At 41.8% G+C, this 529,737-nt stretch overlaps 3 protein-coding genes, 1 long non-coding RNA gene and 1 other non-coding gene across 10 annotated transcripts; 2 read left to right on the top strand and 3 right to left on the bottom strand.

Moving 5' to 3' along the window:
* Positions 1-135,592: 135,592 nt before the first annotated feature.
* LOC103100883 (uncharacterized) lies at positions 135,593-144,297 on the top strand. Its single transcript, XR_458313.3, has 4 exons — positions 135,593-136,464; positions 136,952-137,104; positions 137,527-137,698; positions 142,835-144,297. It is a non-coding gene; the product is annotated as an uncharacterized LOC103100883 (long non-coding RNA).
* A 7,581-nt stretch (positions 144,298-151,878) lies between these two features.
* ORM1 (orosomucoid 1) lies at positions 151,879-155,691 on the bottom strand. The gene is made up of 6 exons (XM_001362198.5): positions 155,484-155,691; positions 154,573-154,715; positions 153,948-154,018; positions 153,717-153,824; positions 153,159-153,262; positions 151,879-152,085 (listed from the first exon to the last, which is right to left on the bottom strand). Exons 1-6 carry the CDS (start codon positions 155,595-155,597, stop codon positions 151,999-152,001), a joined length of 627 nt encoding a protein of 208 aa, XP_001362235.2. The 5' UTR covers positions 155,598-155,691; the 3' UTR covers positions 151,879-151,998.
* Positions 155,692-178,530: 22,839 nt separating this feature from the next.
* COL27A1 (collagen type XXVII alpha 1 chain) lies at positions 178,531-447,481 on the bottom strand. Of its 4 annotated transcripts, none has more exons than XM_056812389.1 (61): positions 447,395-447,481; positions 430,155-430,225; positions 421,606-423,545; positions 404,259-404,312; positions 397,278-397,331; positions 379,348-379,401; positions 377,553-377,606; positions 364,141-364,185; positions 363,167-363,220; positions 355,426-355,470; positions 350,811-350,864; positions 349,140-349,184; positions 324,977-325,030; positions 321,960-322,004; positions 311,928-311,981; positions 311,170-311,214; positions 305,597-305,650; positions 303,484-303,537; positions 303,278-303,331; positions 301,526-301,579; positions 301,165-301,218; positions 298,196-298,240; positions 296,730-296,783; positions 294,059-294,103; positions 282,071-282,124; positions 279,604-279,657; positions 278,719-278,772; positions 266,320-266,373; positions 254,417-254,470; positions 253,573-253,617; positions 253,295-253,339; positions 252,990-253,043; positions 252,000-252,053; positions 248,630-248,683; positions 244,210-244,263; positions 242,600-242,653; positions 238,325-238,432; positions 228,589-228,642; positions 228,377-228,484; positions 226,327-226,380; positions 225,193-225,246; positions 215,109-215,165; positions 214,734-214,787; positions 214,452-214,505; positions 214,037-214,090; positions 209,899-209,952; positions 209,702-209,809; positions 209,120-209,227; positions 203,396-203,503; positions 200,905-200,958; positions 199,652-199,714; positions 197,263-197,316; positions 197,002-197,037; positions 196,896-196,913; positions 194,926-194,961; positions 194,634-194,660; positions 192,789-192,854; positions 185,569-185,737; positions 184,114-184,223; positions 181,532-181,750; positions 178,531-180,944 (listed from the first exon to the last, which is right to left on the bottom strand). In XM_056812389.1, the coding sequence occupies exons 1-61, from the start codon at positions 447,445-447,447 to the stop codon at positions 180,798-180,800; spliced, it is 5,739 nt and encodes a 1,912-aa protein (XP_056668367.1). In that variant the 5' UTR covers positions 447,448-447,481; the 3' UTR covers positions 178,531-180,797. The 4 variants fall into 4 exon arrangements, with proteins under 4 accessions (XP_056668367.1, XP_056668369.1, XP_056668366.1 ...); XM_056812391.1 differs by lacking the exon at positions 447,395-447,481 and adding an exon at positions 445,501-445,634 and having other exon boundaries at positions 192,789-192,851; XM_056812388.1 differs by lacking the exon at positions 447,395-447,481 and adding an exon at positions 445,501-445,634.
* Positions 351,007-351,093, bottom strand: MIR455 (microRNA mir-455). The gene has a single exon (NR_034984.1). It is a non-coding gene; the product is annotated as a microRNA mir-455 (primary transcript).
* On the top strand, positions 445,706-447,395 carry LOC130456454 (uncharacterized). 3 transcript variants are annotated; one of them, XM_056812394.1, is made up of 3 exons: positions 445,706-446,738; positions 446,855-446,931; positions 447,152-447,395. In XM_056812394.1, the coding sequence occupies exons 1-2, from the start codon at positions 445,706-445,708 to the stop codon at positions 446,890-446,892; spliced, it is 1,071 nt and encodes a 356-aa protein (XP_056668372.1). In that variant the 3' UTR covers positions 446,893-446,931; positions 447,152-447,395. The 3 variants fall into 3 exon arrangements, 2 of the variants coding, with proteins under 2 accessions (XP_056668372.1, XP_056668371.1); XR_008915327.1 differs by having other exon boundaries at positions 445,706-446,931; XM_056812393.1 differs by having other exon boundaries at positions 446,855-447,395.
* Positions 447,482-529,737: the final 82,256 nt, after the last annotated feature.

Consider the following 529,737-nt stretch of genomic DNA (forward strand, 5'->3'; position numbering starts at 1 on the left):
ACTTTATTCCATACAAAGGCTATTCAGTTTCATATAATGGAAACTACCTGTTTTGACCCTTTGTAATGGCCTTGATCATTGTTATTTAATAATTTACCTCATTGCCATAACAATGAAACCTGATCTGGTTCTCTTCTGATATTTTTTTTTATAACTGTATGATCTTTAATATTAGTTTATTATGATATGTGATGCTAATATAAATCTAATTTCTGCAAGGTTGTTTCTTATTTTCCTCAGAAATTCTTGTCAATTAAGAGTTATTTCCTAAGTAATATTTCTTACATTTTCATTTGTTTTATATTTTCCTTTATCTAGGTCTTTTGTAAGCCTAAAAGTTCATTGATAGTAGAACTCAAGTCTTAATTATTTTTGTATCTCTTCTGCTCAATGGAGACTGAAATAATGGTTTAGAGAAATTCATTAGAAAGGAGTTTCTGGGGTCCATGGGCATAGACACTGGGTAGCTGCCCTTTCCCTAGTTCAGGCTCAGCCTCTGTGTTAAATTCAGAGAGGCCCTCAAGTCTTGGAGGACTAGGTTTCTAAAGAACTAGGTACCAGACACAAACCACTTCCCCAACTGTGGTTAAAAGCACCACAGACACTATGTTCTTCAAACAAGTAGCACTCTATTCAGCCTGTCTGTCTTAGCACCTTAAGCAGAAGTGTGGGAGCACTGGGCTAGACAAGGTGAGCTGCAAGTTATCTCCAACATGTCCCCCTCTCTGATTTCTGGGCTAACCTTCTGCTCCCTCCTCTTTTCTTTCCTCCTAGGGATTTCAGGTAAGTGTAGAGCCTATAGGATGTTGCTGGATCAATTTCCCAAGGAGATCAGGGAGAAAAGGGAAAGAACCTATATGTCCCCAAATATTTCTAGCAGCTTTCTTGGTGGTGGCAAAGAACTGGAAATCAAGGGGATGTCCATCAATTGGGAAATGACTAAACAAATGGTGGCATGTGCTTGTGATGATGAAATTCTACTGTGCTATATAAAACAATGAGAAGGTTAATTTTTTTAAAACTTAAAAAGAACTACATGACATAATGAAGAGTGAAATGAGTAGAACCAAGAGAACATTATATGGAGCTATAGATTTAATATTTGAGGAATAATTTGTGAATATTCACCTCCAGAGAATGAAATGAGAAGTAGAAACACAATAGATATAATTTATATATTTTGCTGGATGGTGCTTTATATGGTGTGGGGAAGGGAGGGAAGGGATGAATAAAAAGATGATTAAAAGAAAGAAAGAAAGAAAGAAAGAAAGAAAGAAAGAAAGAAAGAAAGAAAGAAAGAATATGAGAGCCCGAAGAGACACTAAAAACCACACATTTCAATTCCCTCATTTTAGAGAGAAGAAAACTGAAGTCCAGAGTGGGAACATGACTTATCCAAGATCACAAAGCAAGAAAGTAGCAATGTCTTTGAGATTTTTTTTCCTTATCTGTGAAAATAATTATATTATATTATATTTCTTCATTCTCTTTGGCAGAAAAAAAGAGTATTAAAATGAGAAGTGACCAGTTATGCCTTCTTTCTATTGTCTATTATCATCATCCCATCTGCCCTGAGCATCTATCATATTCCTTTTTGAGCCTCTTTTCCATAATGTATATAATATTTAAAACATCATATTTTGTCACATTCACTTTCCATGCCAACTCATTCTAATTTGTAGTCTTTCTGTTATTATTTTTACAGGACTGTGTATCCATCCTCTGAAGTAGTTAGGTGGTGCACTGGATAGAGTACCAGTTCAAATTTGGCCTCAGATACTTTTTAGCTATGTGACTGTGGGCAAGTCACCTTACCCTGGTTGCTTCAGTTTTCTCATGAACTAGAGAAAGAAATGGCAAACCACTCTAGTATATTTACTAAGAAAATTCCAAATATGTGTGACCCCAAACAAATCACTTAAGCCCCACTGCCTAGGCTTTATGGCTCTTCTGCCTTGGCCCCAAACTTTGCACTGATTCTAAGACTTTGGGAGGTAAGGGAAAGAAAGGAAGGAAGGAAGGAAGGAAAGAAAGAAAAAAGGAAGGAAGGAAGGAAGGAAGGAAGGAAGGAAGGAAGGAAGGAAGGAAGGAAGGAAGGAAGGAAGGAAGGAAGGAAGGAAGGAGGGAGGGAAAAAGAAAGAAAGAGAGAGAAAGAAAGAGAGAAAATAAAATAAAATAAACTTCTAAATGGAATCATGATGAATTGGAAAAGACCAGATGCAAAGAACTGAAGAGCAACAACATATTCATCTTGTCATTAACTCTCACTTCCCTTTCTAAAGTGCCTTTCTTCATAAGCCATTTGGTAAACTACATCTACTTACACTCTCATCTCTTTATACAGCTCTCCTATTTCCTCCCATTGAAACTGTATCCTTTTGTGCCCTTAGAATTTTGCTCTTGAGCGCTTTCCATCTATCTTAGTTTATTTTGTACAGTCTTGGGGTATGATATTGAGTTCTTGGATGTTACTTGGCTTTCTTCTCTAGAATGAGTTCTAGGATGGAATGTCACTTCCCCTCAAGGAATTTACTGTTTCTCTTTTAGCAAACCAGTTCCTCTTATTGGTCAAAATCATGCCCACCACAGCAGTTTCCTTTACCCCTTGATGTAGAACAAGTCAAGAATTTAGAATGTGCTCTTTTTTAGGCAGAGTCTCCCCCAAAACTGGGAAGACTGAGATGCCTCATACTACTAAGTTGTGTCTTATTTTAAAATACATGACTTATTTCCCAATCTCATCTATTTCCTTCCTCTGTCTAGGTGATCTGTAATATACTCCAAGAGCACTCTACTGCTGCGTCTGCCTCTGGTGGTTTGCACCTCAGTTCTCTCTACCATAACAGTTTTCTTCTCTATTTCCTAGATTTTTAAATTCAAATTCATCTTCTTTTTCTACATGGGTACTCTCAATCTCCTTTTATCTACTCTATTTCTTTTGATGAGGGCAGCTAGTAGTAGACAGAGGGTTGGGCCTGGAGTCAAGAAGATTCCTCTTCCTGAGTTCAAATTCAGCCTCAGACACTTACTGGCTGTGTGACCCTGAGCAAAATCACATAAGCCTAGTTGCTTCAGTTTCCTCACCTGTAAAATAAGCTAGAGAAAGAAATGGCAAACTACTCCAGTATCTTTGCCAAGAAAACTCTAAGTAGAGCCATAAAGAGTTGTTCATGACTGAACAATAATTCCTTTGGATAAGATATTCTCTGTCAGAACCATTCAGCATTCTAGTTCTGAATCCCATTCCACCAACTTCCATAAGATCAAATTCTCCTCCATATATTAGGATTTTCTAATTGACCTACTTTTGCATGACTATATAGATAGATGCAGCCATGAGTTATATTGATACTTCTTTCCTTGGATCAGGGAAGAGTTTTTAAGTTAGCAAGAATGAAAGGATGAATAGTTTCAAAGGCTTGATAAGACATGCTGCCTACCTCTAGACAAAGGTGTAGACTCAGGATGTAGAATGACACATTCTTTTTTGGATATGCCAAGTACAGGAATTATTTGCTATGAGTTTTCTTTTTTTTTTTAATGGGGGAGATGGGAGAGTGAAAAAAATATTTAATTGAATTTTTTAATTGAAAAGAAGTTAAGTTTAATTTTTTAAAAAGAATGAATGGATGAGGAGAGAGAAAAGGAAGAGACTTTGATCTAAGAGGGGCTTCTGTCTCTTTGCAGCCAAACAGCTTCTTATCTCTGTGACCCAGACATCTTCAAGGGTCCGGCCTGGGAACCCTGTGGCTTTCAATTACACTGCTCTTGGCTTCAGCTCCAGACTTGTCAATGTGTCTTGATTTAAGGATGGGGAAGCGATTCCTGCCAATATCACTCAAGTTCTTACTTATGAAAAGGATGAGGATGGTGCTTCTTACTATGTGACCATCCTGACATAAATGACTCTCATACAGGGTAAAAGTCTGGGTCTAGGTCCCCTGTGAGGGGTCACACAGCACTCTTCCAGAGCTCCTTCATGGAATAGCAAACCTCTCCCACATCTACCAAGGTGATAATATAGGAAGCGAGGGAAGGAAGAGCCTGGGCCATTCCCTTTGTACACCCTCTCTTTCTTTCTTCCAAGCAGGTGCCATTGATTATATCTGACCCAGAAGGCCTCTTGAGGATGGATCATTCACTTAATAATGAGCTATAAAGACCTTTCAGCAATTCTCAGTCATTCCATTCAATGTATTTTTATTCTTTGCCCTGCCCTGGCATAGGCAGGATATAAATGACTGAAAGGTGGAAGGAGAACTGACAGTCAAAGAACAGAATCAGAACGCAAAAATATAGAGAGACTGGATTGTTGTATAAATCCGATGATATGAAATCTATTAGGGATAAATGTAAAGTGCTATAATTGGGTTTAAAATGAGGTCTAGTACAGAATAGGTGAAAGAAGGCTGGGCAATAGTTCATGTGGAAACAGCCAGAGGGTTATGAGTGGACCACAAGCTTGACCTGAGTTGACATTGTGTTATGGCAGTCTAATAATTTAATGCAATCTTGGGCCACATTCATGAGGGAGCTGAAAGTTCCTCGTACACTGGTCTGGTCAGACTTTATCTGCCTCCAAGCCCAGGCTTCATATTCTAAGAACAACATTAACAAATAATAACATTTCCAGATGAAGATGCTCAGGGTAGGGAAACAAGTAGAGTCCATGTCCCACAAGGGACAATGGAAGGAACTCGAAATGCTTAGATAAGATAAGAGAAGGCTTAGTGGGACCTGACAGCTTTCTTTAAGAATGACACTTTCATGTGGAAGAGGGATTAGGTTTTTGTTTCCTTGGATCTGTAAAACAGGACTAAGGGAAGTGGGTGGAAGTTACACAGAGATACCCTTTAACAACATGTAATGAATAGTTTCTTAATAGTTAGATCTACTTAAAGAGAAAGAACCCCTGTTAGGAGATATAAGACCCACTATCACTAAAGCTTGTCCATTTGAGGCTGGATCATCTTTTACCTAGGACAGAGAAAACAATTATTGTTCAGACAGGAGATGGACAGGACCTGAGGTCCTATCTAGCTCTGAGATTTATGAAATATAATCTCTTGGGGGCAGCAAGGTGGTTCATTGAATAGAGAGCCAGGCCTGGTGATGGAAGATCATGGCTTCAAGTCTAGCCTCAGACATTTACTAAGCAATTTAACCCCAATTTCCTAGTCCTTACTGTTCTTCTGCCTTAGAACCAATATACAGAACTGATTCTAAGACAAAATATAAAGGTTAAAAAAATGTAATATTTTTCTTTAGGATATTTTAGAGACTTGTTGGGAAGGCTAGAGAAAATAAATTTATAATTCCAGATTGGATATAGACTAAATGAAAAATACAAATACGCAATGCTGTTTAAGTTCAGAGGAGGAGGGGTACTGGTGACTGGGGTATGCAGAGAAGTCTTCCTGGAAGAGGTAGGATTTGAGCTGATCCTTGAAATATTTGGTATAATATGGATAGATAAAGACAATCAGGGTAGATATCCCAACTGGTAACATAGCAAGACCAAAATCTTAGAAGTGGAGAGTGCAGAAGGCGGGCTTTGAAGACAATGAAGAGCTAACCAGGAGAGGATGTAGATTTGGTAAGGGAGAAAAGACTGGGAAAATAGGCAGGTGGGTGGTATAGTGGATAGAGTACTAATCCTGGAATGAGGAAGACCTGAGTTCAAATCCAGATTCAAGACATGTATTACATGTTCAAGTGATTCCATTCCAACCCATCTCCTCCAATAAATTACAGGCTCTGTCATCCCTACTCTTTCCCTTATTTGAATCTCTTCCTCTCCACTGGCTCATTTCCTATTGCCTAGAAATACGTCCATGCTTTCCTTGTCCTGAAAAAAACCTTTCATTTGATACTTCCATCCCTGCTCTCATCTGAACTCTCTTCTGCTCTTTGTAGTTAAATTCCTTAAAATTTCCATTTACAATAGATGTCTCCTCTTTCTCTCCACTGTCTTCTTAACTCCTTCCAATCTGGTTTCCAACATTATCATTCCACTGAAACTACTCTCTCCAAAGTTATTAATGATCATTTAGTTGCCAAATCTAATGGCCTAGATTAGACTCTCTCTCTTGTCTCTCTCTGTCTGTCTCTGTCTCTCCCCTTACTTTCTGTCTTAGTAGTTATACTAAGCATTGGCAGAAGAGCAGTAAGGGTTGGGCAATTGGGGTTGTGACTTGCCCAGGTTCATACAGCTAGTTAGTATCCGAGGTCAGATTTGAACTCAATACCTCCTGTCTCTAGGCCTGGCTCTCTATAGCCAACAGACTTCCTCTAATGACTTTTTCTCAGTCATTTTCTTCAACCTTTCTGCAGGCTTTAACACTACTGATAACTCTCTGTTTTAAAACTCTCTGTCTCTAGGTTTTTAGGCTACCAACTCTATTTGTTTTCCTACCTATCTGACTGCTCCTTCTCTGTCTCCTTTGCTGGATCCTCCTTCAGATCATGCCTTCTAACTGAGAGTGTCCACCAGGTTTCTGTTCTGGACCCTCTTCTTTTCCCCCTCCGTACTACTCCACTTGGTGATCTCATCAGCTCCCATGAATTTAATTACCATCTTTATGCTGATGATTTTAAAATCTACCTTTCCTGGCTCAGTCTCTCTTGCCGGCTTCTAATCTTATATCTCCAACTGCCTTTTGGATATCTTAAACTGGATGTCCAGTAGACATTTTAAACTCAATATGCCCTAACTTTCCACCCTCCTATCCTCCCAATTTCTGTAGAGGGCAACAGTTCCTCAGGATCCAACCCAAGAGCCATCCTGGATTCCTCACTATCTGTCACCCTCCTGAACCAAACTGTTGCTAAGATCTTTTGATTTCATCTTTGCAACATATCTCCAATACATTCTCTTCTTTCCCCTGACACTGTCACCACTCTCTCACAGCCTTCATCCCCTCACATTGACTATTGCAGTCGCCCTCTAGGGGCAGGGAGTGGGAGGAGAGGTCTGTCTGCCTTAAGCCTCTCCCCACTCCAATCCATCCTCCATTCAGTCACTAAAGGGATTTTTTTAAAGCTCAGGTCCAATCATGTGAGTCCTTCCCCAGCCCACACACTCAATAAATTCTAATGGCTTCCTATTGCCTCCAGGACCAAATACAAAAGACTCCATGGCATTCAAAGTTCTCCATAATCTAGACCTCTCCAACCTTTTCCAGTCCTCTCATATCTAATATCGTGCTCCCTTATCACATGAAGGTTCCTGTGACACTGACCTCCTGACTGTTCCATGAACAAGATATGACTCTGGGCATTTTCTCTGGTTGTCTCCCATGGCTGGAATGCTTTCCCTCCTCTGCTTTGATTGCTGATTCCCTGATTAATTCCCTGGCTTCAAGTCCTGCTTTCTGTAGGAAATCTTCTCTGAACACTTCTTTCTTTTAATTATTTGTTCTGTATATAGCTTGTTTCACACATATTTGTTTGCCTGTTGTTTCCCCCATTAAATAGTAAGCCCTTGTAGACGGGGGTTATCTTTTGCCTATTTTTGTATCTCCAGAACTTAGCACAATGCCTGGCACATAGCAGTTGCTTAACAAATGTTTCTTGATTGTTTGATTACCTGTGTGACCTTAGGTAATTAATTCACTTATCCATTTTCTGCCTCAATATCCTCATCTGTAAAGTGGGGAAAATAATGGCACTTATCTCTCCTAGGGTTGTTTTGAAGATCAAATGAGATAATATTTGTGCAGTGTTTTCCAAAACGTAAAGCTCTTTATATGCCAGCTCTTATTATTATGTAGGTTGGGATCAGACTATAGAAAATCTTAAATGAGATGCTTAAGGGTTTGAACTTGATCCTGTGGGCCATGAAAAGTTTCTGAAGGAAGGAGAAACTTGAGAGTAGCAATTAGAAGGATGATACGGCAGCATGTTGTAGGATGGATTGGTAGTACAGTATAGCAGAAAGAATGCTGGATTAGGGATCAGAGACCTTGGGTTTGAATCCTAGTTCTGCTTCTTATTTACTATGAGATCTTAATGTCTCAGTTGTCCTCATTTGTAAAATGGGAGAGCCGGGCAGGTTAGATGATCTCGAAGGTCTCTTGCAGAGGCAAGTCAGGAAGACTCATCTTCCTGTGTTCTCACCTGACCTCCACCACTTCCTAGCTGTGTGATGCTGGTGTCTGCCTCAGTTTCTTCATCTGTCAGATGAGCTGGAGAAGGAAACAGCAAACCACTCCAGCATCTTTGTCATGAAAACCCCAAATGGGGTCACAAAGAGTCAGACATGACTGAACAACAACAAAGGTCTCTTGCAGCTCTGAATTATATCATCCTTTCTCATAACTCTCCCAGCATGCTAAACAGTTCATGCCCCCAGGGGCAGTGGCCTCTTGCTTTGTTTGGCTGTCTGCCTGACCAGCTGATTGATCATTTACAGTAACAACCCTTGTATATCCTTAGAGAGATTTACAATGGGCAAAGCAATTTCATATCTTAACCTGAGACTCACAGCATCTCAGCAAGGTGGGAAGGCTAGGGATCATGATTCTTTTAATTCAGACAAAGAACCTGAGGGCCCAAAGAGGGAAAATGATTTGTCTTAAGTCTCTGAGAGAGTCAATGGCAGAGCCAGGGATAGACTCTTGCTCTCTTGACTTTTGGGATAAGGTTCACCTGGGAGGAGCAAATGACCTAGGAAGTCCCTGCTAACTTAGAAATGCTGTGATTCTCTAATCTAGTGGTGACAAACTAAAATAGAAACAGTGAACATTAATAAGGGTTCCTGCTGCTCTATATTGACTCAGAAAATCACATATTAACATTAGCCATGTTTTATGGTATTTTTGTTTATTTTGTTAAATATTGCCCAAGTACATTTTTTAAAGTCCTTACCTTCTGCATTAGAATCAATACTATATATTGGTTCCAACACAGAAGAGCAGTAAGGGGTAGGCAATGGGGGTTAAATGACTTACCCAGAGTCACACAGCCAGGAAATATCTAAGGTCACATTTGAATCTAGGATCTCCCATCTTTAGGCCTGATGTTCTATCCACTGGACTACCTAATTGCCTTCTTGCCCAATTACATTTTAATCTGGTTCAAGCTGCACATGGGAGTGTTGGGGGTCACAAACAACCCAGTTTTTGACACCTCTGCTCTGATCCAGCTGACTGCTTCTCTCTGTATTTTGCTGAGGGCTGGATATGGCTGAAGACTCTAAGGCTAGGGTAATGCAGATCAGTGAGAAAATTAGGTGTGAGGCAATTTGGGTAAGTTGAACAAGCATTGGGTTTAGAGTTAGATGACCCAGGTTCAAATCTCAGCTCTGTTCCTACTGAACCTTGGACAAGTCACTGTTCTAGATCTGTCTGGGTCTTGGTTTCTTCTTCTACAAATGAGGAAGATGGATGGTTTTTAGGATATTTTTCATTATAAATCTTTTCATTCTATGAAAATCCATGAGTGAAAAGAGCAGGAAAGACTCCTTCACCTAAGAGGACTTCTGTCTCTTTGCATCCAGATATCCCCAACTCCTTGTGAAATATCCTTCCTCAAGCCTGGGGAACACAGGACTTTTAACTGCTTTGCAGTTCGCTTCAGCTTTAGAGGAATCAGTACATCTTGGTTTAAGAATCAGGAAGAAAATCTCAAAAACCCAAGATTCATGAGTTCCCCAATGATAAGAAGAGTACTTCCTACTATCCAAAGGTCTGACATGGGTGAAGCTAACCTCCAGGGATATTCCTTCCCAGGTCACCTACAAAGGGATGTATAGCACCTTCCTGAAGTCAACCTTGCTCAGATCCTTCAAGTTGAAAGCACAGTTGTTGAACATTATCTTATCCAGTTGAGTGGCAAAGGCAGAGACAGCCTTCCAGCAGAATTCTGGGTCTATCGTCCAGGTGATCTTTATGATATTATAAAGGGTGAAAGGCTTTATTTGGATATGAAAGTGATGAAAAAATAAAATATAATCAATTAAAATTGTGAGTGGATTAAATAACCTAATATAGCAAAGAGTGGCAGAAGCAAAAATCAAACCAAACCAAAGAAATTGCTGTAGACAAGAAGCACAATTAAGAATAAAAAATATGGGGCAGCTAGGTGGCTCAATGGATAGAGAGCCAGGCCAGGGAAAGTCCTGAGTTCTGTGAAAGGGATATTTATTCCCTTTGTCTATTTGAACTTAATCAATCAAGAGTATCCCTACTTAACACTTAGTAAGTCACTAACAAAGTTCACACCCTAACAGACTACCAGCACTGCACCCACCCTGGACAGTGCTAGGCAAATTGAGAGGCTGTAATTGATTCCTGAGATGTGAAGAGGAGAAAACTGAATATTAGTGGGAGCCTGAGAAAGATTCAGGGGTCTTCATTCTAGCTCTTCATTCTGGGTGGTTCAGCCTTGGGACCATGAGCTCTGGTAGGATTCTTGGTGGTCTTGGCCTGGTATGCACTGAAGGTTCTCTGCATTTTCAGTGTCTTTTGGCTCTTCATAGTTTGGTTTTCTGATCTGGATTTTGGATTCTGGTGAAGATCTTGCTTCCTGCATTGGAGACTCAGACTGAAGAGGGACTCTTACTCTGGTGATACTCTTGCCTCCTTGGCGTGTGAAATTGCCCTTTGTGGCTTAGCCTCTTTGGCACTGGTTTTTGGTTGTTGGACTACCTGACTAGAGAGAGTCTGTGGACTGCTGAGATTCACATTCACATTTGCAGTCTGGAGGCACTAGGATTAGGACTTAGGGTATTTTTAGCTAGGTGATATTTTCTACCTCCTTCCTATGTTTCCCACTTTAACATCTCTACCTTGCTGTAAATAAAGCTACTAAACAGCATTTTGACTTAAGAAGTTAATTTTATAGAAGGGGACCACAACTCTTTTTAACTCATAAATTTAGTCAAACCATTTTTAACCCTTTTAGTTCATATATGATGTCAGATGCTTCCTGGCTGTATGAAACTGGCAAGTCACTTGACAACTCCCCCCCCCCCCGCCAGCACTTACTGCTCTTCTGCCTTAGAACAAATACTTATTATTAATTCTTTATTCATTTTAATTTTTTCCAGATTACATGTTGATAAACTTTTGAATATTTATTTTTTGACATTTGGTAATCCATGCTCTCTTCCTCTTTTTCACCCCTCCCCCTTTACTCGAGTATATGCAATATGATAGATGTTGTACATATATTATCATATAATACACATTTCCATGTTCATCATGTTGTGAAACTAGACACATATTGTTTACACTAGGGAAAAATTCGTAGAGGAAATAAAGTGAGAAATGGTATGTTTCAATTTGCATTTGGACTCCATCTATGGCAGTCGACATCCGTTTTGACCATGGGTCACTTAGAGTTGTACTGAATCCTTGCTTTGTGGATAATAGTGAAGTCATTCACAGTTGATCATTGTACATTATTGATGTTACTGTATACAATGTTCTGGTTCTCCTCACTTCACTTTGAATCACATCATATCAATTTTTCCAAGTTTTTTGTAATTATTTTGTTTATAATTTCTTATGGCACAATAATATTCCATTATAATCATATGCCACAAGTTATTTGGCCGATTTGCAATTGATGGGCATCCCTTCAGTTTCTAGCTCTTTGCCACCACAATAAGAACTGCTATAAATACTTTTGTGCAAGTAGGTTCTTTTTCTCTCTCTTTAATGTCTTTGGGATACAGATGTAGAAAGGTATTGCTGGGGCAAAGGGTATACACAATTTCATGGTCCTTTGGGCATGGTTCCAGATTGCTTTCCAGAATGCTTGTATCAATTCACAGCTCCACCAACAGGGCATGAGCACCTCAATTTTTCTGCATCTCCTCCAGCATTTATCATTTTCCCTTTTTGTCATGTTAGCCAGTCTGGTGGGTGTGAGGTGGTGATTTGGGGTATTTTTTTCATATGGCTAAAGATAGTTTTAATTTCTTCATATGAGAATTGTCTGTTCATATCCTTTGACACATTTACCAGGTGAGAAATGTTTTGTATTCTTAGAAATTTGACTCAGTTCTCTATATATTTGAGAAGTGAAACCTTTGTCAGAGAGACTTGCTATAAAGATTCTCCCCACCCACCCACTTTGTTGTTTGCCTTTAAATTCTGGTTGCATTTGGTTTTGTTTGCATCTTATAATGTTCTCTATGTCTTGTTGTGACCTAAATTCTTTCCTTATCCATAGGTCTGACAGCTAAACTTTTGTGCTCCCCTAATTTGTTTATGGTATCTCCCTTTATTTCTAAATCGTGTATCCTTTTTGACTTAACCATGGTATATGGTGGGAGGTATTGGTTCATGCCTAATTTCTGCCGTAATGTTTTCTAGTTTTTCCCAGCAGCTTTTGTGAAATAGTGAGTTCTTCCTCCAGAAGCTTAGATCTTTGGGTTTGTCAAACACTAGGTTACTATTGTCATTTATCACTATGCATTGAGTGCTTAATCTTTTTTTTTTTGTTTTGGTGATTTGAAAATTTTTACTTAAGAATATTTTTCTGTGGTTACAAGATTCATGTTCTTTCCCTCCTCTCCTCCCACCCCCTCTCATAGCCAATGAGCAATTCCACTGGGTTTTACATGTGTCGTTGATCAAGACCTATTTCCATATTATTAATATTTGTGAGTGCTTAATCTATTCCATTGGTCCTCCACTCTATTTCTTAGTCACTCTCAGATTGTTTTAATGATTGCTGCTTTATAACATAGTATGAGATCCAATAAAGCTAAGCCACCTTCCTTCATATTTTCTTTTCATTAATTTCCTTGATATTCTAGGTCTTTTGTTCTTCCAACTGAGTTTTGTCAGTATCGATTGAAGACATAAGGTAAGGGTTTTTAAAAAATAAATTAAAAGGAAAGATATCAGGGCAGTGGGAGGGAGAACAGTTTACGACTCATTGATATTCCATAAGAATGGGGTAATTTCACCATCCTCTTCCCTGGCCTAACATCTGGAGTTGTCCAGTTCTAGGTACCATATTTTAGGAAAGGCAATCAATCAGTTCACAAACATTTTTAAAATGCTTACTATGTACCTTGCATTGTGCTAAGCATTGGGATTATAGAGATCAGGGATAAGTTAAAATGTTGAGGGGATGGGCAGACATGTTAAGAAAATAATTTACATTTTTACATTAATCTGAATTTCCTTTCCTATACATATACAGGGGGCATATATGCATGCCATACATATATGTGAGAGGTACAGGGTGCTCAGAGAGAGCTAGCACCTCTGGTGTGAGGGCTTATTGAATTCTTTTTCAGGTCTCCTCATTCACCTGTAGTATCCAACTCTCACTTGACTCTCACCTGTGGTTCCAAGAAGCTGTAGCATGCCTGGTGGCCATACTCTGGTAAAATCATCTTAGCAGACAGGTTAATCTTTGTTGAGGGTAACTGACAGGCCTCTATCCCATCAGTGAGTTAGGGGGATTTCTACCCCAAGCATGGGAAGATTTGCCCCTGGAGAAATGGGTGGATGAAAATATTTTTTTTCCAGTGGTCATGAAGGCAACTGAAACGATCACTGTAGAGCCCTTAGAGCCATGTTGGTGAACCTATCGCACATGTGCCAGAGTATGACAGAGGGGGTTGCTCCCTTCCCCATCTCCATGCATGCCTGAAGACATTTCTCACATGACTCGCCCTTCTGTGCAGCAGCTCAATGGGAGCACTTCCTTCCTCTTCTGTTTGGGGTAAGAGGGAGGCTCACATGCCATGGGAAGGTTGAATTTTGGGCATTCAGTCTCTAAAATGTCTGCCATCACTGTCTTAGAGCTTGGTTAGACATCAAAGAAGTCAAGGTCTGCATCCCAGACCATCACCAAGCATCCTGACTTTTGTCTTGCCACTGAACTTCAGTGATTCTGAAAAAGAGATTGAGGCTGTTTAATTTATGCAATTCTGCCTCTCTCAAATCCAACTGAAGTACAAGTGAAGATATCACCTTCATGATGTCATTGGTTCTCTTTGAAAGTGAAGGACAAACAATGGCATATGGCAGCTTGGATTGCAATGGATAGAGCACCAGATCTGAAGTCAAGAAGAGTCATCTTCCTGAGTTCAAATCCAGCCTCAGACACTATCTATGCAACCCTGGTCAAGGGAAATGGCAAACCATTCCAATATCTTTGTCAAGAAAACCCTAAATGGGGTTATAAAGAGTCAGATATGACCAAAACAACTGAACAAAGAAATATATATACATACATATGTACATATACACACATATATATATGTTTATATATACATACACACATTAACCTAGTTTTTTTTTTCCCAACAGCCTTGTGAGGTAGGTAGTATACATATTTTATTTCCATTTTAAAGAAGAAACAGAGGTCCCAAGCAATGAAGTAACTAAGCCTCATTTACATAGCTCCTAGTGTCAGCACCAGGCCCATCCTCTTTCAATGCTTTCCACTGGACCCGTTTTGATTCTGCATATATTTTCTCTAGAGAAGATTTAGGGGACCATGAATTCTTGTATGTATTTGAAGGGCAGCCAGGATTGGGCTTGTTCTGCTTTGCCCAGAGGACAGAATGTAAAACAATAGGTGTAAATTGCAGATACATGTTTCCTACTCAATATGAGAGAAAACTTCCTAATAATCTGAGCTGTCTAACAACGTAATGAATTTCTTTGATGTAATGAGTTTCCTGTCATAGATGTTCTTTAAGCAGAGATTGGATGCCTGAATGTCGGGGATATTATAAAGAGAATTTATGATTGGGGTAGAGATTTGGGTAGCACCAGGTAACCTTTAAGATCCCATCCAACTCACGGGACCATTGATTCTCATCAATTCCATGATTCTATAAACTAGATAAGAAGAGACAGAAGGGTTCTATTTACCACTTGAAATAGTGCCTCCTTCCAGCCTAGGCCATCCTGCTCTCTCTTGCCAGCTTCATTAGGCCTCTTTCTTTGTTCACTTGAAGTTCCTCCCAACCTGTAGATGACCATGGATCCCTCAGAGATCCATTAGAACCAGGTCATCAATCTCACCTACCATGATAGAAATCCCAACATCCTGAGTCTCACCTGGCTGGAGAGCAGTTGTTTAGTCATTTCAGTTGTTTTTATCCCATTTGCAGTTTTCTTGGCAAAGATACTAGAGTGATTTGCCATTTTCTTCTCCAGTTCCTTTGACAGATGGATAAATTGAGACAAACAGGGTTAAGTGACTTGCCCAAGGTCACAAAAGTATTAAGTGTCTGAAGCCAGTTTTGAACTCAGGAAGATGAGTCTTCTTGACTCCAGGGCACCCATTAACTAAAGACAATATATTCCCAGGCTATAGAAAATCCAAATGGGGCCCAATGGGACAATAGTTAAGAATAGGAATGAGAGTGTATTTGTCTGCTATGTGAAACACAATAGCTAGCCTCCAGTAAGCACTGATATCACTGAACATCTTACACTCCAGCCAGGCCTGAATCATCTCTTTGGGTGCATCTACTTTGGAACTCTCTTGTCATAATATTGTAGTGGATTTAGATTCATAGAACCAGGATTCGAATACCAGGGATGCTATGTATTATCTATGTGTTTGGATGGATTTGTTCCTCTCTCTGGGCCTCAATTTTCTTCTCTGTAAAGTGAGGGTAGGGTGGGGTAGACTAAAGGGCTTCTGACAGTAGCTTTCAGTCCTAAATTCTTAAGTTCCTTTCCATTACTGATTAGATTCAGGACAGATGCATCCTTTTCAGGGGAGGAGGCTTGAGATCTGGCTCTATTCCAACCCCCTTTTTGAAGTCTTCCAAAGTCCCAATCCAAAGTGATCTCTCCCTGTTCTAATCTCTTTGAAGTAGACTTACATCAACTAATCAGCAAGCTGGCACTGTTAAAATGCCAGGGAAATGAAGACAAAAGTGAAATAGTCCCTACCCTCAAGGAGCTTACATTCCTAACTGAGGATATAGTATGTTCATGTAAAAATATGTAAATAACATGTGCAAAAGGGATACAAGAAAGGAGGGCACTAGTTGCTAGGGAATTAGGAAATGGAAAGGTGGAGCTTGAGGAAACCAGAAATTCTAGAAGATGAATTTGAGAAGGGAATGCATTCCAGGCATGGGAGACCGTCAGTGCAAAGGTATGGGAGATGTGGCAGGATAGCTGGATCCTTGGGGTAGAAGACTGGAAAAGAAGGAAAGGGGTTAGATTATAAAGAGATTTTAATATCAAATACAGGCATTTACATTTAATTTTAGGAAATAGGGAGCCACCTGAGTTTATTGAGCATAATAGTGACCTGATCAGACATATGCTTTAGGAGTATCATTTTGATACCTTTATAGAGAATGGATTGGAGAAGCATGAGATGGGGAAAATAAATAAAAGGCTATGGTAATGGTCCAGGTGAAAGGTAATGAAAATTTCAACAAAGACAGTGGCTTTCTCATCCCCTTCACAGTGCTGAGCATGAAGTAGTTGCTCAGTCAATTAATTCATTAATTCTCACTTATCAGGAATCTACTATATGTAGGATCCTCTTTTGCAGATATGGGGAAGACTGAATGCTTACCTAAGTACACAGGTAGCATAGTACATGGAAAGAACACAAGGTTTTGAGTCAGAGGAACCAGCTTTACTATGGACTTGCCTTGGGCAAATCACGGAACCCATATGTACCTCGATTTCCTCATCTGTAAAATGAGGACATGGGACTAAATGAGACCATTTGCCATTTATAATATATGATTCTAAGAAACATTATCTAACATAAAGCAGAATTCAGAAAGATAAAAAAATGTGGGAAATACAAAGTTCATCATGATAGAGTGAAACTGCCCCATGAGGCAGGTAATACAAATATTATCATTCTCCGTACTACTTTCCTCATGGATTGTTATGAGGGAAATAGTTTATAAAATTATTATAGCATAGAAATGTGTTATTTTTAAATAATTAAATTTGTTGATGTATGTCTTACACATTTTTACAACTTAGAAAAATATTTTATATGTAACATGTTTCCCTTTTATTGCAATCAATTGTTTTCTACAATTTGGCATTGGGTTCACAAGATTTTGACACATTCTTTGATTCTCTATTAAACGATATTCATAACATTGGATATTAAGGGTACCCTCAATGAACTATTCTTTTTTCCAAGTTTTTTCAAAACCTTAATTATAGCTCATTCTCTCCTTCCCTTCCCTTCCTTTGTCTTCCCTTCCCTTGTCTTTGATTCTCTTTCTACCATTCCTTCTCTTCCCTTTCCTTCTTCTTTCTTCCCCTTCCTTCCCTCCCTTCTTTTTGCTATTTGGGGGTCCAATCAAAAATCTAATCAATTGAGGAGCTTTGATCTACCCCGCTTCTGTCCTAGATCAGATTGCCCCTCCTTTGGCAATATGGAGGCCCCTGCTCTGAATACCTACTATGTTAACGCCAAATAAGTTATTATTTTAAGGGACTATGATTGTTCAGGGGAATTTTGAAAATGCTTCCTCTGAAGTGATCAAGGAAGGCTTCCTGAAGAAGATAACATCTGAACTGAACCATCTGAACCTGAAGGACAGCTAAGATTTTACTGAGTGGGAGCACAGCATTTGTGTACCTTAATTTAGGTTTGAAAGTGACAACCCTTCAGTGTTAAGCCTCTGTATCCTGGGAAAAGGCAGTCAGAGGTGCAGAGAAAATTCAGTGCCTGTGCAGCTCATTACTTTTCCTCCAGGCATATTTAAAAAGAGAATACATTCCTTTGATGCTGGTGATGGACCATGAATGATGTGATGGCACAATCTGGACCCTGGGTGTATTTGTTCTGGAGAGGAAAGTGGCTTTTGAATGAGTAAAGTCGAAAGCAGTGATAGAGAATGGAAAATGAGCCAGTCAGAGCACATGCAGAGTTGGGGTAGGACACTGGGGAATCAGAGTAGAAGGAAGAGTACCTGAATGAAGCTCCCTGGAGCTGAATCCATTTTGGGCACCCACTTTGGGAGAGGCCAGGTAAATCCAATGATTTCTGACTGTGTACCTGGATAGATAGAGAGGCTGTGGACTCCAGGATTCAGTATAATATCAGCCTTTTGGGAGATATGATGGATAAACTCTGGCAGATGTAAATATCTAATAGGCTTAGCCCTGAGCCCTCAGTAGTCTCTGCACAGGAAAAGAAAATGCTCTGGGAGAAGGTAATGGACCCAGAGTCTGGATGTAAATGTAACTAATGGTAAATGACCAAGAGCTTGTGAATGTATGCTTGGATATGTGTCATCTGGAGGCACCAAGCCTATTATAACTTAGAGGTCTTGACTCATCACAAAATAAATCCTCATGGACTCTGGAAAATAGGACTTTATGGTATTAAGAACATTTCCATTTCACTTCTGATGCAGCAATGACTGCGGGAATAGGGAAGGGTTCAGAAGGTGTTGCCAAAAATAATTATAATAAATCACAACTATATAGCTCTTTAAAGTTGTCTAAGGGAGAACTTTCTTTGAAGCCACCTCCTCCATGTTCTCTTTTCATGACAGTCCTCTGGGGTAGGTATTTTAAGAATCACTATCCCCATTTTAAAGATGAGGAAAGTAAGGCTCAAAGGTTGTGACTTGCCCACGGTCAGACTGCTATGAAAAGGAAGAATTTGAACTCATATCTTGAATAGTCTAGAAAATTCCTTTCCACCACTTCCTTGTGATAAGGAGATATCACTATGCCCATAGTTCTAGCATACCAGTCCTTGGGTTTGGGGAAGGAGCTGACCCCAGACCTCTCTGCCCCTGCAGGCTCTAAGGGAGAACTCTCTTTTTGTAACACTACCTTCAGAGCCCTTGGTGACTTGCTCTTCTCTGAAAAACAAACCTGGGCAAAGGATAACTTATACCTTATACTCTTCTGAATTCTATCAGCCTGATTTGGCTTAAAGACAAACATGTGATCTCTACCATGGAGACCACCTTTGTCCCTAACATATCCTTTGCCAGTCCCACCTCCTACATCATGACCATCATTGTGATGGTGTTCCTGGTGGCCAGTGATACCCACTCCTGTATGATCTGTAAGTTGAAACACAGCAAGACAAAATAGCCCCTTAAGGGCACAATTGACCTCTGTGGAAGAGGTATGAAGAGAGAAAGGTTTTGAAGAACAAGCCAAGATGCAAGAGACTAAGCTGGGGACCTGTCTTGTGAATCAAGAGGAAGATTCTAAAACCAAATGTTCCCAGGAGGAGTGGCAGTTGAGCTGACATGGGGGAGGGGACTGGGGGTGTGACTCTCTCTCTGGCAGTTGAAGCTGGCAGTTGAGGTTGACTGAAGACCCTGATTGTGCTGGCTTGCTTTTGGGGTTTGGGGATCAAGGGGAGACCCCTGTGCTCTCTGAGATTTTGACTAACCAAGAGTTGGGGTTTTTCTGGCCACAGAGAGAGGAGAAGAAGGAGAAACTTGGCTTTTGAGTTGGTTGTTTCTTTCTGAGAGTTTAAGCTGGCCAGGAGAAACTGAGAGACCTTGATGGTGTTGTAAAAGAAGAAAGAAGATCTTAGCTGTTGTCCTCCATTTATCTTAACTGTTCCTCTTCTCACCTTTGTTACTGGACTATTTCCATAACCCTCTCAAATTCCCCTTAAAGATTAGGGAAACCCTCATCCCACTTTCCTCGGTTTCCCATCCTGTTATCCCAATAAACCCCTACATGAAAAAGGAAAAAAAAAACAAGCCAGCATAAGCAGCAGGTCTTCAGCCAGCCTCAACTGCCAGAGAGTCATACCCCTAGTCCCCTCCCCCATGTCAGCTCAACTGCCACTCCTCCTGGGAACATTACATTTTTGAATCTTCATCTTGATTGACAAGACAGGTCCCCAGCTTAGTCTCTTGAATCTTGGCTGGTCCTTCAAAACCTTTCTCTCTTCATGACTCTTCCACACCTCTCTGATCCTCCTAGGTGAGAAAGTTCAGGGAAGATAGCTCTAGGTGTCTTCTATGACTCCCTCTCTAGACCACTAAGCCTATTGTTCTCTTCCTTCCCATCTCCTCACTGTGGTACATGCCCAGGCCTTTTCTGGGCCAACTTTCCACTTTTTATTACTCATCAAAATCTCCCAATCCTCTGTACCCATGATGACAAACCTATGGCATGTGTGCCAAAAAGGGCACACAGAGCCCTCTCTGTGGGCACACCTGCAGTCACCCACCTGAGTTTGATACTATAACACCAGAAGGACTAGCAGCCCAGCTGTTCCCTTCCCCCTCTCCATGCATCTGAGGACATTCCTCACTTTACCCGCCCTGCTGCTCAACAGCTCAATGGGAGCACTTCTTCCCTCCCCTGTCTGGGGTAAGAGGAGGGGTGGGAGGGGGTAGGACATGGCACTCAATCTCCAAAAGGTTCACCATCACTTCTCGGTACCATGCCAAGGTTAGGTTAGTCATCTGATAAGATAATCAATGCAGATGTGCTAACAGGAGTTAATCATTTATACTCAATTACCTGCTGAAAGAAAATTTTGGCCTTTTCTGTCTAATTCATTAGTAAATAGAAGGGTAGGATTTCAGGCTCCCATCAGGGGAGATAGCTTGAGCCAGGGGGATCTTGGCATTCTCCAATTATATTGTGTTGGTGGCTAACTACATGACCTATGCCCATGGCTAGACTGGGCTCTAGGTTCTTTCATCTGACCCAGAATAATGCTCCATCCCATAGATTCTTGAACATTTACATAGAACCGTAAGACACTGCATGTCAGGGTAGAATGGAAATTTAGAGACCATCTAGTCCAAACTATTAATTTTATAGAGGAAGAAACTGAGGCCCAGGGAGGGAAAGGAGCTTGTTTGAGAGAACATAGTTAATAAGTGGGAAACCTGGAATAGCAGCCTTGTGTTCTTCCTACTCATCAATTCAACAAACATTTACAAAAGGCTTATATGCAAAGAGGAGAGGTAGAGTGCCAGCCTTGGAGAGAGAAAGTCTCAGGTTCAAGACCTGTTTTTGACACGTATTATCTGTGTGACCCTAAACAAATTGCTTAACCCCAGGCAACTCTCTAAGAATAAATATAACAAATAAGTTGCTGATTTGTATCAGTGAAGGAAATTTCCAACTAAGGAGTTCTCCACACTCATGATGTGTCAGATTCTGAGTGGACCAAAAAAAAAAATGTGCAAGCTACAAAACTCACCACTGTAGATAAAATGAAATATTATTTATTTCTTCATCTCAGGAACTTCACTGTCTCATAGAGGAGTGAAACATTCAGTTACTAATTCTACTATAAGTTAGAAGAAATATAAGAAGAAAGAGCATTAAAATGAGAAAGCTGGGGAGGTATGAATTAGCATTTATTTGAGGAATCAGGGAAAGCTTCCTGAAGGGGCTAATATTTGAGCTTGCTCTCCCTGGAAGAAGAGACAGATTGCTATTTTGTGTAACAGGGGACTGGCCACTGAGCCCAATTCTTATGACCAATTGTAGAGTGACATTGATACAATTTCCAACATTGAAGAAGTTGGGGACCCAACTTCTGGGAGAGTCATGATGGCATATAATGGGTGGGCTTTGGAGATTTAGGGCATCCAAGGACATTATCTAACATGTTCTAGTCTGCTAACCATGTGGGAAATTACATCCTTAGCACTTTCAGCATGCTCATAAGGCCTGGACTCAATGGCCAATTTCTCATTTTATTTGCAATTAAAAAAAAATAAACTCAATAAATGTCAACAGAAACAATCAAACAAACACATAAGAGAAAGGACAAAAATATCCACCTCCCTACTACCTCCCAGCCTTTAGTAAAGAATGAACAAAAAACAAGCAAACAAATAAGATATTTCCGTTCTGTGTCTAGGGAAGGAAGGCTTGGACTTCAGTTGACAAAGATGTGGAGGACACTATTTCCCCAGACTCCAAGGAGTTCAGTTTTCTCTGCTGCAAAAAGAGGCTGTTGGACTCTACAGTCTCTAAAGCCACATCCAACTCAAATATTGTATACTTATCAGGGAGAATTGGAAGAAATATTAAAGAAGACCATGTCTTACTCTATCATTCTACAGAAAGGAGTCTGAGGTTCAAAGGAACTGACTTGCCTAGGGTTACCCAGACCACAAGTCCTGTAGTAGGGTTTCGATTCTTGACTCTAAACACTTTGTACTTTGCCATATTGCTTTGTTCATTTTAGAATGTGAGTCATAATTTTGGATCTCCCTGAGCATCCAGAAATTCTTTTCTTGAACTTGACCCCACTCAAAGTAAAAGAAGGAGAAAATGAATCCACAGCCTTACCCAAAGTGGCCCAGAGAAAATTCATCTCCAATTCTATTACCTACAAAAAATGAGAAGAGATGCTGGGTAAGCCAGAGCTTTTCATGGTGTTGAGTTAGTTCCCACAAGGGTCTTCATCACTTAGACTGCAATAACTCAATGGATATAACCTGCTGTGTGAAGAGATTTAACCCAGGGACTCCTATGCAGGTATCCTGGCTGGAGAACTATATCCAGATGTGAATAGCACATGGGCATATACTGAGAAGGAAAACAAGAATGCTACTCACACAGCAGAGAGCTCACTAGCTATCAACATGTCTGTGTAAAATGCAGAGACCGTGTTCACCTGCTAAGCAGCGCATCATCTCAGCCTCCCATTAAGGCCAATGTGAAAGCTGATAGCACATATGAGTCCTTAGAGAACTGAGGTGAGTTGTTTTCAGATTCTACTTTCTGTTCAGATTTAACTCCAGGCTGCCTTCCCACTCCTCAACTGTCTTCAACTCCCAGGGTTAGGAGAATTATTGACTTCAGCCTCTGGAGGAGAGGAAGAGGATAAGTATTTAAGCACCTACTATGTGCCAGGCACTATACTAAGTGTTTTACAAATAGTGTCTCATTAGATTCTCAGAACAACTCCGGGAGGTAGGTGCTATTATTATTCCTATTTAGCAGTTGAGGAGGGAGACAATTTGGGCTGTATAACTTCAGAAAACTTATGTGGAAAACTGTTATTACACGTAACTAGTAAAATAAAATATCTTTACAAAGAAAACAGTTGAGGAAACTGAGACAGGCATAGGTTAAGGGTGACTCAGCTATTAAGTGTCTGAGAACAGATTTAAACTCAGATCTTCCTGACTCCAGGTCCAGTGCTTTTCTACCAAGCCATCTAGCTTCTGGGAAAGATGTCACTCTAAGGCTTTCCACAAAAAACTCATTTACCCATTATATAACTAGTTTAAAGTCCACCTGTCAACATAGTATAGACTTGAAAGGCCTTTACAAATAATTTAACCCCTTAATTTTGTGAATGAGGAACAAGATCAAGGAAAGCAAAGGTTCTTTTCCAAAAGTAACAGATAGGAAATAACAGAATTGTGCTCTTAGCTTGGTTTCTGGGTGAAAACAGAACCCAGTAGGATCCCCCAAGTAGGGAAGCGATAGGGAGAAGGCTGTGGTTTCCTAGTTTCTAGACCTGGAAGTACCTTAGGGGAACTCCCACCAGGGCAAGGTTCAACTTTAGAGATTGCAGCTAGGAACACAGTGATTCATCTGGGTAGCATGACCTTAGAGGGAAAAAGGAGAGACCAAATAGTGATCTGCTATTAGTTGCTTACAATCCTCTCCCAGCTCCTATCTGATATTTCTTTAAGGCCCAGAGGTCTCTGATCCCTCTGTATCTGCTATTCTAAGTGCTGTTATTGCCCAGTCTTTCTAGACTTTAGTTCATCTCTTATTCCTATTTCTTCTCACAGCTCCAGGAACTATCTTCTCCTTCAAGGGATCCTCAGGCTCATTCTTTTTCACTTCCTGGGAAAGGGAGCTGCAGGGATACTTTAGTTTGCTATATCCTGGAACCAAGGATACCTTTTCCTGTTTGTGGATATTCAGTAGTCTTAAGCTCTTTCTACTAGCTACCTTCTTCAGGTATCCCTGAGCCCTGGAGCTGGGGGTGTGAGTTGGGAGATGCCAGACAGGCACTGGATTTTCAGGACAAGAAGAAAGGGATCCCTGAATACTGATTCATGGAGCTTTCACAATTTTCCCTCCCCAGTCAAAGAACCCTCAGGACCACTTGATGGAGATGCTTGTGGGACTAAAATGAGAGGAGGCCACTGGGGCTCCCAGAAGCTTCTGTCTGGGGACATTTCTCATCAAAACCAATAAAACAATGCCCCTACCCCAGCCCAGTTTCCATTTGGAATCTCCCTCCAGACAATGATTTTCCTGGACTGAGGGATAATGATGAGGGCAAAGGGACAAAGAGCATCAGACCTGTCCCTATTTGTTATAGTTAAGGAACTTTCCCACAAAGATTCCTATCCCCTATTCAGATGTCCAGATGTTCATTCAAACAGCATACATTAAGAGCTTAGGATAGATAGAGTTCTTCACAAGGCACTGAGGGAGACATGCTTTAGATAAGACAAAAATTCTGGCCTTCATAGAGCTTACGAACCAATAGAGAAATAAGACTCTAACTCAGATAACTATAATAAAAGGATTAAAAGAAAGTAAGTACAGCAGAAGGACAAGGGACTGGGGTGGAGAATCAGGGAAGGCTTCACAGTGGAGGCAGCTTTGGAGTTACAACTCAAATATGAAAGGAATGGGAGCGGTAAGAGCCAAAGATAAATCTCTAGATTGTAAACATGGTAAACTGGGTCAATGATGGTGCCACAGTCTATATATGAAGGTAAAAGGAGGGGCAGGGACAGGGGGAAAGAGAAGGAGCTTTGTTTTGGACATGTTGAGTTTGCATTGTAAAGGATGAATGGTGATTCAACAAATAAAAATGTCAGGGAAGGGCATTCTGAAAGTGGGGAACAATGTAAGAAAGACACTGAGATGTAGCAGAGAATACTTCAATTTGGCTGGAGTGTAGACCATGTGGAAGGGAAGAAAATGAGACCAAACTGGAAAGGTAAGGTGCTGCAAGGTTTTGGAAAGCTCTGAATGCCAGACAAAGAGTTTGACCTTTACCCAGGAGGCGACTGGAAAATGTTCAAGTTTTCTGAGAAGAGGAGGAACATGACCAGCTCTGTCCATATGAAAGATGTTTTCTGGCATTGATATGAAGGATTGATTGAAGAGGTTAAAAACATGGAGATAGGGAAGACCTATTAAAAAAGGCTGTTGTTATAATTGAGGCAGCTGGCAGTGAAGGTCTCTACTGGGGTGGGTGGTAATTGGCATAAAGATAAAAGGACAGATGCAGATGTTAAAACGGCATTATAGGCCTGCAATTCAATTTTCCAGCAATATCTGTTCTCTCTTAAGCACTCTACATTTCAGCTAAACTCATCTACTTACTGTTTTCCCTCCATAGCAATCTTCTACCTCTGGGCCTTTAAATAATCTAAAATATCTGGAATGTTCCATCTTCTCACCTCTATCTCTTGGAAGCCCTGGCCCCACAAGAGGCTCAGCTCAAGTGCCATCTCCTACACAAGGTGTTTTTTTTCTCTTATCCTTTCCTCTTGTCTAATTATTGCTTCTTTCAAAATTGACTTTGTATTTATTTTCGACATACTTATTTGTTTTGTGTGTTGTTTCCTCCCAGCTGACTATAAGTAAATGCTTTAAAAGAAGAGAATTTCTTGCTTTCTGACTTTGTATCCCCAGGACCCAGCATGACACCTCACATAGAGTATAAGTTTGTTTCATTGAATTTAATGTATTAAGCACCCAGGCAGGAGGCACTATGGAAGGAAAAAAACAGTCCTTGCCCTGAAAAACCTTACATTTTACTGGATATGGTAACTGATTGGAGAAGCGAAGTGAAAAAGAAAGAAACCTGCCATTTCCTAAGCATTTGTGATTGGGTCAGTGTTACTTCCAAAGCGGGGATTCTCTCCATCAAGGCAAAGCATAGATTGCCAATCACTCTATCCATTATGGGGCCCTAATTAATCTATTTTGAGAAAGAAAGAAAAATTAAAGATTATTTCAAGCTTAAAAGCTTGGTAGACCATCTGAATGATTACTATCAACTTATTTCAGGGGCTGGATTATTCTGGCTGCCATGGATAATTATGGTTTGTGAACTGGTAGTATAATAGGGGCCAATGGGAGAGAAGGCCTCATCTTTGTCCTATAGAATAAGGGCTGCTTGTTATATTGCTCAAAGATTGTCTTTCAAAGTTGCTTATCTTTACATTGTTGTATAAATTATTCTTGTTCTGAACTCTGCATCAGTTCACACATATTTTCTTAAGTTTCTCTGAAACCATCCCTTTTCGTATTTCTTACGGCACACTAGAATTACATTAAATTCATATGTCATAATTTGCTTCACTAATCTCCAATTGATGGGTACCACTTTAAGTTCTAGTTCTTTGCCACCACAAAAAGAGCTGTTATATTTTTGTGCATAGAAGCCCTTTTCATCTTTCTTTGATCCTCTTTGATCCACTTGGGGTATAGGCCATTAGTCATAGGTCAAAGAGTATGCACAATTTAGTGACTTTTAGGGTATAGTTCCAAATTATTTTCCAGTATTTCTGAACTAATTCACAGTTCTACCTATAATATATTAATGTACCTGTTATCCTGCAGGTCCTCCCATCCTTATCATCTTTACATTTTTTTCTCTCCAACTTTACCAATCTGATGGATGTGATTTGAAATCTCAGAATTGCTTAAGTTTACATTTCTCTAATTGTGCGTTGGAGCATTTTTTCATATAGTTATTAATAGCTTAGATTTCTTCCTTTGAAAATTGCCTGTTCATATCCCTTGACTATTTATCAATTGGAGAATGGCTCTTATTCTAACAATTTTTGAATCAATTCTTTCCATAACTTAAAAACCAGACCTTCACCAGAGAAACTTACTGCAAAGATTTTCTCCCCTAGTTTCCCATTTCCCTTCTAATTTTAACTGTATTGATCTTGTTTGGGCAAAAACTTGTGCATTATATTCAATGAACATTCCATTTTGTCTTCAATGATCCTCTCTATTCCTTGTTTGGTCATAAACTCTTCAGCTCTTCACAGATCAGAAAGGTAATGTCTTCCTTATTCCTCTAATTTGCTTATGATGTAACCTTTTAGACCCAATTCATATATCCATTTGGAATTCATCTTTATATAATCGGTGAAGTGATGGTCTAAAACTAATTTCTTTCAGACTGCTGCTCTACCAGCAGTATATTAATGTGACTAGAGGCAGCCTGATTTAGTGGATGGAGAGCAGTCCTGAAAACCAGGAGGCTCTGTCTGAAAACCAGTTCCACCTCTGGGACATCCCAGTTGTGTGATCCAGGTCAAGTTATTTAATCTCCCACTGCTGTAGGCAACTCTCAAGACTATAAATTGGAAAAGAAGATGCTAGCCTATAATGGTATAGGGAGCTTCCCTCCCTAGGAATTCCCTAGATCAAGGAAATCATGTCTATTCCTTCTCTCAAAATTTCCATAGTTGGAAGAAGTTTTTATTTATTTGTTTTTAAGGTATTTTGGAGAAATTGCTGAACATCATCATCTTTGGGGTTCCTTTCCCCCAGGCCCATACAGGGGTCTAGACTGACTAGGAGATTTAGCCACTCAGTGTCTCTCCTTGACCCATGGGTACTCTTCTATGGGCCTTGTTTGGGGTCTCTTCCTTTACCCTTTACCCTCTGTTTCCAGAAGTTAGAGCACTGTCTGTTCCAAAATCTTTATTCCTATTCACTGTGTCTACCACCTCATCATGTTCTCTGGGTCTGTGTCCAGACCTGTCCTCTACCTTTATATGGAAACCTTAGAGGATTATGGGCTGGAAAAAGTTCTGTTTGTTCAGGCCTACTATTTATACAAGCAGTTGTCTATACTTCATTCTCCATATCTTTTTCTTCTTCATGATCCCTCTACCTTACTACTCTTCCCTTCCCTAGAACCTCTATATTTCTTTTCTATATAATCTTCTATGCCTGGCAGCTTCCAGACTAGATGATTGATACATCTATGGCTAGGACTTCAAAGATAGTGAATCATTAAGACCCCTCAGAATAGGGCCTCAGACCTCTCTGCAAAACATGGAGTCTACTCTGGTCTTATGAAAGACTATTCCCAGTACTTGGCATTCAGGCATACCAGTCTCTTGTTTGGTCTTCTGGATTTCTTAAAAGCTTAAAAGGCCCCATAAGTTTCCTTGACTAGTCTGAAAAGATTTTTTGGTGAGAGCCTTTTTAGTCCCAGTAGAAGACCCTAACACTGAATAACAAGTTATTCTGCAAAGTTGAGAAGAGAGAGAGAGAGAGAGAGAGAGAGAGAGAGAGAGAGAGAGAGAGAGAGAGAGAGAGAGAGAGAGAATTAAACATGACTATTAAGCTTTTGGTCAGTCAATGGTTATAACCATCTACTAATTCTTATTATATGCAGACAGTGTGCTAAGTGCTAGAGATATGAAGAAAAGCAAAACATATCCCTGTGCTAAAGGAGTTCACATTTGCAAGCATGCAAACAACTATGCACAAATAAGATATGCAAGGTCAATTGGAGATAAGGTCAGAGGGAAGGCAGTAGCATTGAGAAGAACTAGGAAAGATTTCTTTCAGAGAGTGGAGTGTTAGCTGTGACTCAAAGGAAGTCAGGTAAGTCAGGAGGGAGAGGTGAGAAGGGAGAACATTCCAGGCATTGGGGAGAGTCAGACAAAGTGCTCAGAATCTGGAGATGGAGTGCTTTGTTCAAGGAACAACAAAAGAGGCCAGTGCCCCTAGATCACAGGTTATAGGGAAGAGAATAAAGTTTAAGAAGACTGGAAAAATGAGAAGAGGCTAGGTTATGAAGGAGTTTAAAAGCCAGACAGAGAATTTTATATTTGATCTCAGAGATAATAATCACTGGAATTTGTTGAATTCCATTGCATATGGGGGAGAGTGATGTGGTAAGATTGAGCTTTGGTGGAGTATGGACTGGAATGGGAAAAGATTTGAGTGAGGGAGACCACTATAAGGCTATTATAATAACCTAGACATGAGTTGAAGAGGGCCCTCACCATAGTAGTGATAGTGACAGAAAAGAGAAGAGAGCATGTATGAAAGATGTTGTAAAGGTTGAATTGACAACACTTAGCAACAGGTTGGATATGGGGGGAGTCCTGATGATTGGGAGAAGGGTGGTGCCCTTTGTGGGCAGCTAAGTGGCATAGTGGATAGAGTGTCAGCATTACAGTCAAGAAGTCTCATTTTCTTGAGGTCAGATATGACCTCAGATTCTTGCTAGATGTGTGACCCTGAGTAAGTCCCTTAACCTTGTTTGCCTTGGTTTACTCTTCTGTAAAGTGAGCTGGGGAAGGAAATAGTAAACCATTCATTCCAGTATCTTTGCCAAGAAAACTCCAAATGGGGTCATGAGAAGTTGTACACAACTGAAAATAACTGGTAGCAACAACAATGGTGACAGTAACAGGGAAATTAGGAAGAGGGGAGAGATGGCAGGGGGTGGGTGGGGATAACAAGTTCAGTTTTGGATATATTGCATTTAAGAGATCTACAGAATTCTAGTTCAAGATGTAAAATCAGCAATTGGAGACATGAGAAGACTTGGAGAGAGGTTAGGGTTGGATAAATAGATCTGAGAATCATCTGTATAGAAATAAAATTTGATCCATGAGAGTTGTTGAACTCACAAGTTAAATAGTGTAAAGGGAGAGGAAAAGAGGGTCCAGGATAGAGTCCTGAAAGACACCAATGGTTAGTCAGTGTGACCTAGATGACAATCTGGACAAAAAAAAAGCAACAATCAGAGAGGAAGAAGGAAAACCAGGAGAGAGTAATATCATGAAAATCAAGAGAGAAGAAAATATCAAGGGGAAGATGATGATTAATAAGTGTCAAAGGCTACTGAGAGGCCAAGAAGGAGTGGGATTGAGGAAAGATTTTTAGATTTAGTAACTTTGGATTGAGCAGTTTCAGCAGAATTATGAGGTTGGAAGCCAGACTACAGAGAGTTAAGAAGGAAATAAGAAAAAAGAAAGTAAAGATACTGATTGTGGATTCTTTCCATTTTCTCTTTGCCCTCTTATTCTAGGATAAGTTTAAGCAATTTTCTGTCATGATTTCTTGAAGTATGATATGCAACTCTATTTTTAGTCAGGGTTTTCAAATAGCCCAGTGATTCACAAATTGTCTCTCCTTGATCTGTTTTCTGGGTCGTTTGTTTTTAAATTAGATGCCTTATATTTTCTTCCATTTTCTCAGTGATCAGTCAGTCAGTCAATAAGCATTTATTAAGTACCAACTATATGCTAGGTACTGTGCTAAAGGTTAGGATAATAACATAAAATAATATTTAAATAAAATATTTTAAATTGATAAATAAAATAGAAAACAAAATAAAAGAAATAAATAAAAGAAAGCAAAGGGAAAGACAGTTTTTGACCTCAAGTAGCTTGCATTCCAATGGGGAAAGATAACATGCAAAGGAAGCTGAAAAGGGGGAAGGGAGAATCCAGAATGTAGCTTAGTGACAAATGAAAAGATGGCTAGCCTAGGAGCCCTTAAATGGAAGTTCTAGTTGGAGATGCTGTTCAATCAGAAGGAAGGGCTCTAGGTGTAAAGGGTCCATTTGACCTTGACTTAATATTTTTGTTGTCTTCCTGAATATATTATTTCTGTTTGGTTCATTCTGATTTTCAGGAAGTCTTATTATTGAGTAAGATTTTGTATCTTTTGTGCTAAACTGTTAATCTCTTCAATTTTCCTCTCTATTGTTCTCATTTCATTAATAATATAATTTTAAAACACTTTTAAAAACACTTGCTTCATATTTTCTAGGAATTCCAATTGATTCTATGGCCAAACTATGTTTTCCCTTGAGGTTCTCTTTGTAGGTGTTTGGGAGTTATTTTCCTCTTCTGGCTTTGTGTCCTGAATATCCCTGGTATCATAACAACTCTTTATCGTTGTTTGTTTGTTTCTTTTTCTTCTAGTGCTGCTTCCCAGATTGGAATTCTATTTAGAACCAGATTCTGTGCACTTCTGGGAAGTCATGTCATGGCCTTATTTAGTTCTAGGCTGTCTTGTCTGGGTTCCCACTGGCATGTCCTTTGGGTATTGATTATAGTATTTTTCAAGAATCACAGGGGCAGCTTGAGCCAAGGACCTGAAAATGTTTAGTGGTCTGTAGGCAGTCAGACCAAGGTTGTGGTCTGATTGCTTCCCTCTGGGCTTTCCAGGCTTTAGGCCCTGGTTTGGGCCCAAATTGACCATAGTTATAGACTTGCCCCTGTCTAGAAGACAATATCTAGCCCTAATCTCTATCAGTCACCTAGAATGTTCAGTAGGTTCAAAGTGACTATACTGCTGACCTAGCTTTGTTCTGGGCCAGGGCAATGCTCAAGATCTGTTCTATGAAGAGATGGTGCTGAGAGCCCAAACCTCTTCTTGGACCTATTGAGTCTATTATCTGCTCTAGGCAACCCTACATTGCTGCCCTAGCTTAAAGTTCCGAGTACTGAGCCCAGGATCCTGGTCCAACCCTGTTCCATAGGTCTTGCACTGGTCACTCACCTGTAGTATAAATCTCTCATCTAGAGCAGAAAGATAACTCATTATCGCTTCTCCTTAACTCCCCACATACGACTTGGTCTAATGTTCTTAGATTGCGTTAGAGTCATTTTAGGGGGAACTGGTTTGGGCTGCTCCCTCCTACTGCCATCTTGACTGGTCTTCTAACCACCCTCTTTTACACTTAAGGAGACTGAGGGCCAGGGATTTTAAGTAAGTTGCCCCAAATCACATAAATAGTAATTACCAGAGCCAGAATTTGAAAAGAGGTTGCAATTCTAGTACCAACATTCTTTCAGCTGCCTTAGACAAAATACAGTATTCATTTATAATAATAATAGCTAGCTAGCATTTATATAGCACATTAAAGTTTGCCAAGGACTCTATGTATGTTCTCTCATTTGATGTTAATCTGATATTATCTCATCTATGTTAAAAGCCATAATATATAGGCCTTTATTTAATATGATAAAACAGTAGCAATATAAAACAAAAAGATAGCATTATTGGTAATGGAGACACACAAAGTCTTTCCAACAAGATTAAAGATAAAATAAGGATTTCCTTTATCACTATTGGATGAGTTCTCAAAATGCTAGTTATGGCAATAAGGCAAGAACAAGAAATTGAAAGAATAAGCACAGGCAAATCAGAGGCAAAATTATCTTTATTTTCATTCTCTAAGATGAGTGAATTTCTTAGATTACTTAGAGAAGCTCAGAGATTCAGTAACAAAATTAATAAAAATAATAACCGGCAAAGTTTCAGCATATAAAGCAAGCCTACAAAAATCATCCCCCTTTCTATATATTACTGACAAAGTATAGCAGGAAGTAACAGAAAGATGATTTCCATTTAAAATAACTACTAAATGCATAAAATATCTGAGAGTTAACCTATCAAGATATACTCAAGATTTGCATGTCTGCAACTATAGAATATTCTTTGCAAAAATAAAGATAAGTAATCAGAAAGAGAATCACTGTTCATGGTTTGGGGTCACATGAATATAATGAAAATTGCAATGCCTAAATTAGCTTTAATGTTTAGTGTCATGCCAATCAAACTCCCAAGGAACTGAGTTACAGAGCTAGACAAAATAAGAAAATTCATATGGAAGAACGAAAAGTCATAAGGACCCTGGAGCCAAACCCTACTATTGCCACTTATGTCTGTGACTTTGGACAAATTGCTTACCTCTCTGGCCCTCAGTTTTCCTGTCTATAAAATGATGGGTTGGACTAGACAGCCTCTAAGGACCATTCCGCTTCTAAAATTATGACACTGTAATTTATTATAGCTGTCTGTGTTTGTGTCTTATCTCCCAACTAGCTTATAAAATTCCACGAGAGCAGGGACCGAGTCATACAAACTTTTAATCTATTTCAGCTCTAACATAGTGAAACATATACAATACGTGCTTAACAAAGGTATATTGAATAAATTAATAATAGTTTCCATTTCTGGAGCACTTGGCAATTGCTCTGTGAGATAGATAGCAGAGGTATTATTATGCCTATTTTAACAGATGAGGGAAGCGAGGCTCACACTTTTGATAGATGAGGAAACTGAGGCTTAAGGTCACATAGCTAGTAAACAGAGCCGAGAGGCTCGAATCAATTCTTCTGACTTCAAGTCCAATGCTTTTTTGTAATTGACCAGCTAATTATGATGAGACATTTAATTCACATTTTCGTTTGGAGTCATTGTGATTATTTCATGCTAGGTACTTTGCCAGCAATTAAGATATACGGAAGTCAGATGACAAGTGGAGTCTTATTTATGGCCTCCTAGTTTTAACAGCCAGGCTCCCCACAGAAGGGGGAAGAGGATGTTTAACAGAAAAAGATTTGCATAATTTTCCACTCAATTATACTTGGCATTCCCCACTTCAATGTTCCCCTATCCTTCTCTCCCCATATTGCACAGCAGGTGGGGGAAGGGAGGCAAGGAGGGGTGTTGTTTTCCACCTTGGGGTTCCCATATAAGAGAAAGTGATTAGAACAAAGTCATCAGCAGGGAGAAAGTAAAAGTGGAACAAGGCAGACCAAGGGGCATAGACAGGATGACAGGAAGTCAGTGGAATCCTCCCTGAAAGTCCTTAGCTATTGGTTCCTGCAAAGGACTCTCTGCAACTCTATCTTTGGAGGCTGGAACAGATCTGACCTCCCCCAGGATCAGAGAATGAGCCAGAGTTTTGCTAGGGATAACTAGATCATGACCTTAGTTGTGTCTGCTTCATTATCGAGAAATAGGATTTGGATGAGAGGTTTCTAGTCCAGCTAGAGATTGGGCAGCAAGGTGGCACAGTGAATAGAGTGCTGGCCCTGGAGTCAAGATGACCTGAGTTCAGATGCAGCCTTGGACACTTACTAAGTCACAATCCTATTGACCTCAGTTTCCTCATCTGTCAAATGAGCTGGAGAAGGAAATGGCAAACCACTCCAGTGTCTTTGCCAAGAAAACACCAAATGGGTTCATAAAGAGTCAAATAAATGAAAAATGACTGAATGACAAGAGAAATTGAAGAGTATCCTATTCTCGTGCTCCCAGTTCCACCCAGAAGAAGCAGTCTAGTGGGGAGAGATGATGGTCCCTTAGTATGTGTGTGATTTTTCAAAAAGCATTTTTTATGGTCCATCAGTGTTGGTGTTCTCCAGCTCTGGTCACTGCTCAGGGTGTACCCATCTTCAGGGCTTCTGTCTCCATCCACTTCGAAAGAAGGGAACTCTAAGTCATAGACTCCCCAGACGTTGGCCACTGTTCCTCCCATGGGGCTTGGAGGGTATCTGCACTTTCTCACAGGATCCAATCACCCCCCTAGTTACCCAAGTTTGTAACCTTGGAGTCTCATAGACTCTTAGGAGCTTCCCCACCCCCATCTCCATTCTGTTGCCATGTCCTGTTGATTCTTCCTTCAGAATATTTCTTGCAATCCTTTTCCTCTCCACTCATGTGGTCACAATCCTAGTTCAGGTCCTTACCACCTCTCACCTGGACTACTTTAATAACCATCTAATTGGTCTTTCTGCCATCGGTTTCTTCCCTCTCTAATCCATTCCCCACATAGCTGTCAAAATCATCTTCTGGAGGCACAGAACAGACATACCACTCAAACCCCTTCAATGGTCCCCTATTGATTCTGGTGTAAAATGCAAACTCCTTAGCTCAGCTTTTAAGGCCTTCTACCATCTGGTTCCAATCTGTCTTTGCAACCATATTTCACATTACTTCCCTTCATGTACTTTATGTTCTGTCCAAACTGTCCTACTATTTCTTCCCCAAATTCAACATTACCTCTTACTCTTTGTGTCCTCACACAGGCTTGTCCCCCATGCCTATAATTTACTCTTACTTCATGTCTGCCTCAGGATCCTTAGCTTCTAATGTGCTCCCTCCTCCAAGAAGCCTCCTTGGTTTTCTAGCTGTCAATTCCCTCTGTCCTTTTTGAATATCCCTAAAGCACTTTTACCCCCTACCCACCTCAGGGTGGCTCTCTCCTCAACTACCCCCAGTTCATTAGTACTGTTGGCTAGTCATATACAACTCAACCCTGTAGCTCAAAAATCTACACCAAGACTTCTTTTTCTCCCAGATTAGATGATACATTAAATTCCAAGTAAAGACATTAATTAGCACAGAATAGCAAGGGAAAATCCCCTACACTAGAAGGGGCACAACCTCCCACAGATTCCCATGCTGCCAGTGGGAAACAGAACTCCCCAGACAACTCATATTGCTAGGGTTGTGTTCCAGTTGGAACACCTCTCATGGCGCCAACTCTCAGTCTCCCAGCAACCCACTCGGCCTCCTTCCTACTCTGCTCCGCCTCCAAAGCTGCCACTCACAGATTCTTTGGAGAGGTGCTGCTGCCATCTGCTGCTGGGCTTCCCTACTGAGTTGCTTGCCTCCTGGAGTTCTCTGAGGCTTTCTTCTTCCTTGAAGGGAGTGGTTTAGAGCTCTTTGGTGAGACCGCCCAGAGTAATGAGTGCATTTCCAACACTTTTGTTGTTGTTTTTGTGGAATATTTATTATAATTTCTTATTATACTGCCATCCTGAGCCATCTCAGAAAGGAATCCCTTTGGCAAAAATCTTCCTTTTGGTTGACTTCAAGTCCTGCTGAGTTCAAATCTGGTCTCAGACACTTTACTAACTGTGTGACCCCGGGCATGTCACTTAACTCCTGTTGGTCTCAGTTTCCTTATCTGTTAAGTGAGTTAGAAACAGAAATGGTAAACCACTCCAGTGACTCTGCCAAGAAAACTCCAAATGGAGTCATGAAGAATCTGACTGAAATGACTGAAGTACCACATGCCCTTAGCTGGCTCTCCCCCAAGCCTATTTGTTATTTAAATTAGAGTGAGTAAATTCCTTTCAATTTCTTGCCTAGGGAAGAACTATGGGCTTCTCTTAGCCACAATGGGCTGCCAAGGTAGGGCTGGTAATGTTTGCCAAGCATTCCTGCTGGCTGTTATTCCTGTCCCCTTTTGCATCTCCTATTTGTGTGCATGTCATATTCTCCTGCCTACTCAAACCCCACTGGAGAGATAAGTAGATAGTAAAGGACTATCTCATTGGGGGGGGATATTTATAAACTTTTTGTCTCCTGGGCACCTAATACACTGTTTTGCCATTAAAAAGGGACTTAAAAACATTCATTGTTATTCCTCCCAGGTTTTGTTCACTGGGACCCTGGGATGAGGCAAAGGGCCTCAGGATAAGATGACCAAGGAGCAAAGGGAATGAAAGGGAATCAATCAACTGAGAAATCAATTTAAACAATCTATAGACATTTATTTAGAGACACAAAGAAAAAGCAAAAATGTCTCTGCCCATTTGGAAATATGTCTAAAGGGCTATAAAACTACATAACCCTTTGATCCAGCAGCACCACTACTAGATCTATATCTTAAAGATTTTTTTTTTAATGAAAAGGGCCTATTTGTACAAAAATATTTGTAGTAGCTCTTTTGTGGTGGCAAAGAATTGAAAATTGAAGGGATGTACATCAATTAAGAATGGCTGTACAATTTGTGGCATATGATTGGAATAAAATACTATTGCTGTCTGTGCTATAAGAAGTGACAAGCAGGAAGATTTCAGAAAAACCTGGAAAGACTTAAAGAAGATGCAGAGTGAAGTGAGCAGAACCAGGAGGCTATTCTACACAGTAATAGCAATATTGTAGCCGTGATCAGCAGTGAAAGATTTAGCTATTCACAGCAATATAATGATCCAAGACAATCCCAAAGGACTCATGATGAAAAATGCCATCCATCTCCAGAGAAAGAACTGATGGAGTCTGAATACAGACTGAAGCATACTATATTTCATTTTCTTTCATCATTTTTTTGCTTCTTTTTGTTTGAGTTTTCTTCCTTCCACAAAATGACTAATATAGAAAAATGTTTTATATGATCCCACATGTGAATTCTATATCAGATTATTTATTCTCTAAGGGAGAGGGAAAGAAAAGAGGGAAGGAGAGAGAGAATTTAAAACTCAAAATTTTTAAACATTCAAATTTTAAAAATAGTTTGTGCATGTAATTGGGGGTGGGGGGAAGAGGGGATATGATAATTATGCTCCAAGGAAAGAGATAATATGAACACATAGAAAGATAGTACATATAAGACAACTACATGGCAGGGTTACAAGGTAACTTTAGAGGAGAAGGCACTGATAATTGAGAAGACTAGGAAAGGACTCCTACAGAAAGTAGTGGTTGAGTTGAATCTTGGAGGAATCCAGGGATTCTAAGAGGCAAGGATCAGAAAGGTGGTCATTCCAGGTCTAGGGAATCCAGGTCTAGGCCAGTGCAATGATATGGAGATGGGAGATGGGACTGTTTTGGGTTTTTTTTTTAATAGATATTTCATCACTTATGTGTAATAACAATTTCCCCCATAGGTTTTCTCAAGTTATGTGATCCAAATTGTCTCCTCTCTTCCCTCCCCTTTCTCAGAACTGGTAAGCAATTTGATCTGAGTTATGTGTGTATTATTATGCAAAATATATTAACATATTGTTCATTTTTGGAAGGGAATACTCATATAAAACCAAAACCCAAATAAACTAATGTGAAGAATCATATGCTTTGATCTGTATTCTGCCTCTAACAGTTCTTGCTCTGGAGGTGGATGGCATTCTTTGTCATAAGGGATTGTTGTTTATAAGCAACAGCAAGTCTGACAGTATGGTTGGACCAGAGAGTGCAGAGCAGCAATTTGTACAAGGGCTGAAATGATAAGAATAGGCCAGTTTGTGAAAAGATTTTAATGTCAACCAGAGTTTATATTTGTTCCTAGAGGTAACAGGGACCCACCACAAGACTGTTGCTGGGGTCAAATTTGCTCTTTAGGAAAATCCCTTTGGCATCTGTGTGGAGGATGAATTGCAATGGGGAAGCCGTAAGACATGGGGACTAATTAGTAGGTGACTTCGATTAGTAGAGATAAGTAGGAAAGCATGCTAAATTTTACCTACAGAAATCAGAATAGGAGGCAGCTCATAAAAAGATGATCAGTTACAAGATGCTCAGAATAGCTAAGAAATGGGAACAGAGACCATTGCATTTAGTCACCCTGAATTTCCTCAAAGGATCTTCTCAGATAATAGAGCAACACTTTTGTTATTTCCTGCTCTTAAGATTAAAGAATAGCAGAGTAGGTTTGAGACCTGGTGCACCTCAAAAGATTGGAAGAGAGAGCAGTCAGAAGTCTAGAAACCAGGATCCATGCCAGATTTTATGGACAGCTGAGTCTGGTGAGGAACAGAGTCCCCAGAGACCCACTTGCCTCAGCCAGCATGATGTGGATGAAGGGCAGCCAAGACGAGAAGTACCATATTTACAAGTGAACTTGGTACAGTGAATACTTTGTAGCAGCAGAGTTATGTTTGAGCCCACTCTCTCCAGGGACTGAAGTGGAATAGGCTAGAGTGTGCCCCCAGGAGAGGGGGGAGGATGGTTTACATTTCTGTTTTTATAGTATCTTCTCAGTAAACATATCTGTTAAAGCTAATGGATGCTAATTGATTCAATGATACTACAGCCTTCATCACTGGATGGTATAGATGATATAAGGGACATAGTAACTATAAATGATGATTGATAGTTTGGAGAAAACACTGGACTGGGGGTTGGAAATGAAAGCCTTAAAGAAGATACCCCACCCCGCCCCCAACCACTCAGGAATACCCTTAGAACCTTCTGCAGCCTTGCTCAGAAATCCAATTAATCTCTGAGAGGGTGTGGTATTAGGAGAAATATATTCAGAGCTTATAAAGACTACAATAATGACAATTACAGAGAGTTAATTAGAGTAACATTCAACCTGACAGGATTTCTTGAAGGTGAGCTTTGGTTTGAGGCTTTTGTTGTATTTATTATACTTATTAAGGTTAAGGACCTGCCCGAAGTGCCATGAGGACGGGAGAGAGTTAGTTGTTGACCTATTCACATCTCATTCAGCATGAGCAGTTAAATCTCGGGGGCAGGAAGTTAGATAATAGGCTCAGGCTGCTGCAGATTATAATCTTTTCTTCCTCTTCTTCCTCCTCCTCCATCACCTCCACTGTCCCCACTGCTGATACTACTACTTTTGCTACTGCTACTACTTGGGCTTCTTCTAGTCCTGTATATTTTGGAGGAAGGGGAAGGAAAAGAGGAGGAGTCCTTTATGTTTTGCATTTTCTGAAGAGCAAAATAAAAACTATTTTGTAACTCATATGCATTGTTACCTTGAATACCTGCACAGGAATTGGGTACCATTTTATCCACATCTGTAGAAATCTAGATATTCTGGGTGGGAGCAAAATAAGCAAAAGAAGTGATTTTGAGGGAAGCAAACCTCCAAATTTGTCCATGTAAACCCAGAGCTTGAAGTTTTGAGCCAAGTATAATAATACAAAGTATAATAATAGTAGTTGTGATGATAGTAATGATGATGATGGTAATAAATAGTAAATCACATTTTATGAATTTACACTTGGTCTTCTGAAAAGGAAAGAAATACTGACTATAATCAGCAGGATTTGTCCAAGTTTCCATTCTTTCCAGGGGTCTCTGATCCTATGGAAGCTTGTTTCGCAATGTAACTAAGCTTGAGAAATGTCAACTGCCAACTGAACCCTGACCGACAGTTCCACCCAAACCTGGACCATCTTTAGTGACTTTTCCAGATAAAGCAATATCTTTAATTTATCTTGACCAGGAGCAGCCTCAGGAATTTTCCAGATAAAACAACTGTTATCATAAAACAACACACCTGGCCTTTTTCCATGAGAGCCCCTAGAAGTTGATTGTTACACCCCTTCCCTTGAGCTATGATGGTTTTGAGCAAAAAAAGGCTAGCTGAGTCCTGTAGATGGTGGACTCTTTTCTTAGGAGAGAAGTTCCACATGTATGCTGTTCTGCTGAGAAAAATAAAATATCTTTGCTTCTCCTTCTGGTTCTCAGTGTCTCCCTCTCTCAGTCAGTTTGATTCTGGTCCATCAGGCCCAACCCAGGAAGGTATTGGGTTGAAAGGCCCACATTTGCTCTGTGAGTTTAGCCCATCTTTGGCCCTCTATTTTCCCAGGTGGGTCGCATTGGGATAGAGCTCTTTGTCTAGAATCAGGAAAATCTGTATTCAAGTCCAGTCAGACACTGTGTGACTGTGGGAAAAATAATTTAATCTATTTACCTCAATTTCCTCAAATATAAGATGGGGATCATAATAGCACTTAACTCCTTGGGGTTGTTATGAAGATCAAATGAGATAGTATTTGTAATTCTTGGCATATAGTGGACACTTATTTCCTTCCACCTATAAAATGAGAAACTTAGGTTAAAATATCTCTAAAATCTTTTCTAGTTCTGACATTACATATTTCACTTTTTAGGCTCCCTTCTGACAGCTTATGTTCTGTGCAGGACAGTATTGAAATATTTGCCCCTCCTTTCCCAAGGTGTTATGGAATGTGATCCCAGGTAATTTGAATTACCCTTCACCCCTCCTTAAAGTTACACTGTTCTAAAAACCATGTTATATACCAGGAGTCAATATGGAATTGGAAAGGGAAGCCCATTTGTGAGGTCTGAGGGGACATCATTTCTTTAGATCATTGTGGACTTCCTGAGTGTCAAGCCAGGGACTGTTGGAATCTTTGGACAAAAGGAGGCTTAAGAAATAGATCTGTGCTTCTAGCTGTAACAGAGCTCTTGGAGAATGAGATTTGGTTCCCAGAGAATGGCATCTATCTACTAGAGTCAGAGGAGAACTGTAGAGGAGGAAACTATAACTGGAAGGGAAGCTAAAAGAAGTGAGTGGAGCTACATGGCATAAGGGCTATGTGATGAGAGAGCTGTAAAGGAGAGCCCCAATGTTCCCCTAGTCTCTTTTCCTCCATACCCCAGGCAGCACATTATGTGATTCTAGAATGTGGATTGCTCTCCAGCAGTTACTGTTATTTAATTTGTGGCTCAAGGATTTCCTCCCTTTCCCCACTCTAACAGAATGGGCTCCCCAGCAAAGCCAACAGTTCCTTATTGTTTGGTTTGTTTTTTTGGCCTCTCTATGCCCCTATCTTGGTGTTTACTGTAGCAAAATCTTCAAATGAAGTTCATATCAACATTTTTCTAATTGTAGGCAACAGGTACTCTTGGATTCTGTACAAGCACTCAGGGCAATATAAGCCACTTTGGTATGAGAGATCCTGAATTCTATTCCACAGACAATTCATGAACAAATACAGAAAATACATCCTTAATCAAAAGCCCATCAACTCCCAACAAAGGGGATTGAGTTTGGGGTTGCCAATAGGGCAACCAACTTTGTCATTGTGGAGATCTTTTTTCTCCGCAATGTCCTATACGGTTTCCCTCTCCCCACAAGATGAGAGCAATCTCTTTGTAGTTTAGATTTCTCCCCCACCCCAAGATAAATATACTTTGGGAGATGCTGAATAAGCAATCCTCTTCCTATTGGCCTTGTACTGTTTGGATTATTCTCTGTAGCAGCAGGAGTGGAAAGGTACTGAGCTTTTGTTCCCCCAAGATGTGACTTCAGTCCTTCAACTACAGAGGCTACATGGATGAACCTCTCCTTTCTCCAATCAATATGGGATACTGTTTTGAAATTATATGAACAACATCCTTTTTTTTTTCTCTAGAAAGTCCAATGCCTAAATTCTTGAAGTTGAGAACACTTGTTCTGAATTTAGGTCACGTGTGAGGCAATGGCTAAGTTCTAATTTCTAATGCCTTGGAAATGACCTTTTTCTGGCTAGAAGGCTAGATTTGAGGACCACCATGCCCAGGAGTTTGAAATCTTTCCTCTGTAAAGGAAGACAGCATTCAGGAACATGATCTTTGATATCCTTGGCAGAATAAGTGAGCATCCATATGTCTATTTTCTGCCATGTTCTTTTATTTATTTAATTATTAGCTTTTACAAAAGAATATTTACTACAAAGAGCATAATCACAAACATGCAAATATATTCCCCCAAACATAGACATGATCCTCCTCTCCCCTGGCACATTATGGAGAAGTAAACGGGATGGAGTTCATAGTGGTTTGGTTCTTATAGGGTATATAGTCCCACTTCTAAACCTAAAATACTCCCAGGGCTTTAGTCCCAGGAAACCCTGGATCCTGAAACCCAATCGGCAGTTCTTTGTGTTTTTTCAACAAAGCACCAATAAGCTTGTCCACATTGTGCATACGGTAGAAAAAGTATATGTTCAAAATGATCTGAGAAAAAAAAAATCCCTTTCTAGTTATTTTCTCTGGGCTCTGATATTAGTCTAATTTATTTTCATTCAATTATCTTTAGAAATAGAGACAGTATGGCATAGCAGATAATGAGCTAAATTCAGTCAGGAAGGCCTTGGTTCAAGTCCTACTAAGTGACCATAGGCAAATCAATTAACCTTTCTGCACCCCTGACAACCCTCTAAGACTGTAACTTTAAGTAAAAGAAGTTTTGAGTGAGAAGAAAGTTGTTGTTCAGTCATTTCAATCATGTCTGACTTTTGTGATCCCATTTGGGGTTTTCTTGGCAGAGATACTGGAGTGGTTTGCCATTTCCTTCTCCAGCTTATTTGACAGATGAGGAACTGAGGCAAACAGGGTTAAGTGACCAGGATCACACAGCTAGTGTCTGAAGCCAGATTGGAAGTAGGGAGTAACCCAGCTATGTCATGAGGAGGCAAATGAGGGTACTTAAAATGACTAGTGAGAGGTCACTCAAGGGAGAAGGAGACATAAAGAAAAAAGCTAGTCTTGGCCTCTGATTCCATTGAACAAGTATTTAGAGAGAAGAGATAGGGAATGAGATTACTATTAATCACTATATTAGTGATACATCACTGGTAGTGATAAATAGTGACATCACTCTCACACATCACTAATAGTGACAATCACTATGCCATTGTTAATGATTTATAGTGATCACTACTCTACTCTTAAGTTTTTCCTTTTCCTATCAGAATATAAGGATAGCTGGGTGCCACAAGGTATAGAATCAGGATTAAAGTCAGCAAGACTCATTTTCCTGAGTTCAAATCTGGCCTCAGATACTTCCTAACTGTGTAATCCTGGGCAATTCACTTCACCCTATTTGCCTCAGTTTCTTGATATGTAAAATGAGCTGAGGAAGGAAATTACAAACCACTACAATAACTTTGCCAGGAAAACCCTAAAAAGAGGATCAAAAGAATCAGAAGTGACTGGACAACAACAATCATGAACTCCTTAAGGAGCAGGGAATCTCTCTCTCTCTCTCTCTCTTTCTCTCTCTCTCTCTCTCTCTCTCTCTCTCTCTCTCTCTCTCTCTCTCTGTCTCTGTCTCTCTCTCTCTGTCTCTGTCTCTGTCTCTGTCTCTCTGTCTCTGTCTCTGTCTCTGTCTTTCTGTCTCTGTCTCTCTCTGTCTCTGTCTCTGTCTCTCTCTCTCTCTCTCTCTCTCTCTTTTCAGTTTGTGCCATTAACATTTAGCAAACTATCTGACACATAACAAGGGCTTAATAAATAATTTTCCATTCATTCATTCAACTGATTTTTTCCCCACTTCTTTGGGGCTCAAAGGCTTTCCCTCTTTTTAGGCAACTAGGTGGTTCAGAAGATAAAAGTGTTGGAGTCAGTTAAGACCTGAGTTAAAACACTGTCTTATACTCTTACTGGCTGTGTGAGCCTAGCAAGTCACTTAACCACTCAACTTCAGTTTCCCCATCCATAAAATGGGAATAATAATAGTATCTTCCTCCATGGGTTGTTGTTGAGATCAAATGAAATAACATATGTAAAGTACTTTGTAAGTAGTAGGTTGAATAAGATCATTTGAAGGTTTTTGCAGCTTCAAATTTGGCTATCCTGTGTATGAGCTGTAATCATTCTTTGGACATGATACTCCATCTCTATACTCTGTGTCTTTGCTCCTACCTCACCTCTGCCTTCAGTACCTCCTGGCTTCCTTCATGACCCAACTTTTGAAGATGCTTCTCCTCCTCAAGTCTACCCCCTTAAAGCCAGACAAATCACATTGATTGAAACAACTAGGTGGCACAATGGATAAAACAGCCAAGAGACAATTTGGAACCATGCCCAAAGAGCTTTAAAAGACTGTCTGCCCTTTGATCCAGCCATAGCACTGCTGGGTTTGTACCCCAAAGAGATCATAAGGAAAAAGACCTGTACAAGAATATTCATAGCTGCGCTCTTTGTGGTGGCCAAAAATTGGAAAATGAGGGGATGCCCTTCAACTGGGGAATGGCTGAGCAAATTATGGTATATGTTGGTGATGGAATACTATTGTGCTCAAAGGAATAATAAAGTGGAGGAATTCCATGGAGACTGGAACAACCTCCAGGAAGTGATGCAGAGTGAGAGGAGCAGAACCGGGAGAACATTGTTCATAGAGACCAATACATTGTGGTACAAGTGAATGTAATGGACTTCTCCATTAGTGGCACTGCAATGATCCAGGACAATTCTGAGGGACTCATGAGAAAGAACACTATCCACATCCAGAGAAAGAACTGTGGGAGAAATACAGAAGAAAAACAACTGCTTGATCACATGGGATGGGGATATGATTGGGGATGTTGACTAGCAAATATCAATAGTATAGAAATAGGTCTTGATCAATGACACATGTAAAGCCCAGTGGAATTGTGTGTCAGCTATGGCAGGGGGTTGGGGGAAGGGAACATGAATCTTGTAACCATGGAAAAATATTCTAAACTAACTAATTAAATAACCCCCCCCCCAAAAAAAAAAACAGCCAAGAAAGGCAAAAGAAAGATCCTGACAGTATCCTAGAAAAAAATGAGAAGGATCACTTTTTTGTTTTGTTGTTGTTTTTTTTTCTCTTTTTTTAGAAGGATCGTTTTTTAACTTTTAGGTGGGTGAGGTTGGTGAAGGAAGCAGAATCAGGGAAAATTTCATAGAGAAACTGAATTACTTGACCTGAACCTTGAAGGAAGAGGATTTCACCAGATAGAGATGAAGAAACAACATATTTGGGGCATTGTGGGGTGGCCTGTACAAATTCAGTGAGGCAAGAGATGGCAGAATGTGACTGGGAAATAAGGAAGAGTCCAATCACTTGGAACACAGAATATACAAGTGTGAAATAGGGTTGGGAATGTATATTAGAGCCAGATTGTGAAGTGCCTTAAATGTCAGGCTACGGAGTTAGTGTTTCTCCCATAGGAAATGGGGAGCTGTTGCAAAGTCTTGTAGAAGGAGAGTGATATGATCTGGTCACAGCAAGAGGGACTACTTCTACCACCTACACAAAAAATCTCTGGAACATAGTGTCAGGGAAATTTTAACCTCATTTTGTGTATAGAGTTGAACCAAAATCCTATCCATTTCATCTTTCTGAGCTAACAGCAGAGGTTTAACTCCAGATCTCCTACTCCCAGAGGGAGACATGATCAGTTCCATTATCGGTAGGGAAAACATCAGATATTCTCTCTATGGAAAGACAGACAAACAAGACAGGCAGAAAAAGTGCCAAAAGCCCATCACCATGTCACCATTACCTCATCCTCCCATTTGATTTCACTCTGCTTTATTTGCTGCTGACTAGGCTCCTCATCATCTCTGGTGAATGGGGATTCCTGAGATGGCAGACTTCTCCCAGCCCAGTCTGGTCCTAGATAAGACTAGACCAGGATGTTATGGTCAAGACTCCATTGACCCCTAGCACATCTAGGTAGTCTTTCTGAGATGAGATCTTGGCAGTTTGAAATGTTCTCATCAGGGGCCAGCCACCTCCACAAAAAATGAGAAATTATTGGGTTACCGAGGTCACACATATCTAATATTCTATAGTTTACAAAATGCTCTCCTCCCAGTGAAGTAGACAGTGAAAATATGATTATCTCCATTTTCAGATGAAGAAATTGAGGCTTAGAAAGATTATGTTTATGATTATGGAGCTGTTAAGTGCCCTAGTTGGCACTCAAATTCCAGTCTTCTGGAATCTAAATCCAGCATTCTTTCAGATCTGATAAGAAGTACTCTTTATTAGACTATCTGTGGTTTTCCTTCTATGATCTGCCAACATCCAAATATTCTGTGTCCATCAGTATCCAAAAAGATAATGTGGTGTAATGGAAATATCCTTAAACTGAAAGTTAGATTCCTGTATTATAGTTCCAGTTTTTGCTACTTGCTAAGGTATATTAACTCAGGTTTCTCTTTAATTTTCCCTCTCTGGAACTATTTCCTTATCTGTAAAATAAAATAATTAGAATATAACAAAATAATAGGTGGTATTTCTAATACACTTTGTCATTTACATTGCGTTTGAAACATATTAATAGTCCTGTGAAGTAGATATTTCAAGTTTTATCACTCCCACTTTTTATCTAAGGAAATTGAGCTTCAGGGAAGTTGTGACTTGAGCAAGGTTACAATAAGTACAAGGTGAAAGAACTAGGATTTGAATTGAATTTCTTTGACTTTAATGGTTTTCAAATCCTTTACAACTTCATTCACTCAATATTTATTAGTAAGATTTTGAGCTTAGAACTGGGGATACAATATAATATGGACACATGGTCTATCACTCTGTCTCTCATTCACCACACCTGTTGGTATTCCCCAAAGGGAACTGTAGTCTGATACTTTTACTCTTAGCTTTCTAGTCTTGTGGAAGACTATTTTCCTACTACTATAGCGCTGAGTCCCCACTAGTATGCTTCTCATCAACAAATAAGCTAGCTGACTCAACTTGTAATTTATCAAAATAATAATTAAAAACAATAATAATAATTACTTAACATTCTACCCATAAACCTGGGGCATACTTTTCCAGCAACATACATAGTGTCCAACAGATAAAAGTGAGCATAAACTTAAAAACATGATATTGAGGTATATATGTATAGAATATATATGACCTGGGCAATGCACAACTCTTGGGAATTGTCCTCACACTACACAATGATGGGTATGATGTTCATATTGGACTGGTGACTCCATTACTAAGGGAGATGCTCTGCTAGAATACTGTGTTTTACTGCTATTCTGCTGCTGTATCAAGCTGTTCCCCCTATTGCTACAGGCATAATCCAAGCTGGCTGCTTTGTTTGTCTGCTGGACTGGGAAATAATATATTGCGACCTTCTTTGCCCTAGGTAAGTGCCTTGTCTCTGTGGGATGCTTTCTTACTGTTTTTCATATACAAGTCTCACATTTATATTTGTTTTTGCCCTTTCAATCAGCAAAAATCTGAAAAATCTTTATACAGAAATGAAAAGTAATATGGTCTATATCCTCAGGGAGTTAGCCATAAAGTAAGGGAGATAGGGCATGGAGACAAATTAGTATTAATAAAAAATAGATTATGTTTAGGGCAAAAGTGAGATCCAGACACTGCTTTAGGAAACTTAGAGAAAGGCTCCCAAGTTTCCTAGGTAGATTTCTCTACCTTGCTAAGTTCCAATTTCCTCATCTGGAAAGAGGAAGTTGGGCCAGACACTTTCTAAACTCACTTCAAGCTCAAAATCCTATGAGAGAAATATGGACTAAGCAAGAAGTAGATGTCCATCATCCTGTTCTCCTGTCTCTACAGCTCTTTCCTATATCTCCCTGCTTCTAACTTTGTTACTAGTCATTTCCAATGGATTCAAGTGGCCCCATCACCTATGACCATTCTGGGGGTAGTGTGGAGTGGACTCCAGAGTCCTTTAGCTCTGGACCTTTAGGTCTCAGCTAGGAAGCATAGTGGGTAGAGCATTGGATCTGGAGACAGGAGGAATTGAGTTTAAATCCTGTCAGACACTTACTAGCTGTATTGCTCTGGGCAAATCACTCAACTTCTCTTTGCCTCAGTTTCCTTTTCTGTAAAATTGGAATAATATAGCATGAGATGCCTAGAGTTGTTGAGAGGATAAAATGAAATAATATTTGTAAAGTACTTTGCAAATTTCAAAGCATTATAAAAATGCTATTACTATTGTTATTGTTGTTATCATTATCATTGTTATTAGTGTTTGGTATTGATTATTCATGATGAGGAGGAGTATGGTGGAGATGGTGATGATGAGGAGGAGGAGGAAGAAGAAGAGGATGTGATGAAACACTCCTGGTAGATAGAGGTGACATAGAAAAGGAATATTTTTGAGCCTCTGCAAGATTCAACCCTCTTAATTAGCAAGTCAGTAGAGTTCTACATTGTTTATTGTTTATTTTAGCTTGTCACCAGGGTCACCCAAGAAGATGCTTTTGTTAAAATTATTTTTAAAAAATGTTGTGTGGCCTGGCAAAGATGAGGAGATCTCTCCCAGTCAGGTGCTAGTGATAATAGCCAAACACTTTCAGAGTACTGAAAGTCTTGCTGATTTCTTTAGCGCCATCATTTGATTTACTCCTCATAACAACTCTGAGAGGTACTTATTATATCTCTATATTATAGATGAGAAAACTGTGATGTTACATGATTCATCCATAGTCACATTTAGTAACTATGAGAGGCAGAATTCAAATCCAAGTCTCACTTGACTCTGAATCCAGTACTCTATGCACCAAGCAGTGAATGTGTTTGCTCAGTGCCCTCTTAGTTCTAGAAGATCAGATCTTCCTCAGCCTGGATCTAGGTTCCTGGGGTACAAAGTTTGAAGACCCCCAGCTCTAACATAGAACCAGAGCCCTGGGTTCCAGACCTGCATGAACCAAGACAGGGGATATTAGTAAAATCTTATGCTTATTTTCAGGAATCTTTGGTCTGGCAATCAGTCAACAAGCATTTATTATGTATCCAACACTATGCTAAGCTCTAGGAATACAGTGAAAAGTAAAACTGTGATCTCTGTCCTTGATGAGTTCACATTCTAATGGAGGAGATAGCATGCAAGAAATTATACATATTATATTATGTATGTATGTATGTATCTATTTTTCTATCTATCTATCTATCTATCTATCTATCTATCTATCTATCTATCTATCTATCTATCTATCTATCTATCTGTCTGTCTGTCTGTCTGTCTCCATTCATCTATCCATTTGTCTGCCTTTCTCCAGAAAACATTAGTAGGGGTGAGGGGAAGAGAAATGGGCTGGGAAAGGCCCTTAGAAGAAGATGGGATTTGAGCTGAATCTTGTTGAAACACAGGGAAGCCAGGAAGTAGAGATGAAGAGTGTGAGCATTCAAGGTATAGGGGACAGCCAGGGAAAAGGTAGGGAGATGGAGTGTCATGGGTGGGGAGTAGCACGAAGCCACCACATCATAGAGTACAAGGTGAGAATGAAGTGTTAAGACAACCAAAAAAATAGGATCTAGGTGAAGATATTTGCTAGCTAAATAGAACATGTTATATTTGATATAGGAGATAATAGGGAGCCACTGAAGATTATTGACTAGGGTTAGATCTATGCTTTAGGAAAATAATTTTGGCATACTCCCTAAACTTAACAGTCTTTTCTAAAAATTCCCTAACCACATGTAAAAAAAAAAAATTTAACACTCATTTTAAAAAAATTTGGGGTTCCAAATTTTCCTTCTCCTTGCTTCTCTCCACTCTTTGAGAAGGCAAGCAATTTGATACTAATTATATACATGAAGCAAATTATATATGTTAAGCAAAACATTTCCATACTAGCCCATGTTGCAAAAGAAAACAATACTAATAGTGCTTGTTGTTGTTTTTTTTAAACCCTTACCTTCCATCTTGGAGTCAATACTGTGTATTGATTCTAAGGCAGAAGGGCAGTAAGGGCTAGGCAAGGGGGGTTAAGTGACTTGCCCAGGTCACACAGCTGGGAAGTGTCTGAGGTCATATTTGAACCCGGGACCTCCTGTCTTTAGGTCTGACTCTCAATCCACTGAGCCACCCAGCTGCCCCCTCTAATAGTGTTTTAAAAAATATATGTTTTACTCTGAATTCCAAGTTAATCAGTTGTTTATATGGAGGAGGATAGCATCTTTCATCATGAGTCCTTTGGAATTGTCTTCGATCACTGTCTTAATCAGAGCAGCTGAGTCTTTCATGGTCGATTATCTTTATATTGCTTTTATTGTGTACAATGTTCTCCTGGTTCTGCTTACTTCACTTTGCACGAGTTCATATAAGTCTGCCCAGTTATTTCTGAAATCATCCTGGTATAATTTCTTATAGCCCAACAGTATTCTTTCACAATCATACGCCACAACTTGTTCAGCCATTCTCCAATGAATGGGCATCCCCTCTTTTTCTAATTCTTTCTCACCACAAAAAGAGCTGTTTTAAATATTTTGTCCATATACTTCCTTTTCCCTTTTTTAAAATCTCGTTGGGATACAAACCTAATAGTGATATTCCTGAGTCAAAGATATGCACAGTTTTATAGCCTTGTGGACATTGTTCTGAATTGTTCTCCAGAATTGTTGGACTAGTTCACAATTCCAACAGTGATTTAGTCCCCAGTTCTTCCATGTCCCCTCCAGCATCTGTCATTTTTCTTTTGTGTTATGTTAGCCAACCTGGTAAGTGTGAGGTGATATCTCAGAGTTGTTTTCATTTGCATTTCTCTAATCAGAAATAGTTTAGAGCATTTTTTCATTTGACTATTGATAGCTGTATATTCTTCTGAAAACTGCACGTTTATATCTCTTAGTCATTTATCACCTGGAGAATGGATCTTATTTTTATAAATTTGTCTCAGTTCTCCATAATTTGAGAAATTAGTCCTTTCTTAGAGAAATGCTATAAATTTCCCCTTTCAGTTTTCTGTTTTTCTTCTAATTTTAGCTGAATTAGTTTTATTTGCATAAAAGATTTTAAATTTCATGTAATAAACTTTATCTATTTTACTTCCCATAATCCTTTCTAATATTTGTGGTCATATACTCTTCCCTTTTCCATAGATCTGACAGGTACATTTTCCCCACACTCCCCAAATTACTTGTGAGAGTGCTCTTTATATTTAAATCATTGTGATCTTATCTTGGTATATGGTATGAGATGTTGGTCTAAAGCTGGTTTTTGCTAGACTTTGTTACAGTTTCCCAGCAATTTTTGTCAAATGGTGATTTCTTATCCCCAAAGCTTGAATCTTTGGGTTTATCAAACACTAGATTTTAATAGTTATTTACTCCTGTGTATTATATAGCTAAACTATCCACTACACTACTTCTTAGCCAGTACCAGATTGTTCTGATGAATATCACTTTGTAAACAATGATCCCTCACTTATCACGGGAGTTACGTTCCAGAGACTCCTGAGATAGGTAAATATCTGTGAAGCAAAGGCATTATGCTTATTTTATTATTTATATATATTTTAAGGCTTCCCACTCTCCTATAAACCTTTTCCACACTCTTATTAATCATTCCCACACTCTTATAAATATTTCTCATGCTCTTAAACACTTTCTGAATGTATGGCACAGCGCAGGAGAGCAAACAGACTGATGCTACAGTTACTAAGCCAATCAGTGCTCAGGATATAGAGCACAGCATTGTGTTTGGTCACCATAGTGTGCCATGTACAATCTCATGTTGGCAAACTTGCACAAGTGGTAGTAGTGTATTGCATTTCCATTGTAAAATCCTGCGATATAATGAAAATTCCATGATACAGAATTAGATATATATTTTTTAAAACCCACAACACAGTGAAGCTGCAATAAGTGAACCATGGTATAGCAAGGGACAACTGTAGCTTGAAATCTGAAACTGCTCGCCATCTTCCTTAATTGTTGTTGTTGTTGTTTTTTTGCATTGATTCCCTTGATATTCTTGACCTTTTGTTCTTCCAGATGAATTTTGTTACTATTTTTTCAAGTTCTAGAAAATAAATCTTTTGTAGTTTGATTGTTATGGAACTGAAGAGGTGAATTAACTTAGGTAATATTGTCATTTTTATTATATTGGTTCAACCTACTCATTGGTAATTAATATTTCTATAGTTGTTTAGATCTCTCTTTTATATTTTTTGAAACCCTTATGTCCTGTCTTAGTAACAACTCTAAGACAAAGGCAAGGGCTAGGCAAACAGTGTTAAGTGACTTGCCCAGGCGTCACATAGCTAGAAAGTGTCAGATCTGTCTTTATTTGTGTGAAAAGTGTTTTATAATTATGTTCATATAATTTTTGGGTTTGTCTTAGCAGGTAGCTCCCAAATATTTAATATCATCTGCAATTATTTTAAATGAAATTTCTCTTTCTCTTGATGGTGGGTTTTGTTGGTAATATCTTGAAGTGCTAGATTTATTATTTATTTCATATCCTACATCTTTTCTGAAGTTATTAATTGTTTCAGCTAGTTTTAAAGTTAATTTTCTAGGGTTTTCTAATATTATCATAGAGTTTTCATATCATCTACAAAGAATAATGGTTTTGTTTCCTTACTGCCTATTCTAATTCCTTTAATTTATTTTCCCTGTCTTATTGCTATAACTAGCAATTCTAGTACAATATTGAATAATAGTGGTAATAATGGATATCCTTGTGTCACTCCTAATCTTATTGGGAAGGATTCATGTTTATTTCTATTACATATAATGCTGGCTCTTAGTTTTAGATACTATTTACCATTTTAAGAAAGACTCCATTGATTCCTATGCATTTTAGTGTTGATGTTGTTAAATTTGTTGTTGTTTTTTTTAAATAGGAAAGGAGGTTGTATTTTGTCAAAGGCTTTTTCTGCATCTATTACTATAATAATATAATTTTTGTTGTTTTTGTTATTAATATGATCAATTAAGCTGATAGCTTTCTTAATATTGAACCAGCCCTGCATTCCTGGTATAAATCCCACCTGATGATTGTGCATGATCTTTGTAATATATGGCTGTAATCTCCTTGCTAGGATTTTATTTAAATTTTTTGCCTCAACATTCATTAAAGAAATTCATCTATAGGTTTATTTCTCTGTATTTGCTTTTCCTGATTTAGGTATCAAAACCATATTTGTTTCATAAGAGCAATTTGGTAGGATTTTTTCAAATAGTTTATATAGTATTAGGATTAATTGTTCTTTAGATGTTTGATAGAATTCATTTTTAAATTTATATGCTCCTTTTCCTTAGGAAGCTCAATGATGATTTATTTAATTTCTTTTTCAAAGATAGGGTCATTTAGTAATTTAATTTCCTCATCGTTAATCTGGACAATTTGTATTTTTGTAAATATTCATCCATTTTTCTTAAGTTGTCAGTTTTACTGGCATATAATTGGATAAAATATCTCCTACTAATTACTTTAATTTCATCTTCATTGGCGGTGCATTTGCCCTTTTCATTTGTGATACTAGCAATTTGATTTTCTTCTTTCTTTTTAAAAATCAAATTAACCAATGATTTACCTATTATATTTTATTTTGTGTGTATAGTGTATAAAACCAGCTCCTAGTTTTTCTTGTTAGTTCAATAGTTTTCTTTCTTGTAATTTTATTAACCTCTCCTTTGATTTTTAGGATTTCCATTCTGGAATTTAATTGGGGATATTTAATTTGTTCTTTTCTAGTTTTTTTTTAGTTGCATGCCTAATTCATTTATCTTCTCTTTTCCCCTTTTATTAATGTTAATGTTTAGAGATTTAAAAAAAATCTCCTAAGTAATTCTCTGACTGCATCCCACAAATTTTGAAATTTTTTGTCTCATTGTCCATGTTTGAAGACTGGTAAGGTGGGAGCTGCAGTAGGATAAAGGGTCATAGGGTTAAGAATATAAAGAGAAGAGGTAGACCTGAGTACTCATGGTTATGGACTAGGGAGAATATGGAGGGAAGAAATGTGACCTGGAGATTTCAAAGAAGTTAAGGAATAGCTCTAGAAGAAATAAAAGTACAAGTGATTATTATCAGAAAGAAATTTCATAATTTAGTGTCATGGAGTTATGGGGGATGGTGAGATTTAAAGTATGACAGTCTATGGGAGTGGTTAAATAGAATCAAACTGTAGGTGAGACAAATTTAAGAGCTGGATGAGCTGGATGTCAGGATGTTTTAGAAGATTTTATGGTACATGCTGAAGTCCCTGAGTATGAGAACAGGGTTAGGATTGGTGGAAAGACTGTCAACCAATAGTACAGTCAGTAGCTGCTAAATGTCATTACAGTTCATTGATCTTCTCATTACCAATTTCAAGTGAGTCTTTAGACAATGTTAGCCAGTGCAGAACCCAAATGAAAGAGCATGGTGAGATGTCCAGATGTTCATGTTTTCAAATGACATTATGCTTCTTCTAGCATCAAGCCCCAAAATACTTCAGAGCCTCATCAGTGAAATCCATGACCACTCCAAAGACTTAGGACTAAAGGAAGAGGCAAGTGAAGATGAAAATTAAGAATATCTATTGCCCAGGCAACCACATGAATTTGGATAGACAGAACATTGAGCAGTCCTTTATTTATTTATTTATTTATTTAAATCAGAACAGCAGACAGATGTTGATCTGGGCCGAGATCTAAACAGGAGGAAAAGCAGACTGGCTTGCTTTGGGGAAATAGCACAGAGCTTCCAATGATCCCAGGCTGATCCTTGATGTAAAAATCCATTTTTATAAACACCAATATTCTCCTGGTGATGCTACTATATATCTGCGAAGCAATAATATCTAAAGAATCAAAAGAACAATGAAAGGATACACATGGGTATAAGTAAGTTGTAGCATATTTCCAATGATGTTTTGAAGGCAAGAAATGACATTCAGGAAATACACGATTGGAAAAGGAGCTGTGTTTGCCTCAGAGTAAGAGAAAAGGGTACTAAGTTGACAGCCTGAAGACTGCACGGATATGTACCAAATGTAAAAGAATCTAGAGGAGAGACTTCAGCATATTGGGTAATTTTCTCTGAACTATTTTTGGACAACTTGAATTGCACTAAAGAAATAGATGTTAAAGCACTGTTAGCTAGGGGGTGCTATGGATAGGGCTCTAGACTTAGAATCAGGGTAGACCTGAGTTTCAACTTTATCTCAGACACTTGGGAACCAAAAGACCATGAACAGGCCATAGCCTCTCAGTTCTCATACTTGTAAAATAATAGCACCTAACTCATAAGGTTGTTTCAAGGATCCAATGAGCTAATGTGTTGGTGGTTGTCCTTTATACTGGAAAAAGACTAAGGTCCTCACTATGCTGGGGTCAATGTACAATGTGTCTAACTGGGGCTGCTCAGACTCACATCAGGCTTTGAAGGTTCTACCACAGGTCAGACACAAAGGGCCAATACGAACATATTGGAGTGGAAATGTCTCTAAATTTATGCATCTCGTGTTTCTTTTTAAGGCACTACAATTCTACTTTGAAAATAGATATTAATGGACTACCAGAAGACCACGACAAAAGAAAAAGCCTGGACATAATACTAGGGGAAATTATCCAGGAAAACTGTCCCGAGATCCTAGAACAAGAGGGAAAAGTGGAGATTGAAAGAATCCACAGATCACCCCCTGTATTTAATCCCCAACTGACAACACCAAGAAATGTTATAGCCAAATTCAAAAACAGTCAGATGAAAGAAAAGATATTACAAGCTGCCAAGAAGAAGCCATTCAGATACCATGGAAACATGGTGAGGTTAACACAGGATCTGGCTGCATCCACACTGAAGGACCGAAAGGCATCGAATATGATATTCTGGAAAGCAAGGGAACTAGGTCTACAACCAAGAATAAAATACCCATCAAAACTGACTATATTCTTACAGGGGAAAGTATGGTCATTCAACACGACAGAAGAGTTCCAAGCATTCATAAATAAAAGACCAGACCTGAACAGAAAATTTGATGTCCAACCACAAAACTCAAGAGAATCATCAAAAGGTAATTAAAAAAGAGGGGGAAAAAACAAACAAAACAACAACAAAAATTTTATAAGAGACTCAATAAGTTAAAATGATATGTATCCCTATAAGAAAAGAGGTCATTGGTAACTCTTAAAAACTTTTGCTATCACCTGAGCAGCTAGAAGAATTATACTCAGAGGGAACAGTGACAAACTGTATAGGATGAAAGGACAAGACATAAATAGGTATATAGATATATGCATACATAAATACATATACATGTGTATGTATATATATGTATATATATATATATATATATATACACATGACTAGAGCTAAAGAAGAAAAGAGGTCATGACTAAAAGAAATGGGAAAAGAAACAAATGGGGGTAAATTTATATCTCAGAAAGAATCTCATGGCAGGAGGGGGAAGAACATCGATACACTGGAAGGGTAAAGAGGTTGGAGACAGGAAATACTCAACTCCTACGTACTTTGAAACTGATCCAAAGAGGGAAGAACAACCCAATCCATTGGGGAAGAGAATAGATCTGCGCCCTATAGGGGAGTAGAAGGGTAAAAAACGGACGGGTGGGGAGGGAAGCAGTACAAGGGAGGGAGAGGGTGGGGGGGAAATTTTAAAAAGACTACAGGGGAAAATAAGGGAGGGAATAAGAAGGGAGGGGAGTAGAAAGGGAAGTAAAATAAGGGAGGGAATGGGGAGGAGGGGGATGACTATAAACAAACATTGGTATAGAAGGAAATAGTGAAAGAAGAAAAGGCAGGACCAGGAGTAGAAATCAAAATGCTGGGAAATATACAGCTAGTAATCACAACTCTGAATGTGAATGGGATGAACTCACCCATAAAACGCAAGCGAATAGAAGAGTGGATTAGAATCTAAAACACTACCATATGCTGTCTGCAAGAAACACACATGAGGAAGGTAGATACGCATAGGGTGAAAGTAAGAGGATGGAGCCAAACCTATTGGGCATCAAATGATAAAAAGAAGGCAGGAGTAACAATCATGATATTGGACAAAGCCAAAGTAAAAATAAATCTAGTTAAAAGAGATAGGGAAGGTAATTACATCCTGATAAAAGGCAGTATAGACAACGAGGAAATATCTGTACTCAATATGTATGCACCAAATGGCAGCGCATCCAAATTTTTAAAGGAGAAACTAGGGGAGCTCAAGGATGAAATAGATAGAAAAATTATACTAGTGGGAGATCTGAACCTTCCCCTATCCGAACTAGATAAATCAAATCAAAAAATAAATAAGAAATAGGTGAGAGAAGTAGATGAAATCTTAGAAAAATTAGAGTTAATAGACATATGGAGAAAAATAAATAGGGACAAAAAGGAATACACCTTCTTTTCAGCAGTACATGGTACATTCACAAAAATTGACCATGTACTAGGGCACAAAATCATTGCAAACAAGTGCAAAAGGGCAGAAATAATAAATGCAACCATCTCAGACCACAGTGCAATAAAAATAATAATTAGTAAGGGTACATGGGTAGATAAATCAAAAATTAATTGGAAATTACACAACATCATTCTCCAAAACCAGCTAGTTAAAGAACAAATCGTAGAAACAATAAATTCATTGAAGAAAATGACAATGGTGAGATATCCTTTCAAAACCTATGGGATGCAGCCAAAGCAGTACTCAGAGGGAAATTTATATCCTTGAGTTCATATATAAACAAATTAAGAAGGGAAGAGGTCAATGAATTGGGCATGCAAATTAAAAAACTAGAAAGTGAACAAATTAAAAATCCTCAGATGAAGACTAAATTAGAGATCCTAAAAATCAAAGGAGAAATTAATAAAATTGAAAGCCAAAGAACTATTGATTTAATAAATAAGACTAGAAGCTGGTACTTTGAAAAAACAAATAAAATTGACAAAGTACTAGTCAGTCTAATTAAAAAAAGGAAAGAAAAAAACAAATTGACAGTATCCAAGATGAAAAGGGAGACCTCACCTCTAATGAAGAGGAAATCAAGGCAATCATTAAAAACTACTATGCCCAATTATATGGCAAAAAAATATGGCAATCTAAGTGATATGGATGAATACTTACAAAAATATAAATTGCCTAGACTAAAAGAAGAAGAAATAAATTACCTAAACAACCCCATATCAGAAAAAGAAATTGAACAAGCCATCAAAGAACTCCCTAAGAAAAAATCCCCAGGTCCAGATGGATTCACAAATGAATTCTATCAAACATTCAAAGAACAGCTAACCCCAATACTATACAAACTATTTGATAGAATAAGCCAAGAAGGGGTTCTACCAAATTCTTTTTACAACACAAACATGGTACTGATCCCAAAGCCAGGCAGGTTAAAAACAGAGAAAGAAAACTATAGGCCAATCTCCCTAATGAATATAGATGCAAACATCTTAAATAGGATACTAGCAAAAAGACTCCAGCAAGTCATCACAAGGATTATCCACTACGATCAGGTAGGATTCATTCCAGGAATGCAAGGATGGTTCAATATTAGGAAAACCATCCACATAATTGACCATATAAACAAGCAAACCGGCAAAAATCACATGATTATTTCAATAGATGCAGAAAAGGCCTTTGACAAAATACAACACCCATACCTATTGAAAACACTAGAAAGTATAGGAATAGAAGGGCCTTTCCTAAAAATAATAAACAGTATATACCTAAAACCATCAGTAAACATCATCTGCAATGGGGAAAAACTCAAAGCCTTCCCAATAAGATCAGGAGTCAAACAAGGATGCCCATTATCACCTTTATTATTTAATATTGTACTAGAAACACTAGCAGTAGCAATTAGAGAAGAAAAAGAAATTGAAGGTATTAAAATTGGCAATGAGGAAACCAAGCTGTCACTCTTTGCAGATGATATGATGATTTACTTAAAGAATCCCAGGGTATCAACCAAAAAGCTAATCGAAATAATCAACAACTTTAGCAAAGTTGTAGGATACAAAATAAACCCACATAAGTCATCAGCATTTCTATATATCTCCAACCCAGTTCAGCAGTAAGAATTAGAAAGAGAAATTCCATTTAAAGTCATCCGAGACAATATAAAATACTTAGGAATCTATCTGCCGAGACAAACACAGGAACTATATGAACACAACTACAAAACACTCTCCACACAATTAAAACTAGATCTAAACAATTGGAAAAACATTGATTGCTCATGGGTGGGATGAGCTAACATCATAAAAATGACCATCCTACCCAAACTTATCTATCTATTTAGTGCCATACCCATTGAACTACCAAAAAACTATTTTACTGAATTAGAGAAAACCATAACAAAGTTCATTTGGAAGAATAAAGGATCAAGGATATCCAGGGAAATAATGAAAAAAAAATACAAAGGAAGGTGGCCTTGCAGTCCCAGATCTCAAACTATATTACAAAGCAGTGGTCATCAAAACAATTTGGTACTGGCTAAGAGACAGAAAGGAGGATCAGTGGAATAGACTTGGGGTAAATGACCTCAGTAAGACAGTCTTTGACAAACCCAAAGACCCCAGCTTTTGGCACAAAAATCCAGTATTTGATAAAAACTGCTGGGAAAATTGGAAGACAGTGTGGGAGAGATTAGGTTTGGATCAACACCTCACACCCTACACCAAGATAAACTCAGAATGGACGAATGACTTGAATATAAAGAAGGAAACTATAAGTAAATTAGGTGAACACAGAATAGTATACATGTCAGAACTTTGGGAAGGGAAAGATTTTAAAACCAAGCAAGACTTAGAACGAGTCACAAAATGCAAAATAAATAATTTTGACTACATCAAATTAAAAAGTTTTTGTACAAACAAAACCAATGTAACTAAAACTAGAAGGAAAGCAACAAATTGGGAAACAATCTTCATAACAAAAACCTCTGACAAAGGCCTAATTACTCAAATCTATAAAGAGCTAAACCAGTTGTACAAAAAATCAAGCCATTCTCCAATTGAAAAATGGGCAAGGGACATGAATAGGCAATTTTCAGTTAAAGAAATCAAGACTATTAATAAGCACATGAAAAAGTGTTCTAGATCTCTTATAATCAGAGAGATGCAAATCAAAACAACTTTGAGGTATCACCTCACACCTAGCAGATTGTTCAACATGACAGCAAAGGAAAGTAATGAATGCTGGAGGGGATGTGGCAAAATAGGGACATTAATGCATTGCTGGTGGAGTTGTGAATTGATCCAACCATTCTGGAGGGCAATTTGGAACTATGCCCAAAGGGCGATAAAAGACTGTCTGCCCTTTGATCCAGCCATAGCACTGCTGGGTTTGTACCCCAAAGAGATAATAAGGAAAAAGACTTGTACAAGAATATTCATAGCTGCGCTCTTTGTGGTGGCCAAAAATTGGAAAATGAGGGGATGCCCTTCAATTGGGGAATGGCTGAACAAATTGTGGTATATGTTGATGATGGAATACTATTGTGCTAAAAGGAATAATAAAGTGGAGGAATTCCATGGAGACTGGAACAACCTCCAGGAAGTGATGCAGAGTGAGAGGAGCAGAACCAGGAGAACATTGTACACAGAGACTGATACACTGTGGTACAAGAGAACATAATGGACTTCTCCAGTAATGGCTTTACAATGTCCCTGAACAACCTGCAGCGATCTACGAGAAAAAAAAAAAAACTAAACTATCCTCAAGCAGAGGACAAACTGAGGGAGTAAAAACACCACAGAGGAAAAGCAACTGCTTGACTACAGAGGTTGAGGGAACATGATCGAGGAGCTAAATGAGTGCCCTAATGTAAATACCAACAACAAGGAAATGAGTTCAAAGCAAGGACACATGTGATACCCAGACTAATCGCGTTTGGGGTAGGGAAGGGGTGGGGGTGGGGGTTGGGGGGAAGGAAAAGAAAACGATCTGTTTCCAATGAACAATGTATGAAAATGACCAAATAAAATAATGTTAAAAAAAAAGAAAATAGATATTAAAATGGTACAGATGATGTCTTTTGACTCGGGCATAAATTGGGTTTAAAGGAGGTAGCGTTGTGCAACGTCATCAGCCTTACTCTCCCTTCCAGACTCAGTGTCCAGTGGCAAGACAAAGTCAAGATGACCTGCAATGGCTCAGGATGTAGTAGATGACTTTGGTGTCTTCCATGGCTAACCAAGCTTTAAGAGCTCCACCAGTGCTTGCTACCTCTGCCCTCACAGCCACTGAAATTATTCATACTTTTCACCTTATTCACCACAAATTATTCACATCAACCTATTTGGTAGACATTCCCCTTAACTTATCTATGGTTTTGCTTACCCTCAACCTGGTAGCCTATCTGCCAAAACAGCTTTACCAGGGTGTGACAGTTGTGCACGCTACTGCTTCTTGGAGTCACAGATGAGAGCCGGGGGGCAGGTAGACACCAAAGGAAGATGAAGACCCCCAAAAAGGAGGTCAAAGTCCTCACACCAGAGGCAATGGTCTTCCCTGAATGCCCCATACACCTTGGTAACATTTGTAAATTCCTCTGCAAGCTATCAAGCCCGAGATACATTCTGGATACTGTTATTGCTATCATTATTATTTATACTATTGGAGGAAGTGGTAATCCTATCAGTGAAATCATGGATACATTGAAATATCTAGGGAAATTAGGACATGGGCATATGGTTGGATTACAAAGATGCGAGTCCAACCTGGGTGTTAAAAGTGTTCAGTGACAGTCAGTGGCTGTGGGAGCTGTCTGTTATCAGCATGAGGAGATGGAGTAAGTGCCAGGACAGAACAGGAAGGGCTGGGTTCCACACTTCTGGGGACAGTACTTTAGCATCTCACTTGGTTTACCTTCACCTGTATTGCCATAATGGCAGGTAGGCATACACTGCAGTTTTTATCTTGGCCAATGAGTGTAGGTTGGTTGTTTTAGTACCCAAGGCACAACATATACTCCCATGGAGTCAAGAGTGGTGAGGATAATAAAATTGGGGTCTGTCTAGAACAACTTGTGAGGGTTGGCATAGCTAAGCTGTCTATTGGCTCTCATTTCTAAAGATGGAGTGCCTGGGAGGGCACAAGGCTACCCAAGAGCATTAATTCAGTCTCAGGAAAACATTTGCCTGTCTCTAATCCTTTGGCATCTATTCCATTTGGCACAATTATTCAAATGAAGAGCAGCTCAGTAGTTACATTTGGGAATTCTTTCAATCTCATGGGATTAAGTCCATTCTGACCAAGGGGCTTGTCATGAGGGAAGTTTATTGTTTTCTAATTCTCTAACTTCTTATGTACCTTGGGTTTCAGTTCCCTCTTGATAATTTTGGCTCAGCCTCTTTTAATTGAAGAGCCATTATTTTTTTAAAACCCTTACCTTTCATCTTAGAATCAATACTGTGTATTGGTTCTAAGGCAGAAGAATGGTAAGGGTTAGGCAATGGGGGTCAAGTGACTTGCCCAGGGTCACACAGCCAGGAAGTGTCTGAGATCACATTTGAACCTAGGACCTCTTTTCTCTGGGCCTGGCTCTCAATCCACTGAGTCAACTAACTGCTCCCTAAGATTTATTATTCTTAAGGGAGAAAAGAAAAAAAATAGTAGGAATGGGTGATTCCTCATTATTATTTTCTATTATTACACTCTCACTTCCAAGACTGGATATTTTGCTTATCTCCTTCCTATCAACTTAGACCCATAATGTCTTTGTTTTCTCTATCCCTTATCAAAGCCTTCCCTTAAGAAAGAATCTGATGGACAACTAGGTGGATAGAACACAGTGGATAGAGTGGCAGGTCTAGAACCAGGTTCAAATCTAGCCTTAGATACTTCCTAGCTGTGTGACCCTGGGCAAGTCACTTAACCCACCTTGCCTAATCCTTACTGCTCTTCTACCTTGGAACCAATTTGAAGTAGAAATTCTAAGACAAAAGATATGTTTTGTTTTGTTTTTTAAGAAAAAAATCTGAGCAATATGCTAGGGCATGCGGAGTCAGGAGACTTGGGTTCAAATATTAGCTTTGCTATTAATTCATCATATAATCTCAGTCTAGTCACTTCCCCTCTTTGGGTCTCATTCTTTTGATACATAAGATGATGTGTCTAAAGGAGACAGTAGAGATGCTGTCTCTTCCATCTCTGGCATTCTTTGTCCCAAGAGCTTTTCCATAGCTAACATCTCTTGTTTTTAATTGTAGCTAAAGGAGATGACTCATAGATTCAAAGGATAAATTGGAGTCAGAAAGACTGAAGACAGAGAGATCAATTATGGAGCTATTATAGTAGCTCAGGTCAGACTTGTCAAACACCAGAATGACAAACTCTTGAGTATTTCTCCCAACCAGATTAAAATGTAATTGTTATTGTTCAATGTTTGCAACCCTGTCTGATTCTTTTGGGACTCCCTTTTGGGGATTTTCTTGGCAAAGATACTGGACTGGTTTGCCATTTCCTTCTCCAGCTCATTTTGCAGATGAGGAAACTGAGGCCAACAGGGGTAAGTGTCCACAGCTAGTAAATGTTCAAGATTAGATTTGAACTTAGTTCTTCCTGATTCTAAGTCCAGCACTCTATCCATTGTATCACCTAGTTGCCATAAAATGGAATTGGGAAACATGAAACAAAAACACAACATAACACAAATAATGGTAATAGATGGTTTTCTAAGTCAATATGTAGCCCACAAGGATCTTTATGTAAAGCTCAGTGGCTTCCATTTTCTTTTAGAGTTTGATATTACTGATCTAGGGGAAAGATGGTGAGATGTCAGTCTGGAAAAGTGGCAAGACAGAGAAGGCATAAGGGAGAATACAACTGAGATACTTCCCACACTTTGCTGGATTCCCAAGTTCTCACATGCACCCCTACCCTAACGTATAATAAGCCAACACCATTCTTCATTTCTTTGTCTACCCTGATTATCATACTGATAGCCTTCTTCACCTTCCCCTCCCACCACACACACACACACACACACACACACGTACGCACACATTGACACATACACACACACACAAATCTACTCATCGTGCAGACCCTAGATCAAGCTTACTCCTGAATTAGGATACTCATTGCAATAATTGGAATGAAGGATCCTTGAGGACAATAAATTTGAAAATGAGAAAACCTGATTTTTCTTCTACCCTCTTTAATTCCTTCATTTGGCAGCAAATGCCTTTCCAAGTGAATGATGATGTTGTTACCCTGTGTCCCCACCAGAGAAAGGGATAAAGAAACACATGTAGAAAGACTGTGTCCAAAGAAGATTTATTAAAGGAAATTCCTTAGAGTTGTTTGGAGATGGCTGAGATGCTAAATTTCCAAACCCATTGACAATTAAGGAGGTAGTGGATGATCTTTTGATTTCAGGGTGTGTAGCTGCTCAAAAAATGGTTTTCTGATTTTTTCCTCTTTGTGTAGAAGATACTCCCTTTCTGATGTGTGTATAGAAACATTCCCTCCTTTTCTGCAATTCCAGGATGGTGACTGGTGGATCAGAATAGTTTATCTGTTCCCTTTGCTTCCAGATCTATGCATCACAATCTTGTTAAAATTACAATGAATAAATATTTTCATTGTTTTTCAGCCATTTCAGGCATGTCTTACTCTTCTTGATCCCACTTGGGGTTTTCTTAGCAAAGATACTGGAGGGGTTTGGCATTTCCTTCTCCAGCTCGTTTTCCAGATCAGGAAACGAAGGTCAGCAGGGTTAAGTGACTTGCTGGGGGTCACACAGCTAGGAAGTGTCTGAGGATAAGTTTGAACTCATGAAGATCAGTCTTCCTGACTCCAGGCCAAGCAGTCTATTTACTATGCCACCTAGCTGCACCATATATAAATAAACATATTCAATATACATACACACATAAATATATATATTCCATAGCAAGAAATATTAATTTCTATTTCTTGGAAGGAGGGAGGGAGGATTGTATTTGTACTTATAGAAGTCTAAGAAGCAAAAGCATATCTTCATACACATAATCAGATTGGTATAGAGCTATAGAGATCAAACATTATGAAAAAAAACATTGCAGAAGTCAAAGCTGTATTGGCCCTGGCACACCAACTCCAGGAAGTCTTCCCTGACTTCTCCAATGAGCCCTAAGCTCCCTTTCCCCTGATCTCTGTCTGGACCACTCATAAAGTCTTTTAATCACAGATTGTATCTTTCTGTGCTTGTTCCAGTGGCTACATGATGAGCTTCTGTGTTTTACAGAGCTCACCTTTGCTCATAGTAGGTTCCTAGAAAATAGTGCAAAAGTAAAAATCATGAATATTGATACATTGAACATATAGGAAATGGGGGATTGGGTTCCTAAGACTACTAAAAACATAATCTTTTGCTAGAGATTGCTGAAAGCATACTTTTCTGCATATAATTCTTCGTAACAAAACATTAATTCTGAGAATATGCACCTTTCCTCACATAGTCACTATGAAATAGCCTTTAAAATGTAGGGGAGACAGTGGAATTTCTTGTTGGCTCTGGGAGGGGGAAGGGAAGAGGGGAGGGAAAGAAAATTAATCAGAGAAATGTGGGAAAATGTTTTCAAAAATTGTTTTATGTAAAAAAATGTAGGGGAGAGGAGAAGTAACTCTAGATAGGAGGGGAAGGAGCAGGGGCTGGGATGTCAGAAGAATGTGGAGAGGATGCAGCTAGGTGGCTCAGTGGATTGAGAACCAGACTTAGAGATAGAGGTCCTGGGTTCAAATCCGACCTCAGACACTTCCTAGCTATGTGACTGTAGGCTAGTCACTTAACCCCCGTTACCTAGCCCTTACCACTCTTCTGCCTTAAGATGGAAAGTAAGGGTTAAAAAAAAACAACAAAAGAATGTGGGGAACCTTCTCTTTCCCATCTCCCTTTTGGATGTGTGGTTGAACTGTTCCCCTGATGAAAAGCACATGTCTTGGGGTGAGTCCCCAGCTCAGTTGGAGCTCTGAACTTCCACCAAAAGGCTTAGCTAGACCACATGGCTCTTTGTAGGCTGGAAGCTCGCTGGCTGTATGAGCACCAGCTAGAGGGTGATAACCGCCATTTTATTTACCCCAAAACTTTGCCACTTTTCCATTTTTTCAATTCCCTCTTCACGCACTTGAGAGGTTACTTTAGCACTTTCTGGAGCAGGAGCCTATTCACAAACCTTTTTATGAATACTTTCCTCCTTTTGGAGGATGTAACAAATTGTCAATTTGTTAACACCAAACTCGATGGCTGCAGACGTTCCAGCGTGAAGCTTATCTAACACCTTTATTTTCTCACTAAGCCACGTCACTGACTTTGCACGCTTGGGCTTAGAGCCCAAAGGACTTGTACTATGATTTGGGGGCAACATTGCAACACAAAAATTGAGTTTTAAAGGCAGACAATGACAATATGCAGCAAATGGATGGGGAGCTATTTACTCCACAATGGAAGGGTGAAGGAGACCATTGAAGCAACTACTAGGATAGCTACCAACTGCTCACAAATGTGCACTTCTCACCTTTCATTTTTTTCCTACTTTGCATACCTACTGGAAAGCGAAAATGAGATTACTGATCAAATCACTGGGAATGCTCGAAGCCATGACAGTCAAACTAGGAATGTTGAGGATTGACTGTAATAAATATTTGTGGGAATGAACTGAAGTGAATTGATTTAAATTTCTCATTATCTGAGTATGAGACCAATGAATATTTGTTAAATTGGAAGCATGCTGTTATGATTTGAAATCAGGAAGGCTTTAGTTCAACTCTCACCTCAGACACTTATTAGCTCTGTTATCCCAAGCAAGGCAGATAGCCCCTCTCAGCTGCAAAATGGGAGGAATGTTAGCACCTACCTAACAGGTTGTCTCAAAGATCAAATGAGATAACATATGTAAAGTGCTTTGCAAACTTTAAGGCACGATATGAATGCTAATTATTAAGAGGCATTATGACCTATAATACGGACAGCTAGGTGATGCAGTGGATAGAGTTCTTGGCTTGGAGTTAGAAAAGTTCATCTTCACAAGTTCAAACCTGGCCTTAGACAGTTACTAACTTGTATGTGATATGTGTCTTTTTTCATGGCGCAGGGAATATGGAAATATGCCTTATACAAAAGTGCTGATAGAACCTATAACAGACCATTATCTGCCTTGGGGGTGGGATAGGGGAGATGGGGAGAGGGAAGGAAAGGAAGGAGGGAGGGAGAGAATCTATTTCTCAAAATGTCAGAAAACAATTGTTAAAAAAATGTTGCTACATGTAATTGAAAAAACATTAAAGAAAGTTAAAAGTAAAAAGGTATACTAGTTGGGCAAATCACTTAACCCTTTGTCTCAGTTTCCTCATCTGTAAATTGAGCTGGAGAAGGAAACTGCAAACCATTCCAGTGTCTTTGCCAAGAAAACTCCAAATGGATCATGAAGAATCAGACATGACTGAAATAACCGAATAACAACATGGTCTATAGTAGATAGGGATGTTAAGCCTGGAATCAGGAAGGCCCAAGTCTTCAGATGCACTTCAGCTCTGTGACCATGGGCAAGGCTCTTAACTTCTCTGTGTCTCAGTTTCCTTGTTTGACAAATGAGAGGGTTGGTTCCTTCCTTAGGAAGATATGGTTCAATGATCTTATGGATTTTTCTTTCTATCTGACTCATAGCCAAGGCTGTGTAGATGAGCAGAATGGACACTTCAAATGTTCCACATCCCCCAGAGGGAAGTTGTTTGCACACACTCTGCCAGGGTTAGTTCCTTGTCTCACAAAAAAACCTCGGAAGATGAGTGTGACTAGTGAGAACCAGACTTCTCCTTGGGGAAACCACCCCTGATTGGAATAGACAGACAGCTCAGTCACAAGTTTAGAACTGTGGGAATCATGCACCCACCCCAGACTACCTACTCTCAGAGGCTCAATCTGTGGTTTCTATGCTTGCTATCCCCAAGGCTTCAGCCTAGGGAGGGAACTGGGTAAGGTGTTTGTGTGGAGAGTGGTTGGTGGCATTGAGTTGGGTGACAGATGTGAACCAATGTCGATCTGGCTCAGCTGGGAGTAGAGAAGGAGACTCTTTAACCACACTGTTTCCCTCTCCCTTCCAGCTGTGAGATTATTTTGTTTTAAATGTTGAAATTGGAATAGAAGGCCAAGCAACATCCATGAAATGAAGCCATAGTTCTTGACTGGGCCCAGAAGGAGACCCAGGAAAGGGAGGGGTTAGAGTGGCATCGATAGTAGGTCAGTCACAGTCATTATCTAAGAAGAAATGTTTAACATCATCTAACCAAATCCTCAGGATTTGTGAATGAGGAAAATTGAGACCCAAAGAATGGAGATGTCTTGCCCAGGGTCATTCAGGCAGCAAAACAGAACTATGATTTGAATCCTGGCTCTCTGATTCCAAGTTCAGTGTTATTTCCACGATTCACATTCTATCTCTAAACCTAGTTCAGTGATGGTGAACCTTTTAGAGACTATGTACCATACCCCAACCCCCAGAGACCCTGTGCTGTGCCCTGCCCCCCCCAAGAGATCCTGTGCTGTGCCATTCCCCCCCAAACTGAGTGCTGAGTATACCCCACCTCCACTTACACCACACAGAGAAGGGAGAAAGCACCCCCATTAGGCTGCTGGACAGAGGGGTGGGTGAGTTGAAGAATGTCCTCAGTCTGGTGAAGAGGAGGAAGAGAACAGCTCTACTCAAGTCCCTCTACCTTTGTAGTATGATCTGTGGTAGGGTTGGTGGAGAGAGCAGCATGCATGTGCCATAGGTTCATCATCACTGTACCTACTCTAGCTCTAACGAGTAGACAAGGTGGTAGGAGCTAAGATGGAAAACAATAAAAGAGATGCCCACAGGGATCAGGGTAGCTTTCCTTAGAGGAGGTTAAGTTTAGGCTGGGCTCTGAAAAATGAGGTTGCCTTTTGGAATGGCAGGGGCAAGGGGAGATGGCATTTGGACCTCCCTCATCCTTCCAGGGGAGTGAGAGAGAAAGGAAATAAGGCTAATGGACAACCCTCCTTGATCCTCCTAGTGGTCATTCCCTCTCTAAGACCAAGAAGCTGATGTGGATTACTATTCCAGTCGGTAAGGAGGAGTGGCCCATTGGGTGGTTTTAACCACTATTAGAGAAATGACTTCTGTAGCTGGTAGTATCCAGTTCTCTGGTCCTTTACCATCATCACCCATCAATGAATGAATGAATTAAACATTTATTAAGTACTTAAGTTCTATGTACAAAGCACTGGGGATACAATTTTTAAGAGTAATATAATTCTTATTTTCAAGGAATTTACTCTCTGATGGGAGAGACAACCCATATGGAAGCTCCAAATCAGATGGAAATGACTCCTGGTCCTTAAGGGGAGGTGACAAAGCAGATGCTAATGGATCCTCTTTATTTTTTTTTAAATATATTTTATTTGATCATTTCCAAGCATTATTCGTTAAAGACATAGATCATTTTCTTTTCCTCCCCCCCCCACCCCCCATAGCCGACGCGTAAGTCCACTGGGCATTAGATGTTTTCTTGATTTGAACCCATTGCTTTGTTGATAGTATTTGCATTAGAGTGTTCATTTAGAGTCTATCCTCTGTCATGTCCCCTCAACCTCTGTATTCAGGCAGTTGCTTTTTCTCGGTGTTTCCACTCCCATAGTTTATCCTTTGCTTATGAATGGTGTTTTTTTCTCCTGGGTCCCTGCAAGTTGTTCAGGGACATTACACCACCACCAATGGAGAAGTCCATTACGTTCGATGATACCACAGTGTGTTTGTCTCTGTGTACAATGTTCTCCTGGTTCTGCTCCTCTCGCTCTGCATCACTTCCTGGAGGTTGTTCCAGTCTCCATGGAACTTCTCCACTTTATTATTCCTTTTAGCACAATAGTACTCCATCACCAACATATACCACAGTTTGTTCAGCCATTCCCCAATTGATGGGCATCCCCTCATTTTCCAGTTTTGGGCCACCACAAAGAGCGCAGCTATGAATATTTTTGTACAAGTCTTTGTGTCCATTATCTCTTTGGGGTACAGACCCAGCAGTGCTATGGCTGGGTCAAAGGGTAGATATTCTTTTAGCACCCTTTGGGCATAGTTCCAGATTGCCCTCCAGAATGGTTGGATCAGTTCACAGCTCCACCAGCAATGAATTAATGTCTAATGGATCCTCTTTAATATCATTTCCACTAATAAATTTCTGTCAAATTCCATTGTTGAATCATTTGATGGTGCCAAGAACTATTTTTTTCTTTCCCTAGCCCCTGCAGGAGCACTTGTTATGCTGTGTCTTCATGGAGCTTGTGAGCACTGAACTAGAAGCATTATTATTCCAAATGCTCTTGGCCTCAGGGTCCCAGGTTATTTCTCTAAAGGTCCCTCCCTCCCTCCCTCCCTTCCTTTCTTCCTCCTTCCCTCCATTCCTCCCTCCCTTCCTTCCTCCCTTTCACCCTCTGTCCCTTCCTTCCTTCCTTCCTTCCTTCCTTCCTTCCTTCCTTCCTTCCTTCCTTCCTTCCTTCCTTCCTTCCTTCCTTCCTTCCTTCCTTCCTTCCTTCCTTCCTTCTTTCCTCTCTCCTTCCCTTCCTTCCTCTCTTCCTTTTCCTCCTTCACTTCACTGACCTTCTCTTCCTCCTCCTCCTCCTTCTCCTTTCCCAGTTACTACTAGCTCTTCTCTAGTCATAGTCTTTAAGTTGTGAATAGGGATGAGGGACCTGATCCCTCTGTGTAAAAGTTTCTAATGATGTGTCTTCTCTGCTTTGTCAGAGTTCTGGGGCTGCTGTGCTTTATCCTCTGGTGTTATTTGTAAACAGTCCCCATTTGGATGTTAAAATCTTGTGGAGAAGTGGAAAGAGCATAGTTTATGGAGTCAAATATCTGGCTTTGAAATTAGCTATGCCACTGTTACCTTGGGCAAGTCATTTTGAAGCTTGTTTTTTCATCTGCAAAGGGAAGACAATGTAATGCATTTTACCTCATGATATGATCCCAAGATGTCAGGAGCCAGAGACCCCAGGATAGCAGCTCAAGGCTGCTGTTGGGGAGATATCTGTGGAGAGCAAAGGGAATTAGGCAGGATTGATGAGTAGCTCACCTCAACCTAATCTTTTTCATTTTTCCTCTTAACTTAATATTTTAACTAATTATTCTTGTTAGTCAGATGCTAAGTCTTTTTTTTATACTACCAAAGGACTGCAATGCTGACAGTGCCCCCTAAAATCTGCACCCCAAGATAAAGCTTCAGTTATCCCACCCTACCATATGGCAGACCTTCACATATTTGACGAGAACTACCATTTTCCATCCTACTGTGTGTTCTCCTTCCCTTCCCCAGTTCCTTCAAATAATCCTTCCATGATATGTTCTCAAAGGTCCTCATCATTTTGGTTACTCTCCATTGGATGCTTTCTATCTTACCAATATTCCTCCTAACATGTGGTGTCCAGAGGTATTCTTCTCAAGGCTCTTGGGTTCAGGGTCCTAAGTTATCTATTGGGATTATAGTAATGCTGGTGGTTGAAGTGGTGTGGTGATGATAGTTTCTAGTTTCTTGAGATCTCTTTATTTCATTTATTGATTTATTTTTGTAAAAACCCTTACCTTCTGTTTTAGAATTGATACTAAGTATTGGTTCCAAGCCAGAAGAGCAGTAAGAGTTAGAGTTAAGTGACTTACCCAGTGTCACACAGATAGGAAGTATCTTGAGGCCAAATTTGAACCCAGGATCTCTTATCTCTAGGCTTGGCTCTCAATCCACTGAGCCACTTAACTGTCCCAATAATCCCTATTTTCTTTTTTTTTAAAACCATTATTTACCTTCTGTCTTAAATCAATACTTACTATACGTCCCAAGGCGGAAGAGTGGTAAAAGCTAGGCAGTAGGGGTTAAGTGATGACCAAAGTCAAATAGCCAGGAAGTGTCTGAGGTCAAATTTGAACCCAAGACCTCCAATCTCTAGCTGGGCTCTCTATCCACTGAGTCATCTAGCTACCTCCCACAGTCCCTATTTTCAAGAAGTTCACAGCCTAAAGAAGGAGATAAAATGTAGATGACAACTATGTACAACCAAGTTATGTACAAGACTTAACTGAAATTAATCATAGAGGAGAGGCACTAGCATTAAGAGAGATCAAGAAGGACTTCTTGTAGCAGGTGAGGTTTCAGCAGATACTTGAAAAATTCCAGGGAAGCCAGGAGATAGAGATAGAGTGAGAGGGTGACTTCCAGCAGGGGCAGGTAGCAGCACTAACCAACTCTAAATTTAGTATTCATTATTGGCCAGGAAAGACTTATGTGGATGATGTCCTATCCCGTGGGTCATGTGGGGCCAAAGTTATGGTGCTATACATGGAAGGAATGAAGCGAATCTATGATGCAAGGAGCTACACCTTGTCAAATGAAGCTTCAGCTGAGAGTTTGTGACCACCACCAAATATTGTCCCATCAGGGGGTGTGAGTGTTGCTGCATGGAATCCATTTTCTTTTTTACTTTTTTTTTGTCCTTGGATGACTGACAGAACAACTACATGATGAAGTCCTAATAAAAACAATTCAAGCCAAGAAGTGAGTGTGATCTTTGGAGAATACAACTTTGTTTATAAGAAGGCACCCCAGTGTTGAAAGAATAGCAAAAACTGAAGTTCTGAAATGCTGTGCCATATGAGCCCATAACTGATCCCACACAGGAAGCAATTGGTGCTACCCAAGGTCTTTTGCTCTGTTGCCACAAAAGCTATATGTATGCTAACTTTGGACACTGGGGTAAAGAAAAAACCCATTTTAGCTCTTAGATCTTATCACACCCCCTGGAACTGCCACAAAACAGATTCTGCTGGCCCAAGATGGCAGCCAAGATCTAGAGAAGTGTGAGACGTGGGCTTGATGTGTTCAAAAGAAAGTGTTACCAACTCATATTGTACACTTGGAGCTTGTGTATTTAGACTTTTTCGTCTTTGGAGAGAGATAGGGGAAATATAAGCAATCTCCCCATGTTGACAGACCATTTTACCTGGAATATAAAAGCATATCATGTCAGGAATTGCAATGTTTCTATAGTTGTTAAATGATTATAGGAGAAATAGTTTTCTGCATATGAATTTCCTGCCAGGATCTAATCTGACCATGGCTGAACCTCTAAGAGCAAACAACGTAAGGAGTTATTTTTCTTGGATGGGAGAAGAGAGTTAAGAATTCTAGACTTGGAGCAGCAAGATGGGTCAGTGGTTAGAGAGCTAGGCATAGAGATGGGAGGTCCTGGGTTCAAACCTGTTCCTAGACACTTCCTAGTTATGTGATTCTGCCAAGTCATTTAACCCGGATTGCCTAGCTCTTACCATTCTTCTGGTTTGGAACCAAGACATAGGATTGATTCTAAGACAGAAGGTAAGGGTTTTAAAAATTCAATTCAATTAAAAAAAACAAACAAAAAAGAAGTCTAGAGCTGTACCTTACCTCCCTCAGGGAGACTGACAGTCTGAGCTTTTCAGTCATGCACTCCTGCGCAACCTGGGGATGCTAATGCCTGAGAAAAGATGCAGTGTGGAATAGATATGTCATTTTTAGGGCATCGATATAATGCTAACAAGGTTTTATCCCATGCCTCCCAATGTTTGGGCAAGACCCACAGTTCCCTTTTAATGAATGATTTGGAGTCGCCGCATGTGGAAAAGATACAAAAATCCACAAATGTAATGCCTCTCAGATGAAAAATAAATTAAAAGACCCTCTGACTAGCTATGTCTTCACTTCATAAAAGCTACAAGAGAAACAAATCACAGCATCACATTCAAGTTCATAGTCCAGGTTTTGGGCAAGGGGATGGAGTTCTGCTAATAAATATTGAATGAATGAATCATATTACTTCATCTCTATAAAGAGCTTTAAGGTTTGAAAAGGAGTTTAGATATATTATTTCATTTGATCCTTATAATAACCTTGAGAGATAGGAGCTATCGTTATCCCCATTTTATAGATGAGGAAACTGAGGCAAACAGAGTTTAAGTAACTTGCTCTGGGTCACACAACTAGTAAATATCTGAAGTAGGATTTGAATTCAGGTCTACCTAACTCAAAGCCATCTCTCTATGTACTGTGCTCCCTGGCTGCCTGGGTGAATCGGTAAATGAATTAATAACTGAATGAAAACAAATTTATTATGTATTTACTATATACATCAAACACCGTGCTTAGAACCGAGGATGCAATTAGAAAAGGAAGACAAGTCTCTGCTGTCAAGGCGCGTACATTCTGATGGGGAAGACAACATGTATAGAAGGTTTGAGCTGCAAATCAGATGGAAAGGTCCCATGGCACTTGGGGCACAGTAGCAAATCATTTCTGTTAATTAAATTATACCAATTTTTGATGCTGAACCATTTGACAGCGCCAAGGACTGATGATGAGAATTTTTTTTTCCTGGCTGTGTAGTCTCTAGGCCAGATTTCCTCAGAGGTTGCTTCTCTGGATGATGGCTACAGGAACAAAACCAGTGGTCTGGGAAGAACTCGCTACTCTCAGAGCTCTTAAACTTCTCTGTCGCTTGGTGGCAATTGGTTAGCAGTTGGCGTTTGTGGTAGGGGAAGGTCCACCTCTTCTCCACCATGATTATTATAGTCAGTGATGGTTCTGGGGCCCAGGTTGGAAGTAGGGCTGGCTAGATGAAGGCTACTGCTCTTCCCCAGGCTCTCTGGGGCAGATTCTGAGGGTATCTCCACTGAGATCATAGGGGCAGTGGTGGTGGAGAGGGCGGTAGTGGTGGTTTCATTTGCCAAACACAGGCTACCTCCTTATTGCTCCCTCAGGACGCCCTCTTGCATCTGGGTAAAAGGAAACCAGAAGAGAGCGAACGATTGGAAAACAATAGCATGCCAAGTTGTGGAAAGAGTGAACAATTTGTTATGCCCCCCCAAATGTCTGGAGACCCACAAAACCAATGCATTAAAGTCACCTTCTGCCCACTAGGGAGATAGTAAAACTGCCTTCTGAATAAGAGGGAAGGAATGATGGGCAGTTAGCTAGCTCAACGGACTGAGGAGAACCCCCTAAACATAAGCAGGGAAGGAGCAAGAGGATGATTCAGATGAGTCCTGAGGATGATCCCAGGAAGTCTTGGTATGCACTGAAGAATCAGAGAATTCTGCCAAGTCCTTTCCTGCCACAGGCAGGCCTCTATTTAAATGGGAAAGAAAAGATGAACTCAAGAGAATGTCCCTTTCTTGCTTCATAATCCAGCTACAGAGGTCCCTGGGGAACACAAGGGGCCCATGGACTTGGAAATAAAATAGAAATTCCTTTGTTTGGCTGTAGCCTGACTTTCCTGGCTTGTTGCACACGACGCCTTTACATGCAATCTGGGGTGGGGTCCAACCAAATTCTACTTGATTCTCACACACAGAATCGACTTCCTGTCTCCACGTCTTTGCACATGCCTGAAATATATTCCCTCTCTTCACCTCTGCTTCCTAAAATCTCTGGCTTCCTTCCAGACTCAGTTCCAGCAGCACCTCCTATCTGAAGCCTTTCCCCACTAGGGTCTCCCTCTGAAATCACTTTGCCTTTACTTTGTAAATATTTGGTATTGACTTATATGCGTATTTGTTGTTTTCCCTTAGAGAATATAAACTCCCTGAGGGACAGGAGTGCTTCAAAAGAGCATGGATTTAGAACCAGAAAGCAGGTTAGAGGATGTCATGTCCAACACTTAAATTTTTTTAAATCCTTGTCTTCTGTCTTCGTATTAATTCCTTCCCCCCCCCCTCTTATCTTAAGTCTTCTAATCAATATTGTATATTGGTTCCAAAGTGGAAGAGCAGTAAGGGCAAAGGAATGGGGTGGAGGTGTGGGGGTGGGGGTGTTAAGTCATTTGCCCAGGGTCATACAGTGAGGAAGTGTCTGAGTTCACATTTATATAAATGGAGATTTTGAACCTTTGACTTCATTCCCCAGAGGTCCTTAGTATTTCCCAAAATTCCCAATAATCTCTCCTGTATCTCCACATTGGTGAGATCACATCATTGGTATTTAAGTGGATATATGCTCCTCCCATGCTCTCTTTTTGACCTGTAACCAGGCTGAATTTAGGCAGTTCTTTTGCTTTAGTTATTATTAATAAAACTTTATAAAATATAATATTTAGTCACTGTATATTAATTTTAATCTTTACACATTTGAACCCAGGATTTCCAATTTCTAGAACTGGCTCTCTGTCTACTGAGCCACCTAGATTCCTGCTTAATATTAATTCTAAGATACGCCTATTAGTCCAATATGACAATAAAAGAAAATAATCAATGTTGGAGGGAATGTGGCAAAATTGGGACACTAATCCATTGCTGGTGGAGTTGTCTGATCCAACCATTCTGGAGGGTAATTTGGAATTATGCCCAAAGGGCTATAAAATAATGCCTACTCTTTGATCCAGGAATACTACCACTAGGTCTATATTCCAAAGAGATAAAAAAAATGGGGATGTACCTGTTTGTACAAAAATATTTGTAGCTTTGCTTTTTGTAGTGGCAAAGACTTGGAAACTAAAAGGATGACCCTCAGTTGAGGAATGGCTGAACAATTTGTGATATATGATGGAGATGGAATACTATTATGCTATTAGGAATGATGATGATTTCAGAAAGAGCTGGAAAGACCTCTGTGAACTGATGCAGAGTGAAATGAGCAGAACTGGGAGAACAGTGTACGTAGTAACAGCAATATTGTGGGACGATCAAATGTATTAGACTTTTGCTACTAATAGCAATACCATGATCCAGGATAATTCTGAGGGACTTATAAAAAAGAAAGCTACCTAACTAGAGAAACGAGCTGTTGGAGTAGAAATGCAAAAGAAAACATATGATTTATCACTTGATTATTTGAGTTTATGATTGGGCTTTGGGATTTATAAGATTATTCAATTATATGCTTTGAGTGATAATACATATATAACCCAGATTGAATTGCTTATCAACTCTGGGAGGGGAGAGGGAAGAAGGGAGGGAGACTGCATGAATTATATGAATTTTTTTGGGGGGAAGTATTAATTCTAAGACAGAAGAGGGGCAAGGGCTAGGCAATCAGGGTTAAGTGACTTGCTCAGGGTCACACAGCCAGGAAGTATCTGAGGTCAGATTTGAACCCACATCCTCTCAACACCAAATCTATCCAGTGCTACCTAGCTGGCCCCCCATGACCCTTTAATTTTATATATAGGAAAACTGAGGATAACTGAATGACTTGCCCAGGGTCACATAGCACCCGAGGGCTTGTGTGTTCCCGACTCCTAAGTCAAGCACCCTGTTCACTAAGCCATACTACTTCTTAATAGTTAAGATTTACATATCACTATAATTTTTGCAAAGTGCTTCATATCTATTATGTCATTTGATCCTTGTGAGGTAGGTATAATTATTTACAATAATTATTTGCATTTTACATATGAAGAAACTGAATTGGAGAGAGGTCAAGCAATGTGCCAGGGTCATAGGGCTAGGAAGTATATGAGGTGGGATTTGAACTCAGGTCTTCTTGACTCCAATATAGTGTTCTAAACATATATTCAACCTAGTGACTTTCATTTTTGTCATTGTGTATCTACTGCTTGGAATAGTGCCTGATGCATAGGAGGTGTTTAATAAATGCTTATTGATTAATTTGTCAGTTGATTGAGACAATAATAGATAGGTTCTGAGTCAACAATCATTTATTAAGTGCTTACTATATGCCAGGAATTGTGCTAAACTCTGGGGAAGCAAACACCAAACAAAAGAAAAAAAAAACCAGTCCCTGCCCTCAAGGAGCTCACATTCTCTGGTGAGAGAGAGGATGCCCAAACAACATAGGATGGATACATTGGAGATAATCTCAGAGGGAAGGCAGTAGGGTTAAGCAGAACTGGGAAAAGCTCTTCCTAAAAGGTAGCTGAGACTCGAGGAAAGGAAGGGGGCCCAGATGAGGAAGGAGAGAATTGTAGGCATGGAGTGAAAACGCACGAAATTCAGGACATGGAGTGTCTCACGCTAGCGACAGAAATAGGAGAGAGAGTGTCATTAGATTGGAGAGTACGAGAGTCAAGTGTTAAGATTACAAAGGTAAGAAAGGGACAAGGTATGAAGGGCTTTAACGGCCATACAGATGATTTTATTTTTGATCTTGCCAGGAACAGGAAGCCCCTGAAGTTTATTGAGAGAGGAGGGACATGGTCAGACCTACTTCAGGAAGATTGCTGACAGCTGAGTGAGGAATTTATTGGAGTGGAGAGAGAGACCAATCAGGAGACTACAACAGGAGTTTGGGGGGCAGGAGATGAGTGCCTGCACCAGGGTGGATGCAGGGTCAGAGGAGATGAAGGTCTTTGTTTGACAGATGTTATTAAAGTAGAAATGGCAAGACTTGAAAACTGGGTTGGGAAGTGAGAGAGAAGAATCAAGAATAAGACCTAGAGGGTGAGCCTTGGTGGCCGACAATGTCACTGTTCACTTGTTTCAGTTGTGTTCAACTCTTTGTGACCCCGTTTGAGGTTTTCTTGGCAAAGATACTAGAGTGGTTTGCCACTTCCTTCTCCAGCTCATTCTACAGATGAGAAAACTGAGGTAAACGATCAAAAGCTGAACTCATTTCTCTTCCACAAAATGACTAATATGGAAAAATGTCTTACATGATTGCACATGTAAAATCTGTATCAGAGATTACTTACTGTGTCAGGGAGTGAGAGAGGAAAGAGTGGAAGAGGGAAGAAGAGAATGAATTTGGAGCTCAAAAAAAAAGGTAAGTGACTTGCCCAGGATCATGCTGCTCCTAAGTGTCTGAGGCCATATTCGAACCCATCAAGCTCAAGACCTGGTGTTCTATCTACTGTGCTGCCTCACCCTCCATGGTAATAAGAAAGTTAGAAAGAGGGGATGTTTGTGGTAAAAAATAACGAATTGAATTTTTAATGTTTTATCTTTATTTTAATAAATTTTCACATAAGTTTTCCAAAGTTACATGATTGATATTGTCTCTCTCCCTTCTTCCCTCCTGGAGTTGAATCTGGGTATATGCATGTATTATAATATACATAATTAATGTAACATAACATAATATACATGTATTTGAGTTCAACTTTTAAAAAAATATATTTTATTTTTTCCCAATTCCATATAAAAACAATTTTTAACATTTTTTTAACTTCAAATTCACTTCCTCCTTCCCTCTTTCCCCTCCCCCTCCCTGAAGCAGTAAACAATCTGATATAGATTTTACATGTGCAATCATGTAAAGCATTTTTCCATATTAGTCATTTTGTGGAAGAGAATGAGTTCAGCTCGATATGTTTTGTTTAAGAAGTCTATTAGGATATCCAATTCAAGACATCCAATAAATGATTGTAGATGGGATACTAGCCATCAGAAGAGGGATTGAGGCTTGATAAATAGATCTGAAAATCATTTGCATATGAGAGCTGTTGATATCATCAAGTGAGAGAAGAAAAAGAAGGAAAAAAAGAAGAGGCCCTAGAGCAGAACCTTGGGGGGGGACCCCTACTGTAAGCCAGCACGACCTGATTGAAGATCCAACAAAGACAAGAAACAATGGTCAGACAGGTAAGAGAGCTCAGAGAAAGCACTATCATGAAAATTGAGAAGAGAGCATCCCAGGAAAGAGGAGGTAATCTTGGGCCACAAGCTCAGGATAGCTGAAAGCTCAGCTATCATGCTAAAGAGTCCAGGACTATTCACTCAGTCCTCAAAATCTCTTACAATGTTTCAAAGAAAATGGGAGAAGTGGTTAATCATAAAAGGAGGACATTCATTTCTGGACTTCATCAGAACGTGTGCTTTGCATACAATTGACAGTTTATGTGTTAAATATAAATATAGGTTAAATATAAACTATATACTTGCTAAAAAAAAATGGGCTCCTGCGGCTGCATCGTGTATGGGGCAGAAGTCACCCATCTTTTCAGTCTCTGCCCCCTCAATTTGCATAGAACAGGAGCATGATGGAAAGAGGTAGAAAGGCATTTCATCACATTTAGATTCAGCTCCTTTCCTGTTAACCAGAGCAGAACTCTTGAAATCTTTGCCCCTAACAAAGTGTGTGTGGGGGGGAGGGTTATGATAAGATTGAAGACATAAAATGTATTTTTTAAGCCACAAATCAGATGAGAATTGAATAAAGGGAGTTGGAGGACACAGAGGAAGGGGGGAATTGAAAGAGCAGGTATGTTCTTTGCTAGGGCATCTACTACCTTCTGGGGCAATCTAGCTGAGGGAAAGTGATTCATAATGATTAACAGAGAGCTATTGACCTTTTGGGAGAGGCTTACTAACCATAACCTCCTTTCCTGTGACCAGTGTATGGTTAACCCTCCAAAGAGGTGAATTTTGAAGACCAGCAGGAGTAGAGAAGTGACACTCTTCTACCTATTTCTCTAGCTGAAAACCTGAGTAAGTGCTTTCTTTGTGTCCAATACTTGGATTCAAAGGACAAAAAGAAAATAGGTCCCACTCCCAAGGAGTATACATGATAATGGTGAAGAAAATGTATAAATAACGAATACATGATAAATAGAGAATAAATGGAAAGTAAACTTAGAGTAAAGGAAGTAGCAGTAGAAAAAAACAAGGCAGGATCTATAGAATCTGAATTTTGAAGAAAGGCAGGGAAACTTGGAGGTAGAGTTGAGAGGGGTAGAGCCTCCTAGGCATGAGGGACAGTAACTGCAAAGATATGGAGATGGGAGATGGAATGTCATATTCAAGGAATTTGGCCAGTGTAGCTGGATTGTAGAGTATGTGGAAGAAAGGAAGGTATAAGAAGGATAGAAAGATAAGTAGGGAAGAGGTCAGATTATGAAAAGCGTCAAATGCCAAAAACAGGGCTTTATATTTGGTCCTGGAAGTCATTAAGAGCCATTGGAACTCTTCAAGCAGGGGGAAGATACGATTGGCTAAGGCAATGACATCACCAAAGATGCATCAGCTCATGGGGGAATGAGTTGCTCCCTTCTCTATATATCTGTGTCCTAGACACAGATGATCTCTAAGAATGTGTGCCAGGTAAGAGGAAAGAGGTGGAATCTCTCCTTTTTCTGTAAGCTATCTGAATCCATAGAATATTCTAATGTCCCTGGTGAGCTGACAGAGAGCTTATCTAGAAGTGAGTCCCTCTCCACCCCTGCACACTCCTAGAATTGCTAGAAAGAAGCCTGAAGACTCTCCTGAAACTGGAAGGATTGTTGAAAGTTCTGTGTGTCACAGATGGGAGGTCAGCTTCTTGACACGGAAAGCAAACTTGATAAAAGCCAGTGCAAGGACTTCACTATCCCAAATTATGAAGCTTTTTAAGGGAGTAGCCATGCCCCTCTAGAGACGCGCTCCTCGAGTCCTAGACAGGATATGCCATTGAAATGTTACAGCAGTGGCAGGTGAATGATGTGCAGAAGCGGAGGAGACTAATGGAAGGTCCTGAGGGACCCATATTCGATCTCATACTCAGTCTGAAATCACAAGCCTCCAATGTCACTGTGTTGGAATGTTTGGAAAAGCTAGAGGGGCAATTTGGCAATGTAATGACTTGATAGAAAGCCCACATCCTATGTGTGCCTTAACAGTCGCCAGAGTGAGGGGGTGAAAGTCCCTGAATTAGTGATGGGAGATGACAGGTATTACATAAGTTTGTAGTCAAACAGGGCAGAGAAGTCCGAAGTAGATTCTTTCTGCCTGTCCCAAGCCATCTCTCAGCCACTAGACAACACATTTAAATGACGAGCAGAAAAAGGAAGGTGGTGTATTAGATGCAAAGAACTTCTAGAAATAGTGAAACTGTGGTGAGGAAATGGGTTTTGACCCACTCCCGCTAGGCTCCTCTCTTCTGTACAGGTCCCAAGGACTGGGCTGGTTGGTGAAGAAAGACAAGGCACCATTATCCCCCTCCTCTCCAGCAGCAAGCCACAGCTGGGTCTCTTTTGGCTTTTCTGTGTAGCCATATATTCTTTTCCTTGCCACTCTAGATAGAAAAGTGGTAAATAAAAGCAGTTCATATAATTGAGAGTGCCATATTCTTGAAATTATAAATATGTATTCTATTTTGCCTTTCTGTTTTAAAAACCTTTTTTTCTGATGCAAGTAGACTAGCAGTAATGAATACAAAGTCCAAGAGAGACTGGATCACACTAAGGATTCTGTTGTACGATGGCCGACGAAGATGATAACAACAATGATGATACTGACATTTATAAAAGACCTTAAGATTCACACGGTGCATTACCTTAAATTATATGATTGGATCCAATGACAGAAAGGCTTTTATGTAATGTAACTTTCTGTGTTCAATCAAACCTCTGTACCTTTGATATCTAGTCCCTATGAGGGAATAAACATCAACCAGAAGCATTTCACCTAGAGCTTGACTCACTTCTCTCGCAAAAACATCACCTTAAAATGGTTAAAAATGAGGAATAAGATTTCTACTTTTTGGACCAGGATTAAGCCCAAGGATGATAAATGTGTCCTACAACAGCACCAGCACTGCTGGTACCGCATGCAGTTAATGATGTCCTCTCTGAGGTCATCTGTGAGGAATATCACAGCACGTTTCATACTTTTCTTCAAGGGGAAAATAATTCATTGTATATTATTCAGAGTAAATGAGCCTTGTCCTAGGTATTATTCTTACCCTCTTTTTATTGGTTTGCTGTGGGTCCCAAGTCTGACCCAGAGTTTACCCTTAACTATTACCTGTGAAGTCCAAATATAATCTTCAGAGTTTCCTTTGGAAGCTTCCTCAATTGTAGGAACTGATTTTGCATAAATCTTCTTCACAGAATCTCTGTTTCTGTTTCCTGGAATTGTTCTTTAAATTAAAAAAAAAAGTAATACTAGCTCCTAATTCACTAAAGATTCCTAGGGCTTTCCTCTCAGCAACCCTATGCCCCTTGGGATACAAAGATTATGATCCCTGTTTTATAGATGAGGAAACTAAGCCTTAGGGAGGGGAAGAAATTTGCCCAGGGTCACACAGCTAAGAACTTTTTTTATTATTAACATTGATTTTCAAATTTTTTGAGTTCCAAATTCTCTCACTCCTTCCAGCCCCTTCCCATTCTGTTGAGAAAACAAGCAATATGATATCAATTATACATGTGAAATTATTCAGAACACATTTCCACATTAACCATGTTACAAATAATTTTTTTAAAAAACAAGAAAAATAAAGCAAAAGTTATATTATGTCTTTCTTTGGATGTGGACAACATTTTTCATCATGGGTCCTTTGGAATTGTCTTAGATCATTGTCTTGATCAGAGTAGCTAAATCTTTCACAGTTGATTATCATTGCAATATAGCTGTTACTGCAAACAATGTTATGTTAGCCAATCTTATATGTATGAGGTGATACCTCAAAGATATATTTCTCTAATTAGCAGTTATTTAGAGCATTTTTTCCTATGACTATATATGACTTTGATTTCTTCTTTTGAAAACTATCTCTTCATTTATGTAGATCATTTATCAATTGGGAAATGACTCTAGTTGTTTTTTTTTTAAACAAGTTTGGTTTGGTTCCCCATATATTTGAAAATAAAGTCCTTATTAAAGAAACTTATCATAATCCCCTCTCCCCAACTTTTTTGATTCCTTCTCGTTTTGGCTGCATTGATTTTGTTTGCAAAAATTATTTTTAATTTCATGTAGTCAGAATTAGCCACTTTGTTTCCCATGACCCTCTCAATCTCTTGATTGGTCCTAAACTGTTTGATTATCCATAGATTTGACAGGTAAAATTTCCCATACTCACCTAATTTGCTTATGATCTTACCCTTTATGTATAAATCATGTACCCATTTTGACCTTATCTTGGTATATGGTATGAGATGTTAGTCTATGTCAGTGATGGCTGCCCAAACTGCAACCCTCTTGTAGCATGTTGAGCCCCACACCTTACCCCAGACAGGGTAGGGAGGAAGCACTCCTATTGGGCTGTTGGGCAGAGAGTCATGTGAGAAATGTCCTCAGGCATATGTTGAGAGGAGGAAGGGAGCAGCTTCTTCTGGCATGCATTCCATAGGTTCACCAACACAAGTCTATGGCCTAGTTTCTGATAAACTTCTTTCCATTTTTCACAGTAAGTTTTGTCAAATGGTGAATTCTTGTCCCAAAAGTTTGTATCTTTAGAGCTATCAAATACTAGATGACTATAGTCACTTCTCACTGAGTATTATATAACTAATCTATTTCACTAATTCACTACTCTTTTTATTTAGTATCATATCATTTTGACAAATTCCACATGCTTTTTCTGCATTTATTGAAATAATCATATGGTTTTTGTTACTTTTCTTATTGATATAGTCATTTATGCTGATAGTTTCCCTAATATTGAGTGAATCCTGCATTCCTGGTCATAATGTATGATCTTTATGATGTATTGCTATAATCTCTTTACTAGTATTTTATTTTAAAACATTTTTAAACCTTTACCTTCCATCTTGGAATCAATACTGTGTATTGGTTACAAGGCAGAAGAGTGGTTAGGGCTAGGCAATGGGGGTTAAGTGACTTGCCCAGGGTCACATAGCTAGGAAGTGTCTGAGGCCAGATTTGAACCCAGGACCTCTCATCTCTGGATCTGACTCTCAATCCACTGAGGCACCTAGCTGCCCCTATTTAAAATTTTTGTATAAAATTTCATTAGGAAAATTGTTCTATAGTTTTCCTTCTCTATTTTTGCTCTCCCTGGCTTGGGTATCAAAACAATATTTGTATCACAGAAAGAATTAGGCAGGACTCCTTTGTTACTCACCTTTTTAAATAGTATATATAATTTTGGAATCGATTGTCCTCTATATATTTGGTAGAATTCATTTGTAGATCCATCTGCTTCTTTGGACTTTTTCTTAGGGAGCTTATTGATGAGTTGTTAATTTTCTTTTTTTAAGATAGGGATTTGGGGGGCAGCTGGGTGGCTCAGTGGATTGAGAGCCAGGCCTAGAGATAGGAGGTCCTAGGTTCAAATCTGGCCTCAGACACTTCCCAGCTGTGTGACTCTGGGCAAGTCACTTAATCCCCATTGCCTAGCCCTTACCACTCTTCTGCCTTGGAACCAATACACAGTCTTGATTCCAAGACAAAAGGTAAGGTTTAAAAAAAAAAAAGAGGTAGGAGTTTTGTTTTTGTTTTTTGTTTTGGCAGAGATATTGGACTGGTTTGCCATTTCCCTCTCCAGCTCATTTTATAGATGAGGAAACTGAGGCAAACAAGGTTAAATGACTTGCCCAGGTTCAAAAATATAAATTATCCATAAGAACAGAAGCAATAATAGAATATTTAAATAACTATATCTTATAGGATAGCTGGATGACACAGTGGATAGAATGCCGGGCTTACAGTCAAAAAGACTTACCTTCATGAATTCCAATCTGGCCTCAAACATTTACTAGGAAAAAGAGGAGGAGAAGTAATAAGATGAGAAGAAAGAAAAGAAAGGGAAAAGGAAGGGATGGGTGTAAGTAATCAAAATATCTGAATTCAATTCCTGGCTTGACTGCTTATCAGCCATGTGTCTGGATGAACTACTTAGCCTTTCTGAGGTTCCATTTTCTCTCCTATAAAATGAGGAGACTAAAATCTGTTCTGCCTATTATCAATGGTATACGAGGGTGTCCTAAAAGTCTTAGTGCAGTTTTAGGTCTTAATACCTTAAAACCACTCTAAGACTTTGGGGATATATAAACTGTCAAACCCTAGAACATGAGTTGCTATAGCTTTTAGATTGACATAAGGACATCTTGGGAACCCAAAGGATTTCTAAAATTGAGAAAGGATTTTAGAACCCAAAGAAGAAGAGGGGAGAGTTTTAGTATTAGGATAAGATTGATGGACTACAGACACCTCTAGGAGAACAAGAAAGTTTCTGGGGGAAATGCATTTTAAAAAGTGGCAGACAAGGCTGTATACTTATTCTCTTTGTTTTTAGGAAGGTTTGTCTTAAACATTATATAGATTAACAGCGTGAATGATATCTTTGCAAAGTCATTTTACCATAAGACACCTATGAGAAAATTAAATCAGTCTGGAGATGAAACAAAAGGGAGATGGGAATACCTATCTATGACTAAAGGAGGTATTTAATTCTATTTGTTGTTGTTCAATTGTTCATTCATGTCTAACTCTTCACCACCTCATGGATATTATCCTGCCAATTCTGTCCTTGGGGTTTTCTGGACAAAGATATTGGAGTGCTTTGCCATTGTCTTCTCCAGTGGATTAAGGCAAACAGAGTTTAAGTGACTTGTCCAGTGTCACACAGCTAGTAGGTGTCTGAGGCTAGATTTGAACTCAGATCTTCCTGACTTTAGACCCAGAAATCTATCTAGAAGCCATCTAGCTGAGTGTTAAAAATCTGTACAGCTCCTTATTAACAATGATGAAAGTTGATTTGGGCTTGGGGCATGGACCATCTCTGACCTTCAGTGGGCCAAATGTCAAGAGCCAAGTAAATAATGTCCACCAAATAGAAGAGTTTAAGTTTTTTTGTGCCTAAAGTCTATGACTACAGGGCCACAATATTTGTGGTAGTGAGGCTAGGAAGAAGGTCTCAACCTGTGATTTCACTGGTATGGGTAACATGCAGGTAATCTAATTCCCTTTACCAACACCAGGTTGATACTTTTCTGCAATGCCCACATGGAAACTATCTTGTTAATTCAGCTCTTGCCAGGGATGGCCTGATTCCTAAGGCCATGTGGTCAGACTTAACCCTACCCCATTGTGGACCGTGCTAGACATTTAGATAGAAATAGCCAGAGTGCCTAATGAATTCATAAAAACAAACTCTAAGCACCAACCCTTGTATGCTCCCTTAACTAACTTTTCCATGATGTATGAGGAGGCACAGGGAAAAAAAGAATGAAACATAGATTTCTGTACACGGCAAATGTGACCATTTGTTTCTCTGGAATAAATATATTTATTATAATTTTTAATTTATTATAACATAAAGCATAAAACATAGTGCAAGCCCTCAGGTTTCAGAGCCATTCATGTCAGGCTGCAGTCCTGACAAAGTTGACTAGCATCTGGTTGGACCTCACCTTCCTGAAGACAAGAAGAGAGGGATACAAGTTGTCCAGGTCATAGACTGGTGCATATTCCTGAGTCATAGGCTTTGATAGTACATCATAACTACATCAGCTCCCTGTGAGGATTAACTGTGTCTATCTTCCTTAAGTCCTAAACAGCCTGGTTCGATCTCAATAAAAGGGGTTTACTCCCTGAAGAGATAATCCCACCTTGGTTGCAATCTATGTGTTCCTTGCTATTGTTGAGGACAGAAAACTTAGTCTCTTACATCCCTCCAAATCTGGTCTTTGAATCCAACTTTGAGGAACATGTTGCTAGCCACATGTACAAGAAAAGCAGCCCACCCAGATGGCTTCAATCTCAGTGGGTTTCAGTCACTTCAAGTCAACAAACATTTGCACTAAATGATGTATGGGATTTTGTGCTTAGGTATCAGAGATATAGAAAGAAAAACAGTTACTGCCCTCAAGAAGCTTACAGTCTTTCACTATGGCCCCTGATGCTCAGGATTCCCCAGAATGAGGAGGCCCAAGGACACCCACTGCCAGGACAGAGTCCTGGTCTGTGTTCTTATGCCCTTTTCTTTGACACTCTGAAGGTCCAAAGAGCTGGAGCCAGAAAGGTGAAATTCTGTTAGGACTTTGCCTTTTCTTCTGTTTCTACCTGAAGTATTCATTTCTTCTCAATTACTTGCCATGAACTACACCAACCCCACTTATGTGATGAGGTTCTAATTGCAATACTGTGAGTGTTACCTGGCTAGAGAATGGAACTGAGTCCAAGAAAAACATCTGCACCCACAGAGAACAAATATGGCACCCACCATCTTGACATCTCACTCCTGGCCCACATTCTGTGAAAAAGGAAACCCAGGAGGCTACTTGTCATGTGTGGCTTGTTTCCCAGCCTGCAATCAATGCCAGTAAGACAGTAAGACATCCAGCCTCTTATGGGAATATGGATCAAAAAGGATCGGGTGAATTCAGCTTGTTTCATAAGGAGATTCTAGGTCTCTGCTGCCCAATTTGGAAATAATCACAGTAGGATCAGGCCCCCAAACACTTCCCCTGTTGTGTCCATTCAAACTCACCATGGCTGACCTGACCAAGGATAGTGATGGTATCTATCACTAACATCATCAGTATCCTTCACTTTTTATTTTACAAAGCTCTTTCAGACCTATTATTCCATTTGGGCTTGTTAAGAATAAAAACAAATATACAATAATTCCAAGTATTATATTTTATAAGATTTATTGATAATAACTACAATAAAAAGCAAGAATAAAAAAGGAGCTAACTCAACCACTGTTGCAAGAGAAGAGAGAGAGAGCTAGGGCAGAGTTACAGAACTATATACACACAACAAATGCAAACAGGGGGATAAAGAGGAAAGGGATGCTGGGTGATGAAAAAGAAGTCTGGGAGATGGAGTCCAAGGGTTCAAGATTTCTGATTATAAAGGCTTCACAATAGTCTTATGACAAAGACAGAATAGTCATAAGGATTGAAGTGAGGGTGGAGCACAGGCATTTAGTAAGTGCTCATTATGCGCCAGGCACTGGGCTAACTCTTTTATAAATATTATCTTATTTGATCCTCAGGTCAACACTGGGAGGAAGGTACTATTATTATCACCTTCAGAGGAGGAAACTGTGGTAGGTAGTGGTTAAGTGACTTTACCAGTCATACTACTAGAAACTGTTTGAGGCTAGATTGGAACTCAGATCTGCTCGACTCTGAGTCCAGTACTCCATCCTCTGTGCCATGTAGCTTCCTGTTCATAAGCTTCATTTTATACCAGTGTGGGGTAGTGGAATGAGCAATGAACTAATAGTCTAGAGACCTGGGCACCAAGAACCTCACCTGCTGGGTGCAGAAGTTGTATGCCCATTGAAAGGTATCACTTGGTTGGAGGACTCTCATACACTGGAGACATTCCAGTCATATAGAGAGGAGAACAGAGATGGCATCTGCACCCTGGGGAGCTCATTAGCTATCAACATGTCTTTGCAGAAGTTATTACTCATCCTCATATTCCAGGTGGAACATGAAGCCAGCCTCCCCTTAGAATCAACTCAATCTTGGGCACGACAGCTGATTTTACCTCTTGGGCTCTAGACAATATGGCTCCACTCCCATGTAGTTCTTTCCTGACTACTGCAAGGCTAGAATTCTAGCTATTATACTGTACTTCTTCTCTCACCTTCCCCTAAGAATTGGGAGGAAGGAGAGGAGAGAGAATCCAGTCCCTGACTGAGGCATGCACAAGTTCACAGGAAGCCAGATCCTGAAGGGACCACTAGTAAATCCCATGGCTTCCAATGGCTATACACAAATGCTAAAAATTTAGGCACTAGCCAAGAAGGTCTAGAGGCAGCACATTTGACTTCAGAGATCAGCATCAATGCTTAGTGATTTGATAGGAATCATGAGGACTTTGGATGGAACCCTTGATCAGAATATGGCTCTACATGGGTATACCTTATTCAAAATATGAGGTTCTACCACAATGTTGTTACCTAGCTGAGAAAGGGAAGACATCTGACCTCATAGAGAACAAAGATGGTACCTGCACTCTTGGTCCACATGTCTATGCATGAGGAAGCCTGGGAGATCACTTGTCATGTGTAGGATTAGAGCAGCCCCTTATTTTCTAGGGTATAAGATGTAAAATATAGGATAGGTTTTTAAAAAGTTGTAGTGTAACATATTTATAGCTAAGTGATTCAATGAATGGAATGCTGGATTTGGAGTCAAGAAGACATGACTTCAAATCCTGCCCGAGGCACTTATTAGCTATGTGATCTTGGGCAAGTCACTTAACTTCTGTTTACCTCAATTTCTTCACCTGTAAAATGGAGAAAATAATAATACCTGCCTCCTGGAATGGTTGTGAGGATCAAATGAGTTAACATATGTAAAGTGTTTTACAAACCATAAGGCATTATATAAATGCTAGCAATAATTAATTATTAAGAAGAAATATTCATGGGAGGAAATCCAGTAACCAGAAAGGAGAAAGGTAATGGGAAGACATTTAGGTAAAGATCAATGGGAGAAGATTTTGTCATCTCAGTATACTATAGATAACCTAAACAGGATAAGAAAATAGATGAGATGATTAGGTAACAGATCCCCTGGCACAGAGGCCATAGTAGTGACATATAGTAGTAATGGGTAACTTCAATCTTCCAAACATCTGCTAGAGCTATCTTTCTGCCAGAAGCAGGACAGCTAATAACTTCTTGATTTGCCTTAATGATAATTTCATCCTTCAAATGATGGAGAAACCAACAAGGGTACATTCTGTACTAGATCTAATTCTCATTAACTGAGAGAAAGCAGTAGCTGGTGTGGAAATGATAAGAACCTTCAGGGGAAAATAGCCACTCTTTCCTAGAGTTTGTAATAGAGAAGTAAAGGAAAGCCAGACGTAATCGACACAAACCTAAAATTTTGAAAGAACAGATTTCAAAAGGCTCACAGGATGGCTAGGTAGGATTCTATGCACTAATAGAAAGAATGCTCAAGATTGCAATTCTGAAGACACAAAGGGAAACAATTACAATAAAAAGGAAAAATGGGAGCATCCAAAAAGACCGATATGGATGAATAGAAAACTCACCAACCAATTTAACTTTTGAAAATTTAGGTTTTTATGCAGAAGAGAGAGGAAAAGGCATGTGATGGATAATGATACGTATATGATGACATATCAAACATTGTAGGATCCTGGAAAAATCGTATCAGGAAGACCGAAAAGCTCTGAGTGAGCCAGGGCTGGCAAGAACATTAAGAACAATGAAAGGGAATTTTATTAGATATTTGTGTGCCTCCTATGAGAACTTTAGTCATCCTTGGCCACAGGTGTTACCTATGTGTGGCCTCTTCATGAATATTCCCTAGAGGTCACTCCCTCCACAGATGGTGTATGCATGTATTTGTTGGAGAACAAATCTGGTTTATGGAGAGAAAAGTGCTCTATCGTTCCAATTAACCTTCTATAAGAAGCCTTTCCTGGACTACCATAACATTAATGTTTTCCAACTGAGATTACTTCCAATTGTCCCTTTATATATTTTGTTTGCACGTTGTCTCCTCTTTTAGACTGTAAGCTCTTTGAGGACAGGGACTATTTTTGTGTTTATTGGTATCACTAGTGCTTAGTTCAGTGCCTGACATATAGTAGGGGCTGCTTAATATATTTGTCAGCTCTTTGACTTATGTTCTGGGGAGAAGACCACTTGACATAAATGCTTATGAGGCTAACAGAATGGGCATTGCTCCTATCCTTCCTCAGTTTCCCCTTTTTCCTCTATCATTCTCTTTATCTTCTTCAGTAGTTAAGCATAAAATTTTATTCAGAAATTTTCTACCTGTTTTCTTTTTACTTATATTTTATGATTCTTAAAACACGTTCACATGTATTTCATTTATTCCTTAAGGAAGATAGGGCAACTGCTAATATGCCCATTTTATATATGAGAAAAATGTACAAAGGGGTCAAACAGTAAGTTGATAGCAAAGTCAAGATTAGAACTAAGGCCACCCACTTCCCCACACAAAGATCTTTTTACTTCCTCAGTCTACTTTTTATTGATTTAAAACCCTTACCTTCTGAGCAGTAAGGGTTGGACAATGGGGGCTAAAAGACTTATCTGGGGTTAGGTTGTGTTAGGTAGTGTTCTGATGTCATATTTGAACCCAGAACCTCCCATCTCTAGGCTTGGCTCTTTATTCACTGAGCCACCTAACTGTCCCCACCCCCATCCCCCAGTCTACTTTTATCTACATTATCTCAGGTTGCTTTTTTAGAACCAATAGTATATCATATAGGAATATGTTATTCCTATTACATATAGGAATATGTTATTCAAAGTACCTGTGAAATGCAATTTCTTCTCCTCCTCCTTTTCCTCCTCCTCCTCTTTCTACTCCTTTTTCTTCTCCTCCTCTTCTTTCTCCTCCTCCTCATACTCTTCCTCTTCCTCCTTCTCCTCCTTCTCTTCCTCCTTTTCTTCCTCCTCCTCCTCTTCCTTTTCCTCTTCCTCCTTCTCTTCCTTCTCCTTCTTCTTCCTTGTATTCCTCATATTTATCAGTTTTATTTGCATAATTATATTCATGTACCCCAATTTAATCATTCCATTCTTTTCGTTTTTTAGTTGTATGCAATTACATATGATCTGGCCAAGAAGATCTATTGTTTTCTTTAACATTTTCTGGTTACATTACTAATAATGGAAACAATAGGTAAATGGCATGATTGTTGTCATTGTTCAATTATTTCAGTCTTGACTGAATCTTTATAACCACATTTGGGTTTTTCTTGGCAAAGGTACTGGAATGGTTTACCATTTCTTTCTCCAGCTCATTTTACAGATGAGAAAACTGAGTTAAAAGGGTTAAGTAACTTGCCCAAGGTCACACAACTAGTAAGTGTGTGAGACAAGATTTACATTCAGATCTTCCTGATTCCAGTCTAATGTTCATCACCTAGCTGCCCAAATAGTATGATTACATTTTTTTTCTGGGTATATTGCTCCCTAAAAAGATTCTGCAATTTTTCAGTTCCACCAGTAATGAATGAGTGCAACCTGTTCTTTCACTACCGCAATAACACTATTTCATTGCTTTTAATTATTTTTGCCAATTTGATTGTCGTGAGGTAGCATCTCAAAAATATTTTAATTTGTATAGCTTTATTACTGAAGTTGAATAAGTTTTAAGCTCTTATTAACAATTTGGCCTCTTGAAAATTATCTGATAATAACCTTCAACTATTTATTCATTGTGGACTGGGAATTACAATGGACTTTTTGGCAGTTCCTTATAAATTGTAGCTGTTAAGTTTTAATTTCTTGTTATTTTCTACACTTAAAAAAATGGTTGTTTTTCTTTTAATTATATTGTTTTTGTTATACAAAATTATCTACTTCCTTATAATACATATATCTCTCCCTGAATAGTTCCTTCCATTTGTTGAATTGAAAACAATTCATCTCCTCTCTGCCACTGAGATAAACACTGTATTCCATTTTCTTCCACCTTTTTTTACAGTTTGTCTTTTTAATGTTTAAGTTTCTCATCCAGATGGTAATTCACTGGGGTACATAGAATAAGGAGTGGGTATAAATCCCTTTACCACCAGATTGCCAAACAGTTCTCCTAGGTACATTTGTTAAATAATAAATTATTTTCTCTTTTTTTATCTTCAATAACAAAGGTGTTTGTTTTTTTTTTTAAATCTAAGGTCCATAGACACCCAAAGGTTTGTGAATATATTTCAGGAGGTCTATGAATTTGGATAGGAAAAAACTGCATCTTTATTTCATTTATTACTACCTGAAATTTTGTATTTCCTTCCATTTGGAATGAAAACAAAACCAAAAACATTATTCTTAGGAGAGGTCCATAGGCTTTGCCAGTGGAGTCCATGACACCAAAAAGGTTAAGACCTCCTGTTATATAGATTTATCACACATTAACCTTTTATCCACATTTAATTGGCTGTCTGTTGTATGTGTTGATCTAGTTGTCTATTTCTTCTTCCTTCCAATCATTGTCCTTAAAAACCAGAAGTGTACTCCTGTCTCACTGTTGAATATGCAAAAGTAATTTTTCATTTTTTATACTTTTACCTTCTGCCTTAATAGCTTCTTTAAAAAAGAAGCAAACTTTACCTTCTGTCTTTGAATCAATACTATGGATTGGTTCTAAGGCAGAAGAGCAATAAGAGCTAAGCAATGGGGGTTAAGTGATGCCAGGATCACTCAGCTAGGAATTATCTGTCACATTTGAACCCAAAACTTTCTCTCTATGGCTGGCTCTCAAACCACTGAGCCACCTAGCTTGTCCCCCACCCCCTTTGAATTTTAATTCCACTTCTTTTTTCTCCCACCCTCATGCCATACCACTTTGACAACTCTCTTCCCAAATAAATTCTCTCCTTTGTAAATATACTCTTTACCCCAGAACTTTCTGACATCTATGTGAACAAGTATAACCATTAATGGGTCTCATACTCATTTTGCCTGCTTATTGCCTTTGTCCAAACAAGGACTATCCATCTTAGCTAGGACTGCAAACTATTTATAAGTGGCCTCTTTCATCCTTTATACTAAGGAGTAAACAAGCTACTCAGGCATATATTACAACTATATCCATCATTCCAAGGGAAGAACACCTCTTTAGATCAGGGTACCAATCAGATGTCTCAAATAATAATGCCCATCCCAACCAAGAGTGGTGTTGGTGATTTACGCAGAAACACATGGCAGGGAGAGACGAGCTTGCACTCACCAGTTCTTAGAGGAGAGCTTGAGAATCCTATTCCTAAATTCTGAAGCTTCTTGTGTAAAGGAAGAGGGATTAATTCCCTAAGAAATGTGGTTCCAGAAGCTAGCTTTTTTTTTTTTTTTTTAGTAAAAACAGGTCATTCTTAAGACTAAAAGCCTTAGGGGGCAGCTGGGTAGCTCTGTGGATTGAGAGTCAAGCCTAGAGATGAGAGGTCCTAGATTCAAATTTGGCCTCAGACACTTCCCAGCTGTGTGACCCTGGGCAAGTCACTTAACCCCCATTGCCTAGCCCTTACCACTCTTCTGCCTTGGAGCCAATACACAGGGTTTAAAAAAAAAAGACTAAAAGCCTTAAATTAAAAATCAGAGACCATTTCTTTTTCTTTCTTTTTTTGGACTGTGTTTTCTTTACAGAAATATGTTTTGAATGACTTCATATGTATAATCAATATCAAGTTGCTTGCCTTCTCAGGGAGTGTGAAAGGAAGGTGATCTTGAGAGAATCTGGAACTCAAATTTTTAAAAAATTAATGTTAGAAATGATTATTAGATGTAATTTGAAAGATATATTCAAATGTTCACTTGAAAAATAAATAAAAATCAGGTACTCACTAGCTACCCAGAAGGAGATTTCTAGAGTTCTACCAACAGAAAGGTCTTCCAGCTGAATGATTAAAGCCTTTGCCATGGCTGGACACGAGAGGTGGGCTTTGCCAAGCCTCCATGATATTGCTGTGAGTTGTTTAGCTGTGTAGGTCTACAATGAATAGGGAGTTCAGTGCGAGATGTCTTTAACATTCTGAGGGAGTCTAATGAGCATAATGAACTTTCTGAGTGTTTTATGTTCTCTATATTTGTTCATGCATGCCTGTGAGTCCTTTGAATGTTATGCAGTATCTGTATAGGGTGGAAGAATTTTTTCTTTTTTTCAAAGCTCTCCCATCCTGAATTTTTAAAGAGAAGAATTCACATCTGAGCTGGCACAGTTTCTTTGGGGCTTTGGTCATGCCTATGGATTCACTCACCATTCTGGCTGGGTTTATCCATGTATTTCTCCTCTATGGTAGAAGCATCACTTGTTTTCTGCAGACTGAAATGGTTTGCCTTTAAGGGGGATGGGGAGCAGCAGGGAAGGTATTCTCCAGATTATCATTAGTTTGGCTTCCTGGCTGTCTGAGGTCCAAAAAGGTCCAAACAAAGGGGAATCACTGCTAGTGGAATTCCCAGTGCCTCATGGGAGCACCTTTCTAACGTACTTAGCTATGGACCACTGGGGCAACAGGGCGGAGGGGGGGGTTTATTGGATTTGTCACCTTGCCAACTTTAGCCTATCCTATTAGGTTTTTACGTTTAGTGCTTCCCAAGTCTAATTGCACATTAATCCCAAACCTGATTCTCTGGAACACTTTGACTTAGTCCTGGCCTAGAATGTTTGGCTTTCTTTGGCAGGGATTGCTTCCAATGACATCAGGGCTGGTGTCATAGTTGGAAGTGGGGGGGGGGTCAAAGACAGGGATCCTTAGGCGACTCGATGGCCACACACAGATAGCCCGTATCCTGTGGTTGTGGCAATTTTCAGTGCATATGGGCTATCCTCTCAATGGAGTAAAGAGCATGTTCCCATTGACCTTGGGTGATTGACTTGATAGGTATCTAAGAAGTTTGATAGGGAGGATAGAAATAGAAGATTGAGAATCCTCTGGTTCTTGTTGGTGGTTTCAGAAAATCTGAATTTTCTGATTAAAGAAAATGAAAAATGGGGCAAGTGGGTAGTATAGTGGATAGAGCACCAAGTCTGGAGTTGGGAGGACATGGGTTCAAACATAGTCTTGATAATCCCTTGCTGTGTGACCTTGGGCATGTCACTTAACCCCCACTGCCTAGTTCTTTTTGCTTTTCTGTCTTAGAATTGATATTAAAAGGGGTACTAGGTAGCTCAGTGGATAGAGAGCCATTCCTGGTGACTGGAGGTCCTGAGTTCAAATATGGCCTCAGTCACTTTCTAGTTGTGTGGCCCTGGACAAGTCACTTAATTCCCATTGCCTAGCCCTTATACTTCTGCCTTAGAACCAATTCATAGTATTGATTCTAAGATAGAAGCTAAGGTAGGTATATGTGTGTGTGTGTGTGTGTGTGTGTGTGTGTGTGTGTGTGTTTTAAGGAATTGCTACTAAGGTGGAAGGTAAAGATATGAAAAATAAACCATTGTCTTCGCATATTCAACAATTTGAGTCAGATAGGAGTACACTTCTGATTTTTAAGGACAATGACTTGGAGGAAGAACCATTTATGGATTTATTAATAGCAGAAGTGAAGAGGACAATGCTAATGATAATGAGAACTGATATGCTGTATGGTGAGGGCATGATCTCTGATCTAAAGATTTCATTGGACAATGTGTTAGCTCCTGCTGAAATTAAGGTTATAAGAGAATAGCAGGAGTGAGGAAGAGGATCAGGAAAAAGCACCAGTGAGAAGAGAGCTTGGCCTGCTCATCCCACAACTCTCCCTGCCCTCACCAGACTACCTCCCAGGGAGTGACTTTCTCCATAAAGGGACTAAGAGGGTAGGCAGGCTTTCACCATAACGAAATGATGGAGGTGCAGGAAAAGTTTAAATCTAAGCTAATGGATCATTACTATAATGACTGTGTGGTCTAATAAGAGTGTAGTTTAATGGGGAAAATGCAGAGCTTATCAATCAGAATTCTATGACTTAGAGAGCTTACTGAGGATTTGCTTTTGCCAAGTCAGCTAAACCAGTTGGAGGACTCAGACAGGGATTTCCAGGGGTATGCTGAACCCAGCTTGAACCAATTCACAAGAGCCAATTGTTAAATTTTCAGAGTGAGCATTTATACCATAGGATTTGGCAAATGATAGAAATCAATCAATCAAATATTGTTTAATTGGCTGACTGGACCTAAAAAAGTGATGGAGAAAATGTTAATAATGCAGATTAAACTTAAAAGTATATCATGTATACATTTTCCCTCCCCTTCTCCCCCCCCATCCCCCCCAGAACTGGTTGTTAAATATTTACCAGCTCACCTCTGGGGATTTCCCATTGTCTATTTGTAAGCAGTTAAAATGGAGAGTTCAACAAATATGTTCCCAAAAGTTAGTTCCCTCTGAAGCGGTTCCTTGATGGGGGTCAACAAGAGAGATGATGAAATTTTTTAAAGCGATGGACTTGGTAATTGGTTTCATATCTTCTCTTCACAATTTCATAGTCCCAGTGACCATTCTACTTTGAATGCAGGGTACCTGCCCAAAAGACAGATAGATTGTGCCTTTTTGGGCAGAGCTCCACCAGAATTTTTTCAAGTTTTAGCTATGAATTTTCTTCCCACACAACTGTACAGGTCTGAGCAGATCAATCGAAATATTTTTACAAATGTTTTGTCTAAAATCATGATCACCACTTCCACTTTTCTTTTTCATTCACCTATAACAAACTCCATCCCTTAATTTTCATTCTGTGTGAATCTCTAAATTTCAGATATTTTTTTCTTATAAACAATACTTTGTTGGAATCCACAAGCCTATATATGTTCTTATACCTTCCCCTGTTTTATAGTCGATCTCATTCCATTTATATTTATTTCTTGCCATGACTCCTAATTGTTCATTTCTATCATATACTTTGTTGATTTTCCTTCTCTTTCTCATGGTCCCTTTCTTTGTCATGAAAAAGAAAGAGAATTAAAGGGAATGGGATTAAACTAGTATATATAACACTATACAATTAGTGATAAGATTTTACTTCTCTGCCCTTCCTCTCTTCACCCAACCCAGACTTTTTTTGCCTTAGAAGTTTCCCCATTGTACCACATCCCCCTTTCAGGGTTCAAATTCACAACCTTCAGCTTATGAGACTGACATGCTAAAGAGTCACTTTGGTTATGCTTAACTCCACCTAACTGGGATTGCCATTTACCTTGGGGTCCATTATTCATTCTGAAACTGCTAGCCTGGGATTCCCTTCAGGGTGGATTCTCATGGGAACAGAGAACAAGTACAAGCTTTGGGATCTCCAAATTACAATCTAGTCCTAAAACTTGGGGTTCATCAGATCTAATAGGCTACAAGTTTGGGGTTTCTAGATTCCATGTTGACATTTCTATACCAGACTCTGTGTGTGTGTGTTTCTTTTTTTCCAATTTCAATAAGATTGAGGTTCTTGAGTGGCCTTATCTCCTCACCCAACTGTGTCCCTTTCTACCACTTCTTCCCAATTATCAGAAACAGTAAGCTCTTCCTTCTCCCTCATTTGTTCCCTTGTATATTTTTTTTGCACATCCCTTTTCTTTCTTCTTTGTTTTTAAATCTAGAAAACAGATTAGAACCACACTAAGAAGATGCATTTTGGTCTTTCTTTATTTTCTCTGTGACCTTTGAGTATTGTGGAATAAGGGATAGTTGTCTCTTCTTCCCATATTGTATTGTATGCACTTCAACATTTGGGCTTTTCAAATTGCTTGGATGTATTTATCTTTCTAAAGTTTTTCTCATCTGCTATATTTAAAGTTCAAAGCTTTAATACAGCTCTTGCCTTTTCATCAGGAATATTCAAAAGTCCTCTATTTAATTTGAAGGTTTATGTTCCTTTTGTAAGTTATATTCAGTTTTCCAGGAAAAGTTATTCTTGGTTGTAAGCCTCATGACTGTGGTTCCCTGGAATTTAAATTCTCTTTCTGGCTATCTACAATATTTTTCTATGACCTGAAAACTCTTTATTTTGGCTATGATGTTTTTGAATATTTTCAATTTGGGTTTCAATTTAGAGGAAGTGACTGGTGGATTCATGGTATTTTCTCCTGCCTTCAGATTCTAATAGTTCTGAGCAATTTTCTTTAATGATTTCTTGAAAAATGGTAACCAGGTTCTAGGTAATTTTTTTCAGTGTCTAGTGCTTTTTAAATTATCTTTTCTCTATTTTTCAGATCAGTTGTTACTGTAGTAGATATCTTAAATAGTCTTTAAATTTTTTGGTCTTTCAGCATTGTCCTAATATTTCTTATTGACTTATTGGGTTATTTTTGTTCCAGTCTATCTTTCAAGATATCTACTACTTGGGTCATGTTTTTCACCTTTACTTCTAAGCTCTTTATTCTCTTTTCATTCACACACACACACACACACACAGAGTCCTGGCCAATAGGATACCCATCCTCAAAGCATGCAAAGCATGTTCTGCCCCCTTTCCAAATCATGGTTGGGGTGGGGTGGGGGGCTTGGTGAGCTTGTTTCTAGAAGTGCATGATGATATATTTCACTTCAGTGTGTATGACTATTTCTAATCTACTAACCATGTAGTAAATCAATAGACTTTTGATTGGCTTCTGAACCAAAAACAGGAGTGCATACAAAAGACTACCGTAGAAACAACTAGGTTCTCTTGTCCAACTGGCATCCAGTAAAGTAGACAAGCTGCTGTGAATTCCCTGTTGGACACCGTGGCTACACCTCACCCCCTCCTTGTGCCCTTGGTTGCTGAATTGGAATTCTGGAGGTTTGCCTGGGTCTTCCCCCCTTCTTCAGCAATCTTGACCTTGGACAGAGATCTGGATGCAGTGCTAGGACCAAGCCCCAGCCTCTGCCACCATTTCTGACTTCTGCAGATGTTCCTTAGTGGCCCAACATGGATACCATCTTCATTTCTGTCTCAAACATCTTGTTTCATCTCCTGCTGGAAGTTAGTTTGTCCCCTGGTGTGACTGGCAGACCCTACCTGGCTAACAGGGACCAGACTGGCTCCAGACCTCTGGGAATGCCCAAGAGCAGGCAGCATGGGCCCTTCCATTTCATCTTCATCTTCATGAGCAATCAGTCACCTAGAGGGAGCTGCCTTTGTCTCCTGCTATGATCCTGGCAGGGTATCAAAGACCTCATTGGTTTCAGGCTTCTCGGAGGGCTCTGAGACACACACCCTTCCTGGGAGCCCCTGTCCCATCTCTGTTTCCTTGGACAGTTCCAGTGGGAGTCCTTTTAGTATCCTGTCATAGCTCCAGCTTCTTCCAGGGTCTTTCAGGAGGTCCTCTCAGTCAAGCTGAATGGAGCCACTGCCACAACCATGATCAGTGTCATCATCATGAGAATATCTATAGAACTTTAAAGCTTGCACAGCACTTTACAAATATTACTTGGCTTTATCATCACAGCTAACCCCAGAGGTGGATCCTTAGGTCTTCCTGACTCCAGCCCCAGCATTCTCTCTTCTGTTCCTTTTAGCTAATGAGGACTCAGTAGCCTTGGGGGTCCCACTGAACACGGCCCTTGGCTCGGCCATCGGCTCGGCCCTCGTTCTCCAGGGCTGGTTCTGTGGTTCTCCAGCTTGTGCTGAGTCAAGTGTATGTCCACCTAGTCTTCCTTTGTAGCAGAAAATAACTTTTCCCCTTCTGCTCTCTCCTGGTGGCTTAGCTGGCTTCAGATCGATGTGACATGTGGCCCCCTGACCCCCAGCTTCTCCTCGGGGAATGGTTCTGCCCTCTGTTCCATTTCTCTGTCGATTTTCTACAATTCTTTCTCTTGAGCCTGAGACACCGGGGGAGGGCTCTCCTTTTCTGGCTCATACGTGAGACATTTCTGGAGCTAGAAGTTGGGTTTTCCCCAATTAGAGCATTCATTACAGCTGTGGTATCATTCTTGAACTGATATTCTCTATTATGATATAGCTGATCATAACCCAGATGCTTCTGTTCTAATTCGAGGCCAATTAGGTGCACCATCAGCTCTCAGTGGTATATCATACCTTCCCACACTTGCTCCAATCAAATTTTATTGCTCCTTTCTCTATCATTCTCTGTAATAGACTGTTCACATGCATCAAAAAAGCAGAAGCCCTTCCTTACCTTGTTCTAAATGATAGACTAGGAAGGGGTAACTAAGGGGTTCAGTGGATTGAGAGCCAGGAGACAGGAGGTCTTGGGTTCAAATATGGCCTCAGATACTTCCTAGCTGTGTGACCCTGGGCAAGTCACTTAACTCCCATCGCTTACCCTTTGCCATTCTTCTGCCTTAGAACTAATACACAGTATTGATTCTAAAACAGAAACTAGGGGTTTTAAAAATTAAAAAAAAAATAAATGATAGAGTAGGAGACCTCAGCCTCTGTTTGCTACGGTCTACCCCCACGGCCACTACCACCAAACCTCTCCTCTCGTGTTTGCCAGCATTTTTACCTTGAGATTTCAGGCTTTGTAGCCTTTGGACTCTGTACAGTTACACAAGCTATTTTTTAAACCTTTCAAGCCATTTACTCTTGCTTTTTTTTCTAGCTCAGGTTTGTGCCAGAGCTGCAATAATTCATTTATATGACTGATCCAAACTTCCCATCATTCTCCCCCAGGGGAATATGGCCTTTTCCTGAGAAGATTCCTAACTTGGGCCTGCGGATCCCCTGTGGGGCAGGAGAGTCAGACCCAGAACAATGCTCTAGGAAATGTGAACGGCTGCCATCACCTTTAGCTATTCCTGGCCCCATAAATGACTTTTTTTTTTAATTTGGACAGGGTTAGTCCTGACAATCACTCTTCAGATCTTTGATTAATTATTATTGTTTTTTTAACCTTTGCCTTCAGATCAACACTGTGTTCCAAGATAGGATAGCTGTAAGGGTTAGGCAATGGGGCTAGACAAAGTGACTAGCCCAGGGTCCCATAGCTAGGAGGTGCTTGAACCCAGGACCTGTGGCTCTAGGCCTAGCTCTCACTCCACTGAGCCCCCTGGCTGTTTTGACTTTCAGCAGTATCCTGGGTAAAGGGCTCAGCGATCTATCTCCTCCTCACCCTGTCCCCCTCTTTGAAAAATCTCACTAGGAATTCCAGAGGAGTCGACTTGTTTAGGTAATTTATAGAATACAGAAAAGGTTTTGTCTGTCTCCTTGCGTCACTGAGAAAGCACTTCACATCTTCCCAAAGCATCCATAGCATCTCACAGAATGCTCTCAATAGCCTCACTGCTTTAGTCAAGAGGCATTACTAGGCTGGAGTTTCCCAGGTGGTTCTGGGTGCACCACTGCCTCGCTCTGGGATAGGGTTCCAAGAGAAGACGTGGTAGAGAGGCAAGGTAAATGGGGGCGTTCAACCATTTGGCGTTTGGTCTCTCCCCTCTAATACTAGCTGATGGCTTAGATTGGTTTCCTGGTGTTAAAACTGTTTCTCTGCTTTAGAAATTTGTATAAAGGGATCACAGGCAGCCCAGGGGATAGATAAATAGACTGTCAGGTCTGAAGTCAGGAAGAGCTGAGTTCAAATCCAGCCCCAGACTCTAGCTGTGTAACCATGGGTAAGTCACTTCACCCTCTTGCTTCATTTTGCTCATCTGTAAAATGAGTTTGAGAAGGAAAGGGCAAATCATTCCAGAATCTTTGCCAAGAAAACCTCAAATGGGGTCATGAAAAGTCAGGCATGACTGAACAACAATAAATAAAGGATCTGTAATTCTTTCTGCCTCTCTCTCTGCCACCCCAACCCAAGTCTGGAATAATATTTTGGCAGAACAACTCAGTGGTAAATCTACCCTTCTTTTCTGGGAATGTTCTCTCCTTTTACTGCCTCTACCCAAATGAATTTTTAATAAGTTTCCCCAGACTAGCAAAGGTCTGTGGCTAATATTGTTTCATTTCTCACCTGGCTTTATTCCTTTGGACTAGACTGGGCTCCATCATGGCCCCAAGAACCTTTCCATTAGAAAATTCATTATTATGGAAAATTTCATTAGCCCTGTTCCTCACACCTCCAGTCCTCTGATTGGAAGGCTGGAGGACAGAGCAAAGAACTCTCAAAGCCTTAATTTAAAGGGGGCTCCCAGGCCAGTCATCTCTTCATTTCCCAGTCTGCTACATTCTTCTTCTTGTTGTACGGTCATTTCAGTTGTCTGACTCTTTATGATCCCATTTGGAGTTTTCTTTTTAATAACAACTAGCATTTTTATAAGATATTCCAAAAATGTACAATTTTGAACATTTTCTTAGCACTTTCATGTTTGAAAAACATTTTATTTTATTTTTATTGTCATGCAAAACACATTTCCATAATGGTCATTGTTGTAAGCGCAAACTCATATATAACCAAAACCGCCAAATCAAACCAGAAATACACTGATGTGAAAGACCTCTGGAGGTGGAGAGAATCCCTGTCAAAAGTCTTTCAGGATCGTCCCACATTGCATTGCTGAGAGTAGTCAAGTTTTCACAGTTGATCATCATACAATGTTGCTGTTACTGTGCACAGTATCCTCCTGGCTCTGCTTACTTTGCTATGCATCAGTTCATGTAGATCTTTCCAGTTTTTTTCTGAAATCATCCTGCTTATCATTTCTTTTACCACATTAATATTCTGTCCCCAACACATACCACAATTTGTTCAGCCATTCCATTTGGGGTTTTCCTGACAAAGATACTGGAATGCTTTCCTTCTCCAACTCATTTTACAGATGAGAAAACTGAGATAAACAGAGTGAAGTGATTTGTCCAGGGTCACACAGCTAGTAAATAACTGAGGTTGGATTTTAACTCAAGAAGACTCTAGGCTAGAAACTCTATCAACTGTCACATAACTGACGCCCCCCTCCCCCCTTGCTTAAACTCCACTCTTGTTAGTTTCCTTTTGTGTACCACAATCCCCCATTAGATTGAAACTCCTTCTTTTTTCATATTTGCATTACCAGCACTTAGCACAGTGCCTGGCACATAGTTGGTGCTTACTAAATGTTTACTGTCTGACTACTGATTTATAAAGACAAAGTAAATGTTTAAACAAAGAAAGGAAAATAGATTTTTCCCCATGCCCAGAGGGAAAGAAAGGCCTGAGAGATGGGAAGAGACAGTCAGCAACACAGCTTCTAACGTTTCTCATTTATTCCCAGAATCCTGACCCCCTCTCTGTGACCTGCGTCTATATATTTCTGCTCTCCGTTGAACACACCTTCTCACAGCTGCTCCCGCTCTAACTCCATATGTCCCCTATTTATCTCCTCAGGAGCTGAGTTCTTTCAGTCCTATCCCTTCTTGGACCCACTCAAACCAACCTCATTGGGCAGCGCTAGCCTCAGCCACCCCCAGCTTCCATTTCAGCTGCAGTTTTTGAGTAGGAAGGCAGGGAAGAGGGTTCTCCTGTGTACTTTGAGAAAGAGCAACGCGGGGTGACAGTCTTCCAGCTGTGGTTCCCTGGGGCCAGGATTCCCGGCCTGCCACCTCCCAGGCAAGTGGGAGGGAAAGTAGGGCCAGTCCTGCAAACAAGTGCCCTTCAGGCCTTAGCATCTCCTTTACAGAGATCTCCACCTAACTTAGGGTGACTGACCAGGACATTTCTCAAATGCAGATTAGGCACACACACAGACACAGACACAGACACACACGGAGACACACACACAGACACACACACAGATACACACACACAGATACACACACAGACATACACACAGACACACACAGATACACACACAGACACACACAGATACACACACAGACACACAGACATACACACAGACACACAGACATACACACAGACACACACAGACACACACAGACACACACAGAGACACACACAGACACACAGACACACACAGACACACACAGACACATAGACATACACACAGACACACACACAGACACACACAGAGACACAGACACACACAGACACACACACAGACACACACACAGACATACACACAGATACACACAGACACACACAGACACACAGACACACATAGACACACACACAGACACATAGACATACACACAGACACACACAGACACACACACAGACACAGACACACACAGACACACACACAGACATACACACACACACAGATACACACACAGACACACAGACATACACACAGACACACATACAGATACACACACAGACACACAGACACACACAGACACACAGACACACACAGACACACACAGAGACACACACAGACACACAGACACACACAGACACACACACACAGACACATAGACATACACACAGACACACACAGAGACACAGGCACACACACAGACATGAACCCAGACACACACACAGACACACACACACACACACACACACAGACACACACACACAGACACACACACACACAGACACACACCCCTACCTCTAAGTGTCTCGGCTTAGGAGTGGCTAGGGAAAAGGGACCCAGGTCATTTAGGCCCCAGCAGGGAGGCAGGTTCATTATCTCGGTGGCCTGCTTAGCAGTTTTCCTAGCCCTTTCACATGCAAATGAGTTACTCTAAGCTTCACTTCCTTTACAAGGTATAAATGAGCCTATTCAAAGTTTGATATCCTTTACAAAGCACAAAATGATCCATGAAAGTCTGAAAAGGACTCTGAAGGTGCAAAGGTAGTCCGAATAGGGCTCACCCGGCAGAAGGACGGAATGTCCGCCCTGCTCATGTCCGCTTCACCCCCCTCATAATGGCCACAGAAATGAAAAAGGAGCATGGCCTATGCGCTTAACTGGGCAAAAGTTATCTTAAAGCAACTGGTCAGATATGCAAGAAACACAGGGGAAATTGTCGGATTCCATGCTGAAAACAAAAGGAAAAAACATCCGCATTCTTCTTTAGTGGAAGTATCAGGGCATGCAAGCTGTAGCTCTGCAAGGGCCCAGTTTCAATTGTTGCAGCAAATGGCTGTCTGGGGTTCAGGGTATTTTGGGGGTAAGTAGCCACTGGCACCATATAGGTCATGAATCCCCACTTGATAAAACAACTAAATAAAATAGCAACTAAACATTCCTCCCAGAATCCCAGGGTACCCGCTCACCCAAATAAGCATGCCATCAGGGATATACATAAGGAAGATAGGTTGAAGACACTTCTTGTTCAGTCCTTTTTTTAGTCGTGCCTGACTCTTCATGGCCCCATTTGGGATTTTCTTGGCAAAGATCCTGGAGTGGTTTGCTATTTCCTTTTCCAGCTCATTTTACAGATGAGAAAACTGAGGCAAACAAAGCTAAGGACTTGCCTAGGGTCACACAGCTAGGCCTGAGGCTGAATTTGAATTCAGGTCTTCCTGACTCAAGGTCCAGCACCCTATTCACTATACCTCCTACTTGTTGTTGTTCTTCAGTTGTGTCTGACTCTTCATGACCCCACATCCTCCCCTATTTCTGGAAATCTCTCCAAGTTCATTTTCATTGTTTCCATGACACTCTCTCTCCGTCTCATCCTTTTCTCCCTTCTCCCTTCACCTCCAATCTTTCATACCATCAGGGTCTTTTCCAATGAATTCTGTCTTCTCATCACATGACCAAAGTATTTAAACTTCAGATGCAGTATTTGACCTTCCAGTGAAGAGTCCTAATTAATTTCTTAAAATATTGATGCATTTGATCTCCTTGCTGTCCAAGGGACTCTCAAAAGTCTTCTCCAGCAGCATAATTCAAAAGCACTGACTCTGGGGGGCTCAGCTCTCTTTATAGTCCAGCTCTGGTGCGGCTGCTGGAAAAACTATAGCTTTGCCCATCCAGACTTTTGTTGGCAAGGTGACGTCTCTGCTTTTAGCATGCTCGGGCATACCAAAGCACCTATAGGAGGTGTGGAGCTTAATAAATGTTTAATGACCTACTGACTGCCAGATGCTGCTGCTCTCCGAGATGCATAACGGCTCCTCAGCTCCCAACTTCTGGCTCTGCTGACTTGGCTGTCTTTTCCTCCAGAGAAAGGCAGAAACTGTCACTATTAAAAACCAGAGACTTTTTAATGTATTTAAAAATAATTTCTATTGATGTTTTCTATTTCTTTCATTACTATAGTATCCCACTTCCATCCTCTTCCACCCCAACCAGAATAACTATTTCATAGAACAAATCCCCCCCAGGGCAGAGAGCACTGACCCCGAAGTCAGGAAGACCCATCTTCCTGAGTTCAAATCTGGTCTCAGATACTTACTAGCTATGTGACCCTGGGCAAGTCAACCTAACCTGGTTTGTCTCAGTTCCTCCTCTGAACAATGAGCTGGAGAAGGAAATGGCAAATCACTCCAGTAATCTTTGCCAAGAAAACCCCAAAGGGATTCGGTCACAGAAAGTCAGACCCGACTGAACAACAGAAGCAAAACCTGAAGGCTGCATTTCCTGGGCCATCCCGGTACCTCCTACAATCTCCCTCAATGATCTCTAATTCAATGAGAGGACCTTCCATCTGGGTCCTAAAGGCTCAGAACTCTGATTGTAGGCCAGACTGCACCTTACCCTAAACCTGAGGCCTCCAAGAAGAAAGGGAACAAAATCTGTTTATTTCTGGGAAAGGAGAGGTAGCTACCTAGAAATCTAGGAATGACTGACAAAATGGCATAAAATCAACAGCAGCAGAGAAGAGAAGGGAGAAGGAACTAAGGAGAGAGAAGGGCTGAACATTCTGTGATGCTGGAGGAGGCCTGGCTAGGGCAGAGTCTCGTCAGGCTCTGCTCAGGGTTCTGAGCTCCAGGGTCCAAGCCGGGACTGCTTTGGGCTTCAGGGAGTGTCCAGGGAAGTGGAGGCGGGGTGGGGATCTCCTTGCTGACCCAGCTAGTAGGCCCAACCCCAGCCCCTTGGACTCCTGACATTTTTATATTTATTTTATTTAGGTCTATTCTATTCTAATGGTGATTCTCCTTCTGGTTTCTCTAAATAAACTCAGGGACGAGTTTATGATGTTTCAAATGAAATACTTTTCTTGGGAAAGACAGGGAAGGATAAGGAAATGGAAGGAAAGAGAATTTGGGGCTTTCCCTATCACTAGGATGAGTCTTAGATTGGAGGATGGTAGAATCAGACTCTTATCTTTGCAGCCAGGGCCCCCTGAGAGGATTCATGGCCCAGACTTAGTTCCATGGTCAAGAGTGTTTTTACTGGATGAACATTTTAGCGGACGTCTCACAGACATTTCAACCACAATACATCAAAAACGGGACTTATTTGCATTCCCCTCAGTACCCACTTCTCTTTCAAACTCCCCTATTTTTATTAAGGACATCACCATTCTTCCAGTCCCCTAGGTTCAAAGCCAAGGCATCAGCATTTACTCTGGAATCTCCCTCCCTGATCAGCCCACCCTAAATCTAATCAGTTGCCAAGTCTTGTGGGATCTACTTCCACAGCATCTCTAGGTTCATATAAGCCACTACCCCAACTCAGGCCCTCATCCCCTCTCATTTGCTCTATTGTAATGACACCCTATCATAACTGGTCCCCCTATCTCTAGTCTCTGCTCACTCCAAATTATCTTCCACACTTGTTCCCAAATAACATTTCTTTTTTTTTAAACATTATTTTATTTGGTCATTTTCATGCATTATTCATTGGAAACAGATAATTTTCTTTTCCTCTCCCCTCCCCCCCCCCCGCCACCCCTTCCCTAGCCGACGCACAATTCGTCTGGGTATCACATGTGTCCTTGCTCTGAACCCATTTCCTTGTTGTTGGCATTTGCATTAGGGCGCTCATTTAGCATCTGTCCTCGATCATGTCCCCTTAACCTCTGTAGTCAACCAAATAATATTTCTGAAGCACAAATCTTACCATGCCACTCTCTTGCCCCCAAAGCTCTGTGGCTCTTGGTCTTTTTAAACCCTTACCTTCTGTCTTGGACTCAATACTGCGTATTAGTTCCAAGACAGAGGAAGAATAAGTGCTAGGCAATGGAGGTTCAGTGACTTGACCAGGGTCACACAGTTGGGAAGTATCTGAGGTCACATTTGAACCCAAGACTTCCCATCTCTAGGCCTGACTCTCAATCCACTGAGCCACCCAGCTGCCCCTAAATAAATGCTTATTGATAGTTCATTTGAAGCACATGAAGTTTAGGACTGGACACTTCTACTGAGAGGAGATGGGGGGGGGGGTAAGAAAAGGAATATGTGGCACCCCTGACAGGGGCAGGGGAGGAGAGGAAGGAAGTCTGTAAGGGACTGATAGCTGTCAATATTCCAGCTATGACAATTTGGAACTATGCCCAAAGGGTGATAAAAGACTGTCTGCCCTTTGATCCAGCCATAGCACTGCTGGGTTTGAACCCCAAAGAGATAATAAGGAAAAAGACTTGTACAAGAATATTCATAGCTACAATGAGGGGATGCCCTTCAATTGGGAAATGGCTGAACAAATTGTGGTATATGATGGTGATGGAATACTATTGTGCTAAAAGGAATAATAAAGTGGAGGAATTCCATGGAGACTGGAATGACCTCCAGGAAGTGATGCAGAGTGAGAGGAGCAGAGCCAGGAGAACATTGTACACAGAGATTGATACACTGTGGCACCATCGAACGTAATGGACTTCTCCATTAGTGGCAATGCAGTGGCAATGCAGTGTCTTGAACAACCCGGAGGGAACTATAAGAAAGAACATTAACCACATTCAGAGGGAAAACTGTAGGAGGAGAAACACAGAAGAAAAACAACTGCTTGATTACATGCGTTGGGGGGATATGACTGGGAAAGTAGACTCTAAATGATCACCCCAGTACATAAATATCAATAATATGGAAATGGGTCTTGATCAATGACACATGTTAAACCCAGTGGAATTGCACATCAGATATGGGAGAGGGGTGGGGGGGAGGGGAGGGAAAGAACATGAGTCTTGTAACCATGGAAAAATATTCTAAATTATCTAATTAAATAAAATTTTAAAAAAAATTTCAACCATGAGGGAAAGCAAGTATACTCAGGTTGAAACAGCTGCCAGGAGGAGAATCAGACAGAAAATAGACTGGAGAGTGGGGTACGGGTGATAGAACTCTCAGCATTTTCTACCTAGGATTAAGGTCCCTTGGTCTCCTCTAGTCTCAGGTCCATAGCAATGCCAACCAGACCCTCAGATTCTCAGGCAAAGTGAGTCAGCTCCTTCTTAGCCATCTCCCCCACTTGGGATGGGGGCCTACCTTCCATGATCCTTCTCTTCTTCCCAGTCGCCACCATTCTGTCTCTACAGGCCCTTCCTTTTCTCTGTCTTCTTCAGTCTTTCCTAGTTACCATCTGCATACACTACCATGCACACCTTACAGGGCATATATGTTTCATTTCCCATAGTTATTCAAATGGAAGAGAGAGAAAAAAGGAAAGGGTAACCCAACACTTGTTACATTTATTCTAGCTGCCTGTGTTTGTGTCTTAACCCCTAAACTCTAGGAAATGCAAGGACCTTCTCTTATCCCAGTAGGTGCTTAATAATTATGTGTCTAATGAATGGAGAATAAATCCCATTTTAAATGCACTCTGCCTCTTTCCAGAAGCTTTCTTGGCACGTCTCTCCTGGGAGGTCAATAGGTATAATAACCCCATTTTACAAAGGAGGAAATTGAGTCCTAGAGAGGAGAAGGGAGCTGCCCTCTATCACCCAGCTAGGGAGTTGGAGAGCTGAGGCTTCAGCCCAGATCTCTTGACTCCAAGCCCAGTGCTTGTGGTACTAGACCAACTGCTTCTCATGTGACATTTCATTCACAGTATCAGTTGGAGTCAATGAGATTATTTCATTCCAGGTACTTTGTCAGCAATTAAGATACAAGGCAATCAGATGGAGAGTGGTGTCTTATTTATGGTCTCCTGGTTTTAATGGCCAGGCTGCTCTTGGAATGGAAAGAGACTATTTAACCAGAGAAAGATCTGCATAATTTCCTACTCGATTGTATATAATGGGAGGAGGGGGAAGAATGAAGGGAAGGGCCAATAAAGACCCAGTTCTTGGAAAACATTCTAAATAAAAGAAAAAAAGAAAAAAAAAGACCTGGTCCGGAGAGTATATGTAATTTGTTCTTCCTCTGTACCTGGCACTTCCCATTTCTCATCCTTTTTTGTTGTTGTGTATGTGTGTGGTTTTTGTGTTTTTAAACCCTTATATTCTGCCTTTCAATTGATACTAAGTATTACTTCCAAGGCAGAAAAGCAGTAAGGGCTAGGCAATGGGGGGGAGGGGGTTAAGTGACTTGCCCAGGGTCACACAGCTAAGAAGTATTTGAGACTAGATTTGAACCCAAGACCCAGGATAGAGGCCACCTGGCTACCCCCAACATGTTTTCTATCCTTGGGTTCCTTTACCCTAAAAACTCCCCAGGATAGAGTCAGCAGCAGGGAAAGCAGAGCAGCCCTGGGCCACCAGTGTGGGTGGGATGGGAAGGGGTAGTGATGGAGCTCTGTGCTTGGTGGACCCACTCTTATTGTTTTCATCTATCTTCCTCTGCAGAGGATGCCCCTGTGTGGGATGGGGCAGAAATGATCTCATCTCTGTGTCGGGGAATGGGCTAGAACTTCCTCATGACCCAGACAGGGTCTGCCTTCTTGCTGAGAAAGAGTAATTGGACAAGAGGTGCATTGGTTTGGTTTGGTTTGGTGTTAAACTAGAGTTAGAGGATCCAGAGCAGCGGCGTGCTCTCCTCATTTCCCAACGTCTCCGCACAGCTCGGGCTGATGGGGAGTTGTGTGTGCCTGCTTCCACCTCTTCCCCTCCCGGCCCTCTGCAAACATCTTCCTGTCTCCTGGGCTCTCCAGGCTTGGGCCACAAGCGCCTGCCATGGAACACAGAAGAGGCATCTGCTATATGGTTGATGCTCATGCCCTGCTCGGAGGGATTCAGGCAGCTGCTACTTAGTGATCTGAGAACAACAGAACAAGGAGGAGGGAGCGAAATGTATATGGCACCTACTATGTGCCAGGGGCAAAGCTCATGGATCGTTTTGAGTGTTATTTTATCTGATTCTCACAAAGACCCTGAGGAACAGGTCTAATATTATCCCCAATTTACAGGAAAGGAAATGGAGCTCCACAGAGGTTAAGTGACTTGCCCAGGGTCACACAGCCAGTAAGTGTCTGAGGTTGCATTTGAATATAGGTCTCCCTGACTCCAGACTTAGTGCTCTGTCCTCTGAGGTATGTTGTTTTCTCAGGGCAAAAAGCAAAGACATAACAGGCTTTCCTATAGATGACTACTTCCCTCTTCTGATGGTCCATGTGGACATTGTGGTATTGCCAAAAGGAGTCTGAAAAGGATCTTAAAAGATGGTGAAATCTTGGGCAAGAGTAATGACTGTTTAGGCAACAGGTTATATTGTTCTCGTTGTTGTCCCCTGAAAGTGGGTGATGTAGAAGAGGAAAGATTATTCTGAAATAAGGGTAGCTGCCAAGAAAGGGGTGTGTGTGTGAATACAGTTTAGACTTCTGGACTATGGTTTAAGATCTAGGGAAGATAGATTCCTAGGGGCAGCTAGGAGGCTCAGTGGATAGAGAGTCAGGCCTAGAGACTGGGAGGTTCTGGGTTCAAATTTGACCTTGAATACTTCCTAGCCTAGACCCTAGGCAAGTCACTTAGTCCCCATTGCCTAGCCCTAATTGCTTTTCTGCTTTGGAACTGATAGTATTGATTCTAAGATGGAAGGTAAGGTTTTTTGGGGAAAAAATGGATGACAGATTCCTAACCAGGAATGAATCATAACAACAGCAACAGTAATAGCTAGTATAGAGCACTACGTGCCAGACTTTACAGTGCTTTATAGGCTTTACTATGTGCTAGGGGCTTTCCAGGGCAGCTAGGTGGCACAGTGGCCTGGAATGAGGAAAACTTATCTCCCCAAGACTCTTAATTCCTTCTAAATCTGGCCTCAGAAACTTACCAGCTATGTGATTCTGTATGAGCCCAGTTGGCCTCAGTTTCCTCATCAGTAAAATGAGCTGGAGAAGGAAATGGCAAACCACCCCAGTATCTTTACTAAGAAAACCCCTAAATGGGGTCACAGAGTTGAACACAATTGAACAACAAAATACACACTAAATGCTTTACAATCATGATCTCATTTCATCCTCACAACTCTGGGAGGTAGGTACTAATATTATGTCATGTAATCGATGAGGAAACTGAGGCCAAGAAAGGTTAAATGACTTGCCCAGGGTCATGCAGCTAGTAGGCATCTGATGTCAAATTTGAACTCAGGCTTTCCTGACTCCAGGTTCCACATTCTATCCACTATACCAGCTAGTTTCTCTGATATACAACTATTAAAGACTAATAAGAAGGTATTTGCTGAGGGTCTTGGCAAAATCTAATCAAATGAGTTTTAAGCTAAAAAAGGTAGGCAAAGGAAATATGCATATGTGTATCTACTATATAAGAAACCACACAGGAGGAAGAATGACAGTTGAGACACATAGACATTCACAGGAGATAAAATCCAAGAAAAAAGGCAATATTACGACTAAAGACTTTGCATGTCTACATGTAAATGCTGGAAATTTAGCACTGAGCAAGAGGGTCTAGGGACCTTAACACTTGGATGCAAGTGTGGCCTCCTGGGGGGTCACTGCCACTTGGTGGGATAAGACCTACGCCTGGAATGTGGCTTTGGATGTGTATACATCATTCAGAAAGGAAAGTAAGGGTAGGTAAATGAATTGTGTGTGGGAGGGAGTAGAATTGTATATTAAGAAGGTATATTCATGGGAAGAAATCCAGGAAACAGATGTGGAAAGCTTTGGGTAAAGATCAAGGGAGGAAGAAACAAGCAATTTTGTCATCACAGAGTATTACAGACCACCAAGACTAGTGTAGAGAGAGAATCTGGGGAACAGATCATCAGGCTGGCACAGAGGCATGATATTGCTTTGTTTTCTATTTTAAAATCCTTACCTTCTGTCTTAGATTCAATCCCAAGTATCCATTCCAAGGCAGAAGAGTGCTAAGGCCTAGGCAATTGGGGTTAAGTGACTTCCCCAGAGTCATACACCCAGGAAATGTCTGAGATTAGATTATAAACCCTAATCCTAACCTCCAGTCTCCAGGTCTCTCTCTCTGTCTCTCTCTGTCTCTCTCTTTGTCTCTCTCTCTCTCTGTCTCTGTCTCTGTATCTCTCTCTCTGTCTCTCTGTCTCTGTCTCTGTATCTCTCTCTCTCTCTGTATCTCTCTCTCTCTCTCTCTCTCTCTATCTCTCTCTGTCTCTCTCTCTCTGTCTCTCTCTCTCTCTGTCTCTCTCTCTCTGTCTCTCTCTCTGTCTCTCTCTCTGTCTCTCTCTCTGTCTCTCTGTCTCTGTCTCTGTATCTCTCTCTCTCTCTGTCTCTCTCTCTGTCTCTCTCTCGCTGTCTCTCTCTGTGTCTCTCTCTGTCTCTGTCTCTGTCTCTCTGTCTCTCTCTCTCTCTGTCTCTCTCTCGCTGTCTCTCTCTGTGTCTCTCTCTCTGTCTCTCTCCCTCCTTCTCTCTCTCTCAATCTCTCTCACACTGTCTTGTCTCTCTTCACTTACTTTCTGTTTCTGTCTCTTTCTTTGTCTCTCTCTATCACACACACACACACACACACACACACACACTCCCAAAGCAGAGCTGCTAGTAACTTTTTAACTTGCCTTAATCATAATTTCAACTTTCCAAAGGTAAAGGAGCCAAAAGAAGGAAATTCTGCGCTGGATCCAATTCTTACTAGCAGGGAAGAACTGGTTACTGGGGTGGAAATGATGGGAGTTTATGGTCAAGGAGAAGAAATCTAGGCATAGTCTAACAATCTAACATACAGCCTAGATTTGGGGAAAGTAGGTTTCAAAGGAACTGAGAGTTTGAATTCCATGGATGAAGTAAGCTCAGAAGGGATGGGAAATTTGAAGTCAGGAAATTTGAACCTCTTGTCACTGGATCCCACACTGTCTAGTATACCAGCTGGTTGCCTCTGTGATATACATTATTAAGCATACACCTATTAAACATACATGTATTAAGCATACACTTATTAAAGACTGATAAGAACATATTTACTGAGTGCCTTACAAAACTAATCAAATGGACTTTCAATTAAATAAAGTAAGTAGCCCAGGAAAGTGAGTTCAAGAGGGATGGGAAACTCAAGAATGAAAAGGAAACAATTCCAAAGAAAAGAAAAGAAAAAAGAAATCATCTAAAGAAACCAGTATGAATGCATAAAGAACTCACTGACCAAGTTGGGTTTTCAGGAGATACATACTGAAAATGGAAGCATGGGAGTTAACAGAAGGTGAATGTGAATGTGGCGTGGTCTGTAAAAATAATGTCATAAGTGTTAAATCTGAGAATGAACTGAGATTGGCAAGGGAAGCTAACAATCACATGAGTTTATTTTGGAAATATGGCAGTGGGGGAAAGAAAGATGGGATGGGGCCATGATTGGGGGTGGATGGAATGATGATAACTGACAAGAGGGAAAAAGGAGCTACTCGTATCTTTTTTTGCTCATTTTCTCTGCCAAAGAGAATGACCTTTATTCTGGGAATGACTAAACAAACATGAAGAACAAGAAGTTGGGCCCAAGTTAAATAAGAAGATATGAAGAGTGCTGCACTTAGTTGCCCTTGATGAACTCAAGCCATCTGGCCCTGACAGGTGACATCTTCGGATACTGAAAAAATTGTCATATGTGATTGCTGAGCCATTGTCAGGTCTATTTGAAAGTTCATGGAAAACAGGAGTGAGATGGCAGGCCTGGAGAAGGGGAGATGTTCTCTTGATTTTCAAAAGAACAAGAGAACAGAGTCTGAAAACCATAGGCCAGAGCTCTTAATTTTGATTCCTGGCAACATTCTAGAAGAGATAGTTAAAGAGATGATTCTTGAGCATCTGGCAGAAGAAATGGTGATCACCAAGAGCTAATATGGCTCCATCAAGGGCAGGTCATGTCAAGCTAACTGTGTTTCCTACTTTAACAAAAAAAAATTATTCAACTGGCAGGTCAGAAGTACCAGAATTTGCCTAGATTTTAGCAAAGCATTTTACAAAGCATCTCATACTATTCTGGACTAGATGGCAACACAATTCAATGGATTTAAAACTGGATGGATGACCCAACTCAAACAATTGTACTTAATGGTTCAATATCAACTTGGCAAGAAGTCTCTAGTGGATTGCCCTAGGGATCTGTGTTAGACCCTGTGGTGTTTAACATTTTTAGCAAGGACTTGGGCAAAGGCATTGAGATGGAAAACTAATTAAATTTGTAGATGACGCTGAGATAGGAGGGAAAGGTAACACATGGATGATACAGCAAACATCCAGAAAGATCTTGACAGACATTGGGCTGAATCTAATAAGAGGAAACCCAGTAGGGATAAGGCTAAAGCATTATGCTGGGATTTAGAAAAAAATCAACTGTACAAGTGGATGGAGGAATCATGGTTAGAAAACTGCTTGAAAAAGACCTGAGCATTTTAGTGGCCTGCAAGCTTAATAGGAGCCTGCAGTGCGATGTGGCAGTAAAAAATAAACAAAGAAACAAACAAATTAATGTAATTTGGGGCTGCATCTAGTGAGACATAGTGTAGGGGAGAGAGGGTTTGACAACCCCATCACAATCAATCAGCCATCTAACAGACATGGTTGGGTTTTGAAAATGTGTAAGCAAGATTGTCAACACCCTGTGATCTATCTGTCAGGTATGAATGCCTTTTCAATTTGGTAAAAAAGGAAACAGACTGATTGGCTAACCAAACAAACTAATCATATCCCCTGGTGGTTTTAAATAGCCGAGGAATTTTAAGAGTGAGCCAGTCAATTTGTGGAGCAATCCAGCATTGAAGGACTAGGTTCAGAGGGAATCACTTTTATGGAGGAGGGAGAACAGAGAATATCTTGCATTCTCTCTTTTTTCCCCTCCTCACCACCTCCTATTGTCCATGTCATCATCCGAGAAAAAGAAAAAATAGGAAGCAAGGCAGCTGGCTAAAAGGAGAGAGAGACACACACACACATCAAGATCAAACATGGACAAATATAGATACAGGCATATAGAGAAGGACAGTGTGAGAATTTATTTGTCATATACTGCATTGATTTCTATATATTAGGGAGAATTGCGGTGTGTCTGGGATTTTGGTCAGAGACACCACATACTCTGCTACCTATTGCATTTTCTTTGTCCTTGGGAATCCCAAGGAATAATCCCCCCCCCTTTTTTTTTAACAAAATTTGGCTAACAAAGGAAAGGGTGAAGAGTTTTTCCAGAGTACATGTAAAACTTCCTGTCATTTTAGGGAAGGATTGAGGGTCTGATGGACCATCTCTTAATTAACTATCATTATCTCTTATTCTTATCAATTATCATTATCAATTATCTCTTAATCAGCTATTAAAGATGTGTTGGGATGGTCAAGGGAGGGGTTGAATAAGGAGCTCCTAAAAATCTATGTATTAGACTTGAATCATTCCTGATCTGCGAGAGAGCCAAGGAGACCTCTATCACTTTATCGGTTATGATGCTGGCCTAACCAATAAACCTGATATAATCATCAATTTTGTATCCTTACCTCAAAATCAGTCTCTTGAGATCATTTAAATCATAGCAATAGTTCCCCAGGGGAGAGCAGCGTCCCCCTTACACAGGAGAGAAGTGGATCCTGGGGACTCTTGGAAGGAACTGACCCTCGGAGCCCAGCAGAGACTGGCACTTAGAGGCAACTTCTAAGAACTCTACCAGGAGCGACGAGGACTTTCATAACTAGGAATTGTGCCACACATGAGTACCCCACACGTGCCGTTCTACTTCTGTACTTTTTGCCCACGGGACATGAGGGACTCTGCGGCTTTAAGAAGAGTATAAATGGAGGCACTGTTTTTGTAACTACTGTTTTGGTTAGACCTTCCATTAAATACCTTTTCTGAAAGCTTTTTGTTGTTATTCAGTTGTTTCAAATGTGTCTGACTCTGTGTGACCCTCTTTGGGGATTTCTTGGCAGTCACTGAAGTGGTTTTCTATTTCCTTCTCCAGCTTATCTGACAGATGAGGAAACTGAGGCAAACAGTTAAATGACCTCCCTAGGTCTGAGACAGGATTCCAAAAGCTACTTCTTGCCAAAGAAGTCTTGGCTACTTGAAGCATATACTTATTATAGCAAAAACCATGAAGTTCATAGCAGACCCCAAAAATTTATCAAGAAATCCCACAAGAAACTACAGCAAATATCTTCTCATACCCCAGAACTGCAGAGAAAGACAATTAGAAGTCCAAGGGCAATACGGAAGAGGATCTCTCTGGCAAAGCCAGAACTACCACAGGAACCTTTGGGACCAGAGTCAGGACATGTGTAGCCTGGAAATCTAAGCATCTGGAGGCAGCAAGGTTGAAATCTCCAAAGAGAAAGCTTCAGGGAGCGAACTTTGGAAACCCTGGAAGGTTCCAGCAAGTGGCAATCAGTGCAATGCCCACTAGGACCAGTGAGGTCCTGTAGTATTCAGACTGGGAAACCCTAAGCCTAGGGGGTTTGAGATTCCCTAACATTACATTTATTTCTTTTAATTAATTAATTAATTAAGAATATTTTCCCATGGTTACATGATTCATGTTGTCTCCCACCCCTCTTCCCTCCCCCCTCCCAGAGCTGACATGCAATGCCAATGGGTTTTACATGTGTCATTGATCAAGACCTATTTCCATATTATTGATATTTGCACTAGGGTGATCGCTTAGAGTCTACATCCCCAATCATATCCACATTGACCCATGTGATCAAGCAGTTTTTTTTGTCTGTGTTTCTACTCCCACAGTAGTGGGAGTAGACCTCTGACTACACACTCTGACTACACACCTCTGAATGTAGATGGTGTTCTTTCTCATAAGTCCCTCCGAATTATCCTGGATCTGGATTGCTGCTAGTAGAGAAGTCCATTACGTTCGATTGTACCACAGTGTATCTGTCTCTGTGTACATTGTTCTCCTGGTTCTGCTCCTTTCACTCTGCATCAATTCCTGGAGGTCTTTCCAGCCTAACATTCTGTTTAGGGACACCAGAGAGGGTGGATCTTGAAAGTTCAGTTCTCTGAACTTCAAAGACCCAGAGGTCTAACCCCACAAGATGGAGATCAGATGAAGAATTCAGGGAACTTGGAAGCTCAGTGATTTAGTAGATTTAGAACCAGACCTGGAGACAGGAGTTCCTGGGTTCAAATCTGACCTTAGACATTTCCTCATTGCATAATCCTGGGCAAGTCACTTAACTTCACCTGCCTAACCCTTACCACTCTTCTGACTAGGAACTGATACCTAATATTGATTCTAAGACAGAAGGTAAGGGTTTTTGTTTTTGTTTTTTAAAGAAAAAAATCCAGGGGACCCAGACAGAGAAAGACCAAGTAAGACTAGCCACTCCTCTCAAAAAATGCAGCAGGAAGAAGTGCCTGACTCTGGCATAAATGTCCAATTCAGTATCTAGAGTTGGGGAGAAGAGTATATTTGAAAACAAAAGCAAGAACGAAAAAACACTGGCCAATATCTAAGATAAAAATTATGAAATTTCAAAAAAATGAAAAGAAAGCTATGATGGAAAGAATTGGAAGGAAAAAAGAAGAGAAAGTGGTAAACCTTAGCCAGGAAACATACTCCCCCCTAAAACCGAATAGAGCAAACATAAATCAATGACTCCATCAGATGACAAGCATAAAAAGACTGAAAAGAGAGAAGAAAATATAAGATAGCTGGTATCAAAAACACTGACCTGGAAAACAAGTCTGGAAAACCATGATTAAAAATTTAAAAGCCTAGTAGAGTTCAAGAAATCAGTTAGAAAATAAATATTTATTAAGGGCCTACTATGTGCCAATGACTGCTAAATGCTAGGGATACAAAGGAAGGCAAGACAGTCCCCTTGCCCTTGAGGTGCTCACAATTTATAAAAGACAACATACAAACAACTAGGCACAGCCAAGCCATATACAAGATAAATAGGAAATAATCAACAGATGGAAAGGACTAGAATTAAGAGGGATTGAAAAAAGTTTTCCTACAAAAGGTAGGTCTTAGTTGAAGGAAGCCAGGGAAGCTGGGAGGCAAAGATGAGAAAGGAGATCATTACAGGTGTGGGGGATAACCAGGGCCCAGAGTTAAGAGATGGAGTATATCATTCAAGGAATAAATACTGATTCTAAGAGAGAAGGTAAGGTTTAAAAAAAAAAAGATTGTTGTTGTTTGGTCATTTCAGTTGTGTACATATGCCCTAAGTGGAATTTCTTGGCAAAGATACTAGACTGATTTACCATTTCCTTCGCCAGATCATTTGACAGATGGGGAAATTAAGGCAAATAGAGTTAAATGACTTGCCCAGGGTCACATAGCTAATAAGTGTCTGAGACCAGAGTTGAACTTGGATCTTCCTGACTCCAGGCCTAGCATCCTATTTACTTTGCCACGTAGCTGCCAGAAGATAGACACTACTGATTGTTAGAACTAAAATCTAGATCTCCCACATCAAAGAATAAAATACTACAAGTATCCGAAAAGAAACATTTCAACCACCAGAAAACTTGGGTCAGGATCAAACCAGATGTGGCAGCTTCTACTACAAGGCAAAGAAAATCTTGGAAAATAATATCCCAAAAGGTAAATGAAATAGACTTAAAACCAAGACTAACTTACCCTGAAGTGCTTTATAATCTTACACAATAAAAATAGAATTTTAATGGAATAGAGAACTTTTAAATATTTCTGATGAAAAGATGAGAATTGAGTAAGAACTCTGAAATCCAAACACAGGATTCCCAAGAAATCTGGAAAAGTAAATTTATTTGAGCAATTAGAAGTTGTTTGATGACATAGGTAGGGTTAATATTCTAATGGAAGAAAAGAAATAGGAATCTCTTTAGTAACTTAAATTTCAGATAGCTTGGTTCTGTTCTGAGAGTTTTAAGAAAGAGGAGGGTAAAAGAAGGAATACCTCGGTGTAGAAAGGAGGAAAGTGCAATTTACTATTCTTATAATTGGGGTCATAAGAACAATATATCAACATGGAGGGGGGTAGAGAGAGGAAGCATCAGATGAATAAAGAAATGGAAAAAGGAGGCTTTAACATACGTACAAATACAGAGAATTGGGTGGAGAAATACATCAAATTCAATAAAGAAATGATTGGGGATAAATGGGGGGAGAGTTAAGAGAGAGAAAAATACCAGGAAGGGAACAGTCAAAAACAAAACATACTTCCTGATGAGGAAAGGAGAATCAAAATGGGAAAGGAAAAAAAAACTAGAAACTAAGGAGGTACTTTAGATTACCTTTTGGAAAACTGGGGAATGCTGGAAAATTTTGTGATATATTAATGTAATGGAATATTATTATGCCATAAGAAATGATGGAATACATTTTCACAGAATTCTAGGTAGTGAGAACTGATGCAGAGTGAAGTGAACAGACCAGAACAATTTATACAATTTTTACATTATAAAGAAAAACTACTTTGAAAGACTTATGAAATCTAATCAAAATAATGTCTCCAGAGGACCTGTGATGAAGCATGCTACCCATTTCCTGACAGAGAAGTGATGGACCCAAGGTGCAGAAAGAGACATACATTTTTATTTTTGAATATGGCCACTGTTAATTTATTACACTTGAATATGCTTTTTTTAACAAGAATTCCCACCCACCCATCCACCCTTTCTCTTGGTTTTTAATGAGAGAAGGGGTTAGCAATAGTGGTACCCAAAACAGAGGCCATTGTAGCTTTTTAAAAATGCACCAAAATAGAAGTTCAGAAGGAAGCACAGATAAGAACATTTTTTTTATGTCTTCTTTTATAAACCTTTACCTTCTACCTTGGAATCGATACAATATCGATTCCAAGGCAGAAGAGTGGTAATGGCTAAACAATTTAAGTTAATCAATTTAATGACTTGACCAGATATGAGGTCAAATTTGAACCCTGGACCTCCTATCTCCAGGCCTGGTTTTCTATTCACTGAGCCACCTAACTGCCCTTATGAAGGACATTTTCAAAAATAATGTATGAAATTGATATCCTTTTCTTAAAAAGTAAGTTGTATATAATGAAGAGCCAAAATTCCACATAAAATATTTTTTGCTGTATTATTGTGTATATGGAGAGATTTTCTGTGTGTATATGTGTGCATGCATGTATGTATGTGTTTAAGTTCAGAACAAAATTTTTTTAGAACAAAATTTTAGAAAAGTAAAATAGAAGCTAATTAAGATTGGCTAACTAATTATTATTGGAGACCATACTAATAGGGGCTTTTGAATAATAATACTAAAAACCTCAGTCCCTCAGGCTTCTACTCCTAGAAATCAGAGGAGTAAGCAGCTACCATTCAGGGACCCCAATCTGTGAGTACCCATCTGGAGGAAGCCACCTAGAGAGGATGCTACCACAGCAATCAGGAATAAGAGCCTACAGTCCCCCTCTGCTTTGCCCAAGCCAGACAACATCTGGAGCACTGTGTTCAGTTCTTGGCATCACAGTTAAGGAAGGCAGTGGTAACAATGTGGATGATAAAAGCTTTGGGTTCACATCATAGGAGGATCAGTTGAAAGAAAGAGGGAAATTCCAAAGAAGAAAAGATTCACAGGGGATTTGACATCTATGTTCAAATAGGTTAAAGGCTTTCATGTGGAAGAGGCCAAATTTCCCACCAATTAGAGCAGTAATAGGGGAATAGACTGCCTTGAAAGATGTATTCAGCCTTCAATCAGAGACTGGTAATCACCTGTTGGTTATACTATAAGTAGGGATTCTTTTCAGGTGTAGGATGGACTATGGTCTATTCCGACTCACAATTCTGGGATTTTGGGATTTTGTGAATCCTGTGATTTGGGAGAATTCTGACGTGTTCCCCCAATGTCTGGAATTCTCCTCTTCCTCCTTACCTCTACCTCTTGACTTTCTGGGCTTGCTTCAAGTTTCAGTCAAATCCAAAGACTTCTGCAAGAAGTCTTTCTAATTCCCTTTAATTCTAGGGCCTTCCTTCTGAGATTCTCTCCAGTTTATCTTCTCTAGGTCTTGTTTGTACGTAGTTGTTTGAACGTTTTCTGCCCCTTTGGAATATGAGCTCCAAGAGGGGAAGGACCTGTTTTTACCTTTCTTTATATTTCCTGCTCTTCACTCACATTGCCCCAACCCTAGTTCAGGCCCTCATCACATCTTACCAAGATTATTTTAATAGTCACATAATAGGGTCTCTCTCCCACTGATTTCTTCCCTCTCCAATGCATTCCCCACATTGTTGCAAAATCATCTTCCTGAAGCACAGAATTGACATAGCACTCAAAAACCTCCAGTGTTTTCCTTATTGACTCTTGAGTAAAATACAGACTCTTTCGTCTGGCATGTAAGATCTTCCAACCATCAGCTTTCAGCCTATTTTTTTGGACTCTGTTCATATTATTCTCCCCATCCCTCTTCTTTGTTCCTGTTCACAAGCTGATAAATACTTTCTAGATGAAGTCACGAAACAGTATTGACTGGGCCTACTACAAATTTATGGTATCTCATCTCAATTTGGTCCCTGATACGGCACACCAAAGCCTTTCACTCTTCCCTGAATGACTTTTTATTGCATTCCCCACAGTGACTGTTCTAAACCTTTTCTTCTTTCTTAAGCTTTCTATACCTTCTCTAAGCTTTCCCACCCTCATCTCAGCAGACAACCTTGCTTCATACTTTACCAAGATAAAATTGAGGCCATCAGGAGCTTTCCCACTTCAGCATCTCAAACCCTTTCAATGTCTTTCTCTATTCTTTTCTTCCTTTGATCTGGATTTGGAGGAAGAGGGGGTCTTTCTCTTACTAATTCCAGTTCTTCTCCCTTAATTACATCTAGTCCTCTATATTCCATGAACATGCCCCTTCAGTCACCTCCTTCCTTTTTATAATTTTTATCCTCTCAGGAAGAAGGAAGGACACTATATTGTTTTATAGATATTATTTTATTTGATCCTTATAGCAACCCTAGGAGTTAGATACTATTATTATCCTTATTCAGGGAAAATGAGGCAGATGGGTTAAATGACTTGCCTATGGTCACACACTAATATGTATCTGAGGATGGATTTGAGCTTAGATCTTTCTGATTCTAGGCAGAGATCTATCCACTGTACAACCTAGCTGCCTACAGACTTGTCCAGATCTCTCCATCCTTAAACTCTCTCTAAACTCTTTCTCTCTCTGTCTCTCTGTCTCTGTCTCTGTCTCTCTCTCTCTCTCTCTCTCACCTGATTCTGCCATTGTCTCAAGGCATCCTATCATTTTCACGTTTTACTATTCAACAGACAGAAAAAGCCTTGTTTCCATTTCCTCACCTCCCATTCACTTCTTGATATCTTTCAATATTCTTTCAGATCTCATTCAGCTGACGCTGCTCTCATTCTCCATGCTTACTGATGCTCTTCTGACTATTAATTCATCAGTGTCTTTCCCTCCAGTCCTCAACTTTCTTGAACTCTTTGCATCTTTTAGCACAATTGACCATTTCCTCCTCTCCAATAATTTCTCTTCCCTGGGGCTTCATGGCATGCAGCTGTGCCAGTTTTTCCTCTAACTTGCTTGATGTATCCTTCTCAGTATCCTTTGCTGAACTATTATCCATGCATGCAAAGGGGGGCTAAAACAATGGTCCTCTCTCTCTCTCTCCCTACTCTTCCTCCTTCCCTCCCTCAACTTATCAGTTCCTGTGGATTCATTCATCATTTCTATGCAGACGACTTCCATCTTCATACATCTGGATCTCAACTATCTCCTGTCTCATCAATTGACTTCTAGACTTCTCCACCTGAATATACCACAGATATATCAAAGCCTACATGTCCCAAACAGAACTCAATATCTTCCTCTACAAAGGCAACACTTTCTTCAATTTCCTTCTCTAGTGATGGCACCACTGTCCCCCCACCCCACCCCCAGCCGTTGTCACCCAGCCGAGCAAACTTGGCATCATCTGTGACTCTTCACTTTCCCTTACTCAAATAAGTTTCTGTTCCAGTCAAGTCTGGTCCATTCTACTCCCAATCCATCTGTTCCAATCTGTTCCCTTCTTTCTGCTCCCCCCTACAACCACCCTTGTTCTACCACCTCTTACCTCAACTATTGCATTTGTCTCTTAATGGCTCTCTTTGCCTCCAGTCTCTCCCCTTTCCATTCTATCCTTCACAGAGCCACCAAATTAATATTCATAAAACTAAGTCTGACCGTGCTGATTCTCTGCACAAGAAGCTTCATTTGCTCCCTCTTGACTCTAGGATAAAATTGAAACTCATCTGCTTGGCATTTAAAACCCTTCACAGTCTGGCTCCAGCCTATCTTTCCAGACTGATCTCACATTATTCTCCCTCGTGCAACTGGCCTACTTGTTGTTCCCATACATGGCTTTCCATTTCCGCCTCCATGTCCCATATCCCTCAAAAGGGCTCTTCTTGGTTTCCTTGAATCCTTGATGACATAGCTTAGATGCTCTCTCCACCAAGAGGCTTTGTTGTTGGTATGCTCCATTATTAGTATCCCTAAGCTCCATACCCTAAAATTAAACTCTTTTTTTTTTCTCTGCATGTATTCTGCATAGCTTGGACAGTAGTATGGTATACTGTCACTTAGACTCAGGAAGGTTTGGGTTCAAGACCTACTTTTGCCACATACTGATTGTATGATCCTGGGTAGTACAGTGGAGAGAGTACTGTGTTTGGAATCAGGAAAACTCATCTCCATGAGTTCAAATCCAGCTTCAGATACTTCCCAGTTGTGTGAGCCTGGGCAAGTCACTTAATTCCATTTATCTACAAAAAAACCAGTTTGCAATTTTCCAAAGGCTTTCTCTAATCATGTGCCATTCAGGGCCCAATTCATCTTAAAGCATTGTGATAGAGAGGATTGGGCATTACACTTGGAGTCAAGAACACCTGGGTTCAAATCCCTGTGTGATTCATGAAAAGATATCTATCCTTAGTGCCTCCGTTTCCTCACCTACAAAGGGGCCTATAAGGTTCTTACAGCTTTAAATCTGTGATCCTGTGATCATTTACAATGTCTGCCTCATATATATATATATATATATATATATATATATATATATATATATATATCGGTTCTGTTGGCCTTCTATCCTACTCCATGTCTTAGACTGGACTATAGGTCTATATTCCTTATCCACTTGGTTTCTCTCTACATGAATAGTTGGGCCTTGTGAAGGTGGATCATATTTAGGAGGTTCTGCAAGGATGCAATTAATACATTATCCACAAATAGGAAAATCTGGTGGACTTCACTGTCAATTAGGAAAGCCTCTTCAATTTGGACTCTTTGCTGGATCTCTCCCAAGACAATGGCAAATACGTTAGTGAGCCAGAACCAGTAGGCTAGAAATTTCTTATAATTACTGTTCAACTCCATGATGGGGAACTGGGGACTGAAATCCATTTCAGGAGTCTCTGCCAGGGATACCCTATAGGAGAAAGGTGGAGTCTGGGGGCTTCCTACCCCAAGCCTAGCTTCTCATCAGATTAGCATGCAAATGAGTCTGAATAAGCATAGAAATTAAGAGAAAACTACAAGGTCATTGTCTCCCACCCTTCTGGCCCACAGTCAGCCGTTATCAGATATTTAACAGCAAAAACAAAATAAAAACACAGTCTTGGCCTTTATGTCTAGTGCAGAACCTCTGGTCTCACTGCAGGTTCCTGGCAGATCCCTGATGGGAGGGGGAAGCAGGGCCATAGACATTTTCCCCAAACCTTGTGGATGGCCTTGTTATTAATCTAACTCTCCTGTTTGAGGCAAGAATCTTTAGTGTTCAGAGACAGGACCAAAGTCCTGATTTTGTTCCTCTCTTCCTTGAAGGTACAAGGAGATAAATATTCCATACTGGCATAAGGGTAGAGAGAGCAGTGTTCCTATTCTGTGTTCTGCCTTATTTGAGAAGATCAACTGTTGAGGAGAAATCCTCCATGATCAACAGCAATAAATATGCCGCCGATGCCATCATAGAAGACAGTCTCCAAAAAAGGAAAATTAGGCTGGCAGCTGATCTGGGGAGCTCATTCCCAGACTTCCTTCCTCTCTCCATCCATCCCTCCTTCCCTTCTTCCCTTCCTTCCTTCTTTCCTTATACCTGAGATCATGGAGAGTCAAAAAATCCTTCCTTATCCCATTCTTAATGAGCTCACCTTCCCCCAAAAGACCTATCTGTTTCTGCCTTATAGTACTGCTCTGTGTTGGGCTCCAGCAAAGGGGACAAGCAGATTTGTTCTTCTCTCTCTCTTTATCACTACATTCTGTACCTGTCCTGAGCAACTCAGCCAGCGGTCATCCCAGTATCTTTATCTGAGAGCTGGAACATCCACAAGTTATAGATGAGAAAACAGCTGCCCAGTTTAATCAGTTGCCCAAGGTCAAACAAAATGGTAGAGTCAGGATTTGAAAGATAGTCCTCTAACTCCCAAACTAGCACTCTTTTCTGCTGCATCCTTCTTCCTTCTCCAGCCGCCTACAGTGTTAGTTGGCAATCTCTTTAAGAGTGATTCTCCTAATAATACCTTCAATGCTTTTTTTTTTTAGAGCCTTACAAAATACTAAATATTGGTTCCAAGGCAGAAGGGTGGTAAGGACTAGGCAATGGGGGTTAAATAATTTGCCCTGGATCATAGAGTTAGGAAGTGTCTGAGGCCACATTTGAACCCAGGACTTCCCGACTCCAGGCCTGGCTTTCTATCCTTTGAGCCACCACTTAAGTGCCTTTTGATGATTTCTGTCACTCCAAAAAATGCCATTCATCATCCTTCCATAGTGAGCAGGACACTAACAGTTGGCCCACCTGGGGAGACAGTTTTAAATAGCTAATTCTTCCTGAATATGTTTACAACTCAAAAACTCCACTTCAGGACCAGAATGTCTCTGTTCTTTTTTTAAAAAACTTATTTTTATCTCTTACATTATATTTTTATATTACCTTCATTTCCACACACATCTATGTTTACATAATAAATGTATATATTTATACTTCCCTTCTCCCCCTAAGCAGTGGCTCATTTTTGTCATAAAGATTATTATTATTGTTGTTGTTGAGAACAATAATAGCTAGCATTTATATGGTACTTTAAGGTTTTCAAAGCTGTTTGGAAATAGTTTCTCATCTGTATTTTCACAATATCCTTGGGAGGTATTACCCCCATTCTACATATGAGGAAACAAAGAGGTCCAGTGACTTACCCAGGGTCATATAACAAGTAAGTGTCTGAAGCTGTAATTGAACTCATGTCTTCCTAGTTCTGGGTCCAGTATTCTATCCATTGTCCCACCTGGTTAAAGAGTAAAATAGCAGGGCATCTGGGGGGGGGGGGGCTCAGTGAATTGGGAGCCAGGTGTAGAAACGGGAGGTCCTGGGTTCAAATATGACCGTAGACACTTCCCAGCTGGGTGACCCTGGGCAAGTCTCTTAACCCCCCTTGTCTAGCCCTGACTGCTCTTCTGCCTTGGAACCAATACACAGTATTGATTCTAAGATAGAAGGTAAGGGTTAAAAAAAAAAAAAGAGTAGACTGGCTAAACCCAATCAGTACTGTATATGTTCCTGACAATATCAGCAATAGTCTACACCTGCGATTCCCTGACCTCTGCAAAGAAGGGCGGGAGGAAGATTTCTTCAAGCGTTCTCTGGGCCCATCGCTCAGCCTTGCTCATTCTACTGACCCGGTGATCCATCTGCTTTTTTGTGTTTTAACTTCGCTGCTATGATGGACATTCCCATTCTTAAACCATTTCGGATTGATGTCTTTGGGAGAGAATTCCACTGACATTCAAGCAAAAACCATCTTCTGCCCTGGCCTGGCCCTTCCTCAGAGACTGGACTTGGAGGAGAGAGGAGCCAGGAGGCTGCAGACATCATAAAGAGAGCCGCCAAACGGCAGTGTCTGAGGTCCCCCCACAGTGATGCTGCTGGGGGAAGTGGCTGCATTTTCAGCTAATAAGAATGAGAGAAGCAGCCCCAGCTTAGATCTGATCTCACTTGTCATCCCTGCATTGGCATACACCATGAGTGCGTTTGGCCGTCCCTGGAGCCCTGACCCAGGCCTGCACCAACATGGGGAACGGCTCTGCTACACGATCACCATACCAGGCGAGGAGACCCAAGGCCGGGACACCTCTGTGCCATCACCACGCTTCTTAATCAGTGGGCGAACAAGGATCTGCTAAGTACCCAGGATGTGCCAGGAAGTGAAATTACAAGGACATAAAGCTGTCCCGAGCCTTCTCTTAGGCTTAGGGCAGTAGCGCGTCCTCCTATCAGCATAAACAAAATGGAATAAATCTAACATTGAGGACGCACTGCTTCGTGTATAGGGATGGAATACCTAATACTCCTGGGCTATGCCCAGATTTGTTTATGGTCCTGGACCTGGTTTGGTGCTAAGGAAGCCTGACCTCTAAATAGAAGAGGACTTAATCCCCCCCCCCTTTTTTTTTATTTCGGACTCCTTTGGCAGTCTGGTGAAGCCTATGAATCTCTTCTCAGAATAATAGTTTTAGGGGGCAACTGGGTGGCTCAGTGGATTGAGAGTCAGGCCCAGAGACAGAGGTCCTGGATTCAAATCTGACTTCAAACACTTCCTAGCTGTGTGACCCTGGATAAGCCTCTTAACCCCCATTGCCTAGCCCTTACCACTCTTCTGCTTTGGAACCAATACACAGTATTGATTCTAAGACATAAGGTAGGGGTTTTAAAAAAAAGAATAGTTTTAAATACATAAAATAAAATTCAGAGAATTACAAAGGAAACTAATGATAATGAAATATACTCATCAAAATGTTTTAAAAAACTTCATAGATCTTGGATTAAGAGCCCTTGATTTAAGGAGAAAAGGCTCCCAGGGACCATACACATTGATTTATCCCAGGGAAAATGTTAATTATATAGTTTGATTTCTGGTTTGTGCCCACATCTTCCCAAAATAAGAAAATAAGGTACCTAATTTTATAACCATGAATCAGGTGTAGGACCGGTAGTTAATTTCTATTCACAAAAATGAATGCTACATCTAAGAGAATATTAACATGAATTAACAGAACAATTAGAACAGAATTCAGTAACTTACAACTGATTACAATCTTCTGGGAAGTACGTCTCATCAATATGCTACACAGTCTGAAAGGCTAATTGTCAGCCATTTCACATTTCACATTTCACGGTAGCCCAGTCCAACCACTTCTGTTGGTGAAACGAACCTGGCTTAGCCCTTCCCCTGGAGATGGCTGAACTCTCCAAGGCAGAACTTCCCCTGATGTTATCCACTGATGCTCTGGTGAACACTGTGCAGCTGTCACCATGCCAGTGGATGTAGCTGCTACCACAGCCATAGCAGCATACCTCCAGACCTTTAGAAACTCACTAGGTTGCCTGGATACTTCCATCTCGAGATGCTAACCTAAGGCAGGAGAGAATAAACACAGAGACAGAAGCAGCTGCATGTACAGTGGCTACATAGAGGCTGGGGGTGGGGGGAAGTAGAGACAAGGCAGCCTCCCCTTCCCCCAGCCATCTGGGGGCAACTTAGAGGAGTCATCATGTTTCACAGCCAGAAAGAAAGAAAAACTCTTAAGAATATTAGTTTGCTTTTGTCTATCCGTATATTCATCAGCTATTTCCACTGAGTTTCAATTAGGGGGCTCTTCATCATTAAACAATGCAAGCCTCTGCACATGGCCAGAAGTAGGTCCCCTCCCCTAAGCTTCTTAGAGAGAGATGAGCCAGACTAAAGAATTTCTGTGCATATTTGGGGCTGGGGTGGTCAGAAAGGGGAAGAGACATGTTACATACAAAAGAGGGGCTAGGTAATTTCTTCTGGGGTGGTGGTGGTGGTGGTGGTGGTGGTGTAGGGAGTATCACTAGCAGCTGGGAGAGGGAAGATCAGGGAAATCCTTAAGATGGAGGTGATGTTTGAATTGACCGTTGGAGAAAATTAAGAATTTTAAGGGGCAGGAATAAGGAGGAAATACATTCCACTTCCCTCTTTAAACTTACTCATCTTTATAACTTCATTGCTTCTTAGGAAGCATGCCCCAAAAAACCCATGTCCCTCTCAGGTTCATGACTCTTGGGCTGTCTTTGAGTCTCCCCCTTCTTTCACTCTCATATCCAATCTTTTGCTTCATCCTGTCAATTCCATCTCCATAATACCTTTCTAATCCATCCTCCCTTCTCTATTCCCATGGCAACCACTCAAACGCAGACCCTCATGAGCATCTGCCAGAACTGTGCAGTACTGAAGGTCTTTCCATTCTCTTTCTCTTTTAATCCTCTAGTTATGCTACTGCCATGTCAACCTTCCCTAGGTGTAGACTTGATCATACTACTCCCCTCTTCAAATATCTGCATTGCATCTCCCTTTTCCTTTCTTTCCTTCTTTTCTTTTTCTAGACCCTACCTTCCATCTTATCAATACTATGTATTGATTCCAAGGCAGAAGATTGATAAGGGGCTAGGTAATTGGAGTTAAGTGACTTGTCCAGAATCACTCAGCTAGGAAGTATCTGAGGTCACATTTGAACCTAGGACCTTCCATCTTTAGACCTGTCCCTTGTGAAGATTAAATTTAACTCTCCCTGATTGTGAAAATGAAAATAATTAACTCTCCCCTGATTGTGAAAATTAAATTGTAACCCCTGCCTATTTTTAGATTTAATCACCAAAAGTGTAAACACCCTACTTAAAGTTGAGTGGGAAGATCTGCCATTTTTCGATTTAATCACCAAAGGTGTAAACACCCCATTCACACTTGAGTAGAGGAGGTCTGTGACCCACATGTGTAACAGTGGGTGATGAATCAGAATTGACTGACTGCCTCCTGGGAAATCCTAAAGCAGGACTTCAACTGTAATTGGTAGATATAGAATTAAGGGAAGGCACAGGAAGTGATGCAAGAGAAAGTGTCTTTAAAAAGGAGTGACAGCTTCCTGAGTGCAGTTCTATTGCGAGTTCTTCATTCTTTGGAGTGGAGGCTGTTGGAGAATCTGCTGACTGAACCTGAGACTCTGTTCCTGGTGAGGCTGTTCTAAAATCTTCTCCTTTCTACCAACATCTTGTGAGTGAAAAGCTGACTCTTAACTGCTGTATTTTCTGAAAAAAAAAATGAGCCTCTTAAGAGAGACTTCCTCAGGTCCTCGGAAAAGCCGAGGCTTAAGGACTAACTCTCCCTGCCCCGGTTTAGCCAGGGGTCAGGAGTAAATTACTTAGTGCTTAAGCTAGAAATCTCACCCTATCCTCTCTCTGATTTTCTTACTTCACTCTTTCTATATTTTGTAAATAAATTGTAAATAAATCTCTTTGGAATTAATATAAATTCCTGGTGCCCTTATTTTTTAAATATAATCCAATCCATTATTTTAATATAATAGCCCCTCTCCCACCTTACACTATCTACTGAGCCACCTAGCTGCCCCTTCCCCCACTGTTGCTTATTAAAAAAAATTCTTACCTTCCATCTTAGAATCAATATTGTGTATTGGTTCCAAGGCAGAAATGCCATAAGAACTAGGCAATTGGGGTTAAGTGACTTTTCCAGCTAAGATGTGGCTGAAGTCAAATCTGAACCCAGGACCTCCTGTTTCTAGGGCCATTGCTTCTTAAATAAAATTTGAATTACTTTGCTTGGTATTTAAGGCTCTCCATAATCTGTCATCACCTCAGATTTTCAAATGTATTTTGTATTATTCCCTTCTAGTCCTTACTCACACTGTTCTATATGTTGGGAATGTTTTCCTTTCTCAATTGGTCTGTTGCATTCAAATTCCTCCTATAAGAAATGGCTATAATGCCACCTCCTTCAGGAAGCCTTCCCTCTAACCCTATAGGCACCTTTCCCTTTACTGCTTGTTGTTTCTGAAGGAGTCACCAAGCTTCCCTAAGAATATAAGGCAAAGAGGAAGTGACAGTGACTGAATGCCTTTGTAGCCTCATCTTTGTCAGTTAGTCAACCAGAACTAGTCTTATAATGCCCATACCTATGCCATGGTCTCTCCTAGGCACCCCCATCCCACTTCATTCCACCTCCATGGAATCCATGGAAAGATATATATATATATATATGAATATATATATATATATATATATATTATAAAAAATCTCTGTTCATGTGATCCCCAATTATGCCCTGATCCTTTAACTTTTTTCAAGAAGACTCTATCTTGAAGATTCTGAGCAGAATTTGCTTAGTATTTCTTTCCCTGTAATAATAAATTCCATTTATTTAGCACCTTCTATGTGCTAGGCACTATGGCAATTGTAAATATTATCTCATTTAATCCTCACAGCAACCTGGGAGGTAGGTTCTGTTATCATTTCTATTTTATAGAAGAGAAAACTGAGGCAAATAAAGGTTAATGATTTATTCACAGTGTGTAATTAGGATTTTCTCCCCAGAACTCTAAATCCCAGCTTCCCATGTTCCCTCTCACCTTATGGGCTAACATGGGGAGGATATAAGTTTTTCGTACCTCTTCCCCTTGTTCTCTTTTCTCCTGATCATGGTTTGCGGAGGTGGGGTGAGGTGAGAAGTAGGAGAGTTTTACTCAGGTTTTACTTCTATTTCTTTTTTCTTCTACTTCAAGTGATTATTAATAAATATTATAAAATGTAATACTTAGAGTTATTGGATATTAATTTAAATCTTACATTTTTGGCAACCACGAAGAGATGTTACACTGTGACCAAGAGAAAAGCAGAGCCATTGTCGTATTGTTGTCTTAAAATTCTAGATTTATAAAAATTTTTCTTGTTTGAGAGTAATTTTAGGATAAGAAACTTGCTACCTCCCCAAATCAAGAAAGTGAATTGTTTGGAGAAGGCAGCCATAAAGAAGCCTGCAGAAATCACATACAGCAACAAAAAATCCATAATGAACTTTAGGATGTAGTGAAATTGAACTGTGGGGGGTTGAATGCATTTATTTTGAATGTACACTCTTATGTCAAAGGGGACTGCTCCCTAATTGGCTTTTTGTCAATGCACCCACCAATCATTTGTTTTGCTCTCTTTCTCTTATTTTTGTCTTAGCTCCAAATTATTGTAATTTCCCCTTAGAAAGTACAATATTTTATATACCTCTAAAGATCTTTAGAGATGTAAGTTGATTATGTGTACTGATTCACTGAGGAAACTAGGCATGTAAATCTGGGAGATTTCTACATGTTCATTTCCCCATGGAATTGCAAGGGGGATTGTGTAATTAGGATTTGCTCCACAGAATTCTAAATCCCAGCTTCCCATGTTCCCTCTCTCATTATGTACTAACATAGGGAGGATAGAAGTTTTGCGTAGCTCTGTCCCTTGCTCTTTTTTACCTCTGATTGTGGTTTGTGGAGATGGGGTGAGGTGAGAAGCAGGAGAGTTTTACTCAGGTTTTACTTCTATTTCTTTTTTCTTCTACTTCAAGTGACTATTAATAAATCTTATAAAATATAATACTTGGAGTTATTGGATATTAATTTAAATCTTACAACAGCTGGTAAATATCTAAGGCTCAATTTGAACCTATCCTGAGTTCAAATCTGGCCTCAGATACTTCCTAGTTGTGTGATCCTGGGCAAGTCATTTCATACTGTTTACCACAGTTTCCTCATTTGCCAAATGATCTGGAGAAGGAAATGGCAAACCATTCCAACATCCTTGCTGAGAAACCTCTAAATAGGGGTTACAAAGAGTCAGACAATTGAAACGACTGAACAACAACAACAAAACTTTCTGACTCTGGGTCTTGTACTCTATCCACATTTGTATTACCTATCTCATAAGATCATCATACATACCTCATTGCTGTGAAGAAAGTAATCTGTAAGCTTTAAGTCATTATAGAGATGTTAGTTACATGCCAAAGGGCTTTAAAAAACTGCCTGTCTGGGTTTGTACCCCAAAGAGATAATAAAGAAAAACATGTGCACAAAAATATTTATAGCCATACTCTTTGTGGTAGCAAAAAATTGGAAAATGACGGGGTGTCCATCAATTGGGGAATGACTGAACAAATTGTGGCATATGTTGGTAATGGAATATTATTATGCTAAAAGGAATAAAGAAATGGAGGAACTTCATGTGAACTGGGATGACCTCCAGGAATTGATGCAGAGTGAAAGGAACAGAACCAGGAGAACATTGTACACAGAGACTGATACACTGTGGCACAATTGAATGTAATGGACTTTTCTTCCAGCAGCAATGCAATGACCCAGGACAATTCTGAGGGATTTAGGAGTGGAATGGTTAGAATGGGTGGTGGCCAAAAATTGTAATTAACCCGTAAGTCACAAGAGTGTTAATAGCTAGATTTATTAGTAAGAAAAAAGAAAAATAAGAGAGAAATATAGAAAGGAGGTGAAAAATTTTCTAGCTTAATAATCCAGAGCCCAACAACTCAATGTCTGTCTCCAAATCTCAGCCTCAGAAAATACACCCCACCCCCAGCTTCCTGCTGAGTCACATCTTATAAATCTTTACTATACCCACTAGCTCTCTTACACCACTCCCCAGGAACCAATCACAATTCCTCAATTAGCCTGGCATGGAGGGGCAGTGCCTGTGGGATCAATTTCCTGGTTGCTGATTGACCCAAATTCAAAACAAACGGAAGGGAAATCTAAATCTCTGATCAAATAAAAATATAAATTCCCTTCTCACAGAAGAAAGAACACTATCCACATTCAGAGAAAGAACTGTGGGAACAGAAACACAGAAGAAAAGCAACTGCCTAATGACATGGTTTTATGGGGATATATGATTGGGGATGTTGACTCAAATGATCATTCTAGTGCAATTATCAATAATATGGAAATAGGTTTTGAACAATGATACATGTATAACCCAATGGAATTACTCATTGGCTATGGGAGGGGGGAGAAAAGAGGAGAGGAAAAGAACATGCATCATTTAACCATGGGAAAATATTCAAAATTAATTTAATTAATTAAAAATTAAAAAAAGAAATGAGTTATTCTTATCCTTAGAGATATGGTTCACAGTTCTGTTTTCTCCCTCTCTTGGATGAAATGAATTAGAGTTTTTATTACCTCATTGGCATTGATTAGGATTTGGGATTCTGAGTCCACCCAGCAGATGCCCATGCTGGCTACCTTCTGTATAGATGAGCTTCCCAGGGAATCTGGGCCATCCTTTCTTTCAGGGGAGCAGAGAACTCTTCCATCCTAGATGTGGCGTTTTTCCTTACTCAAGTGACATACACATAGATTGAGTTAAAACTTCCTCTCATGAGCTTGTTGTTAAGTTGTTTTAGTTGTGTGACACTTCATGACCCTCTTTGGGGTTTTCTTGGCAAAGACACTGGAGTGGCTTGCTATTTCCTTCTCCAGCTCATTTTACAGTTGAGAAAATTGAAGCTAAGAGAGTTAAGTGACTCATCCAAGGTCACAGAGCTAGTAAGTGCCTTAGACCAGATTAGAACTTAGTTCCTCTGGATCCCAGGTTGCCCAATCAACTAATTTATCATTAATTATTAGTAATAATAATGTTATTAACCATAATATCATAGGATCAGAAATCTAGAACTAGAAGGGACTTTAGACATCATCTAATAATCCACTTCCTTCTTTTTGCAGATGAAGAAACTGAGGTCTAGGGTGGCTGCAAGGCTCTCTTACGATCTTGTAAATACTGAGTAACAAAGGCACCACTTGAACTCTGTCCTCTGATTTTAGTCTCGGTGCTTTCTCCACCATTCCAAGAATGCAGTCAAGGAGGCCTTGCAGAGTGCTAGAGAATCAGAGAGGCTAATTCATCATGTCTAAGAAGAAGGATCGTTTAAAACAAGAGGAAATGTTAGTTTTGTAACTTCCTTGGGAGGTTTTCCTACAGTTACCTGGGAAGGCTTTCGGTCATGCTTCCCTCCTGCCCTCTAGTGGCAGGAAGAGACACTGTAGGGGAAATCCTGGTACCAGGCTGCAAAGATGTTACCATCTATGTCAGACGATGGGTACCAATTAGGTCCATTTGCCCCCAGAGCTTGGGCGCTTACCTTTGGTATTAAATTTCCCTCTTGGGGTTTTCTGGAATATACTTCACCCAAGAGTGTGTTTCTCTTCCCTGTCCCCCCAAAATATACCCTTTTGAGTTTAATCTGCTTTAACATTTTCTCTAATACTTTCTTAAGGCTGGAAATCAGCAAAACAAGCAATCAAGTCCTGATTTGTACCATTTGCTGATTTTCAAGATGTAATTGTTGTTCAGTCATGTTTGACTCTTTATGACTCCATTTGGGGTTTTCTTAGCAAAGAGCCTGGAGTGATTTGCCGTTTCTTTCTCCAGCTCATTTGATGAATGGAAACTGAGCTAAGTGACTTGCCCAGGATCACTCAGACAGAAAATGTCAGAAGCCAAATTTGAACTCATGAAGATGAGTCTTCTTTACTCCAGGTCTGGCACCCAGCCAACTGCGCCACCTACCTGCCATTTTTCAAGGTAAGCACTTCTACTAAAAATTGGCTAGGGCAGACAGTGCAACCCTAAGCCTTCACTTCCTGGATGGATGACCTGGGACTCTATATATAAACTAGGCACTGCTAAACAAGCAGGCAACCTCTTTTATCATGGGCACCACTCAACACTAGGAGAAATGTTGGGGTAATTTCCCAGCTTTCTCTGTCTTTGGGAGAACTCCCCACTCTCTCCCCTTAGATCTTCTCCCTAGAATCTAGGGTGTATATGTGGATAATTCAATCAGAACATGATGCACCCTCCCCATAGGAAAACTTCTTTAATCCCTGTTTTTTTCCCCTTAATTTCTCAGACTTCCACAAGAAGCTTAAATAAAATAACAAAACTGTTGTAAAATAAAAGTATCAGCTAGAGGCTGCAGCATATAATCTTTCATTCATTTGCAGAATTCTAATTTTTAACCTTCCAATCCAAGCACCCTTGTATCCTTTCCATCTCCCCATGATTGGACAAAAGATCAAGTTGGCCAGATTTGAGAGTTCCTCGGTAGCTCAACAAAGCCTCCTGATCATTTCCTGTTCCCTACCTGTCTAGATTCCTCACCTGCATCTGGATCAGGTAAGGTAGAAAAAAGAAGATGATTTTGTTCTAATGGCCACTATCTCCTGTCTCATTTATTTTATCTTTTAAATTTTTCAGGGGGAAGCTGGGTGGCTCAGCCAGGCCTAGAGACAGGAGGTCCTGGGTTCAAATAGCCTCAGATACTTCCTAGCTGGGTGACCTTGGACAAATCACTTAATCCACATTGTCTAGCCTTTAGTGCTCTTTTTTAAAATTGTTATTATCTATTAATTATAAGATGGAAGGTAAGGGCTTTTGTTTTTGTTCTAATTTCATTCATATCTTTTGTTTATATTACCTTCCTTATTGAACATATCCCTTCTCTTTCCTACTCAGGAAATTATCCCTTATAACAAATAAATCAAATAGAAAAAAGAAGCAAAAAATACAGTTCAGCAAAATGGAGTCTGTGTATTTCCTAGGCATATAAGGGAGGGAATTGCAGTTTCTCTGGGGTCAAGCTTGGTCATTACAATTACATGGCATTTGGTTTTATTTTTCTGGCATGTTGGATAGATTGCTTAACTGGGGTAGGACAGATCTAAGTTTGGATTTTATCTCAGACACTCATTGTATGACTCTGGGCAAAACACTTAAACCCCTTCTGCCTCATTTTTCTCATCTATAAATGGATAATGACACCTACCTCCCCAATTATGAGAATCAAATGATATGACATGGAAAGTACCTTTCAAGCCTTATCAAGCTATAGAATGCTCTCTTTTAGTATTATTTATAGTTATAGATGTGTATAGTGTTCCTGATTTTTATTTCTTTCTATATGATTTACATACATTTTCTTCTTTTTTATTTCATATTATTTTTAAGAGTAATGGTTTCTTAGGAGTAATATTTTATTATATTCATAGACCACCATTTTAAAAAAGCATTTCTTAATCAATATATTCAATAGTAATCAACAATACTTTCTAGCTCTTCCCTACTACAACAATTATTACTAAAATATTTGAGGGTATATGGAACCTTTATTCTATTTTTACCTTCCTGGGACATTTGGCTATCGGTGAGATTGCTGAGTCAAGTGTGGACATTTTTGTGTGAATGGATTTTCTTTCTTAGCAGTTTTGAATTGCTCTCCAGAATGGTTGGCTCAGTAAGCCCACAGTTCCACCAACAGTGTGTTCATTTATATGTCTGTCTTTCCATAACAGCTCTGACATTAACTGTTTTTATCTGCTTTGCCAATTTTCTAGGTGTAGATATTTACATTAGGAAAGCCTTATGGTCTGCTTCATGCCTATGCCCACCTCTGACCAAAACCCAAAAAAGAGAAATTTATTTCAGCACATCTGGAGTGCTAACACATATTACAATCAATCAATGAGTATTTACTGAGCTTCTTTTATACTCTAGAGCAGTGATGGCAAAGCTATGGCACAGGTGGCAAAGATGGCACACAGAGCACTTTCCATGGGCATGCAGATGCCCCCCCCCCCATGCAGTTCATTACTAGAAAGGCAGAGGGACTCAGGTGGAGCTGCTTCCCTCCCCCTCTCCTCTATGCCTGACATTTTTTTACATACCTCATCCTTATGCCCAGCAGCCAATGGGAGCTCATTGGGTGGGTGACTCACAGGTGGCAGAGCTGGAAGGGAGAAGAGTGCTCTGGCCATCCCCTTACTCTCTCTACACTCACTGAGGACATTCCTCATTTCATTCACTCCTCCACCCAGCAGCTCAATGGGAGCACTTTCTCCCTCCTCTATGTGGAGTAAGGGAGCAAGGCACTGGGTGGGGTGATGGGGCACAGCATGTGGTCTCTGGGAGTGGGGTGGGCATGGTACTCAGTGGTCTGGGATGTGGGTTGGGAGCAGGACCTGACACTCCATCTCTAAAAGGTTCACTATCACTGCTCTAGACTCTGCTGGGCACTGGGAATTAAAAAAAAATTAGAGCTAGAAAGAACATTTGAAGCCATTGAGTCCAATATCCTCATTTTACAGATGAGAAAATTGAGTTATCCAGATAGTAAGAGACTTACCCAAGGTCACACAGGCAGAAATGTCAGAAATAGAATTTGTGGGTTTTGTGGATATCTCTCCACACTATGTCCAAAGGGCTATAAAACAATGATACCCTTTGATTCTGAAATACTAGAATTGGTTTTATATACCAAAGAGATCATAAAAGGGGGAAAGGCCCTACTTGTACAAAAACATTTATAATAGCTCTTTTTGTAGAGACAAAGAATTGGAAATTGAGATGTCCATTGGTTGGTGAATGGCTGAATAAATTATGGGATATGATGGTGATGTGATAAGAAACAGTGAGCAACATGATTTCAGAAAAAGCTGGAAAGACCTTCATGGACTGATGCAGAGTGAAATAAGCAGAACCAGGAGAATATTGTACACAGTAACAGAAATATTATGCAATGATCAACTGTGAAAGACTCAGCTACTCTCAGCAATAGGATGATCTAGGACAATTTGAAAGAACTTGAGACAAAAAATGCTCTCTACATCCAAACAAAAACTGTTGAAGTCATATATAGATCAAAGCATGATTTTTCACACTAGTTTATTAATGTTTTTATGTTGGTGTTTTGATTTTATATGAGATTCTCTTGCAATAATGACTAATATGGAAATAAATTTTACATGATAATACACGTGTAACCAGATCAAATTGCTTGTCATCTCTGAGATGAGAAGAAGAGAAGAGAGGGAGTGTGACAATTTGAATCTTATAATTTCTAAAAATTTATGTTGAAAATTGTTATTACATATAATTGGGAAAATCAAGTATCTTTATATACATAGTGAGAATTTGAAGTGCCAATAATCTGGGGCATCAGGACTGAGGCTAGATGTGGACTACTTCTTGTAGAGCTCCAAGCACTGTCCATGTAAGATTGTCCATGTGGTCAAGGACATATCCAACAATGAGCCAGTCCAGATAAAGACTGGTAAAGAACCATACTGTACTCAAATCCCACAGTCACCTGCTGTCAGGAGGGCAAGTCCATGACCCATCTCTGGGCAGGAAGAAGAGAACAAAACTGATTCCTGAGGAAGAGGAGGAAATACTAAATAAGAAGTGGTTCAAGAAAATTCAGAAGAAATACAAGGAGCAGAAGAATACCAAGGTTGCTTTTCTTCTAGAGGAATTATTCCAGCAGGACATGCTGCTTACCTGTATCATCTTGAGTCCAAGACAATGTGGCCATGGCTAGGTCCTGGAGGACCTAGTTAAGGGAAGATCAGAGTCTGAAAAAGCAAATAAGTTCTAACATTGAGATCCACTGATGGAAACAATCCCAAGATTATTTTGGGAAGGAATTTCTCCCTGCCACTTTGTTTGACTCACTTTGCTTCTGAGAAGAATCAGGGATCAATTTGAGAGGCAAGAAATTTGAGGCAAAGAGACCAATTAGTAGGTTTTTGCAATAGTCCAGCCAAGAGGTGATGAGGATGGGGTCCCTGAACTCGGCCATGTAGTAGAAAGAAGGGGATGGATACTAGAGATATTATAGATGTAGAAACAACTGATTAATTGGGTGTGATGAGGGTGACTTTGGGGTGAAGATAATGCTGAGGAAATAAGCCTGGGAGATTGGAATGATGGTGGTTATCTTCACAGAAACAGGAAGTTTGGAAAAGGAGTAGTGGAAACTAGAGGGTCCCAGTACAGTGAATGAGCACCCATGGTAATGGCGGCCATGTGAAGAATCATTAAAATGGTAGAAAAGACAGGAGAGAGGAAGCTTATGCCTCAGACAACAACAGAGCCCCTGGAAATATTCTAGCAGCATGGGTTTGAATTGGATAGAAGCCTCCCTGGGATAGGCTAGTGCAGTACTTTTTATATGATATTGACTCTCATCCTGAGAGGATCATTTCAATAACTGGACTTCGAACAATAGGTATGACCCAATGGATTAGTACTTGGGCCAAATAAAGAGATTTGGGCATCTGAGTTCAGGCAGAGATCACTACATGTCTAATGAAACCATAATAGGTCTTTTATTCAACTTGTCTTTACATAATTAGACCCCTCGGAAAAACTCTGGCTTATATCTGGGTCAGGGGGATGGGGAAAGAGTGAGATAGTTTAGTTGTGAATCTATTGGGTTTTGTTGTATAAATAAACATGGATAAGAAACCCAAGGAAGTCAAAAGAGTGATTAAGATCCTGAGATCAGGGACCCAGAAAGATGATTGACAAACAATTTGGCTTTTTCTGCTTCTTGCTGCCAGAAAAAAGATCTGAACATCCTGGGGATTTTCATTTAACAAACATCCATTAAGAGGTTGCTATACTATATACTGTATGCTAGGGAATGTGCTATTAGACTGTGAATTCCTTGAGGATAGGGACTGTTTGGGGTCTCTTTTTGTATTCCCAGAATTTAGCACAGAGCCTGGAACATAGTAGGCATTTTTTTACAACCCTTAACTTCTGTTTATTGATTCTAAAGCAGAAGAGTGGCAAAGGCTAGACAATGTGGGTTAAGTGACTTGCCCAGGATCACACAGCTAAAAATTGACTGAGACCAAATTTGGCACACACAGTAGGCATTTAATAAATGTTGTTTGGATGGTTTTTAAGTGGAGTAAAAAGATAGGCAAAAATACAAGCTCTGGGATAATACTAGGTTCCCCCTGCCTAAATCAACTTAGGAATGTCTATCCACATTTAAATTCTGGAGCTAGTTCTATAGTTTCCTCAGTCCCTTCCCAGCTGGCACCCTGGCTCTGCTGGATTGCCTTCTGTCTCTGGGAGTCTGCCTCGACAGGTGTTCCCAGGTTCAGGGCAGTCATGAAAATAGCTAGCATTTATATTGTTTGTTAGACAATTTTAAGGTATATTAAGGTTTGCAAGAACTTTACACACACACACACACACACACACACACACACACACACACACACACACACATATGTCTCATTTGATCTCCCCAAGTAGATATGATTATCCCCATTTTACAGATGGCCAGTCAGCAGCAAGGAGTACAGAGCCTCATTGGAGTTCCCCAGAAAACATTTTGAGCTATAGAATTTGGCAGAGTCAGAGCCTTTTGGACCAGAAACAACATTAGAACCTACCATAGCCCACCGCTGGATGAAAGGAATGCCTTTTTATGGGGAAATCTCTTTTTTTTTTTTCCAGAAGGTCTAAGGACGACTTTGTGCCTCCAATGCTAACACCACCCAATCCTGGTCCTTCTCCTTCCCGTGACACTAGCTGCTTGGTCAGAGAAAAGAGAAGCAGTCCAAAGGCAGAGGGGCTCTAGTCCTCCTCCACCCCATGTGATGGAACCAGCTAAAACCCCACGGGAACTGACTGCTAATTTAAACTATAAGCACTTATACCTTGGAAATCGGCAAAGAGGTTGGATTTATTGTTTTGTTGTGTGTCTACAAAGTGATGGAGAAATTTTTGACACTGTAGATTAAATTTAAAAATGTGTTGGGCATGGCTTTTTTCTTTTCTGGAGAGCCAACAAGTAAACTTTTCCTAGCACACCCTGGCCCAGCAGAGTTCTGCAAGTCTGAGCTGCAGTGACATGCCAGGATGCCCAGTGGTTGGCTAAAAGGGGAGGAGAGGGACGGGGTCATAAAATAGCCCAGAATATCTCAGACTCCTCAGGTGGGAAAGGCAGCAGTTTCACTGCTCTCTCAGGACAGTAAGAAATAAATATCCATCCTCACCCTGCCCTTTCTGGTCCTGTCAAGTGAATCTCACGAGATGATATGCATGGACCCCAACTGACATGGATGAAAGTCAAAAGAAATTTCCTCTTTAACTTGGAGAGGCAGCCTGGATAGGGAACAGAGAACTGACCTCAGAGTCAGGAAATCCTTTGTTCAAGTCCTACCTCTACTACATAATGACCATATGACCCTGGGCAAGTCACTTAACTAACCTCATGTAAGCTGGGCAAGTCTAAAACTAAATGTTGAAGAAAGTGTAAATCTGCACTGCTAAGAGGGGATTCTTCACCTGGAGCCCCTACACCGATCAAATTAGATATTTTAGCTAAATAAATAAATAAAAATCTAGACTCTTGAATTGTAGGAGTAGGAATCTGAGAGAAACAAGCAGCTCCAAAGAAAGACTTAACATCAAAGCACTTCTCTGGCAGGCATAAATACAGAAGAGCTAAAATAGCACCTTGGGCTTGATCTATAAGAACTAATAGACACCGATCCTGCTGGAGAAAAGACTAATTAATATCCACGATTCTGTGGAGAGCCAACAGGTGGTAACAGCAGAGACAGAGCAGTTCATCTCAGCTAGGAGCAGGTGCAGGTGTGGAACAGAGAAAAGAACAGCAAAGGACCTCAGCAATGAACACAGGAGAACATGGCTTGCAATAACATGACCAGCCAGCTTCCAATTGGGTAGCATCAGGGACAACGTAGTAGAGAGATAAACAGCAACAGCAGACTTGGGCAAGTTTTCTGCTGCAGATGCTTTCCTAGGAGCATGATCACTGCATCTACTTTGCAGTAATGCAACCTCCCTATACAGGTTTCCTGTCTGTGCTCCCTCTCCTACCTCTGGTATGTTAAGCTGCTAAGGATTATATGCTCTTGTGTGTATGGTGGTGGGAGAGGGGGTGAATTTCCTGGTCGTTTCTTTTCTTTTTTAAAAAAGTAATTAATTTGGTTGTTACATTAAGATTCCCAGGTATCTCCCCCTCTCCCTACTTCCCTGTTCTAGAGAAGACATCATTTGACAAAAAAGCTATGTCTATATAAAATTGTCTTGTTTGTTTCTATTTATTTTCTTAAGACTTCTTTAAACCTTTACCTTCTGTCTTAGTGTTGATATTAATCAATAATAGCTCAGTCGACAGAAAACCAGGTCTGGAGGTAAGAGGTCCTGGGTTCAAATGTGACCTCAGACAGTTCTTGGCTGTGTGACCCTAGGCAAGTCACTTGACCCCCGTTGCCTAGCCCTTTCCATTCTTCTGCCTTGGAGTCAATCTTAGTATCTTAGTATCGATTCTAAGACAGAAGGTAAGAATTGTTGTTTTTGTTTAATCTGTATCTGTCCCTTTTATACTTTTATATACATATATTGTTAAAAGGGAATTGAGGAGAACCCCTGAGATGATGGTTGAAGGTTAGTTTGATTGTGCTGTTGAACTAATTCCCTTGAGGGTTTTCCCTCCCTGTCTGGGCAGAGAGCTCCCTCTGTCCCTATCCGATAAGATGATGACACAGGTAAACAGAGGACTTTACCAGAATTGAGCACATCACAGGAATGGAGAATGATGGTGATTAGGAAATTTTGCAAAACCTAATTTTCCTGGGTGTACCCTCTGATAAAACCCCTGCTGAAGAGAGATCACATTACTTGACCCTGATAGAGATCTCCCTCCTGAACCAAACCTCCACCCTCCAACCTTCTGATTATTCTTAAAAGATCTGACTGCTCTTGACCAAAGACACATGTAAAACCCAGTGGAATTTCATGCCGAATATGGGAGGGGTTGGAGGGAGGGGAGGGAAAAAACATGGTTTTTGTAATCCTGGAACAATGCTCTAAATTAATCAATTAAATAAAATTTCAAAAAAAGATCTGACTGCTATTGAATAAATAAACACCTTTTGTTTGGGATAGGATATTTAGGATGGGGTTAGGTCAAACAGGAGTCCCTAAGTTGAATTCCCAGACTGGAAGTGGGTCCTCCGGCTTTGGCCAACAGCCAAGACCAGTCTGAAAACCTTATCTATTTTTCTTATTCTCCTATGATGGCTATCCTGAACTAATATTAAAGTAATAATATAAGTCTTGTAAGATATAACTGAACACTGAGGAAGATGTTTCTGTCTTCAGACCTTACTCAGTCTGCCCTCCAGGGAGAATCCCTCTTGGGTAAAGCTGAAATGTCCAGTCAGTCCACCCAGCTCTTGGTACAGGATCCGTTCACAGACAATATGGATGTTGAGTTCAATTGGGAAATCCTTAGGGAGAGTGGGGGGATTCACATCCTGAGATCACGAAAAGAGCTGCTACCAGTCCAAGGCTCAGAACCAAACCTCCCATCCATTGGCGATTTCCCAGAAGCCTCTCTTCTCAACATTCCAACTGCCCCTTCCCTGTCCCTCTTGCTTCCTGCAGTGTTCCACTCTGTGTTAAAATCTCCCCTTACAATATATACTTTTATATACTTATATACTTTATGCTTTTATCAAGCATCAGGGCTATTTTGAGTATGTATCTTGGCTCCCTACTAGACTATAGTCTCCAGGAAGGCAAGGACTATGTATTCCATTCGAATGATCTTTTGATCATTAAATGTATGCCAGGCACTGTGCTTGGTACTGGGGATACAGAGAAAAAAAGCATCCAGCTCCCTCGCTCCTAGGATTGTGCCTTCTACTTAAAGGGAACAGACAGATGTGATGGATACATCAATAAAAGAATGATCTGGGCCAAGGAGAGATAGAAAATTCTCTAGGAAAATAGAAGGAAAGGGGACTTTCTGCTGCAGAAAGCCAGGGCAGGCTTCATGGAGAAGACAGCATCTCAAGTGGACCACAAGTAAGGAAAAGCATTCCAACCCGGGCCAATGAGGAGGGAGGGAATTAACATATGCTCTAAAATCTCTCTGCTTTCCAAAGTCTCTCCCCCAGCACACAACCAGAGCCTTCATGGATGACTAGGAAGCCAGCTCTCTTATGAGGAACTGGCAAGGGAAATATTTGCCCAGAGTTCCCTGGTGCCCCTGGGATGGAAAAGAGGAAGTGGAGTTGACCCTATGCTGCCACCCCCTGGCCACTGACCAGATTGCATCTCCTTGATGGGAAAGGAGCCCAGGGCTCCTGGGCTCAGAGTTTCAACAAATTGCTGGTGACTGAGTCAGTATACCCAGAGTCCTCCTCTCAGGCTCCTGAGCTCTCCATCAAGAGCAGCCACTGAATACTGCAGCTTGAGCCACAGCTAAATGGGCAGGGCTCTTAGTTCTGACGACATGTGGGATCCCGGTCCATGGAGGCAGGGATTGAGACCCCGATGGCAACAATTAATCAGCTGGAAGGATGAGGAAGGGTTTCCTGGCCTAGGTGGTACCTGAGCTAGGCTTTGAGGAAAAGACAACATTTTGACAGAAGAAAATGAAGAGAGAGAGTATCATGCATAAGAGGCATGACCAGCATAGATGCATGGATGATGCTCTAGAATCCCAAGATTTCTGTGATGGAAAGGTGCTTGGAAGTATGGTTATCCCTTCCACATTGTAGGGTTAAGGGCATGGTATCTAGGAAATCCACATAAAATTTTGGGGGGTCAAATATGCATTTGTACATTAGGGGTCAAATATGCATTTTGAGTTTCTAAACTTTTTCTGTGGCATCTGCTAGTCTTTGTATGTCATCTTCAGCTTCCATAAAACTCCTTCCCCCCAAATTCTCATTTACTTAATCTGACTGCTGACATATGGAAACCCAAGAGGGGGGAAGCCATGACATAGATGGGGTAACTGTAATTTAATACCACCAATACCAGTACAACAGTTCTTACCCTAATCCCCTCCCCGAAGGCCAAGTATGTAATGTTTTCCCCCCTTCACCAGGGTTCTCTGTCCTTGGCTCAGGCCCCACCAACTGACTGAATTGCCCAAGCTTAGAAAGCCTTAGTACTACAGTTCCATTTAGTCATTTGATAGGCAGATTCAGTTTCTTTTCTTTTCTTTTTTCTTTAAACCTTATCCTCTGTGGGGGAATGACAGGAAGTGATGTTGAGAAAACTTGAAAAAGGCCAGCTCAAGGATTCAGTCATTCACTCTGCATCTATGAGCTGGTCTGGAGTAGGACTCTTTGCTTCCTTGGCTTTGGAGGAGACTCTTTCCCTGGATCCTATGTTGTCTTGCTGAGTGAGTGGCTGATATTCTTGACTTGGCTTTGAAGGAGGCTGAGCTGGTGGACTTCTGGCTAAAGAGATCGGAGATCAGAGATTGGAGATCAGAGATCAAGACCGGAGCCAAGTTCTTGAGTTCCTGATTGATTGAGTTAAAGGTTGCTGATCTATTTCATTAAACTAGACAAAGAGAGATAATTCTATCTTCATAGCTAGACAAACAGGGTTAAATAAATTGCCCAGGAAACCAAAAGACCTAGAATATCAAGAGAATTAATAAAGAGAGAGAGAGAGAGAGAGAGAGAGAGAGAGAGAGAGAGAGAGAGAGAGAGAGAGAGAGAGAGAGAGAGAGAGGTGACTTAGCTGTACTGGATCTCAAACTATTTTATAAAGAAGCAACTATCAAAACAATCATCAGATTGGCTAAGAAATAGAGTGGAGGGCCAATGAAATGGACTAGGCATCCAACACACTCAGATAAATGACCACATTAACCTAGAGTTGTACAAACCCAAAGATTCAAGGCTTTGGCAGAATAACTCACTTTTTGACAAAAAGTGCTGGGGAAAAGCATTCATAGACAAACACTTTACACGTATACAAGGTAAAATCAAAATGAATACATGATTTAGAAATAAAGGATGATACCATAAACAAATTAGGAGAGCACAAAATAAGTTTATCTGTTAGGCCTATGAATAAGAGAAAAAATTAGGTCAAAACAAGACATAGAGAACATTGAGATGCAAAATAGATAACTGACTACATTAATACAACCAATGAAATTTAGATTTAAAGGCAAACAACAAAATGGGAAAAAATCTTTATAGCAAGCTTCTCTGACAAAGACTTCATTTCTAAAACATATAGAGAACTGAATCAAGTTTATAAGGATACCAAGCATTCTCCAATTGAATAAATGGTCAAAGCATATGAACAGGCAAATATCTGTAGAGGGGGCATCAAGGCAGCTCAATGGATTGAGAACCTGGCCTGGAAATAGGAGGTCCTGGGTTCAAATGTGGCCTCAGATACTTCCTAGCTATGTGATCCTAGGCAATTCACTTAACCCCCCATTGCCTAGCGCTTAAGGCTTTTCTGCCTTGAACCAAGAAATTGTATTGATTCTAAGATGAAAAGTGAGGATTAGAAAAAAACCTCTTTAATCAGATAAAATGCTCCAAATCACTATTAATTAGAGCAATGCAAATTTAAAAAATGTGGAGGTACCACCTTATACCATCCAGATTGGCTAATGTGACCATACAAAAAAGAAAATGATAAATGTTGGAGGGGATGTAGACACTAATACACTTTTGGTAGAGCAATAAACTGACACAACTATTCTGGAAGAGCAATATTGAACCATGCCCAATGGCTCATAAAACTCAGCCTATCCTTTGAGTCAACAATACCACTATTGGATCTGTATCCCAAAGAGATTAAAGATAGAGGAAAAGAACGTACCTGTATAAAAATATTTATAGCAACTCTTTCTGTGGTGGCAAAGAGTTGGAAATTAAAGGGATATCCATTACTTGGGGAATGGCTGAATGAATTGTGGGATATGCTTGTAATGGAATACTATTGCACCATAAGAAACAACAAAGATGATCACAAAAAAACCTGAAAAGATTTATAAGATGTTATGTAAAGTGAAATGAGCTTCCACAGTAACAACAATAATGTCTGATGACCAACTGTGAATGACTTAACAAGGCAAGGATCGAGGACAGCTCCAAGGGATTCAGGACAAAAAAGGACACCTACTGCCATAGAAGAACCGATGGGGTCTGAATGCAGATTGACACATACCATTCTTCCCTTTAATTTCGCCATGAGTTTTTCTCTAGTGTAAGCAATATGTGTCTTGGTTCGCAACATGATGAACATGGAAATATGTATTATATAACATGTACAAGCTATATCATATCATATTACCTGCTTTCTTGGGAAGGAGAAAGAGGGGGGAGGGAAGGAGAGGACACAGATTGCAAAATATCAAAAAATGAATATTAAAAATTATTACCACATATTAGCTGAAAAAAATTTAGTGATTTGCTTGGGAGTCACACAGCTAGAAAGTTTCTGAAGCCAGATTTGAAGCCAAATTTGGACCCAGGTCCTCTAGACTCCAGACCTGGTGCTCTAGCCACTGTACTCCCCCCCCCCCCAATTAACTTTCACAAAGGTCTATTTGCTTCAAAGGCATATCTTATACAAGCATACACACATTCCTCCTCCCTCAACACCTGGGAGGGAAAAGAAACAATCCCTTCTGTTGGAAGAGGGAGTATTGCCACCCCCTACACCTAGAACTGAAGAAAGCAAATGAAACAAACCAAAATCTGTTTCCTGGAGCTACAGCTCCTCCCAGAAAGGGAGGCTAGATCTTCCTCCTACTCAGCTAAGTGCATGGTACCTCCACTGTGGGGAAACAAGACCTTTACTCCTGAATGCCATGACAACAAGGAGAGAGAACGCTCATACTGTGTCTCTGTAAGGTGCATTTAGAGATGTGACCAGTTCCAGAAATGCAGCCCGTGGAAAGAGAAAGCAGGTCTTTGGCATTTCCCATTGGATGGCTCCATTTTACTCTGGGTATGGTTAAAGCCAAAAAACACACCCAGCAATAGTCATCCATACTGGTTTGAAACCCTCCAATGAGGAAAATACTAGACCCTCCAAGGCATCTCATTCCATTTTGAGATAGTTTTAAATACATTTCCCCTTTCATTAGACCTAAATTGGCCACTACCCACTGATCCCCCAAACCCTACTAATAATCTTCAGGAGCTGACAAAAATTTTACTCAGAGCTTGGGTCATAATCATAGAATTCAGAACTGAAAGAACCTTGAGAGATCACTGAGCACTCTTAAATCTAGTGTTGTTATAGAGAGAGAAACTGAGATCTAATCAATCCATCGTTTATTAAAATGCTTGCTCTGCAGCAGGCACTATTCTGGATGCAAAGCTGCTATACAGAGTCCCTATATAAAGAGTCTTTGCCCTCATAACTGACTGACCCTTAGTCACCAGTCTACAGCTGTTCTTATTCCTCCTCCATGACCCCTCCACCCAAGAGGCCTTTTCCTTTGGGATCAAGTCTCTGAGTCCCTCTGTCAAGGGCCTAGCAGAGGATCAAGCCTGGGAGCTAAGAACTGGGAATAAACTAAATCAGATGGTGGAGGGAGGTAACAAAGAGAGTCCCAGCTTAGGGACTCACTCACTCTGTAACTTTGGACAAAACAGAAGGGAAAAAAACGTTTATTAAGCACAGGGACTATGCTAAGCATTTTATAAATATTGTCTTAATTGATCATCACAACAACCCTGGGAGGTAAGTACTGACAGTATCCCCATTTTATAGTTGAGGAAACTGAGGCAAATAAAGATGAGGTGAATTAGTCCAAAGTCATACAACTAGTAAGCAGCTGAGACTGGATTTGAACTAAAATCTTCCTAACTCCAGGTTCAGAACTCAATCCCCTCTGCTACCCAGCTTCCTCTTCTTCCCTTTCCTTTCCCAAGGCACAGATTTTTCAGGTTAAAAATCACAGTAGAGTAACACACTGTAAGAGGACAGAATTTTTGCTGCCACCTCATGGCTAAAGTTGAAATTTGGGTTGGTGTTGCTACCCAGGCTACAGATCATAGAATCATAGAATTTCTGAGGTAGAGAGGACTTGGGGGATCATTTAGACCAATCAATGCAGGTTCTTGAAAAGAATTCCCACTAAAACATGCCCAGTGGTCATCCAGACTGGCTTGGGCTCTCTAGGAAAAGGGAATCCATTGTGTCCAAAGCACCTCATTCCATTTTTTCAGTCAATTTAAACATTAGGCAGTTTCCCCTTATGTCAGGACTAAATTTGCCCCTATAAAACTGCCTCTCACCAGGCATCATGTAGTGTGTGTTTAACTAATGCTCTTTTGCTTACTTGTTTGACCTCCCTCCAGTCCAATCTAGAACATGCTGCCAAATCTAGAGATCCAAAGTATGGCATTGGTTATATCACTGATCCTGCTCAAAGGGTGACCAAATTTCCTTCAAAGTTCTGGCCCAAAGCTGGGGTACAGTCATGGTTATAGCTTTCAGAACTAGAAATGGCCTTAGATTTCAAATAGTGATTTTTATGTCTAATCATGTTGTAGATGGGCAAACTAAGACCCAAAAAGTGAAAAGGGCTTGCCCAAGGTCAAATACTAGGTTGAGGTTAGTACCTCTGATTCTAAATCTAGTATTCTTGACATTATGCCACCCATTTCTCTCCTGACAGGACATTTGTCTCAGAGCCAGTTTTCCTTAAATAAGAATGCAAGTGTTGGTGGAGGACCAAGTGAATGTGAATAAATAAAAGTTTATTGCTTTGACTTGGAGTAAAGACAACATGGTTTTTTATTTAACTGGCCTCTAGATTGAATAACAAAGGAGCCACAGGTGAGCTACATCATTCAAACCTAGGAGAGTTCTTTTTCCTTGTCTACATCCTTGGTTTCCTTCTTCTTCTTCTGATTGTGCTCCTTCTCCAACTCCTTACACATATCCTGGATGTGGGATAGGTAAGAAAACAAGGTTAGGAATCATTCCCTGGAAACTGGCAACACCAGCCCTGCCAGAATCACTGACTTCATCCAATCTGGAGTCCCTGGGGAGTCTCATCAGTTTCTTGGTCAGTAGAGAAGGTCCAAATACCATGTTCTTTTCAGCATTCTATACCCTGCCTGAGTTTCCCAGTCTCCCATATCCTGAGGGTTTTGCAACTCAGCCCATGCCCCCAAATAATTCAGGATATCTACACCTGGTTGGTTTGCTGGATCTGTAGTGGATCTATAGAACACTCAGCTATATCAGCTCTTCTTTCTGCCTCACCTCCTTCAGGCATCAAGATTTGCCAATTCTACCTCAAGAGATCTGCCCCATTCTCTCCATTTCTACTCTCTCCTCTTAGGTGATTTTCCTAAAGTTTCATCCTCTCCTATTCAATGAACTCCGGGGGCTCCCTATTCCCTTTCAGATCAAATAGGAACTCCTCTTTGGGGGCATTTAAAGCTCTTTAAAATCTCATTCCATCCTACTTTTCTAATCCACTTTGACATTATTCCCCTCTACACACTCTATAGTAAGTTATACTCATCTATTTGCTGTTTCCCACATATAACATTTCATCTCTTGTCTCTGTCTTTGTCTCATACCTTGAATGCTCTTCCCCTCTAGCATCTTCAAGACTCAGATCAAGCATTTCCTTCATGAGGCCTTTCCTGGTCCCTGGAGATGCTAGTGTCCTCCTCTCTAAGACAATCCTGTATCTGCTTTATATATGTTTGGTATTTGGGTGTGAATGGTCTCCTGTTTTAGAATGTAAGCTTCTTGAGGGCCTATTGTATTTTTGTCCTCAAGTCCTCAGCACCTAGCTGGTGCTTGGCATGTAGTGTGTGCTTATGAATGCTCTTTTGTTTACTTGTTTGACTGCCTTCCAAGCCCATCCCAAAACAAGTTGTCGTCAGACCCAGAGGTCCAAAGTATGGCATTGGTTATATCACCAACTCTGCTCCAACCCCTTTGGAAATTCCCTCTTTCCTCCTTTCACTTGGCCTCTATGCTAGCTCCTGGGGTGTACCTTGCTCCAATCCACGTATATAATCTCCTCCTCTTGGAAGCCCAGACACTTGGCAATCTCTTGGAACTCTTTCAGCTGCTCCTCAGAAGCCTCTGGGGTTCGAGCTTTGGGAAAGAGAATAAGGACAGTAAAGAATAGGCAAGAACCTATGGTGGAGAGGATTATAGGAACCAAAGGGGAAATAGAAGGGTAGAGGACCTAAGGGGTGTAAGCCTCAGACAGGAATAGACCTGGTGGCTGGTGACTGAAGCAATGGAATTTGGAAAGGGTTACAGGGATCTGGTGTCTGAGCAGAGCTAGAGATAAGGAGGGTTGGAGTTTGGGGGCCCAATGGGAGGCACCCCCATGGGGAAAGAGAATGATGGTAGGTTGGTGTCTGGATAATCATGGAAGAAGCATATTTAGATCAAAAAGACACTCCTGAGGACAACTACTGAAGCCCTTCGCTATGATGAAGAAGGAAACTACTTAATACACATATATTAAGTAACAGAGCTTCTACTGGAACCTCAGGCTCTCCCCATCTGCTTTCCCCTGAGGTTTCTGAAGGAAACATACCAGAAAAAAACACTGATCGAAGATTTCTGTCCATTGGAAAGAAGTAAAGTATAAAGGTATTCGGGTCCTGGGTCCGTGCAACATAGCCAGTGTGGAGCTGATTTGACTCTAGTAGGAGAAATGGTATATAGAGGGTGATTCCCTCTAGTTCTGCCCTTGGGGATTAAGTAAAAACAACATTTTGCTCTCCCACCATCTCTTCCTAGCCCAAGGTCTCCAGAAATGTCTTACCATTCTTTAAAAGGGTTCCATTGGCTCTTTTGATGGTGAGGTTAGCCTCCTGATACATACATTTGTCTCCACTAAAACAAAAGATATGAAAATACAATGTTGCACAATGAAAAAGACTTCAGAGGCATATAATTCGAGATCTCCATAAAGTAGGAGAGTCATGAGCAGAGATACAAATAGCGAGTCAGTGAGGAAATCTCCGTCTAAAACCTGGGTCTCTTTCTTTTCAGTGCAGGTTAGGGGGGTTCAAGTGGGAGAAAGATGCAAGGAAGTTGAGGAGACAGAAGGGTAAATATATTTGCTGTGTGGAACAGGAGAAATAATTTCCAATACTGTGGAATTTCAATATTTTAAAAAGGCTTTCCCTATACTAAGCTCTTCATGGGTGAACAAACTGAGTCTCAGAAAACTGCAGTGGTCTGTTCAACCCCAAGTTCTGATAAGAGGCAGAGCAGGGACTAGAGACCAAGTCTTTGATGCCAAGGCTAGCAGCTCTTCCCAGGAGAAGGCCTGGAATTGAGAACCAGGAGAGACAAAGAGTAAGGGAGGAGAAGCAAAGTAGGGAAGACTCCTCAATGCACTTCCTTCCAATTTCCTGGTCTACTGCAACACTGAGGAATCTTACATGGTATTGTATTCATTTCCTTGGTATATGTCCTCCGTCTTGTTGGGAATCAAGTAGAAGAAGGATGAATTGATAATCTGGGTCTCTTCTTTGTAGGGAAGGTAGCCTATAGCTGAGCCAATGAAGTACCACTTGCCAGACAACTGGAGAGACAAGACAGCAGACACTGATTGTTAATCTAGAATCCAGGGTGGATTGGGGCAATGCCAGAAATTATAGGAAAGTACCTCTTCCTGCCCCCTAATCCATGAGATCACTGGGATTATATGCCATTTGGCTTCCTAAGTGTGAGCTATAATCACTGCCCACACCCCACCGGCCAACCAATTAGGATGGTTAGAATTGGAGACCAGGCTTGCCCCACTGGCAAGACATGTCTACTGGATTCCATCGAGTTGTGGCCCAGGACCTTAGGAAGCCATTGAGAAAACAAAGTAAGCAGGAGAGTAAAAAACTCAAGGTCCTCATGGGGGCAGGACACAAAACTCTAGCCCTATCAACGAAATCCAAAAAGGTCACAGCGCTGGTCTAAGGGTTTACAGGTTAGTTAGTTGCTTAGCCAGTCTTCTTCTTCCATAGGGCTAGATGATGTATTAATTAGAATCTTGAGCCCTTGGACTACATTTCCCACAATCCCTTTTCCCTTTCTGTTTATGTGAATCCCTTATGGATTTTAAGCTATGCTTAGGCCTCCCTGACTCTCTTTCTTTTCCACGTGGAAGGCTGGTGAGCTCTCTCGGTTTCTCTAGCCTTTTACTTTCCCTTTACTTCAAGTTAAATATTATTAAATATAATACTTGGAGTACTGAATATTAATTTTTAAATTTCTAATTAATTTTTAAATTTTTTAAATTGACAATGACCTTTCTGCATAGTTCAGCATTGGCAGGGAAGAGGAGAAGGATACTCACCTGGTCTATGATAGTGTCATTAAAGATTGTTGTAGTCAGGCTGGCACAGATTGGCTGCTGAGCCATGAGCAGAGGTGCAAAGCTCAGGATGATAAAGGCCCAGTGGAGTCCCATGACTGTAGCGGAGCTCGATGCGGGAGGCTGGAGCTGGATCTCAGAGGAGTGAGGAGCTGAGGCTCCTCTTGACTTTATGACTAGTGGGCGGGCATTGATCTCACCCCACCCCCTCTCTGGCCAGAGATGACTCCTTTATGAAGTAATCGAGCATATGGTTGGGAAATTGCTTGCTAAAAAAAAAAAATAGCGTCTTTTCCCAGATTGAGCCTTTGCATAAAAAACCCAAAATCCCAGATCTGACAACTACTCAAATAATGAATAGTAACAGTAAAAACAGTAATGGTGGACAGTGTGCTATCCACTCCAGGGTTCAGAAAACACTTTCATGGTGCCTTTCATTTAGTAAGTATTTAATACATTTAAAAAAATTGAGTAACTATCTGTTCCTTTCACTGATCCGCATAAAAGCCTTGGAGGTAATAAAGCTCCAATGTCCGTACTGTGTAAAGATTTTAGGAGCTCTTTCTTCACAATAGTCTATTTTTATATGCCCTATCAACCAAGAATAGTTTTTACATTTTTAAAATGAAGTTTCATTTTGCATTTTAAAATATAAAATTAAAGAATGTATAAGTCATTCTTGGCTCACACGGGTCTTACAAAAATGGGTCACTGCTGGAATTGGCCCTCAAGCTGTAGTTTGCTGACTCCTTTGCCAGTGCTTCTCTTTGAGCAAACTGAGGTGCAGAGAAGTCCTGACATGTAGAACTGATAAAGCTAGCAAGGCAGTAGCACATTGAGGATGCAAACCTGGGGCTCCCGAGTGTTCTTTGCCTCCCTCACTACCAGAACTGATGTTAACTCATGGTTTTTCCCTTTAAGATGTTGAAGAAATGAGAGTGGGGCTGCTGATTGTTCCTGGTACAGAAGAGCTTCGAAAAGAAAACTTGTTAAATTGAACAAATACTCAGGAATCAGCAGCATTTAATAAGTAAAGATGAACCATTGTCAATATTCTTATGATGCCTAATCAACACTTGAAATGTATTTCCGTAGTCTATACACCCTATATTCAGCAGTGACAATGTACCTACCCTCTATCCATCATCCCACTTAAGTTTCCCTCAGCCCTCAGAGGCAGCTACTAAAGGTCTTATTTTTTTAATAAAACTTTACTTTCCCTCTTAATATAGTTTATATGTATATGTATATATATATATACATATATATGTATATGTATATATATATACTCAGTTCTAAGATAGAAGAGTAGCAAGGACAAACAGGATTAAGTGATTTGCCCAGGGTGACATAGCTAGGAAACAGACACAAGGATAGATTTGGACCTAGGTCCAATTGACTCCAGGCCTAGAGCTTTAATCACTGGGTTACTTAGCTGCCTCTACTGAACATCTTTTTTACCCCCATTTTACAGGTTAGAAAACTGAAGGCAATGTTCCATGAATACTTTTGGAATAGAAGACAGATTTCAGTCCTGGTTACATTTTACATAAGCTTATAATAGCTTTTGTTCATTTTTTTTTGTAAATTAACATTTTTTTTAAACTAACAAATGTATTTTCTCTCCTTCCTTATTTTAGTTGAAGCAATCAAAGAAGGTTCCCTGGGGGAGGAGTCTTTAGAGCTGGTTCTTGAGAAAGAAGCAAATGTCAAAAGCTCTCTTTCTCTGACAACATTTCTCTTTTTACAAGCCACCTGTTTGTTTGTTGGTTTTTTTTTTTAATTTTAAAAACCCTTACCTTCTGTCTTGGAGTCAATACTGTGTGTTGGCTCCAAGGCAAAAGAGTGGTAAGGGGTAGGCAATGGGGGTCAAGTGACTTGCCCAGGGTCACACAGCTGGGAAGTATCTAAAGCCAGATTTGAACCTAGGACCTCCCATCTCTAGGCCTGGCTCTCAATCCACTGAGCTACTTACCTGGCCCTTCAAGCCACCTGTATTGAGCAACTCATCAGCACACCATCCTGCCCAACCCTTCTAAAATCATCTTATAAAATACCCTGGGGTAATGGGGGTGGGGTGATGGTGGGGGGACTCATAGGCAGCTTGAAGTTGCAGTTTGGGCACATGAACTTCAAAACCTTCACCAATGCTGACCTATACCAAGTTTCTACCAGATTACTTCCTCCTAGTCATATGTAATATTAAAGTGATCAGTAATAATGATAATTAATAATCATTATTTTTAGTTAGGATAAATAATAAAATTTTTATCATGCTTTAAGGTTCATAATTAACTTTCATTTTTAAATAAGATTTTATTAAAAATAATTTACATTTACATTTTACATGATAATACATGGATAACCCAAATAAAATTGCTACCATCTCCAAAAGGGGGGAGGGCAGAGAGAACGGAGACAATTTGGATCTTATAATATTGGAAAACATTGAAAATTGTTTTCACATGTAATTGGGAAAATAAAATATCAAAAATAAAGATAAGAAAAGAGTATTTTACATTTCACTCAAATAGGCTTACAACTCAAGGGATGAATTCAGTCATATTATCCTTGTAGGCACCTCTGGTTTGGAAGTAACCCCCCATATTCATAACATTCCCCTCTCTCCAACCCCATCCCATCCATTCATTACTGTGTATAAGTATGGCAAATATTGCTATTTATTGTAAACAACAACAAAACACCATTAATGAAATTTGAATAGAGTGTAGGTGGTTCAGTAGATTGAGAACCAGGTCTAAAGCCAAGGAATTGGATTCAAATGTGACCTCAGACACTTGCCAGATGGGTGACCCTGGGCAAGTCACTTAACCCCCATTGCTTGGCTTTTATTGCTTTTCTGCCTTGGAATTGATACTTAATATAAATTCTAATACAGAAGGTAACGGTTTTTTAAAAAAAATACCTGTCAAACAATACAAGAATTCATACAGGGAAAAACCACATTGCACAAGGCAGTGACTGCTGCTGGCTGATCTGCAGAATAAAGGGAGGATTATAGAACAAGGCTGAGGCTAATGGTCCTACTGGTTCCATCTGGCTCTTTTCTCTTGGCACCTGTGTTCACTTCCAAGTTGATCGGGAAACATCACAGGAGCTGAAGGGAGCCTTGCCTCCCCAGTCTCTATGCAGTGCCTTAGGGTTTTAGTTAGGTAGCTCTTCAAAAAATAGCCTTTAGGATAACATTCATTAATTTAACAGGAGTTCAAAGGAATGTTCTTAACCTTAAGTCAAATAGTTGACTTGGACTAGGGACTCTGAGTTAGCTTTAGGAAGAATGTAATTTACAGAATAGATTTATCATTAGTCTGGAACCCCCTGATGGCTAAAACTTGTTACCCTCAAGGTTATATTCTAAAAGGACAGGATGAAAAATATAGAGGAGTGACTATGTTTGTGGTCTCAGAAGTCACAGGAATTAGTTAGGGGAGCCACAGGCAATTGATTGGCAAACTATTTCCAGAAAACAATGGCGGTGAAGATTTGATTTCTAGTCCACAAAACACGAGGTGGAAAGAAGCAATAGAGATAGGTTTGATTAGAAGGAGGGAAGAGGCAGCCCCAGCAGTGGCAGGGCACTATATCAGGGAGACAGCCCCAGTAAAGGGCTGCCAACGTTTGGGGCTGGATAGGTACAATGGACCAATGTGAATTTGTTTTCATTAATTCATTGATAAAAACAACATGGTGTAAGGGGTAAAATTTAGGGGTTATTGACTGAATATATATTATACTAGTGGTCACCAGGGATTAATTCAATCCCAATAAATTATTCAAGTCAGTTTGGGATTTTTATGGTGAATTTAATTACAATAGATGGAAGAAATTAAGAAGAAAAGAGAGAGGAAAGGGAAATTGAACTGTTCTATCAAGCCAGATAGGAGTTCAGAGGCCTAGGTCAAGGGGTCTTCTCAATCTAGCTTGGCTACCAGTTGAGAGGCCTCCTCTGAGATGAGGGATCTCCTAGGAGGATAGTGTTTTAAGAGGTAAAGGAATCAGCCTAAACCACTCACCAAACTGCCAAGATGCCAACCACGCTGCCAAGAGCCACACAAGCGAGAGAGAGAGAGCCACGTCTCCACGAGAGAGAGACTGGAGAGAGGAAGTGACGCAAAATATATAGACTGTTCTTTGCATCGCTTCCTGCATCTCACATGTACCAATGGTAGCTTAAGCTTGACTTAGGACAGCCTGGGGGGTCTGTCAGTTGTTTCTTATTTGTCACTTGTTAGCACATGTCTGTCATAGGCCATCCTCCTCAACACTTAATCCTTAAGTAGGGGTGTATACATTCCTGGTTGCTAAGATTTTAAAGACTAATCATGGTGTAGAAAATCTAAAATTCACAATGGCCTCTGGGTGGCAGTTGCTCGTCCAGGGTCTTGCCTCTGAAGGTTTGGTTTGGTGGGTCAGCAGCAATATCAGGGCCCATGCAGCAGGAAGTGGGCCAATTTAGTAATTGTTACCCCCAAACAAGTGGTAACAAAGATGGCTTCAAGGAGGTTAAAGACCTGGAGATGATAGTGGAGAATCATTCAGCAATCACAAGACCATCTAAAATGCCAGTAGTATGATAATGGCACCTGGGGACATCAGTGTCTGGGCAGTAGTAACAATATGACTTGCCATGGCCACTTGTGTTCTTGGTATGGATGCCCCTTCTCTTATGCTCCCTAACCATCTCTGTCTGTCTGTCTCTCTGTCTCTCTCTCACACACACTCTTTCTCTCTTTCTCTCTTTCTGTCTCTGTTTCTCTGTCTCTCTCATACACACACAAAACTCAATATTTATGCCTAGATGAAATAAGGGTCAACACTGAGGCATTACCAAAGTGTGAAGGTAAACTTGAAGAACCTAAAATTATTGAAAAACTTTACTTAATGTAAACTCCAGAAATTATGAAATGAAGCAATGGCTAGGTAAATAAGGTTAAGTGATTTGCCCAGGGTCACTCAGGTAGGAAGTCAGATTTGAGGTCAGATTTGAACCCAGGACCTCCCAACTCCAGGCCTGGTGTTCTATTCACTGTGGTGTAATCTAGCTGTCCCTCTCTGCAATCCCTCTAAATTCTAGTGCCTTCCCTCTGTTGATTATTTCCATTTTGTTTATTTGTTTCAGTCATGTCTGGCTCTTCATGACCCCAATTGGGGTTTTCTTGGCAAAGTGGCTTACCATTTCCTTTTCCAGCTCATTTTACACATGAGAAAACTGAGGCAAAGAGGGGAAAGTGACTTGCCCAGGGTCACACAGCTAGAAAATGTTTTAGCTTAGAACTGAACCCAGTACTATCTGTCTCCAGGCCTGGTTCTATCCACTGAGCCACCTAACTGCCTCAAAACAGATTAATTTTAAAAAGCTGACATTTGCTTATAAACCTCATGAGCAAGTCCATTCTTCTGCAGTATTTGATCAATTGGGAAAAACATTTCAGGTCCTCTGTACAGCAGTATATATGGCAGCTGTTTCCATGGTGAAAACTGTAGGAAGAAAGATGGGAATTATTAGCGGGCGTTCTTAACCTTTTTATGTCAAGGACCCCTCTGGTTATCTGATGAAGCCTATGGACTGACCGCTTCTCAGAATAAGGTTTTTAAATCCATGAAATAAATACATAGGATTACAAAAGAAACCAAATACATTTGAATACAGAAAACAAGCTCATGGACTCCAGGCTAAAAACTCCTGTTAATTAAGAGAATACCCCTAAGGACAAGTGTCAAACACCACCGTGGCAGAAGTGACATGAAAGAAGTATTTAAGATCTAGGGAAAAGCAGTGGAAAATCACATCAAAAAGTGGCTGGCACAGGCAGTAGAAAACGTGACTGCTGTATTACTCAATTAAAGGCAAGAAATAGAGAGAACATCCAGAAAGCAAAACCACATCAGAAATGTTAGATTCCCTCGATCAGCAATGAAGTGTAAAAAGGCCAAAGGTTAAAGCATTATAAGGAGGTAAAGCAGGGGAGAACAAAATACCAGATTCAACAATACTCAGAAACTACTGCAGAGGCTTGAGAAGTAAGGGAATCAAGGGGGGGGGAGGAGACAGAGACAGAGAGAGACACAGAGAGAGAGAGAGACAGACAGACAGAGACAGACAGACAGAGACAGAGAGAGAGAGAGAGAGAGAGAGAGAGAGAGAGAGAGAGAGAGAGAGAGAGAGAGAGAGAGAGAGAGAGAGAGAGAGAGAGAGGGAGAGAGAGGGAGAGAGAGAGAGAGAGAGAGAGAGAGAGAGCCTCTGAAGGAGGAGGAGGTGCAACATTGCTGGCCTTCCTTGTGATTGTAAGCAATACAAAACAACCAAAATACAAGTTGGATCAAAGGAAACACAGAAAGCTTGTGCACCTTTTATTTAAAAAACAAAACAAAACAAAACAAAACCCAGTTAGGTCCAGGGAGACTGACTGATATTCTAACATCTCAAGAAAGCAACAGGGGCAGATAAGATCCTTAATTACTGACTCAAAGGCTTCATAGTGGCACATGAATTACCAGCAAGTCAGGCTGGTCACCTGTGCAGCGGAGGTGGATCTAGTTTAGAATCTCACACTTCTCAGCATGGAGCAGCTACTTTCCATTATAATCCACCTGTGAGAATTTTATAAGCTGACTTTAGAAGGGTTGGGCAGCATGGTGTACTGATGAGTTGCTCAAAACAGGTGGCTTGTAAAAAGAGAAATGTTGTCAGAGAAAGAGAGCTTTTGACATTTGCTTCTTCCTCAAGAACCAGCTCCCCCAGGGGCCTTCTTTGATTGCTTCAGCTAAAATGGCTCTCTTTCCCTCCTCATTTCTTAAGTGTAACTCTTAGGAAGGCACTTATTATACTCCAACTTAACTTTAACTTTGTCCAAGTTGAATCGTCTCTTAGGAGAAAATCACTGAGGGAAGGGACTTAAAACTAGGTGGCCCAGTACAGAGACTCCATGAGCCCACAACATTTTCATATGGGTCCAAACCAGATGAAAATGAAATGGGAAATAATTAACAAAATAAATAAAAATAGAATATAATGCTATTTTGTGGATTTTATAGTCAATTTGTACCTGCAGGGATCTGTTTCTATTTGAGTTTGACACCACTGGCCTAGTAGACCTGTGTTGGATCTGGGTTCAAATCCTACCTTAGTCACTACCTGACATTGTAATCATTGGCAATTCCCTTCTTTTCCAGCCTCAATTTTCTCATTTGTAAAACGAGATAAGAACAAAATGGGCATAAGAATAGCATCTACCTCACTGGATAGTTGTGAGATTCTAATAAAATAAGGTATAAAATGCTTTGCAAATCTCAAAGTCCAATAGATTTTGTTATTATTTGCAGCAAATTCTCTTACCTTCTGTCCTAGAAATACTACTGTGATGTGGTCAAAATGGATATATGATTCAGACATAAAGAATATTATATGTAAAGTAGAGGAAAAAAGAATAATTTACCTGTTGGGTCTATGGAAAAGGGAAAAATTTATGACCAAACAAGAGATAGAGAACATTACAAGATGTAAAATGAATGATTTTGATTATATTAATTTAAAAAGGTTTTGTACAAACCAAATCAATGCAACCAATATTCAAAGGGAAACAACAAACTGTGGAGAGTGAATCAAACTCTCTTTGTCTATCAATCAGCAACTTTTAAGTTAGTCAATCAAAAATTTAAGTACCCCTACTTAGTACCTTACCAGTCACTAAGTATGAGAGTTCACAAGTCACTTGCTAGACTGGGTGACAACTCCAGAGGGTGACAATCTCGCCTTTGGGCGGTGCGAGGCAAATTGAAAGACTGTAATTGGTCCCCGTAAAGTAGGGAAGGGACAGGAAGTGATGTGGAAAAAGGTTCATAAAAAGTCCTGAACTTCTTTTCCAAGGGACTTCTCCTTTGAACTTCTCTTTTGGAGTTCATCTTTGGACTCTGCATTGGTGAACCAGACTGAAGAAGAACACTTTTCCCCTGGATCCTGCGTCAGCTTGTGGGGTGAGTATCTGGCTTTCCTTTCCTGACTTTTGGAGAGATTGGTTCCGGAGATTCCTGCCTTGGCTTTGAAGGAGGTTGCCTTGGTGGAATCCTTGCTGAAGACCATGAAGACTTCTGGTTAAGGATTACTGGGAAATCCATATGGAAACAGTCTTGGGGAAGCCCTGCTGGGGCTGAATCTGGCTTCTTAGGAGAAGGGCTGGTAAGCTTATTAGAATCTGTCTCTTTATCTACATTTTTCCACTTTCATTCTTTCTACCTCTTTGTAAATAAAGCTGCTAAAAGTCATTTTGACTTAAGCTGTAATATTTTTAAATCAGTGACCACAATATTAGATTAGAAATTTAGAACTTTCATATTTCCATAAAAACCTAAATTTAAATTCTTATAAAAGTGGGAAAAATTTTATAACAAATTTCTCTGATAAAGTCTCATTTCTCAAATATATAGATAACTAAATAAAATCTATAAAAATATAAATCATTCCCCAATTGACAAATGGTCAAAGGATGTAAATAAGCAGTTTTCAGATGAAGAAATCAAAGCTATCAATAATCATATAAAATATTCTAAATTACTCTTGATAAGAGAATGCAAATTAAAACAACTCTGAGGTCTCACCCCATAGCTATCAGATTGGCCAATATGACAGTAAAAGGAAAGTGATAAATGTTGGAGGGGATGTGGCACAACTGAGACACTAACGTATTGTTGGTAGATGGTAGACAATTTGGAACTATACCTGAAGGGCTATAAAACAATAAAACCTTTTGATCTGGTAATGCCACTACTAGATCTGAATCTCAAAGATATTAATGAAAAAGGGTGGGTAGAGGGAAAGGACCTACTTGTACAAAAATATTTATAGTTGCTCTTTTTTTAAACATTATTTTTATTTGGTCAATTTCAAACATTATTCCTTGGATACAAAAATCATTTTCTTTTTCTCCCTCCCCTCCCGCCACCCCTCCCATAGCCAATGCGCGATTCCACTGGGTATCATAGGTGTCCTTGATCCGAACCCATTTCCATGTTGTTGGTATTTGCACTAGGATGTTCATTTAGAGTCTAACCTCGGCCCCTGTAGTCAAGCAGTTGCCTTTCCTTGGTGTTTTTACATGCACAGTTTTTCCTCTGCATGTGGATAGTATTTTTTCTCATAGATCCCTGCAGATTGTTCAGGGACATTGTACTGACACTAATGGAGAAGTTCATTATATTCGATTGTACCACAGTGTATCAGTCTCTGTGTACAATGTTCTCCTGGTTCTGCTCCTCTCACTCTGCATCAATTGCTGGAGGTTGTTCTAGTCTCCATGGAATTCCTCTACTTTATTATTCCTTTGAGCACAATAGTATTCCATCACCAACATATACCACAATTTTTTCAGCCATTCCCCAGTTGAAGGGCATCCCCTCATTTTCCAGTTTTTTGCCACTACAAGAGCATAGCTATGAATATTTTTGTACATGTCTTTTTCCTTATTATCTCTTTGGGGTACAAACCCAGCAGTGCTATGGCTGGATCAAAGGGCAGACAGTCTTTTAGCACCCTTTGGGCATAGTTCCAAATTGCCCTCCAAAATGGTTGGATCAATTCACAACTCCACCAGCAATGCATTAATATCCCAACTTTGCCACATCCCCTCCAGCATTCATTACTTTCCATTGCTGTCATGTTAGCCAATCTGCTAGGTGTGAGGTGATACCTCAGAGTTGTTTTGATTTGCATCTCTCTGATTATAAGAGATTTAGAACACTTTTTCATGTGCTTATTAATAGTTTTAATTTCTTTGGCTGAAAATTGCCTGTTCATGTCCCTTGCCCATTTATCAATTGGAGAATGGCTCGATTTTTTTATACAATTGATTTAGCTCTTTGTAAATTTGAGTAATTAAACCTTTGTCAGATGTTTTTGTTATGAAAATTGTTTCCCAATTTGTTGCTTCCCTTCTAATTTTGGTTACATTGGTTTTGCTTGTACAAAAAATTTTAATTTGAGGTAGTCAAAATTATTTATTTTACATTTTGTGACTCTTTCTAAGTCTTACTTGGTCTTAAAATCTTTCCCTTCCCACAGGTCTGACATGTATACTATTCTGTGTTCACCTAATTTACTTATAGTTTCCTTCTTTATATTCAAGTTATTCACATTCTTGGTGTAGTGTGTGAGGTGTTGATCCAAACCTAATCTCTCCTACACTGTCTTCCAATTTTCCCAGCAGTTTTTTATCATATAGCTGCTCTTTTTGCAGTGGCAAAGAATTAGAAATTCAAAGGGATGTCACCACCAATTGGAGAATGACTGAATAAATTGTGCTATCTGATGGTGATGGAATACAATTGTGCTGAAAGGAATGATAAACAGGAGGATTTCAGAAAAAGCTGGAAAGACCTGAATGAACTGATGCAGAGTGAAATAAGCAGAACCAGGAGAGCATTATACCAGTAACTGCAATATTGTGGAATGATCAAATATGATAGACTCAGCTACTCTCAGCAATACAATGATCCAGGACAATTCTGAGGGACTAATGAAAAAGAATGCTGTCCATCTCCAGAGAAAGAACTTTGGGGAATCAGAATGCAAAGAAAAACACTTGTTTATTTTGGTATATGCTTTTCAGTTTTTGTTTTATAGGATTACTCATTTACAAAAATGAACAATATAGAAATATGTTTTGCATAATACATAGCCACATATATATATATATGACCCAGATTGAATAGCATGCCAGCACCAGGAGGGAGAAAGGAAAGGAGCAAAGGAGATTAGTTCAATCATATAACTTAGGGAAACTTGTGCAGAAATTTGTTATTACATATAATTGGTTTAAAAAATTTTAATATAAAAAATTTTAAATAAAAAAGGAGTAGTACTGTGAAGGCTGGGCAATGTAGGTTAAGTGATTTCTCACAAAGCTAGGCAGTGTCTGAGGCCAAATTTGAACCCAGGACCTACTGACTCTAGGCCTGGTGCTTTATCCACTGTACTACCTAGTAGTCACATTATTTGCTTTTTAAAATAATTTTTTCTTTGTTGTTATTTAGAATTTGAAAGATACCATCCAAATGAGCACATCCATATGCAAGGCATAGAAAAAGAAGATAGTGTATGAAGAAATGAATCTCAATTATGTTTGTTGTTGCTCAGCCACTTCAATCACATTTGATTCTTTGTTACTCCATTTAGGGTTTTCTCAGCAGAGATGCTGGAGAGGTTTGCCATTTCCTTCTCCAACTCATTTTACAGATGGGAAAATTGTGGCATGCAGGGTTACAGGACTTGCCCAGGGTCACACAGCTAGTCAGTGTCTGAGGCTGGTTTTGAATTCCTAAACTCTTCCTGGCTCCAGGTCTAGTACTTTCTCCACTAAGCCACCTACCTGCTTAAAAAAATAGTATAGGGGCAACTAGGTGGTTCAGTGGATAGAAAGCCAAGCCTAGAAATGGGAGGAGTTGGGTTCAAATCTGACCTCAGATACATCTTAGCTGGGTGTTCCTGGGCAAGTCACTGAACCCCAGTTTCCTAACCCTTACTACTCTTCTGCCTTGGACTCAAATACTAATACAGAAAGAAGATAAGGTCTTTTTTTTTTCTAAGTATATAATAAACATGAATTTCAAAATTATCATGTTCTTGAACTCCCTTCTTTTCTCTCCTATGAATTTCAATGCTTCAACAACCCTCTTGTTTTTCTTTTTCTGGTGAGGGAGCATCAGTAAATGTCTGTCATATTTATATCGCCTCAAAGGCTGAGCACGAGATAGCGTACCAAGTTGGCACTTCATGGAATCTCGGATACAGAGTAGTGCCTCAGATAGAGCTGATCTTACCCTTGATTTTTATAGAGGAGAGCAGTGAGTACCCACTAGGTGGAGTCAAGAGTTGGGAAATTGAGTTCGAATTCACCCTGGCCAAGTCTGCCTACCTCAGTTTTCTCAACTACAAAATTGTGGATAATAAGATCAAATGAATCCTATTTGTAAAACTTTCAGCACAGTGCTGGCGCATTTTAGATCCCTAACAAAGGCTTCCTTCCTTTTTCCTAGATAGGCCAGCAGAGCTTGATTTGTCCAAGGTTCCATGGGTAGATTCAGTTTAGCCATTGGACAAGGAACAGATGATCCCAAAGAAACTTATGGTTCCAATGATGCCCTTTCCTCAGCCCAAATCCAGTGTTTTCTTGTACCACAGTTTTGTGTACTCCTTTAACCCGTTACCTTCACCAGCAAATGAACTTGAATAGAGTTTGGGAGATTAATTCCTGGGACAAAAGACAAACACTGGCCAAGGCAGGAACCAGGACCCTGTTGACCCCTGGGGGAGCCATTGTGCAACTTGAGTCTGGGGTTTTCCCAGCTTCTGTCTACTAGCTTAACATGAATGGGAAATGAACTTGGGGCACACAGAAGGGGTTGAAAGGCTCAGTGGTTGGCTGCTCAGAAGTTAGCGTCATGGTCCTGGGACAACCACTGGGTGTCTGTTGGGGAAGTCCAGGTTGGACTTAACATTAGTGCCTGGCACAAAGTAGGAGCTTAATCAATGTTTATTGATTGATTATCGATTAGAGCTCTATATGTAGATTTCTGTCTGAGGCAAAGGATTTCCAATTGATCTGGTCCTGGAATATTGAGAACACAAAGTTTCTGTTTGCTACATCTTAAAAAAAAAAAAGCCAGTAATAGAGTACACATTCCTGGAAGCATGGCCTACTGTCCTAAGTACATTTGGCACAAATGACTCATCTTCTCTGAATCCAACTGTTTGACCTGCAAAGCTGACAATAACTCAAGCATGATATCTTTGGAGGGATTTCAAAAAGGTAAAACCATAGAGTGCAGTAGAAAGGGCACTGGATTTGAAATCACAGGATCTGAGTTTGAGTCCTGACTCGCCATTTGCTTCCTACTCAGTAAACCTCTCTTGGCCTCAGTTTGCTCAGCTTTCCAAAAGAGAAGGTTGAACTGTAGCATCTCCAAGGTTCTACAATGCTCTGGACACAGAGTAGGACCCTAATGTTTAATAGATTATTATTATTCATTGAACTGAAGTAGAAAATCCCTTCTTTTCCAAACCTTGTTGTTCTCTGCCTTTGTCAAATAGGCCAAAATCCTCTTTTCTGCTCCAGGGAAATTAATTATGATGAGAGCAATGGAATCTTTCCTTGGGGATGAGGACTTCACAGGGTTTCAAGTCTTTCTTCTGATTATCCTGATCTTAAAATGGAGATAAGGGAGGTTGAGAGAGACAGAGAGACAGAGAGACAGAGAGAGGGAGAGGGAGAGAGAGGACAGAGACAGAGACAGAGACAGAGACAGAGAGACAGAGAGACAGAGAGAGAGAGAGGGAGAGGGAGAGACAGAGAGACAGAGAGACAGAGAGAGACAGACAGACAGAGAGAGGGAGAGAGGGAGAGAGAAAGGAAGAGGGAGAGAGGGAGAGAGAGAGAGAGAAAGAGATCTGAATGTGAACTCACTCAGAGTCATCAGTTTTATCTTGTTTCCTCATAATTTTCATCTTCTCATAAACTGAATATAGAAAAATTCAGCCAGACTAATCTAAATATTAATGAAGTATGGCATATGGCAACATTATTACTGCAATTAATAGTAGAGGAGAAGAGAAGGCATATGGAGTACATGGCGTGTCCAGGGAAGACGAGGACCTCTGCTGTCATGGCTTGCTGAGCCCTTTTCAGGACTGCTCATTCATCTTTGGTGTCTACCTTTCCCCAGCTCTTACTGAGGACTCTCAGAAGCTGTAGCAAGCACAGGAGCCACATAAAGCCATCTCTGCAGACCAGCTAAATCAGGTTGAAGTTGGCCTAGCTAAAGAATTCTGAAGAATGTGAAGACTTTCCCCAGCAGAATGGGTAGAGGAGAGCAATTTGTTCCAAAGGCCATGAAAGTGATTGAAGCAGGCACTAATGGAGTACTTAGAACTTGTTCAGATGTTGATGTCACTAAGATCATCCATGGCGTCCAAGGCCATCAACTTGCCACTGGACTTCAATAACTGGAAGAAAGAGTGAGGCTGATGACTGCACACTTTGCCTCCCTTAAATCCAACCTATGAACAAGTCAAGCTATCACCTATGACTTCATTGGCCCTCTTTGAAATGAAGGAAGAATAGCAACTACTACTACTACTACTACTACTAGATAACAGTTATATAATCTTACTACATGCCAAGCATTACAACTGTGATCGCATTTAATTCTCACAATGCTCCATTTTTTTAATGGTCATTTTACAAATGATGAAAATGAAGAAAACGGGTTTTCTTCCTGGGTTACACAGCTAGTAAATGTCTGAGGCTGGATTTGAACTCAGGTCTTCCTGACTCCAGGCCCAGCAATTTATACATTGTCCTACCTCACCATATCCCCTTATGGTGCCTTAGAATCAACAGAACTGCATTTATAAACATTCTCTTCTTTTGATCTTTGTTTAAAGGATCTGTGGAAGGGTTCTGTGGAATAAGGCAATTAGAGTAATACGAATGGATCTCAACCTGGCAGTGTTCTGCGTTTGAGGATTAAGTGTGGCAGGCTAGTCTCACAGCAGCCTCTGCTCCACGAATCAATGAATTGGGACTAAACTGGGAAAATGGCCACCTATTTTGGGGAGCAGGGGGAAAAAATTTTTTTTTCAGTTATATATTCAAACATTCATTTTTTTTATCCCTCTAAAAAACAATGACAACAATAACAACAAAAGAACCACAAAATCCTTGTAACAAATGAGCGTAGTCAATCAGAACAAATTCCCACATTGGCTGTGTCCAAAAATGTGTGTCTTTATTTTGAACATTAGTTGCTCACCAATCCTCTGGAATCATGAAAGATCAGAACCCATCAGAATTTCTTATTAGAATTTTCAGGTTTTTCAGAATTGTCCCTTTTGATGTCTGTATTAGAGTAGAAATTATTATCCTGCTTCTGCTTACTTCACTTTGAATTAGTTCAGTCAAGTCTTCCCGAGTTTCTCTGAAACAATCTATTCCTTATAGCACAATAGTATTCCATCACACGTATCATCTATTTAGCCATTCCCCAAATGGTGGGCACCCCCTTGGTTTTCCGTTCTTTGCCCCGACGAAGAGTTGCCATAAATATTTTTGCACTCATGTGGTACCCTTTTCGTTGCCCTACTTAGGTCCTAGGTCAAATAGCGGTATTACTGAAACAAAGGCCAGCACAGGTTAGAGACTCTTTAGACAGAGTTCCAAATTGTTTTCCTGAATGGCCAGACCAGACCACTGCTTTACTGGCATTTCCCTGTAGTCCCTCCAGCATTTGTCATTTTCCCTTTTTGCCAACTCTGCCCATCTGATGGCGATCATGTGGAACCCAGGACGTGCCTTAAGGTGCACCCCTCTGATAATTAGTGATTTTCCAAATGGCTATAGTCTCCTAGCAATCTTCCCAATTACGCTCACTCTCGCTGTGAGAAGCATCAGTGAGTCATTACATCGCTTTGCACCAAACTTTAGTTCCCTCATTAGTCTTTGTCTGTTGTTCTCGCTTATAACAAGTCATGTCCACATCAGAGCAGTGCTTCTCTTTGTTTCATTTATGCTATTTAGTTATTAATAATGGCCCCAAAGGACAAGAGTAGTGATGCTGGTAGCTCTGAGAAGCCTAAGGAAAGTTTGTACAAGAAATACTTATTAAATAATGGGGTTTACTCTTTGGGGCAATTTTTAGCTTATGCAAAGGGTCTTGGAACATATTGGTCACATAAAACAGGGTTCTATTATACCCTGGATTTCTTCCTTTTAAAATTACCTGTTTTTAAAAAATTAATTAGTTTATTTATTATATTAAAATGCTCACCTAACTCCTTCCCTTACCCCTTCCTCTCTCCCATTAGATGAGACAAAAAGAAATATGTATATATAAAATTATGTCTTATTTCTATTTATCAGTTCCTTCTCTGGAGGTAGACAATACAAGTCATTCAAAAATATTTCTGTTGCTGTAAAATACATTGACTATTTGTCAATTGGTGAATGACTCTTATATTTGTTTGTTTTTGAAAATCCCTACCTTCAGTCTTAGAATCAATACTAAGTATCAGTTTCAAAGCAAAAGAGTAGTAAGTGCTAGGCAAATTGGGGCTAAGTGACTTGCTCAGGATCATACAGCTAGGGAGTATCTAAGGTGGAATTTGAATCCAGGACTTTCCATCTCCAGGTCTGGCTCTCTATTCACTGAGCCACCTAGCTACCCTCTTATTATTTTTTTAAATTAAAATTTTTTGCAAAATATTTTCCCCAAATGATCAAGTCTGGAAAAAAAGTTTCTTAGTCTGCACTGAGTCCATTGCTGTCTCTGAGAAGATGGGTAGCATATTTTATTTATTATAAGCCCTCTGGAATCATGGTCATGGCATTGATCAGAATTTTTTTTTTAAACCCTGTGTATTGGCTCCAAGGCAGAAGAGTGGTAAGGGCTAGGCAATAGGGGTCAAGTGACTTGCCCAGGGTCACACAACTGGGAAGTGTCTGAGGCCAGATTTGAACCTAGGACCTCCCGTCTCTAGGCCTGGCTCTCAATCTACTGAGCAACCCAGCTGCCCCCCATTGACCAGAATTTTTAAGCCTTTCAAAGCTGCTTATCTTACAATATTGTTTTTAGAATATAAGTTGTTCTCTGGATTCTGCTCATTTCACTCCACATCAGTTCATACAGGTTTTCTCAGGTTTCTATGAAATCATCCACTTCAACATTTTAAGCTCTCTGTTTCTTTAGAATCATGGTTGATTGCTAAATTATAGGTGATGCTGACTATGGTTCCTTGGAATTTGAATTTTTTCTGTTTTTTATTCTTGTTTTCTTTTCTTTCTCTTTTGAACTGGGAGCTCTGAATTGTAGCTATAACATTCTTAGAGGTTTTTTTTAGGATTTCCTTTAAGAGTTTACCAGTAGATTTTATCCTTTTTTCCTTCTTTTTATCAAAGGAAAGAGAGATGAGGAGGAGGAATGTGGAGAGAAGGGCAGGAGGTTGTATGTGGACTCTTTCTATTTCTACTTCAACCTCTGATTCTAAGAAATCTGGGCAGTTTTCTTTTAAGACTTTCTGAAATAGGATGTCTTTTGTTTTAGTCATAGGTTTTAGGTAGTCCCATGATTCACAAATTATCTTTTATTTATATTTTTTCTAGGTCAGTTGTTTTTATCATGAAATAATTTACATTTTCTTCAATTTTTTCCAGTCATAACATTAAAAAAATTCTTGTTTTCTTGTCAGATCATTATCTTCTATTTGGTCCATTCTAATTTTCAGGAAGCTTGTTCAGGAAGTTTTGTCCCACTTGTATTTTTGTACCTTTTGTACCTTTTTACCTCTTGCATTCATTTCAATTTTTTCATTCGTAACTCTTTTTTTCTTTTCCAATCTTTCCCCCTAGTGCTTTCATTTCATTTGTTAAAACATTTTAAAACTCTTGCTTGCTTCATGTCTTTTAGGAATTCTAATTGAACATTTTCCAGATTTGTATTTTTCTTTCATTCTTTGATTACAGATATTTTGGAGTCTTCTTTTTCAAGTTTTGGGTCTTGAGTGATACTGTCATCATAATAGCTTGATAAAGCTATGAAATATATATATATACATATATATATATATATATATATATATGAATTTACTTCTTTTCCAACCTACTTCTTGACTTTGGACTTTATGATAGTTCTATGTACGTCTGTAGAATGTTTGAGCTAAGGGTCTATTGCTGCCTTCTCTAGGTACTGAATGTTATATTATTCCCAAATTTTGGGGACAGCTGAAGCTGGGGAACTATAAGTTTCTGTGCTTCCAGAGTGGTCTGATTCAGAGCAAAATCTGATTACTGCCATTTTGGTCTTAGTTCAAGTAAGTCTCAGCAACATATCTGTTATGGCTCTGCTGCTCTAGAAGAGTGGTAAGAGCTAGGCAATTGGAATAAAGTGACTTGCCAAGAATTACACAGGTAGGAAGTGTCAGAGGTCAAATTTCAACCCAGGGCATCCCATCTCCAGGCCTGGCTCTATCTTCTGAGCTACTAACTGCCCCTCCAGACAACTATTGTTGGACTCAGCACTATCAGCCAGTTAGAAAGCTCTGCAGTTTTAGAGTGAAAAAACTGTAGTCTGACTTGTCCTCTGAGATTCCTACCATGATTAGACTTGCTACAGATTCCTAAGATTGGGGTGGAGGCTGGATTTGAGACTCCATTTGGTTTCTGGGTTCAAAATCATAAGAAATTGCTTACTTCTGAACTTTATACATGCTTAGTACATAGCCTAGTCTCTGCAATTACTATCCCTTAGGCCAGTGATGGCGAACCTTTTAGAGACCGAGTATCCAAACCGCAACTCTCATAATGCATGTGAGCCATCCCCTTACCCCGACAGAGGTGGGAGAAAACACTCCCATTGGGCTACTGGGAAGAGGGACAGGTGATGTGAGAAATGCCCTCAGATGTGAGTGAAAAGGGGGAAGGGAGCAGCCCCCTCTGGCACCATGCTATAGGTTCACCAATAGGTCCTAGGCATTGATCCTCTTTTCAGTCTACCTTGAATTTATACCCCAGAACTTCAAAGTGAATAATAGAGCTGCCAGTTGGCACCAACCAGCATTCTATACAAAGTCAGACACCTCTGTGATGGCTCTGAGACTATTCTTTCTTTGGTGTACAGATTTGGTCCTCTTTGAGTTCCTATGCAGGCCATGGTTAAGCACTTCCTATTGTAAGTAGCCTCTTTCTCTCTTGGTTAGAGAAATGATTTACTAAAACTTTTTCTTATATTCTCTGATTTGATTGGATGCAAGGCATTTTCTAGATCCATGTGGAGGAGGTGTGGTTTAGATCTTGATTGTAATCTATCATCTTGGCTCTACTTTGAATGACTCTTACCTATTTGAATCTTCCCTTATTTATCTTAGAAATAAGACTTCTATGTGAGAAACGATGCAAAGTTGTTTTTTTTTTCTCCAGTGAACTGTTTCCTCTCTAATCATAGCAGTGTTTGATTTATTTGTGTAAAAATCATTAAAATTTTAGATATCAGTCTTCTCTTCTGAGATCTTCTATCTCTTGCTTGGTCATAAACTCTTCCCCAGATTCTCAATCTGAAAGGTAATCTCTCCCTTCCTCTACTTTATCATGGATCCCTTTATATCTAAGTCATGTATCATTTGAGGCTTATCTTGGTATAGGATGTTAATTTCTGTTCTAAACCTAATTTCTGCTAGACTGCTGTCCACGCCAGTCCAGTGATTGCTGCCCTTCTAGTCTTAGCTTAAGTGTTTGACTTGGGTCTGAGCAACACATCTGCTGTGGCTCTGCCCCTTTGGAGTTCCAGTAGACATTTTTTTAAACCTGTACCTTGTGTCTTATCATACACTAGGCTACTAGATCCATTTGCTTCTGTTTGCTGTACACCTAATCTAAACCACTGATTGACCTCTTTTAGTTTATTTTTTTTTGATAGTACCAAATTGTTTTGATGATTACTGCTTTGTTGTATAATTTGGTCCTTCTAGGTGCCCTTCCTGCTCATTTTCTTTTCATTATTTCCTTGGAGGTTCTTGACCTTTTGTTCATCCAGATGAATATTTCATTATTTTACTCTCATTCTATGAAGCAAATCTTTGGTGGTTTGCCTGATGAGTACTGACTGAATAAGCATTAATTTAGTAGTATTGAGGGGAACATCTTTTTGAAAACAAAAGAAAAGGAGTGAAAGGTTTTCCTCTCTCCAACCCCTCCCTCACTTCCATAGATGGACATTTCCCTTGAGTAAAATTAATTTTAATATTGTATCATTTAATTTTTACTATTAACCTCTAACATTGCTTTTCCCGACTAAGCTCAAAAGAACTTTCCCGGAAAGCCCCAGAAATGTCCTAGCATCTCTGCCCTAAAGCACCTTCTAAACTGGGATGAGCCCAGCCCAAACTAAGACTCTGAGTTTTGTCTATTCTGTAGACAGAACTGATCTGAATCAAACACTTCCCAGGGTGGTGGACTTAGGTCCTCGGTCTCCCCCCTCCCCACCGAGATGTAGGACCATGTAGTATGGCTGATGGAGGAGAAGCCGGACTAGAACTAGCTGGACCTTTGAGCCTCAGGGCCACCGAGCCTGGCTCCCCACGTGAAGCCCTCTCCTTCCCCTAGGAGTCTTCTGGGAGGGGCTGAGAACAATTAGCCCACCTCCTCATCAGGTGTCCACCAATTAAAACCGCCCTTTGATGCTGGGGAAGGACTGAAGGAGCTATCCGAGGAACCGCAGCTGTTTTTAAAAAGGAGCCGAGCCCATGCATATTTTGTCCGATTGCTTGAAACCAGTTGTTATGGATTGTGAGCCCATCTACTTAATCCATCGATTTTGAATCCCCAGAACCCCGGCTCCCAGAATTGTTGCGCGTCGCCACCTGGCGCCTGCTTCTGAGGGGTTTTTCATGATATTTTTACTCATGCCTCTTTCCGTGACTCCATTTCTCTTTATAGGAAGTCGTGGTTGAACATGAAAGCTGAGTCTGCAGATTTAACCCCTCTTGGGGTACCTAAGAAAGGCCTAAGGGAAGATGTAGCTAACTGCAATCCCCACAATAGCGAGAGGTTCCAGGCTGGCCACTTGTCATTTTACTAATAGCAAGCATTAATAATCAATTTTTTGGTAAGCTCTTTCAACTAACAAAGGAAAGAATGCCCGCGGATCTGGGCCGGGGGCTCCGCTGCGATTCCTCGGGTTGGGGAGTTTGTTGTGAATGGGAGCCTCAGGCTAAGCCCTCCTCTCCTTTGATGTGAGAGACTGGGGAGGATTAAAGCTGGAGGAGGACAGTAGCCAAAGGGAAAATTCTATCTAAAGCCATGCCCCAGGGGATGCAGAGGATGGAAGTCTTGGGGTGTCTGGAGGAGTCCTCGGCTTTTGGGAAGGGGGGTTGGGGAACAAGCACTATCCTGCCAATTCTGGCTTCCACAGTGCCACAAGCTGATTAGACTCCTACGATGGAGGTAGGACAAGAATTTTCAGATATTCTTTAGAGGCATGGAATAAGCTACAAAAGGAGCCAGAATCTGAACTCTGGTCTTCTGACTCCTTAGCCACTCTAGGTTCAGAAAGATCCTCCTCTCCTTTCTTTGATATCTTTTGTTTTAGCCCCCAACATACTTGTTCCTCCTCTTCTACCCAGGGCACAGCAATCTTAACAAAGAATAAAAGAAGAAAGGGGAAAAAACAATCCACCTGTAACCAGGACTTAGAGCTGATGCATGGCCCCCATCTCCACCAAGCCCAGAGTTCCTTTCTCTTTCATTGACCGGCACCAATGCAGGGTTGCTTGGGGGAAATTATGCAAGCCCCTACAAATGTGTGTTCGGTCATTTAAAGTCATGTTTGACTCCTTATGACCCCATTTGGGGTTTTCTTGGCAAAGATACTAGAGTGGTTTGCCATTGCCTTCTCCAGCTTATTTTATAGATGAGGAAACTGAGGCCAACAGTTATATGACTTGTCCAGGGTCACACAGCTAGTATCTGAGGCTGAATATGAACTCAGGAAAATGAATCTCCCTGACTCTAAGCCCAGTACACTATCCATTCTCTTACTTAGCTGCCAAAATATTAGATGCCAAACTATCTTTCAGTTACTGGATGCTTCCAAAGAAGATTTTTTTTTTCTAGCCCTTCAAATATCTCAAAGATAAAAACTATTCCTGAAATTCAACCTAATTCCTGCTCCTGAACTGTCTTTCAGTCAATTCATGTGATTTCAGTCTTCGTGTTTTTTGTCTCCCTCCTCATCCTTGTTCTTTCCTTTCATGAAAACAAGGCAAAGCCAAGCAGAGAAGGAACAAAGGAGGTCCGAGAGCCCTGACCTTGGAATATGACACGGTGCTAATCTTAGCTCTGCCACTAGTTGTATAACTCTGAGTAAACCAGTTGCTGGTTTGTCCCCTGAGCCTTGGCTTCCTCATCTGTGAAATGGGATATTTCCTGTATCACTTCTGGTTCAGAGTTCACATAAAGGTGTTCTGGAGGGAGTAAGGAGGAGCAAGGGAGCAAGGAGGGAGGAGAGGATCTTCATTTATTATGCCATTAATGTAGGGAACTCTGGGTGAGAAGATTCCCTTTTCCAGGGCAGATCATAAATATTATCTTAAGAGTTTCCTGGGAGGCACTTTGAAGTTAGGTGGCTTGCCCCGGGTTGCATAGCAGATGTGTCAGAACCAGAAGGAGGAGCTGGGTCTTCCAAATTCAAAGCTGGCTCTAGCCACTATCCCAGGATGCCATCCCATTGATGGTTCCCATTATTGTGAGTATTCCCAGTTCCAAATACCAGCTCAGGGGAACTGAGGCAGTAAAGGCAGCAAAATAATCAAAGTGACTGCATTGTGTACAGTCCTTCCCTCTTTTCCCTGGATCCTTATCTATCTCAGGGTCCTGACCCCTTTTATGGTGTTGCAATAGCAACAGAAGTTACACTAAACGATGGAGCAATTTCTCCCCCAAACTGTGTAAATTTGCATTTGTGTGCCTTTCCGATAGTCATGAGATAGCCTGGAGTCACCTGAAAAGTTCATTTCTTTATTCCAGAGGAGAAAAGCCCATCTCTGACCAGTGTGTCTGTCTGTACCTATTCTGGGTGACTGCGATTTGTTGATCCTTATAACTTTAATAAAAAAGCTGCTCTAATTTTCCTCCAAATTTGGTGATTATCTATGACCCTACAGCAGTCCTCCTCAGGCTTCCATATGCAAAAGGGAGTTTATGATGCTTGGAGTAATCTTAGAACTGTGCAAGGAAAATATATACGCCAAAGGAGAATGTGTCTGTGGGAAGAGGAGTAGGCTTAGTCATGTTTGGGCAGTTCTCCCAGAAGAGAACAGATGCTCTATAGGGCAAGAATTTCTCTCGTTTTTGCCTTCATATCTCCAGCTTGGCACAAGGCTGGCCCCCCCACCCCACCCCTAGGGCACCCCATGATTTCTAGACAAATGAAAAAGCCCAGATGAAGAAGCAGGTCAACCACAGCCATGCAGTTTCATTGCCTCAGCTTTAAATATTTATTGAAAGTCCAGGAGGGAGAAAACAAAATAGGGCCTTAACACAAAAACATCTGGAAAGTAAGACTGGGAAAATGGACAAGACCCAGAACAACAGACAGAAGACGGTGAACGGGAGGAGAAGAGGGAATCCAGAGGGTTGAGGAGGAGCCAGCCCCGGGTTACTTGGCTACAGTAACTGATGAAATGCACCTGTTACAGGAAAGGTGTGGCTGGTGATTTGGGGGTGCAGAGGTGGGGTGCTGAGGTGTACAGGGAGGCTTTGGGCCAGGCAAAGGGTTCTGGGAGGGGACAGAGGAAAAGGAGCAAAGGTAGGGCAGGGTGAGGTATTAAAAAATCAGATTTAAACCCCAATGAGAGACAATGCCCTCTCCCAAAGAATATACACAAATAAAGACTTTCACATATAATCTTCCTTTTCTACAAAAGAATCCCATATTCAAAATAACCTTGAAACACAAAAATGCCAACCACCCAAGCAGTGAAGCTTTTTCCAATATAGTACAGCTTGGCTTACAATAATAATATTACCCTTATAGAGACTTCCATGTGTTATCGTAATTATCCTCTTTTTGTTCATTCCAAATTTACACATAGAGACAAGCAACGGAAGATTTCTATAAAACTTAATGACAATTAAAAAAAAACAACACGACAACACAATAAAACACACGCAACTCTTGAAAGGACAAAACTCCCAGAAAGATGTTGGACTGCTGGGGTTCGAAAGTGTGGGTGCCAAGGGCAGGTGGAGGGAGGCACCCTGAGAGTAGTCTGTCAGGCGGTACAGAAAGACAGCCTTTAAGATTTAGACTCAGTCTCCGAAGCCCAGTCCCCAACCCTAACCGGCAGGGCTTTTGCCAACATCTGTTCAGTGTCCAGGGGTAGAGCTGGACTGAGCAGGCACCTTCTACCCCTCCAACAGGAGATGGTTTGGATCTTAGCTCCCTTCCAGCCCCTGATGGTCAACAACCAAGGTCCCCTCCCCAGTCCCTCCCATCCCTGCCACCCCAAGAGGAGAGCCTGTCCCTTAGAATACTTCCATGTACTTAAGTTAAAAGGTAGATCTCTACTTCTGGTAGGGTTTGGGGTTTTTTTTTGTTTTTTGTTTTGTTTTTGTTTTTTTGGATTGTTTTTAACTTTTTTTGGTTTGTTTTTGGCTTCTTTTCTTTTGCAGACTAGCTGAAGGAAAGGAGGGAGAATCATTCCCCAACCTCTGTCATTTTGTTTGGGGAGAGAAGCAGATGTGGGAGCTTTCCACATTGGCCGGTTTCTTCAGAGTCTGCTGCCAAAGGAATAGCACCTTCAGAACCTTAAATAGGATGTGTCTTAGTTTTCTTTTTAAAAAGAATCACATACAATACAACATGATTTTTGAGCACCAGCGAGTTCACAGTGGGAGGTAGCAAACGTGTTCACCCTGGCCCCTAAGATCTTTCCACTTGATCATTTGCAGTGCCCTTCCTTTCCTTCCCTACCCTCCACCCTTTCCCTTTTGCTCTCATCCTTCCCCCCACTCCCCTTTCCCATTGTGGGACATTAGGTGGCCACCCTTGGGGAAGGAGCAGTAACTTCCTATTTTCTTCTTTTAAATAAAAATATATATATTTATACTTTTTTTTCCTCCTGTTTCACCCATCTTTTCTAATATTGCACATCAAAAGCTTCCTGGCAGGTAGTAAAGGGAAAGCTTGCCCAACCCTAACCCTTCTCAAAAGCTACTGGAGGGCCTGAATTATTCAGTTCCTCTCTCTCTGCCTGGCAGAGAACTGGGGAGGAAGGGTCTGGGAGACAAGGAGACTTGGTAACAGAGAAATGGGGGAATGTGGGTTGGGTTGTGGCTGCCATCACTTTTGGATGGTTCTTTGGTTGCTGGATGGAGATGGGATGGCTTGGGGCGGGCCTCACACCTTCATCCTCATAGCTACTGGCTAGGGCTGATCCCAGGACAGCCTGTCCCAGGGCCATCCCTTCCCCTGATGCCCCACACATGCCTCCACCCTGCAGGTGACAAGCATGGCCTGTCCTGGGTCCATGGGCCTTCCCCAGGGGTGGAGTGTGTGTCGGTGGGCGCTCGGCCCACGTTGGAGATGGGGAGGGTGTGGGCACCTCCTCCTCTTCCTTCCCCTGGCCCAGCTGCCTCTGTAGAAGAGGGATGGACACTTCCTCCTCCATGTTCATCCTCCCCATGTCTTGGATCCGCAGAGGCCTGGAGTGACATGGAGTGGCATGGAGGTCATCGTTCAGAGGAAACATGCAGGTCCAACTTCCAGGCGGTATTGCTTCCCAGGGGTAGCTGGGGGGAGGTTGTAGACACTGACTATGGGCAATTGGCTGGGATCCTGCGTCCGGAAGGTGAACAGTGTCTGGTGCCAGCGGCCATCCTGAACCTGAGGACCGGGAAGAAGAGGGCTAGTCAGGTAACAATGACAGTGACCCATTTTCTTTTCCACATTTGTAGATCTGGAGGGAAGCGAGAATGCTTGAGGCAGGGGAGAGCAAAGAGGTCCAGAGCAGGGACCCCAAAAGAGAGAGCTGCCAACCCCTTCAGTCAGCTTTGCAAATAAAGCCAAGAACCCATTGGATCCCCAATACTTTCCAGCAGCCCCGCCCTCCCCTGAGGAGGGGGTGGCCCCAGGGTGGGTAAAATGAATGGAGTCTGTCCTTTTCCCATTCTCGGCTGCATTTCCTAGTATAGGAGACGTTTAGGCGGCAAGGTGGAACAGTGGATAGTGCGGCCTGAAGTCAAGAAGACTTGTCCTCGAGTTCAAATCTAGCCCAAGATACTTACTAGCTGTGTGGCCCGGGGGAATCATTTAGCCTTATTTCCCTCAGCTTCTCCTCTGTAAAAATGAGCTGGAGAAGGAAATGGCAGCCCCCTACAGTATCTTCTTTACCACGAAAACCCCCAATGGGCTCATGAGAGTTGGACACGCCTGGAACAACATCGCCAAGGCTCGGGCGGCCAGGCCCTTACCTTGCAGTCATCTGAGGACACCTCTGGCTCAAACTGGCCCCCGGCTTCGAAGATTTGCCCATTCCAGGCTCGGAAGCGCACGGCGTGGTGGGGAGACACCTGGCCTGTCCCCTGCTGCCATACGGACATGTTGAGGCAGTGGATAGTGATGTGCTGGATCACCTCAGAGCTCAGCAGGTGAAGGAAATTCATCTGGACCCGTCCGATGGCAAATTCCACCTGGCAGGAAGCAGGAAGCAATGAGCACTGGGCGTGAAGGAGGGAGGGACATTCGCGTGCTTTCTGATACGCCACGCTGCCGGCCAGCTGGACAAGCCTTTACTGTGTCCCAGAGGGCCCCAAGGCCCACTCCTTTCTCTCACCTACAACTGCACCTGCCGCCTGACTCACTGAGGGAGTGGTGGGGACTTGCAACTCCAGGGGACGTTTACAACTGTTCTCTGGCCCAGGACAGTGAGTGCTAAGAGACTGGGCCCGAGGGTGTTGGAGAGGGAGTTGGCAGCAGAACAAAAGATAATTATGATTTGGAATGAATTCTTTCCCTCACCCATTCCCCCACCCCCACAACAACTTAATAATAATAATAACAATGGCTAGCATTTATATAGGATTTTAAGGCTTGAAAAGATTTTTACATATGTTTTCTTGTCTGATCATCACAACAACACCAAGAGGTAGGTGCTATACTGATCCCATTTTACAGACAAGGAAACTGAGGTTGAAAGAGGTACAGGATGCCTAAGGTAACATATAGCTAGGTAAGTTCCTAAGGCAGGAATCAAACCCTGGTCTTCCTGGCTATGTTAAACATTTTATCCATAATACCATCTAGTGGCCTTCAAGAATAGTGAAGGGGGGGGGGGGGGGGAGGAGCAGCTGGGGAGCTCAGTGGATTGAGAACCAGGCCTAGAGACGGGGGTCCTTAGTTCAAATCTGGCCTCAGACACTTCCCAGCTGTGTGACCCTGGGCAAGTCACTTGACCCCCATTGCCTAGCCCTTACTGCTCTTCTCCCTAGGAGTCAATACAGAGTATTGACTCCAAGACAGAAGGTAAGGGTTTAAAAAAAAAAGAATAGTGACCCAACACCCAACCAGAGGGTGTTGAATCTGAATGGGAATCACCCTGCAGGGAAAGAAATAAGAAGAGGATATCCCAGAGGCATAGAATTTTAGGCATATCCAAGGATAGATGGCAGCTTAGAAATATATTTGTGGCCTGGAGTCCTGAAGAGCTGCTTGGAGAACAGAGAGATTAGGGGGCTTGCACCCCCCACCCCTACCACATCACCCAGCAATATGTTTCTGAGGCAGGGTTTGAACCCAAGTTTTCCTGACTCTAAGGCTGCGCCTCTATTTACTATGCTATGGCAGCTTTGAGAATTAAATAAAGTCAAGGCCAATAATCCCCCCAACCACCAAAAAAACTTTGTGAATCTCCTCCCCAAGACCCCAGACCAATGAATATGGTCAGTTTCCAGTGATGAGACTATAGGGATGGTCTATTCTGGGGAAAGATGAACCTAAGGGGTAGAAATAGGCTGTTAACAAGGACCCCTATTAGGGTGGGGGCTGTGGTTACTATGAGGTACCCTGGGGAACAGAAAGGGGGGTGTAAGGATGGGGGGAGGTTTCAGAGGCCAGAGTTGGGATGATAGGTGTTAATGAGGAGAAAGCCAGCCTGCCTACTTGCTGGTGGTTTTAGTAATTGAGATCCTTCTCCCTTTGGGGCTGGAGGTATGGAAGGCCCATGCCCAGGCTTAGTTATCTTGGTAAGTCTCCCAGAAAAAGAACTTTCTCCAATTTCTAACATCTTTCTGCAGGCAACTCAGAGAATTTGAGAGCTACAGATCTCCTCCCTGAAAGGCTACTCCAAGGTCCCAAGAGCCCCGGTGATTTGCCTGAGGCTCAATGGGGTCTTTCCTTTCCCTTGAGAGAAGTACCATCTTCTCATAGTGTGTCCTTTGTCTTGGGGAGAAAAGAGGAGGTCACTAAAGGCCAGGAGGACAAATGAATTGCTCAATTCGTGATAACTAGCTATTAATGACTAGAATGACTCATGGGCACAGAAGGGTGAACAGTAAACTGGATTTGGAGTCAGAAGGCTCCAAGTTCAAATCCCAGCTTGCAACATACTCCCTGAGCAATCTTAGACAAATTACTTATCTCTCTTGGCCTAGTTTCCTTCTCTGAAAAAATAAGGGGGCTAGACTAGATGCCCACTCTGGACTCTTTTAATTCTAAACTCTATGGTCCTATGACTCCTGAATTCTATGATTCACTACCATACAGAGGCAGAGAAGAAGGCTCTAGGAAGAAAAGAGCTGATTCCAATGGCTAGGTTTTTTGGGTTAGGGTATCTTTTTTTAAAATCCTTACCCTCTGTCTTAGAATCAATACTATGCATTGGTTCCAAGGCAGAAGATCTGTGAGGGCTAGGCAATGGGGGTCAAGTGACTTGCCCAGGATCATACAGCTAGAAAGTGTCTGAGGTCAGATTTGAACCCAGGACCTCCCAACTCTTGGGTCAGGCTATCCTATGAGGAGGGAGGAAAGGATGTCATCACCTCCACTCTGTTCATACCTTTGAAGCAGTGATAGGCCTGAGACATGTCTGTCCACCTTTGGTAAAATTACAGGTGACTTCGATGGTGTCGGAAGAACAGCCAAGGTTTGGGTCAATCCAGTAGGTACCTATGGGATGTGATGGCACCAGGGATAAGAGCACAATAAAGAGTTCAAGGGGGCTATGGGAGCCTCAGCTTCTAAGAGCCTCCCTTCCCTTATTCAAAGGAAGGAAAGCTCCTAGCTTGGTGTTCCTCGTATATGGGGATAAGGAAAGAAACTTCAAATGTCTGGGCTAAGTCAAAGAATGGGGCCAGCTGTTGCCAGAAGCATAAGGTTATCACTCTGTTCCTTTTAGAAACATCAGAAGGTCCAGTCTCTTTACCCTCTGCAAATGACAAAAATAGATCTTAAGCAGAGAGTGGCTCTGATCTCCCAGAAGTCAGATGAAGGCACAGTAGTTGAGTGGGGGATATCAAAGCATGTGTTTCCATTGTGAGATAATCTGGAGGTCCTTGATCCAAGCTTGGGATAAAAGGCCAGAGTGGAATAAACTTGAGGGAGGCAATGGTGCCTCTGAACATCAATGGTTGAGGGCATGGGGGAAGAGGAGAGAAAAGAGAGAAGGGGAAAGATAAGAAGGAGGAAAGGAAGAGGATAAAAGCAAGAAGCAAAAGAAGAAATAAGGGAAGGAGAGAAATGAGAGTAGGGGAAGGAGGTCAAAGAAAAGGATAAAGAGAAATAAGAAAGAGAAAAGTAAGGATTGGAGAGGGAGGAACATGGAAAGGCAGAGGTGGAGAGAGAAAGAGATAGAGAAAGAAAGAGAGATTAAGAGAGAAAAAGGGAGGGATGGATAGAGACAGAGAGGCAGAGAGATAGAAAGAGAGAGAGAGAGAAGGACAGGGGGAGGGAGAGAGAGAAGGGAAAAGGATGGAAGGAGAGAGACAAAAACAGAAACAGAGACAGAGAGCAGAGACAAAGAGACAGAAAGAGGGAAAGAGAAAGAAAATTGAAAAAGGGAGAGTTGGAAGGAGAGGGGGAGAGAAACAGAAAGGCAGAGAAAGAGGGAGGCGGGGAGAGAATGAAAAAGGGAGGGAGGAAAGGAGAGAGACAGAAAAAGAGACAGAGGAAAAGAGAGAGAGGCAAAGAACAAGGGAGAGAGACAGAGAGATGGAGGAAGGGAGGCAAAGGGAGTGGGAGAGAGGGAGAGAGACAGAAACAGAGACAGAGAGAGAAAAGAGAGAGAGAGAGAGAGAGAGGGAAATAGAGTGAGAGAGAAGGGGAAAAAAAGAATAAGGAAAAAATAAGGAGAGATATTCACAAGATGAGCCTTTTCCCCCAAATCTCGGTTTATTGGGTCCTTTATGGTAGCAGGCCCTTCAGTAGGACTCCCTGATGATCCCACTGGTGAGAGAGCTGGGGATGCAAGCAAAGGCTGCATATTGTACACAGGTCTCTGTCCCCACCTCCTTACCGTCGGTCATCTTCTGCTCACAGTTCATTAGGTCCCGACAGATTCGGGCTGGGGTCTCCTTGGTTCCTAGAGGCTTCTTGATGCTCTGGATGAGGCTGCTGAGGTAGTGTAAGGTCTTAAAGATCTCCCCACCCTGGTCCAGTACCAGAAGGTCTGAATGGGAATAGCCCTGCAGCAGAGAGAAGCAAGAAAAGGATGAGCCCCAGAGACACAGAATGTTACGAATCCTGAAGTGTGCATGGCAGCTTGGTATTCCATTTGTAATCTGAAGTTCTAAAGAGCTGCCCAGAGAACAAAGAGATTAAGCAGTTTCCTTCAGTCACACAGAAAGTATGTCTCGGAGGCAGGACTTGAACCCAGATTTTCCCGACTTCAAGGTTCTTGCTCTATTTATTATGCTATGCCAGCTTTGAGAATTAAATCAACTCAGTGCTAATAACAACAACAAAATTATGTAGATTTTCTCCCCAAGACTCCAAACCAGTAAGCTTCTATTTGAATGCCTCCAACAACAAGGAATGCTAGTGGTTCAGAGGTGATTCATTCCAATGTTGGACAGTTTGAATGGTAAGGGAATTCTTCTTTGGGTTAAACTGAAACCTGCCTTTCTATAATTTCCATCCATATGCCCACTGTTTCTAGGTCTGCCCTTTGAGGCCAAACATAACACTCTTCCATAGGATAGCCCTTCAAATATCTGAAAGCAGAGATTATACTTCCCCTGGAGACTTTTCTCCTTCAGGTTAAAGATTCCCAGATCATTCTAATGCCCTTCTAAGTCATGGGTGCCCATGCCTTCCCCGTGTTGGAAATAGCATAGCTTGTCAACCCATCCCTTCTAATATGTGGTGTCCAGAAGTCCACACTCCTGGGGCAATGATAATAATGGAACAATGTCAACAAATGATGGGGAGAAAAACTCATTTTGTTCCTATTTTCTGCACCAAGAATAATCTTTGAAACTAGAAAAGAAACAATGAGTATGGTCAATTCAGAGTCGAAACCCAAGTGAAGAGATGGTAACAGAGCATCCGCCTTCCCTTGAGGAGCTCACATCACCAAGCCCAGATTAATTACATCCCAAGATACTGAAAGAACTGGGAAATGTGATTATTGAGCTGTTGTTAGTGATCTCTGAAAAACCTATAGAAGAGGGGGTGCTTTATAGAGCTAGACAAAATAATAACAAAATTCATTTGGAGCAACAAAAGGTCTAGAAACTCAAGGGAAATAATGGAAGGAAGTAAATAATGAAGAGGGAACAGCAGTATCAGACTTCCAACTTATCTTATAAAATCATAATCATCAAAACTACTTGGTCCTGGTTAAAAAAATAGAAAAGTAGTTGAGCAGCACAGACTAGAAAGGAAGAATCAGAAACAAGTAAGCTCAATAACCGAGTGTTCAATAAACCCAAGTACGTATATTACTCAGTGAAGAACTATTTGACAAGAACTATGAGGAAAACTGGAAAGCAGAAATTGGGTTTCATCCAACGTCTTACATCATATTCCACAATAAACTCAAAATTGATACATGACCTGAATATGAAAGGTCAGAGCATAAAAAAAATATTAGCAGAGAATAGGTCCAGATGGGACTAGAAGAAGAATTCTTTTTTACAGGGGACAAAGGCAATCACAGAATAGAAAGCCAAAAGTTTGATCGTATGAAATGGAAAAGCTTTTGCACAAACTAAATCAATGCAGCTAGGATGAGAAGAAAAGCTGTCAATTTGGAAACAAATCTTTCTAAGAAGTTTTTCTGGAAAAGCTCTGTTGTCCAAGATATATTAGGAATTAACAAACATAAATTAGATCAAAAGCCATTTCTCAAAAGACAAATGATCAAAAGATACAAAAGTCTTTGGTAATACTTGCTTTGCCCAAGCCATGGGCTCCCAGGGTTTGATTTGGTTGTATGACATGAATGATTTAAAGTATGGAAGTTTTAGCAGTTAAAGCTAAAGCTAAAGTCTTTCACACTGGAAGAACTATATCTCCCTCAAAATACTGATTTATATACAAACTGTCCCAAAGCCTTAAAACTGCACCAAGAGCAATATTTTGAAGGAAATATATCTCTTTAGATGTGATAGACTTATTGTAAAGACAAACAACTTCAAAAGTCTCAAGAACTTTGGTCAATACTATAAACAACTATAATTTCAGAGGATCAATTGCAAAAGCCTGACAGAGAAATGATGGACCCAAGATGCAGAAGGAAATAAGACATTTTCTGGAAATGGTCAATATAGAAATTTGTTTTGCTTGACTGCATAGTTGATATAAAAGTTTTGTTTCTGTTTTTCCAACAGGGATCAGGGGAAAGATATAGGAGAGAAAAACATTTTTGTTCCTTGAGAGAAATTTAATTTCAAAAAATAGAGTTGGCAAACTGCTTATTCTTATGCAGGCTATTATTACAGAACTGGGTACATTTCCCCACTTAAGAATATGGAGAGTCCCATCCATCAATGGATAATTTGCTGAAGTTTTTTGTTCTTATATCCTTGATGAGTGTCTATATGTAATAGAAGGTGCTTGGAGTACAGGGACACCTGGTTTAAAACCAATAGTTCTTAAAAGCAATATTGCCAACTACTTACAACCACATGAAAGACTGTTCCAAATCACTAATAATAAGGGAAATAAAAATCAAAATAGCTCTGAAGTTTCATCTCATACCCAGCAAACTGACAAAGATGACAAGAAAGGTTGGCACACTGATACATTGTTGGTGGAGCTGAGAATTTATGAATTGGTCCAACCATTTTGGCAAGCAACTTAGAATCACACTTTAAGGAGGAAGCTGAGTAGCTCAGTGAATTGAGAGCCAGGCCTAGAGATGGAAGGTCCTAGGATCAAATCTGGCCTCAGACACTTCCTAGTGGTCCTGAGTAAGTCGCTTAACCCCCATTGCCTAGCCCTTAGAGCTCTTCTGCATGAGAACCAATACACAGTGTTAATTCTAAAATGGAAGGTAAGGGTTTTAAAAAAAATACCCTTAAAAAAAAGAGGGATGAATACATTCACACTCATTGGCCCAGGATCCTTTTGGTAGTTATATATCCCAAAGTAGTCAAAGAAAGAAAAAATAAAGGTTCCAGATTCTACAAACTCTTCATAGCAGTACTTTGTAGCAATAAGGGAATATGGTGGCACACGAATTTACTGTATTATTACTGTGTCATAAGAAATGACTAAATGAAGAATTCTAAGAATCATGGGAAGACTTTTATGAATGAATGTTCAGTGAAAAAGCAGAAGCAGGAAAACCATAACACAGTGGCCATAACAACATAAATAACAACAAAGAAAAGTGAAACTGAACACTATTTAAATGACCAAAGGTGACCCTGAGGAAGAGTTGAGAAAATGCTCCTCTCTTCCTTCTGTGCCATAGGAGGGAACTACTGGTATGGAACAGCCACATCTGTTGTCAGACATGGTGGATGTACTGGTTGGTTTTGCAGTGCTACTTTTTTTTTTCCTTTTTTAATTCTTTATTGCAGAGGAAGGCCTTGTGAAGGGGGCAATAAAGTGTTCAAACCACGAGCTAGTGAGATGGACTGATGTCTCGCAAAATTTAAGAACACATTATTATAGGAGTCACTTAGAATTTTAAAAGGGAAGAGTTAATCACATAGAATCAACCTAGTTAAAACAAGCACAGGCCATAAAGGCTAATTAATCTCATTTCCTTTTAGGGTTACTTTAGACAGGTGATTCAAGGAAATTTCACATAGATATCCATAGAGCATTTGACAAAGTCCCTTTTGGGATCCTGGTAAATTGGGTGAAACCATGTGGGCTAAAAGAGAGTACATTTAGGTAGATTTGGAACGGACTGAAAGACAAGATCCAAGGAGCTTCTAGATTGATGTTAATCAGAAAGGATGTTGCTAGTGGAGTGTCCCAGGAATCTGCCTTTGATGATGGACTATTTAACATTTTGATCAATGACTTGGATGACAGCATAAATGGAATTATCCTTATCAAATCTTCAGAAGACTCAAAGCTGGAAGGAACAGCTAACATGTTGGCTGACATTCAGGATCCTCCAAAATCTCAAAAGGCTTGAATGGTTGGATCTAATAAGATGAAATTTAATATGGATAAATGTAAAGTCCTACTTGGGGAAAAAAATAAAAATAAAATTGTTTGCACAAGTACAGGATCAGAGAAGTATGGTGAGACACCAGTTCCCTTGAAAAAGATCTGGGGGGTTCAATGGATTGCAAGCACTATATGAGTTAACAGTGACAAGAATGAATGGCAACTGGGTGGCTCAGTGGATTGAGAGTCAGGCCTAGAGATGGGAGGTCCTAGGTTCAAATCTGGCCTCATATACTTCCCAGCTGTGTGACCCTGGGCAAGTCCCTTGACCCCATGGCCTAGCCCTTACCACTCTTCTGCCTTGGAACCAATACACAGTCTTCATTCCAAGATGGGAGGTAAGGGTTTAAAAAGACAGTGGCAAGAATGTTGAAATACTTCATTGGGTTTATAATCACTATAATGTGTTTCGTCAATGATACAGATCACATTCTATTTACCTCCTCTCATCTTCTGTTCTTTTTTGTGTGTCATTCATGTGCCCATGTTCTCCCAGATACTATTTACAAAGGAGACCTCCAATGTATCAGGGGTCTTATTCTTGGTCTATGAATATTCCACAGACACTGGTACAATTTGGGCTCTTTGTTTGTTCTCCCTTTTCCTTGCCATGGGAGCTGTCCCATCGCCCCATGGTTTGTGGCAGAAGAAGCCTAGGGGCTACCAGAGTGTATGGGCCACCCTGATGGAGTCGGTGCCCAACGAGGGAAGCGATGATCTTCTTCCATGCTTAGGCTACGTGTGGAATACAGGATTTGAATCTGGATGCCACATTTTAAGAGTCATGTTGACAAACTGGAGACAATCCAGAGCATGGTGAGAGGGCTGGAGTTTATGCCGTAAAAGAATCAAAGTGAGAGAACGGGGAACATTTAGCTGGGAGAAGAGATGACTGCAAGGGGACCAGATCGCTGCCTTCAAACATCTGAAAGTAGGTCATACAGCAGAGGGCTTAGACTTACCCATTTGGCCCCAGAAAAACAAACAGGAAGGAAAAGCTAGATGCTGTTGAAAGCAAGATTTCAGCTCCCTACAAGGGAAACCTTTCTAATGATTTGAGCCATCTCTGAGTAAAATGCCTCCAGAAAGTAGTAAGCTCCTCGTCGCCAGGAATCTCCAAGAAGATGTTGCAGGAAGGATTCCTATTCAGTTTGGGGGTGGATTAGGTGAGGTCTAGGAGGCAGCGAGGGCACAAAGTGGACAGAGTGCTGGGCCCGGAGTCTGGAAGACCTGAGTTCTACTGTGGCCTCAGACACTAGCTGTGTGACCCTGGGCAAGTCCCTTAATTTCTGTTTTCCTTAATTCACTGGAGAAGGAAATGGCAAACCACTTTAGCATCTTTGCCAAGAAAACCCCATGGATGTAAGCCCCTGAGGCTCATGAGAATCAGGTCCAATGAACAGTAGGCTTTGTTTATACCTAGTTCTAATTGACTGAAGCTGCCAATCAAGAAATGTTCCTTTCTAGCAAAGGCAAACCACTTTGAGGGCAGCTGGGTGGTGCAGTGGATGGAGTCTGGAGTCCGGAAGACTCATCTTCCTGAGTACAAATGGGATCTCAGACACTTATTAGCTGTGTGGCTCAGGGAAAGTCACTTAGCCTTAGTCTGAACTCAGTTTTCTCAACTGCAAAATGGGGATAATAAATGCACTTAGCTCCTAGGGTTGTTGTGAGGATCAAATGGGAAAATCTGTAAAAAGTGTTAAATCCAGTCCTTGGCACATAGTAGGTACTTAATAAATGCTGGTTTCCTTCCTTCTAAAGTGGGCCATATCCTTCATAAGCAAAAATCATTATACTGTTTTCTGATGCTAAAACATTTTTAACTTTTCAAAGTGCTTTCAAATCCATTATTTCATTTGAATTTTAAAAATCTTATGAGGTAAATAGGGCAGGAGAACCTAATATCCCCATTATACAGATAAAGTAATAATCTCAGGGAAGTACCTTGCCTGAAGTTAGTCAAATCAGGTTCTTAAAAACTGTCTGTACTCTAAATGATCACCCTAGTGCAAATACTAATAATATGGAAATAGGTCTTGATCAATGTTACTTGTAAAACCCAGGGGAACAGCTTGTTGGCTCCAGGAGTGGGGAGGAAAAAGGGGAGGGAAAGAACATGAATCATGTGACCATGGAAAAATATTCAAAATTAATTACTTAAATAAATTTTTAAAAACCGTCTATAATACCAAGTCTGGAGTTGAGGAGGTCCTGGGTTCAAATCTGGCCTCAGATACTTCCCAGCTGTGTGATCCTGGGTAAGTCACTTAATCACCATTGCCTAACCCTTACTGCTCTTCTACCTTGGAACCAATTCACAGTATTGATTCCGAGATGGAAGGTAAGGGCTTAAAATTTTTTTTTAATGCAATATATATTTAACGACTGATTTGCATTTTCCACCAAATTGCTGCAAATAAAAATCTTTTGATATATAATTATATATTTAATATTTTAGAGCAAAAAATATCCATAGTATGGGAAGTCTTAGTCACCTCAAAGAGAACACAAGGATTCCATGAAAGAGTTTGGGAAACAGTGATGTAATCTTTTGAAAGAGAGGGAAAATGAGGCCCCAAGGGGAAAAATAATTTGCCTAAGGTCACACAGTGATGAAGTGGCAGATGTAGGACTAAAATCCAAGTCTCCTAACTTCCAATATTTTGCATTGGATAGAGTATCAGGCCTGGAGTTAGAAAGACTCATCTTCATGAGTTCAAATCTGGCCTCAGACACTTACTAGATGTGTGACCCTGAGCAAGTTTTAATCCTGTTGGCCTCAGTTTTCTCAAATGTAAAATGAGCTGGAGAAGGAAATGACAAACCACTCCCGTATTTTTGCCAACAAAACCCAAATTGGGTCATGAAGAGTTGGACACGACTGAAAACAACTGGACAACAACACGGTTTTACTTTCTCTCCCTAGTAGGCTCACCAAAACCTACGGAGGGAAGCAGGGTTGTTTCTCTTGGAGAAGGGATGGTTGAAAAGTCCTTAGGCAGAAGGGACAAATGGCCCCAAGAAGCCCCTGGGTTTGGGAATGCACGTATGAAGAACAGGCAGCTACTGGGGACTGTGTACCCAGCATGCCAACACTACCTCTGTCCTAAGTGCGCTGTTCGAGTCCATCCATGTCTGAAAAGCTGCGCCAAGGTCATCTTGCTGCTGTGGAAAAGGGAGAGATGTATTCAATTCCCAGGTTCATCTGAAACATATTGGCAAGGCTTTCCTTGCTACCTTCTTTCCTTTCCTTTCCTTTCCTTTCCTTTCCTTTCCTTTCCTTTCCTTTCCTTTCCTTTTTCCTTTCCTTTTTCCTTTCCTTTTTCCTTTCCTTTCCTTTCCTTTCCTTTCCTTTCCTTTCCTTTCCTTTCCTTTCCTTTCCTTTCCTTTCCTTTCCTTTCCTTTCCTTTCCTTTCCTTTCCTTTCCTTTCCCCTTAACTTCCATCTTAGAATCAATGCTGTGTACTGGTTCTAAGGCAGAAGAGTGGTCAGGGCTAGGCAACAGGGGTTAAGTGACTTGCCCAGGGTCACACAGCTAGAAAGAGTCTGAGACCAGCTGTGAACCCAAGACCTCCCATCTCTGGGCCTGGTTCTCAATCCACTGAGCTACCCAGCTGCCCCCATCATCCCCACTGTAAAAAAGAGAAAGGGAGGAAGGCTGAATCTAAGTGACTTGTTCAAAATCACATGGCTAATAAATATTTTATTTTTATTTTAAAAACATTTTTCCATGTTTACATGATTCATTTTATAAGTATTTGAGGCTAGATTTGAACTCCTTCTCCCTGACTGTGAATGCAGCACTTGCACCCACTTTGAATAAAAGTTTAAGGATATAAAATTATATTCCAAATGCTCACTGAATAGTATTCTTTAAATTACTTCAGTGGTACAGATGATGATGAGAGAGATCATAGGGACCCCATCCTGTTCCCACATGACTTTAATTTCATTGTGAATTGTTTTTTCCTTCTTACATTTTTCAAAGGTGTTCACGGAGAAATGATCCTGAGATACCATCATCATCACCACCACCACCATCATCATCCTCATTAGCTTGTTACTTATGATGATTAATGGCTGACTAGCTAGGTGGTGAGATCAATAAGAACATTTGGTTTGCAATCAGGAAGACTTGAGTTCAAATCCAGCCTCTGATGCTTACTCACTCAGTGATTCTGGGAAAATTGCTGACCTAATATCTGCTTCAGTTTCCCCAACTGCAAAATGGGGATAAGAACAGCACAGGGCTGTTGGGAGGATCAAATAAGGCAATATTAGAGTAGTACCTGGCCCTGAGGGGGTATTTAATAAAAGCTGATTTCCTTCCTCCCTCCTTCGGAGACTCCTGCAGCACACACTTGACTGGTAACAATACTAATCATTTCCTCTCATTCATAAAGCATGTTAAGATGTTCAAAGCACATTACATAGAATAAATCGTCTGACTATCACAGCAGCTCTCCACCCTCCGGTGGCATTATCATCCTCATTTTACAGAGGAAGAAACTGAGGTTTCCAGAGAGGGGCATTCAAAGCCACGTCCCCCTTCAATCCTGGTGCAGCTCTTTACCCAGAACCTCCACATTCTAAGTCTGGAGTGAGACAGTAGGAATCCTTCGGCTTCAAAGAGAAAAACAGTGTGATGAGGCGGGGAGTCTAAGGAGCCTCTCAGCTGAGCTGGTGAGGCCCCCTCGGTTTCTGAACCAGAGGAACCCTTTACCCTCCGGCCAGATGGGAGTCTGGAGTCAAAAGGGGCATTACAGGTAACTACGCTCATTTTACAGGTCCAGAAACTGATCGCCACAAAGGGGAATTGTTTTGCCCAGGAGTCGCCTTGGTGATAACGAGCAGAACTGGCAGTCAATTTGAGGTCTTCTAACCCTAAATTCTTTCCACTATACCAAAGTCAAAGTAACATTTGAAAAAAAAATCCCAACTTACAAAGGACATGGGGATCCCAGGAGGACCCTGAAAAAGAAAGAAAATGGAACGTCACACATGACTTCCTATGATAGCTGGCTCTCCCTTTTCCATAGTGGGGAAGGGGGGGGGCAGAAATAGGGATGATGGACAGCAGCCAGGGGGATGTGTGTAGATAGAATGATGAGGGAAGGCCAGGAGGAAGGGGAGCTTAATTAGACTTAAAGCCCCTATTTTTTCTGGACTGATCCCAGGGCACGGGGCGGGTAGCCATCCCACATAAGGGCCCACTGAGCAGCGCTGATGTACCTACCGGGGGGCCAGGACGTCCTCTGGGGCCAGGAGGACCCTAGGGAGAGACACATGTGGATGGAACTTTAGCTCCTTTTAACCCTCTTCTCCACTTTCCCAATGCCCTGTGGGGCTCTGGGGAAGAGCCCAGGGTTTCCCAACCCCCCCCCCCCAGGTTTAGGCCTAGGTGGGGATGGAATTCAGACAGGCTTAGACCTCAGGATCGGAGATTTAGAACTATCATTTATCTTAGAAGTCATCCGTTCTGACCCTCTCACAGGACCGATGAAGAAATGAGGCCCAGAGATGGAAGTAACTTTCCTGGTATCACAGCTAATAAGAGTATAAGGTGGGATTCCAACCCATGACTTAAAAAAATTATTTTTAAACCCTTCCCTTCCATCTTAGAATTAATACTGTGTATTGGTTCCAAGGCAGAAGAGTGGTAAGGGTAGACAATGGGGTTAAGTGACTTGCCCAGGGTCACCCAGTGTAAACCTCAAATTTCCTTAGACTTATAAATGTTGGAAATTTCACCATTGGGATATTTCATACTTGGAAAATTTCTTACTGATAGTCTATTGGAATTGGAACCCCATTGGCATGGGAGGTTCCTTCTCTTCCCTTCTTAAGATTACTTTAGGACAGAAACCCTTTGCTGAACAATGGAAAGGACTTTGACCTATGCTTAAGCATAGAACAAGAATTTCTTTGAGTCTTGATTGATTTTAGAATTGATACAATGGAGATACTTGGAATAAATCTCCACCCTATTCAGTCCTAATAGGATTGAGTAAGGGCTGCAGCCTAGATCAAAATTTAATTATTCCAATCTCTACCCTACTCAGGTTAACAGGATTTAGAAAGGGCTGTAGAAAAGGAGTAAAGATTTAATCATTTGAAAATATGACCTTCAACAGACATGTGCAAAAGCCAGAAACCTCTGGGCGGTCCTGGGTTAAGCTAGAGCCTCCATTGGCACAGGGAAATTGATGAACAGTGATTGGTAGATGGGAGAACTGAGGGGAGGAACTTGGATGGTTTCCTTAAAGATAGGGGGTCTGAAGACTCCAGGGAGGTGGAGAGTTGGTCGGTGTGGTTCCTGTGGGCTCTGAGAAGGCTTGCTCTGAAGGAAGCTGAAGGTGGGGGCCTCTGAGACTGTTTCTCCATTTTGGACACGTGAGTAATAGGGACTGATCTCTTTTCTTTGCCCCAGCTATCTAAGGGCTTAGGCCTTTTGGCCCAGCCTAAACAGAAGGGGTATTTAAGCCCTATTCCCTTCTCTCCCTTTTTCTCTCTCTCTATCTCTAATTCCTTTCTTACTCCTATTGTAATTAAACTCCAAAAAAGGCTGACGGCTGACTTGAGTTTTTCATTTAGGAATTACATAGCTGATTCCTTGGCGACCTTAAATTAATATATATCAGTCTTTTAAAGTGATTCCCTTGTTACACCAGCTAGGAAGTGTCTGAGGTCAGGTTTAAACCCAAGACCTCCCATCTCTGGGCCTGGCTCTCCATCCATTGAGCCATCCAGCTGGCCCCTCCAGCCCATGACTTCTTGACTCCAATTCCAGCACTCACCCCGCCATATTGCCCAAGGTCCTGTATACACCCATATACGTGTATATCTCCTCTAGGCCAGGCTCATCCTGGGATATTTCTGATTTAATTTGGGGTGGGGAGGGGATTCTGGATAAAGCGTTGGAGGTGGAATAGGTGGAGGGAATTGGAAAGAGGCTTCTATGAGACAGGCTTGCTCTGAGGTATTCCTTGTCTGACTGACTGGTCCTGTGGGGGACAAGACTGGGACTGGAGATGCCTAGAGGGGTAAAGGCCATGTGAATGGTGAATCAGGCCTGGGATGGCTGGGCCGATCGAATGTTACATTCCATTGTCTTTAATGCATCTCTGTATGTCCTCACTCCTCTGCTTGGGTTTTCATCTCCCTTCTCCCTCATCTCCCATTCCTGCTCCTTATTCTCCAACTCACCCTTGGGCCTTGCAATCCCTGGAAAGAGATCAAACAAAAAGAGTTGGTTAAAGGGGCAGAGCCCAGGCACCAGGCTCTGGGGCCTCCCCACCACCGGGCCACTTACCAAATCTCCTCGGCTTCCTTTGTTGCCTTTAGGACCCTGCGAACAAATCACACAGCAAAGTTGAGACCCAGAAATTTTCAGTGCCCCCAGGCCTAACCTGTGATGCCCTATTTCACCTACAGGGAAGCTGAGGCCTAAGGAGGAGAGGGGGGATTCCCTCTGGTCACAAAGGAGAGCTGAGACCCGCTAGGTCTACCTCCCCTCCCTGGGCCTTAACAGTCTGACCCCTGGCTTCTTAGGAAGCAAAATGAAAACACATACCGGAATTCCAGATGGGCCGAGGATCCCTAAGGGTCCAATGACGCCTTCTTTTCCCTGGAGGTGGAAAATAGCCAAAGAGCTGAGGAATCAAAGAGCCTAGAAGAGGACTTCAGCCCTCATCTCTGCTGTACATTTGGGAAGCAGCAGATAAGGAGGGGAGAGGAGAAGATGGAGAATGGGAAGGAGATGGGAGGACAAGAGACAAATGATGCTAATAGAAATGCCTCATGTTTCTATAATGCTACAGGATGACAAGGAACTTTCCTCACAAAAAGCCTGTGAAGTAGATGGTACAGATACTATTATAGTCTTCCAGAGCTGAAGACATTTATGTCTATAGAGGCTGACTTGCCCCAAGGTCTCATATCTAGTTGGTTGTAAGGTTAGGATTTGAATCAGGGGTGTGTTGGAGCCCAGATAGCTTAATATTAAATTTCTTTCCTCCCTCCCTCCCTCCCTCCCTCCCTCCCTTCCTTCCTTCCTTCCTTCCTTCCTTCCTTCCTTCTTTCCTTCCTTCCTTCCTTCCTTCCTTCCTTCCTTCCTTCCTTCCTTCCTTCCTTCCTTCCTTCCTTCCTTCCTTCCTTCCTTCCTTCCTTCCTTCCTTCCTTCCTTCCTTCTTCCCTCCATCTCTTCCTTCTTCCCTCCATCTCTTCCTTCTTCCCTCCATCTCTTCCTTCTTCCCTCCCTCCCTTCTCTCCTCCCTTCCTTCCTCCCTTCCTCTTTCTCTTCCTCCATCCCTTCATTCCTTCTCTCCTCCCTTCCTTTCTTTTTCCCTTTCTCCCTCCCTTCTTACCTCCCTTCCCTCATTCCTTCTTTCCCTTTTTCTTGCATTTTCTCTTTCTTTCTTTTCTCCCTTACCATCTATATTAGAATGGATAACAAATATTGGTTCCAAGGCAGAAGAATAAGAGCTAGGCAATCAGGGTTATCAAGTAATTTTCCCAGGGTTACATAGCTAGGAAGTATCTGAGGCCAAATTTGAACCCAGGACCTCTTGTTTCCAGGTCTTTCTCTCTCCCTGAGCCACATTTTGGAATTTGACAAACCCAATAAATCAGAGTTTAATTTATTGATTGACATCTATTTATTTTTATTTCTAGATTTAAAAAAGAAATAGAGAAAATCTTCATCATGTAGATTAAACTTAAAAGTGTGTCATAAGAGCCAGACCTGGAGACTTGCTATCTCAATACTTGCTAGCTTTGTGACCCTGGGCAAGGCGCTGAACTTTAGTTGCCTAGCACTTACTACTCTCCTGCCTTAGAACTGACACTTATATTGATACTAAGACAAAAGATACGGGTTTAAAAATTTTTTTTTCAAGCGTGTCATGCATATTTTACTTCTTCCCCTGAAGAACCAGTTGTTAAACATTTGTCAGCACACTCCTGAATCAACCTCAGGCTTCCTAACTTTAAAGACTGGTGTCTTTCCTACTGTACCAAAGATGAATCCTGTAAACAAGTATTTATTGAGGACAACCTCATTCTAGGCATTTGGGGGCTACAGTAGTAAGCAGTATCTAGAAAAACTTGGACCATGCCCTCTGAGGTTACACGTCTGTTAGGAAGCCAAGGATAAGACAAAGCAATGCATGAGACAGATAGAGAACGTAGCTAATAGAATGGCAAGTTTCAAGGGCAGATTGTAGAGTCCAAAGAAGAGTGGAGGCCTTGGTGGGCTCCAGGCCCTCCCAGAAGGCTTCAGGGAAGTCCTAGGCTGCTGGGGCTCTGGTAGGAGGTCAGAGAAAGGCAGGGTCTCCCTAGGAAAAACTTCATAGAGAAGTTAGGACTTCAACAAGCTTTTGAAGAATGGGTTAGATTACTGTGGGAAGGAGGAGGGGAAAGGAAGGCCTTCCACATGGAATGAAAGGCCTTGAGGCAAAATATAGACAGAAAAAAAGATAAAGGGGAAGAAGAGTGAAGAGGAGGGAGGACGAAGTCAACTGACCATGGCAGCAAGCTGAAGTGAGTATTAGGAAATGTTGGCATCAGGCTGTGCCTGGCCATAAAGTGAGAAATTAGCTTGGTAGGTATCAGATGATGCTTCGCTCAGAGGCAAAGGAGTCCCAGAGGCTAACGCATCAGTGTGTGGCTGCCTGGTGGGCCTGATGGTTTTTTTTAAATCCTTACCTTCTGCCTTAGAATCAATACTATATATTGGTTCCAAGGCAGAAGATTGGTAAGGGTTAGGCAAATGGAAGAGAAATGACTTGCCCAGGGTCACCCAGCTAGGAAGTGGCTGAGGTCAAATTTGAACCCAGGACCTCCAGTCTCTGGGCTTGACTCTCAATCCACTGAGCAACCCAGCTGCCCCCCCCCTCCCCTCCCCTCATGGTTCTTGAGGCAGGGGAGGGAAGATTTCTTTCAGGAAGATGGGAGAAACTTACCATCAAGCCTGGTGGCCCACGAGGACCTTGGATTCCTTTAAAACCGAGATCTCCCGGAGGTCCCTGTGAGGAGCAAAAGAGGAAACATTTAGTTCCTATGAGCCAGAGCCAAAGGAGGGTTCATCCACCCAGTTTTGGAAACAGAAGGGATAGGGAGCACACAGGATTTATTCAGAGACTCAATTACATTTGGATAAATCCTCCCTATTTCTCCATTCAACAGTTGGAAGAGATGGAGGGGCTGTGTTCCAGGAATGATAATAATTGCTGACATTTATATAGTGCTTTAAGATTTACAAAACACTTTCTATATATTGCCTCATTTGAGCCTCACAACTACCTCAGGAAGTAGCTGACATTAATTTTACAAATGAGGAGACAGAGGCTCCGAGAAGTTGAGCTTTGTCAAAGGCCTTAGAGTGAGCAAGTGTCTAAGGAGCAACTCAAATCCAGTCCTTCCCACCTCCAATCCACCATTCTCTCCATCCACTCCATTCTATTGGGTCCCAAAGCCAGAAGGGAGGAGAACATAAGTAAAACTCTAGCACCCCAGAACAGATCTTATGGTTTCACAAAACCTAAGAATTGAAGGAGGCCTCCAGGAGAATTTAGATCAGAGATTTTTTTAAACTCTTACCTTCTGCTTTAGAATCAACACTATGTATTGGTTCCAAGGCAGAAGAGCAGTAAAGGCTAGGCAATGGGGGTTTGTGACTTGCCCAGGGTCACCTAGCTAGGAAGTATCTGAGGCCAGATTTGAACTCAGGAGCTCCCATCTCTGGGCCTGGCTCTCAATCCACTGAAACAACCAGCTGCTCCCCTAAACCAGAGATTCTTAACCTGAACTCCATATTCTTAAAAAAAATAACTATTTCAATATAACTTGTTTCCTCTATAATCCTATGCATTTTTATTTTATGCATTTAAAGGATACGATACATAGGACTCAAAAGATTGTCAAATGGTTCTATGACACAAAAATGATTATGCATCCTTGACCTAACACAAAAATCTACAGATTATACAAAAATTCTACAGATGGAGAATCTAAGGTTCAGAGAAATTAAGTGACTTGTCCAAGTTAACAATGAATAAATTTGCTAATTTAGATGAGTGAGGGCCCAGGTCCTGGGGCCAGCAGAGAGAAGGGGGATCCTTCATAGGGTCTTGAGACTCCCACTAAGGATGGGAGGAAGACAACTGGAATAGCTGGGGGTGCTGAAAGGGCCTGGAGGCCTGTGTAAGTGATATACCTTGGGTCCAAAGAGGCCAGCAATTCCAGGGAAGCCCATTTCTCCAAAGTCACCCTGCCAAGAAAGTAAAATGAATGAAACTAAATGAAAAAATGTGTGTTTATGTGTGTAGGGGGGGAGAGAGAGAGAGAGACAGAGACAAAGAGAGAGAGAGAGACAGAGAGAGAGAGAGACAGAGACAGAGACCGAGACAGAGACAGAGACAGAGAGACAGAGAGAGACCGAGAGACAGAGATAGAGACACAGACAGAGACACAGAGACAGAGACAGACAGACAGAGAGAGAGGCAGAGGGAAAGAGAGAAAGAGACAGAGAGAGAGAGACAAAGGCAGAGAGAGAGAGAGTATGTGTGGAAGGGGAGAGAGAGAGAGAAAGGAGAGGAGAGAGAGAGAGAAGAGGAGAGAGAGCGAGACAGACAGAGACAGAGACAGAGAGAGACAGACAGACAGACCGAGAGAGACAGAGGGAGACAGAGGAAAAGAGAGAAAGAGACAGAGAGAGAGAGAGTGTGTGTGTGTGGAAGGGAGGGAGAGACAGAGAGAAAGAGAGAGAGACAGAGAGAGACAGAGAGAAAGAGAGAGAGACAGAGAGAGACAGAGAGAAAGAGAGAGGCAGAGAGTGAGAGTGTGTGTGGAAGGGAGGAAGAGAAAGACAGAGACAGAGAGAGATAGAGAAAGAGGCAGAGAGAGCAAGAGTGTGTGTGGAAGGGAGGGAGGGAGGGAGAGAGAGACAGAGACAGAGAGAAAGAGAGAGACAGAGAAAGAGAGAGACAGAGAAAGAGGCAGAGAGAGAGCAAGAGTATGTGTGGAAGGGAGGGAGGGAGGGAGAGACAGAGAGACAGAGAGAGAGAGACAGAGAGAAAGAGAGACAGAGAGAGACAGAGAGAAAGAGAGAGAGACAGAGAGAGAGGCAGAGAGAGAGTGAGAGTGTGTGTGGAAGGGAGGGAGGGAGAGAGACAGAGAGAAAGAGCGACACGGAGAGAGAGACAGAGAGACAGACAGAGAAAGAGAGAGACAAAGGGCAGAGAGAGAGTGTGTGTGGAAGGGGAGAGAGAGAGAGAGAGAAAGGAGAGGAGAGAGAGAAAGGAGAGGAGAGAGAGAGAAGAGGAGAGAGAGGGAGAGAGAGAGAGAGAGAGAGAAGAGGAGAGAGAGGGAGAGGGAGAGAGAGAAAGGAGAGGAGAGCGAGAGAGAGAGAGCGAGAGAGAGAGAGAGAATGCATGGAACCAGTACCCTGGTTCTGGGATCAGGTAGAATCAAGAACTATAAACGAATATATATATATATGTATGTGTATATATATATATAACTATAAAAAGAAATGTCACATATTAACTGAAATTAACAGTTACTAGACATTTCTCCATTTCTATGCTGGACAAACTGAGGCATCAATGAACCAGAGCCATGAGACTAGACTATACCAGAGCCAGAAAAAGGACTCAGGAGTTCCTGGCCTCCAGTCAGACCACTGACTCCCTTTCTTAGATGACAGCCTCCTCACTTTCCATAGTTTGTGGTTCCCTCATGGCGGGAAGGAGGAAAGAAGAGAAAGAGGGTTGTCAGTGATCTCCAACCCAGTACATAACCTGTGATCAGTGGCAGCCCTCAGGATGACTTTCCAGCAGCCACAAATTGGGATCTGGAGCTGTGCCCCTCTTCCTAGAAAAATGCTTTAATGGTTCCAAATACCAGATACTCGGGACTCTCCAATCAGCGTCTTATTACCAAAGCCAAATTAATAAGTACATTTCTAGCCTGAAACATAGGCTGCAGTGATCAGAGAAGTCACGGGATATGAAGCAGCTCAAGAAATACTCATTTTTCTGTCTGCTAGTTAACATCCCACAAGGCAGGGTTTTCAGACCAGCTGGACCTAAGCAACCTGGTTAACATCAATTCCTGTCCTCTTCGTTCTCACTCTTAAATTCTCTTTCCTAAAAACTAACATCTATAGAGCACTTTGTGGATTTTTCAAGACTTTTTTCAAATCCATTCTCTCATCTGATCCTTACATTATCCTTTTTTCTTTTCTTCTCTTCTCTTCTCTTCTCTTCTCTTCTCTTCTCTTCTCTTCTCTTCTCTTCTCTTCCCCTCCTCTTCTCTTCCCCTCTCTTCTCTTCTCTTCTCTTCTCTTCTCTTCTCTTCTCTTCTCTTCTCTTCTCTTCTCTTCTCTTCTCTTCTCTTCTCTTCTCTTCTCTTCTCTTCTCTTCTCTTCTCTTCTCTTCTCTTCTCTTCTCTTTTCCCATACCTTTCTTCTTAGAATCACTATTGTGTATTGGCTCCAAGGCAGAAGAGAGGGCAGGGCTAGGCAATGGGGGTTAAGTGACTTGCCCAGAGTCACACAGCTGGGAAGTGTCTGAGGTCAAATTTGAATCCAGGATCTCCTGTCTCTGGGTCTGGCTCTCCATCCACTGAGCTACCCAGTTGCCCCCAAGGGAATCTTATATTAAATAAGTGGGGGAACATCTGGGATTCATGCCATAGTCACTCACCGGCTGGCCTTTGGATCCGGGCTCCCCTTGGCTCCCGGGGAGCCCTGTTCCTCCCTCTGTCCCTCGCTTGCCGATAGGGCCCAGCTGTCCAGGCAACCCATTTTCACCCTTAAAGAAACACACGTATATTAATAATAGGCAGCCTTGTACAGGGAGACATGGGTATCCCAGAGGACCGAATACCTCGTGTTCCTGCCCAGTGAACGCTCTCTGGCGTTCTTTGGCACCAGAAGTGCCCCTACCTCGAGGGGAGGCATCCGTGATATTGGGTCTTTGTGAACACTCTAAAGAGCAGAGTATTTAAAATGGGAAGAGACTAGAAATGGAGGAAGTCTAGAAACGAGAATGGCAGAGCTAGCCGCATGAGAGGTCCGTAGGACCTCCTCGTTTCACCCACCGAGGGGCTAAGCCATTCACCCAGGCAGGGGTCCTCCCCTCCACAGATGACCCGACAAGATGGCAAGGAGCCAAATCTGAGGGCGGACGGGACGGCAGGAGTTAGAGATAAGGCTGAGGGACATGCAGGCTACAGGATGAAGTCAAAATCCCCCAGCCTGGCATTGAAGGCCTTCCACAGTCCGGCTCTAACGTGCATCCCTAGTGGTGTCTCCCCGTATTTATTTGTAGAGGTTGCTGACGTCCGTAAGGTTCCCTTAGTTAGTACCTCTCCCTGTTCCCTAGTCACCCAGCCCTCCCAGCCCCTTAGGTATCCCCGTCCCCCCATCCTTGCTCTCGCCATCTCCTGGCTGGCAATACTCTCGTTTCGTCCTTCTACTAATTCAAATGCTGCCTCTCCTCCAAATCCTTGAGCTTCTGAGAAGCGTCCCGGCAGCATTCGAGCCTACAGGGATGTCTCTCCTCTGATCTCGAGGCACTCATTATTTCTGACACTCATGTGAAACAATGTCAGATGTCTGGCGTCAGCATCTCTTTGTTGTCTTGTACTATTTGGGGGCTTTTGAGTATATTCTATCTTCCTAAATGGACTGTTAATTCCTAGAAGGCAGGGAAGGTGTTTTCTTATTCTCCCTTTATCCCTAGGATTGTGAAGCACAGAGCGGGGCTCAAGAAATGTTTATTTTCATTTTTTTAAGCCCTTACCTCCCATCTTGGAGTCAATACTGTGTCTTGGTTCCAAGGCAGAAGAGCTGTAAGGGCTGGGCAATGGGGGTCAAGTGACTTGCCCAGGGTCACACAGCTGGGAAGTGTCTGAGGCCAGATTTGAACCTAGGACCTCCCGTCTCTAGGCCTGGCTCTCCATCCACTGAACTACCCAGCTGCCCCCTAAATGTTTATTTTTAATGGGAGTTGGTATGGCACGGCAGAAAGAACATTGGAATAGATTCAGGACACTCAAGTTCTAATTCTATTTCAGCTAGGTGAAGGCTTCTGTTTTCACCTCTATACAATAAATGTAGAAGGGTAGATCTGAAAGTATACTATAAAACAATGATCAAAATTATAGGGGACTAGATTAAAAAAAAACAACTAAAAAGAGATCAATGAGATAGAATAGAAAATTCAGAAAAAGAACCAAACATACCAGACCTACACAGCAACTGGGCCTAGCAGATAGAGAGCTAGCCTTGGGAATCAGGAAGCCCTGAGTTCAAGTCCTATCTCTTGGCTGGGCACATACTGGTTGTGTGACCCCAAGCAAGGCATTTAGTTTCTCAGCATCTCAGGTAGGTGGTACTCTAGGACTAGACACTACACAGAAGATATAAATTTGAATGGGCAGAGGACCGTCCTCACTGGGGGCTCCATAGGCTGAGGCAGTCACAGGGCCAGCACAATCGATCACTTAATCAATGAGCAATAAACATTTATTAATTGATTATTATGTGCCAGGCACTCTCCTAAACCCGGGGAGAAGAAAGGTAAAAAATCTTGTCAGGAGTTAACTGGAGGGAGAGCAACAAGCAAACAAAGTGTCCATGGGAGATAATCCTGGAAGAAATAATCCTAGGAGCAGGGAGAAGGGGAGGGAGAAGAGATGAGGAAGAGAGGAAGGTCTTTTGTAGAAGGAAGGGAGAAATATGTGTGTGTCTGATTTCCACACACACACACAAACGTATTGTATGCATTACATGTATATATATCTATGTGTATAGATATATATACACGCATACTTGGTGACTCGAAGGCACAGTGGGCTGGGAATGAGGAAGACTCATCCTCATGAGTTCAAATCTAGCCTCAGATACTTACTAGCTCGGTATGACCCTGGGCAAGTCACTGTCAAATGAGCTGGAGAAGGAAATGGCCAACTACTCCAGAGTCTTTGCCAAGACAATCCCAAATGAGGTCATGAAGAATTGGATATGACTGGAAAATGACTGGACAAGTAATGCGTGTGTGTGTGTGTGTGTGTGTGTGTGTGTGTGTGTGTGTATGAAATAATAATTTGTAAAACACTTAACCCACTGGCTGGCATACTATGGACTTAATAAATGCTACTTTCCTTTCTTCTTTCCTACAGACATAATATTATATCTAAAGATTAAAGATATGGAAAGATTATAATATATTATTCCTTAGTAAAACTTATTGGGGAAATAAGATAGCAGTAGTGTAAACAATTAGTTTAGATTCACACTTCATATCACCTGCCACAATAAATCCAAACTGCATTGTGAATGTAAACTTTATCAATTTTAATATTTCAAAAGGGTCAGTGTTTTAATCAATGTGGATACTCCCTTCACCAATGCAGATTCAAACTTCTCTCTGACTTAGACTGTCTTGGATGAGTTGTGGTAGTTGAAAAAAATCCTCACCTGGTGACCAGCCTTCTGGAACAAACTCCTTAAACCCTGCCAACATGACACCTGGCCACCAACACACAATCAATCCCTCATCCAGTTAGGACTCAAAGACTTTCCAGCTCAGTAGGTTCTGCCAGAGCTTGTGCTCCGTTGGCATAGCCTTGAAGAACTTGGGGCCATTCTCACAGTCCATCAGAGAACTTTAGTGGATGTTTTTGTTTTGTCTTTTTTTTTTTAATTGGAAGGGGAAAAAACTATATCTCAACTCTGAACTGGAGAAAAGAAAGAAAGAGAGGAGCGAAGAAAAAAGGAGAGGAGAGAAATTCTTATTTATTGAACAAATGGAAGGTACTGTTGAAAACACAATAGATGGATTGGTGCAACAAATAGTGATGGATCCAAAATAAAACAAGGGAAATAGATTGGGGAAAAAACATTTACAGTAAATACTTCTGATAAAACTATGATCTTTAAGGATCTTTAATCTTTATTTAATTTAACTTAATCTTTAAGAAATAGATAAAAAATTTAGATGATTAATACTCTTTCTCTCATGGCTTTCCTATTTCTGTTCCTCCACAGATCATTCCTTAAGCCTAGACTTTACTCCTTCCTCATCTCCACCCAGTATAATCCTTATTTTCTAACAATGCTCAGGTCAGGTGCCATTTTTTCCATTAAGCCTTCCTGGATAGTGCTCCCTGCTTGTTAGTGTTCTCTCTTCCTTCTTTATTGTTCATACTTCCTATCACCTACCACAATAAATCCAAATTGGACTGCAAATTTAAATTTTGTCACCCTTAATATTTCAAAAAGTTTAATGATTTTTATCAATGTGGGCAATCCCTTCAAACTCCTCTCTGACTTAGACTCTTGGTTAAGTTGTGGTGGTTGAAAAAACTCTAAATTATTACTAATGTTATATTAATTATAATTCTATTTTTATGAATTATATATAATAATAATCCACTAAATTAATATTATATTAAATTAGCTAATATCACATTCATTTATTATTAATTATTTGATGTTAATTTAAATTATTAAAAACTTTAATATTATTACATTTTTATTTTAATTATTTATATTTTTAAAAATTAATTTTTGACTAAAATCTTATTTTTATGATATATGTATAGGTACATATATATTTATATCATCCCTCCAAAAGGATGTGAACTTTTTTCTTTTTCTTTTTAAGCCCTTACCTTCCATCTTGGAATCAATATCATATATTGGTTCTAAGGCAGAAAAGTGGTAAGGGCTGGGCAATGAGGGTTAAGTGACTTGCCCAGGGTCACACAGCTAGGAAGTACCTGTGGTCAAATTTGAACCCAGGACTTCCTGTCTCTCAATCCACTGAGCCTCCTAGTTTCCCCCTGGATGTGAACTTCTTAAGGGCAGAGACAGGTTTTATTTTTGTCCTCATCTCCACAAGGATAGCCTAGTGTAGGCTTTTAATAAATAGTTGTTGAATTATGGGGTTGAATTGTTCCAAGGATGTGAACAGACAGTTCCTCAAAGTTTCTACTAGACAGGAAAATGCACATTAAATAATTGGACTGGATGATCCCCCAAACACTTCTAAGTCCGTAGTGCTTCTATGAATCTCAGCACTTCCACTGTGAGACCTTGGGCATGTCCTTTTATTTCTCCAGGCCTTGGTTTCCTCCTTTGTAAAATGAGTAAATTAGGATAGGTTAGGTGATCTCTTCAGTGTTTTCCAATTCTAAGTCATTGATTCTAGTTTACAGGAAGCCAGTCCAAGGGATAACTCCAGCTTGCCTACATTCAGCCATCAGGGGGCAGCAATGCTCAACTCAACACAGTATTTTGAAGAGGCCAGCTAGAGTGGGACTTTTCTGACTAAAGTGAATCTTAGGTGATTTGTAGTTTGTGTGGTTTGTTTGTTTGTTTGTTTTAAACCTAATCTGTGGCTCCTTAGGAGGTCTGAGGGAAGAACTCTGAAAAAAAGTAACCTTTTCAGAGGAATTCCTGGAGAAAGAAACTCAGAGAGTGTCTGGATATAATAGAAAAAATCCTGGATTTGAGTTCAAATTCTGATTTCTAGCTATGTGACGTTGAACAAAGTCAAATAATTGGTCTCTCTGGGCCTCAGTTTCTCCATATTTAAAATAAGGAGGTTGGAAGGATGGCCTCTAAGGTACTTTCCAAATATACCGTGGTGACCCTAGGATGCTGGGTTACCGTGCTCTCCCCAACTACAGTCATGGCCTGTGTAAGGGATAAAAATTAGAGTTGTCTGAATATATTATACTAGTGGTTGCCAGGGATTAAAATTCAATCCCCCCAAAATACTCAAGTCAGTTTGGGATTTTTATGGTGGTTTAATTACAATAGTAGGAAGAAATTAAGAAGAAGAGAGGAAAAGGAATTGGACTGCTCTTTCAAGCCAGATAGGAGTTCAGAGGCCTAGGCCAAGGGGCCTTCTCAATCTAGCTTGGCTTCCAGCCACGAGGCTTCCTCCAAGATGAGGGACCTCTTAGGAGGATAACGTTTTAGAATGTAAAGGAAAACAGAAATCAGCCTAAACCACTCAAAAGCAAGCCACCATGAGCTCCCAATGCTGCAAGAGTCCAATGTCTCCGTGAGAGAAAGCAAGAGCACAGAGAGAGGAAGTGATGCAAAATATATATACAGTTCTTTACATCACTTCCTGTGTATCACATGTACCAATGGTAGCTTAAGCTGGACTTAGGACATCCCAGGGGGTCAGTCAGTTGTTTTTGATTTGTTACATGCTAACACATGTCGGTCATAGGCCATCCTCCTCACAGTTAATCCTTAAGTAGGGGTGTATACATTCCTGGTTGCTAAATTTCTAAGACTAAGCAAAATGGAGAAAATCTTAAAATTCACACCTGTGGTGCTACCCAAGAACTGCCCCAGCATAGTATTCCACCTCAGAAGGGAGGGAGGACGGAAACTGGCTCACCTTGAATCCTGGGGGTCCCTGAGCTCCAGGCAAACCAGCCACACCTGGATTTCCTCTCCTGCCTGTGGGGCCAAAGGGTCCAACTTCTCCGTCATCTCCTTGTTCCCCCTGAATGGAGGGAGACAAAGGGCTGGCTCAGTTTCTGAGGCCACCGACTGCTGGGGAAACATGGAAACCCAGGGGTCTGGAGACCCTGCGGAATGAGGGGTGGGTGGAAGGGGCGGCCACTTTGGGAGCCTTTAGTAGAACAGGTCCTTGAAAGAGTTTGTGGAATGGAGGCATTTCAAAAGACTTTCATCCTTGTTCTTTGCAGGCTTGGGGAATTGTCTTTTTCTCCACATTTATATCCCCTAACCGGGCCTGGCAGCACAGAGTAGACAATGCACAGGTGCATGTTTTTAATTCATTCTAAGGTCCTTCACAGCGCTGCCATTCTCCGGCCTCGGGCTCTGTCAGGCTCTGGCATTCTGTATTTTAAGGCTCTGAGGTCTCTTGTAGTGCTGTGCTTCTCTGATCTCTCCCCTTCTCCAGGCTTGCCCCCAGGAGAGAGCCTGCCCTCCGAGCCCCAGCTGTCCAGCTTACCTGCTCTCCTGCTCGGCCATCCTTCCCAGGAACTCCATCCTGGCCGGGGAGTCCTTCTTGGCCTTGCCTTCCCACCACACCTCGCGGCCCCGGCATTCCCACCAGGCCCTGGAGACCCAGAGAGACAGGGTGAGGTAGGGAAAGACCACAGGCCGGGGGAACATCCGGTTGGAGGGGATACCCTCAGGATCACTCACCTGCATGCCTCGGCTGCCGGCTTCCCCACGCTTTCCTTGTTTCCCCTTCTGACCCTGAAAAGCCAAGAGAATGAATTGAGGCCTGAGCCAGGGGGCTGCCTGGAGAAGGGGCCCTGAAGGAGGATTAGCCTTCTCTTCTGCTCTAGACAAAAGCAGGGCCCCCCTTTGGGTAAGAAAGTCTCTTATGGTTTGGAAGGAGCACTAGACTGGATTTGAATCCAGTAGGGCTCTGCTACTTTCTAGCCCTGTGACCTTGGGAAAGCTATATGTCCTTTCTAAGTCTCAGTTTCCCCATCTGTAAAATAGAGAAAAGGCCTGTACTGCCTTGGGAGACTAGGTAGACTAGGGAAGGAATACCAGAAGTGGCATGAGGTGGTGAGTGTTGGTTCTTCCACTGAATCACTTGGGTGATGAGTGACTTCCCTCTTAGGCCTCAGTAAGACGAGGCAGTTGGATTAGATGGCCTCCAAAGTCCCTTTTAGAGCTAAATCTATAATCCTGTCTCAATGCTTTTGTGAGCAACACATGCGATAATTCACATAAAAGAGAAGGGGAAGAGAACACGCAATTAGTAAGCATTTGCTATGTGCCCAGGCACTGAGCTGCACACTTTACAAATACTTTCTCGTTTGATCCTTTGTTGTTATAATAGTATCTTATTAATGTGTTGCATAAGATGAAAATACAAGTTATGCTAAAAGACATTAATACCACTATTACCATCTACACTAATGTCCTACTCTGATGTTTCATTGTGGTGACATTGGGGTCTTTTAATCAATTAATAATTAATTTAATCAATTACATTTATTTTTATTTTTTTAAACCCTTACCTTCCATCTTAGAATCAATACCGTGTATTGGTTCCAAGGCAGAAGAGCAGTAAGGACTAGGCAATGGGGGTTAAGTGACTTGCCCAGGATCACACAGTTAGGAAGTATCTGAGGTCAAATTGAAATCCAGGACCTCCCATCTCTAGGCCTGGCTCTCCATTCACTGAGTCACCCAGCTGCCCCCTACCAATTACATTTAACAACACTTTTCCACACAAGATTTCCTAATAGGACCAAACTTATGTCCTTCCCTTCCTCCCTTCCCTTCCCCCCCCCCCCCCCCCCAGTACTGACAGGTGATTCAATCTGGGTTATTCATGTATTTCCATATTTCCTATGGGTAACCTTATAAAACCAAAACACTAAAACAGAAATGCAAATAAAACTTTGGTTGCTTTTTTAAAAAAATAACCCTTTTTTTTTTTAATCCTAAAAAGATTCTGTCTTGGAATCTATACTAAGTGTCTGTTTTAAGGCAGAAGTCATAAGAGCTAGGCAGTTGGGGTGAGGGTCACATAGCCAGGAAGTATGTGAGGCCAGATTAGAATTCTGGTCCTCTCAACTCCAGATCTGACACTCTATCCACTTATCTTTTCCTTTGCCATTAATTTTTTGTAATCAGCCATGTAGATCTGGATCTGGAAGGAAACTTAGAAGGCACTGAGCCCAACTTCCTCAATTTTACAGACAGGGAAACTGAGACCCAGAGAATTAAGGGATTTGCTCAAGGTCCCACAGGTAGTTAAGAGGCAGAACTGAGATCAGATCTCATGGCCTATGACTGGAAATGATCTTGTTGCTGCACACAAATCGTGTGGCTTAAGGAAAATCAATCCATTCCCACTCCAAATCTCAGTGTTTGCCTCTGTAAAATGAGGATTAGTAATAGTCACCCTTCCTCTCTTATAAGGGTTGTTTACGGATTGCAGGATCGTAGGCAGGGGCTGGATAGGGCAGCTAAATCGCCTAATGGATAGAGTTTGGGACTTGGGATTTCAGAAGATCTGAATTTCAATTCTGCCTTCAAACAAGATAACTTATCTAAAGCACTTTGTAGACCTTAAAGCACAATATAATAATACTTATTATTATCAATAATAACCTGGCTTTTTGGACAGCACAGTGATCTGAAAAAGCAGAAGATTTGGTACAAATGATGGTCACTGACTCTTCATGAGCTCAGAGGATTCAGAAGAAGGAACTTGAGCAATCAACTAGACCAGTGATGGGGAACCTTTTAGAGACTGAGGGCCCAAACTGCAACCCTCATGGCACATCTGAGCCAGCCCCCTTTGCCCAGACCGGGGAGGGAGGAAAATCTCCCATTGGGCCACTGGGCAGAGGAGCAGGTGATGGGAGAAATGTCCTCAGGCACATGTGGAGAGGGGGAGGGGAGCAGCTCACTCCGGCATGCATACCATAGGTTCGCCAACATGGCTCTAGACCAACCTCTTCATTTTACTAATGAGGAAACTAAGGCCTAAAGAAGGGAAGAGAGTTGCCCAAGAGCACATAAGTAACAGGTCAAAGATCAGGGATTTAAACCCATTTCCTCCAAAGCCAGGACTCCTTCTACCACCTTTCTCATTCTGTCTCCCAGAATAAGAAGACCTCATAGTCTTACATTTTACAATTACTAAAGCACTTGCCTCAAAACAACACAATCTCAAAGAACCCTTGTGCCTTAGCAAATCCCACCTCCATACTCCCAAGCACCATGTGGCCCATTTGGGCAGTGGGATCCTTTTCTTGCAATTGGCCCATAGCTGGGGATCAAATCTTCCCATACTGAATCCATGGGGAGAAAGAACCCCAAAGTCAAAGACAAAAATTCCAATTATAGGATGCAGAGTGGGATGGGGAATCCTGGCAAATGTGGAGGACTTGAGAAGCCTCTGAGACCCTCTGGACCAGGAAATTCCTGGCAGTCCCTCCTCTCTGCCTAGGCCCCTGGCCCACAGAAGGTGCTTAATAAATGGTTGGTTTTGACAGCAGCTAGAAGAGTTTTGAGGGGACCAGAGAGAGGAGCTCTGTGACCAGGAGATGGCAGCAAAGACAGGCTTTTGATGTAAGCCCAGTGCCAAATGTATTAACTCAGCTTATTTCTCAAGAGCCGGGGACCCCAATTGTAGGTTAGAAGCAAGAAAGTGGCAAAATCCAAATATAGTTCAGCGATAGGAAGAATGACCTAGGGAATATTCAGGGCTTTGGGTAAGAAGTGTCCATCAGGACCTAACTTCTGCCTGAAGCTTCTTTTGATTCCTCTCAATTGCCAGTGCCCTCCTTCCCAAACTTCTGTATTTAGTTACTTCATGTGTTTGTGTCTATTATATATATGTATATACACATATACATATATATATATATATACACATACACACAACACAATACAGTCACTTTATGTGACATCTATTTTAGATGCATTTGCTATCATCTTCATTAGAATATAAACTCATTCTAAGTAGAAATTGTTCCAATCTATATATTAGTATCCCCAGCACCTGGCACAGTACCAGGCACACAGTAGGTGATTAACAAACACCTGATTAATTGATTGATTCTTCCCACTTTCACCGTCTCTGTCTTCTCTTCGTTCTTCCCCCATTTCCATTCTTATCTCTTTTTTGCTTTCCTTCTCTTTCTCTCCTTTCCTTTCTCTCTCCTGCTTTGCCTCCTTTTTCTTCTATCTTCCTTTCTCCTGCTTTCACTCAGGCCTGCCAGGGTGGACCACAACCAGCTCTGCTGCCCAGGATCTCCTAATGACTAAAGAGCTAGCGGAGGCTCAGCCATACCCTCTGGCTGAGTCGGGTGAATAGCCTGGTTGATGCTGGTCTTCTCTCTGCCCAGCCCCAGGAAATTCAGAGAAGGTGCTCCAAGGTGAGTAGGCAGCAAGAACACAGGCTCGGAGACCTAGCATATAGTCCCAACTCTGCTCCTAACTTTGTTGGGACTCTGAGCAAGTCCTGTTTCTTTGGGCTTAAGCCTAATCATTTGCCAAATGCCACCAGCTGGACTAACTGGTCTCTACCCACACTGGTTCCCCTCTATACTCTATGTTCTAAGATTCTATGTTCTGAGGTTCTCTAAGGCATAATGTTTTGTATTCTAAGGATTCTCCCACCTAGACCCTTTTATCTTTCTAAGGTCCCTTCTTGTTCTGACATTTCATATTCTAAGCTAATATTCTAGGTTCTAGAATTCTATAGACCAAGGGCCCTCTAAGAATTTTTTTTACTATAATTCATGTGGTTTTAGGGTCAGGGTGAGGAATGACATTGGTCTTGGAGAAAGAAAGGAAGATGTACCTCTTCACCCTTTGATCCCTTGGGTCCTGGTCGTCCTCGAGGTCCAGGATGCCCCTGGAAACCAAAAGAAAATAAAGTAAATTTGGTCTGGAATTCTTTCCTCAGGGAGATGCAGGACCAATTGGGGAAAAGAGTTCAGAGGCTGGGCAGATGGTCACTGAATTTCCTGATGTCTCTACCCAGGGAATAGGGTAGGGCAAGGGGTCATCTCTGAAGATCACTGGAAAACAATGGTATGGATGCTCTGGATGGCATCATCCTGTCCCCCCCTTGCCGGGTCCTAATGCTGAAAGCCGTGAGTCTAGAAGTCTAGAATACTGTCTCTAAATTTTTCAAGAGAAGTTATGGAATGGTTGCTTTAAGACATCTTAAGGATTTTAATGCATGACTCTCCTTTGAGAGAAGTTTCACTTACCGGCAAACCTTGCTGACCAGCTTTTCCTCTGCTTCCTTCAAGACCCTCCTGGCCCTGGAATACAGATGTACAATGTTAAATGGGTACCCTGGATGGCTTAGGTTGGCATCTGTGCCAACCCTGTTGGGCTATCCCCTTTAATGTACCCACTACCCACTCTGCTGCTATCTACCTGTTGGGGAAGATAGTCTTTGACCAGAGAAGAGGGGCCTTTCTAACTTTTCTTCCCTCTGCCCCAAATGATGGCATCTGAACAAGGACTGGCACCATTGAAATACTTACAGGATATCCAGGATCTCCAGGCTCCCCTCGATCTCCATGATCGCCCACTGGACCCTACAGTTCACAGGTAACAGAAACTGAGTGGTCACCTCAGGGTAGGGGAATTACTGACTTTAGCACAGGGTAGGCAGACAGGCCTGGATCCAAGGCTCTCCCAACTCCAACCATAACACCTTCCCCTGCTCTTCCATGGGTGTCATGGCTATAACCACACTTGCTATACCTTCCATGGGAAAAAGAGCAAAAATCTGGCCAGTGGGGCAGGAAATACAAAGTCTTCTTCAATCTAAGGCAGGTGACTGTCTCTCCTCCACCACACCTGCCCTGGGGAAGTTAATGCCACAGGAGATGGGGAAAGGGAAGGGAGAGACTTACCCGATCTCCAGGAGGCCCTGGAGGGCCCTCAGTCTTCCCATCATCACCTTGTTCTCCCTGTGGACAAAAAGCCAGGTGTGAAGAAGCCCCTCCTACAGGAATTCCATCAGGAAGCCTGAGGACTGGGCCATCTGGGGCCCCCGAGATGGGAATAGCTCTGTGCTGAGGGACTAGCGCCTGAAGGCGGTCCTCCATCTAAGGATCCCTGTGATATGGAATAGTTCTCTGCTGGACCTCTGGAGAGATGCAAGAAGGCCAAGCAGATAAAGGATGGGCGATGACAGGGAAAGGGAAGATAAGCCAGTCTGGAGGGTTTCAAAGTTGTTCTGAACATAGCAGATATGTAAACTAGAAGGACCAGAATTTAATGATATCCCAAAGGATAAAGCTGACCTAGTGATTTTGTACATATTAGAGAGAGAAGGATGAAAATTTCTATTTCAAAGTAAAATGAAAATATCTGCTTATAACTTTTGTATTTAAAATGCATTTGCATAGAGAAGAGATTATAATAAATTATAATAGTCATAAAAGTATATTTTAAAAAATTCATGTCTCATGTCATGCATATAAAATTTGCTTTATTTTGTTTTGGTTTCCAGGGACATCCTGGACCTCGAGGATGACCAGGACCTAAGGGATCAAAGGGTGAGCCCAATGCATATATCCATTCCTTCTAGTGATTGTTTGAGAACAGCTGATCTTGTCCAGTTCTTTCATTTTATTGAAAAGAAAAATGAGAGAGGAAATAGTTTTTCTTTCTTTGATTTTTAAACCTTTAAACCTTTACTTTCTGTCTTAGTAACAATGCTAAGACAGAAGGGCAAGAGCTAGGCAAACAAGTGACTTGCCCAGGGTCACACAGCTAGGAAGTATTTGAGGCCAGATTCAAACCGAGGTCCTCCTGTTTCCAGGCCTGGCCTGTGCCACCTAGCTGCCTGAAGGAAATAGTATTTCCAGGGTCATATGACTCATTGACAGTAGAACCAAGACTTGAACCCACTTCTCCTAATTTAATTCAAATAAACAAATTAAGTACCTACTAAGCACAAAAACACTGAGCTAGATTGTTGACTGACCCCCAGTTCAATGCTTTTTCTGTCTATAAAGAGCTGAATTCTCAGATCAGCATTTTTATTGACTCAAGTACCTTATTAGCTGTGTGACTGGAGAAGTCACTTAATCTCCCATGCCTCAGTTTGCGATCAGACTTGACCTCTCAGTTTCCTTTCAGCTCTAAATCTGTCCTTGTAAGCTATAAAGCTGGAAGTCTCTCTGGGAGCTGTCTTTCCATTAGAACAGGAGTTTTGACTAGGAGTCCATAAATTTGTTTTGTTTCTTGTTTTTTTTAAACCTTTACCTTTTATTTTAGAATTGATATTAAGTATTGGTTCCAAAGCAGATAGTGGTACAAGGTAGGCAATTAGGGTTAAGTGACTTGGCCAGGGTCACACAGCTAGGAAGTATCTGAGACCTCATTTGAAACCAGGACCTCCTAATTCCAGGCTTGGCACTCTATCATGCTACCAAAGTGCTTATGTGAACTTAATTTTTTAAAAATATGCATTCTGATGTCTCTATTCCAACATAAATTGTTTCTTATTTTATTTTAAGCCTTTGTTCTGAGATGGGATCCATAGGCTTCACCAGACTGCCAGAAGGGTCTACGACCCAAGAGTGGTTCAGAATCTCCACAGTAGAATGTAAACTCTCTGAGGGCAGAAAGCATTTGCTTTTTTTACTTTGTGTGCCCAGCACCTAGCGCAGTGCTTTGCCCATAGTTGCTTCTTAGGAAATGTATGTGAAGGTGAATGCCTATTTAATTTCTAGGAATCTGTTGCCTCGGGGCTCTTGTGGCAGCCTCTTCTCTTGCTCAAGTCCATCTGACTACTCTGCTTTTGATCTTGGCTCTGTTGATGGACTTGAGCCAGGAGAGTGGAGGTTCCATCTTTCTAGCTCCCCAAGGCCAGTCCTCATTTGGAATTTGCTGCATGGTTCCCTGGGATACCAGGCTACCCAAAGGAAGCAGCACTTCCCAGGAGACCAGGGTACCATTTTGGTGCTGAGGGCTCATCTCAGATCTTCTGTGGCCTGTAAAGAAGTCTCCGAGTTTCCTCCAGGGAACAAGTTCTACCAAACTGCCACCTTATGGCAGACTACCCAGCCCCCTTTGGCTTCTCTTCCAGCCAAGTTAGCCAAGAAGAGACAGCTGAAGAATAAACACAGGTCAAAAGGAAAAAAATGCAACAGGGATCAGGCTGACTTATTGCTTTTGGCCTGGAGCCTATGGATGGTGAGACACACCAGTTTATATATATTTTTAAAGGTTCCCATCTGGCTGGTAAGGGCAGCTGCCAAAGTGGGGGTGTCTGAGCCTATAATCCTCCCCTGAGGGTTCTTACCCTATGGGCTAACAGAAGTAGGGGGCAGTCAGCCCTCACTCCCTCTCTTTCCAATAGGAACATGGCATCCATCTCTTTTTGCTAGGCCTTACCCTCAAATTCCCATTTGACAACAATAAGCCCCCAAGGAGAAAAAACAAGCCCAGGGAGGGAGGAACTCTATAGAGAAATCAGGGCTGGACAGTAAGGAAGAAGACCAGAGCTTCAGCCATAGATGCACTGATTTTCCTTGCATCCTGTGGGCCTCAGCTACCCCATCAGCCATACCACCCGTTCTTCCTTGTATTATTAGACAGAGAAATGTATTTTTTTAACCCTACCTTCCATCTTAGAATCAATACTATGTATTGGTTCCAAGGCAGAAGAGGTAAGGGCTAGGCAATGAGGGTTAAGTGACTTGCCCAGGGTCTCATAGCTAGGTGAGGTCACATTTGAATCCAGGACCTCTAGTCTTTAGGCCTGGTTCTCAATCCACTGAGTCATGCAGCTGCCCCCAGAAATTCATGTCTAGCTATGAAAGCACTCTACCATAAAGGAGATATTTTCTCCCTGGTTACTGGATTTCTCTCCCCAAGTCCTCTTCTTACCCAAATTCCCAATGATACATAACAACAATGTCCTGTGTCCCAAGGCAGAAAAGCCATTGGTGGTGGGGTGGTGGAGTGAGATAAAGAGGGGAAGAGAATAAAAAGAAGAGGGCTCCTTCCTGCTAAAACTCAGCTGTTGAAAAGCAGCAATTTGTTTGAAGTGCTGTAGCAACCTGCCAAGGTCAGGTTGGCTATGGAAGGAAATTGCCTTGGGGGGAAGGAACAGAAAAGAGAGAAAGAGACTTTTTGGAAGGGAAGGTAGTAGTAGAAAATAGTAGACACTGATATGCTGTGTAGCAATGGGCACATGATAGATTTAAAGCTGGAAGGGACTTTAGAAGCCAATGAGTCATTTTATAGATGAGGAAACTGAGGCACAGAGCAAGAAAGTGACTTGTCCAGAGTCACATAGCTAGGAAGTATCTGAGGTCAGATTTGAACCCAGAATCTAGGAGGTTGTTTTAAGAAGTCTCTAATAAACAAAAATGAATAATATGGAAATAGGTATCAAGTGAAAACACTTGTATAACCCAGTGGAATTGTTTGTCAGCTCCAGGAATAGGGAGAGGAGAGGAGAGGGGAGGGAAAGAAAATGAATTATGTAAACATGGAAAAAATATTTAAAAATAAAAAATAGAGCAAAAATTAAATAAATATTAAAAATTTAAAAAGAAGTCTCAAATAAGTCTATGCTAACTCAAGCATTCTATGTTTTAAGGTCTGTTTCAGCTCTAAAATTCTATTCCACTCAACAACACTTCAATAAACATAAATTATGTGCCTACTCTATTCAAAAGAGGCAGCATGCTTTTAGTGGCTAAAATTGAGCCTTGAAGTCAGGAAGATCTGATTTCAAGTCCCGCCTCCTTCTGGCTAGTGGCTGTATGAGCTGGGCAAGTCACTGAAGTTCTCAATGCTGGGAGAATCTCTCTAAGGCTACCAACTGTAGAGTGGCTCTTCATCTTCACTTTCAGAGGGAATTTCATCACTGAGAGTTCCTTCTAGAGTGACACAAAATGGACCCACATCCTATGCAATGCCCTGGGGCTACACAAACAAAAATAGTCTCTGCCCTCAAGGAATTGACATTCCAGTGGGAAATGCCATCCATCAACTGACAGTGGATGCAAGGCTGTAGGAGGAGGGAAGGAGCACTGGAGACCAGGGAAATAAGGAAAGGCCCTATTAAGGAAGTGGCAATAGAGCTGAGCCTCAAAGCAGGCAAAGGAAGCAAAGGCATCCAAAGCAGGGGACAGGCTGGAATTTAAGCATTTTTGAAGGGGAGTTGTGTGAAATAAATCAGGAAAGGCAGGTGGGAGCCAGACTGTAAAGGACCTAACGTGCCAGGCTGAGAAGTTTAGACTTGATCTAGCAGTGATAGGGAGTCATTGAAGATTTTTGAGCAGGAAAACGATTTTGGCAGTCATGTGAAGGCTGAATTGGAGATGGGTGAGATCAAGAGTAGAGAAGTAAATTAGAAAGGTAATTCAAAAGTCCAGGTGAGAGATGGTGATGGTAGCTTGATAGATTTAAAACTCTAAGGGATCTTAGAACTAGCTTATTTTACAGAGAAGAATGAGTCCCAAAGAGGACCTTTTGACTTGCCCAAAGTCACACAAGTTGTTGTTAGTGGCAGAATAAGAGTTCAAGGCCTGCCAGATGGTCATACAAAGGGAGAGAAGTGGGATAGATGCCCACAAGAGATGCAGAGGAAGAAAGGACTCATTGGTTATACAGGTATACTTTTCACATTACCAGTTTGTCCATTTCAGTTTCAATATATCACAAGTTAGCATAAGAAATTAAAGGGGAATTTTGGGGGAGTTTTGCAGAAACCTCAGATGGCATGTGAAGGCCAACAGACAACACAGAAAAAGTTTAGAAATTCAGAAATGCATAAAATATATGTAGTACAGTTGTCCCTCACTATACCGCAGTTCACTTATTGCGGCTTCACTGTATTGTGGGTTTAAAAAAATATATACACACACACATATGTATGTATAGATATATCTATATATATCTATATATCTATATATAAAAAATTATATATTGTGGAGTTTCCACTATACGGTGGGATTTTGCAGACGAATACCATACTGTACACAATGGAAATGCAGTACACCACTACTGCTTGCACAAGTTTGTCGATGTGAGATTGTACATGGCACCTTTTAGCTGATAGGATGAAAGGCAACCAACCACAGAGCTGTGTTCTGTATCCTGGGCACTGATTGTCTCAGTGACTAGCATCAATGTGTTTGCTGTCTCTCACTATGCCCATACATTCAGCATCTCTCCTTGTCCACTTCACATTAATCACTGTGCATAGTATTGCTCTGTGGTGTTGTGTTTTTGTGAACTTTTTTTTTAAGTTTGAATTTATTTCAAGCCCTTCACCACCCAAACATTCTGCATCTTCTAAGGCTTCTGGCAGTGTACACCGTTACTTCACAGACTTTCACCTATAATGGGGGTCTCTGGAATGTAACTCCCATGTTGAGGTGATCCCCAGGTGAAGGATCACTTTATAGTATTTATTGTATTATAGCAACCTATTTTATCATTTAATATCGTAAATACATACAATTTTTTTTGTTGAAGTCAAAATAAGTAAATAGTTAAAGTTTGCAAAAAGAACGTGAGGATCAAAAAATTTGACATGGATTTGCCAGATTGTGGAAGTGCTGTGCCTCTGACCCCTGAAATGTGAAAGGGATGCCTGTAGTAAGGAAAAACCAAAGCTTGTCACTTAGAGAGACCAAAAGGACAGTCGTTAGTGTATGGGGATTCAGAAGAAGAAGAGTTTGAACATTTGCTGCCCAGAGTATTACATTTTCTACAGCCCTCCCAGCACTATTCTAAGGCCCCCTCACAACACTGACATTCTGGGTTCTAAGGCCTCTCATAGTTCTAACAATCTCTGACTCTATAGCTCACAAATCCTTCCTTTTCATAAGAGTTCAAATTCAGTAGAACAGGTGAAAGCTCAACTCTTACCTGTAATCAGCTGCCCTTCCCACGAGCTAGTGTTTTTTCTCATCAGCTTGGCTTGCAGTCAGTGACTACAAGTACTAAGAGCTAAGGTCTGCTGGTATTCACTGGTGATACTAAGGAGAAGGGCACAGATTTCTGCTTACCAGATATTACTGAATCCTCTCTGGCTAGTATTAAGACAATCAGCTGCTACCCTGGACATTGGTCAATGGCTGGACTATGGCATGGGAGGCTTCACAGCTTAGACTGACCACTGACCCAGGAATACTGTTTCTGTGGACACTGATCTAGAGAAGCTGATAGTTTTGGAGAGGTCCCCTAGAACAAGTTACAAGACATTAGTGTCCTCAGTCTCTGAGTACTTGTTTGTACTCAGGATCCACTGTGGCCTCAGGAATTGACCTAAGGGGTTGCCAAAGCATGATGTTTGAGGGAAGTCTATGGAACAGTCTCTTCTTTCTGGACCTCACTTTTCCTATCTGTAAAGTGGGGGAGGACAGTTAGACAAATGTCTAATGTCCTATGAGTCAGATCTCCAGAAAACAAGAGAAGTCTTTAAGAGGGGTATGGCTTCTGCATAACCCAGGACCTGGGAGATAGTCCTAACTGCTGATTGTTTTTCCATCTTGGCATGTTCTTGTGCCTACTCTTGAACCATCAAAGCTCCAGAAGTTAGAACTTTTGTACCTGCAGGTACAATGCTGAGGACATCAAAAAGCAGAGCCAAGATGGTGGAATAGCAGCAGAGAAACTCAAAACTACCATGAGAATCCTTTCCAACCACAAAATGAATACAGGAACGAAAGAACCAATAAGGGGTCAGAGTGAAACAACTTAAAAAAAAAAGAAAAACCTAAAAGGTAGGCAGAGAACAACTGGGGCCCTGGGGTCAGAGGGGGGCACAGACGACAGGCGGCTACAGCAAGCAGCGAAGAGCAAGCCCTGCTCCCCCACTCCACATTGGCTGTCCCAGGTGTCTTCTACTCAATTAGAACAGAGATTCTACAAGCCTTGATGCTGGGGGGCTCTTTTGCCAATTGGATGACCCCCAGTGCCCAGGGAGAGTATCTAGTCCAGTTCTCTCTTTTTAAAGAGGAAGAAACAACAAACAAAACCAATGCAACCAAAATTAGAAGGGAAGAAACAAACTGGGGAAAAAATCTTCATAACAAAAATCTCTGACAAAAGTCTAATTACTCAAATTTATAAAGAGTTAAATCAATTGTACAAAAAAAATCAAGTCATTCTCCAATTGATAAATGGGCAAGGGACATGAATAGGAAATTTTCAGATAGAAATCAAAACTATTAAGTACATGAAAAAGTGCTCTAAATCTCATAATCAGAGAGATGCAAATCAAAACAACTCTGAGGTATCACCTCACACCTAGCAGATTGGCTAACATGACAGCAAAGGAAAGTAATGAATGCTGGAGGGGATGTGGCAAAGTAGGGACATTAATCTACTGGAGGTGGAATTGTGAATTGATCCAACCATTCTAGAGGGCAATTTGGAACTATGCCCAAAGGGTGATAAAAGACTGTCAGCCCTTTGATCCAGCCATAGCATTGCTGGGTTTGTACCCCAAAGAGATATTAAGGAAAAATACTTGTACAAGAATATTCATAGCTGCACTCTTTGTGGTGGCAAAAAAATTGAAAAATGAGGGGATGCCCTTCGATTGGGGAAAGGCTGAACAAATTGTGGTATATGTTGGTGATGGAATACTATTGTGCTCAAAGGAATAATAAACTGGAGGAATTCCATGTGAACTGGAACAACCACCAGGAAGTGATGCAGAGTGAGAGGAGCAGAACCAGGAAAACATTGTACACAGAGACTGATACATTGTGGTACAGTAATGGATCGCCATTAGTGGCAATGCAGTGATCCTGAACAACTTGGAGGGATCTACGAGAAAGAACACTATCCACATTCAGAGAAAGAACTGTGGGAGCAGAAACACAGAAGAAAAACAACTGCTTGATTATATGGGTTGAGGGGATATGGTTTGGGAATGTAGACTCTAAATGAACATCCCAGTACAAACATCAACAACATGGAAATAGGTTCTGATCAAGGACACATATAATAATACCCAGTGGAATTGTGCATCGGCTATGGGAAGGGGTGGGTAGAGGGGAGGGAGGGAAAGAAATATGATTTTTGTAACCAAGGAATAATGTTCTAAATTGACTAAATAAAATTAAAAAAAAATAAAGAGGAAGAAGGAGAGTTTCAGGGAGAGGAGTGTCTTTTTTTTTTTTTTTTTTGAGGATCCCCTGGAGTCAGGAGGGCTTGAATTCAATCTAGCCTCAGAAATTTATCAGCTGTGTGACCCTGGGCAAGTCACGTAACCCTGTCTGCTTTAGAAGTTTTCTCATCTATAAAATGAGAGGGAGAAGGAAATGGCAAGCTACTCCAGTTATCTTTGCCAAGAAAACTCCCAAAGGAGTCACAAAGAATTGGACAAAACTGAAAAAGGACTGAAAGTGATTCAGTAGCAGAGCTAGGTCTGAAATCTAGACTTCTCCTGACTCCTGACCAAAAATGTCTCTTTTCTGGGCCACAGATGGTTAGGGGTATAGAACAGAGATTTAACATTTCCATGGTGTCAAAGGTTGTTGGGAATCACCAGAGGGGAGACGTTAACCTCTTCCCTCCTGACTCTAGTCAGTAACCACAGCCTTGGTAGGAGTGACCAAGAACATGATGGGTACAAGAGTTCAGCATAACAGATTCCACTTTAATGGCTTTTGTGGCTCTGGCCTTGCCAGGGCTTGGGGCCCAGTTCTGAACACAGTTCAGGGATGGTCGCAGCCAGCTGGGCTGAGGAAGGGGCCGGCACTTAGCAGGAAGCTGGAGTTGTGTGACTCACCCGGCCAGCTTGATTTGGTTAGAAAAGAGCTGAGTCAGCAGAATTCTTTAACTGGTCCAGGGAAGAGAGAAGAAAAGGCAGAGTGAAGGAAAGAAGAAGAGAGGAGGAGGGGGGGGGGGAAGGATACAGAGGTCAGATGGCTCCTCTGAGTCATTCTGGCTTCAGGACCCACGGCAGGGAGGGGGAAGGGGAGGAGAGGCCCAGCTATGGGGAATTCTTTCAATATGGGGCAGGGTAGTAGGACGGATAGAGTTTAAATCTGATCTCGGCCATGTACTTACTACCTGTGGATCCTGGGCCAATCACTGAACCCCGCTTATCTCAATTCTCTCATCTGTAAAATGAGCTGAGAAGATGACAAACCACTCCAGTGCCTCTGCCAAGTAAACCCCCAAATGGGGTCCTGAAAAGTTGGACACGACTGAACAACTGAACAACGATTTCCTAACTCCAAGGCCAACTCTACAGCTACCTGCGTGATGCTTTGAGGATTTCAGAGCAGTACATCTGTCATTTGAATGACTAAATGAGTGAGTAAAGAAAATCTGACTATACTGTGGGCCCAGCACCATGCTGAGCACTGGAGATACAAACAGAAAACGGATAGTCTTGTTCTCAATGAGCTCATTCTAAATGAGGGAAACAACCCATTCAGGAGGCTTCAGCTGCAGGGCAAGTGGAAAGGCCCAAGGGTGGTGGTGGTGGTAGGGCATGAGATCATAGGCAAAGCTGAAATGGTCATTGAATCTAGTTTCCTTATTCTACAGGCGAGAAAACTGAGGCAGACAGATGTTAAGTGACTTGCCCAGGGTCACTCAGCTAGTAAGCATCTGAGGCAAGATTTGAATTGAGGGCTTTCTGAGGCCCTTGGGCTATAGTGGAAGAGCAGTACTTTGGATAGTACAAGTCGTGTTATCCCCATTTTACATCTGAGGCACCTGAGGTTTAGTGACTTGCCCAAGGCCACACTGATTAACTGAAGAGGGACAGATCTAGGACTTGTACTCAGATCCTCTAAATCCCCATCTTTCCACTACTCCTTATAGCTTCTCAGAATATAGTCATCCAATGGAGGCTCTCTCTGGGTTACTATAATTTGCCACTAACCTAGCTGCTTCCATCTGGAAACTGTATGGACTGTACCTAGATCACTGATGTCACGTCCAAGAATCTGGTTTGTCTTCCCCCTAGCTCTCTCCAGAAGCTGGGGATTCACTCACCTTCTCGCCTTTTGGCCCTGGTGGTCCAAGAGGTCCCTGAAGTCCTTTGTGTCCCTGCAGGAAACAGAACAGAGTTTAAGTGTCTCACATCGAAGGCATTGGAGTTAAGGAAGCTGGTTAGGCAAAGGAGAGAGGAAGAGAAATCAGAAATGGGAAAACTGAATTGAAGATGGGAGTTCTGAGCTTAGCTGTCACCATTTCTTTGTGTGACCTTAGACAAGTCACTTCTATTCTCTGGGGCTCTGTTTCCCCAACTGTAAAATGAGACGATTACACTAGGGCCCTTCCAGCATGAAGGCACCATGCTTTTGAGACTAACTTTTCAGTGACTTCCATCACCAGTTTGGGCTATTAGGCACAGTGAACACCTTAGAGCCAGCCTTTGGTACTTGCTCTTGAGCCAAAGTGTCGGGTATTCTGGGAAGCTAGGAATTAGCTGATAACACAGGTGGGATACTGCTGAAATATTGCTGCTGATGGCACTGGGTGGGAAGGCAATGCCTTCTAGTTATTTAATCCAGGGTGAAACATATAGCACTGCCCCTACAGGACCTATCTCCCATCCTATGCGTGGTGCAGCTTTCTTGGCTAGGAAGCTTCTGAAACCTGTCTATAAGCCCCCAAGATGACATCACTAACACCTCAGCTCCCTCTGTCGCCTCACTCCTCTCCCACCTCCCCTCTGTGCCCCTTTCTGTGCCCTATTTTAGCTCTGCCCTTCCTTCTGATTTCTCTTCTCCCTGTACTCAGTTTTTCCCCTCTGCCCCTTTTCTCCTCTTCCTCTGTCCCCACTCTCCTTTCTCCCACTTCTGTGTCTTAGTGAGGCCCTCCCTGCCTCTTCGTCTCCCCTCCTATTTCCGTCTTATCTCCATCATGGGATGACCCTCTATTTTCGCTCAAGGTAAGTAGGTACTTGTAGGATATTTACAAACTGGCTGCCATTCCAGGAACCAGGCTGGCCACCATTATTGTTTGAACAGTGTATACAAAGGGGCCTTCCCTTTCCATTTATTCCTTTCCTCCTCCCCTTCTGACAAGTGCAAGGTTGCATACAATCCATTACTGAGGAGCTGGACAGAGTTTTCAAGAAAGGAGAAACGAGGGTCTTTTTCAAAAATTAAAATGTCATCTTACATCATAACCAGGCAGTCCAGGTTCTCCTTGAGCTCCCATCCTCCCCGGAGCACCCTATAGAAGGAGTAGGAGAGAAAAAAAAAATAGGATGCCCACTGTTATTGGGTGGTGCTTTGAAAGGAAGGCTCTGACTAGGGAACTAGGCTTTCCCAGGGGCCAGCCAATGCCGTGCTCTTCTGGCCTTGTTGGTTGTCATGAAACCAGCTGTGTCAGTCAGATAGTAGTTGAGTTGAAGAGCTCTCATACCCAGAGCCAACTATCCTCTGCTTATTTATTAGCATCTTAAACTTGGGGCTTTTCTGGGAAAGTCAAGAAAGCCAGACCCAGGTCCCTGAGCTGTGACATCCTTAGTTCCGACTTCTCAGAAAGGTTAGTAATATGGTACAGGGGATAGAACTCTGGCACTGGAAACAGGGAGACCTGCATTCAAATCCCACCTCTGACACCAGCTGCGACTGACCATGGGAAACTCATTTAACCTCTTTTGTGTCTTTGTTCTTTCATCTATAAAACTGGTGATAATAATTTCCTTCCCACCACTGATAGGATCAAAGTAGATGATGCAGGCAAAACACTCTGCAATCTTTAAATTACTTGGAAAACCCTAGTTATTATCAATATTACCAATAAAACTAAATATATGATATTGCCAATATAATCACTATTATTTATCATACTACCCCAGAGGGGACTCAGATGGTCTATGCCTCAGCAACACTTCCCCATGGGGTCAGTTTCTCTGAAAGTGGATAACTTCTTCAGGTCTCAGTTTTCTTATCTGTAAAATGAAGGGGGTGACTAGATGGGGTCTGAGATCCCTTCCAGCTCTAATTCCATGATTCTATGATCTGAATTTGCAACATAGGATTTAAATGTTTTGAACCCATTTCCAAATCTATTGGAAAGAACCAAATGAATCATTTTTACTCCACTTCCCAGCAGAAATTCTGACAGGAGATAAAACATAAGCTGTGTTATAGACAGCACTCAGATTTGTTGACAGATCCGAATTATTTTGTGGAAGGGAAAGAGTCTTACACCTTTTCTCTGGGCAGTGCGGTGTACTGTGAAGTCTTCTACCACTTACGAGCCTTTGGCATCACTTCTGAGTCCCCAGAACCCTACTGTTTTTCTCTCTTGGGGATCTGTTGTATCCACCATCCTCTACTCCCTACCACCCTCACCCCACACTTCTGATTTCCTCCTCATCCAAGGCCTCCGAGAAACAAGTCACAGTTCTGCATCTCTCAACTGTCTCTCAAAGAAACACAAAGCTCTTTTCTATGTAGTTTTTTCTCCTAATGTGTATTTCTGTTTGTTTGTTTTTTAAACTGGAAGTGACTACAGGGGCCTAGACAGGGTTTAAGGTAACAAAAGGAGAGAGTTACCAAGTTACAGGAAGCTGTAACGGTTGATATAGCAGGTATCCCTGCTCCTCACTGAAATACAGCCAGAACTAGACCTGATGACCTTCCTAAGCTACTCTCTTTCACTGATTCTTCTCTTGGTTCTTGTCCCAGGAGTTGGCGTACCCACAGCTCTATCCTTTGTCTGTTCTCTGCACTGGTTGGTTCCTGTATTTCCCCTGTTCTGTTGGACAAACAGAAGGAAGTTTCAACCCACCCTCCGTCTGGCTCGTAGATCCCTGGGTGGGATAATAAGCTGATGAAATATGGACTCACAGGCTCAAGTGAGCTTGAGTCTATCTCAGAGGAATCTCCAGACCATTGCAGCATCCTCCACGCTAAAAGGTCAGTTCCTCACAGATGGATGCACAGGGAAGGCCCAGCGTTTGAGACCAACCAGAGAGCTCTAAAAGAGATGTCACTTTGCAAATCTTTTCAGCTGTTCTGCTAACAGCTGGGTAAGACACTGACATTAGTGCCAGAGAAACCAGCTGCATTTATATCCTAAATCATCTCCTGACTGGCTCTAGAACAAATAGTTCTTACAAATTGACCTCTTCCCCTTCATTGGCTCCCCTGAGCTCGGGCTTCCCATATGCCCCATAAGAGCCACAGTTCCCCCAGGTTGGCATGGCCATTCTCACCGTTGGTCCCAGGGTGCCTCGGGATCCTTTCGGGCCTTGGTTTCCAGCTGGCCCGGGCTCTCCTGAAACACCCATCTCTCCAAGGTGCCCTTGGTAGCCCTTGGTGCCCTGTAAGAGTGAAAAGGAAATAAATTGTAATAAATTGTAAAATGTAATTAGAAGAATGAGGGGAAAACCAGTAACAGAATGAGGAAAGAGGACGCCAACCTTACCTTGGGTCCAGTTCGCCCCTTCTCGCCTTGTTTGCCTGGTTTTCCCTCTGGACCCTATGGTGAAAACCCAAACCAAGAAAGAAATGAGGCTCACCCAGTGGGAAACCCAACAGGTTATTCCTGCCCCTCACCTCTACCCCACCAGATGGTCTACTTTTAGTTAGGCCTAAAAAAAAAATCTCTCACTAAGGCTATGAGTCTCTAGGTACCCTGGCGAGTTGGGCTCAGTTTCCAGTATGTATCCAACTCATGCTCATGGGTAGCTAGAAAAGAACAGACAGAGGACGAGCCTACAGGGCCCTTTGAAGAGGAATGATGTGCAATCTGAAGTGGAAGTCTCAGAACACCAGCAGAATGGGAGAAGAGTAAGGCTCTCTTGTCTCTAGAAGCCATTCCTCTCTCAAAGGTAAACTGGAAACATTTCAAGGCTTAAAAAAAAAAAAACCAAACCTGTACAAATATCTCATTTGATTCTCACAACTCTAGAATGTAGGAGCCATTCTTTTCTTTTTTAAATTCTTACCTCCTGTCTTTGAATCAATACTGGATATTGGTTCTGGCTAGGCAATGGGGGTCACTCAGCTAGAAAATATCTAAGGTCACATTTGATCCCAAGACCTCCCATCTCTAGGCCTGGCTTTCAATCCACCAAATCACCTAGCTGCCCCTCACTTCATAAGTTTTTTTTTTAAACCCTTACCTTCTGTCTTGGTTCCAAGACAGAAGAGTGAGTGGTAAGGGCTAGGCAATGGGGGTTAAGTGACTTGCCCAGGGTCACACAGATAGGAAGTGTCTGAAGCCGGATTTGAACCTAGGACTTCCCGTCTCTAGGCCTGGCCCTCAATGCACTGAGCCAACCAGCTGTCCCCTTACTTCATAACTTTTAAAAGAAAATGTATTTGCCATTGTACCAAGCCCAAAAGGGTAGTGGGAGTTAAGGGGAACTTTAAGTTCAAGGTTCTGGTGTATGTGAGTTTTTAAACTGATGATGAAATATTGCAAATTTGCTTTCCCCTCCAGGTTGTATCTCTTGACCCTGGATTTCAGACCTTTGTTCTGAGATGCACAGCAACAGAACTTTGGAAACAATGGCAATGTGAGCCTGTTTGCTGGGTGGCTAGGCTGTGACTAAGGGATGAGGCCCTTCTAGCCTGACAGACCCTACAGATGGCTTTTAGCAGAGAGGTTTCTGCAGGTCAGACTCCATGAGGTATCTTCAGGGCTGGCCTCCTCTGGGAAAGAGGCCCACCCCCCTTCTTTCTACCCCATCATGAAGCCCAACAACAATCTGGCTCTAGAACATAGTACCAGAAGCACAGCAAGCCAATCTGGATAGTGATTCAGGAAAGGCTTGGAAGTGGAGGCCTGAATGAAATACAAACACAGTTTCTGGGAGTGAGACCTATCAAAAGCTAAGAAAGACTCTATGAAGGCCACCTCACTGCCCCGGGCTTCCTATGGCACAGGAAATCTACCAACGCCAAACCATACCATCGGGATCTAGTGACTGACAGTGGAAATGGCTGTGGCTTTGGAGTCAAGGACTTGGCTGTGAATCCTTAGCTTTGTTGTGTATTAACTGCATGCCCTGAGACAAGTACGTCATTTCACTAAGCACGTTTCTTTTAGCAATAAAACAATGACAAAAATACCGTCCTGTGACCCCCGAGGGGCTATTGTGAGCCTCAAATAAGATTATGCATTTTCTAGGATTTCATACACTCAAAAACTCTACATGCATGTGAGGTGTGTACTTAAAAGTTATCTCATTTAATGGCCTTCGACAACCAGTTTCCCCTTTAAAGGTATCAGTTCATCCATCTGTAAAATGACAAGGTTGGACTCAATGATCCTTAAAGCCCCTTCCAACTTTGATATTATTCTTTCTCTTTGGAGAAAAGAGTTGCCTTTATAGTTGCATGACAAAGGTATCCCCCTTGCTCTATGGAACATGGTCATGCTGAACACAAGTCAAATAAAAGGAACTCAGCACAGTACTGGTGAAAGAGAAGGAAAATAAAAAGTCTTGGCTCCAAGGAGCTTGCATTCTACTTGGGACATGGCACGTAGAAAGGATAAATCCCTAATAATTTGAGAAAGGGGTGAACATGAACAAGTGGACATCAGGAGAGGGGTGGTTTGGGTTTTTGGTTTTTGCCTAGTATATAGCACTGAGCTGAGTCTTGAAGTAGTTTAAGGACTCCAGGAGGCACAAATGAGGAAGAAATCTGTTCCAGGTGTTAATCTATTTCAGGTGCTGAGGCAAGCCTGTGCAAGGAATAGAGGTAAGGGATGGAAGGCCAAGTTCAGGAAAGAGCAGCGGCCAAATTGGCTGGAACATAGAGGATGCCTAGTGATACGTGTCTGCACTAGGTGGGCTGAAGCCAGATGGTGAAGGACTGTAAATGCTAGGCTAAGATCACATTTTATCCATGGTGGTCTCCCACGACTCTATCCTGGATCCTCTTTTATTCTTCCTCTATATGATTTCACTTGGTGATCTTAATAACTGCCATTGTTTCTTTCTTTCCTTTTTTTTTAACCCTTACCTTCGGTCTTAGAATCAATACTAAGTGTTGGTTCCAAGGCAGAAGAGCAGTAAGGGCTAGACAATTGGGGTTTAGTGACTTGTCCAAGATCACAGAATAAGAAGTCTCAGAGGTTGGATTTGAACTTAAGACCTCCTATCTCCAGGCCTGGTGCTCTATCCACTGAGCCACCTAGTGGCCCCTACAATCTCCCTTCTATTGTTATCTGTATAGCCTTACACCAAGTACAGATTACTCTATTTACATTTAAAAAATGTAAACTTACTTTCTGTTTTAAAATCAATATAAGTCTTGGTTCCAAGGCAGAAGAGTGGTAAAGACTAGGCAATGGGGGTTAAGTGACTTGCCCAGGGTCACACAGCTGGGAAATGCCTGGGGTCATATTTGAACCCAGGACCTCCCATCTCCAGGCCTGGCTCTCTATCCACTGAGCCACCTAACTGCTTCCCAAGAGTGACATTTGTGCACTTTAGTGAGTCACCCTTTTTAGATCTTGGAATTTGGTCACATCTTGTCTGCCTTCTCTGCAATTGGGGTAGGATCCATAGAGAGGCAGACCAGGAGTGGGCAGCTGGTTCAGTCCACAGAGGTGCCTTCCTGACAGTGGTCCATTGTGCTTGGAAGGTCAGCTGGCATCTCTCTGCTGGAGCTGACGTAGTCTTCTTCAGCTCCCTTGCCGTGTTCTTCTAAAGGGCAGAAGGACACTTTTCTCACTGATTGCTCTGTCTCTGGGTCTGGTCAAGTTGCCACTGAAACAGATGTTGGCTTTTGAAATGCCCTTTGCCTGCCCAGGACTGGCCTTTCTAGTAAAGGGTCAAGCAGAGAACTTCTTTCCAGTCTCAGGGTTCTTTCCTTCTTCCCCCTCATTTTCCCTGGGGCCCTTTCCTGGGGCTACCGCCTTTGCTCCCTCCACTTTGGGCTGTGTCTGCTCTTTCTTCTGTTCCTCAGCCTCATCCTCATCTGTTATCATCAGTGGTCTGGTCTCCAGGTTGTAAAGCCCGAGACCCTGATTTACCCATCAGCCCCAGTGCATAGCAATGAGAAGTCACCCCCTTAAAATCAGTTTCTCTTCTGAACTCTTATATGTGAGCTTAAAAAGCTAATTGTCTCAAGGTAAATTCGTAGCTCCTTGAGTCTCAGTGCAATAACAAACTAGGAGCCAGTGCAAATGTAATTACTCCTCTAATAGTCAGGAGTTGGACATAAATTGGTTTGTAAGAAGGGCCTTTTGTGACTTTTTAGAGATGTTTTCCCAGCTTGTTTGGGAGAAAAATGTTTTTGGTTGCTGGGAAATGCTACTTGAATATGGAGGAGAGAAAGAGTTTCATTGTAAGATGCTAAGCCAAATTAAGGAAAATAGAAAGATCATCGTGCTCCCAAAATGCAGATGAAAAAGTCGCCAATTCATTTTTGTTCCCCTCAGGGTCAGCATAGCCTGCTGACTGGCCAGCCCCCAAACCAGAAAGACCTGGGTTGAAGCCCTGAATAGGACACTGACCAGCTGTGTGACCCTGTATATGTATGTGTGTGTGTGACTTAACCTCCATGCAAGGAGGGTGCTGATCTCCTCTGATAGAAGTACCCTATGCCAGCAAACGTGATACAATGGTTAGAACACCAGGTCTGGAGTCAGGGAGACCTTAGTTCAAATCTGACCTCAGAAACTTACTAGATATATGACCCTGTTTGCCTCTGTTTCCTCATCTATAAAATGGGCTGAAAAAGGAAACAGCAAACCACTCCAGAATCTCTGCCAAGAAACTCCCAAATGGGACTATGAAGAGCCACAAAGTCTTCAGTTGGACACTACTGAAATGACCAAAGAACAACAAATGCCAGCCAAACTACAGATCCAGTCCTCTTCCTATCCCATTCAAATTTCTCCTCTTTAATGTCTGAGGCAGCTGCAGTGACATATAACCACAAAAATGGGAGTCAAGAGCTCTGGATCCTAATCCTACTTCTGCTTCTAAGGAGGTATAAACGCATCTTGGAAAAGTCATTTCCCCACTCTAGGCTCAGTTTCCAGAAGAGGTAAAAGGAAGGGCTCAACTGGATTCTCTCCAAAGTCTCTTCCAGCTCCAACATCCTACATTCTGATATTAGAAAGTGAGTTCCTTGAGAGTAGAGATTGCTTCATTTTTTGTATTTGTACCCCCAGCACTTAACACAGTTCCTGACATCTTACAATAAGGTATATAACAAATGTTTGTTGATTGAGTCTGTCCTACCAACCCCAACATGATATTACTCTATGCAGTAACCTAACATCTGCTTCAAGGAAAGGCACCATCATTTCCCAGCCCCCAAGACTGAATAGAAAAGTCACTTTTCTCTCTCCCTCATATATTGTATTTTGCCAAGACCTGTTGTTTTTACCTCTCTGATTTTATTTCCACCCAGTCCTTCCATCCCACTCCTACTACAACACTAGCTTGGGGCTATATCTCGTTTGGACTGATGGTCCATTTTATATCTTCTTCTTTTTTAGAACCCTTACTTTCTACCTTAGTAACAACTCTAAGACAGAAGGGCAAGGGCTAAACGATGGGGGTTAAGTGACTTGCCCAAGGTCATACAGCTAGGAAGTGTATGAGGCCAGATTTTTGAACTCAGGTCCTCCCAACTCCAGGTCTAGTGCTCTATCCATTGAACCACCTTGGTGCCCTTCATTTAATATCTACTAACCTGATCTTCTCATCTTTAGACTATCCCTTCTTCAATCCATCCTTCATGTAATTACCCATGGAATCTTTCTAATGAGCCAATAAATTCATGCTACTCCTCTCAGAAACCTCCAACAGATTACTATTGTTTATTAAATAACCAGTTACTGATGTTCAAGGCTCTCACTACATTGAGACTCAAACTCCCTTCTATGCATTCTATTTTTCAAACAAAATGGACAACTACATCCCGGACACTCCTTGATGTGCCTCTGTTCCCACCATCTCCCATGCCTGGGACAGACTTCCTCACCACCTCCATCTCTCTCGACTCTGAATGAAAGCCCTCTTCCTCCAAAGCCCTTCTGGGGCACAATCTGCTCCATGAATCCTCTCTGATCCTTTCTCCTCTCCCTCTCCCACTTTCCCTGCCATCTTAGAGTACACATTTTCTCTTCCTCCTTATATTCTCCAGGACCTCTTGGATAAATGATTATAGTTATTGGCATATTTCACTTCTTCCTTCTACCATTAGATTATTGGTTCCCATAGAGAGAAGGGCCTGTGTTGTATCTGTCCTTGTACTCCCAGCAACCAGAATGGTTCTTTGAATATAGTAGATCCTTAACACATGGCTATTGAGTTGAAGTAAAGTGTTTTCTGCTGGCTCTCACCATCTTGGGGCTCCCTTGAACCATCAAGGACCCATGCACTTGGCATAGAGGCAGAATGTTTAGCTTATAATCCCAGTTCTGTCTGATTTTATGAGACAAGGGAACCCTCTCTGATCTCAGTTTCCTTTTCTCCACTGTAGAGACTGGGAAAACAAATGGATCTCATCTTCAACATGCCTCTGAAGGGTCTACAGTATAGCCCCAAGGCACTGAAAGGGAAAGCAGTCTACCAAGGGTTGCACAGCATTCTCTAAAGAATTAAGAACCTGAAATTCTCAATTTCTTCACATAACGTGGACCTTCCCTTTGGCCAGAGCTGCTCCCTAGACGGCAGGGCGATTATTAAATCATGGGAGGTAATTTTTCCCATCAAATAAAAGATTACAACAACAGATTCTCATGTCAAAAAAAAAAGTGATTCAACTAATAAGAATCCAAAGACGATGAGCCAAAACTCAGACTCACGATCAGACACACGATCTCTCTCGGAGTGCCTCTGGGTCTCCCGCCCTTTCAACTCACCCCACACAGTGCAGGCTGCACAGTTGTTATAACCGGGTGCCTCCCCAGGCCAGAAAACATGGGAGGCTATAAATTTTTTTTCCTAATGAAATATGACTGCTAAGAAGGAATTAGCATCTTGGCTGCTTTGCAGTACATATATATGTATTTTTGAGATGCCAGACAACATTTCATTCCCAGGCACTAACTGCTCATAAAATTTTATTTTTTTTTTAATTCTACCATTTCCCAGCTACAGTTCTGGCAAGGAGTCTATCAGAAACAGAGCTGAGGATTATTATTATTATTATTATTTTAAATACAGATCAAATGCCAAAGGAACTCTGGCATTTTGATTTAACATTTGGTCCATACCTGATTAACCCTTTCCAAACAATAGTAGCAAGGAGTCAAAGGAAAGCTAGAGGGCTACACAGAGATTTTTGTATCCTGCTTTAGGTTTTCCAAATGATTTCTGCACACATACCATTTGGCTTGATCTTCACAAAAATTCTGTTAGACGACCAGGTCCACTTTGTGGGTGAGAAAGCTGAGGCTCAGTGGGGAAAAAAGGATTTCCCATGGTCATCTGGCTAGTTTCTTCATTTGGTAAAATGTGGTGAGATGCACTAGAGGATTTCTAAGGTCCCTGAAAGGCAGTCTGTTATAAGTGGAAATAGCAATTTGAAGTCACAGGACAAGGGTTCAAGGCCCACCTCTGCCATTGATAGTCCATGTGATCTTGGATGAATAACTTAACTCCTTTGGGGCCCAACTTCCTCAACTATAAAATGAAAAGGCTGGACTAAATGACCTCTAATGTCCCTTCAGGCTCTATATCCATAAACCTATGATTCTAACTCTGAAGTTTTAAAAAATTTCTGCTTTTTGAGTGGTGAAAGGAGGACTCAAACCCTTGCAGGTTTGAGGGGGAGAGACCCATAGGATTCATTTGCCAAGCTGGGGAGGGATTATTTTTGTGAGAAAACTGCCTGTTGGTCCCAGCAATCATCCTGAGGGGAGAAGACAAGGATGAATCAAAGTGTTTATTGAATGCTTTTCTGAGAAAATATCTTTCCAGTGCCAAGATCTGCTCTCATCCGATGGGGTGGATGGGGGAAGGGGAGGTTTAGAGAAGCTACGTGACTTTAAATGAGTCTGATCTTAAGTGAACCATCCAGTCCAGGAAGTGGAATGCACTGAACAGAGTCAGTTTAAAGAGGATGGCAAAGCAAACGGAGAGGGGCTCATTTGCAAGAGGACACTTCAAAGACCCCAGAGCCTCCCAGACCCTCTGGAATGTCTTCATAAGGGACAAAGGGGAAAGGGCATTTCTGAGTGAGCCACTCTAAGGACAGAACAGAAGAGGGCTTGCCTCTGGAGACACAGAGCCCTGAGGCAAGGGCGCTTTGGAGACCACTTTAGAGGCCAGGCATCTGACAAGCCAAGTCACCAGAACCCAGACATGGAAACACATGAGGCTATGGGAACAGCTCCCTGGCTCCCCTCTCTTGGCACTCCAGTGTCAATGCCAGAACTTTCAGATCTGCATCCAGCCTCCCACTCCTCTTCGCACATCGCCTCTTGGCTCTAGTCAAGTCTGCCAACTCTGCTGCCCTCTCAGATATCACAGAGTATGTCTTTTCTGGGTTGCCCTACCAGCCATGTCTTTTTTACCTACATAATTCCTATTCTCCTCTTGGAGAGTGGAAGCTCAGTGAGGGCAGAGATGGTTTCATTTTTGTCTTTGAATGCCAAACTCATGGTGGGCACTTAGTGAATGTTTGTTGACTGATTGCTGATCCTCAAGATCCCATTAAAGTCTTCTCACAGCCCACTTCTCGGAGATGACATTGCTTCAGTCACAGTCTCAAAGCTGAAGGGAACCTCTGAGGTCATATAGTCCAAAGAAGACCTCAGCAGAAAGTCTCTCACCCACACCTTTAGAAAGAACACTTACAAACTGGTGGAAATTCAGAGAAGAGTGATCAGGGTAGTAAGGGGCCTGGAACCCTGGCCGCTGAAGGATCAGTATAAAGACCTAAAGATGTTTAGTCTGGAGAGAGACATGACCACAAAAGGACTGGACTTTTGCTTTTCTCCAGAGGATAGAATTAGAAACAATAGGCAGAAGTTATAAAGAGGTAGATTTAGGACCAAAGTAAAAAAAATTTCCTAAGAATCAGAGTTGTCTCAAAATAGAATAAGCTGCCTTGGGAGATAATGGATTTCCCCTCTTTGGAAGTCTCCAAGTTGAGGGTGGATAGCTCTTCATCCAGGATCTCCACAGAGGGGATTCTTCTAAAAGTACAGGTCGGACTAGACAACCTGAGATTCTGTGATGTTGTGATATCTCTGACAGGAATTACCTGAAATGTATCCTCTTCAGCCTCTGCTGAAGGGTCCGCAGATCTCTGCTTAGTGGCTATTTCCCCCATCTCTTCCTGAAGCTTACTTTATCTTTGGACAGTTCTACAAAGATGTGGATTCTTAACACACAAATGGAATTTGCTTTTGCTCACCTTTCAACTATTGCTCCTAGTCCTAAGCCCTCCAGGGTCAAGAAAGTTATCTAAATCTAATCTCCTCTCCCATAAGAGTTCTTTCAAATTAAAAAAAAAGCCATGTTTAGTAAGTATGAAGCCTAGAACATCAGAAATCAAGCTGAGATCTATCTGCATTAAACCAGCTAAGCTTGCTTCTCTTTGTGGGTGTTGAGGGGAGGAACATGAGGGTCCAATTCTCATATCTCTGTGAGAAGAAGAGCAAAATATAGTCAATGACAATTTGGAAACCAGATGAAAAAGCCTCTGGAATTGTGGCTTTCCAAAGTCTCCAGGCAATATGGTACAATGGATAGAGGAATGAACTTGGAGCCAGGAGACTATCTGGCTTACATTCCCACCTCAAACACTAATTGTGGGACAAATTATGTTGCCTCTCCAGGCTTCACTTTCCTCATCTTTAAAATGAGGACTTGATCATCTCTAAGGACCTTTCCAGTTTTATATCAATAATCCTCTGGTCCTATCCAGGAAGCTAACTCGCTCCCTCTCTTTAAGATTCTGCTGGAGCAAATTCTCTGACGGATTGGCTGACTGAGCAAACTAACAGAGTTAGCCCCAGGCCAATTTGACTAGTATACTATTGTGACCTGAAGAAAGCAAAGTACATTCTGATGGCAAAATGTCAGCCTATAAACCATGCCAAGAGAGCTCAAATGCCCTATTGAGTCTCTTGGATTGACACCAGTTATTTCCACTCAAAGGCAGCCAGAAAGAAGACAGCGCATGCAGACATCCACAGATATGACAAGGAAGCGGGCAGATTAGCTTAACTGACTCACCCGGACACCTGTGACACCAGGATAGCCAGGGGGACCCTCTTTGCCTTTCAGGCCCTCTTTGCCTTTTTCTCCTCGCTCACCATCTGGGCCTGGCTCACCCTTGTCTCCCTGGGAAAGGAAAGAGGCATCAGCTTACCCAATTTACCAGTGTAATGTGGGAATGCTGGCACATGGGAGGGAGGAGGTTAGGTGCCCTGGGACCCATGATTTCATGGTCTATTCTCAAAACAAAATCTTAGTCATAGCAGCCATTTCAGCTGAGGAAAAAAAGTAAGAATGACAATTATTTTTTAATGTCGTTGGCCAGGCAGAGGGAGCTGTCCAGCTGTGGAATGAAGGAGTGGGGGGAATCTTCAAATTCCCCCCTCCCATGCTTCTCCCATGGACCCAATGGCTTCCTCCCAGACAGTGAGATCAGTTTTGAGAGGAGCTAAGGCTTAAAACTAACCCCCTAACCCCCACCTTAAATATGCCTTCTGATTTCTGATGACCCAGGGATATGGGAGAAGTAAAGCATCCTCTATCAGATCACAGGGGCAGTTTGCCTTAGGCCTGGATCAAACAAAGACTCTTCTTTGGCACTTCCCATCCCCCATGCCCCCCAAAACTGAGCTACCTTCACCTCTCAGGTGCAGCCTGACCCACAGCAGTGACATGAGTAATACGGGCCCCCATGCCAAAGAACAATCCCACTGGCAGTCGGGAGTCCTTTTTACTGCCATTGGGAATATATATCTCAAATAGAGGGCGACAGGCCTGTCACCAAGGTCTGACATCTAGTCCGACAATTAGAGAGTGGCTTAGAGAGAATTAAAAGGAGATGGCAAGAGATTGCATGAAGTCATGGCAGTTTAAGGAAGGGATGGTGCCTGACTAATGATCCAGGGGAAAAAATTACCCTTCTTGATTGGTTTAAAGTTTCTTCATCTGTGGCAGGAAGGAGGAGAGAGGAAGTTAGACTAGGTCATTTCTAAGGTTTCTTCCAAATCGAATTGGTTGCAATCTATGAACTTCTGAGTGTCACCCTGAATAGTTGCTAAAGGCTAGACAAGTGAGCCCCTGAGGGCTCAGGGATTCACGTCCAGCCTCCCTATAGGCCTAAGTAGGTCCTCTCTTCAGATGGGTTCTGGATTTCAGCCTGAAACTGGGGAATAATAAACAGCTTAGAAGTTTACACAAGGACTGAGCTCATCACCTTGGCCCCATTAACATTACTAAAGCTAAAGGAATAGGAAAACAATTTATACAGTAATGATAATGTTGTAAAGACAAATAGCTTTGAAAAACTTTGGAACTCTGATCAATGTAGTTACCAACAAAGATTCAAGAGGACATGCAATGAACCAAGCCATTCACTTCCTAAGAGAGCTGACTGTTTCCAAATGCAGAATGAGACCTCTGTTTTTGGATATGGTCAACGTGAGAATTTTTTTTGACTACACATAATTCTTACAAAGGCTTTATTCTTTATCTCTTTAAAATGTGAGGGTGGGGAAGGAAGGAAGAGAAAATTAATGCTTGCTAATTCAAAAATAAATCAAAATTTTTTAAAAGGGGAAAAAACACCAAACATTACTCAAGGTCACCGGTCTCCTGACATAGCTATAAGAAAGGTGTGGATGATCAGGAGCTGTAGGGTCAAAAGCTAAGGTTGGGAGGCTAACTTAGCAAACTGGGGAAATTGAAGGAAAAAGGTAAGACTCAAGGGGCAGGAGAATAATTATTATCATCCTGGATCAAGGTGGAATAAACAGAGAGGATGCCAGAGAACTTGGATTAAGAAACTATACTGAGTGGAAAGAGGCATAACAGGATGACTGAAAGGATGCTGGACAGAATCTAGGCAGGAGACCTGGGTTCAAATCTCCATCCAACATTTACTCTGTGCCTCAATTTCCTGGGCTGTAAAACTGGGGTACACTACACAACTCCTAGAAAGCACTTTGTAAGTCTCAAATCCCTAATAGAAATATATGTCTGTTTTTACTTACGGGGAGAGCTCTGATTAGGCTAATTGAAAGGGAATTGCTGCTCAGCTAATGATGTGTGATGAGAAATCAGGAAGCACTGTGCAGGGAGAAGAAATTCTGATTGACAGAAAGCTCTTCAGCCTCACACCTAAATCATCAGATAGTGTCATGAAAATATAATGCAATTATACTGAAATACATGGATATAAATCCCAAGTTCCACTGATAGTGCTATTACAGTCTTTTTTGGGGTGATGAGTGAGGGTATTATAATCATCAGATGAGAAAATCGAGGCCCAGAGACAGGCCATGATATTTCCGAGGACAGACTTCTATTGGCAGCTTGAAGCTGGTACTTGAAACTCAAATGCCCAGCCAACTCCCTGTCCCTCCAGGCTACCCAGCCTGACACAGTTAGGATTCAGTGTTTTTTCAAGAGTTATCAGTCAAGAGGAATCAGAAGGGCTCCCAGGACACCTGGAGAATGAAGTTGGTAGGCTCAGCTGTGGTAGTATTCCCCGGCCCATTGGAGCTTACCCGAGGCCTGAAATGCCTGGAACTGAGAGAGTGGGGCCAGGGCTCTGGAACGCCAGGATTCCAACCTGAGACTGGGAGCCAGGAAATTTCATGATTGATTCCTGCCTGGGGGATTTCTGGAATGCAACAGGGCGGAGGGGGAGGAAGGAGGAGGCAACGGGAGGGATGTATGGCTGGTTTCTTTTTTTCTGCTCCCAGAATGCCCGGTCAGAGCACACCATGCTTTTCTCAGGGTTGGGGGAGAAAGACTTTTGTATGAAAAGAGAGACAGAGGGAGGCTGGGATGATACCAGGAGGAGAGGACTTGAAGCCTCCTGGCCAGTCAGAAAAGACTCAAGCTAAAAGAGATGGAGGAGACCAGAAATCTTAGATGTCACTGAGGAATTTTGGGAGCATGAATGAAATTTTTGGAAAGCCAGGAAGCCACATTAGAACTCATCTGCTCAATCCTATGGGGCTCAGGAGCAGATCAAAGGGAAAAACAGTCACCCAAAGACCTATTCATCAGCAGAAAAGGGAGGGTTAGCAGATGGAATGGAAAGGACATTCAATTTGGAGTTAGAAAACAGGTTTGAATCCCAGTTTTGCTGTTTGTTAATCAGATGATCTTTAACTTCTGAGTCTTGGTTTTTCCATATGTAAAACACAGAAAGTTGGACAGTTGATCTAAGTTCCCTTCTAGTTCAAAGTTTTGTGAACAAATTAAATCTTCAGGAAGAATGGAGGTAAGGGGAGATAGGAGGGTATTGAAAGGGCAAAGAAGCATCCCTGTGGTAGAAGAAACAGGAAAACTGCTAAGAAAAGGAAACCAAGGCTGTCAACCAAGTTCAAAAGAAGGGATTGCCCTATTTGTAGCTTGAGATTCCTTAGTGGAGAGGCAGGCTGTAGTGCCTGGAGACTAGACATAGAGGCTTCATCCAAAAACGTCTGGGTATTTGCTCATGATCTGAAAATAACTTGATGTGGTTTTGAAAATCAAGTGCACCCAGAACAGATGTGGGCTTGTTCAGACTCCTCTGTTGGAGCAGATAAGATCCTTCTACCCATTCTATCACTGGAGAAAAGTTGGCTGGACTATGGTGGAAGACCTAGTGAGAACTGGATCCCATTTGGATTACAGTATCTTACATGGGAACTCCTCCTCCCCTCCATGTCTCAAGAGCAGGCCAGTTGTTGGCCACTGGTTCTTGGTTAACATGGCCAAGGAGGAGAAGGAGGAGGAAGAGAAGAGTAAGAGGAGCCAGTGAGCACCTGCCAGAAATAGCAATCTAACAAGCATACTACTAAGATGAACCCATCTCCTTTCTGCCACAAGAAAAAGAGAGGGAGGATTTTCATACTCCTTTCCCTCAAAGAATGAGATAGCATTTCCAGAGAGTGTGACAAAGGCAAAACGTAAGAGTTGAAGCAGTAAGATGTCATTGTAGTCAGAAGACCTATAAATTCTATACACTTACTATACACCTATATATATATATATACACACACCTATATACATACTATACACCCATACACTTACTACTGTGCTATCATTAGAAAGTTATGCACCCTCTCTGGGCCTTACTTTTTTTGAATGTAAAAATGAAAGGCTTGGGCTAGATGATCTCTAAAGCTTCCAGTTGTATAACCTGTACCTTGTAATATCATAAGGAAAAAAAAAAGATTGAGTCTGCTTCTGATGGCAGGGAGCCCATAGGGAAAGAATCCCCCTGTCTTATAAGTAGCTCAAAAGACATCCCTTCCTCCCCAAACCCATTTCACCATATACCTTTAGACCATCAGGTCCAGCTGGGCCACTATCTCCCTCCAGCCCTGTCTCGCCCTGTGGGAATAAGAATAATCATAATAGGTTATAACAGGGCACTTACAATTATACACATCATCTCATTTACTCTAAATAACTTCACAAGTAGATATGGTAAGAATTGTTTCCCCCGTTTTCCTGAGGAGGAAATAAAGGCTCTTGTGAAATGAAATGACTTGCACATATAATTGACAGCCCAAGGCCTTGAACCTGAACCTGGAATATTTTGACTTCTAGTCTACTAATCAGGCCATTACTCCATGCCTAGAAATAGAAGACGCTGTACGGGGGAGGGGGGAATATATCTTCTTCTGTAAATTCATCTCTTCTCCGTCTGCAATTCTGTCCCAGACTATATTCCCTGACGCAGGAATCTTCTCTCCATTGCCACCCATACTTTCCCAGGGGCCAAAGGATAGTGTATATCATTCAGCTTTAGGTTCATCTATCTAGTCATTGGAGAAAGACCTCAGGTTGTTCAAGGAGTCACAGGTAGAAGGCAGGAACTGATTGCTGATTTCCAACATAAAAATGCTTATTCTGAAAATTTAACAACTGGCTCTCAAATGCCAATATCAGCCAGCTCTAGCAGGCACCTGCTTCTCTAGTCCCTGACCACTCCATCCCACTTTAGAGGCAAGTCTTATTGATGTCTTTCCTCTATGTAACTGAGTCCTGAGACCCAGGTCCCAAAGCTACTAGCAAATGAACTTGGTTTCTCTCTCCACATCTGGAATTCTCTTCCCTCTTATCCTCTCTCCACCCTCTCCTTAACTTCTCTGCTCAGGGAGAAAAAATGAATCTGTTAATAAGCACTTTGTTTCCCTAGTTGCCTTTTGAGAAAGAAAAAAGGAAACCATCCAACAAACACCCAACCATGCAAAGGCATTTAACATACTGTACTGTACACTCACCCATCAGCCCCACTGAGCATGACTACTGTCTTTGTTCACTTGCTCAACCCAGACACACTCTCTTCTGCTCCCATGCATGGGAATTCCTTTGTGAAAGTAAATGCCAGTGTCCTCTGGGCTGGGGCCCAATCTTAGTTGTGTCTCTGATTCTGAAGGGGAGCATTACCACCTGTTGTGGCCAGAGCCTGGGCTTGAAAAGTTTGGGGCCATAGTCAGGATATATTCAAAATCAGCCCTGCTACATCAATTTGGGCTGGTAGCCAGCTCAGAGACTGATAGGTAGCTTTGGGAGGCTCTGAAAGACTTGGTTCTTACCCTTTGAACGGTTCAATATTATTATGGAATATAGAAACAGGCAAATGAGAGAAAATTATACCCCAAATCTTCCTTACATAAAACCAGAGGGATTTTTTCTCCTTGAAGGATTAGTGACAAGAGGAATGATTTGGAAGGAGACCACAGAATGAAGATATAGTCCAAGTCTTTTATTTTTTTATTTTTTGCTGAGGAGAAATTGAGTTCTAGGTCTGATCTCTTGTCACAAGTTATACAGCCAACTGGTAGTAAAGGTGATACAAGAACTAAGTCTTCTGATGTCCATTTCCCCTTAAACTACACAATGCTGCCTTGGGGATAAGAAGGAAATCAGCTTTTACTCACCCGCTGACCAATCAGACCTTGCTCTCCAGGGATGCCCAAAGGCCCAAAATCACCCTATGAAACAAACATGGTTCGGTGTCATGGAAACTCTTCAGGTTCAGATCACTTATAATACCAACCCCTTCTCCCTGCCCCACTAGCCTCAAAAATCCCATATGTTTTCAGTGATCAGATCAATTGCTTGCTCCATTATTTACACCAAAGAGGAACCTGGAATCCAGGGTACTCCTTTTTTTTTTAATCAATCAATCATTTACTAAATGCCTACTACATGCCAGGCACTGTGGATGCAGACAAAATGAAATCATGCCTTCTCTCAATGAGCTTCCATTCATTTGGCAGAGAAAATATGCTTACATATAAATATATATGAAATACATTCACACTGATATTTGGGGGGAACTATTAGGATCTGGGAAGAATAAAGAAAGCTCTCATGAAGGAGGTGGTATTTGAACTGAAATCTGATGGAAACTAGATTCTAGGCATGAAGGAGATAGTCTATGAAAGATTTAGAGGCAGAAGATTGGAACTATGGGAAAGTGATTCATTATAGGGCCCCAAACTATTTTCAGAATGCATATCAGCTAGATACTCAGCTCTGAATGAAGTGCCACAAAGGATTCTGGCCATCTTCTCTTTCACTGACATGGCAATGGTTCCAAGGGCCTCTTTTTATAGATTTTTAAGCAACTTTTGAACCCCTACTCAATAGGCCAATTCCCAAGAAGCAACATAAGGATTCTTTGAGCAGAATTGGGCCAACAAAATGACAGGTCTAGTTCCTTGCTTCCCAGTGGTTGGTAGTAGCTGACTATGCTAAAATATGCACTTAGGAGGTAGTATAGTAGATAGAGCACTAGACTGGTAATCCAGAAGATTCAGCTTCCTGAGTTCAAATCTGACTTCAGACATTTACTGGCTGTGTGACTCTGAGCAAGCCACTTCATGCTTTTTGACTCAGTTTCCCTAAAATAATCTGGAGAAGGAAATGGCAAACAGCTCCAGTGTCTCTGCCTAGAAAACTCCAAGTGGGGTCACAATAAGTCAAACACAACTGAACAACAACAAAATGTGGGGAGGGGGAGTTGAGGGAGGGTCCAAGAGACAAATGCTCCTCTTGCCTCTGGGTCCAAGTTACCCAAACTGAGGATAGTTTTAAAGAGGAAAAGCGGTAGTCCTTGAACTAGCTGGCAAAGAAGTTCTCATCTGCATAGCTGCCAACTTGAGTTTCCTGGCACCAATTTTTATTAATCAAATATATAATTAAAAATTTGTTTTCAGTGTGCTACGGAGCAACCTAATTATTATCCTGCCATTAGGTATAACTCTGATTATCAACAGAGTAACCAACAGTACAGATCCCAGACTTAGACTGGGAGGGATCTTAGAAACCATTAAGCTACATTTCTCCATTTTACAGATAAGGAAACCGAGAGGTTAAATGAGTTGCCCAGGGTCATAGAGAAAAGATATATCTAAGGGAGGATTTTAATTCAAGCCTTCTGGATTACAAGCTTAGCATTCTATTCACTGTGTTGCCAAGCTGATTTTTCTTCTGCACCCATACTATTTTCACAAAACACTCAAAGATGTGTTAATGTATTTCTCTATTGCTCCATTCCCCATCCCTGAAATTTTAAAAAGAAAACTCTTCCTCCTTGGCCACCATTCCTCTCTATGTATTGTCTCCTCCCTTATAATGTATGCTCACTAAGGTTAGGAGCTGTCTTTGCAGTTGTACCTCAGTGCTTAGTACAATGCCTAACAGATATTTAATAACTGCTTTTTATCCATTTATTCACTCATTCATCTGTCAATTCATTTGTGGCACTCATGAGAGAAGACAGGATTAGAGTTCAGTTAAAGAATGAGGGCTTGAGAGAGAAAATAGTTGTGGAATGCTAAGAAGTGTTGACCCAGGGACTGCTGAAGAATCCATGGGTTGGGAGGTGGAAAGAGAAAATAGATGAAAGAGCAGAAATTACAGTTTCCAATAAATTGTGGCAAAGAGCAGAAACTTCCATCCTAGAGCAGGAAGGGGTACGCTAGGTCCTGCTTTCTTCTCTCTCGATGTTCTGAGGAAGGAAGAAAGGGATGGCCATAGAATGATGAGGAGGTCCACCATATACTCCTGGGCCATGCAAGACTGGTCAATTCTTTGTAGAATCCCACCTGTCCTCTCCATACATCCCTACCCCCAATCCCTGATGATTCCCAGTGATGGAGGGAAAGCTCTTTCCTACCCATGGCCCTAGTATCCCTTTCCATGCTTCTTGGTTATGCAAGTAAAATGGGACTTGAGGTGGGATTGAAAGAAGAAATAGCCCTTCACCTGCCTGTAAGTCTTTAGACCCCCATTCCTTGTATTCTTCAAAACTCTCCCTAGTCTTGGGAGTTTTTAGCAACTTCATCTTCCTGTTAATTGCTATACATTATAGGACCTAGAGCTAGAAGGAACCTCAAAGATCAGTTAGTCAAACTCATCATTTTATTTTATTTTTAAAAAAACCTTACCTTCTGCCTTAGAATCTTTACCATGTATTGGTTCCAAGGTAGAAGAGTGATAAGGGCTAGGCAATGGGGTCAAGTGACTTGCCCAGGGTCACACAGCTAGGGAGTGTCTGAGGTCATATTTGAACCCAGGACCTCCCATCTCTAGACCTGGCTCTCAATCCACTGAGCCACCCAGCTGCCCCCTAACTCATCATTTTTAGGGGAAAAACTGAGGCCCCTGAGAAGGAAAAGCCTGCCTAAGTTTATACTATTCAAATATGGGATTATAGGCACTAAATGTGATGTTCTTCCTACTAAGCCCTCTATTCCTTAACCTCAGCTCCCACCACTCTCAGGTGTTTATAGCTTCTCCTGGGGTTCAGACACAACAATACCCTCACCCTGGACCAACATTCCTTATCAGCTCCACAGGGGCTGTGAGGCACAGGTTTCTTTCTCAATTCAGGGGTCTCCCCCCACCCCTCTGGTTGAGAGACCCCCAGTAGCCTGGCAGAACCAAGTAGATCAAGAGGTTCATTTCCTAGGCAGGCAATTAAGGGCACAGGATAGAGAAGGAGGTAGGGGAGGCAGGTGGGTACAGAGTTGAGATTCAAATTGAGTATCAAGGCCAGAAGACAAGGTAGTTTCAGAGATGCATCAGAGGGTACGCCACAGCAAACAACAAGAAAGGGAGATACAGAAAAGTGCCTGGCAGCCTGGCTAGAGCAAACAATTACAGAGAGACCCTCTGGTCCACAGCCACTCAGCTGGGCCAACAACAAATACCTCCTGTTTTCATCAGGTAGCTAAAATGAAGAGGGACATTCCTCTGACAAGGGGGTTCTTAATATCTCAAACCCCATCCTAAATTTTAGCTAGAATGGCATAGAGGATCCTGTAGGATTTGGAGCTGGAAAGAACCTTAGAACAGAGACTATTTAAAGCTTAAAGAGCTCTTGGAACAGACTGAAACTCATCTTTTGAGCCTGCTAAAAGGTGACAGGGACACGAGCTGTCTGCTAGAGGACAGTTTTTTTTTTAAGCCTCTCTCCACCTTCAAGTAATCCCAAAACTTCATGGAGGCTTAGTACTTGATCTGGGGACACACTATCCAGAATGTTGCCAGCCTCAATGCAGATCAAGTCCAAAGGCTCCTGGGAACTCAAGGAATGCTTCAGCAGCAGGTGGAAAGGGAAGGAAAACTTGACTTTGTGGTCAAGCCATTTTGGGGAGTGGGGTGGGGAAAGGAACTCAAAAGGTGGGTTTCAGTAGACTATTAGTATGTAGGAAGTCAGAACTGGGAGGAATCTTAGGCCACCAGGTCAACCAGATCATTTTACATATGAGGAAATTGAAACCCCAAAGGTTAAGGGATTTGCCTGAGACCTGAACTTGGGCTTTGTGGGATTTGGGAGATTTGAATTGGTTTCACCTATTCAAGTGAACTTTAAAAAAATGAATATATAAAAATACAAGGGTTGGAACACCCCCAAAAAGTTTCCCAGACATCCAGGGTTCAAAGGTGATTAGGAGAATAGTGAAAGAGCTGGAGTTTCCAAATGGTACCCCAACCAAGCTCCTACCTGCAGCTGCCTGAGAAAGTTGAGTGGCCCCTGGAGATGATTTCCTTGTTTGCTTTCTGGGGTTCCCAAGATCCCATTACCCTACTCATGGATAGGAGCCTCAGATTGAGGAAAAGCTCAGTCTCTCCTATGGGGCCCCCAGAGCAATCAACCCTGGAAGGCTGATCCTAGCCAGTGACTCTTGGGAACTGTAGCCCCCCTCGCCCAGCCCAGATTCCTTTTCAAAAGGTATGTTCCAGGTGTTATAGCTAGCTAGTGATGAACAAAGGCCTCTGTTCTCCTGGTCTTGGGGTGGGGGTGGGGGATAGGGTAGAGGGGCCTGGACCTTGGACTCTGCTTACCTTCATCCCAGCTTCACCTGGAAGGCCAGGCTCTCCCAGAGCACCAGGGGGACCCTGCAAAAAAGAAAAAGTTTTATTGTAATTAAACCAGAACTGACCAATAGATGCCTGTAGGTGGGGATGGAGAGAGTAATCCTGGCCCCTCGCTCCTCTTTGGGGAAGCACTCCTGTCCACCTGCTTCAGCTCAAAAGATAGGGATAAGAAGGTAATGCTGTACACCATGAAATTGTGGCCTCCAAGAAGAAGCCCTGAAAAGGCACAAATCTCTAGATTGGGGTTCTAGTCCTAGGTCCTTAACTTTCTGAGTACCCCTTATTAAATTTGTTACATTAGCTCCCTTTGAAGTCTGTGTGTGTGAGATAGAAAGAAAAAGATCTATGGACCCTGTGAAGTCCTTGGAGATCTTACGAAGGCAACTATGCCATCCGCTATGGCAAGCTCATCGCTGCCCAGGGTTATTAATAGAGAGGACCTCGCTCACTGAAGAGGACCATAAAACCTGCCAAAACCACACTTCAGATGGCAGGGTAAATAAACCTGGCAAACTGAGGACACAGCTGGCAAGCAGAATGGAAGCAATACTGGACATGGCTTTTTGAGGCCCTAAGACCTAGGGGTAAGCCTCAGCTCCAGTACTTCTTAGCTGTGTCACTTCTTCTTTCTCTGAATCACAGTTTCTTCATCTGTAAAATGGGAATAATCATATGTTCACTACTTACTTTACAGTTGTTGCCAACATAACACCCCCTTGAGGCAAGGAGAATGTCGGTTGTAAAAACCTCAGGGTACAGCAACAAAAATGGTAGGCATTTGCTTTGGAGTTGAGCTAATTCCCCTAACCCTCTTCTCTACAATCTAGCCTCTAGGCCTGGTGCTTAGATCAGAAAAACATCAGCCTCATCCCTGAGAAGTTCTAAGAAGAGATCACTTTTCAAGGCATCAAGGCTTCCTGAAAGGGGTCCCAGGGCAGAGGACTATCTTCAGTGGTATCAGGACCACAAAAAGAGATGCCCAAGGCTCTTCACTCTTTCTTCCTAGAGGTTGGGAGGCATGAAATGAATTACTGGGGATCAGGGAGTGACATTTCCCACCATGACAACACAAAAGGCCTTCTGGGAATCAGGGGTTAGGAAGGAGGAGCCATGCCAGGCTGTAGATAACAGGAGATTTCAGATCAGTGAAACCCGGCTAAGCCCAGAAGCTGCTTGGAGGCAGGCTGGAAATTGAGCTCCCCATTTGTGCGGTTTACCACACTGAGAGTCTTTTGGCAGGCCTAGGATGGAAAATCTTGCGATTCACACAACTACAAGGGAGGAGGATCGCCCGATAGCTGAGCTTTAAGTTGAATGAGCACATCCATTCTCTTTGGGGCTGAGCAAAAAATGACAACTAATCCCAAGGGATGGGTGTTCTGTGTTTTGGAAAGGACCCCAAGTTCTGTGAATCTATTATTTCCTATCTTATTGCCAGAATTCTACACTTTATTAAAATCCTTTAAGTCAAATATGGAAGGAAATACCTTTCCCCGTTTTTAGTGGAGAGGTCTTACATGATGATGGGATCCCATGATCTAAAGCAGGAAGGGACTTTAGGGAACATTAGTCCAAACCCCTTGATTCACAGATGAAGAAACTAAGACCTAGAAAGTTTGAGTGGTTTTCCCTGTATCACATAGAATCAAAATATGAATTCAGTTCTTTTGATTCCAGTGCTTATTTCACAAAGTTAGGCTGTCTAAATAGATAAAACCAAGAAATAGATCCAGGAATCCTCTTCTCCTTCCCTGAACCCAACTTTTGTCCTATTTCTGGGTGGATAACTAGTTTGGTACCACAGCAGTGAGGCATTGAAGCAACATAGTCTCCTACATCTCTCCAGGTACCTTGGGTTCTAGTTCTGGGTCTACCACTGACTCACTTTGAAGACTTAAGGCAAGTCTCTTAACCTCTTGTGCTTTCTGCAAAAAGGGAGCGGGGGAATGGATCCAGTGTAAGGAAAGAAGTAGCAAGATATTTAGTGGGAAAAGAGGTCACAAAACTCCTCATAGGTGATGATAGGAGAGAGAGGAAAACAGAATTTCCTTCATTTCAGATGACCATTCTCCAACTTCATGGTTACCCCTTCTTGGGATTCCCAAAGCTCTGGAAATGTGTGATCCTCCAAATTAGCTTTACACATAGGCAAAGCAGGCAGCTGCTAATCTGGTATCATTTCAGAGAGCAGACCCGAATTTTACTGGGGAGGTCTGGAAAGCTCATCCACCTCCATCTTCCTGAAATTTCAGTTACAGTGAGACACAATAAAGTAGAGTAGAAAAAACACAGAAGATAGAAGTGGGACTGGAAAAGAGAAGGCTAGGGTAGGTATTCTGACCACTAATTATTAACTGGATGAAAATCAGGAAGATTCATTTAACCTAACTCCCAGTTTCCTTACCTGTAAAATGACAATAATAGCACAATATCTTCTCTCAGCCCTACCTCAAAGCATTGTTGAACTGAGTTAACGTATATGAAAATATGAGATATGTAAGGAACTCCTATTAGTTTACAGTCTGGATCTCTGTTAGAGTGTAAACATTTCTACTGTGGAATGATCAACTGCGATAGACTCACAGCAATACAATGATCTGGGACGATTCTGAGAGTCTTATGACAAAGAATTCTCTCCACCTCCAGAGAAAGAACTATGGAGAGTCAGAATGCAGATGAAAGCAGATGATTTTTCATTTGTTTTTCTGAATATATATTGAAGGGTTTGGGTTTTATAAGATTATTTACTTACAAAAATGAACAATATGGAACTTTGTTTTGTGTGAATAATACATGTATAATCCAAATTTAATTGCTTGCCAGTTCTGGGAGTGGAGAGGGAAGGAGGGAAGGAGACAATTTGGAACATATAACTTTGGAAAACTTATGTGGAAATGTGCTATTACATGTAATTGATAAAAAAGAAATTAAAAATTAAAAATCAGGAAAAAAGAATGTGAACATTTTTGGGAGAAAGAGGACTAATGCATGAGCTATCAGTTTCTGGATCTTACTGGTGAATCAGTTTATTAATCAATCCTTAAATGATGAGTTTATTAAATCTGTAAATGAGTTTATTCTTTCCTAAAAACTTACAAGAGTAAGTTTTCATTAGAGGAGGAAGAAAAATCAGGAAAGTGCATAGGGAAAGAAGAATGGATGAAGAATATGGAGGCTGGGAACAACCTCCTCAATACTTCAATGTGATCCCTGCTGAAAATACTTTCCTGTCACCTTGCACCTCTCCAAGAAGCCAAGAGAGCCCCAAGGGGATGTATTGACTAGGAGAAGGCAAAAAAGAGAGTTGACAACAAAGAAGTCCATTTAAACACTTTACCTTCAGTCCAATCTCTCCCAATGGGCCAATCAGTCCCTGTGGTCCTTGAGGGCCCTAGAAGATGGATAGATGAACAAAAATTTCTTTAAGATGCCATTTTATCCTGTGGGAAATTGTTTTTCGAGCCAGATTCACTCAAACCTTCTAATAGTCCAGACTTCCCAGCCAGTTCTACCACTTGCCCAAAAAGCTGATTCAGATTCTCTCAGAAGTCTTTGTTTCATTCTTCCTTCAACTGTGGACTAAGGCCAACCTGTGCCCTTGCCTTATGGAGTGCTGGTAAAACCCATGGTTTGGATAAACCTGGCCCACAAGTAGCTTCCAAACCACCAGAGCCTGGGCCTCGGCCTTCTTCCAAATCCCTTCTGCCAGACTCCCACTGGAGTCCTCTTTCCACCACAGAGCTCAGAGCTCAGGCCAGTCATATAAATAGATTTCTTTATTTTATTTCTTCCTGGACTAATCACTTAGGAAAAATAAGCAGTCTAGATTGGCACTGCAAGAAGGATTAGAGAAGTCAGGAAGAAGAGATACTGAAGTGCTTCTAGGCTCCTGGCCTTATTTCCTTTGGGCCCTTCTCAGATTCTTTGAGCCTATGAATATGGTCTTCTGATCTCCTGTATCTCTCCTTCTCACCTAAGCCTCTTCACCTGACTCCATGCTATCTCTCTAGAAAGCAAAGATTCCATTCTATCTCTTGGGGGAAGGAATCTTGTGTTCCTCAAAATAATCCCTATCCCTCCTCCTACTTCAAGGAGCTCCCTGCAGATATCACTAATGATCTTTGCTACAGTGTCCAGACGTCTTCTCCTCAAATCCTTCAGGAATTACAAATTATATTGCCAGAACAGGAGTTGTTCCAATTCCCCACTGCCCCTTCCACCTCCCTGGGACTGGCCAAATTCCCCAGTTCCTGGATGTTCCTATAAGGTAGGAGAAGGTAGGAAAAGGCATGAAAGTAAGAGGAAGAGAACAGGGAAAGATACTTACCGGTTCTCCTGGAATGCCTTTGGCCCCTGGGGGACCAGAAGGGCCTGGAATTCCCTGCAGGGATCAGATCCTGGAATTATTTTTGTTCTGGTCACCACCACCTTCCCCCAGCCTCCCGCCCACCATCTTGGTCTCTGTCACTCTGGAGAAAAGTGACAGAGACATATCCTGGAACTGAATGAAGCCAGACTAAGCCTCACCAAGCAAATAGATCTTTGAAGTCATTCCCTCTACTACCTCCTTCCCCCCTTGTCCACTTGCTTATTTTATGAAAGAAAAAGAAAGGCATAGTGTTTAACACTTACCGGGAAGCCACGAGGCCCCATCTCCCCTCTCTCGCCTTCCTGGCCCTAGAAACATATTTGGGGTAATTAGAGGCTAAGAATCAGGGTCTCAATTCCTCATGCTCCTGTGTCAGGAAAGTCCTTCAAAGGCATGTCTCACAGTGAAGGGTGTGTGTGTGTGTGTGTGTGTGTGTGTGTGTGTGTGTGTGTGTGTGTGTGTGTCAGAGGGAGGGGATGATAGATTGGCAGGGGGCCAGGCTGGCACCATGCCCTTGGCTCTGGGGAAATTGCTGACATACCTGTTGTCCATCCAGGCCCTGTTTGCCCTGTGTTCCTGGAGGGCCCTGAGAAGGAGAGCAAATAACAGAGAGGCAGGCTTTGGCATTGCAAGGGGTGAGTTTGTGTTGATATTTTTAGAGGCCGATGCTCCTTGGAGCCACCAGACCAGGCACAGCTGCTTGGCTCAGAAGGCTGGGGTCTGAGGTAGGGGAGAGAGCCATTGTTCCTCATCCCTTGCCACTCTAAACCTTCTTAGGCAAGTGTACCAGAGTTATAGATTGCTGGAGCTGGAAGGGAATTCTAAGTCCAACCCCTTCCTCTTACAAAGGGGAAAAGTGAGGCTGCCAAAGGAGAAGAGACTTACTCATGGAAGCACAAAATCTAATCACGGGAAGAGTACCAAGATGCCCCATAATCCCTTTTTTTTTTTCCTTTGCCCTCTACTCCCCTCCCCAATCCCAGCAGCCAGCAAGGCCTTCTGTGAGTATCCGAGAGTCGGTTGTTATCTGGGAGAATCTCTGGCATGGCCTTCTTGGAACTGGCCAAGTGTCTCCAGTAGGATTTTAGGGCAGTCTTTCCTATAGAAGAGGGGTGGAGGTAAGGGTGGCCAGGATAACTTTTCTCAGCTTCCTTTCCAATCCAAGAATTCTGGAGGGGTTTTGGGTGTGTGTCCCTGGCTCTATCTGGAGCCGAGCTTCTGGCCAGGACAGGAATACTGACACTGCTTAGGGGGTGACCAGTGCAGAAGGGTTTAATAGGACTCAGCTGCTGGGAAATCATACTTCCATCCCCCTGAATCCAGACAGGAGGAGGGATGATCTGTCTCTGGGTGGGGAAGTGTGCGCTTTGGACGGGGGCATGTACCTTGACACCTTGTGACCCTTGCTCCCCTGCCGGTCCATCGGGTCCTCGGGGCCCCTGAAGAGAGGATGGTCAGAAGAACAGTGTGAACAGCAGGGGTCTCCCTTGGGCCATAAACAGGGGGAGGCCTGGAGCAGCGCTGCCCGCCCCCAGCTTCCACCCCAGCCCACAACCTGGCCCCTACACTCCCTCCCAACCCATACTTTCCCCACTCCCTCCAACTCCCACTCCATGACTTTTCCCAGAATAAGCATGAGGCCAGTTCTCTGGCCTTCTCTGCAAAGACACACAACAGTTCCCTGTCTCCCAGCGCACATTCTAGAGAAGAAAACAAAGTATAATTATCGAGATACATACGGGACCTATACAGAGTAGATGGAAGATAAGCTGAACGGGGAAGGCATAAGGAGTTGAGGGGAGCAGGAAAGGTCTCTGGCAGAAGATGGACTTTGAGCTGAATGCTGAGGGAAACCAGGGGAGCCAGGGATGAAGCTAAGGGGGCAGCGTATTCCAGCCGTGAGGACGGCTGGTGCAAAGGTGGGAGAGGTTCCCGGGAGAAGGAATGTCATGTCTGAAGAGCTGAGAATTGGTAAGTGCAGCTAGATGTTGGAGACTTTGGAGGGGAATCGGGGGAGAAAGCTGGAAAAGAGGAAAGGGAGGTTGGGGCAGGTTTGTGAAGGGCTTTGAATGCCATATTGAGGAATTTCTATTTGATCCTGGAGGTAATAGGGAGCTATTGGAGCTCCTTGAGTGGAGGAGGCAAGAGGAGATCTGTACTTTAGAAAAATCATGTTGGCATTTAGCGGAGAATAGATTGGGGAGGGGAGGGACTCAAGGCACAGAGAACAGTTAGGAAGCGATAGCAATAGTCCAGGCACCTGAGGATGGAGGCCTGAATGGATGCTGTGTCTGCATGAGCAGAGAGAAAGGTCATATGAGAGAGATGTTTTAGAGGTGGAAATCCCCCCAAGCCAATGTCTGACTTTCCCAATTAGCCCTATCCTCCTTCCTTCAGTCCTACCAAGACTGGTCCAGCCCACAGAAGCTTTTGCTCCTGCTAGGGGAGTTGTACTTTGCCTCAGCATTCGTTCCCCCTTGCCTCTCTGGAAGAGGAGCAATGCCCATCTGCCCAGGAGCCCCTGCCCTCTCAAAAGCAGATGTTGTAGAAGAGATACAAGACATACAAGAGGGAACAAGAACACATGTGCACCCCTTTGTATTTGGTGGTAAAGAAATAGAAGATCAAACATAGATTTGTAAACAATAAAAAAAAAGTAGCATCTGTGGAAGTCATGGGAGAGGTGATTGTCCATGACTCGACACCTGGCATGAGTCAGACCTAGATCTGGTCTTAGCCAGATGGACTATGTTGATGGAGTGCAAAGAGCACTGGATTTAGAGTCGTCAAAAACCTGAGTTCTAATCCTGCCATTGTTACTACTAGTATAAAACCCAGACCAAGTTACATTCTCTTTATGCTTGAGTCTCCTAATCTGTCAAAGGAAGAGGCTGCTGTAGATAATCTCTAATGTTCCTTCCTGCTCTAAATTCCATGATCTTATGACTTCTCCAGTTGTGTATCGAGGAGGTAAAAACACCTCTAGATTAACGCAATAAAGGCAATAACACAGGCTAGCTATGAATCAGGCTCCTAGGTAAATTGTTGAAGGACAGGTGGCCAACACCTTATTCACTGGGGTTTGTGAAACACAGCGAGGGAGGATTGGGAAATGAATAGAAACTCCAATTCAATAATAGCACTGATTGGAGAAATAAGCCACATTTCACTGAAGGCCCTAGAGAGTGGAACTGGGCAGTGGCAAATGGCCCCAAGTCCCTCCAGTGACATGAAGGGTGATCTAGATGGGCCCTCCATCTGGTCATGTTGACAGATCAGAAGTGGATGGGAATGAGGCCAACATAGAAGCAACAGAATCAGGAGACGATTGCCTGCTGGGGCTACTGAAAGAAGAACCATTGGATGGAGGGTGGGGGAGGCAGGAAGAGCTGTTGCTCTTGGGAACGGCTCCCTGCGGAAACCACGAGTGGAGAGCCTGGGGGTGGCTGGGAGTAGGCTGAGAGATCCAAGCTGTCAGTTCTGAAGATAAGAACAGTGAGAGGAGGTAGGAGGACTAGAAGGGGATCCTTTGGGCCATCTCCACCTCCCCATTCTCTTCTTCCTCAGACCAGCTCTTTGCTCTGAAAGTCAAAACAGCTGCAGCCACATGCTTCCCATCCCAGAGAGAACAACAAACAATTGAAGGAAGAGAAGGGAGGGAAAATGTCCCTTGAGAGCAAATAGAAAAGACAGGATTGATTGACACTGAGCCCAATGGAGAAAATCTGAGTTTATCAGTGGAGCAGTGATAGACTGACTTCCTTTTGCTCTTGGCTGAGATCCCAGAATACACTCTTCAGGGAAAGAAGGACTTGGCTTTACTCTAGTGACTAGTCACTCCTATTTGCTCCCATGTCAAGTAGGAATCTAAGGCCTGGGTATCTGGATGACAAAAGAAGAAAGGCTGTTCATCCAAACATCTTTCTTTCTGTCGAGGGCACCACAATCCTTCCAGTCACCCAGTTTTGCTATCTTTTAACCATCTTTGACTTTTTGCTTTCCCTCTTCCCCCTGCTCCACAACCAGTCAAGTGCCTATTCTTGTCAACTCTACCTTAACAACCTCTTGGGGCAGCCAGGTATCTCAGTGGCTAGAGAGCCAAATCTGGAGATGGAAGGACTTGGGTTCAAGTCTGGCCTCATATACTTCCTAACTATGTGGCCCTGAGCCAGTCACTCAACTCCAATTACCCAGCCCTTACTGCTCTTCTGCTTTGGAACCAATATTTAGTATTGATTCTAAGATGGAAAGTAAGGATTAAAAAAAAAAGACTCAGTTCAATTGCTGCCTCCTTCAAGAAGTGGTGTGGGAGGCAAATAAGATATAGTGGAAAGAGTTTTGTATTAGAATCCTGGGTCCAGAATTCAAATGGCAGCTCTGATACTTCCTACATCTATGATCTTGGATAAGTCACTTTTCTTCTTTCTCAACTTTCTCTTCTGTAAAAAGAGAGGATTGCACTAGATGTCCTTGGAGGTTCCTTCCAAGCCTTCCCTTATTCTCCCAGTTAGGTTTTATAATAATAGGAGCCATCATTTCTATAGCTCCCACTATGTGCCAAGCACTGTGCAAAGTGTTTTATTATGATGATCTCATTTGATCCTTACAACTCTGGAAGACAGCCGCTATTATTATTTCCATTTTATGGATAAGGAAACTGAGGCAAAGAGAAGTTAAGTGACTTTCCCAGGGTCATACATCTAGTCAGTATTATAATGGGGAAGTGTCCTAGAGGGATGTAAGATGTTATAACCCACCTAGGAACTCCTCAGGACCAATTAAGCACCAAACCCTTTGATTGTGAAACAAAGTTTATTTTAACAAAAACTACATCCACCTCTGAGAAAGGAGAGCCTTCTGTTCTTCTTTGGGCCCTACCTACACCTCCTTCTGCTATCTAAAATTCTTTCCCAAGCTATCTGACTGGCCCTAATCTTCCCACCAGTAATTAAGAAAGAAAGGGGAAAATCCTGGGTTTGGCTGCTGTATGAAGTAACCAAAGTTATAGAGGAAAAGCTTTGGATTACCTTAGCCAATAGGAATTCTGGTAGATGGACTACTGGCAGACTACTGGACTCAGGGAAATTAGTTTTCTCTAAGTAAATGCTCTACCTGGATGCCAAAGATTTTCTTCACAAAAATCCTTACTTTCCAGGGAGAATCTCTTAGAGCAAAACTCCTCCTTCAGCTTGAAATTGTAGGCAGGGACAAAACCCACTCCCAGCGCAGATGAAATCCAAGAAGGAAGTGAAGTTATTTTTAGTTTCAGACTCCCACAATTCCTTTCCTACCCAGAATCCTTTCCCAGGGCTTATCTCAAAATTCCCTCCTATCTCCTAACCTTAGAAAACCAGGCCATCCCTAACTTATATTCCTACCGTGTCTAAGGCTGACTTGGATCTTCCTGATTCTAAGTCCAGCACTCTATTCACTGGCCTCATAGTAAGCCATTCCATATGCTTGGAGAGAAGCATATGAGGTTAACAGTCCTTTCTGTATTCCGTGCTGGTCACACCACATCTGGGATGATGCATTCAACACCTCCATGTCTAAGTGGCACATTTTAGCTAGGACATTTAGAAATTGGAATCTCTGATGAAAACCATGCTTGAAACCCACATGTCATGAGGAACAATTAGAGATGTGAAGCTATAAAGGTTCTTAGAGGTCATCAAGGACAACATCCTCATTTTACAGATGAAAAAACAGGCCTGAAGAGGTACAGTGACTTACCTAGGGTCATACATGGCTGAGATAGAATTTTAATCTAGGTCTTCTTGACTCCAAGTCTAGTGATCTTTCTATCCATCATAGGATAGGACAAGGGGAGTAGAAATGGGTTGTGGGGTGGAGAATATGATCATTCAAATATTTTAAGGGCCATATTTTGGAATTTAAACTTATTTGGTGTCTTCTGACTTGTTCCAGAAGATGCAACTGAGAACAACAAAATGGAGCCATAGAAAGAAAATTTTTCACTCAACATCAGAAAGAGATTTCTAAACTTTTGGAAATTTGATGCCTTGTAAAACATCATGTTTCCATCAATGGAGATATGTAAGCAAAGAGAATGACCACTTGCCAGGAATGTAATAGGAGGAATGCCTCCTTCAGTTGATAAGATAAAGGCAGCTAGGTAGTGCAGTAGATAGAGTACTGAGCCCCAAATCAGGAAGCCCCGAATTCAAATCTAGACTCAGATACATCCCAGCTGTGGGACCATGGGCAAGTCACTTCTTCTGACTACTGGCCTCAGTTTCCTCAACTATAAAATGAGCTGGAGAAGGAAATGGCAAGCCACTCCAGTATCTTTGCCAAGAAAACCCCAAAAGGGGTCACGAAGAGTCAGACACGACAGAACATGACTGAACAACAATATTTTTCAGATGAAAGTTGAACAAGGTGACTTCTAAAGGCTTTTCCAACTCTTAAGACTTTGATTTCGCACTCCAGTGAGCATTTAAAAAATCCCGAAGCCCTTATGGCAAGAGGAAGGACAGAAGGCAGCCCAGGACTCTGAAGTCTGACCTGACCGAGGTCTCCTTTCTTTCCTGGTTGTCCTGCTGAGATTCCCTGCACGAAGAACAGTGTGGTATTTGTGTTTCTAATGGTGCTCTGTGGGCCAAGGACACTGGGGAGGGGGTTGGGAGCAGAGCTGGCAAATGGAGCTTGTCGTTCAAGGAACCACCAGAGAAGACAAGAAAGCTCCTGTTACTCAGCCTGATCTTTTCCCTAACCTGCTGAAAGGATGCTGTCTAGCCAATGTCAGCCTTTTAAAACCTCTCTGCTAGAAGCTGGAGATGACGCTGGTGGGAGAAGAGAATTACAAAGTTTGACAGGAATAAATGGAAGGTCCTAAACATAACTTTTAAATAAAATCAACTTTTCGGCACCGCTAATCATATCATGGAAATCACAGGGCTCAGCACTTAATTACAGTGCACGTAGAAGAATAGAGTGTCTGCTAATTGCTCTGTACAGATTTGTCTGGTGTGATTACCTGGACTGCAAACTCCCCGAGGGCAGGGACTTTTATTATACTTCTCTACCCTTCACAGTACCAAGTTGAGCCCAAAATAGACACTCAGGGAACTCTGACTAGAAAAAGACCTGGGAGGGGGGCAGTATGCAGCCATTTGAGAGGCTATAGAGAAACACAATTGAAATTGTCTGCTTAGCCCCAGAGGGAGTACTGAATAAAAGCTGCAGAAAGGAAGACTTATGTTCAACCTAAGGAAAAGCCAAATTTTTTGTTGTTTAGTCATTTCAAGCATCTCTGATTCTTTGTGACTCCATCTGGAGTTTTCTTAGAAGCAATGTTGGAGTTGTTTGCCATTTCGTTTTCTGGTTCATTTTCTAAATGAGGGAACTAAGGCAATCTGGGCTAAGTGACTTGCCCAGGGTCTCTTCTGGAATAAGACAAATAAGGCTAATCTTTCTTCCAAAGGATAACCCTTAAAATATTTGAATGGAGTAATCACATTCTTTACCTAACAATCTCTACTCTGTACCCACCCCAGTCTATCATGGATTGATCACTGGACTTGGGTATCAAAAAGATCTGGATTCAAATTCTATCTCAGGTATCTAGTTTGAGGCCAGCTTTTAACTCAGGAAATGAGTCTTCCTGACTCCAAGTCCAGTACTCTGTGTACTATGGCACCACCTAGCTGCCCCTAACATTTAATTCCTAATCATTAGGACTGCCTTGAAAAGGAGTGGGTTTCCCATTACTGGAAGTATCCAAGCATAGACTAAATAATCACTTGTCAAGGGATCCATTACAGGTATGAGTTGGCCTAGGAGGCCCCCTGAAGCATTCAGATCTTAGCTCTGCCACTCCTTATTGGTATTACCATAGATAAGCCCCTTCCCTTTTCTGAATTCATTTTCCTCATTCAAGGGTTGAAAAGGTTAGATGTAATCCTCTCTGTAAGTCTTTCCAGCTCAAAATCTGATAAACCTACTCAGCTCCCAGTCCTAGAGCCCAGTCAAAACATTGAATCAAGAAAAATCAGTGTATTAAAAGTCTGAACGAGGAACCAGGTTCAAATATATCTATGCCAGGAAAGTGTGACTGGAAGAAACTTGCTTTAAAAAACTCATCTTTATCCATCACTAGAAGAAACACCCAGGCTTAGGATTTCAGACAAGAATGGTGTTGCAGAAAGTAGCTTGACTGGAGTCTCAACTCCACTCCTTACTAGCCATGTGACCTTGGGCAAATCTCTTCCTCCCTGCTTCTCATTTTCTTCCTCTGTAAAATCAAAAGGTTGAATCAGTTGTTCTTGACTGTCCTTTCTAGTGCTAACATGACACCACATTAGGGAAACATCCCTAAAGTCTTTAGAGAGAAACTATGGAAGATGTGTCCCACACTAAACTATGATAACAAAAATAGTTAGCATTTAGGTTTGCAAAGCACTTTGCCTTTGTTATCTCATTTGACCCACACAATACTGTAAAGTAGGTGCTGCAATTGTCTCTGTTTTACAGATTGAGGAAATTGAGGCTTAAATTATTTGCCCAGAGGGATCTGAACTCAGGTCTTCTTGGCAGCAAGCTCAGTGTCCTATCCATTCTGCTGTGTAGTTTGTAGTAAATGGTCCCTTTGCTTATCTAAATCCACTATGCCGAGTAGCTAATTTACCATGGTGCTCCCAATAGAAAGGGTTCTGAGTGAATAGACCATCAGTCTGACCCAGAAGAATACAGCTGACATTCCTATAGAATCTTGCCAGAGGTTGACACCATGCTGCCAAGGAACGTGGTCCTCTGAGCCAAGAGTGGCTGAACAAAACTCGCCCTTCCCTGTCTGGTCAAAAGCAACAAGGGAGTCAGACAAAGAAGGAGGCATGGGGCCAGGCAGCCTGTGAGAAGCATGACAGGGAACAGCTTGACTATCAGCCCCATAGCAGGTTGGCAAAAGAGCCTGGGTCCATCATGCTCCATTGGTGGTACACCCACACAAGGGAGAAGCATTGGGACGTGATCTCATTGGGAAGGGAGCAAAGCTGATTTTCAGAGTATTCTGCTAAAAGGCCCAGTTACATAGCCCATTAAGTCTTAGAAATTGACCCTGGGCTAGTCACTTAATCCTTATTGACTAGCTTTTGCCATTCTTCTGTCTTAGAATTGATACTAAGACAAAAGGCAAATTTTTTAAGGGCTTAGAAATTAAGTTTAAGTATTTACTAGGATAAAAGGGACAATAAGTCAAAGATCTTACAGCTTCATTGGACAAGTTCAGCTCTCCAGGGATGCTTAACCTTGAGTCTATGGACCCCCAATGGCTCCATGGATAATGAGAGTCCATGAACTTAGATGGAAAGAAATTACATTTATTTTCCCTAACCTCTAACTGAATTTTAGCATTGTCTTTAATGATTTAAAAACATTATTCTAAGAAAGGAAGCAGAGGCTTAAGAAGACCAAAGACTATCAAAGACATAAAAAAGGTTAAGAATCTAGCACAGTGATGGTTAACTTTTTAGAGACCGAGTGCCCAAACAGCATACTGAATGGAGAGGGAGAGGGAAGCAGTCCCACCTCTTGTCCTTCTGGCTTTCTAGTAAAGAATTCTGACAAACTCTGTGCTGGGGCAATGGCAGGCGTGCTCAAGGAGAGGGCTCTGAGTGCCCCATTCTGGCACATATGCTATAGGTTCACCAACATGAATCTAGGATATAAACTTTTTTTTTCCCTAAGTCCCTTACTTTCTTTCTTAGAATTAATACCAAAATATGCATTTCAAGGGAGAAGAGCTGTAAGAGTTAGGCAATCAGGGTTAAGTGATTTGTCCAGGATCACATAGCTAGGAAGACTCTGAGGTTAGATTTGAACTCAGATCCTCCCAGCTCCAGGCCTGGTGCACTAACCACCAGGATGCCCAGCTGCCCTGAATCTAAACATTACTAAGATACTGGCTTGAGCATTATCAAAGTCAAGACAGGTGGTTCTCTGCAGGAGGGGGCTGGATAGCCAGGGAAAATGCCTTCTCCTCTAGCTCAATATCCTGTTAGAATCCCAAGGATTCTCCTGAACTTGGTAATTCAACTCCCTTCAGTAGGACTGAGAAAGTTATTGCTGGAATAATGCCTGAAGACCATACAGGAATCTGAGAAAAAAGTCTAGGACCCCATCTGGGTTGTGGTTTTAGTTGGAAGGATAAGGGAAAAGACTGATTTTAGACATGTTTAATGGGAGTTTTTTACCTACAAATGGTAGAGGGTTGGCCTCCACCTAACTGGGGGGAAGTAAGGATTCTCTTCTGGCCCTTCAAAGAGACCTCTTATCTGGCATCTCTTACTGATTAAGAAGAGCCAAGATGCAGTGTGTAAACAAGTCTGAGAGTTAACAAAGGATGGACTATGGGGATCACCTCTAAGGACCCTTCCCACTCATCAGAACTTGTGATCTCATGTCTTTCTCTGAAGGTAGTGATTCTGTCCTCCCTTGGGGTGATCAGAGAAGACTTGGGAAGAAGGAAACTAATGAATTCTCATTCCACTTCAAAATCTTGGAGCAGGACGTAGAATCCAAGAAAAGATGGAAAGTTGCAACAACTCCCCTGGGCCTCAACCTTTGAAGAAGAAAGTAGGCAGAAGGATTTGGTCCTATCCGCTGGCGCTAACAAGTCCTAAAGCTGATGTATAAGACTTGCAGGACTTCATGCTTCTTTTTTATTCCAATTCTTTCTCCTCTAAGGCGGTCTCTGATGTTTATTTTAACCAGATTTCACCTGGATACACATGCTCCAGGGGAATGGAGGGGGGAGGTCAGAGAAAGGGGGCCCCACAGTATGATTTGCCCTGGGCTCCAAGCCTCCCTAGGGATGGTCCACGATGTGGGATCAGGGCAAGAAGCATAAACATTGCCCCAAACAAGAGGGGTGAACTAAAATGTGACTGGCTGCTAATTTGGTTTCCCCTTCCCCCTCCCATTCCCAGACTAATATAGCACAGACTTGATCAGCCCTCCAGGTTGTGGGGATTGGTTACAATCAAAGCCATATGACAATGCTTTCATATCTGCTCCCCAAGTGAGATGCTTTTAATCAAATCCTGGAAGATGGACCTGGGAATCTGGCTTGCCTAGAATGAATACTCTCCATCTCATGAATGTTTCCTTTCCAGACCTGATTAAGATTGTCCTGGAAACCCACTGTGAATGACAAATCTGTCCAATTATCTCTCAGGGTCTCTTTTCAGAATGTTCATCCTCCAGCACTGGTGCCTCGACATGAATCCTTGGGGCTGGGCCTGGGAGATAGAGGGATCCCAAAGGCTCATCTACAATGTGGAGAGAGAGGTCCAGGCTTTTACAGATGAGGACACTGAGGCTTGGAGAGGGAAATGACTTGTCTGAGGTCATGTAGGCAATAACGATATTGAGAAAGATTCAAATGTAGGCCCTCTGACTGCAAATACGGTGTTTTTACTCTTCTCAATTCCTCACACTCTCCCCATTCCATGAATTAGCAAACTCTCCTCAGCTCCAGTTTTTCCTGTGGAAGGGTAACCACGTTATACAAATCCAAAGCCAGTGTCACCCACATTGCTGAGGTTTTGCCTCCCAGCCTGGCAGTGGAATCAATCACAGAACCATGGAATGTTGGAGCTAGAAGGGAACTTGGAAGTTACCTAATCTGAGAGCCTCATTTTACAGTGGAGGAAATTGGGACACAGAAATTAAGAGAAAATTAAGACTAAAATTAAGATGCAATGTGACAAATACCTTTTCCATAGTCATAGGGCAAGTATGCAGAAGATCCAGGATTAGAATCCAGGATTCTTTATTCCTAGCACAGTATTATTACCTCCATTCTACAGAAGAGGCTAGGCCATTAAATTCATGGTTATTTCTAGATTCAGTTGAGGACATAAGACTTAAAAGGAAAAATAAATGTGTGAGGAATGAATGCACTTCTCTCAACTAGCAAGAGAAAGAAAACTGGATTTGGAGTCAGAGGGTCTATCTTTGAATCCTTGTTCTATTATGAACTGCGTAAGTGACCTCAGACAAGTCATTTCCCCTCTCTAGACCCTCTAAACATTTTGTTGATATGATACACAGCTGCAACAAAGCCTGACTTTTCAGGTTCCAGATGCCTCCTAAAATACTCAGTCTGAGGGACTTTGATGTGGTTGGAGGCCTGGGTTTCCTCAAGTTGAAGAGGAGTTCTTATACTCGGAATTGGGAAAGGAATGGAGGGAACTTACTAAGGGGGAGGGAAGAGGAGCTGGGACCAGGGGAACTCCTGGGTTTGACATCTGTGGAGGAAATGCAGGCCAAAACTGTGGGGCTGAGTTCTCAAATGAATGCATATCTTTCCAGGAAGGGGAAGAAATGGGGAACAGAAGCATTTGTCAGTAGTGCTGAGGAGACAACCCCTAGATTCCCCAGCCCTGGAAGCTGCCAGTATCTGGGGTAGCTGAGAATTCTAGGGACATGGAAGGGGATGGGAGGAAGATATTAGCCTCGTGTGGGGGCTTCCCTCCCCCAAGGCCCAAATCCCCCTCCAGAGCCCTGTGACACTCAGCATAGTTAGGAGCTCCTGCCTGGGCCTGAGGAATGTCTCCTAATTTCCCCGAAGCCCAACAGGCTTATCAGACCATCTGGTTTTGAGGAAAGCCAAATCCATTTGAAATCCATCTGAAGGGAAAAGGGCATCGGAAAAATAAGAAATCCCTAAACCTTCTATCACCCATCACAGGGTTTTGAGAAGAGGCCTTTTTATGGGAAAGCTGAAGCAGATGCATTTAATTCTGCTGACGTTAGTATTTGCTAGGACATACCTTGTCCTCTTCATTTTCCCTACCCCAGGGTAATGCTGTTGAATGGGGACGTGAGAATGCAAAGGCTAGATGGGAGCCAAAGAGCACATCTGTACACAGCTGGCTGGGAAGACCACTTCCAGAGTGCAGAGGGAAAAGAAGAATGGGCACTTCCATGGCCAGTACTGCCTACAGACCTCGGTGTGGCCTCTGCACCTGGCCACCTATGCAAAGATGTTTAATGGGCCAAAGAGCATGCTGATCCCCTTCCCTCCCACCCTGGCAGTGGTGGGAGGAGAGGGAAGAGCAGATGGAGTCACCCTCAAAGGAACAAAAGAAGAGCTCTCTCGGGGAAGCTCCGATGAAGAGAGGCCATTTCCTCAGCATCCTGGAAGTTGTTAGGGGTAGCTGCTGTCTCCTTGCTCCATGACCCCAGTCACTTAGCACAGCCTACCTGGGCCTCCCCAACCCAGGACACGATCTAGCCCCTACAGATCTCCGAGGGAGCTTACCCGACGTCCCTTGGCTCCACGCAGCCCCAGTGGCCCCCGGGTTCCAGGAGGTCCCTAAAGTGAGAAAATCATGAGGTTAGAAAAGTGGAAGGTGGGTAGAGACTGGGGACCAGCCTCTCTTTTTCTTCATGCCTCCCAGAGAAAGAGAAAAGATACTGAAATCTGTGGAAGGTTGTATACTATACCCATTTAGATTTGGGGATCTAGATCTGCCATTTCTTTGGTTTTAGAAACTTCCATTGAGAAAATGAACTATACCAAGGCATCTCAGCACCAGCTGTGCAGCTCAATCTTGGGGATTGCCTGGGGCAAGAGGTCAGGTGATTTGCCCAGGGCCCCACAGCCTGGTGTGTCAGATGTGAAAGCTTGACCCTCTGCCCTTTTTGTTCCCATCAGAGAGCCTTGGCTCTCTAACCACTATGCAGCACAGTCAAGTGAGTGCCAATAAACCTGCATTCTCTGGCAGGCCCTAGAAATCAAAAGGTTAAAAAAAAAATGAGCACCAGGGCCCAGTGCGAAGAGGTGTCTGCCCTCGGAACACCTCTAATTGGCCATCAGGTGTGGAATACTTTTTGACCACAGCAGCTCATTAAACTATCTGCTAAGCTGCGGAAGATCCCTGGTTTGTATACACAGGTAAGGATTTCCCCAGCAGTGGTCAGATTTAGAGTCAGAAGTAGAAAGTGAGCAGAGTAGCAGGACCAATGGCACTTCCACTCCAAAAAGGCAGATGCAACCATCAGCCCATAGCTGATTATTACTCAGGGATGGGTCAATTAAATCAGTCAATAGAGGGTAGGGTAGGGCAGAGCCATTTTCTGAAGTTCATTAACAGATGACAGTACCACTCAACTGATAATTTCCTTTTCTTTTTCTTTATCCAATAATCACTCATTTGGGAAGGTAGGGTGACCCTGTTGTTATTCAGTCTTTTTCAGTTGTATCTGACTCTTTGTGACCCCATTTGGGGTTTCCTTGGCAAGGATACTAGAGTGGTCTTCCATCTTTCTCCAATTCATTTTATAGATGAGGAAACTGAGGCAAACAGGGTGAAGTAATTTGCCAGGGGTTGCACAGCCAGCAAGTGTCTGAGGCCAGATTTGAACTCAGGAAGATGAGTCTTCCTGACCCCAGGGCCAGCGTTCAATCTATCATGCCACTAGTGGTCCATGGTCACCCTAGGTACTACTTACTACACAGTCTCTAGAATGGTAAATAGGTAGTGGTCTCAGAGGCAGTAAGACTTGGGTTCAAATGTCCCCTCAGACATTTACTAGATTGGTAACCCTGGATTAGTCACTGTTCCCTCAACTGTAAACGAGGGAGTTGAACTATAAGATCCCTTCCAACTCTAAACCTATGATCCTGCGATCTATCCCAAAGTCACTCAAGCATTAATTTCAGCTAATGTGCTGGGTGATGGGGTTATAAAACCAAAAATGAAACAATCTCTGCCCTTGAGGAATTTATATTTTAACAGGCAAGACAACATGGATATATACAGGTATTTGAAAAATATACCCCAATTCCTCTTGCTCTCAGATAGCTAGCCATGGTATAGTAAAAGGGGTACTGGATATGGAGTCAGGAGATTAGTTTCTTCATCTGTGAAATGAGTATAATACATAAATTACCTTACTATGTCATTATAAGGAAAGTCCTTTGTAAACCAGAAAGTACCATATGAGTGTGGGAGTGATTCATTTTATTATTAGGCTAACACAAGCTCATCTTGTAGGGCTATGTCTTACCCTTCCCAAGCAAATACCTTCTGAGAAGACTCAGAGACAGATGGCAAAAATCCAAGCCTATTTTGGTGCCAAAGGAAAGAGGAAAGAGGGTCTAGGTGGGATTGGGGAGGTGGAGAGAAAGAATGGGGAGAAAAAGAGGGGGTAATGAAGACATGAAGGAGATAGAAGAGAATAGAAGTAAGGGTAGAAGAAGGAAGGCAGAAAAGAAAGAAAGAAGGAGAACAAGATAGTAAAGGATGGAGCAAAAATGGGAAAAGATAGAGAGAGGGAGAAATGGATGAAAGGAAGGAATAGAAGAATGAAGAGTGAGAGAAATAAGGAGAGACAGTGGGAGAGAAAAGAGGAAGGGGATGGAGAGAGAAAAGAGAAAGCAGATTTGCCTATTGCCACATCTCTTCCAGACCCTAAGCTCTATCCATGTGACTATTCACACCACAGTGACTACTGTAAAGTTTTGGGTAGAAGTATGAGTAACAGAATCCTTTTGGAGTCTTGGGAAGATTCCCCTGCACTTCCATCTCCCTGATTCCCAGACCGGGTGTGTTCATTTTATGAGTATAGAGAATCTCTTTCCAGCTGCCAGGGGGGAAGCCACAGCCCCTCTCTGGTGTTTGGAAAAACAACTCCATCTGCTGCTCCCATCTTCACTCCTTCCTCAGTAATACGGATGCTGAGGAAGAGGACCATGACATCCAATGTGAGGCTACTAATGAGGTGGGGAGGGGAGTGGGTAAGGCACTATATAGGACAGACCCTACTCTGTTAGACTCCTTGGCTAGAGTAAATCCAGGTGAGGAAACTAGTTTGGCCTAAAAGATTCAACAGATCTGATTCCCGGATACCAGGAGTACAGAGACTGGGTAAATGTCTACCATTTTTATGGAGCTATCTCCTAACCACAGTACACATTCAATTTGGAGATGGGAAATTCCAAAAGACAAGCCTTATTTCAATAAGGTAAGAGGTTGGTATGATTTCTGCTCCTGGCTCAGCTACTAATTTTCACCAGATGGACCTGAACAAATCATTTTCTTTCTCTAAATTTTAGTTTTCTTATCTGTAAAGTGGGCATAATAATCCCAGGCTTGTTTACTTTCTTGTCAGGAACAAATGAGATAATAGATTTTTAAAAAAGTTTAAAAATTAAACTCAGATGGTCAGAGGAGAAGGTTCCCCTTGGAGATTTAGTTTTACATTCTCATTTCAAATATGATGAAATGATCTCAGAAAGGTAGATTGGCCTAAGGTCATATTGTTTGTTAGTCTCATGTAATGATATCCACAAATGGGACAGATTGGCCCAATGTAAAGGGCACTGAATCTGAAGTCAGAGTATGTTAGTTCATATCTTGCTTCCACTACTGGATCTATTGTATGTATGGCACTAAGAAAGTCATTACCTCCCTGGGCCTCAGTTTCCTTATATGCAATAAGGAGAGGGTTGGATCAGGTGAATTCTAAAGCCCCACCCCCAGCTCCCCAGCTCTAGGTCTATAATCCCATAATTTTATTTAGTGTACATCCACAGCCCCCAGAATTTTCAGGCACCATCCTGGTGCCTTGAAGCATAATTGATTGGTAGCAAATTGTCCCACTCTATCCCTGAGCCCCTGGGGTCCAGCTCTCAAATGGAATTAGGAAAGGACACCAATCAATAATGATGGCAATGGAAGGAAAACATGGCTCTTTCTCCCCTTTTGGAGCCTCTCTCTCAGATTAAGCCAAAGGTTCTCTTTCCAGTTCCTAGGAATTGGATTATTACAGGCCAGGTTAGAGTTTCCTCAAAGACACATGGGCCAGGATTTGGCCACAGCATCTACATAACTGGGATGCGTGTAAAGAAGAATAAGTCACAGATGGACTTAATAAGGCTGGATATTTCACATGCAAAATAACAGCCCATTTCAACATGCTTATCTCCTAAATCGTCAGGTCCCATTCCCCATGGTCTCATTCTTGAAGCTCAGGCATTATATTTCCTTAAGTAGGCTGCTCCAAAATTCACTCATCTATCATTTTATAGGGCCATCAGTGACTCTCCTGTATCTCTGATGCCCAGTGTCAAGCTGAGGACTTTGAGATTTAGAAGGGCTAAATGAAAAGGCAGAGTCAAGATGGCAGAGTAGGAACCCAGCTGAACTGTCTCAACCCTTCCAAATAACTTCAAAACAGTACCTCAAATCAAATTTTGGAGTGGCAGAGCCAACAAAAGGTCAGAGGGAGAGATTTTTCCAACCTAAAGCAAATTTAGGAAGTCCATGGGAGAAGTCTGTAGCACCAGGATGGGCACAGGCCTGGAGCATGGCAGGGGTACCAAAGATTGCCCTTGAAGGCTACCACAATAGCAGTAACAGCAGCTCGAGGAACTCTCAGCCCAGAGACAGTAAAGGGGTTGAACAAGTGCTCAGGGAATCCTTTGCTGGTACTAGGTACCAGCTGGTACAGATGGTGCTGACTGGCAACATATATAGTTTCGGGTTACAGTTCCAAGGAGGTGAGAAGTGTTTGTGGTCAGTCATAAGGGAGTAAGAGCTCTGATCACAGTTTCAGGGCAAAGAAGAGCACTAGAACTTGGACCTGCAGGGAAGCAGAAATCCTTTCTTTTTTCTTTTTTCTTTTTCCCAAGAGCAGACCAGGAGAACAGTGCTCATACTTCGCCCAGGACAACATTCCCTTAGAAGCACTAAAAACTTGCAGACACCCCAGAACCAGCTCTGAAAACAGCAGCATGAAAAAAAAAATCTGAAGATTGGTTCAGTGCCTTTCCTACCCACAGGTGAACAGAACCCAATTCTAACATAAAGTTCAGAGTGAAGAAATCATAAAAAGCTACTATGTGAAAAAAAGTAATAAGCAAAGTCTCAAAGACAAATGCTTATTGAACACTAGGACAGCAAGAATTCGTACAAGAGTTAGAGAAAAATATGAGTGGTAGAAGAAAAATTGGGAAGAGAAATGAGAGCAATGCAAGAAAATTATGAAAAGAAAATTAATAGCTTGGTAAAAAAGGCACCAAAAATACTGAAGAAAATGTTCACCTTAAAAAATGAAATCTCATCAGAAAAAAAACTAACCTGGAAAATAGAGGAGGGATAATTTAAGTAGTACTGGACTACCTGAAAGCTATGATCAAAAAAAGAACCAAGACCTCATATTTCATGAAATTATAAAGGAAAACTGACCCAGTATCTTAGATCCAGACAGTAAAAGAGGAATTGAAGAAAATCCTCTTATCACCTCCTGAAAGAGACCTCAAAATAAAAATTCTCAGGAATATTATAGCCTAATTCCAGAACTCTCAGGTCAAGGAAAAAATATTGTAAACAGCCAGAAAGAAACAATTTAAATATTGTGGAGTTATTCAGGGTTATTTAAAATTTAGCAGTTTCTACATTAAAGGAGGAGACTGCTTGGAATATGATTGATTGTTGTCCTCCTTACTCAAAGAGGACCAACATATCACTGGAGGTCTGATTGCAACCAAGAATAACCTGCCCAGCAAATTAAGTATAATTCTTTGGGGGGAGGGGAAATGGATATTTGATTGAATAGGAGACTTCTAAATATTCTTGATTAAAAAAAAAACAACAGAGCAGAATAACAATACTTAAGAGAAACATAATAAGATAAACATGAAAGAGCACTTGAAAGGAACTCAATAGAGTTTAACTGTTTACATCCCTATCTGGGAAGAAGATACATGTAACTTCTAATAATTATTGTTATTAGGGCAGTAAAAGGAGTCTGCCTAGACAGAGGGCACAAGTTTGAATAGATTATCTTGGAATGAGCTCTAAAGAATAATGTAGGGGTGAGAAAGAGGGATACACTGGAAGAAGGGGTAAGGAAGAGGTAGAATGGTTCAGATTTTCTCACATAAAGGAGGTGCATAGGTAGAGATTTTATAGTGGAGAGGTAAAGAGGTTGGGTGGCAGTCAATGCTTGAACTTTACTCCTATCAGAATTGGTTCAAAGAGGGAAGAACATACATATACACTCAACTAGGAATAGAATTCTAACTTGCCTAATAGGCAGAGAAGAAGGAAAAGAGATAAAGATGTGAAGATGAAAAGGGGAAAGGCAGATTGGGGAGGCAGTGGTCAGAAGCAAAACAGACTTTTGAAGAGGGACAGGATAAAAAGAAAGAAGGATAAATGGATTTAAATGGGATGGAAAGGAATGCATAATTAGTGATCATAACTGTGAGTATGAATGGGATGAGCAAACATATATATAGAATGGAAGCAGAGAGCAGAATAGTTTGGAAACCAAAATCCAACAATATTTTGTGGACAAGAGGCACATCTAGGACAGAAAGACATACATAGAGCTGAAATGAAGGATTAGAGTCCATTATACTTCAGTTGAATTGAAGAGGGCAGGGGTGGCAATCACAATCTCAGACAAAGCAAAAGCAAAATTGGGACTATTTAGAAGAGATAATCAGGGAAACTACATTTAGTTAAAAGATATAGACAAATAGGTAAAAATTTTTAAAAATTATAGTAAGTTTCTCTGATAAAGGTTTCATTTTTCAAATATATAGGGAAATGAGTCAAATATATTCAAATAAGAGTCATTCCCCAACTGATAAATGGTCAAAGGATATGAATAGGTAATTTTCAGAAGAAGAAATCAAAGCTATCTATAGTCATATGAAAAATACTTTAAACAGCTTTGATTAGAGAAAGACAATTATCAGAAATGGCAAATGCTAGAGGGGATATGGGAAAATAGGTATTAATAAACTATCCGTGGAATAGTGAACTGGTCTAACTATTCTGGAGAACTCAAAGGGTTATAAAACTGTGTATTATTTGACCCAATAATACCACTACATCTATGCCCCCCAAAAGAGCAAAGAACAAGGAAAAGCACCTATATATGCAAAAATATTTAGAGCAGCTCCTTTTGTAGTGGCAAAGAATTGAAATTGAGTGGATACTCATGAATTGGGAATTGCTGAAGAAGTTGTGGCACATGATTATGTTATAGTACTTTTGATGAACACTATTGTGTTATAAGAAATGATGAGGGTTGTGGTTTAAGGGGGAAAAGACATGACAAGACTTATACGAACTGATGCAAAGTGAAGTAAGAAGAACTAAGAGAACAGAGTAACAGTAACTTTGTAATGATAATCAACTGTAAAAGACTAGGTTATTTTGATCAATACAGCAATCCAAGACAATTCCAAAGGGATCATGTTGAAAAAATGCTTTCTGTCTCCAAAATGACAAATGGCAAACTCTGAGTGCAAACTGAAGAATATTTTTCTTGCTATTTGTGTGTGTGAGTGTGTATGAGAGAGAGAGAGAGAGAGAGAGAGAGAGAGAGAGAGAGAGAGAGAGAGAGAGGAGATGGCTAATATGGAAATATATTTTGCATGCTTTTACATGTGTAACAGATATTATATTGTTTGCCTCCTCAGTGAGTAGGGAGGGATGGATGGGAGTAGAGGAGAGTATTTGAAATTCAAAATTTAAAAAGAAAAGAATGCTTAAAATAAAATTTAAAGTTAATAAATATATAATAAATAATAAAAGTAAAGTAAAAGTAAAAAATGAAAAAATATTTAAGGGCTAAGTGCCTTGCTCCAAGAGTTGGATAAGGATCCAGGAATCCATCCTGAGATAGCGTCCCCAGCTGCCAAGGTGGCCCTTCCCTCTGATTGAATTCCTGAACCTGGCCCTGCTCCCAGCCAGCTTGCTGAGATAGAAAGCTGGAGTAACTTGATTTGCAGTGTCAGGATTGATTTGGCTTCCTGAGTTCCTGGACCAGGTGTGGATTCTGGTTCACAAGCAGTTTTTCCCAAGCCTGACCGTGCCCTTACTCCCTGGCGATTGGTCAACTCTCCCTTGATAAGTAGGTATAAATAGCAAGACAGCCTATGGAGCTTAATACCAGTCCTTCTGTCTGGGCTTGTCTTCCTGACCTCTGCTATATTCCACGTTCTCAAGTCTGGTCTTTTGATATCTTGTGTCTTTTGGTTTAAGTCAAAGAAATTCTGCTGGGCATTTGAGACTAATCTGGACCCCATCCAGCCTTATCAATAAATCAATCAACAAGCATTTATTAAGTGTCAGCTATGTGCCAGCCAGTGAGCTCGCTGCTGTGGTAAAAAACAAAAATGAAACAGCCCCTGCCCTCTAGGAGTTTATATTCTATTGAGAATATAATTCCAAGGATTCTATTGAATTCTCCAGGAGGAACTTTATATTCCTTATATCATTTAGGCTTCTCTTGCTTAAACTCATATCCTTTCTCCTCTTTGAATCCTGAGAAATTAGAATCCTTGAGTTCTATCTACTATTTATCAAAGCCCAGCTCAGCTCTTTCCTCTGGTACAGCAGAAAGAAACCTGCACTTAGAGCCACAGTACCGGGTTTAAGCCTGAGCTCTGCTACTCATTGCTTAAATGTTCCTGGACAAATTACTTTACCCAGGATTCTCATTTATAAAATGAATGGGTTCTACCAACAGGATTTTTTTTTAAAGCCCTATCCTTCTGTTTTAGAATGGAGTCTTCCTAAGGCAGAAAAGCACTAAGGGCTAGACAATTGGGGTTTTGCCTGATTTGCCCAGGGTCACCCAGCTAAGAAGTATCTGAGGCCCCATTTGAACGGAGGTCCTCCTGATTCCAGGACTGGCGCTCTATCTGGTGTCACCTAACTGCCTCAACAGAGGTTCTTAAATACACATGGTGGTGTGCTGGAGCTATTCAGTTGGGCTTGAGAGAGCTTGGTTGTTAAATTTTCAGGGTGAGCATTTACACCTTGTAAATCAGCAAATGCTACAAATCAGAGTTTGAGTTAATATTTTACAGATTGTTCAGACTTTAGGAAAAATGTTAATAATGCAGATTAAACTGAAAAGTGTGTTTGGTGTGTGCATATATATCTCCCTCCCCCTCTGGTCATTAAATGCTTTCCAGCTTACCCCTATAAACCTGTTTTGTATCATGGACTCCTGTGACAGTCTAGCAAAGCCTATGGGCCACTTCTCAGAATGTTTTAAATGTACAAAATAAAATATATAGGATTACAAAACAGACCACTTCTATCAAAACACAACCATCAAACGATTTTTTAAAAACAAGTTTACCAACTCCAGGTCAAAGATCCCTGGGTTAAGTGATCTCTCCCTTCCAGCTCTAGATGCTCTGACCTTTCCTGATTCTTTCTGATCTAATTAATGTCCTTCTTTGAATGTAGAATCTGAACCAAACAATGCCCCCTCTTGATTCCATGGTGTTAGCATTGTCTCCCCAGTGGATGGCAAGTTTCTTTAGGGCAGGGATCATGTCTCCTTTCTCTTGTGCCTTCTTGCATTTAGCACAGGACTGGCTACAAAATGAGTGCCCAATGAGATACTTATTCATTGAGGCTTTTTTATGCTGATCATCTCCCTGACCATGGAAGAGTGAAGGGAACTAGAGAGTATAGCAGCAGTTGAGTCCTGACTCTGAGAAAGGCATGATTGGTGTGGGGTGAAGAGACAGATGGCCAAGAGGAAGAGCAAGGCATGAAGCCAGCCCTGTGGGTACCCATAGGGAGGCTAGAGACAGTCCCTCCTCCTTGCCTGTTCCAGACCAAACTAATCACTTGGCACAGAAAGCTCAGCCCTACTGGAAGCAGCCTTAAAGCTCCTTTGTGCTGGGGGCTTCATAAGCCCTATTTTGGCCCCTGCCTGTGCTGACTGCACTAGGCACATTGCCTTCTATGCTGCCCGATCTAAAAGGGACTTGGCTGGCAGACCAGGATCAGCTCGATCTCTTCTTCAGACCCTCCACCCACGAGATGGCATACGATAGAATAAGATATCTTGGGTTCCCTGGCAGAAAGGTGATGGTAAAGCTTGTGGCCTGGACCACAGATTAAGAGCTAAGAATTCTGGGTTCCTTTAACCACTGAAAAGAATATTCAACTTGGAGGAAGAAATCTCCAGTTCAAATCTTGCCTGATACTAGCGGTATGGATTTGGATAATTTTTATTTCTCATGAGCTGACTCAGTTTTCTCATATGTAAAATGAGGGTAAAATTTTCATAATTACTTCAAAGGATTGTGAGGAAAGCATTCTAAAATCCATAAGGTACTGTAGAAACATGAATTATTATCATGTGCAAGGAAGATCACCCCTAGGGTTATGATAAAGGGGTGGGTGGCATCATGCTGCTCACAGTGGAAAACCCAGTTCCCTGGAGTTATCTGCCTTCCTCTGGGAGGCAAGAAAATACTTTCTAGGGAAGCAGCAAGGAATGGAGAGTTTGAGTCACATAGTAGCACAAAGTTAGCACAAGGATTTGAACTCAGTTCCATTTTTGAACCAATTTTCTACTGTTGGACTGAACTGTCTCTTTCCTCTCTCTACCCTACAACTGAGTCTTTTATTCATTTCTGGCTTATTTTCATGGCAACTACTACTATAACAATTATTATTAATCAATTCTTGCAAAATGGGGAAAACTTTTTATCCGATTTGTTGGCTGGGACTAGCACCTTCTCATCCAACAGGAGAGATTCCCCTTGGAGATACACATTAATGAAGGCCGGGGTATTCCTTCTGCCTGGAGGGAGATAATTGATAGAATATGTGTGGAACTGACAACAGATGCCAGTGACAAGATGCTTGTTTTTCATTAAGCAATGCTCTAGCAATGGGAGCCCAGTTAGACAGATTCCGCTTCTTGATCTCTGGCTCGAATCAACCTCTGGCTTTGGAAGCACTGGGGTCCCTCACCAAAGGCTGATGCCAAGGCACAGAAGAATTGTCAGCATCGATGGTGGAGTTTGGAAGGGGCAGGCTCTATCCTCATCAGCATCATCTGCATGACCACTGCAGGGACAGCCTGTTTTATAGTTTGCAAAGCAGTTTCCTCTGGGCAATGCCATCAGGGAGATAGGAGACTATAGCACCAGTCAAGGTGAGTACAATAATGGCATGATAATTGATAGTATAGATGGAAGACAAGGGATAGAGGGGGAAAGGACTGAGAGGAAAAACTGAAGATGCACATTAATTATAGGGCTCAAAAGAAAGAGAAAAATAAAAGATGGCTAGGAAATGACTCTCAGCTCTGTATTCTCAGCCCCATGCTCTCCCTGGAGTTTCAGCCCTATCTCCAATCACCAAACTGAATGATCACCAAACTTCTAGCCCAGCAAATTCAGAGTCCCAAACAGAATCTATCTTCTTTCCTCCTAAATCTGTGCTTCCCAATGGGAAAACAAACATACTCATATAAGATAGGTAGAGCTATGAACTGGTCCAACCTGTTTGAAAAACAATTTGGGGAGAGAGAGACACAGAGAGAGAGACAGAGAGAGAGAAAGACAGAGACAGAGACAGAGACAGAGACAGAGAGACAGAGAGAGAGAGACAGAGGGAGAGAGAGAGAGAGAAGGTGGGAGGGAGAGAGGGAGTAAGAATATCTTGACCAAATCCTTTTGGTCACTGCTAAATATATATCTATATCTATATCTATATCTATATCTATATCTATATCTATATCTATATCTATATCTATATATCCCAAAGGGGTTAAAAAGGTCACCAAAATATTCAAGGTAGCCCTTTTTTGTGTGTTATCAAAGAACTGGAAACAAAGTAGATGGCCATTGTTTAGAAAAGGGCTACAAGAACTATAATGCATGAATGAAATGGAATGTTAATTGAAGTGCCATAGCAAGAGAAAAATGAAGAATACAGTGAAACAAAGAAAATACATGGAGCAAAGTAGTCACATGAGCACCACCAGGAAAATGATATATAAAATGATTACAACAATGTAAATGGAAAGAACAACAACAAATTGAATACTTTGTAATGAATAGTGGCCAGGCTTAGTCCCAAGAGAATTGAGAAAATGTACCCTCTTCCCTTCTTTGACATATACTATCAGACAGAATTGGTTTTGCTGAACTGCCTCCTTTCCTTTTTTCTTTTGAAATCTTTGCTACAAGGAATGGCTCACTAGGAAGGCAGGGAAGGGCATATCTAGAAATAAATGCAATATTAATAAAAACAAAATTAAAAACAAAATCTCCATCTCCATCCAATTCCCCTGTCTGCTGGGAATAATGGAAGACGCTTCTTGAACCAATTTGTTGGATCTCTTTTTTCCTGCCCTTTTTCCTAAATTTACTTCAAATCTTTGGAGGTTTCATGTTCCCTTTTGTATTAAATATAGTCTGGCCTTTCAAGGCCTCCCATAATCTGACCCAAACCTATATATCCATTTTTATCCCCTAGTCCAGTGATGACGAACCTTTTAGAGACCAAGGGCCCAAATTGCAACCCTCATACCATGTATGAGCTCCACAACTTATCCCAGACAAGGGAGGAAGGAAGTACTCCCACTGGGCTGCTAGGCAGAGGGGCAAGTCATGTGAGAAATGTTTTCAGGCACATGTGGAGAGGGGAAGGAGAGGAACCCCCTCTGGCACACGTGCCAAAGATCTGCCAACATGACCCTAGTCCAACTCCATCATTGTACAGATTAGAAAGCTGATGCACAGTGAATTGCCTAAGGTCACAAAGATGGTAGTCATCAAAGGATCCGGGATATGATCTCAGGTACTCTGACTGGAAAGCCAGTGTTTCCAAATGAATCCTTGCTCAGGGATTATTCTCAGTGTAGTACTTACTGGGGGCCCAGGGTCTCCAGGATCCCCAACTCCTCCTGCTGTCCCAGGATGACCCTAGAAAGAATAATTATGATGAGCTCACAGAATAATTCTTACTTTAAGTCCTTCCCTCAACTAATCTAGGCAAACAAAGCTAAAATTGCATGAAAGGCATGAGCCAAGAAGCCAGATCCCTGGGAACTATAAACTCTCTCCTCTTTTTCTTAATAATGAGAAGGATGAATCTGAGGGTCTTAAAGCATCCAGTTGAAGTATGAGGTAAAGAGGGCAAAGAAGAGATGGGAGAAAAAGAGAACTACCATCCCAGAGGCAATTAGTTAAACAATAAGCTTTTTATTAAGCATTTTCTATGTATGTGATTAAAAATATTAAACTGGAGCTCTGGGGAGAAACAAAGACAAAACCAAAAAAGTCCTTGACCTCAAGGAGCTTCCATTCTGTGGGATGAGATAATATGTGCATCTATAAGTGATTACAAAATATTTACAAATGTGTGGTCAATTTGGAGAGTGAGAGCAGTAGTAGTTGGGGAGGATCAGGAAAGGGGTCACATAGAAGGTGTTATCTGAGCAGAGATCTGAAGGAAACCAAGAGATAGTGAAAACCCAGCATGGCAGAGAGCCATGGAGTATCATGTAAGAACCAGCAAGAAGGTTGGCTTTGCTGAAACTTAAGAGCAGAGGAATAAGAGTAATGCACAATTAGGTTGGAAAAGGAAGTTAGGGACAGGTAATGAAAGACTTTGAAAAGTAAACAGAGGAACTTCTATTTGATAGTTGACACAACAGGGAGCCACTAGAGTTCATAGGTTATGAGAAAGACTACCTGCACTTTAGGAAAAGATAGAGTGGGAAGAGAGAGAGAGAATGCAGACTTACTCCTTACCATCGACCCCTTGGCTCCAGGAGCACCTGGTGGTCCCATAGCACCGCGGCCACCCTTCAGCAAAGGAGAAACATCAGTGAGTGCATAGGAATCGACTTATCTGTAAGCATTTATCAAGGATCTCTTAGGTACCGGGCATTATGCTAGGAAGGAAGATTCAAAAACGAAGGTGAGACAGTCTCTGCTCTCAAGGAGCTAACATTCCACTGGGAGGAGATCACACATATTTAGAGATATAGAATCTAGGCACAAAATAAATGCGAGGTGATTTCTGGAAGGAGAGGTTGGGGATTAGAAAAGGGATATCAAAAGTGTCCCTTGAGCTGAGTCTTAAAAGGACACAAGGTAGTCTTAGAGTTCAAAGTCCACTTCGAACATTTACAAGCTCTGTGACCCTGGGTAAGTCACTTAACTCTTCTCAGCTCCTCTGTTCCTCCTTTGTAAGATGGGAATAATAATAGAACCTATCTCCCAAAGTTGGTATGAGTATCAAATGTAAACTTTGCAAACTTTAAAGTGATATATAAATGTAAGTTATAATGATTAGCATTAGGATACAGATTGTTATGGGAATTGCTCTTGCTCTGAACTTCTGCTTCCTGGAGTTTAATTGCTCCTGTCTATTCAGACATTAGTTTCTCACTTAGCCATGTTCTGCATCAGCACCAGCCCCAGATGGGGTTAAGTGACTTGCCCAGGGCCACACAGCTAGGAAGTATCTGAGGCCACATTTGAACCCACAGTTTGTACACCTCTTCACTACAATCTAAGTTCTGCTATCTGTGTAACTTTAGACCATCAACTCTCAAAGAAAAGGCATGAGGACTTGTCCTCTTAGTTCCCCCAAAACCTAGAGTGGTACTGCTCTTTGTAGGCTCTGAAATGTTTGTTGAATGAATATTGGCTGAGTGACTTACACACCCAGACAGGGCCAGAATCTCTAGGTGGCCCTCTGAAGCCACCTCACACACATACAAAGTGGGGGATTTTCCTGCAGTAGAGATGGTTTTGATTAAGAAACTGATAATTATATTTTTCCTTTTGATTCTTATTTGGTACCATTTGGTTCTGGTTTAAGTTTGGTTTTGACCAGATTGGGTCTGCAGAGGCAGTTGTGCCAACAGAAGGCATTTCCTTCCCTTCCTGCCCTTCCTATCTCTTCATTCCTCACCCAAAATGATCCACTATTGTCCCAATTCCCTGGTTGCTTTAGTGAGAACTGGATTCTGAGGAGTTAATCAATCAATCAACAAATGGGCACTTCCACCCAATACTGATGATTTTGGTCTAAGCCCTGTGCAAGGTGGGATGCTGGTATATAAGGGGTAGGTCCTGCCCACAAGGGAACAGCCCATCAGACCTTGTTGTCAATAAGCCCATCGTAGTCTAAGCATTCACGCTGGGCCCAGGATCCCGCCCCTGTGTCTGGCTAATCCATCTCTGGCATTAGGACGACTTCTCTGGAAATGGTCTCACTCTGTAGAAAAGTATCCGAAATCCAGACAGAACACAGAACTGTTCAAGAACCAAGATCTGTGCTTAGTGGATACTATTCTGGCCCTGACCCCTGGGGAACCAGGTTATGTCTATACTAGCAATAATCCTTAATCCCTGCTGGGTTGCAAGGGTGGGAATGATCATCTGTAATGCCACTTAACCTCAGTTTGTCTCATTTTCATTATTTATAAAATGGGGATTATAATAGCAACTACCTCCCAAGGCTATTGAGGGGCTTAAATGATGTAATAATTGTGAAGGGCTAAGTAGTAAGTGCTATAAAAATGTCAGCTATTATTATTGCTACCAATGTACCAAATAGATTTCTGGTGGGCCAAACTGAAATAAATCATCTCTCCCTGAGGAATAAGGAAATTGAAATGGATGTTCTTCCAGCTTTTGCTCAATAAGGTGTTTTTAGGTAGAAAATAAATAAATCCATTTAAGACATATAAATAGGACCCCACTCAACATATATGGATCACACCCTGAATCCATCACCAAATGCACCATGCAGGCAAATGGGTGGATGCATCTGAGGAGTCCAGATGGAAGCCCATGTGGCTGTATCACTCTGGTCCCACTATCAGCCCTCAAGGTTCCAGAGAGGCCCAAGAAATCCAACTGGGCAGGTGAGATAAAGTGAGCAGAGTCATATAGAGGGGAGGCCAGGTGGTCCTGAAGGGAATGATAGTTAAGCACCAAAGGGAATGAAAGACAGGAAACTAGTGTAAGGCAGCCACGGAGAACACCAGACAATGGTCCTTTAACAGCTCGCTTTCTAGCCCCCAAATGCCAAGTTGCAATTTCTGCCAACAGAGCTTGTTCAGGTCCTTGGATGAAGAACAACGGAGCTAAGAGTGAACTGAGAGAGGGTTTTAAATTCCTAAAACAGCAGCTTCTCTCACCCCTTTTTCCCAAAAAATAAATGTGCTGGGCTCCTTTATTTATTTTTAAAAATACAACCTACCTTCTCTCCAACGATTCCTGGCTCTCCAACCAAACCGATAAATCCCATCAGGCCCTATGAGAAACATTTTTTTAAAGTAGGAAAGTGAATTTGGGTGGGGGAGAATGTTGGGCTATAAAAAAAAATGGTGCCGTGGGTTTTTTTTTTCCTTTTCCCTGAGTTGAATTCTTCAAGTGTCTCTAGTATACTGAAGAGTAATTATTGGCGGGCAGCAGGACTTCTGGAGAGAGGAGGGTTTGTCCCACTCTAGCCTCCCTTGCTCCAGCTGGTTCAGCTTTTTGAGCCAACTGCAGGATGGAGTGCCAGGGTTTCAGTGAGCTGCATCCCTTCTGCCTACACCAGGAATGGGGCCAGACCAGTCGAGTCCTCTAATACAGAGGTGTCAAACACAACAGCCCAAGGAACTCAAGACTCCTGAGTACTGCCCAAACCAGATGAAAATGTAATTGGGAGATATTTAACAAAATAGATAAAACACAATAGAACATAGATAATGTTGGTATATGGTTTTCTAAGGGATCCTTACATAGGAGCTTAGTGGCCTCCTTTTCTATTTGAGTTTGTTATCATTGCTCTAACACATTACAAAGGAGAAGAGGAAAAGATAGCCTGGGAGATGAGAAGAAGCTGTCCCATTAAGACTTTGTTCCCATTTTCTGTGGCTCGCTGTTGCTACTAAGCAAGAAACCAAGAACTCCCTGGCCTGGAAGAAGACACTGAATGTACACAGCCGAAGCCAAGGAAGCTGATCAAAATCTGGAAATGTGAGACCTTTTACTATCCTTACAAACCTTTCTTCTTCTCATTATTGAAGGAAGACACATAATAATTGTTGGTGTTCTTTTCAATTTTAACTACTGTGGTAAAATGACTCTGTGTTCTAAGAATGCCCTGGCAGCTTTGGGGGGCATTGGTTAATCCTTCCTTATGAGGAGGAAATCAAAGTTTATCTCCATTTTCAGGGCAGGGAGAAGGGTGAAGACAGATGAGTCTGTGGCCCTGAGAGTATAAAGCACTTGGGAAAAAAGTCAAACAAATAACCAGGACTAGAAGCTACGGCACCTGATTCCCTTTCTAGCTGACCATGCCTTCTCTCTTGAAGGAGAATGCAAGATGAGGGTTGATGGTGGATTGTAAAAATGGCTTTTAAGGGTAGAGGGAGTAGAGGTGGGATAGAGACTCAATTTTCAGCTGAAGGCTTCTTTTGCAGAATGGGTTTAAAACCAGGCTGAGAGCTGTTTCTTAATCTACCAAATTTTGGCAAGAGGAGAGTAGTACTGATTTGTGCCCATCTGGAAAAAGAAGTCACTTGCCCTGATACATTATACTATCATGTGGGTTTTCAACAAATTCATTAGAGGAATTTTAAACAACCAACTATTCAATTAACTCGAGTTTAATAATGTTTAGGATCCAAAGGGAGATTTTGAGAGGGCATAAAATTGCTGCCAAATATAGAAAGAATATTCGACATTCAATAGATATTCACAAAGCACAGACCATTGTAGTAGGCATAGGCTATGTTTGAGGAAGGCAGGGAGATACACAAGTTTGGAAAAGAATTTGTATTCTCTACTAGTAGTGCAAACTCTTTTATAGTAAATTAATTTAATTTCATTCAATACGAACTTATCAAATGCTTCCTGCTAGAAACAAATGTAGTGCTAACCCTGGTTTATCTACTGAATTAGTGGCTCTTGAATGAATTATCTCATCTCCAGTGTTCCTTTGCCCCTGGATAGGCCACATTCACTTTCCTTTTTCTGGAACAGAGACTTTCTAAAATTCCTCCCCACTTTAGAAGGCCAAAGACAATTCAGACATCCCCCTCTACCTTTACATTCTGTCTTAGTAACAATTCTAAGAAAGAAGGGCAAGGGCTAGGCAAATGAGGTTAAGTGAATTGCCTTACATACACAGCTAGGAAATATCTAAGGCCAGATTTGAACCCAAGTCTTGGAACTCCAGGTCTGGTGCTCTATCCCCTGTACTATTCAGCTGTCCCACTAACTGCCACTGTCAATGATCCCTCTTCAATGCCAGCAAATGAAAGAATAGCACTACTATGGAAGAACCAATACAAAGGCCATGGTTAGACTTTATTTGGTGACGTTGGCACATGAAGCTGCTGGGTGGTGCAGTGGATAGAGTCCTGGAGTCAGGAAGACTCATTTTCATGAGTTCAAATCTGACCTTATATACTTACTATGTGTGACCCTGGAAAAGTCATTTAATCCTGTTTGCCTCAGTTTCCTCATTTGTAAAATGAGCTGGAGTAGGGAATGGCAAACCACTCTAGTATCTTTGCCAAAAAAACAAACAAACAAACAAAAAAACCAAAATGGGGTCATAAAGGGTTAGACTGCTCAATAATGAAAATAACTAGCACATCATTCAATTAGTCCAAAAACAAAAGCAAATTACAAATAACACAACAAGAGAACATAAAAGACTGTCTAGTGTAGTAGATATAGGATTGGATTTGGAATGAGGAAGATCTGGGTTTGAATTCTGCCTCAGGATTTTGTGACTAGGAGTCAAGAAACCTTGAATTTAATATGTCAGCTTGACCACTTACTGGTCATGTAACCTTGGGCATGTCACTTGTTCCCTTAAATTTCCTCCTCTGAAAAATGAGGTGATTAGACTAGATGCTTTCTGAGACCCCTTCCTACTCAAACATCTTACAAACATATAATGGTCCCTTTGACCCATCCATGCCATTACTAGGCTTATACCACCAAGGAGATTGAAGGAGGGAAAGGACCCATATGCACACACAAAAAGATCGATAGTAGCTTTTTGTAGTGGCAAAGAACTGGTAATTAAGATGAAGTCTCAATGAGTGGGGAATGGCTAAATAAATTATGGTATAAGAACAGAATGGAATGCATTCCAGATAAGCAGATAAGAGATGGTTTTAGGGAAACCTGGTAAGACTTGTTATGAACTGATACTGAGTAAAGTGAGCAGAACCCGAAGGTCCTTTATATAATAACAACAAATCTCTCAAAACAAACCAATTTGAAAAACAAGGAATTTAATTCCAAGAAATTTAATGCTAAGAAGCACAGAATGGGGATGCTCACGGGAGAGAGGCATATGGTTTTGTAGCCTGAGACATTCATAATATGGAAGAGAGAACCTGTTGTTGTTCCTCAATGAATACTTTTCCCTGCTTGCTCTGGGGGAAAAAATCTTCCTTGATCCTGACAGATCTGAATATCCCAGAGGTCTCGGCTCTGCACATATGAGACTTCTCAGGCAAAGAGGGATGCTTCCTATTCTTATTCCCAATCACATGTTTTATAAACAAGTTTTCTGCTCTAACCACACCTCCGTACCACCATTTGACCAATGGCTCCTTGGGACCTCACGGCAAAAGGGTTAACCACAGAAAGAACCCTTCCTTCAAAAGGGGACATATGGTCACTCTGCATGGGGCCCCAACCCAAGAATACCAATGGAAGCACATCAAGGAAGCTCTGTGCTAAGGGACCACTCACTCCCTGCCAGGTTGGCTGAGAAAAGCAGAGATTTCATAGCTACTTTATATTTATGGGTTACTGGGTATTGGATCGCAGACAGGTCATAAACCTCTAACAAGAATTCAAACAGAAACCTAATGAATAGCATTCATAGAGCCGGGGCCTCCTGGGGCCAGCCCAGTGGCACACATATTGCTAAACACACCATCCCAGAAAACACCTGGAAGGACTCAAAGGGCTGAGGAAAAAATCTAAGTTGGGACTGCCATGATTGTGGATTCTCTATCTTCTTTCTAAGAACTTGGTTTTAATGACCCTGTCAGCTCTTTTTGGTTGGGGCATGAGCAGAACAGGAACAATTCCATTGTGAGTCTTGCCTCTTTTGGCAATAATTAATAATAATTCATGGTAATTCTCTATTATTTTAATTGAAGAGAAAATGCCAGATCTCCATTTGGTGGAGAAAGTTTATATAACACTACACTGTTCAGATCATAGGTTCTGTCCAAAAAAATTACTATTGCATTAATATGGATATTTAAGGTTTATAAAATTCCTTATGGATAATCTCATTAATCATGTCAGGCAAGTGTCACAAGCATTAATATTCCCATTTTACAGATGAGGAAACCAAGGCTGAGAAATGGGAAGTGATTTGCCCAAGGTCTCATTAATAGTAAATAGCAGGGTTGGAACTTGAACCCTTTCTGTCCATTATATCAGGTTACCTCTATGCCATGTGTCCCCAGATAAAGGGAAGCCCTTGGGGGAAAGAGACAACAACCTGGTCCCAACTTGTGCTAGCAATGTGCCACATTCCCCTCAGAGACCTACACTACTTCAAAAGCACTAATCTTACTAATGAGTCCAGAGAATCTCTTGGCCCATTGCCTGCAGGACAGGCACTCAATTTTTCTCTAACAGTGGGATGGCTTGGTTGTGAATCTTGTTCTTAAGTTATCAAGACTGGTAGGAAGAGGGGAAAGAATACTGATCTGGAGGCCTGGAAGCCTGAGTTTGGATCATGGCTCTGTTACTTATCAATGACAATAATCAATAAAAATGAATTTATATATAGCTTCGTAAGGTTGACAGGAAAAGCTGGGCATTGCAGAATCAATGCTTCTGAATTTTGTTGCTGGAGAAGACTTTTGAGAGTTCCTTGGACAGCAAGGAGACCAAATCAGTCAAAACTTTAAAAATTTAATGCATGCAATTCCCTGGAAGATGAAATACTGAAGTTGAAGCTTAAATACTTTGGCCACATGAGGAAAAGATAGGACTCACTGGAAATGACTCTGGTGTTGGGGAAAAAAAGAAGGCAAAAAGAGAAGGGAACAGCAGGGGATTCGATGGAGAGAAAGTGTCAAGGGAACAACAAAAATAAACTTGGACAGACTTTAGGAAATAGTGGAGGATAGAAAAGCCTGGTGTGTCCAGGGGGTCAAAAAGAGTCAGACAGGACTGAATGACTAAACAACAAAAAAGGTTGCAAAGTGCTTTCCTCACCACAACTCTGCAAGATGGATAGTGCAGCCCCATTTTACAGGAGAGGAAACTGAGGCTACCAGCAGGTCACATAGCTAGTAAATGACTATAAGCAGCACTCAACTGTAGGTCTCTGGATTCCAAAGTCCAATGCTCTTTTTTGGATGCTTTATATTATATAAGCTTGAGCCAGTGGCAATTTGGGATTTTAGTTTCTTCACCTGTAAAAAGGGGGAAAGGTGGACTATGGCCTGCTAGGTTCCATCCAACTCCTGTTGTATGGATGTGAGTCTGGAGACCTGGGGTCTAATTCAAGCTCTTTTAATAATTTAATAATGTGAGTTCAGAAAAACCTTGAAAGACAAATGAACTGATACAAAGTGAAGTGAGCAGAACCAGGAGAACAATGTATACAGTAACAGAAATACTAAGGGCTCAACTATTATCAGCAAAGCAAGCCTCCAAGATAACCACAAGGGACTCATGAAGAAAATGTTATCCATGGCTGTTGGAGTCTGAGTGCAGATCAAAGGATGCCATCTTCCACTCCTTGAGTTTTCTATTGTACGTGTGATATGTGGCTTCAATCATGACATGAGCATTATGGAAATACATATTGCATGAAAGTACAGATATAACCTTGAAGAAGTGGGGGGAGGTAGGGAGGGCAAAAGCTTGAATTCTAAAATGTCAAGACGAATTTGGTAAAAATTGTTCTACAGGGGCAGCTGAGTGGCTCAGTGGATTGAGAGCCAGGCCTAGAGATGGGAGGTCCTAGGTTCAAATCTGGCCTCAGACACTTCCCAGCTGTGTGACCCTGGGCAAGTCACTTGACCCCCATTGCCTAGCCCTTACCACTCTTCTGCCTTGGAGCCAATACACAGTATTGACTCCAAGACGGAAGGTAAGGGTTTTTATTAAAAAAAAAATTGTTCTACAGCTAACTGAAAAAATAAAAAATAATAATTCACTGCATAACCAAAACCAAACCTAGGGCCCCACTTTCCCCACCAGTAAAATGAGACTAGATGACCTTAAAGGCCTCTTCCAGTTCTAAAACATTATTAGTCTTCTAAGTTCCCTTATGCAGCTTTGATTAAATTAAATTCTAAGTTTCTTTAGAGAGCTTTTACATTCTAATTTGTTCCCTTTTCAATATTTCTGGCTCCCATGTTAGTTGATAAGGAGCATCAGATCTGGGCTCAAGATACGTTGCCAGCAACGTGGCACAGAAGATAGTGGGCCAGGCCTGGAGTCAGGAAGACCCAAGTTCAAATTTAGTTTCCCAATATTTTCTAGCTGTGTGACCCTGGGCAAATTACTTAATCCAGTTTGCCTAGCCCTTGCCAATTTTCTGTATTAGAAGAAGGTAAATATTAAAAAAAAAAAAAGAACAGCAAGTAGGTTGTATCCTAGAGGGTATGGATGGTAGTAAGAAGATTGGAAATACAGGAAGGGGCTAGATTGTGAAGATCTTTAAAGAGCAAAGAGAGGATTTTGATTTTGATCCTAGAACAAGACAACCTCAATTTTCTCATCTGTAGAATAAGGGGAAAGGTTTCAAGGGTTCTTAACCTGGAATCTGTGAACTTTAAAAAGTGGATATTTTGATAACTTTAGTATAGCTGGTTTCTTTTGTAATCCTATGTATTTCATTTTATGCCTTTAAAAGTATTATTCCCTGAAGGGTTCCATAGGCTTCACCAGATTATCAAAGGAATCTATGATACCAGAAAAGATGAAAAACTTTTGGTAGCATGGTAGATAGAGAGCCAGGCTTGGAGTCAGGATGTCCTAAGTTCAATTCTGGCCCTAGACATTTCCTACCTGTGTAAGTCTAGGTAAATCATTGAACCCCATTTGCACTGCCCTTGGCACTCTTTTGCCTTAGAACCAATATTTTTTAATTTTTTTTTTGTATTTTGTTTCTTTCCCTCTCCTTCTCCCAACATCATCCCATAGCTGGCACACAATTCCACTGGGTTTAACATGTGCCATTGATCAAGACATAGAACCAATATTTAGTATAGATTCTAAGGCAGAAGGTAAGAGGGGTTATTTTTTGTTTTTTGTTTGTTTGTTTTTAAAGATTAAAAAAAACCCTTCAGTCTAAATGATCTTGGAAGTTTCTTATGGGACAAGAACAGATGATGGGGAAGGTGAAGGGAAGGTGGACAGAGCAATGAAGAATCTTCCTCTCATATGCACTTCTGCTCCCACTTTAAGGGTCCTCAATAATCTGTGTATCTCTACCTTGCTTAAATCGAAATCACAACCAAGGCAAGACATCACCTCATGATATCATTGATTCTCTTCAAAAGCAAGGTGAACAACAATAATCAATCAACAGAAAAACATTTTAAACAAGCATTCATTAAGCACCTATGTGCTAGGCACTATACTAAGCACTAGAGCTACAAAAAGAGACAAAAGACAGTCACTGCCCTTAAGGAGCTTGGGGAGGGGGGAGAGTAAGCATGAGGAACCCAGTTGCTCCCAGTTCTCCTGGAGGAGTCAGAAAGCCTACTGCTTAGTCCTGTGGAACACCATCCATTGCACCTGAAGCACTGAAGGGGTTAGAGTTGGAAGAAAGGACAGATTGTAGAAAAATCTCATGGGCCCAGCATTTCAGCAAAGGTTGGCTCTGGATAACAGCAGCATTGTTTCCAGTCAAAGAATGTGAAATATCTCTCCAGATCTCATAATTCAAACACTCACTTCTAGCCCACTCTGAGCAAACAGCGTGGAGAGACTGAGTGGGGGAAGAGGAAGGGGTTGAAACTGGGCTGATCTCGGAGTTGGGCAGCTAAGTAAGTCATTACAAGAGTCCAGCATCTACTCCCCCTGATCCATTGGAAAAAGGAGTTTGGCCATAGCTCCTTTGCTTCAGGCGAGATGGTTCAGGGGGCAGGGAAGGAAATGGATTTTGTCCACGACTTGTGCTTTAATGATTGCCTCATTTTGGGAGTTTTGCCCTTCTCTGTCACTATGCTCCCCCAAAAAATAATTGTGGGAAATGATGAAAATAGGTAATCTCCCATGAAGCACTTCATGAGAACTAATCATTCCCTATCAGACCAAATCAGACTATCTCCCACTGTCCTACCACATTCAGGTCAAATCTAGTTAAATGGGCATCAAGGGCAGGCTTGGAGAAAGGAAAGATGTCACAGGAGAGCTACCTGCAGCTGGAGGTGGGTATGTGGAAAGAATCCCAGGGAGGGTGAATTGTGGTCAACTCCAGTGACACTTACACTGACTGTGTTGTGGATGGATAGAGACAAGGTCCTATGGTTGATTGTGTGCATGTATGTAAGCCTCACATATGATTTTTAAAAAATTTGATGCAGTAGCCCCTGAAAAGCAATTTCCATGTCTTTTGCTCCTTTGTATTTTTCAGTTTCAGTGCAGAGCTTTGCACACAGAAAGTACTCAGTATATGGTCATCATAAAATGACACATCTTGGATCTTAGTGTCTCACGATCTCCCTTCCCACTGAACCCCTCCCCAGCCCTACAGATAGCCCAACAGATAGTCATCCAGCCTTTGCTGGAGCACTTCCCCTGAAAAGAAATACATTAGTTCACTAAGGCAGTCCCATTCTATGATGAGATGGTTTTGATCATGAGAACATTCTTCCTTATATTATTGTTGTTCTATTGTTTTTTAGTTAAGCCCAACTCTTTGGGACCCCATTTGGGATTTTCTTGGCAAAGATACTGGGGTGGTTTGGCATTTCCTTTTCCAGCTCATTTGATAAATGAGAAACTGAGGCAAATAGTTAAGTGATTTGCCCAGGGTCACCTGGTTAGTAAGTATCTGAGGCTGGACTTGAACTCATGAAGAGCAGTTTCCTTGATTCCAAGTCCAATGCTCTATCCACTGGGCAACCTAGATGCTCCTTCTTCCTTTTATACTGAGCTGAAACCTGTCTCTCTCAAACTTCCACTTACTGGTCCTAGTTTTGTCTGCTAAAGCAACATTGACTAAGTCTGCTTTTCCCTTTCCACTTGATGAATTCCCCTTCAAATCAATAAATACCTAAATTGATGCTCTTTGAGCTCTGTTCTGAATTAGGGGAAGCCCCTAAGTAACCTTATCTCTCCTCATAAAGATCCTAGGTGACATCTTCTAGCAAAGAGGACATAAGATAATGAGATAATGAATGAGAAAGCACCAAAGCTTGACACAGTGCCTGGCACATAGTAAGCACTTCCTAAATCAGTGGTTCTCAACCTCTCAATTTGTAGCAATGAGAATACATAATGCATATCAGGTATTTACATTCGGAATCATAACTGTAGCAAAATTACAGTTTTGAAGTAGCAACCAAAATAATTTTTTGGTTTGGGGGTCACTGCAACATGAGAACTGTATTGTAAGGTCATGGCATTAGAAAGGTTGAGAACCACTGTCCTAAATGCTTGTTGACTGACATGATATAAATATGGGGTATTTTTTAAACCCTTACCTTCTGTCTTAATATTAGTTCTTAGACAATATTGGCAATGGCTAGACAATCAGAGTTAAGTGACTTGCCATGGGCCACACAGGTAGGAAATGTCTGAAGCCAAATTTGAACCCAAGACCTTCTGATTCCAGGCCTGAAGCTTTATCCACTGAGCCACTTAGCTGCCCAAATATGAGATACTTTTCAAGGCAGTGTTCCATAGTGGATAGAGAGCTAGCCTCTAAAGCAAAAAGACTTGGGTTTGAGTTCTAAATCAGATATATCCTGGTCATGTGACCTGATGCTTTTCTAGCCTTGGCCATTCCTTTGGCCAAACCACGTGGTGGCTAAAGACTTCTAAAAGAAGTCATCACCTCCATCTCAGGCTGCAGATCATCCATCCAATTGGACCCTGGCCCCCCTCCAAATTTCCTCTACCTATTAGTGGAAAGAGTTAAGGACACCTTATTCCCATGATGTCTGATCTTTAATTAATCAGATATATACTCTCTTGCCCTCAATTTCTTCCTCTATAAAATGGTCATTACAGCACCTATCTCATAGGGTTGTTGTAAGGATCAAGTAAGATAAAACATACAAAGCACTTCATAAACCTTAATGTGCTATATTAAGTGCTAGTTGTTGTTATATATATTTATATTGTTTATAATTATTTATGTATTTAATTATTTGTCTACATTGTATATATTTGTAATATACTGTTATAAATTTTACATGTGATGATACATTTGTGTCCTGTTTACTACTATGATATTAAAATAAATTCACTGATTTTTCAATTCTTCTTTAAAATTTAATGGTGGGAAAAAAAACAAGATACCTACAGATCTTCTAAATGCACATTCTTCCTACAAAACATGCTCAGATGACATTGGAATTATTTCAAGATCCCCAACTGCTCTTTCTCCCTTCCTCTTTACCCCCAAATTAAGGCAAACAGATTAGACACTCCGTTGCTGATTTTCCTCCTACCTTCCATCCCTAAGCTTTTGTATTCATGGCTGGATGTCAGCAGCCAGAGATTCCTTTCCTCTACCTCCAGCAGGAGAATAATGCTTTACAGGGCTTCTCCAGGAGGCTTTGGGTCAAGGAACATGGACAATTTTTGAGAGCCAAGAAACAAGCATGTAACTTTTCTTTAACCTGTGGTCATCAAAAGTTACTCTTACTTAAATATTTGGAGAGCTTCAGTCCCAAACCTCAGAGAGATTTTACTTTCCAGGGATCAGAGAACCTAGTTGGGCATGAGACAACATTTACATGGATCATCCCCTAGACCTGAAATAAACTCTTTTCTCATCTCCGTCACCCTCAATCCTAGTTTTCCTTCAAGGCCGGTTCAGCTCAGAGGCTCCTTCACAAAGCCTTCCCTGACCTCAGCGCCACCACCCCACTGTCAGTGCACTTTGCCCCTTTGATTTTCCTTGTCCTATAAACTAGTTTTCTTAGTGGAATATAAGTTCTCTGATGGCAGGGACTTCTTCATCTTTGTCTTTGTATCCCCAATGCTTAGCATAGTGCCTGGCACATAGTAACTTAGAATATTGAATGGAATTGAAAAAATTTGGACAAGTGCCACCCTCGCCATCTGAAGACCTGGGTTCAGATCTTTGCCTCTCCCTAGACAGATGGACACAAAAATTAATTTTCCTTCTTTCATCCTTTTTTCTCATCTCTAAAAATGCAAGTAACAGTCCACTTGCTTTCTGGGGTGGCTATAAGAATCAAATGAAATCATATATGTAAAACACAAGAGCTTAGCACAATACCTGGTACAACAGCATGGAACTTAATAAATGCCTACTGGTTGACATTAAAATAAATATGAAATATTCTTCAAGATAGTGTATCACAGTGGATAGGGATCGGGCCTCAAAATCAGGAAAACTTGGGTTCAAGGTCTGCATTGGACACATCCTGCCTCTGTGACCTTGGGCAAGTCACTTAAACTCTCAGTGCCTCCAGACAACTCTCTGAGGCTGTATGCTATAGAAAAGATGCCAAATTTCTTTGGTATTGGGATTTTGCTTACCTGGGAGTTCTCTACACCAATGAAATCACAGGTCCAGTCTCTATTCCTAGTCCCTATTATTCACAGCAGCACCACTGACTAAAATCAGACCATAGAGATTAGTCCCAGTTTATCCATTAACAAATGGACAAATCACTTCACTTGTTTGGGTCTCAGTTTCCTTATCTGTCCATTAGGAATAATACTTCCTTATTTTTTAAAGCTGTTGAAGCAGAAGATGGGGATACAGATTATAAGCATAGCTCTGTACTTATGTAAGGTATCGCCATTATGACCAGCGATAGCCAAAGCATTAGCATCCTAAGTTAGGGGCTCATTCCTAAAGGGAGATTCAAACCAGCAATGAAAAGGCCAAAGACATAGCAAAAGAGGAGGCAGAGAAGAGAAGCAACTGGAGAATCCAGATGCTGAATGAAGAATCAGGCTCTGAGTTTCTAAGGCCTAGCTCAGGCTGGGCTCATACACTGGCTTAAGGGAGTCAGATGACAGAGAAAAGTCAATGACGTACCTGCTCTCCCACTCTTCCAGGTCGACCTGCATTTCCTGGCTCACCCTGCAAGGAGACCAGGAGGAATGTCACCAGGGGATTGGAAAGGGGAAGGCCAGCCACTGGTGGCCACAGCTGGGCTACAGACCCCAAGCTCAGATCCACTTCTGATTTCTCCATAGAAAACTCCGATGCAGGACTCAGGAGAACTTTTCAGCCAACTGGTCCAAAGCTGTGGAATAAGCTGCCTCCCGCATAGGGCTCTATATGGTAAATGGCTCCATCTCACAATACTCTGTCATTTTAGACCAAGTTAGACCACCAGCCATCATAGAAAGAAATGTTAGATGCTGGAGGAAAAATAATAGAAGAACATGTTGCAAAACAAGCCAGAGATACAAAAACTAAAAGTTGATTGTGTCTAGAACTAGTGAGGTAGTGAAGTGTAGAGAGCACTATGGCTGGAGTCAGGAAGACTTGAATTCAAATCTAGCTTCACTTATTATCCGTGCAACCCTTGGCAAGTTATTTAATCCTTGTTTGCCTCAAGTTTCTCAACTGTAAACTGGGAATAACAGCACCAGTTACCTCACAGGATTATTATGATAATTAAATGAGACAATACTTTAATTATTATATTATAGAATATAATAGGTACTATATAAATGTTTATTCTCTTCCTAGCCACTGATTGCCATCTCCAGGTTTTGCAAAAAGTCTCTGGGCTCATTTAAGGAGAGCAAGAATGAAGTGGGCAGTAAGGTAGTACAATAGACAGGCCTGGAGTCAAGAAGACTTGAGTTCAGACACTTCCTAGCTGTGTGACCCTGGGCAAGTCACTTCATCCTGTTTGCCTCAGTTTTCTCATCTGTAAAATGAGCTGGAAAAGGAAATGGCAAACTACTCCAGGATCTTTGCCAAGAAAACCCCAAATGGGGTCACAAAGGGTCAGACATGATTGAAACAGATGAACAACAACCATGAATATTAAGGGATACCTTAAGTCACAAGATCACTGGACTTTAAATTTAAAGCCGAGCGGGACCTTAGAGGCCATTTGTCTAATTCCTTTGTTTTACAGATGAGAATACTGAGATCCAGAAGAGTTATTGAAGTTGCCCAAGATCACACAGGTCTTAGTACCTGATTTTCTGACACTAAATTCAGTAGTCTTTCCATTCTACCAATTCCCACAATATAATGTGTCTCAATGTCTCCTCCTTGGCCCATGTCCATGATGACTATGTCCTATCCATACAGCTCCATGCACAGGGCATTCTAATTCAAAGCACAGCCTGATTGACTCCAGAGCTCTGGGTACGAACATTCCATAAGGATATTAGAAATGTCCCTTGGACCAGCTCCAGTAACCACCTATTCCAAGAATATGAACATGAACCACTAGTAGGAGGCCACAGTTATCTTCTATGACTCAACCTTCATGGACATCCTGTAAAGAAAATAGGGCTTGGGAATTAGGAAATTCAGATTTGAGTTCTAGCTTCAATACTTACCGTATGACTCCAGGCAAATTAATTCTCCTGTCTGGGACCCCCATTTCTGCCCATGTCAAATGAAGGTGTTGGACTGAATGATGCTTAAGGTCCTTTCCAGCTATGACATTCTACTGATTTCTCAAACACCCCTAAATGGCTATAATGAAAGCCATTCTGAATCTATCATGTCTGAATTTTTCTTGCCTTCTTGATCTTGCCTGACGGGCTCCAGCAGGCTGGAGATGGAGTGTCTAGTACTTTAAGACCCAGAAGTCATGGAGAGAGAATAAGAAACCTCAGCCTCCCTATCCTCCCCCCACCTCCATCATACCCACAAGACCAGTGACATGGAAAGAGGCAAACAGAGAGGGGAAGCCACATGGGTTTGTAAAACAACATGTAATATGCTAAAAGCTCGTCATTCCTTTTGCCACAGAAACCAAGCCAGGATGCATAAAGAAAAAGGGTTCAGACCTCTGTGGGGCTGCTGACCACAGGTTGTGCCTGGCACGGAGTTTTCCTGATCCCTTAGGTTTAAAAATTGACTGGGTCAATTGTATTTATATCCCATTTTCTCTATTCCACACAGAATTCATCATTTGCATAGCCCCTCCATCTTCCCCCAAGCAACCCTTTCTCATAGAGTTCAGGGTACGAGTGCCTCCCCATCGCAGATTCAGAAAGCAGAGGATGGGGTTAGCAAATGACTCATGAGACATACTGCTAGTAACTTTGAGAGACAGCAGGATGAGAATAGTGAGAAAAAACAGATCTGGCTCGGACACTTACTAGTAGCTATTTGGCCATGAGAAAACCTGTTGGCAACTCTGGGCATTACTTTTTTCAAATGAATATTAATCCTTACCCCGTCTACACTGAAGGGTCGTTTTTGAGGATCAAAGGAAATCAAGAATGTTTAGAGCTTTGTGACCAAAGAGTACAAGCCTGAGGTTTCTTAATTGTTACTGTCATCTATTATTATTTATATTTACCCATGGGCATGTGAGCCAATGCCTCATTTCATAGGTCACCATGAGGAATCTATCATGCTGGTAATTAATCTCTGTTGTTTGATTCCTTGATTTCCCAGCCTGTCCCCATCATCTGGTCCCTATTCTCTAAGTCCTTCTCCCCCACCCCCACCCCCCACTCCCAGCATCTCCAGTCTTGGTTAATCATGATGAAATCCTCTTTACCTTGGAGCCATCAGGGCCAGGCCTTCCTGGAAATCCTTTCCTGCCAAGCTGACCCTGAAAAACAAAGGTGAGTGGAAGGGAGGACAAGGTCAAGGAAAAAGGCATGACTTGAAGGTATATGAAGAGTGGTAAAGGTCAGGGAATAGATCCCTAATTTTTGTTGGTTTTATTGTTGTTATCTATCTATTGAGAGCAAGAACTTTCCATTTTAAAAATTATTTTAATTTGTTCACTTTTAATAATCATTTCTATACATTTTGAATTCCAAATTCTCTTCTTTCCTCTAGCCTCCTCCCTCTCCACTGAGAAGGCAAACAGTATATCTATCATACCTGTGAAGTCATGCAAAACATGCTTCTGAATTAGCCAGAACAGACCCTTACCATGAGCGGTTAACAGGGGGCTACAGCCATGAGGAGAAGTTATTTTCTAGTCTTGTAAAGGATAGTAATAAATGCAAACAGTCTTGGGTGAATGATTGGTAGGTTCTAGATTTTATGCCCAGTTTGACTGTTTTACTTAATCAAACTATTGCTCAGGTAAGCCATTGCACTAACCTGGGTCTCAATTTCCCTATCTGTTGGAGGGGGATCATAATATCTGCCATCTCCAGATTGTTGTGAGGATCAAGAGAGAGGGAATGGCTGGAATAAAGCCTTATAAAATTAAAATGGGTTAGGGGAGCAGCTAAGTGACTCAATGCAAAGAAAGTTAGGCCTCTATCCTAGATCCTGGGTTCAAATTTGACCTGGGACACTTGCTAGCTGTGTGATTGTGGACAAATTACTTAACCCCCATTGTCTAGACCTTACCACTCTTCTGCCTTGGAACTAGCACTTAGTATCAATTCTAAGACTGAAGTTATAGGTTTTTTTGAAATATGGGTTAGGGAGAGGGTCTGGATCTGTGATTTAGTTGATATGGAGAACTCCTGATGAGTAAACTCCTTCTATCCTCTGAAGGCTGGTACTTTTGCTGTACCTGCCAGACTAGAGAGTTGACAAAACATGGAAAATTTCAGTTACTTGCTCAGTAACTTGACCATGTCACCTGTACATGTCAGAGGCTGGATTAAAAAGGAGCTGTAAAAATAAATAAAAGGCTATTTCAAACATTAGTAAGTTCATGCAATTACTTATCTAAAGGCAGGGGCTGGTCAGTGGCTGACCAAATGGCTGGTCAAAGTCTCCTCCAGACCTAAGATCTCAAGGGAATATTGACTAGGCCAAGTTAAAAATTGGTGAGCTTGGCATCTTGACATAAGTGACAATTTTTTCTTGTGCTCTTACAATGGTCCTTATACTTCAAGATAAATTTTTAATAAATATTATTAAATATAATACTTGGAGTACTGGATATTAATTTTAATCTTTACGCTTATTTCCAGGGTATTTGCCTTTCCCTTTCCACCATACCAAACTTGGATCTATCAAAATCCTACCTAGTATGGTGAGTAGGACACTTACCTCTAACCCAGGGGATCCTGGTGGCCCCATTGGTCCTTCATCTCCCTAAAGACCAAGGGATAGAATGGGAAAAAGAGACAGAGAGCACAAAATCAGACACCTCTATTAGCTTCACACCATCATCATGAAATGAACTTCCTGAGGCAAGTTTCCCTCTTTCCCACAGTTCCTGAGAAGCCCAGTAAGAGCAGGTCTGGAAATACTTGGAGCATTTCTAAAGGGAAGAGTGTCATTAATCCATTTATGTCATCCTGAAGATAATTAATTGGGATTTGAAAAAATAGCCTGTGGACTTAGAAAAACAACAAACCCGGGACACTTTGTGTCAGGAGGGCATAACCTTGACTCCTGTAGCCTTCAGGACAAAGGCCTCATACCAAACGCTGACCCCACTGTCTCCCATGTTGTAGGTTTCTTTCATACATTAGACTGTCTTCAAGTGAATTTAGGGCCAACCTCAGGCCAGAGAGAGACCCGTAGACCTCAGTGGACTTCAAGGAAGGGCAAACTCTCACTAGAAACATCTGAATGAATGTTTTTGATTGGTGCCTTTGTGGAGTTAGCAGGTTAGACACCAAGCTCCATAAGCCAAATCCATAAGTTTGAAGCTTTGGTGATCTACTCAACTATATAATACATGTCTAACCATGGCTTGTTTTTTGCAAATGGCACCTGTGCTTGAAAGAGGGTGGGTGACTTAATGCCACACATTGTGATCAATGGGAAGGGGGAAAAATCATGTCAAATCATATAGTACTGAGCAGGTACTAATAGTAGGTAGGTAATTTCAATGTGAAGGATGCTATTACAGATAATTACAAAGCCCTAAATAAGTCCAGGGCAGTCAGGTGGTACAGTGGATAGAGTGCTGGGTCTGGAGCCAGGAAGAGTCATCTTCTATGTTCAAATCTGGCCTCAGGAATTTAGTAGCTATGGGAACTTGGGTCAATCACTTATCCCCATTTGCCTCAGTTTCCTCATCTATAAAATGAGCTGGAGAAGATGGCAAACCACTTTAGTATCTTTGTAAAAAAAATGGGGTCATGAAGAGTTGAACATGACTGAACGACAAAAACAAATAAGTACAGGTCACTGAACTCAAAGAAGATGCAAAGATATGGAAGACAAAATCTCTGCCCTTGAGGAGAATTTGAGAGCACCATACCAGGTTTGCAGAAAAAAAGATATATTGGAACAATGAATCCCAGATCCCCTGTTTACAAAACAGATTATTTAAACAACTAAGCCACCAATACTATTATAAACCTGCAAGATCAGAGAATAAATCTGTAGTGGTGGAAATACTGCATGGAGGGTTTTGACTTTCCTCATGAATACTTGGGAAAAGGGATGAATTTAAAGTCAGAGGATTTGGGGCAGAATCCTGACTCTACTACCTACACAGACCTTGGGCAAACCATAGTTTGGTACCATGGAAAGAGCTAGTTAGAGTGAAAGGGCCTGGGTTTGAATCCTAGTTCTTCCATTTACTACAGATCATTTTACCAGTTTAGTTTCCACAAATCTAAAATGAGAAGATTGGACCAAGTGATCTCTAACGTCCCTTCTAGTTTTAAATCGAGAATCATAATCATTCTAGGCTTTAGTTTCCTTATATGTAAAACCAGGGGTCAGAAACATGATCTCTAAAGTCCATTCCAACTCTCAAAACACTAACATGCTCTGATATCTTAGCTCTTACTCCTCTCTGATCTTCTCCTCACACAACTCTGGGTCACCTATTCCATGCTGCCTCTCATGTGTAAGCATCCAGAAAAACCACCCTCCTCCCCGCCCAAATGGCAGAGCAGTTTCCCCCAGAAACAGTTCCCCTGGCTCCTATTCTTGTAAGGGCCTCTGAGCCAGGCCAGTGGGATGTCTGCATGCGGCTGTGGGAAGACAAGATTCTCCCTGACTCCCAAACCCAGCACTCTTGCCCTGGGCCCATGTCCAAAGGCATGAAAGCTTTTGGAGAGTGAGACGACAAAGCAATATAAATGGAAAGAAAAAATATATAAATGGAAAGAACACTGGGTTTGGACTTAGAAGATTTGAATTTGAATTCTGCCTGTGCTATTTAAAAATCCTTTTTCCCCCTCCTGGACCTCAATTTCCTGCAGAAGATTGGATTTGATCCTGGGATCTTGGGTTTGGAGCCAAAAGAGGTTTGAGAGGCCATTTAATCCAACTCTTTTATTTTACAGATAAGGAAACTGAAGTTAAATGACTAGCCCAAGGTCACATAGGTAAATATCAATAATATATTATATATGTAGTAATATAGTAAATATCAGTAAATATCAGAGTTTCTGATTTTTTTCCTTTGCTGTTTCCTCTCAAGGTGATCTCTAAGGTCCGTTTCACTTCCAATTTCTTAGTCTTTAAGTTTCTGGAATATCTGCTTCAAATTCACTGACAATTATAGACTATCTCCAAATAGTTCTCAAGATAGTGGTTTCTTCATTTGCCTGAAAGCTGACTATCTCTTTATTTTTCTTCTTTATTCTTTATTGCAACTACTGTAATTTTCTCACTAAATGGAATCACATTAGGCATGGAAAGAAAAAAGAAGGATCTCTGGTTGAGGTGGGGAATGAAGAAAATATTGGAATTCATGAGCTCTTAGACTTCAAAAGTCTTTAATGACATTCCTGAAGAGTGCTCATCCAGCATCCATGGAAGATTTTCAAGATGAGGGACCTCAAGATATCCCGAGACAGTGGTGTTCCCCCGTCACTGCTTGGAGACCTCCTATTCCCAACCAACCATTATCCATGTGTCTCCAATATGAATATTGAACCCCAGCCTATTGGGCCTCTTCCCCAGTGGCTTCCAGGCACAGTGAGGGAAAGATTCCAACCTCCAAATGCCCACAGCCAAGCACGGCCAAGAGCTCAAGTTCAGAGACAGGGAAACATGCCAGGGAGGTGACTCCAGGGAGGGCAGCAGACGGAGCCAGGCTGTCTCACCTCCTGCCCAAGCTGTCCTCTCGGTCCTGGTAAGCCTCGGGCTCCTGGCTTTCCCTAGACAGAAGAGAAAAGAAAGAGGTCTCAGAAGATTGGAGTCTGGACTCCAAAGAACCATTGACACAGACAAGATGCTTCTGGCCTTCTAGCACATGCTACCACGGGATAGCATCCAACATCAATTCCACCATGGAGAGAACTCTTGGAGGGCCCTCAATGCAAACATCCCAAATCCAGGATTGAGCCAGAACAATCTCGATCCATTTCCCCCTCCCTATTTCCGTGCCCCACCCCTCAGTCTCCGTACCCATCTCCTTCAGCCATTTCCATCTAAGCATAAAGCTGTCACTGGCCACTGACTCACCTTTGCACCTTCTGGACCATTCTGGCCTGGTGGTCCTATGTCCCCTGGGAAACCCTACAAGGAAGCAGAAAGGCAGAGATCATGCAAGCACAGCTGATACAAGCAGGATCTAGGTGAAAATAATGGCTACCAACCTCCTCAAACACAGCACAAAATGACAGATTTAGGGTTAACCTGTGCCAGGACAAGATGTTTTGAATTTTGTGGCCTGGGGGAAGGGGAAGGAAGTGAGCTGGGCATTTGGAAATGCCCTTGATTTCCTCAAGTGAGGATTTGGCTGTTGTAATGGTAATCAGTGGCTGGCGCTCACACACATGTTCTCCACTGATGAGAGAATCGAAGTATTCCCCTCTCCACAGCAATGGGAAGGGGAAAACTCCAGAGTGATGACATGTTCATCAGCTTCTGTCTGCAGCTAAGCTGAATCCGATCCACTCCACCCCACTGGTCAAGGATAACTGAGAAATATGCCCTACCATCCCACAGAAACAAACGAGGGATGCCAGAGCCATCGTTTGGCTTCTTTGGAGATCCCCGGTCACAGCCAATGAAAGGCTAAGGCTTGACGGCCAGCCTCAGAGAGAAGCTCTTGAATACCCCTAGATCTTTCTCTTTGGAGACCAATGAAATAAATAAGTCTATCAAAAAGTGTCTGAATTTGGCATTCTAAAGATAGTCCCATTCTGCGGCCAAAGACAGCACTGTGATGAATTAAATGTTCTAACAGTGGGCCCTGTTTGGATGTGAGGTGGATTATGGGGTCAGGTAGGAGATGCTTGCTAAGTCCAGAGTGGCTCTGGGTAGCAAAAGCATTGCTTCCCCTGGAACTGCACCCAACAACAAAATGCTACACCTCTCTCTGTGTGCCTCCGAACCCCTTTCTCACTCAGGCTCTCCTGAGGTATAAAGGTGAGACTGGAAAATGTGGAGACATTCTAGCACCACAGGAAATATTCCCTTGTCCACAGGGTTCCCAAGAGGCATGAAAATGAGAATCTCTGGAATGATTCAGGAAGCTGAGTAGCGCCAAAGCTCTTTTGTCTTGGACAGAGAAAGGCCTCACTGAGAGCCAAGTACAGCAAAGTCAGACAGCTGTTGGGCTTGGTGGGTTCTTGAGGCCAGCCCAGATTCAGCTGGGATCTGACTGGGACCAGTCAGGCCTGGGGCTCCCTCTAATGAAAGGCTCCTGGTTCTTAGAACCCTGAGGAGCCCAGATCAGTTTTTATATCTGCTTCCTCCTTTTACTCTCCAAAGAGCAGATCTGCCCCACTAACATTTCAAGATCCAGATAGATCATTAAAAAGAGGGAAGAAAAACATCATGCCACTGAACAAGGCCATCAAAATGTATCAGCTGCATCAAAAATCCTCCTAGATTATACTCTCTATGTGACTCCAGGGCTCGGGAGATGTTGAAAAAGGGGGGAATTGGAAGTATCAGAAGAGAATCCATAACTCTATATAATCGGCTTCTCTGAGATCTAGTACTGTGTAAATGAGCCACGAGTATAGCCTTAATCTGATGGAAAGAGGAAAGACTAGGTCTCCTGGCTATTTCTCTCAAAATTAAAATATCAACCCCCACCCACTTCCATTTCCAATACTATATCCACCAAAAAATGCTCTGGGGAACTCTGGCCCACTCCCCAGCAATTGCCAAAGACCAGGAGCCCAAGAAGAAAAGCAATCAGAAGGGGGAAACAATACTTTGCCATCAGAGCTCTAGAGTGAGAACAACCAAGTAGCCACATACCTCAGGGCCTGGAGGCCCAGGAAACCCAACTGGTCCTTTGTCACCAGATTTGCCCTGTAGAGCAGAAAAGAGAGGGAGGATAGAGGTGAGTACCAGAAACACAATCTCTCCAGGAGCCACCATGCAGCAAGCTGGAATGGAGAGGAGAGATCCTTGTAGAGGGAGAAGGGAAAAGATTTAGAAACAAATGAAGAAGGCTTACTTACTGGGGGGCCTGGCTTTCCTCGAGCACCTGGTGACCCTGACATTCCCTGGCTCCCCTACAAAGTACAGAACAGTGTGACATTAAAGGAGAGAAGAGAATTTCAAGGAAAACATCTTTGGACCTCAGTGAGTCAATGACAAGCGTACCCATTCAGGAAATAATAGTGATAGGTTATATTTGTATAACACTTAAGGTTTGCCTAGGACTTCACAACCATCATCAGATGTAATCTTTATGTCCCCAACATTCACATAGTGCCATATTCTTAGTAAATTTTTAATAAATCCTGGCTGAAGGGGAAGCCAGGAGGCAGAGTAGATAGTGCCAGGTCTAGAGGTGGGATGACCTCACCTCAGATACTTCTTGGTTGTGTGACCCTGGGCAAGTCACTTAATCCCATTTGCCTACCTAGCCCTTACCTTTCTGTCTGAGAGTTGTTACTAGGAGAGAAAGCAAAGGTTTTTTAAAAAATAATAAATCCTTGCTGACAGATCCTCGTACCAACCCCATAAGTATTTTTATTTTATGGATAAAGAAACTGAGGCACAGGAGGTTAGGCATTCAAATGAATTAAGCACCCCATGTCTCCTATAGCCCAATTTGGTGCTGGACGAAATGTAAAATGTATCCAAGACCATCTCTTTTCTCATGGAGCTGACAAGCTGGTAGAGTTGAATTTTAGAGAGACTAAGAGATCTACTTGCCTTTAGTGTCCATGAAGGTAGTAGTAACTCATTCCTAGAAATGCCAATGCCTCTATTGATCCCTATCAGTCTATATAAGTAAAGCTCAAAGAAGAAGCTAGTACTAGACGAAGATCACTCTGGCTCTCTCCCAAGACAGCCCAAGACATGACACAAATGCCCTCTTCATGAAGGTGCCAGTGGGAGAAGGCGATCCAGGGTGACCCTCCTTTAGGGAAGCCAGAGAAAAGCAGGAATAACATAGGCTGGTGAGTAGACTTCAATGTTACAAGTCCATTCTTGGCAAAGAATCTTTGGAGCAATCATTCAAGCTCATCTTCCCAAAATACTTGACTGGGGTCATTTTACACCTGGCTTAAAACCAGCAAGAAGAAAGTTTCATCAGGTTTCCAGAGATATTGGGATGGTTGTCAGCAAGAGATTCATATAGAAAAATGTCAGAAAAGTCTACCCAGGTGGCCTAGCCTACTAAAAAGCATGACGGTCTTGGAATGAGAAGAACAGGGTTTTAATGTTAGTTTGAAACTTAATAGCCATGTGACTTTGGGCACCTCTTTATGCAGTTTCTTCTTTTAAGATGGGGATGATGCATCCTTCCCTGCCCACCTTACAGAATTATTGTGAGGAACCAAGTCATCATGGAGCCAGAAATTGTTGTAAGGAAAGCCCACTAACTGTCTTGGTCTCAGCCTAAACCCCTTCCAACGTTCCAGAATCTTCCTGCTGGTCCCATGCCACTTTTCTGCAAATGTCACCATGTTCCTTACAACAAAATTCAGAACTGGAAAGAACCTTAGGGGTTATCTAATTCAACCCCCTCATTTTACAGAAAAGGGAACTCAAAGCCCAGAAAGGAGACTTGTCCAAGGACAAATGGATAGTAAATAACAAAGAGATTAAGGCACTATATAACACACACACACATCTATCTATTGGGGTACAGGAGAAGGAAGAGGTAGCTAATGACTGAGACTCAGAGCTTTTGTTATCCCTGACTACATAACTTCGAACAAGTCATCTCCACTGAGCTTCACTATCTGGACCCCTAACCAGGGTTAAACGCTTGATGGGAATGCCAGGAATATTTACAGTTTATCTGGTGGAAACCATCTCATCTACTTCTGTGTCCCTTGGATATAAAGCATTGCTGCTGTTACCTACAGAGCACTCTGCTTAGGACTCAGAGGAGTGTTCTCTTTCCTCTGAAGGGGGTGATTTATAGACAGGAAGTTCCAGCATCGAGCTCAGAATTCTACTCTAGGAAATGGTCTTGGTCCCCAGAACCCAGTGGGAATTGTGAGGCTAAAAGGCAAACAGCTCAGAGGTTCTGGGCACAGGATCTAGAGGGGGAGGAAGCTGAATGGGGCATGAGCAGGAGAGGGGGGAAGAGCAGAAATTAGATGCAGTTACCTTATCTCCTTGGAATCCGATATCTCCGGGCACACCAGGCAGCCCTTGATCACCCTGAATATACAGCGGCAAAGAGAGTTACAATACACACCAGCCATGGCAAATTCCCATCCCCTCCATTCCCGTCCCACCTGCCAGCCTTCTTCAGGAGAGGAAGACCATGATGGAGGTGAGAAGGTCAGCTCCCAGTCTCCATAGTCTGGGGTAGTAGCATCATGACTGTCTCCAAAGCCAGCCAAAGAGAGGGAGGGCCAAACTAGGGCCAAAGAGACCTACTCTAGGATTCAAAATAAATAGGAACTAAATGAACTTTTAAAATCTATTCCAGCTATATTTGGCCTATTGACCTGGCAGGGGCCACACAATTGAATTCTTTTGTTTTTCTTTTAAATTTTATTTATCTATTTATTCATTCATTTGTTTGTTTGTTTATTTGTTTTAAAAAGCCCTTACCTTCTGCCATAGAATGAATACTGTGTATTGGTTCCAAGGTGGAAGAGTGGCAAGGGCTAAGCAATGGGGGTTAAGTGACTTGTCCAGGGTCACTCAGCTAGGGAGTGTATAAGGCCAGATTTGAACCCAGGATCTCCCATCTCTAGGCCTGGCTCTCAATTCATTGAGCTACATAGTTGCCCCCTGGAGAATTCTTAATATAGAAATGGGACACCAAAGGTCATTGGAGTATAGGTATATCTAGTCCACCGTTCTCATTAAACTCAGGCCCAGAATGGTTAAGTGATTTGCCCAATGTCAGAGAGAAAGTAGAAGAGGCGAGATTCAAACTCAGGTCTTCTTGTCCCAAATCCAGCCTGTTACACCACATTGCTCTCAAAAATCTAGAGCAAATAGGACCTGTGTGTAGTTAATGAAAATAAAACCTCACAAGGGTCAGAGAAGTCATCTGTGCAAACAGAGAATGGGGTAATCTAGGACTCACTAATGAGATATGAATAAAAGTTATGAGGCTAATTTTTTAACAAAAAGGTTTGGACTTGAAATGACAGAATGGGAAGGGACCTTCAGAAACCCTTTAGTCTAACCTATCCCTTTTCCCTCAAAGGGTACTGGTCCCATTGTGGAGTCCTACGCTCATCCCAACGATGCTCTCATTGCTAAAGCCAAGTCTGGAACCCTCTTTGGAAGTACCTTTGGGACTGGTTTTTAAGTCAGAAAAATCATCTCATTATTTTCATTGTTAACTACAATCAGGCCAAGGAGGGGAATGCGTGTATAAGTGCATATATGTGTGTGTGTTGATCTATCCACATTTATCAAGCGTCTACTATGCATCAGCTCTGTGCTAAGAGCTGGGGATACAAAAAAAGAGGCAAAAGCCAGGTTCTGCCCTCAAGGAGCTTACAATCTACTGGGGGAGACAACATGCAAACAGTTATACACAAGGCAAGCTCTCTAGAGGATGAATAGGAGATAATTAAGAGAGGGAAGGGCTAGAATTAAGAGGGGTTAGGCGACTGATGACATTCCAGGGACAAACCAGTGGGTCATGCTTCTAATACTGGATGGCAACGAGTCTCTTTATGAGAGCTGGCCTCAAAGCCAGGAAGAACTGGGTTCCAATCCTGCCTCTGACCTAATGGCTGCACTTAACATCTCCCTATTCTGGGTAGCTCTCTTAAGGCTATCAGTTGCTGATCTGTACTGATAGAGGTAATTTTCCTCATCCAGGAGTCCCCGGATGTCAATGAAGTTACAGGTCTTTTCCCTAGGCTTATCCTCCCTATCTGCACCTTGTTTGTAACTCAAAATGGTACGACCCAGAACAAGCTCCTTTATTCACCCAATTTGGATCCTTTTTTTTTTCTTTACTGGTTGTAGAATTCCAACCTACCCTTAAACAAATTAATTCAATAAACATTTATTTAGCATCTATTGATTTCAAGGTATCCTGACTGGCCAAGACTTGCAACTACTACAAAGATTCAAGAGAATGGACTGCAGGTTCTGGAGACCATTCACCAAGAGGAGACCCCAGATGTCTTGGAAGTATGGCAGGCTCATTGGAATAAGCCAGCACACAACCACCTGCCATAGGGATCACTTTCAGTGGATTGACACTTCATTTGGATGTGCAAAGTCTGCTCTCTGTCTCTAACTTTCTCTGTCTTCTTTTCTGTCTCGTTGTCTGTCTGTCCATCTGTCTCTTTAAAATCGTCACATTAAAGTTGCACTTCAGCTGCTTAGCTTTGGGATACATTTTCACACAAACTCAAACACACCTTACCTACCTGGGTATTTGCTATCAACCAAATTGGGACAGGGATTTGGGAGTGAAGATGGATGTTATTCAGTCATTTATATCAGTCATGTCCCACTCTTTATGACCCTATATTGGGGTTTTCTTGGCAGAGATACTGGAGTGGTTTGCCATCCTCCTTCTCCAACTCATTTCACAGATGAGGGAACTGAGGCAAAGAAGCAACTTGCTTGAGGTTGTGTAGGAAGTGAGAGGGACAGGATTTGAACCCAACTCCTCTGTCTAAAATCCAGCACCCTTTCCAGTGATGGACAGAGATTTGAAGAACATTAGAACTGAGAAGACTTTGGGGTTTGTTCTAGTTCAATCTTTTCCCCCCAAAATATCAAAATGAAGACCCAAAACTACAAAGGTCACACCAGGAGATAGTGATGGAGTCTGGCTAGGACACACACACCTAGGTCAGCCTTCTTCCCATGACTCACGCTATGGCCACACTGGGCTGTAATACAAGGACACCCTCGGGACCTACTGAGATGGGCAGTGCATTGTGTCCCCAATCGCCTCAGGCTTCTATGCTTTCTAAATCCTAGTGTTTGCTTTTTACAATTGTTATCTCCTTCCTCACTGACCGGCTGTCCCTGGGTCACTTCCTGTTTGCTAGCAAGACACCTGATTCTAGCAGCAAGAGAACAGCATTTGCAGGTGGAAGCCCTGGCCCACCCTCCTGAATCAGATTTCTCATCTGTAAGATAGGGGGTTTGGACCTGACCACTCCAGTCCCTTTTAGCTATAAACCCTGTGTCCTATGATTCAGTTTTCAGCTGCTTCCAAATAAGAGGCAGAAGGTTCCAGTCAGCTGGATTGGCTCCTCAATAGGTCACTCTGGCTAGCTATGTGACCCTGGGCAAGTCACTTAACCCTGCTTGCCTCAGTTTCCTCATCTGTAAAATGAGCTGGAGAAGGACATGGCAAATCATTTCAGTATCTTTGCCAAGAAAACCCCCAAATGGGGCCACAAAGACCCCTGAAAGATGATTGAATAACAAAAGAAGTTACTCGGGGTCCTTTTCTTCCTCTCTGCTCTCATCTCCCATCACCTTGGCAGCAGTCAGGTCAGAGAACTGGAAAGGTGAAGGTCCTTTGGTGAACAGTGTGCCCAATTTCATTCCAAAGCCAATGAAATTCACCTGTCTCTATCCCGGGGTTCTTACCCTTTGAATGTATGTCCTGGGCTCCCTTTGACCATCTTGTGAAGACTATGGATCCCTTTCTCAGAATATTGTTTTTAAATGCATACCAAAAAAACACATAGGATTACAAAGAAAATCAAAAAGTTAGCAAAAACAAAGATGTGGTTTCTTTGGTTTCCCCAGGACCTGAGGTCATAGGTTCCCTGAAATCTATCCACAGACCCATGGGAGCCTGAAAACACCAAGTGAAGAACTCCTGCTCTATCACTACCTTTTTTCTTTTTTAATTTGCTGCTCTGAATCTGCTGGATGAATGCTAGAAATGAGTAAAAGAAAAGGAAACAGAGTCTGTGTAAAGGCCTGAGGGGCTTTCTTGGCTGGAAAGTAAATGACTTCATTTATGAACATTGTAATATCTCATCCAGCTGCTCCAAGGCACTAAAAATATACATATACATATATATATATATATGAAACTTAAGCAATATATAATATTAAATAACTATATTCTAGTTCTTGCTTAAGTTCCTGATAGATGATGTCTCTGGAAAATAACCTCTAGATATCTGAGGTATTTCCGTATCTGATCTAAAAGAACCTCCCTTAGGCCTGCCCCTTTTCTCAGAAACTTCTCCTCTCTCTTTTGTCTGTTCCAAAAAGGTTGGATTGGCCTGGAATTCAGAAAACAGAGACTTGAGATTTGAGAAAACAATTCCTGTAGTGTTCTACATTGTGAGGGGGCTCTCATGTAGGCCAGGCTTTCTTAGGCTTACTAACAGGTTGAGTTTTGGTCTACCATGAGCCTGGAGAGTCAAGTGGGGCAGCTCTATAGAGGTGACAGAGTTGGTGCCAAACTACGAAGGGCATGACCTTATAGGAGAACTCTGCTACTGATAAAGAAGCCAGGCCTTCAAAAAATGGTTTTTCCAATTAGGAAAATCCTGTGTAGATTTCCCATGTCTTAGTAGCCAAGGAGCTCTTTTGAGTCCAAATGTGAAATGGATTGTGAAAAAAAATTAAAGCTACCCAAGAAATCAGGAAAATAGATTTGGAGGGTTGTTCAATTCAAACGGGAATCTTTGTTCCAGTGCTCAGCTCCAAGCCAGGAGGCAGAGAAGGCCAAGTGGTTGTAAGTAGGAACCTATCCAACATAGGTCATGGAAAACCCAGGCTTCTGTATAGGACTGGTCACTAGGACAAAAAGGAACACTTCTTTCATCAGGGAAAAAGCCAAACAGGCTTCTGAGAAGCTCTGCCTCATGGCAGGGATTTGGATATATGTGAACCATAGAAGAAAAAACTCCTAGAATCATACAACCAGATCAAGGAAGGATCTTAGAGCTTCCATCTCATCCAATCCTCTTATTTACAGATGAGGAAATGTGGGCCAAGGGAGGTCCAGTGTCTTGTCTAAGGTCAGCATCAGAGGTGGGATTTGAACCCAAGTCCTCTTTCTCTAGCATAACTGTTATTAACCTGGAGTCTGTGAAATTAAAAAAATATATTTTGACAACTGTATTTCAAATTATTATTTCTTTGTAATCCTATGTATCTTATTTTATGCATTTAAAAACACTTTCCCCCTGTGTTCATAGATTTCATCAGACTGCCAAATAGGCCCATGACACAAAAAAAGGTTAAAATTGTTCACTCATGCTCCCAAATGCTCTAAAGCCACTGTACCAAGCTGCTTCCTTCAGAGTGGGAGAAATATTTCAGAAAAGTGAAAACCAGAGGGAAAAAATGGAAAATTCAGAGGAGGTAAATTTGGAGGGTTGTCCTCTCTTCCAAAAAAATACAAGGAAAAATATTTGCCCAATGTTAAAATATTTTCTCCAGGATTTTCACATCTCTAACTGAACCACACTCGAAAATGTTAGTTGCAGACCACGTTGTGCATTATATGGTTTCCTGTTCTTGAATCAACAAGGTGCCTTCAGTTCTGTAAAGGGCTGCCCTCTCTCAATGCTGCCCATGACTCAGGGCTGATAGGGAGAAGGCTGGGGGATGCCTAGGTTCTAAGAGAAAAGGGAAGGAGGAAGAGAAAGTACAGAGGAGACACACCAGCAGTGAAGACACAATGAGGCTTCCAGGAGGGGATATATGGAAGAGGAGTTTATACATGCAGAAAAAAACACAGTGCAATAAGGGAGTATTCAGATCACCTTATCACCTTTCAGTCCGTGTTCTCCGATGTTTCCCATAAGCCCCTGTAAGACAGAAACCCTGTCTTAAGTACCAAGCTCCAGAGAAAGGTTCCCAAGACATTTTAGAGCTTCATGGATCATTTTATAAGAGGGGAAACTGATCCCCAGGGAAGTCAAATGACTTGCCCATGGTTAGAGCATCAGTCAGAGACAGAGTTGGGACTAGCACCTAGATCTCTTCATTCCTAGTCCAGTGTTCCTTCCACTACCTCACTGAACATCTCAGCAAGGATCAGAGGGGCCTAGAGCTAGAGTCAGATGGCTCCAAGGCCATCCTGTCCAATACCTCCATCAACAGATGAGGATACTGGCCTCTAGCTAATTAAATAACAAAACAGGTAGAAAAGTAATAACTGGCACACAGACATTTTGAACCCAGGTCCTCTGACTCCAAAGCCAGTGAGAATTCCTTCCACTCTATCATATGGCTTCCATCTTCCTTGTTGATGAAGCTAATCCAGAAATTCCCACCAGTTTCTCTGACCCCATCACAACAGGCTTAAGAACCAGAGGAGAAAGTATCCCAGAATCATCATATTCCTTAAATGGCAAGACTGTGTACAAACTCATCTTCCTGGGTTCTGCTTTATTTTCTCTTTCCACTCCTATCCCCTTGAAAGCTGAATGCTTTTGACATCTTGACATTGATGTTATCATCAATGGTCAGATATGCCACGTCCTGCTAAAAGACACAACGGGCTCAGTGGCTCACTTACCTTCATTCCCTTGGGTCCTGGGTAGCCAATTGGACCAATAGCTCCCATGTCACCCTAGAAAAGGGAGAAATAAAAAGAAATTTTAAATTTTAAGGGGATAGCAAGAGTCTCACAGCCAGAGAAAGTATTGTAAAAGACCTTAACTTGCTGACCTGTGCCCCAAGGAAAGTCCTAGTCTATTAACCCACAGCAATCCACAGCTTTTTCAGAATCTGAGACCTTCAAGGAGCATGACCTTTCAAAGAATGGCATCCCTTATTCAGTTTAAGATTCCTCTGGGCTCTCATCAAAATGTATATGCATCCCAATTTCCCCTCTCCTCCTGTCCTACAAAGAGTTTCTTTGCCTTTGTGTTTCTAGACCACATGTAGGGAGCATAAGAAGAAAGAACACTCACTTCATTTGGCCTTAGAGCACCTGGCTTTGAATTCTGACCCAACAGTTATTACTATTTTCTTCTCCTCTCTGGGCTTAAGATTCCAAATTTGTTGAACTAGATTATTTCTTCCCATTCTAAACTCAATGTCAATTTCTATGAGCCAATTTTTTAAAAGCTTTCCCCAAAAATCTTCTGATCATGGAATGGGACCAGAGTTATAGTTATGGAGACTCAGCCACCCTAATCAAATTCCCCAAGAATATGGCTATCTTTCCAAGCATAGGGCAAAAGGAAGTTAATAAAAGGAACCTGGCCAGCTCTATACCAAAGACAAAGTAGAAAACTGGAGCAGAAGTTATTTGAATGGGGTAATGGATTCTCCAGGTCCCCATGACTTGAAAATATACACACTCAAGTTCCTCAGACAAGTTGCTTGGGGAGATGTCTCATAGGGAAGGAGTAGGAGGTAAAATAAAGAATGACATTCCATTCTAGGATCCACTGGTTACAGCCAATGAGAACTCAGAGCTATGGAATGCCTCAAGGCGGAGAGAATGAATGGAACTCCATGAGCTAGAGACAACAGCTTGGACAAATCTAAGACAGACGTTCCACAGTTGATTTTCTCCCCCACACTCCCAACCCTTCCCTTCCATCCCCAATGCTAGACTAGGAGTCAGCAGACTTGAATTCTAATTCTTACTCTGTCTCTAATTCATTGTATGACCATGACCAAATCAAGTTCCCCTTCTGTGTCCTATAAAATGACAACTTACATCAGACATTATTTTTGTCTTTAAATTCTTACCTTCTGTTTTAGAATCAAAATTAATTATTGGTTCCAAGGGAGAAGAGTGGTAAGGCAAGGCAATGAGAGTTGAGTGACTTGCCCAGAGTCACACAGCTAGAAAGTATCTGAGGTCAAATTTGAACCCAGCACTTCCCATCTTTGGGCCTGGTTCTTGATCAACTGAGCCATCTAACTGCCCCCTAGATCAGGCATTCTTAATCTGGAGCCTGTAAACTTAATTTTTTTTATAAACATATTTCGGTGTAATTAATTTCTTTTGTAATCCTATGTATTTTATTTCATGCATTTAAAAACATTATTTTGAGAAGTTCACCAAACTGCCAGAGGAGTCTATGACACACCTTAAAAAGGCCAAGAATCCCTAAACTGGATGAACTTGAAGGCCTACAAAAGTTCTAGGATCTACTTCCTCTAAGACATCTAGCTGTTATTTCACTTCTGTGAGGTGCCTGGATTCCAGACCATTAGTGACCACATGAAGTATCTCCCATTAACCTGACATTAACCTTTGGCATGGAACGATGCCACTGAGAAGTGGAAAAATCTGGCAGCTTGGACATAATGAGGCTGCTCCTTCTGCAGGTATGAATCTTTGGTTCTAGGTTTAAAATCTCAGACATTGCAAAAGGGATCTGAATCTTCCAGCCCTGGGCTTCTTGTTGGATCTCATTCCAGCTGAGCTACCCACCCCATTCTCTCCCTCCCACCCTGCCCCCAGTCAACCCCTGTCAAGCTGGTTCAGCCAAGACAAGAACAGAAAAAGCAAACAGACTATAGAGGCTGACTCACTCTCCCCTTCTAGCTACAAGACACAACTACAAGACAGGGGCCCTCTTTGGGGGTGGACTTGGACAGCCTTGAACAGAAGACTTCAGCCATTGAGACCCACCTCTGCACCCTTCCCTGGCATTAATGCCAGTTTCCAAGGGAGTAAAGCGTTGACCTATCCCTTCCAAGTCTAAGGTCATCTCAAAAAAATCTATTCCGACATGGTATATTCTTCTAACCTAGTTTCTACCTGCTTTGCCATTGGCTCACCACTTAAGGGGTAGAATTTGGCCAGAAAGAGGTAGACTGGGGACCAGAGTTCTTCCCCCCATTAATGCAGCGTGCCATAACTTTCTCCATCTGCTACCTGGGTGGAATTTCCTCTCAAGTCAGCCTAAGTCAGCTTGGAAGACCGAGAAAGAAAACAGCATAGTCTTACTGAGAGGGATTCAGATCCATATAACTTGGCTTCCCCCAATTCCACAACAGCCATGGCAGAATTCTCTTTTGACCTTGTGCTAGGGGTATATAATGCTGGCTCGGGTCTTGGACCTTAAGCTCCTTCTCTTAGATTCACTCTTCACTTTTCCTGGAAGTTAGCGTCTGGTTTGGGCAAATGCTCTCTCAGAGCTCATTTGACTCCTTAGGGAGGAATGAATGAATGACTTTGTTTTAAGTGGCTCCTGGGGAAAAGACTGAGAGCAGGGACTTGCGGACTCCAAAATTATGAGGATCGTGGATCCAGCACTCACGGCTGATATCTGCTTGAAAGAGAAATGTGGGCCATGCCAGGCAAGAAGTCATGAGAACTGTGGCTTTGGGGCTCATTCACTGTACCCTGCAATCCTGCTCACTAGAAGAAGCTGTCGCTTCTAGACCTGACACAGACTAGCTCTGTGATCTGAGGCACATTATTTCACTCGCTTGGCATCCATCTCCTCACCTGAAAGATGAGGGGTTGGACTTAGCCCCTAAGACAACTTCACAGTTCTAAATCTGTGATCTTGTGATTTGAATAAATCAGTTCCTCTCCCTGGGCCTCAGTTTCCCAACTGGAAAAAAGAATGGATTGATATGGATGATTCCTAAGGTCCCTTTCTGCACTAACATTCTATGGCTATCAGGGCTGAACCAGGAACCCTCAAGAACACAGGCCTCTTTTCTTCAGAGTGCCAGCTGTAAAAGGCTTCCAGCTCATTAACTGCTAGGAAAGCCTGCTATTGATTGGACTTCAGCTAGTTGCTGAGGTATCTTCCCATCAGGAATTTGAGGCTTGTTTAAAAAACGAGAATCTGGATGGAGGAGAGAGGTGTTGGCTGTGTGGCAAAGCAAGGGAGGGAGGAAAACCTTTCAGAGGTTTGCATTTTAACAGGCCCCTGCTGCTTACACTCGCTTTCTTCATAAAGAGCCAGTGACGGAGGGCCCAGCCTCTCTTGTGGTGTGTAAATAAACAGTGCTGGCTGGACTGTAGGAATATTGCCTTAACCAGAGGCCATGCGGTTGGTTGCACGCAACTGACAAGTCCTAAACGGGGAGCCTTCAGGAACACAGGCCCCCTTCTTCAGAGCTCTGGGCATAAAGGCTTCTCACACGGAGGGTGTAGATTCAACGATGTCCCTGTCCAACTCGGGCTCAGCACAAGGGACTCCAGGGACGTCTGATTCTGACATGGGGGCTTCTGAGATCCAACCTCTGCAGCCCCACAGGGCCAAAAAAGCTCTGGAGGGCCGATGGCAGGAAAGAAACTCTATAGGAAGAGATGATCTGGCTATGGAATTCTGAGGTTAACTGAGAGCTCTCAGTTGTGGCATTTCATAAGTTCATGTAGGGTGGGTGGCTAGTGGAGGGCAGTCAACTTGTTTAGAGGGAAGATCTCTAAGCAGGCTCCTCTTTTGTATTGAATATTTACTGAATTCAATTCTACTATGTGTGCGTATTTTATACATATATATATATGCATATATATGTTTCTATCCACTAACTCTGTACTATATATCTTTTTTTTTTATTTTTTAGTAACATAGAGTTAGTGTAAAGGAGTCAATAAGACCTGGGTTCATATCCTGACTCAGATACATATGAGCTATTGACGCTGGGAATAAGACTTAACTTCTCAGTTCTCTAGGAAATTGTAAGACCATAAGTGGAAAAGAAAGTGCTAATCTGCACTAGAAGATGAAATTACCCGCACTAATGAAAGCATAGATCTAGTCCTTCTCCCTTTGAATCAGTTAAAGAGAAATAGAGGTGCAGCTGGGTGGCTCAGTGGATAGAGAGCCAGGCCTAGAGACAGGAGGTCCTGGGTTCAAATCTGACCTCAGACACTTCCTATCTGTGTGACCCTGGGCAAGTCACTTAACCCCCATTGCCTAGTCCTTACTACTCTTTTGCATTAGAACCAATACATGAATTGATTCTAAGATGGAAAGTAAGGGTTTGGGTTTTGGTTTTAAAGAGAAAGAAGTTGATGTCCAAAATATGGAAAAAAAACAGTTAGGAAATTCAGTAACTGGTTTTGTTTGTACTTCTATTGTCAACTCTAACCATTTGTCAAAATCAAGATGTGCTAGCTTCATTACGGAATGGGGCTAAATAACACATATTGTCAAGTTTGCCACAAGGACCCAGGATAAGTCAACATTTTCCTAGGATGATACTAGCCATCAAGACATTGTTTCTTCCTTAGGCTAACAAACATTTCCTTTTCCCCAACAGATACAGATCTGCATTTTTTGCCAATCAATCTTTAGGCATGGTAGATTGTGTTGTTTTAACCTATGCAGACAACATTATTTTTCCTTGAGGCACAGACAGACCTATGATGAAAGTTTCCCTATAGTATCCTTAGGAATTGTTTTTAAAAGAGGCAAGGCTACTTTCTGAAAACCCGTGTAAGAGCCTGCTGCCTGAATTTAAAAAAAAGATGGTACAAATGGAGTGACTAGGAATGGGGATTGTCTTAGGCTGGAGGCACCTACTTTCTTTTCTCCCAGGAATAAACCAAAAATTACCCATTGTATCTATAGGTAACTTCTAATTGTCCAGAGGCCTTCTACATATATTAATTCATTGGCCTGTCTGAGAGAAAGGAATTAAATAGGCAAGTATTAACACCCCCAATTTAAAAAGAAAATAAGGTTGAAGAAACTTGAAGATAACTTGATAGTATTGCATTACAAGTCAGAAATAGGTATGAACTAGGACCCAAGCCTCCCAGACCTCAAGTGGGTCTAGTTGAGACCATTTTTCTACAAAGCAACATTTTTTTTCTGTTTGGGACAAATTACAACTATTAATTATTGGTCTTTTATTAAACATGGGAAGAATAATGCCTCTGTGAACTTTTCTCAATAAATAAAAGCTTTCTAGAACCTCCAGATACAATGAGAGACTTTAATATAAGGTAAGTCTTTTGTGGCCCCATCCCAAGGAAGCATAACTATTCAAATTCCTTAACAGTCTTTGGATTTGAGGCCATAGTCCCACAACATGGACCTCCATGAGGTTTTGACATATATGCACAATGCTTATGGGTTCACCAGAATTAAGGCACTGAATTAATCTGAGTTGCCACTAAAATGGTTATTAATAAATGGAATTTTGATCCCCTCAGAAAAAAGCAACCAAACCACATCCTTCCTCCAAGTCTTTGGAAAACCAGACTCATAATCTCTCCCTTTTCCTTTAGAAAAGTTAAAGGGCTCCTTCCTTCCACTGCTCCTCCGGGAAGCTGACTCCACTGGGACCAGAGCCTGTCATGTCTGCTACTCCTGTTTCCTTGCAGCCACGGCTTCCCCTAGGGAGGCCTGGGGAACGGGCAGGGGGGTGGGGAATCTTCTTTGTATTGGAAGGTGGGCTCCTTCTAAGGGCCCTGGCAACTTGACAAACCACAACCCTCTAGGGAGAGGAGAGAGACTTTAGAATTAGATTTCTTCTGCAAAAAAAGTCCCCATTGTTTTTCTCTATTCCTGCCTTCTCTGCTGGATTTTCCAGGGTGGTTACAACTCACACAGTCAAGTGAATTTTGGTAGGGAAAGAACTGAAGTCCAAAGCAACATCAGAGAGTTTCTCATTTGCAATGTTCCCTTCCCCCTCTGCCTCCCCACCCCCAGTAAGAGAGGGCAATGAGACCGAAGGAGTGTCTCCAGCAAAATAGGTCCATTGTATCCCAGGCTTCTCCTGGGATCCTTGCTTGAGAAGGGCAGTCATTTCCATAGCTCTGCCACATTTCATGCCTTGGCAGCTGAGCTTAGTCTAGGGAATGGCCCAGGAGTTGACAGCCCTGGGCTCCAGTCTCACACCTCCACCTCTGAGTCAGTGTGCAACCTTGCAGAGAAAAGTCACTTTGCTTCTTCTTGGGGCCTCACTTTCCTCATCTGTCAACTGCATTTCCCCCGTCTGTCTCCTTCACCATGACTTCTAGCCCTGAGCCCTGCACAAGTGAATATTTTCAGAATAAACTAGATAATTCTTAAGGTCCTTTGCCAGCTCCAATTCTAGGATTCTATGAAATATATCCACTACAAAATAAACATGGGCCATCTGTCTTGATTCTAGAAAAGACTTGAAGGGGACATGACCAGAGATTTCAAATATCTAGCAGGCTATCATTCGAAAAAAGAAGCCAACTTGTCCTCTCTAGCTTTAAATGGGAGCTAAAATCAAGGGATAGGTGAGGACCCCCAGCATGTGCTCCATGAGGCCTTTATACATGCATTATATACATATATATAATTTAATACTTTTTATGCATTAATGTTTTCAGTTTCCCCAATGAGTCCTAGACCTGGCAGATAGGATGACAGCTATCTGAAAAGAAACCATCAAATTGGAGAGCATTTCCATTTCTAAGGTGAAAACCTGTAATGAGGGGTTGGTTTCAAGGCCCTTTCTAGCATCGGCTTCTGGAGGGAAACCCTGATTGTCACTTGCACATTCTACCAGGGCCTAGTGTGTCCCAGGCGGTAGAGGAACAGTGATTGGGGCTGCTGATACATGTGGTGCTCTTTTCAACTTTTCTCTCCACCCTGCTGGCTCCAGCAAACATTTGGAGACTAATCCCTTCGCCTGACCGGGTCGACTAAAAGAGAAAATCAGTCTACTGGGGGAGGTACCAATAGCCTCTGCAGCGGGGTGACTTTGGTGCTCCTTAATTATGCCCAAGATGTAGGTGGTCCCTTCACACAGCTGTTTTCCCAACTGCAGGAGATGCAGAAACCTGCCCACAGCTGGTCAGCAGGATGTCTGGGATTCTCGTTAAAGCAAAAGCTGGAAGGAACAATTACTCAAACTGTCTCCCCTCTCTCCACGACAATGGTAGCAGACCTCCTGTCGATATAGAACACGCTGGCTCCTGCCCAAGCCCCGACAGCTCGCCCCACTTAATGACTACCGGATTGCCTTCTACAACCAACCTACTCCACCTCATTCTCCGCATTTGCCAATCCCCAAGGCACCCAGCGTGAGCCCGACCCAGTGTTCCAAGTAGACAAGAAAGACGAGAGTGCATGGTGGCCTCTGTAGGATGGGTCTTGGGTAAAGAAATGCTACTGTGCTCTACAGGCCTGAGATGGCACTAGAAAAATGCAGTCATTGAGTCTTCCAATATCAGTTGGGAAACCAGATTCTCATTCCTACCACCAGTACCTCAACCCTTAAGCAAGTAACACAATCCTTCCTAAGTCGTCCTATCTCTGGATCTGCAAATCTTCCAGGAAATCATTCCTCCCCAGTTTGGGATGGAAAAGAATGCCTAAGAGATGACTGAAGGTACCTGGTCCAAGGACAGCCTCAGCACTCTTTATAAGTGGTCATAACTGAAAAGTTCCCATTAGGTCAGATGCAACAAAGACCTCAGTGGCAACACAGGGGCCAGTGACCAGTTGAAACCCCATGTTTTCTTCAAGCATGCAGGAGACAACTGAGTCTGGATGGGTTCAGCGTATTAGAGAAGATATCTCTTTTGTTTGTTTGTTTTGAAATTTATTTTTGTTGAACTGAACACCCTGAATGTTTGGCAGAGGTTTCTTCTATGATTCCCAAAGTCAGTGGTGAGGCAATGACTGGATCCTCCAGGCCATTCTCAAAATGCAGCTCCAAGATGTATACACACACACACACACACACACACACACACACACACACACACACACACACACACACTGGAAATCTAAAGAGTCTGAATCCTAGTTCTGCTACCTACTACCTGTATGACTTGGAATCAGACACTTCTCCACGATGAGCCAAAATTTCCTCATCTGGGAAACTGAGGGTATTGGACGAGATGATCTCTAAAGTATCTTTCTAGGTCGAAACCTGTTCCTGTGATCTCACTATCCTAACTGACCACTTGCTGGATCTCCTTTGACCCATTTATTAGGAAAGTATTAGGAAATCCTGTTTTGCAGATGAAGAAACTAAAGCTGAGAGGTTACATCATGCCCAGAGTCACACAACTTCTAGTCATCTTTTAGGTATCTTTCTCACCACCAGTTGGGGAAGAGGGAAGATTTCCTGGAAGGTTTACAGATTCAAAGACCTGAAGACTCTTTGGGAGAGGGTATTCTGGATCTTGCTTAGGGCTTAGACATTGACATTTCCAAACTCTTTCCTGGGCAGTAGGATAATTCAATACATGCATTTGCCATCTCCAGCTTCTTGCCTGGGTCCAGTTGTTGGCACCATGGCCTGACCACTGGACCAGGAAGAGAAAGCAAAGGGAAACATTTCTCTCCATTGTGGCTATAGTCTCCCACAGTTGGCAAACTCTTAGGGCTAAATGGCATGGGGTTTTAATAGACTCAGACCATCAGAGTTTAAAAGGGGGGGGACCTTGGGCCAAAACACCAAATCTCAGAGCTCGAAGGAACCTTCGAAAGCACATAATCCAACAGAGAGGATAGGTAGAGACCGAGGCTTCAGTTCCAGAAATAAGTGGAGCTGGTAACGGAATCAAGGAACTTGACTCTTCTTTTCTGAGGGTGGTCTTTCACCTTACAGGTGTCAGTAGCTAGAGGTTCTATAAATGCTTACTAGGGGGAAAAACCCTAAGACTCAAGAAGGCTGGGATCTCTAGGGTCAGGTTTCAGTGAAGGAATTTTTCCTGAAAGGAATCTCTTCCCAACCCAGATCCAGTATCAGAGCACTGAACCTCTACTCACATTGCTCTCCAGAGAACCTTACTCACCCCTAACATAGGTGGACTTTAGAGAGTAACAGACACGTTGCAAGAATTGCCTAAAGTCACATAGCAAAGTGTAAACCCAAGTCTCTTGAGATTCCAGTCTGGGACATTCTTTGGCCTTGTAGATGCCCTCAAAAGCCCGAGGACTAGAGGGATAATGGCTTTGTTGGGAAGGGGATGATTTAACTAATTAGATAACAGTATAGTCAAAAGACAGACCTAACAATCAGCCAAATAGAGACAGGTATAGACATATGATGTTGGCTAACCCAAGCAAACTCCTGGGCTCCTCTAGTCTAAGGGTTCTTATCTTGAGGCCCATGTACTTTTAAAAAATGGTGACAAATGTATTTCAATAGAATTGATCTCCTACATAATTCCATCCTTTGTCCTTCTATGCATTTAGAAACATTACCCTAAGGAGGGGTTCATAGGTTTCAGACCTCTAAAAGGTCCATGCCACAAAAAAAGGCGAAGAACTTTTAATTTAATCCAACTTCTTCCTCTTACAAAGGAGGGAACTGAAGAAGGCAAATTAACTTGCCCAAGGTCACACCATGAACTCTCTGTGTGGCTCTGGCCTTCCACTGAAATTTAGACTAGAAACCTTAGGGTTATAGTTGCAGAGAAAACTCACTCCCTGTTCTCCCTAAAGAGTCACTGGGACTAAAGGAAATGCAGGAATTGAGACCCAGAGAAAGTTAGCTCACTTAACCAAGGTTCTTCAGCTAGAGATGAGAAGCCAAGTCTTCTGCCTTTCAGGCCCCTGCTCTGTGCATTATACAAGGCTGTCCCTCCCAAAGGGAAACTGTTCCACTCTATTCCCCTCTTCTTGTTCCCAGGTCCCCAGCTCAGGCCATTTGCTCTATTGGGTTATATTCTCATACTTACAATAAGTCCATGAACTCCAGGTGGGCCTGGGGCACCCAGTTCTCCCTAAAAGTGAAAGAAGACCAACATAGGTAAGGGGTATAGATAGTCAAGAGATTGGGGGCTGTTGGGGAAATCATAGCATTCCCACCCCCATCTGGTGATGTTATTTTCCTGAGTCAGACACCCAGAGAGAGAATTACAACAATAATAATAGTTCATATTTACATATTGTTTTAAGTTTTGTAAAGCACTTGACATACATCATCTCATTTATCCCTCATGACAACCCCTCTAGATCTGAGCTGACATTAAACACTTTTACAGATAAAGAAATTGAGGGTGAAAGGCTAAATGACTTGCCCAAGGTTACAACAAGTATTGGAGCCAGGATCTGAATCTGAGTCTCTCTTGGTTCCAAGTCTAGCACTCATGTGTTGCAGTAGCCCTCGGCGCCTCTCTAGGCAGATGGTTTATTGCAGTATCCCCATGGTTCTGCAGACAACTCAGCAGAAAGAATTCTGGAGGCAGGTAGGCAGCAGAGTAGAGAGAGCACAAGGTTTGGAGGACCTGGGTACAATTCTGGCCTCAGACGCTTCTTAACTGTATGACTCTGGGTAAGTCACCTTAATCCCAATTGCCTTGCTCTTACTGCTCTTCTGCTTTGAAACCAATTCTTAACATTGATTATAAGACAGAAGGTAAAAGTTTAAAAAAATGAATAAAGGTGTCAAATAAGAGTAAGGTATGAATAATGCCACCATAAATAAATTCTATTGAGTTATCTTTGTCACTATATCCACTAGCTGAGATGGCCTAATGGCTGGGTTAATAGGACAAGAGCCCTGTTATCTGGGAACATTTCCAGCTCCTCTGTATGTGAGCTAGACTGGATAAGAATTATTATCCCCTGACATTCATACAAGTGAATTAACTTGCCCATTGGACCATATACCTATTAGAAAGAACCCAAGTCTCTTGACTCTCAGTCTAGTGCCTTATCACTACATTATACCACAAATATGGCAAGTTCCTCAGAGGGAGCTCCTTTAACAAAACAAGATACTATTTTCCATTATTTATTATTAATTGTCCTAATGAGAAATATTTTAAAATCACTCATTGTGATTCTTCATTTCAGGCATATGATAGTGAATGATAAAATGGAACTTTGTGGGAGAGGGAGAAGAAAAGCCAAAAGCTGGCCCCCTCAATGATGGGCACAGCTGGGCACAGCTGGGCACAGCTGTTTAGGACAGGAAGTAAAGCAACGTCTTTGCCTCCTGGCCCTCTCAGGAAGGACTTGGAGAAGGCTTGGTGTTGCACACAGGCCCAGCTGAGATCCTGGCACTCTTCACCCCTCACAGCATCAAGCTCTGAGGTCTCTTGGGTATTCAGCCAAGTCCAAAGCCCTAGGTTGGCTGTCCAAAGAACAGGAAACATTTGAAAAAGGGTCCCAGACCCTGGGGCAGGCTGACCTGGCTCTGTGGTTAGCAATTCTGGAGCTAAAAATCCCAAACCAAATGTGCACAGCCTCTGCACTTGGAGGATTCCAATTATTTGTAAACTCTACAAATAATGGAGGACTTCCTCTCCCTCACCCCACCCTCATTCTTATAGAAGGGGGTGATTTCCCTATACTGCACAGGCTTCCATTTAGGAGCCACCGTTGGCTGTAAATATTTAGAGAATGTGCTCAGACAACACTGACCTCCTGGCTCAGCCTTGTCCCCAGTTCCCCAGGCATGGAGCTGCTCTAGGCTTTAAAGGGCCTCTTGGAGTCCAGATAAGATGCTCTCAGAGGGCAAAGCTGGTATCTGCCTATGGGCCTACAGGGAACAACCAAGCTGGTGTCACACCATACTCTCTCGGCACTGAGGAAGCATCAGGGCTCGAGCCCTCAACACTCTGCACCCAGCCTTCTTTCTAGTCCATGACTGGTCAACCCTAGGGAAGCCACCTGATTGTTTCCAGGCTAGAAGGAATCTTTGGGGTTATAATATACTCCAACCCACTCCAATGAATAGAAAAGGAAGTGGAGGCCTAGAAAAAGGAAATGATTTGCTGAGCATCACCAAAGGAATGGCAGTTAGGAACCTGGACCTCCTAGTCCTGTCTCCTGAACCACTGCTCCCTCCACTATAAAGCCTCTCATGCCCCCAGGAGGTAGAGTGAATAGAATGATGGTCCTCAAGGCAGGAAGACATGAATTCAAATCTCACCTAGGATATTTACTACTTGTGTGATCCCGGGAAAAATCACTTAATTTCTGTTTGCCTCAATTTCCTCAATGGAAGAATGAAGATAATAGCATCTATCTCTCAGGGTTGTTTTGAGAATCAAATGAGATAATATTTATAAAGAGCTTAGCACATCCTGGCACATAGTAAGCACTTCCTAAATATTTCTTCCTTCTCTTCCTTTGAACTGTTCATACCCATAAGGGGATGGGACACAAAACTTGTTGGGTTAGATTTCATTTCTTTCCCAATTCCAGTCTGATCTCTTTCAGCTCACAGATGTACCAAGGGCCATAATCAGACCATAGGCCATAGAAACGTTTTCTATTAGTAGTGTAGTGTACCCAGTCTGGGCCCCAACATAAATGGAAATGAATAGAGGAGAAAGTCTCATGGAACAGGGAACAGAAAAATATGAATATTGGAAAACTTATGTGAAAATTTGTTATTAAAATAAAATAAATATAAAACTTAAAAAAAGATATGAACGCCTTGGATCTGCTTGTTAGATTTTAAGTCAAACAGTAGAATTAGCAAAATTTAGCAAAGCAAAAGAGATAAGGATGGAAATTACATATTGATAAAAGAAACGTAGACTATGAAGTAATATCAGCATTAAACATATATACACCAAAAAATAAAAAAATAAAAAAAATTTAGCAAAGCAGCTTTAAATCAATAAATATGCTTCTGCATGTGGCTTCCTGATCCAGAAGCACAGTTCACCTCTTCATAATCAACTTCTTCCCTCCTCCTCTCAGACCTAATGTTCTCTCTACATTGTCTCCCAACACTTACTGGGTTGCCATCCAATCCAGGGGGTCCTCTTTCCCCAAAGTCTCCAGGAAATCCCTAAAAGGATAAGAGAAAGAGGAAAATTAAGTCAAAATGTAAATATAAACCATTGATGTCACCCCAGATCTAGCCCACACAGTGTCTAGGAGGCAAGGAGTAGTGGTAGTACAATGCCACACAAGGACAAGTTCCCATTTTATTCCCACTCCTTTATTCCAAAGGTTAGAGCACATCATCTCATCCTCCTCCAAGGAGGCAACATGATTTACGGATTTCACAGAATTTTAGAATTGTAGTGTAAAAGAAAGAACATAAGAATGAAAGGACCTGGGTTCAAACCCCAGGTTTACCTCTGTACAACTTGGGGTAAGTCACTTCACTTGGTTTCCTCCTCAATAAAAGGAAGGGAATTAGCTTAGCCAACTTTTAAAGCCCCTTCCAGCTAGAAATCTGTAATGTGGTGAACGTATGAAATTAAAAGAACCTTAGAGGTCAACTAATCCAACCACAATCAAGGAAGCTAAGATCCAGAGGGGAAGTAACTTGCCCAAGATCACACAAGTGATTAACAGTAGCATTAACTCTAGAATCTAGGTGCCCTGGAATATGGAAATGTGTATTGCATGAAAGCACTGGTATAACCTATATCAACTGCACATTTGCCTTGGGGAGAGAGAGGAAGGAGGAAGAGAATCTGAGTCACACAATGTCAGAAAATAAGTTTTAAAAATTGCTTTTACATGGTGATTGAATATATATAATCTAGGTTCTTTGATTACCAATCTAGAGTTCTAAGGATTCATTTGTAACTTAGGCCATTTACAAGGACATTTGGGGGATCATAGGTTCATAGATATAAAGCTAGAAGGGATCTTGAAGCTATCGAGTTCAACCACTTCATTTTACAAATGAGGAAACTGAGGTCCAGATAAGTCACGTCAGTGGCTAACAGAAAGGGAGGGGGCACTAAATGGCCAATAATAAAGACATAACTGGATCATATATTGACTTAGAAAACCACAACTTAACATTTATGTCTTGTATTTTTTGTTAAATATTTCCCAATTATATTTTAATAACATTCCCCATATTCAGCAGTGTTATGGGCCACATAATGATTAGAAAGTCCCAAATTAACATTATCCACATTTTATTTATTTATTCATTTTATTGTTTTACTGTGTTTTAATTTATTTTGTTATACATTTTCATCTGGTTTCCCCACACTCAACAAGGTGATGGACTGCATGCTTACTTAACACCTGTGACTTGCCTAAGGTCACACATGCAGAATTTGGCAGAATCTGAATCCAGGCTCTCTGACTTTAGAGGCAGTGGTCTTTTACTGTTTCTTCTCACTGGAGTTCTCATTAGTTTAATACTGATAAATCCTGGGCTCTAAGCCCAGGCTTCTCAAGACCCTAAGACCAGAGTGTGAGCCATGTGTGTGAAGTGTACCAGGAGGGAAAAGGAAAGAGGAAGCTTCAGAGTTCAGGGGCACTGTCAAGGGGGGAGGTCTTGGCTCTGGCAAGCCCTCTATGTTCCCGAGTTGGGCTCCATCCTACTCTATGGACAAAAGTCAGGCTTTTGAACCAAGGGGGCCATGTCAAGCATGGGAAGCCCCACTGGAGTGAGGGGGCAGTTTCATTCTGACTTCAAAAGGGAGACAGAAGACCAGTTTGGGACTAAATGAAACCCAATATTTTCCCCTTATTGAATTTAATCCATTGTGTTTTCCAGAGGAAATGTAATAAAAAACAAACCACATGTTTTTCTAACTAAGCAAAAGCCTGAACTACTCAAACAAAAAAGATTCATGTTGGAGAGAAATTCCGACTCTTGTTTCTAGGGCTACTAGAGGAGTAAAATAAATACATTAAACCCAATGTTTTAAGAGCACTGAGCACTGAGCACTGAAGAACTAAGAACTTTGAAACATTTGCAATTCCACACTTTTCTATTTCCCCTCCACCAAACCCACCTTGGCTCCCATTGAAATGCTTCCTTCTCAAGGAACCTCTCTAGGCTCAATGGAAGAGGATAAAGGTGGGGTGAAATTCATATTCCCATAACTAATTCCCCCGCCACGTCCCGACTACCCTTCAAAAAATGGAAGCCATAAGACAGGATGGCGCTGAGCCTTTGCTCATGGTTAACATTTAAGTAACTACTGTTCCAGCTTTTTGCAAACACTAAATGTGCCATGCCCTGCCTTAGACAGCAGAAGAGGAATCCTGCAGAGGTGCTGGAGGCATGTGGACAAATGTGGAACCATATTCAAAAAAGGCACAAAAGTGGCCAGAGGCAAGGACCCAGCAATGCCACCACTAAGTATATGCTCCAAGGAGGTCAGAAACAGCAGGAAGATCCCATGTATGCAAGTATTTGCTGTGGCACTTGTTGTAATAGGAAAGAACTAGAAGGAAAACGAGTGTCCAACAATGGGACAATGCTTGAACAATATGTGGATACAATAGTATATTATTGTGCCATAAGAAATGATAAATATGAAGAATTCAGAGAATCTGCAGAAGTCTTGTATGAACTGTTGAAGAATGAAAAAAGAAGGAACCAGGCAAATGACCATAATAATATGAAGAAAAATAACTCCAAAAAACTTCCAAACTATGATGAACACTTAAACTAGTTATGATAATAATGTAACCAGGTCCCTAATAGATCAGAGCAGCCAGGTGGTGCAATGGATAGAGTGCCAGGTTTGGAGTCAGGAAGATTCTTCTTCCTGAATTCAGATCTGGACTCAGCTCCTTATTCCTTACTAGCTATGTGGCCCTGAGCAATTCACTTAACCCTGTTGGCCTCAGTTTACTCATCTGTAAAATGAGCTGGAAAAGGAAATGGCAAATCATTCTAGTATTTTTTGCCAAGAAAACCCCAAACGGGGTCATGAAGAGTCAGATACTCCTGAAAAACAACTCAACAACAACAATGATCCAGTTAGTTCAAATGATAAATCCCCCAAAGTGGTCACACATATACAAATACACACTATTTGAAGTTCTAATAATCTAAAATATGGCAACTACAACCAAATCAATGGAAATATGCAGGGCAAATTCAAATAATATGGAACAACAATAGCAACAAAAACAACTAGCATTTATGTTGTGCTTTAAGTGCTGCAAAGCATTTTACAGATAGTCTCTCATTTTACCCTCACAACAATCCTGCGAGGTAGGTGCTATTATTATCCCCATTTTACAAATGACAAAACTGAGGAAGAAGGGATGAAGCAGTATTCAAGCCACAGCTATTAAGCACTTGAGGCAGAATTTGAATTCAGGTCATCTTAACTCTTAAGTCTAGTACTCTGTCTTCATCAAGTGAGCCTACACAAAGTGGTGGTAGAGAGTAAGGATGGAGACTCGATTAATGTGTGGTCTGGTTTTCTTGACTGGATATAATTATTTGTCACAAGGGAGGGTTCCATTTTGGGAGAGCAGGCAAGGTCCTTGTGATGTAATAGTGACTTTTTTTTCCTTTAAAAAAAAACCCTTACTTTTGTATTAGTAACAACTCTTAAGACAGAAAGGCAAGCAAGGGCTAGGCAAGTGGGGCTAAGGAACTTGTCCAGGGGTCACCCAGCTAGGAAATACCTGAGACCAGATTTGAACCTACATCTGCCCAACTCTAGACCTGGTGCACCAACTACTGTGCTACCTAGCTCTTCCAATAGTGATTTTTTTTTAAAGTATCAATGACTTTTTTTTAAATTAAGGAAGGGCCACCATGATTGACTCAACCCTAACCCCAGCTCATCTGGTTTCAGATTCTGCCTCTCAGGTTCACTCTATGCAATAAGGAGGCAGCCAAGTACAATGGAAAGAACATCAGGTTTTGAGGGAAAGGACTTGGGTTCAAATTCTGATCTTGCTACTTACTCTGCAGCCATTCACTTTCTTTTTTTTACAACCCTTAACTTCCACCTTAGAATCAGTACTGTGTATTGGTTCCAAGGCAGAAGAGTGGTAAGGGCTAGGTAATGGGGGTTAAGTGACTTGCCCAGGGTCACACAGCTGGGAAGTGTCTGAGGCCAGATTTGAACCTTGTACCTTCCATCTCTAAGCCTGGTTCTCCATCCACTGAGCTATCCATCCAGCTGCTCCCAGGCCTTTCACTTTCTAAGCTGCAGATTCCTCATCTATAAAAGAAAGCAGTAGAAATAGATAGTCTCTAAGTTTCCTTCCTTTAAAAAAAAAAGCCTTTCCTTCTGTCTTAGAATTGGTACTAAACATTGATTCTAAGACAGAAGAACAATAAAGGCTAGGCAATGGGGTAAGTGACTTGCCCAGGGTCATCCAGCTAAGAAGTGTCTGAGGCCACATTTGAATCCAGACCCTCCTCTCTAGCCTCTGAGTCACCCAGCTGCCCTAAATTAATGATGGGTTGAGCCCTGAAATTTATATTACCTCCAAGTCCCATTAGATGGAGACTTGGGAACCTGAGTTCAAGTCATAGTTGGTGTCCCTAGTCAGCTGTGTGACTTTGGTTACATTGGTAACCCCTCTGTGCCTTAGTTTCCTCATCTGAAAATAGAAATCTGAGTACAATAGTGGAGAGAGCACTGGCTATGGAATCAGAGGATTTGGAATTAAATCCAATCTCTGACCCTTAATACCTCAGGAAAAATCACTTGACTGCTCAGTGCCTCAGTTTCCTCATCTGTAAAATGGTGGGTTTGGAAGGCCTCCAAATTCTCTTTCAGCCCTATATCTATGATCCAACTTTTCTGAGCTGACAGAATGGATAAATGTTAGCATCCCCTCTAATTCAAGATTCTAGCGTCTCCCTGGTTCAGCTAAGTTATTCCCTCCTCCCCAGGACAAGCCTAGCCTCAAAGCTGGTACAGAAAGGAGGGAGAAAGGATGAATGAAAAGGTCCCAGCATGATGTCTCTGAATCAGCTTTGGGAATTTGGAGGAAAGTAAAAGGATAGCCTCATCCGGTGCCGGCTCCCCACACAGGGCTGGCAGACACTGGAAGGATTATGAATGGGATCATGGGGCAGGTGCCGCAGAGAGAACACACTGGGGCTGGTGCTCCCAACGGGCCGTCTTCTGCAGCAGCTCAGGTTACTTCCTGGTGGGTCCCTCTGGACTTCAGAGCAGGGACAGATCTGTGACCAATTCTCCTGCGGAAAGGCAAGGCTTGGGAAGCACAGGGGTCAATGCGATTGCCCCTTGCCCTACCTGGGACAGTTGCTCTACTTGGCATGGGGCCTTGGATAGAGATGCTTCTTGGCCCATCTGAGAGGGTCTGGGATGCATGTAGCAGAAAGGATCAACCTTCCACCAACAACCAGCCTGTTGATCCCATGACCCACTGAAGAGAGATGAGCGAGTGGCCAAAGAGTGGCATCTTCCTTCAATTCCAAGCTAATATACTGCCTTCTACCAGAAGGCTTTCTTGTTTCCCCTTAATGCTAGTGCCTTTCCTTGATTAATTATCTTCAATTTATCCTTAAATTCCTAGTCTTGTTTGTATGTAGGTATTTACATGTTATCTCCCTCGTTCAGCTATAGGCTCCTGTTGTCTGTTTGTATCCTCAGTTCTTGGCACATAGAAAGTACTTAATAGATGCTTATTGACTAATTAATTGACTGACTGACCCTCTTTTAGAAATGTTATCCCTACCTGCTTCCTTCTTCACCTGTTAAATTTCCTACTGTCTATAGGGCCAGTGCAAAAGGACAAGTCACAAAGTCAATAAATATCAGAGCTGGATGGGACCTTAGAACACAGAATTTCAGAGCTAGAAGAAATCTAAGAGATCACCTAGTCCAAACCCTTAATTTTACAGATGAGGAAATAAAAAACCAGAGAATCGATGACTTGAATTGAGTTGGGATTCAGATACCATCTCTATATCCTCCAGGGGCTCAGAATTCTTTAGGAGGGGGTAACTTGAACCCATTCATTCAATCATTCATTCATCAAGCATTTGTTAAATGACTACTATGGTCCTCTTTGAAAACAAAGGAGAATCAACAACAAAATCTATGTGCCAGGCACTGAGCCAGCTTTGGAGAAACAAAGACAAAATATGATGTTCGTCCTTAGGGGTTTACATTCTCTCAAAAGTGACAGGAATACAGAGAAGTAAATGCAGAACAGGGGGTAACTAGATGGTTCAGTGGATCAAAAACCAGGTCCTGCACTAATGCATTGCTGGTGGAGTTGTGAATTGATCCAACCATTCTGGAGGGCAATTTGGAACTATGCCCAAAGGGTGATAAAAGAATATCTACCCTTTGATCCAGCCATAGCAGTGCTGGGTTTGTACCCCAAAGAGATAATAAGGAAAATATTTACAGCCCCACTCTTTGTGGTGGCAAAAAAAAAATGGAAAATGAGGCAGTGTCCCGCAACTGAACAAATTGTGGCATCAGATGATGATGGAATACTATTGTGCTCAAAGGAATAATAAAGTGGAGGAAGTCCATGTGAACTGGAACAACCTCCAGGAAGTGATGCAGAGTGAGAGGAGCAGAACCAGGAGAACATTGTAGACAGAGACTGATACACTGTGGCACAATCGAATGTAATGGACTTCTCTACTAGCAGCAAGGCAATGATCCAGAACAATTCAGAGAAACTTATGAGAAAGAACACTATCCACATCCAGAGGAAGAACTGTGGGGGCATAAACGCAGAAGAAAAACATGATCGCGAGGTTCAATGGGGATATGATTAGGGTTTTGGAGTCAAAAGATCACTCTATTGCAAATATGAATAACATGGAAATCTGTTTTAAACAATGATACATGTATATCCCAGTGGAATTGCTTGTCAGCTCTGGGAAGGGGGAGGGAAGAGGGATGGGAAAAATCATGAATCATGTAACCACAGAAAAATATTCTAAATAAATAAATAATTTTTAAAAAGACAGATCCTAGGTTCAAATGTACCCTCAGACACATCCTAGCTGTGAGACCTTGGGCAAGTCACTTAACTCCCATTGCCTAGCCCTTACTGTTCATACATAGTATTGATTCTAAGAAAGAAGATATGGGTTTATTATGTATTTTACAGACCTCAAGGCACCAAGGGAATTCTTAGGATGCTGGGACCCAAGGGACCAGCATCTGTTCATGGGATCTAAGCAAGCAAGAATGGCTTGTGGGTATTTCAAGAGCTACTCCTAGCAAGATACATAGAAGCAGAATAAGGAAAGGTGAGGAAAGGGGGAACAAACAGAGCAAGTGAGAGACAAAGACTTTCCTACATGCTGAAATAATAAAAGCAGGCTTCCTGAGCCCCGGGGAAGCTTGGCGTTTGATTCACATATGGTGAAAGGCCTGGCTCTGACAGGAGATTGCTGTCACTAGGCACCCCAATAGCCTAGAGAATGAAAAATGAGGACAATGTTCCATCATTTCTGTGGGGCCTCCCCCAGCTGCTGCAGCCCACAGCAATCTCTCCTTTCTCTGAATTCCTGTGGTATTTATATAGTCCACACCACACAATTCAGCACTCGAGTAGGAGTATTGCCTCCTACATGAAGTCTTTCCTGATCCCCCTGGGTTTGCTAGTATTTCCAGCTACCCCAAAAATGGGCATGCATTTCATATCTGTTTTGCCCATATGTATACATATACTTCTTTTCCCTCCTATAGAATGTAAGCTCCATGAAAGCAAGGACTGTTCCATGTTTGTCTTTGTATCCTTAGAGCCTAGCACAGTGCCTGACACTTAATAAACGCTTACTGTGGGGCAGCTAGGAAGTTCCATGGCTAGAGCCAGGCCTAGAGACAGGAGGTCCTGGGTTCAAATCCGGCCTCAGACACTTCCCAGCTGTGTGACCCTGGGCAAGTCACTTGACCCCCATTGCCTAGCCCTTACTACTCTTCTGCCTTGGAGCCAATAGGTGAGGGTTTTTTAAGAAGAAAAAGGAGGAGGGGTTCATAGGCTTCAACAGACTATCAGAGGGATCCATGACACACACAAAAAGTAAGGACCTCTGATCTAGCCCAACTCCCTCACTTTACATATGAGGCCCAGAAAAGGGAAATTATTTGCCCAAAGTCAAGGAGCCAATTAATGTCAGAGCCAGGAGTAGAACTCAGACCTCCTGGCATTGTGTGGCTCCCTTTCCATTATGTCAGTCTCGTTAAATCAGATTACTGGACTCGCTCGGCCCCCTCTACCCAGCCCAACACTCCAGGCACACTAAAAACCAGGCCCAAAGGCTCCTGGGTCCTGCTTTCCTCTCCCAGGTCAGCTCCACTTGTGAATGGAAAGAAGGCTGCGGCACTATGGACGTTATCCGCCAGGTCCTCCTCCTTCTCGAGGCTGCACCTTCTTTCACTCCCTGACTTTGTCAGATGCCCATTTCCTCGCTCTAGGCTAAAAATGCCCAGTAGCCAGGGTCAGGAAGATCCCGAGACCCAGCCAACTCCAGAAACGGCGGAGGTCAGGGAATAAGCAAAAGGGCCCCCAAGTGGGGAAGGGCAGAGGGGCTTATGGGATAATCCCATCTGCTTTCCAGAGTTCCTCTACAAACAGAGGAGTGTGCGACCTCAGCAATTTCTAAGATGCTTATGACCACTGGCCAGGGTTACACAACCTCCCTCAAACCGGCAAGGGGAATCCCTCGGGTGGCTAGGAAAGTGGGCAGAGTTCCCAGGGCTCTAGGCCCCCGCTGCCCCCTCCACGTCCAGACAATGTACTCTGTTCTGGGCACATGGCCCCTCAGTTATTCAACCCTTCCCTTTGGCCCATGCACTCCAACGAGGGGCCAATGGGGGAGGTGATTAAAGTTTGCCCAATTCCTGAGTCCCTTTTAGGATTCTAGAGGCCACAGGGCTGAGGGAAGAGGCTGAGGGAAGGTGGGGTGCTCGTCTCTCCTCTTCTTCATTCCTGGAAAGAGGGGCACGCAAGATTGCAGGGTCTAGGAGCAGAGCTCCGAACTCTCATGTAATACATCTGGGCTGGCGGGAGGCCCAGGGGCCGCTCTGGGGACAGCTATAGTCAGTCATGACCCAATTCCTGGCCCTTGCTTAATGCCGGGAAAAGCAACAGAATGTAGGTTCCTTCACCATCTCGGCCAGGACGCTGGACCAGGGAAAACAGAAACAGAAGAGCAATACCTCCTAGCAAAAGGGCTGATGTTAAAAAATAAGGACCCCCCAGACCCTGAAGGTTCAAGGCTCACCCAAGTGGTAGAGAACATGGAGCCTTTTTGACACTTTCCAACTCATAAACCAAAAGATATATCAAGTCCTAGCCCAGATGATCTTCTCAAAAACGTCGGGTCTCAAGACCCTGAGCAGAGCTAAATTATCGCCGATGCCTCGGGAAAATCTAGAAAAGTGAGAGGGTGGAACGTCCGTCTGTCTGCCTGTAGGTTATGTCCGTGCATGTGTGAAAGAACATCTGGATCTGCTTAAAGTCTTTTCTCGGCAGGAGTTAAGGAAGGAGCCTGGCACAGGCACTCCTTCAGAGAATTCTAACAGGTCTCATGCCAATCAGATCTCCATCCAGAAATCAGATTTTATTTTCCTGTTGGCCCAACATAGGCCATTCAAAACTCCAAGGCGCTGCAGCCCCACCTGCAGCAGGGAACCCTGGGCCAAGGTGACATGTACCAGGTGAGTCAGTGCCTGGGGGGATGTCCCCCAGCGGCAGGGGAGTCCTTGCACTCAGTCCTATGGGATGAGCACAGGGATTCAGCTCAGAGGAAAGGAATGAGATCCTCCAACTGACATTGGTGGAGATGGTCACGATAAAGGGGGCTGAGCAAACTCATGGATGGATGGGGCAGTCCAGAATGGCACCAATTGGATTGAGAAGGCTATCTTCTACTCAGCATGGCCCCTAACCTTCCTGGCATCTAGGAAGTCTGCCCAGAGTCTATCTCCAGTCTGACTCCCGAGGCAAAGGCATTCCGAGGAGAACAAGAACTTCTCTCTGGGTCTGCCTCCTCCCCACCATTCCCCCCTTATTAACAGAAATGGTTGCACAGCCCAGAAGAAGACATATGACCTTGACTGATGCTCCTCTGGCCCCCTTCCCAGCTTTGGCTGTGCACCTCTGGCCTGGGTGCCTTGAGCGGAGGCGCCTGAGCCCTCATACCTTATTCAGACAGAAGCAGCTTCCGGGCTTGACAAGCTGGCCCAGCTCAGCATGGCTACAATGAGCAGTGGCCTAACACCCCACCAGTCTGACGTGATCCATCGACTTGGATGCTGAGTGGTGGTGATGAGGCGTCATGCCTACACTGCAAAATCTCCCTAAGTCAGGCTAACGTGAAATGAAAATCCGTTCAGAGTAAGCGAAATATCGACATTGGGTCAAAGTTACATCAAATGCAATTGGGCCTTTGATGGCCACTAGCCTTGCTTTTTGTTAGTTTGTTTGGGGGGGGAGGGGATGATTCGTTTTGCTACCTTTTTTAAAGTGCTATATAAGAAATGGAGCTGAGTCGACCAAAGTGCTGTGCTGAGTTGAGTTTATTCAGGGACCTCCAAAAATGAACAGTTGAGGACAGTTTTATCAACTGTTTGGAAGTAAAGGTGCTTCCAGTAAACAGCTTAAGTATATTTATATTCCCTCTCCCCATTCCATTCCTACAAGCCTGTATGTGCTTTGCCAAATTAAACCTCTCAAATACAAAAGTAAACTCTAGCCTGCCTTCTATAAGAATTATCACAATTTTCAAAATAGTGGGAAGTCCCCTTTCGTACTGAATAATCATTATCCACCTTCCCTCTCTTTGTACACAGACGTTATCCTGGTTCAGGCCCTCAGTGACTTGTCATCTGTATCACTGTACCAGACTGCTACCCTTTCAGGCTCTTCTCTCTCCAATACAACCTCCTTCAATCCAATCACCTTCCTGATGGATGCTACCAAAACACAAACTGGCTGTTCTTCCTCCTACCCCCCCCCCATTCCTGAGCCTCCCTGCCCCCCACCCCCCTAAATTTTTTTCTGTAGCCCTTTATTATCTCAGGGAGCAACTACAAACTGCTCAGACTAGCACTTAAGAATCCATAACCCTACCCAGATGTGTGATCCTGGGCAAGTCACTTAATTCCATTTACCTAGCCTTTATCCTTCTCTCTTAAAAGTTATTACTAAGACAGAACGTAAGGATTTGGGGAAGGAAAAAAAAGGAAGAAAGAATCCACAGCCTAGCTCAGTGCTTATCTTTCCCAGCTTATTTAACACTTTTCTTTCCATCCAAACTGGTCTGTTACTTCTTCCCAACAACTGTCTCCATGATTCTATCCAGGCAGTGTCCCATGTCTGGAATGCACTCCCTCCTCTCTGTCTGTTGAGAATCCTTCAAAGTCCAGCTCATGTTCCGCCTTGTACCCGATGCTTTTCCAGATGACTCCAGTCACCATGACCTCTTGAAATGCCTTTGCCTTCCTCTGTGCGCGCTCTATGTTTGCTCCTCAGTGTGCACACTGAACTCTGACTCCCTCTCCTCCAACTCCACAGCCAGTAACAGAAAAATTGTCTTGAGTGGGTTTTATATCCCCAGCATCCAGCAGAGTGTCTTGTACATAGTAGCTAACTACTTAATAAATATTTGATAGAGTGAATTGAATCAGGTCAACCCCATGAAATATTTCCTTTTTCTGACACCAAAGATATTTCACTTCCCTAATCTCAGGGATAGATATATGATTGTCCTGCATCCTCAAGGGGGCACACATCCCTTTACTTATGCCCTTGACTCCATCGCCATCTTTCTGGCACAAGACATTTAGGTATCCATTCATTCAGGCTACCTCTAGACCCATAGGGCAGGAAGGAATCTGAAAATCTCTCTATTAGTAGAAATATAAGAGTTATAGAAATCACAGCTGTGAGAGGCAGGCATGGTGTGGTGGACAGAAAGCTGGCTTCAGCTCCTCCTCTGACACATACTAGCTACATGGCCCCAGGCAACACCTGCTCAGCGTTCTCTAAGATTCTTTCAGAGAAAGTGCCAGCCTCCGTGGGTGATGGGAGTTTCCTCATCCAAGAGTTCCCAACATCAATAAAATTGGAGGTTCAATTCCTATACCAGTACAGTGATGGATTGTATACTTGTTATCCAAGCCAGATTCAAAAAAGCTTAGCCTTAGAGTAGCTTTAGAAGTGATGGATTTTTAGCCATAAAAATTCTTAAAGATCTTTTACTAAGTTGTGGAAGAGTTATAAGCTAACTTAGAGGAGAAAGGAACCAAACTATGAAGTCACAGATTATTGAATTACTAAAAGGACATAGCATATATAGTTCATGGAAAAAGGGCCTGTCTAGTCAGAGGACCTGGGTTCAAATGCTACCTCATTCACATTCTATCTATGAGACATTTGGGGCAAGGCACGGGTATCTTTCAAGGTCTCAGTTTCTTCATTTGAAAAATAAGATTAGACTGAACAGATTTTTATAGCTTTTATATGATCTGTTGGAAGTATGATTGGTAGTGGAGGTAGTAATTATTATTAATGGGCAAGAACTAAGAAATCATATAGTCAGATAATGTTGCAATTTCAGATCTAGGAGTGACCTTCTGCATCATCTAGTCTCAGCCCTCTTGTTTAAAGAGGAAAACAAGGCACAGATGGTTGTTTTGTGTTCCCTGATAGAAAGAGCCATCTCAGACAAAATGCAGAACAAGGGAGGGGGTTATCCCTCTCTGGTCTAATGCTTTCCCTTAGAAGAATCTGTTCTCTGAGTCAAAAGAGTGAGTTCAGCATCCAGCCATGGGGTTTTAATAAGTTCCACTGGGTTACTCTTCAGCTCAGTGAAGACCAGTGGAGCCAAAAGAGGCCCCAAGAGAGGAACTCCTCACAATTCACATGTTCCCCAGGTACAGGACCACATTTCACACAAGTTGAGGGCAAGTACTTTTCCCTTCTATTGTAGACCCAAAGGTAGCAGTAGGAGCCTCCAGGCAGCCTAGTACAGTAAAAAGAGCACTGGGTTTGGAGAGAGGATCTGAGTTAAAAATCTCATTCTGTTGCTTACTGTCTATGTAATCTTTCTGGACATCAATTTCTTAAACAGAAAAGTGAGAAGGATAATGACCTCCAAGATCCATTCCAGCTATAAGTCTATGAGCTTCTGAGCCCCAACCTTCAGGAAGACCAATCTTCAAACCTTTCCAAATTTAGGAAAGCCTCTCCAACTTCCCTCTGGCAGAAGAACCCAAGAGCTCTTCAAAGAACTCATGCCAATGCTTAGTACTGCCCTCTCAGCGTGGCATTGCCTCCGGAAAAATCTTCCTTGGCAATTTCTCTTCCATCTACCCCCTCTTTGCCAGTGCCATTGCCACTACCCTAGATCAGGTTCCTCCATGACATCTTACCATAATGTCCCTGCTTCAAGTCTTTTTTCTTCCTAAGTTATACAACACTGCCAGATTGATCTTCTTGATGTCTAGCTCTGGTCACTTTAACTCCCTTATTCAAAAATATCTAATACTTGATTTTTTACTATCTATAAGACAAAGTCTAAGCCTGGCCTTCAAAGTCTTTATTTTTTGCCATTTTCCAATATGATCCCTATCCTCCAGTCAAACTAAACTATCAGGTTTTTTTTAACATGCCCTGTGTTTTCCTGCTACTGAAATCCTTATTGTCCTTCAATACCCAGATCAAATATTACATCCTCTGTAATACTTTCCCTTATCTCTAGTTAGAAATCATCTTCTGTTTTTTTAAATATAAAGGTAATTTGTCTAAAACTTAAAATAAGTATCATATTCAATAAGGATACATTAGAATCTTTTCCAATAAATACAGAGTGAAACAAGGATGCCCACTTTTGCCACTATTATTTGATATAATTCTGAAAATGCTAGCAATAGCAACAAGAGAAAAAAAATAAAGGAATAATGATAGGTAAAATGGAAATAAAATGATCCATCTAAGTATATGATGATATACTTAGAAAACCCCAGAGAATCAACAAAGATATTAGTTGACATGATTGTTAACTTCACCAAAGTTTCAGGGTACAAAATAAATCCTCAAAAACCAATAGCATATCTGTATAATAACAACAAAACGCAAGAAGCAATAATGGAAAGGGAAACCACATTCCAAATAACTACAAAATGCACAATATATTAGGAGATCGACCTCTCAATGCACATAAAAGACATACAGATTCAATTACAAGGATTCCCTAAAGAAATAAAGAACAATCTAAATAGCTGGAGGTATATTCAGTGCTCATGGCTAGGCCATGCCAATATAATAAAAGTGACAATACTATTAAAATTAATTTATACTTTTAATGCCACATCAATCAAATTACCAAGGGGATACTTTATATATTAACTTGATAAAATAATAACATAGTTTATTTTGAACAAATAAAAAATCTAGACTATCAAGGGAAATGATAAAAAAAAGAAGTTAAGACAAAGGGGAAATAGCACTTCCAGACCACAAATTATATTATAAAGCAGTAGTCATCAAAACCATATGGTATTGGTTAAAGAATAGAAAAGTAAGTCAATGGAACAGACTAGACAAGGGAGATTCAGAAACAATAGAACTCAATAGTTCAGTGTTTGACAGAGTGGAAAACAGAAGTTATCCAGGGAAAAACTCCCTGTATGATAAAAACTTTGGAAAACTAAAAAAGCAGTATGGCAAAAATTAAATTTAAAATAATACCATACAACACATGCCACAATACATTCTAAATGGATACTTTGCCTTACTACTAAAGATCATACTCTAAAAAAATTAGAAGAGAAACGGATCATGTACTTTTCCTGGCTATGTGAAGGTGATGTATTTTAACTCCCCCCAAAAAAAGAGAGAGAAAGAAACAATTACAAAAGCTAAGAAAAAATTATTGATTACTTGAACTGAAAAGATTCTGCATAGATAACATTGATTCATTTAGGATATTAAAATGGGGGAAATATATATAAATTTCTCAGATAAATACACCTGATTAAAAGGTATCGTCCAATAGATTAATGGTCAAAGGACATGAACAAACAATTCTCAAAAGAACTGCAAAGTATTCACAACAACATGAAAAAAATGATACAAATCACAAATAATGAGAAAAATGCAATTAAAAACAACCTGAGGTTTCACCTCACATCCTGCAAATTGGCAAAAATGACAAAAATGGCTACAGCAAATGTTGAAGGGATTTGGGGAAGATATGAACATTAATATGTTGTTGTTGGCATTTAGAAGAGGTACAACCATTTTGGAAAGTAATTTGGAATTATGCAGACAAACTGATTAAAATGTCAGTTTGAATCAGAGACTTCATTACTAGGCTTATTCCTTAAATAAGCCATCATTAAGGAAAAACAATCCCTTTATATTCCAAAATATTCCAACATATTTTGTGGTAGCAAAGAATTGGAATGTACATACCCGTCAATTAAGGAATGGTCAAACAACTGCAGTACATAAACATAATGCAATATTACTACACTGTAAGAAATGACAAATGTGATGAACACAGAGGAGGGTGGGATAATCTATATGAACTAATGCAGAATGAAGTTAGCAGAGCCAAGGAAACAATATACATATGGGAAGAAAAATAACACACTAAAAAATAAAAAATTATGTGATAAAATTATTAAGATCAAGTGGGATAAGAAGATGCCCCAAAACTACCCTTTTGTGGAGGTGGGAGGTCAATAGATGTTATACAATATACATATTTTTAAAGCTATTCAATGTGTTGATCAGTAATGCTAATTTTCTTCCTATATAAAAGTATATCATTTGTCATATGGGATGGCTCTCTGGGAAGGGTAAAGGGAAGGATTCATGGAATATTTTGGTGAAATAAGAAACAGGAAATATGAAAACATTTTAAAAATAAAACCATATTCTATACTTCTTATTTGGGAATAAATATGACATTTATACCATTTTGCCTTATATTGCATTGATATACTCATATATATGTTATATCTTCCTCTGCCCAACTGTAATGAAGGAAAGAGATCATGTCTTATCTCTGCATCCCCTACAAAACCTAGCATAGGGCCTTATACACAGCAGATACTTAATATTTGTAGGAATCTTATCTTTCCTTCTAGATTATAAGCAACTTGAGGGCAGGAACCATGTCTTCTTCATCTCCACACTGCCTATCATAGAACCCTGAACATAATAGATGCTTAAGAAATATTTGTTGAATGAAAAAATTCATTTGATTCAATCTACAAGCACTAAACATTTACCATTTGCTGACAGTATGACCAGCCTAATTCTCTATACTAGTGGCTGCAAGCTGAATGCCATGAGTTAATCAATCAATAAAATACTAACAGTTATAACCTACGAAGGCCATGAATGCACTCTGCGGATGCTGGGAATACAGAGACAGACAAGAATAAAACAGCGTGTCCTCAAAGGGCTTACCTCTCAGTGAAAGCTTTCATGAGTTTACAAAGGAGCAGAGGAGTGTTGCCAAAACTCCCAGAGCCAAAAACAGAAAACGGCTGCAGGGCCAGGATCTCATTAGGAAAATGTGACTTCAAAAGGCACGTCTTATTTCTAGAATTAGAGAATACTAGAGCTGGAAGGAATGGCCACTGAATGTCAGTGCAGGAAGAGACATGAGCAATAACTCAGTAACATTTTATAAATGAGAAGAAACTCAGAGAAATGAAAGGGGATTCCAAGTCTAGATAGTACAAGAGCAGGACTAAAATTCAGATTTCCTGACTTCATACTATGAATACCCAGATGACACCAGTCCTTGCTCAGCCTGGATAGGTTGAAGGTTTAGTAGAACATGTGAGTTCTTAAAGCAAACTCCCAGTTACATGTCTGCCAGCCTCCCTAGGAATCTCATTTTGCATGGCCTGGGAGAATTTTGCTCCCCAAAATCAGGGCTAGCAAACAAGATGCAAAGAACATGTGGACATTTCCTTGCTCAGAAGGATGAAGAGGACATCAGACCTCAACAAAGTCTCCTGCCTCTTCCCATATGCAAGCTACAAAGGCAGAGAAGCCTTTTTGGAACCTTGCCAGACCCCCAAGCCAAGTTTTTAAAAACCACAAACCTGGATTCCTCATTAAAAAACCGTGACACATTTCTTTTTTTTTTCTACAGAAGAGACAATCATGGGGAGGCAGGCTGTTTCCTTGGGGGCCTGAGGGAACAAGAGCTCAATTTTCTTCTTAGTATTTTTAAGAGGTCAGCATAATGAGCCCTTCCAATTGGGGGATAGAAAAAACTTTCTAGCTCTTGGGTTAAAGTCACCTTGTTCTCAGTCAGTCAGTTGGTCCCTTCTCTTGAGCTGTCTGAGAAGCAGGGCCTCTGTGATGGATGGGATTCCAGAAGACCTACCTGCCCTCAAATATCTCTTCTACTAGCCTGAAATCCCTGTCAAAGTTGCTCCTTTGAGTTAAATACTATCTCCAAAAGGCCCTGCTAAAATGTAGATACTGGGTGACACAATCCATGATTCCCGATTATCACTTGAGTGATGATTTGTGCTCTCATATGTAGGAAACTAAGGTCTGTTTCCAGTCCTGTGACTTACTAGCTGTGTGACCCTGAGAAATTCTCTCAATCTTACTGGGCTACAGTCATCTCAGCTACTCTAATTCCTGGTCTGCTACTAACCACTGCACCATCTTGAGGGTAAGTCAATTCATTTCCTTAGACTTCATATGAGGAAAATATGTAAAATTAAGTGGTTGGACTAGCTGATCTTCAAAATCCCTTGAACCTTAGGTTCTAGGATCTAGGATCTCTCCCATTTCTAAAATTCTGAGTTCTAATTCATTCCTTTGAGTTCTGATATTCTAAGGGCTCCAACACTCTGGGTTCTAAGTCTCCCCTTAGCTCTATCATTCTGTATTCTATAGTCTCTATTCTCTATTCTCTGGTTCTTTCCAGGGCTGCCATTCTAAGATTGTGTGATTTAAATCCTGGGAATTGTTCCATATAGAGGAAAAGTGAGAAGTAATTGTTCCCTCAACATAACCTCAGCTGGCCTAATTCTTTACAGGTTCACTGGCTTCCAAGAACATATGGTGTGGCCTTGATGGAAGGATGAAAAATAATGCTTATGGCAAACTAAACTGTTTGATGTGCATACTTTCTAAATGAAGCAAACACCTCCCAAACTAGAAAAGACTCAACAGTACAAGTATGTAGATGGGTGGAGGCGGGAGGTTGTTAATCAATAAGAATATTCCTAAGGAAAAGACTAATTGCCAGTCTTGAGAAGGAATTTAACCAACCCTTATCCCCACACACTATTTTCACTCACTAATAATTCCAAAACTTTAACTTTAGGAAGGAAATGAATTTTCCCTTAAATGATGGTGCTTCCTGCTCCATTCTGTACTGTCCTCACATTCTCCAACAAGATGGCCTTTTGATGCCTAGGACTGCCTTGCTACAGAGGGATGGACTTACTAGCCTCACAGGGCTCTTTCTGACCTTCAGACGGTATGGACTGACGGACATGAATCTTGGGGAAGATAGGAAAAGCCTAGCAAAGTCGCACCAGGGGCCATTCTGATCGCCTCACTTTGGAATCTACAGATATGAAATCATATGAAAAACATTAAGTCATGTCAGAGACAGACAAAATAGATTTGCTGGCTATCAAAGCTGAAATTCTAGGGAACAATAAAGTTTATTTTCATAGTCCTCAAGAGTGACTGACTCATGGCCCTAGGCACTTTAGATAAAGGGAATCCCTATGCCAGATAAATTACAGGGATGCTGAAAGTGGGGTGGGTGGATGGCTATCTTTCTGAAGCCAGTCTGCACACTCCTTCCCAGACTCCATTGCTGGACTCTGAACACCTGACAGCCATCCAACTGCTTGGAAGGCAAGAGCAGGATTGGGCTCACACTGACTTTCTGGTCAGTCCCACACCAAGGACACCCAGATGGACTGTTTCAGCCCCTAAACCCTCTAGCTCATTCACAAAATCTTATCAAACAATTATCTGGCCAATTACTTAAGCTCTCTGCTTTCCATGGTCCTTGTAGGACCAGCTGCTGCTCTCAAATGAATGAGAAAAGAGGCCTGGAACTCAGAGACAAAAAGAGACTAAGCAATGAACAGTGCTAAGAAGAGAACTTATGTGTCCAGGTACCCCAGTCCAGAAACTTCCAAGCTTAGACCCATCCCCTTCCCAGTATTCTGCCAAAAGAAACTTGCTTCATTTCCTTTGATTCTTACTGCAAAGAAATTATCATCACAGAATTGTAGGGTTGTCAGTTTAGAGATAGAAGAAAGTGTAGAGGCCAGAGTCCAACCTCTCATTTTATAGATGAAGAACCCAAGGCACAGAAAGGTGATCTGTCCAAAGTCACATAATATTGGAGGTGGGGTGGGAACCCAATTTCTCACTCCAAGTCTAACCTTCTGTCCACTCTATCACTCCACTTCTTCCAGAATCTCAAAGCTAGAAAAGGCCTCAACATATTATAACGTAGGATGTCAGAGATAAAAGGGATCTTAGAGCTGGGAGAATCCACAGATATGAAAACTGAAGCCCACTAAGGAAGATGATTCCAATAAACATTTTGCCCAAGGTCAAAAAGCAGGTTAAAGGGCTAGTTAGTATTCTCTAGGCTATAATCTAATGCTCAGGATACCTTTCACATCTCCTGGATACTATGTTTATATATTATCAATAGCATGGCTTCCTCCAAACCTATGTCAAACTTGGAGATTTCTTCTAATTCTAAGGAGAAGGCAAAGACTTTAGATCTTGTTGGTTCTGAGTGGGAGAGAAGAGGATAGAAGGTAAGGGACTAGAATGGATCAAGGGATGGAGAGGGAAAATCCAACAGAATTGATCATCCCTGGCTTTGGGGAATGACTTCCTCTCATCCAGAAAGAGAAACTTCCCCTTCCCCTATTCAGATGATTGAAACACACACTATCCTAGATGGAAAAGCCTCCCATCTCCCCTCCTTCTTTCCCAATTCCCTGGAATCCCAATGTCAGCGCTTCCATGGAAGTCAGGCAGGCATAACTGTGGTCAAATGTGGAAAATGCAGGTCCATTCCAGCATCTGCTCCAGGCTCATTCCCTGCCTGCAGCAGAGCTGTGGTCAGTGCTGGGGAAGGGGGGGAGTACCAGACCCTTGCCAATGGCAATCCATCTCTCCCAGAGTCACAAACTCCAAGTATCTCAAAACTGAATGAGACCTCAGAGATGAGATCAGCTGGTTCAACTTTCATTTTATAGATGAAGATCAGAAGCAGTTAAGTGAGCTGCACAGCTGGGGCCAGCACTCCTACCTCTTGCCTCTCAGTCTCAGGCTCCCTCTGGGGTCCCATGTTGCCTCTCCCCACCAATGGAGCTGAAGCCTTTTCTTCACTCAAAGAGAATTAAAATTCAACCCTTAGCACAGTGTAAAACACTTCATAAGTGTTTGTTGAAGGCAAATTTGTGGATTGGGATAAAGATGGGAAAACCAGACAACCAGGAAAGTCATAGAATCCTATAGAGATATAGAAAGATATGGAGCTTTCTTTATATATTTTAAATAAATTTTTAATTAATTGATTGATTATCTTCCCACTAATTTTCTCAATTTGTTCTGTACAAAGCTTATTTGTATACTATTTTTTCAGGTTGCCTCCCTCATTAAAATGCAAGCTCCTTGAAAGCAGGGACTATCTTTTACCTTTCTTGTGTTTCCAGTGTTTATCTCAGTGGCTAACACATGATAGATATGGGATCAATGTTTATTGGCTGGCTGACTGAGACTAGCCTTCTAGATCAGTAATTTTCAAAGTGGGGTGTACATTTCCCAAGGAGTATGCAAGAAAACCCATTGGGGGTTACAGAGGAAATGGGAAAAATCTGTAATCTGTGAGATTAGAGGAATCAACTTCTTTCACTCTTCCAACATTTTGAAGTCAGAGTCCTCCACTGAAATGATCAATATTAATTCTGTGTCATTTTCACTTGGAATCTACAATAATTGTAAGATTTTATTTTTCACATACTATATTAATTCTTAAATCAGGGCCCTGCAGTAGGAAGGCCTCAATTTCTGAATATTAGGGAGAATTATTATGTATTCTTACGTCTAAGATCTGGGTCAGAGATTCCATCCAACCAATTGCTTTTTGTGTTTATTTTGTCCTTAGCAATACCAAAGAATGTCTTTTTTTTAAAAACAGAATTTGGTTAATAAATGAAGGTGACAAGGATTTCTTTTCCTGTGTGTGTTCCTTATGGCATTGGGATGGAGACGAGTGAATAATTCGAGAGACCACCTCTTAATTAACTATCTGCTAATTAGAGATGTCTTGGAATGTTCAAGAGAAGGGCTGAATAATGAGTTCCTAAAACTATTTATTGAGCTGCTTGAGCAAGCTTCTGGTCATTTGAGAAGGCCATTGACCTATATCACTTTATTGGTTATGATCCTAGCCTAACCAATGAACTGGTATTTAAAAAAAACAAAACCCTTACACTTCTTACCCCAAATCAGTCTTTCAAAATAATTTTAATCATAAGGCAATGGAAATCAGGGCTATTTATATGAGATGGGGCACTAGACAGAAGAATGGTTGGCCATTCAATCCCAGAGGAACACCAGTCTAGAATGCTCCTGCTTCTGGGGGGAAGGAGTGTTAAAGGTGGGAAAAGGAAGGATGGATGAGGGTCTGACTGCTTTCACATTCCAGGGAGAGATCCCAGCAGCAAATGTAATCATGGCTGGGAAAAATATCCCAGACAGTGATAAGAAAGAAAGGAACAGCTGGAATGTATTGAGAAGGCCATATCCTGAGTATGTGAATACACTCCTCAACACTCACTAAGAAACTCCAAGCAGAAATAACATATTTCGCTGAAGCTTCCTGGCTTACTGGAATCTGATTAGTGAATGTTGGGACTGCTAAGGCCCTCATCTAGTTCAAATCACTCTTATAAGGAAACTGATACCCAAGTAGAGATAGTAGAAAGAGGTTTTCTGGTTACCCAGACAGAGATGAGGAACTTCCATAAGTACTATTTAGTCCCTCTCAATTTGTCACTGCAAAGAAATGGGGTCAGGAAGCCACTGAGTGGCTAAATTTTATGTAAATGTTTTGAAAGCAAAGACCACACCCCATCATTTTTTGTATGTGAAGATCAGGAGACCCCAGTTTTACCATCAAATAAGTTATGTGATCTTGGGCAAATCAAACTCTATCTCTGGGCCTCAGTCTCCCCCTCTAGAAAATGAGGAAGTTGGGCTAGGTGATTTCTTAAGCTCCTTTCAACAACAACATTCTACAATTTAAAGAAGTATCTATTTCTATTTCTACCACTAAAAGCAAAACTAAAAATATCCAGTCTGTGCTCAGGAGCAGCTAGGTAGCACAATGGATAGAATACTAAGTCTCATCATCCTGAGTTCAAATCTGGTTTCAGACACTGGCTTTGTGACCCTGAACAAGTCACTTCCCTCTTTTTGCCTGTTACCTCATCTATAAAATGATGGGGAAAAGGAAATGGCAAAACACCAGTATCTTTGCCAAGTAAGTCCAAAATGAAGTCATGAAGAGTTGGACATGACTGAAATGACTGAACAACAAAAGTCCTTGCTCAATTTCCTATAGTAGAATAAGCTTCTACTTTAACCTTAGCCTTCTCACTCTATCCTGCTGCCCAAGTTTGTAGAACCAAATCAAGGAGAAATGAATGAGCTGGCCCTTCTACCAGACTTGGTAGAAGCAAAATGGCTCCCAATTGCATCTAAATAAAAAACAAAATCCCTGACATGACATTTAAAGCCTTTCAGAGCCCCCTCCAGTCAACCTTGTCAGACAGATCTTTTCATTTTATTTCCCTTCATAAATCCTGTGTTCCAATGAAACTGGCCTCTTTGCTGTCCCCTCATATTCCCCACTTACAAATCCTTTCATGGATCATCCTTTACACCTGGAATGAATTCTTTCCTCCCTTTCCCTTCTTAAAAGTCCCTCCATTCGCTCCCAATTGTCTCCAAGAGCAAATACTCCATTTGGCTTCAAGGCCCTTCATAATCTACTCTCCTTCTCCCTTTCCAGTCTTCTTATACCTTATTCCTCAACACCTACTCCTCAAACCAGTAACAGTGTTCTCTCAGTCATTCCATAAAATAACATGCCATCTCTCATCTCCAGCCATCCTCTCTGGCTGGGCCCCACCCTGGAATGCTCTTCCTCCTCCACTCTGACTACTGACCTCCCTGGCTTCTTTTGAGTGCCATCTAAAATCTCACCTTTTATAGGAAGCTTTCTCTAACCTCTCTCAGCTTCTGTACTTTCCCTCTTTTAATTATTTCCTAATTATCCCAATATAGCTTGCTTTGTATACATCTGTTTGAACGTTGTCTCCCTCATTAGATTGTAAACCCTTGAAGGCAAGGACTGTCTACCACCACTTTTTGTATCCCCAGTCCTGAACATACTATTTGGTGCATAGTAGGTGCTTAATAAATATTGATTGATAGATTGATTAGCTCCCTTCAGGGCTTAGCTCAAGGTACCAACTTATATGAAAAAACCTATCCTGACCCCCCTTGTCTTCTTCATCCTTTATCTTGTCCTTACTTTCTTCTTAAATAATTTATCCCCCAATAGAATTAGAAATTCCTTGAGAATAGAGATTGCTTTTCATTTTTGGTCCTTGTATCCCTCTTAAGTGCCTAGTACAGTGTCTTGTACATATCAGGTAATTAATGCTTGTTAGATTGGACTGAGTTCCTGACTCAGTGAGCTAGTGAGAAGGACTTTCAAGCTGGTTGTCCTACTAGCACATGCCTTGTCAAGTCTTTGCCTTTTCCTTTCCTTCCCAGAGAAGGGGACTGACAGTCCAGGGCAATATGACTAAGGAAAAGGCATTCAAATGTAGAATGATACAAGGTACATTGTCGGCATGGCACATCAGGAAAAGCAGACATAGACAGACAGGTAGAAAAAACACAGACTCAAGAAACGAGAGATACACATGTGTGTACATCTATGCAGAGACAGCATGCCCTCCCCTATTCATATACCCTCCCCAACACACACACACACACACACACACACACACACACACACACACACACACACACGAAAGCTGGGAGATTCATGGGAAATCCCTCCAAATTCTACCTTGCCAAGGCAGGCAAAAGCAACTAGATTGTGGTATGCTTTGATTTCATTCAACAAAATCTGCATAATAGACAAGGAAAAACTTTACCGGCCTACCCATCTTGCCCCTCTTGCCATGAACTCCAGGCTGCCCCTGTCAGGAAAATAAAAAAAAAAAAGAAAGAAAGAAAATTAATGTCAGGATAGGAATCCTGGAACTAGAGATGTCTGAAGCTTAAAGAACTCTGCCAATAGGCTCTGACTTTCCCTTTGGGCTCAGGTTTCTATGGGATCATACAATGGGGAATAAAATGGTAACCAGCAGACCTTATGCCTAGTATAAGCTCCCTGTCCTAGTCAAAGGTTAAAAGTGGGTTTGAAACAACCCTTTGGGAGTTAGTTTGGGAAAGAGATGCAGTGTATGTAGCCTAGGGAAATACTAATGGTCAGGAAACACCAATTCTAGTCCTGGATCTTGTTATTTAGGCAACTAACTTCATCCATTTGGACCTTGGTTTCCCATCATGTAAATTTTAAATCTCAAACTCTGTGGTCTAAAATATTCGTTTCCAGCTTGTAAGACTAAAATTAATATCCAACATTCCAAGAATTATATTTTATAAAGTTTATTAATAATCGCTAGAAGTAAAGGAATAAAAAGGTAATTATTTAACAAAACAAGACCATGTGACCATGTTCTCCTTGCCTTTTTAAAAGGCCTGCTCCACCAAAGCCCTATCAGGAAGAGGTGGAACTACATCAAATCTATATCCTCCCTATGTCAGCAGGTAATGTGAGGAGAGTGGGCTGCTGGGAATTGTAGTTTTTAGAGTAATAGATTGTAATTATACTCTATCATTCTGTGTCCTGATATCCTATATTCTAAGATCCCTTTCTGCCTGGACCTTCAAGAGTATAGATATCAAAATACATTAGGTGGTTAGAGACAACTAGGTGGTGTAGTGGAAAGAGCACTGAGCCTAGAATCAAGACAGACTTGACTCCCAATCCAATCTCAGACACTTACTAGCTATATGAGCCTGGGCAAGGCACTTTAACCTTTGTCTGCCTCAGTTTCCCCAACTATAGAATCAGGAAAATAATAACTCTCCTTTCCAGGGTTTTTGTAAGGATCAAATGAGATAAAAAATAATTAAGCACTTAGCACAGTGCATTATATAAAGGCTAACTATTATAACTGTTGTGTTTTTTTTTAACCTTTATTTTCTGTCTTTTATTAGTTCCAAGGATTATGACAGGTTTGGTATGGTCTTTTATTTTTTAAAACCCTTACCTTCTACCTCAGAATCAATACTGTGTTTTGGTTCCAAGGCAAAAGGGCAATTAGGGCTAAGCAATGTGGGTTAAGCGACTTGCTCAGGGTCATCTAGCCAAGAAGTGTCTGAGGTCAGATTTCAACCCAGGAACCCCCCCACCCCCATCTCTACACCTGGATCTCAGGCCACTGAGCCACCTGGCTCTCCCCTGCTATTATTATTGTCCTGAGGTCCTGAGATTACTTCCAGGTCTAAGATTCCTGGATTCTACTATTCTAGTTCATTCTCATGACTATGACAACTTCCCTAGATTTTGGTCTTCATTGATAGGGAGCAGGATGAAAGGCTACTCTACATGAAGAGTAAACAGCAGAGACTGAGTACCTTCTCCTCCTCTCCATCCCCCAACTCTACTGGGAGCTGCTTTGTTGATTCCCCAGAGCGCCCTGGACACATGGTCTAAAGAAAAGGATCTTAGGATGGGACATTAGAATGATACTCACTCTTTCTCCATCAAGTCCTGGCAGGCCAAAGAGCCCTGGGAGACCAATATACCCCTATGAACAGAGCAAACAAAAAAAAAAATCAAATGGGTCATCTCCAGGAGGCTGGCCTGTCCCTGTCCCATCTTGGTTGCCATCCTTCCACCTCCTCCTCCTGCTCCTCCAGCGATGGTCCTGGGTGCTCCACGTTGACATAAACCTTGAGGCAAGTGTATATGCCCATGGACTGCATGGTGTTGGCTTCCACGATGTAGTCCAAGGGCACATACCCTCACGCCAGGGATCGGGGGGACAGGTAGGGGAGGCTCCTCCTCCGTGTGGGGGCAGGGTGAGAAGGGGCGGGAAGCTGTTGTGCCCTTGCTGGCTGCTCCTGGGACCTAAAGGAAAGGAAGCCTGCTTCCAGGTTAGATGAGAGGGGAAGTGTCGGTGGGACATCAGAGCCAGCTAACAGATAAAATAGTTCCTTCCCTAGCTGCCTCTCTCTCTCTCTCTCTCTCTCTCTCTCTCTCTCTCTCTCTCTCTCTCTCTCTCCCCCAAGACTTGCCATCTTTTAAAAATTCCCCCTGTGATACTTTTGACCTCTGGCCATTTCCTGGACATCCTTTCTCTCTAACTTCCTTGGCTTTTCCTTTTCCCCTCCTTCAATACAATGCCCCATCCAACAAACCATAATGCTCCAGGCCCAATTATCTCAGGACTTTTGAGTTTCTTTAGGTACTCTCCTGACCCAATCTGAGCCTCTCCAAAAACACCCCATCCTTTGTTGCCTGTCTAATATATCCTCTTGCCCTGCCTCCTCTGTCTATTCCACTCCACTGTGATTTTTCCTTCCTGCAGACTTAGAGTCATCATCTATACCACTTGCTGGACATCTAATCCTGCTGAGCCTTGTGACATCCTTTGTCTTGTCTTAAATTATTCATCATTATGGCATCATGGTTATTGTGTGGCATAGTGAAAAGATCCTTGGAGTTGGAATCAGAGGATGTGAGCTGAAAAGCCCACCTAAGTGACCTTGGACAAGTCACCGAACCTTGTTGGGCTTCAGTTTCATAATCTGTAGAATGAACCCATTGGACTAAATGGCCTAAAAGGTCCCTTCCACCTCTGTTGTCTATGTATGGGCCTCAACACTCCAGCTAGACTGGAAGCTTCTGAAGAACAAGGATTATCTTTTCTAATTCTCTGTATCCCCCACAGCATACAGCAGAAGTTTCATACATGCTTTTTAAATGAAGTACAGGTATCCCTTCCACATCGTGGAGGTTGGGGGCATGACACCCCATGATCTGGAAAATCCATGTAAAATGTCTTGGCCCTCCCAAGAAGAAGTCTGAATTTTTTTCTTTTTCTTTCATGAGATATTTACAGAAAAAGAATGTGTATATTTATGGTATTAAAAGATAAAATATGTTGATATTATATAATACTATGCAAATATTTTATGCATTTCTGAGTTCCTAAACTTTTTCTATGTCATCTGAGGCTTCTGCAAAACTCCTCCCAAATTCCACTTCTTATGCTGACCCATGAAACCTCAACGGGGAAAGTCAAGATGTGGAAGGGATACCTGTACTCCCCAGACAAGCCATCTCCCCCCATCTGTATTTGTTCACAGTCCTAAAAGACATCTCCCACATGACCCTTGGCTGCTCTGACAAGTCTTCTTCACCCTTCTCAGAGCTTTTACATTTCTTGCTTTCTTTTTCCATAGGAGCTCACAGAAACAACGACATCCATTCCCCCTCCCACCCCAACAGACACTCTGAGCTGGTGCGTTGGTAGTATTCGACCCTTTTTAAAGTAGTCAAGAAGCATCTATTAGTGCCTACTTCATGGTAGGTACTATGCTAGGCTCTGGTGATACAAGACAAGAGCAGAAATAGTCCCTGTCAGGACAGGGATCGGGAGAGGGTGTGGAAGAGAGAAATGATAAGGCATGCAAAAGGCCAAATGGAATCTTCCTTTGATTGACCGCTGATCGGCCTCCTGCTTCTGTCCTTTTGCATGCCTTATCGTTTCTCTCTCCCACAAGGGGGAGGCTGCCTTGGGACCCTGAAGTGAAATGAATTCCTTCCTAGGAATAGAGTAGGGAGTCATCATTCCCCGAGAGTCAGCCGAGACGTGTCCCATCTCACAGGTATTAGGCAAGGAGGATGAGGACTGACATCTCCTCCAACAGGAAAGACTCTGGACTCATCTGGCTCCAACCCGCAGGAAGTGTCCTCAGCTGAGCCAGACTCTCCCCGTGCCCTCATCTGTCCTGCTCATCTACCTTGTCACTCCTTGGGAAAGCAATGCTCTAATCCTCCGGCACATTCCCTTGGCACTCCATGCTCAGACCCCCCACGTGACTGACTCTGGAGTGGGTCAGGTGACTCTGGATAAAGTCTCTAGCAACTAGCCCCCTTTCCTAATCCCGCGGCACTGATCTAGGGGGCAGACGAAACCACAGGGGGACTAAGAGCCCACAGAGCTCTAGTGAGGAGATGGGAGCTGCTTAGTGACATTCCCTGAGGCACGGCGAGGAAGGAGTGGGAAGAGCAGGGGGGTTATGACTGGTGGCTATGATCGGCAATGTATCATAGGGGTCATCCCTCTGGGCTTCGAGCCACTGCTGGAGGGAGCCCAGAGTTCCATCATGAGAACCAACTCAGCAAAGCCCAGAGAGGTTTGCTCTTTCCACTATCCATGTGGCATCAAGATGTCCACCAAAAGAGCATAAATCAATCCCAAATTCCCCTGGCTTATCATCTGGCCCCCTCAGCTCTAGCCCAAGAGCGTGTCTTCCTAGGGTTTGGAAAGAAAAGAATTTCTTTTCCGGGATTACAGAGCTCCAGCAGCAGGGCTGATGCCTCAGGAAGGAACACTATTGAGAGGTCTTTGTTGAAGTCTCCCATCTCCCTCAAATAAGCAGGCCTCGGGAGCCGACCAGGGCAGACTGTCCTCCAGTGTATATATAGTAACATCCTGGTAAAAACATTCCAAACAGCTGAAATCCATCCAGTAAGTCTATCTAACTCGGCCAAACTAAAAGACCAGGCCAGGGGACCCAACGCGGGGATATCGTGATCCTCTCCTGGTCTGCGGGGTAGGAGAGCGGCCTTGGGGTGTAAACGCCTCATCTGTCATGATGGCACAGCTTCGAGCCTTTGCTTTGGGGTAAGGACTCATCAGGAACAAGCTGACTTTGCTCTTTGGGGGCACGGATGACTAAGTGCCCGACGGAGGCTGCCAGGCACATCCCCACCCTTATGTGGTGGGCAAGGGCAGCCAGGGTGACCATATGGAAAGTGTTTAAGAGCCCAGACAAGGATTCGGTGACCACTGACAGACAGAGCCAATGAGGCAGAAATGGGACCATCTCCAGCCTCTTCTAGGGAGTCCCACAAGACTCCCAATTTGGCTTTAGAGCCCCTACACAGCCCTCCTCCTTTATCTCTTCACCCACCCTAGCCTCTAAGGATACACTAACCCTTGGCACTGCCATCACACCATTCAATCTAGGGTGCGATTTTGCCTCTTTCTCATGTGATACTGGGAAATGGGCAGTGGAGCGGTAAAAATCCCATTTTACAGATGAAGAAGATAGGGCCAGGGTTGGTTTAGGGTCACCTGGCCAGTCAGTAATGGTGTCAGCATTAGAGCCTGGAGCTGACGCTGCACAGGACTACATGGGAAGGCTCCAGCTTGGGTGGGAATAGGAGGTACCAGGGCTCTGTGAGTGAGGGAGAAGGAGGGCTGATGGTGGGCGGCACTTGGGGTTCTAAACTCAGGAGAGGGGGAAAGCAGCCACTGCTGAAGTCACGTTCCCTGCCCCTCCTGCTCTGTTCTTCCACACACTAAGTACTTGGCTTTGCAGGGACTGCTATGGTTCTCATGGACTGACTCCCTCCTCTGGAATGAGAAAAACGTACAGAGGGACCCCTTAAAGGGAAGAAAAAAATGGATGGGCCTTTGGCTACCATACCTGGCCTCTACTCAACTGCCTTGTAGTCAACTCCCAGAACCCTGCGTACTTCCACTAGGCTATGGACGTTCAGCGGGAGCTAGAGGGATGCTGTAGCCACCAATTACAGGCAATTAAAACTGCCGCAACACCCTGCTCACATGAGTCACCCTGACTTCTCTGCTTCCTTATCCCAGCAGGGGAGGGAATGTGGGGGGTGGGGATGGGGGAAAGGGGTGGAGGGAAGACCGGAGGCGGCAAGATCACTTGCAACTGGCTCTGGATCCCTGGCCGCAGCTGGATTTGCTCTGCGCAAGCCAGATGGCTGGACCATGAGGAGCAGCCCTGGATCTCCCTGGCTCCCTCTGCTTGGCTCAAGCGAGAGGCCTTCTTGAATGTCATAGCTCAATCCATGCTCCTCCCTCCTTCCCATCCTTCTAGGGTCTCCCTGCCCTGGGGCTCTAAGGGAGGTGCTGCTGTATTAGAGTTGATGGTGCTTGAAGTTCTCTGAAACCAGAATCAGAGGGGCATTCTCGGTACCCAGCTAAGTGGGAGGGATGAGAGCAACATCCAGTCATTGGACCTGCTCTGGGTCCTAAGCAGCAAGCACACACTTCTGCTAGTCAGTCATCAGAGTATCATAGGATACAGACAAGATGCACTTACCCGACTGCCTTTGGGTCCAGGTTCCCCTACTGGCCCAGGTAATCCCTGAAACATAAGAACCAAAGAAAGAAAGACAAGTGTGAAGAACCCTTAAGTGACCCCAAATAGGCATTGCCAAATTTCAATTCTGTGGATGGACCAGGAGGGAAAAAAGATCCTGGAGGCAGAAGACCTGAGTCTGAGTCCTGGCTCAGAACATTACTAGAAGAGAGATTGTTTCATTCTTTGTCACGATTACCCTCGTGCTTAGCACATAGAAGGTGTTTTAATGCATATTTGTGGGTTGACTACTAGTTGTGTTGTCTCGGGGGAAGTCACCTAATCTCCTGAAGCCCCATTTATAAAATGATAACAGCACCTGGGGGTCATGGTAAGAAAAAGGCTTTATGAAATCTTGAGGGCTGCCTAAAGTCAGTTATTGTGATAACCCCTGATCAGGGACCCCTAAAGGCCAGAGACCCAAGCTGGGCCAAGAGGGAAATACGAAGTTGTCAGAGGCAGAGAAAACATGACTGGCTGTCAGAGCCAAGCCATAAAAGGTACCAAGACACAGCCAGGCCACTGCAACATGTCCCTGCTCACAATTAACTGGATCCATGACTAATCAGAGGTCACCTGAGGGAGAAGAGAGAAGCTATAGGCTGAGAAATGCTTGTCTTAGAGCCTCATATCCACAATGTACTTGAAAAGGGAGTAGATTCAAAAATCATCAGTGGAGATTGAATGAGATAACCTATTCCACTTGACCCTGGAAAATATGTGAGGTTTTTTCCTACTCCTGAGAAGCAGCATAATGTCATGGAAAAACTATCCAAAGAGAGGTAGGAAGAGGGGTAGTAGGGTGTAGTGGTAAGAAAACTGGATGTAAAATCAGGAGGACATAGGTTAAAATCCCACCTTAATCACTTACTAGTTGTATGATCCTTTGAAAGTCACTTAACCTCTGTCTACCTCAGCTTCCTCATCTGTAAAATGAGCCATTTGTACTCAATAACCTCCAAGGGCCTTTCCAGATCTAAATTTATGATCCTATGAAGACTTGAATTTGAATCCCAGCATTGATCTTAGTTTCCTCACTGATAAAACCTCTACTATCTGGCAAACCCTAAATAATAATAATAATAATAATCCTCACAAGTTTGACACGAATGGAAAGAGCTAAAACAAATTCTGAATGCTGTGTAACTATAATGATCAGAGTCTTCCCAAAGAAGATAAGAGATAACACAGCTCTTCCCTTTAGAGCAGAAGTTAAGCATGGAGGGAACTAGGTGGCACAATGGGTAGAGCGTCAGGCCTAGAGAATCTAAGTTCAAATTTACCTAAGTTACCTTAGGTACCTAAGTACCTAAGTTAGGTAACTAAGTTACCTAAGTTCAAATCTGACCTCAGACACTTCCTACTATGTGACTCTGGGCAAATTACTTAACTCAGCCTATCTCTTGCCCTTCTGCCTTAAAATTGTTACTAGGAGAAAATAAGGGTTAAAAAAAAAAGTGCGGCACTATGGGTTTCGAAGGAACATTGCATATACTGACCAACTGAGTTAATGTTTGGGATAGTTTTGCTGAACTTTCTTTCTTTCTTTCTTTCTTTCTTTCTTTCTTTCTTTCTTTCTTTCTTTCTTTCTTTCTTTCTTTCTTTCTTTCTTTCTTTCTTTCTTTCTTTCTTTCTTTCTTTCTTTCTTTCTTTCTTTCTTTCTTTCTTTCTTTCTTTCTTTCTTTCTTTCTTTCTTTCTTTCTTTCTTTCTTTCTTTCTTTCTTTCTTTCTTCCTTCCTTCCTTCCTTCCTTCCTTTCTTTCTTTTTCTTTCCTCCCTCCCTCCCTTTCTCTATCTCTCTGTCTCTGTCTGTCTCTGTTTGTCTCTGTCTCTCTGTGTCTCTCTGTGTCTCTGTCTCTGTGTCTCTGTCTGTCTGTCTGTCTGTCTGTCTCTCTCCATTTTAAGAGATGGCCCCCTGGGTAAAGGGGAGAGGAGGGCAATATTCAGAAATGAAGGTGATATATAAACAAAAATATCAATAATATTTTTCTAAAGAAATGTTAGTTGTTATAAGTTTAAATTGACTCTTGAAAAAAGCTCAACAGCAACCCTATTGGTCTGAATATAGGGGAGATGAAATGAGACAGGTGATGAATACAAGAAGAGAGTTATTCTATAAGCAACCAGATGGAAATAACTTGATTAAATGACTTGACCAAGCTCATTTTGATAATACCTGTCAACAGTTGACTTTGAACACAGGTCCTCTAACTCCAAAGTCACTATACTATTCAACTTTGGACATATAACTTCTCCTCTTTGGGTCTTAGTTTCCTCATCTATAAAACAAGGAGGTAGTGCTATGTTCCCTATGGCATCTTCTGCCATAACATCCTCTTAACTATAACCCCAATCAAGGTCATCCTAAATGAACTTACCTAGAGACACAGACTAGATGGGGGTAGAAATAAAAGAAAGAAAGAGAAGGCAGGACTGGAAGAATAGAAGGGTAAGGCAGGAGGCATGCCTTTGGATGGTTTCAACTCTAGAAATGTGGGAGGAGAAGAATAACAGGGAGGAAGGCAAGATCTCTACTCCTTTGTAAGCCCTAGTCTAAACAGAAGCAAGCCTTGAATCTTTCCATGAACCCACTCAACCCAAGTTCTGAAGTAGTTGCCAGCTCATAGTTCAGCTTTGCTTACAAACTCCTCCCATAAGAGGAGATCCAGAAGTTGGTCTTAGGGATATAAAACATGTGGGACAATGTAGTATTTCAGGCATGAACTCCCTAAGGAGCTTTTTGCATCTGGGATCTCTCCTATTCCTTTCTTCAAAGAACTTGGCTTTGCTTTGATAAGAGAAACAGCAGGAGCCTGGGCTTGTGTGAAGTTTCATGTTTTCCTGTTAAATCAGAGCTGGGGGTCTACACTAATTAATGGTAGAGTCAGAGCTAAGAGGGACCTTAGAGATTATCTAGTTTAACCCTCTTCCTTATTTAAAAAAATTAATGAAAAAGTCTGTTTTCTTCTCCTTCTGGCTTCTCTCTCATTGGGAAGGAAGGAAGGAAGGAAGGAAGGAAGGAAGGAAGGAAGGAAGGAAGGAAGGAAGGAAGGAAGGAAGGAAGGAAGGAAGGAAGGAAGGAAGGAAGGAAGGAAGGAAGGAAGGAAGGAAGGAAGGAAGGAAGGAAGGAAGGAAGGAAGGAAGATTTTTTTTTGCAACAAAGAAGCATCATTAAACAAACTTTCCACATTGACCATGTTCAAAAAATAGATGTCTCAATCTGTACCTTTCTATCAGGAGATAGGTAGTGGACCTCATCATGTAACACCTTCTCTTCCTCTACCTCTTGCCCCCTGTCATCTTTGTTTTATAGGGAAAGAAACTGTTCAACATTTTGGTTTCTCTATATCTAAGATTATAAATGATCTAAGGTTGCCCAGTGGATTGACTATAGGAAACTAGGAGTAAACTCACTGGATGACTTTAGTCATGTTATTTGTCATCTCTGGACCTTAAGTCTGTATTTGACATGGTTGACTACCAAGAATTCTTAACATGGGGTCCATGAATTTGTTGCTTAAAAAATCCTGAAAACTATTTCAAAATAATTGTTTTCCTTTATAAAGGTTATGAATTTTGTTTTATTGCATTGAGAAGGGGTCTATGACATACAAAAGATTAAGAACCCTTGGGCTATACTATGATCATTCATTCAGGCAGTCAACAACTATTTATTGAACACCTACTATATGCCAGTCACCATGTTAAGTACTGGGCATACAAAGAAAGGCAAAAATAGTCTTTTTCTCATGGAGCTCAGATTCTAATGGGGGCTAGGGATTTGTACAATGTAAATGGGAAGTAAACTCAGACTCTAGCCCCTAAGGTCATTCCAACTCTGATACTCAAGGTTCTGGGTTCTAAGGTCCTTGACAGCATCAGTGGGAAGAGGCACAACAAAAGGAATAGAATTACTGTTTGGGGTGGATGGTATGATGACAATGGACAGCCTAGAGAAAGCTATCCTGTGCAGTTCTCATTTTGCTTTGGTTTTCTCAGCCAAAGAATAAGATAAAGAATAGAGGGAGGGGGGATTGGCTAAGAGGGTGTTGAAAGTCCATTAGAACAAGAAGATACAAAAAACAGTACCTTAGCTGTCCTGAATGAATTAAAACCCAGATGAAATAACATACAAAGGTATTAAGAAAACGGAAGCTATGACTGCTGATTCAAGGTCAGTGACATATTAGCAATTGTGGAGAGTGGAAAAGATACCAAAGGACTGGAAAAGGCCAAATTTCACACCAATTTTCAAAAAAGGAAGAAGAATGAAGTTTGCAAACTAGAGGCCTATGAGGTTAATTTCAATTCTTGGCAAAATTCTTGAAATGATTATTAAAGAAATGGATAGTGACATTTAGAAAAGAAAGCAGAGATTACAAAACTTCATCAAGAACAGGTCACATCAGACTAACCTTATTTCCTTTTTCGTCAAATTTCCTAAACTGATATATCAGGGAGTTCTAGTAGTTTAGATTCTAAAATGGCACTTGATTAGGCATTTCATGCTATTCTTAGGGAAAATATGGAGAGATGCGGACTGTTCTATAGTCCAGTGAAGTGGATTTAGAACTGATCGAATGGTTAGACTCAGAGAAGAGTCATTAAGATCATCTTGGCAAAAGGGCTACAGTGGAATGACTCCAGGATAGATGCATGGCCCTATGTTATTTACTATTTTTATTGATGACATGGATAAAGGCCTAAAAGAAAAACTGAAGCTCTTTTTGTAGTGGTACAGAATTGGAAACTGGAGTGGTGCCCACCCATCAAGTAGGAAATGGCTGAACAAGTTCCGGTATAAGAATGTGATGGAATGTTATGCTATAAGAAACAATGAAGGCTGTGGTTTCAGAGAAATCTGTGAAGACTTAAATGAACTGATGCAGAATAAAATGAGCAGAACCAGGAGAAAAATGTATATAATAACAATAATATAGTAAAGACAAGCAACTTTGAAAGGCCCGGGAACTCTGAAGAAACTAATGATCAACCACAATCCCCAGATTCTTGGCAAAATATACTCCTCACTTTCTGACAGATGGATTTAGAATATAGGTTGACATTTATTTTTAGACAAGATCAATATGGGAATTTGTTTTGTTAACTATAAATATTTATAACAGGGGTTTCCCTCCCTCTCTTTCTCAATGAGGAGAGGAAAAGGAACAGGAAGAGAAGGTAGTCAAAAGGTAGTCAAAAGTCAAGTTTAATAAACTTAAAAGCAAGATGAAATTTAAAGAAATAAGTAACATATTAGAATCCAAAGAAATTTTTGATAGAAGAGAACATGAATGTGAATGTAAGGAGATGAAACTTAATCTTAATAAATGTCAAGTCTTATAAAAATTGACTTTTCAAGTATAAGAAAGGCAAGGAATGTTCAAATAAAAATTTGCCTGAAAAAGGCCCCAGGGTTTTAGTGGACTGGTGTAAGCTCAATATGAGGAAGCCTAGGTGGCATAGTGGATAGAGAGCTGGACTTGGAGTCAGGAAGATCCAGGTTTCAAACTGACCGCAGACACTTATTATCTGTGTGACCCTGGGCAAATCACTTAACCCTATTTGTCTCAGTTTCCTTATCTCAAAATGAACTAGAAAAGGAACTGGTGAATAACCTCAATATCTTTGCCAAGAAAACCTCAAACCACAAAGAATTAGATTTAACTAAAAACGATTAACAACAAGAAGCTCAATATGAATCAATAGTATGATATAACAATCCAGGGAGCCAAAGTGATGTTAAGAAAGGCATCATTTCTAGGAAAAGCTAACTGATAGTCCTGATTTACTCTACCTTTGGTTACAGCCCATCTAATTTAGAAAGGGCACCGATAAACTAGAAAGCATTTGAGGAGGATAACCTGTACCTGTTGAGAGATTTTATGTTCCTGTCATATGAACATTAATTGAAGGAAGTGATGTATTTAGGCTAAAGAAAATGCCAAGTTGGAGGTGTAGAGAAGAGGGGGAGAATCAAATTATAACTGTTTTCAGGTCTCTGAAGGTCTCTTCTATGGAAGAGGGAAAAGATTTGTTCTAATCTGACTCAAAGAGAAGAACCAGAAACATGGATGAAAAGTGTGACAGGAAATTTCCTTCTTTTTCTTAACTCTTACCTTCTGTCTTAGAATCAATACTGTGTACTGGTTCCAAGGCAGAAAAGTGGTAAGGGCTAGACAATGAGGGTTAAGTGACTTGTCCAGGATCACACAGCTATGAAATGTCTGAGACCACAGTTGAATCCAAGACCTCCCATCTCTAGGCCTGGTTTTCTATCTACTTTGTCTCTTAGCTGCTCCCCAGGAAATTTATTCTTAATGCAGAAAAAGCTTCCTAGCAGCTAGAAACGTCCAAAAGGGGAACAGGCTGCTTTTGCCATCATGATTTCAACTTTATTGGGTTTCTCTGAGCTGGGGGCTAGATGAATATCTAGGTTGTTACATATGTAGTAGTGAGGATCTCATTTCAGGTATGAACTGGACTAGATGAAGCCCCTTCTCACTCTAAAATCTGTGATTTGGCATTTCTAATATTTATGTTCAAGAGTCCCTTTCAGTTCTAACAGTCTACAATCTAACATCCTACTTCAAAAGATTCGTCCAGCTCCGACATTCTATATTGTAGGTATGAGGGAAAGATCTAGGTGGACAGAGCTAAAACATTTTTAATTCCTCAAGACACCCAAAGAGACTGGTAGGGATTCTTAGTCAAATAAGCTCAGACTTAGAGTCTTTGGGGAATTTGGTTAAAACTCTCTGCCAGTTCTATTAGTACCCATTATGAAGGGCAGGGCCCACACCCATCCATGGTGGATAGGACTTAAATCCTAAGGGATTATTCCTTGAGGGTGTTTTCAAGACTTTTCCCACCCTCATTTTCCTGCTTGGCAGCATCTGAACATTGCTATTACCTTGTGAATTAACCTTTAAATTCCAAGAAGAAAAGCATGGGGTCCAAAGAGTTCTGAAAATGGCTCCCTGGATAGAAGTAAGCAGAAGAGTGCTAAGAAGGCAAGGCATGGCCAAAGGCCAGAAGAAGGCCCCAAGGCACTCCATGAGAAGATAGAGGCTTCTCCTGGAATAAAGGCTGGCCACTAGAATAGGGGAGCAGAGAAAATACCCCTGTCAAAGGGGACCCAAATTGGCCAAGATCCTCATTGATCACCAAGAGACTGTTTCTTCCTTCCTTGACTTGGCAAAAATTGCCAAGATACAGATTGTTCAAAATACAAATAAATATCCATATCCATCTATATTCTGAGTAACTAGTTCCAGATATGGAACCAATCTGGGGAAAATCCAGTATAATTTGGGGGTTACTGATATAAAATAGATTAGATAAGGTGAGATGCCTGGAGTAGTGGAATTCCTCATAGCTAGAACAGATTATCGTATTTCTCTACCGTAGGAATATTCTATTCATCATTTTCTTTTCTACTCAATGTTGGCCTTTGGGGTAATTTGAATGGGGTCCACCATGGAAAATCACCTCCTTTCACTCAGAACTGGCTCAGAATACTCTCAATCACCAGATCCTGTGATTGTGCCCCAAGATCCCTACCCGTGATCAGCATCTAATATCATATCCAATACATATGGCCATGTCAGTTCACTTCCCACCAGTACTATTCTCCATCCCTTCCCCTCCCCTCTGGCAGAAACACAGCTCCTTGAGAGCCTCGGAGAAGCCATTTACTGCACCTGCCTGCCAGGATAACCTTTGGCTCCTGGACTCCCTTCCGGTCCTGGCTGCCCCTGTAAAGGAATGGAGAGGAGAATTAGTGCCTCCAGAGATGGGACAGGAGAGGAGGGACCACTCAAGCTAAGCCCGGGGAAGTCTAAACCATTAGGTTTGGGGGCAGAGTACAAGTGGGGGAAGGGGAGCATCTCAGTTACAATGGACTAAGGGCTGTTAAAAGGACAAAGCAGAGGAAGGAAAGTGAGATGAAAAAAGAGAGAGAGAGAGGTAGTGAAGCCTTCTTCTCCCACCCTTCTCAATCCCCTCCCCCTATCACATCCCACAGAAACCGGCTCAACCAGCTCTTCACAAAGCCCCCAGCCCTGAAAACAGGGAGAAAAGTAAAGGTGTCATTCCCTCTCTGGCATATGGAACTGTTTTCCTTGGTTCAAGGCTGCCAAGATTCTGGCAAACTAGATGGATGCATGTATAATATCCTTTAACATCGAACAGAACAGCCCAGCTATTCATGGCTTTTACTGCAAACATCAGGCTTATCCAAACACTCCGTGAGGGAATTACTGCCTCTTTCAGTAAGATGTGGTTAGCAGGGAAAGGGGGGGGGGGCAGTGGCAAATTTAGTGCAAAGAAGGGACGAGCGAGAAGGCAAGAGCTTCCTTATTTCCCTGCTGGCCCAGAGGATATGGGGCTCAATGCCCAATGGCTGGAAGAGGGGGCAAGTAAGGGGCTGGAAGCATGGGGGGGGGGGAGCTCACTGACAGTCCATCCATACAGGATGGGCTGAGGGTAGAGGGCATGCTCTGTGCCCATGACTGTCAATGAAGGCATAAATCAGGAGATATGGCGAGAAAGGGAGCTCCTAAGGAGCCAGACTGCCGCTCCAGAGAAAGCTGGTAAGGCTGTGGTCAGTCAGGGTTGGACCAGAACTCCCCCACAAGGCCTTGCAACTTGCCACAGGATCAGGATACTTGCTTACCTGGTCTCCAGGATGTCCAGGTGGTCCAGGATAGCCTTTCAGCCCCTGTTAAGGAGAAATTTCCAGGGCTAAGTTAGAGAAAGGTTTGAAGGGAATCCTATGGGGGTGGGGGTGGGGGGAGTAACACTGCTTCAACAACCCAACTATTCACATGGGCCAGAGGCCATCACATACTCTTGACTCAGAGAGCTATTTGTCAGCCTTAACCCTTCCATTTCCGTGGTCTTAACACCAACTTTTTTTAAAAAATTGGACTTGGACATCCATTGGTATAGGAAGTTCCCAATTCAGATGGGCACCTGCTCCAGAACTGCAGCTGCACCTGAGCTACTGAGAAGTTAAAGGAATTGCCTAGGGTCACACAGCCAGTAGGTATGAGAGGGTCTTCCCAGTTCCCACAGTGGATAGACCAATTCTGAGACCATTTGTCTATCCATTATGCTAGGCTACCATGACTTTACCAGAAGTAAAACAAGACACCAGCATAGCCAAAGATCTTCCCCTCCTGTAGCTTTATGGATTTTGAGAATATAAATTAATTTGTGGTTGCAAAGTGCTTTATTTTTTTAAATCCTTACCTTACATCTCAGAATCAATATTATGTATTGGTTCCAAGGCAGAAGAGCAGTAAGGATTAGGTATTTGGGGTTAAGTGACTTGCCCAGGGTCACACAGCTAGGAATTATGTGAGGCCAGATTTTTAAACCAGGACCTCTTGTCTATCTCTAAATCCACAGAACAACCCAAATTCCCCTGTAAAGTATTTTAAAGTTCCACAGAGCAGATGCCACAAAAATTTTAGAGTTTATGGCATGTCTCCTCCCCAATGATTTTCTTTATCATCTTCTTAAAAGAGGCTGCCTCCCTCCCTTACATTAGCTGGGGAGAGATGATTAACAGAGGGAGCAGATAGTCCCAACACAAAACAGCACATGAATTCTAGACAATAAGTGCTCTAAGAGTTTCAAGGAGCAATCAAAGGCTGTGGCGGGAAGAGGTCACGAGAGGCTTCACAGACAGTTTGGAACTTGATTCAGAAACTGATAAAAAGATTAAAAAAAGCTGAAAGAAGGAAGGTCAGGTGTTCCAACAGGGGGATGATCTAAGCAAAGGCTTGAAGTTTGGGAGACACCGAGGTAGCTAATTTGGTTGGAATCGAGAGTTCCTGTGAAGGAATAATAGAAGATCAATTGGAGAGATTGGATGGAAGAAGGTCTTGACATCCAAGCTGAGGAGTCTGGACTCAACATCCTTGGCTAACTATGGAGGCTGCCTCTTTCCTTGAAACCACCATTTAGAACCTCCTCTCTTCCCTTCTTCCATCTATGTCTTGTCTCATGAGTCTCAAAACAAAGAAGGCAAATTCGTGGTGCTCTTTGTGCATGAAGGAGGTGGTGACAAGAACCAGGACCTGCCACAGCTGGAGTTTCTTCTTGCCAGCTTCAGCTTTCCAAACACCCCCAAAATAGAGCTCCATGAAAAAAACATGCCTCTTCATCCTTTGGCCCAAGTCAATAAGTTCCCTTCATCCCTCTGGCCTGAATGAGACATTCTGTCTGGAGGAAAGCAGAAAGCAGTGACCTAAAGGATGGGGTGTTGGCTGGTAGAGAAGGTAGAGAAGGAGGAGGCAGCATCCTGTTCTCTTTGGCACCAAAGAGTGCTTGGATGCCAAGTCCCTGTGTCCTGCAGTGACGCCCACCCAACCTGTCACCAGTGTCCTGGACAGCCAGCCTCTCGAATGCCACTGCCTTGAGGACAGCAGTGGGATCCAAGCCACAGCCTATATTCGCTTTCCAAACAAAGCTCCAAAGAAGCGCCTGAAATGGAAATAATAATACCTAAAAACCTCACAAAGCTGAAGCGAGGAGAGTGCTTTGTAAATCTTAGCACACCAAATAAATGTGTTATTATTATCATTCATAATGGAAAGAGCAATACACGAGGCATTAGGAGGCCAAGGTTCCTGCCACGAACTCAGTGTGTGGCCCTGAGCAAGCCAGCCCCCTCTCTAGACTTTTGTCTCCTCATCTATAAATTGAAGGAGGTCAAGTAGGCCTTTGAGGTTCCTTTCTAATCCTACTATTTCAAGATTCTAGGGATCCTCTTGGGTCTTAGGTAAGTCAGGAATTTGTGCATTTAGTTAAGCAAGTACTAAGTAAAAGGTAGAGTATGATTTTTTTTTTTTAAGAAGCAGTTAGAATCAGCAAATCTCAGGTTAAAAAGAATCTAGATATGGCTCTAGAGCCAGGACTAGAGACTGGTCTTGGGTTCAAATATGATTTCAGATACTTCCTAGCTGTATGACCCTGGGCAAGTCACTTAATCCCCCATCGCCTAGTCCTTATCACTCTTCTGCATTGGAACCAATACACAGCATTGATTCTAAGATGGAAGGAAGGAAGGAAGGAAGGAAGGAAGGAAGGAAGGAAGGAAGGAAGGAAGGAAGGAAGGAAGGAAGGAAGGAAGGAAGGAAGGAAGGAAGGAAGGAAGGAAGGAAGGAAGGAAGGAAGGAAGGAAGGAAGGAAGGAAGGAAGGAAGAAAGAAAGAAAGAAAGAAAGAAAGAAAGAAAGAAAGAAAGAAAGAAAGAAAGAAAGAAAGAAAGAAAGAAAGAAAGAAAGAAAGAAAGAAAGAAAGAAAGAAAGAAAGAAAGAAAGAAAGAAAGAAAGAAAGAAAGAAAGAAAGAAAGAAAGAAAGAAAGAAAGAAAGAAAGAAAGACTGGACCCCAAGACATCCCATCCCCAGGACTGACTCTCTATCCTTAGCTGCCCAGACATTCATTTTACAGATAAGTAAACCAAGGTCCAAAGAAGAGAAAAACTTTTCCAAGTAATTAAAGGATAGAGATGGGATATAAATGAGTTTTTCTGATCCTCCTTCCACCCCACAATACTCTCATCCAATATACCAACATGCTTCTTACCACAAGATTATTTAGTAGAATTTTTCACCCAAGGCAGTAACTCCTCTTACAGGATTTCCAACAACCTCATCCCAGTCTCTTTGTGAATACTTGCTTTGTGATTGAGAGCTCACTGCCTCATTGAATAGCTCATTCTAGTGACCTATATACATCTCGTTTTGTCTTGGAAACCATCACTTTGAAGCAGATTACCCTAGTGTCTTGAGACTATAAAATGAAACCTCATAAAGATGATTCTTCCTAAGGGTAAATAGCATTCCAACAGGAATGCTGGGTGGAGCAACGGAAAGAGTGTTTGATTTGGAGTCCCAAGACCTGAGTTCAAATCCTCAGTCTGACATTTACTACCTTGGGTAAATGACTTAATTCTTCTGGCCTTTGTTTTCTCACCTATAAAATGGCAGGGTTGGACTGAATAATCTCAGAGGTCCCTGCCCACTCTAAATCTGATCCTATGAATGTCCCAAGCTACCTCCGACCAGACTCAATCAATCAGTCAACCAGAAATTAAGTGGCTGCTCTGTTCTGGGCACCATGCTGGATTCTTGAGATATGATTACAATTAATGAAATAATCACTACTGAAAAGGAGCTTATATTTGAATGGGGAAGACAACAAGGTCATATAAAAATAGAAAAAAAATACAAATACAAGTAAATCCAAAGTGACTAGAGATGAGGTGGCTTGAGTGGGAGAGCATTGTATGGAGGAGATGAGAGAAAGGTTTCATGAAGAAGATAGTGCTTGATTTTCATCTTGAAGGAAGAGAGGTAGAAGCGAGGAGAGAGTGGATTCTAGGCATGAGGCACAGCCAGCGCAAAGATCTGAAGATGGAATATAATAGAATGACCTACATGAAGACTAGAGGATCAGTTTGACTGGATTGCAGGGTTGAGGAAGAGGAGTAACACACAAGGAAGCTGGAAAGATAAGTTTAAACAAGGCTACGAAGGGTTTTAATAGCCAAACAATTGAGTTTATATTTGGTCCTCAAGGCAAGAGGGAGTTTCCTGGATAGAGAAAGAGGAGAAAAGACAAGCATTTATGATGCACCTACGTGTCAGGCACTGCTCAGTACTCTGCAAATATCATCTCATTGGATTCTCACAATTGTAGAATGTAGATGTCATTCTTTTCTTTTTTTTAACTGTTACCGTCCATCTTAGAATCAATAGTATGTATGGGTTCCAAGGCAGAAGAGTGGTAACGGCTAAGTAATTGGGGTTAAGTGACTTGCCCAGGGTCACAGAGCTAGGAAGTATCTGAAGTCATATTTGAACCCAGATCTTTCCAACTCCAGGCCTGCTGCTCTGACCATTCGGCTACCTATTAATAAATTCTTGTCAACGTGAGTTACTCAAGATAACTTGACAGGTTGAAAGATGTGGGATTTGAACTCAGTTCTTTTGACTTAAAATTCAGTAGTCTTCCCAAGACTTAATTTTGTTATCTTGGGGAAGTCACTCTTTGGGCAAATAATAAGTACTCAATAAATACAAATACCCCCATTACCCGTTAATCTCATAAGATTTTAGGGGTACAAGAGACCCAAGAGAACAGCCCCCTCATTTTTGAGTTGGTCACTTGGCACAAGAACGCACATCCCTAGATTTTACTATGAGGCTGCATGCTAGTCTAATGGCAGGGATAAAAATCAATTTGGATGATGAGGGAGGAAGAATTTTCTAGAAGGTGTACTCCAGATGAAGAGTGGCTCCCTTATATCATGCTCTAATATGAATGGGAGGTGAGAGACTTGGGTTCTGGTTCTGCCATCACCCATTAAGCACTGTGTGATCTTAGGCAATTCACTTCCTCACTCTATGACTGTTTCCCCATTTTTAAAATGAGGGGGTCAGGCTAGATGACCACAGTGGTCTTTTCTAATGTTACCTTTCTGAGATTCTGGGGTTTTGAGACTCCCCAGAGTGCATTTGCAATAACAAGAGGAAACTTTTTGTCCTCACCAAGCCTTTCTAAACACCCACAGACGCGCGCACACAAAGATTCTCACATATACGACCCCGGGAAACGGGAACTCTTAATTACAAACAGAACAGGCAGTGAGATCCAAGTCATTGGGTTCTTTTACAAGCATTCCTTCTATACCTACTCACTTCTCAGACTGCTGAGTGCTCTGTTTGTCTCAGAAATCCCTGTGGTCAGTCGAAGAAAACACGGCCAACACTTAGTAGGCCTGGTGGCCATGGACACTCTTCCATATGATAGGCAAACCAGGGCCCAGACATGAATCTGGTTTGGGTGCATAGGACCCGGAATGAGAAAGGAAAACATTTTTTTTAACAGTAACAAGCATCAGCCTTAGGCTTTTGCCCCCAACCAACATGTCCATGTTTTGTTTTTTTTTTCAACTGGGCAGACCACTTCAGTGGGTCAAGCAATGAGACAGCCAATGAAAGGCCCCTATCTAACTTTAAAAGCTATCCATCAGGGGGCAGCTGGGTAGCTCAGTGGATGGAGAGCCAGGCCTAGAGACAGGAGGTCCTAAGTTCAAATCTGGCCTCAGACACTTCCCAGCTGTGTGACCCTGGGCAAGTCACTTGACCTCCATTGCCTAGCCCTTGCTGTTCTTCTGCCTTGGAGCCAATATACAGTATTGACTCCAAAATAGAAGGTAAGGGTTAAAAAAAAAAAAGCTATCCATCAAGTCCAACCATTGCTTTTTGCAAAGGAGGAAACTGAGACCCAGAATAGGGAAACAACTTGCTCAAAGTTATAAAGTCAAGTTTAAGTGGCAGAGATAAAACAAGAACCCAAGTCTCCTGATTCCCCCATCTAGCCCTCCATCCATTAAACTTGTCTAGCTCTTTGTGACCCCATTTGGAGTTTTCTTGGCAAGGACACTACAGGGGTTTTTCATTTCCTTCTCCAACTCCTTTTTGCAGATGAGGAAACTGAGACTTGCCCATGGTTTCCCAGCTAGTACGTGTCTGAAGTTGGATTTAAACTCTGGTCTTCCTGACTCAAGACCCAGTGCTCTATCCACTGTGCCAGCTCTATTAAATGAAAGTCCTTCTATTAAACGTGGCACCTAATCATTACAACTGTCTGCCCAAGAAAGTATCAATCACAGGCATGTTCTAGTAAGGTAGGAGTCACCACGGTCTGATGACAGCTCTGTCACTCAAGGAAGGACCATTATCGGTCTCCTGAAAGCTGTCCAAGCAAGGACTGTTTACCATTCTGTGTCCATCTTCAAATAGCTTCAAATGACAGGGGACAATGGCCATGAACAGGAGGGTCATGATTTCCTTCAGACGTTGTCTGGCGATGACAGGCCACGAGCCACAAGGCCGGTCACAGGGCAGCCCTTCCCTAGGAAGTGACGCTCTCGAGCCAGGCTTGTTTTGACTGTCCCACTGGTCGTCAGAGGTTCCGGGCAGGAATGCAACATTAAACTCACAGGACCTGGGGGGCCAGGGACAGTCTATGCAGGGCCCCTAGAGAGGTCTCTAGTAGAATTCATGTTTATAATAGGACAAGGTCTATACTTTGGTTTCTCGCCTGAAATAATCATTTACTTAAGACATTCAGGAAAAACCAGACATCGCCTCATTGCTATTGTATCCAAAGCAGCACCCCATCTCCCCTTCCAGCCAAAGGAGGTTATCTTTGCTGTGCTTAGCAGACACACAGTCTCATGCCTCCACCCAAACGGGCCAGGGATCTGACAAACTTGGCAACCACGGCCCCAAGCACAACTTTTGAGCCAATTCCCAAAATCCACCTGTTTGTCCTGCACCCTGGAAGCATTGCCTTTAACACTGTATATAAGAGGCCGCAGCTCTAGGACAAGGATCAGGCCACATCCATTTTCATGGCACTGTCAGTGTGATGACATGACTCCAACTTTGAAACTCAAATTTTAAGGCCAAGAAGGTTGGTATTTCCTCTTATATGCAGTGACTTTAATGGAAAATCCATGTGGTTCACACAATCGGAATGATCCTGGAATTTTTCCAGGTTTAGACATCAATGCTCTCAGTTCCAAAGGCATCCTAACTGGTCTATAGACAATTCCCTATTCCCTGTAGGGTCAGATACTAAGTCTGCTCTTTGGCTTTCAAGCCCTTCACAACCTGGCTCCAACATGCCTTTCCATCTTCATTCTATACTCTTCCCTTTTCCAGACTCTTTAGTCCAGCCAAACTGGTCTTCTTGCTGTTATTCCCTCGTGACCTCCCATCTCCCATTTCTGGGTGTTTGCAAAGACCTTCCTTCTTGCCAGAATGTATTTCCTTCTCATCCCTGTCCGTTAAGACTCCAGAGTTTCTTCCAAAACACAGATAGAACATCACCTCCTATATGATGGCTTTCTTGATTGCTCCAGCTCCTAGAGCCCCCCACCACTACCTTCTATATACTGTTTTTATTTACAGATTAATATGTGTTCATGGTATTTCCTCCAACAGAACCAATTAATCAAGAAGCATTTGTTGAGATACAAGTAAAAGAATGAACTGATCCCTATCCTAAAGGCAGAGATTGCTTCACTTTTGTCCTTGTAGCCCCAGCTGCTAACATAAAATCGGGATTATATTAGAGGCTTAATAAATGCTCTATTGGTTGACTGATAATATCACCTAATAAAGAACAGTGCCTTGGACCTGGGAGGGGCTTAATAAATATTTATTGAATGTAACATGTACCTTTTTACACTTATCACTTACATACATAGTACTGTATGTTCTTCATAATCCATTAAGAAGTAGGTGGGAAAGGTATCATGATTCCTGTCTTACAGACTAGGAAACAGACACGAGGTGCTTTTGTGCTGAGCTGTGTAACCTTTGTCTCTCTTGGTCAGAGTTTCATCATCTGGAAAACAAAGGGTCTGGACCAGAAGATCTCTCCAGTCCCTTCCAAGTGTAACACTCTGTGTTCTGATTTGGATCATCTGGGGAAAGCATTACTAAACCATTCGTATTCTTTCTATGTTCTGATCTGGACTTATTTGGGGAAAGGGTTACTAAGCTCTTCAGATCCTTTGAACTGTGATTCCCCACTACTGGGCATATACCCCAAGGAGGTGAAAAACCAAAAGGCTCTATATATGCCTTAGAAGCATATACGGCCAGGAAAGAAGATATCCTTAGTAGCACTTTGGGTTATAATTAGTAGAAAACCAGAAACAAACATTCCTTATTGATTGTTGAGGAATGGTTCAACAAGTTATAATACATCAATGTAATAGGATATCATTACATCATAGGAAATTGAGATGATGAGGAATTAAGAGAAAAATTGGAAGTCTTAAATGAATGTTGCTGAGTAGACAAAATCATCATAATAATAATCATAATAATTATAATAAATATTTATATAACACTATATATGTCCTACATATAAACAAAATCATCATCATCATCATCAAAACTAAAACTAACATTGATATAAATATATATATATATATATATATATATATATATATATATGCCAGGTACTAAGCTAAGCATTTTACAGAAATTAACTCACTTGATCTTCAATACAACTTTAGAAGGTAGATGCTATTATTATACACAACAACTACAATAATGTCAGTAAAAATAATACTGAAGTTGAACTAAGATTAAACATCCTCATCACCACTAACATTTAGATAGCAATTTAAGGTTTGCAGAGCACTTTTCAAAAACTAACTTATGTGACCCTCACAACCTTGAGTGAAAAGTGCTATCATTATCCCCACTTTACAGATGAGAAAACTGAGGCAAACAAATGACTTAATTCAGGTCACACAGGCCAGATTTTTTTAAACACTTACCCTCTGTCTTAGTATCAATTCCAAGACAAAAGAGTGGTAAGGACTAGGCAATCAAGATTAAGTGATTTGCCCAGGGACACACAGCTAGGAAGTATCTGAGGCCACATTTGAGCCCAGGTCCTTCTAACTCCAGGCCTGGCATTCTCTCCATTGTACTACCTAGCTGCTCTTACCCAAGTCAGAACTGAACTCTGGTCTTCTTGACTCCAATTTACTGGATTACATAACTGAGTCTGATGAATAATAATGGTTACAGAGAAAAGATGAGAATATGCCTTGTTCCTCTCAATAGAAAGACTGCTGGCTACTAACAAATGTAGAGCTTCTGTGGATTGGTTTTATTTAAATGTTTGTTTAACAAAGATGGGTTCTGTGATGGATGGGTGGGTAATAGTCAGAAATGTCCAAGGTATAAAAAACAAAAGGCATCAATGAAATTTATTTTTAAATTTCTGTGTTCTAAGGTCCTCTCTAGCTCAGACATCTGGGGAACCTAACTTCTTTTATTTTACCTCTCCCCCATCCCCTCTGAAAATGTTCTGTATGTATTTTGCATCCCTTCATCTGTGTTGTATATTACTTGATCTTGGGAGAATGTCAACTCCTTAGGGCAGGGATTATTTTCATTTTTGTCTTTATATTTCCAGTTCTTAACACGGTGCTTGGCACAAACTAAATGCTTATTAAATACCTGTTAAACTGAATTTAATTGAGGCTGGGCATTGTGCTGTATATCTATAGTCAGAGAGGCCACACCTGATGTGTTCAAAAGTTCTGAGGTGCAATGGGATAGGCTGATTGAGTGTCATATTCAGTTTGTTATAAAAATGGTGAGACCCTAGGAGCAAGGGCAGAGGGAGTGCACCTTGAGGCAGGTTGCCTCAGGAGAGGTGATTCTACCCATGTTAGAAATAAAGGAGTTGATCAAATCATTTCCCAATTGACAAATAGTCAAGAGATGTGAATAGACAGTTTTTAGATGAAGAAATAAAAACTATCAATAATCACATGAAAAAAATGTTCTAAATCCCTCCTGCTTAGAGAAATGAAAATCAAAACAACTCTGAGGTAACACCTTACAGAGAGCAGAGTACCCAATATGACAACAAAGGGAAATAATAAAATGTTGGAGGATAGGTGGCAAAATTAGGACAATAATGCATTGCTGGTGGGATTGTGAATTGATCCAATCATTGTGGAAGGCAATTTGGAATTATGACCATAGAGTTTTAAAAGAATGTATGTCTTTTGATCCAGAAATAGCACTACTTGTTTGTATCTCAAAGAGAGAAAAAAAATGGGAAATGATCTGTTTGTACATGAATATTTATAGCTGTGCTTTTTTGGGGTGGAAAAGAATTGGAAAATGAGGGGATGCCCTTCAATTGGGGGATGGCTGAATATTGTGCTATCTAATGGTGATGGAATACTATTGTGCTAAAAAGAATGATGAATCAATGAATTTCTATAAGAACTGGAAAGACCTCCATGAATTGATGCAGAGTGAAATGAGCAGAACCAGGAGAATATTATACACAGAAACTGAAACATTGTGGAATGATCAAATGTAATTGACTTTGCTACTAAAATCCAGGACAATTCTGAGGGACTTATGAGAAAGAATGCTATCCATATCTAGAAAAAGAAATGTGGGAGGAGAAATCTAGAAGAAAACATATGATTTATCTTATCACTTGTTTATATGGGTATGTAATTTGGGGTTCTGGTTTTAACATATTACTCTATTATAAAAATAAATAATACAGAAATGGTTTTTGAGTAATAATATATGTATAATCCAATGGAATTGCTTGTCAGCTCTGGGAGGGGGTAAGGAAGAGGGGAGGGACACAACAAGAATCATGTAACCATGGGAAACATTTTTAAAAATAAAATGAAAATAAATAAATTGGCTGGGATGGAACTAGACTCATCTAAGAACACCTAGAAAGTTAATGACAGACCTAAAACTAGAATCCAGTGCTTATAACTCCTAGCAGCATTTTGTGAATACATAGACATAGCCTGTGCAATGAAAGAAAGCAGAGAGCATCAGCTACAGGTGGGATCTTGATGGTCTTTTTGGTAGGAGGCCCTCCAAGTAAGAGGACTTCTGTCCAATTACTGATTAGAAGAAACCTCAGTTCACCTACTTCTAGGATAGAAAAGTGAGCCAACCAGTTGAAAGGCAGAGCTTCCTGGAAAGAAACTAGGGATACACTCCAGAAGAAATATGAGCCTTGAACAACAATGGTACCAATTGCTGAAAGGACGTGGAGGCTGACCACGGGAAATGTCAGATGCTTGACACAGGAAAGCAGTAAGTCAGTGGATCTTTGAGAACACAGATCTCACAAAGAGCAAACAGATGGGAAACGAAAGGTGGCACCCCAGTGGCTGTGCCAACTAGGTCCTTGTTATAGAAGTATCTGATCTGGGGAAGCAGTGCTGGGCATTGAAACCCAGACTGATAGCACATTCTTTTTCTCCAGAGGAGTCCACTGCCGTCACGAGAAGGGGTTGCAGCCTTATTTGGATTTCCATCTCCAGAATCCCAAAGAATCAGAAAAACTATGGCTTTGGTTGGTTGATTCTCCTTAGACTCTCTCTATTTCAGGTGACTTTAGAAGGCTTGTTCTCAAAGGGCCTCCAAGGGCACAGAGCTACCTTCACACATCAGCAAGTAAGCACTCATGGCTTGGCAGTTTCTTTGAAAATTAATTCCTTCAGTGACTTGCAAAGAGAGAACCAGTTATATTTTCATCTAAAAGAACCCTCTAAGTGTCATAGATTCAGGTTGAGGGAGATATTAGTTCCTAAAGATTAATGGTCAGAGTAAAAATCAAATCCATCTGAGGCCAACTTGAGACCAGGCTTTCTTTAACCAAAGAGAACAACCAGGGGAAGCGAGCATAATCAAACTGGTGGAGAACAAAGAATAGGACAGTTAAACATATGAACAACTCAGAAACCCACCAAGGAGATATTGCCCCTGCATGGTATCTATCATGCCAGGCAAAGAAAAGACACCACTACAGGAGACTCTGGTTGGAGGAAAAGAGAAGACTCATCTATTCTCACAAAGAAAAAATGTTTGTGGTGGATAGAGAAAACCCAGAAAAGAAACTGTCTTGCAGCTGGAAAGTTTAATTAGAAAAAAGCTACGTGAGAATTTCCTGTTATGCCCTGCTGACTCTTTTCCATTCACTCTGCCCAAACTGGTACAATCCTCATCCTAGATTTAAGCTCTCCTAAACTCTCTCTCTGTGTCCACTCGGAATAGGAGATATTCTCTCCCTGGTAGACCAAGTTCCATTTAGATTGGATTGGAGCCAGCAGGGAATTAAAAATGTATGTTGCTTTGCCAAGTATTTTTCCAGCCACAGAGATCTTTTCTTAATTTAGAAAGACAAGTCATGTTGCACCAAGGTGAACAGGTTTATCTTCTTGGTTTAGAGTCAGGAGCCTCCTTCTACCTGAAGAAAGGCCTGCGCTCCAGCAAGGCAATGAGAGTATCCTCCATGGGTTAACATGGACCCTGGGGGCAAACTGAGAGTTCTCTCCATCATCTGTCGATTTTCCAGTTCTGATTCAGAGCTCAGCAGATCAAAACCACCACACTGTGCTTTATAAGCTGCTAGTGTAGGAAAACTGTGTAACTCACACTTCATCCATTAGAACAGGGCTGCAGCCCAGGAGGAGAGAGGCCCACAGTATTTCTGTGGGCCAAAAAATCAGTGTTTCCCCACAGCCTGCAGACAGCCTCAGCTTTTTGTCTGAGTCTGTCCCCTCCAGGTTTGTATTAAAGGGGCCTGGAATTTGGCCGGTTTGACTGCTTTATCCTCCCAAGACTGAGTCCCCATTTTTCTCTTTCTAAATCCACAGAGAGCAAGAGAATTGGGAGAAATGACTCCCTCCTTCCCCATCACACATGCAAGCAACCCCAAAGGAAGCCCAGAGCTGAAATGCTGCACAACTAAAGAAGGACCTGGCTGGAATGATGACGGCCAATATTGCAGCTGGCCATGAGGGGTAACAGATGATCTTGAATGCAAAGGCAGCTGGAACCACAGCTGGGAGTTGAGGCCCCATCCATAAGAAATGGCTCTTTGTCTGATGCCATCACTGGACATGCTCATTATTATCATCCTTTTTTAAGTCTGTGGCCTTGTCCGAAGAAGTGTCTGGGCATCACCGTGATCATCAACAAATAGGTATGTAGCACCTACATCATGGAGGGCATGCAGCTTGCAAGAGGTCCTAACCTCAAGGCTCGCAGGATTTGGTTGGGAACATGGGGGCCAGTGGATAGGAGGTTAACAACAATACAAAGAAGGCTTCATGAAGGAGGGAGAACTTGAGTCTGGCCTTGAAAACGGTCAGGCCTGGATGGGCAGAAAGGAGAGGAGGCAGCACTCGATGCAAGGGAACAGGAGGGAATTGGGCAGAAGCTATTACTTTCTAGAAGAGGAAACTGAGACCCAAGGCTCCTGGTCACACAGCTAGACAGTTGCAGTGTAAGAACCTGAACCTGAAGTTCTAGAATACCAGACCAACTCTGTAAGCTCTATTCCATGCTGCCTTTTGTCTCAATATTTCCTCATCTAAAAGCAAGAGCTATTGGAAAATGTGATACTATCCAATGGTTTTCCACCCCAAGTAATCAGTCCATCTAATAACCCAAAGGAAAAAGGTCAAACAACATACCTTTCGGCCAATGGGTCCTAGAGTCCCAGTCAGTCCAGATAAGCCTATGTCTCCCTGAAAACACAAAAAGGGAATGATGCTATTGCAGCTATTCTGACCAGCTTTGGACTGCATGAGGGCAAGGAATCACCTTGACGGTCACCACACACCCCCATGTTGCCATTTGCTTTTGTTCTTCAGGCTCCTTTATTCTTTTAGGAAGGTCTTATCCTGTGTACCAGATACACCACACTTTTTCCTCTTACAGCGAGTGTCCTGGGAACCGATTTACTTCCCACATTCCTCACAGCATCTACAAGAGTCATTCAGGGCTTCAACAACAGTTCTCTCCTTAGCCTGGGAATTCTAGGTACCAGACTATGGTTTCTCTACCATTGGTTAAATTCTATACCTTATCATGACACCCAGTGTGGAAAAGAAGTGATCAGCTGCCTCCAATCCTCATGGAGTGCTTGGGGTTTGGATTTTAAACAAAAACTCCACTAGCTTGACATCCTGCTCCTGTTGGAAGAGTTTCTGGGTAGTATCCAGAGGGAAGCCAGACTAACTAACTGTAAAGTTCTTTCCCTTGTATGTGAGATGCTGAGGGATCTTGTTCTTGGCTATTTAGGAGGCGGGTTGGGTGGGGGGTGGATTTACAGGTTTCCGGTGCTTCTGGGTGATTACCACCCTCCAATTCCCTTGGTTTATTGGAGACTCTGTAGGGATGGATTAAGTCCTCTGGCACAAGTCGTTTCTATTTTATGACTTCAACATACAGAATCCCAGGCCTCCTGGCTTTCCAGCATCATAGAGCCCTTTATTATGTGATTTAAGTGATTGGACTCATGGCTGCCTTTCCCTACATAAAGGCAAACGACACACATCTCTAATAACGGATGAGAGTGGAGAGCCAGAGTATAGGGTGGGGTTCCCCACTGCAGCTGGGAACACAGTATTCCAGGGGGTACCTAGAGGAAAAGGGACCCAAGGACTCTTTGGCTTCCCTGACTTAAGTATCAGGGAAGCAGGGTGCAAAGGAAAAAGGAAGCCACCCAAAAAGTTATTCACTAAGGATCACAAAAAGGAGAAAATTGCTGGGAGCCGTGCCTAGAATACCTATCACTGAGATAATAGGAAATCACTAGGAAAGACCTTAGTGATCCCTTCTCACTGCTTAGTCCAACCTCTTGATTTTAAAGATGTAAAAATCCCAGGTGAGAGAGGTAAAGAAACACAGCTATAGATAAGTTCTGAGGCTAAGATTCAAACCCACGTCCTCCAGCACCAAATCCAATGCTTTTTTCTACTATACCACATGAACTAGACTTCCAGGATGTCTCCTACAAGGAAGACAACCGGCAAGGCCCTGGGTATTTAACAAAATGCAGGCCTGCTGCTTAGGCAAGGGTTGAGGAAGTCCTCCCACTGGGTTCTCTGTTCTCTGACAGTCTTACAAATGACTAGGCAACCCTACCACCTCCATGTGGTCTTGCTTTTCTGTACCAGCTTGCCCAGGAAGAATCTAGGAATAGAGTCTGTGTAATCAATATTTTCTTTCACTCCCTTAACATAAATCATCACTTACCCAAATTGAGAAGGTGAATCTATCTCACCAAGGAAACTAAGATGTTGTAAAGCTGAAGACCATTGCAGCATTTCCCAGTTTTCCTAACTGCTTGGGGGTCCCTAAGTTGGGGACACTGAGGTTCCTCCTAACTCTTGGGCACTGGTGGGATTTGGATCCTCTGAGTAAAATGGTAAAAACCTGAAGCCCTGTTGATGTCACTGAGCTCAAAGCCTCTGAGAAACCTACCTTTTCACCATCATAGGCCTTTCCAGGGGATAGTCCAGGATCTCCTTTTTGTCCCTACAACAACAGAAAAAAATCCAATTTGTGACCATGTTAGAAAACATTTTCTCACTGTGATTTTCCTTAAGATGTCCACTGCTCCCACAAGGTGAGGCTTCCTCCAGATGCCCACCCTCCCACATCCCTCTTCTCTTTGGAAGGACCTCGACTTGCCCCTGACTTCTGATTAGCCTCATATCTGTTGTCAGCCTAACGATCTAACCCACCGTCTGCTCTCAACCCACTTTTCCTTCACCTCAGTCCACAACTACTCATTCTTAGGACCTTCCACTGGCTTCATCTCCCTTGTTCATTCTCGGTCAGGTGTCCTGTGAGAGTTAGGAAACTCCTTTTGATCCTCCCCTTGAGTGACTCTCTGGCAGACATTGCCCCAGTCTATGTCACCTGATTGTCTTTCAATTTTTTGGCACCCAAGTGAATACTCCTTCAAACAGATTTATGCTCTATAAGGGCTGGCATAAACATATTACTAATATCTGACACTTCTACAGCAATTTAAATATGTACATTATTTTCCTCATAATAATCTCATGATCTTCAAAAGATTGCTCTAAAGCAAAAATGAGTAATATGGAAATAGGTATAAGTGATAACATTTATATAACCCAGTGGAATTGCTTGTCGGCTCTGGGAGAGGGGAGGGAAGAGGGGAGGAAAAGAAAGTGAATCATGTAACAATGGAAAAATATTTAAAAATTAAAATTATTACAGAACTAAGAAAAGAATAATAACAACCCCATGAAGTAATACAATTATACAGGCAGTTAGGTATCATAGTAGATCAGAGTGCCAGGCCTGGAGTTAGAAAGACTTCTCTTCCTAAGTTCAAATCCAGCCTTGGAAAATTAGTAGTCATGTGGTCCTGAGCAGTTCACTTAATTTGCCTCAGTTTCCTCATTTGTCAAGTGAGCTGAAGAAGGAAAATGTGAAACCACTCCAGTATCTTTGCCAAGAAAACTCCAAATGGGGTCACAGAATTGAACATGACTCAAAAATAACTCAACAATACAACTAAAAGAAACTCATTCTATGAATTAGGAAACTGAGGCTCAAGAGAAGTTATGTGACTACCTCAAAGTCGTATATTATGTTTCAGAGGTGGGATACAAACCCAAGGCTCCTGATCTCAAATCTAGAACTCATTCCTCCCTAACCCTCTTTTGTTCCCCCAAATTGCCTTGAATTTATTTTGCATATATAATACATAGTATGTACATTATAGTATATGCACATATACATTAACATATCTAAATAGATATCTAGATTTTTATATAGACACATATATGTATATATGTATGTAGATAGGTATAGATCTCAATGTATATAGAATGTGAGTACATGTGTGTGCATGTATGTCTATGTGTGTACTTCCTTCCCCCTATAGCAATGATAGTGAACCTTTTAGAAACAGAGTGCTGGGTCCCTCCCCCATCCCCACCCCCAACCAAGCACCTTGCCCCTCCTCACCACCACATGCTGGGTATGCTCTGCCCCACCCTTACCCCACACAGGGGAGGGAGAAAGCACTCCACTGGACTGCCAGGCAGAGAGGCAGGTCATGTGAGAAATGTCTTCAGTGCAGGCGAAAAGGGGAAGGGGAGCGAACTGAGCACTCTGCTCCCCTCCAGTTTTGCCACCTGTGAACTGCCCACCTTCCCCACTGTATGTTCCCATTGGGCTGCTGGGCAGAGGGGTGGAGGATGTGAAACAATGTCATCAGGCACATGGAGAGGAGGAGGGGAGCCATTCCACCTGAGTCCCTCTGCCTTGCTAGTAACTAACCTGGGGGGGGGGGTGGCATGGCTGCATGCCCTCAGAGAGCGCTCTTTGGCACTCATACCATAGGTTCACCATCATTGCCCTATAGTATTGGGCATTTTTGTCTTTGTATCACCAGAGCCTAGCTTGGTGCCTAGCACATAACAAGTGCTCAGTAAATGCTTGTTGATCAATTGCCTCTAAAATGATTTGTCAATAAACAGGGTCCAGATTCTAAGAAATCTGATGCTGTGTTGCACAGTCTGTGAAGCAAAGACATAGTTAAGAAGTAGACAGTCTCTGAGTGGGAAGGGAATACCTGTCCCCTTCTACAGACTGGCCAAACATATTCTGGGAATAATGAGCAGAAATATAAAATCAAACAGCCTCACTGGTTAGCTGAGCATCCCCAAAGAGGAAGATGTTCCAACAGTATATTAAACACATAGGAGAGCAGGGAGCCCAGAAAGGGAAAAGAACTAGATATGCCTTACATGGTTTGGGTAAGAGTCACTCCCTAATGACATCACTTTTGGTTGTATCCAGTTCATCTGAAGAGATCCTAGGGATGCAAAGTCTATAATTTATTGGGATACCCATTGCTACAAAAATTTTCTTATTAAAAATGTGTTTTCTGATAACAAGCCTAATCACTATCCCTCTAGTATTATCCACTGGGCCTTAGCCTCACCCATTTTGATTTTTAGTATTCTTCCCCCTCCTGGGTGAAAATTTACATGCAAATCATTTGGAATTATGCAAAGAAAGTAACTATACTAAACCAAGCATCATATGCAATGGGGATATACTAGAGCCTTTTCCAGTAAAGTCAGTAGTAAAGCAAAGATATTCACTCTCTTTACTATTTTTTCTGTAGTTCTGGAAATGCTGGCAATAACAAGACAAGAGAAAGAAACTAAAGGCATAAAAATAGGTAAAAAGGAGATAAAACTATCCCTCATTGCTGATGATATGAAAATTCTAGTGAGTTGAGACAATAGCTTTAGCAAAGTTGTAGGCTACAAAACAAACTGTCAAAAATCAACTGAATTTTTCTTTTTAAAAAGCCCTTACCTTCCATCTTAGAATGAATATCATACATTGGTTCCAAGGCAGAAGAGCAAGCAGCAAGGGCTAGGCAATGGGGGTTAAGTGATTTGCCCAGTGTCACATAGCTAGGAAGTATCTGAGACCAAATTTGAACTCAGGACTCTCTAGGTCTTGCTCTCAATACACTGAGCCACTTAGCTGCCCCCAAATCAACTGCATTTCTATATAATAACAAAATCCAAGAGGTAATAATAGAAAGGGAAATCCCATTATAAGCAACTACAAAATGCACAAAATATCTGGAGATCAATCTACCAAAGAACACAAAGACATGTTCCTTAAAGAAATAAAAAACAAATTTAGAAAGAAATATATTCCTGGAGGAATATTCAGTTTAGCTGGTCATGCCAATATAATAAAAATGGCAATACTACCAAAGTTAACTAATAATTTTAATGTTATAACAATTATCAAAAGGATACTTTATAGAACTTCATAAAAATAATAAAACCTATTTGGAAAAAATGAAAGATCTAGAAAATCAAAGGAAATGAAAGGAAAAGGTAAGAACAAAAGGATAATAGCACATACTAATCTCAAATCATAAAGCTTCAGTTATAAAAAAATCTTTTTTTATTGGTTTAAAAATGGAAAAATCAATGGAACAAACTAGATGAGAGATAATAAAAAATAATGGAACTAAATGACGTACCATTTAATAATCCAAAAACCACAATTTACTGAGGAAAGAAATAACTCCCTATCTGAGGACAATTGCTGGAAAAACTGGAAAGCATTCTAGCAGAAATCACTTAAATCAACACCTTGCCCCATAGTTCATAATATAGTCTCAATAGATACATGACTTTAATATTAAAGACCATACTATTAAAAATTAGGAAAGAAATAATTATATACTCTACTATGGAGAAGATCAATCAGCTCATTAGTAAATGTTTATTAAGTAATTACTATGTACCAGGCACTATGCTAAGCACTGGGGATACAAAAGAGACAAAATGACTGTCCCTGACTTCAAGGAGCTTACAATATAATGAGGGAGACACCATGCAAATAAATATATACAAAACAAATTGCATACAAGATAAATAGGAAATCATTAATAAAGGTAAGGCACTAGAATTAAATGGGGAAGGTAAAGATTTTCTGTAAAACATGGGATTTTAGCTTGCACTTAAAGGAAGCCAGGAAAGGTGGGAGCCAGGAAGCAGAGATGAGGAGGGAGAGCATTCCAAGCATGCAAGACAACCAAAGAGAATGCCCAGAACTAAGAGTTGGGTATCTTGTTTCTGAAATAGCCAGGAGGTCAGTGTCACAGGACTGAAGAGTATATGTTAGGGAGTGAGGTGTAAGAAGACTGGAAAGGTAGGAAGAACTAGGTTATAAAGGGTTTTGAATGCTAAAAAGAACATTTGGTAACTGATCCAGGAGGCAAAAGGAATCCACTGGAGTTTAATGAGTGAGGGATAGGAGGCTGGAGGTGTGTGTAACATGATCAAACCTGTACTTTAGGACAATTACTTTTGTGACTGAATGGATGATGAATTGGAGAGGGAAAAGACTTGAGGTAGGCAGACCCACTAGCAGACTAGTGAGATAATCCAGGCATGAGGTGATGGAAATGTCAGAGAAGAGAAGGGGGATATTAGAGAGATAATGCAAAGTTGAAATTTAAAGACCTGGGTGACAGCTTTGGATATGGGGAGTGAGAGATAGTGAGGAATCCAGGATGACTCTTAGGTTGGGAACCCAAGGGACTAGGAGGAGCATGGTGCCTTCTAGGTGGAGGGGGTTGGGATAATTTATGGGGAAAGATGATGAGTTCTGTTTTTGAAATATTGAATTTGATGTCTCCTGGACATTCAATTCAAGAAGTCTGAAAGGCAGTTGGAGATGCAAGACTGAAGTTCAGCAAAGAGATTAGGGCCCCTGTTTGGGCTCCAATACTTTGAGAGCTGAGCCAGTGGTCTCTCAGAGGGTGAGGGTCCTCTGCCTAAGTGTGATAGTCCAGTTGAATAATGGAGTGAGAGACACTGTATGCTCAATCCCATGTGCATAAGCATCACAGTGTTCTGCCATGACATGGAGGTTCATTTATTATATAGGCTTAGTGAATACATACTTCTTTGGCACACAATCAATTTTCTACAAATGTTTCCATAGAACTTAACAACAGACATGAAGCCTAAGGAGATAGTCAATGAAACATTGTTGCTAGAGAGGAAGGACATAAATAGGGTGATCTGGAGGTTAGTTCTCCCTGATCTAAGGAGAATCATTGTTACTGTTGGTCAGTTTTCACAATCAATCACAATTACTTATGAGATGGATAACAAAACATTTTGTATCTAAGTACAGGGTTAGAAGGTAACTTGAGATAGACCAGATTTGGGGTTTTCCTCAATTTACAAATTCTATCTATTTTTCTTGTGTTACTTTAAAGCACCTGGCAATGCCGCCTGGTTTCTGTCTGCATTGGAGTGTGTCTTGAAAGTGATTGATGTTCTTGGCTTGTCTGGCTTGTAATGGGAGTGAATGTAACTCTGTGGAGAGGGAAAGGAGGGGGATAATGGGTAATGATCTTTAGGTTTTAATTCTGTGAATGTAATCTTTTAAGGTAATAATCTGGGAGGATTAAGGTGGGATATATATTTATTCTATAAATCTTTGCTCATATTATTTCTTCTGTATTGGAGAGAGAACAATAATTGTCCATTAGTGAGGGAAGTTAAAGAGAGAGAAGTCACAGAGAAAGATCAGTGGGGGGGGGACTCATTTTCTGGTGGCTGCCTTGCAGCCCCCATTTCCCAAACTGTGACTTTGTCAATCAGTGGGGGTTTGATGGCTCCCAGAAGCAAGGTTCTCAGCTGAGGCTGGAGGAAAGGGAGAGCTAAGTGAGATCTAAGGATGAAATTGTCTACACAAGTCTTTGTGGAAAGTGGGATGATGAATTGTTAAGGGAGGTATAGAAGGAGTACCTAGTAGCAGTGAGAGTCCAGTTGAGGTTATATAACAAAGTTATAGTAGATTCTGTCAGAACAGTTCTATGATTTTCTCCACCTTTGTTCTATAGCATGGTGTAAATGGTGGGAATGATCCAAAGCTGAGGCTTGACAAGGTATAATTGGTCGAATGATAGGAGAACTATATAGTCAAGAAAAGGAGACAATATAGGGTTGAATTGGTTCACCAAAGGATCAGGATGGGGAAAAGGGAGACAGTGGTTATTGTGGGAGAGCTGTCCTGGGAGAGAACTGAGGTATCAAGGGTAGATGTATTCTTAACAAAACAAGGGATAAAAATAATTACAAACAACAAAATATGTAACTGATTTGATTACATTAAACTGAAAAGCCTCTGCACGAAAAAGGATTTGGTTGAATGGGAAAAATCTTTGTTTCAAATTGCTCTGATAAAAAATTCGGTATATAAGATATGTAAACAATTAACATATACAATATTACATATGCTGTGTCTATATTTGTTTGACCCAAAGCCATTCCCCAATAGATATGTCACCAAAGAGTGTGAATCATTCTCAAAAGGAAAACTATAAATCATTAACAACCTTATGTAAGTATGCTTCAAATCAGTAATAACAAAAGAAATGCAAATCAAAAGAATCTTGAAGTTACAACTCATATCCTGCAAATTGGCAAAGATTACAAAAGATGGAAATAGTCATTGTTGGGGAAATTATGGGAATATAAGCACACTGATGCATTTTTGGTGAAGCTAAGAACAAAAATGACCATTTAAAAAAACAATTTGGAACTATGTAAAGAAGGTGACTAAAATATCCATATATTTGGGTCAACCAGAGATTCCATTTATACCCCAAGGGCTGATACCTCAAGGACAACATTGATAAGAGGAAAGTCCCCATATATATCAAACTATTTGTAGTTCCATTTGGGGGGGGGTAGCAAAGAACTGGAAGCAAGGTAGCTGCCTATTAATTGGGAAATAGCTAAACAAACTATGGCACCTGAATATTACTTTGCTGTAAGAAATTATACTGATATATCCAGAGAAGCATGGAAAGACCCATATAAACTGATACAGAGTGAAGTAAACAGATAGAAAAAAACAGTGACTACAACATAAATGGAAAAAACAACCACATTTTAAAAATCAGAAGTGTGGCAAAATTATAAAGATCAAAATGACTTGAAAGAAGACATATGAGAAGACACTCCCACCACTCCCCTTTGGAGAGGGTTGGAGGTCTACAAGGTTGCAGCTTGGATATGTTTCCAGATTTTTTTCTATGTATTGATAAGTTATGTTAATTTTTCTTCTTTTTTATTGTTTGCTTTTTAATACAATACAAATATACTATTTGTTATATTGTATAGATCTCTGGGAGAGGAAAAGGGAAAGATATGGAGGGGGCGACTATGGTAATGTTAAAGAAAAATGACATCAGCAAAATTTTATTTTTTTAAGTGACTAAATCTATCCAAAGATGCTTATATCCTAGGGTTATACCTTAAGGAGGTCACTAATAAAAAGAAAAGCTCCACAGCCATCAAAATATTTGCAGAAGCACTTTCTGTAGAAGCAAAGAATTAGAAACAAAGCAGATGGCCATAACTTTGGGAATGAGCTAACAAGCAGTGGTAGATGAATCTAATGGAACATTACTATCCTCTAAGAAACAATTAATATGATGAATACAAAAAGCATGGGAAGATTTAAACCAACTGATGCAAAATGAAGTAATAAGCAAAACTGGGGAGAGGGGAGAAATATCCTACATCCACCAAAATATTTTTTGTCTTATTGTTCTAGCAACTAAATGATGCAGAGTGGAGTGAGCAGAGTCAGAAAAAACAACATACACAATAAACACAATGATATTAGTGGAAAGAACAACAAAACAATTGAAAATGAATGCTGTGGAATCCTAATGATCAAGCCCCAAAGAAGATACTCAAGAAAGTAAGATTCCAGCTTTTATTGCAGAGGTGGAAATTAGGGATGCGGAATAAGACATGGATTATTCTACTTCTTGGACACAAGCCACTTGGGGGGAAGGGACTGTTTTTTCTCTTTTTTATATCTCCAGTGTCTGGCACATAGTCAGTACTTAAAAAATACTTACTGACTGGCTGACTACTGAACTGATTCCCCACCCTCTCCCACCTCTATCGTTTTGTTCATTGTCATAAGGGATGGCTCTCTTGGGAATGGCAGTTGGGAATACAATGAGAAATTCACATGGTGTAAAAAACAAATGATATCAATAAAAATTAATTTTTTAAAAAGTCATGTCCAGCATTCTTTACTTTATCTCAAGCCAAAAATATTAGTTTATCTTCCACCTTCTGAGTTCAACCACTCCAATGTCTCATCTAGGCAGTACAGTGGATAAAATGCTAGTTTCATTCAGAAGATCTGAGTTCAAATCCTACCTTAGATATTAACTTAATTATATGACCCTGGGCAAGTCATCTAACCTCCACTAGTTTCATTTTTCTCATTTGTAAAATGGAGATAATGATATTATCTACCCCACATAGTTATTGTGAGGATATAATGAGAAAACACCTATAAAGTGCTTTTAAAATATTGAGATGCTATATAAATGTTACTATCATTTACTCAAAGAAAATTAGAGAATGCCAAAGCTTGAAAAAAGAATCTGGGCCGATCTTTTCATGTTATAGATAAGGAAACTGAGGGACAGCAATCAGAAGGGACTTGAATGAGATCACACAACAGAACCTGGATTAGAACCCAGATGTCCTAACAGTTCCCTGTGCTCAGTCTTCCCTCCAGATGGCCTTTATGTTTCTAGTAATGAGATGTCCAGAGAGGAATGCAGGATGCCAGATGTTCTTCCCAAAGTGCCCTCGGAGGAAGAAAAAGTACCTCTCCATCCTTTTCTACCCCTCTTCCCCCCCCCCCCCGACTGATTACTCCCTTCTTCCCCCACCCCAACACCCAGAGCTTCACCTTCCTTTGGATATAGCTGGATCAGGTTACAGGCTCAAACCTCACAGCCCAGACCCTATTAACTCCCAGGCCCTTTACGCTGATTCATTCCAGGTTACTTGTTTCTGCTGAACCTTGGCATTTTGAATCCTTCTGCATAGCTACCTTAAACTGCATTCCACCCCTGAAGTCTGCTCCTGTTGGCTGTTTCCACCTACATACAGTTCCAATGCCTTTTATGTTCAGATCTCCGAACTTGCCCCTGTGCCACTGAAGATTTATTGATGGCCAAAAAAGGACGCCAGGTCCTCCCACACACACATCCTCCTCTTGCCAGCTAAGGGAAGATTTTCTAGACCACTAGATCACCCTTGTCCCAAGAGAGCACTCCAAGGAACCAACCAGGGTGTTCCATAGGTATATTCAGGGAAAGAAAACAAGAGCAGGATATGGGAAAGAGAAGAGAGAACAAGTCAAGAGGAAGCATAGCGAAGAATGGGGAGCACTGGAGCAAAGGCTCCCAGTAGTCCCGGGAGCACCGGAGCAAAGGCTCCCGGTCGTCTTCTGATAGGCACAGAGTAGCAGAAAAAGCACTAGGCTTAGCGTCAGAAGACCCAAGTTCAAGGTGGAGCCAAGTGAACTTGGACGAGTCATTTGGACTCTCCACATCTTGTTAAATAAGAATAAGAAAAATCCTGGCTCTGTTCTTTACTTTATATGACCTTAGGCGAATGACTTTGGTTTGGTTTTTTTATGGGCAAGAAAAGATCTATATCTTCCAGCTCTAAAATCTCTGATTACCATTGCTAACAAGGAATCATGCAGCATTTTAAGAACATGTTCTGTTCCTCCAAAATCCCTCCCCCAGATGCCTCTTGAAGTTCTATCGTTAGAGATTCATTTCACCCTCTCCTGTGACTGCACCTGGGAAAGAGACACCGCATTGTCTTATCCATCAGGTGCAATTCAGTGGGAGTATATTCAGAGCTTTTCCCAAGATGGAACAACTAGCAAATGAGCACAAAGGCCCTACGTGCCCAGGAGTGGGGACAAGGGCACCACAGGGGAGGGAAAGCTGCAGGGAGGAGAAGTTGGTATGCTGAGAGGCATTGTGGCCGCAGGAGTGCTGAGCAACCGCTGTGCCCAGACTTGACCCTTTCCCTTATAACCCTCTGAGCCTGGAATCCCTTAAGGCCTGGTATTACCAAGACCTTTCTGCTGCCACCAGCATGTGGCCATCGTTAATGAACTTTGGCCATCCTCAGCATCATCAAAGAGTGCTCAGCCAAGCTCAGTTAAGGGGCTGTTTGGTTAAAAGGCCTTTCTGGCTCTGAGGTAACAGGGCAGATCTCAGAGGGAATGCCACTTCCCAAGTCAGGCAGTAGAACCTTCTTGAGTCCTACCCGTTCCTGTCCCATCCCCCTCCTCCCCAAGCCTGGCCCATCCTCCCTCCTCCCTCATTTATCCCTCTAGCCCAGCCCTCCAGCCTAATTTCTCCATTCTCTCCAGATTTCTCCAGCAGGGGAACGTGTTCTTGGCGGCTAGCGGCATAGAACGCCACTGATTCATTACAGATGTATCGGAGCAAATTGTGAATGAAGGCCGGCAAGAACTGCCAAATAGTAAGTGAAGTCATGCAGCTAATCTTCCTATGCACACAGCCCTTATCAGCCGGGTTCTGCTCCGAGGGCATCCTCTTTCTGGATTCTCTAGGGGGTCTGCCCAGGGAACTGGATGGTTCCATACCTCCCCACCCCAAATGTAGTTCTTTCAACCATCCCTGGGCATAGCATCCCAATCCAGCCAAAGTCAAGATCAGAGGTGTATCCAGGAATCCAGGGCCCTGGGTATCTGACTCTTCTAAATCTTTGCCATCTAGTTCCCTGCCTGATGCTCAAGTTTTCCATCTCCACTATTAACAGTGCCAAACCACAATCCCCAGTGAAACATGGAAAATCCCCCTCCTCCCCTAGTATGGACCAGGAAATTGGGTTGCATTTTGGGAAAAAGTCTAATATTTTAGCCATGGAAGCCAGCCATGGAGAAAGACAACTCTTCCAGGACCCTTTACTGAGATGTAGCAAGAAAACTCCCCAGGCTTGAAATAATTTTGTTCGCTAGGAGATCGGAAAAGCAGCAATAATGCCAGGTAGTACTTTCCATGATCAGAAACTTGGGCCTGGGTCAGCCCATCGTCAGTCCAAGATTAAAGGGCTCTCTCTGTGTGGGTACATGAAGCTGTCTGATTCACATCTTGCTCCAAATGGCTAAATTCAGCCTGGGAGTCAGTTACCCAATGTGACGACAGTACAAAGTAGAAACCTGGGTTCTACAGTTCTCTGATATTTCACAAAGGGGATAAATGGGAAAGAAATTGGAAGAAAAGGGCTATAGACACAATTCTGAGGTGAGAAACAAAATGCAATGACACTAAATAGATTAATCTCTAAGCAGGCAAAGGGGATATTGAGTCACAGAATTTCAGAGCCAAAAAGAACTTCAGAATGGAAAGGGTTAGAGCTAAAGAATGTAACTTAGGCATCCATTAGTTTGACCTCTTTATTTTTCAGAGGGAGAAACTGAGGCTTAGAGAGGTCTAGTAATTTTTTCTTTCTGTAAACTCCTTGAGAGCAGAGACCTTGTCTTATCTAACTCTATCAGTCATATCACCAAGCACAACATTATACTTAATGAATATCTATCTCTTCTATTATTTTCCATCCTCTTGCACCTTAGCAAAAGTGTTGCCCTTTTTCCTCTATCTGGATCAAGTAATGTGGATCTAAATCCATTTGGGTGGTAGTCTTCCCAACTATCACTTCAGTTTGGTTATGAATATAGCCATTTATATGAAAAAAAAAGTCAATATGGCTACCAGACTAAAATGGCAGTATCTACATGGAATGCCCATGGAAGATAAGATCAGAGCCAGACTACAAGGGGCAACTAGGTGACTTAGTGGATTCAGATCCACTTAGGCATAAGACCCTGGGTTCAAATCTGATCTCAGACAGTTAGGAGAGCTGTGTGACCCTGGGAAGTCACTTGACCCCAATTGCTTAGCCCTTACCATTCTTCTGCCTTGGAACCAATATGCAGTACTGATTCTAAGATTGGAAGATAAGGTTGTTGTTGTTGTTTTTAAAAAACGAGGTTGCAGAAGTTCTTAAAGCAAATCCACATGATCCTCTCAGAACCTAGAACCTGGGTCTAAAATTGGCCATCTCTGCAAATATCCAGAGGGATGCCAGAATCTCAGTGCTCCCTCCCCCCAAAAAAGTAGGAAACAGACGAAAATAGCTCCCCAAAACAATAGTCTTTTTCTATAGCGAGCCTCTGCTGGAGCAAGACTAAACCAACTGAGCTAAGAAGATAAGTGACCCTAGTGATTCATATTTAGAGAGTATTTTATAGAATTACAAAGCACCCTCCTCACAACAGCCATGTAGAGATGGCATTACAGACATTGTTATCTCCATTTCACAGATAAATAAACTGAGGCTTAGGGAGGTTAAATAATTGCATTGGATTGGAGTGAGGGTTGGACCCAATGGGAGGATGCATGAAGATGGCCCTGCAGGGAATTCAGCCTCCCTGAATTAGTTAGAATTAGAAGGAACCTCAGCAATAATCTAGTCTAACTCTACCCTACACATACACCGTATTTTACAGAGAAGGAAACCAAGGCCTCATGAAGGAATGTTAAATTACCCTTGGTCACACCAGATTTGAAATGTTGGTACTCTACATTTAAAACTGGGTGTCTTTCCACTACCTCCTTGCCTCCCTAACCATGTTTCCCCCATCGGGATGAGAGCTTCCTGAAAGAAAGGGCTCCATCTACCATAAGACTAGGCACCCACCCACTCCAGGAGCAGGGATCATGCCTTTTCTATCAGAACTGTGCTTCCCCAAAGCTGTGGCCGTGTCTCCTCCCTTAGTCCAAGTGCATGCATGGTGGGCTGAGACTTCCCATCAAAATCCGGGTCCATCCCCTTCCTTATCACGTCCTCCAAGCTCTTTGTCCCAAGCCCTGTCCCCTTGCTGGAAGGCTCCCATTCATCACCCCACAGTGACGACACAATCATGGACATCTGTCGGATGGCAGCAGTGCTGGTGCTCACCCCAGGGCCAGATATGTGGCTGCAGCTAAGTTCTACCAGGAGTTTGGGGACTGGAAGAGGTAGCCCCCCCCCCCCCAGTCCCGAAGGTTCAGTTAAGCTCATCAGTCCATCAGCTGAGCTTTTTCTCCTGATCCAGGGTGACTTTTTAACCTTTTAACCTTCCTCCCTCCAAGCTAGAGGCCAGCAGCAGCTATAGGAGCAAAGGGCAAATTGTCACAACTTGTGAGCCCTTAAGCCAGAATGTAAGCTTCTTAATCTGGAGTCAAGGTTTTAAAAAATCCATTGCGTTTGGAGACAAAAGACTTGGATCTGAGTCCCAGTTATACCACTGGCTAAGCCAAAATTCTGGCCCTGCTTGGGTGAATGCAGATTGGGTGGGACTTTGGGTCATTTAATTAACCCTTCTGAAATCCCCAACTGTAAAATGGGAATAATAACATTTCCCAACCTGTCAGACAGGGCCATGACGACGAATCCATGAAATAACGCATGCAGCCTGCTTAGTAAACTGTGACGTGCCATATAAATGTGAGCTCTGGTGATTAAGGCTAAGTTCATTGGCTGACCCCAGCAGGAGAGCAACCCAGCTCCCTTTGGCTTGAGAGACTTCCCAGTGGGAGAAACACCTCCTACGCTTTTGTTCCCAGAATCCGCACCCTTATCTATTAAAAATTATAAAGGATTGAAGTCTTCTTGCCTGGCAGTCCAAAGTACACAGGCACAGGACTGTAAGCCGGGCCATTTGGACTCACTTTCCGTTATTAGCAGCAATTCCCCAGCTGGTCCCCACCCACTCCTATCCCGCCTCTCCCACCTCCCCAGCCAGCCACTTTCCAACATTGATTGCTGAGCGGCTGCCCAGCCCTAGTCTTGCCTTGGCTTCCCCAAAGCCACATAGGCTGGTGGGGTGAGGCAAAGCAGGCCTGCACGCCAGTGTCGGTGGGTCAGGGGCCCAAGTGAGTGGCATTATTTGATGAGAAGTGCACAGCTGGGTGGGGGAGGAGGAAGCAGGGGAGGAGGGTGTAGCAATGGGGGAAAACTGGCCCAGGAAACAAGCTTTGCAAAGCAAAAGCTACAGGACACTCCTTAAGAAGAAAACTCTCCATTTCCTAGCATGGCATAATAGTAAAAAAAACCCTGGATCTCAAGCCAGAGGACTTGGGCTCAAACCCAGCTTGCAAGAACCTCAGGCAAGTCAGTTCCCTCTTCTAGGCTTCCACTTGTTCATTTATCAAGTGAGGTGATAGGAAGAAATGATCTCCAGTGTCGCTTCACGCTCTCAGGCTTGGGATGTTCTCATCAGAAGTGACACACATCCTATCACCCATCCTCTTGCCTCTAAGCATTCCTTCCTGATCAATACCATGTTTCTCTCTAAGTACGTATAAAACATGCCATTTCACTCTCCCACCTACCCCCCAAAATGGCCTGAACTTAATAGTCAGCCTTCAGAATGGAAGAATACAAGGGTAGGGAGGTAAGATACTAAGTGAGGAGAGACATAAGGGAAAGGATGCTGCAGCAGACCTGGGGTCTAGTGCCAGCCTCTCCATTTCCTAACTGAAGAATCTTGGCTTTAGTTGCTTTCTCTTACTGTTGCTTACCTCTTCTATACAATGAGAAAGACTTCATGATTTCTCAAGGTCCCTTCCAGCTCTCATATTCATGAGACTGTACCATGGGGGCAGTGGAGTGGCTCAGTGGATGGAGAGCCAGGCCCAGAGATGGGAAGCCTTGGGTTCAAATCTAATCTCAGACACTTACTAGCTGTGTGACCCTGGACAAGTCACTTAACCCCATTGCTTAGCACCTTAGCACTCTTCCACCTTGGAACCAATACCCACTATTGATTCTAAGACAGAACATAAGGGGTTGAAAAAATAAAGACTACCACACCTGTCGTGACCCTTGGGATGGGCACCAGAATAAGACAGAGAATATCAGACCTTTGAAACCATCTAGTCCTCCCCCGCATTTTACAGATGAGGAAACTGAGGGGAACAGCCAAGGTAATGTAGGTAATAAGGAAGAGTTAGAATTTGAACCCAGGTTCTTTGATTCCAAATCCACTGTTCTTTTTAACATTGATTCTTGATGGATATGACCATAGTAATTACGATTTGAACTGGTCCTCTGACTCCAAATGCAGTGCCCTTTCCACTACACTAAGCCAGTCCCAGATACTATCAGAATTGAATCGAAGACAAAACATTCTTTTTTTCCCTCCTAAGTATGGCACAGTTTTATCTCACTCTAAAATGTGGCCAGGAAACTTGGACTCAAGGAAACACAAAAGCAAAAAGCAGACCTTTTAGCAAAGACTCCAGTTGGTCACCTGCCCATCGAAAGGAGAAAGATCTCTGAAGCCCCTTTCTACAGAACAGACAGGAAGAGGAGATCTCCAAATGAGTCAGTTTGGTCTTTCTGAACTTCCATCAGCAATCTGGAAGCAACATAACCAAAGGGATGGGGAAAAAGGGAGAAGGAAGGAGGAAAGAATAGGGAGGAGAGAGGCAGGGCAAGAAAGAGAAGGAACAGAGGGAGGGGAGAAGAAGAGAAAGAGGAGCGACAGAGAAAGTGAAAGAAGACAAATAGAGACAGAGAAAGGTGAGTGGGGGGAGAGAGACAGAGACAGAGACAGGAAGACAGAAAGGGGGGAGACAGACAGACAGACAGAGACAGAGAGGGGAGGAGAGAGAGATACAAAGAGACAGAGAGAGGTGAGTGGGGGAGAGAGAGAGACAGGGAGACAGAAAGGGGGGAGAGAGGGGTAGACAGACAGTCAAGGAGACAGACAGACAGAGACAGAGAGGGGAAGAGAGAGAGACAGAAAGAAACAGAGAGAGAGAGAGAGAGAGAGAGAGAGAGAGAGAGAGAGAGAGAGAGAGAGAGAGAGAGAGAGAGAGAGAGATGGGGGAGGGAGAGAGAGAAAAAGAGAGAGACAGAGACATAAAGAGAGACAAAGAAAGAGAGACAGAGACACACACAGAGAGACAGAGAGACAGGGGGAGGGAGAGAGAGAGAGAGAAAAACAAAAAAAGAGAGCAACAGAGACATAGAGAGCGACAAAGAGAAAGAGACAGAGACACAGAGAGAGAGAGAGAGAGAGTCAGCAAGACAGAGAAAGAGAAAGAGACAGAGACAGAGAGAAACACTAACCCCGGTATCTGTCTGTGTGCATACCTGTGTGTTTCTAATTCTGAAACACCAGAAACAACTAGGTTTGCCCTCCAAGTCATCTGGAAAGCAGTGATGAGGCAACACTGGGCCACACTAGGATGTAATGTTCACAAGGAGAACCTTCCTCTGTGCCTTTCCAATTCAAAACAGATGCCCCAGCTCAGAGAAACTGATTTCTTTTCAAGCTGGAAAGGGCATCAGTCCAGTTCCCAAGGTGGCAATACCACTTTGAGCTTCCCTGGATGCTGTAACGGGTCCAGTGCCCAAACTAAGCTATCTTTCTCCTCTAGCCCCTAGGAAATGCTCAGCTGCCACTAGCTGCCAGACTCACCCCCACCCCAGTCCTAGCAGGTGCTGCACGGCACTGAGGGCATCTGATATTTGCTTCAGAAGGCAGCAGCTTGTACCTCCTGACTCCGCGCTGCCTCAGAGCAGGAGGAGTTAATGGACAGGCCAGGATCTGTGATAAATATTCCTAATTGATGCATCCAGCTAGAATGCTGGCTCCCAGTGCAGACAGTAGCCCCCCACCCACGGGCAATCAGGAAGCTGCCTCTCATTAGGGGCTACATATTCAGGTCACTGAACCCCCCATTAGACAGGGAGAGCCCTGGGCACAGAGATTGTTTTTTGCCCTTCTTTTTAGCTGCAGGGCTTAGCATAATACCTGGCATAGAGTAAGAGATTACTAAATGTTTCCTGACTGACCCCAAAGTTCAGACCACCACTGGTTCACCAACCCCTCAGGGGCGGTCACATTACTGATGAAGAACAGTACATTGCCCCAGATGGAAGTCATTTTAACCAAGACAAAACTGATGTAGCACATGGAGAATGACCCCGGAAGTCAGGAAAACACGGGTTCAAATCCCAGCTCAGGTGGGTAACCCAGGACCATTAAAGTCTCATCAAAATCTATGATCTCGAGACACACCTACTTCCCAACCAAAGGGCCAGTTTTCCCAGGGCTACCTCTGAGGCCCAGCTCCTGACCCTCCAGGTCGTCATCCTAGATCAGGGGTTCTTATCCTTGCTCGAGTCATAAATCCCTCCAGCGGTCTAGGGAAGCCTATAGACCTCTTCTCAGAATACTGCTTTTATTATTTTATTTTTTAAACCCTTACCTTCTGTCCTAGTGTCAATTCTAAGGCAGAAGAGCAGCAAGGACTAGACAATAGGGGTTAGGTGATTTACCCAGGGTCACACAGCTAGGAAATGTCGGAGGTCAGATTTGAACCCAGGTCCTCCTGGTGCTCTATCCACTGTGCTGTCTAGCTGCCCTCAGAATATTGCTTTTAAACACATAAAATATAACACATATTGTATAATGCATAAGATATAATAATTACAAAGAAAACCAATTATGTTATTATATCAGAATATATATGTACATTTTTTAAGTCCACAGATCCCAGATTAAGAACTCCTCTGCCCTGGACGTCCAGCCTACGAGTTATATGTAGTTCACCTATGTGAGCCGGTGGTGCCAATCATCTTGGGGTTTTTTGGTTTTGTTTTGTTTTAACAAGCCTCCCAAATTCATCTAATTAATTTACCAGAACAAATGATATACACGAATGAGGACACCTAAATCATGTGTCTGTCACCGGGGGCCATGCCGATAGACTTGGACCAAAGAAAAATTGTACAAGATTCCTGCAGCGTTGACAAATATAAACTTTGGACTATACAGTCCAATACTGGCAGAGCTTGGGTGTCATGGCCTAGATAGGCTCTTTCCATTCTCCCATCCCCCCAAATGAAGGGGATAATCAAGTCTACCTGGAAACAAATACCTACCTTTGCACCAGGAGGACCAGGAGGACCAGGGTTTCCATGAGGCCCAGGGGGACCCTGCACAGGAAAGGAAAAAAAGAGAAAGTTAGAGGGAAACAGATCCTGCCTAATCTACCCATGGCAGTACACAATGGCTTCCACTTATTCCAAGCCAAGGGTATCTGTGGTACAGTGGAAAGATCATCAGCTCAGAATTCAGAAGTCCTGGGTTCGATTCCTGACTTGGCAGCTCATTCCCTGTACATTTATCCTCCCTGAGCCTTTGTTTCCTCATCTACAAAATAAGGGGGGTTGTACTCCTTGCCCTCAACCGGACCCTTAATAATACCTACCTTTCCAGTATTTTGATCTTTACACAAAGCATTCTATCTTCCCATTCTGGATGTTTTCCTAGGCTGTTCCCCATGCTTGGAACACACACACACACTCTCTCTTCATCTCCTCTTCCTCCTGGCTTCCTTGAACCCTCAGCCAAAGGCCCACCTTCTAAAAGAAGCCTCTCCTAAACCTCCTTAATCTTGGTGACTTCCCTCCGAAATTTTCCCTAGTTTATCCTGTATGTATCTGGTCTGTGCATAGTTGTTTGCATGTCTTCTCCTCCATTCGAATGTTAGCCCCTTGAGGGCAGCAAGGTGAATGGATCAGTGGAAAGAGAGTCAGGCCTAAAGATGGGAGATCTTGGGTTCAAATCTGACCTCAGACCCTTCCTAGCTGTGTGACCCTAGGCAAATCCCATTGCCTAGCCCTTACTATTTATCTGCTTTGGAACCAATATATAGTATTGTTTCTAAGATAGAAAGTAAAGGTTAAAAAAAATGACAACACTAGATTTGAAATCTCATATCAGAGTGTGAAATCCCACACACTGGGTGTATGACCTTGGGTAAGTCATCTAACTTTTCTCCGTTTTGGTTGTATTCATTGGTAAAATGGGAATAATAATAATATCTGTAGTACTTTCCTCACAGAGTAATGTCGAACATCAAAGGAAGCAAGCAATGGATGGAATATGCTTTGCAACTGTTAAAACACTATATAAATTCCAAGGCAAGGAGACTATTTTCTACTTCTTTGTGTCCTCATAGTAAAGGAAACATGGGCCCAGGAGGTACTCAATAAAAACAAAATAGATGGTCCTGGATGACTAAGACTCATTTGTTGGTTTATACCAGCCTAAGGGGTCTAAATCTTTCCAATACACTTCCACACCCCTTTGAAATGGTTAGATCTTGTTTCAGGCCCCTTTCTCCAGAAAGGTCCCTATGCATGGGAGGCCTTCAGGCCTCTCATATAAACAAGAGTCCTAACAACCTGGATCCAAGCCCTAGGGTCTGGGTAATTGCTACCATCTGACCAAGGCCACGTCCAGCTCCTCTAGCAAGCGTACGATGGAGGGAATCCTCACAGCAGACCCTGACAGAAAAATATCCTGGAAAGAACCTTGATGGGTCATTTAGGCCATCCCCCTGCCTCTAGCACACCTGCCATCGCCCCTGGCTGCTGACATCCAAATGAGCTAAGCAGCATCTCGGACTTGCTTTCTCGTTGGTTCCTGGGCTAGAATCTGCCACGTTCGGCTAGATACTCCCTTTCACGTCCCTTGATCTGAACTAAGCTCATGCCCGACCTGTGATTGATTCTGGAGTCTGATTTTTCCCTTTTCTATACTTGATGAGGAAGGACATGCCTATGTTTGAAGAGCACTCAGCCATGGAAGTAATAGAACCTCATGATAAGATCTACGCCCTCTCCTATGCCTGGGGAGATAGCATAGTATAATGGAAAGAGATGCTAGATATGAAGTCATAGGACCTGAGTTTGAATCCCAGTTCTACTTTTTTATGACTTTGGTTAAGCTATTTAACTTCTCTGGAGTCACTGTACTCATCGATAAAATGGGAGAATTGGACTAGGTGATGCTCCTATTCCAAATCTAAGATGCTACAACAGTAAAAATTTCCCTTAAAATGATCAGTCCTCTCTCTCTTTCTTTTTTTTAAACCCTTACCTTCTGTCTTAGGGTCAATACTGTGTATCAGTTCCAAGACAGAAAAGCTGTAAGAGCAAGTGGGGTTAAGTGACTTGTTCACAGTCACACAGCTAAAAGTATCTGAGGTCACATTTGAACCCAGGACTTCCTGTATCCATGCCTGGCTCTCTATCCACTAAGCCATTTAGCTGCCCCCCAAATAATTAGTTTTCAATGCCAGAAATTACAAAAATAACAATAAATGTAATGGGGGTGGAATGATTTCATTTTCCCCCAATTCACTTTATATTATCACAAAAAGAGACTTGGAAATAATGAGTTGTTGACATCTAAACAAAGTGCCAAGAAATGTCTACACCCTATTATCCCTTTATGAAGTATGAAGGAGCTCTCCCTGATGGAATTAGAAGGGCAGCTCTTCACTGGATGTTTGAAGATTGGCCAAACGCCTGTCAGCCTGCCAGCCCTAGAAGCAGTCAAGGTCTAGTTAGGGCAGGGAGCCTAACACGGAGTATAACTTCTGCATCTATACCAAATGGCAGCAGAGAAGGAGATTTTTCTCTCCTCCTCCCCATTTGCCACGGCATCTCTCTGCAGAGCTACTCAATCAGTAGAAGATAACAGATTTGGGAAGGAGCAGAGACAGAGTCTCTCTAGACAGACATAGAAACAGAGGCAATTGAGGCATTAAGGAAGAAGGAGTGGTTTGGGGGCATGTAACTGGAGAGAGCAGAGTGTGGGTTCAAAAGGATAATTAGAACCCCAGAGTTGAGATATATTAAAAAGCAGAACTGAGGACCCCAGTTAAAAGATCTTCTCTGCAAAGATTAAGGGATAGAAGTAGGGAGCGAAGTGTGAATCTAAGCCCCAAAGAGAGAGCATTATGGGGCTCTGCAAGACTGTAAGTATGAGTTGCTGTGTAGAGATGTGGGAGAGTGTATCCCATTATGGGTAGTGGGCCACTGTTTATACGATGAATCCCAGAATAGATCTTTTCTTTGAGCTACCTGTGCCAATTAGCTGACTATTAAAGGCAAACTCACTGATTGGGGGCTACAAAATACGGTTTTAGAGTATGGACCCACAGTATGGCTAACCTCAGAACTGAGGACAACAGTAGTCATCAAAACCTACAAACCCATGAGTACTAAGTTGGGGAGATCACCCAGAGCAAGTATTAAATCAATAACTCATAGTTAGGTTATAGTTTCAAAAGTACATGCAGTGGTCATCAAAACAATATGGCACTGGCTAAGAGATAGAAGGGAGGGTCAATGGAGTAGACTCGGGGTAAATGACCTCTGCAATCTAGTGTTTGGTAAACTCCCAAATCCCAGCTTTTGGGACAAGAACCCACTACTTGACAAAAACCACTGGGAAAATTGGAAAACAATATGGGGGAGATTAGGTTTAGATCAATATCTCACACCCTATACCAAGATAAATTCAGAATGGTTATATGATTTGAACATAAAGAGTAATATAAGTAAATTAGGTGAATATGGAATAGTATACCTGTCACATCTAGGGAGAAGGGGGAAGAATTTAAGACCAAGCACTACACAGAGGACATTACATGATATAAAATGAATGATTTTGATTATATTAAATCAAAAAGATTTTGTACAAACAAAACCAATACAACCAAAGCTAGAAAGGAAGCAACAAAGTGGGGAAAAATTTTATAACAACATTTTCTGACAAAGATCTAATTTCTCAACTATATAAAGAAGTAAGTCAAATTATAAGAAATAAAATCATTCCCCAATTGAAAAATGATCAAGGGATAGGAATAGGCAATTTTAGATGAAGAAATCAAAGCTATCAATAATCATATGAAAAAATGTTCTAAATCTCTACTGATTAGAGAAATGAAAATCAAAACAACTCTGAGGTATCACCTCACACCTAGCAGATTGGTCAATATGACAGTAAAGGAAAATAATTAATGTTGGAGGGTAAGTGGCAAAGTTGGGACATTAATGTATTGCTGGTGGAGTTGTGAATTGATCCAACCATTCTGGAAGGCAATTTGGAACTAAGCCCAAAGGGCTTTAAAATAATGCATTGGAGGGAGGGCATGGGGGCTCAGTGGATAGAGATCCAGGCCTAGAGACAAGAGGTCCTGGGTTCAAATTTGACCTCAGATACTTCCTAGCTGTATGACCCTGGCTGGGCAAGTCACTTGATCCCTGTGGCCTAGCCCTTACCACTCTTTTGCCTTGGAACCAATACACAGTATTGATTCCAAGATGGAAGGGAAGGGTTTAAAAAAAGAAAAAAAAAGAATGCATGCCCTTTCATCCAGCAATACCACTACTAGGTTTGTATCCCAGAGATTTAAAAAAAAAATGGGAAAGGATCTGTTTGTACAAAAATATTTATAGCTGTGCTTTCTAGGGTGGCAAAAGATTAGAAAATGGGGGTGTCCAATTGAACCCAGAACTTCCTGAATCTAAGTCCAGTGTTTTATCCATTACCCTGCAGGACCTCTAATTCCTATTTTACATGTGGAGAAATTGAGATCCAAAGAGAAAAATACTAATATCTAACATTTATGCAGTACTTTAAGGTTTGCAATGCACTTTACACATATTATTAAATCTGATCTTCACAATAGCCATGGGAGATAGGTACAATTAGTATTTCCATCTTATAGATAAAGAAAAGGAGGGTAAGAAAATTGAAGTAATTTCCCCAGGATTAGAGAGTTAGTAGTGTTGAATGCATCATTTGAACTCAAGTCTCCCTGACTCCAGTTATAATAGTCTATTGACTGTATCACCTAGCTACATTCTTACCTCATTTGCTAAGATGGCTTATCCAAGCTTAGAGGGGAATTTTTATCCAGGATTCAAACCTGGGTATTGCTTTGATCACTGATGTCCCTTCTAATTCTTGAGATTCTGGGATTCTGACTCCTGGTTCCCTAGACTTTCCACTATATCAAGCTGTCCCTCAGGACCCTTATCTACTCAATCCAAAGGTCTGAAGTCTAGCCAGGTAGAAGCAATTCCCTGGTACATTCTGGGAAGAGAGAGATTGGCTGGGGGGGGGGGGGGGTCTTCAGGGATGGCACAGGTAGAATTCTTCACTCTGACAGGCAAGTTCCCTGAACATTTATCTCTCACCCACAAACACCGCCAAGTCTACCCAGAGTCAAGTATGAGCAGCCAGCCGCCTCGTTCCTGCTAGGACCACTCTTTCTTGGTTCTAGATCAGAGACTGTCCGAAGGAATAGTTATCTTTTCTGCCCCGTGAATGGCTTCTGCATTTGCAGCTCTTTAAGCCTGGGGGCTTTATCCTATCTCTCTCTGCCCAGACTCCTGATTCCACTCTGGCCTCTGCCTCATGAGAAATGAACAAAATATTTGAAAAGGGGCCAGACAAACTGTTTCTATAAATGCCTCAGCTTAGAAAGCTGAGTGGGGGAAGGGACGAGGGATTCCCCCCATTCACCCAATCAGCCCACCCTGGCCTACGGAATGGAAGAATGGAATGGGGCAATCTAGAGCAGGAATTCTTGACCTTTTTTGCATCATGGGTGAAGCCTATGAATCCCCTTTACATAGTATTGCTTTTAAATGTAAAAAATGAAATGCATAGGATTAGAAAAGAAATTAATTATGGTGATATTATAATTAATTTTTTTTCCTATCTAAGTTCATAGATCCCCAGAAATCTATACACAGGCATCTATAGAGTCCTGAGAAAGGAGGGGGTAGGGGAAAGGAGGAGGTAGGGAGGGGAGGGGAGGGGAGGGGAGGGGAGGGGAGGGGAGGGGAGGGGAGGGGAGGAACTAAGTATAGACTAACACTTCATTCAATGCCAGAAATTACAAAAATAACAATAAATGTAATGGGGGTGGAATGATTTCATTTTCTCCCAATTCACTTTATGTTATCACAAAAAGAGACTTGGAAATAATGAGTTGTTGACGTCTAACATCCTCGGTTCGAGAGACAACCAACAACATATACCTAGGGAGGGACACAAGCCTTGCAGATAGGAGATCTGAGTTCTAGTTCTAGCTTTGCCATGAACAGTCTATGTGACTTCATATAAGTTACTAAGCTTCACTGTGGCACCAGTTTCTAAATATGCAAAATGGATAGGTTTGAATTAAAGTTCCTTGTCAGTTCTCATATTATATGGTTCTAAGGAATCCATGGGTTCTCCACGGAGTTAGCCAGAGGCAGTGATTAGAGGGCTGAATATGAAGTCAGGAAAACCTGAGTTCAATTCTGGCCTCAGACACTTACTAGAGTGTGACCCTGGGCAAGTCACTAAACCTCTGCTTGCCTCCGTTTCTTCATCTATAAAATGAGGCTAATGATAGCCTCTACCTCCCAAGGATGTTGTGAGGACCAAATGAGAAATATGAGTTATTATTATTATTTCATCACACAAGTATGCCAGGTTGTAGCCTTTCTGCCCTATTCCAAAACAAAAACGGCTTCTAACCTATCGACAAATGACTGCTCCCCTTTCACAAGAGTCACACATTGGCTTCCCAACCTTCCCTGTCTTACAAGACCAAGCCTGGCCCAGAACTGCTCTGCTGACAGCAGCTCGGGGAGCTGAATGCGCTGAGAACAAATGGAAAGCGGAAACATTGCTTCAGCCAGAGTGGATTCCACCGACTGACTTCCCAGGGAGCAGGGGGCCAGGTCTGGAGTGAACTGTGGGTTTATGTAATTGTCTAACCAGGAATACTGGCGAGCCATGAGCTAAAAATAAGCGCCATCCTGCTCTGTCTTCCAGGGCCTCGGTCAATGGCCTGGGGCAATTGCTTGGCCCAGGCCAGAATATTTCAGTGGCGGCATCACTGCCGAGGTGCATGATGGGCATTCTGCTTTATGTGATCAGTACTTGGACTAAGGGTTTCCCCTCCAGGGGAATCTCTGGTTGGAACCTGCCTGGAAACTTGGGGGCACAAGCAGAGCACCAAGATGATATGATGGCAAAGCTCAAAGAGACATACAACCACTTACCCGGGGTCCTCTTCTGCCCGATAATCCAGGCAACCCAGGCAGGCCAGGGGGGCCCTAGAGAGATAGAAAGAGAAGCAAGTATTAAACACTGCCAAGGGACAAACAACATTCCAAACAGAGAACAGCAGACCTGGTAAGAACCTCAAAACAAGAACCCAGAACATCAAATGTTAGAAGAGTCAATGTCAAAGATGGAAGAGCCTTCCAAGAGATCATGGAGTCTACCCACCACATCTTACAGATAAGAGGGTTCATCTTGAGGAGTGGTGGAGGTCCTTTTATTCACCACAAGCTAGTCAGTCCACATCCATTTATTAAGCACCTACTATGAGCCTGTGAGCAGCGAGGTGGTGCGTGGACAGAGCACCCAGCCTGGAGTCAGGAAGACTCATCTTCCTGAGTTCAAATCCAGTCATAGGTATTAGCTGTGTGACCCTGGGCAAGTCACTTCATTCTGTTTGCCTCACTTTCCTCATCTTTTAAATGAGCTAAAGAAGAAAATGGCAAACCACTCCAGTATCTTTGCCAAGAAAACTTCAATGGGATCAAGAAGAATCAGACATGACTGAAACAACTGGATGTGCCACAGACTATGCTAGGTGAAAGAGAAAAAAGACAGTCCCTGCTCTCAAGGAGGTTGCAGTCTAATGGGGTGGGGTGGGGGGAGGGGACAGTAAGGAAGTAAATGTGTACAAATAAGCCATATAAAGGACAAAGAGGAAATAACTGTGAGCGTATTATTCTTTGCCTTGAAGAATCTATACACTACAGCAAGGTGGGAGATCACCCAGTCAAATGTGATGGTAAGTGCCATAAAACCCCTAGAGAGAATGTGGGGCACATGAACATGCCACATCACACACTTGAGAGCCCCACATTCTAGAGGCTCCTCTATGCTGCTCTCCCCACACTACAGACAAAAACTGACACCACCCAATGGCAAGATTAAATTGATGACAGATTCTAAAATAAGCACAAAATCATCAGAACGCAGCTGAAGAGTTGGTGGAATCTTAGCAATAATGGCCCTACCCTGCATTTTATAGGTCACCATTTTATAAGTTGCCATTGTCCCTTCTCCCTACCCTCATATATATATACATATAATATTATATTTATGTTTATGTAAATCATATTATATGTTATTATATGAATTATATATTGTATAAATATATATTTATTCATATATATATCAAACTCTTACTGTCTGTCTTGGAATCTACACTGTATGTTGATTCCAAGGCAGAAGAACAGTAAAGGCTAGGCCATGGGGGTTAAGTGACTTGCCCAGGGTCATACTGCCAGGAAGTGTCTGAGGCCAAATTTGAACCCATCTCCAGGCCTGGCTCTCAATCCACTGAGCCACCTAGGTGCCCCTACCATTATATTTTATATAAATCTTTCAAAATGCATTCATGATCTTGTTTTATTCTCCTGAATCACCCCCATGAGACAGGTAGGCCACTCTCCAGGTAATGGATTGGGAAATGAAGACTGAGAAGAGAAGCTCTTCCCCCAAGATCACACAATGAGTTGGAGGCAGTCCCAGAACGCGGACCCACATCTTTTGACTCCCACATCAGGGTTCTTCTTGCTATACCATGCTGCCTTCTGCTGTGTTTCTGATCTATAGTCCAACTAGCTAAGCACAACAAAATCTCTGCCTAGCTCTCTATCTAAGTTCCAGCTGTCATCTTCCTGGATCTCCATTGGGCCCCCTTTCATTTTGTCCATTTGAATTTCTCCCTCCGGGCCCCCCAGTTGAATTTTCCCCTTTGTTCAGTCATTTTCAGTCAAATCTGATTCTTTATGACCCCAGTTGGAGTTTTCTTGGCAAAGATACTGGAGTGATTTGTCATTTCTTTCTCCAGCTCATTTTACAGATGAGGAAACTGAGGTAAACAGGATTAAATGACTTGTGCAGGGTCCCATAGCTAGTAAGCATCTGAGGCTGTATTTGAACTCAGGAAGTGGAATCTTGCTGATTCCAGGCCCAGCACTCTATCCACTTTATCTATAACTACCTGAATTCCCCCTTACTGACATCTTTGATCTCTCTCACCTTGACATACAATCTTACTACAATATTTTTTTTCTTTCCACACTATCTTTCCTGTCACTCAATATTCCACCTGTACCTTCTCCATTCTCCCCCATATACAAACCAGGCTTTTCAAAGGACCAAAGCCTCAAAGACAATAACTTAGTATGTCCCTAATCACCTGTCTGCTCGCTAGGCCTGTAATGAGGGGAATGAGAGATTAATTCAGAGTGTAAGAGAAGAAATGATGAGCTCTCAGAGGCCCCTTTTAGTTCTGCTAGTCTATGTCCTAACATATGTCTCACATTCTGAGTGGTGAGGTCTTTATTGGCTTGCCTACTGTCAGGTTCTATGCTCTAACCTTCTATATTTCAAGAAAACAATTTGGCCCCAGGGAAAGAACACTAGATTTAGAATCAGAGGAGTCAAAGTGTGTCTCTTTTACTTTCTATCTGAAAGACCCTGGGTAAGCCACTTCACATCTGTAAAACCCTAATCAGTAAAATGAAGGGGTTGGACAAGATTGTCTTGGAGATCCCTTGTAGCTCTAAATCAGATCATCCCAAGATCTTTTTACGTTCTACATCTGCGTTCCAATATTCTGTGACAACTTGATAGCTATAGGCAGAAGCCAGGATTTCACAAACTCGGCGATGTGAGGAGCTGGAGGGGGCACTAACAAAGATCTGATAAGACTACTACCTAGATGGAGCCCAAGCCAAAAATTGTTTCATCAGAGTATATCTAAAAACTTCTTCACAGAGAAACATGGAGGCCAAAGCCCATTTGAGTAGGAGTGACAGATAGAACAGCAGCCTTGGAGTCAGAAGCACCTGGGATCAAAACTGTGTGACCCAGAGGAAGTCATTTAATCTCACAGTGATCCAGGTAACGCTCTAAGGTCAAATGTTGGAAGAGCTGCATGAGTAGAAGGAGTTTCATCATCTGGGTACCCAGTGAAATCTCAGTTCTTATCCCTTATGCCTAATGATAACAATACCTTAAATGTGTGGTGACTTCTAATTTTGCAAATTTTTGCAAATCTATCACATTCATAATGTCATTTGATTCCCACCAGGCTTGTGAGACAGAGAAAGGAAGGAGTCTTTTTTTCCCATGTGAAAAATGGGGAAATCAAGTCCCAAACAGAGGAAGGGACTTCCCTAAAGTCACAAAGCTAACAAGCAAGAATTATGACTCTTTTCTCGGCATCGTGATTTCCTATTTTCTATGGGATTTGGCCTTTTAGGAGCTTTAAAAATAGACTTTTGTTTTTGAATAACCTGTAAGAGATATTTGTTCAGCCTTTTACACCCCCAGTTTTTAGTTCAAAGTAGAAAAAGTACGAGAAATCCAGCATGGTATGACTGGTAATTAATTCCCATTTCTCACCCTGGAAACTTTAGTTAAAAGAACAATGTGTTCTCTCATAAAAGAGCAAATAGATAAAGGATACTGCCAACACTTCCCTTACCAGCCTTCTTTGTATCTCCTAAATGAGACTTATAAGATATAGAGATTAAGATTGTATGTTATCTTAGACATCTGGCCTAGGAGTCAAAAAAACTGCAATCTTGTCCAGTCTGCCATGAATTCATAGTGTGACCTTGGGCAAGTCCTTTTCTCAGGGATCCTATTTCCCACTTATCGCTTGGGAAAAATAATTCCTGCCTCTCACATCTGGAAATGGAAGGTCTAATTTCTTTCCTGATCTCCTCTCCCATAATTATGACTTCCAGCTCCAAAGGACTTTGGCTCCAGTTTTCCCTGAAGCAAATGTGCTTGTATCTTGGGGTTAGTCCAATTCACTGGCCAACCTCCTTCCCGTGGGTGTATTTCTAAGGAAGTTGACGTATGACTGCACAGTTTTACAAATGCTCATTGCCTGGATGCTCTCAGTCACGTCTAGGCTGGAAAGTGGTGAGAGCAGAATCAACTTGGTGGACATCGACCCATTACTTTGAGCTTTACATTCCCATTTCACTCAAAACTGGAGGAAAATCCCAAGGAGCAAAGGATGGAACCCCAAAGAAAGACAACAAATTGAGGGTAAGGATGGAACTGGAACCTAAGTAATCTAGTTCTCAGTCATGTTGCTAGTTTCCTCCCCCAATCCTTTCTTTCTGATGTGTCTTTCCAATACCTGCATTGCAGAAGAAGAAAAATACTATCGTTCACATTTCTGAGATGAAAATAATGAGTCTTGCCCGTAGGAATAGTCAGGGACAGAGTTAGCCCTGAAACCCAGCTCATGAAAGGCCCCCTCTGGCTATGACAACACTTAGGTACTAAGTACAAGCATCTCCCTCCCAGGCCCAACACGAAACCTTCCTCATCTGAAGAAATGAGCAAATTTGTTACTAGCCAGGGCAGAAAGGCCCTGAATGGGAGACTGACCTCATACCCAACATCTGCCCGGAGCAGACACATGAAGTGCCAAGTGAGAGTCGCCATCCCCAACTCCGTCCAGATATGTGCTCATTGGACGACACTGGGGCAAAAATGAGTGCCTGCATGTGTTGACCCGATTCAGCATCTGTGTTCTCCCACCCACTGAAATGCCATAGAGATCTCTCTGAGGGAACCCTGGGAGGGGTTTGAACGTCTGAGCTGTCCCTGCCTGGTTGCTCAGCCTGAGCATTTCAAGTTTTCAGTGCTCACTTTGTTAACAAGGAAGGGAGCTAGTGGGCTGGGTTCCCTTTCTTCCCCTCTCCTGCCACCCCTCCTCCCCCAACCAATCTGAGACCCTGCCTGTTCTCAGAGCAGTGGAAAAAATCTGCCATCTCTTTCCAGGGAACCATGCCTGAGTTGGGGTGGCTTTCCCGATGATTCACGAGGCAAGGGTGGGATTTTCCACCTCGAGCAAACAACGAGCCCTCTGAGGCCAGCACACAGCACAACTGCTCTGTTCATGGAAGAAAGTGGGAGGGGATCAGGGGGGCTAAAGACCCCAGGAAGAGGAGGTGAAGAAGGTCAAGCTCCCTCCTCACACTGGTCCTGTGGTGCAAGTTGTAGGGGAAGTCCCTCAACCGTGGCAGGGGGGCTAATCTCATTCCCTGAGTCTCCCTGATGTCCAGGGCCATCTCCAAAGGTCACCTTATTCCTCTTCCCCCAGGATGGCTGATGACTAACGTACCACTTGGTTCTCCCAGAACACAGACCATCCATCTGGCCAATAGCAAGTGGCCCAGTTACTTTAGCTTAGTGAGGGGGCTGGACAAAGCCATCAGGCCACGACATGGAAAGAAAGCTACCAGCTCTCAGGAATGAGTCAAGAGACCTGAATTCTAGCCCCAGCTCTGACACTAATTGGTTATAAGGTTTGGGGTGAGTCATTTCACTTCTATAAATGAAAGCACTCCGTATATGCATGTATATGTTTCTACATATGGATAGCATTCCATGCCTTTTCCATTACACTAAAAATCAGCCCTGACTTCCAAGGACAGAGTCCATATGGAGCTGAAGTCTGTGATTAAAGAAAAATGATTATGATATTTAATTTACATGATTCTATAGAATGTACATATATTTAAATTATTTAAATTAGATATTTAAATAATTTAAATTATACGTAATTATAATTTATAGAATTTAATATATATCGCTAAAAGGGGGCAACTGCACAAGAACTCTTCTTTAACCCTATCTTGAATGGATATGCAGCTAGCTGGTGCACTAGACAGAGTGTCAGGCCTGGTGTCAAGAAGACCTGAGTTCTAATCCAGCCTCAAACACTGTAAACCTTAAAATTTCTTTTACTTATAAATGTTGGAAATTTCACCATTGGGAAATTTCACCATTGGGAAATTTCTTACTGATAGTGGGAACTCTATTGGAATGTGAACCCCATTGGCATGGGAGGTTCCTCCTCCTCCCTTCTTAAGATTACTTTAGGACAGAAACCTTTTGCTGAACAATGGAAAGGACTTTGACCCATGCTTAAGCATAGAACAGGAAGTTCTTTGAGTCATGATTGATTTTAGAATTGATACAATCGAGATACTTGGAATGACAGAACCAGGTCTTAGAAATTACAATCTACACCCTACTCAGTCCTAACAGGATTTAGGAAGGGCTGCAGCATAGATCAAAATTTAATTATTTGAGAATATGACCTTCAACATACATGTGCAAAGCCATAGACCTCTGGGCGGTCCTGGGTTAAGCTTGAGCCACCATTTGGCACAGGAAAGACATGGACCGTGATTGGTCGATGTGAGAACTGAGGGGAGGGAACTTGGATGTTTTTCCTTAAAGATAGGAGGGTCTGAGGACCCGGGGTGGTTGGTTCGAGAGGTTTTGGTCTGAGAGGTGGTGCTCTGAGAAGCTTGCTCTGAAGGAAGCTGGAGGTGGAGGCCCCTGAGACTGTTTCTCCATTTTGGTCATGTGAGTAATAGGGACTGAGCTCCTTTCTTTGCCTCAGCTATCTAAGGGCTTGGGCCTTTTGGCCCAGCCTAAACAGAAGGGGTATTTAAGCCCTATTTCCTTCTCTCCCCTTTCTCTCTCCCTCTCTCTCTCTCTATCTCTAATTCCTTTCTTCCTCCTGTTTGAAATTAAACTCTATAAAAGGTTGACGGCTGACTTGAGTTTTCATTTAGGAATTACATAGCTGAATTCCTTGGCGACCTTAAATTAATATATATCAGTCTTTTAAAGTGATTTCCTTGTCACATTGTGGCTGACCACTCGGGAGTCTAAAGAATTCTCTCAATAAACTTCTGAAATTCCTTGCCTTTTTACTCTACCGTCTCATCACATAGTCCCTTTTAACAAAAAACGTGGCTTAAAGACACAGCTGCTAGAACACGTGAGTATAAAAAACTTTCTCTCCTCTCTTTTCTCCTTAAGTTAAATTGGAATCAGCAGTTTTTCTTTTTCTTCCCTTTAATCTTAAGGGACAGCTGGGTAGCTCAGCGGATTGAGAGCCAGGCCTAGAGACAGAAGGTCCTGGGTTCAAATCGGACCTCGGATACTTCCCAGCTGTATGACTCTGATAGACAGAAAACAGCTGTTTTAAATCTCAGCAACAGGACCCTAAAGTCCTGGCTGGAAGAGCTGTTTCTAAATATCCTTTCCCTTAAGGAACAACTTCCTGGATTAGGAAAAAAAAAAAACCCTGTGGAAAGTTTGTTGCTTTGTCCTGCTCCTCACATGTTTTGTGAAATTATAAAATATATATATAAAAATGAGTACTGCATTCTTTGACAATTATATGGCAGCTGAAGAATTAGGGGCATTGAGGAATGCAGGATACCTCCAAATTTTTATATTAATAGGTACTGTCATTTTTGTACTCCTCAATACTATATTTAGAGATGCTAAAATAAAAAAAATTGAGGATAAAATTAAAAAAAATGAGGATAAAATAGAAAATATTAAGGATAAAATAGAAAATATTGAGGATAAAATAGAAAATATTGAGGATAAAATAGAAAAAATTGAGGATAAAATAGAAAATATTGAGGATAAAATAGGAAATATTGAGGATAAAATAGGAAAAATTGAGGATAAAATGGAAGCCCAATTAGAAGATCTAAAAAGTTTCTTACAAGATCAATTGGCAAACACCCACTCTACCAGAAACAGACCTGTTTCTGAACCTTTGAATGAGGAAATTTCCTTCCCTGAAATAGAGACGGAAAACACCTTCCCTATAGCCCAGTTAACAGACTGCTTCTCTCATGCAGTGCAAATCTTGACTGAATTTAATCCCCAAAACCCTTCCCCTGCAATCCCAGTTTCTCATGTTCCCTCTCCTACAGAAAACCAAATTCCAACGCAAAGGAGATCTTGTCCTCCTAGAGAAACCTGTCCTTGTCAAACTGACCCACAGGTACAAAATTCAACTAGAGGCCTGTTTCCTCTAAGAGAAGTTCCTGAAATAGGACAGAATGGGGATGTGGTGACTTTAAGACATAGGATACCGTTTACTCCCCAAGAAATAAATGAATTTACACGAAATATCCCCACATATGAACAAGATCCTTTTCTAGTAACAAAAAAGATGGGAGACATATTTTTTCAGTATAATCCGTCTTACAAGGACGTTGAGAACTTACTACAGGCTTTTTTAAGTGAACATGAAAAAAATAAAATAATTGCTCATGTCAACAAAACCCGGGGGCGTAATGCAGCACATTGGCCATCTCAGGATCCCGAATGGGACTATAACAATCCTGAGGATTATCTACAACTATACCGTTGTAGAGAGGCCATCCTCACGGCAATGAAGGAATGTGCAGACAGTACAGATAAGTGGATGGAACTGGAAAAAATTAAGCAAAAGGAAGAAGAATCACCCTCCAGATTTATGGATAGAATTATCGAGTTTGGGGACAGATACTTAGATTGGGACTTAACTAAAGAGAGTAGTTTGAGACAAGTTAGAAGAATCTTTGTAAATAATTCTTGCAAAGCAATTAAGAATTATTTTAGAACACAATGCCCAAGATGGTCAGATATGGACCTTGAAGAATTGCGAAAAACAGCTATATATGTTTTAAAGTGAAACAAAGAAAAGGAGGAAGAAAATAATGATGACATGGAGGAAATGAAGGAAAAAAATGAGATATTTAATAGATAGGATGACTAAATTAGAAAGTGGGCATGATAATGAACCAATGACAATTGCCCCTCTCCAGAAATCCAATTATCAATCCATTACTTGCCACTTCTGTGAGAAGAAGGGCCACAAAATGATGGAATGTAGAATATTTCTTAAGATGTTTGGAAAGAATACACAGTTTAATAATAGCTTTAGAAATAATAACTATAGAAATGATGATAATGGTTATAGAACCCAGAATTCTAGAAATTATAATAATGACTATGGAAATAACTATAATAAATATAGAAATAAGAACTTTAGAAACCAGAATTATAGAAATAGGAATTGGGAAAATAATGACAATGCTCCAATTGAAGAAAATTATAATGATAATGTACAACAACAATATATGAGAAATGGCGCTCATCCAAAAAATACTCGAGGTGCTAATGACCCTCAGAGAGGTGCCCTTCAGGAGGGTGCCCAGGGAACTTCCCAATATAATGAAGATGATTCTTCTTAGATTGTATTGATTTTGTTGATATTAATTAACCTTTTTCAGTTTTTTTTTCTCCTCTCCAAATAGTAGGAAAGAATGAACAAAGAACTTAAGACTATGATTGGCAAATTATGCACTGAGACCCATTTAGAATGGCCTGAAATTCTCCCTCTGGTCCTATTTTATCTTAGAAGCAGGCCTAGAGGAGACTTACATATTTCACCATTTGAGATGCTTTTTGGACATCCGCCTATACCAGCTAAGCCTTTCTCCCCGGCTTATACATCGCTATTAGGGGGAGATATTACTATTGCTTCCTATATACAGGAGTTACAGCACAAACTACGTGAACTTCATGAATCCGGAGCTGCAGTACAAGCCGGACCATTAGACTTTTCTCTGCATGACCTGAACCCAGGAGATAAAGTTTATATCAAGAATTTCAAGCAAACTGGAGCAACTCAACCTTCATGGGAAGGACCATTCCAAATATTATTAACTACTCCAACATCTATAAAGATTGGAGAAAGAGACTCTTGGATTCACTGCTCACATGTGAAGAAAGCATCTTCTGCTGAGACTGATTGACTCTATCCTATCATATGAATTGTGACTCTATCTTATCATATGAATTGGAGATAATAATCCATAGACAAATGGATGCTGTTTTTTTTTCAAGAATATATTGAATTACTGATTTTTTCCTTATTTTCCTTATTTCTTTTCTTTTTTGATCAGAATATTTGATTTTTTTTCTCATTTTTTTGTACTGAAGGTACACATAATTAATATTAATATTATTTTTTTCCTGCAGTAATACAAGTTAATATATATACTCTTGCTATAATATCAATATATGCCTAAAAGCTTTAAACTATGGGAACCTGCCATTTATTGATAAAATATTATAGGACTGTGATTAATGTTTGTGTCTGATTCCAGGAAAAGGGATGAAAACAAGGAGCACAGACTAAACCTGAATAGTGCCAATAGAGCACACAAGAAATATTAAAGTGAGACTCGAGGTTGCGACGCTTAACTTATGTTTAAGTCGTAGGACTTCCTTGTATCTACACTCTTTATGAAGTACTCAAACAAGTAAAAAGCTTGACTATCATGCTGGCTCCCTATATCCCTGAATGGAAAAAAAAAATCAGACGAGGGAATGACATTTACCCATCAAAACAGAATTCTAATTCTTTTCTTCTTATATTATGGCAACTTCCTGTAGTCTTGGCTACAAATGGCTAAGTGAAATATTACTGCATTCTGTCCTACATACTTGTGGGATAGAAATTACTTTAAACTGGACCTATACAAGGCCTATTTTGAATTTTTCTTATGTTTTTTATTATTTTTCTATTCTTTTGATAATTGACACATACACCCCCATAACTGAACATTGCTTTCTGAGCTAAACTTGATATTTTTTTAAATACTTACTTCAGGGAGGATTGTATTTTAATTTAAAATCTAAGAATTTTTTTTTCTTTTTGAATTTTTTTTGTTTGAGATTGTATTTTTATAAAATTCCAAGAATTTTGAATTTTGTTTAAGATTTTACTGTTATAAAAATCAAAGATTTTGATTCTGTTTGGGAAAAGATCTTCAAGAAAGAAGCTTGAAACTTTTATATCCAGAGAATGAACTGTTGCAGAAAGATGCTGAAAACCTACACTTCATCAAGAAGATCAAGAATGAACTTTGGATATGATTGATTGGACTGAACTTTTGATTGAACATTTATTGTAACTGTACACATTTATGCCAAAAGGGACTGCCCCTAATTTGGCTTTCTGTCAATGTGCCTAGCAAAACATTGGTTTTGCTTTCTTTTCTTTTCTATTTCCTCTCTCACTATTCTAATTTCTCTTAGAAAATTGAATATTGTGTATATCTATACTTAGAAGTGAATTTAGAACTACAAAATGATTATGTTAAATGATCAATGGGGAGACTAGTCTCCCAATGATCATCAGGGGGGATTGTAAACATTAAAATTTCTTTTACTTATAAATGTTGGAAATTTCACCATTGGGAAATTTCACCATTGGGAAATTTCTTACTGATAGTGGGAACTCTATTGGAATGTGAACCCCATTGGCATGGGAGGTTCCTCCTCCTCCCTTCTTAAGATTACTTTAGGACAGAAACCTTTTGCTGAACAATGGAAAGGACTTTGACCTATGCTTAAGCATAGAAAAGGAAGTTCTTTGAGTCATGATTGATTTTAGAATTGATACAATAGAGATACTTGGAATGACAGAACCAGGTCTTGGAAATTACAATCTACACCCTACTCAGTCCTAACAGGATTTAGGAAGGGCTGCAGCATAGATCAAAATTTAATTATTTGAGAATATGACCTTCAACAGACATGTGCAAAGCCACAGACCTCTGGGCGGTCCTGGGTTAAGCTAGAGCCACCATTGGCACAGGGAAGACATGGACAGTAATTGGTAGATGTGAGAACTGAGGGGAGGGAACTTGGATGTTTTTCCTTAAAGATAGGAGGGTCTGAGGACCCGGGGTGGTTGGTTCGAGAGGTTTTGGTCTGAGAGGTGGTGCTCTGAGAAGCTTGCTCTGAAGGAAGCTGGAGGTGGAGGCCCCTGAGACTGTTTCTCCATTTTGGTCACGTGAGTAATAGGGACTGAGCTCCTTTCTTTGCCTCAGCTATCTAAGGGCTTTGGCCTTTTGGCCCAGCCTAAACAGAAGGGGTATTTAAGCCCTATTCCCTTCTCTCCCCTTTCTCTCTCCGTCTCTCTCTATCTCTAATTCCTTTCTTCCTCCTGTTTGAAATTAAACTCTATAAAAGGTTGACTGCTGACTTGAGTTTTCATTTAGGAATTACATAGCTGAATTCCTTGGCGACCTTAAATCAATATATATCAGTCTTTTAAAGTGATTTCCTTGTCACAACACCTGCTGTATGACCATAGGCACTGTTTGCCTCAGTTTCCTCATCTGTCAAATAAGTTGGAGAAGAAAATGGCCAACCATTCCAGGATCTCTGCCAAAAAAATCCCAAAGGGGGCCATGAAGAGTCAGAAACAATTGTAATGACTGGACAACAGTCATGAATAGAGCATTTTCCAACTGAAAATCATAGCCTTAGAGCTGAAATGGATCTCTGGGATAACTGCTCGCATTCATACAGCATTTCAAACACTTGACACCTATTACTTACCACATTCCATCACCCTATAATAAGTTCAACCTACTTGTTTGTTTGTTTTTTAACCCATACCATCTATACTGTGTATTGGTTCCAAGACAGAAGAGCAGTAAGGGCTGGGCAATGGGGGCTAAGTGACTGGCCCAGGGTCACACAGCTAGGAAGGGTCTAAGATTTGAACCCAGGATCTCCCATCTCCAGGCCTGGCTCTCTATCTGCTGAGCCACCAAGCTGTGTGCTTTCAAACGGGCATTGCACACTGAGCTCTGCTCAGGGCAGCCCCAGGAAGCTGGGCAGAGCTAGTCTCCCACCAAGTCCAAGAAGAGTTTCTCTGAGCTCTGCCGAGAACCTCAGAGAGTCCTGATGGCTGGAGGCCCAATTCTAGCAGCAGAATGGAGTGGAAAATATTTGCTGTAGAGAGGAGTAGGTGCTGAGGAGCGTGACAGGAAGGAAAGCAGATTCTAAAGATGAAACCTGGCCTGGGGCCCGGGCAGTCTAAACACCATCTTCCTTTTAAGACCTCAGAGGCAGCACGGCAAGGTGAGCATCATATCATGCTTTCCCTAGTTCGGGAAGTTTGAGCTCTCCTTGCAGCTCTATCAATTAACTATACTGACGGCTTGGAGGAGGCCACGTGGTTACTTGCTTGAGAGCTAATTAATCTCTGCCTGAATTAAGCAGACCCAGAGCAAAACATTTGGGTTGATAGGACAGATAACTTCTCTATCCCCCTCACATTTCTCTTCTTTATTGTTTCCTCTCTACTTGTAAATGTTTGTAAATATAGTTCTGACTCAACATATAATGAACACTGGTGACCACATGAAAAAAACAACTATCACTGACGGGCTCGGTGGTAAGAACGTTGGGTCTGGAGTTATTAGACCTAAGCTCAAACCAGGCCTCAGATATTTAACAGTTGTGTGGCCCTGGGCAAGTCATTTTCCCTGCTTGCCTCAGTTTCCTAAACTGTAAAATGGGAATAACAATAACACTTTCCTCCCAGGGTTGTCATAAGGATTAAATGAAATATTATAAAAGGCTTAGAACAGTGCTTAGCATATGGCAGGGGATGCTTATTTCCTTCCTTCTTTCTATGAGCCTCAGTTTCTCTCTTTAAGATGAGAAAGTTGGACTGAATAATCTTAAAAGGTCTTGTAAGTTTTATGGAAAGAATGGCTTAGGAGACTGAAAGCTTACCTGAGTGACTCTGGGTGAAGCACTTAACCTTGCTGGGCCCGTTTCCCACTATCATCCACCCCGCGCCCCATAAAATGGCGACAATTTTACAGCTCTTCCAACGGAGCTGAAATCTCTCTGGATTTGGAGTCAGAAGGGTTCCCAAGTTGGCTCAGACACTCGCTAGGTCTGAGTCGTTGGGTAAAATACGTCGGCTCTCTGGGTCTCGGGTTCTTTAACTGTAAGAACTCTCACAAGGTCCTTGACCATTCTAAGTGCTAGCATCCTCTGACTAGCCCCCGGAACGCTCAGAAAGATAAGCAGTGTCAGAGAGAAGCCTTCCGGTGGGCTCACTGGGCTCCGGGGGACCCCGTCCTTCCCTCGGGATCATGGATCATGCCCTCACTGTGTGTTAGCTGGTGGTGTTTTAGTGGAGGAAATGGATTTCAGAAAACAGAGCCTTGGGGAACATTTACATAATTGAAAAGTAATGTAAATGATTTCCATAAGATTTACAATATGGTTACAATAAAAAAATAGTGCTTCAGTCCCTTTAGAGACAGGCTGTACAAATATTATTACTAATGATTATCAAAAATAATTAAATGTGTTTTTAAAATCAAGAAATTCCGAGCACTAGCCACTGTCCCCTCAGCAGGGAATGGGGACTTCAAATAGAGAAGCTGGCGGGGAGGGCCAGAGCCTGGGCAGGGGATGAAAGAGCCTGGGGGTTTGGTACATTTCGAGGCAGGGGAGAAGCAGCAGCTGTGGCCTTGGCCCCCCCTGGAAACTAGATCTAGTGGCCCGGCCTGCTGATGAGTCACCCAGGGGTCCTGGGAAGTCATTCAACCCTGATCGACATTCCCATCCAAGTGGGGAGACGTGGAGGTGAACGTGGGCTCTCGGTGATCACTAGAATGCTTCAAATGTTCCTGCCCCCGTTCCTCTGCTTATACAAATCTAAACTGTCCTTCACAGCTTAGCTCTGGTCCCATTTCCTCCCAGAATCCTTTAGGGCTCTTCCAGCCCGCAGAGATTTCTGTCTCCCATGAACTCAAGGCGTACTGATTTGTCTGTACTATTTATCCACTTCAAGCCTCCAGGCCCTCGAGAAAAGACACCTGGTGTGAGGAGACTCACTCCAGAATCCCAGGGCTGCCATGAGTGACCTCCATGAGATGAGGCAAATCTCGGCCCCCCTAGACAGTCTGCAAAAGGAGGGGACTAGATGAGGTGCTTTCTAGGGTCCTTTTCATCTCTGGATCCTACAATAATGGTGTCTTGTGATTTCAGGGGTAAAATGGACCCTCGTCATCACAGACTCCAACCTGCTCTCAGACAAGGCCCAGAAAGGGAAAGCTATTTGTCTCATACCTCATAGCTTGTAAATGGAAGAACCAGGATTCAAATTCATGTCTTACTGCTCCAAGACCAGTGCTCTTTCTACTATGCACATCTCTCTGGGGCATGGGTCTCCCCCCAGGTAACTGATTCGCTGCTTCCCTAGGGTTCTTATCATCTAAAGTGGCTTTTCCCAACCATTGGTCCATTGATTATCACTGGTCCATGGGAATTTTCTCCTGGTCCATCAAACCTCTAAAGATGATGATGATGATGATGTTATAACATTTAGAGAGTGCTTTAAGGTTTATTAAAACATTTTTACATATATTATCACTCTTGATTATCGCAATAACTATGAGGTAGGTGTTATTATTATTCCCATTTTTACAGATGAGGAAACTGAGGCAAATAGATGTTAAGTGACTTGCCCAGGGCTATACAGCTAGTAAATAATAGGGTAGAATTCAAATTTGTCTTCCAGATTCCAAGTCCAGCAGCTGCCTTACGACCAGAGATCTTTACATTTTAAGGTCACAAATTTTTTAAAGTAGCTCCTCACTCTTGTTTTCCTCTCTTCATCCTGTTCCTACCACCCCAGATCTCTTCCTTCTCCCTAAAACCTGCCCCCTCCCTTCTGAGAGCTGCATGCTAAGGGTGAAGTGCACGGAGTGATCCAAGGAAGAGAACGTAAAGGCTTGTCACTGTCTCTTGAGTAGGTTGGGTTGAGAAACACTGGTTTGGTAAACAAGAGGAAACCTGACCCAGCAGGGGAATGGGACCGGCCAGGTGTCTGGAGTTGAAGGAAAGGAAGAGTGAGCCAAGAGAAGACTCTTAAAAGCACAGCATTCATTTGGGGATAAGAACATGATGGGAAAAGCACTGAACTGATGATTCAGTTCTAAGAATTCAGGACTCATTCCGGCTCTTTAGCCAATATGCACTGGAACCCCAAGGAAGTTTCCTAAGGGATCAGTTTACTCATCTGTCAAATGAGGAAATCAGACTAGATCATCTCTATGGCCCCATGCGATCTGCGACCCCACGATCCTGTTATTTAGTCCCTTCCAGCACTAAAAATCCTAGGTGCCTACATTCAAGAAGGGAAATTTTTCGAGGAGGTAGGGAGGCACCGTTATCAGCCTAGCGGAAGACAGTGGAGAATTATAGGTAAAATGTTTAGGAGGAAAATAGTTTTTATAATAGGGACCCCTAGTAGGCTAACTATAATCGACTGACTGATCTTGTACATCAGAGCTAATTCCCATCCAATCTGTCTTCATTGAGATTTTAAAAAATAACTGATGTTTAAATAAATGCTTTATGATTTACAAGCACTTTATATACATCATCTCAGTTGTTCCTCAAAACAACAGTGGATAGAAAGAAAGCTGGCCTTGGGGTCAGAAAGACATGGGTTCAAATCTTGTCTCGGATCCATACTGTGGGTATGATTCTGGGCAAATATTTTATCTATTTCAATTTCAAATATCTAAATCAATTAACTATTGCCCCAGGCAACTTTGTAAGGCTATAAATTACAGAACAGGTACCAGTCCACCCTGGCAGAGGGAGTTAATTCCCCCTAAACAGATAAAATTATGGGATGAGATCTTTTTTAAAAAATAACAATAATCAAAAGCAATGCTATGAGATTAAATACCTAAGGCAATATTATCCTAGTTGACAACTGAGGCTCTGAGAGGTTAGGTGATTCTGCCTAGTAAAATGGAAACTCCCTGTGGGCAGGGATTAATTTTTCATTTCTTCTTTGGATCCCCAATACTTCCTGTAGTTCTTTGAACATAAAAGATGTTCATTGGGGGACAGCTAGGTGGCTCAGAAAAACAGAGAACCAGGCCTGGAGATGGGTGGGTTTGAGGGTCAAATCTGGCCTCAGATACTTCCTAGCTGTGTGACCCTGGGCAAGTCACTTAACCCCCCGTTTCCTAGTCCTTACCACTCTTTAATCTTGGAACCAATGCTTGTACCAATTCTAAGGATAGACAGAAGGTAAGGGTTTGAAAAAACATTCTCATTGGGCCAGATTGACTTTGCCCGTGGTCACATAGCTAGTGACAAGGGAAGAGATTCAAAGCCAGGTCTCTTCTGATTTCAAGTTCAGTGTGAATTCCATGACAGCATGCTGCCTTTTTCAATAGATGTCAAGAATAGTAAGAAACTATCAGGCCTGGCTTTATAAGTCAATACTTACTGAATGACAGACAGCATAGGATCATCAGATCTGGAGCTAGAAGGAACCTAGGCCAATCCCCCTCATTTGATGATTGAGTAGTTAAAGGCCTGAGAAAATGGCTTAATCAAGAGCCTTCAGAGAGTAATCAGAAGAGCCAGCAATAGGAACCCCTATCCAAGTGCAGTGTTTGGCTGCCACAAACCTCATCAAATCTGCCTGGGGCTCCTGGGAAGGCTGGACCAAACAGTGATCAGAGGACCGGTTCTCCTCTGCCTCAGTCTAACTGCTGCTCCCTGTGGCCACTGCCACTGCCACCGTGGCTTAAGAGTAAAGGAAGAGAGGCTATGCAGAGCACCCAGACTTACCGGGAAGCCAGGGTCCCCTTTCTGCCCCGGAGGACCCAACAGCAATGGAAACAAGGTGGGCCCGATGGGGTCAAAGAACAGGTAGCCATCTGTGTGGGAGAGGGTGACAGCACCCACGAATTGGGAGTTGGAGGGTGGATGCTGCGTGGGCACCATGGCAGCCGTAAGAGCGAGCTGAGCCTGTTTGGGGATGGGCCGGGCAGTCAGATTCTTCAGGCTTGGAGAGAAGGAAACAGTAGTGGCAGCCTCTGCAGCCTTCCTGGGGCCTGGGAGGCTGGGAGGCCAGGGGGTACTCTTTGGACTCGATTTCCTCTTCACAGGGGGCTCAGCCACCCTCTTGCTGCCGGTAGAGTTGAGACCAGGAGGAGAGCCTGGGTGAATGGTCGGAGGCATTGTTCCGGGCAGTCTGATCCCCGTGGTAGGCAGCACCGGTTTCCCTGGGGGTCTGGGGGTCTGAGCTAGGCGAGGACCTGAGGCTGGCAAGGATGGCTTCACCGAAGGGTGGGCCGGCTTGGCTGTGCCAGTATAAGCCCACGCTGGCTTGCTGGTGGAAGGAAGGGTTCTGGCCATGTTGGCCCTTGAGCCTTGGGACGCCGTCTTGGTGGCGACAGGAAGAGAGGCCCTTACAGCAGGAGGCACTGGCCTGGCAGTGGGAGGCGCTGGGGCTATTCCAGAGTGCTGAGGTGCTGACTTCACTGTGGGAGGAAGGGGGGCTCTGGCGGGGACGGGGCGCGGGCCATGGAGCACCGGCTTCATGGGAGAAGGGAAGCTCTTGGACGGGGAGGTCAGCGCGGCCTTGACCATGGGATGGGGCCTCTTAGTTGGGGCCACAGTGATAGAAGGAGTTACTGGCTTAACGGGAATATGGGGAGTCTGGACCACACTGGCTTTAGGTGTGGGGGGCACAGGCTTCCTGGCATGGATGGGAGGTTTGGTTGAGCTGCTCTGAGAGGTGGGCAGTGCGGGCCTAAGCCCGGAGGAAGAGGCTTTGCCTGAGGACAAAGGCGAGGGCTTTTCAGTCACTGGTATGGTCAAGACCAAACTGCTCATTGCAGTGGATCGGGATGACCGGGGAACGGCAGTGCTAGTCCTGACGGGTTGGCGGGGAGGCACCGCCAACCCAGGGCTGGTCAGTGCTGAAGGTACCATCGTCATCTTGGCGCCTTTGCCTGGCGCTCTGGGCAAGGCCTGGGGGGTCTTGGCAATTCGGAAGGATGCCAACGGAGGCATCACAGTGGTCAGGTTCCTCAGGCTCTGCAGAGAGGGGTCAGTCTGGAGGCCAGGGTCCTGGGGAAGGAGGGGAAGGAGGGGGGGCAAGAGTGGCCGGTACGTGTCAGCCTGTCTACACTGCTTCTTCAGATATGTACAGTAATTATGAGCTGCCTTGGCAGAGGGATAAATATTGAACTGGCACACTGCACCCTCAAACTGCACGGAATGTTGGTTCATTTTCCCAAAGAGGAAAGACCCTTCAGGATCGAGAGACTCATCTTTCTTAAAATGCAAATCCATGGGCAGCTGGTGCTTCCCACAGGAAGTAATGAGGGTGACCGCCTGGCCTCGGATTCTGATGGCCAAGTGGTGCCACCGCCCATCGTGCACATCGTAACTGAAGGCCACGGAGCGCCGCTGGCCCAGGTAGAGAACGATCTTGCCGGGGATGAACTGGACACCCAACTGCAGCTTCTTCCTGCTGCTCCGGATAGCGAAGAGGAAGGCATTATTGACCCGGTGGGAACACAGGCTCAGCACCAAGGTCAGGTCAGTGCCAAAGGCGGCAGGAATGATGGCACCCGTGGGAGCTTCAATCCGGGTCCTCTGGGTGAAGATGAATCCTGACTGGAACGGGATGACTCCTGGAGGGATGGGGGCCAGCCCCGGGGCCCGTCCACCAGCTGACTTCTTCCCAGTGAGGCCCAGCCGTTGGAGGACATCCACATCTAGGGGATGGGGGTGGGGGTGGGGAACAAGATGAGGCAGTTACAGTCTTAGGGAAATGCACCAACCTTATCAATGATAATAATAATAATAATAACAGTAATTGCTAGCTTTTAAGTAGGACTTTAAGATTTATAGAACACTTTACAAATATTTCTCCTTAATCCCATGGCCACCATAAAAGAGAGGGGCTATTATCATATCCATTCTATATCCATTCTACAGATAAAGAAACTGAGGCAGACAGAAATTAAGTGACTTGCCCAGGGTCACAGAGCTAGCAAGCATCTGAAGCTAAATTAGAGCCCATGCCTTCTTGACTCCAGATCTACCCTCTATCCACTGCACAATGGGGATCAACATTAACCCACTAACTTATTGCTCTGTCTTTGCAAAGACCATTTCCACTTGTTCAAATTTTGCCTTTCCGTCAAAGCTCAGTTCAAGTTCTACTTCCCCTCCCTGTGAAGGCTGCCAGCCGGCTTCCTAATGATGCTCCTTCCTTTCTCTGACTTCTTGATGCACGTACAGTCAGCACTACACTTCATATGTGATGCCACATGTCCTGGCCAGGTCTCTAAGGATTCCACCTTCCCCTGGAGACTTGGTGATCTCAGCCTTGACGGCTGCAGAATCATATCTTTTCCTTTTCTTGTGTCCCCCACAGTTGCCTGGCACAGGACTGAGCAAAAGTCAGTGCTCAATAAATCCCTGCTAGCCAGGCACTATGCTAAGTGATAGAGATATAGACAAAAACAGTCCCTACCCTCGAGGAGATTAGAAGTAATATTCCCATTGTTCCTTCATAAAACATGCAGAGAGTACATAACTATAAGAGGAATGTTGAGGGAACAGCAAGGTGGCTCAGTAGATAGAGAGCCAGGCCTAGAGAGGGGAGGTCCTGGGTTCAAATTTGGCCTCAGACACTTCCTTGATGTGTGACCCTGGGCAAGTCATTTAACTTCTATTGTCTAGCCTTTACTGCTCTTCTGTCTTGAAACCAATTCACAGTATTGATTCTAATATGGAAGATGAGGGGAGTTTTTGTTTGTTTGTTTTTTAAAAAGAGGAACGTTTGCAAATTGGAACATGTCCCCATGAGCAACCAAGATGGCGAGAGCCTGGGAATCATATTATATTAAAATGGCTTAAGGAACTGGGAATCATGGGATCACAGATTTAAAATTATGGGGAGGTCATCCAATATAATGTCCTCATTTTACAAATTAAAAAACTGAGGCCCAGAAAGATGAAGCAACTTGCCTAATGCCCTACACAGCTTCCCTATATTTAGTCTAGAAGAAAAGAACAGTATAAGAGCTGTCTTAGAGGATCTGAAGGACATCTGAAACAGATACTGTCATACCAAAGTGAGAAGAGATCATTTTCATGGCCCAAAGTTTCCCAACATGAGAAGGGCTTCCTCACATGGGAGTAAACTATCTTGTCCCCATCAGAGGAATAACTCCAGATTTACTATGGAAACATAGGGAGGAAGGCTAAACTCAGAGGACCCTAAGGTCTCTTTCAACTCAAAAATTCAGCGAGATCTGACTGAGACAATGTCCTGAAGTCTCCAGGAACGCTCCAATTATGAAAGACAGAGGGAGAACGTTCTTCTTGTAAACCTGTTGAACTTTCAAATGTAACTGTCTATGGGGAAAGGGCAGTCTAGGTTTCCTCCTGAACTCTGTCCTCTGGCCAGAGTTTAGAATCTGGACAACTGACCATGAGCCAAGACAGGCCACATCCGCCCAGTAATTACAGTCATGGAATTTGATGGACCAAAGGAGACAACAAAAAAGTTTTTTCAAATGTGTTTATATAAGATCCTCTCATATAAACGGCTCTCCTTCCTTCTGCTTTTTGGCCTTTTTCACCCAGAAGTGAGTGAGTCGAGTGAATTGTTGGGATCTGGGGAATTAGCAAAGAAGAGATAGATTTCTAAGCCCTACCCTGATGGGGAAAATGCTCTGAGCTGGATGGGTCTGAGACTTAAAATAACCAGAACCAGACAGAATAACCCTGAACTTTAGCAGCCCTAGTAAGCAAGTCAGAAAGGAATTCCTCTGTGGATTCACAAGTGTCCCTAACACCATCTATCCCTCATCTATCGTTAAGGCAAATCGGATTCCTCAAGAATCTGAGGGACTGAGGTCTGAGTAAATGCCTGCTCACTTCTCTTCTTTTCAGCTGGCAAAATGAAAAGGGATGGGCGTCAGGAAACCTGGGTTCAGGTCCCCAAAAGAGAGAAATCTGGAAGGGGTTGTAAAAGGCAGAGGGTGTTGGAGTGGAGGGAGAGGTATATGTACCCCATCTCTCATATCTCTCCTGGAATATCGTCATAGAATGTTAGATCTAGAAGGGTCCAGAACAAGACTAGAACACAGTCATTTATGCCTTGGAACACAGAATGCTAGAGGGAGGAGAGGCTTTGGAACACAGAAGGTTAAACAAGAAGAGGTACTTAGAATACAGATCGTTATATCTGAAGAGAAACTTAAAATACAGAATATGAGAGTGAGAAGGAACCTTAGGGTATAGAATGTCAGAATTGAAAGGAATGCTAGAACCTAGAATGTTAGAGCTAGAACATAAGCTGTTAGAACACAGAGCATTAGAAAGTTGGAGCTGGAAGAGACAAAAGACCATGGAAAGTAAGAGCTAGAAGGATCCACAGAACATGGGATGTCTGAGCTGGGAGAAAATACTGAAAGCAGAATATCAGGACTGCAAAAGACCTTAGAGGTTATTGAGTTCAGTTCCTTTCTTTTACCGATGAGGAAACTGAGTTCCCCAAGGGGCAAGTGACTCCCTAAAAGTGATATGGTTTGTTAGTGGCAAAATAATAATAGCAACAGTAATAATAGCTAGTATTTCTATATAGCACTTCAAGGTTTACAAAATGGTTTGCAAGTGTGACCTTGTTTTGTGCTCACATCAACCCTGAGAGGTTGGTGCTATTATTATCTCCAGGGTCACACAGGTAAGTGTCTAAGACAGCTGATAGAGCAGTGGATAGAGCATGGGGCCTGGCGTTGGGGAGACCTGAATTCAAATTTTGCCTCAGATACTATGTGACACTGGGTAGGTCACTGAAATTATTTGCCTCAGTTTCCTCATCTGTAAAATGGTGATGATGATAATAGCACCTACCTTCCAGGGTTATTGTGAAGATTGTGAAGAAGAAATGAGATAATAATTACAAAGCGCTTAGCACAGAGCACATAATAAGTCCTATATAAATGCTAGCTATTATTATTGTTATTGGGACAGCTAGATGTACAGTGGATAGGACATCAGACCTGGAGTCAGGAAGACTCATCTTCCTGAGTTCAAATCCAGCCTCAGACACTTAATAGCTATGTGACTCTGGGTAAGTCACTTAACCCTGTCGGCCTCAGTTCCCTGTGAAATGAGCTAGAGGTGGAAATAGCAAACCACTCCAGTATCTTCGCTAAGGAAACTCAAAATGGGGTCACAAAAAATTGGGCACAACTGAACAAAAATACTATTGTTGTTATTGCTGTTGTTATTATTATTACTCTTTGAACTCAGTTCTTCCACTATGCCTCAAAAATTGGGACTTGAATCCAGGACTTCTGACATCTCTTTAGAGCTGATCCCTTAGCCCCATCCTCTACAAGAGCCATAAAAGTACCAATGGAAGAACATCTGGTCATTTGGGGGAGGGGAGGGGAGGATGACTGGGGGAAGGGGAGTAGGGAGAATAGAAGGGGGTATGGAGAGAATCAGTAAGAACGGGCCAAATGGCTGAGATGGGAGAACTGAGCCAATCCAACCGAGCTCTCCAGCTGGAGCCGGCTAGATGCCTTTATTACATAAACCTTGCTCCAAAAACGCCCCTCCTCTGCTCCTACCCCACCCCCACCCCCAAGTGCCTGACTCAGGGCTCTGGACAGCTGTTCACCTACTTTGCAGGGGAGATGGGGGTGGAGAAGAGGGGGAGGCAAGTTTGGAAAATATGACATTTGCAAAAAAGCATTGTGCTGGTTTGGTCCTGCTGGGCTTCACCCCACCCCCATCCCTCCTCTGAAGCTAGGACTAGCCTTGGAACCTTCCCTTCATTCTCAGTTCTAGTCCCCAAACTATAATCCACACTGGCCATCATCCCTTCCTTCCCCTCTGCCTGCCCCTGAAGCAAGGGCTAGGGAGAAAGAGGTGTTGCTATTTTAAGAGCAAGTAGGTGGCTGCCTGACAAGCAGATGTGGGAGAGAGATGTTTTCATTGTCATGATCCAGCTGTGGAGAGAGAGCCACCTCCCCTCTCCCCTCTCCCTAGAGGGACCCCTGGTCTTCTGCGGGGAACCCCAGCAAGTAACGAGAGGCAAGGAGGTCTGTGAAGCTCAGCAGGGGCCGCCCAGTGAACACTCAGAGCCTGAGAGTCCTGATCCATGTAACTGGACCATGAATGAATGGTCTAAGGATCTTCTTAACCCTCTCTAGGATGTGGCTTCCTTCCCTGCCACCCTGACTGGCAGCCTCTTCTACCAGCCCACACTACCTCCCTAACTGAGCCCTCCCCTGGGGAGCCCCCAAGAAAACAGCCTTCAATGCCCCCCTAATTTATTCTCCCATCTCCATCTCACTCCAGTTCTCCACATCCCAAGCTCATTTCCTCCCTCCCTAATACGGGTCAGGGGGCCTCTAAGTCTAAGGTCCTTGGTACCAAGCTCTATAAACCCAGTCCAACGGATAGAGCACAGGCTCTGGAGTCCTAGAACCTGGGGGTGGATATTTGAGCCCAGGTCCCCCAACCCCACACAAAGTGCTCTTTCCACGGTGGTAAGTAGATGTTTATAGCCTAGGTGACTGGCCAATCGTCTAATCTCTCTGAGCCTCAGTTTCCTCACCGGTAAAATGGGGAGGGGTGCCAGATTCAATGGTCTCTGAAATCCCTTTTAGTTCTAGGTCAGGAGTTCTGAATCTGGGCTCCACGAACTTAGAGGGGAATTAAATGGCATCTTTATTTTGACTAATGTTTAACTGAAATAGAGCATTTACTTTCATTATGAACAGAGGCAATAAACATTATTCTGAGAAGGGATCCATAGTCTTTGCAAGATTGCCTAGGAGTCCATGATACAAAGCAAGGTTCAGCTCAGATCTGTGCGGCTTTCTTTAAGTCCCAACTAAAATCCCACCTTCTCCAGAAATCTCTTAATTCCAGGACCTTCTCTCTGTTCATTATTTCCTATTTATCCTGTATGTAACTTGTTTGTATATATTTGTTTTTGTTGTTGCTTCCATTAAATTGTAAACTCTTTGAGGGCAAGAGAGTCTGTTGCCTCTTTTGTTGTTGGGTTTTGTTTGGGTTTTTTTTGGCCTGGAACTTAGCAAATGGCCTGACACATGTTAGGGGTTTAATAAATATTGACCAATTGACTAACCCCATGAACTTAGACAAGTCATATAATCCTTCTGGGCCCAATTATTTATTTTTTCTTCTTTCAAATAAGACTAATAATACTTCTGATGCCTGCTTCACAGGAACATATATTATTTATATACACTATAGTGGCAGTGTGGGCTGTCTTAAAGTCAGCAAGATCTGTTTTCAAACTCGACATTTGACACAGACTGACCCTGTGATATCAGGCAAGTTACTTAACTCCTCTGTGTCCCCAGGCAGCTCTCTATGATGCTAAATTGCCAGGAAGGCACCTATCTGTATAAGTGGGAAAAGTCCTTCTCCAAGAGCTCACTATTCCATTAAAATCACAAGTCTACATGCTTTCTTTTGTTTCCTCCATTAATTTTCCTCTACAGTAAGCAATACGTGCCTTGTTTTACAACATGACAAACAAGGAAATAGGTATTATATAATAATATATGTATAACCTATATTCTAATACCTGCCTTCTTGGGAAAGTGGAAAAGTGGGAAGGAGAGGGGAAAGACAATGAGACAGATTTTTGGACCAAGCTAATATGAGAATTTGCTTCTCTTGGATAAGCATATTTATAATTTATTACATACTTATAACAAAAAAATGTCCATTGGTATTTTGCTATTTAAAAAATCACAGGTCCAATAAGTTTATGTGTGTCCACATGTGCATATGTATAGATGAAGTATGGATAACTATACCTATGTATAATATGTATCTAATAATAAGTCATACGGTGGTTCTGAAAAGCTAAAAGGCATCATAGAAACACAAACTGTGGCTATTATTGCTCATACCTTTACTTTTAAAACTCCTGTCCTAGTGACTCAACAGAATCATAACTCAGCTCTTTCCCAGGTGTGAAATAGACTATGCCCACACAGGCAGGTTGGGCCCCCACACCCTGACTATCTCAAAACAAGGTCAATACATATTTTCTAGAATCTCGAAATCCTCCGCAGGAGGAGAGAGGCAGAGATTTCTGACAATGCCTTCCATCCCTTGAAACTTGAAATGCTCCTTCCCACCTTACTGGTGAAGAAAAACAAAGTACCCAAAGATATTTGGCTGCCATGATTTGGAGCATGGATTTCTCCCCCATAGCACTCAGGGATGATGTTCTTGCCCCCCCCCCTTCCCCTTCCTTTTCCTAAAGTAAATTTTTTTTTTTCAAAAAGAGAGAGGAGGGAGGAAAAAAGTACCTTCAGGATCTCCCTGGGTGAAGGCCAGGCCACAGGTAGAGCAGAAGACAATCCAGGTTAAGAGTAATCCCCTATGAATCAGAGAGAAAAAGCAAGAGAACACATATCAATTCCTAGCTCCAGTAACCAGATCCCACTGCCAGAGGTTATGGCTGAGGGGGAAGGAAGTTGGCCAGGACCATTCAAAGACCCGAACGCCATCTTCCCCAAGGAGTGAAGATAAGAGGATTGATTCAGAATCAGCATCCTTCTGGGGAATAGGGCTCTGGTTTCCTTACATAGGTAGGCCCTCTACAATTTTTTCTTCTCCTTGAAATAATAATTGCTAACACTTCTATAACTTATAAAACATATTCACCACCACAACCCAGTAAAAGAATATAAATACAATTATCTTCATTTTACAAGTGGGGAAATTGAGGCTAAAAGAGATTAAGTGGCTTGTCACGCCAATATTTACCTACCCAAAGAATCTACCACATTAACCTAAAGGACCAAAGACAAGGTCCTCTTTTGGCATCTGAAGCCTTTCAGATCTGATAACCTACCTTTGAACCTTAATCTACATTTCTCTGCTTCATTCACTCTGCAGGGGAAGCCCCTGCCCCCACCAAAAACTACCATATATTTACTGTGCATATATTTTTATATGTACTTGTATATGTATGTGTTGCATTCCCCCATAGACTTGAAGCTCATTGACAACAGGGATTGTCTCATTTTTAACTTTGTTAGCACAGTGGCTGGCTCATAGGGAATGATCAATGACTAAATAATGGTAAGTTGTCTATCACTTCCCCTAGAGGTCTTCTGGATGGCGCTTCTGGATGCCAGCAGGGGATAGGTTCATCTGAAAATGAGAATAGAGAATAGGGAGAGGCTGCTGGGATAGACCTAAGAAAGCAGTCATACCTCATAGATAACGGAGACGATGGGAATCATATAAATTACCAGCTGGGCCTATGATGGATAGAGAGAAGAGAAGAAGAATCTTTAATCCTGGGGCATCAATGCATTTTCAGAAGTGAAAACTGTCTGGTCGAGTAAATTTATTCTGATGGATAACAGATAAAATCCTGAAATGTGGACAAAATGGGGCAAACAGAAAATTAACCTTTTGCCCATAAGAGGCCAGCTATTGTTTTAACACTATCTCAATAATTGGGTTGGAACCAAAAAGTGAATGCCTCCACGCCTAGTGGTTTAGAACAAGATGTGAAGCTGGGACCTAGATGACTGGATTTCACCCTGGAAGGAGAGGATAGGAAGCTGCTATTGGCAAAATCCCTGCCCAGGGCCAACTGAGGGCATCTAATCCCCAGTAGAACCAAACTAGAAGGCAAATGATAGCCTGTGGCTGGGAGAAGGCCAATCCATGGTCAGAGATAAGCTGAGACCAGACCAGCCAAAGGTTGGAAGATCAAGATTTCTCTCCAGAAGAGAGACAAAGAGTAAAAGCTGCCTGATCTGAGACATTGCAAAAAATAAAGGGAAAAAGGGCCAATGGAGCAGTAGGCATTGGCTAATACTCTTCTTCCCTTATGTTCCCTAGAAAGTATCCGAATACTGAGGTCCCCATTTCAGGTCCCACAGATGTCCCTGGTAGAGGAGAGATGCCTCCAAGGTACTCACCCCTAGCTCCTGCATGATATAGATAGGTGGATGGAATGAGTATTTATTTAGTTCTTATTTAATAAAAGCAACATGCTAAGCACTGGGAACAGAAAGCAAGAAGCAGGACAATCTTGGTTCTCAAGAAAAAGACCCAGGTGTCCGTAGGGTGCAACAGTAAAGCAAAACATCTTCTTAGTGCCATTTCCATTGATAAAACTGCATCAATTTCTGGCAGTAAATCATTTGGCAACACTCAGGTCTTTGTTGTGAGAATCTTTTTTATGTGTGTTCAGTGGCTGTGACTGCTGAGAAAGTAGAAATGGAGACTGCAGCTCATGTTGAAGCAGTTGCCAGTTCCCCTCTCCACAAGGGCTGCTCCCATAGAAAATGGTTATGACAGCTAGACTGGAAGCAAGGCTGATAGTCCTGGGTGGGAGATGGTTACTTCCTGGAGCTCTTGGGCTTGCCTGCCCATTGATAGAATTGCTCAGTGGTTGAGAGAGGTGGCAGCAAACAGTTGTCACCCTCAATAATGGCAACAGGAGTCACGTTGCCAGCAGAGCCTAGAGCTTAGGGTGGAGGGTGCTTCTCTTCCTGAGTTCTTGGACAGAGGGTCCTGGGTTGTGTCCACCTGAGACTGAGTGGAGGTACTGGTTGAAGTGGTAGCAGTGGTTTGACCCACCTGGCATATGCCATGCCTTATCTCTCCCTTGAAACACCATGCTGCTCCAACCAGCTTGTTTTGTCTACCATGGTGGAAAGAATATCACAAATGTGGTCCTCTCATGTTCTCTAGAAGTGTGTCCTTCAACAAACAGAGGGGCCAGACTGGATGCAGGCTCAGTGGTCTTTAGATCATTGCTAATCCTGGAGCTTTTGGTTTCTGGTTCCCAGACTATCTACAGCAGAGTGTAGTAGAAACAATCTATAACTTTAGCAAAGTTGCAGGATACAAAATAAACACATACAAATCATCAGCATTCCTATATGTTTCCAACAAAACCCAGCAGCAAGAGTTAGAAAGAGAAACACCATTTTAAATCACTCTAGACAAGATAAAATACCTGAGAATCTACTTGCCAAAACAAATTCAGGAATTATATGAACATGACTGAAACAATTGGAAAAACATCAATTGCTCATGGGTAGGATAAGCTAATATAATAAAAATGCCAATCCTACCTAAATTAATTTACTTATTCAGTGCTATACCTATTAAATTACTAAAATACTTTTTTATAGAATTAGAAAAATTATTACAAAGTTCATCTGGAAGAACAAAAGATCAAGAATATCAAAGGAAACAATGAAAAAATGTGAAGGATGGAGGCCTAGCTTTACCAAATCTCAAACTATACTATAAAGCAGTGATCATCAAAACCATATGGCACTGGCTTAGAGATAGAAGGGTGGATCAATAGAATAGACTTGGAGTAAATGACAGTAGCAAGATAGTGTTTGATAAACCCAAAGATCCCCAGCTTTTGGGACAAGAAGCCACTATTTGACAAAAACTGCTGGGAGGATTGGAAAACAGTATGAGAGAAATTAGGCTTAGATCAACATCTTGCACCCTATAAGATTAACTCAGAGCGGATAAATGACTTAAATATAAAGAGGGAAACCATAAACAAACTAGGTGAACCTGTCATCTGTATCTGTCAGATCTATGGGAAAGGAAGGAATTTAAGGCCAAGGAGATAGAGAACACTACAAAATGTAAAATTAATAATTTTTATTATATTAAATTTAAAAGTTTCTATACAAACAAAACCAATGCAACCAAAATTAGAAGGGAAGCAACAAATTGGGAAAAAATTATTTTAAAAAACCTATGACAAAAGTCTCATTTCTCAGATTTATAAGGAGCTAAGTCAATTGTACAAAAAATCAAGCCATTCCCAAATTTACGAATGGTCAAGAGACATGAATGGGCAGTTTTCAGATAAAGAAATCAAAACTATCAATAAGCACATGAAAAAGGTGTTCTAAATCTCTCATAATTAGAGAAATACAAATCAAAACAACACTGAGGTACCACCTCACACCTAGCAGATTGGTCAATATGACAATAAAGGAAAATAATAAATGTTGGAGGAGATATGGCAAAATCAGGACACTAATGCATTGTTGGTAGAGTTGTTAATTAATCCAGCCATTCTGGAAGGCAATTTGGAATTATGCCTAAAGGGCTTTAAAGACTTCCTGCCCTTTGATCCAGCCATAGCACTGATGGGTTTGTACCCCAAAGAGATAATAAGGAAAAAAGACTTGTACAAAAATATTTATAGCCACACTCTTTGTGGAGGCAAAAAAAAAATGGAAAAAGAGAGGGTATCCCTCGATTGGGGAATGATGAACAAATTTTGGTATCTGATGGTAATGGAATACTATTATGCTGTAAAGATTGATGATCTGGAAGCTTTCCATATGAACTGGGAGAACCTCAGTGAACTGATGCAGAATGAAATGAGCAGAACCAGAAGAACATTGTACACAGAAAGTGAAACGTGGAACAATCCAATGTAATGGATTCTGCTACTAGTGGCAATGCAACAATTCAGGACACTCCTGAAGGACTTATGTAAAAGAATGCTAACCACATTGAGAGAAAGAACTATGGGAGTAAAAATGCAAAAGCAAAACATATGACATCACTTATCACATGTATATATGGGTATGTGATTTGGGGTTTAGACCTTAAAAAATTGCTATATAGCAAAAATGAATAATATGGAAATAGGTATCAAGCGACAACATTTGTACAACCCAGTGGAATTTCTTGTCGGCTCTGGGAGGGGGGAGGGAAAGAAAATGAATCAAGTAAAAATGGAAAAATATTTTAAAATAAATAAAACTTAAAAATAAATAAATAAGGTATGGGGGGGGGCTTTGTCAAATTTATGGGAATAACAGTAATATCCTAACTGATAAACGGGCAAAAGATATGAACAGTTTTGAGATGAAGAAATCAAACCATATTAGGTAATGAAAAAATGCTCTAAATCACTACTGATTAGGGAAATGAAAAACAAAATAGTTCTGAGATATCATCTCATAGTCATCAGATTGGCTAAAATGACAAAAAGGCAATATGACAAATGTTAGAGGGTATCCCCCTATGTGGAAAAGTGGGGACACTAATACATTGTTGGTGAATCTGTGAACTGATCCATTCATTTTGGAGAGCAATTTGGAATCATGCCCAGGGAGTTATCTTAGATAAGAAATACCATTACTGGATTTATTTTCCAAGGAGATGAGGAGAAAAAGGAAAAGAACCTACAAGTTGCAAAATATTTATAATAGTTCTCTTTGTGATAGCAAAGAACTGGAAATTGAGGGGATGTCCATCAATTGGAAAATGGCTAAATAAATTGTGGTATATGATTATGATAGAATACTACTGCACCACAAGAGATGATTAACAGATTAATTCAGGAAAAAAAACTTGGAAAAAACTATAGGATATGATTTAAAGTGAAATGCATAGAACCAAAAGAACATTATATACAGCTATAGATCTAATATTTAAAGAATAACTTGTGAATAGTCACCTCCAGAGAATGAACTGAGAAGTGGAAACACAAAGAACATAATCTATATATTTTGTCAGATGATGCCTTCTATGATGAGGGGAAGACAGGGAAAAGATGAATAAAATAAATAAATATTAATTTTTTTTAAAGCAGCTTGGAAAAAAGTCAAAACCAGGATCTTCCCAGATGCATCAGCTGGACAAGTGCCATGCTCAAACCCTCCTCTGGCCATTCTGTTTCCAACCTTACAAATTGTTTCACTTTGCACTTACAAGTCTATCTTATTCATTCCCTCACTGGATGGTCACAAAACCATCAGAGGGAGGCACAACCAGAAATTAGTAGACCCATTTGATGTATGAGGAGACTGAGGTCCAGAGAAAGGAAATAATTGGTTCAAATACATAAAGGAGCTAACACCAGAATCCAGGGTTCTTCCCATTGCCTGGTGTTGCCTTTCTACCTCTCATCTGCCCAAGGACTCTACTGTTCCTGCCTCAGCACCATCCTGAACCATAAAACAATACAATTCCCTAACTGGGGAGGAGGACAAGCTTCACATTGGGGTCAGTCCAGTCCTTTTCTCCAAGCTTGGGACCTCTGATGGATGGTGCCACTAACAGAAGCCTGGGGAAAAAGTCCAGCTGGCCCAGACCCCTCAGTCTCCACTGCCCACTCTATACACACTTGGCCATATGACAAAGACCAAAACATCTACGGAAAACACTTTGGCAAGACAACGTCGGTATTAGTGGAAAAACTGAACAGTTTCTCCAAGTGTGGCCAGAGACGGATGGGGCTGGTAATCCTGACAGGTTCCCCTGGCTGAATTTTTTCATGACAGCTCCCCACCCAGAACCCCTTGAGTAACTCTAAACCAGGGGAGCCCAGAGAGACACTCTTCCCCACAGGTTACAGTCCCACTTTTCTCGGCAGACCTCAGTCTTTAGCTTCCAGCCCAAGCCAGCCCTCCACCAGCCAAAGGAAAAGGCTTGGCAATGTTTAGAGTGAGAAGGGGGTAGGGAAGGGAAATATTGGAGTTAGCCCTTCTTCTCACAACCTCACCCTCCCATCTACACTCCCCTGGTGAATCTGCCAGCCCAGGGCAAAAATACCAATCAGTTTAGAATCATTTTTAGTACTGGGAAGGACCTTAAGTCCAGCCTCCATATTTTGAAGAGAAAAAAAACTGAAGCTAAAGGGGGCTTCAAAAGAAATTGGGCAAGGATGAGAACTTTTGGAGCCTCCTGAATTCCAGGTCCTAAATTCCATGCTACATTATCCATATAGTACAGTGGGGGGAAGGCTTGGATTTTGAGTCAAAGGCCTTGTGTTCACATTCTTGCTCTTCTACATGCTCCTGAGACCTCAGTTTCCTCATCTGTCAAATGAGGTAATTCTACCACATGATTTGTGAGGCCTCTTCCAGATCTAATTCTATCATCCAATGAACTTCTTAAATCTGACTAACTAAAGACTAGTATCTTCTCCAGTCCATATGCTGTTTGTTCTTCATTTTCACACAGGATTAGTTACATTATGGGGGTGATATCCTGACTTGCAAGTGAATAGGATTTAAGTGAGGCAGAGTTGCCCAAAGTCACCAGCCTCATTCTCTCTTCCAGAGTCATCAAAACCCAGTGACAAGACAAAAGTCAGGCCAACTAGTGATGTCCCGGGATGCAGAGGATGATCATGGCATCTTCAATGTCTGACCAAGCTCTAATTGCCTCACAGAACTTGCTTAAGCCATCTTCATGGCCATTGGAATAAATTGATCTCATACACCCATTCCACCAGGGGAAGTCTTCACATGTTTGGGGTGGACATCCTCCTAGCTCAACGATGAGTTTGTGGCTCAGTGGTTAAGCCCATCCAGCAACTGGTTTACTGGGGCATAGCTGCTGCCCAGGCTTTAGCTTCTTGGAACCACAGGTGAGAGTTGAGTGCCAGGTGGACACCAAAGGGGGATGAGCAACCCAGAAAAGGGCTAGGCAAATCCTTACACCAAAGGTGCCAGTCCTCTTTGAACACTCCATATACCAGGGACCAAGAATAGAGGGGGAACCAATATTTAAAGTTAACAACAAAGTCAGAGGGTGATTTCCTATAGATAATTAATAATGATTTATAGATCACTTCAAAGTTTACAAAGTATTTTATATAGTCTCTATTTTGATTTTTATAATAACGCTAGGCATAAGTAGTTCAAATCTCTCTGATAAGACAACTGATGAAAGAGGTTAAGTGCCCTGTAGATTCAGAAGATTTAGAAGTCATAAAGGTAGTAAATGAGAGATACTCAAATCTGGTTCTTTTGACTCCAAAGTCCAGTACTCCCCTTTAGGCCATAGTGAGTTCTCTTCTGAAAGAGACCCAATTTATTACCTATTTATTATTCTATATAGAACTAATCCTTGATTATTCACGTGTAACTTATCCATTCTGTGAATTGCCAAATTGGCAACGTTTCATCCAAGTCTTCCAGAACCAAGCACACTTCAGGGTTGTCTCCCCTAGCCACTGGCCAGTGAATTCTTAGGAAATGTAAACTTACTTTCATATTAGTTCAAGCCAAAGAGAATTAGAAAGATCAGTCTGTTGTCCAAAAGGCATAGTGTACTTCAAAGTCCTAAAGAAGCAACTTTTAAAAGCATCCCTGGTTTTGGATTATCCATAGGATTGCTTCTCTCCATCCGTAACATATGTAAAGCACTTTGCAAACCTATTATAGTTATTATCGTTATCCTAACAAAATGGGCATGGTACAGAGAGGGATAATTTCTCAGTTGTCAAAAAGGGCAGAATGAGCAAGTTGTTTGACTATGTATTTTCTCTGCTAGTCTGTCTCTAAAAACTAGCTTTTGTTGACTCTTTCCTTCCTTCCTTCCTTCCTTCCTTCCTTCCTTCCTTCCTTCCTTCCTTCCTTCCTTCCTTCCTTCCCAAATCTTCCTTTTCCAGCAAGGTCAGAAGTACAAGATCCCCTATACCATTTTCCCACTTCTAATAAGCACTGAATTTTTGATCTACTGTGTTTCCAACCTAGCTGGGCCAGTTCACTTCTCCTTAGGAAATCTAGAGCTCCGCTGCCTCCTGGGGATTCACTGTCTTGGTGCCAGACAGTATGGATACCTTCTCAACTTTAGCCCTGCTACAGCTGAGAATTTCTGAACTCAAGCACCCACCAGTCTTAGCTTTCCCAGCCATTGGAATTATAGACTTGTAATATTATGATGGGTTTCTGAAGTTTTCTTGGAAGCATTGTGTTTAAGAATCAGTTTTCATTCATAGCCCCTATTATTCTCCTCCTTATAACTCTTTACAGTCAGTCCTAACACCTAAAGTACTGAATTTACTTGTGAGGCTAGTGGACTTCTTATTCCCACTTTTCAAGTGGGAGTAGTCAGAAGATGACCAGAACTGATAAGGCACCTTCTTTCTAAACACCTGAATGTTGCAGGTATGCAGAGTTAGAATTGGAAATGGTGTTCTTATCTTGAAAGCTTATGCCCAACGAACCAGGTCTCCTGCCTGCTGAAGTCTGAGGTGAGAATTTCATATCCAGATACATTTAACTATAGTCTCAAAAAAACCTTAATGCTGGAAAGAAACTTAAAGAGATATATAAGCTCTTAACTTGAGGGTCCAGGAACCAGAGATTTCAGGACGATTAGCTTTTAAAAAATATTTTGACAACTGTATTTCAACAGAATTGGTTTCCTCTGTGGTTTTACGTATTTTGCTTTATGCTCTTAAAAAACATCATTCCAATAAGAGCCCATAGGCTTCACTAAGAATCCATTACAGACAATTTGGTCCAAGGGTTCTCAACCGGAAATACAAGTAGCCCCAGGGAGCCGTGTGAAGAAGATGGACAAAAACTATCTGGAAAACAACTACAGTATCTTATTAAAATACTACACAAGTAGTAATGCTACTTAAAAAACAAGGATTGGAGAGAAAAAGGTGAAGGAGAGAACATGATAGGAAAGGGAAGGATTCTTCTATCACCCCTGAAAAAGCTGGGAGAAACAAGAGTAATTCCTATTGATGAAGGGTAAATAAATGAGACTTACCCATGAAATTCTTTTCATATTGAGCTGGGAAAAATTGGAGACAATGATGAATGAAAGATGAGGTTAAAAAAAATCTCTGCAATAATCAGAAACTCCAAATTGATTTCCAATGAATGAAGTTACAAACTTTTCGTGTACTCTCAGAGAAGCATATCCCATCTCTTATCCAATGTGCTCAAAAAGCTTTGACTCTATTTATAACAATTTATCTCTAGGATTCAGGATTCTCAGTCCTGTTCTCAACCAAATAAAAAAACAAGTCAGAAACTGGAGACTCAACATGATAAATGGGCATCTCTTTCAAAAACACTACCAAGGTTCAAACTCCTACTGGTGGCAAGAAATAGAACCAAAGTTCTCACTGCTTTTTTTTTATTGTGTTATAATAACATTTAACAACTTCATAATATTAAAAACCATTATGGAGCCAATAAAATTTTCTTTATGAAAAATTAATTACATTTGCATGGTAAATGTTAGAATTTATTTCCTTTCATAACTGAATAAGGTGGGAGGGTAGAGTATATAGGATGGTTTGCTAAAAACTAAGGAATACAGATAATTTTAAAAATTGGGAATCCTGTTCTAATCCAGTCCCCTCATTTTGCAGAGGAAGAAACAAAGGCCCAGAGAGGGAGAAATGACTTGTCTAGGGTTACAGGGCAACTTCATATCAAAGTTAGTTTCCCCACAATGCAACCCCAACAATGCAAGTGTGGTATACTATAAATTTGTTGTACAGTGAAAAGACCTGGGATCTAATTATAAATTTGACATTAATGAGCTCTATAACCTTAGATCACTTGACTTTCCTAAGTGTCTATTGCTCTTCTCTACAAAAGGGGGACAATATTTACATTACCTATCTCACATATCCTTATCTGAATTTATAATAAATATCAGTGTTGTTATTCAGAAATCTACTTTAAAATCTTAACTAAGAGGGCAGCTGTGTGGCTCAATAGATAGAGTCAAGTCTGGACTGAAATAAGTCAGGCCTGGAAATGGGAGGTCCTGGGTTCAAAATGTAGCCTCAGATACTTCCTAGCTGTGTGACTCTGGGCAGGTCATTTAACACCATTTGCCTAGTTACCATGCTTCTGCCTGGGAACCAATACTTAGTATGGATTCTAAGATGTGTAAAGATTGGATTTAGCTATATTTACAGATGGAAGGTAAGGTTTTATTGTTTGGGTTTTTTTTTTTTAATCTAGCTCAGACAGCAATCCTTTGGGTGAAGTAGTACTGTATTAAATCTGTTTTGCAAAAGAGTAGAGATGGTGAGACTTGCTGACTTTTCCCATGTCACTGTTATTGTGCTAGCCACAGAGCTAGAATTAGTCCTATCTCCAAGTCCCCATTCTGGGTCTCAACCATTAGATCATTCTACCTCCCCTAGAAATACAGGGTTTCTGGGGACATCTAAGGGGTCCCCTTTGGGAAGATGATCCAGACTTAGAAAGGCTGGCTCCACATTGCATTAATAACAGCATCAGAGGCAACTGGCTTTGAAACTCACTTTTCTCACCTATCCTGGTTGAAAAAACTGGTTTCTTGGCCCATGATTTGTGGACATCTTGACTATTTTGTTCCTTTTTCACTCATGTTTAGACAATCAGTAATAATGTTTAGCACTCAGCTTCCCTACCAGGGTTTCCTTTTTCTAGATTGTTTGCTTAGCTCTTCTGGGTGGTGAAGGAGTTTGGGAAAGCTTGGAGGAACTACTGCTTTCAACCAAGGACACTTGAGAAGGTTGGAGGAAGGGAGAATTGGGGAGGGCAAAGAAGGGGAAAGGAGGAAAGGAAGTTGGGGGAGGGGAGAGGCTCTCTAAGGAACAGTAGCCCAAAGCTACTTCGTAGGGAGCCTTCCTCATAGAAAATCAGTGTGATACAAAGGAAAGAGCACTATATTTAGATTCATGAGATTTGGGCTCCAATATCCACTGCCTACTTTCTAGCTGTGCGTGACCATGGACAAGCCACTTCTCTTAGTGGGTTTCCTTCTCTGTAAAATAAGAATGGCTATACCACACTACCTGGTGCATAGGGTTACTGGGAAGGTAACACTACTATGAAATTGTAAACCACAATAAAAGGTGAGCTTTTATTCCAACCAGGGATCTAAGAAGTATATGCAGGTATTGCCATTTTCAGGTTGAAGGGCCCTCTTGAAATTCATCATGAACTGAGGGTTCTGACATTTCTTGTGAGTAGCCATTTACTATAATCCAAGGCTACTCTGGCTTTTCTTTCATGGTCATAGAACTTCCTAATTGGAAGGACACTCAGGTGTTATCTAGTTCAACTGAAAAATCACCAATGAGCATTCATCTAAAGCAGCTTATACCCAGAGCTGCCCCAAAGAGGGAATAGTGGGCTCGGTAGCTCGGTGGATTGAGAGGCAGGCCTAGAGACCGGAGGTCCTAGGTTCAAATTTGACCTCAGACCCTTCCCAGCTGTGTGACCCTGGGCAAGTCACTTGAACCCCATGGCCTAGCCCTTACCACTCTTCTGCCTTGGAGCCAATACACAGTATTGACTCCAAGACGGAAGGTAAGGGTTTAAAAAAAAAAAAGAGGGGATAGTGAAGTTTCCACCACTGAAAGTGTTCCTACCTTAATGAATCAACAAACACTTTAAGGGCATATGCCCCAGGCATTGGAAATATAAATACAAAAAATGAAATAGTCCCTGCCCTCAGGGAGTTTATATTCTTGTGGTTGAGAGGGGGAACAAGTGCTTATCTAAAAAGAACAAAAATATGCAAAAGCAATTTCTAAGATCACTAGGACCTAAATCAATGAGTTTTAAAGTAAACTCATTCTAAGAGTTAGAGGTAAAGAGAGTGAATTGTAGGTGGGGCTGAGATTAAGCAAGGGCACAGAGACAAAAGATAAGATGGAATGTATGAAGAATAGCAAATAGGTAAATTTGTGTGGAATGATGGAGAGTGGGCCAAGCAGAGCAATATGCAATAAGCCTGGAAAAGTAGACTAGAGTTCCAAAAGAAGTTTGCATTTTATCCTAGAGGTAATAAGGAAGCACTGGAATTTTTTGAACAGGCAAGTGACATAGGAAGACCTATGTTTTCAAAATGTGATAGTTGTAAGAATGGATTAGAGAGCAGAGAAATCAATCGAGAAGCCACTAAAATAATCCAGGTGACAAAGGGATAGGAGAATCTATGATCCAATCTATGATGGCCATGCGAGTGGAGAATACAGGATGGATTCAAGTGTGATTTTGATTAGATGACTCTGAGGTCTCTTCCAACTCTAAAATTCTGTATAATTTCCTTTGTTTTTCCTCTTAGTGCTCATCTATGACTTCCAAACACTAAGGGAAGTGGAGTGGGAAGTCAGAAGAATAGTGGAATGAATCAGAAGCTGAGCCAATCCAATAGAGCTCTCCAGCTGGAAAGCTCAGCCCAGAAGACTTGAGTTCAGGTCCCAGGTATACCCACTGATTATATGGCATTGGCCAAATCTCTTCAGTTAAGTTAATAAGCATTTATTATCACCTACTATGGCCAAGCACTCACTCCTCTCTAGACTTCAGTTTCACAGGATTTAAAACTGGACCCTTCATTTTACAAGTGTGGAAACTAAGGCCCAAAAAGATTGTGACTTGCTTCAGTCACTCAGGTCACAAGAGAAGTAAGCAGAGTGGAGATTCACACTTGGTCCTCTCATTCCAAATCCAGGATTTGTTCAATTATACTATATTGCCTTCTGTTATGGGCTTCTTCTTCCTGGAGTTTTCTTTGGTGGGCCAAGTCTATAACAATTCTGGGGTAAAGTTGGTCAGTGGTACCACTCACAGGGAGGGGCAATGCTTGTGAGGACGCTTGTCCAACTGATTAAGAGGAGAAACTCTATATGTGGTACAGAAAATTTATCACTTTCTTTGAACTAGACAGATTTTTCTAGAGGAGCAAAATAAAGGCAAAAGGTTTTACACAACCTTATCCAATGTCAAGCTGAGGAAGAAGGGTTTATTAAGAACCCCAATCATCCCTTGAGTTTGTTTATAAAGTGTTTACACATTTCAGTTTTTAATTCTATTCTACAATCCAGTGGGGTAGGAAAGCTTGCCATTGTTTTAACAATAACAAAACACTAATTGATGCCTGGAAAGGTAAAATGGTCTCTTTGGGACTAGAACATAGTTCTTTCTCTCCCATTCCATAAATAACTATCAAAGATGAAGATGATTTGACTTTAAGCATTCAATAATGTCAAATCCTTTCCCTGTTCTCTTTACCTCAAGAGGCTAAGTGGCAAAACCCAAGCATGTCCATAGGCGTACATCAAAAGACACCGGGCGCTAACCAAATCTGGAAGGTATTCTGCTTTGCGGCCACAAGGGGCTCACCTATTTCCCTTTCCCCCTTTTCAACATAAGATTCTGCATAAACATTGACAGGCATTTTAGATTTTATGTGCTAGCTGCATGTACAGGTGAAAAGAAGCTCCTTAGAGCTGTAGACCACACTAAATGCTTCCCCACATGGAAACTATCCTGTTCAGGCTTCCCAGTTGGATTAACAAGTTTCCTGACTTCCATTCTGGGGCTCTTTCCATTGAATCCCACCATCTGCTTCTCCAGTACAGTCAGGCCTCCTGCTCCTTCAGCCTGAAATTTAGTTAAGTATAGTAAGGTCCCAGCCCCAACAGAGGGGTGCCTATCCTAAACTAATCCCTGTCACATTTTAGCACCAGATTCCAAGGGAGGACACTAGAAATTAATTTCTAAATTGCAGTTTGGCAAAGACATGACTCCAGCTAGGAGAAAAGGGAAGAAAGAGGTGACTGGAGCACCTAGGGGAGGATCCTAAGGAGTTCTATTCTTCAGTAATCCAGTTCTAGTGAGTGAGGAGGCCAAAGAAGGAAGAGTAGCTGTCAGCACTAGTCCTTCCAGGTTCTGGGAAAGGTAGAATGGGAGCAAATCTGCCAGCACTGGTGCTGCCAATGCCTAGCTGTCTTTCACAAAAAGGAAGGCAGAGAGGAGGCCATCGGTGGTAACCTCTGGCACTGGCTCTGGGCACAAAAGGGGCATGCAAACGCACACAGCTGTGGGACCAGCCTAAAGGGATAAGCCCCTAAAAGGAAGGTTTGTAATGGAACTAATCTCATAGTTAGAGTTGGTGAGCTCTCAAGCACAGATGGTGAAGACAAGAGTTCCCAGCTGGACAAGGGGAAAGTTAAAATCAGTGTGTTGGGAGGGGGAGAAGGGGGAGGGGGGGGCCGCTAAGGCATACGCAGACAATTCAGACACACCCCCCAACTAGGCGAGCCCATCCTGAAAGATTTCCACCAGACTAGGGGCATATACGGCTCCAAGCTGTTCCCTCCCACCCGGGGTCCTCAGGAACAAGGGGCCCAGGGCCAGCACAGCAGATCTCCAGCTTCCCTCCCTGCTTGGCTTCCGGAGCCCCCAGTACCCCTAGGCTGGGAAGAGGAAAGAAAATTGAGCTCAAAACTTGCAAACCGCCCGAAGGAGTCCAGCCTCGGAAGGGAGCGTCTGTAAATCTTTCGGCCCAGGACGAACGCAGGGTTCGTTAACCCTTAGTTGCCTGCTTCTTATCGAATCCCATTGGACTAGTGGCATAGCCCGGGAGAAGGAAAGGAAGGGGGACAGGAACCAGATTTTTCGTGGAGGGCTGAGAAGTCCAAAGTTAGACACAAAGGGGATAAGAAGGATGCTTCTTCCATCCTCCTCCCGGATGTCTCTTCCCTCCTTCGGCAGGAGGCGGGGGCCGCGCAGAGACCCTAAAGCACCCTGCTTTGCTAGCTTTTCAAGAAAACTTTACAGGCTGTCTGCCGAAGCTTCGGCCCTCCCCTTCCCTCTCCCGAGGCGGGACCCGACACCGGGGCAGGAAGCTGGGAGTTCCAGCCTTCCCCCTGCCCCAGAGCATCCCCCAATGCAGAAAAAAAGGACCCCGGAATCCCCCGCCACTGATGTTTTTGAGTTCGTGTAGCCAAAGGCAGAGGAGAATCCCCAATAAGCCCAGCTCTCCCAGATTTCAGAGGCAAAGGGAATGAGGCTTTCCACCGTTCCCTAGCCCCTTCCTCCTCTTTTCTTCCTCCACTGGTAAGAGTTGGGAGTTTTTACTCACCCCCTGGACGCAGCAGCTCTTACTCTGGAGACCGGGGCTGATTCCGGCTCCATTTCGGGTTCCTACTTCATTCTCTCCCGGGGGGCAAAGAATTCTCAGCGCGATCCATGGGGAGCCCAGCACGCAGCGCCCCGACGGCGCGCTCCCCGACTACGGCACCCACCAGTTCGCCTGGCCGCACACTGAGGCGGCAGCCCGGAGCTCAATGAGGCGCCTCCCCGAGCCCGGACTCCTGGGGTTCCAGTCCTCTTCGCGGCTGCTGCCTCAGTCCCACCATGGAACTCTCTCGCAGCAGATCTCCGCTCCCTCTGGGGCAAAGGGCAGAAAGCCCTGCATTGCACCGGCAGGCAAGAGAGCCAGGAACATGGTTGCAAGAACTCCGGGGACTCCTCTCTACCCCCACACCCCGAAAAAATCTTCTCTACCGGAGCTTGGTGTCCCTGTTTTTTTAATGCCAGTCCCTGATGGCAGGGAAGGCCAAGCCGGAGACAGGATATTTTACTTAGGAGGGTGGTTAAACCTTGCTCTGTTGTACCAAATGTTCCCTCCAGAAACTCTCCTCTGGACTTGGGGAGGAGAGGAAAAGGAAGGATTTGGGGAAATTGAAAATGATTTAAAGGCGCTCCCCCCCCTCCTCGTTCCGAATCCCTCTCTTTGCTGCCCCCCTCCGACTAGAGAGAGGCGAGACACTCTCAACCCTAACCCCAAGAACCCCAGGACCCCTTCCTTCCTTCCTTCTTTCCTTCTTTCCTTCCTTCCTTCCTTCTTTCCTTCTTTCCTTCCTTCCTTCCTTCCTTCCTTCCTTCCTTCCTTCCTTCCTTCCTTCCTTCCTTCCTTCCTTCCTTCCTTCCTTCCTTCCTTCCTTCCTTCCTTCCTTCCTTCCTTCCTTCCTTCCTTCCTTCCTTCCTTCCTTCCAGTGCCTCCCTCCGGTAGAGGAAAGGAGCCAGCCTCCTTGAGGGAGCGAAAAGGTGTTCTCAGCCAGCGAGTTGTTACTGGGGCCCGAGATCCAGCTTCACACCCTCATCATTCCGATTTGTATAGAGGTTCCCTGCTTGCTCCTCCCTTCTCTCCTTTCCCTCCAACATATGCACACCCCCTCATCCAAAGCTTCCAGGAGGATATGAGACTCCTGGAGTCCAAGACTCTTCCCCAACAGAAGGAGAGAGAGAGAAAGAGAGACAGACAGACAGAGACAGAGACAGTTCAGAATCTAACAGGAACGCGTTGTGTGACCTTAGGTATGTCACTTAGCCTCTCACGGTCTGTTCTCCCAAATGTAAAAACATGGATTCTCTAAGGTCCCTTTTATGTTAACATTTTATTGTTTCATTTCTCGTGTTCCCTCTGTCTTCAGGAGAGACTGGCAGTCAGACTGCTGGGGAGCCGGGATAGGTGGAGTCTTATGCTTTCGTACCCATCCTTTCCTCTTTGGTAGGTACCCGAGTCTGATATTCCCCGAGGCTCCCATCTTGGTCTCTGCCTCCTCTGAATACTTTATAGAATCTGACCAAAGAGGGGCCAGGAGCTAGCTTTCCAAGGGACCCTATCTCCTCCCCACCTTCTTATTATCACCACCCTGGTTATCCGTCCCGCCCCCCAAACCTTGCAATCTCTGGCCCTCTAGACCTAATCGCCGTTTGCCCGGTACCAGGTCACCCACTCCTGACGGAAGATAAGACGTGGTTGAAGCAAGACAAAGGAACGCCCGAGGTTTGGGACCGAAAGCAATAACACAGGTACAAGCACACACCCCCAAACTCTACACGTGCCGGGAGCTCAGAGAGCCGGCCTCTTCCACACCCGAGTTCCCTCGGTTATCCTACAACCGCCCCGCCTCCCGGCCCGGCAAACCTCTTCTTCACCGGGCCCCCTAATCCATTCACTTGCTACTTACTTCAAGCGAAGGCGAGAGGTTGAGCAGTCTCTCCTTCCGGCCCCTAAATTCATTTGTATTCATTGGTCCCGGCAGCTAAGGGAAAATCGGCTCGGGTCTTTTTGATGGGAAGGGGGTGGAGGGGGGGCGTAGAATTTCTTTTTGGAGAGGGGTTGAGTAAAAATCACAACGTAATTCGGCGACCAGAGAGTTGGACGACGTGGGAGACTTCCCGGGTCATTGGCCTAGACTTTCTCCAGCCTCCAAGAGAGGGAGAGACAAGGAGACCCCAAGTTCACCGGCTAATCCTTCCCTGGGATCCTGGCCGGCAGCTCTCGCTCCTGGTTGGCGGCTCATAGGTGCTGTGGGAGTCGGGAGGGGGCTCGGAGCTAGACCTGAGCCTTTTGAAGTCTCCGCTAGAGGAGGGGTCAGGGGGGCTGGCCTGTCGAGGTGGGGGGATTGTAAAAGCTGCCCTTGTCCTTTTAAATAGCTGCTGCATGGGGACTCCACTAGGCTCCACCGAGCCAGGTGTCTGGTTTCAGCAAACAGGCAAGAAAAGTCCCTAGCAAAAAAAAAATAAAAAAAGTACCAAAAAATCCTTCCTGCAGGGGGCAGGGTACCCACGGCTGGGGAAAGTGAGAGACACAAACAGACCAGGAGAAAGATGCTTATGGGTCCTCTTGGAACGAGGCCGGCCCTCGAGTTGTCAAGGAAACCTCCTGGTGTCTTCCATCTACACCCTTCCCTCCCCCGTTTTCCAACTTGGGGATGACTTGGTGAATTTCTTGGTTTTCCTACCTGTGTCCCCAGAGAAGTCAGAGTTGCCATTGGGATGACTACTTTTAAATACCCTAAGTTGCCCGAGGTGGGAAATGCCACCTTCACAGGGAAAAAATAACAGCCTCAAGGAAGAAATCTTTTGTGAAGGATGGAATTACTGACTGAGTGAGAATGAGCAGGACCGGGAGAACTCCTTCTGTGTCAGGCAATTGGAAGGGATAAGTGTCTGAGTCACCTCTGACCCCTTCCGTACTAATCAGGTTTTGGAATTCAGGAAAGAGTCATATATCTTCTTCAACAGCACTGTCTCTGCAGTTCTTCTGGCATAGCAATTCAGCAAAGATGTATTAAACATAATGAGGCACTGAGGACAGGCATATAGTTTGGACAAGTCACAGTCCCTGGCCCCCCGGAGCTTCCAGACCAGTAGGGGAAGGAGTGCAATAACAAATCCACCATAACTGTCATACAAACAACACCCCACTGGCAGCTCAGTGCAGAAGTCCACACAAGTGAGGACTTCCCATTTGGAAGGCCCAAGTTTGATTCTTGCCTCTGACACACTGTGTGACCCTGAAATTAGTCACTTAATCCAGCTATTTTTCTCATCCTTTCTGATGTCCTTATACTATTTCTATAGCTTTAAAGTTTGGAAGGCTGCTTTGCATGCCGCCCCATTTGAGTCTCCCAACAACCCTATGATTTCTCCAGTTTCTTCATCTAGAAAATACCAAAGATAATAACACTCCCCTCCCCTAATCAAATGAAGTAACATGTGAAGCAAACTCAACAAACTTAAAGCTATATAAATGTTACCTATTATTGTTATTCGGTCATTAGAAAGGTCAAGAGAAAAGGTACCTGGTTTGGAAAAGGTTTCATCAACTTAAGGGAATCAGGCATTTCCTGTTGTGCTGCTATTAAGACAAAGTAGAAAGGCACTCCATGGGCAGTCAGGAGTCCTGGGTTCTAATCTTGACCCTCCAATTGCCTTCCTATTTGTTACTTTAGGCATATTTTTTCCCCATCTCTCTGGACCTCACTTTTTTCATCTATGAAATAATGAGTATGTAGCAAGGTTTAGAGTTTGACCATTCCTACCTAGCCTAGGTGATTACCCCTAGCTTTCTACCTGCTACTAGTTATTCCTTATATATTTTCATTAATGATTATATGACAAAATAGCACTGAGAATCAAAATTCATCCTCTTCTCTGGGCAATTTATGCTCAGCTCAGGCGGTCCCATAACCTCATGTCCCCTGAAACATTTCTAGAACTCATTCTGTACCATAGTTCCTGTGCTTCTTTAGAGCTACTTGTCTTTTTCATTAATGTATGTCCTGCTTTCTCCATGTTTTCCATTTCCTGTATGTGCGTGTCCTGATCCTTCATCTTAATAAAGAACTTCCTGAACAGATTCTGAATTTAGCTCATGTTTTGATTGAGGGAGAAAATATATTTGGAGTCAATGAAGTTGTATTCAAATCCAAGCTCTACTACTTACCTATGTGACCTAGGACAAATCACTTACTCTCTCTGGGACCGTTTCCTCGTCCATAAAAGGAGAGGATTGGACTCAGTCACTTCTATTTTTTTTTTATTCTCCATTCCTTTTATTTTTGACTCAGTGACCTCTAAGGTCTCTTCCAACTTTTAATCTAAGACTGACTGAAGTGATTTCTCATTCTTCCAAAATCATACAGCCCTTGATGTTGCTGCCTTATGTTTGTCACTTAGCACATGCTGCCTTTGCGTCCAGGTCTTAGCTCCCCCAGCTAACGATTGAGCAGGGACTACGAGTTAAATATGTTTGTATGGCCCACAGCCTAGCAAAATACCTCTCACAGGGCAAATGCAAATATCTGTTGCCTAAATGAAACTTGGTCTGATGGTCTCACTTCTTAATCCACATGTCCTTTTGAATTGAATATTCACCAAGTTGGTCATAGCCAAAGAGAGCCACTTCATAGTTGCCATGTCCCATGAAGGATGTCAATTCTTTATAGGTCAACTAGAAAATGGCTCAGCTTTGGAGATACAATTTAGTACAATATTACAGTAATCAACATTGCATTCTGGGAGGGAAGGAGAGAAGTTTGTTTCATAGCCTAGATTTGCCTCTTCAGTTCTAAACCATGGTAGCAGTTAAAACAATTCACATTTAACAACATCCATTTATGCAGTACTTTTAAGATGTGCTAAGAGCTTTCCTCCCAGTGATCCTAGGAGGTAAATCACACAGAAACACAGACTGTTATCTCCATTTTATCAATGAGGAAATTCCAACTCCGAATGGTTAGGTAATTTATCTCTGGTCTCACATCGAAAATGCTGCAGCTGGAAATACAACCTTGGATCCCCTGCCTGGAAGTCAGGTAATCTTTCAGCTCCAAGTTACTGTCTCCCTTCTGTTTGTAAAGAACCCATAAGCTCCCTCTGGGATACACAGCAGAGTCTGAGGTGGGTGGTTTATTCCTAGATTCAGGAACTCAGTCAGAATCTCTTTCTATATCATCAAGAGAAAGAAGGCATGTTCTCTGGCTTCAGGGAGCCTACAGTCTAATAGGGAAAACAGGACAAGCCCAACTCAGGTAAACCAGATTTCACATACACAGTAGAATTTGTACAACTAAGTACTATACCGTGGCTTAAAGAGGCTGAGGATATCCCAGGATGACTGAAGGCCAGTGAAGTTAAGCTGAGCAGGCTCCATGAAGGTGAGTTTCCAGTAGGATTTTGAAGGCAGGGAGAGCAAAAGAGGGTTTGGAAAGACATTGAGCAGTGCCACATTGCCATGTCAACAGCTCTCAACAACTCAGACAAGTGACGATTTTCCCAGCACTGTTCATGAATCCACTGCTGAGCAAGTCATTGCATTCCCCAAAGGGAGAGTCACTCCTATTCATGCAATATGGAGTCTCAGCTCTAGTCTAGATATCAGCCACATCTCAGACCAGGCTCATGGCTTTGTTGTTGTCAGCCTCCACTAACACTGAGCTCAACACAGTAAGCACTTTCTGAGATCTAAATAAACGTGGGTCCTGGGGAGGACAGTTAACAAATTCATTAGGTCAGGAACCATTTACAGATTTATTATAGAGATGAGTCATCTGTTTACTCTATGAACAATGGAGCCTTGGGAAAATCCCCAAATACTGGAACTCTTAGACAAAATCATATTTGGAGTTTTGTAGGGTTCCACTGTAAAGATATGTGATGATGATGATGATGATGATTATACTCCCAGATATGCCTAGGCACTTGAAGGCAAAAGTAGGATGTCTGTAGGAGAATGCTAGTACATATCAAACAAACAACCAGCTTTTAAACTATTTCATTTTATAATGCCTGGCCCATGGTAGGTACTTTTAAAAAATGTTGTTTCCTTCCTTCTTTCTCTCTGAAAAAAAATGCCTATGACTTTTAGAGTCATATAAAATATATATTTTTTATTTTTAAAATACCTAGCCTTTAGAACTTAATTTTCAAGCTCAGTTTTCTTCATCACTTTCTTAAGTCCAGACAATCAACAAACCAATAAACCAAGCCCTGCCTTATAGTGAAAGTCAATTTCTGAGGTTGTAAATGCTTTGACTGAAAATTTAATAATCAGCTTTTGGGATCCCAAACAGCCAATTGTAGCATACCACTAGATATATAGATCAATACCCAAGATCCTTTAGGGATGAGAAAGACATGAAATGATCATAAATTATTCTGGACAAAATCCCAAAGTAGACATATGCTGCCACTCAACAACAGTGGGTTTCACTCCTACTAGAGATCTTTAAGTCAAAATTAGCTGACCACTTGTCAGGAATGATATAGAAGTCATGCCTATGCTGAAATAGCAAGGACTAAATCAATCCATAAACAGGGATTTATTAAGCATTTATGATGTTCAAGGTATTATCATGAGCATAGGGATATAAATGGAAAAGAAGACCTAGATCAGATAGATAGATGGATGGATGAATGGATGAATAAATAGATCTCTATCAATATTATATCAACTATCTTGTATATAGACTATATATAGTAGTTATACATACATTTATCTCAAGTATGTATCTGTGCATGTATATATTGTAGATATGCACAAATGTGTACAGATAAGCACATGTACACATGTACATGTGTCTATATGTATAGTATATGTTTATGTATATACATGTATCTGTAAATGTCTATATGTGCCTATGGGTGTGCACACACATATATATGTCCCATATACATGCTAAAGATAAATATCTGTATACCTATATATTATATAGTAGATAGTGTAGATTGATAGGTACATTTGTATATATGTAGCATACATAGATAGATAGTAATGTATATATTTTGTGCTTGTGTATATATGCTAAATAGTCTTGGAAGACTTAACCACCTCTTAGATATTGTGATAACAACCTTAAACAAGCACTTCTAGCTCTTCGCACAAGCTGTCTCCCATGCCTGAGATGCTCAGCTCTGACTTGGAATCCCACATTCCCATTCAAAGATCAACTCAAGTCCCAGCTTCACCTTGAGGCCTTTCCTAACCTTCAATAATTAGCTTGCTTGCTTGCTTGCTTTCTTTCTTTTTTTGTTTTTTAGCCATTATCTTCTGTCTTAGAATCAATGCTAAGTATTTGGTTCCTAGGCAAAAGAGCAGTAAGGGCTAGACAAGAGGGGTGAAGTGACTTGCCCAGAATCAGACAGTTAGGAAGTATCTGAGGCTACATTTGAACCCAGGAGCTCCCATCTCTAGGCTTTCTGAGAACCTAACTGCCTCTAGCTTCATTAATTCTTAAAGAATCACAAGCAAGCTGACCCCATGGCTTCCTTGGCTAACATACCTTAGAACCACCTCTTACACACCTTAGAACTATCCATCTCTTAGTTTCAAGAAGTCATTTCTATGTTCTTACCAGTCTCCCTTCCCTCCTCTCAATATCTTGCTCTCAACCCTCTCTTGCAACAAAATGTCATCCAGGAGAGTGATGGCTAAAGACATGGCTGCCTGACTAGCAAGGGTTGGCTTCTCTCTACGTGGCCCCCCTGCAGATGATGAAGCACTAGGGAAAGCAACTCAATCACAATGGAATGAATGAGTCAAAGCCAAGAAACATATTTCACATGTATCCAAGCAGCCAGCCAGGGGCCAAAGCAGCACTTTCATGGGCAAACAATGATCACCCACAGATGGCCCATTTTCACAATCAAAAGTAGCTTAAAGGTGAAACACTAATTAGATCAAGACTGCATTGGAAGATTCATATATTTCCCCTTCCCCCACTCCTCCACACTTAGACCATCTTCCTTTGACAGAGTCCTTAAGGGCAATGGAATAGTTGGATGATTTGGAGAACAACAGAATATTTTGAATTGGGAAGGACCAATTCTTACTTTCAATGGAGGAAAAAAGTAACATGTAAACCAAAACAGAGAAAGAATATCTTCCAAACCTTCTTTTTCCTTGAGGAAAAAATGATCCAAACTGTGCCAAGCCTGATTGTGTGACACTAAAGAGGGATAAGAGCCTAAATACCTGGATTCTAATTCTGACTGGGCCAGTAACTATGGGTCTTTGGATGAGTCATTTCCTTTCTCTAGTTTCCAATATCTCTCCACTCTTCCATCTGAAAAATGAAAGAGTTTGGAATAGACATGCTCTAAGTCCTTTCCAGCCCTATGATTTTGTGATCTTGTGGGAAACAGGAAAAGAGGAAGAAAGTGTAGATGTAGAAAAAGCCAAACCAATTCTAGCTCTTGCTGAAGCCAGATTTAAATTGACTGCATTGGGGTCCAGCAGTGAGTGGGAGTAGCAAGTGACAAAAGAAAAAGAAATCTATTGAAGCATTTTTGAAAGGGAACCGAGGAGAACAGAAGGAAGTGCAAACAAATAGGACAGTTTTTGAAAGTAATGCATTGCATTTATCATATTTGTTTTAAAATAAGAATTACAGAAAAATAAATTCATAGTTTCAATGCAGTCTTATTTTTGTATTCTACTTTGTGGAAATGCTCTTTTGGGGTGTCTGTTAAGTTCACAATTTTAAAAAAATTTAAGAGAGGCAAGAGAAAACTGGGAGAGACACATGAAGGGATGTGTTGGTTAGACTCCTAACTGACTGCAGAAGATCTGATCTGGTTCATTGATTACCTTGGATTGAAATTTGGGGTATTAGCATTCTGTTAAAAGGGAAAAAAAGAGGGGGTAGAATTTACTTACTAGGTAATATTGCAATAAACCTGGATGGGAAAAATGATTTCTAATAGATAAAGTCAGAGGTTAACAATTTCTTACTCAGTCTCATGACCTTGGTGGGGTGACTCAGGGGGAGAGAGAGAGAAGGTTGAGAAAACAGCTAATCCCTAGAAGATATAAGAAAAATAGAGAAGACTGCTCTCTCTGTTTGCTGACAAGCAGATATGGAGTGATTATTTTCACTAGCATTGCCTATAAGTCAATTTCTAACTATTTCCCAAATGGAGGGCTATATCTGGAATGTTTTATAAGGAGAGGTGGCAGTGGGGTATCCTTGGAATCCTGGGATCATTGGATCATGGATTTTGATCAAGAAGAGACCTGAGAAGCCATGTAGTACTGCCCTCTCCTTTTTCAGATGAGGAAAAATAATAGTTCCAGAAAAGTGAAGTGACATGACCTCAGTCATATATACTAGCAAAGTCAAGATTTGAACACAGGTCCTCTAATGCCAAATCCAACCCTCTTCCCATCAGTCTTTCCTGTCTTCTTTTTTTAAGATTCAGGTACCCTTTCCTTTGAAAAGTCTTTTCCAATTCTACCCTCCCCAAAATGCAGATACTCTGTCCCACCTCATTTTACCAATGTGTTAGAATTACTTGAATTGTTCAGTCATTTCAGTTACACCCAACTCTCCATGACCTATTTTCGGGATTTTGTGACAGAGGTACTGGAGTACTTTGTCATTTGCCACTCTTTGTGACCTCAATTTGTGGTTTTCTTGGCAAAGATACTGAAATGGTCTGCCATTTTCTTCTTCAGCTCATTTTACAGATGAGGAAACTGAGACAACAGGGTAAAGTGACTTGCCTAGCGTCACGAAACCAATACGTGTTTGAGGGCAGATTTGAACTCCAAGATAAGTCTTCTTGACTCCAGACCCAGCACTCAGCTAGGTCACCTAGCTACCCTACATGTACCTGCTTACATCTCATTTATTCCCACTAGAATAGAAGTGCCTTGAAGGCAAACACTATTTTATTTGTCTTTGTATCCATAATGTCTGGAAGGTAGCAGTTACTTTATGTACATTTGTTGAATGGAATAGAATTGAAGCTTGTTCAGAAATCCCCATTTTCACTGATGTTTTGCAATGTAATGAGGGATATGAGTCTCTACTACTTCCTCTTCATTTACAAAAACCAGGCTATGCTCAGCTGAACAATGAGGGGGCATGGCATAGTCCCCTCTCCTTCCTCACATTCTGTGCTTTTAGGCAACTGGTGGACCCGTTGTATTCCATTTCATTCAAGATTTAATCTGCTTTTGGGGACCAAACAAAACATCAACCCCTTTTTCTCTTGTGTTTTATTTTCCTGGATCTTTATTTGTCTATCCAGGCATAAAATGCTGTAGGGGGCTTCAGGAAAACAGAGAGAGAGAAAAGTATTTAACTTGACAGCTTAGTGAAACCAGATTTCAGTTTTTGAGGCCTGCATTTAAGCTGCTATTTATCAGAGACCAGAGAAGCCTTCTGTGCATCTTGTCAGCCATTCATCCATTCATTCATTCATCATCCTGAAAGGAACACTCCCTACTGTTGGGAAACCTCAGAAGCGATAGCAGACACTGGCCGTGTTTCTGTCTATCCCTCCCATTTTGTAACCATAACATGTTCACACAGTGCTTCTTCTCTAACTTGCGCTTGGGTCTGAGACAAACAAGGGATGACTCATCCCAATTCAAGGTACTCTGAGGGTTTAAACGAAAAAGCCTAAAATGATAAGCCCCTATTAGTATATTCACTTTTAGCAGTAAGCCACTTGACACAATTAGTTCAAATCAAAGGCATTCACCAAAATGGCATAACATGAGCAGAAATAATAAAGTATCTCTTCCATAAATCTGGAACGCATTCTCAAAAATAAAAATGGCATCAATAGGAAGTGAGTGCATATATGGAATACATTAGTAGAAAAGCATATATGTAGGCAAAACATGGACAAGGCAACCCACACCTCTGGTACCCCAATGGTCCCAAAGTCTTTTCTCTTTGTGAATTAGCCTTACTCTCCCTCTATCTCTGTTATTCCTGTGACTCCTTTAGGTCTTCATTCCTCCACAGCTTATCTTGACTCCAAACCCAACTTTATGAGCCTTTTTTCTGTGGGTCCAGTCTCCTACTGGGTAAATTGCTCTTCTACAAGAGACTATTGCTAATGTGTATCAAGGAAGGGAAAGAAATCCCCATTCAAAAAGAGGAAAGGAAAGGAAGTTTTCTTCTCTTTTTAATACAATTTTCTTTTTTGCTGTTCTTACATTCGCAATATGACCAAGGAGGAAAAGATAGCTCTGTCCTCCCCATTCCTACCCTTAGCACTAGAAGAGAGAGAAAAGGGAGGGAAGAGTTTGGCTTAGACAAAGTTGGCTTAACTAACTCAGTACTTTGGAGTAAACAAATACAAAACCAGGCTAATAGACCCCTTCTCCGTCTCCTTCTAATTTCTTTAATTAAAAAAAAAAATCTTGCTTTCTGTCTTAGATTTAAGAGTAAATATGAGTTCCAAGGCAGAAGAGTAGAGAAGGTTAGATAATTGAGGTAAAATGACTTGCCCAGGGTCACATTAGTTATGAAGTGTTTTCCCTCTAATTTCAATGCTCTGGCTTCTGAGGTGTGATAGGGTAAAAGTGAAAGAGGCAGGACTTGGGGATCAATCAGGGAGAAAAAAGGAAGCTAGGATCAAAAGGTAGGCAACAGGGAGGCTGAATAATAATAATGACAATAATGACAGCAAAAATTTATATAGTACTTAGTATATTACAGGCACTATGCTAAGTGCTTTACAATTATTATTTCATTTAAGCTTCATAATATTCTGGGATGTAAATACTATTATTATCTCCATTTTACGGATAAGGAAACTGAGTGTCCATGAAAATTGAGTCCCAGACTTTTCTTGTCCCTAAGTCCCACAATTGTCTCTCTCCAAGAAGCCTCGGGAACCAGGGGAACCTGAGGTGGACTAGTTGAAAACAATAATAATTAGTAATTGAAGGTTAAAAGCACTGGGCTTGAAAATTGGGACACTAATACATTGCTGGTGGAGTTGTGAACCAATCCAACCATTCTGGAGGTTAATTTGGAACTATACCCAAAGGGCTATAAAAATGCATATCCTTTGATCCATACTTTGATACAAGATTTTGTACTAGGTGAGTTAAAAGAGGGTTCAAAACTAACCATATATATAAAATAACAGGTTTATTTAGCTAAAGGGAGGAGGGGAAAAGGGAATTAGGGGATACCTAACTTCTAACCCAACACAGATATTAAAATCCTTATACCTTTTATAATTATTCTAAACTAAATTCTTACAGTAGTAATTAAGGCTAAGGGGGTTTTGCAGGAACAAGGACAAGGGTCAAAGAATCTCACAACCAGGAGTCCTCTTTGAGTCAAGCAGTAGTCCCAGTGACAGCTCTGTTGAAATCCACTTGACAGCAACAGCACCAACAGTAGCAAGGACAGGCAGAATAGCAGGAAAGCCAAAGAAGAAGGAATCACTGGCTCTCTGAGTCCACCCCAGAAATACCAGACAGAAACCCTCTTGGCTCTCCTGACTGCTAGGGAAAAAAGCAGCAGTCCATCTCTTCCAGTGGAGTTCACCAACTGCTCTCAGAAACTGCCTGTGTGTTCAGTTCCCCAGCTCCTTGAGAGTTCTGTGTGGAATGTTGGTTTGCAGGATCTCTTGCTGTCAGTTTGTCCCTGTTAAAATCCCTTACTACAAATGCATAGCCTTTGATTCATACTTTGATACTAGATTTATATCCCAAAGAGATTTTTTTAAAAGGGAAAGGATCTACTTGTATAAAAATATTTATGGCTGCTCTTTTTGTGGTGGCAAAGAATTGGAAATTAAAGGGATGTCCCTCAATTGGGGAATGACTGAACAAATTGTGGTATATGATGGGGATGGAGTACTATTAGGCTGTAAGAAATGATGAACAGGATGATTTCGGAAAAAGCTGGAAAGACCTACATGAACTGATGCAGAGTGAAATAAGCAAAACCAGGAAAATACTGTACACAGTAACAACAATATTGTGGAATGATCAGCTGTGATAGACTTAGCTACTCTCAGCAATACAAGGATCCAAGACAGTTCTTAGAGACTTATAACAAAGAATGCTGTTCACCTCCAGAAAAAGAATTGTTGGAGTTGGAACATCAACGTACAATTTATCAATTGTTTATTTGGGGTTTTGTTTTATGTGATTATTCGCTTACCACAATGAACAATATGGAAATATGTTTTGCATGATAATACATGTATAACCCAAATAAATTAAATTATACACTTAAAAAACTAAAAAAACCAAAAATGTTCTCTATGCTCCAGGATTTATTAGGTCAGTTTCAAGTATAAAAATTAAATCAATATCAGCTTTAAAAAAATCCCTGGGCCTAGAGTCAGGAAGACTTTGATCAAATCCAGCCTCAGATACTTCCTAGTGGTGTGACTTCGGGCAAGTCATTTAACCTCTGATTGGCTGTCAAAAGGATCCATTGCATTCACTGGAGAAGGAAATGGCAGACTGTTCCAGTATCCTTGGTAAGAAAACCTCACATATAACTATGGTCTGTAGGGTCATAAAGAGTCACACACAACTGAATAACAAAAATTGAAAACAGACGCCAGTTAAAAAAAAAATTAGCAACAATTCTCCAGTCTCAGAGACATTATTTGACTCCCAGCTTCAGGCGTGGCCCTGGTGATTCTTGGATTGGGCACCATTTTATTTCTGCTTGTCATCCTCATTCTTGTCCTTTGTCAACCTCTTTTATATGCCAATTATCTTTGTCCTCACAAACTTCTTTCTCCTAATCCTCCTTCCACTGTGGACCTTACTCATCCTGTGACTCCCACTTTTCACCCTCCTTTTTGCCTTCCCCACCCTCCAGTACACATATGTAATATAACCAAACTCTTCTACATGTAGCAGACTTTCTTGTTCTCTGAGCCACAGATGTCAGGGTCAAGCATGATAATATGAATTTAGTATCCATGCATGCTGATCTGGTGTAAGCTGTCAGGAACGGCTTCGTAACCCCATTTAACCAGAGTCAATAATGTACTCACACTTCTCCATGAACTACTGCACTACTTATGTCTGGCCTCATGGCGGAAGGGCTCCAAAATAAAGATAGAACATCTTGATTCATCTGTAGCCTTTCATCCTCCATATCCCCAGCTTGACCATACTATAATCAGTCTTACATTTGGATTTGACTCAGCGTTCCTCTCAAGTATATAAAGAACCGGGTATTGAAGTAGACCACAAGCCCAGCATTCTTCTGCATTGGGTCCAGTTGGGTCAGCTAGGCTCAGGTATGAAGACACATCCATCAGGTGCCAGCAGTATCCTGGGGAAGAAGACACAGAATGATTCCTTCTCAAGAGTTGGGGTTCTTATTCCATAGCCAGCTGGTTCTCATCTTGACTGCCAGAGATGACTCCCTTCTCAACATTTGCTCATAATTTAAGGCCACGAGGGACATGGCTGCTCCTTCAGTAGGTCAATAGCTAGCTCTCCTATAATTTCATTAGTTGGTAGAGGAGCTTCTCCATTGCTCCTGAAGAAGTAAATAAGTATAAACACCTTTTAACACTGTTCCATCAAAGTCTGAAAGGGGGAAACCTTTTAAAACAAGAGAGCAGGCCACTACAACTTTCACATAGTTTGTAATCTATTAAGAGTTCATTCAGAAGGAAATAGAATTCTTAAATAATCCCATATCAGAAATTGAAATCCAACAAGCCATCAAAGAACTTCCTAAGAAAAAATCCCCAGGGCCTGATGGATTCACCTGTGAATTCTATCAAACATTCAGAGAACAGTTAATCCCAATACTATACAAACTATTTGACATAATAAGCAAAGAGGGAGTTCTACCAAACTCCTTTTACGACACAAACATGGTACTGATTCCAAAACCAGGCAGGTCAAAAACAGAGAAAGAAAACTATAGGCCAATCTCCCTAATGAATATAGATGCAAAAATCTTAAATAGGATACTAGCAAAAAGACTCCAGCAAGTGATCAGAAGGATCATTCACCATGATCAAGTAGGATTCATACCAGGGATGCAGGGCTGGTTCAACATTAGGAAAACCATCCACATAATTGACCACATCAACAAGCAAACTAGCAAGAACCACATGATTATCTCAATAGATGCAGAAAAAGCCTTTGATAAAATACAACACCCATTCCTATTAAAAACACTAGAAAGCATAGGAATAGAAGGGTCATTCCTAAAAATAATAAACAGTATATATCTAAAACCAACAGCTAATATCATCTGCAATGGGGATAAACTAGATGCATTCCCAATAAGATCAGGAGTGAAACAAGGATGCCCATTATCACCTCTACTATTTGACATTGTACTAGAAACACTAGCAGTAGCAATTAGAGAAGATAAAGGAATTGAAGGCATCAAAATAGGCAAGGAGGAGACCAAGTTATCACTCTTTGCGGATGACATGATGGTCTACTTAAAGAATCCTAGAGATTCAACCAAAAAGCTAATTGAAATAATCAACAACTTTAGCAAAGTTGCAGGATATAAAATAAACCCACATAAATCATCAACTTTTCTATATATCTCCAACACAGCTCAGCAGCAAGAACTAGAAAGAGAAATCCCATTCAAAATCACCTTAGACAAAATAAAATACCTAGGAATCTACCTCCCAAGACAAACACAGGAACTATATGAACACAACTACAAAACACTCGCCACACAACTAAAACTAGACTTGAACAAATAGAAAAACATTAACTGCTCATGGATAGGACGAGCCAATATAATAAAAATGACCATCCTACCCAAACTTATTTATCTATTTAGTGCCATACCCATTGAACTACCAAAATATTTCTTCACTGATTTAGAAAAAAACATAATAAAGTTCATTTGGAAGAACAAAAGATCAAGGATATCCAGGGAAATAATGAAAAAAAACACATATGATGGGGGCCTTGCAGTCCCTGACCTAAAACTATATTACAAAGCAGGAGTCATCAAAACAATTTGGTACTGGCTAAGAAACAGAAAGGAAGATCAGTGGAATAGACTGGGGGAAAGCAACCTCAGCAAGACAGTATACGATAAACCCAAAGATCCCAGCTTTTGGGACAAAAATCCACTATTCGATAAAAACTGCTGGGAAAATTGGAAGACAGTGTGGGAGAGACTAGGAATAGATCAACACCTCACACCCTACACCAAGATAAATTCAAAATGGGTGAGTGACTTAAACATAAAGAAGGAAACCATAAGTAAATTGGGTAAACACACAATAGTATACATGTCAGACCTTTGGGAGGGGAAAGCCTTTAAAACCAAGCAAGATATAGAAAGAATCACAAAATGTAAAATAAATAATTTTGACTACATCAAACTAAAAAGCTTTTGTACAAACAAAACCAATATAACTAAAATCAGAAGGGAAACAACAAATTGGGAAAAAATCTTCATAGAAACCTCTGACAAAGGTTTAATTATTCATATTTATAATGAGCTAAATCAATTATACAAAAAATCAAGCCATTCTCCAATTGATAAATGGGCAAGGGAAATGGATAGGCAGTTCTCAGATAAAGAAATCAAAACTATTAACAAGCACATGAAGAAGTGTTCTAAATCTCTTATAATCAGAGAGATGCAAATCAAAACAACTCTGAGGTATCACCTCACACCTAGCAGATTGGCTAACATAACAGCTATGGAAAGTAATGAATGCTGGAGGGGATGTGGCAACGTAGGGACATTAATTCATTGCTGGTGGAGCTGTGAACTGATCCAACCATTCTGGAGGGCAATTTGGAACTATGCCCAAAGGGCGACAAAAGAATATCTACCCTTTGACCCAGCCATAGCACTGCTGGGTCTGTACCCCAAAGAGATAATGGACACAAAGACTTGTACAAAAATATTCATAGCTGCGCTCTTTGTGGTGGCCCAAAACTGGAAAACGAGGGGATGCCCATCAATTGGGGAATGGCTGAACAAACTGTGGTATATGTTGGTGATGGAATATTATTGTGCAAAAAGGAATAATAAAGTGGAGGAGTTCCATGGAGACTGGAACAACCTCCAGGAAGTGATGCAGAGCGAGAGGAGCAGAACCAGGAGAACATTGTACACAGAGACTGATACACTGTGGTACAATCGAACGTAATGGACTTCTCCATTAGTGGCGGTGTAATGTCCCTGAACAACTTGCAGGGATCCAGGAGAAAAAAACACTATTCATAAGCAAAGGATAAACTATGGGAGTGGAAACACCGAGAAAAAGCAACTGCCTGAATACAGAGGTTGAGGGGACATGACAGAGGATAGACTCTAAATGAACACTCTAATGCAAATACTATCAACAAAGCAATGGGTTCAAATCAAGAAAACATCTAATGCCCAGTGGACTTACGCGTTGGCTATGGGGGGTGGGGGGGAGGAAAAGAAAATGATCTATGTCTTTAACGAATAATGCTTGGAAATGATCAAATAAAATATATTTTTTAAAAAAAAGAAAGAAAAAAAAAGTTCATTCAGAGTATTAGCCAATCAAGGTTTCAAGCCCTTTATAAGCTATGAATGCAACCACTCAAAATATAAAAGGGGCAAAGCCTTAACTAATTTTATCTCTTATTTAGCTTAATCTCCTTATGTTCCCTTACTCCAAAATAGGTTGAGTGGGTAAGGGAAGCTCATTTTGCTAATGGGGTTCCTAGAAGGCCTTTGACTTGACCAAGGTTACAAAGCCCATTGAAACTTGAACCCAGGACTCCCACTTTTTATCTTTCCAGCTTCCTAGGGACATGAAAATGGCAGGCATCTTCAGGGGACATGATAAGATGAATTCACGTGGTTTAGAAGAGCCTTTATTGGTTTCCATCCAGGAAATCAGCAAAGGAGGCTTCATTTACATTAAAATAAAATTCTATAATTTATGTAACTTCAGAAAATGAATAACTTTAAAGGATCAAAAACAGGGTTTTTGATATAATAGGGCATCCATCATTCTTACTCCTCACTGCTAGTATCCAAGGAGTCCTTTACCACCATCTGCTACCAGCACCTCAAGGCTTTTTCTTTACCAGGCCACTCTCTGGTATTCAAAAATGACAAGAAGAGGCATTAATGCCTTGCAGGGCACAGTTGGACTCCTTAAGTTTCTTACTATCATTTATTCCTACCTTACCTCTAAGCCCTAGAAAGCAATGAGTTCTTGATTGAGGAGTCCATGAATGAAGTTACGTAGGAGAATTTCAAGGAAGCAGGTGAGAGATAACAATAAACATCACTTCCATTTCTGTATTGACTTATGTACTTTCACTATTTTGAGCCTCAGAACCATGGATGGCAGAGAATTAGAGAAAACAACGTCATCTCCATTTTTTTCAGACAAGAAAACTGAGGTCAAGAGAAATAAAGTGATTTGTCACTACCCATGCCTTACACATCCCTTGGAAGCACCAAAGCCAAGACTTAGTCTCTGGCTTTTTTGATTATACTTTCCATTAGATCATATGATGTCTCCTTAAAGGGAATTCTTTCATAGTCACGGAAGAATGGCAGCTACCATGTGTGGGACTCAGTCTAAATCCTGTGACATTAGGGATCGGTACTTTTTCTGTTGGACCAGCAATTTTTCTTCTTCAGCACTATTCCTCATATAACATTCAGTCATAGCATTGTAGAGAGAGAAAAGTCACAAATGAGAAAATAATTGTAAAGCATTTGGCAGGGTGCCTGACACATAGAAAGCATTCTATAAATGTTAGTTATTATTATTATCAAAAAGGTTCAGGTCAAAGACTCCTGCTCTGAAATGCTTCTCCTACTACCTAGTTCACTGTCCTATATTTCACCATTAGAAATTTATCCTTTTGGGGCATCAAAGGCCTTTTGGTTTCTAAGAGGCCACTATAGAAACTTTAGGGAAAGCCTACCTTGAATAGCTGTCACTGAAACTGGAAGGACCAGAGGTTTTCCCATGTTGCCCACATAACTTTCTAATCGAGGCTCTGTTTCTTTCTGCCCCTGGAGTAAGGGGTACTAGGGCAAGTTTTACCAAGTTAGATGTTTGCAGGAAGGATAGGAAGTGGTACTGAGGTTATGGGACCCTCTGCTGAGTCAGGATCTTAGTTTCTTTGCTATAAAAGGAGATGGTTGGGGCAGTCCTTTGAAATTCCTTCTTCCAGTCCTAAAATTGTATTAGTCATAAGTTCATAGATTTGGAGCTAGAAGGGACCTTAGGGTCTTTCATTTTACAAATAGGGAAACTGAGTGAGTTACCAGGTGTGATATAGCTACTAAATGTTTGAGGCAGGATTTGAAACCATGGCTAATGCTCTACTCACTATCCCACACTGTCCTAATTCCAGAAGGACTAGAGATATGTTCAAGGAGTACCTAAAAGAATTGTTTGGGTAATGTAGAGCATTGGTGTAGAAAAGGAAAGAGAAGAAAAAGCTAGAAAGGCAGATTTTGGAGGAGCTCAAATGCCAGGCTGGGAACCTAGGATCTTTTAGAATTTAATTTGCTTGTTTGTGTTGGACAATTCTTTCCCATTAGGCGGATCCACTCAAGAAACAACATGGCTGATCAGATGGTAGCTTGGCCAACAATGAACCAAAGGGGAAAAAATATAAATTGTTGTTGTTAAGGGATAGTTTGACTTAATGCTGGTCACCTGATGAATTTTCCTCTTCTACTCTAGAGATGTTCCCGTCCTAAAAATTAGAACTGATTATCTGGAACCAAAACACTTTCTCTCAGGAAGAGCTGGTAATTCAGGACTAGATGCTCTCTAAGGTCTCTTCCAACTCTTAAGCTTTGATCAAAATGATCAAGGTTTCACTCAGCCAACTGAGGAACAGTGCAATAGATAAGAGCCTGACATGGCAACTTTCTTTTCCCTAAATCCTCTCTAGAGCTAGTTCCATATACTTCCATCCCATCTTTGCTTTTCCCCTTGTTTCTTCTTTTCTGGAGGAAAACCTAAGCTAATGTCTATTTCCACCCCCTGGATCCAACCCCTGGCTGATATTTGTTCAGTCTTCCTGAGAAATTTTTGAAGTGACTTTTCCTTAATTCATATTCTAGTATTCATCCTAGGCCTTTTCAGGAGTTGGCGCAGTCCTTGCTTCATTTCCCTCCATCCTTTACAAGCTCACCTCAAACACTACCTCTTCCAGGATGCCATCCATCATGGTGTGAATCCCTCCCACCTTCCTGAAATTAACCTGTGTAATCTCATTGATACTTGGCCCTCCAGCACACCAATTCCTTCGGGAGAGGCACTGTTTTCCTTTAGACCTGGAGAGCACCATGTACCATTCCTTCATTTCAGAATCAGAGCATTAAAAACAGAGAGGTGAGATAACGGGATTGTTAGATATGGAGAAAAAAGACCTGGGCTCAAATCCTGCCTCCACTGCTGACTACCTGTGTGATCTCAAACAAATCACTTAACCTCTCTACAATGCCTCTGTAAAAATAAAGGGGTTGGACTAGATGCTTTCTAAGGACCCTTCCAACTCTAAAGCTTTGATCAAAATGATCAACTAAGCCAACTGAGGAACAGTGCAATTGATAAGTGCAGTGAAAAAAAAAACAATGTACTGGGAGAATGAATCTCTAGCCCTCGATTTGCCACTTTCTATGTGGCCTTTGCCAAGTCACTTCCCTCCTCTGGGACTCAGTTGGTTCCTTTTGAAAGTGGCTTGAACACAGGGACTGTGATGTGAGGTTCCACCCTGTTCCTAAAGCATCTCATTCCTTAAATCTATAGAACACCTCGTCCAGTTCCCTATTAGGCAATCAGTTAAGGAATGTTTATTGATTCTCTGCTCTGAAGAAATTCCAGGTCTCAGGCTCACGCATTCAATCACTTATTCTTTCACTTATTAATTCAATATATCTGGGGTATTGGGAGGAGGGTAGAATACAGTGTCTGTTTGATGCTGCAGAGAAAGGAGAGATTCTGAAGGCTTTCTTCCCAGAATATTTCAGCTATACATACATATGTGCCCATGTGGGCACATACACACATACCTTCTTACTTTTTCAAGAGCTAAATTTTGGGAAACATGTTATTCACAAAAACATTCCTGATCTCTGAGGGGAAAATCCCACTATCAACAACAACCGGTCTAACATCAGAGACAGAATCCACCCTATTCCTCTGGGTAACTTTCCAGAAGTTCAAGGAAGAGCCGATGAAGGGGAAGCTGTTTGAGAGGCTGTGTAACTGTAGTGCTCCTGTGAACCCTGTAAACAGCCTGTGTTTGTCCCCTACCCTGACTCCCTGCATACCAAAAGGTCAGGAATAGCCAAGAAAAAAAAACAGCCTGTTTCTATGCCCAAGCTCTCTGTGGAGTGAGGAAAATTGCCCATAAATATTTTTATTCTCACAGGCAGGAGGAAAGGCTTTAATTTTTCAACCCCTCCAACCACCTCCCATCCCCGGGGTACACTGGGCCAGGAGATGGTCTCGCCCACCCTCTGGGCCTCCACCCCCTAATTACAGGCTACCTCCCTGCCAGGGATTCACCCCAAAAGGCTGTAATTACATCTGGAGCTGTGAAGCCCAGCCACAGCTCTGGCTTGTACCCTGCTTAGAATAACTGCTCCAAGTAAGAACGGATCGAATAAGTTCACCGTCAGGAAAGGGAGCATAGCATATGAGGGGGTGATGGAGAAAGGGGCCCTGGGGAATGATGCAGATAGGAGATCTTGACCTCCTATGTGGGGACCTTGAGTTGCTTTGTGAAAGGGATAATGCATAGGGAAGGCAAATCCCTACGCCACCCGGGCTTGGAGAAAAGTCCTCTTCACAATAAGCATTAGTATCAAGATGCTCTCCTCCCTCACAACAATCAAGCAACCACCAAGCTTTATTATGTACCTGATATGTATGTGCCAGGCACTGTGATAGGTGCTGGAGATACAAAGACAAATGTGAAATTGTTCCCGTTTTTAAAGGCTTCTATATCTCTAGTCTGCTTACTTGGCTAAGCAGCTGGTTCATAAGCTAGAGTCCATGATTTTGCTTTTTTATCTTTATTTTAATAACAAATTTGCACATAAGTTTTCCAAAATTATATGATGTATATTATCTCCCTCCCTTCCCCCTCCTAGAGTTGACAAGCAATTCAGTCTGAATTATACATGTTATTTTCACACAAAACGTATTTCCATATTATTCATTTTTGTAAGTGAATAATCTTATAAAACCAAAACTCCAACTCATAAGCCCAAATAAACAAGTAATAAATCATATGTTTTCATCTGCATTCCAACTCCAATCTTTCTCTGGAGGTATATCACATTCTTTATCATAAGTCCTTCAGAATTGTCCTGGATCCAATTCAGAAGGACTTATGAGAAAGAACACTATCCACATTCAGAGGAAACACTGTGGGAGTAGAAACACAGAAGAAAAACAACTGCTTGATCCCATGGGTCTAGGGGGATATGATTGGAGATATAGACTCTAAACGATCACCCTGGTGCAAATATCAATAATAGGGAAATAGATCTTGATCAATGACACATGTAAAACCCAATGGAATTGTGTGTTGGCTACAGGAGGGGGTTGGGAGGAGGGGAGAGAAAGAATATGAATTGTGTAACCATCGACAAATATTCTAAGTTAATTAAATTAAAAATTTCAAATAAAAAAATTTTGTCCCAGATCATTGTATTGCTGAGAATAGTTGTCTATCACAGTTGATAGTTCCAAAATATTGCTGTGACCATGTACAATGTTCTCCTGGTTCTGTATATTTCACTCTGTATCAGTTCGCATAGGTCTTTCCAGCTTCTGAAATCATTCTATTCATCATTTCTTATAGCACAATAGTATTCCATCACTATCATATACCACAACTTTTTCAGCCATTCCCCAATTGAGGGACATCCCTTTAGTTTCTAATTCTTTGCCACCACAAAGCACATGATTTTGCTTTTTAAAAACATTTTGATAATTGCATTTCAATATAATTGGTTTTCTTTGTAATCTTATTTACTTAATACACTTGGAAACATTATTCTGAAAAGGGGTCTATAGCTTCATCAGACCACCCAAAGGGGATCCATGACACATAGAAGTTTAAGAAGTCCTTATACTTTGTTCCCAACTGACCATTGACTAATCTGTCATATATATTAGCAGAGAAATGTGTAACTCCTCTCCCAGAGAGCTTGACACTGAGGTGGAAGTCACTGGGGTGGAAGCAAGAGAAAGATTGGCTCGAGTGTTCTATGGGCAATATGGGGAATACAGGAAAACCTCTGGATCTTCTAGTTTCAGTGGTGTGAAGACTGGATTTAGCTATCTTCTGAATGTAACAATGAAGATACTTAGCTCTACCTTTATTGTGAAGATTACATTGTAATCTAATCTATTTTTAGATTTTTAATCCCCAAAAGGTGGTAACTCAGTATTTGAAGTATATCTATCCATTTTAACTACAAAAAGGTGTTAGCTAACTACAAAAGGTGAACTAACCAAAAAAGCTGTTAAGTAACCAAAAAAGGTATAATCTAACCAAAGAAGATGTGAACTAAAGAATGGGCAGACCTGGAGAGGAGCATCTGCTGTGATTGGTAGATGTGAAATTTAGGGGAGGTTACACAAGAGAAAAAGATCTTTAAAAAGAGAACCAGAGGCCAGAAGAAGATATATTATTCAATTCAGTTTGAGTTAGATGGAAGAACTCTCACTCAGAGGAGAGACTGGAAGATGGACACTCAGATTTGGCTGTGGAACTGGACCCCTGGAGGAGCTTGTGCAGGAGACCTCAGACTGCTTTCCTTTTAGACGGTCATTGTTGGTGAGTTAAAGGCTGACTTAGTAACTTTGCCTTTCTCGGAGGTATAAACCTCCGAGAAAGGCCCACTGTGAGACTTTTTTCCCTGATTAGGGCCTTAGAATTTCTACCTGGCTCAGAGGAAGCCGGAGTTGACTCTCTCTCTCATTCCTTAATATCTTCCCTCTATTGTGAATAAAACTACCATAAATTTCATTTTACTTTAGTAATTCATTTTGGGATTTAGAAATTAAATCCCTGGCAACCCCCTATATAATATTCAAGTCCAACCACAATTAAATTTAACAATGGTAACTATCCAGGTGGGCTTACCTTAAATTCCATAGCTTCTACAGGGGTCTCTTTTTTAATTTATTTTTTAAACCCTTATCTTCTGTCTTAGAGTCAATATTGTGTATTGACTCCAAGGAAGAAGAGTGTTAAGGGCTAGGCAATGGGGGTCAAATGACTTGCCCAGGGTCACACAGCTGGGAAGGGTCTGAGGCCAGATTTGAACCTAGAACCTCCTGTCTCTAGGCCTGGCACTCAATCCACTGAGCTCCCCAGATGCTCCCCTACAGGGGCCTCTTAAAGACTACAATGCTTTTGAAACTCAATAGGAATGAATTTTTCATGGTGAAATTTGAGGCACTGTAATAGGCAACAGGGGAGACATTTCAGAGCAGAAGATTCTGATTTAAATCCCTTAAGTTATACCCTTCCAGTGGCCAGTCTCTTTTGTAGCCTATTTATAAGGATGACACCTACACCTAGTTATTAGCCCCATTTAACCTCTGTGTAAGATGTTTATTGGCAGAACTGAATAATACCCCAATGTCCTTCAGAAATACTACAGAAGGGAGTCCTGTATTGAAAAGGATGATGGAGTAGATGGTGTTTAAGGTCATTGCTGACTATGAGGTTCTCAGATTTTCAGATTCTGTGGTTCCTGGATTCCAAGAATTCAATGTCGGTAAGAATACTACATAAGGGTGTATTCATCCCTCCACAGGGATTAGATGGAAAATAGATACATGACCAAATATTCTGCCTCCTGATAGGCAATAGGCCACAGCAAACAGGCTTCCCAAATGCTACTTAACCTGATGACCTTTCTCCTGACCTCATCCTCTTAATCTAATGAGAGAGGAAACTAAGAACACCATAGCTGCTCACAGAAGATATGCCAGGCTTTCTTGTGACAGACCGCAGGTCCTCAGAAAACATTCATGGGGCAGGAAGAAAAGAGAAACATGAATTTTTTTTTCTTAGTATTTTGAAAATGGCATTTCAATATAATTGGTTTCCTTCATAAGCCTGTGTATTATATTTTGTGCATTAAAAGCATTAGTCTGAGAAAGGGACCAGGGGCTTTTCCAGATTTCCTAAGAGAGGTAGGATATAAAAAGGACAAAGAACTACTTCAATAAAATATACTTCTCCCAAAAGACTGAGAGAGAGGGTCAGAGACAGGAGGAGTGGAAGAACAGGCTAACATTTGAAATTGAAGGAAAAAAAAGATTTTCTTTCCTTGATCCACTAGCTAATTTTCCTCCGGCCTGTGGTCCAAGTCAGTATGTGATAGGCAGCTAGGAAGTACAGTGAGTGGATAGAGCATTGGGCATGTATCACTCAGATAGAATTGCTTACCATTTCTGAGGGAAAGGAGGAAAGGGAGGGAATTTGGATCTTATAATTTAGGGGAAAGCGTGTAAAAAATTATTACATGTAATTGGGAATATAAATATCATAAAAAGAAAATATATATAAGGCTAAGAACAGTTGTCCATGGAAAGCATTGGTCAAATTTAGTAATATTCAGGAGAGGGAAATGGGTTGAGAAAGAAAGGGAAAATAGAGGAAGAAAAAGGGGGAAAAAAGAGAAAGTAAAGTCATGCATCTGATAGGGAAGATTGTGGCATCCCCACTGTCTTCCAGTGCCCTTTGGTGGTAGCTCCAGGGCCACAGACTACCTCCCCTGATCCAGCTACAAGGTCAACACCTTCTCCTTGTTTTATGAACAAGAAACGATCAAAAATTAGGAAAAGCAGCCTAACTTCAAGAGAAGAGGATCCTGATTTTAATATAAACATCAAATGGAGTTAAAAGGTCATAATCACAGATGGCATCACTGGGGAACTTCACTGAAGCAAAAGATCATGCTGATTATGAAAAATCAACTCATGGGAGAACAGCATGAAGTAATGAAAATAGCCCTAGGATGAGAGTTAGTCCTCTATGCAAGGACTGGCTCTTCTGCTATTTGTCTGATTTGGGCTTCCCTGGGTCTCCGCTTCCTCATCTGTAAAATTCAGGCATTGGGGGAAGAGGAGGGGCAGCTAGGTAGCACAGTTGTAGAGAGTGCCAGGCTTAGATTCAGAAGGTCCTGGGTTCAAATTTGATCTCTGACATTTCTTAGCTGTGTGAACCTAGTAGTCACTTAACTCCCATTGCCTAGTCCTTACTGCTCTTCTGCCTTGGAATTGATACACAGGACTCATCCTAAAATGGAAGGTAAGGGTTTATTAAAAAAAAAAAAAGGACATGCCTTTCTTTCCAAGTGCAACAGATAGAATCCCCTCTTACTTTTATATCTTCTGCTTTAGACTGTGAGTGACTTAAGAGCAGGAATGACTTTTTGCATTTTTGAGTACAGTATACTCTACTCACAGTACCTGGCCCTGGTGCTTAATAAGTGCTATAAATGCTAGTTGACAAAGTAGGGTGAGATAAAGGCTTTCCTTTTCCCAATATAATTATTACCTTGAGTCTTTGTGAGGGAGCTGAGCACATCAGTGGAAAGCCAGACATGAATCAGTCAACAAAGATTTGTTAATCACTTCCTATGGGTCAGCTCTGTACTAAGGGCTGGGGATACAAATCTCATATTTGGAGATTTCTTAGAGTCAACTCTTGGTGGAGCACAACTAGCAAAAAGTGAGTGATCATCGAACTGGAAGAGACCTCGAAGAGCCCTTGGGGGTCATCAAATCCCACCCCACCCCCCACTTTAGGGATGAGCTAAGACTTGGGTCTTTTTTTTTTAATTAAACCTTTTACCTTCTGTCTTAGAATAGATACTGACTATTGATTCCCAAGGCAGAAGAGTGGTAAAGGCTAGGCAATGGGGGTTAAATGACTTGCCCAGGGCCACACAGCTAGGAAGTATCTGAGGCCAGATTTGAACCCTAGACCTCCCATCTCCAGGCCTGGCTTTCTACATCCTGAGCCACCTAGCTGCCCCAAGACTTTGGATCTTGGGTAACCCCCAAAATACAACCTAGTCCTTGTGGAATCCCTGAGCCACAGATCATAGCAGAAAGACACTAGGATTAAGGATATGACAAGGAAAGCAAACTTCAGGTAGAAAACTATTTCAAATTAAGGCTTCACATACAAAGTTTTCACCCTCATATGTCAGAAACTTTCCTTCCACAGAAGGTTAATTCTTTCCAACACTATGGGCATTTAAGTCCTAAAGTAAAGTTCATTGGCTCTTCCAGGAAATTTCTTCTAAGAACTGCTAAGAAACTACCACACCCAACACCCTCATCCATACCAACTCCCCTAATCCCCCAAAGTGCTGAGCCTCCTGGATTCCTGACTCCTCTTCCCTTCTGGCAACTTCTTCAACATGTGGCAATGTGAGAAATCCAATCCCACCCCATTTCTCCATTTGCCTACAACTCACATGCAACATCTGGATTGAGGATGATGGTTCCAGATCAACATGTGTTGAGTTTTAAGAAAAAAATGACAGCTAACATTCATATAATACTTTGAGGCTGGCAAAGTACTTTACAAATATTATCTTATTTGATCCTCTAAAACTACCCTGGTCAGTAGGTAGTATAATTTTTTTCATTTTAGAGATGAAGAAACTGAGTCAGAAAAAGATGAATGATTTCTCCAGGGTCATACAACTAAGAAATGACAGAGGCTAGTTTTGATCTCAGGTCTTACTGAGTCTATCACTCCTAGTCTACTTTGCCTCCTAGGAGCCAAGTTCAAATCAGGAGAACAGAAGAGAAGTGTTTAAGTGAAATTCTAAAATGAGGCACTTATAAGTCAATTTTAGGGAGGGTCCTTTGGTGTCTTATTAAAATCACAGAAGATAATGCCCAATTAAATCTCAGTGACTGGCTTGGAGATGCCCCTGGTTGTCTCTTAGGGAAGGAGTTTCAAAGATATGGACTATCCCCAGAAGGTTTACATTTATTTGGATGGGTTCTTTAGAGGACAGAATCTTTCGGGAATACAAGATCTTTATTGACTTACATTTCTTTTCAAGGACAGCAGGTAGAATCCCCTTCTGTTTTTATATCTTCTGCTTTAGACTGTGAGCTCCTTAAGGGCAGGGATTATTTTTTTGCCTTTCTCTTCTAACCCAGATCCATTCCCACCTACCACTCTTCCTAGGAAATTCAGGAAAAGATTTCTCCTGGGAGCAAGTCGAGTATAATCAAAAATACTCAACTTTGAGGTAAATGAATACCCTTCTAATCCTAGCAGCACTACATACTAACTGTGAACTAATCATCAACTTCTTTAGGTCTCAGTTGTGTCATTTGTAAAGTCAATTCTGTTCTGACTACTTGATAGGATCACTAAGAGGATCAAACAACATAAGAACTGCCAAAGCTTTTTGCAAATGGCAAAGTACCAGGTGTGTTCAGGGTATCATCCTTGTCATCGTTCGTCATCATCATCATCATCATCGTCATCGTCTGACTTTTCAAAACTGTATTATATTCAGATTGCTACATGTCCAAATCTCAATGGAAATGGAAGTTTGGCATCCTACTTCCAAACCCTTTCTATTTAATTCCCAAGTAGGATAGCTTAATCTGCCATCATAAGTTCCAAGTCCATTCGACAAAATAGCCCTCCCTCCACATACAGACTTTGAGGGAGTCTGGTTAGAATTTCAGAGATTTAGATCTAAAAGGGTCTTCATATTCCAAAGAAAATAAGTGAGTGGGGCTTCTAGGTGACTCAGTGGATACAGCACCAGGTCTGGAGTCTGGAGTCTGGAGGACCTGGGTTCAAATCTGACCCAGGACCCTTCCTAACAATGTAATCCTGGGAAAGTCACTTATCCCCAATTGCACAGGCTTTGCCCTCCTGCCATAGATTTATTGCTAACACAGAAATTAAGTGTTTAAAAAAAGAAAAGAAAGAAAAGGAGTTATCTAAGGTCACACAAGTAGTAAATCAAAAATCCAAGACTAAAAGCAAAGTCCTCTGACTCCAAATTCAGAATTATTTTCCACAATACCACTTCAGAAATAAGCAAGAAACCTTTAAAACTAGGGAAGCCAGCCAGTAACCCAGCCATAGTGGGTTGTTAAGAATAGCTTCTGCATCAAAAACAATAAAAATCCTGACAGTTTTTAGAGCAACTATTCCAAAGGATGCTTCTCCCAGCTTAGCTTCTGCTGGTATTTTTGGTCCTATTTCAGAGCTTGCCCGGTGAACTCCCTGGATAGTTTCTTGAACAAGTTAGGTTCCAAACTACTGTTTCCTATGTATACATGTACCAGTGTATGGATGTATGCATGCAAATACATTCCATGCATGTATATATGCATGTATACATATGCTTGTATATATAGTCTCCATTGACAGAATGGCACATCCTAGATGCTTAACAAATACTTGTTAATCCATTGATTTGTCCACTATCTGGTTTTACTATAACCTGAATAAGTCACTGCCTTTCCACCAATGTGGGTCTGCTTTTTTTTTATAATTTGGAACATCTACCCTAAGACTTTGATTCCAGATCAACATTCTTGTAGGTTTCATGACCTTCATAGTATCCTTTCCTATCATGGGGTAACTAAGATCAGATCTAGGGATCTCGTATGGAGGGAGTGGCCATGGGGGGGGGGGGGGCAGGGTCCAGTCCTCAGGGAGTGCACAGGGAGGATCAGGAAGCTCTGAGAAAATATGTAGAAGGAGCTTTGCTTCCTGCCCCTTTGCATAGGGATGAGGGTCTTGAGCTTGCATCTAAAAATGTGTGAAGATATTCATGGAGGGGCCTAGCCCCTATTCACAGTATATCCTGGTATGCTGTGAATGTTTCCTACCTGTTACTTCATGATTAAGAAACAAGCATTTCATTAGTTGCTGATCCAGAAGGTGTATGCAGAAAGCTCCAATAGAGAAGTTTGATCTCTCTCTTCTTTGTTGGCAAACAAGGCAAGAACTGTTGCTTATCTGTATGATCCTGGACAAGTCACTTAACCCCCACTGCCCAACCCTTACCACTCTTCTGCATTGGAACAATTATACAGTATTGATTCTAAGATGGAAGGTAAGGGTGGTTTTTATTTAAAAAGAATGAAAGAGAGAGAGAGAGAGAGAGAGAGAGAGAGAGAGAGAGAGAAGAGAGAGAGAGAGAGGAGAGAGGAAGAGAAGAGAAGAGAAGAGAAGAGAAGAGAAGAGAAGAGAAGAGAAGAGAAGAGAAGAGAAGAGAAGAGAAGAGAAGAGAAGAGAAGAGAAGAGAAGAGAAGAGAAGAGAAGAGAAGAGAAGAGAAGAGAAGAGAAGAGAAGAGAAGAGAAGAGAAGAGAAGAGAAGAGAAGAGAAGAGAAGAGAAGGAGGAAGGGAGGGAGGGAGGGAGGGAGAGAGAGAGAGAGAGAGAGAGAGAGAGAGAGAGAGAGAGAGAGAGAGAGAGAGAGAGAGAGAGAGAAAGAGAGAAAGAGAGAAAGAGAGAAAGAGAGAAAGAGAGAAAGAGAGAAAGAGAGAAAGAGAGAAAGAGAGAAAGAAAGAAAGAAAGAAAGAAAGAAAGAAAGAAAGAAAGAAAGAAAGAAGAAGAAAGAAAGAAAGAAAGAAAGAAAGAAAGAAGAAGGAAGGAAGGAAGGAAGGAAGGAAGGAAGGAAGGAAGGAAGGAAGGAAGGAAGGAAGGAAGGAAGGAAGGAAGGAAGGAAGGAAGGAAGGAAGGAAGGAAGGAAGGAAGGAAGGAAGGAAGGAAGGAAGGAAGGAAGGAAGGAAAGGTGGGAGGGAGGGAGGGAGGGAGGAAGAAAGAAGTCATTGCATACCTTTGGTGAGGAGTGGGGCAGTATAGAGAGTCAGTTACCTACTCTTCCTAACTGGACTAATATGTGGTCTTGAAATCATAGCACTTATTCTCTCCCTCTCCCTCTCTTGTGCTTCCCCTTTTTCCTGCTTTTGGATAAATGTGTATCAGAGATAGAATGGACCAGCTTTGGCCTTGTGAGTTTCAAAGGACCGAAAGAGCCACCAGAGGACCAGCATGCTGGAAGGAGTGAGGCAGGAGGGAGTTGCTTGATTCACACCAATGGGTTGACCCAGAAATCAGGAACTGAAGCCAATGGTGGGAAAAAGATTTGTAGTAAACATTTAAGTTTGAACCTAGACTTCTCCAAGACCTGAGGAGAGAGAGGTGAGAGTATGCCCTTGGTCTGGGGAATGCATTTGTACTCCTGTATTTGCTGTCTTTTCAGGTAACGATTCCAACTATTCTTTTGTAAAAGCTAATTTATGTTATTTCCTTTCAAGGAGATATGAGCTGGCTAAATGATGCTTGGGGGATACTAACCATAATTACTTTAAATATACAATACTTAATTATCTAATAATAATGAATTAATAATAAATATTATTTAAATATTTAAACAAAAGTAAATATTTAAATAAATTTTAAAATAATCAAAAATAGAAAATGCAATACACATACATGTATATCCACACATACATATATACATGGATGTACACATTTGTGTTTAAGTGTACATGAAACATGCTTGTGCATAGAAAATTCATGGTGTTATAATAATGTATTGCAATGTACATACATATAGGTATTCATATATATATGCACATGCATGTATTTTATACACACAAGTTCAGACAGTGCTCTTATGTACACACGTTTCTACTCATCGACTATGATGGTATATGTATATGTTTTGTGCAGTGCACACATATGTGTGTTCACATACATGCATGTACATATATAAATATGCTGTCATAGTATTTAACTATTTTATGTGTAAAAGTTGGTTCTCAGTTCTATGAAACTCTCTTCTGCTTCCACAGTAGTAGTGCCCGTGAGAAGAAAAGGATAAAGGATACTTAGAGATGATTTTTTTAGCTGTCAAGAATATGTACTTTTTTTAGTTTTAAAAAAATATTTAATGCTGCCCAAAACATATAAAAATACAAGAATAGCAGAACATTACAAAGCTGTCTCTCCTAATTTGTTCCTTTCACACCTTTCTACAATTCTTACAAGCATTTAAAAAACACTAAACAATATATCAGATTTATAAATTTTGCAAAGTTTTCTTGCTGGTGGGTGCTCATCATCCCCTGGATGTATAGTTCACATTGTACATAGATAACTGTGAAGTATTCTAGAGGTTTGCCGAAACTCATTTTAATTCCTAGAGAGGGCTTCAGATCTCGCTTTTCATGTCAGTCGTTCAAAATACGTAGCTTCAGAATATTCACAGATCATGGAAATTTAGGTATCAGTCAGCTTAGGCCTTTTTCTTTTTCATTCAGGTTCACTTAGCCTTTGTTTCATCTGTTGCACCTTTTGAGCTCTATTAGCTTTTCCATTTTTTCTGAACAGCATTTGCAGTGCTCTCTGCCACTGTTTCTTGAATCTTAGAACTCTAAATATGAGATTCTTGTCCAGTGATTGAATTGAGATTCTGGAGGGAGAGGGTGCAGCACAGACCCATATTGGGGTTCTGGTTGCTATAAATGAAACCAGATTGCATGCCCAGGTTGAAGGTTGAAGGGAGATGGAAGGACAGCTCAGAGAGGGAACCAAGGGGTTAATGAATCCAGCTTCATCCTGCATCCCAAAAACAGCAAGCTTCATTCCTTCCAACACTCAGTTACCCCACCCCCCCACCCCCGTCAAGTGCTCATTCTGAGTATCAACTCAGACAAGGGTATCAACATGAAGATAGTTACCTCATATGCACCAACATCTGTTTATGGAGGATAAAAAAATAGAGAAGTCTGATGCTGAGCTTGATAAAATCTAGACCAAGTTCTACATAACTTTATATTCAGTGACTACAATATTAAAGAAGTTGGCACTTAGGCAAACAGCAAAAATTTCATTGGAAAATATGTATCAAGATTTAGAAATGAAAGAAGCCAAATCTTTATAGCTTATTCAGAATACTGTCTTCCCAGAGATAATAGAAAAATGGTAGACATAACAAACACTGAACAACATACACAAAAAAGAATCTTATTCTCTCTTTTTTTTTCCCCAACCCTTTCCTTCCATCTCAGAATTAATACTATTGTATTGGTTCCAAAGCAGAAGAGTGGTAAGGGCTAGGTAATGGGAGTTAAATGACTTGCCCAGGGCCACACAGCTAGGAAGTATCTGAGGCCATATTTGAACCCTAGACCTCCTGATGCTAGACCTGTCTATCAATCTACTGAGCAACCTAGATGGCCCTGTGACTCTCTCTTAACAGAAGAAAACAACCATTAACTTGTACCAAGATCATTACAGAATCAATCTTACGTGTGTGAATTTTAGATTTACTCCACCCTGCTTAGTCTTTAGAATTCTAGCAAACAGAAATGTATACACCCCCACTTAAGGATTAACTGTAGGGAAGGATGGCCTATGATCAACATGTGCTAGCAAGTGACAAATCAGAAACAACTGACTGACCCCCTGGGCTGTCCCAAGCCAAGCTTAAGCTGCCATTGGTACATGTGAGACACAGGAAGTGATATAAAGAACTGCCTATATAATTCACGTCACTTCCTGTGAGCTCTTGCTTGGTAACGTTGGGAGCTCTGGGCGGCATTTGGTGTGCTTGCAGGTTTTGGCTCTGTAGCATGCTTTAAGTGAGGTGTCTTCCCTAAGCGACCTTGGTGAGTAAACCAAGGCTGATTCCTCCTTTTCTTGACCTCCTGAAAGGCACTATCCTCCAAGGAAGCCCCTCATCTTGAAGGAGGCCTAGTGTCTGGAAGCCGAGCTAGATTTAATCTTCTGAGAAGGCCCCTTGACTGAGGCCTCTGAACTTCCCTTGACTTAGGCTAGGCCAGAGAAATCTTATACCCTTTCCTCTCTCTCTTCTTAATTTCTTCCTACTATTGTAATTAAACCACCACAAAAATTCCAAACTGACTTTAGTATTTTATTGGTATTGAATTTAAATACTTGGCGACCACTGATATAATATATTCAGTCAACAACCCTAATTTTACCCCTAACACATGTGAAATTTTGGATAGAACAAAGTCAAAAATTAAATACTGGTCAGGAGAAAGTATAAAAATGAGAGGATGCTCTGTGAAATGGAACTGCCTTCAACTCACCTATTAGAACAAGTTTTTGAGCCTGAACGAAATGGGAAATGATTTAAACATGAAGAAAGATATCATCTAATTCATTCCTTAGAATTTAACTAACATAAAATGCTTATTTCATTGAAGAGGCCAAAAGAACATAGAAACCAACTTAGCTAACAAACACATGCTCTCATTACCAAGCAGAGAAAAATGGTGGCCAAGGTTCACATCAGCTTTGAGTTCAAATTCATCTACAAAACATTATGGAGACTATTGCACCATAAGGAATGATGAACAGGATCAGTTCAGAAAAATCTGGAAAGATATATGAATTGAAGCAAAGTGAGTGAGAAGAACAAGAATAATGTATGCAACCATGGAAATATTATACAATGATCAACTGTGAAGGACTCAACCATTATCAGCAAAGCAAGTCTCCAAGATAACCACACGGGACTCATGAAGAAAATTCACTCCATGGCCAAAGAAGGAATTGGTGGAGTGTGAGTGCAGATGAAAGCATGCCATCTTCCACTCTATTGCCTTCATGAGATTTCTATAATATATGTAATATGTATATTCTATCATGACATAAGCAACATGGAAATATGTATTACATGAAGGGTCAGTATAATCTATATCAAACTATTCACCACCTCAGGGAGAAGGAGAGGGAATGAAGGGAGAAAATTTGAAAGCCATTTCTGTAAAGAGGACAAGAAACATTTACAAAAAAGTCACAGTCTTGCTAAGAGTTCCACAGTAATCAATCCACCCCACCCCCAGTCAATGGGAGTGGAATCACTATACAATTAGATTCCAATGCCTCAGTATCAAATGCACTCTATAATGAAGTGGAAATGGCACTCAGGAAAATAAAGTCAGAAAAATCAGCTTGATCTGACTAAATACATACAGGATGAATCCACACTGGAGGTGGTATGATTTTCAAAGACTAAGGACTTAATTTTCAAGACATTTCAAATAGAGGAAATTTTCATATGAATGAGAAGAATCTCTTGCTTCCCTCTCCACCCTCCCTGACAAGTTATCATAAAGCCACAGGATTAGAGGATCCTAAATTCTGAACTGGAAGGAAGGTAAAACCCAACAAAACCTAAAGCAATTTAGGTTTCTTTAAAGAGATTAAATGACCTCTCAGCATCACACAACTGGTAAGAGTCAGAGGCAGAATTTGGACTCAGGTATTCTCTGATCCCAGCATGCTCTTTTTTGTAATGCCATTAACAACCACCCTAATTCCCAACTTTCTCATCTCCGCTCAATCTTTGTGGAAATAATTTGTAGACATATTGATGGTATCCTTGATGAAAACATAAGAGAATATACAGATTTTCTAGGAGGATGCTCTCTAGCAGACATCTTCAAAGTCCCAAAATTGAGTTGTATGGAATCATGCTTATTCCAAAAATATAACCTTTCCTCTAACAAAGTGTCTCTTTATGCATGTGCTAAGATCATACAAGATTCTTGGATACATGCAGCTGCAGAAAATAATAATAGTTTTTAAAAGCTAACATTTATATAGTACCTACTTTGCACTAGACACCATGCTAAGTGCATTATAATTGTTAATCAATTAATAAACGTTTATTCAGTACCTACTCTGGGTCAAACACTCTGCTAAGTGCTGGGGATACAAAAAGAGACAAAAGTCCGTCCCTATCTTCAAGGAACTGACAATCTAATGGAGAAAACATGCAAAGAAATACATACAAAGCAAACTTCCCATTTATTCTTCATATCTACCTTAGTAGGTAGGTGCTATAATTATCCTCATTTTAGAGATAAGGAAATTGAGACAAAGAGAAAGTAAATAATCTTCCCATGTTCATGCAACTAGTAGTATCTGAGGCTGGCTTTGGACCCAGGTCTTCCTGATTCTATGCTTGGTGCTCTATTATGCCATAAAGTTGCCTAGTTATAGAGCTAACTTTGTTTAATAATATTCTGATTATTAATATCAAGCAAGACATGTAAGAAGCTGTATGTTCCTTAAAGTTGTCCATCTCTACCTTGGAAGATGGCCTATGAAAATCCAAGTGGACCTGGGATTCTTTATTGATGAGTTTTTCCAAGTGTTTCTGTTTGCAGATGGTGTCATATTAGACCCTAAAACACTGGCAGGATCTGTGTGTGAGATCTAGGGCCATTGCAAAGAAATTGGCCTGTCAAGGGATAAAGAAAAAACTCAGCAAGTGGAGAATGCATATTCTGTTCCACTTAATTCCACAAATAGTTACCAAGTGCTTACTTTTATGTTAGGTATTGTTTTAGGCTCTAAGGGTACCAAGACAAACTAAAACTGGTATCTATCTTTAAGAAAAATAGATAATTTTTAAAAAATTATCTGAAAGACCAAGAGAATTTGTGAAATAGAGTTTGATGGGCAACCACTGAATTAATACATCAGTACATGTCATTTGGACGGGTCCTACAGATGGACAGTGTGCAGATGGAAAATTTGCCACACCTGAGCTACATTCCCAGTATCCTTTTAAGTTACATCCTCATTTTACATGAGGATGCTTGGGAGATATATTTGGCTGAGACCCATGTTGCGGGGCTCTTATTGGGAGCTTGTGCTTTTGGTAAAGTGCTACAGGTGTGAGTCTCTGGCTCTCTTTGCTCTGCTCACTTGACTGAAAGAACCCTTTATCTTTTTTCTTCTCTTGTGACTTATTATTTAAAAATCCTATATTTTTTTTAAATACTAGGAGTATTTATTCATTTTTACTCCTACAAAAGTGAGGAGATTAATCAACAACAAAGTATTCTCTAAGCATGTACTGGTGCCAGACGCTGTCAGGCAGTAGGGAAATAAATACAAAGAATGAAATAATCTCTACCTTTAAGGAACTTACATTCCAATGGGAGAGGAAATGTAATATATAGATGTATATGCAAGGGGACAGCTGGGTGGCTCAGTGAATTGAGAGTCAGGCCTAGAGACAGGAAGTCCTGGGTTCAAATATGACCACAAATACTCTGTAATTCTCTGAACCAGGCAAGTGACTTAACTCCCATTGCCCAGTCCTTACCACTCTTCTGCCTTAGAACCAATACACAGTATTAATTATAAGACAGAAGGTTAGGGTTAAAAAAAGATATATGAAGTAAAAATATAAAGTTAATAAATACAAATATATCAAGTAGTAAAATTTAAGTTAGTTTGAGGGAAGTACTAATAGTTTAAGGACCTCAGGAAAGGCTTCATGCAGAAGATGGTCCTTGATTCTATAAAGCAAAGTTAAGGAAGGCTTTGATTTAGCCAATACAATGGCACAAAGATGAGAGACAGGAGAAGGCATGCCACCTGTAAAAACCTGAGAGAATCATAGTCCCAGAGGGGGAACAACATCCAATAAGTCTGGAAATAAGAGTTGGGGCCAGATAGGATATTAAAAGCTAAAGGAATTGCTATTTTATCTTAGAAGTCATGGGAAGCCACTGGACTTGGATGAGTAAGAGTCATATGATCAGATCTGTGTTTAAGGCAAAGTATTCTAACACCAGTTTGTGGGATGGACTAGATGAAGGAAGAGCTTGAAGCCCAACATTCTAGAGTAGTGAAGGTAAACCTATGGCTCAAGCGCCAAAGATGGCGTGCAGAACACTTTCTGTGGTCATGCAGCTGCCCCATCCCCACCCCTCCAGAGTTCATTACTAGAAAGGCAGAGGGACTCTGACAGAGCTACTCCCCTCCCCTTCTCCACTGTATCTAAGGACATCAGCAGCCAATGGGAGTGCACAGGGGGTAGGGTAGGCTGATCACAGGCAGCAGAACTGGAGGGGAGCAGAGCACACGGGCCATTCCCCTCTCCCTCTCTATACTTGCTGAAGACATTCCTCACTTTCTCCTCCCCCCCCCAGCAGCCCAGTGGGGTTCCTCCCCTGTGTGGAGTAAAGGGGGACATACCCAGCATATGGGGGGGGCAGGCATAGTACTCTGTCTCTAAAAGTTTTGCCATCACTGTTCTAGGGGAAGAGGATGACCTGGATTGCATTCTAGTAATTGTTTCATGCTTGCAAGAATCCCTAGTTGGTCCCATCTGCCAAGAATACAGTATCTGCAGATCATGGAATGCCCAAATCTTAAAAGAATCAAAGTTTCAAACAATCCAAAGAACACTAAAATGATACATGGTAGCTAGAAGGAAGCTACAGATTACCAATGATGATACATGTTCTTAATGCATAACCCTTCCATAGTAGGAATGAGAGATAACATATGGAGAGCCCAATTGGCAGGGTCACTAATGTTAAATAAGTAAGTAGAAATAGCATCAGAACTGTGTTGAAGTGAATTACCTGAGGCCCTATCCGAAATACCCCAGCAATGGGATATGGGTTTCACAGAGTAATGTCTCCTGGCATCCCCTGGAGCCAGCGGGAGTGACAAGGTGGTGTAATGTTGCTGGGAGAGGGCAGTGGACAGGAAAGCCATTGGCCAAGGAAAGGGAGGTGGAGTCAACAGGATTTTTAAGGAAGGGTGGGAAGCCCAGTAGCTCTTTGCTTCCATACCTGCCACCGGGCAGGTTGTTTTCTCTCTGTGCTGGTGCCAGCCTTAGCCAGCCAAATGGAGAATCAGATCTAGAAATGTTTTTGCTCTCTAACTTTCTCTCTCTCTTCTCTCTCTTTACTAATAAATTCTTATAAATCTGGTGATGAGGCTCCAGATCAATTTTTATTTGTAACAGAACTCAAGCACAGGCCACTGGTCTTCCCACTGCATCACCATGTCCTGTGTTCTTTCTTCCTCTGGAAGAGAGAAAGTGACTGGAGCCCCCTGGAAATTCTGATATCCTAAATCACAGCAAATAACATCTCCCCTCCTCTCTGGCCAAGCATGGAAGCTTTGGGAATAGCCCAGCATCCTTTGAAACTCAGGAATGCCTGCAAATCCTAACAACCAGAAGGAACTGAGCAATCCATTCAGCCTCAGACTCAGGGCCACAGAGAACCAAAGCAGCCTGAATTAAAGGCCTGGCAGCTCATTCTCTGCCTTGCCAGGGCTGATCCCAAATGTTTACATTTTGTTTCAATCCTAGTGAAATGGGGCTAAACGGGAAGAGAAGAGGGTGGAGGATGGCCTAAAGGGTCATTGACTCTCCTCAGAGCTTTTCAGCTGGGCCTAAAAGCCTCTTTCAGATGCCTGCTCTACACTCCACTGGTGAGTTGAGACAAAAACACCAGTGTTGGCATTATTTTCCTATTTTCAGACACATCCATTTGCTGGCCTGCTCCTTACAAGGCCTCTAGTTACAGCCTGCCAGCTGCTCGGCTGTGTGAGTGCCAGTCTAACATTAGGTGACCCGATCCTCCCCCATCCCCCCAAAAGATGTGATCCTAAAGATTATTCCAACTTCATTCTGAGTTACTCAACAAAGACAGTCCTTAGAAATATTCCTGGAGTTTCAAACATGCTGGCAGCTAGGCTCTGCTGCAGAGGGAGACCACACAAAAAAAAATTTTTTTTAAATAATTTTTCCATCAAGGAAGCAATTTGGGGTTTGTGTGTGAGAGGAAGGGAAGAGAATCCCCAGCTGAGCTGAGGCAGTGTGATGTCTCCAAAGGGCTCTTAAACAGTGAGTTGAAAATGGCTTGTTGAAGGAGAGGGTATAGGAATAACTGATTCTTTACAATAAAAAGGGTTCTTACTGATCCAACCATTTTGGAGAGCAATTTGGAGCTATACCCAAAGGGCTATAAAACAATGTATACCCTTTGATCTGGTAATACCTACCACAACTAGGTTTGTATCCCAAAGAGATTTTTTTAAAAGGGGGAAAAGACCTTCTTGTACAAAAATATTTGTAGCTGCTCTTTTTGTGGTGGCAAAGAATTGGAAAATGGGGGTGGGGTGTCCATTGATTGGGGAATGGCTGAACAAATTGTGGTATATGATGGTGATGGAATACTATTGTGCTATAAGGAATGATGAACAGAATGATTTCAGAAAGGGTTGGAAAGACCTTCATGAACTGATGCAGAGTGAAATAAGCAGAACCAGGAGACCATGGTACACCGGAATTGAAATATTGTGGAACAATCAAATGTGAAAGACTCAGCTACTTTCAGCAATACAATGATCCAGGACAGTCCTGAGGGACTTATGACAAAGAATGCTCTCCACCTCCAGAGAAAGAACTATAGGAGTCAGAATACAGAACAAAAGCATACAATTTTTCACTTTAGTTTATTTGGGTTTTTATTTGGGGGTTTTGCTTTTAGATGAGTATTCTCTTATGATGACCAATATGGAAGTATGTTTTGCATGGAAATACATGCATAGCCCAGATCAAATTGCTTACCAGCTCCAGGAAGGGGAAGGGAAAGAAGGGAGACAATTTGGATCATATAATTTCAGAAAAACATACGTGGAAAATTATCATTATATGTAATTGGTAAAATAAAATAGATTTGTCCCCCCAAAAAAAGTGGGATTCTTATAATATATGAAAATGAAGGCAGCTGGGTGGCTCCATGGATTGAGAGCCAGGCCCAGAGATGGGAGACCCTGGGTTCAAATGTGATCTCAGATATGTCCTAGCTATGTGAGCCTGGGTACGTCACTTAACCCCAATTGCGTAGCTTTTGCCCTCTTCTGCCTTGGAACTAATACTTAGTATTGATTCAAAGATGAAAGATAAGGGTTAAAAAAAAAAAGAAATACTTGAATACACAAAAATGATTAGAACCAGAGAGTTGTGGACCATCAAGTCTCACCTTACAGACAGAAAAACTAAGGCTAGTGGGTGTGACTTACCCAAGATCATAAAAAGAATTAGTGGCACAGCTAGGACTAGAACTCATATCTCGTGAATCTTAGGTTGCTGTTCTTTCCATGATACCACACACTTACTACAGCAAACATTTGTCCTCGCATGAGTGGAAAGAATATTGGGAATTGAGGAAGGTAGGTCAGAATCCTGGAAAAGTTGGAGGAAGCCACTTCCCTTCTCTGGAGTTCTTTCTCCTCTGTAAAATGAGGAGGTTCAGAGATCCAAAACTAGAAGGAACCTGAGGGGCTAGCTATTTCACCAGCAACCCCCCACACACACACACACACATACACACACACTTTGCCTAAGGCCACACAAAGCTTTGGTTCCTCAATTAGACTATATTTACTTCACTGTCTTCTTCATGTCACTGAGTCCCAATTTCATTCCTCAGTATAAGCAGTGACTTGCTAGCAGCTAGAGTTGTCCAACAATGCACAGGGTTGTCTTTGGAAACAGGAGGGTCCCCAGCAGTGGAGGCCTTCCAGAAGAGGCTGATCTGATGCTGTGGAGAGGATTTTTGCATCAGGTAGGAGGCTTGTATACACAATGTATTCTGAGATTCTTCGTTTTAAATTCCCCTCGATTCTTTCTTTCTGTGATCTTGTTCATAGGAAAGAGTATCTGTATTGGTTTCAAGCCCCTTGAGGGCAGGGACCATTTCATTTTTGTCAAGGTATCCACAGTGCCTGACACATTTCTAAGCACGAAGGAGGGGCTTAATAAATGCTGATTAATTGAACCATAGAAGAGATTGGATTTAAGGCATTAAAAGTAAAGACCAAGAGACTAACTAGTGGAGTTCCATGCAAGCCTTTGTCACAGATCTAAGAACTTCTCAGCTCCCTCTATGATTTAAGAGACTTGAGTAATCCAGGGTTTGTATTCTCTTTCTTCCCTCCCTTTGGTTCTCTTCCCAACACAGAAGACCATTCATTTGGTTTCCATAGACTCCCCTTTACCTAATTAATTGAGTTCTCAACAAGTGCACTTTCTAATTAACGTAAATAAGGCCCTGAGGGTAGAACACTGAGCTCCAGTGTTCCCTGAGGTTCCTTCCTGAGGAACCGGATGCTGCTGGGCTCCACCTCTCAGGTGCCAAAGGAAAGCATTCTCCCCGTGGCCAAATACAGTAAAGCCTCTGACAGACTTTGGGGTGGGGGAGGTTTTCCCTGCCTCCTTCTGAAAACCAGAAGAACAGTGAGTTTAGGCCTCTCCCATGATGAGTAGCCAAGAACGGGGGCAAAAAGGCTTCCCCGCTAAGCTCCCACATTGAACGCTTTCCAAAGAATTATCTCAATGCCTATAGATTGTGTTAACTTTAATTGTCAGCATTTAGGAGGCACCAGTAGAAAGTGGTGACATTTTCTTGTCAAGGAAACTATTTGTAGTTTACCAGTGGAATCATGGGATCACAGATCTCAAGGTGGAAGAAATGGCAGAAGCTATCTAGTCTTAACCCCTTTCATTTTATTGAAGGGGTCACATAGCTAGTAAGCGATGGAGGAAGGATTTGAACTCAGATCCTTTGATCCTTGATCCAGTGCTCAATCCATTGTATCTTGCTTCCTCAATCACAGGAACACCCATTTAGAGCTGGAGCAGATCCTGCTCAGGATTTATTATCATTGGTAAGAAATAAATCAGCTACTTGGGTCCACTTGGCCTTGAGCTTCCCTTTGTCCCCTGGCCAGAGTCAGACAAAATCAGAATTCCAAACTTGGTTTTCAAGCCTTGGCCCTATAGAATTACAGGTTCAGCGTTGGAATTGGAGCTGAGTTTTGCTTTTATTTGAGGTGTCAAAGACATCTTTGGAAGTCTGATGAAAGCTATGAACCCCTTTGCAGAATAATATTTTTAAAAGTATAAAATAAAATGGATAAGATTACAAAGGAAAGAATTGCAGTAAAACAATTATCAAAGTATATATATATATATATATATCTATATGTATAGATATATATATAGTAGTAGTCTCTCGGTGATCGAGAATGACTATTGTCTTTGTGCAGTTTCATCTACGGTGTACCCTCATGTGGCTTTGAAGTCCAAAGGCTGAGGCACAGAGTTTGTGGCACATGGGGCATGGGACGCCAGTTGTTACGGGAGGTGCGGTTGTGGCCTGGTGTCGGCGTTCACGCGCAGCGGCAAGACGTCAACTTCGCTCATCTTCAAAGGTGGTGGTGGCATGGTGAATGTGGGTTCACCAGCTGCTTCTGACAGAGGCAGCAAGTTCTAGTTGCTTTGGTGTCATGCCAGCCCACTTCAAGTTGGACTTTAGCTGATCCTTGAATCTTTTCTTTGGTCGGCCTTGTTTCCTGAGTCCAGCTGACAGTTCACCATAGAATACCTGCCTTGGTATTCGCTGTGGGTCCATGCGGATGACGTGTCCAGACCATCGTAGCTGGGTTCTGAGGGCCATGACTTTGATGCTGGTGGAGTTGGCTCTGTCGAGGACTTCCTGGTTGGTGATTCGGTCCTGCCATCGGATCCTCATGATTGACTGGAGGGAGCGTTGGTGGAATTGCTCCAGCTGTTTCATGTGCTTCCGGTACAGTGTCCATGTCTAGCAACCATACAGGAGCGAGCTGAGGACCACTGCGTTGTACACTTTGAGCTTCGTTGCAGTGCTTACACCTCTGTGTTGGAGGACTTTGCAGCACAGCCGCCTGAGTGCCTGGCTGGCCTTTTGGATCCTGGCATTAATCTCGTGGTCTAGGGACCCATCCAATGCTGCTGCCCAGGTACTTGAAAGTGTTGATGTTAGAAAGCTGCGTGCAGTCGATTGTAATGCATGACTGTGCAAATCCTTTGATCCTATAATACCACTACTGGATCTGTATTTCAAAGAAATAATAAAAAAGGGGAAAGGACCTACTTGTACAAAAATATTTACAGCAGCTCCTTTTGAAGTGGCAAAGAATAGGAAATTGAAGGGATGTCCATCAATTGGGGAATGGCTGAACAAATCATTGTACATGTTAGTGATGGAATACTATAAGATACAAAAAGCAGGATGATTTCAGAAAAAGCTAGAAAGATCTGCGAGAACTGAAGCAGAGTGAAATAAGCAAAACTGGGAGAACATTGTACACAGTAATATGACCATCTGTGAAAACTTGGCTACTCTCAGTAATTCAATGATTTGGGACAATCTTGAAAGACTTATGACTGGGAATGCTCTCCACCTCCAGAGAAAGAACTGTTAGAGTCAGATGGATTCAGATCAAAGCATACTACTTTTCACATCGGTGTATATATGGTTTCATTTTGGAGTTCTGGTTATATATGAGTGTACTCTTACAACAATAAGCAAATGTGGGAGTGTGTTTTGCATGATAATAAAAAAGAATACTTATCTTCCTTTGAGTTCAAATTTGGCCTCAGACACTTACTACATGACCCTGGATAAATCACTTAACTTTTTTTGCCTCAGTTTCCTTATCTATCAAATGAGCTGGAGAAGGAAATGCCAAACTACTCTAGAATCTTTGCCAAGAAAACCCCAGAGGGCCACAAAGAGTTAGACACAATGGACACAACTGAACGAAAACTTCAGATTCTAAAATATAGTTTTCTTTCTAATTTTCTAAAACTTGAAATCTGAAGACATGGACTTGAATCTTGCCTCTGCTTTTTACTAGTTAGTCATATGATATTGGACAAGCCACTTCTTTTCTCTAAGTCTCAATAACCTCAATAACCTCAAAAACTGATTATTTACTTCCCGATATCATTGTTAGGAGACAAAGTAGAGGAGGAGGAGCTATACAGTGCTTTGTAAACCTTAATGAAAATAATCTCATATTATTACTAAGTCATTAGGGAGATAAGATAAAAGCAGATGAAAAATTTTCAACTATCTTCATTCCATCTCTTTTTAGGGCAGGAGTTCTTAACTTCAGATTTGTGAATTTAAAAAATATTTTTTAACTTCATTTGAATAAATTTGGTTTATTTTGTAATCCTTTTAAACATTTAAAACCATTATTCTGAGAAGGGATCCACAGTTTTCCCAAGACTGCCAAAGGGGGTCCATAACACACGCCAAAAGTTAATCCCTGATGTAGAGACATCCTTAGACCCATCTTACAGACAAAGAAAATAAAGTCAACAGAATGACCAATAGTGAGCCTGTAACCTGAACCACAGCCACTCTATTAATGCAATGATAAGAGGTCTTGCCCAGCCCTTCCCAACTTTCTTTCTTCCCCATGTCCACAGGGCAGCACTTAAGGGAAGCTGTTAGTGATACTGAAACAGGATATAAACAGAAAGCTGGCCTGGGGGTAGCAGTAACAGGATCTTCCAAAAGCCGGGCTCATGAAACGTCTCTTTGGAAAAAATGATCTGCTATGTTAGTTCCCTAGAGTGATCCATAGAGGGTAAGAGATTTGCCCAAGGACCCTTGGGTAATTAGCAGCAGACTGGTGTAGATGCCCTTTTAGTTCCCTTCCAACACCGAGGTTCTCTGATTCCATGCTTCTCTGACCCCATGGCCCAGAGCTGCTCCCAGAGGAGGTAGCCAGCGTGATGGGTGCCAGCTACTAGGTCAGGCCTCGCTAAATAGATGTAGGGGCTGGCTCCATCCATGAGCAGTGGTGCTTGGAAGCCTCGTAAGGGAGATATCGATTGCCAGCTTCCTTTTCTGCCCAGCAAAGCATACTCTGGCCATATTGGTTGTTTTGAAGAGGACAGAGAAGAGTAAATTGAACCTGTAAGATGTTAATAAGTGAGAAAGAGAGTCACTAGTTTTAGCTTCTTAGACACACACACACACACACACACACACACACACACACACACACACACCATCTCCAAACTCTCTCATTCTGGGAAATGGAAGGATCTTGTCTGCCTTGCTTGACTTTTGATTCTTAATCCTCTGCCCCTTCACTACACGATAATTCATGGACTTCATCCATTCCTGGGCCTATATTTGCAAGTCCTCACTCTCTTCTAGCAAAGTCAGCCTTCAATCACCCCAGAAGACAGTACAACCAAGAATACGATCACTGAGGGAGAAGAGACAGCCCATCCCTTGGTCTCCTTCCATTGGAGTTTGGGGGGGCCCTCTGTGACTGAACCGTAGAAGAAGAGAATTCAAAGCAAAACTTTGGGACTGTAGTCTTTTTATGGAGGGGTCGTTCCTTCCACCCACACCCTTAAAGAAGAAATAGGGATTCCATGCTAGCACCCTTGGGCAAAATCCTCCACTGTGGAGGGTCTGAATTGACTTTGGAACTGGAATTGAGAGTTCAAACAAAAGGTTCAAGCAGGTGATCCATTCCTGTCTTCCCTGGAAGCTTTGAAATACTTGGAGATTGCACAAAGGGAGGAGATACCTAGAGCCAGGTATTTGGAGGAACCTTTCCTCCTCTCATGCTTTGTATCTATGTGTTTCATTACCTTTGTTCTTTAAGCATGCACCCATTCTACCCTGGGATCAAAACTGCATTAGGGAAAGTGAGCCTCCCAGGTGTGTGTGTGTGTGTGTGTGTGTGTGTGTGTGTGTGTGTGTGTGTGTGTGTGTGTGTGTGTGTGTGTTCCCCCCAGTGGTGGGAGAAGTTTTTGTCATTTTGGGCTTCCCCAAACTTTCTCTAGAAATATCCCTCTGAAGGAGGTGGTTCAGTGGTTAGAGCACTGGGTCTGGCTGTGGAAGTACAGTTAGGGAGACCTAAATTCAAATCTGACCTCGGATATGTCTTAGCTGTGTGTTCTTGGGCAAGTCATTTAACTTCTATGTGCCTTGGAGGTTGGTAGATGGTTCAGCAAATAAAGTACTAGATCTGGTGTCAGGAAGAAATGAGTTCAAATCCAAGCTCCGGCCCTTCCTAGTTATGTGGCCCTGGGCAAGTCACTTTGCTTCTGATCACCTGACAAAAGGATCTCCTGCAGAAGGAAATGATAAACCCCTCCAGGATCCTTGCCAAGAAAGCTTCAGAGAAAATTATGGACCATGGGGATTACAAAAAGTCAGACATTACCAAATAACCAAACCACTGAACAACAATAAGGAACTAACTGATGTCAAGTGATTGCTGGATATTGAAAGGAACACTTCAGATGGGGGCCCATGTGTGAAAGCAATAGAAAAGCCAGTGACCTCTTGGGAACCCTGAGGGGAAAAGGAATACCAATGGCCTTCTGGGGACCTAGCCGACCAGTGTGAGCAGGATGATTTGAAAGAGTGAGAGGGGGAGCTTCATAATTCTTTGGAAATTATAGTGCCTGTGACGCAGTCATACAGAAAACCTGGTAGATCGTAGAGAATAACAAACCTGGGCCCTGCTTTCTGAGAGAAATTCAGTCATTAAAGTAGCTTTGAAATTTCCAAAGGCAATACAGTCTGCTGTCCTTCCCCTTTAACTCTGGTCTCAATTCAGTTTGCACTGTCTTCCCAATATCTACAGCTTATTTAGATGGGTAGGGTCCATGGGTTGGTTTGTTTTGAATAAGCATTAATAATGTCTTCTTTGTTCCAGGTATAATATTTGTGAATATTATCTTATTTGAGCCTCAAATGAACCCTAAGAAGTAGATGCTATTATTATTATATCTCTACTTTATATTTGAGGAAACTGAGGCAGGGGGAGGTTAAGTGACTTGTCCAAGGTCAGACAACTAGGAAGTGTCTGAGGTCAGATTTAAATTCATTTCTTTCTGACTCCATGCTCAGTTCTTTATCTACTATGCTTCCTAGCTGTGAAGGGACATTTAGGTAAAGAGAGGAAGAAAGGTTGCCTTCCTTCTTCCCCCCAGTTGGTACCCACCTCCCTCTCTCTTTCCTTTCCCTTGATATAACTGTTGGGTTTCAAGGGATGGGTTTGGATGTTACTTTAGGCCAGTAACCTGGTTTGGGAATGACTATTCAAGCTCAGTGCAGGCAGAGGCAGACCCTGAGATGGCACACACATGCACACAGAACCCTAGGTTATAAATTATAAGTGTTTAATACAATAAGGACAGGTTGGAAGGGATTCTGGTTTTACCTTACTCTATTGTAAATTTCTATGCCTCCCCAGATCTACAAATCTCTCCACAGAGAGATTGTTTCTGAGTGGTTCCCTACTCTATTCGTATATTATCTATATAACCCCCAAAATACTATACTTAACTAACTAATACTAACCTCCCCTTGGATAATCTAAAGGTAAAAGGTCTGTGTGCAAGTCTGACAGGGCCCAGCGATAGTCATGAGATCAGCTGTTAGTTGTCTCAGTACAGGAACTCAGTAGGTGTCAAAAGGCCAACAGGTACAGGATACTCTAAACAGCAGGTAGGATTTGATGAACAAGCAGTCAAATGCCACAAAGAAAAGCTAATTCTCCTCAGGTCCACTCAGGGAAAAAGCCATAGTCCTAGGCTTAACTGCCTCTCCCCAATAGCAGCTGCTATCCTCAGAATTCCAGAACTCTGCCCTTTTACTGTCAGTCTGCAAACTCACACACATTTAACTTTTACCTACAATATCCTCAAGGCGTGGGACTCAGGTTAATTTGGGCAATGGAAAGATAAAAGGGGAAGGACTTCTGTGCTTTGGCCCCAGGTTGAGTAGCAGGGCATGTGGTCCCTTTCTCCACTCGACTTGCTCCCCCATAAGGCTGTATTTTTTAAGACCAGTCTTCCCTGTCCTCACCATCCCCCCCCCCCCATGGAACAATACATATCAATTGCATGCAATATTTCCTACTATGCTGAAAAGCTGCAAAGGCAAAGATTAAAGATATTGTAACAAAACAAAACCCAATTCTAGGGATTAATGATGTAATCTACAAAAATGGGCATCTGGAGAACCCCTCCTTAGCTTGGACTCTGTCCTAGATCTCCTCTGGGACATGGGGTAACAAACATCTTTGGCAAGCTTAAATGTCTCTGTTCTAAGCCTTGCCTTATATTAGGATCAAAGGGTTGTCAGAGAAGGTTATCCCTGTTATTCTAACTTTAAAATAATCTTGAATTCTTTGGATGGTGATAGATGAATGGCTAGATGAATGGATGGATGGATGGATGGATGGATGGATGGATGGATGGATGGATGGATGGATGGAGGGATGGATGAATGGATGGATGGATGGATGGAGGGATGGAGGGATGGATGAATGGATGGATGGATGGATGGATGGATGGATGGATGGATGGGTAGAAAGATGGAAGAGATCTGGTTGTAAGGGAACTTTTCAGGTAGCATTTTGCTTCAATGAATCAAGTGCTTTTTTATAATCAACACTAAGCAGAGTGGATTCTCGTTCTAGGTATCTTTCATTCAGTGGTGTGCTGGGAAAGATTTGGTCCACTGCAGATTATCTCTTGTGAATGTCAATGTATTTCCTATTAGTAACCATCACCTCACTGAAGATCCCTTCAATGTACTGATGCATTATTCCTGGTGTATATGGAATATTTCAGGAGAACGTTAGCACCTCTGGTGCTTGTTGAACCCTTTACTTTCCCACCTTTGGTGTGTACCTTTCACCCAATTCTCACCTATAACTCTAAGAAGTTGTAGCATGATTAATGGCCACATTCCTGTAAAAACATGTTGGCAGAGGGGTGAAGCCAGGATGAGGGTAACTAACAGGCCTCAAGGCCATTGATAAGTTAAGGGTGATAGAAAAGTTCCCCTGGCAGGATGAGCAAATGAGAATAATTTGTTCCAACAGCCATGAAGATGGCTGATGCAGGTGCTGTGGAGCACCTAGCACTTGGGCAGACATCAAAGGTGCTAAAGTTATCCACCGCATCACAAGACATCACCACTCATCCTGACTTTTGTCTTGCCACTTGGATGACAACTTGGATGACACTGACAGAGAGAGGCTGGTGGCTGTGCAACCCTGCTTCACTTAGATCCAATTGACTCACAAATCTAGATATCATCTCATTTTGTCATCTGTTCTCTTAGAAAATGAAGCATGAACAACAATAACTGCAGATTATTCTTATAAACATTTCATGTAGTTGGGAAAATATCCATACTTTTTGCCCAAATCCTCACTACTTTCTAACATTCCAATTTCTATAGTGGCATCGCTAACCTCCTAGTTTCCTGGAGTCAGAAAAGTCTGAGTTTGACTTCTGCTTCTGATATTCACTGGTTGTATGACCTGGGCTTCTGTCTGCCTCAATTTCTTCATCTGGAAAATGAAGATTAGGTCTTCCTCTACCTCTAGATGAAAAAAGCATCTTCTTAAGAATTGATATGAGGAAAATAAAATACTTGTGGAATTCTTTGTAAACCATAAAGCACCATATAAATATTAGCTGTTGTTCCTATTATTATCCACATTCAAGATTTCAGAATTATCTTCAACTCCTCCCTCTCTCATCCCCATATACAATAAGTTGCCATATCTTGTCAACTCGACCTTTAAATCTATTCTTTCTTTGCCACTTGCATGGCTGCCATCTTAGTTCAAGTCTCTTGTCTTTATCAGTGGCCTCCAAACTTTTTTGATAGAGCTCCCCTATTAATGAATATTTTTGAGCATGAATCCACAACATAGAACTATTTATTAATAAACTACATACATGTGTTACTAAATCATACATATATCATTAGATATACACAAAAGCGGTCATTTAAAAGAGATAAAATAAAGCTGAAATCAAAAGATTTTAGGTGTTTTTCGATATTAACAATATAAAATAATGGTCTCCCTAAAATTACTATTTTTATTAATAGCTTAAGAGCAATGCAATTGAATACCCTTCACTAATTTTTTTTAAACCCTTCCCTTCCATGTTAGAATCAATACTAAGTATTGGTTCCAAGGAAAAGAGTGGTAAGGGCTAGGCAATGGGGGTTAAGTGACTTACCCAGGGTCACACATCTAGGAAGTATTTGGTCAGATTTCTCCAGGCCTGACTCTCCATCCACTTACCAACTACCTAGATACCTTGAGCTTCATTCTTAATGGTAGTGAATATAAATTCTTATTTGAAATATTAACATTTTTGAATTTTTGCCTAACTTCTTGTTAGATCTGATTAAATTATCGTTTTAACCTGTAATGTGACTGACAAAGAGCTCCTAGTCTTGATTAGAAGTATAGTTTAAACACCACCATTTTCTTGCTTGTTTTGTGCTCACATTTTTAGTATTATCTCCAGTTTCAGATTTTTTAATTCATTTGTCCTTTTAGTGAGAGTGAGGGGAGAGGGTTGGCTAGAACCTGGATCTGTGACTTCACTGACAGAGAGAACTCCTGGAAGAGGAATTGTTCCACCAATATAAATCAGCAACTTCTCAGCAGTTGTTTTTTGTTGTTCAGTCATTTTAGTCATGTCTGAGGGCTTTGTGGTCCCATATGAGCTTTTCTTGGCAAAGATATAGGAGTGGTTTCCCATTTCCTTCTCCAGCTCATTTAACAGATGAGGAAACTGAGGTCAACTGGGTGAAGTGACTTGCCCAGGGTCGCATTACCAATAAGTGTGTGAGGTCATATTTGGACTAAGGTCTTCCTGATTCCAGACCTAGCACTCTATCCACTGTGCCACCTAGCTATCCTAATTTCTAGTCTATGAGAGTTGCCGGAGAACACTGATAGTTAAATGACTTGTGCAGGGTTACCCAAACAGACAGTAGGTAGGTGTCAGAAGCCAGACTTGAATTCAAGTCTTCCTGACCTGCAGATTAATTCTTTATCTACTGCACCACCCTGCTTCTCTTTGTGGGTTAGTTTAGATAAAATTAAGTTATAGGATCCACATATCCACTTAACTAAGCACTTATAAATTGCATAAACTACATGGTTGTAAAAGTCCTGAAAGCAAATGAATGAGCAAGAAGATCACCACCAAGCCGTGTGTGTTGGGGAACTCACACTCTTTCCTCAGGATATTTCTGCTCATGTGTAACACATATAAGTACCTGATAGCGGAATGGAGTAAGAGCAACAGCATCAATCTGTATGTGAAATATTACTAAAACTTAATTTTTCTTTTTTAAAGATAAAAACAGCTAAGTAAGAATTTTATTGTTGTCTTCTCCTACACCCGGCGAATTGTCTGCTATCTTTCCCGGAGTGTCCATACCTCACTTTGTAAACCACAAGCCTGGACTATTGCAAAAGCCTCCTGACTGGCTTTCCTGCCTCAAGTCTCTAAATCCTCAATCCATCCTCTGCAGAGCTGCCAAAGTTATATTCCTAAAGCATACATTACTCCCCTGTGCAAGATGCTCTTGAGAGTTGCTTCTGGCCTATTAAACCCTTCCCAATCTGTCTCAGCCTACTAATGCAGTTTTATCACACTGAATTCCACTGGACTGTGCATCCAAATGGGCCTACTTGTTATTCTAGATACACAACATTTCCAACTCCAAGCCTTTGCACAAGCTGTGACCGGTGCCTGGGATGTACTCCATCCTCATTTCTACCTTTTAAGATCCTCAGCAACCTTTAAAGCTTAGGTCCAGGGTACCCTCCTGTGGGCAGCCTTTCCTGCTTCCCTCAGCTGCTAGTGCACTCCTGCTGAATTACATGGTTTTTATTCTGTGCACATTGTATATACTTACGTGGGTATAAGTATTCCCCAAAGAGAATATGGACTCCTTGAGAGACTGTTTCTTTGTAGCCTCAGCATTTAGCATAATGCCTAGCCTATAAAAGATACTTAATACATGTTTGTGGAATGATCAGTTGTAGCTAGGATGTTCAGGAGTTGCTCTCCCAGAGGATTTTTTTTTCATAATTAATGAGGTCCGAGATTTTTTTCTATGCCTAGAGATGTTAAACAAATTGCTCAAAATCACACTCATTGATCAAGGAAGAGTTCTCCCAACACCTGGGAGAAAACAAAGATCTGTGGGAGGAAATTTCAAAGACAGATTTAGAAAAGTAGCTGTCCTAAACTGGATTGAGCTATCTCAGGAGATGATAATCTCCCCCTTACTGGAAGTCTTTAAGTAAAAGCGAATGATCACTTGTTGGGAATATGGTGGATAAGGTTCTTGTTCAGGTCTGGATTAGAAATTACCCCTTAATATTTAGGTTAAAAATTCCTTTTACCTCCCATCATTTCCCCAAAAACTAGCTTCAAGGCCAGGCAAACTAACCCCTGGGTTTTGACAAAAATGATGGAGTCACTTAAATGTATTGGAACCAGCAACCTTCATTCTAAATTCCTTCAGTGACCCTCACTATCTTCCTCACATACTTCAGTAAATCCATATGAAAACTAGTTGCTCAACACCTTCAGAACTGTGTTTTCTCTAGCATAGATCCTCTCACCATAGACTGTTTAATCCAGTTGCTTTTCCTTTCTCTGTTCCCTCTATTGCCATTTTAGCTCCTCTGCTGAAGTACTTCTGGGATTGTGATATGGAAATTCAACTGTGGTAGTTTTACTCTCCTTGAATTTATTGTAAAATATTTGTTATATCTATATCAGACTATTCGCTGCCTGGGTCGGGTAGAGAGGAAGAAAAATCTAAATTGTAAAATATCAAAAAGTAATGATCAATTTCTATGTGAAATTGAAAAAAATATTTCTTATGCAAATCTTTGCAGCTATTTTACTTTTTTATTCTGTCCTTGTTTCCTTTTTGTCCTTAGGTGTACTCTGAACGTGCTTAGTTAGCTTTCTCACAAAGCTTTCTTTAAACTGCTTTTAACCTTCACTATTTCTATATTTTTATGAGGCCTTACTGCTCTTCCATTCAATCTTCCATCATTCTTTAGGGTGGATTAAATCAGTCTTGCTCTTGGCTGCTATAGCTCTTCACTTGGCAAATAAGTTGTGTTTGCTAATAAAAGAGGCCTTTTAGGTTACTTTGGCCTCCTCATTATGGCAATTGATTTTCTTGGTTAAAGTTCCATTTAAATTCCTAATAGCCCATGTCCAAATCTTTTCTTCTTCCCATCTCCCCCCTCCTTTTTAATCATGAATAACTCATTTGAATATGATGGGATGAGGTTGTTTTAATTGCATGTCATATCTTTTTCTCATTTCCGTTCTTCTAGCTTTGCAGGAATTATTTCTATCTTTGCCCTAACAAGTCATTAGGCTGACTATTTGTAGACAAGGCACTCTCATCTATGACTCCAAGAAGCTGTACCATGAGCAGCAGCTACACCACAGGTTAAGTCAGATGAGCTAAGTTAGGTTGAGGGTAACCAACAGGCCTGTCAGTGAGTTTAGTGGGACATCTTCCCCAAGTATGTGAAGGCTTTTCCTGGCAGGATAAGCAGATGAAAATAATTCAGTCCAAGGACCATGAAGGCAGTGGAAGCAGATGCTGTGGAGTGCCTAGGGCTCGGTCAGGGATCGAAGCTGCCAAGGCCATCCACCATATCCTAGGACATGGCTAAGCATCCCGATTTTCATCTTGCCACAGATTTTCTCTGAAAGATTGAGTCTGATGACTGTACAGCTCTGCCGTACTTAAATCCAACTCATGAATAAGAGAAGATACCATACCACCCTCATGTTGTCATAGATCCTCTTAGAAAATGAAGGATGAACAACAACATAGGCAAGTGCTATTCAAAGTTGACTCCTATAACTTTGATGTCAGTTTAAAATGATCGGTTTCACTTTTTTTCGACATTATTCAATGCTTGCCATGTCCAGCACCTTCTGATTCTTTCCTCCAGGAAGGTATTCACACGTAGACATAAGGCTTCTACATAGCCTGTCTTTGGCCTCTCTCATTCCTGATTCCTGACTCATATTTTCTACTGTCCTTCTCATCATTTCTACTTACTATATTATATAGTCCAAGTTTTGCATTAAAATCAGCAAATATCAAACTAAAGGGTCCTTTATAGAGTTTATCTACCTTTTCATCTTCTGTAGAATGAAATTACTTTCATAGTGATCTTTTTCTAAAAACATTATGAATCTTGCAATATGAAATAGGCAGAACAATGTTAATACTACCTATTACACAGGACTGTTGGGAGGAACGTGCTTCATAAGCCTTGAGCTCTCATATAAATATGTTGGGTTATTATTACAACCCTTGATATAAATATAACTTTGACAAACATTTCCTGAGCACTCACTATGTACAAGATCAGGTCTTCAAAGCTGTGGGTGAGGGGATACAGAGATTAATGGCATGGCAAGAGCAGCTAAGTGGCTCAGTGTATTGAGAGCAAGCCTGGGGATAGGAGGTTCTAAATTCAAATTTGATCCCAGACACTTCCTCTCTGTGTGACCCTGAGCAAGTCACTTAACTCCCATTGAATAACCCTTACTGCTCTTCTGCCTTGGAACTAATAGACAGTATTGATTTTAAGACAGAAGGTGAGGGTTTTAAAAATTAAGGTAAGGCCTCTGCCATCAGAGAGATGCTCGGGAGTTAGAAAGAATAAGTAGGTTAAAAAGTTAAACAGACATAGCATATGGCTCTGGCATTTCTCCCAACTCCTGCTTGCACTGGCAATCCAGTGAGCAAAGGAAGGAAATTCCATCTCTCCTCAGAGTTCTAGAAGTAATTCCTGAGAGGTTAAAGTATGGTTTTCTAATGCTAAACTCATGAGTCCCTACTAGTGTGTCCACCCCCCACCCCCCAGCTAAACTCAATTAGCATTTAGAAAAAAAAAGTATTTAGGAAAAAAGAGAAGACTTGATACAAACAAACTCACAAATTCATATTCGGACCAAGATAAAATGGTTTCAAGCTTAGAGTATCAGAGGGGTAACTCCCAGCTCTGAGAAACCCTTTTGTGAGAGGTTCTTTTCTCTTTCCTTAATGAAGTTCTCATGTGGTTCTCCTTCGGTATAATATGACTTTCTACTGGGCACCTTGTGGTCCTGAAGCTTTTCTTCATTGCATTTAGTGTACTTAGAAAAAGGCCCTCGTCATTTCTGTTATAGGACATTGCCAGGAGGCTGACAAGAAAACCATATCCTCTGACTCCCTGAGGTTCACAAGGTCTTCCTCCAGTCAAGGTGAAGGTGAAGAGACAAAGGCTCTATTTTCTCTTTCTCTTCCCCTACCACCAAGCAATTCCTTCTCAGGGACTTGGCTGGAATGTCTCTCTCCTCTCTGCTGAGCTAGCTTGTATTTCTAGAAAACCCCCAGAGTGCACTAGCTTTGATGCCTGTGATTGGTTGGTTGATTCAGTAGAGGTATTCTCATCTGATAAAGACGCCAGAGCTAGAGTGGTTTATGTTACTCCAAATGGGATGGGGACATCGACTGGTGGACTTGAACTGGTCCTCCACTCTTAAAGAGGTACAATGCTGTAGACAATAAAATAATCTGTCCATGCTTCAATACCACTGGATACTTAATGATTGACAGACATAGCAGCTGTAGGAGCTCAAACAAGGGGAAGATTACTGTTGATGGGGTGGCTACAGAAGGCTATAGAGAGGAGGAAATTGTGTGGATGAGGTCTTATTTTCTGAAATAAGTTTGTTTATATATCTCTTGGTTTTCTTCTGTTGCCTATATTTCCCTGCATTCCCTTGATCTTCACCCACCCAGACAGCCATTCCTTGAGCTAATAAATTTTAAAAGGGGGAAAAACAATTCAGCAAAAATAACCAAGATATCATAAAATTCTGACATTATCTGCAGTGTTCATGCCCCCAAAGCCCGCATTTTTGCAAAGGATAAGGTATTTTCTCCTGTCTCTTCTTTGGGGTCAAGCTTAGTTATTATAATTTTACAATATTTAGGTGCTAATGTTTTGTCATTGGTCCTTCCATTTATATTATTTTAATGCATTATGCATCATGTTTTCTGTTTTTTTCTTATTTCACGTTGCATTGATTCACATAAGTCTTCTCATGTTTCCCTGAATTTGGTCTTAAAGGACGAGTAAAAATTTGAGAAAAGAAAGGATATTCCATGTAGGTATGACCAGTTCATTCCAATTCAACCTAATTCAACAAGCATTCAATAACTGCAGATCACCAGGAATAGAGTCAGAAAGAGTGGAGTAGCAGAGACAGAATTTGAATCCAAGCCCTCTGATTCTAGGGGCAGCTAGGTGGCACAGTGGCTGGAGTACTGGGACTGAAGATAAGAAGACTCATCTTCCTGAATTCAAATATGGTCTCAATTACTTGCTAGTTGTGTGATCCTGGGCAAGTCATTTAACTCTTTTAACCTCAGTTTCCTCAGCTGTAAAATGAACTGGAGAAGGAAATGTTAAATTACTCCAACATCTCTGCTGAAAAGACCCCATGTGTGGTCACAAAGAGTCAGATGCAACTGAAAAACAACTAAACAACAACATGGATACTCTGCTAGTTGCTGGGCACATAAAGAGAAAAAGATAAGGCATAAACAAAAATAATAATAATGAAAAGTGGCATGTGATAAGCACAGAGGATCAGCTCTCAGAGCTCTAAGAAGGAAGAAATTATTTCTATTTAAGGGGATCATGTATAACAAGTATGTACCCATAGGATCAGGCTAATCCCTTTCCCCTGTACTGTTTCAGAGTAGAGTTGGAATTCTCTGGGCAAGGCATGAATTCTCAATAGTATTCCTCATATTCCTCTGTATCATTTGGTCAAGAAAGAGCAGTGATATTTACCAAGACAATGCTATATTAAAAATAGGTTCTAGGCAGTCAATCGGCTTTTAGGAGGAAGCAAAGACAGAAGAGAAGACCAAAGGGAGATGCAGGAGAGAGACATAGGTAGCTACATACCCAAGAGGTAAACCCAAAGACTCAGAAAGATACAGAAATATTGGATTATATAACGTAGGGAGGCCTATATCCATATCATTGCTATTTCTTTAGGGATTCATGTATACCTAAGGCATAGATGAAGCCTTGATAAGAGAGAAAAGAAAGAGATTTGGAGCCTCGATGAGAGAATATTAAAGAAGAGATAGAGATCCCTGACCTCACATAAACCTGGAAAGAGGCCTTCTTTCTATATTGTCTGTCCATCCCAAAGAGAAAAAAAGGATCAGTACAGAAAGAATCACATGCCCCTGAAAGCAACAGAAATTAAAGATAACCAGCACAAGACACATAGAATCTAACAAGAGCCAAAAGGAAGTGGGACCCATCAGAGGAGGGAACAATGGATGCTCATAAGAAAACAGAGTTTTCTTCATTTTTGAAGGGCTAAGGGCAGCTAGGTGGTACCGTGGTTAGAGCACTGGGTCTGCAGTCAGGAAGACCTAAGTTCAAATCTGACCTCAGACACGCACTAGCCGCGAGACCCTGGGCAAACCGTATTTTCCTCAGTTTTCTCATCTCTAAAATGAGTTGGAAAAAGACATGGCAAACCACTCTAGTATCTGCCCAATAAAAATCCAAATGGGGTCACAAAGTGTTGGACACAACTGAAATGACTGTACAACAACAACAAAAGGTATAAGTATGTTCTGAGTTTTTGATAGATTGAATAAAATATATTCTCTATCCAGTGTCCCATTAGCCTAAGCATTTATGGGGGAACTAATAGCTTTTGAAGAGGGAGAAGCCCAGTTCTAGATGAAACATTAGGTAAATTCATAGTTCATAAGTCTAACTCCAATGCTCCCAATAGTACCTTGGGCCTGTGGCAAAATTAGCCATGGAAATTATTATTGAGAGGCCCTCATGGCGAACCTTATCCATCTTTTCAGGGGCCAAGGCCCAAAATGCCACATGAGTAATATAGGTAAGGCTTCATGGAAGAAGGTGGTGACCAAGTTGATTCCTAAGGGACGAGGAGAATTTTTTTTTTAAAGCAGAGAAGTGAGAAGACACAAGGTGGTTCCCGGAAAGAGGGAACAATAAGCACATTAGTCTGATGGTGTAGAGGATGCAGCTTTCAGAAAAGCAGCTTGAAATAAAGCTGGAGCTTTCTAATCCCTTTAAGATCAACAAAACCCTCTGCTCACAAAACCACTTTGAGGTACATTCTACAAAGCATGGAATGTCAAGCTGAGGAATTTAGATGATATTTAGTAAGCAATGGGGAACCACAGAAGGTTTTTGAGGTAGGGAAGGACTGCAGCAGTGCTGTGTTTTAAGACACTGAATCTGACAGCAGCCTGAGGATGGGCCAGGAAGAGTCTGGTGGTGAGAACACCAAATAGGATGTTGTCACACAAAGCAGCTGAGCAAATCCCCTATTTTTGCTTAATAGAGTACATCCCTTTGAACCACGTTGGCAAACCTATGGCACTCATGCCAGAGGGGGGCTGCACCTTACCCCCTCTCCACGCATGCCTGAGGACATTCCTCACATGACCTGCCCCTCTGCCCAGCAACCTAATGGGAGCACTTCTTCCCCTGTCTGGGGTAAGGTGGGGGGAGATTCACATGTGGCATGAGGTTTGTAGTTTGGGCACTCGGTCTCTAAAAGATCTGCCATCACTGCTTTAGAATGTCTGGTTTTCCTGATGATACTAGGTTGCCCACTATTAAAAGAAGAGTAGTCATGCCAAGTTCTAAGTTAAGATGCTTGGGGGACAAAGATAAGATAGCCCACTTGGACATAGTCGTAGAGGACTGGTATCTCTGATTTCATTAACACAGACAGCAGCATTACTATCTTCTCTCTGAAGTTGGTGGGCTTCCATAGCCTGGATGTTTTTGGTCTTGTTGGTAGTCACACGTCACTTTGCCACCACAACTGGGTCCCACCCAAAATTTTCTCTAGCCACAGCCATGCCCCCACCCTCCACTCAGCCCCACCAGCTCACTCTCCTTCCACCCACCCACCTTTCCAGCCTGACTGCCCCCTTTGTTTCCTTCTACAGGACTCAGTGTTTCCTTCCATGCCTCTCCCTCCACCTCAAATGCCTTCGATGACATAGGTCAAGCCACTGGCCTCAATCAAGACCCACCCAGGGGGCACTGCTGCAGTTCTCTCCATCTGTGCCCTGTGACATGTCAGTAGCTATGCCACCAGATGGGAGCTGGATGGTTCCCTTTCCCCCAAGTCCTATATGGTTTCTTATTTTCTCCTCTCTTTTGGAGATAGAATAACAGAGAGGGTCACACTCCACTCTGAGAGACTAGAGTTACAGCTCAAGCTTCATCCCTTACTAGCTGTGTGTATCTCTGTGAACTAGTCATTTCCCTGCTCTGGGCCTCATTTTCTTCATCTCAGAATTTAGGCATTTGGTAAGGTGACTCCTACCTTTCCTTCTAGCTCCAATATTCTGGGGTTTTATGGTTCTAGGTATGAGTAGGAATTAGCCCCATTGCTCAGATGGAAAAATTGATGCTATAAACTATCATCAATGATGACTCCAGTCCAGTTCCATCACTCTTCCTCCCCAAAGGGTTTGCCTCCCATTTGTACTCTGTCTACAGCAAAACCACAGCCCAAGGAACCCAGATGCTGCCAGGACAATTCTAATGGCCAGTGAGTCAGAAAGGTTTCCCCCAGGCTCAGATCCCCATAACCCAATCCAAGGAGAGGAAAATGGGCACTTCATTCTTCCTGTCTCTACTTTGAGAAAAAGAGTCTAAATTTCCTATCCCCTGGGCATTGTTGGGACAGGGGTCACTAGAATAATCCTTAAAGAATACCTATTTGAGCATCTCATCCTAAGCCTAGGAGACCATCCAAAGGTCAAATCCAGAAGCCAAGGAAAGACTTGGCTGCTCTGTTCTTCCTCTGTGCCCTTCAGGGCATTTTGCTAGCCTCCCTGCCAACCACGGGGGCTTGGCACCCCTTGTTTGCTTCACTGTTTTAGGATTAACATCTTCCACATACTAGCCCCACACAGAGGCCACTGAGGGAGGTGGCCAGTTATTAAAAGCCCCAGTGAGTCACCTTACAGTTTGTAAAATAAGGGCAGGGAGAGAGAAGCCACTGTGGCTGTTGGGATGGGCCCATCACCCTAGGGCCAAGGTACCCACACTGGGCCAGGGTGTGTTTCAACCACGGTCTTTATAAAACATAGGCACCCAACATGGCAAATTTGTTGGAATGGTCCCCTTTGTCTCCTGAAGAGAGTGTTTTATCTGTCTGTCTCCTGGGCAGCTCCCATTTTCAGGGGGTGTTAATTATCACCCCATCTGGTGCCATCCTCAACCACTGGTTGATGCAGCATTTGGTGACAGAATATGTGTGTGTGTGTGTGTGTGTGTGTGTATCCTGAGACCAGCAAAGACCGACTCTGCTCAGATTTTCCAAGCTGGAAAAATCAGTTAAAAGAAGGGAATAATGAAAATCGAGGGCTAGAGAAAGCCTGACTCACTATCTTACCCAAGGTGGATGGGCAGGGGGACAGACTCTGATTTTTTGAAGCTCAGTCAAGGGGAGTCCTGCCCTTCAACTCCAAGGAAGATGGCTCTAAGAATTTTGTAACCAAATAGGGTTGCAATTTTGCCATATGTATTTCTCATTTAAGAAACCAGGAAGCCAAGAAGCATTTATTGAGCATCTCGTGGGAACTTAATGCTCTTAAGCATCACAGGGAATGCAAGAGAAGACAATAGTCCCTATCGAAAAAAAAATCAATCTAGTCATGGAGGCACAAAAGATACTAAGACTAAAACAATATTTTATTTATTTTCATAATGTTTGCTATACACTTTTCTTTTCTTTCTTTTTTTTTCCTTTCAAACATTGGAAACAAAGATCATGTTCTTTTCTTCTCTCCCCTCCCCCCCCCCCCCCCCCCGCCATAGCCGATGGGCTATTGTACAATGTTTTCCTGGTTCTGCTCCTTTCGCTCTGCATTATATACTTTTCTATGTATGTGTATTAGAATCTCCAATCAAAACTCAAGTGCCATCTTCTACATAAAATGATGCTTTATCTGATTGTTCCAACACTAATTACAATATATTTATTTTGTATATTATTTTGCATATTTTTATTGGTGCATATGTTTTTCCTCCCTCTCCCATTCCAACAGACATCCAATATAGCTTTCTTTTGTTCTCCATATCCCAAGCACAGTGCTTGGCATTGCCTTAATAATAGGGTCTTAACAATAGTTTAATGTTAAATAATGAATAAAATAAAATCATAAAACTTAAAAATATATTATTATAATATAATGATAAAATAATAGATAACATTTGTATATAATAAACAGTTTACTGATACTGATTGATTGGCTTGTTGGTTCTTGATTGGTTGACTGGCTGATCAATCATTATAGTAGATAGGCAATTGTTTGGGATTAGGCTTGGTTTCTATTCCTAGTTCTGTCAAATACCCAGAGTACTTACTCACTTTCATCTCTCATATCACTTACAGGCTGAACCATGCAATCTAGAACTTTGAGAAAATAAGACTTTAGTGCTAGAAGAAACTTTTGAGATCATCTCATTTTAGAGAAGGGACAGAAAACTCCATGCTATGTAAGAAAAGTCAAAGAAGGCTTCAAAGAGCATATGAGCCTCAAGCTAAGTCTTGCAGGGTTGATAGGGTTTGGATCGGGAGCGGGAAGGAAAGATGGCATGCCAGGCAAGGGGCTGTTACCGAAGAGGAAAGGGCTTAAAGAAAATACTGAGCATTTCAGAAGGAGCCCTATCACTTCAAGAGGAAAGGGAGAAAGGAAGAGCTATGTTTCCTCAATCCTTCAGACTCATACCTAATCTGGGCAATGCAGAAAGAGAAATGGCAGCCAGCATCACCTTTCATTTGAGATCTTTGTAGGCCAATGGAAACCTTAAGACCTAGATCTAATTGAAGAGGTCTAGATTGTAGGATATCTGGGTCAGTTATAGGGATGGGGAAGAGATTAGAGATACATTTAAGAATTTTTTTAATTTGGCAGATTATTCCCTTAATCCTACCTAATCTAATTTGTCTTTTGACTACAGACAAGTCAGACTTGACCACCTCCAGTGAGAATAGGTTGTCAAATGTACTTTACTCTAATCTAGGCAATCATTTCACCCATTTTCCCAGAAGATAAACTAAGGCACTTAAAAATGAAACAGTTACAAGATAGGGCTCAAAATGGCCAAGGTTTACATTTATCTACTGAGGAATTAGCTTTTGTTTCAATACTTGAGGATGAGGTTCATCTGGGTGAAATGATCAAGTAATGATCGATGGCCTTTACCATCTACTTATGGATCTTAAATTTTTTCCAAATTAATAAATACCAAATAAAATGTGCATTTTCATGTACATAGTAGAATAACAAAAGAGGATTGCACATAAAACTGGATCTATTATATACATTTTTATTTTCTTTTAAAATATATAATAAAGGGGCAACTAGATAGCTCAAGGGATTATGAGTCAGGCTCAGAGATGGGAGCTCCTAGGTTCAAATTTGGCTTCAGACACTTCCCAACTGTGACCCTGGGCAAGTCCCTTAACCCCCATTTCCTAGCCCTTACCACTCTTCTACCTTGGAACCAATACACATTATTGATTCTAAGATAAAAGGTAAGGGTTTTGAAAATAAATTAATAAAATAAATAATAAATTCTACATGTAACCTTCAAATAAATGGCCAAGATCTAGACTGCCACTCTCACTTCCTAGCTGGGTGGGGACCCAGTTTGGTATTCGGGGGAATGGTGATGAGGGAAAAGCTCTAAGTATATATATATCTATCTCGAATCCCTGGTGGTGGCAGTGGTGGTGGTGGTGGTGAATGTCTGTGATTTCCTCCCATCCAGAGACTAGCTACTTTGATTGGAAGAGTAGCTAGATAGTACATTGAATAAATAGAAAATAGAGTGCTGAACTTGGTTTCAGGAAGACCTGATTCCTTCAAATCTGACTTCTGAACTACTAGCTATGTGATCCTAAATAAGTCACTTAACCTCTCTCTGCCTCAGTTCCTTCATCTATAAACTGAGGGTAGTAATAGCATCAGCATCATAGAGCTGTGGTCAATATCAGTTGATAAAATATTTGTAAAGCACTCTGCAAACCTGAAAACACTCTATAAATGCCAGCTGTCATCATTTATTCCTCTTTGGAGTATTAGGGCAGACCCCCAGTCATGACTGTGCCTCCCTAGAGTTTCGTATTGCATCCCCTTTATAGCACTACTTTCCCATTATATTTCTCTTTGCATTGACTAAGGGTCTCTAATGGATATGGGTCATCCCCTTTGGAAGATCAAAAGGGAAAGGGTCTATTACTTTCTTTCTCCATCCAAAAATAGACTCTGAAGAGTCCTGTTTGTCAGACTCGTATGAAAATTAGTGAACAGCTGTGAGCTCCGGTCTCCCGAAGCTGAGGTCTCCTAGCATAGTCTTGTTGTCCTAGACCCTGGCCTCCAAATTTGCCAGGTTCTTGTGACCCATAACTACAATCTTCACCTGATAGAAGCCTATCCCAGCAACACTAGGGCTTTTCAGAAGCCCAGGAAGAAGTCCATTGGCTGTGAGTTAACAAATGTCCCAGTTCCTTTTCCATTCCATTCAATAAGTCTTCATTGAGCTGTTAACTGGAAGCTAAGGACTCTCCTAAGCCCAGGGCTGGGCATCAGGATCCCTAAAGGATGATGGGTGAGGGGTGAGGGGACATAGTTGTTCCAGGGAGGGGAGAGCCCCACAGAAAAACCATATGGTATTGGCTTTTTCTGTAACACAGTTTCCCTGATATCAAATCCTCTTCATTCTCTCAGTGGTCCACAACTAGACCCAATCAGATTCCTTTTACACTGTCTTCTCCCTTAAGAGACACCAGGACACCGTCTCTCCTGATCCCCCCATCCCATTCCCCAAAACACTTTGACACCCTCCTATGAAGTTGGTTCTAAGCTGGAAGAACCGAGCAAAGAACACAGAGCACCTTCCTTTTGTCTATGTCCCTCCCTGCCTCCCCCAGGATGAGGATAAGTTCAAGCCTTGGTATTTCATCCCAACCATCAGCAGAATCTTGTCTTCTCTCGCTGGCATTCCAGTGGATGTGCTTGGCTTTAGGTTAGATAACTAGGCCATTTAACTCACCACCTTAGCCCTTTAAATTCTATTTTTTAAATACAATTCCAACCACATTCTTGAACTTGGCAGATAACTGGCCAGGCCGACAAGAGTCCCATTTATTTTGAAAGCCTTGAATGGAGCCTTTATAACAAGCTTCATTAATATTTCTACCTATACGCCAGTTCCCCATTTCCTGCTCCTATCCAAACAGATTCTCCACACAGAAAGACTTTTCAAATGCTGTTATTGACTTTTGCCAAACAGCGAGTGGGTGACTGAGCTCTGTGTGTGTGCGTCTGTGTGTGCGCGTGTGTTGGGGGTGGGAACCGAGGGCCCTGAGCCATGCGGCCTGATCACAGGAGCAAAATAGTTCCTTTATTCACAGGAGAGGTCCTCAGCAGGCGTGGAGGGATGGCGGCAGAGGAGGCTGACCCCAGTGATTTCAGGCATGTGGAGAAAGAGGGAAAGCTACATATCTGGGAATCGTAGGCAGGATGTGTCACACCCCTGTTACAGAGCCCTGGACTTAGAAGACCCGAGTTCTAATTCCAGCTCTGCTGCTCTTTCCCTACGTGATGTTGGGCAAGTTGATGAGCAAGTTCTCTGGACCTCATTTCCCCCAATATATTGAAAGAGGAATTTGGACTGGATAACTCCCAAGATAACGTTTCGCTAGGGGCTTGAAGAATGAAGTCCAATGGTGACCCTTCTGCCTGCTCTACCTATCTCCCAGGGCTGGGTGAGGATCAAAGAAGTTGATTTCAGTTCTATCTATTTCCTCAATGACATTAGGTAAATCCCTTCATTTTATTGGCCTCAGTTTTTGTAAAATGAGGCGGTTAGACTAGATGATCTTTCTCCTCCTCTACTTTTCTTTCTCCCCCTTCCTAAGGGGGAAAAGCATCCCTAATATTTGCCATTATAGGTTCATGGGACTTAGGAAATGTGAAGGATGGTCTTTGGCACAGTTTAACTTACTTCTCTTCTTCTGCCTCAGGCTCCCATCCAGCACTTGGACCTTTGGTCTCTTTGCTCAGCATACCAGGCTTGTTGTGAGCAGGACCTGCTAAGATAAGGCTACCTCTCATCAGCATCGCTGTTTTCTTCCCTTCAGGAGAGGAAGGGGCTCGGTGTTCCCTAAGTGAGGGGATGGCTGTCAAGGCAAACAGAAGGCCAGAGCGGACTGAATGGTAAAGCTGTGCTGTAGCTCTGACCACGAATGCCTGCCTTTTCTGTGTTGTTTTCTTGGATAAGGAAGGAAAGGAAGCCTGGCCTCCCAGTGGTGGTCCTGGGGTCATGGCAGGAAGAGGGGGCTGAAACCAAACTAGTCTAGGTGTTAGGGTGGAACAGCCTCTCAAGTTACCTGGCAGCAGCACAGGACTGACAGATCTCACCAGTAAACATCAGGAACCTCCAATGGCTGCCCCCTTGACCCACCCATCCTTGAGTACCTGACTGGAAATAGCTGCTCTTTATCTGCCCCATGAAGCACAGCTCCCCATTAGGCAATTCTCCTCCCTCCCACCCCAGGCCCTTCCACGAACACATTCATGGAGGTAGATGTTTGAGTTGTGCTGGATTGGCAAGAGGAGGAAGCAGGAGAACAGAAAAGAAAGGCTCCTGGAATTCTAGAGCCCTCCACATATTTGCCCTAGACCCCTGCCTCCATGCTAGGTAAAATCCAATACCCACTGAGGTAGCTGGTCACCTGTTGTCTAGAGTCCTTGAAAATGTATTTCTCTTCCCTCCTTAGTAATGAAAGGAAGCTCTAAAGTTCATTTTGTCCATCCTCCTGTGTCCTAGTGGGACTTTACCATTCAGATACATTTAGATTATTAGTCTAAGCATTAATGTACACTAGATAGCAATCACTAGACTGATTTCTTTCCTCCCATATTATGTTTCACAGATATTAGACACAGAAGGAACCTTTATGATGACTCAGTTTTATTCCCTCATTTTTCAGAGAACAAAAAAGAATTTTATTTGTAAGAGACTTCCTTCCTTCCTTCCTTCCCTCCTTCTTTCCTTCCTTCCTCTCTCCCTTTCTCTCTCCCTCCCTCCTATCTTTCCTTCCTTCCTTCCTCTCTCCCTTTCTCCCTCCCTCCCTTCTTTCCTTCCTTCCCTCCTTCCTCTCTCCCTTTCTCCCTCCTTCCCTCCCTCCTATATTTCCTCCCTCCCATATTTCCTTCCTTCCTTCCTTCCTTCCTTCCTTCCTTCCCTCCTTCCTTCCCTCCTTCCTTCCTTCCTTCCTTCCTTCCTTCCTTCCTTCCTTCCCTCCTTCCTTCCCTCCTTCCTTCCTTCCTTCCTTCCTTCCTTCCCTCCTTCCTTCCCTCCTTCCTTCCTTCCTTCCTTCCTTCCTTCCTTCCTTCCTTCCTTCCTTCCTTCCTTCCTTCCTTCCTTCCTTCCTTCCTTCCTTCCTTCCTTCCTCCCTTCCTTCCCTCCTTCCTCTCTCCCTTTCTCCCTCCCATCTTTCCTCCCTTCCTTCCTCTCTCCCTTTCTCCCTCCCTCCCTCCCTCCCTTTTTTCCTCTTTCCTCTCTCCCTTTCTCCCTCCCTCCTTCCCTCCCTTCCTCCCTTCTTTTTCTCCCTCCCTCCCTCCCTCCCTCCTTCCATTCCTTCCTTCCTTCCTTCCTTCCTTCCTTCCTTCCTTCCTTCCTTCCTTCCTTCCTTCCTTCCTTCCTTCCTTCTTTCCTTCCTTTATTTTAGGTCTTATCTATCTTTGAAGTAAATCCAAATTTTAAACAATAGCGATGTTTTCCATATGTGATTTGGGGGGGTTGATTCTGCTTTTTTTTAACTACTCAGATTTCTATAGTGACTTAGTAGAAGAGTCTGGATTTGAACCCAGGTCTTCTGCCACCACCCCCAAGTTCAATGCTCTTCCCACTACAGCACAATGCCTTTGGAATTAGTGGGAATTGAGCATATTAGCTACAGGATTATGTTCTGAACCTGATAATAGAGTGGCTACAAAGAAAGCACTTCCAACAAAAAGAAATTTGCTCTATTGTGTCTCAAATAGTGGGACTGAGTTGCCTTGAATTAGCCACACTTTTTGACTAAAATCCCTTCCCAATCCCCCTTAGTCCTAGTGCCTTCCCTCTACTGATCATCTCCTATTTAAGCTGTACATAGCTCATTTTTACATGGATGTTTGCATATTGCCTCCTCATTAGACTGGGAGTTCCTTGAGGGCAGGGAATATATTTTGACTCTCTTTATATCCCCAATACTTAGCATGATGCCACATAATAGACACTTATTAAATGGTAACTGACTGACTTTGCCAAATTTTCTTGCACCTAAAGGTAGCTGGGGCTCCAGGAGCATTTGCAAAGCTAACTGGAAAAGCAACAGGATGTGGTGGAAAGATCTAGTGGGTCTGGCATTGGAGGATCTGGGTCCAAATCCCAGCTTTGCTGCTTAGTAGCTATGTGACCTTGACCAAGTCACTTTCCTTCTCTGAGCCTCAGTTTCTTCCTCTGTAAAATGAAGGGATAAGACCACATGCCAGTTCCTTGAGGGAAAGGGTTGTTTTAAGTCTTTGCATCTCTGATGCCTTAAACATAGTAGATACTTAATATGTAGTTGTTGACTTTCTAAGGCCATTATAGCCTTCAATCCCATGAACTAATCTCCCCAAGGATTATGTTAGCTCCTTCTAAGAACTAGACTTTAACCTATTTTATAAATATATATGTATACATATATATATATATCCTATAGCTTATTCACATATATCAAAGGCCTTCAATAACTATCAATCCAACAAATAAACGAACCTTTAATTGGCATCTACTGTGTGCTAAGCAGTGGGAGCACAATGATGAGGTGTAATGGGGATCTAGCACACATGCAGACCCCATCAGCTTGGCTATTGATACAATTTCTCTACCTTGAGGAGGCTGGGGAGCTTGTTTCTGGGAGATATGCTTTAGAAGGACTTTGGAGCATGTGTAGACATTCCATAGCTGGTTCTGGTTGGCTAATGATGTGGTTCTCTGGTTGGCTTCAAAGGCATCCAACAGACCTGCTGGTTTCAGCTTTTTCCTCTTTGTCTCATTCGATTCCACCCACAGTATCAAGTGAGAGACTGAGGCTGAACCCCTGAAAAATGGGCCTTAACCTTTGATATTTCCATTTTTTTTCCTATTTTAAGTGAAGTGAATAGCATCTCCTGCCTTGGGAATATCAAGATTAGAAGAGTGAGTCAAAGGAATCTGGGAGTCAAGACCCAGGCTGAATGCAGTAGAGATGGGGCAGTTAAGGGGTTTATTGGTAGAGCACTAGGTATGGAGTCAAGAAGGTCTGAATTCAAATCTAGTCTCAGACATTTAATAGTTTTGTGACCTTAGGCAAGTCACTTAACCTGTTTGCCTTAATCTACTGGAGAAAGAAATGGTAAACCACTCTGGAATCTTTACCAAGAAAACCTCATGGACAATATTGGGATCCATGGGGTCACAAAAGTCAGACATGACCGAATGATTGAACAACAGCAGCATAGAAACCCAGAGAAATGAGGAACAACCTTTGGGAGTGATCTTGAGGACCTCAGTCCTATGGAGTCACCAAGCAGCCAAGCCACATCTGGACATGACCTTGGTGGAGCTCGACTAAATTGCAAACTTAATCTCTATCCTGTCTCCTATTCCCAGGACTGTGCAGAGTTGTATGGAACAGTGTGTCAAACTAAATTGAAACTAATCCCTGCAGGCTGTATATTGACTTAGAAAACCACCCATTAGCTTCAAGTTGTATTGTATTTTTATTTATTTTATTAAACATTTCCCAATTATATTTTAATCTGGCCCGGGCCCTACTCGAAGAGTTTTGCTGGTACCAGGACATGAGTTTGATACCTCTGTAATTGGGAATATTATGTTCCCCACATGTTAGGGAAATATTTGTGCGTTTGTTCTTATTATATCTTTGAACTGAATATCTCTTTGTGAAAGCTAGACCCAGTGAAGACAGCTAAATGGCTCAGTGGATAGAGGGCCAAGTCTGAAGTTGAGAGGACCTGGGTTCAAATGAGATTGGACACTTCCTAGTTTTGTGACCACAGGCAAATCACTTAGCCCCAAAAGTAGAGGTTAAAAAAAAGCTACCAATGTTGAGCATTAAATAGAACAGGTTTCTAGCCCTCAGTAATGGAGGAAACACAGCAGGTGGGAGTTTGAACTGATGACATTAAGAAGAAACACTCTGACCTCTTGGGGTGCCCTTCTAGAATCTTGAGGGGCAGTATATAGGAGAGGAGCATACAAAAATCCTGAACAGATCCCTTTTCTTAAGAAGCGGCCATTCAGTCGGGGAAGAGAACATGCACACATGCACACAAAAATGCAAAATAAATACAAAGTAGTTGAGGGAGGGCACTAGCAGTTGTGGGGATCTGAAAAATCTTTTCTTCTAGAAAATGCTCCAGCTGAGTCTTGGAGGGATTCAGTGAAAAAGAGGACAGGTGGTCTTTCCATTTGGTAATCAATGAGGACAGAGAGCCCTTCCCAGGGCAAGGTAGGGCAGGGCAGGAAGAACCCAGGTATTTTGAATTAGGGTTCTGTTCTTTTCATCATATTGAAGAAATGCCATCAATGTGAACAGTGGCCTCTGGCATTTGCTGTATCTGATTTTCCTCTTGTTTCCAAAAGATATCATTTTTTTTCACCTTCTGGGTGTAGCCCTCATTCCCCTCCCAGCTTGCCCCCAACAGATCTGTCTATAGTCACGTAAATCACCTGAGATTAGTTAGTAAGCTCCTGAGATGATGAGTAAGATCTATAGGTTAAGGAGAAGAAGAAGAGGACAGGGTGGGGAAGAGAGAAGAGAGGAGGGAAAGGAAAAGGAGGGGGAAATAGCATGGGGTCCTTGGAGTCATGCCTATCTTAACAAATGGAGCCCAGAAATGCCCATCTTTCTATGCTTTACAAACATGAATACCCTCCAGACTTCTGTCAGGCACCACATCTGAATTTTAGGAAAAAAATTAATTTCATGCCCCCCACCCCCTGCTTCCATGCCCAGATGGCATCGAAAGGCACTAGCACCAGTTTCCTCTCTTGATTTTAGATCTAACTTGCAATTTGGGTGAGTGGCTAGTGACCCAACCATATCCCTACTCCCTTTCCTTTTCCTAGCCACCCCCAGCAGAGTCTCAGCCCCATTACTCTGTCCCTAAGAGGGACATTTGAGACCCGCCCTGACCTTCCCATAAATCTAGCCACACTGAGGACCCTCTGTTGGGTAAAAATTCCCCAGCCCTGACCTCCCAAGTAGCAGACAGTGACATCCTTCATAATCCCCACCCCTGGGCTCACATTTTTGAGGTCTTAAAACTTCTCCTCTGTCCCTAAGGTGGCAAAGGTGGCTTAAAAGACTGTCATTTAAATTGACAGGACCCAAAGTAAAAAGAAAATTAGATTCCCTCTGTCCTCAACATCCTCACTGGGAATCTTGCCCAAAACAAGAAGGGAGATGCATGATCTTAAGAACTGAGCACTTAAGACCTCTAATGGTCACATCTAACTCCCAATTTGGAATGTTGGGATTCCCAAAATGTTAGAATATAGACTGATAGGTCTAGAGTAGTGATGGCGAACTTTTAGAGATGGAGTGCTGCCCCCCCCTCCCCACATGCTGGGTGGGCCCCCCATCCATCCCACACAGGGGAGGAAGGAAGCACTCCCATTGGGCTACTGGTGAACTGAGGAATGTCCTCAGCGAGTGTAAAGAAGGGGAAGGGAGTGTACTGAGTGCTCTGCTCCCCTCCAGCTCTATCGCCACCTTACCCTCTGTGACCTCCCATTGGCTACTGGGCAGAGGGGTGGAAATGTGAAAAAATGTCATCAGGCACAGTGGAGAAGGGGAGCAGAGCAGCTCCACCCAAGTCCCTCTGCCTTTCTAGTAAGGACTCTGGGGGTGGGGAGGGAGGGTGATTGAGTATCCACAGAGAGCTCTCTGTGTGCCATCTTTGGCACCTGTGCCATAGGTTGGTTCGCCATCACTGGTCTAAAATTCAAAAGGACCCCAAAGGACTATAATCCAAATGCTTCATTTTGTAGATGAGAAAACTGAGCCCCAGAGAAGTAAAGTCATTCCCCCAAAATCAAACAGCTAAAAAGTGGCAAAACCCATCTAGAACTCAAGTTTCTTGACTTTCAATCTACCTCTTTTCTCAATACATTTCGCTGCTTACTCCCATCTCTTATTGGCTAACCCTAAACGTCTTCCAGAGATACTTGACTAACAGGCATTTAAACACTCAACTCAATTCAACAAACATCTATAAAATGTTAACTATTTTCCAGGCACTATGCCAATAGGATGCAAAGATTAAAATTAAAAAAAAAAATTCTGTCCTCAAGGAGCTCACATTATATTAGGGATAACACATAGTTATAGTATCTACTTTGGTCCCTGGTAGGCCAGACAACTATTAGGAAGATGCTTAGGGTTGAGGTTAGGGTCAGATGGGAAGGGATAGGTAGCTCATTCTCAGGCCCCATAGTTTATCCATCTAACACCAAGCTTGGCTGCTCTCTCTGTGTTAGAGAAAAAGGCATGTGGCTTTGGTCTGGGAGAAGTAACCAGAACCAAAATATTCCTTAGATATACTTCCTCAAATGATCCACAATTGCCATTATCATCATGATCTTCTTTCCTATGTAGCTATATATATACAAAAGAACCCATTCATCCCAATAAATGTTTCTTGTCTTTCTACCCTCTTAGAGCCTAGCACACTGCCTAACACATAGTAGGTGCTACATGGAAGCTAGTGGAATTGAATTGGAGAGACAGGAAATCAAAGCTTTTTATAGATACATGAAAAATACTCAAAATCCCTATTGATTAGAGAAATAAAATGAAAACAATTCTGAGGTATTACCTCATACCCATCAGATTGGCCAACATGAAAGAAAAGGAAAATGACAAATGTTGGGGGATGTGGAAAAATAGGGACTACATAGTTGGTGGAATTGTTAACTGATCCAACCATTCTGGAGAACAATTTGAAACTATACCAAAAGGGCTATAACACTGAGCATGTTCTTTCAATAAATAGTGCCATTACTAGATCTATATCCTAAAGAGATCAAAGATAAAAAGGGAAATTATTTATTTGTACAAAAAAAATTCGTAGCAGCTCTTTTTGGTGGAGGCAAAGAATTTGAAACTGAGGAAATGTCCATCAATTGGGGAATGACTGAATGAGTTGTGATATATGATGGTGATGGACAATGGCGTTGGTTAAAAACCTGAGAAGACTTACATGAACTGATATTAAGTAAAGTGATCAAAACAAGGGGAACACTACACATGGTAATGGCAATATTGTAATGATAATCACCTGTGAAAGACTTAGTTACTTTGATCAAGACAATGATCTAAGGCAATTCCAAAGGCTACATGATGAAAAATGCTATCCACCTCCAGAGAGAGAGAACTAATATACTCTGAGTGCAGACTGAAGCATACTTTTTTTTACTTTCTTTTTCTAGGATTTTGGGAGTGTTTGTTTTTTTTTACAACATGGCTAATATGGAAATATGTTTTGCATAACTTCATAAGTTTAGTCAATATAATGCTTGTGTTCTCAAGAGGAGAGGAGAGGGTTTGGGTAGAGAAAGAGATTTTGAAACTTAAAATCTTTAAAAATAAATGTTAAAAAATTTACATGTAATTGGGAAATATTTAATGAAACAAAAATATATTTAAAAATAAATACTTGGCTATTCTGATCAATACAATTATCCAAAGGACTCATAACGAAAAAATAATGCTATCTGCTCCCAGAGAAAGAACAGATGAATTCTGAGTTCAAATTGAAGCATAATTTTTTCATTTTCTTTATTTTTCTTGCTTTTTGCAACATGGTTAATATGGAAATATGTTTTGCATGAGTTCATATGTATAATTGATATACTACTCATTTTCTCAATGGATGAGGGAGGGAGAGAATTTGAAACTCAACTTTAAAAATGAATTTTAAAAATAGGTAAATAAAAACTTTTTTTCAAAAAAGAATTAAAGTGACAGGGATACAAAATGAAGATAACTTGCTGTGGTAGGAAGACTTATTGTCTAGACCAGGTCTACTAGAATTCATTTCTCCTGATTTTTCAGTTGGGACCCTTTCCACTCGAGTTAGATGGTCCAGCAAGAGAAGTCCAGTGGGAAGGCCACAGCTGGAGACCAGAACATCCAGATGGACTGACTTCATGGTTTGAAACTGCCAGGCTAATTGCTTTGCTTTTGGCTTGGATCTGGTGCTATTTAGATGGCCAAAGTCAATAGTCAAGTTGGGAACCAACCAGGGCATTCAAAACTTGGTGTCCTCAGTCTTCACCACACGGCACTTATTTCTACTCATCACATACATAATGATAATCAGAAGCCAGAGAGGATCTCCCTCAGTGCTTTATCTCTTCCAGATGTGTAAGTGAACAAATGTCATCAGACAGTCTGAGTAATGGGAATTCTACCTTGTACTAAGTCCTTCGAAATGGCCTCTAAGAATAAGGGATTTGGAAGCAGGAGGTCTGGGCTTGATAAATCCAAACTCAGCCACTTGCTACGTGTGTGATCTTGCAAAGTCACTTCTTTCTGGGGTTCAGCTTCTTCACCTATAAAATGGGAAGGCTGAGCTAGGAGTTCTCTTCCATCTCTATATTCCACAAGAAGTTTAAAGTAGCACACAAGTAGAAGATGAAACAGTAGTGCCTCATTCACCAGTCACTCAAAGCACAAAAAAAAATTGAAAAATTAAAGAAAGAAGCCAAAAGAGCATGAAGATATACCATGAAGGCTCCACACTAGAGCTTATGAACTTCATTCATTAGAGAACTGGCCCTTACTCAGGTCATAACTCAGAACCTATTGACTCTTACTTTACATACAATAAGCATAGTGATCTGGTTTCCAGAGGATTAGAAGCAAAGAAGAGGAAATGCTATAGGCACACAGAGAGACAAACAGTGGAGAGAACAGATTTTTTAAAAATTAGCCACAGGGATTGAAAAAAGCACAGCTATAGAAGACCATTTAATAAAGAGAAAACTAATTTCATACACTGCAGTAAGTTCTGATAAACCAGGTTGATTGGAAGAGAGATTTTGCGGGAAGTAGCAGTAAATAATAACTGGGAGATAAATAAGAACCAAACTGTGAAGAACCTTGATGCCAAAGTAGGTTTCTGGGACTTTATCCTATGGGCAATGAGGAATCACTGAAGGTTATTACGTAGAGAAATAATATGATCAAAGGGCATGCTTATAACAGTGTGCCTAGAGCAATGGACTATGCCAAACTGTCTAAGCTAGTCATCATTTCAGAGCCCCAAACTCAAGACCTTTCCCCTGCTTCTTCCTGATCTCTCCTATTCCTCAAAAATAAAAATAGTTACAAACTATTGAATGCCCCATTTCTTCAAGATCCTGCTAACTCAGTAATTCATCTGAGAATCGAGTCTATGATAAAGTGTTGTTGGGTGTTATTGGGTTCCCAAATTAGTTTCCTTCTTCTCCTATCCCACCTTAAGGGTTCCCTTGTACTGTGATCCCCAACACAGCAAGAGGGGAGGCACAGGTTGACTATCCTTTTCTGTCTAAAAAACTCAAGAAGAGTTAGAGGGCAGCTGGGTAGCTCATTGAATTGAGAGCCAGGTCCAGAGATGGGAGGTCCTGGGTTCAAATGTGGCTTCAGACACTTCCTAGCTGTATGACCCTGGGCAAGTCACTTAACCCCCATTGCCTAGCCCTTACTACTCTTCTGCCGTATTGATTCTAAGATGGAAGGTGAGGGAAGAAGAAGAAGAAGAAGAAGAAGAAAGAAGGAAGAGGAGGAGGAAGAAGAAGAGGAGGAGGAGGAGGCGAGTTTGAAGCAAGTAAGTCTTGAATTAGGAATGAGTTTTAAAGATGCAGCATTTGCACAGAATTGTCCGGCACATTGACTAAGAGGCAGTTGCAGGGCAGGAGCTGCTATTCTCTGTGACTAAAACGTCCTTAAATTTAAATTCGTGCATTACAGATATGTTGGAAATTTGTAGTTAGCTGGCTAGGATTAGTTTGAGGACAGAAAAGCATTGAAGATTTGAGCTATCCCATCCATTGGTTATGAAGGACTTTAGTTCAAACCATAGAGATTCTGACAAAGGACAAGAATCACACCCTAACCCAGGTTCACCATGGGCTTTGGCATTCTCAATAAAGAAGACCCAATCCGTGTTTCTCCCATCAGCACCAGCCATGACAGAGATAGACCTGTTATATTCTCTAGGCCTCCATCAAGGAAAATTCCCTTTGTTCTTAGAATGCTATTTCCTTGGTTGCTTCCCCATTTTCCCAAGTCCCAATAAGTCTGTGAGAAAGGTGAGGGCAGGATCAGTATGATACAGGGGCTCTGCTCTGCAGTAGAAGACCTGAGTTCAAGTTCCACTAGGTCTCAGTTTCCTCATCTGTGAAATGAGGGAGGTAGAATATGGCCTAGGAAGCCCGTTCTAGCTCTGGATTTCTGACCCTATGATCCCATTTTTCAGATGAGGAAACAGGTCCATGGATGAAAGTGACTTTCCCCAGATCAATCAACTAATTAGCTGGTGGTAGAGCTAGAAGTGGAACTTGATTCTCAATCCAGTGCTATTCCCATTAAATTATACTCCTCTCCAGGGCTTGATGGACTGAATAACCTCTCTGGAACTTCCCATCTGTAAGGAATATGTTACTATTTCCCACCCAGTCACTGAAGGGTAGGTGACAATGAAGATGTCCCACGAGATGAATGAGAATTGTCTTTATACTCAATATTAATTCTGCCGATATTTCTTATATACTTTTTATAACCCTTACCTTCCACCTTAGAATCAATACTGTGTATTAGCTCCAAGACAGAAGAGCAATAAGGGCTAGGCAATGAGGGTTAAGTGACTTGCCCAGAGTCACAGCTAGGAAGTTTATAAGGTCAGATTTGAACCCAGGACCTCCCATCTCTAGGCCTGGCTCTCAATCCACTGAGCCCCCCCATATACTTTCTATGGGCAGGTTATAGGACACCGAGAAGGTACTATTCTAATTACTATATTGTACCACAGATGCAGAAGTATAGCTCCACTGCCCTCTGGTGGGAAAGTCCTCCAAAGGTAACATCTTCCCCTCTCTGGACAGTGCCAGAAAGGGAATGATCCTTCCAAGTCTTCCTTACGCCCTGCTGCAGAACGAGCCTCTACTGCCCCCTAGTGACCTATGGAGAATCGCCCACATCATTTATGGGTAATTGTCGGAATCATTGGCCTCCAGAATTGGATTCTGCAGAACCTTGCTCAAGAACACCGTGGCATTATTCCCTGGTCTCCACTCTATGGGCATTGCTTTTCCTGCTCTCCAAAGGGGCAGGAGATCAACCCAAGCAGCTTCCACCAGCCAGCAGGAAGATGCCTCAAGCCTGGGAGCAAGATGGCTAGAGAGAGGAGTAAAGCTAGAAGGGAGCTTGGTCGGGTTTGGTTTCAAAACCTTTGGGACAGAGCCATGAGGTTTATATCTTTTGCATGGTGTTCTGCATTAGTCAAATACTTTCCAAAGCAGTGGCCATCATGGTCACAGTCACAGAAATCAATTTACTTTTGGTGATGGTACAAAAAGTGGTCATGGTGGTCATGGTCACGGAAATAATATATTTTGATTCACATCTCATTTAGAAATGATTTTGTATTTTATGTGTATCTAATTTACATGTACTTTCGTGCATAACAGAGATTCTCGACATGAATTACGGTAGGAACTTGTTTTATGCGACCAATATGTTCTTAGACCTTTTTGCATAAGTTGAAAGACACGCATAAAAGCAAATCCTATTATTTAGCTTATATTTCTTATATGAACATACTTGGGCACTTTATGACTTTTCTTGGGTTCATCAGAATTACTCACATCAGCATCACTACTCTTATACTTTGGAGCCATTATCAATAACTGAGTAGCATTAGTGAAACAAAAGGAAGCACTGCTCTTACTTGGACAAGCAGACTGATGGGAGAGCTAAAGTTTGACACAAGATGAAGTAATAACTCACAAGAAGGCTTCTCAGAGTGAGGATGAGAGTGATTGGGCAAACTGCTGTGGGACTTTACACTGCTTGGCAAACTGGCACAGATTTTGCATATAATTAAAATTTTTATTTTACGTATTTTTTTTTGTATTGCCAATCGAGTGTACCTGAATTCATGTGTGTTGAGTTCAAATAAAATGAGGTCCTACTGTATTTTTAAAATTTGGTACCTGCATTTCAATATAATTGGTTTCTTTTATTTGTATATATTTTATATATACCAATATAATTGGTTTATATTTATTTTATACATTTAAAAAGATTATTTTGAGGAGTCTATAGGCTTTACCAAATTACAAAGGGATCCATGACACAAAAAAGGTTAAAAACTTTGTTGAACAGGTGGCTTTCCTCTCTATCACCACCAGAATTCAACCTCTTTCAGGTGAAGAAACTGTCTCACTTTATTGACTAGCAAAGTGTCTGGTAATGCTTGCTAATTGAAACTCTGTCCTTGTATTTAGAAAAATTATTTTTTTAAATCAACTATTCCTTGCAGAGTATTATTTTCCTCCATTTGACATTATCTTTATCCAACTGAGGAACATTTCACAACAAACAGCTCAACCTACTATGTTCAAGGCACTGTGGATACAAAGAAGATAAGTGGAATAGTCCCTGCCTTCCAGTCAGCTTCTGTTCCACTCTGGGGAGCAAGGAAGCTGGTGATTTACAACATGTGCACAAAAAAGCATTGTAAGTTTATATTAATATTACTAAACTGTAAGCTCTTTTGGTGTCTTTTTTTTTTGTCTCCCCCAGGACCTAGCATAGTGCCTGGCACTCAGGAAGCATTTAATAAATGTTTGCCAAATGGATGGAGAGATGGATTCATGGATAGTTTTGGTGATATTGAAAATGAAGGTAATGGTGATAATAGCAAAAAGGATTATGGGGATGAAGAGGATGATGGTCCAAAATGGCGTTATTAGGGGTGATGTCTTTTGACTCATGCATAAATTGGATTTTAAGTGAGGCAGATTTAAACAAAGTTGTCAGCCTCATTTTCTCTTCCATAGTCATTGAAGTCTAGTGGCAGGACAAAAGTCAAGATGTTTAGTCATGGCTAGGGATGCAGTGAATGACCTTGGCTTCTTCGAAGTCTAACCAAGCTCTAAATGCTCCATGGGGCTTTCTTCCACTGCCGTCATAACTGTGGAAACAAATTGTTCTCATCTACCTCTTCCATCTTCATATTCCTAGGGCAGTCACTCCCCAAACAAACTGATGGGTTTGAGAACTGCCAATTAACCTCAGCCTGGTTTAGCCTTCCTGCCAAGATGGTTTAATAGGATTCTAAAGCTTCTTGGAGCCACAGGTAAGCATCAGGTGGCCGGTGAACTCCAAAAGAGGGAAGCAATCCTGGAAAGTGCTCAGCAAGCCCTCACACCAGAAGTGTTAGTCTTCCCTGAACACCCAGAACATGATGAAGAGGATAGTGATGTGATAATGACATTAGTGAGGATAGCAACTCGATGGTTATCAGAGTTAGTCATGAGACAGTGGAATTATGAGTCAGAGGACCTGGGTTCAAGTCCCATTTCTGCCACTCACTAGCTCAGTTTCTTAGCATGAAAATATTCATGATAACTACTTCATAGTATTGTTGTGAAGAAATAGTCCAATGAATCCAGAATCTCATAAACGTGGATATTTTCCACTCTCAAGTGGATTGCCCCATGCTTTTTAAATTTCATCTACATGTTCCTAAAAATTCACTGCAGGGTATCAAATCAACTCCTTGGGAACCTTAATCATGGTCTCTCATGAAGGTAGCACTTTTTAAACCCTAAAGTGCTATACGGGAGTTACTATTATGTAGTGGAAATGATTAGAGGCAGCTGTGCTTTATGGAAAAGAAAACCAAATTTAGCAATAGAAAACCTAAGTTTGGGTCTTGACTCTGCTCCTTCCTAGCTATGTAAATCACTTGACCTCTCTGGTCCTCAGTTTCCCTATTGGGAGAATGAAAATAAAGTCTGCATTACTTTCCTCAAAGAGTTTTGTGGAGACAAAGTAGTTTATGTATTTAAGAACATATTATATAAATGTGAAGTACTATCATTGTCATGGTAATAACAATGATGATGAAGCTAATAATGATAGTGACAGTGATAACTAAAAAGGATTTTCCTATGAGCAGCCAAATGTAATGGAAAGAGTGCTGGATTTGGAATCAGAATACTTGGGGTCTTCTCCAGTTGATAAGTGATCAAGAGATATAAATAAGCAGTGTTCAGAGGAAGGAATCCAAGCTATCTGTAGCCATTGTGGGAACATGTTCTAAATCACTAACATTTAAATAAATACAAATTATGACCACTCTGAGGTGCCACCTCACTCAGAAAATAAAAATAATCAATGCTAGAGAGGCTGAGGAAAACCAAAGACATTAATGCATCATTGGTGGAGCTGCGAACTGGTCCATCCATTCTGTAAAGTAATTTGGAATTATGCCCCAAAGTTATGAAACAGTTCATACTCTGATCCAGCAATATTACTACTAGATCTATACCTCCAAAGAAGTCAACGAAAGAGGTAAAACATGTATATGTGCAAAAATATTTAGAGCAACTCTTGTGGTAGCAAAGAATTGGAAACTGAGGGGATACCTTTCAATTGGAGAATGACTAAACAAGTTATGGCATATGAATGCAATCAAATATATCGTACTATAAGAAATGATGAAGGGGTGGCTTCAGAAAAACATGGAAGACTTGTATGAACTAATGCAATGAGAAGCAAGTAGAATCAGTAAGAGCAATATTGTAATTGGCTTTGAAAGACTTAGTAATTCTGATCAACATAATGACCAACCACAATTCCATGGGACTAATAATGAAACATGTTATCCATCTTCAGACAGAGGATTGATAGATTGAGACTACAGATTGAAGAACATGTTTATTGTAATTTTAAAATTTTTTATAATTTGGAGAAAAAATAAATTTTTGACTTTGTCTCTTCTCAGTACAAGCCTTAATTTATATATATATATATATATATATATATATATATGCCAGCCCAAAACACTACAACCACCATCAGATCACCAATAAATACCTCTGATTGGAACAAATATATTCTCTTAGCTTCCCTCTCTGAAGACATGGAGAAAGAAGTTTTTCAATTTTCCCTAAGAGCAGAGTTATCAAATTCTCCACATTGACATCTAAGATGAGAAGCAGTGAAAATTTTAATAATAATAACAATAATTTTCTTTTCTTAGTTTCCTTTTCCCTTTTACTACAGTATTTCTTTTTTCCCTCTTGGCAGAAGGGCAGAAGAAATTTTTAAATATAAATGTATTTGCTATATTAAAATACCCATCTCTTCCCCCCCCATTAGAGAAGGAGGCATCATTTGACAAAAAGCTACATGCATATATAAAATGATGTCCTATTTATTTTTATTTATCAGTTCTTTTTCTAGAGGTAGAAATAAATCATTCTTCAAACAATATTCATTTTTGCTATATATCATGTTCTTTTGGTTCTGCTCACTTTACTCTTCATAATTACATGATTCCACATTTTTGCAAAATTAGTCTGCTAGACATTTCTTAATGCTGAATAGTATTCTATCACAATCATATGCTTCAACTTCTTTAGCCATTCCCCAACTGATAGACATCCTTTCAGTTTCTAGTTCTTTGCCACCACAAAGAGAGCTGCTATAATAAACATTTTAGAACATATAGTCTCTTTTCCTTTTTCCCTTATCATTTTAGGAAAGAAACCTTTTTCTTTTCTTTCTGGAACATGGCTAATATGAAACTTTGTTTGCATGTCTATACATATCTTGATGGGTTTTGCCTTACCTCTCAATGGATGGGAGAGGGAGAAAAGGAGGGAGAGAATTTGGAACTGAAAATAAAATAAATTGCATTTTTTTTAAAAACTTGGGTTTGAATCCCAGCTCCGTCTCTTACTAACTGTATGACCGTGGACAAATAACTTCGCCTTTCTGGGGCTCAGGAGTCTCCCTCGTAAAATGATGAGGCCGAGTTAGATTTTTTCTTCCAAAACAAGAGGATCCTTACCGTTCTGAATCCTCTTAGCCTACAAAAGGTAAACCTGGAATGTCCTGTATGAAACAGGTTCCATCAGCATCCATTTTCTGGAGTCCAATAACACCAGGGTCTTTGACTTGGAAGTGAAAAGATAGACAGGTAGATCTTTCCCATATTTTATGCTGTCTACAGAAGGGAACCAAGTGGGCTTAATTTCCATTTTGTTTCCCATTTGAGTATTTTGTGTCAACCTCCCCATCTTTCCTACAAGTTGTTTTCTCCCAGATTTAGGAGATGTTTACTTTTCTCCTTGTTCCTGGCACTTCCACCAAGTTGGAGGGTCTCAAGTAAGTCTCATTCCAGAACATGAATTTTCTACATGAAGCCTTTCCTGATCTCCCTCTGCGCTAATACTTCCTAAAAAATTACCTTCTATTTATTTCACATTTACATTTGTAGGTATGCTGTCTCCCTAGTAAGCTCCTTGAGGTCAGGATTGTTTCATTTTTGTCTTTATATATACTTAGTACCTGGTACAGTACCTGGCATACATTACGTGTTTAATGAATGTTTATTGTTTGCTCTGTACATAATAGATACTCAATAATTTTTGTCAAATTATTTATTTAAATTCTAGGGATTTGAGGATAGAATGCTGCAAAGCTAAAGGAGACAATTGGATGCTAGGACCTGCGCCTTCCAATCCCTTGGGAGCTATCCATGGTTCTGAACACACCTCTGACCCAAAGGCAGCTGACAGCTCAGTCCGGAGTGTCCCTACTCCTTCACTCAGGTTAACCTCTTCTGGAGACATCACTATCACTCCTATTCCTTGATGTCTCCATGGGAGAATTGATGGGGGAAAATAATGTTCTAGTATTTAATCCTCATCTCCTGAGAGTTAATGTACTTGGGTTTTCTGAAAGATAGGAAATGGGGAAGAGGGATGGATAAAGCTTTTAGGGCCTTGATTTGCTAGTTCTGTTTAATGGGCACAATCTAAATTCTCCTACCATCATGAATTAGATTGATGATTTCAGGAATACACAAGATTTTAGATGATTTTCTTTTTTAAATGGGAGGACATGTCAGATTTCAACTCCAGGCTGACACTCATAAGAATGAAACAAACAAACGCTTCTAGAATGATTAGCCATGGAAACATGACTAGCATATGAATAAATATCATGTTCATATAAAAGAGAATGGATCAATCCTTGGAAAATAGTGGGATAGTTTATCTTTGATCACTTCCCATTTCCTTTTCTAGTCTTCCTCCCAACTCCAGGAACCTTCTTCCACCTGTCCTTCAAAATCTTGTGACTTCATGTTTCTCTGAACTTCCTAGACTCTGCCTTCTCTCTCCATTGGCATTCTGATATTATTGTCATTAATGTCCAGAATTTACATAGCATGTTAACTTTTACAGTTATCCCATTTTATCCTCACAGCAAACTTGGAAGAAAGGTGCTATTATTATCCCCATTTTACAGATAATGAAACTGAAACAAGAAGTTACATGATTTGTCCTGGATCACATAACTAGTAAGTGTCTAAGGCTGGATTTGAACTCATCTTCTTGACTCTTAAGTTCAGCACTCTACACACTGTATACTCAGCCTCCCCATACCCATACCCATTCTCTCATCAATTCTGGTTTCACCTCAGGAGTTAGGTGGGTAAGTAGAGCAGTGGATAGAGCACTGGGCCTGGAGTTAGGAAGACCTGAATTCAAATTTGACCCTAGACACCTACTAGCTGTGTGACTGGACAAGTCAATTAACCTCCATTTGCCTCAGTTTCCTCAACTGTAATATGGGGATAATAACAGGATTTACCTCAAAAAATTCTTGTATCAAATGACATAATATTAATAAAGAGCTTAGCACAGTGCCTGGCACATTATGGGCACTAAATAAAACTTATTTCTTTTACCCTTCTTCCCCTTCCCAATGGTAGTTAGAGAACAGTCTAACTCAACTAATTCACCCTATGGAGTATGCACCTCATAAAAGAAGTTTGTTAATCCAAATTAATTTCTCAGCGAAATTTCAATCCACTGAGATCCAATGAAGCAAAACTTTTCAGAGAGGGTGGAGTCAGTGAGGCTGACCCCTGGATAAGTCTTTCCTTTAGGTTTACTATTGGAGTTCCCCTATTAGCATGGAGCAGAATAAGTGACTATGACTCCATGTAGCCCTGAGAGCATACAAACTGTCCCCTATTTTCCCAGTGTGCACAGCTCACTTAGAGGACTTTGAGGAGTTAAAAAGGCTAGCTCCTCTACTGACCAGTCTTGGCATTTAGACATTTTTTCCTCAGTGAGTCCCACAATGTTTAACCAGATCTCCACTGCTGCCTCCCCACCCCACCTCCTGGGGTGCGAAGGGGGGTGGGGTGGGAAAAGTCTTCTCTGCCAAGCTCAGCCCTGACTTTAGAAGGGCATAAAACTGGGAGCTAGGGAAACTACATCTTCTTTTGAGCTCATTCCTCAGACCTCT

The sequence above is a fragment of the Monodelphis domestica genome, chromosome 1 (genome assembly GCF_027887165.1).
Source record: "Monodelphis domestica isolate mMonDom1 chromosome 1, mMonDom1.pri, whole genome shotgun sequence".
NCBI classification, from domain to species: domain Eukaryota; kingdom Metazoa; phylum Chordata; class Mammalia; order Didelphimorphia; family Didelphidae; genus Monodelphis; species Monodelphis domestica.

Excerpts from the sequence above, each read along its gene's own strand:
- LOC130456454 (XM_056812393.1), top strand. The coding sequence starts at position 445,706 with ATGAGGCGCCTCCCCGAGCCCGGACTCCTGGGGTTCCAGTCCTCTTCG. Across the intron at positions 446,739-446,854 it reads AACGCGTTGTGTGACCTTAG|GAGAGACTGGCAGTCAGACT; the intron begins GTATGTCACTTA and ends CTCTGTCTTCAG.
- COL27A1 (XM_056812389.1), bottom strand. The coding sequence starts at position 447,447 with ATGAATTTAGGGGCCGGAAGGAGAGACTGCTCAACCTCTCGCCTTCGC. Across the intron at positions 301,219-301,525 it reads ATGGTCCAGAAGGTGCAAAG|GGAAAGCCAGGAGCCCGAGG; the intron begins GTGAGTCAGTGG and ends TCTTCTGTCTAG. Across the intron at positions 215,166-225,192 it reads CAGGGCCAAAAGGCGAGAAG|GGAGAACAAGGTGATGATGG; the intron begins GTGAGTGAATCC and ends TTTTGTCCACAG.
- ORM1 (XM_001362198.5), bottom strand. The coding sequence starts at position 155,597 with ATGGGACTCCACTGGGCCTTTATCATCCTGAGCTTTGCACCTCTGCTC. Across the intron at positions 153,825-153,947 it reads TGGAACCCTTTTAAAGAATG|AGTCAAATCAGCTCCACACT; the intron begins GTAAGACATTTC and ends TTCTCCTACTAG. Across the intron at positions 152,086-153,158 it reads TATACGTGGATTGGAGCAAG|GATATGTGTAAGGAGTTGGA; the intron begins GTACACCCCAGG and ends TCCCACATCCAG.